We start from the raw sequence: 489,160 nt of genomic DNA, 5'->3' as shown, positions 1-489,160 counted from the left end.
ACACCCCAGGCAGCTCTATTTCGGGAGGATTTTTTTCCTAAATTAAAAAAAAAAAAAAATCTCTGTCTCTCTTTCGCTGCACTGGTAGCACGGAGCAGCCCCTCCTCTGGCTCGCCAGACCTGCAGCCCAAGCGCTGCCAGCCAGCTCTATTTATTTACGAGCTGCGTTCAAAGCTGCCCCCTTTCTCTCCCCATTATCCCCGCGGCTAACCACCACCTCCCAGCCTTGGGTCACCTCCCGGGACCGGCCTTGGAGTTGGGGGCGGGGCGGGGCATTTCGTCCTGCAGGCAAACTTCTCCGGAGCGTGGGAGCGAGCGGGGGCGCGAGCCGGACGGCCGGGAGCGCGCGCAGCCCGCCTCCGCCGGGGCCTCCTCACCTCTCCAAGGCGAGGTGCGCCGCGGGCTCCTCGCGCGCCCGGGGGCGGGGCCAGGCTCGGCGGGGCGGAGCGGGGCGGGGCGGGATGGGAGGGGTGGGAGCTCCCGTGGGCTATATAAAGCCGGCCGCGCGGGGTTAACTTTAGATTTGGGGTTATTTTATTTGGGAGGCGCTTGGACGGCGGGGTTTGTCGTTGTTGGCATTGGCGGCATTGGCGACGAGGGATGGGAGCGCTGAGGTTCCGAGGCGCAGGCCGGGGCCGACGAGCTGTCCCCGGTGTGCGGGAGTGCTGAGAGAAAAGGCCGCGTCCCCCCGGTCCCCGCGGGCGGCTCCAGAGGCGCGGGCTGGCTTTTTGTTTCGAAGCGCCCAGCGCCTGGCAGCCGGAGAGAAGCGCTCCGGGCATCACCATCACCCACCTTCCCGCAGCCCAGCGAAGCTCGGGCGGCTGCGTCCGTCCTATTGTTTAGACACTTGCAGGGACTCCGGAGCGGCGGACCCCTCTCTGTCGCCGCCTTCCCAGGATCTCACCAGCCGGCTTCCCCCGAGCCGAAAGCAGCAGGAGAGGGGAAGGGGGCTCCGAATTAGCCCAGGCTTGCCCAGGGACCGTGGGCGTCCCGGTCAGGTGCAGAGTCCAGAGCCCCCAGCAGCGGCACTCCGGCGGCGGGCGGACTTCTTCCCGTGGCCGCGAGAGACCGGATCCAACGCGTGGAAAAAAAAAAAGTTCCTGCACTTTGGGAAGAGGACCAAATCGTGGGGGCTGCTGAAGGGCTCGGAGAGGCGGCGCACGCCCGAACTGCGGGCTGTTTCTTCCACCTTTGCCATCAGGTGTCTGCCGCGGAGCCGCAGCGTATCCGGGAGACGAGCGGGGCTGACACGCGCGCACACGCGCCCGCCACTCGGCCGTCGTCTGGGGTCTGTAGAATTGGGCTAGCAGATCCCCAACTCCGGCCGGCCGCCTAGTCTTTCTTCAGGACACCCTTGAAGGACCTTCACCTGGCCTTTGCTTTTTCTGGCCTGCCCTCGAGTCCTGCCCCAGTCAGTTCCCACTCAGATCCTAAACTTGACCTCCTGGATTTTCTCCACGGGGTTTGGGACTACTGGAATATTCTTGCCAGGCTGCAGCGGTCATATTGCCCTTTTGTCTTCCTGCGTGACCTCAGGGGCAGGCCCTGGTGGAAGAGCGTCGCCAAGGACGCCCGGTGGGAGGCGGGATTGCCGAGACATCCTTGAGCTAAGTGCATGAGTGTGAGCAAGCCATCCTTGGCTGTCGGGAGACAGCGAAGATCGGTTGGGGCTACTGCGGAACAGCAGGGAGGGAGAGGCCGTGCGACTGGATCTCTGCGCCCCGCAGCGCCGCCCCACGCCCCCGGGGCTGCGCAAACGCCCCGTGCGCCCCCACGCGCCATGCCCAGGCTTTTCACGCGCTCCTCTCCGGGCCCGTGGGGCTCTTGCGCCTTCTAGCTTCGGGAAGCCCAGTTCGTTTAGGGCCACCATCATTATTGAGCTTCCTTCTTTCTGCCTACTGCTTTCCCCACTGGAATTTGATTTACGGAAGGTGGGATCTCACTTCCTCCCTTGCCCCCAGTCAGCTGGCTTCTGCACCTTCGTGGTCACCACCGCCAAGTTGATCTTGGGAGACAGAAGATTCGCTGTTTCCTGTCTGCTGCTCTTGAGGTGGGGGGGGGGGTTCTCCTGTCAGTCTTAGACAGGCTGCTTGATCCTCAGGACCTAAAGTTGCCACGGATCTTCTGCTCTGAGAACAGAGCGTGGAAAGGAGTGTGTGTCTACTGGCTTTACTGCCTTAAATATTACCGTTCTGTATTATTTTGTGCACATTTACCGGGGCATTCTTGCTGGTAGCCCCTCTCTAAGGCACTGGGCCTCGGGCACTGCTCCGAACAGTGAGCTAAAGAGAAATCCCCACGGGGAAGATGCGCGGCATTGGCTGGCAGACGCTGTCCCTGTCACTGGGGTTAGTGTTGTCGATTTTGGACAAGGTGGCGCCGCAGGCGTGCCCGGCACAGTGCTCTTGCTCGGGCAGCACGGTGGACTGTCATGGACTGGCACTGCGCAGCGTACCCCGGAATATTCCCCGCAACACTGAGAGACTGTGAGTATGGCCTCTTCACCTTCCCCGCCTCCCAGTCCCTTCTGGGGTAGCGCATCCCTAGCTTCCGGCCAGGAAGGTCCAAGTGGTCTGGGACCTGTGCCTGGGACAGATCTTACTGGTTCTCCTGCACGTGCCCGCAGGACTTGGGCCTTCCTGGAGGGTACTAAGCAGGGAGGGGTGCTGCCAAGGAGGGGCAGGTCCGTTGGCAGCATTATTTGGTCCCCTTTCCAGCTCTCGTCCCGCCATTCGTAGCCCCTTGTGGACAATTTCCTTTAGACCAGGGTCCAAGGAGATGGGGAACAAAAACTCCGAGATGCCTGGGGCAAAGAAGGTGCGACTTTGTTTCCCTGACTCTGCGAAAGGAGTCACCTTGTGGTTGCAAACACTCGCAGGTCGTTTTCAGGATATTGGCGCTGCGGACTAGCACGGATGGGATGGCAGGATGGCTCAAAAGACAGAAACTTCCGCTCCCGGGCACTGTGTCGGCCTCCTGGGGTCAGAGGGAGGGGAAACGGGGATCCCTCGACGCCCGGGAATACTTTTTACAGGCTGCGTAAGGAAGGGAGTCCCAGGAGAGCAACAGCTGGTGCAGTGGCACTGCTCAGACTCCCGCGATTTTCGTCTGTCCCCCGCTTCTGCAGGAAGGAGGCGGCGGAGGTAGTTGTCCCCAAGGAATTTCTCCGAGGGGGCGACTGATGTGAGGACCCTGTCGTGTGGTTTAAGAGGAGTTAGCTCTTTGGTGAATCTAAGTCTGACTGGTTTGGTGACCCTCGGCGCTTTTGCCCCCGCCCCCAGTCCTTCCTGCAGGGTCCTTATGCCCTGCTCCACCTTTCTGGCACTTTCTGTACCCCTTCACGTGGTGGCAGCTCATCTTCCCGCTGCTGTTTTCCTTCGCGCTCTGCTGCTCGCAGACGTCCCCGCCTCCTAGTCTGGGAATAATGAAGAAGTAAACGCAGACTCAGTGTTGATGGCCCACGCGCTTCTGGTGGGGCGCTACCCGAGTCAGGGAAGTGGAGCATGGAGGCTATTCTCTTTGTGAATGCCCAAAGCCGCTGGGCGTCCGCCCCAATGACCAAAGCGCGCTAGGCTGTCGCGATTGCGCGTGGATTCTGCGCGCGCGCGCGCGGCGCGGGCTAGCGTGCCTGTAGTGGGGCGGCTGTCGGCAGAGGAGAATCACCCCCCCCCACACACACACACACACTTCTGCATGCACAAAGTCAGCAGCCTTCTCTTTTCCAACCTCTCCGTCTGTATAAGGGCCCCTTCTTTCTTAGCAAAAGCTCGCTTACCACTCAGCCTTGCGGGGGGTGGGGGCAGTCCCTTGCCTAGTCCTCTTTACCCCCTCCAGCCCTTACGCTGAGCAAGTTGGGACTTAACCAGGGTGTCTTCCCAGGAGGGACTCCACTTACCAGGAGTGTGGGTGGGGGATGCAAGTGATAACAGCTCTGAAAAAAAAACCTAACGGTTTTAGGAAGGACTCAGTGGCATTTTGCTCAGCACCTAGAAGTTAGTTGTGAGAAAGAAAGGAAATGAGCACTTGGCACTTAATGCTCCAGAACAGTGGACGTGCTAACATGCCACTCACGTGAAAGGAAAGGAGGGGCTGGAGGTGGGAGATGGCAGCAGTGTACTTGGGAAAAAAAAATCCTCATGAGACATCTATAGCGTCTTCAGAAAATAATCAATTCAGGGCTGTTACAAAAGTCCACAAGTAAGCACTTTACTGATTTCAAGCATGAGTTTTCTGTACAGCATTTTAATATTGAGAACTTACAAGTGTGAACATATTGCAAATTTGTCATGTTCCCATTGGGTTAGACTCTTATGTCCACTCTCCCCTGGCCCCTTCCCACTGAGGCAACTGGACTTATTGGTAATCACTGTAGGATCATGAATGTACCAGTCAGTTTGCATCACCCAAGGTAAGAGAATTTACAAGAGTGTTCCTTGCATTGCTGCCCCCTTTCCCATCACGGCGGGGTCTTTGAGCAGAGAGTTCAGTTCTCCTTCAGACCTGGAATAGAGGGGAGGCGAGGGTCTGTGAGCTGAGAGTTCAGCTCTCCTTCAGACCTGGAGTAGAGGGCAGGAGAGGGTCTGTACATGCGAGCCTTTGAAGTCAAAGTAGGCCTTTCCTTTGCCTTAGAAACTTTAGCCATCCTGCTGCCTTAGGACAGTGTTCTAAATTCTTAAAATTTCCCATCTAAGAGTATGGAACAATTATTCATTAAACTTCCTACAGGAAACTTTGGGGTATGTGTCTAAAAATAATAGCTACATAGCAAACCACCTTTGAAATAAACACACTTATTGTAAAAACTCAACAGGAAATCACTCGCTTACATTTACGCCGCAAACACATAACCTAACTTCATTTTCTTGTCATATGCCAGTGAAATTGAATTTGGAAGTTGAGCTATTTATAAAGTAGTCTTTCAAAGGTGGCTTCCTTCTCTCTCCCACTGACTTTCTAAGCTACTTCACTAACCGAATTAACTTTCCATCTTAAAATTATATTTCAGATTTTACCTTGCTTAAGCAAATCTGATATAAATAAAATGAAACTTTCACTTTCTGGTTGCCTCTTAGGGATTTGAATGGAAATAACATCACACGAATTACGAAGACAGATTTTGCTGGCCTCAGACACCTAAGAGTTCTGTAAGTGGGTTCTTCCTCTAGGGAGTTTTGTTGGTCCTTAAGATGGCATATTTAAACTTCTGGTGGCTCTGCACTTATAAAAGCGTTCCAGTGACAGAAAAGCTAAAAACAGATTTTGGTTTTATGTCTTCTTATTTGTGATTGTACTATGACTTTTAATTTAAAAAATGTGTTCTTAAAGATTGGACTCAGGCCATGGGAAAAATACATCAATGATCTCAAATATTTGCTTTGCAATACCCTAAATACCTTATGCCTGTAAAAATGTAGAATAATTGCTTTTATGGTATGAATAAATAATATGAGAAATTGGATATATTGAGTATTTACAATTAATTTGGAAAATGTCAGTGGAACTGTGTTTTATTACTAAATAAAAATGTACAGACTTATTTTTTTCAAAGTAAATGTTGATAAAATTTCTAGCATTAAAATCAGGTAATAAAGCTTTTCAGCAGTGTTTTTTTTTTTTGAGGTGGAGAGTGGGATGTTTTTTAAAGATTGGTCTCATTTTGAGTGCACTTATTATATTTTATAACTTTGTAACTAATATAAAATTATTGCAATATGGTTACTTCTCTAACTAGTTGATTAAATTAGCTGCAAGTAAACCATCACTAGAGAGCCAGTATTATGTAAAATTGCTTTCACCACACACAAATGTAACTTTTTATATTCAATGACCACATACTTTTGACCACTTTACATGCAGTGTTCTTTGGCGGGGGGCTTTAGGACACTGTTCAGTTGCTAATGTTAATCTATATGTCAGAATTTAAGTATGTATGTGATAAACTCCTCAGTTCAACATCAGTGTACTAAAAACTGCCAAAACCACAATGTGATACTGCAATTTAAGGCTCAGATCTTACCTTTAACTAGAAAATTCAATGAAAAACCACTTTAGTGTTATTTTTTACATAAAAGTTTTATGATGTATACACTATTTCCCCTCCTTAGTCTCACATGTATACCTTTAACAAATTTGCTATTAAATCTCAGTTTAGAGCAAAAATTAACTTTCAGAGATGAAAGAGGTTATACTTTCAGTTGCTGACTTGACCTTCCTTAGATGGCAACTTTAAGAGGCGTGTTATATTTTGACTTGACCTTCCTTAGATGGCAACTTTAAGAAGCCATGTTATATTTTGCATTTCAGTCAGCTTATGGAGAACAAGATCAGCACCATCGAAAGAGGAGCATTCCAGGATCTGAAAGAACTGGAGAGACTGTAAGTATTTTTACTCCCAAACTCATGACAATAGGGCTGTTTTTTTTTTTTAAAAAAAAACAAACAAAACAAAAACAACAGCAACAAAAAAAACCAAGCACTTGAATTTCAGATTCTATCTGCAATTGCATGTCCTAGATTTTTAAGTTTATTTTAAAATGGAGGATGAATAAGCGATTTCAGACTTAATTTACAAGTAGAGTTTCTGGGTAAGGAGAATGAACTTGTAATGACATCCAAAAGTACAGTTGGACTTTTCTAAAATACTTACTTGCTTAATAGCCATTGCTTTGGAACTGAAAGATGTACACATGTATGTTATTTGTTTATCTACTTTGTTTTTTTGCTTTTGCAAGGAAAAAGGGTGGCAGTATTATTTGCATTGGTGGTGTATTATGGAAAATAGAGAGTTTTTATTTAGAAGCATTTATATTTCCATGTTGTTACTTCATGCCGCTAGTAACATTTCAGAGTAAAAATATTAAATGTGGCTGATGATTCTTTTGATATTTAGCATTTATGATGAGCATTGTTAATAAATGCTACTTAAAATTATTTTCATATTTTATTGTATTTTCTAAAATATTTTTGTAGAAATAACTGAAATACTATTTAAGTAAGAACTTTATCAGAGTGTGATTATTTTAACACTTTTTCCCTCATGAAATTTAAATGAAGAGTTCATGCTTTAAATATGTTTTGTATAACACAAAAACCCTAGGGAATGATATATTACTAAGGGATCATTTATGTTCACAGCATGTGTCTATAATAGATGAAATTTCTATTGAGATCAGACGACTTAGAGACTTTATATATAATGTAAAATATGAATTACATATATCATGTCTTTATTATCTAGGTTTGATTTAAGTTTGCATTTTAAGGACAAGTAAAAGTCTGTTAAAGTAAAAAAAATAAAGTTTTTATGGCTACTTTAATAGTCACAATGGGTAAAAATGAAATTTTTATTTCTACTTAACTCTATTCATTTTACACATAGCATATACTCAGATTCACTGGGCTCATGGGCAAAACTTCTGTGTAATTGTCTAGAATTGGGAAAATGCCTTCTTGTTTTCTGACACATTTTTAAATATGTAGGCTACATAGATAATTTAAATGATCATTTTGTTACCTCAAGTAAAGCACAAAAATGTCTATTTTACTATAAAAATTTGCTCATTACAAGTATTATAAAGAATACAGTTGTGGAATTCAAAATGAATAAACTTAAAATCACTACGTTGGGGGGAAATGAAACATTTGGTTAAGTTCATAGCTCATTTCTTAAGTTCATAATAGATCTTGATGTCAATACCCTATTCTTTCATCTCTTTTATAGACATTTGTCAATAGTTAATAGGTAGTGGTTAACTCAAAGGTATTTTAATCCAACCACTTTTAAAAGTACAGATATAGTTTAAGTGAATGGATAATTTATCATTTAATACCAACAATTTCATCAAGACTATCTTATAGTCATACCATGGACATAGCTTGTTTTTTATTTTTGTTTGTTTTAAACCTTCTAAATCACAGATGAAGTTTCGATTGGTTATCCTGTTATTTTAATACTTTAGAACAAAACACACTTTTTTCATATTTTTTGAGCCTTGTCAGTGTTTCCTTTATATTTTCCTCTTGAAAAAATTAACTTTTCCTATAAATTGTTAGCCAGATGCTGTACAATTTGAAATTTGATTATAGTTGTAAGTAGATACTGTTTTTTTTTTTTTTTTACATCCCATGAGAATGTCACTTCATCTCAGAACAATATTCTATTCCACTGAGACTAAGTCAGATGTTTCAAAATGGGAAGAAGACTTGTAATTTTGAATGAAAACTAATATATATGCAAGACTTCTTAAATCACCCCAGCTGTTGGCCGAGAGCAAATATTTCATATTTGTGAGGAAAAGCTGAGAAAATTCCTTTTGTTTACAACTGCCAAGTCCATCTGATGGAAGCACGTTGTTATCTGACAGCCAATTCATCTCCTTGGGACTCTGGAATTCAAAGCCATTCCTTAGGAACATTGTGAATACACTTTTCAAATATTTATTTTTAAATACATTAAATTGCAAGGAAGTTTTACTAAGGAATGCATTCATATTATTGTGAACCAAACCATTTTAAATTTTGTTCAGTATATTCTTTTAAGCAATAAAAATACAAAAAAATACTACCTTGTGAGTTCCATATTCAGATAATTATGGCTTATGATCAGAGTCTTTAACATCACAAATATTGCTTACTTTCTCACAAGACTGCAAGGGACAATGTAAGAGAGAGGATATAACAAATTAACATTTATCTATGAATTGTGTAATAAGATTCTATGATTTTTAATAATTTAGATGTAAAATTTTAAATTGAACTCTAAGTTATTCAAAGATGTGTTAAAAAAGGTTTATGCTGTAACAGCCATTCATACAGTGAATAGTAACAATTTCAATTACTTGTAAGAAGAAAAAACAAAATAAAAACATTAACTTTGTGTGTAATTTATGGTTCTAAGTTATTTTCATTTTTAAAATGATGTAATAAAACAGTTGCAAACCATTTTAAGGTATTTTGTGAATACTTCAAAGTTATGCTCTTTTATATTTTATGCTGAAGGAGTTTTAACATAAGAGAAAGGATATCTGAAAGTAAATATCTATGCCTTTTTCTATAAGTTAAGTTTTACAGTTTTTAAGAAGCAAGTTCAATTTTATATAATGGTATTTGAATGCCATTACTTGTAAATCAAGGAATCATAGGCACAAAATAAGGAGTTTTTTTTTTTTGTTCCACAATGCATCTGGTTAAAAAATTTCAGTCAAGGTATCTTTCCTTCCTGCTTTTTCTTCCAGTCTTGTCTCCTTCCTTCCTCTGCTATATTTAACTTTTATAATCTTTTTCTACCCCCTCCCTCCTGCTTTCTTTTTACATTGACTCTCCTTCCTGTTGTAAAGAGTATTTGATGATGTTCTATGCTTACCCCTCACAAACAGTATCACTTCCTGTCTTTACAGTTTGCTACTTTGCTCACAGGGCCGATGTGCACCTGGCTTACATGGGTTTTGGGGAATTGAACCGAGGTCCTTTGGCTTTGAAGGCAAATGCCTTAACCTCTAAGCCATCTCTCCAGCCCTTATTTCTTTTAAGTAAGAAATCAACACAGACATTGCAGGGACAGGTATAGCTTTAGTTGCTCACATAAAACTTGATTTACATGAGCACAGCTAAGATTATGTTGTTGTATTTGAGTTTTGTTTTATGGTAGCCTAGGTTACTTTAGGATTCCACTAGTGAAAATCAACATCTCTTTTTTGAAAATTCCTTCATAACACAAATGGAAGAGCATAGGACTGTTTTGAAATGTTTAAGGGTTGTCATTTTTTAGGAGACATTGATATTTTCAGTAATCCTGGAAAATGATGCACATATCTGCCTGGCTTATGCCCTTGGGAACTAGTAGCATACCATAGAAAATCTTGGATGTTAGACTTTGCATGGGCCTGACAATCAGCACATGCCCTCCATGAAAGAAACTGCATAGGTAATGGTGGTAAGTGTGAGGACTGTTGCATCACTTCCCACCAATGCCAGAATGCATGCTTTGCAAGCTTTTTAAGTCTTCATACTTCTTTTTACTCTCAGTTTAAAATATTATATTAATTATATTTATTATACTAATTAATTTATGTGTGTATGGCATGCCAGGGCCTCTTGCTAATGCAACTCATCTGGATTTGTGTGGGTGGATTGGGGGAATTGAACCCAGGCCAGCTGGCTTTGCAAGCAAGAGCCTTTAATCACTGAGCCATCTCCCCAGCTCCACTTTCCTAGTTTTAGTTTTTGTGTTTGAAATGATGTTTTTATTCCTATTGGATTTGTCATTGCATAGCTTGCTTGCAAAATGAATCCTAGAAACACTGTTATAATGCTCTCAAGTAAGAAATCCTGGCCAATGAGTCTGGTAACTTATATATTTTGAAGTTTCACACAATAAAAATCATCACTTTAGTCCAGAAAGTCCAGATTGCCTTAGAGTGGAGCCTCTATTAAAACAAAAACCAACCTTTATGTCACACAAACACATATCAAAGGCATATTTTTTTCCCCTTAAGATGGTGCTAAATAGTCCTGACTACATGAACACACCATTCATTGGCATGTACAGTGTGATGTTACGGACTGTAAGTCTTGAATTCAGGTAGTGAATATGTTGTGGAACAGGTCTGAAGGATAGCACTGTTTATCCTCTATTTGTCAAGGATGTCAAGAACCCCTCTTCTGACTTGCCAGCATGTAGGCAACACATAGCACATCTATAACTTTCCTTAATCTCCTTGGCAGAGAATGCAAACTTATTTCAAAGGACTGTTCTCTGGCATCTTTACACTTAAATTTAAAACCTCTACAGTTAGATTCATAGAAATCCTCTTTAAAGAAACTTATCAAATGTTGCTTGTCACTATAGTAAAACTGCTGTAGACAATGACATTCCATTAAAGGCCAGTTATCCCCATGCATTTCTAAACAATATGGACAGTTTTAACTTATGTTTGCTGACTGAGGTCACAGAAAGATTTCATGCAAGTGTGCTGCTTCAAGTTGAGCAGAGCAGTCAGTGCAATGTTTTTATGGATCCTGAAGTCAAACGCTGGTAAGAATGCCCATTTGCTCTTTGTGGACTAGTTTATAAATTCCAAAGCAGCAAGGCTGTTTATTTTTCCCACATCTGTTTTGGGCTCACCCTTTGTGGCAGTGTTTGCTGGATGCTGTGCCCTTTATGCCTCCCTGTCATGAGTAGTTGAGTTTGCACTGTTACAATGTATTTGTGGAAGCAGTGAATGTCAAATATTTCACATTTACTTCTGTCTTTCATTGCTTTGGGATACCTTTCTGCTTGAATTATGCCTTCTTAGACCACATTGCACAGCTTTACATAGGAGGAAAGACTTTCTGTATGGACCTCACATGTGCTGTCCTTTTGTCCAAGCAAGTTACATCAGCTGAGCCAGAGGGAATATTGAAAATGTTTCAGATTGAAATCCTCTTAATGATAGGGCTGAGTGTATGTATTGAAGGTGGAGCATCACTAAGATGGTATCCACATATCTTTCCTTTGTGCAGCATTTGCTTACCCAGGACACAGTCACATGATGTTGGTTTTGTTCTGGGGTAGATTAACCAGCTGTGATGTTAGACACTTTCCAGCATTCTCTGTTAGTGCCTGGTACCTCATCATTTGTACTGTTTATTTTTCTTTCTCATGCATAGTCCCTCTTCCCCTTTAAAACGAGAAGCATTAGGTAAGAGAAACTGGAGGAAAAACAAAACAAAACAAAACAAAACAAAAACAACCTCTTAATTTCAGTTCCCCTGTGAGACCTAGATCACATTGATTCAGAAAACTTCAGTTTCCTCAGCTTTAAAACAGAGACAATTATTCTGTTGAACCTCACAATATCAGTGCAGTATTCCAGTGAGATAATGTACATAGGTTCCTAAAATGCTTGGTCCAGAGTGCTTCAAGGAAAATTCTAAATTTCAACACACTTCTCATTTCTGAAGAGTTGAGGTTACTAAAGAGTATTAATCTGTATAGAGTAAATGTGTCCATCTCTTCTGTCACTTCTATTCTGATTTTTTTTTAATGTGGCCACTAGAAAATATGAGAAGAAACCACAGACTATTCAAGCTTTTCTTCAGAGCATTGCTCATACGCTCCCTGACTACGTAGAAAGATATTAATGACTGAAGTGAATAACAGGATGCAAAGTTTTTACTAATAAGTATTGACCTCTATATCATTGCATTCAAAAGATAAAGTACTATTGATATCACTAATGAGTTTTTAAAATTATGCAAAATAAGCTTAATTGACAAACAACTATTTTAAAACTGTTTTAAAACTACTTTTGTTACGTCATATTGATGAGTGATTGCTTAAAAAAAAGTTAAAGGCCTCGAGAGATGTTTCACAGTTAAAGGCATTTGCTTAGAAAGCCTGCTAGTCTAGGTTTTATTTCCTAGTTCCTACATAAAGCTAGTCACACAAAGTGGCACATGCATCTGAAGTTAGTTTGCAGAGGCAAGAGGCCCTGGCACGCCCATGTGTACTCACTCTGTCTCTCTCAAACAAATAAAAATATCTTTTAAAAGTTAACATTCTTGGGCTGGAGAGATGGCTTACTGGTTAAGCGCTTACCTGTGAAGCCTAAGGACCCTGGTTCGAGGCTCGGTTCCCCAGGTCCCACGTTAGCCAGATGCACAAGGGGGCGCACGCGTCTGGAGTTCGTTTGCAGAGGGTGGAAGCCCTGGCGTGCCCATTCTTTCTCTCTCCCTCTATCTGTCTTTCTCTCTGTGTCTGTCGCTCTCAAATAAATAAAGAAAAAATTTAAAAAAAATCTTTTAAAAAAAGTTAACATTCTAAACTGATAACAGCCCCAAAGGGGTTAGTTTTAGCTTTGATAATAGCCTGGATTGTTAATTTATGAAAGGTATGTTAGAATTGATTAACTTTCAGAAGGCACTATTTATTGAGTTACTATTCCAGACCAGGCATGCTATTAAAAAGGCCTTATATTTATGTTGACATGTAAATATGAAACACATTTTTCACTGGCTTTGGTAAAAGTGTTTCGGAGTTTGAATCAGATGGAAGGTTGTAAATATTAGTGGAACTGAGGTGAAAGTTAAAAACAGACAAGGATCTTTACCAAAGGACACAGGTCACAGGGAAAACTGTCAGATACTAACTAAGAAAAAAAGCTTGGGAATAATGATTTGGGTGTTCTTTACATTCAGGTTGTTAAAACAAAAAAGGCATGCCAAAGAACACAGAAAGCTCATTTACTTCTGAAAAGTCACAACTCAGAAACAGCAAGTAGCTCAGAACAACAGTGACTGGGCTTCCCTAATTGTCTTTGACCAGAGGGAAAAAAAAATCTCAGAAACACAGAACCTTTCAGAAAGCGTGAATCACCATGCAGAGAATCCCAAACAATTCCAAGGGTTGTGGGCCGATTGCTTCCCATCCAAGGGGGATAACAGACCAGATGCCACCAGGCCACTGTCATCTCTCCTTGGACAGTGCTGAGTGTCCTTGGTCTAAACAATGGGCATTTGACTCACCTGGTCTTTTAGTTCACTAATTTTTGTTGGCTCCACTGTGTAATATCCTTCATTTATGTTATGCTATTTCCTTGTCCTGGTATCATTTTAATGTCAACTCATTTAAGTCACAGTTCATAGGATAGTATGGCACTATCCTCTTTATTTCCCTGTAATATTTCATGTGACATCGGAAGTGTGCTGGTTTGAATTAGGTGACCTGCTTAAACTTCTGTGTTTTGAATACTTAGTTCCCAGCTGATGACAATTTGGGAGGTGGAGCTTGGTTGGAGGAGGTGTGTCGCTAGGCAGAGAATCTTGAGGTTTATTAATGCTCAATTGGCCAGTGTTCGTTGTCTCACTCTCCTGCTGCAGTGTTGCTCCTGCTGTGGCAGAGATGATGCCCAGCCTCTGCTCATACCATCCTTTCCCCTGCCATCATGGAGCTTCCTCTTGAGTTTGTAAAGCAAAATCAACAGCTTTCCTCCCATCAATTGCTTTCAGTCTAGTGCTTTGTGCCAGGAAGTGAAGGTAAATGCAAAAAGAAGTGAGATTAGTTTGTCTCATGCTCCTTTTAGTAGTTTTGCATATTCGTAGTTTTAAGGTGGTTGCAGATTTTATTTTTCTTTTTACTTTTTTCTTTTTTTTTTTTTTTTTTTGTGGTAGAGCTTTGCCCTAGCCCAGGCTGACCTGGAATTCACTATGTAATCTCAGGAACTCATGGCAATCTTCCTATCTCTGTCTCCCAAGCATTGGGATTTCTCTGTAGCCCAGACAGGCGTAGACCTCACAGTGCTGCTGTTACTCCCACCTCTTCAGTGCTAGAAATACAGGCATGACCTACCACACCCAGATGAACTGAGATTTTGAAAAATATTTTTATTTATTTTCAAGCCGGGGGGGAGGAGGGGGGGAGGGAGGGAGGGAGAGAGAAGAGAGACAGAAAATGGCTGTGCCAGAGCCTTCAGCCATTGCAAACGAATTCCAGATGCATGCACCACTGTGCATCTGGCTTTATGTGGGTACTGGCAAGTCAAACCCAGGTTGTTAGGCTTTGCAGGTGAATGCTTTCACCCCTGAGCTATCTTTCTACCCCCACTTGAAGATTTTTGAAACTGTACTTTACAGATTTATTTTCTGGTCATTTTATAACAATCTCCTTTTAATTTTTTAAAATATATATTTTGAAGGGATGTGGTTGTTTTTTAAATATCTTTATGTCCCTGAATACTGTTACTGGTGGAATAGAACAGAAGCCAAGGGACAGACACACTTCATTAGAAAAGAATGACCCTTGCACTGGCTTATTTAGTAGTGCATATCCACTTGATGTTGCCTACCATGTCTTATGTTCTAAACAGAAGTATGTCATGCTTACTGTGTATATTCAGATCATTCATAATGATTTTCATGCAAGAATAATTAAAGTCACAGAAAAGTATTTGTATCTTTTTACTCTCAAATTTAGTTATATTAAGTAGGAGTTAAAAATAGTGAGCTGAGGGCTGGAGGTGTTTGCCTGCAAAGGCAAAGGACCTCGGTTTGATTCTCCAGTACACATGTAAGCCAGATTCACAAGGTGGTGCATACATCTGGCATTCATTTGCACTGGCTGGAGGCCTTGGAGTACCCATCCTCCCCCACCCCCTTTCTTTCTCCCTTTCCCTATCTCAAATAAATAAATAAAAATAAAATATTTAAAAGTGGTGAGCTGACATACACCTAATGTTTTTAAACAATAAAACGTGGCATTTTAGCCAGGTGTGGTGGCACATGCCTTTACTTTCAGCACTTGGAAGGCAAAGGTAGGTGGATTAGCATGAGTTTAAGGCCATTGGGAGACTACATAGTGAATTTCAGGTCAGCCTTGGCTACAGTAAGATCCTACCTCAAAAACCAAAATGAAGCACATTTATTATTATTATTATTTTCAGTTCATTAACTTAAAGTTTTTTAAGAAGTAGAGTATATAAACCTGTTTTTTTCTCAAGGAAATATTAATTCCCACCATTTGAATTTTTGTTTTGGAACATTGTCTTTGAGAAGGATAGTTCTGATTGTATAGAGACTCAACACCTGAAGCTACGGTCTATCTCCACTTTTGAGCTGTGTGTTGCTCTTCAAAGTGGGTGAAAGAGTCTTACCTATTCATGAGGTTGTTGGAAAGTGAATGAAGTAGTTCATGTGAGCCTCACAGAAATGCGATGATACCATAATAAGCTTAATATATATCAGCAGTTGCTTGTGGAGTGAATTAATACCTACTAGGTGTATGAAAATGAAGGGAAAGACAGTGCTTTTTCCCAACCTGAAATACCGTGTTTCTTGTGCTTCAATGTTGCTGATACAGAGGCTTTCATATGAACATTAGTAGAAGATGATGATGACAAAGACATGGGTGAGGCAAGAGAGAAAGATGGATCTGACAGGCGGAAGTTACCTAAGGTACCTGGAAACAGGTTGAAGGGATGATGGGGTGTGGTTAATTGTAGTCAGTTGAGGCTGGTACCTCAGTAAGTATGACCGAGTTGGTCCTGACATAAAGGGACTGGGCCCTTGCTGAAGTATATCAGAATACAAAGAGAATACACCCTTGTCATTCTGTGTCATCAGAACCTACCAAGTGCCAGGGAAGACTGGAGAGGGTTGAGTGGAAACAGGATATTTCTTTGCTTTCTGATGTAGCCTGAAACAGTTAAGTGCCAGAAGAGAGAGCCTTCACATTTGAGGATACCACAGGCCACTGAGAAAGAGAGGAGCACATAAGTGGCTCTTAGATGCTTTGGGGACATAGCCAAGGGAGACAGTAACATCACATGGGACAGCTGTGTGCTTTCACAGAGGATGTAACAAGGTACTGTGTGGAGGAAGGGAGCAGATTTCTATACAGAGAACAAAGGCTTTTGCAGGGACTTGTCCAATGTGGAGTAGCATGCTTGCAAGTTGAAGAGTCAGATGAGATTTGCTCATAAGTTATTTTGACTATGATTCAGAACAGCCTGCATGTCACTTGAGAGATCAGCAGTGGCTCTTGTGTATTCTTTACAAAACTGTTGCTTTGCTAGAGAATTCTAAATCCTACTACTGCAAATATTTCATAATCAACAATTTTGAAATACTAACATAGCATCACAATTAAACTGTATTTTTTTCTCCTTGGAAAATGTAGACTATGGAAGTATAGCCTCTTAGAATCATGAGAGAGAGAGAGAACATGAGAGAGAGAGAAAGAGAAAGTGAGAAAGAGAAAGTGAGAGGGGGTTAAAGTGAGAGAGAGAGAGGAAAGAGAGAGATGGGAGAAAGTGAGAGAGGGGGGAAAGTGAGAGAGAGGGGGAAAGTGAGAGAGATGGGGGAGTGAGTGAGAGAGATGGGGGGAGAGAGAGACATGGGGAGTGAGAGAGGTGAGGGAGGAGAAGTGAGAGAGAGGGAGAAAGTGTGTGTGTGAGAGAGAGGGAGAAAGTGAGTGTGTGTATGAGAAAGGGAGAAAGAGGGAAAAAGTGGGAGAGAGAGAAGAGAGAGGTGCTTTTGGTTTCACTTTTCTTTATGTGATTTATTCATAAGAATTAGTGTAAGTGGGAAGTAAATCTCCCTTTCACCTCTAAATTTTATTCTTTGTCCTTCGTTTTGAGATACATTTTCCATTTTATTAAGACCCGAGAATATTTCTGTACATAAGCAGCCTCCTAATAGAGCTTCTGTGACCAAAGTGATGGTCATTCTCATTGAATCAGGACCTCTCAGTATAGGAAAGTTTTGAAGTTCACTTGTACTGTTGTTCATTTGACAAAAGCTGTATTTTCAGTATGTGCTGTGCAGGAAAATAACAGCTTAGCCTGTTTGACTATATGGGACTGAAAGTGGAGAATTTCTCAAGGTAGTGTTTTATGTCTCTGAATAACTTAGAAAGGACATGCTTAATCTACTTTCTGAAGAAATACAAACTGTAATCCTGCATCTGCCTTATGATCCTCTAAATATGACAAGATTGTCATGCCCTCTTTTCCTGTCTGGAAGACTTAAGAAATGTTTCCAGTTTCTTTAGAGTGACATTCATCTTTAAACAACCTATAAATCCTTTTGTATGGGTATGCATTTACATCATTGCATTTCGGTTTTGGAACATGCAAAGTGATAGTGATTTTGAATTCACTATTGCTTTGTGCACCTACAATAATTAGGATTGGAATACTGGTACATCACACTACTTAGGAATTGTGCATTGCCTTCAAGGAGCTCAGTGGCATACACTGGGGTTCTGATTGAGTTAGAGTTGCAATCAAATTTCTTCCTAAAACATATAAGACATTTCAATATTAGCTAAACCTTTAGAAATGTTATTGGAATAGTTTGTGATGCCATAATTATCTGGAGCTCAGTCTTTATTTTTGTGAAGGGCCTACAAAATTGAAATCACATCAGTCCACAATGCTGGTTGAAAATTTTGGCCATTTGAGACAGTGGAGGAATTATTTTAGCACAGATTTTTTTTCTGTAATATTTCTGTTGTTTATTGAAGTTGCTTGATAGTCTTGCGTTACGAAATACTTCATACTGCATCCTCTGGTTGACTGATGTTGCAGGGATGGGTTCTGAAGCCCCAGCAAGCATCTGCACTAAGCAGAGGAAACATGGCTTTAAAGAGTAATGTAACAAAAAGGTGTAACCAAGTATGATTTGCAGTGCTTAAATTCTTTTGAATGTCATTCCTTTCCTTCTTGAAAGAGGATGAGGCATGACTTGACTAATCACCTTCTTATTGTTATGTGTTTTCTATGTAACAGCTTGTTTTTGTTTTCTCAAAAGGCGGTTAAATAGAAATCACCTTCAGCTGTTTCCCGAGTTGCTGTTCCTTGGGACTTCAAAGCTCTACAGGCTGTAAGTACATGATCTTACTGTTGGCTTGGGTAATACCTCATGCTGTAGTAAAAGTCTGGATCTGTTTCCTTGTGCTTTCTTGGAATCTATTTGTTAAACAAATTCATGGATTCAAAGTTTGCCTTTTTATTTTCTGAAGGAAATGAACAGATTTTTCCTGCGGTTCTAATGACATTATCTGGTTTATTATGTTATGGTTTATGTGTGTTATTGTAGTTGCTTTATTGCCTAGTTTTGGGGCCTGTAATGATGGTGAGATTTATCTATTAATGGAAACTTTGAATTCTGAGAGGAAAAAAAGAATTCACTTCTTAAGAGAAAGTTCTCAGTGTTTCTTGGGAAGCTGGAGTTGTATCTGTTAGCTTTGTTGGAGTTTTTTTTTTTAAATGCTCAAGTATTAGTGTTTGTTAGTTTTCAAATGTTATCATCAGGTATTTAAATACCCGAGTGTTATAAATACCCTCAGAAGCATTTGTTTAAAGCCATAATTGCAAACTACACTATGAATGGCTAGAAGGCAAGGTTTTCATATTAACTATGTACTAGAAGGTTAAAGGAAGTTATTCTTTAAAAGAGCATAATGTATTAGATGAAATCAGTGTTTTCTCCCAGGACTGCTTGTTTGCTGACCTGGTATATAATAGTGAAAACACATTTCTGAAAGCTTTCAAAATTAGATTTTCAGCTGTATGTATGACTTTGCGCAGATGGGAGATCAGCTACAAAGTGTTGGAGAAAAAAAATAAACATTGCTCATTGATGTCCCTGTTTGCTGTAAGTAACTGTGAAGATGTAACTTGTTCAGAGTGGCTCCACCTGGTTGCTGGGAAACTCCCACATGGCACTCTTTGTGGCAAAAGTGAGCATATTGCTTTCCTCTGCACTTAACATTGTAACACAAAAATTTGTAGCCTACAAGTAATATATTGCTATCAGTTCAGGAAGTAGGAGGGCATTTCTCTTGTATATACCCCATTGAAACCAGTATATTTGCTCCGTCACCCTGATAACTTTATCTCACTATGTGGAGAATTTTTCCTGATGACACACTGCAGCTCCCTGCTCTGAATCTGCTCTTCTCAGGATTGCCACAGTCACTGGCTGTGTTGCTTTTCTGTGATTTTTGCTGCTTAATGGGCCCCATTTAAGATTTTTTTTTTTTAATCAAAGAAACATCTCTAGATTCTGTTTTTCCCAGGGAAGTAGGAAGTAGACAGCTACAAATTTTATATGTACATATGTCATTTGAAACTTTTATTTATATATTTGTGCTCAGTGTTTAAGAACGGTCTTAGAGTTTTGAGTAGGACTCCACTTTATATAGTGAGTTATGGAGGGCTGGAGAAACTTAAAAGAACTGGGTTCAAGGCTTGCCTAGAAGAAGCACCTTTTACCTATTACTTTTCTAGTAGTGTGTACGTGCAGACAGCAGCAATTGGGCAGAGTCATTTCTTATGCGTTATAAAAATGAACTTGAGTGGAACTGTTGAATGGGCTGTTAGTTGCTTTCAAAGTAGTCAGTTATTGAAGGGAAATGTCCAAAAGTAAGGGCAATACTACCCCTGGGGCATAAGAATGTTTGGTGTTTACTCTACAAGTGCTTGTGGTCACTTCCTCTGAGTTTTCCAGTGGCTTAGTCCATTGTAGAATCTCCACCAACAAGTCATATTGTTTGAAATTTTGATCTTTTTAACAATATCACATAGTGGAACAAAGAGACTTTCTCTTAACTTATAATTTTCTGAACTTGTATATGTTTGTAGGAGAGAGCAAAAGAAATAGAACCCATATTACAATGATGATGTTTTCTGATGAATAAAGTCATGTCAATGACAGGGAAACTGGGTAGCCAGAAGATATCATCAGGATTTGTATATGCCTATTTGTCTCAAAGAATTTTCCTAGGACAGTAATGGAATCTAACATTTTAATTATTGGGTGGACTAGTTGTAAGTGGTACATAGCTATTGTGATATTCTTGCAGTTTTACCTTGATGGTGTCATGTTCAATACTGACAACAAATCCCTCCTTTTGTGTTTTAAATTTAATTTATTCATTTATTTGAGAGAGAGGCAAGTAGAGCAAGAAAGAGAATGAGCATGCCAGTGCCTCTAGCCACTTGCAAATGAACTCCAGATGCACCACTTTGTGCATCTGGCTTATGGGTACTAGGGAATAGAAACTGTGTCTTTAGGCTTCAAAGGCAAGCATCTTAACCACAATCCATCTCTCCAGCACACAAATCTCTCTTTGACAATTGAATAGACATTGGCTGTACATAGAAGTCTAGAAGTGAATTTTTTTGAAATAGGTCTTACTAGGTAACCCAAGCTAACCTGGAACTCACAATTTAGCCCAGGGTACTCTCAAACTTGCAATGATTCTCCTGCCTCAGCCTCCTGAGTGTTGGGATTACAGGTATGGAGGTGTAACTTCCCTGTACACTCAAGTTAGGAAACATTTTTTTGCATGTGCATATGTGGTGTACTTTTGTGTGTGCATGTGTATGTGTGTGGGTGGTCAGTGTTAGAGACCTTCCTCAATGGCTTTCCACCTTACTTTTAAAAATATTATATTTTAAATACTATATTTTATATTATATTTATTTGAGTGAAATAGGATGGAGGGGGGAGCATGGGCACACCAGGGCCCCCAGCCACAGCAAACAAACTCCAGATGCAGGTGTCCCCTTGTGCATCTGGCTTACATGGGTCCTGACGTATTGAACCTGGGTCCGTTGGCTTTGCAGACAAGTGCCTTAACCCCTAAGCCATCTCTCCATCTTAACCTTATTTTTTTTTAATTTATTTATTTATTTGACATAGAGAGAGAGAGAGAGGGAATAGGTGCACCAGGGCCTCCATCTACTGCAAATGAACTCCAGACACATGCATCACTTGTGCATCTAACATGGGTCCTGAGGAATTGAACCTTTGGCTTTACAGGCAAATGACTTAACTGCTAAGCCATTTGTCCAGCCCTCTCACCTTAATTTCTGAGATAAGGTCTTTCACTAAAGGCAGAGCTCATGAATTTGGCTAGCCTAGATAGCTAGTATATCCTTGGGATCCACCTGTCTCCACCTCTCTAGCACTTTGAAAAAGGGCATCCACCACCATTCCTAGCATTCTGTGTAGGTTGTTGGAATCTGAACTCAGGTCCTCATGCTTGCTTGGCATGTGCTTCTCTCACTGAGTTACCTTCAAGTCCTGAAAACTACTTTTGAACAGAGGACCAGTTGCCTAACACGAATTAGATGGGCGAATTGTTAGTGCTATTACTTTTGAGAAGAAACATTATATGCTATGTGTGATCACCTTTTAATGAAGGTAATTATGTACTAAAGAACCAGCATCATGAACGTTTAGAAGCAAAGGACGAAAGTTCATAAAGCTGACTGTGGGACTAATATAGTTAGGAATACCAGCAGTGCAGTTCATTTTTTCCCCTTATGATATACATATGTTTATTAGCTCACCTGAAACAAATATTGAAGCAGATGGAACAGTAAGTTCAGATATATGCAAAAATGTCCTTTGAGATGTTCACTTGAAATTATTCTTATTTTAAAAACTGAATCTTTCTAATACAAGAAGAATAAGTGACAGAAAAATAAGATTTTTGACAAATAATGGAGAAGAAATATTAGCACAAAGACAGTATTTGACTAGCTATTTCACATACACATTAAAGAATCTAGTTGCCTGACTGCATAATATAGTAGAGACATCTGTATATAAAAAGTGAAAGAAAAAACGTGGAATTAATTTTTCTCCATAAAGTATTACATAATATAATTAAAATCTATCCTTTTACTTACTGTACATTTTACCACTACTTAATATATATTTCCTAATATATCAACAGCAAAAAATATTAGGAGTTTACTATATAGTTCATAAGCTAGTACTTGGTTTTTAACATTGCTTGCATAGATGAAAGCTATCTGGATGAAGTGAAATATACACAACTGTTCTTTGAGCTTTTGTAATGAATAATTGCCATTTTACTTTTGACTGAAAATAAGATGCCAGGGAAAGCATGCATGCATTTTTTTTTTTTTTTTTTTTTTTGCAGAGCATAGATGCAATAGAGAAGAAAAAAGAGGGTATACGGTATATGAATTATGATTTGCCACGGTTGATTGCTGCTAGCAGCCAAATATGCTTTCCCTTTGCTGTCTGCTCCAATTTCTCTTTGGAGGGTCTGAGAGAGCACTGCATGTCCAGGTCAAGATGTTTGCTCAGAAATAGTAGTACAGTTGCAGCTGTGTTTGTTGGAGCAGACTAGTTTAAATAGCATTACCATTTATCCAGTCCATTAACAGAGCTCTGTAAAACAATACCAACTCTGCATAAACTGCACGACAGTGTAATAAAGTTCCAAGCATTGGTTGACAGATGGAAAGTGTAAGTAAAGGGGAAATGAAGGAAAAGGTGATAGGTTGAAGGTGAAAAGAGTCAGTACATGGGTTTCCTAATGCACACAGGGAGGTTGCATCCTCCCCTTTACTCCTCCTCTGAATCCCCGGTTTTGCATTCTTAGGAGCCACTTAAGTGAGTGAAAATCATTTTCAGGGAAATCTGGAGCTCGTTAGCTGAAGAAGATTGCTGTGAGTTCTGAAGTGCTTGACTGTGATGGGGTGAAGCCAATGGGGAGTGTATGCAAATCTTCCAGATAAGCTGCTCTTTGAAGGCAGTTTACCAGGGTGTGGTTCACAATTTCCGATGTGAGTTCACAGTTGCTAATCCTTCTCATTAGGAATTTTACAGATAGTGCTGTGGTTGGGCATCTAGTTATAAATATTTGTTTTGTGGTTTTCAGCTTATTTCTTCATGTGTTATTATATTTACTCAGACTTCTAACCTAAGCTTGGCCATCCAAAGTACTTTGCAGGAACTCATTTTCACTTGTACCTACCAAACTCAAAGAAAACAAACACAAACAGAAAATAGCTACCTAAGTCCCTGTAGTATAATTTATTACACTACTTTGCATACAGTTTTTATTTCTGGTGCAATAGTGGGAATTATTACCCAGTGAGCTTTAGGTGTACTAAATTATCTAACATTAGTAAATATTATTTAAGCCAATAATAGAAGTATTGTTTAAATATGCTTTGTTCAAACTTCACTGAGACAAATAGATTTTGATGGCTTCAGTGGATTGATGGTTAGGTGGCAGCTTATTTGCTGTCATAGAAGACACTTGTCTAAATTTTTTTCTGTTAGCTATAGTAATGGGACCTTTTAGAGAGGAAACCGTCATACTTTTGTTTTAGCTTACTAGCATCATAAATATAATATTTATGCTGTCTTTCCCCCCTTTTCTTCTCATAAAATGAACCATAGTTTTTGTTTTGATGTAAATAGCTGTAATGGTAGTACATACGTTTTTTTGCCAAGGTTTAAAATTCAGAAAAATAGAAGTAGAAATTATGTTACTACCCAGATAAAATCACTTTTGTACTTGTGAAGTATTATATTCAGAGTTTTATTTTTACAATTGGGCTCACCGATACTCCATGCATATGTTATGGAAACAGTTTTTGTTTTTTAATATCTCCAGGGACTAGCATGAGACTTGACTTTTATAAGGTCTCAATAAGTATTTAATGTATTGAATTAAGTCTCTGATAGGTTCAGGGTTTGCATCCTGAATGAGTAAACTGGAAGGAGAGCATTATGAATTATAGAAAACTAAATTTAGAGGACAATGTGGCTAATGAGAGATTGGTTTCTTTAGCATTGAACACAATCAAAATTGTCCTTTTTTTTTTTTTTCTTTTCATTTAAGGAACATCTCCTAGTTTCAGGTAATGCTACATTTACAGAGACCTAAACCTATTTTTGGATGTCAAGATTATCTCATTTAGGTTCTTGCATTCAAGCATAAAAGAAAATACAACAGTGGAGCAGTGTAAGAATTCCTCTTGAATTAATTTCTGCCAGTTCTGACTAAAGTACGAGCCACCAGAGGTGTCAGGTGCCATAGTTCCTGCTTCATTTTACTTTTGGCCTGTTTGGCCCCTGCCACAATAAATCTAGCAGGCTTGTATAGGAATTGTAAGCTAGAGTTGCTACGGTTACCATTGGCCAGCTAGACCAGCATCATTACTCACTGTGGGCACAGCCATAGTAGCTACCCCTGACCTCAGTGCCGAGCCTACAGACAGCCTCCTGTGTGCCTTATGTACTGAAGCTTTGGGTAGAGGAAGGATTTACTCCTTATCTTTGAAAACAAAGAACAAGCCAAATAGAATAAAATACTGAATAGTGTTAATTTCTAGTGATCAAAATACCAGCCTTTTATTACTTATTAAGTACCTTATAACTTCTTTTTTTTTCATAATAAATTAGAGTATTTTTATTTCAGGTTTTTTTTAATTTAATTTATTAGTTTTCTTTTCAGTAAATACAGGCAGTTTGGTACCATTATTTAGGCTCATCTGTGATCTACCCCCTCCCATTAGACCCTCCTTATTAATGAAAATGGGTCGTGCATTGTGGAGTTAGCCCCCAGTTATTAGTACGATAAATGTCTCTGCAAGTCATGACCCAACATGTAACTCTTATGATTTGGCTCAAGATAATCTGTTTTTATTAATTAAATATGAGATAAAATCGACATATGTGAGAGAATTTAAATGGAAAAAAGACTATTATATAGTTTAAGGGTTTATTTAAAAATATATATATATCAATCATTTACGTATGAGAAGAACTCAGTATGTGGTACTGGCTATTTGAGATTCACTATGTAGATCAGGCTGGCCTCATTGCCTTAGCCAACCTGTGTACTGGGATTACAGGCATTCTCCACTATGCCAGATCTGAAAGACTGTTTTTTTTTTTTTAATTTATTTATTTATTTATTTGAGAGCGACAGACACAGAGAGAAAGACAGAGGAAGAGAGAGAGAATGGGCGCGCCAGGGCTGACAGCCACTGCAAACGAACTCCAGACGCGTGCGCCACCTTGTGCATCTGGCTAACGTGGGACCTGGGGAACCAAGCCTCGAACCGGGGTCCTTAGGCTTCACAGGCAAACGCTTAACCGCTAAGCCATCTCTCCAGCCCTGAAAGACTGCTTTTAATTAGGTGGAAAAAAAGACTTGATATAAGTGTGTCTGATCGTAATTCAGAATAGCCAATACCATTTTCCAGGTAAAACAAATACACACACACACTCCAAAGAAATAAATAAATAAAATTGATGGCAATTATTCATCAGGACCTGTTTTGAATCATTTATTTATTTGCAAGCAGAGAGAAAGACAGACAGAGAGAGAGAGAGGGTGGGGGGGAAGACTGGGCATGTTAAGGGCTCTAGCAGTTGCAAACAAACTCATCTGGCTTTACGTGGATAGTAGAGAATTGAACTCAGGTACATTAAGCTTTGCAGGCAATCACCTTGACTTCTTAGCCATCTTAGCCATCTCTCCAGCCCTGAATTTGTAAAATCAATATATAATCCTAGGAGTTAGATGCTAAAAATCCAGTGAAATGTAAGATATTTGAGGATTTTCCAGGTGTTGACAGTTTTTCTTCAAAGAAGTCACAGTGGAAAGCTTGTTGCTGGGCAAGGTCATAAGTTGGCAGGTTCCTGCTGCTGTGCCCCACAGAGTAGACCCCTGTGAAGTCCACAACAGAGCCCATAACATAGGACAGTCAAGCTCAAGGAGAGCCTTTTCATCTGTGTGCTTATTTAAATGGTTGTTTGGCAAATGTAAATGCTCTTCTCACCACATTAATTCCCCACCCAGTAAATACTCACAGTATTCCTCCTTGGGTTCAGTGCTGTCTGGCACAGCCTGTATCCTGCATCTGTGGGCATCACCTTTTGTTAGCATGTAAATTGAAACCTAGAGTGCTCATTGAAAGTAGCAGTATTTTCTGAAACATGAATTTAAATATGTGGTTTTTGTGTCTAAAATATTCCTTATATACAACAAATTATATAAGTTTTTAATGTCTTTAAATCATTGAATTGTCATGGTAATCTCAAAAGTATAATTGGGGGACTAGACTTGACATAAATATTATTTCAAGGCACAAGTACTGATAGGAGGTTAGTTATAATAAAAAACGTCAATGCATGTTTGTTGTTACATTGTATTTTAAGTCCCTGAAATCAACTTTGTTTGCATTATTAAGAAAGTGGTTTAAAGTAATGCTCACATATCAACTTGGATTTTAGTGGGTCTGTTATCTTTGAAAGTCTTTCATCTCTTGTGTCAAGTGTGCTTACCTATAAAATGGATGTGGTCATGTTTTTACCTTTGGAGGCTCAAAAGAATATATTCAACTTTCAAGGAGGGTAGAAATTATATCTGTATTACTGTCATCTTCACATTGCAAGTAACATGAAAACAAGTCAGTAAATGTCCTTGTAACTTGCCCTCAGGCACGTTCTTGATCCCATTGCCCCTGCCTCTTAAATTGATCCTCTGTAATAATATGTAAATCAGCCCAGCCACCTTAATATTTTCAGTATTACCCATTGATGTAAAATGTGCCTTTATACCATTCATTTCTCTTTATTTGGCCGCAGAAGGTACCTTACTGTTGGGATAGTTTTCATGAGAATATCACTTCTCCTCTCCCAGTTGATGACTAATGTAGTTTTAAATTTCATATATAAGATGAATTTGGGATAGAAACAAAGCAATTGTGACTGAGGAAGTATCTGTTTACTGTACATATTAAAATGGATATTTTAATGGTTTGTATTCCTGAATGATAAAATGAAAGAAAAATATGAATTAAGTGGGGCGTGGTGGTGCATGCCTTTAATCCCAGACCTTGGGAGACAGAGGTAGGAGGATTACTGTTTGAGGCCACCCTGAGACTATGTAGTAAATTACAGGTCAGTCTGAGCTAGAGTGAGACCCTACCTTAAAAAACAAAAAAACAAACAAACAACAACAACAACAACAACAAAAAAAAAAAAAAATATATATATATATATATATATATATATATATATGTATATAAGAATTATATGCTGACTGAGTAAACTTGTTCAACTATATACAAACTATTTTGAAAGTCATTTAGAAGATGATGTCAGTTGCTTAAAGATTTGTTTGTAGTAGTAGTTAAAACTCTCCATTTAAAAATAATGGGATATGTAAATCATACATCCCGTACTAGTAGGTGTGCTCTGAAGTGTGGGCCATAGTTGTCTATAAGTAAAATGCATATGTGATTTTAAGCTTATATTTATATCACACATTTTTTGTCAAAGTACAATAAAATTACAAACTTTTTAGCACATTGATTTTTAAGTACTGTTTAACAATGAAATGAGTTTGGAGCCAGAAATTTTTCTCTGATTTTGTTCTATGTCCCATGCATCTGATGAGAATGTATACATTGCAGTCAGTGAACAGTGTCTTCTAAATACTTGTTACCCATCACCATGCTAATTATCATTCCTGACTTCTTTTATAGAGAGGTAGCCTTAAAATATTTTGGCAAAGCCTGAGACTATATAGTGAATTCCTGGTCAGCTTGGGCTAGAGCGAGATCCTACTTTGAAAAATGACAAAACAAAACAAAACAAACAAAAAACCAAAAATAAATAAAAATTTTAAAAATGAAAGTATTTTGGCAAACTGTAATGTAAGAAGTTTTGGGGATAGAAATAAAAAAAACACATAAGTTCTCAAGAAGGAAGCAACAAAAAAATTAAGCAAATTATCTGCCTTCAATGTTACCCACACCATAGGGTACCACATCACAGTATAAAATGCTATTAGGGGAACATCTTTGCACCTTGAAATGATCTCAGGTGAATGTTTATGGCTGAGTATGACAATTTGATCTAAGTGTGTAAAATATATATACATATATATATAATGTATTATATATATATGTATATGTATATGTATATGTATATGTATATGTATATGTATATGTATATGTATATGTATATGTATATGTATTTAAAGGAAAAAAATGTCTGGAAAGAGTGGGAAAAGGTAGCATTGCCTCATCATGATAGGTTTCTTCTACTAGTGCAAGATTAAAGCTTGAAGTATGTGAGTAGCTGAGAACAGCACAGAGAAAGGTTGATTGCTTCCTCTCCAACAGTTCCAATTGATTGAAAAAAGCCTAATTTAAAGTTCTGTTTGTTCTGTGTCTTAAACCATCGGAATTCTCTTTTAGGAGCAGAGGAATGCTGGAAGGCGGGAGTCGTTGCAAGCCAACAATTGTTCCTAATCCTCACAAAATGCTGGAGAAATTAAATTTATTCTTTATTGCTCCCAGTGTTACCTAGGTCACTAGGCGATGGGAAAATTAGACTGGAAGTCGAGTAGGCGCAAGCTTTGTTTTGTGTCTAGATGCTTAACCTTAGACACGACAAGGCATCTTAGAGTGTTGTGGGAACTAGGTTCAGAGCATTAACACCAAGACTTTTATTGCCCAGGATTTATAATAGGCTGTGCTGTCAGGAGATGAAAATGTTGTGTTTACATTTCAGTGTTAAATGATCATTTAATTAACACCTAAGGGGGAAAAAAACTTGTGAAATTCTTAGCAGCTTTTATGGCTGGATTCCTGGGAGGTTTTAATATCCAGTTTTCATTGAGATTTCTTTTTGTAGTAGAGACACAATGGATATTATAAACTTTTTAAGGAAGACAGTTTAACCTTGACCCCTTTTCCCTAAAATATTAATTGAAATTACATTTGAAAATTGGTATGCTTATATATAAAATTTTTAAACTAGTATTTTAAAAACACATCTAAACACTTTTTATATTAACATCAGCTGTCTAAATGTTATTAAATTTATGTTGTAAAGGTTTTAGTGTAAAACATTTAAAACTACCAAGTAGTTTAACTTAATAAACAATGTATTTGGAATACTAATTTTAAATATTATATACCCTAAACTGCCACTGAAGTTGTATTGTTTTGAGAGTATGGCTCAAACTATATAATCATGGTCTAGAAAAATTCTATGGGAAAAAGGTACATTATTGTACTATTTTGATGATTAATTTGGAATTAGATACTCCATTGATGAAAAAGTTAATTACGTTAATGAGAAAGTTCCAAGTTGCTTTATTAAAAGATTGAGTGTTGATTGGGTTTATCAATTGTAATTTGATTAATATAATTATGAGACTATAACAAGAAGGAAGTGGTTTTCTGCAATGTGATAACATTTGGAAAATACGGAAGGTATTATGAGGAGCAGGGGCATACTCAGTGACATTATTGAGATGCATTAATTGTTTTTGAAATGGTAATTTTCCTCTTATTTTATCTAGATCTGTAACTTTATATATGAATACATAAAATTTTAAAAAATCATCAAATTATATCCTGTTAACATATAATAGTTCTTAATTTTTCAGAAATTAACATGCTATTATAATGTAGTAAGTATACAGATTTTATTCTCACTCAAATAAAAGCTTTATTCCAGTTTTTGAGACAGGTTTTTATGTAGCCTAGGTTGGCCTTAAACTCCCTGTGTAGCTGAGGATGGCCTTGAACTCCTGACCTTCTACTCCTAAGTGCTAGTATTACAGATATAGGCCACTAAGTCCAGCTTACATAGTGCTGAGGATCAAATGCAATTCCTGCATGCTTTACCAAGCACTTTGCCAACTGAGCTACAACCCAAGATGGATATCATTTTTAATTTTTTTGAAAGTTTAAATTCACATACCTCAGGATAAAACCCACTTTCTGTATAATTTATGGTGGAAGAACATGAAGGCTGAATGTTATAAAAATCTCTTAGTAGCTCTGCTTTGATCTGATATATATTTTTATTTAAAAATCCCTGCTGGGCATTAGTAGGTACTTGGTATGGGGTGGTTATAAGCTTGCCTTACTCCTGTCAAGTTTTGACACTTTTGCAAAACTTTCCTCATTTTTTAACCCACATTGATCTTTTTATCCCCCAAAGCCACTCTTTTTCCTCAGTTTTCAGTCACAAAAACCTGCAGCTAGTAATGTCTTAAAATTTCTCTTTTATATAAATTGGTTTAGGCATTCACAAACACAAAATGCTCATTTCAAAAGCATGAAAGAGGCTAAACCTGATTACTGGATAGCCAGTATATATTACAAGGCAGAGTATATTGGCTCACCTGTTACTCTAAGTCAGCCAAGGGATGGGTATAGGTAGGAATGGGGGGTGCAGATTGGGCGGTAGATATACTGAAAGTGAGAGAGATTTTGAGAATGCTCACATTGCTTGAAAATGTTTATGGAAATAGTAAGAAATTACACTTAGCACAAACTATATTGTTTTATATTCAGAACTGATTTTGTGCTGAGAAAATCAGTTAAATTTTCATATAGCTAGTTTATTTGAAACTTCTAGCAACTGAAGATTTATTTACTTGTTTGCCTTTGATAGTTTCTGATTTGCCTCTTAAAAATAAAAGCAATTGTGATCAATGCACTTGGTAGTTATTCTGAACACACTTTGGCACACTGAAGTTGGGAGATAGTCATCTAGACTTGCTCTATATTCTCCTTGGCAGTGATGAGTTAAAATTAGCTTGCAGACTGTACCAGACTGTGTTCCTATGCTGTGAAGACTTCCCCTCACTCAGTTCTGTATCACTTCTTATTATTGTTAACATGGCTTATTACAGGCAGACTTTTCTGTTGCTGTCTGGAAATCCTCAGCACATTTCTTTTTACCCTCTCCCACTAAGGTTCATGTCTATAAACCCTTTATGTTACCTCTATGTCATTTACTGTAATGTAGTGGTTGTAAATACAGACTGTTGATTCAGACTGTGGTGTTTGAATGACTTAATGTGTAATCTTGGGAATGTTATTCAATTATCTGCTCCAAGCCTCAAGTACTCTCTGCATAAAGCAAGAATATTAAAAGTAGATTGTTATCTTGTATAGAGTTCAAGTTCTTCCTTAAAGGTACATACTGTGGTGTATGTACATAGGTTCCTTGGATACTATGGGCTTTTTTTTTTTTTTCGTCTAGTCATATTATGTGTGTTATTTGAAAGGTCTCTTATCTTTATTTCACATTCAGCATGTATCCTATGCCAGTTGACTAACAAATGCTTTTTATGGTTGACATAATGGGCTACAGTAATTATATCTGAGAAAGACTGTAATAATACACTGAATATGGAAAGAAACAGGTTGTGTGAAAAGAACACTGTATCAAAAGTCAAATATGGGCTGGAGAGATGGCTTAGCTGTTAAGGCACTTGCCTACAAAGCCAAAGGATACAGGTTCAATTCCCCAGGACCCACATAAGCCAGATGCACAAGGTGCCACATGCATCTGGAGTTCATTTGCAATGGCTGCAGGTCCTGGTGTGCCAATTCTCTATCTGCCTGTTTCTCTGCTTCTTTCTTTCTCACACAAATAAATAAATATTTTTTAAAAAGTCAAATGTGTCCCAGTCGTTTTATTCCCATCCCTGCTGGTCAGCAGCTGAAGGGCCTGAGCTCAGTAATCTCATCTCTCTCAGGTTCCATTTTCTATATACTATATTAGGCCAGTAAGGGAAGGGCTGTGTCTGGATGGGTTTACTATCATATTACCAGAATATAACATAAGGCCTTCAAGTCTCTACTACATATTTAAAAATAATTAAGGCCAGGGAGGAGACCAAAATAATCTAAGATTTATGCTACTTCTTTTCCTTTTAAAAGTTACAAAAACCTCATCATAGGACTTGTAAGAATTATAAGGTGGAATCATTCATGGTAATCATCTAGGAATTTGATAATTAGGTTATGGGAGAGTGATTTTGAGATAGTCTTTCTCCTGTTTAGCAATTAAGAAAAAAAGGAAATTCTATATAAATACAGCCTGTTTACATTGTATGTGTTTTCTTTTTATTAAATATGGATTATTTTGAAAGCTCTGGTCAAATAATAAAGAAATTAATTAAAGAAGATTCAGTGGTGATATGGTATTAAGTGATTTGCTTCACACTTGATAATCCCACAATATGAGGTAAGCAGTGTACAATTGCAGCAGTTGCAGTAACCCCCTGCTTCTCAAACATTGCTAATGGTAGCATGAAAAACATCAGTTAAAAGTCAAACAAGGCAAGTCAAGGGAGAACAACAGGGATGGTTGTTGAAGGTTTGTATGTTCACATTTGTGTTGTGATCTGTGTAGTAACCAGCTTGAGAGCAGGGACCATGATTTTCTGTCATTCTCCCTAGGAAATGCATTGTGCACCCGGACAATTAATTTTCCTGACCTTTTGAGGAGGACAGAAAGTATGGAACCTGAAAACCCCGAAGGCAAATTGGAATCTGGAGTTTGTTTCTAAGAGGCTAGCAGCTCCCTCTCTGAGCTGGTGTGGTTTCTTTTCCTTCTTTTCAGGGGAATGAATTCTACATGGAGTGAATAGTTTTAAGGGAAGTTTTAATCAGGCACTCAGAGTGACCACCCTGGATTCTTCTTTCATTACATTGAAACATGGGGGAATTAGAAAGCTACTCAGGAGTTACATTTGATAAAAGGAAATGCCCCTTTCCTCTTCCCACCCACCATGTAATCCCCTGGAATTTAGTTGACATGGAAAATTACAACAACAGATAATGTGTTTGAAATGGTGAAGTTGCATGCATAAAACTGGCACATGTAGCTGTAATTATTACTTGAACATCAGAGTATAATGACCATAACATTTCAGGCTAAGATATATTTTTTTTAACTTAAGGGGGTTAAGAAAGGACTTTGCCTTAATTCTTAACCATTTTACAGGCAAGCATAACACAGCTGAATTTACCAATGCCAGCATTATTTATTTTTTTCATATGAGTTAATAGATACTGTTCTGTTGCTCTATAATACCTGAGATACTAGATCAGTTAGATGAAGTGCTTGCATGAATGTGTGTATCATATCTGAACTTTATTCATATTGGTACATGTTGTTGTTAAAAGAGAGTTGTTTACATGACCTAACAGCAGCTGACATTACCTGCACAAGACCTGGGCAATTTTGAGCCCATCAACATGTCATCATAGATGATGTAGGAGGACAAGGTAAAAGACTTCAAAATCTCAGCCTAGTAGGAAAGAAGAGATTCAGGGCAGGGGGAGGGTAAAGAAGAGAAGGCAATGGGGAGAAATTACTATCAAAATATATTTACATGTATGAAATGTCACTTAAAAAGTTAAAAGCAGAAGGGGACTTGAACAAGCACTATTCAGATATGACTATCATTAATAAACTTACCTACACTGAACATTGGTTAAGTATAGATAAATTAAGTGAAGAGTCACTATTGCTAAGTAAATGTTTTACACCTAGACATCCCTGTGGTAGCTGTTGTAAGATACATACTCTTAAGTCATATTTTTATGAGAAGACTTGGTTTCTAAAGTATAGCTCATCTCTCAGTTTCTCAAGCATGAATTGTTTTTATTCCTTACAATTTGTTGCTGCAATATTTTATGTATATGATGCTTTAAAAAATATGATTCTTAAAATGTATTCTTTCAAGATCCAAGAAAACATGTTCTGTGGTCAAATGCATTGGCAAATAATAAAATGTAATTCTCTGGTGGTGACTATAGTGCACATTTGTATATATCTTCAAAAAATATAAAAATCAAAAAATCGGTTTAAATTTTAAGAAATTTGTTTCATGATGTTATTTGACAGCATCAAACTCCTCTATCTACACTTGCTTTGTTTATTCCAGTTAATCCAGAAACAAAGGAAAGGACTTTTGCTGTTCCAAAGAATAATTACTTTTTGCACATTCTGATCAAAATTTTCTTAAGCAAAATCTATATTGGACATGGGAGTTGAAGCATATAATTATTTTCCTGGTACCAATATGGTCAGGTGCATGACTTTGTATAGTGCATTGTCCTCATGAACAGTTTTGTCTTAATCTATGAAAGTGAACTTGGCATTTTGTCTTTATCGTGAAAGACAGAAAAACTTGTATAACCTTTGCAACAATTTGATTAACATGGGGCTAGCATTGGATGAATTTTGCTTTAGGTATTTGTTTATTTTGTGCAGGTGTTTGTGGTACATAGTTGGTCAATTATTGTTTGTTTTTTAATTTAACATTCTTTTTAAAAATATTTTATTTATTCATTTGTAAAGAGAAAAAGTGAAAAAGAGAGACTGAGAGAGAGAAAGAGAGAGGATGAGAATGAGAGTGAATGAGGATATGAATCGATGTGATAAGGTCTTGTGCCACTGTAAACAAACTCCAGATGCATGTGCCACTTTGTGCATCTGGCTTTATGTGGGTACTGGGGAATTGAACCCAGACCATCAGCCTTCGCAAGTAAGCACCTTTAACTGCTGAGCCATCTTTCCAGCCCAACTTTAACATTTAATGTTATTTTCCCTATTTTTGTGCCCTGACACCTGAGATGGAATTCTTGTTGAGTACAGATTTCTTTTAGCAACACAATGCAATGTGCATCCTCTAAGGAGTGTGTGTCCTCCAAGGAGCCTTACTGTCAGTGTGTTAAACACAAAATTATTTTATGTACAATTTGTCTGTGATTGGTAAACTGAAATTACCACAAAGCTATTATGTTAGGTATTTTGCCCATGACTTTTCTTTTTGATACTAGCTAGCAAAACACAACTGCGATATGAAAGATTTGATGTAGGAATAAAAATAGATAGAACAAATAATAAGGTAAATCTACAAAAGTAGCTGCCAAATACATGTAGTTGATGCTTCTCACCAGAGCACTCTCCTAGCTGTAATTGACTGTCCCGACTCCCCTAAACAGTTACTTTGACAGCTAAATTTTATAACTGATTCAAATTACACTTAATATTTACAAACATGAATTCATTTGGCAATAGCTTGCATTCTGTCTGTATAGTGATGAAGAGTATGTCAACGTCTTTTCCACTTCCCGGGTTTGGTTTTCTCTTTGACCTCCAATACTGTTTACCAGCCTGAACATTTTACTTAGCTACCTTGTTATCTGTGTCTGCCAGCTAAAATGAGAGCACTGTGATGATTGAGAGCAGTTGTATATGTACAACAAATATTGATTGATTGAACAAATCTTGACTGTGCCATGGACTGTGAACGTTTGAATTCTAGCTTCTTTTAAAGACGGGAGTAGTTGGAGAAAGAGTGGCACTGAATCAATGAAAGATTCACTAATGTGATGCATCTACTACAGCATTCAACTCATGCGAACTGTTATTCATCAATGAAATTACCCTTGGTTACAGAAAAACAAACGTACCATCATCTTAAAATGTCTTATTAATTATTATTATTATCAGCAGTAGTAGTATTTGGTAAATGGTCCTATTCTGCCTGCCCAATCTTCCATAGACATTAGACTGGAATGCTTAGCTGTCCAGAGATAAACTGCTAGAGGTGAGTTTTCTTTCCTTCTTTTCTCTATTATCTTTAGATATTTCTCTATCTTTATGGAGTTCTTCATCTTTCCTGTCCAGCTCCATGGATATGAAATCACACCTGGCTTTCCCACTAACCAAGCCCTGCTTAACTTGCCCTCATCAGGGACGGCTGCTGTTATGAGAGTATCATCACCCTGCTTGGGGCCCACTTCCCTTGTGTTGCTATGCAATACAAAACAATAGGCCTTGCATGTTTCTCCTCCTCCTCCTCCTTCTTCTTTTTATAACATGGTCCATTCACAAATGTCACCCAGGGAATTAAAAAAAAAATGCTGTTTTGACCTAAGTGTAGCTTTTTGGAGAAATAGTTTTATTCTTGTATTATGGTTATCAGTTAACTAGTGAAATGCTTTCCATAGGTTCGATAACTCTTGAGAAATTGGGCATCATCTTCTCCTGCATTCACATGAAATATTCATAAGCTGAAAGAAAAATACAGGGAGGACAAAAGACCTATTAAATCACTCTTCATGGTAAATGTGCTACAGAAAACATTAAAAGCTTTGTTTACTATCTCTGCACTGGTTCTTCCTTAAGGATTTTACGGTGAAGAGAGTTGCAGTCAGTACACTTGTCCTATGGATATATCTTAAGTGCTTTCATGCATGTGGCTTTTTGTAGTAGTTTCCTCGGTGGATTATAAATGTTTCTATATATGAAAGCAAAAAGAAAGGGCTATTCTATACCTGTTGTATCATTTATCAATTCTTTCCTAATCTTTTTATACCTTTAATTGTGTTTGTATATGGTTGTTTGGTTCTAATTAATCTGCAAGTGAATCAATGTTACTGCAAAATGACTACAAAATCAAATTTGCTACAATGGTAGGAAGAATTGAGGCAGATGGTTTAATCTTATGGGTTTGTGTCCTCACATGGGTTGCCAAGGCACAGCTTCCATCATTTAGTTTACTTCCACAGTACCTTGCCACTCTAGAGCATGTACTTGTGACATTTTTATTAGCCTTTTGTGTTTGGTCACTGTATTAAATCCTGCAATTTATTCCTTTCCACTTAAATTGTCTTCCCTGTACAAGGGGGTGGAGAAGAATTCACAGTGCCTGCACATCAAAGGCCATTATCTATCTTAGCAAATCCAGCCACTCAGAAACAGTGAATCATGACAGCTATCCTGGTGCACACAGACCAGATCATGAGGAGCAAGATAGCAGAAGGGATTCTATGATGAGGCTGCTGTCCTGGGAAGGTGATGAGCCCATCTGGAGTTTGGGCACATTAAAGCCTCTTGCCTCTGAAAACATTTCCTTTCTTGCTCTGTCTTTCTCTGCTTACAAATAAATGGATAAAATATTTTAAAATAAAACAAGAGAAACATATCGCTACACTGCTATCTTCTGTGTTGTGCCTTGTAATTTGAAAATGAGGTCATACATGATTCCTGTCTTATACTTTCCTCTTATGTTGGAGTTGATAGTTGGAAATTTGTTGATTAAATGGCTTTAGGAGTGAATATCAATACAAATATGTTTTCCTTTGGTAAGGCGTATCTGGAGAGTTTAACCAGTGTCTATAAATTACATCCTTACCTAGAGTATCCTCTTGTGCAGATAGTATAACAGCCATCTCATATCACAATGAGCTTGTCTGCATCACTCACCTGTCTTAATCTGTTGTTTGTTTTTTTAAGTTTTTCTGATTCCCAGAGCATTTACTATAGGGTTAAGAACAAAGGAGGAGCAACATAAATGCTGTGTTGGCTTGAATCAGATATCCCTCATAACTCATGTGTTCTGAATGCTTAGTTCCCAGCTGATTACAAGTTCAGAGGTAAAGTCTTGTTGAGGAGGTATGTTATTGGTGGTAGGCTTATGTATGAATGTTATAGCCAGCTTCACTGTGCTGGAATCCAGATCACTCTCCTGATGCTGTTTTCCACCTACTCAGGTAGGGTGATGTCCAGCCTCTGCTCTTGCTGTGCTTTCCCCTGCCATCAGGAAGTTTCCTGTTGAGACTGGAAGCCAATATAAATAACTTTCCTCCCACCAGCTACTTTTGTTTGGGTGTGTTTTTCCAGCAACGGTAAGGTAACTACAATAGAAAATTAGCACCAGAGGAGTGGAGTTATTATTATTACAAACCTGAATGTGATTCTTTGCCTTTGGAACTTATTTTATTTTATTTTATTTTTTTATTGTTTGGAAGGTGGAAGGACTTGAAACCTGGCCAGAGAAACACCTTGCAATGGTTTAGGCAGTTTGATAGACCAGACTGGGTATAGTTGAAAGACTGAAATGCAAAATAGAACAGCTAACTGTGTAGAACTGAGAAATAGGTTTGTCTGGATGGGGCTAGAGACAGCTTGTGTGAGAGGCTTACTGTATACTGGCTATGTTCACAGAACTTATGCAGGGTTGAGTTAAGAAGAAATTGACTGGTTGTAGGAGAAGTATATGGCACAGATAGAATTGAAAGTTGTGTAAGAGATGGCAGCATTCTTCAGCTGTAATTGTTTAAGAGATCACCACCATTGAGATTAGGCCAGCTGCTTTGCATTGGAATAGCAGGAAGAATGGTAACTCTTTAGAAAGTGGGGGATCTGAATGCAGAAGGCAATTTCAAAGTTGGTTTTATCCTCCATCTGATTAACAAATTTGGTAGCCCAGCTGATACTGTGTAGTATAACAAATGCAGGAAAGAAAGAGTCTTTGGATTTGAAACACCATTTGTTTTTCAAAATGGCTACTGGGTGATGTGTGGAAACCCCAGGAAGCCCTGAGATTGAAATTGTAGGTTTCAGTGGAGATCCTAGGGCTTTTGCAATATACCAGAACTATGAGATGACTGCCAAGGAGAGCTGCTGGCTCAGGATGGATTGCTCCCCAGACTGTGAGCATCCAGCTGTAGGGGAAAAATTGGAACTACATAGATTCATCACTGGTTAGACATGTCAGATTTGGAGCTGCAGGATTTGATGCTTGCCTGTTTGTTGTAGATCTTGCATTTGTTCAATCTTTCCTTGTGATGCTGTCTTTGCATGGTTAATGCTTATTTTGGCATGAGTTTTTGGTTATACAGTTCACAGTTAGGAGACCTTGAACTATGGGACTGTTTGAACCATCCTGGTATTGGTAGAAACAATGGGGACTTTTAAAGTTGGATTGAAGGCATTGCATTTTACATCATGGATGATCAATAGTTTGTGGGTATCCCCTATAAACTCACAGTTTGAATGCTTGGTTCCCAGGTGGTGGCAATGTGGTAAGTGGAGCATTGCTGAAGGAGGTGTGTTGCTGGGGATGTACATTGGGGTTTATTAGTGCCCCTGTCTTGCCAATGTGAATTTGGCTCTCTCGGGTACTGCTGTTGTCCAAGTGATGTTGGCAAAGTGGTTATATCCAGCCTCTGCTCTACAATCTTGTCTCTGCTATCATAAAGCTTCACTGAAATCCATAGGCCAAAGCAACCCCTTTTTTAACACAAAGTGCTTTTGTTCAGGTGTTTTGTGATAGCAATGAGAAGGTAACTGCAACAAATATTTTCTAAATAGATTTAAGAAGGACTTACTGTTTTTAGTTTTGCTTTAAAAAATGCATGTACAAATGTTGTATTCTTTTACTCTGGTTCATATTACAAGTTGAAATAGAAAACTTGATTTTGGAATAAAACATTTTAGTAACATTCTGTCTGATTTTAAACAGTTCAAATGAGGAGATACCTTGGTGAGCTTACTGTATGTATATTAGTGACTCAACACAACCTCCAAGTAAATATCCCTTGAGGTGATAATGATGCATCATGTCTACATGGGGACATATTATGGTTATTTATTTGGAACTTTAAAAAGATGCCTGTGGGGTTGGAGAGATGGCTTAGCAGTTGAGCACTTGCCTGTGAAGCCTAAGGACCCTGGTTCGAGGCTCGATTCCTCAGGACCCACGTTAGCCAGATGCACAAGGGGGGGGGGCACACATCTGGAGTTCGTTTGCAGTGGCTGGATACCCTGGCATGCCCATTCTTTCTCTCTCTCTGCCTCTTTCTCTCTCTGTCTGTCACCCTCAAATAAATAAATAAATAAATAAATAAATAAATAAATAAATAAATAAATGAAATAAACAAAAAAAATTAAAAATTTAAAAAGATGCCTGTGAATTAGTATTCTGTGACAGAGAGAGCTCAACTTTTGTGGGCAGGCAGAATGAGGCTAAAATTATATCATCAGCAGCATAATGGGTGAGAAATACTCTCTAGGCCTGTCTCTATTTCCAATTTAGTAAAGATAACTTTTACTTATTTCACCAGGTTTTTGTGAAGCTTGAAAGATGCTATGGTGTCAGTAAAGTGCTTATGCACAGTAAATTCTCAGTACTATATACACACATGAATATGTATGTTTACATATACATATATACACACATATATGCATATATATGATTCCTTTTCTTATCGACTAGTAGACCAATTGTTCAGGTTTTTAAGATGATTAAAAAAATGTTCAAGGTCCTTCCCTGGCTACATAACATAGTAGTTATTGTTATTTTTCTTAGTCACAGGATGTGTGTGTGTGTGTGTGTGTGTGTGTGTGTGTGTGTGTGTGCAGCTGTGTGTTTGTATACATGAGTATGAATATTTGTAAGTGTGTGGTTGAATGTTTATGAGCATGTGTGTGTGAATGTTATGCACAGGTGAAAGCTGAAGGCCAAGGTCTGCATTGGGTTTCCTCATTTACTTTCCATTACCTTTTTATACTCTCTTATTTATTTTATTTGAGGCTTGGCATAGGGAGAGTGAAAACACATCAGGACTTCCTGCCACTGCAAATAAATACCAGATGAATGTACCACTTTGTGCATCTGGATTTATATCAGTACCAGGGAATCAAATTCAGGTCATTATGCTTTGCAAGATAGCACCTTTAGCTGCTGGGCCACCTCTCCAACCATATACTTCATTTCATGACACAAGGGTTTTCACTGAACCTGTAGCTCACAGATTTGGCTAGCCACACTAATTACCAAGCCCTAGGAATCTTCCGATCTCTTATCTCTCCATACTGGGCCTGCAGTTGTGTGCTACCACATCTGGCTGTTATGTGGGTAGTGGAGATCTGAACTGAAATTCTTATGTGACAAACACTTTAACAACTGAGTCATTGGCCCTACCACCAGAGAATTTTTAAAATTTTAATTTTACCTTTAAGTTATTCTCCAATTTTCCTTTTAAAAATTATGCCTTAACAATCCATCCAAGTAAATATACACACACATGCATGCACACACACACACACACACAGTGTTGACGTTTTAGCATGGTGATGTACATTTTGTAAATTATGTCTTCAGGCAATCTCATGTAGTTAACATATAAACCTTATGGTGTAGATATTCGTGATATTTTACACATCTCTTTTCCTGCCTCTGTGTTGCACATGTGAGCTTCATGAAGACAGAGACTATTTTCCACTGCTACAGTCTCAGTGTCCATAATAGTTCATCACATATGGCAGTCACTTTTCTTTCAGTGTTTGCTGAGGTGAAGCAGGGAAAGGAAAGGTTAAATGTAACCTCCAGAACTTAAAGGTCTCTCGTAGTTCTTCAGGTATGGACTGAATTGTTAGTGGGCCTTAGTGGGCCTGTGAGACCTGTGCACATGCCCATCCTCTTCAGAGGTTCCTTCCGCTTTCTTCATTCCCCTTCTGTGCTCCAGCCATAGAACCATGGTGGCTTCCAAATTACATTCTCTCTTCCACACACAGGCTTTGACTTAGGTAGATACCTTGGCACATAGATGTATACTTACTATTCTACATGCACCTCTCCCTGCTGTCTTTTTCTACCTGACTGTCCTTTGATAGACCTGCTTTACTTTATTTTAGATCTTTCAGTTGAGACATAACTGCCTTAAGGAAACCTCCTCTGATCTTCCAGTGTAAATGTCATTCTCTTTACACATCACACCTCACATACTTAAATGATTTTTCAACTTTCTTTAAGTGTATCTGTGTTCATGTGATTATGTATGAATATTCTTTCCACATTTCAGCTTGACAAGAGAGGCAAGGGTTTGCTCAATTCTCTGTTGCCTCACCAGTGTCTGCAATATGTTAGTTACTCAATAATTATATATTGAATGAATGCCAGTAAGCATTGTCTTGTCAGCTGGCTTCCATATTTCTTTTTATTGAATTACACATTACTGATTGCAGATGGTTTTTGTTTGTATTCATCCTTCATGTTCTCATGTGTATTATCTTCTCATAATAGCCTCAATACCAGAGAACTAATTATCAGGGACAGGCATCAGGTCCTCATCTCAAATTCTTATCCTACTTATATTTCCATCTCTTATCTTATGACTCAGTTTATGTTATGGTTTGAACATAAATGCCCAAACTTCATGTGTTCAAAACTTAATTCCCAAGTTCATATGGTAATGACATTTGAAGATGGTGTCTTTTGGAGGTCATTAAGAGTAGATGTTTTTGACTGACTTTTCCTGGGCCAATGCAAAGAAATGTCTCCTTACTCCTAATAGAAGAGAAGAGATAGACTGAAGAAAGGAATGCATTGAAGTTCAGATGGTCAGCCAGTAAATTTGTTGCAGTTCCATACAGGAGCATGGAGGGCTTGAAGGCAGTTACACTAGAAGAGTCTCCCCAGCCCAGTCAATTGAGAGGAGGAGTCTCATAGGATCTGATGAAGGCTCAAGAACCTCATGATTCCCAGGAGCCCTCTGAAACTGTGAATCTGGTGAGCTTCCCCTTTCCTTCACTAAGGAATATTAATAGGCTGGATTTCATTAGAATCTTCTGCAGGTGTTCATAGCTGCTCTGAATCAAAAGTGAGATATACAGCAGAGGAGATGTCGAAGTTGACACCCCCAAGATGGCATATTTGTGTGAGAAGAAGGAGAGATCCCAGCTAGGATGCTCATCCTGTTTGCCATGGGATTCCCTTACTGAGTTATCGGACAGCAAGAAAGTTGCCACCAGATGCTGAGCAGTAGGTGGTACTATGCTCTTGTATGTTTCATTCTTTATGTGTTACCTAGTCTCAAGTACCAGCTAATGTACTAAGATAGTTTAGAATTCACCTTCCCCAAGTTTCTCTTCACCTCATACTAGAGTATGTGGGCCCTCAACTCTGTAGCCTAGAATTCTGTTTGCAGGGATCATTTATCTTTTTCACAACTGTTTTTCCATTGAGTACAAGAAGACACAGAATGTAGTCTGATATATTTGTCCACCACCAAATACAGAGCCTGGAGAAGAGGCACCAGAGTTAATTTTGAAATGTGTCAGTTAATGAATACAGGTTCCACACATTTGTGATACTCCCCAAATGTCCAACTAAATCCTTGAAAATAGTAAATATTTGTAATTCAGTTCAGTTTCTTTAATATCCCATGCATGTCCTTCATGGACTTTAGTGCAGATGTGCGTCCTTCATGGACTTCGGCGGGGATGTGCATCCTACATGGAGTTCAGTGGGGATGGGCGTCCTTCATGAACTTCTGTGTGGATGTGTACTATTGCAGGGACTTCTATGTACATATGTGTCCTTCTCTGTTTTTGTGTATATATGTGTCCTTCTTGGTTTTTAGTGTGGATATGCATCCTTCAGGGACTTTAGTGTAATTGTGCATCCTTAAAGGACTTCTCTGTGGATATGAGTCCTTAGTATATAAGTTTTATTCCCCCCCGCCATGGTCTTTGTTCATGCATGTCCTTAATGGATTTCTGTGTGGCTGTGAACGCTTCATGCACTTTTGTGCTGATATGTGTTCCTCATGGAAATCTGAGTGGATGTGCATCCTTTGCAGACTTGGGACTATCTGTGTACTTCCTGGACTATAGAGTGGATCCATGCCTTATGGACTTCTGTGCAGATGTGTGTTCTTCATGGCCTTACTATCTATGTGTATTATTTTTTCATGGACTTTAGTGTGGTTTTTTATCCCTCATGGACTTCTGAGGGGATGTACGATCCTCACAGACTTCTGACAGGATGTGTGCCCTCATGGACTGCTTTGGTTAATCTGTGATTAGCTTTATGATTAGTAGAAGATTAAGTACTAAGAAGAAGTAGGCAAGGAACACAATAGACTTTAAACCTGCTGCTTGCTGCTTTTCATGTGGCATTTTTTCCTAAGAATGTCCTTTTACCTTTTCTTCTTAGTAGTGCTACAATAATAATATGGTTCTCAATGTATGATGAAAATAATAATATTTTCTATATAAATTTTCTGTCATCTTCTAAAACTATACTTTTTGATGTTTCTTTTACATACACAGCATATTAGTCTGGTAATTATATTTTATGGATATATTGGAAGCTTATGCTAAAAAAATTACCCATGCATGACATGTCATCAAAAATTATAGAAAAAACTTGATTTTTACAGCCCTGACACTGTAGTATTTCCAGAATGTTCTGGAGCCTTCCCTTGTTGTTCTATGTAGGTGGTTTTTGGAGGAAGGATTTGCAAAATGTTTGTAGTAACGCATTTGAGATTTCCTACCCGCTAGTGTATGTCTACAAATAAGTGCATTTTGAATCATGTATCATTTGTTCCTCCTTCAGCATCTACTGTCCTAGGATAGTGTATGACTGAGTTAATTCATCTTTATGCAGTCATTTTCTGGGAAAAGCATATCTGCTAACTTAAAGAATCATTATCCAACTGTTCTCTCAGAATGGCAGTTGGTGGTGGATCATCATCTCCCTGTGTATTAACATACATACATCTTTAAATGCAAAACAACTACCACTTTTTTCTTTGCTCTAGTATGTTAAGTGTTAAAATAGTTTTCTTTCCTTTTTATTTTTATTTGTTTATTTATTTAATTGTTTTATTTATTTATTTATTAGATACATACACACACACAGAGACAGAGAGAGAGAGAGAGAGAGAGAGAGAGAGGGAGGGAGGGAGGGAGGGAGGGAGAAAATGGGCACGCCAGAGCCTCTAGACACCGCAAACGAACTCCAGATGAGTGCGCCATGATGTGTATCTGGCTAACATGGGACCTGGAGAATCAAAACTGGGTCACTAGGCTTAATAGGCAAGCACCTTAACCACTAAGCAATCTCTCCAGCCCTTATCTTTCTTCTTTAAATTTAATTTGATTATAATTGTAAACTTACTCTGTGAACATATTATATATTGGTCATGCTCTCTTTAGGTTATGCCTTTTTTTCCCCTCTCCTCCAATCCCATTGTGAAGGGTAGTTTTCTAATCATGAAACAGACAAAAATATTTGGAGTCAGAGTATTTTAATTTGAATCACAGTGCACCCATTTTCAAAATGTGTAGATTTGGGCAGCATAAGTTAGTATTTTAGTGTTCTTTCTCTCTCTGTAAAATAAAAAAATAATTAATTTACAGATTTGTTATGGAAAACAAATGAGACACATGAATAATAACTTGCATAGATAGTACTAACTGGAGAGTAGTCCTGCATTTTGGATTTAAGATACTTTTTCTTATTTATGAGCAGTGATAATACAAAACTGTCTGAGCCTCACAGGATGATTGAGGGATAAGTTTATACTTTCTACTACTAAGTTGGTCAAATTGATACTGCATATTTGGTCAGGTGATTGGCTAATGGCCCTACTTGCTTTTTCAGCATGATAGTCCCCCTTTTGTTTCTTCTCTCCAAAAAGTCATGTTATATGTTTGAGTGAAAAGATCATGAGGATGCTTCTATTAGTAGTCTGAGAGATTTTGATTCATGAGTGCTACAGAGCATTGGACCATTGAAGATCAATTTGACCAGGAAAAATTGATACTATAGTTCTAAAAGCATGAAAGGAGGGAAGGCATCCATATAGAAAGAACACTTAGTTGGCATGGCTTAAAGGCATGTTCAAAGACTGTGAATGCTTTCATATGTTGCGTTAGTGAATTAAGAAGTAATAGTTCAAGAAAAAAAAAAAGTTTGGGCCATTTTTAAAGGCTCTGAAATACTAGGGTAATTACTTCATTCATATTGATCCATGGACATGGTTGATCTGACCAGGGTAATGCTTTATGAAGATTATGAATGAACTGAAGAGACTCCAGGCCTGGAGATCAGTTACAAAAGCAATGCTATGGTTCAAGGTCCTAATCCAGAGGGATATTCTTAACAAAGGAAAGGAAGGTACTCTATTGCAAACAATGGTCCATCTTAAAATGGTCTCGTTGATCTCTCTATCAGGGTCATTATACCATGTTTCATATATTGCATGTCAGCAGTGGCTTCTGGAACCATGTGTAGTTCATGACCCACTTCCATGTATTTTTCATGCCTCCAAAATCAATCAAAATCAAAGATACAAACATATTTACACAGGCAGGAAATCTTGAGCATGAAGTGCAGGTTAGCTCCTTCAAGTCATCTCCTTTCAAAATATTTAAATTTTTACCATTAACTCTTTTCTGGATGGAATCAACTCAGGCATCTTTCCACTGTTTACATATAGGCACCTTAATGATGGTAATCTCCTTAAAAATAGCAGCTTTAGCAACCACTTTCAGTAACAGCAATGTTAAAGTTTCTTAAATTTACAAATTTAAATCATGTATCACTCATTTCTATATCTTCTGCTAAGTACCTAAGTCCATTGCTTTTAAATTCAACCTGGGTTAAACTCTTTGGGCCTGGATGGCAGAATTCAGCCAGCCTGTTTGCCAGTAGTGCAGTCCTAATAAAGTTCTGCTGTCTCTCCTTCACTTTTGAAAGTTCATAAACAGCCTCCAAATACAATTCACTCTACTTTTAGCATTTTCAAACTCTCACCAAGATCATCCTTAAATTTTGGCTTAACATTCTCAATGGTTCCTGCACTTCAAAATGCCAAGTCCATACACATTTCTTCTACAGCATGCAAGTTCCAAAAGACCAAAATCCACATGGTCAGATTCATCTCAATCTACTCCTGGCACCAAATTCCTGTTGTTGACAGTTCCATGTTGTGGGGATGCACACCCAACCCAAGCATAGTTTAGGGGAGAAGGTATTTATTTTGAGCTTACAGATACAGGGGAATATTCCATCAATGGTGGAAGAAGCTACTTCTATACATCCAAGCAGAGGGAAAAACCATCAACGGGCAGCAAAAATAAAAAGTGAAACAAAACGGCAGCAAGCAGGATCGTTCTGAGGCAGAGCTCAGACCTTTCTGCATAATTTGTGCTGGAATTCAGATCTGTCCCCAAACCTACCTTCAAGCTGGACCCCAGGATCCACCCTCAGTGATACCTCCTCCAGCCAGGTGGTTAGAGATCCAAGTAACAAGTTTATAAAACTGCTGAGTCTTTGGGGAACATAATTTACATTAAAAACAACACAATTCCTGGGATGTTCTTCTTTTCTACTACGTAAAGAACTAGAGCCATGATGTATAATAAGGCCTTTATTTTCTATGTTAGAATAAAATGGTGATATTTCTTCCTCACTGTATAGGACCATAGGAATTTAGAGAAAGACACAAGTGGCCAAGAGATATGTGACTTACTCATATGACTTAGGTTGAAGAACCATCACTCTCCCTGTGGCTCAGAGGAGCAAATTTTACATGTGAAGGTCCTCCTTAGACTTTCTGTTGCTGCTTTATACCTGCTCCAAGGGGACACAACTTTTCCCATATCATTCCATGCTCTTTACATGGATTGCTATTAAAGATATCTCCCTGAAATTCAAAGAGCTATACATGATGCTTATGGTCATTGTTGATATCATTCTTATCTTTAGGAAGTAAATTATGCACCACAGCATTCTCTGAGAAGCCAGAAAGAGTCTAAGGCCAGGGCCTCTGCTGTATCACTAGATTTTATATGCTAAAGTTACTATAATAAAGGCTGAAATATAAATTATACCCCATAAAATTGTCAGTTTTCAACATTGTTTTGCTTTACTTTTAATTTTTTTTTCTGATTTTGGTTTCACTGAAAGAGAAAAGAAACACATATTTTATTTTCTTGGTACTTTCTCAAAAAGAGGAGGCAACTTTTATATAACCTTCATTTATGAGTGAGAAAGCTGAACATTGGCAATATTGGCTAATAAATAGTTGAGTTATGATTGACACTCTTGTCTTTCCAGTTTCTTAAAGGAGGCCATAATTCACAGGGAGGAGTTGTATCTTCCTCACAACATTGACAAAGTGAAGGGCATTCAAAGAAAATGAGATTATGAAAACCTATAAATGATAGAGCATATTAGAATAGGTTGAAGAAACTTTGGACTTTGACAGTTGATTGCCACTATGACACTTAAGTAATCATTAAAATACCTGAGATAGCCTTTCAAAAAACTGTGAGGACAACACAGTAAGAAGCACTAATTTGACACCAGTGGGAGATTCGTTGGGAACCAGAGCAGAAACTTTCCTTATTTCCTAATTTTCTGCTGCTGATTTCCATTTTAATTGTAAATTTTGCATAACATACCAATGTAGAAAATATATTAGCCACATTTTTTTTTTCCTGTTTGAGGCAAGGGTAACAAGCCACTCCTCATTTTGAAAGCTCCCCAGTGTCCCTCAGAAGCACTGTGTGTGTAGTAATCTTAATTTGAAATTCTGTGGGGTTGTGGATATCCAATTTTCATTTCAATGAAAAGATATTACTTTAACTTTGATTTGAGCAAGGTCAATTTGTGCTATTGATGCTAGTTCTGACCATGACTTTGGGTAAGTCCATAAAGAGGCGAGTACTTGGACAGTTACCCATCAGTTATCCTAACAGCTGGTCAATCCAGCTCTCCTTATTTACTGTCAGTTCAGTACAGACCGCTCCTGTCGCCCTGCAAAGTTATACTGGCCGCTTGAAAATTTGTTGAACGCTATCAAATTGAAATAAACAAAATCTGAGACTGCATTTTATGTGTGGGTTTCTAAGAAGTTATTTGCTAAGATCCTTTCTCTGTAGAATGTTCTGCTTCTTCTAAAAATTTTAAATCTATGATCAGTCAGGAAGATATGATTATAGAGAAATCTGAAATTTCTAGGCTTGACTTTTCTTACTACTTTTGAAAATAGTTAAGAACATTATTAAATAAAGTGTTATCAAAGTTGGTGCTGGGATCACCCTGTTCTTTGACTCTTTTGCTCTGGGGAAACTTTTTATGGTTTGAGTCATAGACTGTACCATAGGTGATAACTATTTAGCCCAAGAAAATCCCTGAGAGGGATTCTCATAGGTTTTCTGATCCCATTTTCTTATCTTTTATTGTAATTGTGTATGTGTGGGTATGCATCTGTGTTCTTGTGTGTAAGTGCATGTAATGTGTGGGTATACATGCACGAGTGTGCCGTCATGAGGAGGCCAGGGGTTGATGTCATGTATCTTCCTGCACCTGTCTCTCACTGAACTCATAGTTCATTGTTTTGTCTAGCTAAGTGAGTAAGCTATAGGGTTTCCCTGTATCCACCTTCCAGTGCTGGGATTACAGACAGATACCATTATGTCTAGCATTTTTACATAGGTGCTGGCAATCCGTACTCTGGTCCTCAAGCTTATGTGGCAAGCATTTGACTCACTGAGTCCTATTCTCAAGCTCTGAACAGGTTTTCTAGTGATGGTTGTTCAGTGATATTTTTCATACTAGAGGTTATTTAAGAATATTGACAAACTAGAGGCATTATTACTCATTTTGTTCTTATAGGTGATTCAGTAGTTAGTATTCTGTGTGTTTGGATATGGAGATATTAGTTAAGATTTTACATATTTTATTGTGCCACCAATATATAATAACAGTATAAGAAGACAGATGTGGACAGTAGAATATTATAATAAACAAAGAAAATGAAACAAAAAATCAATGTTCTGATCTGGAAGCAAGATAAAAAAATGTAATTCTTCAGTTATACAAAAGTTACCATGGCATTTCCATTCCTTTTTTTGTCTGCTCGTGATTTAATTTAGTAGTTTTAGAAAATCTGTCTATTGGTGTGTTTAAAAATTCTAATTATAGAGGTTAGTAAAGAAGTTTGCAAGTACAGGGGTTGTTTGGAGAGAACTTGTGAGACTGACAAGTGATTGGCAGGTAAACAAGCCCTGGTGGCCTCATATTCCATTCGGGGACGCTGGACTGTGGAGACTCCATCAGCTGCAAGAAGTAACCACCTTCCCATGTATGGGAAAATTGGCTCCGTGGATGTGGCAATATTGTGCTTCAGTTGCCCGGATGCACCACTTGTTTTTGAACTTCCTTGCTATCCCCATTCCATGGTAGGATCTGTGGGATGAGCAAATGGGAATTTCCTTTTGATGCACTTGTCTGAACGTAAGCCCCGAAAAACAAAGCAAAGTGCAGTTTGCAGGAAGGAGAAGGAAGCCTTCTAGAAGGGATCTGAGGGATGTAGTTCTTACCAGTGCCTGGGTGACACCCAGTTTGCTGTGCTAATGTGAAGGCCAACTGTTTTGTGTACATGATGGTTTGTGAAATTAGAGGCTCATGGGATTGTGCTTGAATGTGTTTTGCTGTTGAATTTCACAGTGTTCTATCTCCTCACTCTTTAAGTCCAGGTTTTCTTTCCTTAATTTTTCATACATTTTTAGAAAGTTCATGGACATTTCTTGCTTTTCTAAGTTTTTATTATTTCACTTTGCTTTAAAAACTAATTGTACTATAGCCTGTTTTAATATATATTTTAAAATAGATGGTAATTTTAAAATATGTTGAAATAGTAATAAAAATTTATGGTTGCTACCATAGTTAACTAATTCTTTGAAATGAAAAATGTTTAGTAATATATTCAAAATTAATGGAGTTACCTGATATTTTATAAAGTTTTATGCTTTTCTGAATTCTAAATTTGGAGGAAAAAATCTTTTCCTTTTTGCAGTCATTTTATATTTCTAAGGTTTTCAAAGATTGCCTTAGACTTGGGAGGTGAATGTTGTGAATTTGTGTTCTTTTCCCCCACTTCAACTTGAATACTAAGAACTTGGATGCATACACTGAGCTCTTAGCCAGTGGATTATGGTTATTTACAATAAATGACAATCTTAGCACAGTGAAATCTGTTTGCCAACCAGCAAAATCTAGAAAATCACATTCTTGAGATTGTTTTTTTGTTTTTTTGAGGTAGGGTCTCACTCTATCCCCCACTGACCTGGAATTCACTATGTAGTCTCAGGTGGCCTCGAACTCATAGTGATCTCCTATCTCTGCCTTCCAAGTGCTGGGATTAAAGGCCTGCGCCACCACACCTGGCTCAACATTCTTGAGATTTGCCAGGCAAAATTTTATCTGTAATGAATGCAAAATACTCATTGAAATATGTAATGGAGGAATTAAATATTTGTTATATGTTCATGTTGTCTAATGTAAAGAAATCATTGGGTTTTTCTCAATAAAAATGGGATGCATGTATATATACTGATATTTTATTTTTCTGACTAAACTACAAAGGATAAGTGAGAGGTTATAAAAGTTAATATGAATTAACCGAGTTAACAACCTACATATCTCTCATAACATTTTTATAGACCTGTGTATTTCTAAATACTGCAAGTTATTTGGAATGGGGGACATATTTTCCCATAGAAGCAATGCTACACGCATTGATTGAGTTCCCGGTGCTGTATACTGCCTGTTGAAACTTGGTGTACGGAAGAATCAGAATCCACTTGGCCTGTATGCTGCCTTCAAAAGGAATATTGGGAAAAGTAGAGAAGATGGGCACCTTTCTTCTTCCTTCTCTTTGTCTTTTTTTTGTTTGGAAAGAAAATGGCCCAGTGTTTGGCTTTTCCTTTCAGGCTTCCTGTTCAGTGTTCTCAGTGTTCTTCTATATAACTGTGGGAAAGACAGGAACCACATGTACTTGTTACTCTGGACTTAAAAATGTAAACTTCTTATACCAAAGTTTTTAGTTTAAACAATGCAAGGCTTTCTAAGATCAACATTTTCAACAAGAGAAGTAGTAACATGTTGGTGTTAAAAAAGTTAATGACGTGTGAAAAAATGCTACTAAGTATGGAAGGAACATCTTGCTATATTGTTGAAAGCTTGCAGTATTGATGTTTAGCTGTGATTTTCACCTTTTGTTTTTCCCACTTCAAACTGTGACTTATTTTATATATTATTTATATATATACATATATATATGTGTGTGTGTATGCGCGCGCGTGTGTTTACTTATGTGTACATGTATATATGCATGTCATGTGTATATATGTTTTTTTGTCACAGAATGTGTGTGAAATGCAGAGGACAGCTTTGGAGTATTTCTCTTCTCCCACCCTTTTGAAACTCTTTCGATGCTGCTTCTGCTGTTGCTTGTGAACTTCTGAGTTAACCTGGCTCTGACTCCTGTTGCCGTAAATAAATGCATTGGGATTATAGGCACCTGTGCTACTTCATGTCCAGCTTTGTGTGGGTGCTAAGGAAGATTGACTCAGGTCCACAGGCTTGCACAGAAGTGTCTTTAACTGCTGAGCCATCTCTCCAGTCCCAAGCTATGTGATTTTCTAGAAACTTATTTTTCACAGTAGAACTTGCAGTAGTGGTGGTAAAGCTTTTGGTGAGGAGAGGTTATATCATAGTAGCTCTTTGAGTTATAGCTCTTGTTGCAAAGTTATGTTTGGAATTTACAATTATTTTTCAAAATTGTTATTATTCCTTACTATAATTTCAGATTTATCTCAGTGACTGCATGCATTTTTCCCACTCCCCTACATGTATGAATGAGCAGGGATTTTGTCATTGGTTTTGTTCTTTAATTTCCCTTCTTGCACATACCAGTTCTTCTCAGACCTGCTGGGACAAGTAAGTCAGTGACAGCCTACCCATTGATGGAATCATAGCATATCTGCTTCTTAGCACTGTGAATGTCTGTATTGAACTAAAAGTTCACACACTTAAAAAAGAATCTTTCTTCTATATAACGCAGGTACAAACAGCCTTTGTTGTTTGAGTGTTATATAAAAACACTTTTTTCACTATTTTACATTCTTTTACATTTGATTTAAAACATGATTTAAAAATTATTTAAATTGTTTTGTTTTTTAAATGCTTTAATATTATTTTTTATTACAGAGGGAGAGAGAGAGAGTGGGCACACCAGGGCTTCTAGCCACTGCAAATGAACTCCAGATATGTGTGCCACCATGTGCATTTGGCTGATGTGGGTAGTAGGGCATTGAATCTAGGCCCTTAGGCTTAACAGGCAAACACCATATCTACTAAGCAATCTCTCCAGCCCAAAATTTTTATATGTAGTAGATTATACTATTTTTTACCCTTGTCCCTGCTCCTATTTACCTGGAGGCCCTCCTCAGTGGGGTTGTGGTATTTACTGTGATCATGAAGGCCTCAGTCAGTCCCTTGGGGAGACCATGCCTCAGGGTATTCCTACCCACTCTGGCTCTTACAGTCTTTCTGCTCCCTCTTCCACAGTGTTCCCTGAGCCATGGCAGGCCTGTTGGCAGTCTGACTTAGTGTTGAGCTCTCTGTCACCTCTGGATTTCTGCTTGGGTAGGTTTTGATTAATCACAGTGTCACCATTGCCTTGGAGCTGGTTGTGAGGCTAACATAGCAGTAAGAGCAGTATTCATGTCACAGATTCCTCTGCAATTTCTCCTGGGCCTCAACAGTTGTGGTAGAGGTGGCATGTCTTATGTTAGGCAGTCAGCTAGTTTTTTTATCTTATCAATAGATCTTGGTTCTCCTCCATTTTCTCTGCCTTCTGTACAATAAAACAGATTCTTCAACCCAGAAATAGAGTATATTGAGTTAAAGGGATTATGCAAAGTTACTTTTTGTTGTTGTTGTTGTTGTTTGGTGTGCAAGCCCACTCTTATTCTCCAGAGAGCAGTGGGGGCTTCTCTGTGAAGTTTTCTGACCATGGGATTCTGAGTTGGTTTCCAGTGCCAGATATGAATTCTGTCCCACGGAGCATGCCTTCTGTCCAATCAGAACAGTTAGTTTTCCACAAAGGTCATATGCCTCTATTCCACAAGCACGTACCTCCTGTCATGCTGGTTAATTTTGTCGTCTGCAGGATTCTATGTTTATTCATACTGTTGGTGACCATTGTCTTGCACCAGCTCCCATAGGGTTCTCCATCACTGAAGGCTAAACAGGTAGAAGCTAGTTTCCCTTTTCGTTCCAGCATGGTAGTCTGACATCCTGTCTTGGCAGTCTGTTGTGTCTTCAGCAATAGGGTCCTACCTTTTAGCTCGGGCAGATAACCAAATGTTTTGGAAATGGCCCACATTGTTTTGGGGACCTGAGAGATCTCCTTGGCCAACAGCTTACTGTGGGGACAACCCAATTCTGGACCTGAAGTTTATTGGTCTAAGTCTATGCTTTCATAGTTAAGCTTTTTCCACCTTCTATAGAATGCTTGGCTTTTTTAATGGGAAAGAAGACAACATTTTTGAGACTATATATCACATTGGGATACTCTATATATTTCACTAAGTTGAAACCTCCTATTTTCATCTCTATAATGTAGATTTTAAGACTTATTTTCATCTAGAAACTATGACAGAACATAGATTTGCAATGTCTTTAATTTTATTTATACTTTTCCCCTCACTTATGTGAAGTGGTGGTCAAAATTGTGAATTCTTCAGGCCCAACAGGGGGAGCTAATTCCACATTCAACTGAGGCTATCTGCATGAGTGCAGTTGTACATTTGTCAGAGCCAATCTACTTTCTTTGCTTTTCTGTCTACTGGGGACCATAACAGACACCACAGAAATGACACAATGATTTATTCTAATTATGTTACAGTTTTTAATACTAAATTTATTAATCTATTACAGTCATATGTAGTAAATTCTAGAATAAGGGCATTATTTTAAAATATGTAATATATTTATTCAAGGTAGAACTAATCATATAAATATAACTTCTGTACTATAAATATCACTGTAGGGAATGTAGAATATTCCAATATTCATAAAATTCTTTATGTATAGTGTATTTGATTAAGTTAATAGAAAATGTCCTTTTTTCTTTTTACTACCACATTTATAAAATAATGATTATCATATCATTTAAATAGATTTAAAACATACATATACCTTTTTACAAAAAGGTTGGTATTGAATTCCATAATTCTTTGGTGCTGTGTTCCATTCTAGGTAAAGAAGGATGGTTTTATTTATTGAACTATAGTTTTTAGTCTGAGATCTACCTTCATTCTGACAAGAAATTTTTGTTGTATGAGGAACATACTCTCTATCAGTTATTACCTTTTAAACTTTGGTTCCCTTGCTTGTAACATATCTGTATACCCCACCTTACAAAATATAATAAATGCATTTTGATTAATGAGATATTAAGAGGGGTGATGACTTTTCATTGGTAGATAAGAATTGAGATAAAAATGTGATAGAAAACCAGTTTAGAATAATTATATCTCTCATGAGAAAAGTTGTCTTGACAACTGTACCACTTATAATTAGAAATGCTGAATATTTTATTTCTCAAAGGAAAATTATTCCTAACTGTGTTAGACAGCGATCAAGCTCAATCATTTCTGGTGTAAAACTGTAGTAAGTATTGACTGGTTTTAGCTCAATTTGCATTAAACTGTCTTTTATATACATTTTGTGAGATAAGGAAAGATTTTTTTTTTTTTATTTGAGAGCGACAGACACAGAGAGAAAGACAGATAGAGGGAGAGAGAGAATGGGCGCGCCAGGGCCTCCAGCCTCTGCAAACGAACTCCAGACGTGTGCGCCCCCTTGTGCATCTGGCTAACGTGGGACCTGGGGAACTGAGCCTCGAACCGGGTCCTTAGGCTTCACAGGCAAGCGCTTAACCGCTAAGCCATCTCTCCAGCCCAATAAGGAAAGATTTTTAAAATCTCATTTCACACAAAGAATCCATACAAAACTAGATCTAGAGAAACAAAGATCAGTTTTTTATTGTTTGAATCAAGGGTACAAATGCTTATAGAACATTTCTGAGGTGCTACCACTCATGATGTTTCATGTCCTTGGATGGGTATTTCTGTCTACTTGTCATCACTATTCACTTCACCCACAAATGAAGAATTAGCTGAAGTTTAGATATCCCATGTTAATTTTAGTCATCCGTGAATTCATTATTTAAATAAGTGGTTGCTTTAATTAAAAGGTAAGATTCAATCTTCATTGTTTTTTTTTTTTTTTTAAAGTTATTCATTTTATCAGGCTTCAAACATTTATCCAGTGTCCTCTAGGTGGCAGCCAGTATGGGATATTCCACTTGAATGAAACAAGGTTCCTCTGGGAGAGACTGGGGAACATGATTATACCAACTGAGGCCAGGCTTCATAGAATGAAAATTGTTTCACATATCAGAAGGGAAATGGAACTTTGTGGAAGTAGTGAGAGGAGGTGACACGAGATGGGCCATGGAAAAGGGTGTGTGTTTATGGAGAGAAACTGAAGTGAGAGTGTGGGGAAATTATATATGCAGTCTAATGTCAGGGAGCAAAGGAGCGATTGAGGATTTGAGGGTAGTATGGATGGACAGGGGCTTGATGCTAGAAACCCTTGATACAGTTTTAAAGCTAACATTTGTCATCCAGTAAGGTCTGTTATCATGAATTCTGCAGCTTATTATTTGCATCTGATTATATATAATATGAAATTGCCAAGATATAAATTTATGTATTGTCATTACCTATCAGACATTAAAGTCCACTTGCTTAAGGAAATCTTGTAACTACACCACAGATAAAGTTGACATGAGATACACACACACACACACACACACATGCATATGTGTGTGTGTATTTGAAAACTTCAGTGGTTCAGTAATTTTATTGTGATTCTACATTTAACTCAGTGCCTTTAGTTTTATAAATCCTATTTGCTTGTTTATGGTTTCCATTATTGTTGTTTTGTGGAGCTAGAGATAAGACCAGGGCCTTTCACATGCTAAACAAGGGCTCTTTCATTATGTTATACTACCAGACCCTCAAAGTAGTTTTATACTGTGTATAAAGTACATGAAAAAATATTCACTGTTTGGATTCTATTCATAAAAATGTAGAGTTTAATTTGAGATCCCAGTGGCTGAATTAAAGAAACGTTGGTAGTGAGCAATATCAGTAACAAGGGTATATTGAAAGTGTAGTGTCTTTACCTTTTTAAACTTTTTTTTTTTTTTTATTTATGAAAGGGAGAGAGAAAGAGAGAGAAAGAAAGGACATGCCAGGGCCCCTGCCACTGCAAAAAAATCCAGTTGCATGTACCACTTTGTGCAGATAGGTAATATTTTCATACAAAAATAATGTATGGAAAGGATATATTTCACAGAAATGAAAGGTCTTACTCTCCCTCCCCGTCTCTCTTCCTCTCTCCCATCCTTCTCTGACTACGTGTTAGAGAACCATAATCTGTGGTCTTGAACATGGACTCCAAGCAACTAACCATCTATCACTTGGATGCACTGACAGTGAGGTAGCCTCATGTCAGGCAGATGTGTGGCTTCATGCTGCCTGACTTTATTTGTAGAGGCTTCTAGAAGGGTGCTTAAGTTTGGCTTTGGAGAGAAAATCCCATGCACACAGTGCTGACGATAGGGAAGAGCACTGATCTATATGGAAAGTCATTGCCTACCCCTGCACCTATAAGAAGAGCAGGTGGTAATGAGGAAAGTGGCAAAAGAGGGACTTAAGAATACTGGTGTGAGGGGCCTTCATTGAGGTGCTACAGTTTGAATTTCATTTGGTGTTCTGGGGAAAGCATAGAAAAGGTTTTAATGGTTTTGTGCCATGTTGAAATTTATAAGATACATTAATTCCAAGTTTAAGGGTGGGTTTGAGGGATGGGGCATATGTGATTTTCCTCAGCATATCCTCAGGTACGATGGCAGAAGTAGTGTTTTGCTCACTTTCTCTCTTGTCCCACTATTGTTACTGCAATGCACTGCTACACTTTACAGAGTACATGTCATTCTGTTTCCCCTACCCTTCACCAAAAGCCCATGTGAAAGGTTGGGGAATGGAAGAGAAAGAAAGAAAAGTATAGAGAAATGAAGGGAGAGGAAAAAAGGTAAAACAATGAAACAGGGTGTTAAGGGCTCTGGAAACTCCTTGAACCCCAAATCCTGGGATCACGTTTCTATTCAACCAAAGTATTGGGCAAGTCAAACTTAGAAGGACAATTACTAAATTATTCATTGAGGAAGAAACCAAAACCAAGGGGAAGAAAATGAATACATCCAAGTAGTCTGAGAGCCTACTTGGTCTTGGAAATCCATGGAGAGGACAGAAAAGAAAGTACAAAGAGCTGCTGCCACATAGAGGGCAGGAGGCTTAAACAGCCCATGTGGGAAGTAGGGATTCTCCCCACAACTTGGCCCATTTGGGATTAGATGAGGGGAAACTCACTAGAAGCTGGAGGTCCATGAATGGCCAGGAAGCCCAGAGAGCTTCCCCCCCCCCCCAAAAAAAATACCATATTTATAACATGATGGTGGTGGGGCCGTTTTCTGGCTCAGGTGAGCTAGAGAGAAAGCCGACCGGTCTAGACTAGGGGCTGTATCAGGAAGAAGGTAGCCAAGTTCTGGGGGCTGAATGTGACCAACCAGTGTTAGAATTAGTTTCAAATTCTAGGAAAGACTTCCCTCCCAGGAGGGCCCCAGGTTGTGGAAAAACAGATCTCCTTAGGCAAGAGATAAGGAGTTAGATCATCCTTGGATCTCTAGCAAGGTAAAGAATGCAAGGATAGGGCCAAAGACATCTTCTTTCTGGACTTTCAGGGGCCCAGTCACCCTGACTTCCTACCTAAGCTATCTGATGCCCTCTCAGGAAGAGACGATTAAATTGAAGAGTACAAAGGTTTGACAGAGGGAATTGAGGAACAGGTTTAAAGGAGAACTCAACGTCATTTGGTTGTAAAGGTAAGTGAGCAATTGTGGTAGAGTGTTATGTTGGCTCTAGGGAAGTACACCTCACAATTTTGTTACACTTGCAAGTGAATTTCCTTCCATGACTCTGAACCTAGCCATAGGTTATACGGACAAATGAAACCTTAGCAAGTGAGATTTAAATAGTGGTGTGATGCATGCTTGCATCTTGGAAATTGTCTTCTTGGAACAGTTGCCATGCTGGGAGGGGCCTCAACAGGAGACACAGGAGGTCATGTGGATGATAATGGCGATCCACAGTTCCTTCCCCACCATCTATGCCCCAGCCGCTACCAACTATTAGACTACTTAGAAACTTGCAGCCATTGCACCATGCCATATACACAAAAGCAAACATGAAAGCAATCCCTTTAAATCAAGGAAATTGAGGAATTGTGGTCAATATTTGGCACGTTAAGTCACTAATTTCTGAGTCATTTGTTATTTTGTAATGCATAACTTCAAAGGAAGCAAGAATAGTTGTAATATAAATATGAACTAAATTTGGTTGGTTGGTCATGACATCTTCATTTGAAATATGAAATGTAAGACTTCCTTTTAAAAAAGAACAATATCTTTATTTATTTATTTGAGAGAGATGAAGATAAACATGCAGAGAGAGAATGGGCATGCCAGGTTCTCTAGCTAGCTACTGCAAATGAACTCCAGATGCATGTGCTATCTTGTGCATTTGGCTTATGTGGGTACTAGGGAATCGAACCTGGGTCCCTAGGCTTTGCAGGCCAGCACCTTTACCACCAAGCCATCTTTCTAGCCCCAGACTAACCCTTCTGTAAGGACAGTTGTACACTTGCTTCTGAACTGATAAAAGAGAGTAAATTATTTTTGCTTTAGCACACACCACACACACAAGATTCTCATTTTGAATGCAATACTGAAATCAAGCCATACTGATGATAAGACTTGTATTTGCTCTTTGTGAAACTGAAAATTTTCCAGGTGCTTTTATTTTTATTATTTATTTTGGTTGCTAAAGACTTGAAATGTAAATACTGAATGGTGATAATTGGAGTGACACTCATTCACATACAAAAAAAAAAGAAAGAAAAAGAAAGAAAGAATAGAAAAGAAATGTATTAGTTGAACTAGAACTGGTTATATTAGGACTCTAGGTAGAGACATTAAGGTCTATACCACCTGTTTAAAAAATTCCAGAAATTAATATACTGTAGCATAGGAAAAGCCAGGTTCACACTTTATACTAAATTGAATGTAAACTGCATAGAATACCATGTGTGGGATATCTTTAATTATATATACAGCTTGTATACTTAGGTAAGAAAGTTTGGGTTACCCTTGAATAAGAGGCAAATGATGTGTCTGGAGATTAGTGATCACTTCCTGACAAAGACATATAATTGTGCAGTTCTAAATAAATTATGGTGTACACATAGAAGTCCTGAGGTGCATTCTAGGAATTTACACTGTTAGTTCTTCCTACCATTTTTTTAATTGTTATGTTCTTATTGATATTAACATTTAGCTTGGCCAAAATTAAAAAAAAAAAAAAAGCCTTAGAATTTTGGTCATCCTGGAGAAAAAGTGGCATAAATGGTTAAGTGGAATCAGTTAAATGATTGAAAGTGCATAAAAGGAAATTTGCATTCAGCTTCTGAAAAAGCTGCAGAGGGCAGTCAAACATTTTGAGTATGGAAGACAGAAAGGAGTGTCAGTGGAGAAGGGCATGGACATCACTCAGGAGACATTTTTCTTTTATTTCACAAGACCATAGTAGATCTTATTACTCACATTTTATTCTCCCAGAATCTGAAAACTGCTGCTACGTAGTCACATATCACACTTGAAATTAAACAGAAACTTCTCATTTAGAAAAAGAAATTCTGCTTCTTTGTCAATTAAACCATAGAGAAATAGCTTTCACACACTGTAATATAAAAATTTGTTCCTAAATATTCTTTTACTCTTCTGTATGCTTGTTTGGAAATTATAATACAATAGGGTAGAATAACTCACATTATGAAATATGCATATGATAAGCCTGATTGATAGAGGAGAATTTACACCTCTATAGTGTGTTCATGTTTCTTCCCTGCCATTTGAGGTCCATATAACATTGTGCTTTCTCATGCTTTTTTGTATTTTAGTGTCAGAGCAAGCCGATCTTCATCTTCAGAGGTTTTTTTTTTTTTTTTTTTTTGTATTTTGGTGATTTCCTAGTCAAAACTTACTTCAGATTCAGATTATTTTTGACTACACCCTACTAGAGTATTCACATTTTTCATAATAGTCTCTGTAGATGCATCCATGATCAGAATTATAAAGCTTAATTTTCTATATTTAAACTAAAATTATAATAAATAAAATGTATGTTTTCTTTTTATAGGATGGTCAGCTCCTTGGGGGCAGAAACTAGACTCTGGATACACACTGTTGTTAGTATGGCTTCTTTCTTCCTTCCTCCCTCTATCCTGTTCTCCCTCCCTTCATCCTTCCCACCCTTTCTCTCTCCATCCCTCCTTCCATCCATCCCTTTCTCCTTTTCTACATCCCTTCCACCCTTTCTCCCTCCATCCCACCCTTTCTCCTTCCACTCCTCCCTTCCTCCGTCTCTTCATTCATTACTTTGGGACTTTACTATGTGGAAAAATTGTGTAGTAGTCACAATCCCCTGGTGTTTTATCCCCTCTTTCCTATCACCATTCTAGTGATGGCCCTCTGCAGTGGGGTTACTGGTATTCACCATACTGTTAGGAATGCATCAGTCAATCTTTATGGGGTAGGTAACACCATAGGATAGCTTTCACGCATCATAATATAAAAACTTATGCTTAAATTTTCTTTTTCTCTTCTGTATGTTTGTTTGGAAATTATAATACAATGGGGTAGAGTAACTCACATTATGAAATATGCACATGATGAGCCTGATTGGTAGTGGAAAATTTACACATCCATAGTGTGTTCATGTCCTTCCCATCCTGTGGTTCCCATAATCTCCCTTGCCTCCTCATCTGCAATGTTCCTTGAACCTTGTATGTTTTTTAAAAATATTTTTAATTTATATTTATTTATTTGACAGAGAAAGAGGGGGAGAGAAAGAGAAAAAGATAATGGGTGCACCAGGGCCTCAGTGCCATTGCAGACAAACTCCAGATGCATGTGCCCCCTTGTGCATCTGACTAAAGTGGGTCCTGGAAAATCAAACCTGGGTCCTTTAGCTTTGCAGGCAAACGCCTAACCATTAAGCAATCCCTCCAGCCCTGTTTTTTGTTTTCTTGAGGTAGGGTCTCACTGTAGGCAGGCTGACCTGGAATTCACTACGTAGTCACAGTGTGGCCTTGAACTCATGGCGATCCCCCTACCTCTGCATCCTGAGAGCTGGGCCTTATATTTCTTATATCTACTTCTGTGTTGAGTTCTTTGAAACCACTGGATTTCTGTTTGAATGAGTTTTGAGCATTCTCAGCATCTGTCACCATCTTTCTGGGGCATGTTGTTAGTAAACCATTGAAAGCAGCACTCATGTTTAATTGCCACTTCCTCTGTGATACCACCCAGGTCCTGGAACATGTCCTAGAGGTGGCTTATTTCTTGTTAGGCAGTCATCTCTTTTGACTAATGTTTGATTTGTATTTGTCGAATCTAGAGTCTATTCCTCTTACTGTCATGTGGTACATTCAAGTGGCCAGAGAGGACAGGACACTGATATTTATTAAGTGTTTGATGTGTACAAAATATTCTTATTTATCATGCCAGGTCCCCTGAAATCCTCATCCCAAGGTTTTAAAATGCACAGCATTATATCCTTGCCATGGGGTACATGGGGCCCACAGGCAGTAACTTGCTCAAACTTCTAGGTAAAACTGAGAGTAAGACCCACTGCACCCCATAACACCTCCAAAACCCTCATTGTTTTTACTACAGAGCAATTGTTATCTACTGTGAGCCATGCATGGCTTTAGAAACTATTGATTCTACATTGGAGGAAATACTAACTTGTCTTCAAAAGGCTCACATTCCAGCAGTGTAGAGATTAAAGTAATTATTATGATTTACAGTGATGAGGGCTTTAAAAGTGTCCTGTGGAGCATTAGGTATGGCTGCCAAGAGATGCACATCATGGAGTAGTGGAAATCAGACTTGGGAAGTGAAGGATTAGCACTTTACCTTGTGGAGATACAGAAAACCCTTAGTCCAAAAAAGGGAACTGAATGGTACAGCTCAAAAAGATCATTTTATCACCAGGCTGGGAGTGGACCTAGGGGATTCTATATATGAGAACAGAAGGAGAAAATGTGTCTCCTCATCTTGAGGTCCTAAGAGGACTCCAAGATGGCAATATAATATGTTGAATCATGTGCAGGCAGAGGTTTATACTCTGGATAAGATATCAAAGAAGACTGCTTATTGACTTTGGTATAATGTCAGTATGAAAGCATGGGAGAATGCTTAGGACTGGTATAGAAAGCACTGTTCTTGAAATCAAATCGATGAAGTTCTCAAGTGCCAGATCTGACACTTGCTGCTATGCTGCAGGATCTTGGCCTGTGGTCATGGGAGTATTCACTTCTTCAAAGACTCATTGTGGGTTTCAGAGAAGGTATCCAGCATTGAACAAGGTGGGTGTTTAGTAAGTATAGACTTTGGTATTCATTTAAGTTTCTGACACAGTAGTGAAGTTATAAAAGTATTGGTGAAGCAGGCTTAAGTTTCTGAGAAAAAATATATCTGGTGTATGAAGTAATACTGAGCTTTTAGTTATATGCACACACATAGATGTACAAATAAATAGATAGATCTACAGCATTACATATTACTTTATATGTTGGTATATAGTTTAGTGAAATAGTATTGTGAAGATATGATAATGCTTGACATTTTCCTCCATTTATTTATTTTTTTACAAAATAAAATCCACTGTCATTCTGCACTGAGCCTCGTTCTGAGAAAAAAGTGTCTTATTTTTCACCCTTTATCAGACTCATCATTATCATTTCACCATCATAATGGTATAATTCCTCTTGTTTACAAGCCAGTTTCCTTGGCTTTTCAAGTATGGGCAATTAATGTAATACAGTGTGTTACTTAGACAATATTTTCTCAAACTTGCAATATAAGTATGATTTAAAGTTAAAATAGTAGACATGCTTTTACAATGAAACTATTCTTGTGTGTTTAAGAAACAACTTGTTTCCTGAAAGATGGTTTATCAAGAACACAAACCATAGTATGAAGCCCCTCACTTTAACATTCCCTAGGCTGAAAAACATGCATGTTCATATCCCCATGTACAGTTTTGAGTAAGACATGGAAAATTGTACTTTTTAAAATATTTCATTTCATTTATTTATTTATTTGGCAGAGAAAGAGGGTGAGAGGGAGGGAAAGAGAGAGAGAGAGAGAGAGAGAGAGAGAGAGAGAGAGAATGGGCATGCCAGGGCCTCCAGCCACTGCAAATGAACTCCAGATGCATGTGCCCGCTTGTTCATCTGGCTAACGTGTGTCCTGGGGAATAGAACCTGGGTCCTTTGGCTTTGCAGGCAAACCTTAACTACTAAGCTATCCCTCCAACCTGAAAATTGTTCTTGTTTATAAGTAATCCATGGATGGGGTAGATATGCTATGTGTGAGTATATGCATGCCATGGTATGTGTGCAAAGGTCAGAGAGAAACTTTCAGTTGTTAGTCTTTGCCTTGCCTTGCCTCCCACCTCCTTGGAGGTAGGGTCTCATTGTCTGCCTTTGTTTTCTCCAGGCCAGCTGCTTTGAGCTTCTGGCAGATTGCCTTGTCTCTGTCTCCTCCTAGCCAGGAATTGTGGCTGGAATTATAAATGACTGCCATAGTGTCCCACTTTTTACATGGGTGATGGGGTTCTGAATTCAGGCAAGTATGCTTGAAAGCAAGTATTCTATCCAGTAAGCCATCTTCCCAGACCCTGTTTTCATACTTAAGACTCTTATTTCCTCTCTATAGTAAGATAATCTGGTAAAATTAATTTTCTACATCTAACATCTGATTTCCAAGTCATTGTGATAACCTCTGCTCTACACCTTGAAGCTGCTAAAATCTTTGCTAGTCATTTTAATCTCCTGTTACTGATATTCAGAATTTAGTCTTCTGTTATTTTAAGCAAAATCTACACTATTTTCTCACATATTACTTTCTGAAATTTCTGTTTTATGATATTCTTATTTGGGAGAAAAAGGGAGAATGAATATGAATATGGGATGGAGTGCCAAGGCCTCCTGCTACTGCAAAGAATTCCAGGCCTCATGCACCATTCTGTGAATGTGCTTTTACTGGGATATTGGAGAATTGAATCCAAGCCTTCAGGCTTTGCAAATAAGTGCTCTTAAATGCTGAGACATTCCCTCATCCCATCTAATTTCTTTCTTGCTCTTTTATCTTCTTATTCTGGACATCTTTGGATTCATGTATGAAAATGTCACAGTCTAAACAGCCTTGGAGAAAAAGCTAGTAACCCAGACTTAGCACAGTGCTCTTGTGTGTTGACCTCCACGTGGCCACCTCCTTGTTCCATTTCCTTTCTGTCTCCATCTGTGTCTATATCCATATGCATATCTATCTCTTTTTTAGTCCACAGCTCTGGCATTTCAAAATCATCTATGACACACACTGCTATCAAAGTCAGCCATGTCTCTCATTCCTTTACCCCAGAAACCTACATCACTGATTTTTGCCTCTGAAACACTTGTTGCCTTTTGCTTCTATCCTGTTTCCATTTGCCCCAGTTTTGTCTGCCATTATCCCTCCTGTTTATTTGCTGGTGGCTTAACCCAGTACTACAGAGTAGTTTGCTCTCCACCAAGCATAATAGTTGATTATCTGAGTTTGATGACAGATGGATTCATTCTCACTTAATTTCAAGTTAGTTTCTACACATAAAACCTCAAATGAAAGGAATAGGTTTGCTTCCTGTGTTCTCAGAGCTTATCATAGTATAATTTATAAGCCTTAATGAAATGAAGTGAGTTTTTATACTAAAATAATTTTGATAAAGTAAATAAAAATATGGGAGGTTGGGGCAACCAGCAAACATTTATTTTATTTTATTTTTTTTCTTTGGTGCTGTTTAAAACCTAGATAAGCTAAGCACCCCCTGCCCCAGCCAAGAGCGTTCAGCTGTAAACCACATCTCATTTTAAGGCCATGCTGTTATAACAAGATTATCACCTGTTAGGTGTTTATATGCAGAAATAAACATAAGAAGAAAATTTTAAACCTGAGAATTCATGCTTGTTGGAAAAGTACTTTATCCACTGAGCCATGTCCCCAGCCCAGTTTACCTCATTTACAAGTAATAACATGCTTTTCAAATATATTGTCTATAATTAAATAATATTTTATGGCTTTTTTCACAGAAAAAAAACAGCACGTACACACACACAAACACACACAAACACACACACACACACACACACACACACACACACACACCCCTCCTGCACATAACCAATGCACACCTACACCTCCCCACATACCCTTCCACACACACACACCCACACACACTAAAAAAACAAATGAGGGAATCTACACAAAGCATTGGTAAAGGATTGTGCAATGTAAGTGAGCATACTGATGGTTTTCCTAATACAACGTACTATAGAAACTTATGTATAAAGTTTTGCTACTAAAATGTTTGCTGTTTTTTTTTTCTAAAACATACCTTGGCATTATGCCACTGAGTAGATATAATTTTGTTTGTAAGTTTTTTTCTTACAAATTAAAGCAATTAGAGATAATATTTGTATTCAATTATTCTGATTATTGACTAGATAAAAGACTATTGAGTAGAATATCTACTAAATTGTGTGTGATATTGTTGAACCTTGACTCCTTGCAAAATTAATTTAATTTAAAGTAAATTCTGCTAATCAACTGCAAATATGTATTTAGAAAGTCATTTGAATTAGTATTCAGATGGAAAAATGGAGTTTCTGTGAGCTTTTGATATCAGCTTGATTTCTGGAAGAGTTTTAGCTAATACAAGGAATTCAAGTTGAAATGTTTACTGTTATAAGCCACTCTTTTTTTCCAAGTGTAATAGGATAATAGTGTTTATCCTCAATGTGGTATTTTCTAAAAGCACATAAAATATTTCATGGAAAAGATTAGCTAAGGAATTTAGTCTTATTTTATGACCATGACAGTTTAGGTGTGCAACATGAGAACTTTGTATTCTCAGAACAGTTTCTCAGAGTGTTATTTTAAAGAAAATGAAAATGAAACTCTTTCTCATAGGATCTGGTATTGGGTTTCCATTAACTGTGTTAAATATCTAGTTTTAAATTACAGCATGGAAAATTTGGGTTATTCACCCATGTAGGCAGTTTACTGTAAACCAAGAAAAGTTTTAATGATTATAATTATCTAAATCTGTCATGCAAACCTGATAACACGACTGTGATATCTTTCTTTATTGAGATACTAAAGGTTTCATTATCTCATCATCATTTGGGCATTTCAGAGACTTCATTTATTGCTACCCTCATTGTTCCAGCCCCTGTTTTCACATCTATTCTGCACAGACAGGGCAGGGGAGGTACGGCTGAGGAATGGGTCGTGCTGGGATACCTAAAACCCAAACCTTCTCTCCTGTGAGGTTTTAGCAACCAAGTTAACTTCTTCTAGTCATAAAAGAGATTGTGGCCCAGAGGGGCCAAATTTAATGTTCCCTGTTAAAACTGCAACTTAGAAAGGCAAATTATGTCCCTGTAAAGTAAATATATCTTTTCCATGATTAATGTACTTTAAAAGGCTGAAGAAAGAAACAAGGTACTGCAGGAAAAAAAAAAAAATTAATACTACTAGAAACATATTCTGGCAATAAGTATTTCAGTTGTTTTTGGTCATATCAATAGTTTCTGATCCGATACCATGAAATAAATATTGTTTGATATCACTGTGATAAAATATTAGCATCAACTTATGAGAAGTAATTTTCAAATTATTAGATAAACATTTATTTTCATGATAAATCTTGAGTACCTCATCAAAAATCTAAATAGGGCTGGAGAGATGGCTCTCATGTAAGCCAGATGCACAAGGTGGTGCATGAATCTGGAGTTTGCAGTGGCTGAAGTCCCTGGTACACCAAATCACTTGCTCTTCTCTCTCTCTCTCTCTCTCTGCTTCTTTCTCTCTCTGAAATAAATAATTAAAAAACCTAAATAGCCTCTCCATTATCTCATATATACCTCATATCTTTAAAGTTATGAAGACACTGAGGTTATAAATATCTGTGTTTTAGAGAAATGTAGATTATTTTACATGATCATTTTTAGTATGTGTTCTCTGTTTTCATGAATAATTTCATTTTACACACTTATGGAACTTACATATAACTATAACTAAAACTAAATTGCATATTAAGTAAAGCATTACTCTTGAGTTTTTATATTTTTATCATATTACATGGAAAATTTAAAGTAGATTTTATTGGTCTTATTGGTAATTATTCTAATGCTGATTTTCATGAATATTCTGCCTATAAGAAAATTTAATTTTTTTATGCCAAAGTTTCTACAGAGGGGATTGTTATTGTTCAGTTAGTTAAGAGATAGCCAATAAACATTAATCCTTCCTGTAAACTTTCTTATCTGCTAACAGTGAGTTTTTTTTTTTTTTTTAACAGACAAGGAAAAAACCCTCCAATCCAAATCTTAGATTGAAACCACAAGTTTTGAACTGCCACAGTAAACTATGTGACAATTAGTAGGAGGATTTTTCATTGAATAATATTGACCAAGTGTTTTATGACAATATTTAACTCTAATAGTATTTTTTTCTGTTAATCCCTGTACATGAAAACCACTGGTATTTTATCTACTAGTTCATCATTTATTTTTTTCTATATCAGATTTATAACTTTTACTTGTATTTTGATTTTTGTCTTATAGTAAAAATAGTACACTGTAACTGAATTACATAAAAAATGCAAAAACAAGATTTTTTCATCAGTTCTAATTATAAACACAGGTACATTTGTACCAACCAATCACCAATATTCTGTATGAGAAAAAGCATTTAAAAAATAAAAGAAGGAAACATTCTATTACTCTTAGAAGATTTTAGAGTCATAAAAATTAGTCAAATCAGTGATAATCAAATTTTATTTAGAAGAGTTTGTTAGTTTATGCCACTTAACTTGTATTTCAGATTTTTGTCATATGTTCCTTCAATAAATTAAAATTTAACTTTACAATGACAGAAATGGTATAAAATTCATATATTATTACAAGTCACTATAAATTATATTTTATGCTTGGAAGCATATCTATGATTGTGTTAGAAAACAAAAATCTTTGGCATTCTTTGTATAGGACTAAGAATCAGTTATGATTGTTTTTTATTTTTCAGTTCTCTGACTATGGTAGTATTCCTAGATGGGTTACAGTATTTTGTTTATAAACCACACTGATTTGATTAAGTATTTTCTCTTGGAGTCTGTTATCTCAATATTTAGTTTCTTCTAAAAAAAATGGCTGACCTCATTTCTTTTTCTTCTGTTATTTTTTTCATGACTATTTATCAATCTCTGTCTAGGTACCTTGGACTCCCATGTTCTTACAGCTATTTTATGTTATATAGCAAATTTAATATTCTGCCAATGTATATGAAATTATTTACTGATTTCCTGTTACTTTCCAGGTTCAGTTCTAGACTGTCCTGTAGAAATTATTATAGTAGCAAGTGGATGCTGCTTGCTAGCCTTCATTGTCACTATTATGAATATGTCATTTAAACACATTCAGTTTATACTCTCCATGTTCTTGAGCCATAGGTATTCATATTCTAAGGTATATTAATATCCTCAGAAGAAAATGTTGAACAGGACAAGAGGTATTTATTTCTTATATAAAAAGGTAACATGAGTTGATTAAAAAATAAAGAGAAGCTGTGGGAATGAAATTGAGTAAATGGTGTCAACGGGTAATTACAAAAGAAGAAATACAGATGGCAGATAAATTGATGGAAAGCTGTCAAAACTCACTGGTAATCAAAGAAATGCAAAATAAAATAAAAGAAAGGACATTCTTTTTTTCCCTTATTAAATTGGACAAAGGAGAAAAAATACCGATAATACACAGCATTACTGAACGGGTGGGGAAATGACCAAACGAGATGAATCTGAACTGTAACTTTTTTTGGAAAGTAATCTATACTAGCTAGTAGTAATTAAACTAAAAAATATGGGATTCATTAGTTTTAGTCTAGTAATTATCCTATAGAATTGCATCACCAACATACACCTGTTTTGACCCTGTACATATTATATTATGATTTTAAAGTTGGAATAGAAAAATATTAAGGTTCCTTATCAAAATGACATTTAAAGACAAATTCACTCCAATACATAAATCACTTTTCCAGACATAATGACATTGCATTTGAAATGAGAAAAGCAGGAAAAATTATGAATGGCTTATTAAATGTACTTCAACATACATATACATATACATATACATATACATATACATATACATACATACATACATACATGCATGCATGCATACATATGTATGTATATACATAAAACATGTGTTAGAGCCAGACATAAATATATGTGATAATTTATTAAGTGAGAAAAGCATTAAATTATTATTGTTTGCTTTTGAGAGAAAATTGCCTCTAACACCTTATGTAGCTGAGAACGACTTTGAACTTCTGATCCTAGGATTATGGAAAAGCTTCACCACACCATACCACTTGTTCCTTTACACCTTCTTTACACAATGCTATGGATTCAGTATAGGAATTCCTGCTTGGTAGGCAACTACTCTACCAATTGAGCTATACCCCAGTTCCCACATACTTGTTTTTTAAAAGTTTATATCCATGGTTATATAAATTACAAAGGTTTTATGAACATAGAACTACAGGGGAAATGTATGATGTATTGCTAATATTTGACATATCTGTCTCTTCAATGAGATGAATTTTGATGGGAGTTTCAAGGCACAGCCCTTGACCTTCTTCCTTACTTATTTGAGCTGATGCACTTATGTTCAGTTTTGTAGTAAGAAACACACAATGCAAAAGATAAAATATCCAACTATTAAAATTGTTTACTTAACGTGCACTGGTATATCTCTTAGTAGCATGTTGGCTAATGCTGAGGTTCACAACAATAATTGGCATTGTAGCAGATGTTTAGTGGATATTTAATTATTCTTTCATTGCAAGGTATCTATATATCCATATAACTTTATCCGTGGGGTATGAACATACACAACACACACATATGCAAACAATGTTTAATTCACCTATCGACTATTTGTTATGTAATTCACAATGTTTTGAAGGCTATTATGTATATAAGTTACCTTAATTGTGAATAATTTTTCTAGTTTTAACCTCTTGGTGGGAGTGAGCCAGACAGGGATTTGAACAGTGCCCATAATAAATTTATGTCCTCTGGCTTCTTCCCATTCTCCAAAAATGTGCGTTGGGCAAGGTTAAATGATGCTATAGATTCATTTACTAAGTTATCCCAAGGTTTATTGCTTGTTATGCCTTTTAGGAGGATCAAAGGGCTATCCTTAGGTCTTTCCTCTGTGGGAGTTTCCAGAAGTAGGTTATAAAAGAGTCATCAATTCCGTATCTTTTAATTTCTTCAGTATAGATTAAGGTTTTATTACATATGTATCAACTTTTATGCAAAAATCAAAACTTTTCCAATCCTAACCTTTAAGTATATCCTTAGCTGAGCTAAGATTATAAGGTAAGAATAGATTATGCCCCCCCCCACTGAAGAGACCCCCAAAGAGCCAAGATGTAGAAACCAATTGTGATATATTGTAAAAATGCTTGTTGTGTACACTGAACATCTTGCAGTCTCATATATGGAGTCTCTTTAACCAATTTCTCTTATCTTCTAAAAATTCTTCTGCCTAATATAACTGATTCTTTACACCAAGTATGTATGTAGGAAAATGTGTTCCAAACAAATTTTTCTCTCACAATACTTAGCAAGTTTTGACTTTTTTTTGACATGTGTTTGCATTTATGCATGAACACCTATTATATGTTCCACTGGCACATGTGTGAAGGTTGGAGGACAATCATGGGTGTTGGTCCTCACTTTCCACCTGCTTTCAGGCAGTGTTTCTTATCATTCACTGTTGCATTCACCAGACATGCTGGCCCATTTACTTTAGGGGGATTCTCCTGTGTCTTTCTCCATCTTGCCACAGGGGTGCTGGGATTACACTCCAGTGTCTGGCTTTGCATACTTTCTGGGGTTCTGAACACAGATCTTCACACTGGCTAAGTAAGCTCATTATCCACTGAACCATCTTCTCAACCCTTGACTTATCAATCAATATGCCTTGCATATTTATATTACATGCTACTGTGAAATGAATTTTGTAGAAATCAAAAAATTTCAATATTTTGTATACATCATTATTCATTGGTTTATTATACATTATGTTTGTATTTTATAATTATCCATATACACTTGTATTAATACTTGATCTTGTCTAGAAGTTCTTTCTATATTGTAACTCATTGTCATTATTTTAGAACAAGAAAAGAGATCATAAGAAGTGGATGGATTATGTTCGAAACAAACATCAATTGCTCTGTGTGATGGCATGCTCTTGTAATCCTAGCACACATGGGAAAAAAAACAGATAAGACTATCTTTTGTTTCACCCAGTGGGAACTACATAGGGATACCATGTCAATAACACACAAGATAACTAACAAAAATTGGATTGCCTACCACATTCTGCAATGTGTGAAACCCATGAGCTTTGACTGCTTAGAAGCCTTGTTTTTTGTTTGCTGAGTATTTCATTTACTAGATCTCATCCAAGCCTGGATGAGTTAAAGATGTCAGGTTTTCCTCCTAAAAGTGTGGCATAAACGAGCCTGCTTGAGGTTGCTAAGGAACTGCAATTCACATGGATTTCCCCCCATAACTATCACACAGTATTAAGGATGACAAACTACATTGCAACTTAGGTAATAATAATAAAAAAAAAATCAGTTTCAGCACCAATTTGTTAACAAAATGATCTAAAAGATTTCAAAGGAAGCACAGAAAAGTCAATTTCTAATTAAAATTATGGTAAGATATTTTTGCATAATAAATTAAGCAGGTAATTCTTTAAAGAATTTACAGAAATAATGGCTAGATTTATTATTAGAAGGATCTATGGGAATTAGAGTTGGAATAACCATCATAGTTCAGTCAGACTTGAATTTGAATATTGCTCACTTATTAGGCTATTTACAGTGAGTTATCTAGCTACAGTGAGCCTCAGCATTTCTATCTGTAAGCTGGGATGTCAACATATTGTATTTCTAGGTTTGTTATAGAAAAAAAAGTTGATAGTTATCAAATATTTTCATCCTTAATCCAGTGCTTGTTCTAACAGGAACTGAAGGTCTAGCATTCAGTTTTCACATACCAAAATTGTCATGAATTAGTGCTGCAAAAGGTAAAGCTGTGATGCTGGCTGCTGAAATGCAGTTTTCAAAATCTTTCTTTTTATTCTCACAAGAATATGTGTTCTTAAGTTGTGCATAATTCTTAGAGAATCTACATCCCCATATTGTGACTAATTCCCCATGAAAATACAGAAGAACTATAAACAAAGCATTTCTAGCAATGAAGAAGTTATCTTCAGCATGCTGTTGTGTTTTAATCACTGATGTGCTCTTTGGAGGGACGGTCTGTTTTGTGCATTCATCATGGCTCTAAAACTGGGAGTTTGGATGAAAAGCAAGTAGTACTTTCCTTGTTCTTACATCAGAAGAATTTTTTCTTTTGTCCATTTTATGCTTGTTTCCAAAGGCTTAAAATGAAAGCTTTGTTTCTGCAATAATGGCTTAGTGTAGGCTTACGTTGTTGATCCCCTCAGTAGATGCAATGTAATCCACTTTGGTAATGTGAATTTTTAAACAATCATAGGCCTCCGCCATTAACCCTTCTCTGCTAATGATAATACTCTCCAAAACTACAAAGGAAGTGAGCCGAGCTACACATTAGACTTGGACCGCACTTAGCTGGATTTGCATTGCTTACGTTAGCCACAGTGAATTGCTGAGCATATGTTGAACTTCATCAATACCCAAAGTAGAATAGGTGATTGTGAAACTAATGTTCGAGGGCAAGCATTCAAACACAAACATGGCAAACTAGGGGAACATAATGATGGGGCAAATCCAAAGTGCTTTCCCGTCCCAAATTCCCCTTCAATGAACTCTGGCTGCCTTTGCTTTTTGCAATATTTTTTAACTTGACCTGTTGCTGTGCTCGGTTCATTGTAGTGCAAATGTCTCAAATAAAGCTGTACATGAGTCATTTTTTTTCTTCCTCTGGCTACTTGGATAATAGCTCACTTTGAACACAAGTGAGGGAGCCTATTGAAAGTTTCCTGCAGAAAACAGATAGAGCTTTGCACAGCAGCTTGGCGTGTTACTTTAGGAGACAGAAATGGTAAATTAGCTAAGAGGAATTTTATTCCATGACATATTTCCAACCTAACTTTGAGAACACATTTCCACTTAGTGTTTAGATTCTACTTTGGGGACTTAGAATAGCCTTCCTGAGTTTGGTTAAGTTGTGTATAAGGTGGATTGTGAGTTAAGATGTTCTTGGGGGATTTATAGACATTGAAAGCTTTACCTAAAGCAGAGAACTTTACTTAGACTTGTATTGAAGGTGCAGTACTCTATGCCTTTAGGGCTGTGGATTTAATAAACAAAAGACCTGTCACCAAGCTTCGTTCACAGTAGGGGGTAGATGTAATTATATACTTTAAAAGGGAAAAAGCTGTTATTATTTTACATTTATTGAGTGCCAACATTTTGCAATGTGCTGTAGCTAACATGGAATTAGACACAGTCCTTGCCCACTGGACTATCCATTTAAATTAGACACAATCTAAATATTTCTCCTAAATGGTTCCTGTGTTTTCAAATTTGTTACACGATGCATTGCCTTAGTACAGAAGTATTGTACTTGCAAGTGTGGTTCAAACTTCTAAAGGCTTCCAAGGGTAGGTGTTAAAATAAGAAATGAGTATTAGACTGTTAAATGCTCATGTTTTTCAGGTATTTTGTATTAGTAGTTATTACAGATTTAACCTAGAAAAAGATAGCTGGTATTTAATTTGGAAAATAGTGGGAGCAAAAATTTTAACTTTCACTTTTGGAAAAAATGCAGTTTAACAGTGATAGTACCACTTAGCTACGTTTGAATTATACTTATTCATGTCATTTTAATGAACTCTTGTCTGCATAGAATTCCATCGTCAGGATGATATCATCTAACACAGTGCATTGCCTTGAATAGATGAAAGAAAAGAAATGTACTGAAGGGATAAGTGAAAGGGATTTGCAGATAGGTTATTTCATTTTCTCAGGACTCATTTCAGATTTTAGACTCTACAGGAATAGTACTCTACTGGTTTTGGACCAGAACTAAAAAAATTAAAAAAAAAATCAATGACAAAAAAATAAAGCCAAACTCCCTTCCTGGAAATATCTTTGAAGAGCCCTGGATTGGAACATCTTCTTTCTTTCCTGATAAAGATGTTTCTTGTCTCTCAACGTGACCCACATGGGAAGCCCAGAGACTCGTGGAGGGTTGTGAGAGAACTTAGAGCTGTCTTGATCCCTACCAGTGATCAAAGGACCTTTTCACACCCTGTGCCTGTTTCTAGGGATACAGTCACCAGGCACTCAGCTTACGGGCTGCTATGGAGATACACACAATCTTTATCAACTCTTATACATGTGGTACTATTAGGCAAAAAGTGCAGATGCACATAGAGAATATATGTCCAATCATTTATGTATTTGTCTTATAGTTTGTGGCTGTTTTATATAGACTTTGAGCTGTGCTCAGTGTTAGTAGGCTTCTTCAGCTCCCTGTTGGCCTCACAAACTACATGTTAGTAAATTTGTGTTTGCAAGACTGCAGTATCCAATTCAGAAAATATTAAAGAGCAGTGACAAGGCAGCTATCTGCTTTTAAGTTTGAATCTCTGAACAGCCACCTATACTCTGTTGATAGGACATCAACCTTTTTCACTTCTGAGTTTTAGGTTCCTTAGCTATAGAGTAAGAATAATGACTGAACTAAAATTGTAGACTTTGTATGAACACTAATCTAACTGAAAAGTTTGAATATAGCTATGCAATTATTATTTTAAATCAACATTTCAGGATATAATCAAGTATAACTATTAAAAAGTTACTGGAGAACTTATTTTTGATTTAATATTGATAGCTCAAAGCAATTTGGGTAATTTTCATCCTGATCTGCCAGCACTGTAAGTGGAAAGCTCAAGAAATGTGGATATTGGAATTAGGGTGTCAGGAGATAGATCAGTGCATAACAGCACTTTCTATGTAAGCAGGAGACCCTAATTCACCCTGAGTTAAATTTCCAACCACCCACATAAACAACTGGGCATGTCTCACACACCTGTAATCTCAGTCCTATGGAGAACAAAGACTGTCCAAGAATACCTGGGACCCCCTATGCAGTGAAAATGTCAGCTCCAGGATCAGTGAGAGACTCCATCTTACAGGATCAAAACACAAGAGTCAAAGAGGAGGACACCCAGAATTCTCCAGTGGCTTTGCACATGTGTGAATGGTGGACTTTCTTCCGCCCACAAACATGCATACCTGCTCTCACATGTTCTATAACACACACACACACACACACACACACACACACACACACACACACACCCCAGAAAAATGCCAAATAAAGAAAGGTATGAATATTATCCTCTTCAATTCTTTTCTTGTCTGTCATGATACCTAGGCAATAAACCCAGAGCCTTACATGACAGACAAATACAATACCACAGACCTATACTCCCAGCCCAGAATGGTCCCCCACATTGATTTGCACATTCACTTGACTACCTCCTCATCCCATTCTTTAGTTTTGTTCTGATTCGATGTCCTCCTCTTGCCCTTTCTGCTTTTCCAGGCTGCTTATGCTTTCAGTTGCCCTCTAACCTAACTAACCCTAACACCTATCACTTTAATCCTCAACTGGGTCTTAATAGTGTTCTTACTACCTCATTTGTGAGAATGTGATATAACTCCTTGAAATAGTGGTTCTGTTTTCCTCAACATATTATGTTAACCTAGCCTTTGTCCCTTACCTTCTATTTTTCAGAACACAGACATTTCTGTGACACTCTCAGTTTTACCCACCATGTTTTTTTTTCTCCAATATTTGCACATCACCAGGGTTTTCATTTTCTACTTAACTTCTTTTTAGCCCCCATGTTTTCCTTAATACACATGATGGTTTCAGTGTAGAAAGTCCTTGATAGCCTCATCTGTTTGTTATTGAGCCTCAAAATTTAATCCCCAGCTGATGGATCCTTGGAGAGGTGGGACCATGCTGGAGGAGATGTGTCACTGGGTGCAGACCTTGAGGTTTAACCCCACTGCAGGCTCAGAGTTCACTCACTCTACATTCTCTACTATGGAGATGTGATGTCTGGCTATCTGCTTTTGCCTTGCTTTCCTTGCCATAATGAAACTTCCCCTTGAAACTGGAAGCCAGAATAAACCTTTCCTTCCATACACTACTTCTGATAGATATTTTGTCTCAGCAATGAGAAGTTAACTGCTACAATACACTTTTAGTTATTTTCTTAATATTTTATTTTCTTAATATCGGCTCAGTATTCTAAACCTTATTGCTTATTTTTCCATTGTTAAATCTCATAACACCATCAACAGTGGGCTAACCCAATCTTCATTCATGTGACCTTTCCCTCATCCACTTCCGTAATTTAGTGGAACATTTTCCTGAAGTATTATTATTCTTATTATTATTGCCCTTTTACTGACAGTTTCCATTCATACAGAAAATAAGGCATGATAATTCCTTCCCTCCCCCTACTTTCTCCTTCACAAATCTGTACTTCATCATATCCCTTCCCCTCTCAATCAGTTTCTCTTTTATGTTGATGTCTTGTTTTCCTCCTATTATGATGGTCTTGTATATGTAGTGTCAGGTACTGGGAGGTCATGGATATACAGGCTGTTTTTGTGTGGAGTACATCCCTTCCCTTGGCTCTTACATTCTTTCTGCCACCTCTTCTGCAATGGACCCTGAGACTTGGAAGGTGTGATAGAGATATTTCAGTGCTGAGTACTCCTCTGTCACTTCTTCTCAGCACTGTGGTGCCTTCTGAGTCATCCCAAGGTCACTGCCATCTGAAAAGAGAAAGTTCTCCAACCAAAAGTGAGAGTAGCAATAATATACGGGTATAAACATTAATAGAAGTGCTTACTGGGCACTTTAGTGAGCATAATATGTATATTAGGGCAGACACCAGCAGATAATACACCCATAGGGCTCATGATTTCCCCCATCATAGGTTTCCAGTATCAGACATGTATTCCCTCCCATGGAGTGGGCCTTCAGTCCAATTGGAGAGCATTTGGTTTCCCCCGTAACAGACATACCACTATTGTACCCATTGGCTCATTTGGAGTGACTGGCCAAGTTTAAGGTTTGCATTTTCCACTAATGTTTATCTCAACTGGTGAATTCGCTCTCTGCCATGGAGCTATCTATATGCACACAGTTTTTTTTTTTCCAGCTTTCTGTTTGCACAGCTTTTTTTCCCCAGATATCTTTGTACATGGAGGAGGTTTTCAGCTCAACTCTAGCAGGATTTCTCCGTGACCTTACAGTTTAAGCTTGTGGAGACTTCAGCAGTATGGTCTTACCATCTATACCTCCTGGGAAACCAAGATCCTTAGGAATGGCCTATAATGTTTTGTGTGGCATCCTATTCCTGATACTGAAAATTTCCTAGTAACATTCTATGGCTTCTGGGTGTACCAATGTCCAAAAAAGTAGGTTTCCATAAGACTTATTCATACCTTCTTAGATTTTGATTAGGCCTCCCCCCACACCTTTCCTTTACTCAGCCTCTTCCCTTGACCTCACTTAGGCTTTTCCACCCCCATTAATTTGTTCTTCCACTTACATATATACAATATTATCCTATTATATCCCCCCTTCCTCCCTTTCTATTCCTCTTATATCCCATTTCTAGCTTACTGGCCCAACTTCCATAGGAAATTCCTGGCCTTTTATCTCCAACTCTAAGCTAGCCATACCCTTAGTCTATTTTTGGAGAAACTCTGCTCAGCTTTGTAAAAGGCAGCTTTATTAGTAGCCTTCAACCCAATGTCTTCTCTTGGTTTTTCTGTTTCTGGTAATAATCCTAAAATTCTCCAAAGAGTCCAGTTTACCAAGATCTGAGACATTAGACAGGTAATTGCCAATATTCTGTAGATACTCTCACCACATTTCCTGGTATCCCTGTCATTTCCCCTTGGTGCCTCTTTTCCTATATCACCCTTCCTTTTACTTTATTTTGCTTTCTTTAGTAACAGAAACTGTTCAAATACCACATTATTTCTAGTTTTGTCAAAACGGAAAATCATTAAAGCCAAATAATTCCTGTGAGTGGCTTCTGACCCCATGACCAAGGAAACTAAACTAATACAGATTATTCCTTGAACTAAACTAGGTGGCATACAAAGAGTGATTTCTGAGACACTCCAGAAGAGATGTTCTATGCTGTTGCTCATTGAGAAGCAGGCAAGAAGTTTCAAAAAGGGAGAGGTATACAAGGGCACTTGTGGCTCTGTTTGTTACTATATTTTAGATGTTTCCACAACATACAAATATTTTTTTTCTGATTTATATTTTCTGCTTCTCTACAAATTACCTGCCCCTTCAATCTTTCTGAAATGTAATTTAAACTTTTAGTTCTTATTTCAGCTTTCAGTAGCTCAGGGCTTCTGAATGGACAGTGGCTCTTCAGCTTGGCCCAAGGATGTGCAGCCTGACCTCCATCAGGGAGCTGTGAGACAGGCAGGTTCACAGGCTCTACTGATCTACTGAGTAAGGGTCTATGGGCCACATCCTGCTGTCACAGCTCGCAGAAGTACCCCAGGTGTTAATGATGCACCCATAGAATTTAGGAACCTGTGTTTCAGCTGGAATAGCGCTGTCACTACAGTCAATTTTTTCTGCTTTCCTGTCCCCATTGGACTTCTGTTTTGTTACTTAACCCTTATAAAGGTAGGATCATTTGTGCGTACTATAGAATCCAGGATTTGCTTTGTTTGGTTATCACATCTTAATCCAACTATTTTTCCCAGTCTGAGTTTATGACTCACTTCCATCATACTCTTCTGAAATGAAATCCTATAGTACTTATAGAGGTACTATTTCTTTATGAGTAATCTTTCGGCACATATGTTAATTATTATATTTTATGTATGTTGCACTAAAACAAGCTCCAAGAAAAGAAAGTCAATGTCTAAACCAGTTTCAATTCCCCATGGTGTCTAGCATATGGTTTCCTTATAGTGTTTCTTTAAAAATATTTTATTTATTTTACAGAGAAAGAGGGAGAAAGAGAGAGAATGGGTGTGTCAGGGCCTCCAGCCACTGCAAAGGAACTCCAGATGCATGTGCCCCTTTGTGCATCTGGTTAACGTGGGTCTTGGAGAATCGAACGTGGATTCTTTTGCTTTGTAGGTAAATGCCTTAACTGCTAAGCCATCTCCCCAGGCATCTTTATAGTTTTGGATGATAAATTTACCCATACTAATGGCATTGACTATTCTTAATGTTTGTATTAATCTTTGTAAATAAACTTTGCTCTTTAACTACTGAATTTAGGGACACAATCTTTGTATAAGTGTCATCTACCTTAGTGGATTAGTTAAGTACCATTGTAAAGCTACCTCAGTTTGTAAAGCACTTTCACAAACATAATAGAGTTTCATAAAAACCCCATGATATGAGTATTTTATGATCTACATTTTATCAGTGAGAGGAATAAAACTTGTCATGTTTAACAGTGATGCTCTTCTGTGACTCATAATTCCATAGAAATTCAGATGGGAATCTCATACCTATGCAAAGACGAGCAGAGATTTCAGCTCCAAATTGTGAGCCTAGATTTCTGAAGGAGTTACCCATATCCAGACTCAGCTTTCCAAGCAAAGAGTGACTCAGACTTTTACAGGCACCTGTAGTTGAAAAGAATGGTTACTTGAAGAGAATAAAAGGATTCTATCTTTGGATAAAGATGTTTACATTTAAATGAACAGAAAACTTGAAAACAAATGCTTACATATACAAAAATACACCTTGAAAATTAATGCAAAGTTAGAGCTTAAGTTGTATAAACTTAATCTACTAGATTCAAAATACCATTGGCATTAAGTCAGTTGCATGTCAGTATTCATATATATATATATATATATATATATATATATATATATATATATATAATTTCTGCAAGGAAAATGCAGAGGTAAAGATTCAGCTGAGATCAGACTTAATACAAGAGCTCAGCCTAAAGGATAATTTCTCTTAAGTTTATGTGGAAGGAGGAGTACTCTATTCTAATTCACTTAGCTGCAGACATAATCTGCTACAGCAGAGTCAGAGTTTATCACAAGAAAAATAGGTAGATGGAATTTTTATGGGCTAAATTAAGTTATATCACTTGAAAAATTACCATAAGATGATCTGCTGCTGATTTTCCTCTTTAATTCTTCCCACATGCCTTGCACTGTATATTGCTTATATAATGTGATCAATTGGTACTTACTGAGTCATTAAATTTATGCCAAAAATATTTTTAACTTTGAGACTTATGATATGACCCTGAATGCAGAGTGGAGAACTTCTGATTAATGGCAACTGAAATTTTGCAAGGCAAAAGTGCTCAAGATTTAAAGAGGTGAAGGAATAATATGATCAGGAACAGTTGGGAAGGCAAAATAAAAAGTGTAGTGAAGCAGAACTAGCTTAACACTACCTCAGCTTGGCTAATCAGGACAATCCATGCTCTCCAGATTGACTGTCAGCTCACAAGGCATTTTCTGGACTATATATGTGAGGCTCACCATGCAGGACAGACATAGCTGCTCTTGCTACTGCCTGGATCCCCATGAGTTACATCCATGTTGATGAGCTGGAATTGTGCACACATTGTTCACCTAGAAGCAATGATAAGTTTTCCTTTTAGAAAGCTCTCCTAGATGGCTTAGTAGTTAAGGCACTTGCTTGCCAAGCCTAAGACCCCAGGTTCAGTTCCCCAGTGCCCATGTAATGCTGGATGCACAAGGTGGCACATATGTCTAGAGTTCATTTACAGTGGCTGGAGGACTTGGCATACCCTTTCTCTCTCTGTCTCTGTCTCTGTCTCTATCTCTCTCTCTCTCTCCATATATATATATATATTTCACACCTCACTCTCTCACTCTTTCAAATAAACAAACAAAATATTAAAAAAGCTCTCCTAACATAACAGGATTATGTAACCAAAGGACAAAAGAAATCCAAGTCCATATTATTTCAAAAAATTGAATCAGAAGTTGAAAAGCCACAGGAGACCATGCTGCCTATTTTTTTTTCTCTTACGTCATTTTCTTTGTACTATTTTCCATTTTCTCTTCCTTTCTGTGATTATCACATTTCTATTACTGTGACAAAAGGTGGGAGATAAAGCAACTTAAAAAATGGTAAGGTTTATTTGGAGTCACAGTTTCAGAGGTTTCGGTTCATAGTTGTTTGGCCTGGTTGCTCTGGCTTGTAGTGAGACAGAAGATCATGGTGGAAATGCCTGGCCAAAGAAAACTTTTCAGCTCATGGTAGGCTGGAAGCACATCAGGGAGAGAAGAGGCACAGACCCTTGGACTCTTCAAGGGCACAAATGTAATGAGTGAACTTAAATACTTTTAAGTGAGCTATACTTCTAACACTTATACTCTTAATTTAGTTTTCATTTCATCTCCAAAACCCTTTTCAGTTTTAATATTTAATGTTTTAAAATATTTCACTTTTTTATTTAGGAGAGATAGAAAGAGAGACAGGCTGTGAGAGAGAGAGAGAGAGAGAGAGAGAGACAGAGAGACAGAGAGGAAGAAAGGAAGGAGAGAAATAAAAGGGAAAAAAATCAGTCTGGTCTCATGAAATGTTAGAGTATCAGTTCCAGTTCCACATTCAATTGTTTGGAGTTTTGCATTATACTACAAAAGTGAAGTACACCTACATAATAATCTTTATATAAGTCTAATCACACCCTTTATCCTCATGCTTATCAAGGTTCAGCTGCACTTACAACTTTTACAGATGCTGTTTTTTGCTCTGGACACAATACATTCTTCAAACATTTTTACCCCAGACATATCAAACCAGAGCATACCAATGTCATACATTTTAGAGCACAGTCTTAAGTTTGATCAAACATTAATCCCTTCATTTTTTTTTTAAAAGGATTTTAGAAAATGGCCCTCAGGGGCTGGAGAGATGGCTAAGTGGTTAAGGTGCTTGCCCATGAAGCCTAAGAACTCAGGTTCGATTCCCCAGTACCCACTTAAGCAAGATGTACAATGTGGCACATGCATCTGGCATTCGTTTACAGTGGCTGTGGCTGTGTAGTACCCATTCTCTACCTTGCAGGATAAAATAAATAAATAAAACATTTTAAAAAGTAAATGGCTTTAAGCAGAACATTTAAATTTCATAATTTTGTTATCAAAGATATTCCTTTAATATGCAATTTAGTACTTTTCATTTAAGCGGTACACATTCTTTGTGTTCAAAGCTAGAACCAGTGAGTCTCCTTATATCTGACTATAATTGTATATGTAAATATTTGCTTTCTTATAGAATAAAGGAATGTGCTAAAGCTTTCTTATTTAGCTTTCTCTTGGCCTCTAGACTTTTAGTGCTGCGTATTTGTGAACTGGCAGTGCTTTTCTTGTTGACTGTTCCTAGTAGATGCTTGCTCACTCTCTCTTACTAGTGAATGTTCTTTTTATTTTTCTCTGTGCCCTTTAAGCATCTGTTTAGGAAGTTGTTGGGGGTATAAATAGCATAAAAAATAAGCTGTATATCCTGACATTTACCATTGTAAATATATTCTACTTGAGGGATAATTCAGTCTGCAGTAAAGTTATTAGCTGCATATCTAAAATCTGTTTAAATAATTTTGATTGTCATATAGTCCTTCTCAGACTAGTGTTTCTCATTTTGTCATTTTTCTTCTAATTAGAATTTTTCTGCCTCTGTCCCCCAAAGTTAACTCTTTTCAGGGACATTTAATTTCTGAATCTTGTGCCAATTCAATTGTTAATTTCTGGGCCCCAGAAAGCATATCTATCCCCTTACTCATTTACTCCTTTCAGCTCTAGACCATTACTCTAGACTAATTATTTGTAGATAGTTTTATCCTTTGCTTTCCAACTGTTCTGTTCCTGTCTTATTTTTCAAAGCCTCGCTTACTTCTAACATCTCTTGATAAGACATACATAATGAACTTTAGGTGACTCTTAATCTAAGCCTGTTTGGAATTAGCCACTCAGCTTTTAATCTGGTAGTTTCCCCATATTTGTGAGACGTGATGAAAGCATTCTGAAGCTTTTTTTTATTTTTATTTTTTTTTGCCCTTTAAGAATGAGTTCTGATTCTTTAGTTAAAAAAAAAAAAAAAAAAAAAGATAATTGTTTCTCCTTTTCCTTTGTGCTCTCCCCAAACTACAGAATTCAGTGTTCTGGGTGGTGAAGGAATGATGTTGGATCCTAGCCTCTCAGATTAAAACATTCAGTGTTATGTTTGCCTAACAAACATTTTATTAGGAATTAACATGTGAATTATTGCCAGAAAATTTAAATATGATCTTATGAATGTGAAACAGGATGTGTGATGGTTTTTGCATCACACCATCACAAATGTCAGGTTTCTCAGCCAGCTTCTCTGTTCTTTTCCCATTGTTCACATTCTTTACAGAGAAATTGAGGCACATGGATTTAATTACCAAGCATAGGCTGAGGACATGCAGAGCTCCAGCTCTTTCCTGACTTTTCTAATGAATTTCATTCCGAGCAGCAACATGCACCAGATTATGTTATTGCATTATGACATTAAACATGGACCAGCAGAGGTCTGGCTAATTGGGAATGATGCCTTTCTTCAGCTAACTGGTTGTTTATTTTCTAGGAAGCTAATTTACTTTGGTTAGAAAATGAAATCTCATAATCCACTATAACTGAATTTGGTCATATCATATTCATAGCTAGACTAGGGTAAAGCCTATAAATAAATAAACAAAAATTCTGAAAAATAAGTTATTTGTACAAAATGATAATGTACAGATTTGTTGGTGTTATTTGCTACCTGTGAGACTGGAATTGACATCAGATATGTTGTTTTCCTTATTTCTTTGAATAAGTTGGCAAACATTAGTAATTACTAGGTTAATTATTTGTAGACAAATACTTGCTTTAACACTTTATCATTTTTTCTACTGGAAAATCAACAAAGCTTTGTTTTATTATACTTGTATCAGTTACTTTCTCATTGCTGTGAACAAACACCTACCCAGAGCAACATGGTGAAGGAAAAGTGTATTTTGGCTCACAGTTCCAGAGGTACAGTCCATCATGGCAGGGAAGGCTCTATGGGGTGGGCGGCTGGGTCACACTGCAGCACAGCAAGCAGAGAAGGAAGCCCACATGGAGCTCAGCTATAACACCTCAAGGCCTATCCACAGTGAACCACTCCTTCCAGTAAGGCTCCACTTCTTAAAGCTTTCAACCAGTGTCACCAGCGGGGGACCTAGTGTTTGTTCACACATGGGCATATCGGGGACATTTTGCATTTAAATCTCAACAATACTTAAATAATAAAATTTAAAAACATATAGCATAAATTTAAGTACCATATGTATCAAATACAATGTATACTTCTTATTAATCAAAATTGTAAATCATTATGTGAAGCCACAGATGACTGACTATCCTCTCACTACTTGAGTTATGGTACTCAGGTCATTCAAAGCCCTTTTATGTATCTTTCATATACTTGAACTTCTACATGAGGAATGGACTGAGCCTTTGAATTTTGATCTTATAGCCATATATTAATTTTGTGGATAATTTCAGCCACTCTTTGGAGCATGCTTTAGACTTTTGGAGATCAGGCATCAAGGAATTGTGTAGAAGGCCAGCAAGACTCTACAGAATGCAGAGGTCACCAAAAACGTGTGTGTGAAGGGAGCCTTCCTGGAAGGCTGAGGGGTTTCCAGGATAAAGATGGGTCAAGTGGGAATGTCTACTTCAGTCCCTCCCATAATTACAATATAGATATGGATCCAAATTATACACATATTTTGAACAAGGGAGAATCCAATAATTTCTTTTGTATGGTAAAAATTATCTAAAACTTTTAGCTAATTCTTGACTTTGAACCCAGCACTACTTATTTTTAGATTTGCCTTTCATTACAAATATAATACAGTTCTTCACATAAAGCTAAGGAGGTTACTTGTAATATTTTTTATAAATATATTTATTTATGAAAGAGAGAGGGAGGATGAGGGAAAAGGAAGGAGTGGCTTCCAGCCACTACAGACAAACTCCAAATGTATGTGCCATCATATGCTATTCATCTCACTTACCTGGGCTCTGAGGAATTGAATCTGGGTCCTTTGGCTTAGCAAGCAAGTGCCTTAACCACTAAGCCATTTCTTTGCTTTGCAGGTAACATTTTGGCAATATTGTTCTGAAAAGCTCTGAAGTAGGAATTTAGCTTATTCTTAAAAATCTGGTAAGAGCTATTTGTTTGTAGATCCCTGTTAGTGCACAGGCATAAAAATAAGATGCTTTGGCCAATTCAGTGTGCCAAAAAATTGGCTCTCATATATTTTGTTCTTTGACATATTTTTTGTAGGTTCTAAGAGTCCAGTTTAAAGCAGTAGAGGTGAAAGGGAATGGAAGCAGTATTTCTAATGGAAAAAGACTCCATGGAGGTAGCTGTTCCGTATGTGGGAATGATGGAGAGAGAGCACAGACGTTCATGACAATCACTAGCTTTTGATTTGAATGAGTATTCAGGATCATTCAAGTCCAGTACATAAAAATAAGAGAATCTTACATGGATGGGAGGTGTTAAGTTCAGATTTTTAACTTAATCGATTAATATACTCAACATTCACTTTTGGATACCCAGTAGCAGTTCTGAATAAAAAGTTGTTCTGTAAATGCAAGAAAAAAAAGAGTATGGGAGTGGGAATGAGGCAGTGCAGCAGTGTGGGGAGAGTTGTCAGTATGTCTATCACAGAAGAGATATTACCATCAAGTGATATATTAATATGAAGTCCCAGAATTTAATGCTACGTGTACAAGGTATCTCTAAGTCTAAAGAAACAAAAAATCCAGAGAGAGAGAGAGAGAGAGAGAGAGAGAGAGAGAGAGAGAGAGAGAGAAAGAGAGAGAGAGAGAAGAATCTAGAAACAATGTATTCCAGAAAATAGTTAGTGTTGTGGTTAGCCCCACAGGCTCAAGTTTGGAAAGTTTGTTCCTTAGCTGTCAGTACTCTATAGGGAGAATCTTGAAGTATGGGGTGTTAAGGCTTGTCTTGAGGGATGGGCCCTTAAAAGAGATTACCAATCTTAGTTTCTGCTTCACACTCTGCTTCCTGATCTGGTGTTATATTTTACAGCCTATACCATAAACTTCCAATGCCAGGAATGGAGATGTTCCTCTCTACCCTCCTCAGTCCTACAGCCTGAAGCCCTTTTGAAACTAAGAGACATTCTGCTCTTAAGTTGGCTTGTGTCAGGGACTGTGGTTACAGAAAAATAACATTTAGTTTGGTGACAAGATATAAATCTATTTGATCAAATCTATTGTTGCTGATTGATTTCATGTTAATAATTAGAGGAGATAAGATGCCTTTTGAACATTTATTAAAGATTTGATTGGGCAGTAGGGCTAAGAACTAAGAAAGGATGGTGACTCTCTCAAAGACCAGACAGAGCAAGAGGAGATATTGTTGCATTACCTTGTTGTGATAATCACCCAAGCAGGAGCAGCTTATGTGAGCAAAAGATTTTCATTTCAGGCTTATAGATTCAAGGGAAGATTCATCATGGTGGAGGAAGCTGATTCACTTCATCTTAATCCACAACAGAGAGAGAGAAAGAAGCAGGGTTAGTGGCTCAGAACACACCTTAGAACTGGTCTCAAGATTCATCCCCATGGTAAACTTTCTTCAGCAGGGTTCTGCCTGCTAGGGACTACAGAGGAAAAATAATCAAAAATACCTCAGGCTATGGGGCCACTTACATTCAAATCACCACAGATGTTGACAAAAACTCAGCAAGAGCTGAGATACAGAAAGGAGGCACTGTTTCCAGGAAGGGTCTCAGGAAAGAAGTTGCTTAAATTCTTGTGCTGGTGCCTCTTGTGTTGATACCAAACTGGTAAACTGAGGTTGAGGAGTTTATTAGGTACTTATATTGGTCCCTCTGACCTAATAGCTGACAAGAAGAAACTTAAGGAGGAGAGGTTTAATTTTGCTCATGATTTGAGGGAACACATCCGTACTGATGGGGAAATCCTGGCAGTAGGGACAGGAACTGCTGGTTACATCACGTTGGCTGGCAGAAAACAGAGAGGGGTAAATGGAATTGCTCACCTGACTATCTCCTTTTATCCTTATGATATGCTCTGGGACCCCACCTCATGGGATGTACCATTCACATTCAGGATAGGTTGTCCATTTATTTAGTTAATCCTTTCTAGAAAACACCTAGCAGTCAAACCCAGAGTTATGCTTCATTAGTATTCTAGTTATCTTAATCCAAACAAATTGACAAATAAAATTAACTATCACAGTGTGCTTGCTTGTCATCTGTAGGGTAAAGTTACTTCTCATACATTAGGATATGAAATGAAGACTGGGCCTGGGGAGGTGGGCAAACAAATGTTCTGGCAATCTTCTTTAATTTTATCACTGGAAGCTGAGCTTGTATAGAATAAACATGAAATTGATGGTTTATTGTTTAATAAAGAAATGTAACAACACTCTATAATATGTTACCTTGCTATAATGTGTGTGGGTGGTATAATTGCTATTGATTATTTTCTGTGAAACCGAGTAATGAAAAAATATGAACATTGAAATAACAATTCAGGCATCAGAGAATGACCATCATCAAATCTCAGTGTAGTTTATTCTGCAGCTCATTTATGGTTATATACACGAGAGAGGGACAGCAAAACTGGAGTAATATGAGACATGTGAATAGAAGGGGAGTTATGAGTCCAGAGAGGGAATTGGGTAGAGAGCAGGGAGGAGAATCAACCCAAACAAATTGTATTTGAAAATGCCAGAATGAATGATACCTAAAACTGGATGTTAACTAAAAACTTAAAAAGTTAAAAAAAGCCAGGTATGGTGGCACACACCTTTGATCCCAGCAGTCAGGAGGCAGAGATAGGAGGATCATTGTGAGTTGGAGGCCACCCTGAGACTACATAGTGAATTCCAGGTCAGCATGGGCTAGAGTGAAACCCTACCTTGGAAAAAGAAAAAGTTAAAAAAGTAAACAAGTACACTACAATGTCAATGGATACAGGCCATGAAATAAACACAATGGAGCGAATGGGCCAAAGATTGCTGGAGATGATATTTTGGATAGGATATAAATAGGCTCCTGAAGGAGTGACCATTCTGAAGGGAAAGTGAGTATCAAAGGAAATCATATTCAATAAATGGTGTCAAAAAGAGCAAAGTGTTTAAGTGTAGAGCTTTTTCTGCTCAGAGCCTTCAATGACCAACAGTATTTTGTTATGTATTATGTTCCTAATAACAATTGGAAAATGTATAAGGGGTGGAACACACTGGCTGTAGCTGAGCAGCATGCCTTTCTGCTGTATCTATCATAGAGTTTCATGACAAAATCTTTACTCAGTTTTACAAAGTGACAATGTATAACCCTTCCATCCCATGGTGACATTTGGCTACATGGATGCTTGCACAGAGCTCAAAAACTTTCAGTACCATATTACAGTTTGTATCTTGTCTCTGAAGCCCATGATTTTCTTAAGACAAGCTGCCCCACAATTCCCTCTTCAACAATGATCTGCACCTAATTTCTCTTTAAGTCATAGAGATTCATATTTTTATAAACAAGCCCCAAACACAACTGATGAATACTTTTTTACATATTTCCAGTGTGAAATGGTTATCTGTAGACCACTAAACTTTCCTGTACTCAACACTCCTTCATCTTTACTGCAATCATTTATTGAACATCTTTAGTGTCTTAAGTTCAGAAGACTTGATATGAATGTTGGGCCTCAACATAGTTTTCTTAAAAATTTCTGGTGCTTGACAAGATAATTCTTTTTTGGAACTGGCTCTCAAATAGGCAGGAGAGACTTTAAAATATTCTTTTGGACTCTAAGAGCTTTCTCTTTCTCTCATGAGAGTTTTCAAAGTATTTTACTAGATTTCTGTTAATAAAATAATGTGATAGGAATTAGATGATGCTATGGACAGATTAATTACTTTAAATTGACTGGATGCTGAGAAGTCAGGACAAAAAGTACTGATGTTTAATTCAGTTGTCATTTTAGAATTAAAGGACAGTCATGACACCTTTATATACTAAGCTGATATGGGCCCTTTATATAAGTTCTGGCCAAGTTTGCCTGAGTGAGTGAGAAGCGAAGACAGTGTTCTCAGCATACAATGATAGCTTTCATACTCTTTTCTCAACTGATCAGGTTTTCACCTTCTCTTTTTCTTTTCTTTACTTTTAAGGATATCCAAAAATCTTTATAGATACCAAGCTGGTTTATGCTTAAATATGCCAGCACTTCTATTCAGTGGAGCAAACCCCAAAGTTCAGAGCAATTTCTTGAAAGCTGCTTAATAAATTAGTTGTAAATCCTGGTGAAAGAGAAGAAATGCTTCCAAGTGTCACTTATTTGAAAGGGGATGCTCATTTTGGATAAATTAGTGGGTAAGTTTTCAAGTGTATCACTGACTAGAAAGGAATTTTTTGGTGTATTTAAATGATTCATTTTCAGTTTCTCATACATTTTTAAATTACTCTCATTCAGATTGTCACATCTTGACAAGATTTCTCATAAGGACTTTCTCCCTTTGTGTTAGAATTACAGAGGATGAAAGTATTTTTAAGTATCTGTTGGTGAAAGGGGCAGGTGCAGTCCAACCCCAATATTCACTTTTATTCCGTAGAGTGAATTATTGGTCACAATGACTCCCTTTTGATGGTAAAATTATTTCCATAATAATATTGGAGTGAATTAAGCAGGTACTACATTCTGTCCTTAAAAGTTTCAGAACATGATTCTTTGATGTCAGCTTTGAGGAAGGATATTCCCAGCATCAAATTTGGTCAGAAATATGAAAGGTCTATGTTAACATGATTTACATATCACACTCCTGTGAAGGCTTGTGGTAAATAATACATATAGGCAAGGAATCCTACATCAAGGCAAATTTATTTTGTATCCTGACACACAGTGAAGCTTATGTTGAGATAATGGCTACATATGTTCAGGGAAATTGGGCTCAGGACTCCATGGCCTGAACATATCATAGAAAACAAAAATGAATGCTTTGTTTGAAAACAGCAAAGAGGTCCATATATTATTTATACAACTCTATTTTATGAGAGCAACTACCAGCAATCCATTGTTCTCTTGATCAATATGTTAACTATGCATTAGAGTTGATTGAATATTTTCAAAAAAATGAACTATAGCATGTGTTCTATAGGAATTATTAATATTTCTCATATTGAGAAGATAATGACCAGCTTAACATGATAATTCAGCTTAACCTGACTTTAATTTTTATTTTTTATAAAGGTGTTCTAATTAATCAGGAGACTACTTGCTTGTGAATTCCTAAAATATTTGTTGAAAACCATTGTATGACAGAAAAAAAAATAGTTATAGGAGAATAAACAGTATTTGAACACACTCCTTGCTTTCCAAGGTCTTCAAATTTCATATTAAGATATGCACTAATTGGGCTGGAGAGATGGCTTGCCTGTGAAGCCTAAGGACCCCGGTTCAAGGCTCGGTTCCTCAGGTCCCACGTTAGCCAGATGCACAAGGGGGCGCGCGGGTCTGGAGTTCGTTTGCAGAGGCTGGAAGCCCTGGCGCGCCCATTCTCTCTCTCCCTCTATCTGTCTTTCTCTCTGTGTCTGTTGCTCTCAAATAAATAAATAAAAAATTTTAAAAAAAATTTAAAAAAAAAGATATGCACTAATGCAAGGATTTTCAGAAGCAAATGAGTTTGTTCCTAATTTTTTATGGTTGTTTCGAGGAAACTTCAGAAGAAATGATTAGAAAAAAGTTTTACAAATTAATTTGCTTAATTAATTTACCACAAGTGTGAAGGAGATTGATACAGAGAACAATCAGCTGCTACCAAATCAAATATCCAGAGACACAGAGGCTCCCAAGGCCTCATCACTGAAGCAGACATAAAATGAACTCAACATGGCTCAGGAAAATTTGCGGAAAAGGGGGCAGAAAGGATGTCAGAGCCACAGGTTGGGTCATGATACATAGAGCCATTTCCTCTAACCCATAACTAAGGGCTAACCCCACAATGCATATATCCCAACAAGGAGGGGCCAGGGGGAGAGGGGAGGACAGGGAGGAAGCTAACAATGGTACCAACTTGACTGTATTCACGGAGTACAAAACTAATTAAAAAAAGAAAAAACAGCAAAATAAAGGTGCTTCAGATGTTATCCTCTCTGTACCATAGAGGTGTTGCATGCCTGCAGGATAGTTTGTTTTGAATACAGTGTCAAGATCTAAGCTTCCAACACAATGTCGATCCATCATGTTACTTTGAAATGCCTTGGATGCCCTGTCAGGTCCTCTTGAATTGCTATCAAGAATACCCCAAGTCGCGGGGCGTGGCGGCGCACACCTTTAATCCCAGCACTCGGGAGGCAGAGGTAGGAGGATTGCTATGAGTTCAAGGCCACCCTGAAACTACAGAGTTAATTCCAGGTCAGTCTGGACCAGAGTGAGACCCTACCTCAAAAAAAAAAAAAAAAAAAAATACCCCAAGTCAATCAAAGCAAACAAAAGAGAAAACAAAACAAACAAACAAACAGAAAAACCACAACTGTTAAACAGTGGGACGAATTCCAACTGAGCCTCTACAGTGGTATTGTGGTTCCTTACATTGTACATCAGCATTATGTATTGTACCCTTCTAAGGTCTTTCCAAGGTTCTGGCATAGTGCTGAGCACCTCATCAAATTAACTTAAGATTATTACAGTTGTCATTATTAGTGAATTGTTTTAGGTCATTCTGTATCCACTGTGTTCTGAATTTCTAGTGCACCAACCTTTCCCCCTACAAATTCATGCTTTTGCCTTGGTCCATTCTTTCTCTTGATGACTTAGTTCCTCCCTTGTCCCTTCACTTTTTCATATGCCTCCAGTGTGGTAGAGATGAGGAAATGACACACAAACAAAACATTCCAAGACATGGGTGGGTTATAGTTCTTATCTATGATCACTTATTTTAAAACAAGGAGATATCTATCTATATGCAGTTTATTCATGAAATATTCTGTTGAAAATCGTAAAATGCTGACTCTCTTTTGGGTGCTTAAAAGATATTAATAAACACAATTATCAAGAATGCCTACCTTCATGGAGTTTAATGACTACAGAGATTAAAAAAAAAATTATCACATAGCTACCAAGTAAATTGTATAATATATTAGAACATGGTAGTTTTCTGGGGTAATCTAAAGATAGAAAATGGCAGTTAATATTGGAGATCTATGGAGAGGGAGTCCATAGGATCCTTGCTGATAAAGGTCTTATTTGTTGTAGCTGTGTGTCCAAATGTGTTGGAATAAAGAACTAACATTGAGCATCATATAGGTAAAGGAATTGTTTTCCCATCAATACCCATAGAAAATGTTCCTTTTGTTGTATCAGAAATAATAGAAGGAGATACTGTATTTTCTCAGTGTTTGGACCACATTTTGTTTTCTGCCACACATATAATAAATCTGCTGCTACCCTACACAGTCACACCTACTGCTTTGCTTACTGTAATTTTTTGGGTTTCTTCAATTCATTTTCACTTGCACTTTAATAGATCGGTTTTCAAAAAACAAGGTGTAAGAAATTTTCCTTGAGACATTTGTCATTCCTTATTTCTACACAAGCCTAGAGCAGCCAGGAACAAGTAGAGAAGTCCATCTGCAAGTTAACTTACTGGAACCGCCACTGAGTGGGGACATTCGAAATGTGACATAGTTGTATCAGGGATGTCTTTAAGACTCTGCTTTATGGTTAAAATCGAAAAAAAAAAAGTGAGATTTTAAGTAACCCCACCAATCAAAAGGCCAGCTAACTTATTGACAGATATACTTTTTGAAAGATTAAAGAATGTTATTAATTACATTGTGTTGCCATAGGAAGTACTTGAAGTTTATCATCTGATTTGGACCTTTTACTTGTATTTGTAAAAAACCGTGAACTTTAATGTATGAACATATTGCATGATAGTCATAGTTCCAATGGGTTATGCTCTAATATACTCTTTTCCCTGCCCCCTTCCCACTGAGGTCCTCCTCAGTGGGGTTGTTGGTATTCACTGAGGGCTCATGAATGCATCAGTCTCTGAAGAGGGTCATTGCCTCAGCATACTTGATCCCCCCACCCCCCCCATGGATTTTACTAAAATCTTTCTGCCCCTTCTTTAATCATTTATTTTACATTAATGACAGATTCTGTTTTAGTTATATTTATAATGCAGGAATGTTACAAATTTTGTATTTTTGTCCAGGTGGTTTACTTAGGATCTTTTAGCGTTTGTAAAAGTCTAAGACTTAATACTGATGATAGAAGGTTAGAAAGGACCTATGCATTATTTTGTGTTTGGTACAGAGGGCTGAATCCTTTTCTTAGATTTGAAGTGGGCATATTAGGCCATGAATTTTTTGTAGATAGGGATAATTTATTATCACTAATAATTAATCACATTTCTTTTTCTTTAAGCTTTCATCCCACTGGGTCTTTAAATTCTGTGAACATCTGTTTAGCATGACATGCCAAGGCTCTGACTGGCACAGTACTTTTCATGGCATCCTTTTCTGACGAGTGGCAGCTGAGAGAAAACAATGGGGATACTGGCAATTTTTCCAATATTTTATGACAAGATACTCAACAACATTAATGAAAAGCTTTACTGGAGTGTTAGTGTCAAGAGGAGTTTAGACCCATCATGTATGCCTAACAAGTTCCCACAAAACCACATTCACTACTGAGATTTGCAAAGAGGTCAAAATAGGTTTTGACTCACACTTCATCTGACTCTCATTCATGTTTCACAAACTGTACTGAGGCTGGGAACGTTAACTTGAATGTCTAATGTCTAGGACCAGAATATAAATTTGATTGTATTTCTTAAAATAAACATATTGATTTAATTGATGCATTTAATAATTTATTTTATTTATATATTTTGTCCCTTTTAAATCTTCTAATATAAGGTATCTTTCAGGTTACTTGAACTGGTCCATCAAATAACTCAATAAGTCATTTTTGTACACCAAAGTATTCTGTGTTTTTCCAGTTACTGAAGATCCAGACATAATCAATACCATAGCTGTGATAGACTGTTTCATGATAAACGTACATATGAGGAAACAATATACTACTTTTCTGATAACAACTTTGGTCTTCAAAACCATAAAACTTTCTCTATACTTTTACATTGATATCCATTTAGTAAAGTTTTGTTTAGGACTTATTTATGCATACCACCCTTTTAATTCAAATTCAAACTACAGAGATGGAAACTCATAGCTTACAGTGTAGGCAGGTAGACCGGAACTGAAGACAAACCATAGGTCTAAGTGTCAAAGATAAAACTGTGGTGGCAATACATATTTAAAAAATTCTTGTAGAACTGGAGGAAAGAAAATTCTGATTAAGGAAATCTGGGAGGTATTTTGAGAGAAATTTTCTTACATGTTATTTCCACCTAATGATGTTATATTGATTGCTGTACCCCCTGTCCACATTATTTACTAAAACATTATTTACCCCCCAAAATAAAAAGACACATGAAGGTTTAAGTTAAATGGACATGTAATTTGCTATGGCTGATGAAGGCAAGAGGGAGTGAGGAGATGTTCTCAATAGTTCCTCTCTCTCCCTTTACTACCAGATACCCACTGCATGGTTTGTAGGCTGTCTCCCTTTTGTCACATCCTGAAATGTAACTTCATCTAACATCATGAAATATTTCTGAACACTTACCCTGACTTTTACCATGCTGAATGACTCTTTATGACCTCCGTAGTCTGTGTAGCTTAAAAGACCATAAGGATGACGACTCTGGCTTCTTTAAACCCTTTCTCTCTCAAGGCTGTATCTTTCTCGGATCTTTTCATTTTCTTTGTTTTAATTTGAATGATTCTTTTTCCCTTAGGCTATATATTTATAAGGAAAAATAGCCATGCTGAATTTTATTTCCTATAATACTTTAAACAGAGCTGTTTAAATATAGGCATATTAATTTGGCAGTGTGCTATATTTGTCACTCACTGCTAGGTTTTGCGTGTTGAATATATAATGGGTATTCAAAGTAGTTTGCTATTTTTCTAAGAATATCATAATACTAGCTTTAAATCAAATTATTTGATTTCAAGTATACATACTACAAGACAGGTGGGATTTTCAAGCTGGTTTAGCATCTCCCTGGAACCTAGAGGAATCTAAGGTATTTAGTAATATTCAAAAAAAATAATAACAAGGCTCAGGGGAATTTGTTGAAGAGGGGGCAGAAAGAATGTAAGAGCCATGGGGTGCAGTGGTGAAATATCCAGAGACATGGTTCTCCCCAGAATGTCAGACTGCTACTCTTAACAACCCATAACCTACAACTATACGATGAATACCAGAAATCCCTCCAAGGGACTGGAGTGGAGTGGGGACATGGAGGATAGAAATGAAGGTATCAGCATATAACATATCCATACAAAGCTTTTAATTAATAAAAAATAGTAGCAGGATATTTCTTTTAGCCCAAGATGGTCAGTGATAATGTATTTTTTCCCACATCCCCATGTGTCCTTAAAAACTTGTGGCTATTTGGCTCTGTGTCAAAGAGCAGGGATCAGGAATTTTTGGCAAGACCAGAAGTTTGGGTACCTAGCACAAGCACAGTAGCTCTTGTTTCCTGCAAAACACAACTTTTCTTGTGGGTGTTTTCAGAATCTTAAGCCTGGAAAGAAGTAAGAACAACCCCCAGTCCAACCAAAGCCAATTGTCTCTGCACCCCTGTGGTCAGAGCCTGCATCTTCCTCTGCCAGAGCCATGGCCAGAAGGAAGTCTAAAGGAGACAGTACAAAGGTGAAGAGTGAGTCACAGAGATGCTCTGAGAGATCGTCTGCCAGACCTGCTCTTCCAAGGCCAGAGTACAAGCCTAAAAAGGCCCCTGCACAGAATGTTCTCAAAGGGAAAAGGAAAGTCTTATGTGGGCAAGGATGGGAGTCCCCCAAACAGACAGGACACAGGAAGCCGAACGTACTGAGATGTGCAGTGAAGTGTATGCACTTTTGACAACTGTGGTTCTGGTGACTGAACAGTTTGACATGCTATTTTTCAGCACTTTATAAAACTGTGGAATTTTCTTTTACAGCTATGTGGTTAGCATACATAGAACCTTTAATTGCCCTTCCCCCTTGGGGATGGGGTAAGGAATAAATGTCACTAACAGAATGTCTCTCATGATGGACTAATAGGGGAATATCTTAGGCTTCTGGCTTTGAAAGACTTCTTTGGCTCTATGACCATAGCGCCCTGAACACACTCCATCAAATCTCTGAGAATTCTTTTGGCTCCCAGGAGAAGAGGGATTCAATGATGTGCACATATGTTAGCCACATGGGCACAAATACCTGTGGTATGAGAAAACACAAAATTCATTTTATGTCCTTCTTTTTCACCACCATCAACCATAGACTTAACTCCCTTCCAGCCAGAGACCTATTGGGATCTGAGCCCCTAAACTTGGTTTGACCAGCATGTCAGGTGGTCTGGAATTTACAGTGGCATTACCTAACAGAAATTCCTGTTTGTAAGGAGTGTAGATTTTTAGACTGTTAATTGTTTCATTTTAATTTAATTTCCTGAAAGTCAAAGCCTGTTTGTGAAAAGTTGTTCAACAACACATTTACTGTAAATATGAATTCTTACTCTAAAGTTCCCCTGTTCAGAGCATCCTATGAAAAATTATTTGCATTTTACATTGGCTTTCTGATTCTGGTAGGCCATTCAAGAAGACATTAAAACTTCTTTTATACTATTAATGGTTGTCTTTGTCCTGCCCTTGGGCATGCTAAAAAACAATTTTTCCCCCTGAGCTATATTCCTAACACCCCCACATATCATTGTTATTGATCCAATTTATCTGGATTCATGGAGGTAACTTTCTGAAAAAATACCAAGATCCAAATATGATGTGTACAGAGAAATTCTACCCTTGTTTCTATTAACAAAGGATTCTCAACTTAGTCACTATTTTAGATCAGGTAGCCCTTGGTTGTAAGGGGCTGTTTTGCTCCTAAAGGATGTTTTGCAGTATCTCTAGTCACTACTAACTGAATTCCAGAGAGTCCTTCACTTATGTCAAAGTGCCTCTAGTCATTGCTACATATTCATTGAATGTCAAAATTTCCTCTGAGTATGAGTTACTGTTAGAATTCAAACTTATTGCTTTATGAAAGTGAGACTATTTTTTCCTTTTTTTTAATGTGGCATTTTGTACTAGGCTAATCATATAACAGGTCAAAATATGAAATTCCTATCAGCTCATTCAAAGTTGTAGGAAATGTCAGAAATTCTTAAAGATGGTGACTTTTGGTCAAGGTGACACACCCATAGCCATGCCAGCCAGAACTCTGGGGGTGAAATCAAAGCAGTGAAAACCAAGGTAACCATATCTATCAATAAGACAAGAAAAGGTAGCTGACTCCCTGGCAAGAGATGAACCATCCTTCACACAGCAGCTAGAGTCCAGGTGAACTGATGAAATGAGCAAGGGTGCTGCTTTCATGGTGGACCTGACAGCCTGCTCTAGCATGATGGAGACAGACACTGAGGATACTCAGAATGCACCAAAGCAGAAGTTCAGAAGCTGATGAGAGCACAATACTAATGTTGACTTAAAGCACACCCACCAAGGATCAGGGAAGTTTGCAGAAGAGGCAGAAGGAATATAAGAGCCACAGGTTGGAGGGAATATCCAGAGACATTGCTTGCTTCCTACAACGACAGACTGCTGCTCTCATAACTCATAACCCACAACTCAATAGTGAATACCAGCAATCCAACTAAGGAAGGCCTTCAGTGGAGTAGGGGCAGGGAGAAGGGAATTGATGGTGCCAACATATGCTGTATTCATACACAGTTTCTACTTAATAATAAAAAAATGAAACTTATAACAAGATAATCCTTAAAGGCTAAACCTTTTTATTACCAAATGACCCTGCAGGACTACACTTAACTCTAAGCCTTGCATACGCTTTGCTAGTTCTAGAATCTGTTGTCTGATAGGAAAGGAAACTGACTGAGGAAGAATGGGACAGAGTTGGTGTGAGGAAGGAGAGACCTTGTGAATAAAGGATGGTAAATGGGGACAAAACACAATTATGTTGTTTTCTATGAGTTACAAATTGTGTAAAATGGAAGATTCAACCAATGCAGTGGGTAAAGGGAATTGAAGTATCAGGGGCACAGCCTGGCTTTGGGTCCTTTGATGCTCTGCTGGTGAGCTTTGACTTAATTCTCCAGCTCTGTGGGGAGCAATAGACATATGCTAAGCCAGTACATTGTTTCATAATCAGATCTTTATTTTATAAAAACAAAGTAAAGTGAAATGCCTTTACAGTTCTGCTCTCAGTTGATACAAATCATATATCATCCAAAGAGATATGATGGAGCTCTTGGTGTAATTCAATCAAGAAAATTGAGGTCCTGCACCAAAGTAGTAGCAGTGCTGGCTTTTATTTAGTTATTTCATTTTTAAACTTTCTTTCTGAGAGCATTTTAAGCTTTAATGTATATTGAAATTCAGATTCAGAGGCAGAAATTTGGGGTGAGGCTCAAGGTTCTGGATTTTTACCAAGTGCCTAGGTGATGTAATGACTGTAGTTCAGGGAATATACTGTGAGTAGCCAGATTCTCATTGACAGCCACTGTGAATGGGCATTGGGGAAAAAATAGAGGTATGCAGTTTTGAAGATGTGGTCCCATGGGTCTAGAATGTAGGCCTTCCAACAATTGGGAGTATTGCTTTTATTTCCTTATTCAGCTTTAAACATCCCATGTGGTTTACTTTGGTCCTATATGGAGGGACCTGACCTCCCAAGTGTAAATTTCCTAGAACTAAATTACTTGCCACATTTTACAACAATCACAGGGAAGAAATCTCATTGTATCACATTGAATTCAATTAAATCATGAAATGGCTTCTGTGGTGGTTTTATTCAGGTGTTCCTTATAAACTTAACTGTTCTGAACTAGGTCCACAGCTGGTGTATATTTGGGAATTGGAGCCTCCTGGATGTGTATTGTTGGGGGTAGGCTTATGGGTATTATAGCCTGCTTCCCCTTGCCAGTGTTTGGCACTCTCCTGTTTATTTTGTCCACTTAATGTTGGCCAGGAGGTGATGTCTACCCTCTGCTCATACCATTGTTTTCCCCGACCACCATAGAGCTTCCCCTTGAGTCTGTAAGTCAAAATAAACCTTTTCCTCCCAGAAACTGCTCTTGGTTTTAGCAATGAGAAGCTGACTGCAGTAGCTTCTGAACAAGTCATCATGGTAAAAGTACTATGAATCCATAGCATAATTAGCATGTTCATGTTTTCCTATTTGTAGAATCAGTGGGAAAGTCAACTTCTATGGAAGTGTTTGGACTGATCATGTGGACAGTGTGTCAGTCCTCAGGATGAAATCAGGATGTTGAACTGGAAAGGTGATTGGATTTCTCAACAGGCAATGATTTACTGTGGAACAAAGTTTCTGATCATTCTTCATTTCATAGAAACTGTTAAATGATTTAGTGTACTTAATTTATATGGTACTTACTTCCAAATAACATACAATTATGTCCTATTGATTTAGTAGTAGTTTGATAATGATGTGTGTGAATTTAAAGAAAATAATATATTTATGACATTCTTAAAGGACATCACCTTCTAATGGGGAGCTGTACACATAATAGGCTCTATTCAATTTTTTGAACTTATGTTAAGATTGGATACTGCCACCCTGATTTCTTGTTGCATTGAGCAATGGCCAGCATTCCCTGCTAGTCTGATATCAACTGTGGAACTCTGAAGAACAGTAGGTAGTTGGCATGTTCAATAGCTGTTGAGATATTTTGACTTATTGTAAGATCTCTGTTGAATTCCTCCAAGATATCTTTAGGCAACAATTGAGAAACTTCCTTTTGGACATCTGCACTCAGATCCAGAATGAAATGTTGGCTGTGTGGATTCAGTCTAGGGGATTCAGCAATGAACTGCCATGGAGCAGAATTTTAGGCTACAGGAGCCTCTCAAGAGGCCTGCTTCTTTCTGCATGCTCTACTCCAAGATTGTATGGTGCACCTTTCCTCTCTTCTAGAGGATGACCTATGTCTGGCTACCACACAGTTTCTGTTCACTCTTTGATCTCAAGTGCATATCTATAGAATTGATGTTCTCTGTGGACTAAGTTACCTTATTATTTAAAGTAATTTAGAATAATGGTGACAGTTTTTCTCTTGTTTTCTAAGTTCTAGATCATTCATATATTGGCAGAAAAGCTTGAGAATTTGGCATGCATTTTCGTTCAGATTACAAATTCTCTGAAATTGAACACTATGTTCCTTTAAACAGGAACATGTGTAACACTTTAATTAATGAAGACTTGAGCAAAGCATGCTTTCAATACTGAAGTATTTTGTTTTTTAAAGTGATTCACAGAGCATTTTCTTCGCCAGTGCTCTGTCTCCTTAAGTTTTTGTTTTAGTGATGGAGTGCTAATGTAGTTATTCAACAATTTTTAGGTCCCTAAGTATACTCTAAAACCACCAGATTTCCTTTATAGCACCTGTAAACCTGAATCTTGTATTTATCAAAAAGTAACATTTCTTACCCTTAGTTCATGTGTGAGCTGTGACAGCTCATTGCTGTACCTTCATTGTGTCATTGTAGCTCTTGTCATAAGTACCACTTCACCTGCTTAAGGTACAGAATAATCTCTTTTCTCATAATTCAGAAAATAAGGTACATTTCTAATTTGTTAGAAGAAAAGGTAAACTACTGATAATTATCCAGTTATGACAGAAATACTGTTTAAGTTTTTCTCTTGGGTTATAAAATTGATTTTAACTTTTATTTGTAAGTGCAACTTAAAAAAAAGTTATGCTCTTGTGATGAATATTCTATCTAGTAACTTTTAGTATTGCCAGAGAAAAACTTGCAAAAATTTAGTACAATGTTGGCAATTGTTTGCAGTAGATCTTGAATGCAGAACTACATAGTACTTACTTTTGAGGTCTGATGTAGTCTGTTTTTTTTTTTTTTTGTTTGTTTTTGTTTCTGTTTTTAATGGTACCAACAATGCTTGTATGTGGCATGCAAGTTTCACATCAGAGCATTTTAGGAAGTGTTGATCTTCAGTGTCTTGGAGTATCTACCACCTCACAGAAGCAATAGTGCTTTTAACAAGGTGCCAAAACTACTCCTGTTGTAGCAACAGGATGTATGATCACTGTCAGCAGAGATTCATAAATGATAGTTTGTATTTGCATGATTGTCTTGCTGGTAGTCTCCACAGAGAGTTTTTAGCTTTTTTTTTTTCCCTTAGCATTTGTTGGCATATAGCAGTCAAAATCCTGGATTCCGGTTTGCTTTTCTATTGTTCATCATGCAGAGATTTCAGTTCCTCTTCTTGGGGAGAGTAAGTTGCATTTGCTGCTTATCAATTCTTAGGGTATGCAGTAAAGTATCACTAGTGCATGGACCCATGTGTGTGCTCCCCTGTACAGGAGGTTTCTTTTGCATGTTTTCTTTCACTATTCTAATGATTGATTGAACTTGTGTTACATCAGTTCTTAACATGTCACTCTTTGCACTTAAAACTATCACTGCACATTATCACATATTGCCACTTATATTTGAACTTGCTAGTCTTTCCTGCTGAGGCTGCAGAAGAAAACTTCTGATCTGTTAATTTCTCATAGCATGACAGATTCATTTCCTGTATTGCAAATTCATATTTCATTGACAATTTTGGCACCATTCCTCTGGTGCTTTTCAAGAGTTGAAATATATTTTCAACCCAAACTATTACAACATAAAAAGTGAAGCAATCTGTGAGATCACAGTGTACTATTAAGCACTAAGGTGAGACTTTATTTTTTTTTTCATATACATATATTAAAATCAGCAAGCAGATTGTAAAACTTTGGGTCTTGGAAAGAATATATTAGCTTGGGTTATCAAACTTAACTAATTCTCAAAGCATATTAAACCTCCTAGCTGACTTTGGATGGTTACCTCTTAAAAAATTATTCAATGTATGATTTTCTTATAACAGAAATTTGTTAATTAAATAAGCTTTATGAAATGTTTTATCATATGGTCTGAGTGGAGTATGCATTTGGAGGTGGTAGTGCGGAGGTATGGGTATCAGATGAGTTCTGAGAGTAAATCATGCCTTACTTTGCCACATATTATGACCTGTTCTTAGTTAAAGGGCCTGGAGTGGGGAAAAGAGCTTCATGACCTTCATGTGGAGTCAGACTGGGATGCACTCATAGCAGATTTGTGATTTAAAAAGTTCCTTTACAGAGAAATAACGCATGTCCAAGGGAAGCTTAATCTTCATGAAAGCCACAGTTTTAACTTTGTAGGAAAAGAAAAGGATACCTGTTTTATTTCTTTTTATGAGCGAGAGAGAGAGAGAGAGAGGGAATTGGTGTGCCAGGGCCTCCAACCACTCACTTGAACTAGCAATGCATGTGCCACTCTGTGCGTGTGTATGACCTTGCATGTGTGTTACCTTGTCCACTAGGTTTATGTGGGATTTGGGGAGTACAATATGGGTCCTTAGGTTTTCTGGCAAGCACCTTAACTGCTAAGTCATCTCTCCAGCCCCAAGACCCCTATTTTAAAGCATGATGAAAATTGTAGCATTGAAGCATAATTCACTTATTTTATTGTGAATTTAAAGAATATATTTATTTATTTATTTAGAGAGAATATGAATTTTCCAGAGTTTCCTGCCACTGAAAACAAACTCTAGATGTATGTGGCACTTTGTGTCTCTGGCTTTGTGTGGTTGCTGGAGAATTTAACCTGGACAGTCAGTCTCTAAAAAAGTTCCCTTACACATTCTCTCTTCTCTCTTAAATAAATAAATGATAAATAAAATAAAGTTTTTTTTTTTTTTTTTTTAAGGTTAGAGAGATGTCTTAGTGGTTAAGGTGCTTGCCTGCAAAGCCGAAGGAGCCATGTTCAATGTCCAGGAACCACATAAGCTATGTACAATATGGTATATGCCCCTGGAGTTCATTTGCAGTGGCTGGAGGCCCTGTCATGCCCTCCCCTCTCTCTGTCTATCTCTCTCTCTCTCATAAATAAATAAATAAATAAATAAATAAATAAATAAATAAATAAATAAATAAAAATAAAATATTTTGGGCTAGAGAGATTGCTTAGTGGTTAAGCCCTTGCCTGTGAAGCCTAAGAACCCCGGTTCGAGGCTCGATTCCCCAGGTGCACAGGTCATGCATGCATCTGGAGTTCGTTTGTGATGGCTAGAGGCTCTGGCATGCCCATTCTGTCTCCCTCTCTCTCTCTGCCTCTTTCTCTCTCTGTCTGTCTGTTGCTCTCAAATAAATTAATAAAAATAAACAAAGACATAAAAAAATAAATTTTTAAAAAATTCCCTGAGCCATCTTTCCAGTCCCAAAGAAGATACTTTCAAAAAATTAATAAAGCATGTATGGCCATAATATAAAGTTCAGTTGTGTTGTGATATAAAAAAAAAGCCTCTTGCCATTTACTGCATGCAGACATGTTATAAAAATTCTTTATGAATTGTATAACCACCAAGATAGGAGCCAGCATAGACAGAGTGCAGAACATGAAGTGTAAGCAGTAGTGCTTTATGGAGAGAAGGCACATGCATCCCTCAGTACAGTGTACACTAAACATTTTACAAGCCACTGTCAGAAGTTTCCCTTGCATGTAGACAGTATGGACTCAGGAGCCGCATGGATCCTGAAGCCAGCTGCAGCTAGTGTCTCTTCAAAGAGGCTGTGACAGCTGCAGCTGGCTCCATAGGCTGTTTTTATGCAAGAGAAGGAAATGACTTTTCCCAGAGAAGAGAAGAGGATCATCGTTATTTCCTTAAACAAGGAAACCAGAACCAGATTTCTATTTTTAATTTGCAGTAGAGATTTTGAAGAACCACTGAATGGAGCTCCAGCTGACTCTAAACTTAAACTCCTGCATCTTTGATACCATTAATATTCAGCTTTGGAAAGGGAAGAACCACGGGATCACACGCACTTTTGTGGCACAGTATAAAATGGTCAATTTTGAAACTGGAGGGAACTTCAGAGGGAAAGGACCAGTGCATGGATGCTAAAACTTGATAATTTAGTTTTGTGATTACCCTAAAATTATATGACGTGCAGGCATTACATTCTCATGTTTATAAGAGTACATTAAATATGTTAAATTAAAACAGAGGTAATATTTTTTAACCTCTTCCTGAGCAAAAATATAATATTTATTAACTGCTGTCTATTGTTGCCTTTCTCTTCAGAAGGTAATTTGTGGTCAGTGGAGCTCAGCAGGGAAGCTCTTTCTCTTCCAGATGGCTGTGACATTTGAGAAAACCTTGGAGGATTAAAGGCACTCTAGTGAGCACTCACTGCAAAGTCCTGACACAATTTGACAGTCCTAATCTGGGTCCTTGTTGATTGGATGACCAAGGGCACAAAGTTCTCATCCCACCGAGAATCATCTTGCACATTATGAAGGGCACCAAAGATGTTCCAAAGTTGTGGTGACTGTTTTAAAGGAAAGCATACACCCCACATTTTTTAACATCATATTGTCTTACAGAGCCTTGTGGAAGTATACTGTATATCTCTTTAAAAAACTGCCAACAGTTTTGCATGAATGAGCACAGCATGCTGTAAATGTCATTACTTAATAAGTTGGGTTTGCAAATAATGTAAATGGTTAAATAATGGAGGAATGTATAGAAATTGATCTCATGGAGCAGAGGCCTACCAAGTCTAATTATATATTGTCACCATCTGCTGAAATTTGTTAGAATTAATACTATAACTATTTATGAAATATCATTTGAATAAAAAACTTTTAGTGCATGCACATGTGTATGTGTGTTTGCATGCACACACATGTGCATGCATGTGTATATGCATGTGCATGGCAGAGGGCAAGTTGTAGGTGAGGGAGGGATAGAGCCAAAGAGAATAGTCTTTGTGTTTCTTCTTCCTTTTTTTCTTTTTTCCCCCATTTTTTAGTTACTGTTAAAATCAATGGAAAGCTTTTTTCCCTTAAATTTTGAGTTGATTAGAATTGCCAAGTTTTGGTAAAGCAATTAAGAATTTTCTTTTCATTTATTACAGGGAGAGAGAGAGGATATGAATAAGCATGCCAGGGCCTCCAGCTGTTGTACATGAACTCCACACACATGTACCACCTTATCTATGCATCTGGCTCATGTGGTTACTGGGGAATCAAATGTGGGTCCTTAGGCTTCATAGACAAGTGCTTTAATTACTAAGCCATATTTCCAGCCCAGTTAAGGTGATTTTATTGGATCAAAAGTTACATCCACTGCAGTTGCTAAAATTACATGGCAACTGGTGTGTAATTGTTAACATAGCTTCAGTGTGCATTGTCTTTCTTATGGCTGGCTGACTTCTGTGTCCTATTGTTTATTGCATACAGTTCTGATAGAATAGGCTGACTGTACAGATTACTTTCAATGCAAAACCCCTGAAATGGTAGTATGTAACTTTATGTGTTTTAAGAACATTCCAGCAGGACAGAAAATCTAGTTTTATACCTTTTAATGCATAGGTATTGTGTCCATTACTACCCACATGTCCATTCATAGTTTTCTTCTAGTGCACATATTATCCACTACTGTGGGTTGTACAGTGTCCTTAACAGATGACATTTTTTTTTTTTTTTTTTTTTTGTCGTTGTTTTATGTAGGGTCTCACTCTAGCCCAGTCTGATCTGGAACTTACCTTGTAGTCCCAGACTGGCCTCAAACTCACAGCAGTCCTCCTCCATTTGCCTCTCAAGTTCTGAGATTAAAGGCATGCATTCCTACACCGGGTTTTTACAGATGACACTTTTAAAAAATATTTTATTTATTTATTTATTTGTCAGGCAAAGAGGGAGAGGAAGAGGGAGAGAGAGAGAGAAAGAGAATGAGCATGCCAGGACCTCCAGCCACTGCAAACAAACTCCAGATGCATATGCCCCCTGTGCATTGGCTAATGTGTGTGGGTCTTGGGGAATCAAACCTGGGTCCTTTTGGCTTTGCAGGTTAATACCGTAACCATTAAGCAATTCCTCTAGCCTGACACCTTTTTAAAAATTAAGTAGAAACTTTGTATAGACACAGCATATGTTGGTACCACCTTTTCCCTCCTTGCTGCCCCACTCCACAGGGACCTTACTTAGTGGGAGTGCTGGTATATACCATGTAGGTAGTTGTAGGGTATGAGTTGTGAGAGCAGTAGTCTGACTGTTTTAAAAGATATTAACAATAACTTGTTTGAAATAATAAATTTGTTTTAACAAGTTGTTATTTATTTTCCTAACAAATACAGGTGGTCTTGGCATGGTAATATCTATGAAATGAAATTTTGAGTGAATATAAATATACTCAAATGTCAACTCATGATAAAATGAGAACTGATTTTAGCTATGAGCTTTATATTGTTTCTAATGTTCTGTGAGGTCTTTTGTGACAGACTTCCTCCTGCTAGTTGGCAATAGATGTCATCATTGGATTATGTTTATATACACCCTGTTACCAAACTTATAAATTCTCTTAGATATCTAATAAAAGAAAAATAATCTTCTACCCTTTCTACTATTATAGAATAACTCAATATCATTTAATATGTAAATGCGAAGCATTTACTTGACTGGTAGACATAAACAAGTATTATACAGAACACCTTTCAAATCTATGCATTAAGTAAAACTGTTTATAACATTGTAATCTAGGAAACATCCATGTATCAAATAGATCTGTTCACAGCATTGTAAGCTAGGAAACAAGCCAGATGATTCAAAAATTGTATGTGTCTTCTCATTATTTAGTTTGTGTTTATAATAAGAATTGTTCTTTAGAATTCCATTCTATAGCGAGATCATTAAAAGAAACACAATCAATGTTAAGAATTAAAAAAAAAAACAGAATAGAGAGATTGTTTAAATTTGTAGTGTAGTTACTCGAATTTCAGGGATAGATAATTCTGCTAAAGGCTAAATGAGATCATCTCTAAACCTATTCCTCCATCTTTACCCAGACCAAATATCAGACTATGATAGCATTTAAGTCTCCGTAGTTTTAATTTTGCTCTATCTCTCTTTTCTCATTGAGTCAGGGAAGAAAGCTGAGACTACGAGTGGCAGAACAGTTTGTCTACTTATATACCATTGCATAAGAAAGCAATGCCGGGCATAAAGACCCAGAGACAGGATTGGATTTTCTCTGGAATTCTTCTGGATTATATATCCTAGCTCATATTGAAAGAATTTGTGGTTATTTTCAGGAGAGGATATCTGCACATACACAGTGCATTTTTGCAGGCTTCCCTTTTGTGGATCTCTGCCAGTGTTGGCCATTGTTTCAGTGGCCATGGCTGCTCAACTGTGCCAGGTTGCCTGGAAACGCTCCTTCAGGCCAGAGCTCTCCAGCCAGTCTCCATACCTCCCAGGCCTGTGCTTAAAGGCGCAGGGAATCCCGCCACTGGTGGTTCTTTTTGAAATCTTCTTAGTAAACTAATGACCCTGCAAGTGCAGAAACTAGAATAACAGCTTCTCATTCTGTGGGATATGCATGTTTAAATGGAACAACACAGCACATTTTTCAAAACAACTTACTGCTTGTACAATTTAAAACAGAAACTTTTCTTCCCAAGTAAACTAGATATAGAATTTTATTAATGTAAGTATGTTGAATGGGAAATATTATTTGAAAATGTTTTAAATTAATATTTACTACAATTTCTCAGCCGGGACAATGGATACTGTGCTTATCAAGGGTAGATCATATTCTAACTGCTTACTTAAATTAGGAAAGGGGGAAAGTCAGTTACTTTGATTTGGAATTTCCATGCTTTTATTGAACTTTGAAAGAAGTATTACTTTTGGGTTTCTGTTATGCCCAGTTCTCGGCATCCCCAGTGACCACTAAGGAGAACCAGACATGTATACAAGGGCAAGGAGCTTTATTTCAGGCTTAAGCTCAGTCTCTTGACTTCACCAATGCAATGGATCCATACAAGAGCCCTGAGTAGTGGGAGGGTTAGGGTTTTTATAGGGATTTGAACATAGAAGAAGGGGAGGGTACATGATTGGTTGATTTTAACAGTGTACTCCTCTGGTTGGCTTAGGCTTTTGGTGGGCAAAGTTGGCGGGCGGGGGCTAGGGGAATTGAATTTATCTATGACTACAGGAATGTATGCCGTAATCAGTTTCCAGTGTTAAACCCACCCTTACCAGAAAATTAAAAAAACAGAAACAGAACTTAGGCCTAATGAGGACTGTGAAGCCTGTTATGGCGTCCATCTGGTTCCTGAGTCCTTCCGTTTCCAAACATGCTTATTATTCACTTGTTTTCCTTATTAAATATATTCAGCTTAGCTGTTAAGTGGCCTTACAAATAAAAACTCTTGTAGAGTTTAAAAACTCTTAGTAGAACATCTGATCCAAATGGTTTTGCTTCAGTTGGCTACAGTGTTATTTTCTCCATTGAAGTACCAGTTACTTTAACAGCAAATTAGAAATTATGATATTTGTAATATATACTTTTTCACTATTAGCACAAATTTCTGATACTTATGAGAACATGGTATTGTGCAGATGTTAATTATATATCAATGCATGATACCTAAATGTCATTACTACCATTTAAAGAATGATCCTTTAAAAAACTGGCCAGCACATAGTTTAAATTGTTTTCCTTCCACTATAAATGCTGGGGAACTATTCATTAAGATAAGATATGAAAATATCTGAAAGTTATACTGTCATCAGAATTGGATACCCTAAGTGTGCAGTTAGGCTTTGGTCTCAATACCTTCTCAAATTCTGTCATAAATTGAAGTGTGTAATATTAATATTTCCAAAGTTACATCTTGTCTCAACCCTTTGGTGATAGATTACATAGATTAAGTTGGTCATTACACAGTAAGGTTTATCTATAAAATCATATCCATTCAAATTTATCTTGTTTTTTCCCCTAAGTTGTTATAAAACATATTACTCTGACTAATGTCTAGATGTTACTTGCTGCAATGATGAATGTGAAGATTATTCATAATGCTAATTTTTAGTTTTAAAAACCTGTAAAACCCATGGCTGACTTGCTGATTTCTATTTATTTATTATGTTTATTTCTGAAGTTTAAAATGTGAATCATTGTTTGAAGAAACCAGATATATTCTTTCAAATTCTCCTTTCTTCAATAACTCATAAGTCTTATGGCCTTTAGGATAGATCCCAGAATCTGCTCAATAAGACAAACATGTTCAGTTATGTTATACCTCATATGTCATAAAAAGGGAAGATACTATTAAGCAGAAAGAATACTACACATTTTAGTGTGTCTCTATTATATTCTTAGTGGAAAATAATTAGATATGGGCCACAAGTTATTATGAAAAATAGAAATTCCTTGTTCCCCTCAAGATCTGAACCGTTCAGATACCATGTGAATTCAGATTGGTAAAATAGGTGCAATATCAAAATAAGCTTTTAATATTGATTTGGATGTGAGTTTCAAGGAAAAGACCAGAGAGCGAGAAGCTTGATCATGTATCATTAAGAAGCTATCTTTCTCCAAGATGCCTTAGTCCCAGGCTTGTGATTAGGAGCATTGTTGAGTTATTCATGCTTAGGAAGATTAATTAAATTCAGATTTATCTTAGTATTTTTTTAAATGCCAGAGGATGTACTTTTCCATTTGACTACAAACTTCTTCATGTAGAACAGGCTGTATCCTGAAGGTGTATAAAGTAACCACCTTAAAAATAGGTAAGCTGTGCTGTAGGGATAGCTTAGCAGTTCACATGCTTGCCAGCAAAGCCAACGGACCCAAGTTCAATTCCCCACATGTTGCAGTCCAGTTCACATTGCTGGTAGAAATCACCCAACAAAGGGCAGCTTCTGGGAAAAAGATTTATTTTGGCTCACAGGCTCGAGGGGAAGCTCCACTATGACAGGGGAAAATGATGGCATGAGCAGAGGGTGGACATCACACCCTGGCCAACATAAGGTGGACCACAGCAACAGGAGAGTGTGCCAAACACTGGCATGGGAAAACTGGCTATAACACCCACAAACCCGCCCCCACCAATACACTCCCTCCAGGAGGCATTAATTCCCAAATATCCATCAACTGGGAACCTAGCATTCAGAACACCTAAGTTTATGGGGGACATCTGAATCAAACCACCACACCACATAAAGCCAGATGCACATACTGGTGCATGCTTCTAAGGCTTATTTGCAATGGCTAGAGGCTATGGTGTGCCCATTCTCTCCCTCTGTCTTTCACTTTAAATAAATAAATGAAATATTTTTAAAAGTACATAAGCTTCTTGTTTTTCATTGTATCAAAGATATCGAATACTTTCACTGTATAAGAAAATAACAACAGCTTGAAAACAAGGGCTTTGAAATGTTAGGCCAAAAAGTTTGAGTTGTAAACAGAAAGAAGTTGTAATAGATATTATAATATCAGGACCAGGAAAAATGGGTAGATGTTGAAGGTCACTGTGTCAACTTATAGCTAAGAATCTAAAACTCAGTGGAGACATAGTCTCATCATGATGATAAAAATTCATCATAATCTACTGTGATTGTGAAGGCAGAGGAAAGTGCATATCGGAGCAGATACTAAGGAAGTGACCTTTGAGTAGGATGGCAAGGCTGTGTTTATCAGGGAGTAAAATGAAGAAAGAAACTTCACATTGGTCAAAGTCCCAGATGAGTGGTAGAGAGATTCAAATTGCCCAGCATCTATGTTCTGGTGAAATGAGAGAAGTTTCTGGCTAGATCCTGGTGGCAGCATCACAGAAGAGCTTATAGCATGTTAATGTATTACTATGTCACCTTGTGTACGGATTCACCATATGCATATTAATTATAGATTAAAATTGTGTAGATTTATACATTGAAATATTGTGTATTTTCACAACCCAAGGAATATGGTCAAAGAAGGATTAGAGTCAGTGACATCATTGTTATTTTTAGTCTTAGACAAGAGAAAGGCAAGGCTCTGGCTTAAATCTAACAGGTCTAGAAAAGAATTATACATAAATTTTGAACAAATGTAATTTACTATGTGTTTTTAATGGTTATAAAACTAATGGCTGCTACGCATGATACTTGACTTTCTATTATTATTATTATTATTATTATTATTATTATTATTATTATTATCTCTGATGGACGCAAATGCTTTTTTGGAAACAGTAGGGAAAAGGAGGCTGACTAAGAAATTTCCTTTAAGTTAGCTATGGTCACGTGCCTTGTTTAACAGTCCTTGTGGAAAGAAGCTGGAAATGGGTCAATCATATTAGGAGTGAGGTAGCTGCATGTAGGCAGAGAAAGTGAACAAAATGGTTCTTCACTCAAATGGTGATGCATTTTAGAGAAAATATGAAGCGTGTTCATTGAACAGAGTGTCAGAGAAGCAGAATTCCCAAACTTGGGCAAATGAACCATAAAAGTTCCTTCCTCTGGGCTGGAGAGGTGGCTTAGCAGTTAAGGTGTTTTCCTGCAAAGCCCAAAGTCCCTGATCTGATTCTCCAGGACCCATGTAAGCCAGATGCACAAGGTGATACATGTGTCTGGAGTTTATCTGCAGCTGCTGGAGGCTGTGGTATACCTATTCTGTCTGTCAGTTCCCTTGCACTGCCTCTCAAATAAATAAATAAATAAATAATTAAATAAAAGACATTCTTGTTCAAGGCCCTTTGAGAGGACTGATCCATCCTGTTAGCTTTAGTCAGCACTGCCTCTCAAATAATTAATTAAATAAATAAAAGACATTCTTGTTCAAGGCCCTTTGAGAGGACTGATCCATCCTGTTAGCTTTAGTCACTGTCCATTGAAAAGTATGTAGGAATCTTGGAGACTATATTACTATCTGTCTTCCATTCTGTTAGCCTTCTTCCCATTTCAATATATTTCACACTATATACCCCTGTTTAGATTTTTGCCTTTTCGGTAGACCATTGAATAGAGGATCACTCATTCATTAGTGAGTAATTTAGAAATGTCTGAGAGTGACAATTAAGATAAATTTACATCTTGTCTTTGGAGTACTTTATCCCTACCAGTGGCAGAGAGGGTGGAGCTTCAAGTAGCCTAGTCTCAGGAATCCTATTGTCTTTCTATTCTCTACTCAGTGTGAATTTCTTACAATGAAAATACTTTACATGCTTTAGTGTGCTTAGCAAATGGGTTTCATTGTTATGTGAATTCTTTAGGACATAGACTGAAACTTACTTTATTGTGCTCTATACAGGGAGCACAGTGCCTCACAGTAACTGAAAACTACTGAAAATATTGTGTAAAGTTTAAAAATGACATGTGATTAAATTAAAATCAGGGTTTGGGGATGGAGAGATGGCTTAGCGGTTAAGGCACTTGCCTACAAAGCCAAAGGACCTTGCTTCGATTCCCCAGGTCCCACAAAACCCAGATGCACAAGGTGCATACATCTGGAGTTCTTTTGCAGTGCTGGAAGCCCTGATGAATCCATTCTCTCTCTCTCTCTCCTTCTCTCTAGGAAAAAACAAAACAAAACAAAACAAAACAAAAAAAAAAAAAAAAAAAGAAAAGAAAAACAAGGCTGGAATACCTAAATTAGATTTCTTAATATAATTACAAAGAACTATGCCTGCCACATTACAGAGAGGGTGATTTTCCCTCCTAGTTGATACAATTTAAAAGGTGTTTTCATCTTGTTACACATAAGAATTTACATAATACTCACTAACTGAGCCATGGTCTTTACTTCATCAAAGAAGAAATTGATGGGTTGTAATTAACCCATATTCTCAGTTTTTCTCAAGCAGATAGTTCAGTATTTACTAACTGCAGCTGATAAATAGATGGACAACAATGTATTTGATGTTAGATATTTATTTACCTTATGGGACAATCTAAATTTTACAGATTTTTAAAAAAATTTTATCCCCAATAAGGATAGCCAACATCAAAAAATCATATGAAAATAAATGCTGGCGAGGTTGTGGAGAAGCAGGAACACTCATTCACTGTTGGTGGGAATGTAGGATGGTACAACCACTTTGGAAAGCAATACAGAGACTCCTGAAAAAGCTGACTATAGAAATACCAAGAGACCCAGTAATACCCTTACTGGGCATCTACCCTAAAACCTTCAAACCGCAGGCCAGAGAGATTTGCTCAACCATGACTGTCGTGGCTCAATTCGTAATAGCTAAAAGCTGGAATCAACACAGATGTCCATCACTAGAAGAATGGATAACTAATATGTGGTATATCTACACAATGGAATTCTATACAGCAGTAAGAAAAAAACGACACAAAGAAATTTGAGGAAAAATGGTTGAACCTGGAACAGATCATTCTCAGTGAACTTACCCAATCACAGAAAAAAAGTCAACACATAGTCTCACTCATCTACAACATGTAACCTGAATCTACCCAAGATACCTTACATACCCAGCAAGCACCTCATGGACTAGACAGTAGGAGGGATGGGGAGGGAGGGGAGGGCATCAAAAGGGTGGGAAACACTAATCTGGACCCAAACGGCAATGGTACCATAAAATTCTGCTTCCTATAAGTCTTCCAAATGGCTGAACCTTCACTAGACCCTTACAGGAAACAACTGAACCACAAGATACTGGAGAGGGTAGGATCAAGACTAACCTAAATCTTCTACATCTTCCCTCCCTCCCTCCCTCTCCCCCCCACTCTTTCCTCTGTAACTCTTGTATATTAGTTATGTTTTTCCTCATTTTCTTAGTGGGCACTGACCTGTAACCCCCACTACCAGCATGGGGCTATCATCCACAATGAGCTTTTGATCAGAGAAACCTACACGGTTTCCTAAAACAATGACAGACTTTTGTCAGAGTACTTGATGACCCACAAAGGACCATGGTAAGACCCTATTCCTGAAAACTGCATATGCAGCTGACACGTAAAATCGAATGGCATGGCTGGAAGCCAGGAGAGAGTCAGTCCCCAGACAGTCAGCGTGTCTGGTACCAGAATGTGCTACATGGGCGACTGGGGGAAATGACCAATATCTGTCCAAGCAACTCATGGTCTAACCTAATTAGCAACAAATAACCTGGTGTGATGCCTACACAAGTGCAATAGTGGCACACAGCCATGGAGGGGATCCAACTGTTCTTGATTTGGCTAACTGATCCCCTCAGTGGTACAGGACCCATAGCTGGAGCTGGGAAACAAGTCAGAACCACATTCAAACACAAGCCCACTCTCCAATATCAAGCTACCATCAATCATGGGCTACAAGAAGGCCTACACCTATTAAACTCTCTATAAAAAAAAGTAAGGATTATCTCATTTGTCCTGGTGCTAACTTACTCTCTGTTGGAGAATATGCTTCTCTTTTTCAGATAGATGCAGATCCTAAGAAGAGAGCTGCCCCAACATACCTCAAAATGGCCCTGGCTGAAACTAAGGAAAACTGGAGAAACAAACAAGGGTGCTGTTTTCCTAATGAACCAGATACCAGCACAAGGGGGAAGGATGCCAACACAGAGAAAAATCAACTCCTACCCAATCAGAGAGCTAGAGCCTCAGAGGCCCCCAACACCTCAGCACTGAAGCAGACCAAAAATGAACCCAACATGGCTCAGGGAAATTTTGCGGAAGAGGGGGCGGAAAGAATGTCAGAGTCACATGTTGGGTCATGATATGCAAAGACATTTATCGTAGCAATAACTGTGGACTAACTCTACAATGCACGACCCATTTACATCAACAAGGAGGTTCCATTGCGAGGGGGTAGATCATGGATGAACCTAAACAATGGTACCAAACGGCCTGTATTTGCTGAAAAGAAAACTAATAAATTAAATTAAAAATAAAATCAAAGACCTAAAAAAAAAATTTGAGTAGACTTATTTTTTTGTGAATACTTGCATTTGAATAATAACAGATGCATTTGTTTTTGAGTCTTTCTTCACCTATGTAGATCTTAATAGCAATACAATTGAGGACAGTGACATATTTGATTATATCTGCTGTCTGTAGTGGTGGTTTTTCCTTAAAAGTTTTTTTTTTTTTTAAATTAGTTTTGTATTCACCAAATACAGGCAGTTTAGTATCATTATTAGGCTCATCCATGGCCTACCCCTTCCCCATTGGCTCCTCCTTGTTGATGTAAATGGGTCGTGCATTGTAGAGTTAGTCCACAGTTACTGCTACGATAAATGTCTTTGCATATCATGACCCAACATGTGACTCTGACATTCTTTCCGCCCCCTCTTCCGTAAAATTTCCCTGAGCCATGTTGGGTTCATTTTTGGTCTGCTTCAGTGCTGAGGTTTTGGGGGCCTCTGAGGCTCTGGCTCTCTGATTTGGTAGGAGTTGATTTTTCTCTGTGTTGGTTGCTTTCCCCTTTGTGCTGGTATCTGGTTCATCAGGAAAACTTCACCCTTGCTTGTTTTGCCAATTGTCCTTAGTTTCAGTCGGGCCCCTTTTGAGGTATGTTGGGGCAGCTCTCTCCTTAGGATCTGCATCTACCTGAAAAAGAGAAGCAGATTCCCCAACGGAGAGTAAGTTAGCACCTGGAAAATTGAGATAACACTTTTTTGATAGAGAGTTTAATAGGTGTAGGCCCTCTTATACCCCATGATTGATGGTAGCTTGATATTGGAGAGTGGGCTTATGTTTGCGTATGGTTCTGACTTGTTTCCCAGCTCCAGCTATGGATCTCATACCACTGAGGGGATCAGTTAGCCACATCAAGAACAGTCGGATCCCCCCCCATGGCTGTGTGCCACTATTGCACTTGTGTGGGCCTCACAACAGGTTATTTGCTGCTACCTAGGTTCTGCCATGAGTTGCTTGGGCAGATATTGGTCATTTCCCCCAGTCGCCCATGAAGCACCTTCTGGCACTAGATACACTGACTGTCTGGGGACTGACTCTCTCCTGCCTTCCAGCCATGCCATTCTATTTTAGGTGTCAGCTGTATATGGTGTCTTCAGCAATAGGGTCCTACCACTGTCCTTTGGTGGGTCATCAAGTATTCTGACAGAAATCTGTCATTCTTTTAGGAAACCTTTTATGTTTCTTTGATCAAAAAGCTAATTGTGGATGATAGCCCCACACTGGTATTGGGAGTTATAGGTCAGTGCTCACTAAGAAGATGAGGAAACAGATAACTAATATACAGGGGAGAGGGAGAGGGAGGGAGGGAAAATGTAGAAGATTTAGGTTAGATTTGATCCTAACCTCTCCAGTGTTTTGTGGTTCAGGTGTTTCCTGTGAGGGTCTGGTAGAGGTTCAGCCATTTGAGCTGACTTTTAGGAAGTAGAATTATATGGTACCATTGTCATTTGGGTCTAGATTAGTGTTTCCTATCTCTTCAATGCCCTCCCCTCCTTCTCCATCCATCCTAGTGTTTAGTCCATGAGGTGCTTGCTGGGTACTTAAGGTATCTTGAGTAGATTCAGGTTAGGTGCTGTAGATGAGTAAGACGATGTGGTGATTTTTTTTTTTTTTTTTTTTGTGATTAGGTACATTCACTGAGAATTATTTCTTAGATAATCTATCTTAAGTGAATTATTTTAAATTATTGCCAAAAAATCATGAGAAATTTTCTGGAGAAGAGCGTATCTTCTTTTTTTTTTAATACATGTTTCCCCTGTATTTGTATCTGTCCCTTTGCCTGTTTAATTCTGCTATACATATATTAATAAACACTGGAAATAATGACTTTTTTATAATTAAAATACTTTCCTAACACTTTCTGCCCTCAGTCCTCAGTCATCCTGACATAGGTGAGGTTGTCCAGGACAAGGGCCATAGTGATTTCACTTGTAAATAAAATGTTGGTTAGAAGTAGCTCTTCTTGCCTGATTTCACTTTTTAGACTGGGCCAGTCTATGGGTGATGACTGGGGAGGGGTAAGGTGAACACACGCAATAAGAATGTCGAGCAGAAGATCTCAAAGGCATGAGCAGGAGTCTGGTTAATAGGGCAATAGAGCTCTGGGTGCATCTACAGGATTTTGCAGATTTCAGAGTGCTGTTTGTTTTACATGAATCACAATTTCAAAATAGTTGTAACTTTCACAGTGTTCTGTTCTTATTTTTGCATTTTGCTTATGTAAATAATTACTTCTTTTAGTCCCCAGCAATTTGTAAACTCTAGTTTTTTTGTTTTTTTTTTTAATTATTCATGGCTATAGTGTAAGCAAACACACTCTGAAAATTTAATCCTGAAGATTTTCGTGTTTATTTTGAGGCAAGCCCAACAACCTGGCTTTATTTTATTTGTTTTTTATTTATTTATTTTTATGCCAGAGGCAGAGTTAATAATAGCATGGAAGGGCCTCCACCCACTGCAATAAAACTCTGGATACATGTACCCTTCCACATGTGAGACCTTGTGCACTTGTGTCCCGTTGTGCGTCTGGCTTATATGAAACCTGGAGAGTCAAACATGGGCTCTTAGGCTTTTCAGGCAAGTGCTTTAACCACTAAGCCATCTCTCCAGCCCCTCATGTATGACTTTTTATTTTTAATCAATTAATATATTTGAAATAAATACTGCTGCTATAGAGCTTAACAATTGACTGTCTTTTTTTTTTAATATGGCTTCATAGTTTCCTCTAGTAATTTATTTTCCAAGAGGAATGAAGATATACAAAAGCGATTTTTATGTTTATAAACTACTTTAGGACTGTCGAGGGGGTTAAGTCCACTTTCTAATACTGAAATAGCTCAGAGCCCATTGAACCATAATGATAAAAGCAAACAAATAGAAATGAATTTTGTGACTGTATTCTAACTCAGGGTCTTAATTAAAAACAAGTTTTTAAATGGATACTTTCCCATGAACCAAATGAAAAAGTTAATATAAAATGTCATTACATTAAAAATAATAGAAACAGATATTTGAAATTACTTTCATTTTCTTAATTTGAAATGTGCATAGTATTCATTACATGGAACAGAAAATTTAGAAATATGTATGACTGTGCCAGAGTGCCATGTTGGTAGCAAAGTAAAACAAAGTTAAATTCCTCAGTATAAAACAAAGAGATGATGCCTTTTTGTAATTCCTTCTGCAGACCTGAAGAATAAACTTGAAAGAACATACATTCTCATTGGATCAGTTTTCTTTCTGTCCTTAGATTTCACTTTTCTCCCTTGGAAATATGTAGGAGTTTGTCCACCTGTTTTCCATGGCACTTTCGGTTTTGGTTAATTTTCGCAGCACAGCAGTATGTTCCTAGTTGGAATTTTCTAGAAGTCTGAGGTAAATTTTTGCTAACAGTAATAATAACAATAAAAACTTCCCTTGATAAATGAAATTAATCTAAGGAAAAGATACTCTCCTACTCCCGTAAATAAGGAAGAAATTTAGAAATAGACTTCCTGTGCACACTTAACAGCTTGTGAATCAGGTTCATGAATAATGAATTCAGTTTATTTCCATGAAGATTTAAAGGAGAATATTTAAGTATAAAAGGTAATATGTGAAATCTACATAGCATATATTCTTCCATGACAAATTATAAAAGAACATATCATTATAGCACACTGGTTTTAATGAACTGGAAATACATTTATTTTCAAAAGGATTTCTGGGGATGGTTGAAAGGTAGAGGGATAAAAAAGAACACTTCTGCTTGAAAAATAGCAAAAGTATTTGGAAAAAATATTTACCTCAGTTTCTGTTTTAAGTGATCAAAAGCAAAAGTTATTCCTTTGTGTATGTGTCAAAAAAAATCAGATCAGAAGGGTCATCTACAATTGATTTTTCTACTTGAAAGGAGCAAGGAGAGGGAAGTTGGTCGTTGCTCTTCTCCATCAGGTATTATGCCTGTCAGCTTGCATACAGATGATTTATTCTGAAAAGCAGACTTTACATGAAGAGAAGTCATAGCATGGGGGCATGTGTGCCCCTTGGAGTGATTGCAAATGGAATAATGTATCCACAAAGCAAGCATCCTGTATCCTATAGGCATGCAAATATGCAGGTGGGGCACATTCATTTTTAGGGTTGGGCCATCAGTTCAGGATAGTGGGAGTGTTACCCACTAGTTCTACTGTCAGGAGAGTGGGAAAGTGGAACTGTCTGCCTTAATATTTTACCAAATAATCACTAATAATAATATAAAAAAATGAGTTGTTTAACATAAGATCCAGGAAGTAACCACCTCACAAATTTGTTATCTAGTTTCCATTAAAAAAAATATATACATATTTGAAACAGAGAAAGAGAGATGCTGATAGAGAGGTAGAGAGAATGGTCATGCCAGGACCTCTAGCCACAGCAAATGAACCCCAGATGTTTGCGCTATTTTATGCATCTGGCTTTACGTGGGTGCTGACGAATTGAACCTGGGTCCTTTGCCAGCAAGCACTCTAACCACTAAGTGATCTCTCCAGTTCTAGTTTCTACTTTTATTGAAGATGTTTGTACTTACTTTCATAACTGCTATTCTTTTTTTCTCTTCATTTTTTTATTGACAACTTCCATGATTGTAAACAATATCCCATGGTAATTCCCTCCATCCCCCATGGTCCCCTTTGCAAATCTACTCTCCATCATATCCCCTACCCCGTCAATCATTTTTTTTCTTTTATTGTGATGTCATGAACTTTTCCTTCTATTATGATGGTCCTGTGTAAGTAGTGTCAGACACTGTGAGGTCATAGATATCCAGGTTATTTTGTGTCTGTAGGAGCACATTGTAAGGAGTCCTACCCTTCCTTTGACTCTTACATTCTTTCTGCCACCTCTTCTGCAATGGACCCTGAGCCTTGGAAGATATTTCAGTGCTGAGCACTCATCTGTCACTTCTTCTCAGCACCATGGTGCCTTCTGAGTCATCCCAAGATCACTGCCATCTGAAAAGTGAAGCTTCTCTAATCAAAAGTGAGAGTAGCATTAATATACGGGTATGAACATTTAAAAAAGTACTTACTAGGCAGTTTGGTGAGCATAGTATATACATTTAGCTAGATAGTAGCAGATGTTACACACCTAGGACTCATGACCTTCCCTGTTGTAGGTGTTCAGTATCAGAGATGTATTCCCTCCCATGGAGCAGGCCTCCAGTCAAATTAGGGGGTGGTCGGTTCCCCCATAACAGATGTGCCACTATTGCACCTGTTGGCTCATTTGGTCTGGCTGGCCAAATGTAAGGTTTGCAGTGTTGACTGTTGAGTATCTTCACTGGTGATTGCTCTCGCTCGCTCTCTCTCTCTCTCAATAAACTACATGCACTGTAGCTTTTTCCAGATTTCTGTCAGCTGGTCTACATAGAGAATGTTTAAGCTCAACTCCAGCAGGTGTTCTCAGTGACCTAGCAGCACAAGTATGTGGAATCTTCATCAGTAAGGTCTTACCATCTATTACTGGTGGGAAACCAAGGGAATCGGCAATGGCCTATAAAGTTTTGGTGCCGTCAGTGACCTCCTTGGCCAATAACTCTCTGCAAGCCATCATGTTCCTGGCACTGAAGATTTTCTAGTAACAATATAATACTCCTGAGTGTTCCACTGTCCAGAAAAGTAGGTTTCCATATGATTTATTTATACCCTCTTAGATTTTGTTAGCCCTCCCTCTGCCTTTCATTTACTCAATCTTTTCCCCTGACCTCACCTATTATTGTAATTATATTGGAAGTTCTTCATGTAAGATGCTTTCCTGTTTTTGACATCTCTTTGAAGAAAACTTGAACTTCACTTTTTATCATTAGCATATGGAAATTAGCTAGTGCATGCACCTGTCTACTATGGGACTGAGGTGGTTTCAGCTGTCTAATAACTCATTAAAATCTGTGAATATGATAGCCCACTTACAATTTTGTTTTGTTTTGTTTTGTTTTTCAAGGTAAGGTCTCACTCTAGTTCAGGCTGACCTGGAATTCATTATGTAGTCTCAGGGTGGCCTTGACACATGGTGATCCTCCTCCCTCTGCCTTCAGAGTGCTGGGATTAAAGGAGTGTACCACCATGCCCAGCTACCACTTACTATTTTTAAAATAAACTTTCCAGAAGTGAAATTAGAGTCATGAGATCACAGAAGCAATGCTAAGTAGAATCCTCTGAAGTTCCTCCTGGTATATAGGGTAATGGAACAGAATTTCTAGATGTTCTTCTCACAATCACTAAATAATAACCTCATTGTTTCATTCATAGATGTGGAAACTTTAAATGTGCTATCCTTAATAAAAATATAACCCTTAGGGTGATATTTCAAATCCTTTGCATTCTAGTTCTAAACTCTTTCCAGTTTCAACTCTCAGTGTTTCTTGCCCCCAAGCCCACATTAAGGAGCCTGCTCATTATTCTGTGTGATCATTTTTTTAGTCGTCAACAACTGTTTCAGCATAAGCCTTACCCCCATCCCCTGCCCAGAAAAACCATTCATTAATTCTGTAAGCACTAAATATGGCATATCAGTTCTAATTTCTGCTCAAATATGTTCTATCATTTCTAACATCCTTGCTAAGGGTTTTAGAATCACTCATGTAATAGAACATACAATTTACTAAGTCTTAAACACACTGTTAGTACTTATATAAGAAAAAAAGTTCAAGTACATAGGCAGGTCAGAGGATACGTAACTTCTCAGAGATGCGTTTAGTAACCAAGCTCTTTCTGACTCTTGGCTTCACCATTTAAAAAATTTTTATTTTATTTTTTTAAATTTTGTTCTCATGTTAGTCACTTCAGGTTGATATATGCCTGCTGTACCTTTCCTGTCATTTTTGTTGTTCCATGCAGGGAAAGGGGAACTCTGGGTCAGCAAGGGTAAAAGGGTCTTACAGCCCAGGGACATTTTACCTACCTCCCACCCCTTCTTTGCTCTTTCAAGAAAAACGAGCTTTCAAAAGAAGCTCTCTCTAGTCATCCTTAGATCGCATCTCACTTTTGAATATTGTCATGGCTGCCCGGACATGGAAAATGGTTAGAGAGAAAGAAGTATGTATTGGGATTGGGGTGATGTCAAAACAGGGCCAGTCACACTCACCCCTCCAAGTAGAATACTCTTTCTCTCCTTTCACGTCTCTCATCTACATCTTTTTTTTTTTTTTTAACATGTAACAGAAAACATTTTATTGGCCATTTGGATGGTTTATTTGTCAGGAAGTGTGATCCCATCATACTTCTGCTGGAACCAGCGCATGGCCTCCTCCTTGCTGATTCTGTGTTTGGCACCAATGCAGCCTGTCCTGCACTTCTTGTCTGCTATGCTGAAACCTGGCCTACCCAGCACCACATAGAAGTCCAGGCCGTAGATACCAATGCTTGTGTCATACTTGATGCCCAGGCCAGTGTGTTCCTGGATCGGATCCCAAAACCAAAGTTTCCAGTATCTGAGAAGTTATTTTTTCTTAACTCGTACTCTCGCACCTTCAGACCTTTCTCCAGGATTTCTTCTGCCTTGGCCCCACGGACTGTGCAGTGGACAGCTATCTTTTCATTTCTCCTGATGCCGACGGACCTGATGGTGTATCTAACTTTGGAAAACACAGGGGTCTGGTCTGTGGGCTGCTCCAACACCTTGGCTGCCCGGGTCAGTCTCTCTCCAGTCTCCTCCACACATATATTGAGGCAGAGCTTGTGGATGCAAAGTTCCTGCATGGGGTTCTCCTTTTCACCTTGGTCCTGTGCCATGATGGAGAACAGGAAGAGTCTCATCTACCTCTTGAATGGAGGCTACCTACTTTCTCCAGTTCCCATTGAGCTTTTTTTCCTTTCCAAGATAATTTTAACCTTCATTATAAAAGGGAAAACAACTGTAGGTATAGGTAGCTATATCTTAATATTGAGGTCACAAAGTACTACTCAGGACCTTGAGTCAGTAAAACAGGATACACACTAATTTCACCATACCTCAATTTGTCCATGTACTGTGGAAGTCAAGAGATTATTTTATGTCAGGGCTACCTGAAAGCAGAGACTGAAATGATAAGATGAAAGTCCTGGTTGTAGCTTCTGAGTCCATTTTCATTCTAATTCTAACTCATATCCATGCCTTCCTGCCCCTCTCCATGAATCCCATTTTCTTCTATATCTTTCTCTCTAATTTTTACTCATTTTAGGTTTCTCTTTTTCTATCCATTCTGAAACTAGTTCACATTATATAAATGATAGACATTTACAATTCTGCCACTTAACTAAATTTATCAGTTATTTCTGGAAGTACTTTAATTCATCTTTGGTGGCCTCGTGTATTGTATTTGTTCAGTTGCTGTGGAGGAAAATAGAATAGTATGATGGGCCAGGTCTAGATCAAGTGACCACTTTGTAGCCTAGGACTAGATAAGGCACTATAACCAATGTTGTCACTAAAACCAGGTATGATATTACCAACAAATATGAAGGCAACCAGTGGGTGTTTAGAGCAGATGGTCTTTTTCCTGTTATTCACTTCATGTATGTATCATGACATTATCCACTAACAGAGGCCTGAAGAAGTCAATAGGTCTTCTTTGCAGAAAAATAGAGAGGTAATTGATGAGGAGCTAAACAGACCTGTAAGCAAGCATTTCAGTGTTTCAGGGGCTGTGTTTAAATGATGTAATAGCATGTTATATTTTGAGTGCGGACCGATTTCCAGAAGATAAGTCCCAAAAGTTTCAACTGTAACAAAATGTAATCCAAACATGACTCTAACAAGGTCATACCTGATAGAACATTGACTAGATGATGCAGAATTTGAGTGTAAAACATACTATTCCCATAAAGCCTCTTCTAGGTCCATATAACATTGTGTTCTACTCCACTGAATAAAAATAAGAAGCTTAAGAAAATGCATCCATATATTTAACCCAATTCACCTTAAAACCAAAGAAAAGGATCTTTGATGTATAACTTTTAGTATCTCAGGAAGCAGTCTAACTGTAAGGCAGTAACTCCAAATGAAGTACATTTAGATATGTACATATTATCTCAACATGTTGACTGATTAAGAAAAGTCCAGCAGTAACACATTTTAGGACATTTTTCTCCTGAATTTGTTCCATTTGCCTCAAAGAATTCATTAAGTAGTTCATTAGACACCTTTTAAATAGATTAATAGTTCATTAAAGACTTCTGAAGTGTGTGCTTTTCTCACTTCTATCTTGGGCATCAGTGATTTGAGATGAGAAGCAGATGGATTTTTGGGCTTCATTTTGTCTTTGTTAGGGCAGGATTTGGGTGTTTTCTCTCCAGAAAGTAGATTAATTCTATCAGGCAAACTCCCTGTTCCTCAACCCATTCAGCACATTCTTATACAGGTTACAGGGCTTATGGCTTGTTTCTGTGTGCCTTTCCTGGAAGTGAGGTTTCCTTTCCTTTTTTTCTCTCAAGATGGCTTGCAAAGGAAGACAGATAAGCTACTTTCTTTCTCTCTGTCCTTTTTTGCCCTTCTGGAGATACAGGTACTCATATACAGTAAAGGTTCTCACCAGACAGACTGTGTACATCAGCTTCAAATTCTTGCAGCTCATTTCTTGTAGCTGAGAAACTTTCAATGGGAACTTTTAGCCAAGATGAAATTGCTTCTATAATGCAACTTGGTACTGTTGAGTCTCTATTTTTTACAATAGTGTGATAAGTTAGAAAAAGACAGGGAATGAATGGAGGGGAATACTCAAAAGAATTCATTTTATAGACCGATTCAGATGAACTTCTCAATAGACCCCTGGAAAGAGAAATATATGAACACAACTTTGGGGCCCTTTTTAAAAAACGTAATTGAAAATAATTATCCATTTATGTGGTAAACCGCAACAGACTTTTTCTATTGGAGTGCTTAAAATAGATGCCACTGGACAAGTTAATGAGGGTGTTTTATAGCAAAAACTTGAATTCCAGTCAAGTAAAAATCAGATGCAACATAAAATTTGAATACCTACTTTGTAACTCAGATTTTTACAGTGATAGTTCTTTTTTTTTAACTAACTCCTAATTATGATTTTATTATAAGGGTGAAAGTTTTATAAAAATAAAGAATTCTTGTGATTAAAATTTGACAGGTGCTCTAAGAACAATGAACATGAGGAATTAAGGAAATTTAACTTTTGACATAATGTGCTCTAAGGAAGTATTTTATATCTAGACTCAAATTTTAGGATGCCTCTGTGAATTTGTCAATAACATGATCTATTTTCTCTTCTATAATGAGGCAGATAGCTATACATAACCCTCGGAAACACCATTTTCTTTTATTCATCAATAACTATGATTTCAAGAAAAAATACAGCAACTTTGCTAAATAAACCATTTTGACTACCTGTAGTATATGTTGGCCTCTTTCAGAGGTATCTAGTTATAGTTCACTAAGTCCTCAGTCAACTTAAAGTTCATTTTTTACATCAGGAATGTTTCTTCTCTGAGTGATTCTGCATTCCTTTCTGTATTCTTCCCAAGATGGCCCTGGGAGCAGAGCTACATTCCCTTTTTCTCATCCAGGGAAAGGGAGGTACTTAAGGTCTGTGTACTCTGTGTACTTTGTTTTCAGTGAGCTTTCCTGGGATGTGCTCTCCTGGTGTTTTGTGTTCTTGCACATCAAGGTCTGGCTGTGAAGGATAGTGTTTGGATATTTATTGGAAGGTGGAAAAGACTTTGCCTATGGATTTTGCAGCCTTCATGGTTTATATGCTATCAAATAAATGATGAAATACAAGCAAAAGCCAGCTGCTGTGAAAGGCTAAATCCAGCCATATACATTAATTTGCTCATAGCCTAAGGCTGTCCTTGTCTTACAGTAGTTGATCCAAGAAACTGTAGTTTGTGAATTCCAAAATCCTTATTCTCTGGTCCTGTATGGACAGTTCCCCGACCCAGTGTACAAGGCTCTTTCACTTCCTTTCATCCTGACGGGTTTCATCATTTCCAGGACATACAAGAACAACTGAATCTTCTGCACAGAAGCCAATATAGCTATGATTAGGAAGCTGTGTCCAGGGCTTCTGTCGGCTACCTTGCAGTTCTGACTGCCCTGTTTTTGCATCATAGTCAATGGAAAAAGGTGGAAAGAGAACCGACCACTTTCTGTCACTTAGCTTATCTGAATTTTCTACATTGTAAGGCTCAGATGGAGGATTTTGGTATCTTCTTAGAAGCTCCTGTGCCATTCATCCTAGTTATGCTCCTTGTTATGCTCCTTGTGAACCTGTTCTCTTCCTTCATGACAGGCACTTTACCTACCTGGAGGAAGTTCCATTACACAAATGCTGCTTGGAGTGTCTGTCTTCTAGAAATGGCACATCATAGGAGAACGTGGTAGAAATAAAAGTTTTCAGGTCCACCCCAGACTGAGTGTGAATGTCTTGGGAAGGAGTGCACATGCTAGGTATCAACAAGCTTTCAGGCGGTTGGGATGTCTGCCAGACTTGCAGGAACTCTTCTTTACATCCTATGTGGCACCCAAATTACAGAAGTAGCATTAGGCAGCTCTCACTTTTGATGTATGGAAAACAGCCTTCCAACTGTAAGAAAATCCTTTCTCTTTTCCACATAGGCTGGCTTCGATAATCAAACTTCTGTTCTGAAAATTAAATGTTTCAGTCAATCCTTTTTGTCCTTGCATTTCTGCTACACTAATTCTCGTCCTTCCAGAGGTTGTGATGTCAATGTCTTAGATAAATTGAGATACACAATTTAAGGGGGAAAAGACCTTGTATTTTATAATAAATGCTCTTGGATGCAGTCATGATGCAAATTTATCTGAATAGAAGAGCACTGTCTAAAGCAGTCGTCAGAGACTATGTGATACTCATCAGACCTGCTGTGGGCTTATATAGGGCATGTATGAAAGGTAGGTCACTTATAGCTTCTCTTTTTGCTCAAGGCATTTATGTTTCCCAGTTCTTGACACTGGTAAATGGTTAAGGGTTAGTGCCAATAAGTGTTAATTTTGAAGTTGGACTTCTGTTGGTTCAAATACCAATTTTATCATTTTTTAAACTTTATGATCTTAGAAAACCAGTCTTTCTAAGCATACTTTGTTTTACCCTACAAAACAGAGGAATTCCCAATTCCCTTGGGTAATTTGGCATTTTGGGAGAAAAATATGTCTAATAAAATATTTATTACCCAATGCTTTACCATTCTCAAAGCCCATTTAGTGAACAAGTCACTAGCTACCACTGCATACTTTGTCTCAGAAATGCCTAGCAAATATGGCAACATTCTTTCAACAACTTGACCCTGTAATGGACACTTTCAGTTACATGGGGGTGACATGGTTTCATATTTCTTTATGCTTTTTGTGAAGGCAGCCTTTTGAGCTGCATCGTATGATTATGTAAGATTATGAGTACTCACAAACATTTCATATAAGGTGAAACAGTTACTTGGAGTTTAGATCAAGTAGAGGTCTGTCTATATACTATACAACATACATAATCATACTTGAATACACACATCTCACACTCACCATCATTTTTCTACTGATATACAAGCACACATATCTGTATCCTTTCACACACTTGTACAAATTCACATTCACATGGAACTATCTGTTCTATGTCAAAACAGCAAAGCCTTTTTCTGCAGTACATTTCTGTAACTATACTTAGGAAGAAACACCTTTCTTTAACCTGTGGAGATACCACAGGGACAATTCTGGTCTTGCTCTCATTATCTTTATTATTATATTGTTTTAGCAATTTTGAGAATTATTCCATTAGATAGCACCACTCCTTCCAGTTCTCTGTGCAGCTATCCCTGTACGGGTTTTGCCAAACTGATTTTATACTCTCTCACTCAGTGCTATATTATTTATTTATTACCCCATCACTTGTCAGTCTCTGCTGATAACTATCAGCATTTCTGATCCAAATAAGTGGATTTAGCCCAAATATTATTCTTATAAGGACTTTTATATGTGTTTATTTACTTAAAATGAAGAACTAGAAAGCAGCAGTCAAGCCCATTTAAAGCATCTTGATGCATCTTGCCAAAGTAGGTCTAGAATTTATGAGGTATTATTTTGCTCAGGCCATTTTAGCAAGAAGATTCCATTTCCCATCACCATTCACACCACTGTTTATAAAGAGCCGTCTTGTTCTTTGGCCACTTTCAGAGACATGTTTTCTACCTCGGTGTGTGTACAACGTGGTAAGCCAAGGAGCTTTATAGTCTCAGTATGCTTAGTCTTTATAGTAGTTCTGTAGACAAGTTTTTTTTTTTTTGTTATCCCTATTCAAAAAGATAAAGAAACACTGAATTTTGAGAGGAAATTGCCAAATAGTAGATGTTAATAACTTCAAGCCTAGGTTTGTCTATGTCCAAAGCTTATGAACTGTGTAGCCATAATTGCTGGGCATCCTTTTATGATCACATGATATTTTATTATAACTTAAAATTGAAAAAGAAAATATAAATTATAGTTTGATATAACTTCTCACTGGGTGTGTAAATAAGTCATGATTTCATATCACCTATTAGCAATTCTCTAGCTTTCAAAAAACTTTTTTTTTTTCAACTTGTCTGTTGTCTTTGCATGAATGCTCATACATTCCGAAATTAATTCTGGGAAAATCATTATTTTCCAATTTTATGTCCCTTTCTGATGTATGTGAACTTTTCTCCCAGTTTTTTAAATGACTTCTACATATACCATGTAAACAAACCAAACATAAGGAAATGTTTAAATCTGTTTGAGCTTCAAGAGTCTTCTTGGCAATATTGAATGCAAGTTTGTTGATGTTGAATAGTACTTATCACTAGAATTTGGAAAGACTTGCTAGAGTATGTTGTCTTTTATTATGAAGTACCATCTTGTTATAAATGTGTTTACAACAAGATGAAGATCTTATTTCACAAATCTCATGAAATGAGAAATTAACTTTAAAATAACTACCAACTTTGGGCATGTTATAGGAGTATATTTACATATACAAGCATATCATTTTCCAATTGCTTACATAGTTCTTTGTAAATAGTAAGTATTAGTTCCTAAATGCCATTAAATTGATAGGTGAAATGGAATTTCTGATCTCATCTCCCCTTTCATCTCCTCATCTGTTTTGACCTCTAATTTTCTCCATGACATTTTAATGCTGTTAGGAAATGTATAACCAAAATTAGTTCTGTACTCTCCTAAAACATAGAAGCAAATGTTCCTTGTTAGAAGAAAAGCAGCAGATTATTCTGCTTGTTGCCAAAGTCAAGGAAACCTCTGCATTTAACTGTGGTATTGACTATTAATAGATCCTTTCTCCCTCTTCAATTTGTAATTATCTGTAACATGAATCCTAGTTTTGAAATGCTTAATTATTTAATGTATAAATTGGTATATAAAATAATCAATTTTCTTTGAAGAAAATTTGTAAGGAAGTGAAAATACTTTTACTTTCATGTAAATTTAACTAACTTTAATTATGTCCATTACTTAAGGTCCAAATGTCACCTGTGTCCATTACTTAAGGTCTAAATATTGCCTCTGCTAAATTATTTCTAATATTTTTTTCCTAATAGTCACACACATACACAACAATGTATAATTTAATTTGCATGTGTGTCTGAGTGTACATTCAGTTAAGTTTTCTCCTTCTTAACACTTTATTTGCTCCTTTGCATCCTTATTTCTTTCCTGTTTCTTCTGTACAACATCAGTTGATATTTGAACACAGTTCTACAAATACATTGAAGAAACCATTGTATGAAATCTTAACTGTGATGGTATGCCCCTGAAGTTTTGTTCATTCAGTACACTGATAACTTTTTGCCTCCTTTTAAAAAAAATCCTGTCACTAATCTATAGATTATATATTATAATATTATAATAATATAATATTATTATATAATATAATATTATATTATATATTATTATATTATACATTAAAATCTATATTGAAAGATGTTAGCACCTTAGACCTCACTATGTTTTTGTTTAATTTTATGGTTTTACCTTATTTGGTGGACCTTTTTGTCTTTATTTTTGTAGCATTGAATTTTTGCTAAGAAAGAAAAGAGCAATGAAACAAGTCATTGCTTAATCATCAAGTGGTGAGTGTGTATATATAAATGGATATTAAATATTTCATGTACAGTTAGTATGATTTAAAAAGTTAATTTTGTGAGGGCTGGAGAGATGGCTTAGCGGTTAAGCGCTTGCCTGTGAAGCCTAAGGACCCCAGTTCAAGGCTCGGTTCCCCAGGACCCACGTTAGCCAGATGCACAAGGGGGCGCATGCGTCTGGAGTTGTTTGCAGTGGCTGGAAGCCCTGGCGCGCCCATTCTCAATCTCTCTCTCTGTCTCTTTCTCTCTCTCTATCACTCTCAAATAAATTAATAAAAGCTGAACAAAAAAATAAAAAATGTTAATTTTGTGAGATAAATCATCTTTATGCTGATTTTCAAGTATTTTACATTCTGATTTGTAGTGTATTAATAGTAGAATACACATCTTCCCATGGCAGCATTTTTTGGATGAAAGCCAGCATCATTGTGTTCTTGGAAAGAGATGTGCTTTTAACCCTATTTCCATTTCTATTGCCCCTCCATAATTCTGCTAGAAGATGTAGAGAGGAGGACTAAACACAGTAGAAGGGACATTAGTGCACATGCTCGCTTGGAATTGTCAGTTTCCTTTTTCCTGGTTTACAGTGACAGACTTGAAATATTGCACTTGCAAAATATTGTAATATAACAATTTAGTGGATTTGGAATAAAGAATAGTTTATGTAAGTTTATTTGGAATTTGGATGTATCATTCAGTATTTCAAAAGTAGAAATTTACTTTCAATTCTAAAATGATACCCAAACCATTTGCCTTTAGAAAAAAAAAAAATCAATCACCTATTTGTGTGATAGATTTCAGTCAGAATTCACTATTCCTTTCGAAGCACTTTCATAGTGCCCTGGTTTGGATCATGACTGTACCTCTAAAATGGCTGAAGACATCTTACTAGTCTTATTTTGAGTTATTGGACCCTTTAGGAAGCCAAGCCTACTGTAAGATTATATCTCTGAAATATTGAGACCATTCCATCTGCTCTCCCATTCTCTTCTTAATCTCTTCCTACCTCCTGCCAGCCACCATGAAGTAAAAGGATATGCCTTGATATGTGTTCCTACCAGAAAGTACTGAGCTACTGCAGGTCCATACTATTAGGGCTAAGTAATAGTGGATTCAAACAACTCATATCATGAGCCTATCATAGACCTTTCCTCCACATAAATTGGTATTTTTAGATATTTTATCACCATGACAGAAAGCTTTCTTACATAGAGACCTTATCTATTTATCTGTCTGTGTTCCTCACTTGACTTTAAGCAACACAAAGAGAGGTAGTTCTCAATACTATATCATATTTGTTTAATTTCTCAGATATGCACAAAACAGGCATTAAGTGAATGGATGTGAAAAAATGATGAGATAGAACAGATTAATGCCTTTATAAACCTTGAATAAAGTACCAAGTTTTTGCTTTAGAAAATGAGTTCTTGAATATCTAAAATCCTTCACAAATAGGAAAATGATCAAAATTACTTTAATTGTCAGTACATGAACACTTTATGTTCTCTCAGGTATAAATTAATGAAGTCTACTGGAAATTAACATGTTTATTAATTAGATTAAAATAACTACAAACCAGTGAATATACCTGCCTAAAGTCATGGAAGTTATTGTTTTTTTGTTTATTTGTTTGTTTGTTTTTGTTTTTGTTTTTCAAGGTAGGGTCTCACTCTGTCTCAGGCTGACCTGAAATTAACTATGTAGTCTCAGGGTGGCCTTAAACTCATGGAGATCCTCCTACCTCTGCCTCCTGAGTGCTGGGACTAAAGGCATGAAGCTTTTATTACTTGGAATGGTAAGCAAGACAGGCATACGGTAAACATATAATCCTAAGCCTCATTCTCCTGTGGGAGCTAGAGTTGTACATTTCTCAAACTCCACTTAGATTCAGCCTTTCAATTTGGTGCTGACTTGATCTCATAATAAACTCTTTGTTTATCCTATCTGGGCTTATAACTTTTCTGATAGAAGAATGTTCTAGGAGGGAGAACACACCTGTAGATTAATAAGTTCCTTACTGCAGATGGTTTTAGGTAAAGGTAGGTGGGCCATTGTTCCAGATTTTTGTAGAGATTGGCCCCCAGTCAATAGGTTGACAGCACTGGAACAAAATAGTGTTTTATGGGCTGGAGAGATGGCTTAGCGGTTAAACGCTTGCCTGTGAAACCTAAGGACCCCGGTTCGAGGCTCGATTCTCCAGGACCCACGTTAGCCAGATGCACAATTGGGCGCACGCATCTGGAGTTCGCTTACAGCGGCTGGAGGCCCTGGCGCGCCCATTCTCTCTCTCTCTCTCTCTCTCTCTCTCTCTCTCTCTCTCTCTCTGCCTCTTTCTCTCTGTCTGTCACTCTCAAATAAATAAATAAATAAATAAAAATAAAAATATAAAAAAAAACAAAATAGTGTTTTAACAATGAAATCAGTGTGTGATTCTTGTTTAAGTGAGTGAGGCAGTCTTGTACTCTCAGAGGCTGTATCTTGGATGCATTCCCTACATACTTGCAGGCTTGTTTGCTAGTAGTATAATACCTTATACCTCCATGATGCCACCATTTTACCACATAGTTTGTAAATATTTGTATTTTGTATAAGGAAGATTATTACTTGTATCTAAAAATATCAGAATGTGATAATATTATATAAAATTTTCCTTTTTCCCTAACTTTTGGACATTTTTTCTCTATTCTCCTATATATTAACAAATAACACACACACACATACACACACACAAAACACACACACACACACACACACACACACACACACACACACACACCAGCAGTAAACAGCTATTAAATCAAATTATAGTTTTAACCAATAATTTTATATTTAACCTGTAGCCCTCAGATTTGGTGATTATTCCTTGGTTTGTTTGTTTACTAAATGATGGCTCTGAGTAATTTTAAGTTTCACATATGAGATAAAATAATATATTCATTTTAGGAGGTATAAAATCTTGGCACATTAGTGGAGTGTGGTATTCCTTGATGTTGAATCTACGCCTGCAGTTGATATATAGTGATGTTTTATTGAGAAATGACAGTTTAGCCTTATCAGGGATAGGAGAAGGGGAGGGGTGAATAGACACATGAAAGCAGGTTCTAGAGGAAATGTATTCATTCTATAGAATACTAACATGATGGATCCATGTCATTGTACCTTTGTCTAAACCCCCAGACTGTACAGCATCAGGAGTGAAGTCTAGTTTACCAAATGCACATGAGACTTAAAAGTATTAGCGAAAATCTTAAAACATCTATAAGTCACTGAAGAAAAATCCCTAATGTTGCCTGCCAAAGATGTCTGGAATAATATGCAGAAAGCAAAGGTATCAATATTTTTTCTTCTTCATAAAATATTATAAAATCTTCTTACTAGGGAGAAAGTATTTAAAAGTCACATGAAATAAAAAAAAATCCTGTTCACAATATGTGAAGGACTTTTAAAACCCAATGATAAAAACATAGACAACCTAATAAATGGTGAACAAAGTATTTGAGCATATATTTCAACAAATATGACACAAGGATTAGCAGTGGTCTGAAAATATGCATACATAATTACTGACCAGGGAAATGAACATTAAAATTGTAATGAATCCAATTTCAAAATTTAAAAAGCTCTAGTGCAAACAGAGTATCTATATCGTCCAGAAATAACTGCCAAAACTCAGGTGTTGACTTAATTGTTATTTTTTGTGTTTTTATAGATAATGTGTATATAAATCCAAATATATGTACATGTCCAATGGATTTTTACTGCTTAGCAAAATCTGAAAGATATTATGTCAAGTGAAAGAACCTAGATGCAAAGAATGCTTCAACACATATGTGATTTTCCAAAAGGGGCAGAGTTACACTTGAACAGACCAACAGTTAAGTGTTGGACATTGGGGCATGGGTTAACAATAAATTGTCAGGGGTAAATTTTCAGCAAAGGGTGAGAGCAATGCTAATATTCTTTCTGATGACAGTTTTAGTACTTACATTGTTGCATACATTTTGTTAAGACTCTTTGAATTGTATACTTAAAATTAGTTAATTTATTGCTCATAAATTGTACTTCAGTAAAACAGACTAAAAATAAGATAAGAATCTATCTTCACATAAACTTAGCAATTATACTGACAGTCCTGTCACTAAGGATATTTCTCAGTAATTGGTTCAAAATTGTGAGCTGCTAAGTGGATTTAAGTGAACTAAGAAAATAACTTAGTATTATTTCAGAAAGGAACGACTGAAAGGTAAGTCTTCAGTATATTCACATAAGGAAAACTCTTCATTATAGTCAAGCTTAAACCTTCTTTGACTTAATGAAACTGGGCCAAAGCACCAGCATGGTTAGTAACTGAAGTTCTGAAAGAAAGTGAAAGTATGTTTTTGTATAACTTGAAAGCCTAAAAGCCTGAGGTATGCTCTGACCATGGAAACAAATCAAAGAAAACATGGGCAAAGACTGGAAGTCATCTAAAGTGTCATTCAGAACACAGAAGTCCAACATCATCAGTTACTCCCCAAGCCTGCTTGCCTTTTGCAGACTATTTGGGGTTGTTCAGCAGTCTAAACATTGACTTGAAGGCTGTAAGTCTCCTTAGGAGCATTTTTTTTTTCCATCTCAGTCTTAGGAGATATATTTTAGACTTCATTTCAGAAAGAATAATTTTCAGTGCTCTTTCTACATTGAGTCATGTAGACATTAAGAAAATCTTTGCTGAATGAATTCATGAAGCTCATGGATAGAGAGACAAATCTATAAAATTTTTATAGTGTTTAAAACTAAGTATCCTCCATAAACTCATGTCTTTTGAGTGTTTGATCCTCAGCTGTTTTGAAGGCAGAGGGTTAATGGAAAAGGCCGGTTGTTGAGGGTGGGCTTCTGCATATTATAATGTTTCCCTTTGCCAGTGTTTGGCTTAGTTTCATACTGCAGTGTTGCACCTGCTGTGACTTAGGTGATGTCCAGTCTTTGTTCATGCAACACCTGTCTCCTGCTATCATGAAACTTCCCCTCAGGAATGTTAATACAAATAAACAGCTTTCCTCCCATCACCTGCTTTTGGTCAGGTGACTTATATCAACAATACAAAGGTAACTTCAACAGAAAATTGGTATTATAAAGTGGGGTTGTTGCTGTTACAAACATGACTGTGGTTTTGGTCATTTGGACCTGATTTCCAGGAGGACTATCAAATGATTTGAACCCTTCATCTAAGAGATGCCTTACAGTGCTCCAAGAAGAGCTTGGTAGACCATTCTGGACAGTATTTGAGAGACTGAGATGCAGAAATAACTATGGACTGTGTAGGGTTGGCTTATGAGGGGAAGGAAGAGAGCTTTGTCAGAACTGGCTAAGGTAGTCTGCATGAGAGGACTACTGTTCTGTTTGCCCTTGTCCTGATAACTTATGTAGAAATGGATTGGTATAAGCAAAAAGACCTGGGACATAAATAAATTAAAGTTTCAGTCTAGAGAGAGTACCCATTTACCTGCAATTGATTGAACGATTACCGTCATTGATATTGGGCCAGCTGTTCTGTATTGGGATAGCAAGAAGTCAGGCTCTTTTGAAATTATGAAGCCTGTATGCTGAAGGAGTGTTCTTCTCTTCAAAGTCAGCTTTATCCCTCCAGGATTAACAAATTTGGTAACCAACCTGGTACCATGGGATAATAACAAATGCAAGAAAGAAGGGTTCATTGGATTTTCAATGCAATTTGTTCTTTTTAGAAATGCCCACTAGGCAATATAAGGTACATATTAAAGGTCAGTAGTCATAAAGTGAATGATTGACACTGGCTTTGGAGTAACAACTGAACCTTCAGCTGCTGGGCTTTAGGTTTCCATTTGTGAAGTCAAGATAGTAATTGCTCTTCCTTCTGTAGGCCTTACTCTTCCCCCATCCCTTGCTTCTCCCCTTCTTTGTAAGACTTTTTTTTTTTTTTTGAGACTAAATGGTCCCATGTGGCTCTGCCTATCTTCTCTCTTGCCTCAGCCTCCTAAGTGTTATTTTTGCTTGAATCACCACAAATAGCTTACATTCATTCCTGTAATGGTTTGTATCAGGTGTCCCCATAAACTTACATGTTCTGAGTATTTGGTCCTCAGCTGATGGCATTTTGGGAGGTGGAGCCTTTCTTGATGTGGTGTGTTGTTGAGAGTAGGTTTAGGGATATTATAGCCAGTCTTGCTAGAGTTCAGCTAACTCTCTTGCTGCTATTTTTACCTGTTGTGACAGAGGTGAGGTCCAGCCTCTGCTTGTGCCATGTTTTCCCCTGCTAGCATGAAGTTTTCTCTCAACATTGTAAGTGAAAAAAAAACTTTCCTACAGTTGGCTGGTTTTGGTTAGGTACTTTATCCCAGCAATGCAAAGGTAACTGCAACAACTTCTTAAAATCTCAAGAAGTAATGATAAAACTTACTGCTTATGAGTCTTGGTATTCATTCCAGGCCCTTAGAAACTACTCAGTTAAAATCCAAAGAATATAATTTTTATCTTACCATAAATAAAACCACGCAGTTTTCAACTTCATGCTCTTTATGCAAGTTTTGCTTACTTCTTTCACACTTGAATTATATGTGTTCTAAAATTAACTTAAATCTTAGTCATCTAGAAACTACTTTTTCCTTACTGTCAACTGTTTATAGTAGGACTAAGATCTGGGACTTAAAACTGTACATGGTGGCTCATGCTTATAATCTCAGCACTTGGGAGATGGAGGCAGGAGGAGTCATGAGGAATGTGAGGCAGACTGGCCTGACCTACAGAGCAAGACACCCCTCCCTGTGCCAAAAACAGAATAAAAAAATCAGGGAGAGGGCTGGAGAGATGGTTTAGCGGTTAAGCGCTTGCCTGTGGAGCCTAAGGAGCCTGGTTCGAGGCTCGATTCCCCAGGACCCATGTTAGCCAGATGCACAAGGGGGCGCACGCATCTGGAGTTCGTTTGCAGAGGCTGGAAGCCCTGGCGCGCCCATTCCTTTTCTATCTGTCTCTTTCTCTCCCTCTCTCTCTGTCACTCTCAAATAAAGAAATAAAAATGACAAAAAAAAATATTTAAAAAAATCAGGGAGAGTTAAGCATCAAAATAAAGTACTTACACCCACCTTCTCATAAATGCTAAACTGTGCATGGTGTGTATACAAGTATGTGAATATTCATATTCTAGAGTCCTGGAAAAAAATAATTTACATCAACATAGGCTTGTTGACTTTTTTCTTCAACATAATTCTAACAAGCTGAAGTATCTGAGTTTTCTCCACTGAATAGATTAGACTAAGCCAATTAAAAGAACATGAGAAAACTAACAACTGCAATAATTAACAATAGTTTTCAGACTGTGGTCTTCAATGGCTTCAACAATATTGCTTACAGTTTCATCTAGAACAACAAATTTTAATTTTGCTAAAAATGTTTCATTGACAAAGAGCTGAGTTTGTTACAAACAACTCATTTTGTCTTTTCAAAAACACTACAAGCATAAATAACTTAGAAATGTTCCTTCAGTAATCAATACTTAAGTTCTTATAAATTGAAGTAATCTTACTGAAATGGGATAATTTTGAGCTTACAGTAGCTCCCTTTAGAACTATTGAATGGAAATCTTACTTTTTTATTATTATTATTAGTTTGTTTGTTTTTAGACATATTCTCTCAGTGTATCTCAGGCTGGTCAAAAATTCACTGTCTGCTTCCTAAGCCACCTAAGTGCGGAGATGACTGATTTGTGACAACACGCCCAGCTTTCCATTCTTATTTTTCAAACTAGCAATAAAATTCTTGTCTTTAGTTTTTACCCAATAACTAATTGAGAATAATTCATATGGACCATATAGTCCAGTCTGCTCTTAACATAGATTTGATTGATTCTAGACATAATCTGGAAAAGGGGAAATACATGATTAAGAGAATAATCTGTGATTTTTAATTTAAAAGACCAAAATAGTTGTATGAGTGATATGTTAAAACCTCTCTTCCATGAAGACAGCTTACAATGCTTTGTTCTGTGTGGGAACATTTCAACATTTATGAATATTGAACTCCATTCAGGTTCACCAGGGAGAATGTGGTTGGTTTTGTTGTTTATAGAGTCAGAACCTCAGCTTCTAGTATGCTGTTCTTGGAAGAAACCCTTTCAGTGTGAATCTTGATGGATGCAGGCATGGTTTTCCAATGTTCTGTTTCAATGGTGTTGTGTTTTTTTTTTGTTTTTTTTTTGTTTATTTTTCACAAGATAGAATTGCCTAATGTATACCTGGTAGGATGGATCTAGACAGCACTGGGTCAGGAAGTTGTAAACAGCAGTAATGGGCCTTTTGAAGTAGTCCATCTGGCTTACTGGTATAAGACATAGTATAGTACTTTGTACACCCCCTCCATCATGACTTCATTGAACTTGTTGTTAATTCTGAGGATTGCTTATCTATTAATATTGACTTCTGATAACCACACTAGTCCAATGAGTTCCAGATACCTGAGATCATCTACTTACAAGAAAATAAATCTTATATAGCTATACACTTTTGGATGTTTACACCTTTGATTGGTTGGTTCCATTGCTTTGGGCTCAAGAAAGAATATTAGATGATGGGAGTATGTGGCAGAGAACAAAACAATTACCTCATGGCCAAGGAATGGGAGAGTACAGAGTCACACAATCTCCATGGAGGGCATGCTATCAACAACCTAAAGATCTTCCACAAGAACCTATTTCCTAAAAGATAACAGCTTACCAAATGTGCCACCATGGGGAATGAATCTGTATAATATAGAGCTTTAGAGAACATTCCAGATCTAAACTATATTAGAAACTAAAAGAAAATTTTAATAAAAGTAATGTAAAATAGCACAATAAGCAACTGAATATTGTGACTAGAGTTATTTTACAATAGCCTTCTTGTTAAATAAATAGTGAAAAGTATAGTCTTGTTTACCACTTTAGGCATCTTAATTTTTGATTGAAAAAAGGCAGCTAATTTCTCATGCTGTCTTTGTCCTTGTTTCTGTAGGCATCTGAGTATAATGTAGGCCCTGGACACACATCTGAGTATAATGTAGGCCAATGGACAGAGAGTGACAGAGTGCATAGTGAGGTCCTGTGTGCAGGAAAACAAGACAGAAGAATTGTGGCACATGAGAAGGATTCAAGGAGACATTGCTGGTTTCAAGATGAATTGACCTATGTCCAGTCATTAGAGGCCTCTGAGAGGGAGGGTCCCCACTAGCACTAGCAAGGGATGGTAGCTCTCTAGAACCACATGTAACTGAGGGCCTCCAATGACCTGGTGAACCTAGAACTGCATTTTCCTGCTGTGCCTTCAGAAACAAGTACAGCTCTGCTGACTCCTTGATTCAACCTATGCAGGAACCATGAATTGATTTTTAATAACCCACTGCAAACATGTGATATAATTCACCTTATTCACAAGCCACAAAAAAAAGCCATCTGTTCAGGTCTGTATACACACACACACACACACACACACACACACACACACACACTGGGGGAGAGAGAGAGAGAGGGAGATAAAATGAACCTTTGGTACAATTCAACAACTTTTCATGAAAACCCGTCATGAAACTAGGAAGATAAGGAAATTTTCTGGAAGAAATGATTGACATCTGTGAAATATAAACATCATACAGGACTTCATACTTGTCAGTGAAGGAATAAATGCAAAGATTTCTTATATATGACATTGATATCAGAAACTCAATACCAAAAACATGAAAACATTGGACTTTGAAAGTTTAAAACAATTCTCTTTAAATGCCACTATTTAAAGAACAAAAAGTTTAAAAAAATTAGGCTAAATATTTGTTAACTTTATATCTGGAAAAAGATGTGTTTCCAGAATATATAAAGGAGTTTCAGAACTCTCAAATAGGATACTATAGACCAGTGAAATGTAGTGCCCTATGAGCTATCTTTTAAAAATATATTTAGATTATAAGCAGAATAGGAAATGGAAATTCTCAGAAAAAGAATCAATATTGCAGATATAGAAATGTAAAATAAAAAAAAACTGTGTAGTCAATTCACTGTGGCTTCTACTTCAAATATCTTTTAGTGTTTACCACAAAGATTATGAGAATATGTGTAGTAGCTCGGTATTATTTGTCTTTCAAATATGTGATAGCCAAATGAGGTCATTTCTGCAGGTGTAATTTTTAACTGTCAGTTGCCATAAAAGGTATCATTATCATCTTTAAAATATCACTGTAATTATTGTTGTGAGTTACCTCTCTCATCAATAAATAATTGTAATTATTATTATTATTGAAGATGAGTTCTTACATTGTTACTAAAACAAAACATAACAAGCAAATAATAACTTAATATTATTATGAAAATACTTCTGAACTTGTTGGAATGATGAATCCCCTAAATCCACTCTGAGGACCTGTATTGTAGGACTTTGTCTGACATGGCAACTAGATGTGGTGGCAACTCCTTTGCAGTCAATATGCAGTATCTTCTTCAGCTGATAGAAATGAAAAGTTTAAAAAGGGTAAAATAATAAAGTTGCTGTTTTTTAACCTCTGAGAGTTTGTGAATACTTAATTTCTACAATTAATGTAGTTCATCCTAACAGCACTATTTCTGTGTGGAAAAAAAAGGGCAAGGTCCCAGCTGACACTTTGAGTTCCAGTCCTTACTGACATTTTCCAGTAAGAAAAAAAATATAAGGAGAAACATACAAGTCTGAGTTCATTGTAATGGCTCAGTAGCTGTAAACAGCAGATATCAGGGGTGACAGTGTTCTGTGTTCAGGAGGTAGGGATTTCCAAGTCAGAGCTACTTATGTCTGATTTTCTTTAAAATGCGAACACTTTCTTTTGGTTTTTGCTTGTGTATAATTTTAGTTTTCCAGGTTTTCCATTTATACTGTCCATGAATAAATTACCCAGAGTCCTACTCTTTACATCCGAGAATACCAGCCACCTTTGTACAATCATTAAATAAAGTTTTGTTCTGTAAGAAGTTAGAATTCAAAACTCTCCAGAGGGTCTCCCAATTTCTTTGATCGTGTTTCCCATTAGGAAAAAATGTGAGCATATAATTCCAATATACTTCCCTTCCAGAAACTTACTTTTGTAGACTAGACTTGCTGGATTCAAATACATTTTTCTAAATTGGAACCTCACTAGTCAAATTAAATACAGTCAGCTTTCTGTTCAAAGTGTATAATATTCTACATAGGTAACATTTGATGAAAAACAGTGCAATGAATCAAGTAGCTGACAATGTTGATCTGGCTTCAAACATAAGCATCATCATGTACAAAGTGCTGACACAGGGAAAGTAACTACTAACTGATGAGAGTTTGCAAGGACAATGTTTTGTAGTGGACTGCAAGGAAAATGACAGAGAGCCCCGGAAGATGACTCAGCAGTTGAAGGTGCTTACTTAGAAAGCCTGCTGGCCCCAGTTTGATTTCCCAGTACCTATGTAAAGCCAGATGCACAAAGTGGTACATGTGTCTACAGTTTGTTTGCAGCAGAAAGATACCCTAGTGGGTTGGTACATGGTGTCTCTCTCAACTAAATAAAAAATATATTTTAAAAAAATTATAAAAAGATGATGGAGAACTAGTGTTAGGATGCACATTCCGAAGGCTTTGAGATAGTCTGACACAGGACTCTGACATGTAGACTGAATTCCCAGGACCACCAAGCAAGTTGATTAGAAATATCTCTTAAACAGCACTGCAAGGTACCTGTGGCACTGCAACTCTGCTCCTGCATTAAACAGCCTGCTTAACTTTTCCTTCTGTTTTTCATTCATAACTGCTGGTGCTTTAACTGGGATTTAAAGCATTCAAATTTATTTAAATGAAGTGCAATTGAAGCCTATCTCTAAAAATGTCAACATATGTTTAAACTCATTTTGAAGAAAAATCATACTCATGTATATATGTTCATGTATATGTGAATACACACATACACACATGCCACACAAAAATATGCACATACACACACATAGACACACAGTATGCTTATTTTTTTTGAGTCTAGGAATTGAGCATGCTTATCATGTATTTCATTCTGAGCTACATTCTACATTTTCTTTCTTGTTGATATACATATATATTAATGTACCAAGATAATTGTACTGTTTTGTTTGTTCTGTATATATTACTATAACCCTTTACCTATGGTGGGTACTACAAAATTCTCTGAAACATCATGATACCTTTCAAATTAAATTTCAAAATAATTTTTAAAAACATTACAAAAAATATTCCTTAAAGTCATACTCTTCCATAATTTTGTTTCTTGAATTATAATTTTGCAGGGCCCATGACTCATCATGTAAAGATGGAAATACATGATGCTTCATGAAGTATCCTGAGCAGGGCTTATGTACTGTTGAGACTGACTCACTGAAAAAAAAAAAAAAATCACCAGGTTTATCCACAATGAGAGTAGTCAGAAGAACCTGATGCAGGACTTGCAACAGGTTGTACAGTTTATGTACAAAAAAAAGAGAAAGAAATGGACTGTACCAACAACTCAAGATAATATTCTTTACATAAAGACTTTTTGAGTCAAATAGATATGTGGGATAAAAGCAAATGGTCAGTGTATTTGTGATGTGTAAAATAATCTTTTGAATAACAGGCAGAGTATATTTGATAGAGATGATAGGTAGGGAATGCATACAAGTAGAGACCACTGAGAAGACTGCTGGCAATTTCATTATACCAAGTGTTTATTTAACTGTGCAAAGATCACATTTGGCATAGAAATTACATTCTTTACAGAAATTGACTGTATTGTTCAGCAGATAAATTTCTTTTATGGCTGATGCATTTGACTGAAGCTGGAATTTTTATGACCTGATTCATTGGTTGAAACCATACTGTTGAAAATCTGAGTACTTTAAAGGGTACAGTTAAAAATATGTTTAACATGATTTGTGATTCATCAAATAGACAAAATTTGTGAGAATATATGTGTAAATAATTGGCAGCTCCACTTTCTTTCTAAATTGTGGGTTATCATCATCCCTAAACTGATTCAAATTGTAGAGGGAGGTTTCTGAATGAGATTATTTTGAACAATTGACTCAGTAAAGATCTCTTGGCACCTACGTGCTTATTTCCTTTCGTTTATTTGGGATAAAGCAAATTAGTTCTATGAAAACACTTTCAAAGGGATTATCATGGACAGCACAAGTGTGCTGACCCCTAGAGGAAGAAGCTGGTATTCAGACAGTGACAGGAATAGGGATTATTTAGGATATGAGACTTGGTTTCACAGGAGTCTTCAGATGGTATACTTAGAAGTTCAGTGCCAAGAGAACTTCCTGTGTTCTGACTAAACTGATGCTGTGACAGCTTTCAGGAGGAGAGACTGTTTTTTGTATTATAGGTAAATGGGACTTTCCAGTGTTCTGGCTGGTGTATCTGAATTTTTGTAAATTCATTTTGTGAGTCTTTGAAGCATATAGAAGCCTGGTGAAAAGAAGTCTTTGCTTCTGTTTCCTTCCCATGTTCCTCTGAATCCTACCCCTGTAAAGGAGCTCTGACACCAGTAAATACTAATCAAATGTGTGTTGTATCTTTGTACAATTGTGATTAGTGAGATTTTTCCATAGTCTATTTTTTTTTTTTTTTTGCTCTAAAAACTTGAAAATCTAGGGCTATGAAGATGGTTTAATGTGAGTTTGGTACTCAGCCCCACATAGGTCCAGATGTTGTACTAGGATCTTCAATCCCAGCACACCTAAGGTAAGAAAGGAGATGGAGACAGAGAAATCCACTGGAAGTTTGTGGGCCAGTGAGCTTGCAACAGAGTGGTGACCAGTGATAGTCCCTATATCAGGTGAGGTGAAAGATGAGGCTGACACACTCTGAACTCCACAGTGTGCACGTTCATGCACACACACGGACAGACACTCCAAAATGTCTTTCAGATATTAGCCATTTGGATTTTATCATATGTTTTAGAAAAAGTCCTACACCCATCAAGGAGCTCACTTGAGTACACAGCAAGAACTTGTGTTCCTAGAATTGGAAAAAACTCAAAGTAGCTGTGCGCATTATGAGGGATGCAGACTGCCCTTTAATCCTCTGTGCTTCACTGTACTGTCTCTTCCATGCATGCATTCTTCAGGAGTTTCCTATTTAAGAGGATAAAACATCATCATGTTTAAACTTTGAAGGCTCATAAGCATTTCTGGCAACTCATTCTTTGTTAAATTAAACTGATGTTTACTATTACCTCGCCTGCCCACATACATTCACAGTGTGTTGGTGTACACAGTACCTATAGAAGCTCTTTTACATTGTGATGGGCAACTCTTTTCACTGTGACAGGCAGTATGAGGTGTCATTTCATCCTGTCTTTTTGCATCTGCATGCAAACTGGCTTTGTACAGCATGACTTTATGAAAGTTGGACCCTTGTGTTATTTTGTTATAATTGTGACTTCTTGGTTGTGTTAGCATTAATGTAAACCACACAATAAAAGATTTCTTAGAGGCTGCAGTAGGAAATAAAAGAACTGAAATCACTGGGGGACTTCAGATGGTGTCTTTATAGTTCTTGGATTAATGTCAGGCAGGTAGAATCAGTTTTCAGTGCAGGGAGGAAGCAAGGAAAAAACTTATGAACTTATAACTATCAAAGAACACATTTTGGAAAATTTTATAGCATGAACCATTTCAAGGCAGTAATTTATTATTAAAATATATCTCACTTTTTTTTCTTGGAAATTTGTATACATCTTCACTTAAAAGTTTCCCTTACAAGGTAGGATTGGATAGTCCCTATTATGAATCTTTGCTGGATTACTCTTTGACTCCCATGGGTATGTTTTATAGCATGATATCTCTCCAACTAACCTACTTGTCTTCTTTATTCAAACAGGAATTTTTAAAACACATGTCCTCGTTTAAATAGATGACTTTGTACACATAGCCTTATAGTCTTCAAACTGGCAAGCCACAGGGAGAGAGAAAGAGAAATCCAAACCTTCCTAAAGTGCTTATGATTCTACCTTTTTCATGGTTCACAGGGTTGAATTGATTAGATGCCAAAATAAACATTTCATGTTACTGTCCCTCTCCCCCTACCCCTGGCCATCAATGCACTGTGCTTTTACATAATTCAGGCAAAAGTCATTTTGATGAAACTGCTTTCAAGATCCATTCTTGAAAAGGCATTTATATACTCATTATGCAATTCTTTCTCTTATGCATAGGGAGTTTTGTAAATAAAACACTGAGGCCTTGTACTGCTGTGGCTGACAACAGTCACTTTAGACAGAGTCATTTCTTTTCTTTATATACCTTGACAGTACACAGCCAGTCATGAAAAGATAATCTCAAGGCTTTGTTGATGGTGGTGGTTGCTGGCTGTTTTTGCCAGTAAACTGGGATGTGTCAAAGACTCTCTGGTGGCAATGTTATACTCTATTTACATACACACCTGTTCTCTTGTCCCAAATATATTTTGTTGTAAAAGAAGCAATATGAAGATCTAGTTATCTCAAGCTTGTGGCCACCCATATGTTAAAATTTTCATTACACATTTAGGATTTCTCTATACTCTCTAAACATGAAGCATTTAAAAATAGGCATTTTGTTAGTTGGCATAATTTGAAGGTAAGATCTGATATGAGATCTCAACCTAAGAGGATACAAAGTGAGATTTAATGTAGGGAAATATTTTTGACAGCTATTTTTTTAGGTGTCTGTAGGGGGCAGACTTTATGCAAGTATAGAGGACATTATGAAAGCTTGACCAATAGCCTGGAACAAAGGAACTTGCTGGTATCTTATTTTATTAACATTAGTAACCACTGGAGAATTAATTTTTGAGATATGTAATGAAATACACTTTATCTGTTTGGAAACGTAGTCCAGCATCTTATGGAGTAAGATATTACAGTGTTTTATATTCTTTCCTGCTGAATTTAAATAATCAAAATTTTAGTCAGGTTACAGATAAAATGCTTACATTACTTTTGCATATATGTATTCATACAATAGTATTCATCTTTCAATATTTTATCCATTAAATGGGTCTCATATATAACAAACATTAACTTTGGAAGATGATTGTCATTAATTAATGTCTGGATTTATTATTTCATAAATATTTAGTCATTGAAAATTTAAAAATAAAGCTAGGGCTGGAGAGATGGCTTAGCAGTTAACCGCTTGCCTGTGAAGCCTAAGGACCCCGGTTCGAGGCTCGGTTCCCCAGGTCCCACATTAGCCAGATGCACAAGGGGGCGCATGCGTCTGGAGTTCGTTTGCAGTGGCTGGAGGCCCTGGCGCACCCATTCTCTCTCTCTCTCTCTCTCTCTCTCTCTCTCTCTCTCTCTCTCTCTCCCTCTATCTGTCTTTCTCTCTGTGTCTGTCACTCTCAAATAAATAAATAAATAAAATTAAAAAAATAAATAAAGCTAAAATATGAAATCACACTTAAAATATATTTTATTTATATATTTATTTGAGAGTGAGAAAGACAGAGAAAGAGAAAGAAAGAAAGAAAGAAAGAAAGAAAGAAAGAAAGAAAGAAAGAAAGAAAGAAAGAAAGAGGGAGAGGAGAATGGACACACCAGGGCCTCCAGGCAGTGTAAACAAACTCCAGATGCATGTGTCCCCTTGTATATCTGAGTTATGTGGGTCCTGGAGAGCTGAACTGGAATCCTTTGGTTTTGCAGGCAAATGCCTTAACCACTAAGCAATCTCTCCAGCCCTGAAATCATCCTTTTGAAATAATTTATTATATGATACTGAAATATTCAAAACAACTTAGACAATAATTTCTGTCTATTATTTTTGGCTTAATAATTAGTGTATAAAAGTTAGTATTATAAAAACAGTATTGTAAAGATGGATAACATGAATATACTATCTTTAGAAAATATTTAAACTGGGCGTGGTGGTATATGCCTTTAATCCCAGCACTTGGGAGGCAGAGGTAGGGGAATCACTGTTAGTTTAATGCCAGCCTGAGAGACTACATAGTGAATTTCAGGTCAACCTGAACTAGAGTGAAACCCTACCTCCAAAAAAAAAATAAAAAAATAAAAAAATAAAAAGTACTTCCAAAGGGGCTGGGGAAACAGGTTGGTCATTTACGTGATTGCTGTACAAACATGAGGACTTGCATTCCGATCTACAGCATCCACATAGCAGCGAGGCACCACAGCTGCACATGTGGTCCCAGCCCTAGGGAAGTGGACATAGGAGGATGCCTAGAGTTTTCTGACCAGCTGGTCTGCCTGTTTCAGTGGTTTCTAGATTCAGTAAGAGACCCTGTCTCACAAAAGTAGCAAGAGTGCAATTGAGGAAAACAACCAAAGTTGATCTCTGGCATCCACATGAATGTACACACAGGTGCATAGACACATGCCAACATATAAACATGCACGTACATGCCGGGTGTGGTGGCTTACACCTTTAATCCCAGCACTCGGGAGGCAAAGGTGGGAGGATTGCCATGAGTTCAAGGCTACCCTGAGACTCCATAGTGAATTCTAGGTCATCCTGGTCTACAGTGAGACCCTACCTCGAAAAACCAAAAAAAAAAAAAAAAAAAAAAAAAAAAAGCACATACACTACAAAAGTACACAAGGAAGTGTCTGCCAATCACATTGTATTGCTGTATCCTCAAATCCATTTAAACACCTTTGAAATATTTTGCATAGAACACAAAGTAAAAGGAAGTAAGCAATGACTTTTACCATGCTTAATCTTTAATGGTTTTCAACTTATATTCTTGAATGCAGCAAAATTTAAAGAAGTACAAGAGAGAGAAGAAACTTTTTCTTCTGAAACACAATACATTTGCATGCATGAGGGGGGAGAGGTGGTGTCAGAGAAAGACCAGTTCAAAGTTATCCAAGTCCTTTTCAGACTACTGAAGGATGGATTATCCCTTTTAATTTCTGTGTGGACCCCACACATTCCAATAGGTATTTTTAATGTCGGATGACCAATAAAACACCACTGGTTATCTTCCTCAGGACACCTTTGTATATGTATACATATACAAGTTATTACAATCTAATTGTTAATTAAATTAAAAAATAAATGTCATACATAAATGAATTTTGTCCATATTGTATAATTATCACTGATTCAAAATACAGAATATTAAATAAATGTTTACTTTAATGATAACTCTTAATGCATATTGTGGCATATGATCAATTCTATAAAACTTATCAGCAGCTTAATGTTAAAGTGAGTGATGTGAAATATATTCAGCAGAGTAAAAATAAACCATAACAATCTACTTTTTATCTTAGATATCCTGCTAATGAAGCAGTTAAGCTTCATTCTCTCCATCCTATGGCTGGATTACAGAAGGACAAATAAAAGTAGAATAATGTTTTCAATATGAAATTATTTGGCATAAGATAAACATTTTAGTTAAGTTCAGGAAGAATATTAATTGGGTTAATATAATAAATGTGTTCACTCATTTCTGTATCTAGATCCAGACAGTTGAGGTTCAAATCCAGGCTTTGCCATTGGGAACTCTCTGGTCTTCAGTTTTTGCATCTTTACAATGGAGGTAATAGTGACATTTACCTCACAAATTTTGAGTTTTACTTAGGTCAATATAGCCCCAGTTACTTTACTGACCACTTTACCTATCAAGTACACTATAATTGCTTTCCAGCCCCATAATTCCTGCATATCTCTTCAGATCTTGTTAGCTTCATTTATATGTGAGTATAACCAGGAATGACATTCTGTCCTTATGATGTGGTCATTCTTATTACAAATGCCTCAAAATATAGAGTTATATGGCTAAAGCATTTTACAAAATGAAATCATAAAATTGATGATCAAGACCAGATTTGAACCAGGATCAATAGTGCACATTTGAGTCCCCAGCTGCTCAAAATGCTATGTGGAAGGCTAATGCCCAGAAGAGACTGGGATAGAATAGACTAGAAATAATATCTGAATCTACTCAAAGTATCTATCACTTTCTATAGTTGCCATTATGCATGGCATGAGTTTAATCTCTTCGCTATGAGAAACTTGGTCAACAATGTTTCTTGAGTACTTACTACATACCAGACAGTATAGTAGGATTATAATCCTTTAAACATTATAGTCATTGCCTTTAGGAAGCTTACATTGTGGTGAGAATGAGATGTACCATTCAATTGTATTGTATAAGGAAAAATCACATTGGTATTGAATTGTATGAGTGAGTGCATTTTCCTAATTTCATAAAAGCAAAAGTTACAGCAGTGCTATCAGAAACTAAGATCAAAGAATGATGGTTCTAGACACTGGAGGAGGAGAAGTTCCAGGGAATACAGGGGCAATTTGGATTATAGGAAGACTTACTGACTGTAGAGAAAACTGAGAAACATGAGGATGAAGCAAGAAGGCAGATTCCAGTCTTAAGTTTCTGCTAAGGAAGGTGACCTGCTCGACCCTAAATATTTTGGTTGTGCTCATGTTTTCTAGTTCTCATAATAATTAAATTGCTAGATTGGTATATTTTGATGAGATGCTATTCTTAAAAAATTAAAATACAGAATATCCTTAAGAGATACAGGTTATTTACTAGTGAACTTTGTGAATTTGGTTTTTAGTAAGCACACTTATGAATCTTGTAAGTTTTATCTGGATTATTTTGACTGCTGTGAAGAAAATTATTTACATGGAAATGGTGAATGTTCAGAAAGCAATTAAGAAGCAATCTAGTCATATTAGAGGGAGACTTTTATTTACTTAATTGTGGTGATTTGAATCAGATAACCATCATAGACTCATGTGTTTTGAATGTTTGGTTCCCAGCTCGTGGCAAATTTGGAGGTAGAACATTGCTGGAGGAAGTGTGTTCTGGGGGTAGGTTTGATATGTTATAGCTAACTCCCTCTTTCCAGAGATCAGCTCACTCTTGATGCTTTTTGCCAGCCGCTCAGCTGCTATAGCATGAGGTGATATCCAGCCTCCACTCTACCCTCCTTTTCCTGTCATACTGAAACTTCCTCTTGATCCTACAAGTCAAAATAAACCTTTCCCACCACCAATTGTTTTTGGTCTGGTTGGTTGTTCTAGCAACATGAAGCTAACTATAACATTTATTTAGGTTTCATTTGAGGTTTGTTTCTGTATCTTTCATGTGCATCATGTGGTGTTTTTATAAATTTGAATGCATGTGTGAACAAATGCACAAGCCTCATGTGCTCAGAAAGGGGAGAGTAGAATGTACAGTATTCTCTTATATTACTCTTCCATTTATTTCCTTGAAACAAAGGCTTTGACTGACCATGGAGTTGCCATTTTCTTGGACTGGCTGAGCAGTGAACCCCAGTGATTCTCCTGCCTCTTCCCCTGATAGGACTAGCATTAAAGACGTTTGTGGCCATACCTGGTTTTTATGCTAGAGATCCACCCCAGGCCATTTCACGTCTTGTCAAGATCTCATGTGACAAGCGGCTTTACGCACAGAAACATCTCCCCAGTTCCCACAGAGGTTTTAGGCCTTCGGGCCTCAATGAGTGTTATTGAAAGGAAGAATAGTGCATAGATCTTTAAAATCATTAGAAGAGAGAATATGCAAGATTTAATTAATGATAGGTAGAAAAAGAGATAGCTGTAGTATGGTTGCCATGCACCAGGCTTTGACAAATGAGATATAAAATACACAGTGAGCTATAGTCTTCAACAAGAGGGAATTTCTGCATATAACAAAATATTCCTATCTCTCAGATTAGCTCTTGTACTGGTGATCTGAAATAAATAAAGTACTGAAGTGGGATATAAATCTGGAGGTCAGAAGACAGCTATGGATTCCAGCATAAATGTTGAGACTTCAACACAGAGATAAAAATTAAAGCCAGAACATTCAGAACTAGATAGGGTTGTGAAGGAAGAGGGAATATTGAATCAAAAAAAAGAGGAGCATCTGGGGGTTCCTATGAGCTACAGCATGCTGGCATTGCATGATTAGTTAAAAGAGCAGAAACTGTTGTAGGAAGCGGAAGACAAAAACAAGGATTTATTGTGCCTTGGATATTGAGGAAAGAGAAGAATTGTGAGTAAATATAAGTAGGCCTACCTATTAGGTGTGATACCGATGATAATCCATTCAAGGGCCAAGGATTTCACATTAGCTTTAATGAAATGTGTAATAAGATGCCACATTAACTGCAGAGCTAAGAAGTTTATGATTCATGTTAAGAATGGAAGTAGAAGAAATGGTGGGATGAACAAGAAGTGAGGAAATGAAGACAGCAAGAATAAATAATGCTTGCATGACATAAACTTTGAAAGACATGAGCAAACATGACTATCATGAAAGGGGGATTGATGGAGTGATCATTGCTGTTATTTCAATATGGGCAGTACTGTTTGCTTAAGCCAAAGGTAGGAGATGATAGGTATGTTGAGAAGTTAGAGCATAAAAGAGAAAAATACCTGTGGAGAAGCATGCTGGTTTGTAGATTCACATGTTAGTCATTAAAGGCATTACTGTTTAATGCCTCTATGTTTTTATGGTAAATAAGTTGCAGTAATTTCTGTATAGTATGAGAAAGGCTGGGAGAGTGGGGATTAGAAAATAAAGGACTTGATTTCAGATAATCATATCATTTCATTCTCAAGAGCACTCCATTAACTTTTTGGAAATAATAATTGACTCTAAGATTTTGCCATGAGCACTGAGAAGCTGTGATATATACACAGAGAGGAATGGATCTTGATATTGGGTCTGGAACACTAGGGCATATTGCAGAAAAGCCAATGGGGAAAATAAATTTAGGTTGCAGGTAAGGATATGGCTACAAGCATGGACAGTGAGTCCAGCACAGATATTTCTCATCTTGTTCATCAGCATCCTCACTCATTTCCATCTTTGACTCAGTACAAAGTTAAAAATGGCTGACAGAATGGAAGAAGTTCTAAGTTTCATTAAAAAGAATATAGCCTCACATCTATTAATTTTTATTACTATTGTACTCAATTTTATTTTTCTATGTTTTTTAAAGATTTATTTATTTATTATTTATTAGAGGCAGAGAGAGAGTGTGTGTGTATGTGTGATAATGGCCATGCCAGGGCCTTTAGCCACTACAAACAAACTCCAGACACATGTGCCACCATGTGCATTTGGCTTATGTGGAACATGGAGTATTGAGCCTGGGCCCTTAGGCTGTGCAGGCATGCACCTTTACTACTAAGCCATTTCTCCAGCCCTCTATACTAATTTAGTGAATATATTAACTAAGTAAAATAATATAAATAATATGTATAATTAAAGCAATATAAGGAAAATAGTACTATTGAAATATTTAAGAAAAACTATCCATGTTTAGTAAATAATACAGAATATTAGTTTTAGCATAAAGTTTACACACACACACACACACACACACACACACACACACACATATATATATATATATATTTCGTTCCATAATTATTTACTTCTCACCAAATATTTTACTTTGAGTATCCAGGGTAATTAAGCAATGTTGATTTATTTACAACTGGATTAATATATTACAAAAAAATGAAAGCCATTCATGGTGGTACATGAATTTAATCCCAGCAGACTGGAATATGAGTTTTCAGCCAGACTGAGCCAAGCTATAAGGCATCAGCAGTGAGATTCTCAGCTTTGATATTCTATTTTCGGGTGAAAATGAAGACAATAGTGAGATCTTATTTACAGCATCACAATATAAACATCACGTGTTTACATTATAAGATGCTGGTATTTTTTAACTTTTAAATATTTCCAAATTGGAAAATTAGTAAGTGTATTTAAATTAAAATGTAAAGGTTTTTAAATAAATAAATACATTTCTCATAAAGACAATGGAAATAGTTCTTTGTGATTCCAAATAATATACAAATGTAAGTTCATGCTCTTACAAAACATGCATATAAAAGCCTCAGAGTTATGAAGAGATAATCTGAATTATTTTCATGATAATAATATATTTCCTAATTGAGAATGTCAACTTATATTTGGTTCTAAACTGTGTTTTTGTAATATATGCATGGTTAAAATATTGATGGTTTTTGTAGTATCCTCCTTCATACAGTGCTTGTTTAGCATGCACAAAGACCTAGCTTCAATCCCCAGTGCTGGATAAATTGGACATAGTGGCACACACTGTAATTCAGCACTTAAGTGGTAGAGGCAAAGATCAGAAGTTCAGAGTCATCTTTGGCTAGATAGAGATTGAAATTACTCTGGACTATATATACCCTGTCTCAAAAATTAAAAAACAAAACAAAACCTGGACATGTATTAGTCAGGGTTCCCTAGAGAAACAGTTCCAATAAAAAGATAGAATGAATATATCATAAAGGGGGTTTTCTAGATTGACTTATAGGATACAGACTGGGCAGTACAACCATGGCCATCCATAGGCTGTATAGTCTGGAAACCTGTCAACTGCTCAGTCCATGAGTCCAGATGCCTTAGCAGTTGCTGTCTGGCACTGAAGGCCTGGAAGATTTCTAAAAAGTCTCTGCTTTTCACTTTCCATAAGAAGGCTGATGAAGCTGGGTCCCAGTGTTCAAAATGAATAACAGCAACAGGGTCGATGCACACACCAGCAGGTAGCATGTGCGACCAGGTACAGGACCCCGTGTTCCCCTGAAACCTCTTTATATATGGAGTCCACTACCAGAAGGGTCATCCACTAGGGCTGAAATTATTCCTCCCTCCCTCCATCAATCTTCCCTGGAAATACCCTCATAGAGCTGCCCAAGAGATTTCTCCCTCTCTTCATTCCTGATCTGATGAAGTTGACAGTAACTGTCTGAGATAAACAAGGGACATCTACATTTTCTTTTTACTTTTAACAAGAAAGAAAACTGTAAAGAAAAAACCTTACTAATATAAAATTGCCATTTCATATAATTTTACTTCTCTTTGTAAAATGCAAGAAGTGCCATTAAATGAAAGAGGCATCCTGATGACAAATATATTGATCTACGTCTACAATAATACAAAAAATATTATTCAATGTCAGATACTAAACTATACTATTAAACTATGCACCAATTTCCAGCAATTTTTACTGAGGACAGTATTATAAGAGGCCGTTGAAACTTGGCTTTTTTGAACCTCTGTTGCCAGGGCCTTGGTTTGTGCATTGCTACTCTGTTAGCATGATGGACTAATTGACCTTGCAGGACTCCCAGGAGAATAGCAGCTTCTGCTTAGCTCATCAGGAGTACGATTGGTTGTTTCATTTCCTCTTCTTATCCCATTGGGGAAGTTGAATTGTGAAAAGACTACCTACTGGGAGCATTCATCACTCATGATGGAATAAGTATCTTTATTTATGATTTACTCATTTATTTATTTATTCACTCATTTGATCTTGTCTTAATTAGCAAAGATGGAATAGCTTTACCAGGCAGGACTTCACTGTGATGTTGGTACAAGATGACTCAGTACAGTGAGCAAAGTCACAGGGACTTGTCTAAGTGAGGGCCCCGGGCAGGTGGAAAGCTTACATAAAATTTTAATTTGCTATGCTAGAACGCTTGGCTGCATTCATAACCACCATCTAGTGCTGACATTGAAGACAAGTCAGTTGCTTTTAACTGAGTTAAAGAAAAATGAAACATCCATAGTTTCAAAGTTGGAGAAATTAATTTATTGAGCCACATACAAATCAGGATATTTAATTTTGTTTTAGTAAAGATTAATTTCTTGTCCATAGTGGCATGTTATGGTGCATTAACAAGTTAAGCTTTGAAACCTTCAGAATTTTCTAATTCTGTCATTCTTTTTGCCATGATGAATAAATTTGAACAGTATCTTTGTTCTATATCTTTTTAAAATTTAGTATTCATGCTAGATTCTTTTTTTATTTTCATTTATTTATCTAGTTTTTAGAGCCAGAGAGAGAGAATGGGTACACCAGGGCCTCTAGCCACTGCAAATGAGTTCCAGATGCATGGACCACCATGTACATCTGGCTTACATGGGACCTGGAGAATTGAACCAGGTTCCTTATGCTTTGCAGACATGTACCTTAACCACTAAGCCATCTCTCCATCCCCCATGCTAGATTCTTAATAAATTCCTAAATACAAAAAGCATACCTTCTAGGGCTTGGTTTAAATTTTCTCTAAAACCTCACATAACTTTGTATACACAGTGCATCTTGAGGGTAGAAGCAGAAAAGTAAAATAATGCATGGTTGTAAACTCTTGCTGTGAATAAACACAACCTGTGTTCCAAGTCTCTGCTCTCCCTCCCTGAACCATGGTTTACTTCCCTGAATTTCATAATATTGGGGATGATGTACAATTGCAGCCCTTGGAAGAATGCTTCCCCCACACGGGGATTACACAGTGAGTACTAGTGGCAACGGAATCTATTTCTTCATAACCTAGCATGAAACTCCACATCAAGTATATGTTCGGGTGGGGGTCATAAGTGAGTGAATGGACCAGAGAAAGAGTTTCCCAGGAACCTAGAATCATTTCCTATTTCCCTTTCTGACAACCTTCCTCACATCCAGAGCCCATTGTTGCAACCCCTGTTTATATAAGATTAACTTTTTCAACTTCCATATCTTTTTATAACTTGTTAAGTTTTTTTGGTTTGGGCTTTTTGAGCTAGAGCTAAATACTCCAAATGAAAACAACCTGGCAGCCACAGAAATTAATATTGCTTCACACAGCATGAAGTCTAATAGACATAATGTTGACAATGAGCCAAGCCAAAATTAGGCATAACTCCTTTTAAATTTTAGTTCTATAAAGCCCAACAATATAAACAATGATGTTAACTAATAATCAAAATTGTATTTTCTCTTGCAAAGATCAATGGCTGGACATGGTGATTGAGGACAGAGTTGCTGATAATAATTTGTGTTCTTGTTGTAGAGAACCAGATGGCCTCATTTTGTTGAACTTCATCATGAGATGTACTGAGGAGATGTGCATTGTCACAATTCAGTGCTGTCTGTGAGCAACTTTAAAGTGTATTATAATAATAGCACTAGAAACAGAATCACCAGTCAGTGAAACAGGGAAAAACACGTACTTCTTCACACTGTGGGAAGTGAAGCTACAGTGAAAATATTCTAGATATTTTTTGTCATTTTTCGCTTTTCCAGAACCAAATCTCATGTCCTCCTCATTCACTTTGGCACATCTTTGCCTACCCTAGTTTGGCATTGTTATTTGGTCAGAATTAGAGGAACTTGGATTGGGAATCTCTGCCACTTAGTATTAAACAAACCAGCCAGAACATGTAGTTAGCAGAAGCATAAATTATCTCTGACTGGTCAGTTGATATAAGGTGAGATCAGTCACTGCTCACTATTCTTTTTCATTAAGTAAAACTAATGGAAAGCCACTTTAGAAAGTTTAATGTTCTGAGTTTGGAAGTATTTGGGGAAAACAAAGTTTCTTTGCAAAGTTCAACCTCCTAAGAATCCAATGAAAGCCTAACATAATGGAGCAGAGCCAAAGAACAGAGATGATATCTATAGCACTCTGAAAGGGCTATTCTGAAATCAAAAGGAAAAATGCTTCAAAACATTTCATTGGCAATTCTAATGATACCCAGATCTTTTCAGGCCAACAGTGCATTGGGATTAAAGATAATGGAAAGTAGAGGGAATAGAGAGCAGTGGTGACTAGAAAGTCTTAATCTCCACCTGCATCAAAATGGTGTGTGGCTGATACAAGTAAATCATAAATTTACATATGACACATGGTGAGGCTTTTGACTGATATTAGTTTTTGTTATTAATTATGTTAATGGAGAATGTAGGACATCACACCTAGCTCCATGGACTCACAACCACATGATAGGAGAAAGTAGGATAAATTAGGCTAGAATGTGATTTTAAAAAGTTACAGGGCCAGAGAGATTGCTCAGTGGTTAAGATGCTTACCTGTAAAGCCTAATGACCCAAGCTTGATTCCCCAGTACCTATGCAAAGCCAGATGCACAAAGATGTATATGGATCTAGAGTCTGTTTGCAACAGCTAGAGGCCCTTGGGTACCCATTTTTTCTGTAGCCAGGCACCTTTCATCCTAGCACACATGAAGCAGAGGCAGGAGGATTGCTGTGAGTTAAAGGCCAGCCTGAGTCTACATAATGAATTCCAGGTCAGCCTGGGCTAGTGTAAGATCCTATCTCAAAAAAACAACTGCAGACTTCCGGTTAAGATGGCGGCGTAGGTACCACGCCAAAGCAGCCTAGGGGGGAAAAAGACCAAAAAAACTCAGCAAAATACACGCTTTTACTAAAAAGTGAGGTGTATAGGAAATTGAGGCGGCAGCAGAGAAGTAGAAGAGTTATAGAGCATCCAGAGCCCGCACAGGCGGGATAAGCGGCTCCAGCGGCTCAGGCAGCTCGGCCAAACGCCGCAGCCGCGGAGCAGCAGAAAACCGACAGTCTCTCGGCTCGAGCCGCAGGAAAAGCCAGGTGCGGGATTTTCCCCTCACACCGCGCTCTCCGCAACTCGGGAAAAGTGAGGGGAGAGCGGAAGCGAGCAGGGGAGGAGAAGACCGCGAAGTAGAACACGTGGAGCAGCGAGACAACCAGAGCAGCCGCTGCTCCCTCCCCACCCCCACCGCCTGAGCCCAGCTCCAGCGGGCAGAGCAGCGGCCCGGGACCGGCCACGTCAATTTGGGCTGACAGCGGGACCCAAGCAGGAGCAGAGTTCGGCAGCAACTTCAGCGGCTCCAGCACCGGTACCAGCGGCCCCAGCAGCAGTGGACCCAGGAGCGGCAGCGGCGGCAGATCCCGCAGCAGCGGCTTCGGGGGGAGCAGCGGCGGTGGTCACGGCAGCGGCAGCTTCAGCAGCAGTGGTGGCTCCGGTGGTGGCAGCTATAGGAGCAGCAGAGGCAGCAGCAGCGGCTCGGTTTGCCCCGTAGGAAAAGCAAGTGCCCAGCTCCAGAAATCAGAACAGCAGCCCGACGACCCAGGCAGCAACTTGACTGAGACCAAAATCACCCAAGGTAACTGGGATTGCACCAGGGAAGGGTCTCACTTGGTCACAAGCTGACTTGGATCCCTCAACAGACCAGAAATCTAAACCTCTTTGTTGATAGAGGATCTGGTCATTATAATAACTACTCTTGCATACATACTAGGGACTGTTTTTGATTGAATATGTACAGTGTTTAGTTAAATTTTAGAATCTACCTGTATTTTATTCCACTCAGCCTGCTTGAATACTCCTATAGCAGGGAAACTCAACCCCTAAGAACATCTTTGTAGATACTCTGAGAGTCCTAAGAGCCACAACTAATACCTTAAGGTCCTACCCTGAAAATATATTACATCAAATCAATTGATACAGCTAAGAATACACAGCTAGCTAGAAAATCCAAGCATTAACTTAATCTAAGATGCAAAAATATATACATTATAACACAAGAAACACTAAAAAGCAAGATGATATAAATCCACCTAAAAGTATTAATGCATCAGAAATGTCCTCCAGTGAGAAAGAGTTAGAGGAAATGCCTGAGAAAGAGTTCAAAAGAATAATTATAAATATGTTCAAAGAGGTCAAAGAACACATGAAAACAATCAAAGAAGAAATCAAAGAGGAAATCAAAGGAATCAAAGAAGAGGCAGGACACCAATTTAATGAAATAAAGAAGGCAATACAAGACATAAATAGGGAAATAGAAATAATAAAGAAAAACCAGTCAGAATTACTAGCAATGAAGAACACAGTTAATGAAATAAAAAACTCTGTAGAAAACCTCACCAGTAGGATGGATGAGGGAGAGGACAGAATATCTAAGCTAGAAGATCAGGTGGCAGACCTAATGCAGTCCAACAAAGAGAAAGACAAACTTATAGAAAAGTATGAGTGGGAATTTCAAGATATTCGGGACACTATGAAAAGATCCAATATAAGAATTCAGGGCATAGTAGAAGGAGAAGAACTCCACTCCAGAGGCATAGTAGGCATCTTCAACAAAATCACAGAGGAAAATTTCCCCCAAATTGGGAAAGAGGTGCCAATACAGATACAGGAAGCCTTTAGAACCCCAGCCAGACAAAACTCAGAAAGAACCTCCCCTCGCCATATTATAATCAAACTTCCAAACACACAAACCAAAGAAAAATTATTGAAAGCAGTTAGAGAGAAAAATCAAGTTACCTACAAAAGCAAGCCCATCAGGATTACAGCAGATTATTCAACACAAACTTTTAAAGCCAGAAGGGCTTGGAGTGATATATTCCAAGTTCTGAAAGATAACAACTGTCAACCAAGGTTACTTTATCCTGCAAAGTTATCCATTCAAATAGATGGAGAAATAAAGACATTCCATGACAAAAGCAGGTTAAAGGAGTATTTGAAGACAAAACCAGCTCTACAGAAAATACTTGATAGAATCCTCCATGCTGAACAAAAGGAAAAGCACACATATAAGGAACCTAGAAAAAACAAGCTATACTCAAATACCAGTTAACAGAAGAGAGCACAGGTAGAACCAGTAACACACACACACACACACACACAAATGGCAAACATAAATACACACCTTTCAATAATATCTCTTAATATCAACGGTCTCAATGCCCCAACGAAAAGACATAGATTTGCAGACTGGGTTAAAAAGCAGGATCCTACAATTTGTTGTCTCCAAGAAACTCACCTTTCTACAAAGGATAGACATTATCTTAGGGTGAAAGGTTGGTTTCAAGCACATGGGCCTAGAAAACAAGCAGGGGTTGCTATCCTAATATCAGACAGGGTAGACTTTAGTCCGACGTTAGTCAAGAAAGATAAGGAAGGTCACTTTATATTGATTAAGGGCACACTCCAACAGGAGGACATTACAATCCTAAACATATATGCACCTAACATGGGGGCTCCCAAATACGTCAAACAAACACTATTAGAACTAAGGTCACAGACAACACCAAACACAGTGGTGGTGGGTGACTTTAACACCCCACTCTCATCAATTGACAGGTCATCCAGGGAAAGAATAAACAGAGAGGCATCTGGACTAAATGAGGTCATAGAAGGAATGGACCTAACAGATATATACAGGACATTTCATCCAAAGGCTGCAGAATATACATTCTTTTCAGCAGCACATGGAACATTCTCTAAAATAGACCATATATTAGGACATAAAGCAAATCTTAACAAATTCAGGAAAATTGAAATAATTCCTTGCATTCTATCTGACCACAATGGAATTAAACTACAAATCAGTAGCAAGAAAGGCTATAGAGCATACACAAAATCATGGAAACTAAACAATACACTACTAAATGATGAGTGGGTCAATGAAGAAATCAAAAAGGAAATCAAAAAATTTATAGAGTCAAATGATAATGAGAACACAACATACCAAAATCTCTGGGACACAATGAAGGCAGTTCTAAGAGGTAAATTTATAGCCTTAAGTGCCTATATTAAGAAATTAGAAAGGTCGCAAGTCAACGACCTAATGCTTCGCCTTAAAGCCTTGGAAAAAGAAGAACAAGGCAAACCAAAAATTAGTAGACGGGAAGAAATAATAAAGATTAGGGCAGAAATTAATGAAATAGAAACAAAAAGAACAATCCAAAGAATTAATGAAACAAAGAGTTGGTTCTTTGAAAGGATAAACAAGATTGATAAACCCTTAGCAAATCTGACCAAAAGAAAGAGAGAAGAGACACAAATTAATAAAATCAGAGATGAACAAGGCAACATCACAACAGATTCCAGAGAAATTCAAAAAATCATAGGGACATACTACAAAAGCATATACTCCACAAAGTATGAAAATCTGAAAGAAATGGATGATTTCCTTGATCTATATGACCTACCTAAATTAAATCAAAATGAGATTAATCACTTAAATAGACCTATAACAAACATGGAGATCCGAACAGTTATCAATAATCTCCCAACTAAAAAAAGCCCAGGCCCGGATGGATTCACTGCTGAATTTTACCAGACTTTTAAGGAAGAGCTAACACCATTGCTTCTTAAGCTTTTCCAGGAAATAGAAAAAGAAAGAATTCTACCAAACTCCTTCTATGAGGCCAGCAACACCCTGATACCAAAACCAGGCAAAGATAGAACAAAAAAAGAAAATTACAGACCAATCTCCCTCATGAACATAGATGCAAAAATTCTCAACAAAATATTGGCAAACAGAATACAAGAGTATATCAAAAAGATCATTCACCCTGACCAAGTAGGCTTTATGCCAGAGATGCAGGGATGGTTCAACATACGCAAATCTATAAATGTAATACATTACATAAACGGGTTGAAGGACAAAAATCACATGATCATCTCATTAGATGCAGAGAAAGCATTTGACAAAATCCAACATCCCTTCATGATAAAAGTCCTACAGAGACTGGGAATAGAAGGAACATATCTCAATATAATAAAGGCTATTTATGACAAGCCTACAGCCAACATATTACTAAATGGGGAAAAACTGGAAGCTTTTCCACTAAAATCAGGAACAAGACAAGGGTGTCCACTGTCCCCACTTTTATTTAATATAGTTTTGGAAGTCTTAGCCATAGCAATAAGGCAGGAGACACACATAAAAGGGATACAAATTGGAAAGGAAGAAATCAAGTTATCATTATTTGCAGATGACATGATTCTATACATAAAGGACCCTAGAGACTCTACTAGCAAGCTGTTAGAGCTGATCAAAACCTACAGCAATGTAGCAGGATACAAAATAAATACACAGAAATCAGTAGCCTTCATATATGCTAACAACAAACACACAGAGGATGAAATCAGAGAATCACTCCCATTCAAAATTGCATCAAAAAAAATAAAATACCTTGGAATAAACCTAACCAAGGAAGTAAAGAATCTATACAATGAGAACTTTAAAACGCTCAAGCGAGAAATTGCAGAAGGCACTAGAAAGTGGAGAAACATCCCTTGTTCCTGGATTGGAAGAATCAATATTGTGAAAATGGCAATCTTACCTAAAGCAATCTACACATTTAATGCAATCCCTATCAAAATTCCAAAGGCTTTCTTCATGGAAATAGAAAAAAAAAATCCAAAAATTCATTTGGAATCACAAAAAACCTCGAATATCTAAAATAATACTGAGCAACAAAAAAGAGGCTGGTGGTATCACCATACCTGATTTTAACCTATACTACAGAGCCATAGTAACAAAAACAGCATGGTACTGGCACAAAAACAGACATGTAGATCAGTGGAACAGAATAGAGGACCCAGATGTAAGCCCAAGTAGCTATAGCCACCTGATATTCGATAAAAATGCCAAAAATACTCATTGGAGAAGAGACAGCCTCTTCAGCAAATGGTGTTTTGAAAACTGGATAAATATCTGCAGAAGGATGAAAATAGATTCTTCTCTCTCGCCATGCACAAGAATTAAGTCCAAATGGATTAAAGACCTTAACATCAGACCGGAAACTTTGAAACTGCTAGAGGAAAAAGTAGGGGAAACCCTTCAACATATTGGTCTTGGCAAAGACTTTCTGAATACAACCCCAATTGCTCAGGCAATAAAACCACAGATTAACCACTGGGACCTAATGAAATTACAAAGATTTTGCACCGCAAAGGACACAGTGAAAAAAGCAAAGAGGCAACCTACAGAATGGGAAAAAATCTTCGCCAGCTATATATCTGATAGAGGATTAATATCTAGGATATACAAAGAACTCAAAAAGTTAAATAATAAGGAATCAAACAAGCCAATCAAAAAATGGGCTATGGAGCTAAATAGAGAGTTCTCAAAGGAAGAAATACGAATGGCATATAAGCATCTAAAAAAATGTTCTATGTCACTAGTCATCAGGGAAATGCAGATTAAAACTACATTGAGATTCCATCTCACTCCTGTCAGATTGGCCACCATCATGAAAACAAATGATCATAAATGTTGGCGGGGATGTGGAAAAAAAGGAACCCTTCTGCACTGCTGGTGGGAATGCAATCTGGTCCAGCCATTGTGGAAAACAGTGTGGAGGTTCCTAAAACAGCTAGAGATTGATTTACCATATGACCCAGCTATAGCGCTTCTAGGCATATATCCAAAGGACTCATCTCATTTCCTTAGAAGTACATGCTCAACCATGCTTATTGCTGCTCAATTTATAATAGTTGGGAAATGGAACCAGCCTAGATGTCCCTCAACAGATGAGTGGATAATGAAGATGTGGTACATTTATACAATGGAGTTCTACTCAGCGGTAAAGAAAAATGAAGTTATGAAATTTGCAGAAAAATGGATGGACCTGGAAAGCATTATACTAAGTGAGGTAACCCAGGCCCAGAAAGCCAAGCGCCACATGTTCTCTCTCATATGTGGATCCTAGCTACAGATGACTGGGCTTCTGCGTGAGAATGAAAATACTTAGTAGCAGAGGCCAGTAAGTTGAAAAGGAGACATAAAGGGTGGAGAAAGGAAGGGAGGAGGATACTTAATAGGTTGATATTGTATATATGTAATTACAATGATTGTAATGGGGAGGTAATATGATGGAGAATGGAATTTCAAACGGGAAAGTGTGGGGGTGGGGTGGGAGGGAATTACCATGGGATATATTTTATAATCATGAAAAATGTTAATAAAAATTTAAAAAAAAAAACAACTGCAAAAAAATTATATAAAAAATAAAGTTTGGGGCTGCAGAGATGGTTTAGTGGTTAAGGTGCTTGCTGGCAAAGCCAAAGGACCTTGGTTCAATTCCCCAGGACCCATGTAAGCCAGATGCACAATGTGACACATGCACCTGGAGTTTGTATGTAGTGGTTGGAGGCCCTGCTGTGCCCATTCTTTCTCTATCTTGCTTGCTGTGCCTCATTCTCTTTCTAAAATAAATAAATATAAATAAAAAAAAATAAACTTTTCACCAAAAGAAAAAAACACTGCTTCGGCTAAACCCCTTTCTAAACTTGAACTTTTATTACATTATCTGTTTGAACCTTAGAACATTGCACATTTTATTTTCTATTTCACAATGAGAACTATGAATGCTGTGGTTCTAGATATGTCCCAAGCCTCTCTTCTTTCTAAGCTAACCCACAACCCCTCCCCTATATAGGCCAAAGTTTTAGCTTGCCAACTCACAGTGTATTAAACTAACCCCTCTGCTTTCTGAGATTTTACACAAAAGTAAAATTAGTAGGGCTTCATCAAGTCCTACTAAATTATTTTGGGACAAAAGTCAACCCTATCCCATTTGGTGTAGAATTTCTGTTAGTTGCTGCATGAAAGATGAATGAAGCATGGAGGCCTGGGCAACTCAAGTGCTTGGAGGGACCAAGGAAAGCTTGTGAAGGAATGGCTTGGTGGCACTGTCCCATAATTATTTAGGTCACAATTATTTAAGTGTTCTTATATAGGCTCTTTGTACTAAACAAATTTTAAGTGGCAAAGGAGAAAAAAATAATGTTCAGTTATGTTCTATGAACTCTTTGGTGTATGTATTAGTTAACTTCTTGTTGGCAAAGAAAATATATGATATAATTCAGTTTACTGGAGGCAGGACTTACTTCAACTTACAGTTCCAGGTTACCAACTGTAATGACAGGGATAACATGGCCAGGGTAGCTGGTCAAATTCAGTTATCAGCAAGGGAGCAAAGCATAGTGAATGCTCATGCTCAGCTAGCTTTTGGGAGTCCTTGGGAATCAAACCTGTGTCCTTAGTCTTTGCTGGCAAGTGCCTTAACTGCTATGCCATCTCTTCAAACCTAGAATGCTTTATTAACAAAGGTTTGAAACTGTATGACTAAGTTCAGACCCACAATCCAATTAATAAAGAAACCCATTTACCCAACAGTGCAGAGTGTTTTTATTGAGAAATTTTAATATATGTATATGCAACAATTTGATTGTGTTCCCATCCTTTTATTTGTTTTGGTCTCCTCTTCCCTGCTCTGCTTATCACCAGAGGACCTACCTCTTTCAAGGTAGTTCCTTCCTGTTTTGTTCTCTTGTTTATTGTGTCCTCCTCCATTCTCCATGTTGCAATGTTGATGGCTATAGTAGGGGGTATGGGGGTATCAGTAAACGTAGGGTCATGAATGCATCAGTCATTTTATATAATGAGGGTAGTGCCCCAAAGTATGCAAATATACCCTGTGGCTTTTATATTCTTTCAGCTCCCTCTTACACAATGATTCTTAAGCCTTAGAGGGCTTGGCAGAAATTTCTTTTACTGTTGTGCTCTTGGCAGCATTTAAGAAAAAAAAAATTGATGAGTTTTGAGTTTCATCAGTGTGTACCACTATTTCCATGGACATAGTTATCTGCCTAACAGTAAAAGTAGCACTCATTCTTTCTACACCTACATCTGCAATGTTCCCAGAACCCTGGGAAGTGTGCTAGAGATGATTTCTCCAGTGCTAAGTCCTGGGCCTTCTCTTCCTGTCATTTTCATGATTATGGGGTCTTCTCTGAATTCACCATTATCTAATCTGGGTCCTGGGACCAGAGCTAAACAAGGCACTGATGTGTTGTGATTCCAACTGGAGTGCTGAGATTTTAGTACAGCTATCAAAGACTTTTGTTGGTGAGTAGGAGTATATATGCTCCACATGGAGTAAGAAAGCTAAAAGCTTGACAGGTCTTGTGTAAATTCTATAGTCTCATCTTACAAACAAAAAAACATTCAAGCCAGAGACTTAATCATACAGATCAAAGATACATGAAATTATGTTCAAGAAAGACTGATCATAATTATTTCATAGATAAAGCTTTGTAATTATTGAATTGTTATCCTAACTTACAGGAACATATTTAAGGAAAACACAATACTAATATAGCTCATTTCTGTGTTCTTTTTGAACCCTTTATAGAGGCATTTAAGTTCTTACTTCTTTTTTTTTAAAATTTTTATTTATTTATTTATTTATTTGAGAGTGACAGACACAGAGAGAAAGACAGGTAGAGGGAGAGAGAGAGAACGGGCGCGCCAGGTCTTCCAGCCTCTGCAAACGAACTCCAGACGCGTGCGCCCCCTTGTGCATCTGGCTAACGTGGGACCTGGGGAACCGAGCCTCGAACCGGGGTCCTTAGGCTTCACAGGCAAGCACTTAACCACTACGCCATCTCTCCAGCCCAAGTTCTTACTTCTTATGTCTAACTGTTTTGAAAAAGTAGAGGCATGAAGTATATGAATTGAAAATTTAACTCTAGCATATATTCTTCTCTCTCCATTTGTGCTTGTGATTCAGGGTCATTATAGAAAATGTCTCAGACTCAATGGCTTGAACAACAGAAATTAATTTAACATTAGTAATGTAGCCCCAAAATCCAACATCAAGGTGCAAACCCTTAATGTGATGTGAGGCTTATCTTTCCTTGGCTTGTGACAGTGCCTTGCTGCTGGATACACAGATGGCCTTTTCCCTGAAGAAAAGTGAAGTCTTCTGGTACCTGTATGTCTTCTTATCACAAAATTGTTCCTGTAGGGTAAAGACTCCATGCTTACTTTATCATTTAACCTAACTTATACTTTTCAATTTGCCCTATGCAAACACAATTACTATGTGGGTTAAGGCTTCAACATAAGAATTTTAGGGGCCAGGTCAGTCCATTATTTTTGCTGTTTTGGGATAATTTTGAGATCCTGAGGAACATGCTCTTTGTGCAAATTTCACAAGTAAATAAAAGATTGTGCCAACTCCCTTTTCATTGATTTGAACTATGATTGTTTTGGTGTGCCTTTTAGATGTTTATAAACACCACTAATGGAGTTTTGTTTTTCAAGCTACAAATTTGAGATAGACAAAATTGTACCAACAAAACTAGAATTCCAGTTCAATAAGTCTCATTTATTTTTTGTTCCATTTAAATAAGAAGTATTTGGAAATATATACCTGTTCAGTTAAGTGCGTGAAGCATGACTTTTAATAAATTATAGTTACTTTCTTTGTATTGCAGCCACATCCCCAAAGCCAACCATTTAGACATCTTTAGATGGTTTTCACTTAGTGAAGGAAAGGGTAAGTGCAACTCCATTACTAGGTATAAGTGAAATACAGCCTCCAGTAAAAATGTGAGCCAGCCTTTTTAGGTGCCAATGAGTAGTTGAGCAAGTTACTTCAGCTTAGCCTTCATTACCTTGTCTCTAGAATAGCAGTTATAATAACATGTAGTCCATATGGTGATTACAGGGATTAAATAAGCTTAACATGGACCATTGTAGTATTTGGCTCATCTTTTTAAAAAAATTTTTTGTTTGATGTTTGTTTATTTATCTGAAAGTGACAGACAGAGAAAGAGGCAGAGAGAGAGAGAGAGAGAGAGAATGTGCACGCCAGGGCCTCCAGCCACTGCAATTGAACTCCAGATGCATGTGCCCCCTTGTGCATCTGGCTAACATGGATCCTGGGGAATCGAGCATCGAACCGGGGTCCTTAGGCTTCACAGGCAAGCGCTTAACTGCTAAGCCATCTCTCCAGCCCTATTTGGCTCATCTTAATCCCTTTGTTCACACTTGTTTCTGTGAAACATCACTGTCACTTTTATTCCAAAAGCCTGGTTAGTGCTGAAAATAGTTATTCAGTCTTTTATGTCCAGTTGAATCATTTTCTTTGGATTGATAAGTTGGTATATGATTATTTGAAAGCAGTGAAATCCTTTAGTACTATTTCATTAACTCAAATCTGGTGGCCAGTGTTACATAAGCAAAAGTACCAAACACTTTAAAGTACTGGTGAATTTCATGGTAGAAATTTCATGTTAAAACTAAGCACAATTATTCTGTTATCTCTTACTGAGGCTTATCTATAGGCACTGAAAAGTAATTATCTCTTATTTGTGCTTAAATAAGTAGAAGAATGATAAATATAGACATGCACAATGAGTGTTTTAACTTAAATGGGAGAAAACCACGTGAGTGGCATCTGATGGAACTGTTTGTTTTTAATCCTACCGCCGTCCCACTCCCCAAAATCAAAATTAATGGGATTGATCTTTCACTGAGCATCAGAGTATGATACTTTGTGTTTGTATCAAATGTCTTTACTACTATGGTCTTGTCTTTACTTTTATAGTTCATCAGCTTCCCAGTAGATGGAGCCATTGCAACTCATAATGTCCTTCTACTTTGACAAGTGTCAAGAGTACTTTAAATGTAGAACATCTGTAAATAATAAAGATAGTAACACATGTAGTGTCATTGTAGAAAACTGTTGAAAACCAGGAAATTTTTATTTAAAAACCCACAGTTTGGATGTGTGTGTGTGTTTTAAATGTGTAAATTTTTGTAATTTCACATTTAAATAGTTTTAATAATTATATATATATACATGTGTCTACACACAGATAGAGACAGAGAGAGAGAGAGAATGGGCGTGCCAGGGCCTCCAGCCACTGCACATGAACTCCAGATGCACGTGCCCCCTTGTGCATCTGGCTAATGTGGGTCCTGGGGAGTAGAGCCTCGAACCAGAGTCCTTAGGCTTCACAGGCAAGTACTTAACTGCTAAGCCTTCTCTCCAGCCCATAATTTTATTTTTTAAGATAGGGTCTCACTCTAGTCCAGGCTGACCTGGAATTCACTATGTAGTCTTAGGGTGGCCTCAACCTCATGGTGATCCTTCCACCTCTTCCTCCAGAATGCTGGGATTAAAGGCATGGGATACATTTGACATTATGTCTTGACTTTCTTCTATTCTCCATAATGTAGGCCTTTCCTAAGTCTTATGATCATTAGGAATTCCTTTCTGTTTGTTGTTAACTGAATGTGACCTTCACCACACCCACATATTGTGTGTTGATGCCCTAACACACAAAGAGAGCCATTAACTGGTTTCTTGAGAGGTGATAAGATTTAAATGATTGAGTGAGGGTGGAGGCCTCATGATGAGGCCATCACTACCACATTTTCACCATCAGAGTTCCTCCTAGCTCCTTTCTTTTCAGAGTGTGGACACACCAAGAAGAAAGAGGGCATTCACCATAAGCAGACATGTAAGGGTATGAATGAATGAATGAATGTAAAGTATGCAACTAGTAGACCTGGTATGGCATCTTGAACAGATGTAAACACCATTCTTGCCTTCCTAATACTTTCTCATATAACAAGAGCACACGCAATGAAAAGTTAATCAAACTAGAATTTTAGGACATATTTAAATAACTTTTCGGTTTTTGTATAATTTATTTTATCTATTTGAGAGATAGAAAGAGGCACATGGAGAGAAAATGAATATGCCAGGGCTTTAAGCCACTGAAAGCAAACTCCAGACATGTGTCACCTTGTGCATCTGGCTTGTGTGGGTCCTGGGTAATCAAACCTAGGTCCTTTGTCATTGCAGGCAAGTGCCTTAACTGCTAAGCCATCTCTCCAACCCTAACTGTCAGCTTTTCTTTCTTGCTTGCTTGCTTTCTTACTTTTCTTTCTTCCTTTTTTTTTTTGAGGAAAGCCTAACAGACTGGCCTTTTTTTTATGTGCACATGAGAGAGGGGGGGTGGAGAGAGGGAAGGAGAGAATTGGCACACCAGGGTCTCCAGCCACTGTAATTGAATTCTAGATGCATGTGCCATATTGTGCATCTGGGTTACATGGGATCTGAAGAGTCTAATATGGGCTTTGAAGGCAAGCACCTTAACCAGTTAGCCATTTCTCAAGCCCTGTCAGTTTTTTAATCTAAGAAGGAATCTTAAACATACCATGACTCAGAAATATTGATTAGACTTTTGCCACATCTTCCTAGTCCAACGTATGTTTGAAAGTGATGGTAACATGATCTTTACACACTGCTTAGAATTTCTACTTTTGCCAATAGAACATTTTGTAGTAACATTTAAAAATATTAACATTTACTTTTACGCCTACAGTGAATAGAGCTGACTCATGATGAAATCTCTATCCCTACTTCGCCATATGTCTCCTCTTCATTGTTGATTTCCTGTTGGTATTAAAAGGATCCACACACAAAAGGAATAAGGAAGAATGCTTTAGATTTAATGCTGAATTGTTTTGTAAAAGCATGTATCAGATTTTATATTAAAGTCATTTAATATACACTGCAAGTAATTTATTGTATAACTTATGGAAATAAATGGCAGAATCATCCAGAATCACCTCTTTAGTCACCCAAATTATAAAGGGAATACTCTACATCTGTTTGTTGATTTGATATAGAGTGGAAAGGGTTCCTGCAGGTCACTGGTAAGTCTTGTGACTCAGTCATGCAGTCTATCAAACCTAAGTCCAATGCCAAGGCAATAAGCATTTTATGACTCCTGACAGAAGGTTTTGTTGGCTCACCCTTCTTTCTCTTTTTCCTTTCGACAGCATTTGTGTGTACCCAAACAAGGTCCTCTCACACATCTTTACTTTGGTTTCTTGGTCATTTTCTTTCCAGAAAATTAATGTACACTTACCAGACATCCATTACGTGGTTTCAAAGCTATTTCTGGCTGGAACACCATTACACTTCTTTGCTATTGCCATGCATCTTTTCAGTAGGAGGTGTTTTCAGTTCAGAGGCCATTTCTTGGCTCCATTTGATTTCCCTTGATCTGATTTTACATTAATAATGCATTTTAATTTGTCATCTTGAGATGGCTTAAATTTACACATCATACTAGTTCAGAAAAATAATAAATTGGATGCTATTTCAGCATATATTATGATCTGGTATTAAAATTCTTCACAGTATTTTTCCATTTTTTTTTTTTTTACCTTTTGGCAGAGAGATCAATATAAGATCAGATATTAATGCATGCTAAGTGAGGATGGCTTAAGTATTTTATCTTTTTAATTGCTAAATTTTACTTTATTTGTTGACAGTTTTATACATGAATGTAGTATATTTGGGTCATTACCTTCTCATACCCACCATTATTCTTCCCAGTTAGGTCTTCTACTTGGATTTTTTTTGTTGTTGTTGTTCTTGGGTGTAGGCGTAAACCACTGAGTTTAATTATGATGATTATATGAGTATAAGTGGGGGGATAATTTACCTGAGCACATGCACTTTAACAGTGGCTAAACCACTGAAGAAAATATCTCCTGCTCCCCCAGCCACCATTTACTGTGAACATCTCTTGAGAGAATGGTACAGTCTCATGCATTCCACCACCATTTATGATGATATGTTGATGGGCCTGATAATCTGTAAGTCTTCTTCAGGTAACATCAGTCACTCTGAATTCATGAATGAAATGGCCATATAATGTGAAAAGATAACATTTTATAGCCTCTCATCATTCGCTGGATCTTAAATTCTTTCCACTGTTTATTTTGCACAGTGTTTGAGGATCATTAAAGAAAGATGTCCCATTTTGGCCTCAGCATTTAACAGTCATTTATTTTCAATGCTTATATGAAATTTGAGTCTTGTCAATAGTCACTACTAATTACAGAAAGAAGTTTCTCTGTTTGAAGGTGGAAGCATGCCTGGAAAGATGGCTTAGTATTTAAGGTACTTGCCTGTAAAGCTTGAAGATCCAGGTTTGATTCCCCAGTGCCCACATAAGCCCAATGCACAGGGTGACACATGTGTCCAGAGTTCGTTTGCAATGGCTAGATGCCCTGACGTGCCCATTTTCTCTTTTTATCTGCCTCCCTCTCTTTCTCTCTCTCTCAAAAACAAAAAAGCTGAAAGCATCATGAATTCATGCTCATAAACATAAATATGTAGAGGACAGTTTGATAGGCACAATATATCTACATAGTCAAATAACAACTGTAGCTTTCCTCCTTGTGTCTATGGTCAGTCATAGGCTTTTGAAAAGGTTTTCGGTACTAGCCATAAATCCACCCCACCCAAGGATTGGGCCACAAATCCAACCAGAAAGCAGTTGGTTACTCCTTTAACAGTCATGCCACACAAGTGGGCATATGTTGCCGGGCAACATTTGTGTATCTCACAGGGTCCACTTCTGAGGAAAAAAAAAAAAAAATTCTTACACCTGTAGCCTAGCACTATGAAAGCTTCAAGCTCAGTTTTAGCTTAAATTCTTTGTGTCCTACTACCAAACCACTAATGAAGCTTTCTAGCTCAGTTGTAGTTTGAATTTTCTGTGTCCTGTTACCAGAGCTTATGATGTCATCTATAGTATAGCTTAAGTTCTGGTGGACAAATAAGAGCAGTAATAATAGCCCATGTTGTTGGGTGACTTCAAAGACTTCTCTGATCAACAATTCATTGGGAAGGATCCTATTCCTGGCAATTTTTTTCCCTATAATAACCTACAGTTTATTGGAACAATATTCATTATATATCCATATATGTTATTTATGTTCAAACTACTTTGAATAAACAAAGAAGTAGGTTTCCAAATGGCTTCTAAATATATCTTGACTTTTACTTAACCCTTTCCCTGTTCCTCCATTCCTTACCCCTATCATGACTTAATTTTTTCCAATCCAAAATTTTTTCCTTTTAATAAAATGGTTTGAATATTTGACATATGCACAGCCCTCTATGTCTTTATATACATGATAAATCAATGTTACAGTGAATGTATTATATTCTTAGTAGTAGTGTGTTTCTACTTGGTGATATGTATGTTCATGTATATGTGTGTATATATATATATGGAGAGAGGGGCAAAGACAGATATAGGTAATTCCTAATATTTGATTATTTTATCTTACCATAAAACATAGCAATTTCAAGTGCTATGACACTATTTTTAATGTATTTGTGGTTTATACTACTATTGGTCTATTTGGATTCTGATATATAATACTTTCCCTCAGCTTTGGGCTTTTTACTTTTACAAAGTTCAATTATAGGAGAACATATAATTTTAGATTCTGTGACCATATGGGAGGAATTTGGGAATTTGGTAAAGAAAATTGCTGCTTTTAGAAAGCCAATATTAGACTATAAAGTTTGAAAAAGCATATTGAGCAATGCCAATATTGATGACATTTTTTACATCTCTAATTAGAAATAATGATTCCTAGCCATTAATTCCTAAATGTTCTCTTTGTTGCTTGACAATCTGGGAATGGTGAGTTTTCATACACTGTGAAAGTGGTTATTTTGTTTCATTGTAAATAATGTGCACAAAGATCAATGCTTTTCTGTGTTTCGTCTTCCATTTCCATCGGTCTTAGTGTATGTGTCCCACTGTTGCATCCACCTTGCTCATTGGTGTGGACAGATCAGGTAGGTTCACTACTCCCAGAAAGATTACATTCTATTAAACATAGACAAATGCTTAAGTAAATCAGAGACCCCCACCGCATTAAAATGATGAGATGGTAGTAGAAAGTGAACTTCAGGGCCTGTCAGATGTGGGCCATTACACAACAACCTGAGGGAGGTGGAACAAGACTGCTTAGAGAGGGCTAGCCTCGGAAGGCTCAGAGGCAGCCATATGCTACAGAGGTCTGATAGAGAGAAGGCTGTGTACACACAGAGATTGAAATAAGGACAGTACAGCAAAAGGCTATGCTGAATTTTCCCATTTTTCTTATTTGTCTTTCATATGTGGCTAATAATTCCAACCACATTATATTTAAAGTTAATCATGTGTGGTGAGGCTTTGGGTAATTTATAATTAACCTGTTCTTTGTTTTGATTCTTGTTCCTTAAGCTTATCTAAGCTTTCTACCAGTCTTCTCATCTTCTCATTGGCTTATAGCATATTCTCTTGTTTCCTGATATTTGCATATCCTACAACTAAATTTTAAAATAACTTAGAAGAAATCTATAGGCAGACTTAAAAGGAATATCTGAAATTGGTCCACTGGGCCTTATGTTATTTAGGTTAGAGAAAACTAACAGAATGGAGGAAAGGTGTTTAAAAAACAAAACAAAACAAAAACATACTCAAAGCAAAGGAAAAGTAATGCAAATATCCTTACAAACATTAAAATACTCATGTTGGATGGCTTTTGCAACATTCCTGAATATTTACTAAAGTAGTGATCCACTGAGGAAAGTAATCTGTTCTTCATTATTCAAGTGTTGCTAAGTCAAAATTTAAGAAATACAGTTTTGACATGGATAAAAGAATTTGTCATTTTGAGTTTAACTTGAATTACAAGGTAAAATATGAAATTACACAAGGGCGGAGAGAAGTCTCAGTGGTTAAAGTGCTTATCTGCAAAGCCTAACAACCTGGGATTTATTCCCCAGTGCCCACATAAACCCAGATGCACAAAGTGGCACATGCTTGGATTTTGTTTGCTGTGGCTTAAGGCTCTGGCATGTCCATTATTTCTGTTTCTCTCTTCTCTCTCTCTACTTATAAATAAATAAAAATATTTTTAAAGATAAAAGTGCACTAGATTACAGAAGAAGTGAAACAATATGAGGTCTGCATTTGATTCTGCTTGCAACTTCACATAGGACCTCTGTTTTTAAAGTTTTTAAAAGCAAAATTACTCAATATTTATTTAATGCAAAGATATAATAATGAAATCCTATAAAATGAAGTTTTATGATTATAAATAAAGTTTTTTTGTCAAACTGTTCCTTGTAAGTTAAGTTGTAAGTTTAATACGTATTTATATTACATGGGTTCATTCAAGTATTTGAGTTTAATATAGTCTTTGCATTACCTAAATCTCCCTAAAGGAATGTCATTTCAGCTCAGGTGGTTGACGTTATTATACTACTTGTATGTTTAAGAACTCTATTGGCAATGTAAGTTACTATCAGCTTACTTTTCTGCACTGATCAGGTAAAGGCAATATTTTGTATTGCTTCATAAAATTAATAAATTAGATGTATAAATGAAATCATTTGTTCATTGTCAAGGTACTGTATTGGCATTGGCATAAAATGTAAGGAACTAACATTTTTATTGTCATACTTTCTCTTGATGACTGCCACTTTTTAGGATGTTAAGTCAAGTGAGTACAAATGCACAATAAAGCACTTCTCTCTGCTTATCAACTTCAGAGCTCCTTAACCTAACAAAAACGCAAAATCTCATTGTTCTCTGACAGGTCTTCATTACTAAGCAGATTACTTACCCCTCATAATATCTATGGTATTGAAGAGTAAAATTTTAAGTGAAGTTTTGAAAAATAATTTGAAGCCGAGCATGGTGGCTCACACCTTTAATCCCAGCACTTGGGAGGCAGAGGTAGGAGGATAGCCATGAGTTCAAGGCCACCCTGAGACTCCATAGTGAATTCCAGGTCAGCCTGGGCTAGAGTGAAACCTTACCTCGAAAAACCAAAAATAATAATAATAATAATAATAATAATAATAATAATAATAATAATTTGAAAAAATAGGTTATTACATTATGGACTCAAAATGGACTCAAAAGCCCATGAAATCTTTTGGACCTTGAAATCTATGAGCTTTGTGGTAGTGTCTTATGTAATAAATCCCACATATGTGAGGTTTTCTCAAATATTTTAGTAACCAATTTTGATCAAATTATGTTTTAAAGATGAATTGCTTGTTTTCCACCTTTAAATTGATTTGAATGGCTATTTTTAACTCATTAATGGCACACTTTTACTATGTGAAGAAAAGTACTTTTTACTAGTGGAGTCCAGTTTTCCAAGTGTTACAAAATTTAAGAATACTGTTTTGGGACATTTCTTATTTTATATATTTCATACTTATTGGCGTAAGTTTTAAAATAATTTTATTTTGGTGGGGAGGTAAGATGGTTTAGTGGGTGCATTGATTGCTATGTAAGCATGAGCACCTGAGTTTGGATCCCTGGCACGTTTGTATAATGCCAGGCATGGTGGCACACAGCTATGGTCCTCATGCTGGAGAGGTGGAGACAGGAAAATCCCTAGGATTTAATGCCCAGCAAGTCTAGTCAAATTGGTGATCTGTAGGTTTGGTGAGAGACCTTGTTCCAAAAATAAAGCAGAGAGCAATTAAGGGTGATAACTGATGTGAACCTTTTGCTCTCTTCCCTCCATATGCACAAACACCTGCATCCTATGCACACACACACACACACACACACACACACACACACACAAACACACACTCTTAAAAGGCAAAGAATGGGGAAGCAGAGGTAGGAGGACCTCCATGAGCTCAAGGCCATCCTGAGACTACATAGTGAATTCCAGGCCAGCTGAGCCAGATTAAGACCCTACCATTGAAAAATCAAAAAAAGCAAAGAATGGGAGTCCTGCATGATACTACAGAACTCTATTTTCCAGGTAAATTTCCCAGTAGTGTGTATCTGTCCCAAATACATCCTATTTCATATAAGTTATATATTTTTCATAATAAGCAACAGAAGTATTTACTATTTAATGGGATTTGGGATTTTGTGAGATAACCATTTAGCTTTCTGAGATATACCTTTTTTGACATCATGTTTTCTGTTTCTGTGTATCCCTTGGTGGTTAATTCCCATACCATCAGTACTCATCTGTCTAAGCCACAGTGACTCAAGTTTTAACGTAACCATGAGTGGATCTCTGCCAACAGCAGATTTCCAGCACACACCCCTCTCCACTGGAAAAAAACAAAAACAAAAAAAGAAACCCCAAAAAACAAACAAAAAAAAACCCTACAATTTCCCCTGTTCACATACAAACTTATTCTAAACACTTTAATCAGAATGGTATATCCCACCTCATCAAAACCCTTATCTTGTTCCCCAAGGACTATGTCTCTTTATTTAAAGCAACTTTCTGTATATCTTAAACACTACTTAAAATTTGCTTATACATGGCTCATCAAGTTTTATTGAAGCTGTAGCAATTTCAAGATTATGATTTTGTTATGTGTATGTTTGGTGTGTGTGCATTTTGTGTATGTGTGTGGGTGTATTTGTGCATGTGAAGACCACATGTGGTCATTAAATGTCTCCTTTAGTTGCTTTCCACCTTACTCTTTGTGGTTGGACCTCTGGCTATACCTGAGAGCTGACAGATTTAGCTAGTCTAGCTAGGCAGTGACACTTAGGGATCTTCCTATCTCCCCTTCCCAGCACTGTGCTTATAGGTATGCATAACCATGCCTAGCATTTTATATGTAGGATGTGGATCTTAACTCAGGCCTTCATGCTGGCCCAGCAAACACTTTATTGCTGGGCCATTCCTGTAGCTCTAGATTATTTTTGACCTTTAAATTTTGTAGACTTGAACAACACTTATGTTTTAGATAAAGGACCTGAAAAGGGGAAAGGATATATTTCCGTTGTTCTATAACAAGGAAGATTTAATTGCCTCAGCAAGGTTTAATGCTAGGTTCTGTGTTTTTTTTTTAATTATGACCATACTGTTGTTGAATGTTGTAATGTCACTTTTAAACCTGTATTTAAAACTTCTAAGCAGTTTTTCTAAATATTAATGCAGCTCCAGCTTCCAATGACTTTAGTCATATAAATTAAGTAGTTCTGGAGAAGCTTTGTAGATGTGTGTGATGTATAAAACTAGAAAGAACAAAGTTTCTGCTTATAGAAATTTAATTTTGATTAGATTAAATTACAATTTATCAAATTTTCTTTTTAATTTTTCATTTGCTCTTTGCTTTGCATTGGCTTTTAGTTTTGTTGTTTATATAATAGCATTTTTCTATGGAGCTCTGCCTTACCTAGAATTTCAGGCTTTCCTCAGACTTATGATCATCCTCCTGCCTCTATCCAGGCCACAAATTATTTTGTTGTTCTAAGTCTTACTGTCCACAATTATTTTGTGAAAGAAAACATAAATGACTCTCATAAAGTGAATTTCTCTCAGTAAGTTCAATTTTAATTCCCTAGCAAAGGTTTTAGAATCTTAGAAAGATGAAAATGAAGTAAGATATTGGCTGTGCATACCTTACAGTGATAGGAAAGAACAAGATATGGAGGCCGGTAGCTGCATTCTTATGTAGGAGATGAAAGGCTTCATTGAACTTCCTGCATTCTTCAGGTGTGTTCCATGCCTATTTACAGGTCCCAGTATGGAATTTGGCTGACCATGTAACTTTGAGGAATTTCCTGTCCTATCCCAGCCCCCCATTCTGGACTTTGCTGTTAAACCTGATGCTCTTTTAGCCTCTGACTAAAGTGTCAGTGAGTTGTTTAGCTTGCACTTTTATACTTCGTGTGTCTTCAGGAAAGAGCTCTTATTCCCCTCATTGCTGCATCCTTACAAATTGGGAGGTCCCCAGCCCTGACAGCTGACTGTGGCCTGACGACAGTTGGCAGAGGAATGCCAAGCTTGGAATGCACAGGCAGCAAAAAGGTGAAAATATTTTGAGGACTTTGTAGATGAACATACATTGACTAGAATATTCACTGTGTGGGCAAGCTAGAACCAGAAGATTTATACAATATCCAGAGTTGAAGCTAGTAGAAAAATGAATGTGCAGTCTAGGAAATTGGATTCTTTAGAAAATAGGGAATTTAGAATAAAGAAGATGGAAGAAGAAAAATACTTTTGCAAAATAATCATATTTCATTTGATTTGGCAGAGCATTATCCGATCAGAGATGACCTGAAAAAATTCACTGTGTAATACAATATTAATGGGAATGAGTCCAGAGTTTGACACAAAATATCATTTGTATGTGGGGGATAACTAAAACTGTAAGGAACAGATAACGGAATTTCTTTTGGTTTTGGAAATTTATTGAAGAAACAAGATGGAGGGGAAAACCTTACGCTTTTAACTTAAGAAAGAAGGACCCAGGCCAAAAGAACAGGAAATGAGACTTGGCTGAAAAGTCACAGATGCAGCATAGACAGATTACTTGTTTAATAATGATGAAAATACAACAATAAAGAGAACATAATATTGGCCAGGTCTATATTGTTTTATTTAAACCTCAGCACAGCCATCCGGGAAGATTTAATTGTTTTGCTCACAGAAATCGATAGGAACAGAGATACAGATAACTTTTCCCAGGGCCTCTGACCCAGCACACTGTGTAGAGTATAGAGGAGTCTGACCCTTCCCCACTGCTGTCTCTGTCATCTTTAGCTAAGCATACCCAATGTTGTCTTCTAGCTATTCTGGACATAAGAATCATTTGATGTTCAGAAAATCAGTGAATTAAGTAAGAAAGGTGTCACAAGCCTTGATTCCAGTGGTATCACAGTTTCTATAGAACCTTGCCATCTGCACAGAGGGTACCCCCCAAAAAACATTATTGGCAGTATTTTTATTATAAAGCATTAAGTATCTGTCTGCTCCAACATATACATACAAGACCATTCTATAATACTCAAATTTATAGGAAACATTGTCTAATTCCACAACGGGTGTGTATTTCTTGTGATGCAATTTATTTTGAAGTTGCTCAGTATAGATTCTGAAGTTGAAGAATATGGCTGCCGTTTTACAAGCCGTATACAAGATGCTCATGGGTATGGCATTTTTCTGTTCCAAGTTAGTTAATAATAGCACGGGAAATGCTCTTGTAGGAAATGTTGGTTTCTAGCCCTTTTGCTGGCATATTTGAACAAGTGAAGCAAAGGCACATAGGGAAAGCTGCAAGTGTGCATACTTGTCTTTAAGTGAAGCATATAACAGTTGATATCACAATAATCTCTAAATATTAACCAGTATTCCTTGATAGGACCATAAGATCGTTGCCTTTTCTCCTAACTGTATTAGTTATATGAATCTTTGCTGTGACCAAATACCTGAAAAAGGTCACTTTAAGGGAAGAAGTATTCATTTCAGTTTACAGTCCAAAGACACAGTCCATCATGATGAGCATGGTATAGTGGCAAGAGCATGAGGCAGGCAGCCTGGTCACATGCAGCACAAAGTGAGGAAGCAGAGTTCTGACTGCAAGTGCACAGCCAGCTCTCCCTTTAGTACAGCCCAGGACCCCAGCCTGTGGAATGATGCCACCCATAGTTAAAGTCTTCCCACCTCAATTAATCTAATCAAAACAATCCCTCACAGGCCTGCCCAAAAAGGTTAGTTTCCTAGGAGACTGTAGGTCCTGTCAAGTTGACAACTAATATAAAATGTCACACTAACCAAACACAAAGTGTAGTCACTTACGTATATGTTCTCTCCCACTTCCCGCCATACTTCCTTTCATTTCTAAAGCTTTTGGCCTCCATTGCTAGGTTAAATGAATGCATGGCAAGAATGGAGAAAGGACAAAAACCCATTGTGTGTCTCTGCTCTGTGACCACACTGTGATAACTGCCTTCATAAGCATCTACTCCTCACAACAGCTCTGCAAAGTCAATGCTTTCTATCTATTTAGGCCAGAAGGGAAGCTGGGGCCAGTAAAAATGAAAGAACATATGTAAGCTCTCACAGGCAGTTAGGGAAGTAGACTTAAACCCATGTTTGATTCTTAAAACTGTGCTCTATCTCTATCCTTAAAGATATTTGGTTCAAATTCATTTTTAGCATGTTTTTTGAAGCAGCTACTCGGAAATGTGACTGTGATTGGAAATAAGTCGTGTGTTGTGAAGTGTGTGTTCAGAAGGGCATATGTCAATATACAAAATAATGTAAATGAGGCTGGAGAGATGGCTTCACATTAAGGCATGCTTGCCTACAAAGGCAAAGGACCCCAGTTCAATTTTCCAAGACCCACATAAGGCAGATGTACAAGGAGGCACATGCATGTGGACTTGGTTTGCAGTGGCTGGAGGCCCTGACACACACACACACTCTCTCTCTCCTTCCCTCTCTCCCTCTCTCTGTCTCTCCCATAAATAAAGTGTCACATGGTTACTTGCCACTCAAGACAGGGTAGAACGTGCTATCACACTGTTCACCGCAGCCCCTCTGGCTTCTTTCCTGTGATTTCTGCTACTAGTCTAGCTAAACGAAAATATAATCATGTGTTCATGTGAGAAAGCTTATACTCATTAGGAAGGTCTGCAAGGATATGCTTATTATATATTGTTTGCAGTTCCCACATTTGCAACTCAGATGACCATTTCTGGCCTTTGAGCGCCTCTGTGTGGCCAGCAAAGAAAAGACAGCATTATGCAATAGACTATTTTCCTATGTAACATCTAGATTTTGGGTTGCTGGCCCCCTCACAGAAGCTTTGAAAACCTTTTCTTTCCATGACACAGGGCTTTTAGGACCTCCACTTCCTTTTTCTCGCAGAAGAGCATTTGTGCAGTGCTGACCGTAAGTGGGCAGTTACTAGTGTGCTTAATTGGCATCCATCCTGCAGCACACTTAGACTCTTACTGTGGTTCTGTAGCTCAGTGATTGGTGTCATTTGTGGATTGGACAGGGCTGCATCTGAGAGCTTCTGAGTAGTGAATTAATGCAACTTTATATCTGTGCTCATGCAGCTTTGTCTCTTGGCCTTAGCCGTGGCTTTGGTGAGCCCTCAGAGCCTCTGACAGATGTCAATATTCTGACTTTACTCTCTTACCAAGTGACTTCACAAGGCTCAGGCAGCCTCTGAGTACATGCTGTTTGTGGACAAGTACTCAACATGCAGAGGTGCATCTAACACTGAACAGTTATTATTATTGTTTTTTACCTATTTCATAATAAAGGATGCCATTTGGATTTCATGCCCATCACGCAGGTCTCATACAAAAAATCTGATTTTACACTGTATTGTGATACTGGATGTTTCATCATGAGTGCAACTAAGCCAATGAGATTAGGTAGGCATGTAAGAACTGCTTCTATTAGGTTAGTATTCAAAGGTCTGTATTCCTTGTCTATGTTCCCTATTGACAAACACTTGTTTCTAAGATTTGGAGTTGGATAGTAGTATCACTTGTTCATGTTCAAATGTGAGATATTTTGAGTTATTATTTTTACATGTGTCTGGTACACATGCATTAGGTGCCTGTTCATATGTATTGAGATGTTTGCATGTGATGCACACAGATGTCAGATGTTGATATCAGATGCCTTCCCCAATTGAGTTGTTCTCCACCTTCTTTACTGAGGCAGACCCACTTACTTGAGCCCAGAACTTGATGAGGTAGCTAGTTTAGATAGTCATCTTTCCCCCAGGGACTCCCCTGCCTTTACCTCCCAAGTGCTGGGATTACAGACACACTTACGAGGACTATCTAGTGCCTACTCCTTTGTTCTGGTGACATTCAGCCCTGTTTCCTCATATGGTTTCTCAAGTAGACCTTTCTGTTGTACATGCAGGGGGAAATGTATTTCTTGGATAGCTTGTGATATTTTAATAGCAAAGAAAGGGCATCTTTCTTCTTTGACAGGAAAACAAGACTAAGTGTACAGTTTACCTTTCATCTGGCATGGGGATTTCTGTGAATTTTCAGCCTTCAACTTTCACTACAAGTTTCCATGTTCTTATTTGTATACTCCACCCTATAAAATGCATTTCTTTAAATTACCTAGGATCCTTTCTTCATCAAAAATATAATGTATAGATACCATACACAAGACAATTACCACCAGGCCTGCAAAGTGTGTGTATTTTCATCCTACTGACAGATATTTCATGCACTTAATTTCCTGAGAAAGCTGCCATCCACATGTATCTAGACAGTGATGATTTCTTCCCTTTCACTCAAGCCATTGAAATACATAACCACTCCAGTCATACAACCATAGACACACACCAACAGGTGCTGGGCTGGCTTCTTTGTATAGCAAGAGGCTGTCCAGGAGGGACATCACATATGGGTTGAGGCAAAGGACAACACTGGGTGCAGGTCCTTCCCTTGAAGTAGGGTCTATTTTCATGTTGTTCTTCATTGCATATAAGCCAGGCTGTCTGGCCAGGGAGCTTCCTGGATGGATGTTTCTGCTTCCACTTTCCATCTTATTCCATAACAGGGCTGGCATTACAGACACATGACACTGCTCTGACTACTGTGTTCCCGGGTTTTGTGGGTTCTGGGGATCTTCATGTTTGTACAAGAAGAACTTTTACTTACTGAGCCAACACCACATCATCTCTTTGTCTTAAACAAATTTTGTTGGCTACTGAGAATAACATCAGACTGAGCACCACACCATCACATTGGGGCTCAGTTACACGAGGAGTCGTATATATATATTATCAAGGAGTCTTGATATGGCTTCTTGTTTGTCTCCCCCCATCCCCTCCATTTTCAGGTCCCAGGACTATCTTAAAGAAAATATTTTTATTTAATACATAGAATGTCCTTTTCAAATGATTTTTTAAAAAATAATACCATTTTGGGCCCTCAGGGATAAATCAGTACAAAAAGAGTCACTTTTTACTATGTGAAAAGCATTGACTTCATGTGCCAAGGACATAGAGTGTCTTTGTAGGTGGGAAGGAGGAAAACCAGATCCTGGGAGGTAACATCATGACTCCATGTTTAAAGCAAATATTTGTTTCTTCTAAACCAAACGGCCATCCTTGGAGCAGCCAGAATGGGGTGAGGCGGGGGAAGGAGAAATGGAAGGCAGTACACGTCTTTTTATGGAAGTCAGATAAATTTCATGCTCTTTAACATTAGCTCTGACTGCAGGCCTTTCACCGCAGTCTGGCTCCTTCCCCAGTGGGAACAAAAAAGGAAAAGTGATTAAAGTTCCCTCAGTAATAGACAGCAGGAGGCAGTGGTCTTGGCATCTTCTACAGAGGGGGAGAGAGAGTCCTTTAACAAGACTTGTGAGAGTTCTTTGAAGAAAAGAAGTTAAGACTCCAAGGGCTGGGAGAGGTCTGTTGTAACATTTGTTCATTTCCTCTGCTTCATATGGCTTCTTTGACTTCCCCGAGTGGAGTCACCCTCCTCATTAAAATGCTCCTGATAAAAAGAAGAAGCTGAAGTGGAGCTCCTAGCTGAGGCCAAGACTTGCTGCCCTCTGCTGTGAGTTCCAGGAGTCTTTATAACTTGACGTCTACGAGGTTCAAGTTGATATGAATGTTAGCTAAATCCACTCTATATGTGTTATGTGAATATAACAAGTGGAAAGAGGCACAGAGAATGTGAGGGGGTGAATGGATGAGTGAATGAATGAATGAATACAAGAGATAACTTTTTCCATTTCATGGATGTCCTGTGATTTTGGACAACTAGTCCAGTGAACTGGCTAGAGACTCCCCACCTTAATCTCCCTAGGACCAAACCACTGGGCTTTCTCTCTTCAAAAGAAGAAAAAAGAGTGTGCAATCAGTATTCTGACATTCTTTTAACTAATAGGATTACGGGTGTTACAAAGGGATTTGAACACGATAATTAGTTTACTGCTTAGTCCATAGTAGAGCAAGTAAAATCCTTCTGAGGAAAGACAGACAAAATAGGTTGGAAAATGTGTGGGAATGAGGGAAGGCAGCTCTCCACCAGGACCCCAGTCAGCTCCAATGTTATGAAAGGACTCCTGAGCCTCCCTTCATTGCTGGAGGCCATTTGCCTTCTTTCTTTCTTAGCTTGGCCACCAGAGGTATGAAGCAAAGGACTTACTGAATTTTAGAGTTAATGGGTGTTGTGGCTGAACCCTGAGTATTTAGTCCCAAGTGCATAAATTCTGCCCTGAAAGTGTTTCCTGCAACCTGAAATAAAGTGCTTTGGAAAAATTGGTGGAGCTCTTATCAGGTATTTTACAAACTGGGAGGGCGGGGGCGGTGGTGGGAAGTATACAATTAGGAGAACTCTTAAAAATTCTCCTGATTTGGTTGAGTAGATTCATCACTTTAATTGCAGAAAAATATCTTGCAAACAGAAATGTGAGGAATCTGCTCTCTGCTTAATTAAAGTACTTACTTAGCATCTGTACTCTGCTCTGTAGTTTTCATTGGGTAGAATGTGCTTAAGAGAACTTATTTGAATTTAAAAAATCACTAAGTAACCATTTTTCCTTTTATTGCTACATTTTATTGTCTTAACCTCCTACTTCAAAAGGAAGGGGGATATTTCCTATAATTATATACTACAATAGTATCTGTGAATTAAATTATGATCCAAATGAATGCTAGAAAAGACACTTTCAGGATACCTCTGTGTGTGTGGACACCAAGCACTTATTTAGTTAGTGTCTGGGTGGTACAGTAACCACCAGACCAGTGACCAAGGCTCCCAGGAGCTGTTAGAAGCTTTTGCTCTGAGCAGGCTCAGGCTTAGAAGAGGAAGCAGCAGGTATTTGTGCATAGTGGACTATCCAGGGGCTGCACAGATGATGTTCTTTCATTACCTATAGGTTTATGAAACAAGTTGTTAGATGCAGAAGGCAATTAAGCCCCATAAGAGCAGTGTTAAACACAGCGAAATGAGTAACATATGAAGCCCACATATTTGATTTGGCTTATTTACATTGTTTTCTCTCATGTTGAATGGTAGATGAGGCAGAAGTGTAAAGATTACTTTGTATATTCTTTCCTTATTGTAGTAAAGTGTAACTTTTAGAACACAGCTCTTTAAGCAGAGGAGAGCTGCAGCATGGGGTGAGTGTTCCATGCGATAGTACACTAACTCGTCAGGGTACTATCAGATTTGATTCTTTTGCTTGAAGAAGAATTACCATTGTAATTTATCTGTATATTTTTAATTCATTTAAAGATATGGTGCACACTGTGGTGGATTTTAAACGATTGGTACTAATTTGTAATTACTATGAGCGTTACATATATTTTTAATATAAAGTTCCTCTAGAAATAAATTATGACCAAAAACCCAATATATTAACAACATGTTCTTAAAACACAGGAAGTAAGGACTCAAAACAACAAATATTTACCTAAAATTTAATGGAATCAAATGATTTCTAGTCTCTATTGTGGACAAGGCCCATATTTTGTATGTGAAGAAATACTATGTGAATAACATGGTTCCTAAACTCCTGTTCCATCTTCATTATCTGACCAAGGCAGAAATTTCTTTTTAAAAAAGAATAATAAAACTCAGACTGAGGGGCTGGGATGATGACTTAGTGGTTAAAGGCACTTGCTTGCAATGCCTACTGACCCAGGTTTAACTCCCCGGCACCCATGTAAAGCCAAATGCACAAAGTGGCACATGTGTCTGTAATTTGTTAGCCATGGCAAAGGATCCTGATGTGTCCATTCTTTCTTCCTCTCTCTCTATCTTTCTGTGTGTCTCACTCCCTTCCCTTAAGTAAATGAAAATATATAATTTTATTAACTCAGGCTGAGATTCACAAAGATTATGCTAGGAATTGGAACTGGGAAATGGAGAAAAGCATGACTATTGACTATTGTAGGAGACGGATTTCCATGATAAAAGAACTTTATCATTAGAATAAACAAGGATACCTAGAGCTAGAGCTTCATGGGTAGGAACCTGTGAAAAGGTTGAAAACTGTGACAGTGGAGGAAGTCATGGTCAGAAAATGGTTGGAATGAGCCCTAGATGTATGGAAACCAGTTGGATGGAAGTAAAATGGTAACTAAATGCTTTGAGTGAAGGTAAGGGCTGAAGATTGAGATGAAAATCTCTGGGCATACCTGTGAGGGAGTTTCTAGATTAAGTTAACTGAAATAGGAAGGTCCACTCTTAACTGTGGATGGTGGTATCATCTAATGGGCTGGGGTCCTAGGTTGAATAAATTACGGAGAAGTAAATGAAATGTTTATAAAAAGAAAGGAGAGAGCAAACTAAGCATTGGCATTCCTCTCTGTTTCTGACCACAGATGCAATGCCATCAGTTGTCTCATACTCCTGCTACCTTACCTTCCGAACCACAGTGGATGGTACCGTCTTACTGTAAGCCCAAATAAACCTTTCCTTTTTTTGTTATTTTTAATTTATTTGAGAATGACAGACAGAGAGAGAAAGAGGCAGAGAGAGACAGAGAGAGAGAGAGAGAGAGAGAGAGAGAGAGAAGGTGTTGCCAGGGCCTCCAGCCACTGCCACTGCAAAGTAACTCCAGATGTGTGCGCCCCCTTGTGCATCTGCCTAATGTGGGTCCTGGGGAGTTGAGCCTCTAACCTGGGTTCTTAGACTTCACAGGCTTAACCACTAAGCCAACTCTCCAGCCCAAACCTTTCCTTTTTAAGTTGCTTCATGTCAAATATTTGGTTGTAGCAACAAAAAATTAACTAAGGCAGCATCTGAGAGTGTCCAAATGTGATCAATTTATCCCATCCCCTATTCTCACCTACTTCTTTATATATATACATGCATGCATGCATGCATACATACATATATACGTATATATATATATATACATGTATATATATATATATGAAGAATATACATATATAATGAATATAGATATTTAATAAAGTATTTGATTATGAAGTGTTGTCATCATGGCTTTTCTTTTCTTGTATTTGACTTCTGTGATCATTCATTCAGTATATCTCTGGCTAGTGACAAACTGCCATGTGTGCAGCCTTTTGGTAGGGAATGGAGGATGAATGTTCTGTGAAGTATGGATGTTCTATGTTGATTTTGGCATGACAACCAGTGTCACGTGTATAAAATTGATATACATTGATCCCTGTGTGACAAGTCCGACTCAGAATGTCCCTCTGAGGGAAATAAAATGAAAGATGATAAACACCTGGTCTTGATTCTCAAGGAGATTGCAGCTTAGTAAGACAGTGTGATAGAGTGACCAGCTGAGGGTGACTCAGACAATAAAGGCCAGGGCTCTAAAGACTGGGATTGAAATCTTATAGGTCAATGATTTGGTTCAAGTATTGAAATTCTGAGATTTTGGAGGAGGGACTAAAACAGCATAAGCAAGAGTAGTGGAAACAGACCATAAGGACCTGGTTCTGGTGAAAGAAATGGCATAGAATGCAATGGGAATAAAATTGTAGAAACCAGCATCAGATTTGTTTTCATTTGAGGAGTGATAATGTGTTGAATAACTAGATTAAATCATTGTAAATGAAGCCATAAGTTGAAGCACAGTTTTACAAAAATGTAAAGTGGGGTTGTAGCACACTCTGAAGGTCGAGCTAAATATTAATTTTATTTAATCATTAAGAATTACCCAGGGCTGTGGAGATGACTCAGTGGTTAAGTATGCTTCTTGCTCTAGCATGATGGCCCGAGGGGCCCCAAATTGCCCAAGTTCCAATTTCCACATCTCATGTAAACAGCTGGAGATGGCCATCTGTGCCTATAACCCTAGTCCCACCAAGAGTAGCTAAGACCCGGGGATCACACACACACAAAGAAAAAAACAAAAACAAACAACAACAACAAAAAAAAAAACAGCAAGTTTGGGTATCACTAAGAGACTCTGGCTCAAAAAAGAACTGGTAGAAGAGCATTGGAGTGAGACACTCAGTATTAAGCTCTGGCCACTACAATCCAGTGCTGCCCAACTGCAGACAAGTGCACGGGGCACTACCAGAGTACAAGGGCACACATCTATGCATAACCTCCCCATATTGTGTATTGTGCACACACACATGTACATTCACTCATGCATACACACACAGGTAATTAATTTTGGTGGCACCTATAAGACAGATAATAGTACAGAAAGAAAGAAAGTAATATATGATAGAGTGGTCACATTACAAGTAGAGGGAGTAAGTAACCCAGGGTACTGACTGAGATGGAGAAATAAATGCTGAGTCTCAATGAGTGAATGAGTGAATGAATGAGCAGACATCTAATGAATGTCTACTAGCTCATGTGCCATGTGTCTCACAGAATTGTTTCGGGGTGTATGTATATGTGTGTGGTATGCCTGTCTTTGTATGCATGTGTACATGTATATGGGTATGCATATGGGGGTGTCTGTTAATGTGTGGTTGCATGCATGTAGAGGTCAAATTTGACCTTGGGTGTTCTCCTCAGTCACTCTTCAACTTATGTTTGACACAGGATCTCTCATTCTAACTAGCATTCACAGATTCAACTAGACTAGCTAGTCAGGCTGTTATTCCTCAGGATCTCCCTGTCTCCAGCAGCTCAGTACTGTTCTGATAGGCACATTCCACCTCACTCGGCATTTTGTGTGAGTGCAGAGCATGTGTTTAATAAAAGGTACTTGCCAGTCCATGTGGGAAATCTAGGGTCCTCCCAGGCAAAGTCCACCAGGTCATACTTTTTAATAAAATTCTTGGCATTCTAGTGTATTGTGATTCTTGAGAGCACTGCCGTTTGAAGTTTGAAAACATTCAGTGTTGGTCATGATCCCTAATCTTTAAATTGATAAGAAATAGCCTCCTTTGTAAAACTAGAGAAAATCTAAATATCAGAGGCAATGAAAAAAGAAAACACTTGGTTCACCAAATAGTTAATTATGAGGGTTACTGAGATATTTCAAATATTCATAAATTGCCCCTATGTAGAAAGCACTTAATACATTAGTATTTCATCTCATTCATATAGTGACCTCATATATTCCTTAGCCTTTTGAGCCTAAAACAATTCCTGAATTTATATTCTTGCCATAATTTTATTTCCAAACTCCAGGCTCACACTTCTCTCTCTTTCTTCCATGTGCTTTGGTTTATCTATGCAGAATCTCAACCAAAATGTTCAAAAATAATTTTGAACAACTTTTTGAGTTTTTGAATTTTAATTGAAAAACTTTTTTTTGCACTTTTGAATAATTTTGGTCTCCCATAACTGGGTTGTCTGGATTATCCTTCTCACTCATTTAATCTATGTGTCCAAGTCAAAAATCTGCTGATTCCCTCTTTCATTGTCATCCCACATTAAATCCTGAAATAAACCTTTTAGTTCTACATTTAAAATATATCCAGGGGCTGGAGAGATGGCTTAGCAATTAAGGTGCTTACCTGTAAAGCCTAGGTACCCATATTCGACTCTTCAGATCTCACTTAAGCCAGGTGCACAAGGTGAAGGGTGCACTTAAGGTCTCACATATGCACAAGGTGACACACCCATGCTGGTCTGGAGTTTGAGTCCAGTGGCTGGAGGCCCTGGTGTGCCAACTTTCTGTCTCTCTCTCAGCTGCCCACAGCACCCCCTAATTGCTGGGAAGACTTCTTTTGGTCTCCATGCTTCTGTGGTTCTTTCTTCCCTGTACTTCCCTAAGTATCAGTGTGATCTCATTCGATACATTAGCCCTCTGTCCCCAACCTTGCAGTGGTCTTTGAGCAGCACAGAGACTCCAGCACCAGTTCCTACATATCTTATCTTCCACAGTCTCTTGGTCAGCACCTCTCCACTTCACTCACTTTGCTTAGCAACATTTGCCACCTTCCTGCCACCACAGTATGCTAGGAATATTCTACCTCATGTCTTTTGCACTCACTCAGTAAAATGCTCTTTCTGAAATTTTCTCCAGTTACCCAGGTGACTTGATACCATTTTCATGTGGCTTATAAGCCTTTTCCCAGATGCTGTCAATGCTGAAAAGCCTATATAAATTTTACTCCCTCAACCCTTTACGTTGTATTTCATTTTACTATTTCATTATTCTCCATACTTTCTTACCTGACATGTCAGTGTTTGCATCCTGCTCTGGCCTGTCTCCTCTCACTAGAACATGGGTCTATGAGCACCTGTTTGAAGAGTCATTGACCCAAAATCTACAATCTAGAATCCAGGTGCTTAATAAATATTTCCTCAATGTATCATTAAAGTTGCTTAAGAAATGCTTACTTATTGTGCTATTCTTTCCTTTGTCAAGGCTACCAGTTGTTGCTATTCACAGGTTGAGACAGTGTTGAAAGTTAAGTGCAGTGCAGGGAAATGCTTTGATCTAAGCCACTATATTAGTTTGCTATAGTGGCTATAGTCAATGCATGAAAAACGAGGTGGCTAAACTGCAGACATTGATTTTTAGCTCACAGTTCTTGGAGCTGGAATTCTGAGATCAAGGTCCTGGTGGTGAGGGTTCCTCCTGAGAGCCTAAAGCAAAGCTCCACGTCCAGACCTTCCTGCTGCTGGCTTGCATGTGCTCCTCAGTGTTTCAGGCCTGACAGAGGCATGCTTTAGATTGCTGCTTTCATCTTATGAGCTCACAGTGGCATCTGTCTCTCTATCCAAGTGACCCATTTGTAGAAGGATTGGATCATAATGAATTAGGGCCCACCCTAAGGAATGCATCTTAGCTTGTTATTTAATTAATTACTTTTACTTTTAAAAACCCAGCACCCTTGGGCTGGAGGGATGGCTTAGCGGTTAAGCGCTTGCCTGTGAAGCCTAAGGACCCCGGTTCGAGGCTCGGTTCCCCAGGTCCCACGTTAGCCAGATGCACAAGGGGGCGCACGCGTCTGGAGTTCGTTTGCAGAGGCTGGAAGCCCTGGCGTGCCCATTCTCTCTCTCTCCCTCTATCTGTCTTTCTCTCTGTGTCTGTCGCTCTCAAATAAATAAATAAAATAAAAAAAAAACAGCACCCAAATCAGATCATATTCTAAGGTACAGGGAGTTAGTATGGCAACATTTGAATAAGGGAATGTGGAGACAGAATCAACTCATAAGAACTATTCATTTTATTAAAAACAGAACTTTGGTTCTAACTTGATTGCAAACTTGCTCTATGCTCATACCTGATCACATACATAGATGTAGCAGTATAAATCAAGTACCACTTTCACAGGGAAGCCTTTAGGAACTATAGATGAACATGATGCTATACTGCCCTTGAGGACCTCACAGCACTGGGATGCTGTGCTGTCCACAAGGACCGCCCATCACAGCAAGACAGAAAGGCCTTGTAAACTGATGCCTGTGACTTAAAAAACATCAAGAAAGTTAACCATTGCCATTTTTAAGATTTATTTATTCATTTGACAGAGAAAAAGGGAACGAGAGATAGAGAGGGAATGAGAATGGGCACGCTAGGGCCTGCAGCAACTGTAAATGAACTCCAGACACGTGTGTCTCTTTGTACATCTGGCTTACCTGGGTCCTGGGGAATCAAACCTGGGTCCTTTGGCATTGAAGGCAAATAGCTTAACTGCTAAGCCATCCTTCTAGCCCATCATCTGACATTTTTAATAAAATAAAGCTTCTAATATATTAGATGAATTTTGCCAAATTTTTCTAAGGAAATAGATTACCATTTAATGCAATTTTTAATGAGGTTGCCAAAAGAACAATTAATTGTCATCAGTTCCAAGGTTGACATTTTGCTTAGGACAGTAGCCTGCCACCCTCCTCTTTGTATACCATTAAATCTGAACATTATGCTTGCCATCCTGGCAGAACATCTTGATATACTTGAAAAAAAAAAACATGGTAGGGGAAATGAAAAAAAAAAAAGTACTGTCAGTCTTGCACTGTTGAGTTTCCAGATAGAAATGTTAGCACAATTGGGCTAGACCTATCTATCATCTGGTGCATCTCCTTGTATTTGAAAGTACATCCAGGTTTGGCAGGGATGCATTATCACCAGTCAGAGAAGGGACCATGTGTCAGTCTCCCCAGGAAGATATATGGTCTCGTATACTCTTAGGATTGGATATGCTTATGTTGCAGACTTTAAATCAATTTCTGGACCCTTTCTACATTTCTACAGATGTTGACTGTTGCAGGTCTATAAATAGTGCAGTATATTGTGAGCTTTGGCTGATGCATACAGCCCCAGAAACACTGATATATGGCCAGGAGGAAACAACAGAGTCTAAAGATGATGGCTCCCTATGATCTTATATGTTCATTGGCTTCCTTAGGACAAAATTACCTTAGAACATTGTTTTCAGACCAATGCAGAATCTGAGCAATGTTACGATTCTGGAGTTGTACTTGATCAATATTCTCATTTGATATGGATTAAATGTATTTGTAAAATGGAAGGTGTACCAGTATGAAGATAGCATTCATTTTTTCTTATATGTCTAACTAAAATATGGTAAATTGTACTCTGTCATTTGGGAGTGTTTGGCTACAATTCTTAACAGATGCATTAATGGTGGAAGTGCTGTGCCCCAATATAGCAAGTCCTCAACCAAACATTCTAGCTTCTCTGTATATTCTGTGCACATTTTTTTTCTTAGTTGTTTGAGAGACAGAGAGGAGAAAGTGAGACAGAGAGGGAGAAAGAGAGAGACACAGAAAGAGACACAGAGAGAGACAAAGAAAAAGACACAGAGATGGAGACAGAGTCAGAGGCAAAGAGATACAGAGACAGAGACAGACAGACAGAGAGATACTGAGACAGGCAGGGAGAGAGATGGACAGAGAGAGACAGGTGGACAGAGAGAGACAGACATAGAGAGATAGACAAGCAAACAGGGAGAAAGAGAAAGACAAAAATAGATGGACAGAGAGAGAGGGAGAGAGAGAGGGGGGGGGGGGAGACATATAATATGGCTGTACCAGGCCCTCCTGTCAATGCAAACTACAGATGTATATACCACTTTGTGCCTCTGGCTTTACATAGGTACTGAAGAATCAAACGCACTTGAAAGCAAGCACCTTTAACCACTAAGCCATGTATCCTGTCCAATTCTTTTTAATTGGATTTTCTAATTCCTACATCTACTTAATACATCTCTGCTATATTTTGCTCTGGACTATATTTTATTTATTTAAATATTTATGTATTTATTTATTTGAAAGAGAGAGAGTAACTGAATGAGAAAGGGAGAATGGGAATGCATGCCAAGGCTTCCTGTCACTGTAAATGAATTCGAGGCATGCACCACATTGAGTATCTGCCTTTACGTGAGTACTGGGAGTCAAACCTGGGCCAGTGGACTTTGAAAGCAATGCCCTTCAGCCACTGAGCCATCTTCCCCACCCTGTAGGTGTGCACTACCACACCCAAATTTTATTTACTTATTTTTTTTTTAATTTATGTGTGACAGAATGAATGAATGGTTGTACCAGGGCCTCTTGCCACTGCAAATGAATTTCAGATGTATGGATTATTTGTACATCTGGCCTTTTTCCCTTCTTTTTTTTTTTTTACATGTTTTTTAAAGGTTATGCTTTTATATTCTCTTTCCATTGCCCCCCGTTCCACTGAGGGCCCTACTCAGTGGGGCTATTGGTATTCACTGTGAGGATATGAAGGACTCAGTCAGTCTCTGTTGTGGGGTGGTAGGGGGCATGCCTTGGGATATTCCTGTCCATTCTTTAGCTCTTATGATCTTTCTTGCCCCTCTTCTGAAATGTTCCCTGAGCCTTAGCAAGTATGTTAGCAGTCAGAGTTAGTGTTCAGCTATCCTCCTGCTTTCTGCTGTGATGAGTTTAGAGTGAACATAATGTCTGTCACCATCTCCCTGGAGCAGTTGTCAGGCTAGCAGTTCTCACGTAGTTGCTTCCTCTCCAGTGTCTCCTGGGCACTGGCAGGTGAAGTGCAGGTGGCATGTCTCATGGTAGGAAGTCAGCTGTCTTTTCTTATCATATTGGTGGATCTCGGATCTCCCCATTATTCTCCGCCATCTGTGAAATAAAACAAATTCTCCAACCACAAGTGAGAGCAGCTTTCATAAAGGAGATAAGCAGTTATTTGAACTTTTTTTTTAAAACCAAAAACCAGTTGGACCTTTTCTCTAGAATCCATGTTTCCTATCCATAGGATTCTGACTTGGTTCCCAGTACAAGGTATGAGTTCTCTCCCATTGACCATGCCTCAAGTATAATCTGAGAACAAATGGTTATCCACATAGGTAGGGCACGTGCCACTATTGCTCAGGCTTGTATTTTTAATCTGGCTGGTTGCTTTTGTGGATAAGCACAAAATGTTACTACAAGTAAAATTATGTCCATAATCTCAACACCCTAAAATATACTTGTTATCTAGACATGTTACTAGGACCATAATAAAATAAAAATTACTTAAGTATCCATATTAAGAAAATATCCCCATGTGCATATAACCATTACAAGCAGCAAATTTGAATTAATAGTCAATGCAATTTTTGTACTTAATATTTTAAATCCTGCCTCCACCAAAACCTGATAGAAGCTATGGTCACTGTGTTAAAGTGGCATAGCTGTGTCCTGTTTCCTTTCAGAGTTGCTTTATTCTGTGTCTGCTCTTCACATGACTCACTTTTTGGCTTTTATATGGAGGGGGTTGGGTGACAGTTGCTGATTTTTGTTTGACATAACTTTTGTCTCTTTCCATTGGCTTTTTTACCATAGGCAAATAACTTTTATCTTCTGGTTAAATTTGGTTCAAATATTTTATTTATTTCAATACAGCCAAGTTTACCTAGCTCTACTTCCAAAATGGATATTTTTGCAAAATAATAGCTGTACTGGTAACTATACGATGGAGCACATTCCTCCATCTCTCTGTCTCTCTTCCTATCTCATGTTATCTCCCCTTCCTTTCCTTACTATATCCATTCCCTTTATCCTCCCTCCCTCCTACCCTCTTTCTACCTTACCCATTGCTAGAACAAGTACATAGTTACCTACACAGTATGATATATCCACAAGCTGTCTGCTGTAATTTCTTTGTATATTATGAAGCTTTTCATCTACTATACAACACCCAGTGCTTTACTCTTTAACCATTTTATGACCCTGCCATGGGATTCATAAAGTAGTTTTTATTTCATTAACTTTTTCTTAGTTTTTGTGTTTGTTTGTTTTTTAATTATGAACCTTACTGTATGAACAAATCTTCTGTTGGTCAATCCCATTTTCTTCATGATATCCTGTTATATTCCCTCTTCCCCACCACAATAGCACTGAGAATCCTCTTAGCATAAAGTAGACTTATACATATTTACAAGGCTCATGGAAAATTGTGGAAAAGGAAGAAGAAATACTGTGAAAGGTACAGGGTATTCTGAGGCATTGCCTTCCCCACAGAGACTGACGGATACATATGTAACACCATGGTGAATATCATAAGGTATTTTTTAGAGAAAATATCCTGTGCTCAGTTTAACTTTGCTTAATCAGAGAAATCAAAACATATGTTTAATCTTTATAATGAAATAAGTTATAATAACATATGATAAATAATTAAGTAGGATAGCCATACATTTCTGTACAGAGTAGAAGAAGGAAGAGTACAGTTGTTATTACTGAGAGTAGAAAAGAAAAGTTTGGTGACAGTCAAACAATGTTTGGTGGATTCTCTGTGAGTTTGTGGCACTTTCTCCCTAGGGGATGTTTGTGCATGGAAGGGTTGGGAAGACAGGCATGAGCACTAAGGCATCCATGGATGTTAGAAGGGTATCCCTGGAAGTTACAGGGTAGTTGGGGGTGAAGTCATCTGCCAATGGTTTGCTCAGCTGTGAAGTTAGAAGGTGAAGCACATCCTTTTGCAGATTTTGGAAGGCCTGTACTATAGGAATGAGAGGACCACAGCTGTGTTGTGACAGTTGTCAGTGGTCCTAAGCAAGAGTTGGAGGTATAGACAGGAAGTCTTATAGTAATATTTGGTGTGTGCTTTCCCCTGATATTAGAGAAAAACATTAGAAGCCTATGTTGTTTTTGCCAAGCAGCCTCTTGGAATTTTCCTTTCAATTGAAATGATAGCTAAAGTTTCATATCTACTCAGTATCTATTTATAGGGAGTATCTAGATGTGTTAGAGATGAAAACATTTTCATATGAGAGAGATGGCTGAGGGAAATAAATAGAAGTAAAAATATTGTTAATTGCACAGCAAGACAGTGAAGGCTACTTTGCCTTGATCTGGAAGCCTCTAAACAATGGGAGTCAGTCACATGAATTAAATAAGATTTTGTGGCTCATAGGTCAAACCATGTCTGGGAAATCTCTGGGTGCTCTATAGCAATATATCAGGGAGTGCAATGGCATTTTCAGTGGATACTGTTCACATTATTTGTGCAATGCTCACATAGTTTTGATGATGCAAAATAAGTCTTAATAAAAGTTGTAGTAGAACACAAAGGATTGACTTGTGGTTTTATTTTTTTTTTAAAGGCTCCTGTATTTTCTGTGTGTAGGAACAAACAGAGTGGATTCAATTTCTTTTCACAGAAGGAAGAGAGTTCCCATCTTGGAAATGATTTAAAATATCTCTACAGGAGAGAACCTTAAGAACTAAAGGTTCAAGAGGTTGGCACTTTAGGGGACAAGACATGGAAATGAAACATTTCCTCATAAACTTTAAATGCATTTTAGCCCCAGCAGGTAACTTTTAGCTCAAGGCACTGGGGCATATCATTCATTCATTCATTCATTTATCACAGGTTTATTGAACCATAGCTGAAGTATCAAGTTATCACCTATTTGAAAAGGAGGGAAGCATTTTTTTCTTATAAAAAAAGATAGATAGGAATCTAAAAATTTATTGTGAAACTAGGTGGTCTGTCACAATATAATCATGATTAACAAGTATATGTTGAAAACTTACTATGTACAGGCAGTAGAGTACTGGAAGTGTTTATTTCAAGCATTATCTTGGATAACTCAAGAATAATTGAAGTCTTAAAAATGAGTTAAGATTCCCCAAAGGGTCTCATGCTCAACAGGTTCACTGGGGGTAAGGAAGTGTGGGACTGAGTTAGAGCTCTCGGTTTGACAAGAGACAAGATTTGAGGAGGAAATAATAATTCAAAATGCATGATGCTGGATTGAAGATTCTGTTGTTTCCTTAGTGTCAATGCCATTTACCTATCAAAGAGACAAAGGATTTCAAGCTAGAAGATGTCTGTGTTAATGTGTGTGCAGAGGATATTTGTCCTCATTAAATATGGAGATCACAGAGAGCCATCGACACACTTGTCTTTGCAGTACATGGAAGGCAGAACTTTTTCTCCTACATAGGGCTTGTTGATAGCACAGCTGAAAGTGAAAACCCTAAGTGTGTGAGAATGCCGTCTTATTTTATGTAGTTAGTTTTTTGTTTGTTTTCTTAAACATTGTTTCAGAAAAAAAAATCAGTTGAATTTCTATTCAAGTTTAACTGTCTTGTAGGATATAGCACAGTTATGGTGTCTCTTTTCCTAGGTGATATACTTGTCCCCAGACTCTGGAGAGAAATGCACCTGTCAGATTTCCAGCATGTGATGGGACATGAGAAGGTCCTTTAGCAATAAAAGTAGAACGTTTTAACTACACCACATCATACTTTTAAGACTATCAATAACATATCAGCACATAGTACATTTCAAAACCAGTACCATAAATGTTTCTGCTATTGTTGTTATAATCTTTTGACTTATTGTTAACAATAAAGGGTATGTATTTTAATTTTATTTGTAAAGGCAAAATTACCTAACATCTCCCACTGAGGTTCCCTGTCTGTATCAGCCTTGCTTCCCAGTCCTACATAATTGTCAGGTGCACCTACACTGCAGAGCACTTTTCAATGCTCCAGGCCCTGATCTTCTTTGGGCTTCCTGAAACCTTTGTCTCTGTTACAAATCTTGGAGTGTAGCTGCTCTCATTTGACTATACTTTCTTCCTACTCCACTTGCCATAGCATCACACCCTACGTAAGGACACAGAATGTGTCTTCTTTGTCTCACCTGTATGTCTGCAGCTGCACTGGGAAGGTAATTCTCCAGAGTCTGCCTGGACCAATTGTTCCAGTTCTACTAACCATTATGCCAGTTTTTTCCATTCCTCTTGCTCCTCTCCTGGTCATTAATTCAGAGTGCTCTATTCCCAACTCTATTATTAAATTATCTGCTATTAAAATGATAAATTGGTTTCTGCTTCAGTAATTCAATGTGCTTGAAGACTATGCATTCTAGAATTGTGCTTTTCTATTAATGTGTTGTCTTAAAAGAAAACATTTGTTACCTGAGCAACATATTTTCAAGAATTCACAGTTGCTATTATGAATTTGAATTCATTTTAAAAGATATTATTAAGATTTTTTTTCAAATTAAATACATTTTTCCACAAATAATTAGAAGGATGACAGAAATTATTTTGAAAGCAATATATAGAAAACTCAAAACTAGAAAGGGACTTGTGTCATTTCCCCCTTGAAATACCATCTACTCTCCTCCAAGCTATTGTTCTGCTGTAAACAGGCTCAGGTTTTGCTGTTATACCTTAAGCTGATGCCTACTATAGTCAGGGGGTTTACTTAGGTTCTCTATTTTCTACACTGTATAAAAACGTACATCTGATCTTGAGGGTCTATACATGTATATTTTTCCAAGAAAACATGTACAGATTTCATAAGAATTTCCTAGGGACCTATGTTCCCTTTTGTCTCATAAAATATTAGAGTCACCACTGTAGTGAAAGGACCTTGCCACCTTATAAAATTCAACTCAAAAACAAGTTCTTACCATTTACTAGTTTTGCAAGTCCAAACAAATGAAGCAACTGTCTAACCTGTTTCTCAAAAGTTCCCTAAGGATGTTGAATAAGCTAAATGAGATGAAAATCCAAAGCCTGGGATCCAGCCTATGCTGCAGGGACTTTTATGAAGACTGCGTAGCTCTTGCCTGCAAGTGTTTGCTCCTGCGGCAAAGCTGTTCCATTTGCTGTCACTCACTCTGTGTCAGGAATGGAGGCCAGCTGCCCACAGCTCTGCACAAACCATCTGTGCTTAAATACTGCAGCACACCGTGCATCCTTAACCACAGGTTAATTCCCTTGACCCTTCTTCTGAGGCAGTTGTCAGAAAAGAATTTCTCAGTGGTTTGCCCACTTAAGGCAGTCAGTCTCTGCAGGAGATCAGTGGAAGAGGAGGCTGGGGTTGGAGCATGGCTCAGCCACAAACTGGTTCTTCTATTTTCCTTGCTAGCCTGGCCTGTCTACATCCTGTAGTTCAGAAGGAACCACGGCTATATGAGCTTATCCAGCATACTACTGGCTCCCTACAGCACTAGACACCCCTTCTACCCAGAAAAAGGGAGTGAGTGCCAAGAAATTGCTTCTTTCTAGGTAATGGGTATTAAAGAAGAGGGATAGAGCAGCAATACTAAAGAAAGTTTGTAAAAGGATTTGAAATTGTATCCAGGAATTTCAGTAAGCATGTGCTAAGAAATCAAAACCTAATTACTCAGGACTTACCATCCAGTTACCTCTTTTCTGACTATCTAGAGTTAACACAGCCACTTTTAAAAACATTGGCCTCACATTCAAAATTGCAAATTAAATATGAATGAAAGAAAATGTGCATCATTTTAAATAAATAGCTGCATCACAAAAGGCCTCTGCTTGTTTATCTGCTCAAACAGCTAATGTAATTACTGATTGCAGAATATTAAAGCCTAAATCCATGGCCAGCTATTCACATTACTAACCATATGTACAGAGAACAAATTGTTAACTCTATCAAAATAGATGATGTTCAGAAAATTCAATCTTTGTCCAGCTTCTCTTTGTTGTATCGAATGAAATAATGTAGATGAAACTTTATTATAAATTATAGTTTTAAAGAAGATGTATTGTTAATATTTTCCCAGAACAAAGAATGCAGAGAAAGCTAGATGCAGAATCTGGGAGTCCATGATCTATGGAGCGAGGAGAGGGTAGTATCTTAACAGATAGTGGCTTTCATAAAGGGGGACTTGTCGAAGACAGGAATATGATTTGGAAGAATAGTTTTTGAGCAGAAAATATCAACCTGCTTTCCCTGTTAGTTACACAATATCTTTAAGACTCAGATGTTTTAGACCTATTAATACATTTAAATATTTTAAGACAAAATTTTAAACCCAGTAATGTAATGTGGGGGAGAAAACACAGTCTGTAAAGAGCCAAAATGGATAGGAGGGACTCAGATTTCTAGGGAGTGAGAAAGACTCAAAGTGATGATCCTGTATAGCTAGAGGAAAAGCCAAAAGTTTTCACTAGATTTGCAGTGTGCAGTGTAATGGTGACTTAGGAGTGATTTGTGGTAACCTATGAATTGTAATAGTGGAAGTATCTTCATTACAAATGGTGATATATATATATATATATACACACATACACACACATATATACATATATGTATATATATATACATACACACATATATACATATATATGTATATATATGCATATATATACACACACACATATACATACACACACACACACACACACACACACACACACACACACACACACATATATATATATATATATATATATATATATATATATATATGGTGTTAACAGGTAAGAAAGTATAGTGTTTCCTAGGTGGAAACAGGTTGCAGTTTGCTGTTGAAAGCCAATAGGCATTCATGCACCCTTCCTGTAGGACAGAGGATAGAAAAGGGCCTGGCATTATCTTTGTTTGGCATGACCTGGCTAAATTGACAGTTTTTTAAGTAAAAGCACAACCTGAAAAAAAAAAATAACCTTTGTCTTTCAGTGTTCACTGTTCTACTGTCTCCTAAAACAAATAAAAAAATAACGTGTGAATCATTCAGGCTCTTTCCATTGCCTTTGTTTACTGAACACTGAAGGAGAAAGAGGAAAATGGGAAGGAGTGTTAGAAGAATTTACAGGCTTTCTGCAAAGGGAAGATATAATAAATTGATCAAAAGAAACAGCCCAGTCTGGGGTTTACCATGTTTCTATCCATACAGCCATAGTTGATGCAAGGAAGTATGTAGGTTGGTCTGTATCTGTTTTCTTAATATGCCACTCAGTGTCCTTTTGAAAAATTAAGAAACAAACATATTTCTTAAGTGCCTGTTTCTTAATTTTTCAAAATATCACAAAAATTGAAATAATTCAGACTTTTGTAAAACTATAGGAGGCTCCTTTGTTCTGTTAATGCAGCTAAAAACAATCCTACAAATCAGAAAAGATATATTGAAATTTCTGTTGGTATCGAAAGTTCTATGAAATCACATAATATGAACCATTCATATTCTGTAGTTTAATTTTAGTATCATGCACATAAATGTAACACATGCATCAGAATTGCCTCATCGGTAGTTATTTCTCACAAAGGAGCTCTTTTACATGTGAGCCTTCCCTCTGCCATGGCTAATGATTGCTGTAGACTGGTTAAGTGTAGTTTTTCAGAGATCATTTTGTGTTCTACCTTTGTAGCAAATTGATTTAAGTGCTTTTTAGAGTAGTTGTTGGGTAGAATTGATTCAGTGACCAGTAGATTGACTTACACAGCAGAAGTGTGCACAGTTTTCTTGTAGTATCCAAATAGAGTTTTAAGCAAATGGAAGTGTTGGTGGTACTGGAATGCAGTTGTCTATCAACCTAAACTGTGACATGCTATGGCCTACATTAATAAAAGTTCTTCAGTAAAGTTCAGTGGGGTTAAAATGCCTGTTGACAGCTGGCACAAAAACAAAGCATCTGTGTGCTATTCGTAATGCAGGGTGAAGCTTGTTTCACTGAAATGGCAATGCATGGCATGTCAGCAGCACTGGTGAGATCTGCTAGTTGCAAAGCTTGTTGTCACCAGTGAAGAAGCTGTACAGAGGAGATAGGTATGGGTCATGGCATAAAGTTGTGTATCCATGGAGTCTGTTCTTTCTGCCCATGAAGGGTCAGCATCTTCACTAGCCATAGCAGAAGCCCTGTGTCACTTTAGATGTACACTGCTGCTCTGCGGGTAATCTTCCAGAATGTTCTCCGTAAACTCTCACCAGTCTAAGTTCCTTCTAGGCTTCCATTTCCATAGCTCTGTGTTAGAGACACCCAGGCGCACTTCTGACTGTGGTGCATATGAAGTATTTGGTAGATACAAAGTAACCACAGTGAAGACTCAGCTGCAACACCTTCCTACTAATTATAAGAGAGGAATAAAGGGGAAGGCACTATAGACAGTCCAGCTTCCATCCTTCGTTCTTATGCCCATGTTGCTTTGTTGTATTGTGCTACATCTCCTTGATTTTCTTCCTGCTTGCTATTTCACTCTTTTATTTTATCCAATACTCCTTGCCATTTCACCCCCCCCCACCTTTGCTCTCTCAACCCCTACTTTCTCTTGGTTTCTTTATTAATTCATCACAGCTGTCCATTGTCTTGTTGATTTTCAGTGTGGGAGTCAATGCTCTGTGAAAGCCTTCAATTTCCTTCAGTTTGGTGTGCCAGGGACAGCAAGCCACCTATAGTGATGGCCTGCATCAGGGTCTTAGTACAAACAGAACATTCAGTGAGGAGATGGGGTACCATTTGCACCTCCTAAGACCTATATCCAAGCTGGCCTACCCATGGTTGTTTACTAAATTTAGAACCAGAAGTTGCCTTCAGATTTTTCTTTCATGTGTATGTGTTATATGTATATGCGTGCACATTTACATGTAAGAGTGTGCACATTTGTGTGCACAAGTGGATACACATGTACATGCACACTCACAGGTAGTTGGATGCACATACATGTGGGGCCCAGAGGCTGATGTTTGCTATTGTTGCCATTGCTCTTCACCTTCCTTACACAGGCAGGTCTCTGACGGAGCCCAGCGCTTAGTTGTCCTGGTCTAACTTGCCCTTGCGATTCCTTGTGTGTCCCTTCTATGGAGCACTAGGATTACAACTGAATCTGCGACAAACACATGCAATGCATGCTGGGATCTAAAAGCAAGACTCCCAAGTTTGCAGAGTAAGCACTTGATCCACTGAACCATATCCCCAGCCTTACCTTTCAGAATTTCCATTGTGGCTGACTCTTTTATGTGAAGTACAGAAGTTGTGATCGCATGAAAATATGACTTTGGTTTCCTCAAAATGTTTGCTGTCTGCATACTGAAGGGTACTTTGTACATTTAATGGAAACATTACCTTATGATTGCCTTCTAAAAATTATAAAATGGCTTTTCACATTCAGAACATTATGACATGTCCGGATATGGCTTATGAACCTTTAATGCATCCTTGTTATTCAAAAACTGTATATGATGAATTTAAATTTCCTGAATTTAAAGTGTATCTAAATATAACTCAGAGTTTCCTGAGATTGTTTTTAAGTATTTATTTATTGATAATGTCAACAATATAATTCATAAGTACCATATTTAACCATGAAAAAACATTCTTTGGTCTATACTAAATGATATTTTGAATAATACAATTGATATGTCAAATTTTTATCTAAATTGTAATGCATCTTCCAAAATTTCTGTTTGTTGCTATATATGTGTGAGGCTACGGGCAGAATATTTTATGTAAGCTTCCCATCAGCCCCGTGGAATGTTTGCCAATTGTTAGTTTTAGTTTCTCGATTCGGAAACTGAGGTCTAAAGAAAAATAATAACTGGCTCATTGCCATAAAGCTAATAAAGGGTAGATCTAGGAAAACCATCTTTGATGATGAAGCACAGTCCAAGGCATCAAGTTCACCCCTCTGTGAACAGACAGAAGCAACCAGCATCTTACATAGCTATGCCAGGCCAGCCTACCCTGCACTGGGCATTAATTTGGTGCCAAGCATCTCACCAAACCTTGCACACACACTATTCTAACAGCAAATTTAGGAGGCAGGTGGCTTAAGCGCCATCATTTTATAGATGTAGAAGTGAACGTTTGAGAAGCTGAAATGCTTGTCCAATCACAAAGCCAGGGTGAGAGAGAGAGAAGACCCAGATGTGGTTTCAGTGCTCTGGCTTGAATGGCATGACTCTTTCAACCTGTTTTGCTCTCTTCTTGATCCACAAGAACACATATAGTCATTGTCACCAGGTGTATGCCACATTGAATTAACATTGAAATGCAGTTACTTTTTACTGTTCATAACCAGCCTTCTCTTTTACTTTCTTTAGGAATCAATTCCCTGGAGTGAATTCTAAACCTCGACAGAAAATTTTGATAGGAAACACTTCTCTTGCACCCCTAAAACACTCTAGCATATGTCTGTGGTCCTGTGACCCTTGGGTTACTCTACTGACTCTCCATTATTTTACATACGAAAATGATCTTTCTGTGAAACTAATGCACACATCTGTCTTATGTGAAACTCATGTTTTTCATACCCATACTCAGTTATTTGGAACTTCTAAGACATGAAAATAGTTCTTTTCCATGAAATATTTTCTTTGATTAAATATTTGAGCAAAAGAGCCTCCTTAAGTAAACACTACTTTTTATGAATTGGGAATTTGCACTGTGATTATATTTACAGGTCTACATAATGATTTTACACCCATATTTGTGCTACTTTGCTTTTCAGAAGTTAAACATCTGGGCATATATTCATTTATTATTATTCAGTAGTTTCTAACATAGTCTTTGGAAGTACAGATTTATGACATTCCTGGTCAGCCACTAAGAGAGGTTAAACTGTGGAGGAAAATAAAATTACCAGTAATTAAATTTACAGGCAGCTATGCCATCTGAAGCAAATTTATTGCTTTGTAGTGAAAGATGGTTTAGACACTTTCACATAAAGTGAATCCATTTTTCCATGATATAGATATTAAACGTTGCCGTTTCAATTTATATAATTAAAATGATATCACTGGACTTCGAGGTTAATGGGATACTCAGCTGAAAAGCATATGTTGTAGGCTGGTAAGGAGTCCTGCAGCATCGGCTTTTTTGTCTAAGGCTGATGCAGTAGTTTGGCACCAGGAAATAACAGCTCCCCTTTTACAACCTTGAACAAACTGATGGAAAGGAAGGGATACTCCTGACAGTTGCCTTTCATTTGTAGAAATGGAAAATTTAATTTAATCTCTAGAGTTCTAAGAGTAAGCACATTGAAAAATTCATTTTATTTCATCCCACTTCACCCAGTATATGTCAGAAAATATGAGTTGGGCTTCTAAAAGCATCACACCTATAATCCCAGTGGTTGGGAAGCCAAGTCAGGAGAATTACCATGAATTTAGAGAAATCCATGCAAACAGGGCTACAGGGTAGTATTCTGCCTCAGAAATAAAGAAAATTGAAGCTTACAATTCCTAAAAAGATATTTTTATTTTTTGTGTAGATTTGTCCCATACGGACAATTCCTGCCTCTATTTTAATTTTAAGTATTGTTTTCTTCATAGTAATTGCTAGAAATATAACACGTAATAATATATAATAAAGATATCCTCACAGATAAATTTTATGCATTCATGTTTGCATATGGTGAAAATTTCTTACTCTCTGCCCCCAAAGACACTTTCTCTCTCACATGTACATGCACACACATTTAGCAAAAGATGAAAGAAATTATAGTATTTATTCAACTTTCTAGTAGACAAGAGTGCACATGAGGAAAACAATGGTGGGGAAATAACATCTATTCTTAGTTTTAAAAAAGTAGTTGTATCTCAAGTTTAAAACAAATCAACATTATTTTTATGGTTATATTAGCATCACTAAAAATGGTATAAGTCGTCACACAATTTCTGTGAATATATAAAGGCAAAATTGATGTAACAATATATCTGCAGCTATAAAATTGAGTGACTGTAGCTTATTCTAAGAGCAAAGTGACATCTTATAAAAGTTTAAGAGTCCAATTTTAATTGAAATTCTGAAGACTGTAGTCTCATTATTGGGTTACTGTTGTATTAAGAAAAATGACAAAGAACTAAAAGTTATATTAAGTATATAAGTTCTTAAAAAGAGATAATTATTGATTATGATGTTGACTTATAATGTTTATGGTAGCCATCCACTGAGGAATATATAAGAAAAATACGCTACAGTCAAACATGAGACTATCACAAGATTTGAATGAAGGACTGATGCCTGCTACAATGTGGGGGTGGGAAAGGGGAGTAGCTGCTAATGAGCATAATTTTCATTTTAAGGCAAAGTGAAAATGCTCTAAAATTACAATATGGTAATGATTCCACACCTCTGTAAATAAGCTGAAACTCATCTAATTGTATAGGTTCAGTAATTGGAAAGATTTGATCTGTGAATTTTATCTAAACAAATCTATTAGACCAAATTTTTTGCTAAGGAGCATTTTTGTTCCCTGTTTTCTGGCTTTACATATCAAAGCTTAAAATGGAGTTTTTCTTTTAATTTTTTTTTTAGAACTAGATCTTCCATTGGACACAGTATTTTATCTACCAACAATAACACTTGAGTTGAAAAATGAAAATGTTAGAATGAAATTGTAATGATTAGATATCTTTGTAGACAAGATAGGGTTCATTCAGGGTCATATAGCCATAGACTAGATATCTTTGTAGACCAAAGGTTTTTATCACTTCAGAATTAAATGTACATATTGACAATTATAAAGTGAGCCTGAAGCACACACATGCACTTTGAAATGGAAAGGGTATAGAAAACAGCAACCATACTTTTTGGCCTCTACTCAGTCTTGCACAAAATTGCTGAAATATTTGTTTGACTTGTAAAGAATGTTTACCTTGTGTCTTTACAACTCAGTTAAAATGAAGGTCCCTTGATTATCTATCAAAATTTCAAATGTTCTGAAATGGGGATACGGAAGTGGTTTGGTGACTAAATCTGTTTGCTTGGAAAGCCTGCTGAACCAGCTTTGACTCACCAGTACCACCTAAAGCCGAATGCACAAAGTGGCATAAGCATCTGCAATTCACTTACAGCTGCAAGAGGCCTTGTCATGGCCATACAATTTCTCTCTCTCTCCTTTTAAGATATGTGTATGTGTGTGCGCACACACATACATTTGTGTATGTGTATAAATAAATAGAAACAAGTTCTCTTTCTAATAAATTTTAAATATGGTAAACTCTACCTCATTACCACTCACCTCTAACTATCTTTGCTTTAATACACCAGGGCTTCATTTCCACATCAGATACCATTTTTATACCTAACTTCTGCTGCTCCTGTTTGTGCCATCCCCAACCAAAGACCTAATGCACTACACTCTCCTTTCAAAAGCATTTCCTGTTTCATGTGTCAACTCAAGCTTATAATATCCCATTATTTCACTAACATATGCATGCCACCATGAATTTGCATTTGCTTTTGTTTTATATATGCACATTATTTTGTTCATATATTGCACATATTTGAGAACAATGTTATCAAGTTTTAGACATTTCCCAATAAACAAACAATGTAGTTCTGACATAAGACATGACGTTGTTGTCAAGGAAATAATTACTTGCTAGTTCACATCCATATTTTTAACAACACATGTCCCTGAATCCAACCCTAATACAATTAGTACACTTTAATTTTTCTCATCTGAAACCAAAACTAGTACTGTTTTAGGGTGAATAAACTTTCTTGATGACTGTGTTCAATTTAAAATACACAGTGACACAATAATTTTAATTTTGATATTACCTTTGCTTACTGATATTAATAAAGACATTTGGGTCATGAATATTTTACTATATATTATATAATCAATGAGTATGTATATTGTTTTACTTTGGCAGGGTGTAAAATGGCATAATTACGTAATAGCCTCTAAGGAAGACATCAAGTTCTTAAGTAATATACTTGAGAATCTAGCCTGTGAATAGAATATTAATTTTTCATCATTTATAGACATATTAACATAATGTATATTAATAACCAGGCATTGCATTGAAATTGAGGAATCAAGGATGAATTGTTGAATATACATTCTTAGAGAACTTTCACTTCTTGGGAAATATGTCAGCAGACCATCTAGGGATTTTAATAGGGTAGAATATTACTTCTCTGTTATATGGAACTAGATTGCAAGAAATGTTGTCTCCTCCAATATTAGAATGAAATACCTGGGAAGATGTTTATGAAAGCATGTTAAATTCTGATGTAAAGTATGAGCAAGAACAACAAATGAATAACAAAGCATGAATCTTCTATACAGAGAGGAATTATTACAAAGGTTGAAGGAAACAAAATGAATGGATATTGATTTTGATGCATGAAATTTCCAGGAATCCGCACATAAACTTAAACTCTACAACAAAGGTTGTTTTTCTTTCTTTCTTTTTTTTTCAATTTATCTACCATCCTCAATACTCCAAGCATGATAGCAAAGTCTATCATCATCATTCTGGGACTTTGTATATTTGCTTGTTGATATTGTATCAGCTTAGTATTGTAATGATTAGTATATCTCAATGATTTTTTTTTTAATCTGAAATTTCTGAGAGCAGCCATTGTGTTATTCTTACCTTTTCTTCACCAATAATTCACAACATGTTTACTACACACCACCTTTAATTAATATTTCTTGATTTGAGCAGAACCAGTGGAAGTGCAAAAGCTAATACATTCCTGTGCCCTTTTGTTTGGGAACTGGGAGATGGATGTCACTCTTCCTCCCAGAATACATTGGATCATTCCTTCCCCACAGGAACTATGCCTTAGCAGGATTTAGTGTATTTTTTAAAGGATGTGAACCATGATTAGAGAAAATATAACTCAATACATTGATCGAAATCATGGGGTCAGAGATCTCTTGAGGGATCAGTGGATTTCTGGGTTTCTAGGCCTGTCACAGTACATCACACTGAGGGATTCTAATTCATTTATCCTGGCTGTTTCAGACCACTATGGGTTTCCTAATGTTCACATATGACAGGAAATATGCCTTGTCCTGGAAACATGGGCCATCATCAGCTCAGTGGCATTTCTCAAAAAGAAGGCACAAAAGTGATGTATTTTTTGTGTTGCCTTAGGCACCATTTTTAGTGTATTTCTTATTTGATGGCTCTATCCAATTAAGTGTTGTCTCCTTGGACATGCTTCAGTGGTAACCTAAGTGCTGCTTTATATCAATTGGAAAGATTGATGCTAATATGAACCAAAGTAATGAATACTCTTTTGTAGAGAAAAAATAAAGATTCTCTACACTTCATATATTTTACCACATCAAAATTGGTGTCTGGCTATAAGTTTTACATTATTGAAAAATTGGTTTAAAAGTGGCCTCTAAAACTTTTGATATGGTGATGGTGATGCCTGTACAATATGAACATGTTTAACTTCACTGAATTGTGCCCTTAAAATAGTTAAATGGTACATTTCATGATATGGGTATATACTACCATAAGCAATCTTTCTCTCTTTTTAAAAAATATTTTATTTTATTTATTTATTTGAGAGAAAGAGAGCAAGAGAAATGGGTGTGCCAGTGCTTCCAACCCCTGTAAATGAACTCCAGATGCATGTGCCACCTTGTGCATCTGGCTTATGTGAGTCTTGGGGAATCAAACTGAGGTCCTTTAGTTTTTCAGGTCTGCTAAGTCATGCCTCCAGCCCTAAAGCAATCTTTCTTACACAACACTCTGCATTGTCTAGGGTGCGATGTATATTTTTCTTGGTTTTAATGGTATTTACTAACATTTTTTCTGTTATTAATTATACTTTTCACCTGGATGTACATATGCACACACCACATTAAAATGTTAAACAAAACATGAAGGATACAGATTCCTGAACCAAAACACTGAAGAGTTTGTCTAATATTTGACTTGGAGCTTAGAATTCTGTTTTTTTTTTTTTTAATTATTAGTATTATTGTTAAAGAGAATGTCCCTAAATCATTCCTGTGCTTGACATTTGGCCCACATTTGGAAACAACAGTACCAATATGATTGAACAATGCCTTTAGAGAGTAAGTTGTCTAAAGAAACCACCTACTCTATGAGGTAACATGGAGTATGAGGTTTAAGAACAACACGGTCAAATTAATGTATAGCAGCAGTGTGAGTACAGGTAAATTATATAACCATTGCAACTTTTCCAAATAAAAATAAGAAAATAATTGTGATATGACTGAAATAAAAGGGTAGTTGAGGAAGCCTGGAAATTCCTTGGAAAAGCTATTTCATTTGTATGATGAAGACTGCTTGTAGGATCTGAGAGGTGGTTCAGTGGATAAACTATTCAAACCTGTGTACCAGAATTCAATCTCCAGAAACTTGTAAAACCTGGAAGCCTCAGAAGTTTTCTGTAATCCCAGCAATCGGACTGTGAGATGGGGAGCAGAGACAAGAGATTTTTCCCAAAAGCACATGGCAAGCTCAGCAATGAACAACAGCAGAGTGAAAATCCACAGAAACAGAAACCCTGTCTTAAACAGGATGGAAAGGTAAACACTGACCTGAAAGTTATCCTCTCACTTCTACATGTGTGCCCACACTCACACTCAGGCATGCACAGAAACACCCAAAATAAATCAGTAAAATAAAACATTAAAAACAAATTATTTTTAGTAGGAATGTTCAAAGTAATTATTCTATTAGGATTATATGATATGATGACTGGAATAGATTTGAGTAGAAATAGTACATGTACCAAAAAACAAAACCCCAGTAGTTTATTCACTCAAAAAACATGCCATAAAAAGAGCCACTGTGAAGCTATGATTATCAATCTGGGCTGCCAACTAGACCTTTTGATAGATGAATAAGAAGAGTTGTTTTTGTTTTTTTTTTAAAGTGGATTTCTCCACTTGAAAATGATGAGTAAACTGAGCATCAGTTGTTGGGGGTGTTATATCCTGCAAATTTGAAATGTGCCAATGTCCAGTGGAGCATGACATCTGACAGCTCTGTCATCATCACAGTACAGAGACCCTTTAACCTGTGTTTCTGTTTTTGAGATCATTGCTGAGCTAAAGTGTTATATGCCTAACATTTCATTGTGATTTGATGTCATTGGCCTGTCCTACTTTGCCACAGTACTGATACATCTCAGGCCTCTCTCAAATCCAATTTCCTCTCCTTATTTCCCTCAGCCATATCTACAATGGGGAATTTTATTACTTACCAGCCGTCAATGCATAGACTTATACCTACAATCTCTTTCCCTTTAACTTACCTGCAACCATTTCTCTCTGTGTGGTCTGTTCTTGAGCACTTAGTTATCTTTCCCTGCATTCCTGGTGTGCATGTTAGTTGAAGGTCTATTTACCAGAAATGCCCTTAAAACAAAATGAATGAAATTTCCTGCTTTCATCTGTTGTGTTGTGCAAAAGGAGAGATCAGCATTTACAAAAGGAATACAACTAAAATTATTTTCATATCTCATTTTGTTGTTTATTAACCACATAATCACACACATATGCAGGGTGTAGTATGGTAATTAGCATATGTATATAATATGCAGTGATGAAATGAGAATAATTACATTTACATTTCTTTATTCTTTCTTTGTGTTTATACTTGTTAAACTCTCTTACATTTTATCATTCAGAATATATATCAGGTGTTTTAAACTGTAGTTATTTTACTTTGCTAGTTATAGGGCAATAGAACCTATTCCTTCTATCCAATAAAATTATTAAAGTGTTATAATACATCCTTATGCAGGTTGCCTGTAAAACACATAAAATGTAACAGTTGAATCCCTAGTATCATTTTTGTATTCATTTTATATTTATTTACTTATGCAAATACTGTGTTAGCTATTTTTGCATCTCTGTGACCACAATATCTGAAAAATTTATTTGGACTCATAGTTTAGAGGGTTTGGGTGCATCAGGGCAGGAATGACATGGTAGAACAGCTCATTTCATGGTAGCAGAACACACAAAAGAAGCTGTTCGCATCGCATCGCAGTGTAGGAGGAAGCAGAGAGCAAGATGAGAAATACATGGGTATAGCAAAACTTCAAAGGCCTTCTCCTATGACCCACCTCCTCCAGCTAAACCCCAGTGCCGAATATATTCAGAACTGTCTCAAAATACCACCAATAACTGGAGTTCAAACATTAAAAGCCCAAAGCTTATTGCTTATTGGAGATTTTCAGATTCAAAGCATAAAAAATTCTAATGCATATTATATTTTACCATCAACACAGTCCTAAAAGATATGAAATGCTGACACTCACTGCAGATGCGAAAAGCAAAAATATATCTTTGTACCTTACACACACACAAACACACACACACACACACACACAGAGAGAGAGAGAGAGAGAGAGAGAGAGAGAGGGAGATAGTTCATTATCTGAGATTTTAGCTCTAGGCTCAGCAGAATTTTGGGGGATGTAAGTTACAAACACTGTGAGTTCTCAAAAACATTGAATTCTCTAGGTCACTGTGATAGGAATTAAGTAAATTATAGAAATTGTGAAAAAGATGAGTGTCTGTAGATGATTTGGGTAAAAGGTGAATTAAAGTACTAAGACTCACATGCTCAGGACTATGGGGTTCATAGCAGCAGAGCAAGTATCAGTGAGTGCCCCAAACTTAGCAAATAAATGAAATTTTTACAAAACCCAAGGGAGCCAGTATGACTGGAACAGTGTAAGTGAGGATGAGAGCAAAAATTGATGACAAAAAAATGTGTGCCAACAAGTTTGGGGAGGCTTGTATATCTTTGTGAGAATTCGAGCTCTCCTTTATACATGGAGTTTTCATCTGAAAAGCATCAGTCATGGCTATAGGAAAGCAAGGTCAGATGTAGAGACATAGTTGTATACTATTAGGGCAACCAAGACCAGAGGAGATGGGTAAATGAAACAGAAGTGTAGATAGGTCCACTTCTTTATCTATCTGACCTCTTAGTTAAGGGTATTTGCTGATGGATTGGTTGTAATAGTACAGAAGACACCCGAAGTCTTTGGCTTGAGCCTCTAAAAAGATGGTATTTCTTTAACTAGCATTAGGATGACATAAGGGAATAATTTGATAGAATTCAGCTTTGAAATGTAGTGTCTGAACTGGCTAAATAAGTCAAGTCCAGGAGACAGGTCAGTGTAGGATCTATTCATCTAAAGAAATTAAGATTTTCAACAGTACAGATACAAATTCAGCATATTCTTTCCTATTTGAACCTATTTCCTTTACCTTCACTCTGATCTTTCCTAGGGATTTATTCAACTTCTGAATGGAACAGACTTTCAAGCTCTTTTCACTTCCTAGTCATGACAGAAAAAGAATAAACTAATCTTTCAAACTTTTCAATATTTTACATTTCTGTAGGAAAATTTATATATTATGTCTGAGCATTTTCTTTTTTAATTTATTTTTATTTCTTTATTTGACAGAGAGAAAGAGGGAGGTAGAGAGAGAGAGAACGGGTGTGCCAGTGCCTACAGCCACAGCAAACATGTGCCTCTTGTGCATCTGGCTAATGTGGGTCCTTGGGAATCGAATTCTGGGTTCTTTGGCTTTGCAGACAAATGCCTTAACTGCTAAGCCATCCCTCCAGCCCTGTCTGAGCATTTTCAATAACCTATGAATGGTCTTAGTCATCTTGTTTTCAGTCTCAGTGCCCCAGTATCTTGCAAAGTATTAATACAGATGTCCTTTACATTTTTTCTACCTTGTGGTTCCAGTACTCAAAAAACACAAGTAACTCCAAATTCTGCTTGAGATGATCATTGCCTTAACTTACACCAATGATTTTCTATTTGGAATTGGGCCCAAGTCCCAACTTTATTGCTTAATGTACTCTAAAAAGAATTGCCTTGTGTACAGGAGACCTGCCGACTCTTGGAGATACTATCCAATACCACCTCTCTGTTCATTGTCCCTGCCTGTTCTGAAATGCAATTTCCAGATTAGTCTTCCTAAAAATAAACTCCAATCAAGCCATCTTTATTCTCACTGAAACAAATTTTTACACTCTATTGCCTATGGATATAATTATAAACTTCTCCCCTAGCAGATCCATCCTAGGAACTTAGTAGTTTTGTCTCATTTTATTCATTCTGCACAGATCATAGAACAATACATAGTGATGTCTCCTTGTGCCTGATCGCCAAGGACTAGAATAGATACACAAGGGGCAAAACATAAGCTCCCAAGCACAATGCTTTTAATATGTGTTTATACCTCTATGGTGTTTGCTATGTGCTAGGTACTTTTTGCCCATTTGAAAGATTGAACATATTAGAGCCACCTAACAATCTTGAGATAGACACTAGCATTGTTCTGTTTTACAGAAATCTGAAGCTTAGCAATGATAGTTTCACAAGGACACTGGCCAATAAATAGCAGTGCAAATGAATGACTGGGTCCTACATCTGTACCCTCAACTTCTCTTGTGTTCTGGCTGCTCTTTGATTTCTGCCAATGATCAATTGATGTCCCTTCCCCTTTACTAGGGACTGAGAGTTACTGAGCACAATCACTTTTTTCAAAAATTTCAAATAAGATCTCTTTTTAATTTTCTACGTGGTTTGGGTCAACAGTTTCTATTACTTCCCTTAATCTCCTTGGTCATTTTATCATACTTCACTGATCAGATGCCATAGTCCTTATTCTCAAACTACATGATATATATCATTCTTTCTCCAACTATAGTTAAAATTTTCCAAAACCAAAATTATAACCAATGCTCCAAATTGCTCTTCTAATTTCCCTGTTTTAAATGATACTCATACAACTTCAAAGAGTCCTTTGTCTCTTGTCTGTCCTTTATCCAGTCTTGTCTACATACAATTCTGTTCTTATTATTGGTTCTTCATGCATTCTGTAAATAATTTTTTTGTTTATTTTTACTTATTTATTTGAGAGTGACAGACATAGAGAGAAAGAGGCAGATTGAGAGAGATAGAGAGAGAATGGGCACACCAAGGCCTCCAGCCACTGCAAATGAACTCCAGATGCATGCTCCCCCTTGTGCATCTGGCTAACATGGGTCCTGGGGAATCAAGCCTCGAACTGGGGTCCTTAGGCTTCACAGGCAAGCGTTTAACCGCTAAGCTATCTCTCCAGCCCAACAAGCAATTTATTGATAGTTGTTATGTCACTTGAGGTTCTGAACCATCTTTTCCCCAGCTAGGAATATGTTATATCTGGTATTCCAAAGCTGATGTAATGACAGTTGGATCTCTGATTCAACGTATTCAACATAAGTCATACTCTAGGTCAGCATTATCTAAGAAACAGCCTCTGGCATGCTCCTATTTACAGCACCCCCCTCACAAATGTCTAAGTGAAGAGCGTACTACACAACTTGTACAGCCCATGCCGATTAGACTTTACCATCGCTTCTCCTATTACTATCCTACATATATGTTACGCTCTGAAAAGACCAAAACCAAGTTTACTTCCATGAAAAGTTCTGATTTTGCATATCTATGCCTTCGTGTAATTACGTTACTAAAGATAATGCCCCTTATATTGTCTTTCACTTCCTGTTTTTGTACATTCGTTTTGTCTTATATTTTAAAATTATTTGCCCTCTTAATTTTCCTAATCTCAATAATTTGAATTTCATTTGCTCTTTTATTTGGCTGCTTACTTCTTCTTAATAGACTTTAAAATTCTTGAAAATAGGAAATTAATCTTACCCAGTTCAGTAACCTCTCCCACTGACTAAGCTTTATACATAGTAGATCTTAAGTAAACCAATGTGGTTACAGATAACTTGATTATATGTGGCAAATATGGATTATTGTTCAAATCTAATGTATTCTTTTATTGCCAAGATAATGTAAGTCAAAGTCTAGGGTAAGTTAAGGAAATACTTCCAAGCTTATAAGTACAGGAATTGATTAAATAGTTCTTGGTATCATCTTTAGAAGACCCAAATCTTGGCTGCATACTTATCTGCATTTCTGAGCATGTTTAATAATTATTTTTATTATGTAGGGGTAGTAAGTGACATTTCTAAAGCTTAATTAATTTTCTTTTAAGTCTGGAATAACAATAACTTTTTATGAGATAGGGTGATTACAACAAGTGTTTAAATGTGCAGTATATTCTTTCTGAAACATCAAGTAGTAAATATATCAGTTTCTTCCTTACCCAGTGAATATAGCTTGATTCTCTCCTGGGGTCTGGGTTCTGGGATCTGAAACCAAAGCTGCCTGCTAGAGTGGTCTGGTCCCTCAACCTGAGACTCCATACCATTCTGGGAGCTGCTAACCAAGGACTACCACGTATAAACCAATAATCTTAGAGGATATAAGCTTTGACCTAGCATGCTGTGAAAAGATTGACAAATGACAGACAAAAAAAAAAAAAAGAAAAGCTGTTCTATGCATGAAGTTTCTCCAAAGTTAATCAGGTATAAAATAAAATACAGGACTGATGTTCTGAAAGCACTGCAGTGTTCATCAGTGAATTTTCTGAGAACCATATGAAGCCTCCTGCTTGACCTCCTGGATATCTCACTGGCCACAGTTGAGAACATGATACCAGTGGATAAACGGTGGGCAGAGCTGAGACTGCAGGTTGGAAAATAAATGTCCCCCTCCCCCCAGCTGTGGAGGTGGGAAAGATGCACAGCCAAGTACTATCCAATGTCTGAAGTGAACATTCCATTTTTATTCATCTACATGCCATCTGAAGCATTGTTTGTTTGAAGAGAACTGGGAAAGAAAGAACTGGAAAGGTTGAGATGGGCAGGGACATAACTGTTGCAACAGTACTAACAACTTTCAGAGGGCACACTAGTTCACTTTTGCTTGAATCTAATCATGTGTTTCTCACTTCTTGGTACTTTCTGTTTTCCTTTTTCTAATATCTCTGCCCTGTAGCCTCTTCCACAAAGATTATGCCACCTATGATTTTCAATATATATTGTTAAATATTCTTAACTCAGTGTCATTTAGAAAAAGGAAGAAAGTCAGTACGAATCAATGACAAGGAGGACTAATAAGCATTTTCTTTTTAAGGAAATGAAGTTTTATTACTCTTAGGGCTGTACTGAAATCATTGAAAGCAATGACGAGCCACATCACTTAGGCAATAGATAGCTGCCTTAACTTCTACATGAACACATGTGGTAAATTTACTCTTTGAAGTAAAATATATTTGACAGGGTGGAGGGCAAGATAAAGACCTTCTGTCATTAAGTAGACTAACATTTATTTCTTTACAAATTGCTTAGCAAACATATTTTTATTTGAACATCGAGCATACAGAGATATAAATGCAAGTCTCACTTATTTAAAACTTTGTGCTAATGAGGTCAAGACCTCCCACTAAATCTTGGTATGTGCCAATTATCCCTCTCTCTCTTATGTGGCTACAAGTGTATGAATTACAAGGTCGGATCATAAGCAGCTTTGAAGGAAAGGATGTGCATGCAGCCCACTGAAACACTTTCCCGTACTGGAAAATGGTTGTTTTCAGCAGTATGCAGCTGTGGTCAGTAGCTTCGACTTTCCTTGTGAAAATCAGTTATCTTGAAGTTTTAAAGATGTTAGTACATTCGCTGTTATTTTAATAATTTGATATTTCAACTTTCTACTCGATCCTTGAGCTAATTATACATAGTAAAGATTTTTCTGTTTTCTATGGCCTTTTTTAAATTTACAGGTGTGTTTTACTTGTTAAGGAAAACAATGCTTTTTGAGAAGACAGAATTGCCTCTGAACACTTTGAGAGAAAAATAATGATCCATTTCATGATGAGTGATTTTGCACACTCCTTGTTGTTGGTGTATTTTTCCTTAATAAAAACGTATTTCTCAGATAAGTTAAAATGTAAATATAGAGACTCTTTGTTTATGGTTATAATAGAATTATTTCAAGAAGACTTTAAATCAACTGATAATTAATATTTCAGGCAGAGACTTTATTTTATTGTTTGGCTGGTCTAACCACGATCCATTTTCAAGATTACATAAATTGCAATGGAAACATAATCATATGGTTTATGTTTTATTAGTTCTTATCCACCCTTCTCTAGGAAGCTGAGTTTCAACTGTGATTTTAGAAAATTACCAAGTTCTAAAACTATAAAATCCCCTGAAATTAATTCTTTAACAATTTGCTATTTGTTAAAAAGAAAAAAATACAGAACAGGAGCAAGCTAAATTAAAAATACAGTGTTTTATGATTGACAGAAAACTATTAAGTTTAACTTTGAATCATATTAGACCTATGAAGTATTTCATCATAGTTGTGTAATTCTTTTACGTTTTTTTTATATGTGCATAATGTGAATTTGGTTGACATTACCTTAAAATAAAATTTTATAACTTATTCCTATTTATTTATATATTTTATTTATTTTTTAGTGATCTCAGTGAAAATCAAATTCAGGCAATTCCAAGGAAGGCTTTCCGTGGGGCAGTTGACATTAAAAATTTGTAAGTATATGCTTTAAAAATTTTTTCTATCCGCTTTTTATGTTATTTGTTTTTAAGGTAAGGTTTGCATTTAAAAGTTGTGAGAAAAAATGAGATTGTATAACAGCAAGTTGCTATTTGCAAAAGATTATCATTTGTCAGATCCTCGCAACTGAAATCTTTATCAAATTCTTTCTTCCAACCTAGATTTAGTCTTTTGCAATGTAATGAACAATGAAAAATGTATTCATGGTGCTTTCCCTCTTTCTGCCAGTGTCTGTTTCACTCCCTTTCCAGTGGATGTCTATATGGAACTGTGGTGTATGAAGTGTTTTATTCTGGAAAGAGTAGGTCATTATTTTCCACTTAGAGATAATGGTGGGCTAGAACCACAGGTTCTCTGGAGCTCTTAGACCAACAATTTCATTAAATGCCAGAAGTGTATGGACAAAAAATATGTTTTCCTTTATGTTTTTCTCACAACTTTTCCTTTATATTATCTGAAAGAATATATGCATATTTCCCTTACTACCAAAAAAGAGAAATGGGAAATCCTAGTTCTTTATTTTCTTGATAAATCTTTAATTTGGCTTCTGGGGTAGAAGTGTGTTTGGGGTTTGTGTGTGTGTGTGTGTGTGTGTGTGTGTGTGTGTGTGTCCATACCTCTTAAACTACTATCAGATTTAACAACCCAGTGACTCCCCAATATTGTCAATATATATCTTTATAAATTTTAAGATACTTTGTTAGTCTTTAAAAATGATAGGTTTTAGTTAACTCTGAAATCTGGGACATAAAATATTTCCTTTAGCTTCGAAATAGCCTGGAATTGAGTCATGAAAAGCCTGTGTTTGCTGAGATTAATTACAGCAATATGATATTTCTTAGCTAGTAATAAACAGGTCAGGCATTTTGTGAAGAATTAGCTTATATTCAGAATTCTCCATGGTAGGATTCACTGTTTTTTTTGTTTGTTTGTTTGTTTGTTTGTTTTTTGTAGCAAAAGTGAGACCGATGTTTCCTTTTGTCAAAGAATACAGTATTTGTAAATCCACATTTTGGTCTTTACATTTCCACATACAGTCCCCCACCCACAAAAAAACTACTTTGTACACATATGAGGAAATTTTAAAATGTACAGTTTAATAGGTATAAATACATGGAACCACTGAAATTGTGATCCCAGGCTTGTTTATTCTTTTTCAGTGCACTCAAGTGAAAGGGACTTCCTTTTGCTTTCGCTTTCTCTTTACTAGGGAGGACATGGAGACCTCAAGCTAGATTCATTGACAGAGCTGTTAATTCTGCCTCTGTAGATCAGGCATGATTGCACCATTACTTTGAGAACTCCTAAGAAGCACCTACTCTGGTTGCAGCTGCTGCATAGACACCCTTGGAATATCATAATAAATTGAAATTTTAGAATATAATTATTAAGATATTAAAATATAAATTGTATAATTGTGAAGCAAATAGACGTGAAGGTACAAGATGGAAAAAAGACAACACTAAAAAGTACAAAACTAATTTGTGATTCATAAATAAGACAATAAATAACATGAGGACTAAGGAATGAAAATGATAAAGTATTACTTGAAATTGTCAGAGTATGTCTAGAGAAAGAGTTAATGAATTGAAGTATTAAACAGTCTAAAAAGATAAGCTTATATTGTGTCTTGTTCAATAACGTAAAGGGGAATTAAGAAACTCATAATTTATAAAGGAGGTTGGTGAAGGTCTGATTTCAGAGTACAAAGTTTCTATCTCCTCTTCTGCAAAATCCCATGAGCTGTGGTGAGTGTGTTTTTAAGTCTCAGCAGCTTCTGAATTTCTGTTTTAGTGCATTTTGAGTATCTTCAGTATCTGTCTTTATCATACTGCTCAGGTTGTCAGGCTCGCCACGGAAGTCATTTTGATTGTATTGGAAAATAAAAACCAAAGTGCAGTAGAGAGAGAGAAGGAGGGAGTGAGGGAGAGAGGAATGGAGAGAGGAAGGAAGGGAGGGAGGGGAATTGAATGTGGCTATCTTTATAAAGTAAAGAAACATGAATCCTAAAAAGGAACTGAGGTGAGAAGATAGGAGTCCAAGTATGAGGGAAGCTAAATATAGTAGCATCCACAGATTCAGCTTTGTGGATTTATATTTCTGTGGAAGTTAAGAGGCTTGAGAGACTATAAAGAAGCCAACTATTGAAGCAGAAAAGACTGCCCCTGGGTTGGAGAGATGGCTTAGCGATGAGGCACTTGCCTGTGAAGCTTAAGGACCCCAGTTCGAGGCTCGATTCCCCAGGACCCACATTAGCCAGATGCACAAGGGGGCACACTCATCTGGAGTTCCATGGCAGTGGCTGGAGGCCCTGTTGCGCCCATTCTCTCTCTCTCTCTATATATATATATAGAGAGAGATATATATATATGTGTGTGTGTGTGTGTGTGTGTGCCTTTTTCTCCCTCTGTCTGTCACTTTCAAATAAATAAATAAAGTATTTTTTTTAAAAAAGAAAAGACTGCCCCTTCTATTCTCATTGTCTTCTAAGTAACATTTTGAAAGACAATGAGGGTGAAATTGAAATATCGCAAGACATAATAATATTAACTAGTTATCTTAAATAACAAAGATTTTGGAATCTGTAATTAGTAAGAATCTCCTATAATTAAAAATATGTCAAGGCCAGGCATTGTAGGGCATGCCTGTAATCTCAGCACTTGGGAGGCTAATGTCTGTGAGTTCAAGGCCAACCTTAGACTACATAGTGAATTTCAGGTCAGCCTGGGCTAGTGTGAGACCCTATTGCCAAAAACAACCACAGCAAAAAAGTTAACTACATTGTTAAAAAGAGTTAACATCGGGCTGGGGAGATGGCTTAGTTGTTAAGTGCTTGCCTGTGAAGCCTAAGTACCCTGGTTCGAGGCTTGGTTCCCCAGGTCCCACGTTAGCCAGATGCACAAGGGGGCGCATGTGTCTGGAGTTCGTTTGCAGAGGCTGGAAGCCCTGATGCGCCCATTCTCTCTCTCTCCCTCTATCTGTCTTTCTCTCTGTGTCTGTCTCACTCAAATAAATAAATAAATAAATAAAAAATTTAAAAAAAAAGAGTGAACATTAAAAAAAATTAACAACTTCCATGAATATAATCAAAATAGTTACCATTTTATCAGACTTGGTATGAAGCTTAGTTTAAGTATTCAAAATTAAGAAAGATGGGATGGAGACATGGCTTAGCAGCTAAACCCTTGCCTGTGAAGCCTAAAGAACCTGGTTATAGGCTCGATTACCCAGTACCCACGTAAGCCAGATGCACAAGGTGGCACATGCATTTGGAGTTCGTTTGTAGTGGCTGGAGGCCCTAATATGCCCATTATCTCCCTCTCTCTCTGCCTTTTCCCTTTCTGTCTTCCTGTTGCTCTAAAATAAATAAAAATAAAGACAAAAAAAATACCCAAAGTTAAAAAAGATATCTGGTAAAATATATAAAACTAATACAATATTTATTTTACATTATTTTTTAACAGAGTATTGAGCCAATAAATACCATTGATAATATATTAGTGGTCAGAACGACAGAGAGGATCACTACTTTGTCTACTGATCATGCCTCTGGTACATTTCTAAGCTGACGTCCTATGTAGTGCATTGATGACTACTGTGAGTTAGTCAGAGATGGATACAGGAAAAGGAATCCAAACAGATGTCTGTGTCTTTGCTGTATCAAGACCCCATTGTAGAGAGCACCATCAGAACACAGCCTGATGCCTTCTAGTAGGTTTTGGGATTTGCCCCATTCAGCTCTTCCTCAGAGTTATTGCAGATACGCCAAGCTTTCCAGTGAAAGGACTTGTTTTTAATCTTGAGTCTTGGTTAAATATGCTCAAGGCAGCATCCTGACAATATGAAATTGATGCTCTGGAAATGTTGCAAATTAGCAGATTTTATCCCCTTCCTCCAGGCAAGCCTCACTAAAATGGGTCTAGACAGATGGACATTTATCATGGTCTTAAGCATCTCCAGGGAGGACTTGCCATAACTTTTTTGCTTATCTCTTTTTATTTTGTAGTTGAAATAAAACACTTTTATATTTTATTTTCTTACTTCTTTTTTCTCTAGCCACAACTGAAACCACTTTCCTTTTTTATTCTTAATGTTTAAAGTAGTGAGGTAGCAGGAAAGGAAAATTGCATTAAAATACCCACAAAAGGATAGCATTTATAACAGTTCCTAGTAGCATTATTCATAGGATTTACATCTGTGATTTTAAGGTAAAAAACAGAACATGAACCTGATTGATAGCTGATCATTAACAACTGCTGGCTCATCCAAACATTAACAATTGTTTTCTCAACTTTTCCTTAGAAACTTTGCATATATAATTGATTGATTTGGCAATAAGGCAGACAACCTCTCCTGCCTATTAATCCAGCCATAAAGGAATACTTTCTAGTGTGCTTGTATTATTTTCAAGTGTCTAGTGGGTACCCATGTAATGATATCATATTGCAGAATAGTCTCATTTAGTCTTGCTTAATTGTTGAGACTTGTGATCCTTCTTTAAAAGTATATGCTTTATGAGGTAAGAAATGTTTCGAACATCTCTTGCTTTATGATAAAAGAATCTTTTATATTTACCTTGAGGTTTCAGGGGGAAATACAAATAGTTAAATCTTAAAAGTAAATGGGCTGCCCCAGATGCCTAATTCACTTTTACTTTCTTTGCTTAGTTAACATGACTATTTAAAACGATTGAATGGTAGTAAGAATTATCTTAGATATATTCTTTGAAGTTAACCACACTTTCTTTATTTCTTCATAAATTTTGTTATTTTCCTTCATGGTGTATGCATTCTCATTCCACACTAAATTGTTCCTTACCCATCTCCCTTTCCCATCTTATACTTTCCCAATTCTATTAACCTTGCACCTATGATTCCTAGCCAACTCTTCCAGAAACATAAAGCCATAGTGGAATGTATATTAGGGAAACATATTTATTTGTATGTTCATTTATTTTATAGACATTAATTCACAGACAAACTTGTAGGTCAAAAATGCTTCAGCATGGTCTTCTTTAATGTAATTCATGATATAATTTGGAAAAAATAAACATAACCGTGGCATTTTATTAAAGAAATCAGTGAGTGATGATTATTTATTAGCCATTAGGAATTTGACAAATAGGAGAGAATTAATTTATGTTAATACAGAGCTATGTATATTATTTAGCTATTTTATTATTTTCTGTAATTCTATCAGTCATCTTTTTTCTTATATTTCTTTCTCATGTTTTTTTATTTCTTTTTTTATAAGTCAAAGAAGACCTATAGCTGGAGTTCCTAAAGTGTGCTGGCTGTGTAGCTATTTTTTGTGCTTCTCTCTTTGCTTAGACTTGTGAAGGTAGGCCAGATTCTTCCATTATGGAACTTCCCCACATCTGTAAGCTGCAATAAATATCTCTTCCTCCATAACCGTTCCTGGTCTGGAAGATCATCTCAGTGAACCTGAAACTGTCTACTAAAGTATATTTATTTTTATTAAAGAAAGAATGAGTGTGAGAGAGAATTGGCATTCCAGGGCCTGTAGCTGCTGCAATCAAACTCCAGATGTATGTGCCACTTGTGCATCTGGCTTACATAGGTTCTAGAGAGTTGAACCTGGGTCCTTAGGTTTTGCAAGCAAGTGCCTTAACCTGTTAGCCATCTCCTCAGTCCCCAATTTTTCATTTTTATTCCTGTCCATGGAGCAGTTTTTCTTCAATAACAATTTACCTTTCATATAAACATAATTTATTTAATGTACTTCACAATTTTCTTCAAAACAAACAAAAGTGAACGGAACAAGGAGAAAACTGACTACTTGGAAATCCAGTGTATATGTTTATAAAATAGGGACTGGCATTGACTGGTGTGGCTTCCATGATGTTCCATCGGACAGAATAAGCCTTCATACTTTTTGCTTCTCCAGCACAGATCAGCACACTCTGTTACCTCTGAACTATTGCTACTGGATCTTTACTTTCACTTTGGATTCTCATTAGATAATTTTGATAAAATTGATGACATTGAAAATGAACAGATCTATATTCCAAACAAAGCTTTAAAGAATAATTGCAACCTACTAGTATAACTTGTACAACTTATCTATAAAATGATGATGATAATGTTTACCTTTTCAAGTTACTGTGAAGGATATTGAAACACTTGTATTTCCCTGCCATGACATACTTTGTATTCAGTTAAGGTAATCAAGCCCCACAGCCTTTGATTATAACGTCTTTTAAAAACTTACTTAAAATTACAAGAATGGGAGTATCAACCTAGCCATCATTCTCCCAAAGTTTGATAACAGATATTAGCCTAGAAATTCTGTCTCAAAGAAAAGAGGACAGCACCACTGTTCCCTGGCCTCTGGACTCATGCAAAGAGGAAGCCCACATCTGAACACATATGTGCATATGCTATACACATATCATAAACCACACCACAAATACTCTCCAGGTGTGCATGCAAGCATGCACACACACCCCCTCCAAAGGTTACTACCTTATTGCAAGGGTATCATTTTGCTTCTCCCCTAATAACAAATTGCATACCTTTATAATATACTCTATTTCAATAAAATTTAGGTTAATTACTTCAGACAATTATAAAGCATTGACTAAAAAACATTATTAACTTATTACCTCAAATAATGTAGATTATTTTGAGTTTCTCAGAATAGTTTTTTCTTTGACCATCTTCTTCAGCCAAGACAAGGTTAGCAGTGAGGTGCTCTTATGCTGAGAAAAAAAGTTGTTACTGAAATATACACTTGAAATGTTTTATATTGGTCAGTTTGTGACATTTTTCTATACATTCTGTGTTATAATTTTAATGGTTGGCTGGCATGAAATTTGTACATTTAGGCACTTACATTGACTTAAATTCATTCAAATGAAAAGAAAGGAGTTGTGCCTACATCTGCAACTTCCTCTTTTATTCCTCCATGTGATTCATTTTTATCTGGTTCTTCACTGTATGAAATGTTTTTCTCCCTTTTATCAATTCTAAACACTTTTATATGTTAGAAGTCATCTGTATTCTTAATATCATTTATTTTAAAAGAATATTATGAACATCATGCAGACTATTTCTACCTGCTAAAACAATAAAACTGAAGCATAGTCACAATTGCTTTGTTGAATCTTTGATGGTTCTTGTGTGTGCTTTACACATTATTAAGAATTTCAGTGCTTGGTATTGTATCATGTTTACTTTTACATATTCTGCTGCTGACAAAACTAAGCCAATTAGTAAATGACATTATTACTTGGATGTTGCAACAAAATACAAATTTGCTCTGGAAAGAAAAACAACCTGAAAAGGTAAATTTAACATATGAATGTAAGTTTGATACGTGAAATTAAAACATATTATGGTAGCTAAATTTAACAGAAGGAAATAAGACATATCTTAAAAAACACTAATGGAATATAATTTCTCTGGCTATATCTTAGCAAGCATGTATTTCAGATTTTTGTCCTTCTTATATTTTTTTTAACTTACACTTAAGAAACATGTTTAGAAATGTTATATGTTGTCCTCAATACTAAGAATAAATGAAACTTAAGAGACTAGGCAAAATTGATTTCAGTATTAAAGATAATCAGATCAGCTTCATGGATTTTATATGTGTGTGTTCCAGGGTAATGCTCTGAGTATCCAAATTCTGTCAGCAAATTGTGTGGTATGAAACTACATGTACCAATGCAAAAAAAAAAAAAAAAAAAAAAAAAAACCCTCGAAGCAGGCCATCTAGAGTTGTCTTTTTATCAGGAAAGCTTTCTCCACAGCTGAAAAGAGAATTACAGGATGTTAGTACTCAGAGTGACAATAAATATCATACTTTCTAACTTCCTTATTTTCATGAGATTAAACATTCAAACTGCAAATGCACTGCTATATAATTCTTTCTACTCAGAAAATAAGAAAAGCCCCATACTGCTCTAAAGCGGCCCTGCATGAGGAAAGCATCCTCAAACTATGCCTTCTGTACCTAATGCTCTTCTTGTCTAAGTTTCTTAAAAGGCCAGCAAATTTACCTTGTATCTGTCTAAATATCCAGGACATTAATATTATTTCAGTGGAGAAATGAAACAAACAATTTGTCATGTAATTTCCATAACTGAGAATAATTCCCTGGTGTAACTGAAAGTACCATCTAAAATTCAGCCTGGTCTTGAACTCTTGGAAGAGAAAAGTTTCTTTCCTGTTTACAGAAAGTTTGTTCACCAAAGGCTTGACTGGGAGTAGAGAGGGGAAAAAGCACAGTGAGAGAAACAAAATGCAGAATTAAAGTTCAGAAACCCTGAAATATAATACACTCTTGCACACTTTTGACACTGTTTATCTTGAACCACATACAGACAAATGGAGGTCAGTACACAGACATTTGCTCAGGAGCAGCCACGCAAGCACAGGGCTATTCAGAACTGTTTGAATATCTCCAAATCCATAAACTGATGAAATTTTGTGCTTGTCTGATTTTTGGTTATCATTTCTTATAAGATACATCATGAAATACTGGTCAAGGGGTATGGAATGTGTGAACTGAGATATGGCAGCATCCGTATGACTACTAAGGAAAACATTGGTCTTACAAAGTCATGTTCCTACTATTTGTACACCATAAGGGATTATGCTTTCATTTTTATCAAAAACAACATGTAGCACAAAACTACAAAGGAGTGAAGTCACCCAAGTCCTAAGCAAATATGCAACTTCTTCTGGTGTAAGGAACATGGTTGGCCTTTCAATACATAGGGCGAGATTTGTTTGAGTGCCTCTCAGCACACTGCTAGAGCTTCCCCTTCATGCATAGTGTGTGTGTGTGTGTGTGTGTGTGTGTGTGTGTGTGTGTGTGTGTGTGTGTTGTGTATGATTTAGAAAAGGCTGTGTCAGCACTGATTTATGCATTGACAGCTAAGGATAATAAGATATGGGCAAGCACACAGCTCACCCTTTTACAGATTAACCTGGAGACTGCATTAGGCAAATTTGATAGCATTAAAAGATTTTGCCAATTTGTCTGGAAACAATTTCTCTTTTGTAGCATGTCAAGGGTAACACTTCATGCCATTGTACTAATTTAAATGCCTTTGATAAATTGTTGAAGAGGTTAAGGAATAGTGGTGTAGATATATATCTAGCCCTTTAAAATAAAAAGGCTATTAGCTTAATTGTTAAATGAATTAAATCTGTAAAAAAAAAAAAAAAACAGAAGTGTTCAGGAATATAAGTGTATTCTTGGAACCACAGCAGCCATATTATATCACAGGGCTTTAAAAGTCTTCTTAAAAAAAGAAATTGTATTTCAACATTCCTTCTGAATAAGCAGAAATGCTTTAGTCAATTATAGTAGCAGGCATCATAGCTATTACTTAGGGGAAGAGCCAAAGTTTATAAAAGTAATAAAATATCACCTCCTCCTGGATGCACCTGTTTGTACATTGCATGTCCTAGATGGCACTATTTTCATGACATCAGTGTATTATGTATGATTGTTTTCCCAGGAGACAGTTTTAGAAATGAGATGTATAGTTCATGAGATACTCTCTATGTACATAATATCTAAAGTAAGGAAACTGAAAAAGGCCAGAATAAATCCCTGCTCCATTATATAGGCATCTGCTGAGAGAATCAGCGATTTCACTGAATGTTCTTGAAGAGCTTTTCGCAAGTGTGGCCTAGCCCCACTGATGGATTTGAACTTGAAACAAGGACAAGAATCACTGGCATTGTTATCATAATCTCACACTAGTATATCAGTGTTCCCACAGCAGGGCAAGTAAAACTGATGGCTCACCTGACTAGTTCATGAAATGTTCACTTTCTTTCTCAAATGAAGCATTAAAATATCTTTTCTTTAGTGGAGCATTTATATCACTAAACACGAGACTACTATATTTAAAATGACTTGTTTAGAAACAAAAGTGTAGTAAGGGTAGTATTTGGTACTTAGCTGTTCATTCCAAGAAAATAGTTTGTTTTTTAAATTTTTATTTTTTGTTTTTGTTGTACACTGCAAGATGTGTGTGTGTGTGTGTGTGTGCACAGATATCTGTGCATAGATGCACAAACCTGTGGAGATCAATGGAGGTCATCTGGTGACCTGCTATATTGTTTCTATGCCTTATTTCCTGAGACAAGTCTCTCACTGAATGTGACGCTTACCTTTATTTGATTGTATGAGTGAGTCCCAGCCCTTCTCCTGTGTCTGCCACCCTGGGGATAAAGGCATGCAAGACCTTAACATGTGTGACAGGAGATTGAAATAATGTCATCATGCTTGGGCAGAAAGCACTGTTACCCACTGAGCCAAGCCGTACTCCTGGGATGAACAGGGAACTGTTTAATTCAAAAAACAAAAATTAAATTCAAAAAACAGCAGGCAAAAGCAAACTTTGAAGTGTTGTATTTTTAATTTAGAACATCTTTTTTTAAATTTTTTTCTTCATTTTTATTTATTTGAGAGTGACAGAGACAGAAAGAGGCAGATAGAGAGAGAGAGGGAGAGAATGGGCACGCCAGGGCTTCCAGCCACTGCAAACGAACTCCAGATGCATGCGCCCCCTTGTGCATCTGGCTAACGTGGGTCCTGGAGAATTGAGCCTCGAACCGGGGTCCTTAGGCTTCTCAGGCAAGCGCTTAACCGCTAAGCCATCTCTCCAGCCCTAGAACATTTTTTTTTTAAATTAAATTGGATGTTGCACACACTACGTATACATAGACCTTTGTGGAAGAGTCACTTGCTTAAAACATATATTATTTCATGAAGTGATGTAATGTTTGAAATATTTTACCATCAGCATTTATAATTTTACCAAAGTAAGTGCAGTGTGATTTTATTATTTTCACCTGAAATTAGTATTTAGAGATAACCAAAAGTTTTACTTGCTTCTTAATACTGAAACACTTGCATTTACTTTTAGAGTTATACTTCTGAAAATTTCTCAACTCAAAAAAATATACTATGTTTACACTGCATACTATATGAATATAATGATAGAGGATGTGAATTCTGAGAGTAGTGAAGCCTCATTTATAAGTGTGAGCTTTCTAACATGTGTTCCTGGTTGGGAATAGCAGGAATATACAGGGACTATCGTTTTACTCTTTCCCCTTGGAGTTCTAAAGGAAGACTCCTTGTAAGAGATGGAAACCTGAAAGTAGTCTAGCTCTTTCTTGCCAAGGATAGTGAAATTAACATGCAGCTGGGCTTCTCTGATAAATGGATTCTGTTAGGTCACCGAGGGGGTGCATGTGACATTAAGTGATTTACAGTCCTTTACCTTAATGAAATTGTTTCAGCAAGATGACGCTGAAAGCTCTTAATGGATAGCTTTTCTTGATGTAATGAAATTGCATTCCTATGGCATTTAATATAAGGTACAGTTATTATTTACTGGCGCTTTCCGAGGGCTGCTATTCACACAGACAGTTCAGAACAAAAAGAGATTTCAGTAGCCGCATAGAGAGCCCAGGATGTCTAGTGGCATCCTGATGCGGAAGAGTGTTTGTGAGAACAGTCCTGTGAGGACAGCTAGTGCTGTGCTGTCCCTTCAGAACTCTTGCTGTCATCTATACCCCAATATTGGTCCTGTCTCTTATATGTAGTCTTTTAATCCATTTAACAGGCAACTGGATTACAACCAGATCAGCTGTATTGAAGATGGGGCATTTAGGGCTCTGCGGGACCTGGAAGTGCTGTAAGTATGGCTTATTTCTCTGGCTCTTTTCAAGGGAGTTTAATTTTCAGAGAATAGTAGTGTACACACATAAGTGCTGACTTATAACTCCATGTAAAATATTCTTAAAAACAAATATTCTTTAAGAAACTTATGTTGCATACAGAGAAGTTTCAAAGAATGTGTATGCAAAACTGTGTGTATCAAATCAATATGTGAAGATTCTGTCTTTAAGGACACTCAGATATTCACTGATGATAAAATATTCTCACAAAATGGGTATGATTTTTGAGACTTTTCCAAATTGTTAAATATTAAGGTAAGAACCAATTTTACAGGAATGATAACTTTAAAAAATAAACTACTTATTTTCTTATATGTTAGTATATTCTGTGGTTACTATTAAATAAAAAGGTGTTTTCTCTTTAAGTCATGTAATTTTCATGAGGCAATACAACTTTATTTTCCTGGAATTATTTTGAAATCTATTTCTCAATAAGTCTTGGAATAGAGTCATTTCAAAGTCTTCACTACTAATATAACAAATAACACATAGCACTGAGTAATAACTGTTGCATTCTCCATTTCCATAGTGGCTAGACATGACTAACAAACATTAGAGGCAACTGAGTATTCTCTATTGGCATTCTCTTGGTAAAATTGTCTTAATGAGACAGTTTTTATAAAATAGAAATTAAGTGAACCTATATTTACTAAAACATTTTATCCTTTGTATATGTTTCTGAATTAGTTTTAGTTAATCTAGAATCTAAAATCTAGAATGTTAATCTAGACTTTAAAATATGTATTGCAAATTTCTTCTCTGAATGTAAAATTGCTATTTATCTCATTCTTGGCATGACTTAGTTGAAAATCCAGTCTTGAACTAAGTAGGAAGTTTTGAATATTTTTACCATATGTTGAATATCATCCAAAAATCATCAAACTCTTCTCATAAAATAAGGATTCATTATTTTTAAAATGTAAATTGAGAATCAAAATATAATTACATAAAAATGATTTTTCAGCTAGGCTAACTCATTGCAGTAACATTTTTGTCATTTTTACTATGAATTAAGTAATAAATTTTATGTGTATGATGCACTGAGTTATACTTTAAAAGATTTATCTGTCAATAAGCTTACCAAGATAATCATGGTAATTATTCTGTCCATAAGATCATGTTTATTTGCATTGAAAATTCTTAACAATTCTATAATAAAAAGTAATTCAAAGTATTTAACATTCAGTTTAATTATAAGACCAATTTTTAACTTGGTCATCAGAGTCTTTCTAACATATGTCACTCACTGGTGTGATTTTGCAATCATAATAGTTACTATTCCCCTGTAAGTCATGGGAGTGGTCTTGGGCCAGAACCTCAATCAATGTCATTAAACTTCATATATGAAGAGACAATGAGAGTCACTTCATTGACAGAGCCAATTGAAGACAATAATGATAATAATGTTTTACTAACTCAGTGTTTCTGACTAGAAATATTAATGGTGTTAGGCATTTTTTTAAAAAAATTATGGCTATTATGGATAAATTAAAGCTGATCAAGTACATTTGTCTTCTTACTAAATGAAAAAAGTTAAGATCTTATTAGATTGAAGTCAATATACCTATTGACATAGATTACCTAGTGTGTGTGTGTGTGTGTGTGTGTGTGTGTGTGTGTGTGTAAGAAAGAACTATATATTTACTCAGTTTTTATGATCCAAACTGATCATTTTACAACCAGAAAGTGTGTGTAACTACAGTCTACATGAATATTTTTCTTGTCACCGAAGTAAAATATCTAATGGTTGAATTTGGCAAGATTATCCTGAAACCTAGTGAAGAATGATAACCAAAGAGTTATAGATCATGAATTAAATTCAAAATATTGAAAACTATATTATGGATCTTAAGATATACATCTCAGAAACACATGATAATCAGATCCATTTCATAAGAAAATAATTGAAATAATACCAGGACACAAGAAAATGATCTTCTTTTAAACATAACTGTGGTAAAATTTTATGTCATGCAGGTTATATCTTAATAGACATAACATATATTTTATAGTAGCTTTTATAAAAAAAATGGTTGTTTAAGCAAGAATAGCTAAAGTACTAAAGATTGTGAGTTTATTAAATAGACTTACAATGAGAAGCTTCCTGAAACAAGGTTGTCACTGTTCTGACCTTTAAGATGCATATTCTTATTGTGTAACAATAATGAAGGAACAGTAACTTAAATATCAACTGAAATTTCAGATTCCCAGTGTTCCATGTTTGCATTTTATTTTAATTTTTTGAACCATATTTGAATATCTGATACTTTGGAGGCACAGCCAGAGAATGTAGAGTCACCATGTTGATCCCTGTTGAAACTGTTAGATCAGGATAAGTCTGGGCATAAAGAGTGCATTAAGTCCAGGACATCAAGTGAAAAGTCAGAATAGATAAACACAAGAAGTATTTCACTTACACACACACAGCAAACTGAATTCCTGTGGCATCCTGTTTGGGAAAATGTAGAATTGAATGTTTATTTTCTTCCTATAAAGACATTCTCTCAACGTAGCCCAGTAAACTAAATCTAGATCTTTTTTGGACTGGATTCAGAAATGTACTATACCCCTCAAGTATCCACTTAAAATCATGTTTTGTAAGTTGATGGCTTAACATGAAGTGTTTTCTTTTTCCTTATTTTTAGGTCTGGTGAATAGATACATTGTGATCAAATTAAACCATAGTGACATATAACTGTTATGTTAATACCAGACTTTCTGCCAATTCTGCTTTCTTGGCAAAACAAAATTTAAGAAAGACTAAATTGTAATGAGAGTCTATCATTTAAAGAGTAAGATTTTGTATTTAAACATTGAGACATATGTTATACTATAATAAAGTCCAATTACAATGGTAAAAAGTTAAAGTTGAGCAAATCCAGTAGCTTTACACATAGAAGTGTTCACAGATGAATACGTATTATATGTAAATTTTCATTCTTTTAGAAAAGGGGTTCAACATAGTCATGACTTGAATCTGTTATCAGACTTAATCGCCAGAATATTACTTATTATTGAATTTTTAAATACCCTACTTTGTTAGTTTGCGTCACTGAAGATCAGTATCAGTAACTGGTTTGGCCAGCATTAGTTCTAAATAAAATTCTATGAAATTTATTCATTCTGTTGGAATTATGTGAAATAATATTTTGAAGAAGGTTTTGAAATTGATAGATACAGGCATCTGCATTCAAAGAAAAAATTCATTAAGTGGAATTATATAGTCTAAAATTGACACATGTCTGTTGTGTGCAGATAACTTAAAATATGTACAAACTCAAAGTTATATTTCAAAATTTTATCTACTGTCAAGAATTTAATGAGAATAATTTTTAAGGTGGGAAAAGAAACCAACTTAAAAAAAATCCCTTTGAAAGTTGTAATAAATGGTGAGGTGAAATAGACAATTAATAGTTAATAAGATGAAGATAAGAGATTCCTTTAAAGTATGTTACATTAAGTTACTTGGGGTTATGATGAAGGTAAGAAAATGGAAAGTAGTGGAATGAAGGGTAGAAATAGATGATGTGCTGAGGTAGTGAATAAAGAGGGCAGGTTTCAGGAGGAGGCAAGATGACTGCCTGCAATCAGTAGTCCAGGTGGATAAAGTTTAAATGCTGGAGAAGTTTAGTACATTAGAGTTTTCTAATCCTCTTTGACTGTGGATGCCTGGTAGAGAACATAAATATACGAAGCAAGGAAACAGATGCAATGGGCAGGAGAGATGGTGACTGGGCACCATATTGTTGTCACAGCTAATGTTCAGTTCCAGTAATCTATTTCCCTGACCCTATGGAAGACTTCCAATTAATCTTTTATCAGGAAGCTAGGAATGGAAACTTTTAGCTGAATTTCCCCCAATTTCTGAGTATTTTTAAATACTAGCAACTAATTGAATTATTTTAGTCTGTGAACCTAATGGTATGGTTGTACTATGCAAAACATATTTGTAAATCCTCCTTAGCACAGTAATCAGCTATGTTATCAGTATCATCACATAGGGTTTGGGGGGGGGCTAAAAGATTTCACGTAAAGTTCTCAGAGAGGTAGCACATAACATCTACAAGTCTAGAACATTTATGGACTCTGAATTATCTGCATTTGCATTTCACTGAAAGATAAAAGAAGCAACCTGGTAATTTGAATTAATATCACATAGCAAAAGTAACTATTTATGGAGAAATCTGTGAAACATTGAGTTTAGTGACTCGTGTTGTCTATAATCAAGCATTTTCCTGCTTCCAAATAAAATGAGATTCTTGTTAAACACCATTATAATATATTCTGATATGAGAACTGAATGGCTTCATTTCTCAAAAGGAGGATCTTTCAACTGACATCTTTTGCAACCTTCAAAATAATAAGTGATCTAACTCACAATTCCTGTGTTGGTGAAAAATAGGAGAAAGATAAAGCAATCATGAATTACATGTGTTTTCACCATCGCTCCTATTGATTCTCCATCTACCTGGTTCTGCCTCAAGAAGCCATGATTGTGATTGTGGCTATAAACATTGAACAAAAAGCCTGTTTCCCACTCAAACTAAAACTGTTACAGCACATTAAGCATTTAGTACTGTGCCAGAGCATGCCATTTCATCTTCCCCACCAGCACCAACCTGATAAAAATACCAAATATGATCTCGTTCTACCTAGATTTCACAGCAGCTTGTGTCCACAGCCAAGAATAATTAGTGCTGTGTTTCAGGACTTGATAGTAATGGTTGTTTATTGTTGTTATGAGATTTTAGTTGGAGAATTCAAGTTTGTTAATTTATTCATCGACACTAACTATATATAAGGAAATGTGATTGTGTGATTTTTTTCCAACTGTGACTATCCTGTGCTTATTAGTAAACTTGTATAAAGCATCAAATAATAGACATGCTGTGATCCAAGTTATATTTTTCTAACAAATTTGAAAAATCTGAATGCATAGTAATGTTAAATGTAGAAGTTATGTATTATCTTTTCTTCAAAATATCTCATTCTGTTTTCTATACCAGAGAGTTACTTGACCTAGACAAATAAAATCACAATAAGTTTTCTATGTGCTAATATAAAATGATCAATGAGTTTTCATACCTAACCTAAAGTCCCGTTTTATTCTACAGCACCCTCAACAATAACAACATTACTAGACTTTCTGTGGCAAGTTTCAACCACATGCCTAAACTTAGGACATTGTAAGTAATTCAATGCACAGAAAGATAAGTTTGTTAATTATGAATATTTCTTAAGAACCATATGTTTTAGTAATCAAAGTATAGGACTACTAGTTCATTATGGTGTAGACAATGAAAATCTAAATTTTAAAGAATTGTGAAATGATATTTCAGTGAATAAACTGTTATTCTGAAAACCTGAAAGATTCCTTTCAAATGATATGCATTATGGAAAGTTCAGAGTAAGAAAAAAAAAACATTTACTTTGAGCAACCATAGAGGTCACATTTCATTAAGAAATAGAAGACTCCTTTATTGGCTGTCAGAAGTGATAAATGGGAAATCTTTATGATTTTATTACTGTACTGCAAGGAGACCTAATAAAGCTAAACCGGGGCCCCAACATTCTTTGTAATATGAAATTACAGTATTGCCTACTGTTGCTTGTATAATCAAGGTTGTGTCAGCATTTATATTTGAACATACTTTTTAGAAGTTACAGATGAACATTAAGATATCTTTGTGAATAGAAACAATTCTCTAATAAACTATAAGCTACATTTTTTTTCTTCTTTTGAGGAAAAAGTAATCCTTAAAACCCCGAATTAGAGCATTTAGATATATCATTTTAAGAAGTAAATATGTGTAAATTGCATTTTAAAATCACCTACAACCTAAAGCATACTTGTCATTTAGCAAAAAAAAAAAAAATCACTAGGAATGAAACCTTATATCCATGTGGATATAAATGTATTTTTAAGTCACAAATATTTTATTAGATTTTTAAAATATTTATTATTGAACTAGTTTATGTGAGCTCATAATGGTAGTACACCAGTAATTCTAGCACTTGGGAAATGGAGGTAGATGTATTAGGATTTCAAAGTCAACTTTGACTAAGTAGTGAGCACAAAGCCATCTTAGACTACATGAGATACCATGTTAAAAATAATAAATAACTACCTGATAACTGAAAACATTATATTTATTTTCTTAAATAACAGTGGTTGAATTGTGAGCCCTTTTATAATGAGAATTCCCAATATAATGTTATTTTTCTCACTAAAATCGTAGTTTCTATGGAAGATGATTTATCAATAAAAGAAAATTTAATGATATAGAGACATGGGTTTGGTTACTATGAAAATGAGACTACTGTGAAATAATTAACTGCTGAATTCATTCAAACTACATTTGAGGACTAGAGAGATGGCTTAGCAGTTAAGGCATTAGCCTTGAATGCCAAAGGACCTAAGGTCAATTCCCAAGGACCCACATAAGCCAAATGTATAAGGTGGCACATACGTCTGAACTTCGTTTATAGAGGTTGAATGCCCTGTCGTGCCCATTCTCTCTCTCAAGTAAATAGAATAAAATATATTTTTAAAAAACTATATTTGGTAAAATATTTCATTAATTTTTGACATTTCCATATGTATATATAAAATTTTCATCAGGTATTCCCCTTTTCTTTCTCATGCTCCCTCCTCATCCTGTTGAACCCAATTTTCCCATCACTTACCATGTGCAGTACTGTAGAACAGAATGAGGACCCCTCTTCTAAAAACCTTAAGTTCCATTAAATCCTCAGAAAGGATTGTGGCTCATGAACACTTCCACATTAGCTTAGTATCATCATTATTAAAAATTAATCAATTTTATGTAATTTATTTGAGATAAATTGGTCATACTTTCAATACCTTCAAAACTAGAACTACCACCTGGATTTTCATACTGTCCCTTATATTTTCATAGATATATAGTAGGTTGTCTTCAAAATCAACCTTAAAAATTCTTTGCTATGGAGCTGGAAAATGACTCAGTGGCAAAAAGGCACTTTCTTGCAAATTTTACTGATCCAAGTTCACTTCCACAGCCACTCACATACAGCTGGATAGGCATTTATTTGAAATAAGAAGAGACCCTGGTTTGTACACACACACACACACACACACACACACATACAAATAAAAATTTGCAAAAGAAAATTCAGAAGAAAATGTTTAATTTTTAAAAGAAATTCTTTGTATCCTATTCAGATGGACATATTTAGAGAATAGTGATGTGAGATGAGCTCTTTCAAAAGCTTGAATTTCAACTTCTTAGCAAACTGAAGAGGTCCCACCTAATTGAGCTGAAACTTAGCCTTTGACTTCAGAGCTCTGTTTGGTTTTCATGTGTGATAACCTGGTCCTCATCCACAGGCTCAAGGAGAATGCAAAGCTGTCATTTACCTTTAAAATCCCCCCCCCCTTTTTTTCATTATTCTATAGTATCACTGGTACTTAAAAATTCCATTTTTATAGCCCAATTATCTTTCTGGTCTGAGCCCTAGATTTTACTGTCCATTACCATTATTGGGTTAGAATTGAACACATCAGCTAAAAAGGGCTAAAATGGTCTTTCTGTGTCATAGATGATTCTGGAAAAGATGCTTTGATTTATAGTGTTAGATGTCCTTTTCTTTAGTTTGAGCAAACATAAAAGCCAGTTTGAAGTCATTTACCTAATTTAGTGGATACATTTGTCTGATATTTTATTAATGGAGAAGTACCATTTACCACTTGGAAGCAATCCATGTTCTGTCTGGATCTTGCCAACATAGAGGGACCCACTTAATTCCTTCACTCGCAGCCATTTATGCCTTTTAATTTCAGTCTTGGCTCTTTGGAGTTAGGTCCCCAAGAGCCAAAAGCAGCTAATCCCTTTCCTTTGATTAAAACTGAAATAAAGGAATATTATAAAATGGAGGTGAAAAGAGTTCCTTACTTTGAATTATTATTTGTTCTTGTTCCCAAAGCACAATGATCTGCTGAAATGGTTTTTGAAGCAGTTGCTATCCAGATTAGTAATAGTAGGACTTACTAATATTTCAACTTGTGAGCCTCCATAATACTAATGAGCCCACTCCCCTAAGACACCACTGTCTGTCAGTATGTTAGGACTACAGAGTAATTTGCTTTGAAGTGATTTTTTTTTTTTTGTCTCACTATCATTTTGGATGCTATAGGCAAAATAATTTATGGTGCTACTAAGCTTTTGTGTATGTGCTTTACTCAGTAAAGGAAGAGACTTGATTCTTTGCATGGGAAAGAGCTTAAAATTTTGAAAAATTCATAATTTAGTTCAATCTATGCTTATGAGTAAATAAATTTACATGTTTTCATACCTGCATTTTTCAAGTTTTGAATGAATTCTTTTCTTTTTTCTTTTTTTTTTTTTTGCTTTAAATTTCTTTCGTCTTGTTTAGTCGACTTCACTCAAACAACCTGTATTGTGACTGTCATCTGGCCTGGCTCTCCGACTGGCTTCGCCAAAGGCCTCGAGTGGGACTTTACACTCAGTGTATGGCCCCTTCCCACCTGAGGGGCCACAATGTAGCAGAGGTTCAAAAACGAGAATTTGTCTGCAATGGTAAGGGAGAGAAAAGTCTATGCTATGGTATTTTCATACAGAATCATATAACAGAATGTAAGGATGGCAATATCAAATGTTTCACTACTGCTCACTGATACATAGTCATGCACAAATTAATCAATGGATTGATTTTTTTACCATGATAAAAATAAATTATAAGGGAGGGGGCAGAAAGATCGTTAGAGCCACATGTTGAGACACTGTGCACAGAGACCCATAACTGATGGCTAACCAAACAATGTATGACCCACATTCCCCCATGAGGGGGTTCCCTGCAGAGGGAGAAGGATAGGGAGGAGGCTAATTATAATAAAATAAGCATTAAAAATAAAAATAAAATAAAGTATAAAATTTGTATATTACTGAAAATTACTAGTTATTTATATGTAATATTTTTAAGTTTGTATTCCAAGGGGAATATAGGAGATTCCTAGTAAGTTGTTATACTTTTAATTGTAATTGAATTATTTTAACTACTGAAAAATTATTAATTTATCTGAATTCCTCCTCTAAAACGGATACTCATTCACCTATAAGAGTAAAATGATTTATTTTTCATGTGCATACAAATCTGCACATGAAAAAAATTACTGACTTAGGTAAGAAAAATATTTAACAAAAATAAGTTATAGACTGTAAACAGTATTAATTGGAAACACTGAGTTTGATATACTAAAAAGCAGTCTAAATGTTCCACTTAGAGGTGCCTTGTTTTATTTCCCTCAGTCTATATATGTATATGTATTCATGTATAGGCATTCATGTATACATAATGTACCAAAAGACCTCTAAGGCTGAACTGTATCTCCAGTTCTAGCAGTGAAATTTTTAAATCTGTACAATTTGCTCTCTGTATCATGGGTTCCACAAACATGGCTTCAAAACAAATATTTGAAAATTCCAACAGCATCTATGTTGAAAATATACAGATTTTTCTTGCCAATATTTTCCAAATAGATCACTATAAGATGTTTGTATAACATTTACATACTTTTTGGTATTAAAAGTAAGTTAGAGATTGTTTAACTTATAAGGGAGGATTTTTATAGATTATATCCCAAAACAATACCATGTTATATAAGGCACTTGTACATCCATGGGTTTTGTGATCCGTGAATGTCCTGGTGCCCATCACCCATGTCTTTCAAGTGATGTCTATAATGAATCAGAAGTAGTTAACATTAAAAAATGTTCATATATACTACTATTATCTAATTAATTTTATCTTTCAGAATTTTAATTGTATTTTTCATACTTTGTAATCTAAGCACAATTCTCTTACAGTGTTATATAATACCCTCAAGAGAACTGATGCTTTAATTTTTTTAAGTGAATTCATGACTAACAATTCTTTACTTACCACTTTTTTCTTCCTTTGCTTTTTCCTTCCTGCCTTCTAGATGAGGAAGAAGGCAAGTCCACATTTTTTTTTGTTTAAATTTAGAACATTAAGTAGTTTGGGAGTGTGTCTCAAGGGGTGGGAGTAACAGTGAGCCCACAGTCTCTTCGTGTCATTGCACCAGCACTGGAGACCTTGCTAGAAGGTCACAGAGGCTGTCCTGCGCTCCTGCAGAATCCAGGGCTGAGCAGGTGTCTGGTACAGTCTTTCTCATGCTCTGTGTTTCATCACTCAAATCATATTTCAGAATAATTTTATTATCAAATACTGACTACTAAAATTACATATCTGTAGATAACTATTCATGTTAAAAGTTTAAATAAGGTGAACCCCCCTCCAAATAATCATATAGACTAACAATTACAAGATGATATCACACAAAATTAGTACAATGACTTCAAAGAAAGCAGCAATTTTGATTCTACCCAGACATCACATTTTCACTATCTAATTCTCTCCCACATTTATTTGCACAGGATAACTTAATTTGAACAGATATGTCTACCAAGATGGAAGTCTTACATGTTTCTTTCTTTTTGTGGAGACAAAGCCAATTAAGCCACATAAGTTTGATTAAAACCAAGCTCTATGTAAGCGTATTAGAAGTGGATGCAGATTAGTCTGAAATTGCTGCTTTTTTTTTTTAGAACTCAGTAGTTCTGAATAGAATTTTGGTTTTCAATCTGAATTTAACATTTTTAATTTTTAAGCTCTAAATGTGTGTATTTTATAACTGTTTTGTAGCTTATTTCCTTCATTTCAATATTGGCTGAAAATATAAATGTATGCCTCCTAAAATGAATTTAAGAGAAAAAAAGGTCCATGTTATGAACAGGCTTTTGAGAAACATATTTCTGTCGCATGCTTTCTTAATTCAGTCTGCATGTTTCATAATTTTGAGATATAAGAGGAAAATCCTAGTGTCTGTTATTTTGTTTTCTCTCCTAGGTCACCAGTCATCTACGGCGCCCTCCTGCAGCGTTTTGCACTGCCCTGCTGCCTGTGCTTGCAGCAACAACATTGTGGACTGCCGTGGGAAGGGCCTCACTGAGATACCCACAAACCTGCCAGAGACCATCACAGAAATGTATGTGATATCCCTCCATTCCCCTGTACCTCTTCCATAAATCAAAACTGTGAATTTATTTCAGTCATCCCAGACTTATCAAAGGCACATTGGATCAATTAGCTTAGATAAATGTTCTTTTCAGAAGTTTATTGACCCTTACTTGGCTTGATTAGGTATTTTATTGAGGTGGTTAAGAGTTTCCTTTTTCTGTAAGTAGAACTAAAGGGAGTACATTTCAATTAGAGTCTCCCTGGAGCAAGCGTTTATAGGCTATTTTGGAAAAAAAAATATTTTTAAAAAGTGTGAAATGTAAGTACCTAATCCTGGCTTGGATGTGAAGATTTGCCATTCTCTTCTCCTGGCTTGCAGAAGCAGTTTTGCAAAGAAGTACCAGCTCTTGCGAGTGGAGCCTTGAAAATGACAGAAGCTGCCTCTTCAGAGCTCATGTTTTAAAGTGATCAGATTAGAAAATGAACTTTCACTGTTTTGTTTGAAGCAATAGGCCAGTGCAAGGTATACGTGGTACTCCAATGGAAATGAACAGTTTCCACATTACTAATATCAATATGACACCATGATGTTGAATATAAAGTAAGCACGGTCTTACAATGTCAAATACAAAGTTTGGGATTTAAACATTACATATATATATATATATATATATATATATATATATATATATATATACACACATACATACACATATATGTTTAAATAAATATTATATTATATAAATATTATACATATATATTTAAACATATATATGTGTGCATATATATATATATACACACATGCAGAGAGATATATAGAGAGAGAATAGGTGTGCCAGGGCCTCCATCCATTGCAAACGAACTCCAGATACATGCACCTGACTTTATGTGGATAGTGGGGAATTAAACTCCAGTTGTATTTTTGTTTGAAATCATAAAAGAAGACCAACATTCTTTAATAATCAAAATAAGATCCCCTTAGAAACCTTTTATCATAAAATATGATTTTGTATTATTTTGTTTATGAAAAAAATAATCTAATTTATGTAAATGAGAATTATCTTTATTGACAAGATTTGCTCCCATTGTTTTAAAGAGTAATATGTGCATTAAATTGAGCTTGCAGTTTTGGAATACGATCAGTTTTGTAGTATGATCTTCTGTAGACTCTAGGATCTGTGGAATATGAATGCTAAAATCTGTCCATGATGATGTTAGCCTTATGTAATTTTTACTAAGTATCCTGCTACCTCGTCTACAGAAGCCTGTTGTGTTTTTCACTGAATCTTTCTTTTGTATGTTTATTTTTATTTATTTATTTGAGAGCAACAGACAGAGATAGAAAGAGGCAGAGCGGGAGAGAGAGAGAGAGAATGGGTATGCCAGAGCTTCCAGCCACTGCAAATGAACTCCAAACGCATGTGCCCCCTTGTGAATCTGGCTAACATTGGTCCTGGGGAATAAAGCCTCGAACCAGGGTCCTTAGGCTTCATAGGTAAACACTTAACTGCTAAGCCATCTCTCTAGCCCTTCACTGAATCTTTCAAGAAGAACAAAGTATAGCTTGGGAATTGGCAGGGTGACAACTTTAAAACCTAAACATTAGGAGTAGATGACAGAGGTGACTGTGAGCATTATGTTCTAGAGATTTTAAAGGTATACCTGATATTAAGCAATTCATTGAGAGACATCATAGAAAATAATGGCCTAAGAACTACTTCTTATTCTCTTGTTTAAAGCTATGGATGTTGAAAGACCTTTAGGTTAATAGTAGAAAAGATGAAGTAAATGCCTTGGTACAAAAAATGTTAATTGTTATGGTTGCTAATATTTCATTAACAGACAAATGAAATATTTGTAGGCTGGTGTGATGGCTTAGTAGTTAAGGTGCATGCCTGTGAAGCCCAAGGACCCAGGTTCAATTCTCCAGGTCCCACATATAAATTCTTCAGGTCTCTCCATCTCTCTTTCCTTTTCTGTGTCTCTACCAAATAAGTAAATATAAATACAATCTCTAAAAAAGAAACATGAAAAAAATGAAAAAAATTATTCATAGAGACATAGTAGAAAACAGCTTGTGATTCTTTATAAAGTTTCATTTTATATTCACTGAATATAGTATATATAAAGATAATTTTTTTCAAATATATCATATACATTGACCATATTTGTACCATTCTTATTTCTTCCTTTTAATATCCACTTGCTCTTTTTTCCTCTGTTACTCTCCATCATTTCCCCAGTCTCATTTTTGCACTTATCATTAAAGAACTTTAGGATCCGAAAATAAAAGAAAATACGTGGCACTTGTCTTTCTGTGTCTGGCTTATTTCACTTTAATCCTTTCCAGTTTTTTAGTAAATATCAATATCATTCTTCTTTGTGGCTAAGTAAAATTCCATTCTGTATATCTATACCACATCTTCTTTATCTATTCATCTATTGGCAGGCTGACAGGTTTATTCCACAACTTGGCTATTGTGAGTATTGCAACAAAAAACATGGATGGGCAAATATCTCTGTATTATGTAGACTTAGATTTCACTGGGTCACAGTATATTTTTTGAACAGGAGAAGAGCAAAGTGAACAACCCAGGCACAGCGAGTTATTAAATAATAAAGACATCATGAAGTACCCAGAGATCTTCTATCACATGACTATCAAATTTGACATCTAACTTAATAACTGTGCAGTAAGAAACAAAGTATACTATGTTGTAAAGCATGAGCATATAAAACAGGAAATACTACAAAGGTCAGAAATTTGAGGGTAGGAGTCAGTGATTTTCTAGAGTCTGGATATTTGGGTTGGAAGCTTAGGGTTCCCTCCATTTTCAGACTCTAAGACTGAGTTCATGTCATTCCCTTCCTCTAATACTGTTGTCAGTTGGGAATGAAATAGCATGTGTATTTTACAAATGAAACCTCAAACATGGAAACCTACATGTGGAAATAAGGTCTCAGCTAAGCTTTGGAGAGAGATAGTAAATGGAAATTCAGAGATGAGAAAAGAGATTCCAGATTTAAAAGAACATTATGAGCACTGGTAATAAAGGTTAAAATACAGGACGTAATCAGATGGAACTTAGCTTGACTGGGGTATCATACCCAGGGCACTAGGAGAAAATAATGTTAGAAACATGGGCTATAGTCAATTAATAGGAGGTGCTGACAGAATAAGGATCTTGGGCTTTGTAAGTAATAAATTTAAGCACAAATGTTTCCATTTAATTTTATAAGTAAAGTTAACCTGGCAGATATATGGCAGTGAGCTCACAATAGGACAGAACGCGACACCAGTGGCCTCATAGAAATTGGGACACTGATGCCAGCAGAGTGGGACTAGTGGGGGACAGGGAGGACGGTGGTTTAAAAACAAGTAGACGACATAGAAGCACACTTGCAGTCAGTTTGTGTTTGAGTAAGGAAGGTGTTATGCAGAAAAATGTAGCAAAGTTATGCCAGTTCCAAGCCCAAGTGACAGGGAGATGTTAATTCAGTCATTCCAAAGGAGAAGCTGAGGAGTGGCACTAACCTGGGAAGAAAGATCGTGGTGAACTCAACCGAGGAAACGGAAGTACCAGTGATGGTTTTAGTAAAAGTAGTCAAATAGTAACATAATCAAGACAAAATCATGAAGCAAAGGTTTTAAAGTAATTGACATAACAAATCAAAGTTGTTAATAATGGTCATCAAGTGATGAGCTAGAAGGGAGCAAGAGAAGATAGGCCTAAAGACCCAGTTAGCAAGAGAAGACAGTGGAAATAGAGAAAGCAGAACTCCAGGCAAAGCGGTCTATAGAGGCAGGTGCCAGTGAACCAGCTGAGATCCAGGAGTAATCTTAGGTTTTGACCATTCTTATGGGTGGACAAAATTCTGATCATGAAGACTAAGAAAAGTACTGTTCTGTGTTACAAACGTGAGTAAAAGTGAAGACAGGAGACAACAGAACAAATAAGAGCAGTGACATCTCTAGATTGAGAAAGAATTATATTTTTGAATATTTTATTTATTTAAGAAAGATAGAGACACACAGAGAGGATGGGAACACCAGGACCTTCAGCCCCTGCAAACATACTCCAGACACATGTACCACTTTGTACATCTGGCTTTATGTGGATACTGGGGAATTGAACCTGGGTCCTTTGGCTTGGCAAGCAAGTAGCTTAACCACTAAGCTATTTCTCCAGCCCAAGAATTATTTTTAAATCAGTAAATGTTGCTGAAAAATAAACAGATTTAAAAATTTAAAAAACTTTAAATCATTAGACACTCGGAATGAGACAGTGGCTTTGTGGAGAAAATGGAAACAAATAAAACCCATATGAAGACAAGAATAAAAAGGTCAGATCTGGGCATAAGATAGGTAAAAAAAACATGAAACTGTTAAAGAGAAACAAAGGAAGAAAATGTGGGTATAATAAATTATGGGCCCAATAAATTGACAAAAATATAGATTTTGTATAGTTGTGGAGTTCAGTAGCATGAAAGTTACAATAAAGAATACCTCCTGTTTGGTTTGTTTTAAAGAGGTATCAGGTAATAGTTCAATAACTTAAATTTATCATAATGTTAACATTATATGTGGCACTCCAGCTAAATTTTACTTCTCTTATCTCACATTATCAGCTTTATCAATAAAGCATCTGGCAATAAATCACACTGCTCTTCCATGGGAACAAAATGCCTTTATTATCTTCTCTTACAATGCCTAAGTTACTAGCTTAAGTACTCATTCATTTTACTTTTTATCTTTTAAAGATAAGGAACTTTTTTGTAAGGCTGATCGAATTTACAAATAAATTATACAAAGCACTTTTTAAAATTTTTTTATATTCTAAGTTTAGTAAAGGAACAACTGAAAATTATAAGCTTTTCTCATTCAAATATTTTGAGTTTATACTTATTGTTATTACAGTATTTGTTTAATTCATATAGTAATTTCAGTAATGCTTACTTGATTTCATATTGTTTGGTATTTCTTTTATCTTTTTAAAAATTAATTTATTTTTAGCAATTTCATACATGAGTACAAAGCGTTTTGATCCCAGTACCTCTAATTATACTCTTTACCTTCTCCTCCCACTAAAACCCTTCTTCCCATTATATCATCTTCCTGATTGCATTCTTTCTTTATTGTTTGACCCACTGATTTAAATTAGGTCACTTGCATAATCATGTGTGGGAGGCTACTTACTAGATAATAGGTAACCCTCCTCTGGCTATCCCCATAAAGGACATGACTTCACCTCTGGCAGCTGCTATCAAGTTCCACTATTTTCTCTGGGAGAATGAGGTCTCAGGGACTCCTCCCTCCTTTTTTTTTTTTTTTTTTTTTTTTGTTTTTCTTTTGGTTTTTCGAGGTAGGGTCTCACTCTGGCTCAGGCTGACCTGGAATTCACTATGTAGTCTCAAGGTGGCCTCAAACTCACGGCGATCCTCCTACCTCTGCCTCCCGAGTGCTGGGATTAAAGGCGTGCACCACCACACCCGGCTCTCCCTCATTTTTAAGGTGATGTGTTGATAGGTAAGTTATGTGCTGGAAACCATATCTACTGTGAGTCCATGAGTTTAGTGGACTTATTGCCAGAAGACAGCATTCTATGACTCCACTTCTTATCCTCTTGCTCTTATATTCTTTCTGCCCCCTTTTCTATGAGGTTCGCTGAGCCTTGGAAGGTATGGTTTATATGTCATATTTAGTGGTAAGTACAAACTAGTCATTTATTTTTAGTAAATTTGCCATTAATGCATCTCTGTATTCAACTCTACTCTTTGCATAAAGAAGCTTTTGTCTTAAAGGTTTCAAGTACTACCAGTCTATAGTATATTTACACAGGTATATTGAAAATGTGGTTTGACATGCTGTCCAGTTAGCATAACCATATTATTAGGTTCCTCCCTGGGGCATAAGTCACAGAACTTTGGTCAGATTTACAGTAGTGGCTATGATTTCCCTCCTACAGATCAGGCCTCTAATCCAATCAGAAATCAATGGGTTGCTCCCATTACTCTCCTATCACTATTACATCAGTAGACACATCTTGCCCTGCAATTCAGTTGTCAAGTACACAGGGTCCACAGCTGGGTAGGATTGTTGATGCCTTTCTACTCCAGTAACTTAAGTAGTACCTTCTGGTATGACTAAAGCTAGAGAGGAAGCTTCCAGCTAGGATTCTTTTTACTTTCTATAACCAAATGATGTAGTGTCTTCAGTAATATGTATTCAATATCCAGTTTGAATGGGCAACTAAGAGTAGTAGCCAAGATTGTTTTAGAGACTTCTGTAGCCTCTCTCACCAACAACTGCTGGGAGCTATCAATAGCACTGGGATATTTGTTTTAATACCCGATAGCTTCTGGAAGCAGCTAAATCAACCCATATATGGGTCCTTAGTCTAAACATGTGTGTGTGTGTGTGTGTGTGTGTGTGTACTTTAACTTTATTTCCATATATTCACAAGTCCTTTGTTTTGGTTCATGTTCCAACCACCATCTGACTTTACCTATATCTTCTCATTCCTATCCCTGATTTAAGTTTTCTCTGCCACAACTACTCCCCTCTGCTTTTGAGCCCCATGTATTCTATTACCCCCTATATAACCACTGCCATGGTACTTTTCTAGCAGAGCTATGTTATGCACAGTTACAGAGAGGTAAGTGATCACAGTGATATCTGAACATCAGGACAACTTAATGGGTAATCTGAAGACAATCTCAGTGCAAGAGCAGAGAACAGCGAAAGCCACTATCAGCTCTATAATTAATATTGCTAAATAGTACATGAAATAATATGCATATTTTCAAACCAAAATGATCAGCATATGTAAGACATGACTTGATGTGTGATGCAGAATGTGTAGTTAATGGCCTTAGTTCTTAGTTTAAAACAAGCTGCTGTTTTCTTGTATTTATATAACATTTGAATAAAATATTATGCACTTTAGAAATATATACCCTGTCTACCTGAAATCCTCCCTCTAATTGCTAAACAATGTGACTAAGTCCTCTCTCTCAACTTTTACTCTAAACCACTGGATTATGTGTTGAGTATACCTTAGCATTTGAATGTGTTTGTATGAAAAGCAAGAAGAATTTGACATTAGTTCAGTGGATGATAACACCTACACACAAATGCACAAACTCATACACTAGTTTCTTTGTCATAATTTAAATGCTAAAAGAAAAAATGCAAGAAAGATATAATTTCACTCCTATAAAAACTGCAATTGAATTCAAACCCAGGGGACTGTATTCGAAAATGACATCAGAAGAGATAAAATGAGATTAAGGAAATGGATAATTTTCTGGAGCAAATCATCCCAAGACAGTGATGGCTGATAATCTATTAGTACGGACACAGTCCTAAGGTAAAAATGTTAGCTGCAAGCTAAGTATGGCTCTCTAGAGGCCTATATTCACTCATCTGTTGAAGACATTTATTAAGCTAAGAAAGTTCTGGAAACCATTCTTACATGAAAGAAATAATATTGTAGTCTAAAAGTCAAAATGCTGGGTAATCTTATGTAGAGTCATGAAAGAATTCACTGCTAAAGTTGGAAAAAATCGTTCCTGAAATGTACTTATTTTAGAAAGATTATGCAGTAGGCAAGAGAATATCTAATGCAAAAGGAATATTGCTATTTCCTCCTTCGAGTGAGTGGTGATGTTTACTATGATGAGGACATGTGGGCTGCATTGAGCGCGTCTGCATTCAGAAGTGGGTGTCCCTGCACAGCCCTCCTCCCCCCCATTAAATCTACACTCTAGTCTCAACTCCCTGTACATCCCTCCTCTTCCCCATTAAATCTACACTCTATCCTCTGGCAGCTGTTTTTGCCATTTATGTTAAAAGCAGATGGAGAAAAGGCAAAGAACTGTCAGTTTTATTGCCATGTATAATCAGCATCTGGGCTGTCTGTTTCAGACACAGTCAATCCAAATTCATATCTTCCTGGCTTTGAAAGAAAGTTTTTGAGTTTCTATGAAAATCTCCAAAGTAGAAAGGGTGTTATACTCTAGTGAATTTGATTATAGAAATTTCAAAGAATTATATGTTTTCAAACACTATGCGAATAATATATGTGTGAATTTATTATATAGTTACTAAATCATCTTTAAAACTTAACTGGTAATTGATCTAAAAACTTTCTTTGCTATCATATATGAATTTCACAGTAGGGATCAAATTATGTAATAATTACTCTTTTATATAATGTGGTGGCAAGTACATCTTTAGCCATAATTTTATAATGTCATATATTTGTAGATATATGTACACATATATCATCCTATTTTATTGCTCTATTTTTGTGCAAGAGAAATATAATATATTTTATTTCTGTATTTCATGCTTTTTACCAACACTTCTTTTCTTCATTTTGCAGAAATTGAAGCAGAGACAAATGGAAGGAAGATAGATTTTGTTAGGCCTGAAAAGCTGTTGAGGGACAGACAAAATTTAATTCAAGTTTGTATGTGTGTGATGCTTATAACTTCAATCACCACAACTTGATCCTTTAAAACATTTGTGTCTACATATATGAACCATACAAAGATCTATACTGGAATGCTATCTAGTATTTGACATTTGGCTTTTTTTTGTACACATTTTGAAATAATTTTACCTGAAAACATTGACAATCATAGGTTAGTATTGAATTCTTCTAAGTAGTAAGTATAAGTTAAAACAGACTAATTGCTTAATGCATTGTATAAGTCTATAAAACTCATCAGGTATTTTGTAACTTGTCCAATCATAGTGTTTTATAAACATAACTGAAATGAGCTCTAATGCATTGATAACCATGGATGACTGCTTCATATGTCTGGAGTTGGGCTTCTGTGTGCTGAAAGAAATGCTTGCACACCATGGCCTGGTCTAAGCCCCATTTGTCAGGCTCAGGGAGATCCCATGATTTTCCATTCCTGTTAAATTTATAGAACCAGAAATCGCTATATATTGTTTATTGCTCATTCTATAGGAACTATAGAAATTTGGAGATTTGTACCATAACATAGCACACAAAAAGGGAAATTTAGGACTAGAACAGGAGAGGTAAGGATGTCTGTGACTGGCTAAATCTCTTTATGAAGATTCGAGGGGCTATAGCCATTAGAAAATCTATAAAATGTCTCATCTTAGTGTGCATATTACAAAAATTTTCTTCTAATTTTGGAATGGTAATATATCTTTTATCACACATTTTATATAGTATACTATACTATAGCAGATAGAAATATAAAATAAATACATAAATTTATATGTATATGGTAAATAACACTATAAAATATTTTGGGTTTGTTCCTATAAATCCTATGCAATATAAAATGTTTACATGAAAAAAATTTTTATTATAGTATGCGGTATAGAAAATATTCTCCTGTGTTCAGTTTATGGAATCTATTTTTATTTCCACAATTAAACATTACATTTTCTCTGAAGGAGTGACATTGGGAAGTCTCTTAATTATGGTATGTTTTATCCTCAGCATATAAATATGTATTACCAATTATTCTTTCTGTTTTCATAACCCTGGAATGTGTTTAATTAGATTCTTCATGGAACAATGGATTCAAATTTGCACTCTGTGAACCTAACAGATTCTACAGTTAGGGCAGAAGACTAGAAGAAACAGAAAATGTAAATCCAGTTTGCTTTTTATTTTTAATCAGGAAACACTAATACAGTTTTCTGTTAATTTTATAATTTGACATAGAGACTTTTCCTTCTTTCTTATAAAGAGGCACAGTTTGGAAGGAAAAAAAATGCTTTGTTCATCAAATTTATCCTGAAGTTTTTACAAGGACAAAGAAAAAAAAAGTCTTTAGGAAGTACAAATTAGTTTGCAGTCTTTAAACTAAAGGGAGTGTCATAGACATTTTGAAAAGTTTTAAGGTTTGTTTGGAATCTCACTGGTACTACATTTTCTCATGTGAGAATCTGTCTCTTTGAGGAATGTAATGATATCTTCCCCTAATATACTTCTGAGCTCATATACAAAACATAATTAATTGAGTCACTCTGAATAACAATATAGACTTTCTTGAAGTATCTTTTACAAAAAAAAAAAAAGTGAAATTTAACAGCTAAGATAAGCAAGCAAGCTGGGTGTAGTGGTACATGGCTTTAATCCCAGTTCTGGGGAGGCAGAGGTAGGAGGATCACTATGAGTTTGGCACTAGCCTGAGAAGACATAGTGAATTCCAGGTCAGCCTGGGGTAAAATAAGACTCTACCACAAACCAAGAGAGACTACTGTACTTGTACTGTCTTCTATCTACGCTTTCTGGTGTCTATGCTTTCTGGTGTCTGTGCTTTCTGGTATGTACATTTTGAGCGAAGCAGTTTACAGTGCAAAGATTGCCCATGCTCCGTCACGATAACGAGCAATTCAGAAAGCATGTTTATTTACATTCAAAAGATAATTTTACATATAAAATCTAATACAACTCCATAGTGAATCCCATTGATTTATAATTTTCATAGCTTTCAATGTGCATTTTCTCAAAATTGCTCTTAACTGTATATCTTTCTATTTTGCTGAATCACATAGGAATACTTACCAATGGAATTAAATGTAGATTAAGTAGATTATCAACTACCATGTACTTATATGCTACTAGAAAAAATTAGTAATCATTATGAATATCCTAGATGCTGAGAACATATATGAGTCTTAAATAAATGAGCTTTAAAATTGCTATGGAAAAACTTAAGTCATACTAAATGATGGAATTAATCTGGCCACATTTATGAATCAGGACAAAAACATCTAGAAGTCTCATTATTGAATATAAATTTTGTAAAAGCTTGTGCTGGAGAAATTATCTTTGATAATTAACTGATATGAGAATCTGCTTTTGGTCACCATGAAGTTTCACTCACAAAACATAATTTACAAAGAAGGCATTTAATATTTGTAGAGGATGAGTGAAATTTATTGGTTCCTTTAAATCATTTTCAATATCTTAAATGGTAATTACGGAATGTTATCTGAACATGTTTGTATTACTATTTAAAGAAGCCTCATCACTAACAATAGCTGATTTTCACCATCTGTTCTGAGGTAGGAGGATCAGGATTCTGTGAATCCTAGGCCAGCCTGGGCTAGAATGAGACCCTTCTCCAAAAAGAAAAATGTGAAAGAGGTTGCCCACAATAAGAGAAGTTAAGGTGATAAATGGGTGACTACTGTTGACATCCTCTAATGTAAAAGAGGATAGAAATCTCTGACTTCTCTCCACCCCCTTAACCTTTCATGTCCATTTCCCTAACCAAATCTCACAGAAGGAAGTTGGCAAGTGAGTCCAATTATTATCTTTCCTAGAGTCAGTTCTTAAGCATACAGAGCAGGAGAGAAGGGGTTAGAAATTATTATTAGAGTGTTTATATGGAAGAAATATGATTGAGTGGGAATTTTGTTTTTGGGGGGAGTTGTGTTTTTTGGAGGGTTGTATTTTTTGGGAGGTATTCTTTTTTAAGTGAGTAGAAACCCTGTATGGACACATTGTATGTTGGTACCATCATTTCCTTGCTAACTGCCCCCACTCCACTGAGGGCTGTCCTTAGTGAGATTGCTGGTATTCATCATGTAATTGTAGGTCATGAGTTGTGAGACCAACAGTCTGTCATTGTGGGGAGGGGGGCTATGTCTCTGAATATTCTTTCTCACCCTGTGACTCTTAGTTCTTTCTGCCCCCTCATCCACAAAATTCCCTGAGTCTTGGTGGGTGTGCTTTAATTCTACTTTAGTGTTGAGTTCTCAGATGCTTCTATATTTCTGCTTTCCTGCATTTTGAGCGTCCTCAGTGTCTGTCTGCATCACCCTGGCCCAAGTTATCAGGCTCACCATGGAAGCAGCATACTGCTCATCTTACCAGTTCCTCTGTGTTTTTACCTGGGCTCTGGCTCTTGGATGGGGGTGGTTCATCACCTGTCAGAGAGTTGGCTATCTATTCTTGCCTTGTTGGTAGATTAAGGTTTGCCTTAGTTTTAGCTGCTTTGTGAAAAACAAAAACAGATTCTGCAATGGAGACTGACTTCAGGATAGGTTAAAAGGGTAAGCATTGTTACTTTATAGAGATTTTGATGAGTGTAGCCTCACTTTTAGGTAAGAGTTAGTGGGAGCTTCTCATTAGAGTCCATTGTCTTGCCTTCCATGGGGTGCTGAGTTCATTCTTACTTCCTGGTATGAGTTCCTTCCCACTAAGCAGATCTCATAGCCAATCAATGAGCCATTGGTTACCCACCTAGGCTGTGTGCCACCATTGTACAGGGGTGTACATCTTGTTAGGTTGGTTGTTTTCACATATCTGTGTACCCTGCCTGCTCACAACATTGTTGGCCATTTCCCTCAGCAGCTTGTGCAGCACTATATAGGCTCAAAATCAGGGAACTGGCTTCCCTTCAGATTCAGCTGGAATCCCTTGATGTTCTACATCAGCTGCATGTGTAATTTTATCTTTTACCTCAGGTGGGTAATCAAGTGCTTTGACAGAAGAATGTCTTGTTTTGGGGACATTGTAGGTCTCTCCAATCAACAGTTCAATATGGATTTTAACCAAATTCTAGTGCTAGGACTTGCAAGATAGAGACAAATGTTTTGGGTTAGGCCTCATCCCACCCTCTCCAGGGTCCTTCTTATCAGACAATCCCTCCATACTTCTATTTAGGATTAGATCTTCAAGTCTGCTATCCAGGAGGAAGGTTTCTATGGTACCAATTTATTTTGGTTTTGGTTTGATATATATTTTCTTCCCTATCTCCCAACCCCTACCTCCACATTTTGGTTAGCAAAATATTTACCAAGGGACTGAATGAAATCTATTTCTTGGTATATTTCTTAATTAGGCATGTAAATTCTTATCTTTTGAGAGGATTCATATAAGAGGTGGTGTCAGTTATTTTCACTTGATTCTATCATATCATATAAATACTTGTGTTTCATTATACTTTTCTGCCATGATGTTTATACTGTGTTCCAAAACATAAGAATCTAGATTGTTTGCTGAAACTGTTATATCAGTTGTGGATTAAAATTTAAGACTTTGAGATTGGAGAGATGGCTCAATTAGTAAAGCACTTACCATACAAGCATGAAGACCTAAATTCAGATCCCCAGAACCCAAAGGAAAATGTCTTTCTTGTTGGAGACTGCCTCAATTCCCAGCACTTTCTGGAGCAAGCTGATTGCTAGACTAGCCTAATCAGCAATCTCTCTGGTCAAGTGAAAGACTTTGAATTAATAAATAAAGTGGAGGGACTGAAAAGATGGCACAGCACTTAGAGGTACTTGTTTGATTGCAAACCCTTATGACCCTGGTTCAGTTCCCTAACACCCACATAAATCCTTTGCACACAGTGGTACCTGAAATCTGGAGTTCGTTTGCAGTGGCAGAAGACCACGTTGCACCCATGCTCTGTTTGCCTCTTAACTCTGTCTCTATCATCTTCATAAATACTAAATTAAAATTTTTTAAAATGAAGAATAATTAAGGCACCTAGTATCAACCTCTTATCTCCACATATATGCACACATGTGCACTTATATTCATCCACATGTTAGCCCAAACACATATGAACAATCACACACAAATAGAAGCCACAGATACATACATACATGCACAGATTAAAAACTAAATAGAATTTAATACTTCACCTCACAAGTAGTTTCAAAAGTAATTTTTGAGGACTGGAGAGATGGCTTAGTGGTTAAGTGCTTGCCTGTGAAGCTTAAGGACCCCGGTTCGAGGTTCGGTTCCCCAGGTCCCACGGTAGCCAGATGCACAAGGGGGCGCACGCATCTGGAGTTCATTTGCAAAGGCTGGAAGCCCTGGCGCGCCCATTCTCTCTCTCTCCCTCTCTCTGTCTTTCTCTCTGTGTCTGTCGCTCTCAAATAAATAAATAAATAAAAATTTTAAAAGTAATTTTTGAGTGTAACAAGTTTTCCAACTTGTAATATGCTTTTTATAAGGAAACAAATTATTTGTAATATTTTATTTATATATAACCATATTTAACTTTCTAGAAGAATTATGATTACCTTTAAATCATAGTTTTCATATAAACTCAGTATAATTGTATACTTTTCTTATTTAGTGATACTTCATTAAAATATATTCACAACTTGGTTTCTTAAAATGCCTTCTAATTCATGTAAAGTCCATACCTACATAATGATATGCCTGTGATGAAGTAGTTTTTATTATTTTTATGATTGCCCGGTGTTTTTTTTTTTTTTTTTTTTTTTGATTTTTCGAGGTAGGGTCTCACTCTAGCCCAGGCTGACCTGGAATTCACTATGGAGTCTCAGGGTGGCCTCGAACTCATGGCAGTCCACCTACCTCTGCCTCCCAAGTGCTGGGATTAAAGGCATGCACCACCACGCCCAGCTATTGCCAGGTTTTAAATACCAATATTTCTTTACCTTTAGAGCACATTAAATTTAATGTTACTAGTCATTTCTTAAAGAAAAAGTAAAATAGTCCTCATGAAGGTCACAGTCCACATGCATGAATCCTGATCTGGAGTTAACAATGTTTGAGTTGACTTTTCCATGTAAACATTATTTTTTTTGTTGTTTCACTGCAGACGTTTGGAGCAGAACTCAATCAGAGTCATCCCTCCTGGAGCTTTCTCACCATATAAAAAGCTCAGAAGAATGTGAGTTAACAATATTGTGGAAAACATGTGTAATTTTTTTCAAATTAAATAGGTCAAGACCATGCAAAGAAAACTAAGAGTGAATACCAAAGAGTTTGACAACTTAAATATTAAGTGTTGTGACTGTGTGGTTGCTCGTTGCATCATAATATTCTAATTCTAATAACTTAACCTCATAAATTTTAAGGTCCTCTGTAATTTAGCATATTAATTCACACAAATGTGGTCAATATATCACAGAACGTCTTTAATATTCTGTGGTCTAAATAAGGCATAACATCTGTAATAATAGCCTAAGCAAAAGCAAGTGGTTGGCTTTAATAATGTGATTCATCTTTAAATTTCAGATTTGTCAGATATTCCTTGCTTTATGCAAGTCCACATACACATAAAGCCACTGCATAGAAATAGTAAATGTCCTTCTTCAGTAAGTCTCCCTGGCATTCTATGTAGTATAACCAGACCTCATTTCTCATTGTAGTGACCTGAGCAATAACCAGATCTCTGAACTTGCACCAGATTCTTTCCAAGGTTTGCGCTCTCTGAATTCACTGTAAGTATTCATGACTTCAAGAGATAAAGCAGAATCCCCAAATGAATGCTTTAAAAATTGAGATTAAGTGAAAATTCTGTTTGCTTAGCAATTATGAGTTGCTATCCAGATTAATTGCTACTAATTATTTTCATCATTTAATATAGTACTGCTATCTGTCACTAAAATTAATCATTTTTAGGGGTGCATATTTTATGGTTTCATAATTTTGTTATTAAGAGAGTAAAGTCCTCTTTTGGTCAGGTTTTTTTCTCTGTCTAATAAAAGAAAAATATTTATTTCTGAATGCACTGTGTGTCTCTGTTTGGGCCACCAAGCCTATATCCTCATATGTGTGAGCACAGTGCCAATCCCTTTTGGAATGATGCAGGTGAAGTGTTGCTGAGGACAGATGAGGATAGCCCAGTGGATCCACTTCTTTCTTCTTCACCTTAAGATTTTTCCTGAAAGAAGCCAGTTTAATGAGCATGCAGATTTGTTAATGTCAAGAGGATATTCACAAAAAATTAAGTATGGTCTATTAAAATGAGTTATTAAAGGTTACCATTCCTTTAAACTTGCAAAACTATTCAGAATCCATCAAGTAAAATAGCCTTTAGAAGATCAAAGCTCACAGTTTGAATGAGGAGGATGCCATGCTTTCTCATTTAATCCTCAGAGAAGGAATTTCCTTGATGTAAATGAGTACCACCCACTCAGCCTTCAGCAGTCATTGTACCCTGTAAGCTTGCCATGGCACAAGTATGTGAGACCCAGGTGAAGATTGATATCTGGAGTTGGAAGGTAAATCTCACTTTCATGAAGGCAAGAGCTGGACATCAGTGCTCACCTGAGAGTGTTGAGGTACAGGTCATTATACCAGTCAGCTAAGCAAGCTACACATTGCAGAAATAGAAAATTGCCTTCTGTCTCTGTTATCTTTTGGGTGTATATTCTGTTTCTTTGTTTTTGGAAGGGGTAGGGTAGATGAAGGCCAGAGAAGCAGTTGTTGGATTAATATATATTACTCTCAGGGTAAATTGTCAGGTTCTAAATTAACAAAGTTCAATGTAAAATAAGTCTCTTTCTCTCCCTTACCCTCTCCCCCTCCCTCCCTCTCCCCTCTCTCTCTCCATATCTATATATCTATATCTATATCTATATCTATATCTATCTATCTATCTATCTATCTATCTATCTATCTATCTATCTATCTATCTATCTATATCCTTCTAGACATTAACACTATCCAAAATATATTGATAGCCTCTTAGCCATACAGAAGAAAAAAATAAAAATCAAGTTACTATAGGAGTTTCTGGTCCTTTTACATATCAATGCTTCATACCCACCAGTGAGAGTCAAGAACAACAGTCTGGAGAAGATTCTTACTTAAAACTTTCCATGAAGAATTTAATTTTAAGTTTCATTAAACTCACTAACAATCATTAATACTTATTGGGGTTTGTGAGAATTAAATAATAAAAAGAACCAGTAAAACCAATAATAAGTAGAACAACTATTATCATGAGTATTTATCTCAGTAAATTATATAACATCAGTAAGTTGATCATTATCATAATTAATCATCACATTATTGTTATTTAGTGTTCTATATGCATATAAAATATTAGCAAGTAGTAATTATACTCACCAGTAAATTCATTGGAATTGAAGTGTTTAAGTTGCGAGCACTCCATTGTTTGCAATTCCTTTGGAAAGCTGAAAAAGCATTTTCTGTACACTGGGCCTGTATTTAAATAAGAGTATCTAATAGGATAGTTCCATTTCAAAGCATAGAGAGAAGAACCTTTTCCCAAAAACAGAATAGCTTTGTAATTCCCTGTAAAGTTGACTGGAAGAGAATCAACTAACTATGCCAACTTGGAGAAATCCTGCATGACCTAATTGGCATGAGTGGTCAGCTTCTTGGCCTTCCTTCTAGAAGCAAGGCATAGAGGAACAGTCACATGTCTCCATTCCACTAGAGGGCTACTGAAAAATCCTCCAAGTGCTCAAATGATGGCTCTGTGATTAAGTTCACTTCCTGGGCAAGCCTAAGGACCCAATTTCAGATCTCTAGATCCTACTAAAGAGCTGGGCACGGCCATATCCCGGTATATCCCCAGACCCACAGGGAAAGAGAGAGTGTAGACTCATCAGAGCCCTATAAGCCCCAGAATCAATAGATTCCAGCAAAAGGCAGAAGAGCAATGCAAAGGGACTCCTGATATTCTGCTCCCTCCTTCCACCAGAGATGAGCCCCCTAATCCCTTGTCCCTACTATCACTGCAGGCATGCATATGGAGCACCACAGCAAACCATACATACACATATGCACACAAACACACAACCTAAAAAATCCTCCAATAGAATGATTTAATTCACTGCATAGAAGTCACTTAGAAGAAAACTAGAGATACAGTCCAGGGGGCTGGGAGACGCCTAGGAGGTTAAAGTGAATGTTTGAAAAACCCACAGTCTGGGTTTGATTCCCCAGTATCAATGTAAAGCCAGATGCACAGAGTGGTACATGCACTGGAGTTCATTTGCATTGGCCAGAGACCTGGCATGCCCATCGTATTTCTTTCTCCCTCTTTCTCTACTCTCAAATAAATAAAAATATTTTTTTAAAATAAAAGAAGTGGCACATGCATCTACAGTTTATTTGTCGTAGCAAGAGGTATGATCCAATGTGTTATCCTCAGTGTTTGCATATTACCCAATTTTTGTTTCCAATTAATTCATTTCTATTTTTCAGTTTCTTTAATTTTTTTTTCTTTCCATCTGAAAAGCATAGCACAAATTCACCCTGGCTTTGTTTTGTACCTCATATTTTCATATGATGAAGTCTTTCTTTCATTTATGTATGTGTTATCCTATTTTCTTGACAATCATCCAATCTCTTGCTCCTGCTGCCTATATTTTTGACTCATTTTCTATGCTAAAATATTGATTTTGTTACTGTGAAAGAAAACTGTATCTTGGCCTAGTATTTATATTTGTTTATTTATGTGAGAGTGACCGACAGAGAAAGAGGCAGAGAGAGAGAGAGTGAGAGAGAATAGGCATGTCAGGGCCTCCAACCACTGCAAACTAACTCCAGGCATGTGCCCCCTTATGCATCTGGCTACCGTGGGTCCTGGGGAATTGAACCTCAAACCAGGGTCCTTAGGCTTCACAGGCAAGTGCTTAACTGCTAAGCCATCTCTGCAGCCTATGGCCTAGTATTTTTATATGTTTTGGTAAAGAAAACTTATTTTCTTCATATTTAGTATTTCTATATTATAATGTTTTATAGCTGCTACTCCATATACTAACATCTCCATACTATATTTCCTATATTATTGAGTATATTCCCTCCTATTTTTAACCACAATTTGGCCATTTTGTCTCATTAACTACCAACAATTATTAACATTGTAATATGTTCTGTATAGCAACAAGCATCTCTCAGAGCAATAGTTTAGGGATGACACCCTCCTGATCAGGCCTCCTCAGAAGTTGATTCAACCAGCCTGTAAAGCAATGGACCTCATGAAAAAAAAAAATCTTATTAAATGTTCACTCTTGATTTTCATGTGGGCCTACCACAAATCAAAAGCATGTTTGTTTCCTTTAAATCTCAGTATATTCAAACTTTGAAACTTTGTATACATGGCTACAATTTTGGGTTGCTCTTGGAATACACACCTCATTAGTCATAGTCATAAAGCACCTGGCACAGTAGAAGTGTCCTTGTCACATTCAGGCACACAGTAGCTATTGTTCAGCAGGTTGAGTGAATGTTATTAAATTGAAACCAATGTCACATTAATATATCAATTTGTATTCCCTGTGGATCTCTCTTCTACTTTTGACTTTAAAAATATAGTTGTTTACACTTTTTAATTTTTTTTTTTTTTTTTGTGGGCTGGAGAGATGGCTTAGCGCTTAAGTGCTTGCCTGTGAAGCCTGAGGACCCCAGTTCAAGGCTCGATTCCCCAGGACCCATGTTAGCCAGATGCACAAGGGGGGGCATGCATCTGGAGTTCGTTTGCAGTGGCTGGAGGTCCTGGCGTGCCCATTCTCTCTCTCTCTCTCTCTCTCTCTCTCTCTCTCCCCCTCTCCCTCTTTCTCTGTCACTCTCAAATAAATAAATAAAAATAAACAAAAAAATTAAAAGTTATTAAAAAAAATTTTGTATACCTTTATTTACTTATTTGAAAGCGATGGACAAAGAAAGAGAAAGAGGCAGACAGAGAGAGAGAGAGAGAATGGGCACACCAGGGCCTCCGGCCACTGCAAATGAACTCCAGACACGTGCGCCCCCTTGTGCATCTGGCTAAGGTGGATCCTGGAGAATCGAACCTCGAACCGGGGTCCTTAGGCTTCATAGGCAAGGGCTTAACAGCTAAGCCATCTCTCCAGCCTACATTTTTTTCTTAATTCCATTTTTCCTTGTCCCTGACAATAGAAAATTTGTAAAATTTTGTTTTTTGATTCTTTTAACTAGTTTCCTTTCTGGTCTCCTTTATAAAGAAAAATCTATGTTCTGCATAAGTGACATTTTACGTGTGTTTTATGGCTGTAACAGAGGCATCTGAACAAATAAGATTCTCTCCTTACACCATGTAAAACCACCTTTTCTCCCTTGAATGCTTCTTCTTATTATACACTCATTACACTCTAGTAGTATGCCCATCATTTTGTTCATCTCTGACATATTGTTATTTTTTTTTTACTTCCCACATAGAAACACATGCTGCTGTCAAAAACATTAATCATATTCTTATGTCATCATTTTCATTTGTCTATGATGACATCCATTTATTTCTCTGACAAAAAAAAAAATACCAGAATAGTATTAAAGTAAAAATCTCTATTGTAGAGGATACAGAAACACAGAAAAATATGTGCATACAAATTCATATTACCTCTAGCCTTTCTTGTTTTGTCTGTTCAGAAGCATAAATTTTCAAAGTAAAGTTAATATAACACTGTAATATGTTGATTCTCAAATGTGACTAATATATCGTAAGTGCTTTTTGTCACTAAATATCATATAAACTTTATTCAGGAACAAATTTATTTTTGGAAGTTGGGAAATTTTATTTCTTTTTAATGTTTCAGTTTTAAATTTTACATATAAAATTATCGTGTCTGGTTAGTTTTTTAACTTACCTCCTAAATGTAGAACTGCACATCAAAATTTAAATAAAAATATATGAAGCCAAAAGATCCTTTAAAAATACACTTTTTATCTGTTTTCATTTGTAGTTCTTGTATGTTGGTATTGGAGACTAAAAATAGACATTATTTCAGATATATTGTTTTTATTTATTAATTTATTTTTGAAGTAGTCTCAGTTTAGCTTTGCACAGTGGCAGTATCATAGCCAATGAGGTCTATGCAAGGTGCGACTATTGCTAATTGAAGTAGTCTCACTCTAGCCCAGGCTGACCTGGAATTTACTATCTATTCTCAGGCTGGCCTCAAACTCACAACAGTCCTCCTATATCTGCCTCCCTAGTGCTGGAATTAAAGGCATGAACCACCACACCTGGCTCAGAGCTAGTGTTAACATCTGCAATGGTGACTCAGCCATTTCTATCCCATTCATTAGTGTTTACTCCTCTGCACCACTGTTCTTGTTAATGCATTCCTCAGTTTTATTCTATGCTAACTTGTCAGTACTTCACTTGTCAAACCCAATGCTAGAACCTCACTACATGCTAAAACTTGTGTGTAGGGCTAGATTTGATTAAATCAATTATTTGCTCCTTAATGGATTTACTTAATGTATGACCAGAAGTGTATAACATGACAATTTATCCTGATTCATATTTTTAGAGTAATTCATACTTAAAAATTCTGTTAAATTTATGAATAGTATGTTCAAGGATCTTACATTAGTCATACACATAACACATCTTTTTTTTACTATGCTATTATTTACTTATGAACAATGTTCCTATGTATCTATGTGTATGTATAAAATTAATATAACACTGTAATATGTTGCTTCTCAAATGTGACTAATATATCATAAATAATTTAACAAGGACAATTTTCATAAAAGGATAAGTATGAATTATATTGTTGTATTAATACTTTCCATGTTTTCCATATATTGTGTAGTAAGCACATATGTGATCTATAATAAAACAAAAAGTAAAATGAAATTTTGTATTCACCTGTAACTTTTATAATATATTGCTTATCTACTGATCTCTAATGTGCTTGATTATATATATATGTATTGGATAAATTTGTTACAGTTGCTTAGTTCTAATAATTTTTAATATAAAACATATTTTACAGTGTCCTCTATGGAAATAAAATCACAGAAATCCCAAAAAGTTTATTTGAAGGACTATTTTCCTTGCAGCTATTGTAAGTATCTCAATACTTTGTGCATTTTGAGCCTAATATATATGGCGTTTATTTATAAATTCATTTTTTTTTCTTTTTTAAATTTATTTTTTATTTTATTTTATTTTATTTTTTAAATTTTTATTAACATTTTCCATGATTATAAAATATATCCCATGGTAATTCCCTCCCTCCCCACCCCCACACTTTCCCGTTTGAAATTCCATTCTCCATCATATTACCTCCCCATTACAAACATTGTAATTACATATATACAATATCAACCTATTAAGTATCCTCCTCCCTTCCTTTCTCCACCCTTTATGTCTCCTTTTCAACTTACTGGCCTCTGCTACTAAGTATTTTCATTCTCACGCAGAAGCCCAGTCATCTGTAGCTAGGATCCACATATGAGAGAGAACATGTGGCGCTTGGCTTTCTGGGCCTGGGTTACCTGACTTAGTATAATACTTTCCAGGTCCATCCATTTTTCTGCAAATTTCATAACTTCATTTTTCTTTACCGCTGAGTAGAACTCCATTGTATAAATGTTCCACATCTTCATTATCCACTCATCTGTTGAGGGACATCTAGGCTGGTTCCATTTCCCAGCTATTATAAATTGAGCAGCAATAAACATGGTTGAGCATGTACTTCTAAGGAAATGAGATGAGTCCTTTGGATATATGCCTAGGAGTGCTATAGCTGGGTCATATGGTAGATCAATCTCTAGCTGCTTTAGGAACCTCCACACTGTTTTCCACAATGGCTGGACCAGATTGCATTCCCACCAGCAGTGCAGAAGGGTTCCTTTTTTTCCACATCCCCGCCAACATTTATGATCATTTGTTTTCATGATGGTGGCCAATCTGACAGGAGTGAGATGGAATCTCAATGTAGTTTTAATCTGCATTTCCCTGATGACTAGTGACGTAGAACATTTTTTTAGGTGCTTATATGCCATTCGTATTTCTTCCTTTGAGAACTCTCTATTTAGCTCCTTAGCCCATTTTTTGATTGGATTGTTTGATTCCTTAAAATTCTTAATTGTATAGAGGCATTGGAAAATTCAACCTAAAATGATATAGATTAATGAATATAAAATGTTTACTCTAGTGAAGCTAACATTGACAATGGCCCTTTCAGTGCAGACATAGTTTTTAGAACTATCTCAAAATATTTCTACACTATTATTAATGGATTACATTGTGGCTGTTTGTCTATAAAGTTGTATAATCATCGTCATGTGAATTCTGTGTTCTGAAGTAACTAGTAGTTGGAAAGGAAATCAGGAATGTAATATGTCTATTAACCTTTCTCCAAGCAACATATGGGAGAAAAAGGACACAAATAACATTTTCAAACTCAGGCATGATGCACATGCCATGAAAACAGTATTCATATTAATCTGATGGATTTATAATTTTTGGTGGGATTATATTGTCTTGATTGTTTGTGTTTCTTGTATTATAATGTTGTGATTTTTGCATCCTGAGTTGATTGATTCTTGGGTTTCGTAATAATCTGTGGTGCTTTTAGATTTTGAAATCCAACTTTATGTACCTTCAGAATAGGAGTTTAAGTTGCCAAGTATAGCTCCTGGACTTCAATCCAACCAAAGAAGTAATCCTAGGCATTGAGTTTGCATGCTATTCAAGTATTCTGGTGGGCTGGGTAGAACAATTTACTGGCAAATTCTAAAATTCAGCTGAGCAATATACATATTCAATAAAAACCAGAACAGAGTATGTAAGTGTGGGGATTGAAACAGATAACCTTATAAAACCAAAATCCCTAAGAGTGTATATTTCTCTACACTCTTAATCCTGTCAGCTGGGAGGTAGAGATTTCTGTTCTGAAATGGGTCCCAGGTCAGGCAGGGTCTGAATCAGACCCTGCCCCCAATAATGACAGAAGAAAAAGACAAAGGCCCTGTGAATCTGAAAGTATCAAAGGCAACAATAGTCAACCCCCAAATACAGCTTAACTGAGAATGGTAAAGCCAACCAAGAAAATGTAACCCATAACCTGCCCTGACATGGAAAGAGAGATTAGTACTGCCAGAGCAGGCCTATGTACCTACCTACTTTTTGTCAGTCTGCCTCCTTTCCTTTTGGGGTGGCTTGAGATCTCACCAATGCTGAGTGCCCATCTCCATCCCTCCATGTTGTGCTGTGAATCTGGTGTTCTGATAGGGTATGCTAGATGCCCTGCCACTGGGAACTGAATGTGTTCTCCTGAGGGTCTGTTGATTGGGGGATGGGAAGGTGCAGGAAGCCTGGAGTTGTACTGGAACTGCTTAGATGCTCCCACCTGTGTCTCTTTCAGCGGCTCATTAGCTGATGTCCACTGTCTCCCCTTCAGGTTTGATGAGGTTGTCTTGTCTCTGCTCCTGCAGCAGGGTGCCAGGAGGGTGGCACTGATCAGGTCAGGTCCAGGGTCTGCCTCATATTAATCTGTAAGGAATCTTCTGTGGCTCCCTCAGTTGTTTCTTTAAAGTCTACTTGTTTTAAATAATAGCTACTTAATATCTGTCTTAAAGAAACAATTCATGGCACATATGATTAAGAACCAGATTAAGCCCCATGCATTTTAATGACAGATGATACAATAAATTATTTGAAAATAAATAAAAGTAGTAAGACTGTGTTGAGAATCAAATTCTGCTTGAAGCATCAGACACAAAGTAAGTTCATTTGGGCTAGACCCTTGCCTGGATGCTTCAGATAAAGAGATAAGTGTGGCTGAGTATGGAGACATGCACCTTCAATCCCAGCACTCAGACAGCAGACGCAGGAGGATCGCCATGAGTTTGTTCAAGGCCACCCTGAGAATTCATAGTGAATTCCAGGTCAGCCTGGGCTAGAATGAGACCCTACTTCAATAAACAAACAAACAAAAAACAACAATAACAAACATATAAATATGATAAAATTGCTTCTCTTGCCCAATCACAGCTAGTTTCCTTTAAATTTATTTAACTTAGAATGGTATTTTCTCTTTCAAGAAAAGTTGCTGGTAATTATTCAATAAACATTTATTCCTAATCCTTAAATCTTTTGAAATGTAATTGTTTTACTCATTAATTGATAAACTTATGCTCATAATTATGGCCTGTTGATCCATGTATGAAATTTCATATCACAACTCAGTTCACACACACATGTAAATACAGAGTTGCCAGCAATGAGATAATATTCCACCTTATTGTGTTGCAGTGCTTCTCACCTCTTTTCTGTATCCATAGCACTCCATAATCCTCTAAAAATGATATATCAGTGAAAGTGGTAAATATTGCTTTTGTAACCTAATGATTATTTTAAGTTTTAATTTTGGCAGTGAAACTTTGAATATTGCTTTGACTTCAGTAAAATATCCTATGTATATCACAGATAGCTTATGTATTAAAGAGATAGCACAATGCTATAGTAGAGAATTGCTGACCACTACCTTCTTTGATACACTTCCATATTTTCCAGGAATGCACTTCATGCCCATTCTTCACTACTCTCTCTATCACTGTCCTACCTACCACCCACATTTCAAATCCACCTGATTGTCCTTTCCACACATACTTTTTGATATTAAGTACTTCAAATATGTTGGTATAGCATGTGAACCCAAGGCTTTTATGAAATTATTAGTGCATTATATAGAAGAACAGAACTTCAGCTCCCAATGAAAGAACAAAGAGCACAAATAGAATGTCACAGCCTTGCATATTCATGGACTACCCGAAAAAGCCAGCAAGTGAAATAGAAAAACTCTGTTATCTATAAAGATATTTTTGTGACATTGTTGAAAGCATTTTAGTATTTCATATAATGAGGCGTATTCAAACCACATAACACATATCTTTTATGTTACTATTTTTTTAATTCTCTAAGTATCAAAGCATTAAAATGAAATCAGGGAGCAAAAGAATATTTCTAAAAGACAGTCCTGTTTGAAAAAGGTTAAGCTGTCTTTATGTGAATGCATGGTTAGCCTGAAATAAGTAACAAAATTATATAACTGAATAAAGTCCTTAGAAAGAGTCATAAAGAGAGGAGCACTTAACTTGGGTAGAAGTTGTGTTCTGGAAAGATTGTAGCCATATCTCCAAAGTGGCATACAACCTACAAAAATGGTGTCTGTGTGTATGTGCTCTATAACCCCCACTTTCACAGAACATCAGTCCATCTGGTGGGGTGAATTTGTGGGACATTGTGTTAAATGTGTGTTCATAGTGCAGACTTGAGCCTTTAGTGACATAATGTCACATCTCTCCCCAGGAGATGTACCAAGTATTCTTGCAACAGCTGATCTATATTGAGCTGCTAATGTGTATTTGGGATGTGAGAAATATGAAATATAAAACTAGGAAAAAATCCTGAACTCCTGGGTACAAGAGACAAATAATAATAATATATATAAATTACAAGTACATATATAACCTAAAGAAACATGTAGTATATAAGATAGAAAAAGTAGAATGAAGATAATACATTTAGAAAGGTTAGCAAAGAGCCAAAGACATCCTGTAAATAGGAAAGGTGGTGGTCAGCACAGGGAAGGTTTGAGCAGAATCTACAGAAGCAAAGTTACATAGGTACACACACACACCTGGGAGAAGAAATTTCCAGGTAGACCACAGAGAAGCCCAGTGTTTTTTGGAAAAGACTGAGATCAGTGAAGTTGAGCTGATGCACCCAGAACGAGAGAACAGATAGGCTGCAGAACCTAGTGGGTGATCTAGGGCATGCTTGGGCCTAACATTTTACCTCTAGGCCATCTGGAGCTGTTTGTGTCATCCCAAGAGCAGTGCCATGATCTGGGCTATATTCTATGTTTTGGAAGTATCATCATGGCTGTCACGCAGCAAACAGTGAACATTATTCAAGGGGCTTTGGGAATCTAAGCTTTTCCTTTTTACTAAGGTGACCTAGACAACACAGGCTAAGATTTCACCTACTTTTGTCTGCTGTTATAGATTTGTGTCAAACTGAATTATGTTTGTTGAATGCATACCTGTTTTTTCAGTAATTTTTGGTTCATTTGATTTCATAACTTTTGCTTTCTTCTTAAAGTCCCTAATTTCCAGCTTGTAGTACCTAAATTAGCCTTAAAATTATATTACTACTGAGTTTAAAAATTTGCAGTTCTTGATTGGGTTTCTTAATGAGGGCCAGAATCTTGCAGGTGAGTTAATGAAATGCTCTACTTTAATTCTACAACTGTTTGATCAAACAGATTATTGAATGCCAACAAGATAAACTGCCTTCGGGTAGACGCTTTTCAGGATTTGCACAACTTGAACCTTCTCTCCTTATATGACAACAAGCTTCAGACCATTGCCAAGGGTACCTTTTCAGCTCTTCGAGCCATCCAAACTATGTATGTATACACAATTTGGATCAAGTTTAATTGCCATTGTCCTCACTGTGAATGTGAGAGTTGAGTTCAATGCAAGTCATGTATAACACTGCTGTTTGTGTTTCTGAAAGGCATTTGGCCCAGAACCCCTTTATTTGTGACTGCCATCTCAAGTGGCTAGCGGATTATCTCCATACCAACCCAATTGAGACCAGTGGTGCCCGCTGCACCAGCCCTCGCCGCTTGGCAAACAAAAGAATAGGACAGATCAAAAGCAAGAAATTCCGTTGTTCAGGTAATTTCTTATTTCATGAGACTTTTCTCTTGGGACCAAAAGCAGTGGTTACGTGAGAATTACTGAGAGCAGCTGGCCTGCGGCTGATTACTGAACATTGTGGAATCACATTCCCTTTTCTCCTGCTCATGGAGAAACAAAGCAGAAATAGAAGTACAACTCATAGTACAGTCAGCAAAGGAAATGTGTTATCACCCTGAATCCTTCATACAACATTATTAGGATTCAAATGTAATCAGGACCAGTTGGCAAATTCAAAATGCCTTTAAGTTATGCTACATTTTGTGTTTGTTGAGCTATTCCCTATGACCAACTTTCAATCCACAGGCATTTCATTTATCCAGAAAGTAAACTGAGACTTGGTTACTGGATTTGGTCATCCTCAGAGGTGACAGATAAACAACTCATCACCCCAAACTCTTAGAATGCATTCATAATTTTGTATTCTCTTGTTTTGAATAGAACTGTGAGGATACATTTTTTTCAAAAGTTTATATTTTAACATTTTGGGAATATTGCATTTATCTAACAAAAAGCAAATTATATTTTGTCACTTTGAAAAAGAAAGCCTATGTCATTGAAATGTACTGTTAGCTTTGATCCCCTCTTTTCTGTATTCTGAAGATAGAATACATTTGCTACATTTTTGGTAGTACGGTAACCTAATTTTTCCAGGTATATTTCATATTTTGCAGTTCATACTAAAAATCTAATATTAAAAACTAGACTGGTTATTATCCCCAATTATAATGTGTTTATTACTGTCTGTGTTTATTATACTTCAGTGAATATACATTTTTCAGTTAGTTATCTATAGTAACCTTAGTTCATTCTTAATCTAATATAACTCATGTCTCTGCTTGCTGACATTCAGGTGCATCTTCTATTTTTTTCTCTTTTGTTTTTTTTATTTAGCTAAAGAACAGTATTTCATTCCAGGTAGGTTTTGCTCGGTGGTAGGACTAACTGCAGACACCCTTTCCTCACCTTGTACACTATAGTTTCTAAAGCTTTACAAGTGCATGCTTTCAGAAGTACAGTGAATTTTCTATAGATAGATTGACTTATGCATAGATCACTTGTAGCTGTTTCCTGAAAACCTGACCTCTGCATGCAGCTTCTGATGGTAAACATATCTATTATAAAATTCTCACCTTCTTTCCTTCCCCCTTCACTTACATATTATCTACAGTTTCTCACAATAACTAAAATGTTTGAATTTATGCTTTCTACTGAAATCATTTTTTTTTTCTATTTACATTGCATATCTAGTCTTTCAGCCTGTTTTTAAAATGTAGCTTACTGAGCTGGTTTTAAAGACGGAGGCCTTCCTATTGTCAAAGAGCTACTTCTACATGAAATCAGTTGTGAACATGCAGAAATTGCATTTCCAATGGGAGGTTTACTTTTGAAAATCTTTTCATGATAATAAAGACTGCCCTTGTTTTTGTTTGACCATGTTACATAAATATAGCAGTTTTGAGCTGAGTTTGCTATATGTTTTCAATTTGTTTGGGACTATAAACAGTCTTACCTATTTGGAGTTAAACTATCACTCCATAAAAGGAATATTGGTGTCCATCACAAAGAGTATATGGGGAATGAGTGCCTTGAATCACTTTAGAAAGTGAACAAACATTTCTAAGAAGACTATTTGTGATTTTATCACTTCATTAAAGTCTCTCAAGACTGATGATTCTAGAGCTAGCTCTTTAAAATATGTTCCCTACTTATATTTTGTTTTTGCCTGCTCATTGTGTAAAATGCCTTTTGATTTGTTTGTTTCAAGGTAGTATATAAAAATATGTTTAGTATTGATTGCCAAATTCATAATCCCTTACATACATTCTAGGCTATATTTTAAGATCTAAAATTTGTTAATGTATAGAACTATAATTATTTTTTAAAGCTTTGAGTTTGCTCTCTATATTAAGAAAATATTGTATGTAGTGTTTGTTATTATTTAATTACAATTAAATAAGTAGATTCATTTAGTAGATTTAAGTATGTTACTTAACAGTGATAAAATTATATTTGAATATCTGTTAAGTAGCATGTTAGCAATCAATTGATTTATTTTTATTATGGATCTTTAAAGTTCATTATTTTTATCCAATTAAGTCAAAAGCAATTTGACAACTATGAATTGGAAAGATAAATATTCCAAGTATTCTAAAAAATATTTTCTCACCAATATGTTTTAAATACAAACATGATAACAATTAATGTCATTTTAACCAAAATGTTGTATTCAGTTTTTTAATAACATAGACTTAATTTTCTAATTCAACTAAAGAGAATGATAATCTGTTTGTTTTTATGACTCTAATGTTTATTATTCTCCTTGAAAAATAGGTGTCCCAGTAGATTTTGGAAAATATCTTTTATCTCACATAATACCTCTTAGCATTCAAGGTCTGATCATTGTATTTACATGCTTAATTGATATTTATAGAAGCTGGGGCACAGAGGATTGATTCTCTCAGCCTCATCCTGCTGTTATTTATTTATTTATATTTTTGCTAAAATTTTAATCACAGTCTTTGATTACACCCAAAAAACTACTGTAAACTATGTGTCATTTCTGTGGTCTGGGCTGCAGGCTATTTGGAATGCGCTCAGTGAACCTACTACTTACATGCTGTCATAATCATGCTTTTTTGTCACTTTGAACTAAACCTCTGGCACCCATGTGCAAACTCTGCAAATACTGAAGCAAGGCATTGTCTTCTATAAAATACACACTTAGGAACCACACAACTGAGTTACAAAACAAGCTTGTAAAAATAAATATTTGAAGTAAATTTACAATATTGTGCTGTACCACATTCAGTTATCCAGGGCCATGTGGCCCAGGGGTTGCAGGTTGAACACACATGATTAAAAACATAATAAGAATGGATCATTAACAATTGTTATGGTATTAATTGCATAATGTCACATAAATGCTGTGGTTACATTCGACATTGCAAATTTCTGATGAGATTCTCAGTACATTTCCATTATTTCATCATGTATAAATTAGAAAGGTCATTAAGAAGAACATGACTTACAACATAAGTACTAATTGACACATTCTAACCATAAGTCCTTGAGGATCTCCATGGTTAGTTTTTCCCTGTGCATTTGCATATTCCCCTCTAAATTCTACAGTGAATGACAGTGTTCATTGTTTAAAGGATGGGACAAGGACTTAAAATTGTACCCTACATCTCTTATGAAATTACTTCTCCTGTAAAGCCAGTATGCTTCAAAACTTATTACAGACTTTACAAAGTACGAAGGATCTATCACACCATGTTATTTGCTTAGGATTAACATGGTAAAGAAATGACAAAGAGAACATAGTTTGTTGCATGTATTTATTAACCTTAGTTTGGATGACTGTCTTTCTTTCCTTCTTGGTGGTCTTTATTTTTACAGGAATTCATCACTCGGGCTGTAAGTAAAAGTGTCTGATCTGAAATGAAATATCCTCCCTTTTCAATCCCTGATGCACCTTCTTCCAGTCTTGGTCTTTTGTGCCTAGTTTACAAGAAGAACCTACAGACCATTTGAGCGTCTCTGTTGTCCTTGTAGCTCCCTTCATCTTCCTGGATGTTGTTCCCGAAAGTTGTGGTTTCCACGCTGCAGTTCTGAGGAACTCAGGAAGGCACCTTTCAGTATAGTCCCTTCTTTGTGTTTCCAGGAACCCTTCGGTAGTAATACTCTTACTATGATCATAACCATTCTGCGGGAAGAATGCATGTCATGTAAACAGTATTACACTTCCAGATCGTCTGTAGCATTTCTTTTACTTCCCTTCGTCTTTCCTCTCAGTCTTCCCTCTCTGGCCTAGTGGTTGGTGTAGTGATAATGAAGCGAGATTTTCTGTTGTGCTTGATCTAACCATGTGGTTGCGAGGTATCAGTAAAACATGGTTCCGTCAAGCACCATGGAACGTCACGCAGCTTTCTACAGCATGGCAAGCTGCTGAGGCTCAAGTCAAGACTTACTTGTCTCTTTTTATAAAATCAAAGTAAAAAAAAAAACAAAAAACAAGAGGGCTTTTGGGACGTTTCTGAAGATTATGTGAGAGGGAGAGAATAATAAAATCCCATAAAAAATTTTAAAACCTGAGTATATTGATTTGCCTTAAAAGCCCTGATTTACAATAACGTTTGTTTATTACTGGATACATTTTCAATTCTTGACTCAGAGGAAAAAAATGAACTTTTTAACAATTCCTAGCCATTGTGTGATTAGCTAGCTGTAAGCTAGGCTAGTGTGGCTCAGAACCGGATCAGCAGACAGTACGGCTGTGAAAAGCTCAACTTTATTAATGTTTCCTGTCGTGTGAATCTGGTCACTCTCTTTTCCAGAAAATCCCAAGCCTTTCTTTTAACCCTCTCCTGACATCCTTTGACCAAAATACCCTAAGTTGTCTCCCTGCTGCATAATCTGTAGTTACCTTACGTTTTTCTTCCTACAAATTAATTTCTGTTCTGACTATTGTACTCAGTATGTTTTATTTTTGGCTTGGATCCTCAATAGGTACAGAAGATTATCGATCAAAATTAAGTGGAGACTGCTTTGCAGACTTGGCTTGTCCTGAAAAGTGTCGTTGTGAAGGGACCACAGTAGATTGCTCCAATCAAAAACTCAGTAAAATTCCGGATCACCTTCCCCAATATACTGCTGAGCTGTAAGTTCACTTGCCTGAAAAATCCTGGATGATAGGGCAAGAAGGATGGAAAGCTTGAAAACATTGGAATTTCTGTGTTGTCATTTTTAGTCTCAATGATTGCATTAATTCAATTCATGCAGTTCTTATTTGCACAGTGATATGTTAAAAACTATCTTCATCTTTCCAGGAAGAGAAATAATCAAATTATCTCTGAGAATTCATTTCCTAATTAATAATAATAGTAATGATGAATATACCATTTTTACTGAGTATGAATCATGACCAATATAATTTTAAGAACTTAATATAATAAATTTGAGGGTGTTCACTTTGAAACCCAGTTAATATATATCTAATAAAGAAGTCTTTATTTTACTAGTCTGTTAACACAGGTGAGAGAATTTAATGATTATGAGGTAGAAAAGAGCAAACAATAGTTTCCATTTCTTTTTTTTTTTTTTTTAATAGTGACTAGAAGAACAAGGAATCATAAAAATTCAGATGGGGTGAAATCTACATTTACAAGCTTAACATAGATGGGATTGCAAATGCACTCCGTGTGAAACATGAAGTTTTAGGATTATCTGTAGATTCTGGGCCCATGTGTGGTTCACCTACGCTGACTTTACAAAAGCGTATAGTGGTAGTGCTCTAAAATCCAAGGAAGGGCTGGAGAGTTGTCTCAGTGGTTAAAGGTGTTTCTTTGCAAAGCGTGACGGCTTGGGTTCAATTTTGCAGTACCCACGTAAAGCCAAGTACAGAAAGTGGCCCATGCATCAAGTTCATTTGCACTGATAAGACAAGAGGCCCTGCTGCACCCATATTTATTCTCATTCTTTCCCTCCTCTGCAAATAAATAAAAAATATTTTTAAATATATAATAAAATTGAAGGACGCTGTCATCATGGTCTGAACGTCTTAGCAATGCTTGTGTACAGCACTACGAGGTACTTATTAGTTATAGCTTTGCAGAGTTGCTTCTGTCTGTGTAATCCTGTCTTCAACTGCATTATCCCTTGATGACAAGGGGTGTGCATTGTAGTGCTTGTCCCACTGCATCTATACACATGCCTGTTACTTAATGAATGCTAAGCAATTTGAATAATCAAAATGAGAGTAATATCTTTCAAAGGGTTGACAGAAACTAGCTCCTTTGGGGTTATAATGCTTTTCTCTTTTCAACATTTGTGAGCTCCATGAATGTTAGAAGACCATATAGCAAACACCTTGCACTTTTTGTGTAGTTATATATGGGCATATGCTTTTTTCTGATAATATTATAACTGATGTTTTCAGCATGGTTGTATATTATGTAGTCTTATGTTTCTATCAAGAATTATATTAGGAGCTATTATTTAATATATATTCAGCAAAAGACTCTGGTGTTTTAAGAATTATTATTTTTCAAATTATACATGCAAAAATAAGGTATTTAGATTCAGAATATATTCAGATTTGTACTTGGTAATGGGTTTATACCCAGAATATATGAGAACACTTAACAATCAACAACAAAAAATAGCTAGGGCTGGGCATGGTGGTACATGCCTTTAATCCTAGCACTTGGGAAGCAGAGGTAGGAGGGTAACTGTGAGTTTGAGGCCACCCTGAGAATACAGAATGCATTCCAGGTCAGCCTGGACTAGAGTGAGACCCTACCTTGAAAGCAAAACAAAACAAAACAAAATACATTACCTAAAAAAATGATCACATTATGTTTATGGGCATTTTTCTAATGACTATATTTGTTTCCTGAATGCACCATCACACCTGGCTTTCACATTTGTAAGCACACTGAAAAGCATTACATGCTGTAAGAACTTTTTTTGAATATGGATTGTATTTAAATTAATCTGTGAATAAAAAACAATGTAGTAAATGATTAATTAGGAAAATATGTTTAGCAATGCTTTGAGCAGCAATAGTGAAAAATGTTTTAAAACTTTGTTCTATATATTACTGAATGGTATTGGTTTGCATACTGTCTTACCATATCCTTAGTATTTAAGTATATTTAATAATATTTGATCTTTAAAATCTGCAGGAAGTAGAGAAAGCAACAGCATATTATGCAAATCCTCTATGATGTTTGTGCTATATATAAAGTTATAATTAAATAATTTTGTAATTTGGAGTATGTTAAATTTAACTCCTTCCAAGCTGTTAATAATGAACATCCTTTTTTTCCTTAGGCGCCTCAATAACAATGAGTTCGCAGTTTTAGAAGCCACAGGAATTTTTAAGAAGCTCCCTCAGTTACGAAAAATGTATGTCATTTGTCAGCTGTTTCTTTTTTTAATTTCTCTAGTGTTTGTGTTTTTTTTTTTTCACATCCTCTCCAATTTTATCTGTTTCCTTAGAAATTGGGAAACCTAAAAAAAAAAAAAAAAAAAAATCAAAGTAGTTTAAATCCAGTGACTATCTGGGATGTAATATAGGGTAATTCCTAAGAGATATACACACATTATGCCAACCCAAGTATTGGCATCCTCCTCTAACACAAACATTTTGTCTGTAATGTATCTACAGCAAGAATCCAGCCATCTAAGCATATTAGAATGGGTTTGGAGATATTTTGTAACTTCCTTTACTATTCCCCAAACCATGCTGCTATTTCTCTTTCAGCACATTCACGTCCACTCTTTGACTTTTTGCTTCATTAAGCTTTCATTACAAGATAGTCAAAATTAATGACTGGTAAACTGGCTGGATAGCTCATCTGTGTTACTTCATGTCTACAACTCATATTTCAAAATAAGTTCATAAACTCAGCAGTTTCAGCAACACTCTGTCAGGAATCTACATTCCTGAAAAGGAAAGTGTGAGGGATAGGACAGAGGCCAAATATGCAAGGACCTGAGAGCACCCTGCACGTGAGAAAGCAGCAAGGACATCTGCCATGTACCACAGAATGAGCTCACGTGTGTCACTCTCTGACAGTCACTGGCAGGGCCGATCTAGGTAGGCCTGTGCTCTTCACCCAGTGTTATTATGTTGCCCCTCCAGTGCTATCTCATTCCTTAATCATCTTCTTTTGTAATAGCTGTGTGATGATTTTCAGGGCAACAAATGTTACTGAATAGATACTCTAGGTGTCGCTTTGTGAGGAGCAAAAAGAGAATATAAACACTATCGTGCTGGGGGGTGGGGAGGGTGTCTTCCAGTTTTGGCCTAATCATTGAGAAAGAGAAAAGAAGACCTGAGAGGTTGTAGTTACCTCCCTGCCTGTTCTTGCTCTCTGAGAAACCATTATAGTATTTCATATATTAAGAGGAATTTTTTAGCACATCATTACATAGAGGTCTAACTGGGAAAAATATCATTTATATTTGATGCTACCTAGTGCTGAAACATTCCAGTCCATATTTTTTTTTAATTTTTTTAAATTTATTTGAGAGTGACAGACACAGAGAGAAGGACAGATAGAGGGAGAGAGAGAGAATGGGTGCACCAGGGCTTCCAGCCTCTGCAAACGAACTCCAGACGCGTGCGCCCCCTTGTGCATCTGGCTAACATGGGACCTGGGGAACCGAGCCTCGAACCGGGGTCCTTAGGCTTCACAGGCAAGCGTTTAACTGCTAAGCCATCTCTCCAGCCCTCCAGTCCATATTTTTAATCATTAATTCAGTCAACAGGTTTCTCTCAGAATATTTCTGTAGACATTCCTTATTAAAATATTCTAGAGGAGGGGGGAAGTTCTATGTAACCAAATACTTGGCCTTAAGAATTTTAGGCTTTTGGAGATCCATGCAGATCACATTGGCATGAATTGGAGTGGTATTTCTTTTTGCCATAGACATTCCCTCTTAGTATTCCTATCCATTTGCCTTCTTCATGTCATAGGAAAGAGGTTTCATGTCAGAGCTCTGAAGTACAGTACTCACAGCAAGAAGCTGGTAGATTGTGGAATGTATTTGTTCAGTAGAGGAAACCTGACCAGTTATGTTATTTCAGTACCTTCTGATAGGTTGGAATCATTTACAGTCTTTGTTTCCACAATGTTTATTTAGCAACTTTAGCAACAACAAAATTACAGATATTGAGGAGGGAGCATTTGAAGGAGCATCTGGAGTGAATGAAATACTTCTCACAAGTAACCGCTTGGAAAATGTTCGGCATACAATGTTCAAAGGATTGGACAGCCTCAAAACTTTGTAAGTATTTCTATTTAGCACAGCAGTATTCAAATTCATTTTTTTTTTCATTTCTCTGTTCTTCTCTTTTTTTAAATTTAATTTATTAGTTTTCTTTTCAATAAATACAGGCAGTTTGGTACCATTATTTTGGCTCATCTGTGATCTACCCCCTCCCATTAGACCCTCCTTGTTAATGAAAATGGGTCGAGCATTGTGGAGTTAGCCCCCAGTTATTGGTATGATAACATCTCCAACACTAAGTTCTTTTTTGTTTTTGGTGTGTCTCAAGTGTTTGTGCACATACACACACACACACACACACACACACACACACACACCACTCCTCTTTGTGAGGGGAAAGTCTCTTACCTCATACCCTTGTCTCCAGGGTCCAGTGATCTCAAGTACATAGTCATTCCTAATGGACAAAAGGATGTTCAAAAAATAGTAATGAACACCACATATCTGGGAAAGAAATGGGAAATGGGTTATTTTGATTCTCAGACTGGCAAAATTGATTGGCACTTTATGTCCATAACAATGTCCCTTTCTTTCCCCCAGGATGTTGAGAAGTAATCGAATAAGCTGTGTTGGGAATGAAAGTTTCATAGGCCTCAGTTCTGTTCGTTTGCTTTCTTTATATGACAATCAAATTACTACAATTGCACCGGGAGCTTTTGATACTCTCCATTCCTTGTCTACTCTGTAAGTGTGGAAAGCCATATTCATCTGCTAATTGAGAAATAGTATTATATGTCTTTAGTACATTGACTATTTGATATATTACCAGACCTTCCACAAAAAGCATGGTCAAGTATTTAGGTAGTTACAAAAGGGCACATTTGTTCATGTTAAACTAACTTATTTTAATTTTTATAAAGATATCATCTACTATATCACATTAAATTTTTATAAAAATGTAACATTCTCAGTCAGTCATTTTTATAATATTGGGAGTGATGCTGTTACTTAAATTCTAAGTTTTAAGCTTATTCTAGGAGAGTACTACAAATCAATGAGATGTTACATATTTGTCCCAGTATTTTCACTCTGTGGTATTGTCAATATAAGTGTCATAAAAAGAGAATAGATTTATTGCCAAAAGACAGATTCTAAAGAATCATTTACTGTGACAAGAAATGCATGAACATGACTAAACCAACAATGAAACCTCCTTAGAAGATGTTTACAATGATAATAGGAAAATATTGAAGAAATAGATTGAACCTAAGAGAATCTTTTACTTAGACAACTTGAAAATAAAGAATATTTGTAGGTCTACAGACAGAACTCTGAAAACATTTTTAAAACAATCTCTAAGGCATAAATGTTGGGCTTTTTGCATGTCTGTTTCTGAAACACAGTGCTTTCTTGATATCACACATCTTTTAACTGATAATTTCCTGATCAAGGCAACATCCAAATATATTGATCTAGCTCAAGAGGAAGGGAAGGAGAGAAGATAGGGGGAAAAGCATGTTGAACATTGCTCGAGTTACTGAAAAAATAGTTTCAGGGAAGCATCCATCTATCAGTGACGTACTTAATCCTTTTCCCACATAAACTGTGACATTTTACACTGGGTGACTAATTTGTGCATATTAAAGGTGGCATGTTTATAAGTAATGGCATTGTCAATAGGTTTGTGCTGAAGTGGTGAGATGCCAAAGTATTGAGATTTGTAGTAGAAAATTCATTTTTATAACTGGCATTTAATCAACTCAGCTGTCATTTTAGATAGGAAACCTATTCTCTGGAGCAAATAAGAGATGGGAATCTCAAGATGACAAATTAATGAAATAGCTGTTGTCAGATTAAACTCAATAATATGAGGTAATCAGCCTTCATCTTTATATTAAATTACTGCATTATCAGTGCAGGGGAGTTTGACAGTAAGTCAGATTTCTGACAAGTTTAAATTATTTCTAAGTGAGATATCTATCAGGATCTACTGCAAAAACCAAAATTGCTACCTTCATATTTTTGTATGAAATTATTTGAAGAATTCTCTTCCATGAAATTATTTGTATATATTAAGTGCCAGGCATAAATATTTGCATGTTATAGAATATGTAAGGGGAAATAGTCCTGCAAATGCTAGGAAAAAAGTCATTCCAGTAGAAAATGTGTAGAATAATCACTGGGGGGGCTGGATAGATGGCTTAGTGGTTAAGCGCTTGCCTGTGAAGCCTAAGGACCCCGGTTCGAGGCTCAATTCCCCAGGACCCATGTTAGCCAGATGTACAAGGGGGCACACACACATCTGGAGTTCATTTACAGTGGCTGGAAGCCCTGGCGTGCCTATTTTCTCTCTCTCTCCTCTCTGATGCCCTCAAACAAAAAAAAAATTTAAAAAGAATAGTCACCGGGGTTTAGAGAAGAAAATAAACCTTAAATTGATCAGTGTGCTTTTTTTTTTTTTTTTTTTTTGTCTATCTATGATGCTTAGAAACCTCTTGGCCAATCCATTCAACTGTAATTGCCACCTGGCCTGGCTGGGAGAGTGGCTCAGGAGGAAAAGGATTGTAACAGGAAATCCTCGATGCCAAAAGCCCTACTTCCTCAAAGAAATCCCAATACAGGATGTGGCCATTCAGGACTTCACTTGTGATGATGGTAAGGAGTGCTGAACTGTTCCTAGGTTATCATATCTTGGTCTACATAGGGTTGGTTCCTGAGCTTCCATTGTTCTAGGAGAGGCACTTGTTGGGTGCAATATTCTGACAGGACAACAGGGCTTAAAGGTCTCACTTAAAGGAATGCCCAGAATAGCCCTGATGTATTAGCTGTTCTCACATAACTTTACTGAGGCTTTTGCCCTTTCTCTTTCAAGTTTACTTGATGTCAATTTATACATGTTGAGAAATATTTCCTGGCTTACAACTTGTAGCTGATGCTTCTTTAGATAACTTTTCTTTCTCTATTATCTTCAGCACGGCTGTTAGAAGCTATTATTTTCATGTGAGAAAATCAGTTCCAGTAAGACTGACAAAAGTAATAGGCTTCACTTTTCACACTATCATTGCTACCTACCTCTAATGAGGTAGGTAGAAAAGGATCTATTATTACCAGTGAACACAAAAAGAAATTGGACCTTTACATGTTTATTTATTTATTTAAGAGAGAGAGAGAGAGAATGGGTGCGGTGCACCAGGGCCTGTAGCCACTGCAAATGAACACCAGCATGTAGGTTCTGAGGAATCAAACTTGAGTCCTTAGGCTTCATGGGCAAGCACCTTAACCACTATGCAATGTTTCCAGCCTGTCCTCTGCATTTTTAAAGCAAGATACCTATGCAAGTTTCACCTAACATTTTAAGTTAATCTTTTCCTTTGTTTCTCTACAATATTTATCTAGTTTATATTTGTTTATCCTAATTGAAAGTTATATAAATAACTAAACAATTAAATAACTAAAATTTTAATGCCTTATACATATATACATAAGTGATAACATGCATCAAGATTCCTGTGTTTGTTAAGTTAATATAGTAGCTTAAAACCCTTTGTAGCCCCTTTACAATCACAAATCTGTACTCTGGCAATTTAGGAAATGATGACAACAGTTGCTCTCCACTCTCTCGTTGTCCTGTGGAATGTACTTGCTTGGATACAGTAGTTCGGTGTAGCAACAAAGGCTTGAAGGTTTTGCCAAAAGGCATTCCAAGAGATGTCACAGAACTGTAAGTAGACTTGTCTTTCCCTTTCCTGAATAAAATTAATGTCTCATATACCAAAGGACTGGAGTTCAAACAGAAATCATTAGGATCCTATTTGCAGAAATACAAAGCATTTCAGAGGCCCCTGGGAACTACTAGTTGGGTGTGTTTTTACCTACTTCATGGAGGGATTTTCAATGCCTTAGTAATGTGGTTTACTGTGAAGATCCAAGTAAGCATGGTGAAATGTTAGACAGCTCCCACACTTACTTGTCTCTATATTCCTTTGGAGGCAGCATTCTACAAGAGTAATGTTCCAGCAAATGCACTCTGAAAAATGTGGCCTAGTTAACTTATTTATAGTGCCTTACACATTCCATATGGTTAATTCCTCTTTGTCTCTATCACCACTGGTACAATATTTCACCACATAGGATAAATAATTATCCAGGAATTAGAAGAAACAGGTAAAACTTTAAACACTTAAAAAAGAGATATTTTTGGTTAGACTTGATTCAGAGAGTGCTTCAAATCCTAAAAGATGTGAAACCATTTATCCATGACGTTTTCAGAATGGATATTTAAACATAAATTACATGTTCAATGTTTACATGCCTAGACCTTCAGACTTCATGCCATCAGCCCACAATCCCCTGGCTGCATTTATACCAAATATGCAGAATTGAATAAAACAGAGAAAAAGACACTGGAATAATGACACATGCATACACCCTTCATCCTATTTCTTTATAGTACATTGAAAGTTGATGTAAAAATATTTAATAAGAATCCATTCAAGTCATTTTGCCTGTGTTTACTATTGATTTACATGCACTTATGGATCACTAGTGATTGTAACCCACATGTGGCTATGCATGCAAATGCTCCAAATGGACAAATCTGATATACTTTTGAAAATGCACAACTTAGGTAATAAGGTTTGAGAAGATGTCAGTCCATTGCTTCTTGGTGTTTTAGTTATGATCAAGTGAAGAACAAGTCGCTTCAGTTTTTATAGAACATAGGTTTTAAATCATGTACATTTCATGAATTAAAATTTGGTCCTGAATGGAACACTTGGGGAAAGATAATACATGTAGCCTGTGTCAAGAATATCTTAGCAACCTTTGAAGTCCTGTTAAGGGTTCAGTTTCTCTCACTACAAATAATAGCTAATTACCTGTAAGCAGCATTTTAGGTATATTTAATTAGATAATTATTGTTTTAATATTTTTATTTCAAAAGGTCATATGGGCCTGTAACCATCCCCCACATTAGCACACTAGAACCCTGTAGAGAAATGTGAGGGGTTGATCATATCAGATGCTAATTTTCTTCTACCATTTTAAATGGCCTTTTGTCTTCATCTCATCAAATAATTCTCACTTTTATACTAACCTCCTCTGGAGAAACTGTTTGATTCAATCTGTCTGTGCCATCTATATGTTTCTTCTGTCATCTGAGCCTTCAGTCTACTTCACAATACACATTATTAAGAAGTTATTTTAATTTCTTTCCTCAGAAAAGTTTTTTACATTGAGTTAGAAAGGTTATTAACTCAACTCTTGAAATTTAAGTTTTACCTCCCAGTGAGCTTATTCTCAGAACCCTGCAAGGTCCTTTTCACCAGTCATATATATGCATATATTAGAAAATATTCACATATGTATCATATTAAATTACTTAAGAATTTGGCAAAAATAAGTATTGGTGAAGAAATTTGAACAAATGGTATTCATTATTTTAATCAGTTCCATATACCTTACCCATTAGATTGTTTTACATGTAGACAATCATAATGCACATTGTCTTTGTCCTTCTGCTGTGACATTTCCTTGCATTAAAAGGAGATTGTTAAGGATCGTGTGATAATGCTGCCCTCTAGTGGTAGCAGAAACACTTAGCAAGAAAAATAGGAGGAGTCCAACAAAAAATACAAAGAAAAACTGAGTATGCTTCAGCTTTTAGAAATTATCACAACTCACAATCACATACTGATTACATGTTTTGACAACTTGTACATTTTACATAGTTGTTTCCATTTTAAAATATAACATGTAGATATTTCTATTAGTCAACATCTCAGCTGCTTTTGCATTCAGTAAAAATACCAACTTCAACCTGGGATTTGAAAACTGGCCACCAGAGTGGGACAGAAGACGTGACATGTTCGATGTGCTAGAGTTAATATCAGGTTCAACTGCAGCCAGATGAACTAAATTGCCAGAGACACTCGTACCGTTTATTGCCCATATTCTGGGAAAGAAAAACCTTGAGAGGAGATAAAATTGGCTTTTGTTTTGTGACATCCTGGATAAAGCTTCCACTTATTTTTGTGCCATTCCAATGAGCTGACTTATTATCTTCTTAATTATTTTCTGATTATTCTTTGGTTCTAATAAGGGAGATGTAATGTATTTAGTTTTCTTATTTGAGAATTACTTTTGAATCATAAAGTATTTTTAATATAAGCACAGTTGCAGTTACATTTAAGTATCTGTTTAAAACATCTGTTGTTACTTATTAAGTGTATCAACACATATGCAGGTAATGGTCTTGGACACAGCAGCCAGGTTTTTTTTTAATAATGGTGACTTCCATAGCATATTGTTTCCACAATATAAGTGAACTAGAGACCAATTAAAAATAAACTCATTGAATGAACATACCTTCTGATGAAAAAAATGACTTAATGTCTGCCTTGCTGTGCTAGCTAAACCACAAAGAACTGGACTCACCAGTCTGTCCTTGGTTTTGTACCATTGCTTTGGTAAGCTTCAGAGAAAACAGGGGATTGGACCACCATGCTTTTTGTTCTCTTTGCTTCTCTTACATAATGATCCTAGTTTGGAGAATGACCTACTAAAGACAACCCTGTCAGGTAGTTCCTTGCCTTGGTTAAAGTCAAAGAGTGTTTACTTGACTAATGATTTGCTACTGTTGCTTTAAAAAATAATCTTTTAATTTCCTTGTTTTCAGATATCTAGATGGGAACCAATTTACACTAGTCCCCAAGGAGCTCTCTAACTACAAACATTTAACACTTATGTGAGTAGTGTGCTTTCCTACCTTTACCTTATTCTATTTCATGGAAATGGGAATGGGGAAGGGAATATTTAGTGAATGTTCTACATAACACAAACCTCTTAAAGTTAGATGCTTCCTTTCCTGATCTTCTTGATCTGGATTGCTAGCCACGTCTTCAGTGAATATCAGGCAGACAAAGGGGTGTCTTAGGAAAAGGTTTCTCTCTATTCAAAGAGCTACAGACACAATAAAGTCAGCATAATAAAAAATATCTTGCAAATATTAGAAAAGACAACTGCATTTGTCATAGTAAACAATTTTTTTGTCTTTTTATTTTTTATTTATTTTTTCTTTTCATAATTTTTATTAACATTTTCCATGATTATAAAAAAATCCCATGGTAATACCCTCCCCCCCCACACTTTCCCCTTTAAAATTCCATTCTCCATCATATTACCTCCCCATCTCAATCATTGTACTTACATATATACCAGCATTTATATATATAAAATATTATATATATAATTTTATATATTTTACATATAACCAACATTTTTACATATAAAATATTTTAAAGTTGTGAGCAATAATTACTAACAGCTATTTTATACATCTATATATATTTATATTCCAAGTAAACTATACTTTGGAATCTGAGTGCAAATTTTAAAATTCATAATATTTTTCAGCTTAATCTGCTTTGCTCTAAAACAATATCTCTTGGACTGGGTAGATGACTCCACTCACTGTTAAAGGCACTTGCTGGCAAAGCCTGCTGTTCTGGGTTGGATTACCCAGTACCCAGGTCCATCTGTAAGATGTGAATACATTGCTTACATGTATTTACATTTACATTTAACTGATGCAAAGCATTTCAGCAGCTAAGGATATATTTAAATATGGAATTTTTTTATTTTTAATTTTTATTTATTTATTTATTTATTTGAGAGCAACAGATAAAGAAGCAGAGAGAGAGAGAGAGAGAGAGAGAGAATGGGCACGCCAGGGCCTCTAGCCACTGCAAACGAACTCCAGACGCCTGAGCCCCCTTGTGCATCTGGCTAACGTGGGTCCTGGGGAACCAAGCCTCGAACCGGGATCGTTAGGCTTCACAGGCAAGCGTTTAACCACTAAGCTGTCTCTCCAGCCCTAAATATGGAAAATTTTTGATATGGGTATGTGAATAATGTTTTGAAACAGACATAACCCTGTTACATATAATGTCACACTGTTGAGTATCCTTGGTAGTAATTGATAAAATTTTTCAGAGCTTTTAAAAAATCAGCCAGAGATAATAGAATTTTGTGAAAATACATGTCACTAAATGAAGTACATGTTATTTTAGAGTAGGGGGTTTCAGAGGTGGATTGCTAGTGTACCTAGAATAAGCTTTTGTCTTCATTAATGAGTTATAGAAAATAAAACAGTGCGGTCCTAGAGAGATTGCTCAGTGGTTAAAGGCACTTGCTTAGAAAATAGTACAGTAGAACATATTACATGGTATAATGTAAACTTTAAGTTTATTTGGGCTAGTTAAAATGCTGCTGATCTCTTTAATTTTATATAAAGTATGGGAAATCAGGGCTGGAAAGATTGCTTAGCAGTTAAGGCACTTGCCTGCAAAAGCTAAGGATCCAGGCTCGACTCCCCAGAACTCATGTAAGCCAGACGCACAAGGTGACCCATGTGCACAAAGTCACATGTGCATACAAGGTCTCTCACACATCTGGAGCAGGACTGCAGTTGGTAGAGGCGCTGGCATACCAGTTCTCTCTCGCTTTCGCTTTCATAAAAAGAAAAAAAAAACCAAAAACTGGTAAGTAGAACACTCTGTAGAAAGTATTATAGAACTGTATAAATGAAAAATGACGAAATTGGGCTGGAGAGATGGCTTAGCGGTTAAGCATTTGCCTGTGAAGCTTAAGGATTTGAGGTTTGAGGCTCGGTTCCCCAGGACCCACATTAGCCAGATACACAAGGGGGCGCACGTGTCTGGAGTTCATTTGCAGAGGCTGGAAGCCCTGGCGCGCCCATTCTCTCTCTCTCTCACTCTCTGCCTCTTTCTCTCTCTGTCTGTCACTGTCAAATAAATAAATAAAACTAAACAAAAAAATTTAAATAAAAGAAAAATGACTAAGTTAAGGAAAAAAGGTCCCTCCTACAAGGACTTGCTTTACATCCAGTTATTTATTGGATACCAAGAGCTGATTATATACATTTTGATCTATCAAACCATAAACGTTCCATAATTTTCAGATGGTCACTTTTACAGATTTGGGTCAATGTGAGTAAACATGGTTACTTATAACCAGTTCAAAATGAAGAATGAGATTTATGCAACTGGAATACTTTTGACCAGTGACTCATTATTCAACCTTTTTCCAAAATAGATGTAATTATGTTTTAAAATGTAGGCATCACCAGACATAGTGGTGCACACCTTTAATCCCAGCACTCACAAGACAGAGGTAGGAGGAGTTCCATGAGTTCAATGCCACCCTCTACCTCAAAAAAAAATTTTTTTTTAATGTAGACATAGCACTTTAGCAGCTAAAACTATGGACTACAGGGCCACTGTAACTTACCATTTTCATGATTGTAGCTGTCAGTCTTATTGCTATGTTGATTTTTTAAATATACAAATGAATAAATCTTACCTCTTCTGAATCCTCTATTTATTCATGTTTTCAATTTTGCTTTAGAAAAAAACTAGTGACTACTTATACTGTTTATGTAATGAATATATGCTAATGAATATGTGTAAGAAAATATAAGTATACATGATAAAGATCTTATTCATGAAATATAAATTATGACTCATAATAACAACTACATTTTAAAATGGAATACTGGCACTGATTAACATCTTTTACTTATTCATGAAATAAAAGTTTATTGAGGACCTCTGAGTGTCAGTGACCTAGCCAACAGCAGAAACACAGGTATTCTTCATTGTGACCATGTGAATGTAATTAACTCAAAGGTTCTTTCATCAGGTTGAATGTGTATGAGCAAATATGTGTCACTCAAGTCGAAGATAGATCTAATGAATCTTTCAAGAAAATAGTTTATTTCTCACCTACAAAATGTTGCTATTGTGGATTGCCTTAAAGAATGCTCTCTGTAGAGCATCCCAAGTCTTATTGAGGCATAGTCAGAAATTTCTGCTGTGATACAAGACTGGTCATTGTTCCCACACTCCCAAGGATAACTCAAAACTGATCCATACTCCACATTTGAACAGTTCAGGCTATGAATAAGTATCACAACATGACACACTACCCCAGAGATAAACCAGTGCTCTGATCTTTTTAGATGAGTGACAAGTGTGCTAACCATATTGTTATGCTATAAATAAGAAGAGCCTTGTTAGTTTTAAGAAGTGCTAGTATTTTGTTTTTATTAATAGTGGACTCCAAGTCTTTTTGTTTGTTTTTGTTTCTCTTTTAGAGACTTAAGTAACAACCGGATAAGCACCCTGTCCAATCAGAGCTTCAGCAACATGACTCAGCTTCTCACCTTGTGAGTGTTAATGAAGGTCACTGAATATTCTTTAAATCTGGGGAGCATGATGGGTTTACTGGATCCTGTCCATTCCTGTAGAAGAATACAGTCTGTGCCCTCAAGGAATATAAATTCCAATGGGAGTATTAGACAAAATCTATATACAACACAGAGAGAGTTTACACAACATGTTGGGTTCAAAACAGGAGACAAATACTAATGTTTAGGTTCATGACACAAGCATAAACAATCAATTTCAGGCATAATATGTTAGAGAGGGAATGGGTGAGGTAGGGATGAAGAGGGAAATGTTTTAGTTTCTTTAGAAAATATGTTGTGCTGGGAAACAACAAAAGGATAAACAGTGGGTATTGTGTGTAAATATTCTGAAGTGTAAGATGCTTAAGTTACCCATTTATTAATTGCCTTGTTTTCATCATGGCATTTGGGCATTCTAGATTACTGAATAAAATCAATTGATATATGTTTGTTTTCAGAATTCTTAGTTACAATCGTCTGAGATGTATTCCCTCTCGAACATTTGATGGATTGAAGTCACTTAGATTACTGTAAGCATCTTATGTTCAACAAATTACTTTTTGGGGATCTGATTTTGGAGGGTTTTTTTTAATGATTTCAGCACTTTTTTGATTCTTGGATATTTTAGGATATATGTATAAAAAATTACTATAAACTTGGAAATAGTGCCACCTGTATCATTGTTTTACTACTCTGATTTGCCCAGTATAAAATACTCATTTGCAGTACTATTGTTGTGGTAATCATTTATTTGATAGTATTTACTATTCAGAAACAATTTTCATATTATTACAATTAATTTCTTTAAAATATAAGAAAGCTCGGGCTGGAGAGATGGCTTAGCAGCTAAGTTCCTTGTCTGCAAAGCCTCAGGACCCATGTTCAACACTCCAAGTCCCATGTAAGCCAGATGCACAAGGTGACACAGATGCACAAGGCCGCACAAACGTACAAGGTGGGGCACGCCCCTGGAGCTCAGTTACAATGGCCGCAGACTCTGGCACGGCAATTCTCTCTCTCTCTCTCACTGTTACTTTGCTCTCATTCTTTTTTTTTATTTTTTATTTTTATTAACATTTTCCATGATTATAAAATATATCCCATGGTAATTCCCTCCCTCCCCACCCCCACACTTTCCCATTTGAAATTCCATTCTCCATCATTGCTCTCATTCTTGTTCTCACTCTCTCACATAAGTAAAAGAGGCTAGTCTGTTGAGCTTACCTCAAAAAAAAACATATATATTCAATTTCTTGAGAAATTACAGTATGTTAATAATTTTTTTCATCATGCTTTATTGTTTTTTTATTTACTGTGTTTGAAGTTTTCTTGTCTTTTCCTTTGCATTTACTTTTGTATACTAAGATATGTTTCCTACATATTGTATTATAAAATTCCTACAGGACGACTATAATTAGAATATTTTCTTGTTTTGACATTAGCTATATTTTATTTAGCATAAGTTTCATAATGTCCCTATTCTACCATATGTAGATATTACTTGACTAATTACCTGGTAGAATATTCCCTAGGTTGGAGAAAACATGATTTAGTCAGTCATCCTTGTCTTTACTATCACTTTCTGTAATGACAAATACTCCTGATTTTGTGCAGCCCTCTCACAAACATCTGTGCATTCATCTTGGTGCACATGTGCTAACATAAAAACAAGGATGGACAGGAGACCCTGGCAAGGATGTTGAGATGATATCAAAACTAACTGCCAGTCTATCTCCTAAAGAATTTTTTATCAATGCATTTATACAAAAATGTATTCTCCCCATGAACTATTTAGTAGTGCTCTTGTAAACTTTCAATAGTATTAACCCTTCACCTTCCTCTCCATGTGACAGATTAAAATTTTCTGTTGTTTACATTTCTGCTTACTGGCATGTTGGAATATATCTTGTTTATTGAACTTTTGTGCTTCTTATTCTAGTGAAGCATGATTACAGCATCTTCCCAGTTTTATATTGGATGCTTTATATTTCTACTGTTAACACAGGCATTTTAATGCATTTAGTACAGTTTTAGGTGCTTTTATAAAGGCATTAATCTTTTTATCTTCCAAGGATATGAGTACTTACCCTTTAGTTCCTTACATGGAATCTTTTTTAAATTTTTTTTGTTTATTTTTATTCTAGAGCAATAGCAGAGAGAGAAAGAGACAGATAGAGAGAGAAAGAAAAAGAGAGAGAGAGAGGGAGAGACAGAGAATGGGTGCACCAGGGCCTCCAGCCACTGCAAATGAACTCCAGATGCATGCACCCCCTTGTGTATCTGGCTAAGTGGATCGTGGGGAACTGAGCCTTGAACTGGGGTCCCTAGGCTTCACAGGGAAGTGCTTAACTGCTAAGCCATCTCTCCAGCCCCTTATGTGGAATGTTTTATTATATGGATATATTTTCTTTTGTTAAAATTTACCGCACTTGGGCTGAGAGATGGCTAGGTGGTTAAACGCTTGCCTGTGAAGCCTAAGGACCCTGGTTTGAGGCTTGATTCCCCAGGACACACTTTAGCCAGATGCACAGGGGGGCGCAAGCATGTGGAGTTTGTTTGCAGTGGCTGGAAGCCCTGGTGCACCCATTCTCTCTCTCTCCCTCCCTGTCCTTCTCCCTCTCTGTCTGTCGCTGTCAAATAAATAAGTAAAAATAAACAAAAAATAGAAAATATTTATCACACATTTTAGGCTTCGAGAATTATATTTTGTTTTAGAAAGTTTTCCCTGTCCTGTGAGTATTCAAACTTATATTTTCTTTTAATAGACCATTAGTTTTATTGTTTAATTTTAACTCTTCAGTCACAAACTTATTTTTTACAGTTGATGAGAGGTAGGATCTAACATTTTGCTTTCCCAAATAGATATCTAGTAACATGCAGACAATCTATGACATAGACCATGTTTTCTCCATTGATTTGAGGATTACGACAAACAAAAACTCATATATACATATATACATATATATACATATATACACACACACACATATATATATGTATGTATGTATGTATATATGTGTGTGTGTATATATATATATATATATATATATATGTATGTATGTATTCTCTTAACTTTCTGGACTATAGGAGATTAATTTTTTTTTTCTAACTTACAGTTCTCTCCATGGAAATGATGTTTCTGTTGTGCCGGAAGGGACTTTCAATGATCTGTCTGCATTATCCCACCTGTGAGTACCTAGCTTATGAATGGGGGTCTAGGGTCACACACTACTTACTGAGTCTAGAGCAGTTCTCCACCTTTCCTTTGCTATAAGTTTATAAGCTATAATTGTGTGTGTCTTTTTTAAAGTTTTTATTCATTCATTGATTTGAGAGAGGGAGAGAGAGAGAGCAGATAGAGAGTGTTGAGGGAGAGTAGGGAGAGAGAGAAAGCAGAGAGTGTTAAGGGAGAATTGGCATGTCAGAGCCTCTAGTGACTGCAAATAAACTCCAGACCCATGTACCATCTTGTGTGTCTGGCTTATATGGGTACTGAGTAATTGAGCTTGGGTCCTTAGGCTTTACAGGCAAGTGCCTTCACTGCTAAGTTACCTCTCCAGCCTGATTGAGTGAATCTTAAAAGAAGATGTAAAATTTCAATCTGAATATCTTGTCCTCAACAAGAAAAGCTTTTAATTTACTCTCTTGGCTTTTATCCTCCATTAGTTTGGTTCTCTTTGCTGACTTACAGTTGTCTGCTCTGCAAACACAGCTCCCCAACCTCCTTGTTCCTATCTCTCAGTATTCTCTCATTTTAAAATATGGTCTTTCATTTTGTCTGACCCAATTCCACTTCTCAAGGTTGCATGCTAAATATCACACCCTAATTTACTCAAGCAAGATTCATTTATCCCTTAATATTGACTCTGGCACCCTACAGAAAGAAATGTGATAGTGTTCAAAGCTTTAAATGTGGCACTAGGAAGCAACAAAATTTTCTTGCTCACTAAAGGTTTTGTTTGTTTGTTTGTTTTTGTCCTTTGTGTTTCCTCCCTCAGCAGTCTTTTTTACTTTCAGACTTCTTTAAAGTACAATAAAACTCTTAAATACATGGGATAGTTTAGGTTCCAAATCCCATTTTCATTGAATTCCATTATTATATTATTACTGGATGGAAAACAAAGACGTGTCAAGTGTAGAAGGAAGTGCAGGAGTCAGTCCTAGGATCCAAAGTCCCCCTAAGTGAGGTTAACTTGGGTGTGACCTGGTGGCAGTTATCAGCTACTACCTAAATATAAAGGCCAGTAGGATCTTAGTATAACCTACAAGCTCCAAAATGACTAGAAATGTAGAAAATTCAGAAAAGGCAATGCTGAGAGAATGGGACCCCATAGCCACTCATGTTACACATAAAATTAGCCTATGGGAGGTGTGTTACTAGTGCACGTTTACATGTCCACCAGTTTGTCTAGTGTTCCTGCTTCTAGTCCTTCCGTTAGAATAGAAGAGTCTGGGAGGCCAGACCTCACCTGTTTATCCTTGATCCCCAGAACCTTTCCCATTCAAGACCACTCCATAGATGAGATACAGTGTGAACAAAGTCTGTAGTGGGGGTGGGGTTGGGGGACCCAGGCTGTCCTTTTCTGATGCTGCTTGTTGGACAGAATGCATCTAAAAGAGGAAGGGGGCATTCTGCTGGAGAATTAGAATCATAGATCAGAGAAGGCTCCATAGGAAGATGCTGCTTGAGCTGAGCACAAAAACCCTTTATGTGACTCTCTCCAGTCAATGAATCCAGTTTGAACCTTCTTTGCCCTGTGTTTTCTTCAGCCTTGTATTCCATTTATGCCTGTGTCTTTTATGCTAAAGATCATAAAGAATTCTACACCCCATCCCATTTTTTTCTCCTCTTTCTCAGTCATAGTAAGGAGTTAGCAAATGTCAGTAGAAATGAAAGCCAATGAATCAAACATCATTTTACTCATGTTTAATTTAGAAGGGCTTAAGTCTGACATACATGTATGGGAAACTTTTACTACATTCCAATATAGTAAATGCTACCATGTAAAATATAATTTAGCAAGTATATAAAAGCTGTTTAAATGAAAAAGTTGAGTTATGATTGGACTGTACATCTTTGGGATTCCAAATTAGAAGACAAATATGTTAGAACCCATCAATTTTTAAAAGCAGCTTTGTAGCCGGGCATGATGGCAGATGCCTTTAATCCCAGCACTTGGGAGGCAGAGGTAGAAAGATCACCATGAGTTCAAGGCCACCCTGAGACTACATAGTGAATTCCATGTCAGCCTGCACTAGTGTGAAACACTACCTTGGTGGGGAGGGGGGCCGGGGGGAAGCAGCTCTGTGTATCTAGCATAGGTTCTTTAGCTTGGTGAGTTTATAAACCCACTAACTAACTTCTCTGGTCTTACTTTTTAAATTTTTGAAATGCATTATTGATAATGTTAGCTTTTTGTACTTACTATTTTAAATAAAATACAGTAATTCATGGAAATAGCCTAACCCAGCTTCCCGCACATGGTAATGGTATGCTAATTGTTATCATAATGCCTCCTCTAGTTTATTCATATTTATGTGAGTAAACACCAATGTTCTGAAATGAAAGACTACAATAAATAACATACCAGGGAAGAGTCACATCTGAAGAATTACCTTCATGTGTCTTTATTATTTCATGCTACTTCTTAACTCTGTGTCTTTGTGATTACTGGTTAGTCCTCTGAAATATCTTCCCCAACCTTTCCATCTATTTAGCTCTAACTATGGAAGCAGTTTAGACTTTCTTGTCTATCATTACTTCCCATAGAAGTTAGTCTGTTTGTTCGTAGACACCTCTTATTACTTCTACTCTGGAAATCCCCACAGAGATGGTGTACTTATGTTAATATGCTAATCTCAGAAAGAGAGTTCTTTGGAGTCAAGAATGAGTCTTTATTCATATTTGAGTCCTCAAAACACTGCATCATGACTTACTTCTTTGTAATAATGGATGAATACAAGAAATGTTAACCAGCCCTTAGGGTATCCTTAAATACGATGTAAATGTGTCTCTTAGAGTACGAGGTGACTTTGCAAACCCAAGTAAGTGTTAACTTTAGTGATAATTCATAATTCCAGCTGCATACAATGAAGGAGAGTGGGAATACTCAATGTCTCCATTTTCTTCAAAACTGTTATCATTAATAAATCCATAGGGATTTTTCTACTGAGGATCAACTTGGATTCTGTTCCCTTAGGAAATAATACTTCCATGCTTGTGTGTATGTGTGTGTATGTGCTTTTGTGGTGTTGTTTTTCCAGAGCCATTGGCGCCAACCCTCTTTACTGTGATTGTAACATGCAGTGGTTATCCGACTGGGTGAAGTCGGAATATAAGGAACCCGGAATTGCTCGCTGTGCTGGTCCAGGAGAAATGGCTGATAAACTGTTACTCACAACTCCATCCAAAAAGTTTACATGTCAAGGTATACTTTTTAATTATTTGTACTTTAAAAAAATACATTATAGGGACTCAGAAATTAAAGGCATTTGTTTACAATGCCTATCCATCCAGGTTCATTTCTTCAGTACCCACCCAAAGCCAGCACAAACTGGTGGGTGCATGTATCAGAAGTTCTTTTACAGTGTCAAGAGGCTGTGGATCCCCATACTCTGCTGCCTCTCTCTGTCTGTCCCTCTCTCCCTATCTCATTTTCTCTTTCATTCTCTCTCTGTCAAATAAATTAATAAAACTATCATTTTAAGAATCACAGTATTACTTTCCAAAGAAACCTTTGATGGTAGGTTTTGGATATTGAAAAACTCCCCACTGAAGGAATTATATTTTCTATTCCTCTACTTGAACAAGAGAGTAATTACCTGATTATCCAATTAAAGAATTTACTAGGATTTTCAAGTAAGTCTTAGAAGTCATTGGAATGGCTTACATTTTTTAATGTATGTGGAAATGCACAAATACTGGAAATTTCTGTTCTAGCCTCTAACCAGTAAAATATTTTGTTTTTGCCTTATCTGAATGTATCCCCTGCTGTTAGGGCTGCCAGGGCCCTGTGGCTTCCTTATCCCAGGTAAGGTGATCTAAGCCTCCTAAGTGTTCCAGCCAGGCCTTCCCCTCACCTCTGTACTGCAGAATACCTTTGTTGAGTTGATGTGCCCTCTTGTTTGCTGCTATCCCTGTTTTTCCCCTTCAGTGTACTAGTAAATTCTAAATTGTGTCTTCATAACAAATGTTACCTTTTCAATCATAGTAAAAGTAGCAATACAAAGTATCTAAATATGAATAGGAAAACTCTTAAGTAGGAAAACAAAAATGGTAATGAACATTTTATTTCTCTAAGAAGAAATAAAATTAACCATTGGTCACATTCCATAGAGGTAACCATTATTAGACTTTTATTTTATGTAAATTTTCACTTGGGGTTCTCAAATATAGACCTAAAAGGGGGAAGTGGTTACTTTTATTCTCAAATTCTAAGTGTTTGGAGAGAACAAATCAGAAATTATTAAAGAAATAAAATTTTTGATAGTCTAAATATATAATCAGCAAATGTTGATTAAGCATATTTTCTGTTTTCTGGACAAACCTGATTCTTGGCTTTTTGGAGCAGAGAGCAGTTTGGCCTATGGAGATGCTTACCTAGCTGCTTACTTACCTGAGGAAAGCTTTCAACTCATGAGCATTTATGTAGGAAAATCATTTTTAAATAATACTGTGCAGTGGCTCCCATGTTAGCTCTGAATCCCAGCCTGGTTGGTGAAATACCAAGTTCATTTTGTCAATGGTTAAGACATCCTATTTTAAAGTCTTAACCCGTCTGTGCCTCAGTTGCCTTATCCTTATAGAAATAATAGTGTCAGCCTGAAAAAGTTCTGTTAATATTGTTAGGTGAAATATCCAGGGCATGCTGTCTCACACACAGTGACCTTAGCAGTTGATTTTTGTACTCTGATACTTGAAAGCCCCAAAAGGAGTGAGGGGAGAGTGATTTCAAAACTTTGCACCCCTAAAGTGTCTGAAATTGGCATGTAATGCTTTGGCCTAGCTGTGTACATTTGAAAAAGCATCATAATCATAATGATTAACACATGCTAAGTGTTAACATAAAAAACCCTCTTCTTTTGTTCTTTTAAACATATTTTTTATCATTTCAATACCAGAACTTGGGACTTGGGTGATGGCTCAATGATTGAAGGTGCTTGCTTACAAAATTTGGCCCAGGTTTAAATGCCCCAGCCTCCATGTAAAGCTGAGGGGGTGGGTGTTTGTAGCAGGAAGAGACACTGGTGCACCTGTACACACACTTGCACATGCACACACATAATAAATAAGCATAAAAATACCAGGACTAATTTTTAAAGAAACAAAGAAGATCCTGTTTAATATATCACATTGTTGTTTTCCTGGATGTTGTATCTTCTGCCCTTGGTTTTCTGTTTCTAGTACCTCAGAAGAATGTATCATTCTTTAGCAATATAAATGCACATATATTATATATCAGGTGAATTTTTTATATGTATTACCATTTTAATATTTATTGCCATATTACATTTTCCATAAAGTAAAAATTGTCAGTTATACTTGCTTATTATTGACTGAAACAGAATGATTATTTACCTATAGCTTTTAATATTTTTATTAAACACTGAAAGTACAATTTTATTGGAATGTCATGCTTCTCTATGATCATGGGCATTGATTGCAAAAACTTTGAAGCCTATTGTGAAAATATACTAAGAAAACAAAATTCAAACTCATTATGAGAAATATTCACTCATAAGTATTATCTTGGTAGAAGGCAAAACATTCTAAATTTTGGGGGGGATAAACATGTATTTAGGGAAGCATTCTGTGCTCTGCTGAGACATATTTTATGAGCTTGAGAACAATAAAATGATATTTTCTAAAATACTTTACATACTGATATTTTCACAATTTTAACTTAACCTTCCATATAATTATACCAGTATAAAATGTTTTTATTTTATTCATGAAAGTTGTCTTAAACATCTTTTATAAAATGACATATACATTTAGTTTTATACTTTTCTCCAAGAACAACTATACATTTTTTTTCTTTTTTTACTTTTCTTTTTATCTTTTTTTTTTTTATTAGTTTTCTATTCAGCAAATACAGGCAGTTTAGGATTATTAGGCTCATCCATGACCTACCCCCTCCTCATTGGCCCCTCCTTGCTGAGGTATATAGGTCGTGCATTGGGGAGTTAGCCCACAGTTATTGGTACAATAAATGTCCCTGCATATATGGCCCAAAATGTGGCTCTGACATTGTTTCTACTCTCTCTTCTGCAAAATTTCCCTGAGCCATATTGGGTTTATTTTTGGACTGCTACAGTGATGAGGTGTTGGAGGCCTCTGGGGCTCTGGCTCTCTGATTTTGTAGGTGTTGATTTTTCTCTGTGTTGGTCTCCTTCCCCCTTGTGCTGGTAGCCAGTTCATCAGGAAAACAGAACCCTTGCTTGTTTCGCCAGTTTTCCTTAGTTTCAGCCAGGACCCTTTTGAGGTATGATGGGGTGGCTCTCTCCTTACGATCTGCATCTATCAGAAAAAGAGAAGCAGATTCTCCAATGGAGAGTAAGTTAGCACCAGGACAAATGAGATAATCCTTACTTTTTTTAGAGAGTTTAATAAGTGTAGGCCCTCTTGTAGCCCATGATTGATGGTAGCTTGATATTGGAGAGTGGGCTTATGTTTGAATATGGTTCTGACTTGTTTCCCAGCTCCAGCTATGGGTCCCATACCACTGAGGGGATCAGTTAGCCAAATCAAGAGCACTTGGTTCCCTAACATGGCTGTGTGCCACTATTGCACTTGTGTGGGCATCACAACAGGTTATTTGCTGCTAAGTAGATTGGGCCATGAGTTGCTTGGACAGAGATTGGTCATTTCCCCCCATTGCCCATGTAGTACCTCCTGGCACTAGACACGCTGACTGTCTGGGGACTGACTTCTGGCTTCCAGCCATGCTGTTCCATTTTATGTGTCAGCTGCATATGGTGTCTTCAGCAATAGGGTCTTACCACTAACTTTGGAGGGTCATCAAGTACTCTGACAGAAATCTGTATTTCTTTTAGAAAACCTTGTAGGTTTCTCTGATCAAAAGCTCATTGTGGGTGATAGCCCCATGCTGGTACTGGGAGTTACAGGTCAGTGCCTGCTAAGTAAATGAGGAAAAAGATAATTAATATACAACAGTTAGAGAGGAGAGACAGGGAAAGGGAGAAGGAGATGGAGAGAGGGAAGATATAGAAGATTTAAGTTAAATGTGATCCTACCCTCTCCATTGTCTTGTGGTTCAGGTGTTTCCTGTAAGAGCCTGGTGAAGGTTCAGCCATTTTGGTCTGCCTTTTTAGAAGTAAAATTTTATGGTACCATTGCCGTTTGGGTCTAGATTTGTGTTTCCCACCCCTTCAATTCCTTCCCCTCCCTCCCCATCCATCCTAGTGTCTAGTCCATGAGATGCTTGCTGGGTATGTAAGGTATCTTGGGTAGACTCAGGTTAGGTGCTGCAGATGAGTAAGACTATATGGCAATTCTTTTTTCTGTGATTGTGTAAGTTCACTGAGAATGATCTGTTCCAGGTTCAACCATTTTTCCTCAAATTTCTTTGTGTCATTTTTTTCTTACTGCTGTATAGAATTCCATTGTGTAGATATACCACATCTTAGTTATCTATTCTTCTAGTGATGGACATCTGGATTGATTCCAGCTCTTAGCTATTACAAATTGAGCCACTACAAACATGGTTGAGCAAATCTCTCTGGCCTGTGGTTTGAAGGTTTTAGGGTAGATTCCCATTAAGGGAATAACTGGGTCTCCTGGTATCTCCATAGTCAGCTTTTTCAAGAGTCTCCATATTGCTTTCCAAAGTGGTTGTACCATTCTGCATTCCCACCAACAGTGGATGAGTGTTCCTACTTCTCCACATCCTTGCCAGCATTTATTTTCATTTGATTTTTTGATGTTTGCTATTCTTATTGGGGTAAGGTGGAATCTCATAGTTGTTATAATTTACATTTCTCTGATGATTAGGGATGATGAACATTTTCTTAAGTGTGTGTTTGCCAGTAGTGTATCTTCCTCTGTGAACTGCCTGTTCAGCTCTTTGCCCTATTTTATGAGATGGGTGTTTGACTTCTTACTGTTTAGATTTTTGAGTTCTTTGTAGATTCTACAGATTAGGCCTCTATCAGTTGGATAACCCGCAAATATTTTCTCCCATTCTGTGGGTAATCTGTTGGCTTTGCTTATTTTGTGCTTGTCTGTAAAGAAGCTCTTCAGCTTCATGTGATCCCATTGGTTGAGTAACTGTTTAAGATCATGAGCTACAGGGGTTTTGTTCAGGAAGTCCTTTTCCATTCCTATATCATGGAAAGTACTTCCTAAATTTTTTCCAGTATTAGTTGAGTTTCTGGTCTTATATTGAGGTCTTTGATCCATTTGGACTTGAGTGTAGTGCATGGTTAGATGTGTGGATCAAGTGTCAGTTTCCTGCATATGGTTATCCAGTTTGTCCAGCACCATTTGTTGAAGATGCTATCTTTCTTCCAGCCTATATTGTTTGGGCCTTTGTCAAATATCAAGTAGCTATAGTTGCTTGACCCAAAGTCGGGGTCCTCAATCTATTCCATTGGTCTATACTCCTGTTTTTATGCCAGTACCATGCTGTTTTATGGCTTTGTAATATAGCTTTAGATCCAGTATGGTGATGCCACCAGAGGTATTTCTTTTGCTGAGGATATGTTTGGATATGCAAGGCCTTCTGCCTTTCCATATGAAATTTGAGATAATTTTTTTTCTATCTCTGTGAAGAACACTGTAGGGATTTTAATTGGAATTGCATTAAATCTGTATATTGCCTTTGGTAGGATTGTCATCTTCACAATGTTAATTCTTCCTATCCAGGAGCATGGGAGGTCTTTCCATTTTCTCAAGTCCTCCCCAATTTCTTTTTTGAGTGTTTTTATGTTTTCGTTGTATAGGTCTTTCACTTCCTTGGTTAACATTATTACAAGGGATTTTTTTTTTTTTGGTGCTATTGAAAATGTGACTATGTCCCTTATTTCTTTCTCTGTATCTTTGTCATTTGCATATAGAAATGCTACCGATTTTTGTGCATTCATTTTGTATCCTGCAACTTTGCTATAGGAGTTAATCACCTTCAGGGGTTTTGGGATGGAGTCTCTCAGGCCTCTTCTATATACAATCATGTCATCAGTGAATAGAGCTAACTTAAAATCTTCCTTTCCAAATTGCTTCCCTTTTATTTCCTTCTCCTGTCTTATTGCTTGAGCTAGGACTTCCAGTACTATATTAAAAAGCAGAGGTGAGAGAGGACAACCCTGTCTTGTTCCTTATCTTAATGGGAATTCCTCCAGTCTCTCTCCATTATTATTTGGGTCTTTGGAGCTTTGTATATTGCCTTTATTATATTAAGATATGTACCAACCATGCCAATACTATCATGAAGTGATGTTGTATCTTGTCAAAGGCCTTTTCTGCATCTATCGAAATGATCATGTGGTTTTTATGTTTAACCTTGTTTATGTGGTGTATTTCATTGACATATTTCCCTATGTTGAACCACCCTTGTGTTCCTGGGATGAATCCCACTTGGTCAACGTGGATAATGCTGTTGATGTGTTGTTGGATTCAGTTTGCAAGTATTGTGTTCAGGATCTTTGCATCGAAGCTCATTAGGGAAATAGGCTGGTAGTTTTCTTCCTTGTGGCATCTCTGCCTGATTTGGGAATTAGGTCTTCATAAAAGGAGTTGGGTAGCTTTCTCTGTTCTTCAATTGTGTGGCACAATTTAAGGAAGATTGGTTTGAGTTCTTCCATGAAAGTTTGATAGAATTCAGCTGAGAAGCCATCTGGTCCTGGACTCTTCTTTTGGGGGAGGTGTTTTATTACTTTTTCAATCTCCATGAGTGTGATGGGTTCATTGAGGTGATTAATCTGCTCTGAGTTTAGCTTTGCTAGATGGTATGTGTCCAGGAATTTATCCTTCTCCTCCATATTATCCAATTTTATGGAGTAGAGGTTTTTTAAATAAGTCTTGATGATTCTCCCAATTTCACTTATGTCTGTTGTGATCTCTCCTTTTTCATTTTGAATTTTGTTAGTTTGAAGCTTCTCCTTTTTTGGCTTGATCATATTGGCCAGGGTTTTTGCCAATCTTGTTAATTTTTTTCAAAGAACCAGCTCTTTGTTTTGTCAATTGTCTTAATTGTTTCCTTGGTTTCCAATTCATTAATTTCTGCCCTGATTTTAATTATTTCTTTCCTTTTGGAGCTCTTAGGATTGAATTTTTCTTGTTTTTCCAGTACCTTTAGGTGGATGGTTAGGTTATTGATTTGGGATCTTTCTGTCTTTTTTATGAAGGCATTGAGTGCCATGAATTTTCCCCTGAGTACCACCTTCATTGTGTTCCATAAGTTTTGGTATGATATGTTCTCATTGTCATTCAATTCTAGGAATTTTTGCAATTTCATTTTTTTATTTCATCCACTATCCATTTGTTGTTTAAAAGTGTTGTGTTTGGTTTTCAGGTGCCATTGGGATTCTTGGTAGGTCTTTTGTTGTTGGTTTCTAGCAATATATAATTGTGATCTGATATCATGGAGGGAATTGTGTCAATTTTCCTAAATATGTGGAGGCAGTCTTTGTGACCCAGTACATGGTCTATTTTAGAAAATGTTCCATGGGCTGCAGAGAAGAATGTGTAGTCTGTGGATTTGGGATGGAAAGTTCTGTAGATGCCTGTTAGGGCTAAGTGCTCTGTAGTTTTGTTGAGCTCTTTTACTTCCCTGTTGAGTTTCTGTTTGGATGATCTGTCTATTACTGATAATGGTGTATTGAAGTCCCCAACTATGATGGTGTTGGTGATTATTTCTGTTTTATTGTCAAGTAGGTTTTGTTTTATGATCTGTGGTACCCCTGTGTTTGGTGCATACAGATTTATGATTGTAATATCCTCTTGATGGATTATTCCCTTGATAAGTAGGAAGTAGCCTTCTTTGTCTTTTTCAATTATTTTTGGTTTGAAGTCTATTTTACCCAGTATTAATATAGCTATGCCTGCTTGTTTCTTATTCCCATTTGCTTGGAATATTGTTTTCCACCCTTTCACCCTGAAGAGGTGTCTGTCTTTAATGGTGAGGTGGCTTTCTTGAAGGCAACAAATTGAGGGGTCTAATTTTTTGATCCATTCTGTTGGCTTGTGTATCTTGATGGGTGAATGAAGGCCATTAATATTTAGTGTAATGACTATGAGATTTGATTTGATCCCTGCCATATTGTGATGGTAGATGTGTGTTGGGGTTTTCATGGGATTTGAAGTTTTTTTGTGCCTGCTCTGAGTTTGATTGTTGTTATCTGCTTTTTATAGGCATATGAGTTTGGTTATTTGTTTCTTCTTTGTGGAGAATTTCCTGAAATACTCTCTGTAGTTTTGGTTTTGTGTTCATATAATTGTAAAGCTGAGTTTTGAGGCAAGATCTCATTCTATCCCAGGCTGACTTAAAGTTCACACTATTGCATAGGCTAGCCTGAAACTCAGGGTTCTCTTCTGGAGTAGAAACTGGTTGATTGAGGATCATGATTTGTTCATGTAATCCTCATGCACTGTCTTAATTTTCAGGTTATTGGATAGTCTTACAGTGATCAGTCTGCAATAGTTTTTTTTTAGTTTTCATATTTAGAAAATTACGAGGGGTCATGAAATATTGTCAATCTCCAACATTCCTTTTAAACCTCCAGGTTTAGAAATATTTAGCTATAACACAACTAAATTATGAATAATTTTATCTGATAAACATTCATATTCCACTTACTGTGCTGAGGAGTGAACATTCTATTAGAAAGTGATTACATATTCTTTCATTCATTTGATAAGTATTTTTGGAGTTCCTACTAATTACCAGGCAAGTTCCAATATGATTAAAATACTGTAAGTGAAACAGAATTAAACACCTGTCTGCATGGGACTTATATTTTACTAATGCATAGTTAATTCTAAAATGGTGTAGAAGTTTAGTGAAAAAATATGCATAATACAGGCTGGGGATATGGCTCAGTTTGTAAAGAGCTTACTGTGAAAGCATGAGGACCTGAATTTGGATCCCCCATACCCCCATATAAATGCCAAGCACAGTGGTATATGCTAGTAAGATGAGTGATGAGGAGGCAAAGATAGGGAACCACTAGTCTAACCAAAGCGGTGATCTCTAGACTCATCAAGAGACCCTTATTCAAAGAATGCGACAGGCAATGACTGACAAAGACACTTGATGCTGACCTTTGGCCTCCACAGAGAAATGTGCACACACACACACACACACACACACACACACACAAACACACACACCGACATGCATATGTATACACACAGAGAGAAACATGCTTACAAACATGTGTGTACCTCATATACATGCAAAATTAATTTTTAAGGAGAGTGTACATGAGAGAGAGAGAATTGGCACACCAGGGCCTCAGCCTTTACAATCGAACTCCAGATGCTTGCACTATCTAGTGGGCATGTGTGACCTTGTACTTGACTCACCTTTGTGCATCTGGCTAAAGTGGGATCTAGAGAGCTGAACATGGGTCCTTAGGCTTCACAGGCAAGAGCCTTAACCACTAAGCCATTTCTCCAGCCCACAAAATTATTTTAAAAGCAATATATCTTTATGGTAGAATTGATATATGCCCAAAGTAAACAGTTGTAGAATTGTCATGAAATCATCAGGACATCTCAGAGGGAGCTGAGGGACCTGAGAATAGGTCAGAAGAAAGGCCAAAACAGGTTATCAGCATTTATGAACTCAAAATATACAGTCAGGAAAGTCTGCAAAAGAATGTCACTACTTTAGTACAGCTTGGGGGTACAAGTCAATAATCTCAGCTACTCAGTAGGCTGAGACAGAAGAATTGCAAATTTGAGGCCACCTTGGGCTACAGAGAACCCCCTTTTCCTCCTTTCCTCCCACCTTCTTTGCTTCTAGTCAATTTAGGATTTGCACATTTTAGCTAGGCATTATACCAATGACCTACATCCCAAACACTATGCTTCCCATTATTCATATCATTTAACTAAATATAAATATAATTAAATAATTTAGTAAAATACAGGGACTGAAAACTTTACTACTTAGATTGCCTTTGCAGTATTATTCAGAACTCGATCAAAACCATTTTATGCTTTCAGATATAATATCACTAACTTATGCAATATAACATTGAAATAACTTAGGATTTTTTGGTTTTGATTTATACTAGCTAAAGAAATAACTGGGGCTTATAGACTTATCTGTCAAAACCATCATGCATAAAAAGTAAAGAAGACATTTTTCATTACACATTATAAAAATTTAAAAGGGAGAAACTTTTAACAGATATTTATTTGAATAGGTTAAGAAAACTAATAATTCACATTCAAATCTTGAACATTTTGTGACTATATTCTCTTGGATACAGCAATTCCATAAAGTCCTTTGGTTTTTCTTATCCATGTAGATTCCAGGATTCCATTGACCTGACCTGATGCCATACATAATAGACCAAGCCTAGAAATTCCAGAGAACTCACTTTACATTTATGGTTTGGAATTTACAGTTGTACAAGATAACTGCCACTATCTGGCCACCATTTTCATCCATAAACTAACAGTCTTGGGGAACAATGACTTCTGTTCTGCTAAACCCAGTGGCATCCTCTTATTTATTTTTATGTACAATTTGTTTGCTTATTACATCTTTATTGACCCTTCTCATCTTGGGCAGTAGTAGCCATTGCTCTTTCTCTGTGTCTTTCTTCATACCTCTTTTTGTTGTTGTTTATTTTGTTTTGTTTTTTGAGGTTGGGTCTCATTCTGGTCCAGGAATTGACTATGTAATCCCAGGGTGGCCTCAAACTCATGGCGATCCTCCTACCTCTGCCTCACATGTGATGGGATTAAAGGTGTGCACCACCACAACCAGCTCATTCTTCATATCTTTTGATGACAGTTTTTCACCCACTCTTGAATGAAGGCAATTGTGGAGTTCTACCCTTGTCCTTACTAAACTCTCAACTATTTCAATCCATGACTTCAGATACTGGCCATGACTTTTCTGATGGACTTCCATATTCCTCTTCCTAACCCCCCCCCCCTTAGCAGCTTGCACAAACTTAAAGCATGCATTTCAAGACATGTATTATGATTGTCATACTTTCACTGATTGATAAGTGGACATCTCCACTGATGAACTGTCATATTTTCTACAAACTCTGGCATTTCACATGGCTTAAATCACTGAAAATTTAGACTAGTACATGCCACAAAGTAGATTCTCAATAAGTGAGTTATTTCATGATGGAATGTTAACAAACATACCTTTGATCCTAATGCTTCAGAAATTCACTAATAGCAAGTGAATCACAAATTTAAAATAAAATCTCTTTCTTTTTAGTTCATTATGCCCTATATCAAATGTCCCCTGCATGTTCTTCAAGTTTTATTGATGTACTTCTGACTTCATAGAGAAGCAATGCTAGAAGAATTTATTATTGGTGTTGTGTTTGCAAGAGATTGCAGAGTGAAGGCAGAATCTGGAATAGACTTAGAAGTTTCTGTGTGGAACGTTTGGTAATAAATCAAAGCATAACAAGTCTCAGCAGTGGTGAGACTGGTGTCAGGTGCAGAGAGAGTGATTTGAGTCAAGTAAGCAAGTCTGCCTGTAAGTTGTGTAATAGGTTTGAGATCCAGCAGTACTTCCATTAAAGATTAAAGCAAGTGACAGAGACAGATCATTAACCAAACTTTCTTCTTATTTTCCCTTTGAATTATTTAGCTAAAGACACCTCCATCCATATAGTTGATGTGGGAGCACTTCCTTAAGTCAAGACTAAATCTTAAATCAATCCAGTTAGCCTACATTGCCCTAGAAGGGAAACTAGTAAATGTCTGCCTCCATTTAGCAAGATTTCTTTTCTTCTCTTTGGCACAAATCTCATGAGGGCTAATTTACTAGAAATAATTTAACATTTCTTGGAACCGGTTAGCTTTACAAAAGAGAAAAGTGGGTCTCAATGGGTAAAAACGTTGGCTGGACAAGCATGAGTTTGATCCTTAGAACCCACTTAAAAATTCAACATGCCTGCACAGCCCTGTGACACCCCCTGCCCCCTGCCAGTGCTGAGGGGCAGAGACAGCAGGTCTATTGGAACTCACTGGTCAGCCAGTCTAATCAAAAAACAGCATGAGCTTCAGGTATCATGAGCACTCTTAGTCAGAATCATAAACAAATGTGCTTGTGTCTGCACAATGTCAATTTGTTGAATAACAAATTCACAAAGTATAGTGGTTTCAATGGCAACAATTCATTAGCTACTCCTGCTTTCCTTTGTAGTCCTGGTGAGGCAAACTCAGGGTCTTACCTTTCCATCTTAATTACTAATGTTAACTCTGAAATCTTACATACACATCACACACACATTATATATACATGATATATATATATATATATACATATATATATATATACACATATATGTATGTATATATATATCTCAATTATATATATATATTATATATAATTATATATCAATTAATTACATATATCAATTATATTAATTATATATATCAATATAATATATATATTATAAACCATTATATATGTGTATATGCATATAGTATATCTATGCATATGTGAATGTTGTAGAATGGGTACAAAGATTTAAAAGGTAAGGAGTTCCAAAGAGGCCTGAGAAGCAGAGCTATGAAAGTGATAGAAGTGCTAAAGTCTCTGAATTGGTAAGACAAGGAACTTAAGTCAGCTGTAAGAGAAGCTGGAGGAGCTGCGGGTGGTCAAGACTTAGAACAGAGCTGAACTACAGGAGTCAATTGAAGTGCAGGATGGCAGTAGGTCCAGAATAAAAGATGGTTGGGTGGCATCTATATGTCCAGATACACATCTGTCCAAATAGTAGGTCCAGATGAGAAAACAGGCAGAGAGACAGTTGGCAATTGAAAAGGTCACATCTCATGCTCACAGTATGACCACATAGAGCCAAAAGCCCTGGAACAGAAAGGACTTCCTTGACATCCACACTAGGTAGGTGGTCAGGTGAGAGATCAGTGAGGGCTGTTGCATCTCATTTCTAGGTGTCTATTCTTTATGGGTTTGGGTAAGGCATTCATACCCTTTCCTGGCCTGCCGTGGCTCAGGGAATCATTGAAGAAGAGGAGGCAGAAAGATTTTAAGATTCACAGCTCCCCCAACTATTCCATTGGGACTTATTGAGGCCTTAATGATACCACAATAAATCTCATAACCCCCTAGAGGAGGACCACAGGGAAATGGTAACAAGGAAGAGGGAACAAAAGAATATGTTAATAAATGAATAAGTAAAGATATATGACTGCCTATTCTAATGCAGAACAAATAATCACTCTGGTTGTCTGGCTTTTCCTGGATTTTCTGCTCTTGGACATCATTTTTTTTTTCCCACTGGAATTTAGTCACATATATTGTATTCTACAAGTTTTGGCTTGCTGCTAGACAGCTGTGTGAATGTCTCTGCCATCTCAGGGTGTCTTCTAGTAGAATGTACCTTAAGCTTCAACCCCAACCATCTCATTGTTTAAGCAGGAAAAATAACTCAGTGTCCTTTAATAAGGTGATCTAGGAGAGTATTTCTGATAATGACATGGAATGCAAAATGAATCACAAACTGTAGTCAAATAAAAGACAAGATAAAATGTAAAAGAGGTGAAGTGAGGGAAAATGGAATAGCAAAGAGAAAGATATAAGAAAGACAGTTCCAAAGGGCACAATTAACTAGAAATTAGACAGATATAAAGATGATATTATAGGGAAGAATTTCACTACCTGAAGTTACAATATCAGTGATATGAGAAAATATATTATTTTAAGACATTAGGAAATACAAAGGACATTACTATCTGAGATTTTTATAATCTATAAATATCTTTTAAATTACCCAATACTCAAACCCAAGTGTTAGAAACTAGAAATATTTCTGAAGAACTGACTTTAAGGAAAGATACAGGGCCATGTGTGCAGCTCCCTGATAGAGCACTTGCATCACATACTAGAGGCCCTGAGTTTCACTCCAACATAGCAAAATGTTATTAATAACACCAATGACAAAAATTTGAAGGAAAAGAAAATATAATGATAGCCCTAATAGTCAAAGTTTGAACTCTACATTTTTCTATATCCCCCAAATAGCTCAGTGGATTTAAAAGATTATCAGAAAAGGCCTGTGAACATGAGTAAATTTATTCACTTGATTCTTTTAGCTAAATTGAGAGCACATAAGAATAAGAATTCTAAACATGGAAATAATTCAATATGATTATGAGAAATTAAACTTGTCCTGGTCAAACTGAAGAGATGAGATAGTATGATTCAGGGATGACTTCATGGAAATTTATGAAATAAATCTTGACTATGTGGCATGAACAGGGACAGCTTCAGCCTGGAACTTTTCTTAAGTACATAATGTACTATATCCTTTAACAATATATTCATGTTTTGTCTGCCCCTAAAAATATAGTGTAGCTTGTAGACATGCAAGTATAATTACTGAAAGATATCACATTCCACAGGATGGATTTAGAAAATTGCAACCTTGAACTCCACCACTCAAACTATAGTTTTGCAAGTTTGGAAACACAGAAAGACTGGAAACATTTTTTTCTCAAGGTTTTGGGAAGTCACTAGATAAGTGTTAACAGATCTTGGATGTGCTGACCTGCTGTTTGCCAGAACACATTCCCAGAAGCTTCATCCCACACCTTTGTTCAGAGTTAGGGCTTTCAATCTTCTTCACCAGCTGAAAAATGAATTTGATAGTCCCTTTTCTTTTGCTGGTTCCTTTAACAAACAAAATTACCATTGAATGAGAGGTATTTTATTTATTGAGCAACATGTTTTAATTAATTGCCACTGTCTTTTTTAAGAATTGGACATTCTTTTTTATTTTTTTATTTATCCATTTTGAAAGAGCAAGTGAGAGACAGAGGCAGAGAGAGAGAGAGAATTGGTGTGCCAGGACCTCCAGCCACTGCAAACGAACTCCAGACATGTGTGCCCCCTTGTGCATCTGTCTTCCGTGGGTCTTGGAGAGTCGAACCAGAATCCTTTGGCCTTGCAGGCAAACGCCATAATTGCTAAGCCATCTCTCCAGCCCTAATTGCCACTGTTAGTTTCACTAATGTGCCTAGTAACTGAATTTTGCATAAATTGAGAAGTAACTTAAGAGATATGAGAAATTGAACTTCTGTGAGGTTCATTTGAGAATGATCTCAGCAATAATTCCATACAGAGTAGTTTCTGGTTCCCAAGAAGAAGTAGAAAGTATGCTACCATTATCAAGTTCTTTCTAGTGAATGAGGTGCCACTGGCGGCTAGGAATTTTACATCTAAAACCTAAACCTTTATACAATCATCCCCCAAATTGTCATCAATTTCTAAGTTTTGTAATTTCCAGCTAAATATGTCTACATGGGGCTTTTTTAGGTATAGTTTTGTGTCATAGAAATACTGAATCTTTTATTTATTCATTTATTTATTATTTTTTGTTCATTTTTATTTATTTAGTTGAAAGCAATAGAAAGAGAAAGAGATAGATAGAAAGAGAGAATGGGTGCATCAGAGCCTCAGCCACTGCAAACAAATTCAGGATACATGTGCCCCCTTGTGCATCTGGCTAATGTGGGTCCTGGGGAATCAAGCCTTGAACCAGGGTCCTTAGACTTCACAGGCACGTGCTTAACTGCTAAGCCATCTCACCAGCCCAGAATCTTTTATGTTTTTGTGAATTTTAATCCCAAACCATTTGAAAGATCATTGATATGTCTCAAGATAAGAGATAGGTAGAGTCTTTATGACAACTGTGTCAATTTATTTTCTCTTACATAACTCACAGACATTAATTTTAATCTGTAGAATAATTTCATGAAAGGTAGTTTGTATTACCAGAAGCTTTTTTAGCAAAGTTATCTCAGAAGGTTTGATCACTGACAGTGGAGATTGAAAGTATACAATTGACCCACTAACAAATGTCCCATAGGAATTTTGTGTAATAAAACATTAAAATATTGTCATTGCTTGCTCCAATGAATATAAAGAACTATGGACAGATTGATGGTTTAAAAAAAAAAGAGGTGGTGCTGGAGAGATTGCTTAGTGGTTAAGACACTTGACTGTGAAGCCAAAGGACCCAGGTTCAATTCCCTGGTATCCATGTAATCCAGATGCACAAGAAGGCATATGCATCTGGAGTTCATTTGCAGTGGCGAGAGGCCCTGGCACACCCATTCTCACTCTTACTCTTTCTGTCTCTAATAACTAAATTTTAAAAAATGATAATAATTAAAGAGGCAGAAGAGATTGCTCACTGGTTAAGACCATTTCTTTCACAAGTGTGATGGCCTGAGGGTGCCTTAGACCACTGAGTTTGAATCCCCAGGACACCAGTAAGCAGTTGGGTATGGCCACACATGTCTGTAGCCCCAGTCCTGTGAGGAGCAGGCACTGGAGAATTTCTGAGGTTCATGAAAACTAAAAACCCCTGAATCATTAATAGACTGTATCCCAAGAAAAACAATCAGGTCAGCAATGGAGGAGGAAATCAGACATTCTCCCCTGGTCTCCAAGCACGTACAGGGCACTGCCTAAGGAGACAGATGTGCATACTTTACAAACACACACCTGCATACTACTTCACAACCATACACACATATACACACAAAAGAACAATGTATATTTGTGGCACTAGGAAAAAATTCATTGGTTAAGGGCACTTCCTATGCATACCTGCCAACCAGAGTTCAGATAGCCAGGATCCACATGAAGTCAGACACATCACACCCAGTTCTACTATGCCATTGGGAGGCGCAGTCTGGAGAATCACAATCCACAGGCCAGCTAGTTGTCCTCAGTGTCAAACAACAAGAAAATCTCTGTCTTAAAACAAGCTAGAATGAGAGGAACAATAGCCTGATGGTATACTCTGGCCTCCACAGGCATGCAGTGGCACACACAAGACCATATATTCAAACATAGGTGCACGTGCATACATATATATGCACAAATAGTAACACAAATATTATTGTTGCTATATAAGTATAAGTAAAGGTAAACTTATAATTGGTCTTAAATTTTACAAAATCATAAATACTTATTTGGGTTATTTGTCATTGTTCTAGTCAGGTGCACGTGACAGAAATGAAAGCTAATGCACTTTCACAAACAGTGCAAATGTGAGCATCAATGGAACTTAATTTTAGTAAGAAAGTTCAGTTTCTACTTTTAATAGTATGTACCTAGTAGATAAGTGTGACCAAGAGAAAACAAGGCTAAATCTACATTTGTATAGACATTTTATGGATCAGGTGATTTCTGTAAGTTGTGCTCTAAAATGTTGAAGTTTCCAACAGTGATAGCGTCAATGGTATTACATTTTTAGAGAGGATGATCTGGAAGTCTCACCATCGCATACTGTGCTAATGAACTAAAAATGAATCAAATGAGAAATGATGGAGAATCTAATGGAAACTACATGTTTGTTTGTTTCCATATGCATATAAATGCAGCACTCAAGGTTAAAAGTAGTCCATTGTTAGTGTACATTGTTAGCATGTGGGAGGACCTGCATTAAATCCTCAGTATTGAAATGAAAAATAAAAAGCCACTTTTGTGTGTGTTTTGTATGTTATGCTTATTGTATGAAAATAACAATACTGAGCCAATGTTATCTGGGGAGATATGCTCTATTTTGCATTGAATTGGAAGGATAAGTTCCTACTTGTTTATAAAATGCATGCACACACAATTGCAAGGATAGTTCTTTCGGAGCCAATAGCATGTATTTCCATGAAGCTGGCTGAGATTGAGATATAGAAAGTATCCATATAAACTAGCCCTTTAAAGAGAGTTACTGTGGGATGCTCATTTCATTGACATGGGCAAAACCTGCCGAAGCTACTGACTCAGAAAGTCTCATATAGCTTAAACTGAGAAAACCTGTAGTCACATTCCTGAATATAATATGATGACACTGACTTTTAGTTTCCTCATAGAGGAGAAACATTTATATATGTGTGGCCAGTAACTTTATACAAAATTTTCTTTTACATTAAGGAGTATGAAATACTTTGAGTTAAAAAATAGAAAGCATTAATTTCTTACATTTTTTAACTTAATTTTTAGGTCCTGTGGATGTCAATATTCTTGCTAAGTGTAACCCGTGCTTATCAAATCCATGTAAAAATGATGGTACCTGTAACAATGACCCAGTTGATTTTTATCGGTGCACTTGTCCATACGGTTTCAAGGTAAGTAGGAGCTGTGGTGGAAGCCACAGCCTGGAGGCCTCATTTGTCTTGGTATGTCATCAGCATTTTGTCATGTCACTATGTGCTAGCAGCTGCCTACTTTATTTGCATCTAACTTTGCTTTATCATTCTTTCTACAGGGGCAGGACTGTGATGTCCCAATTCATCCCTGCATCAGTAACCCATGCAAAAATGGAGGAACTTGCCACTTAAAAGAAGGAGAAAGAGATGGATTCTGGTAAGTGACTAGAGTGTGATCTCCTTTGTCTGAAGTGTTGAAGTAAGGAATATGTAAGCAGGCATTCATTTTCCTTTTCAAATAAAAGTACACTCGTTCAAAAATTATATGGAAATACAGATAATATGCATGGGTCCCTCTCAGACATACTGCAGTATGAAAAACAAACATACACTACTCTCAGGTCAGGCTGCTACAAAATCAGAAATTTGAAAACATGCACACACATATTATGATTAATCAAGTCATATTAGGACAAGACAAAGTAATGACTACATCATGTTAATTAATAGCCAGCTCTTCCCCTATTGCAAATCCTATATTCATCTGTCAACTGTTTTGTGCTGTAACAGATAGTGTGTGATGATAATATGTAGGTCCCACTGAAACAAAATTAATGATTCATTTCCCAGACACAATATAAGTAGACAAACATGCTGTGAATATTTTAAATCTGCAATTATTCAATCATATGGTACAATTACTTCAGATGTGATTCATGAATTATGAAATAGGGTTCTTTATTAAGTAACACCAATAATTTTACTTAAGAATGCCAATCTACGAATAAATTTATTAGAATTATTACTTTTTAGAAGAAATATGTCTTTTATAAAATTATCTCTTATTCATGCAGATTTAGAGATTATTTTGCTATCATTCATCTCAGAAATAAATGTTCAGTTTTGCCTAGAAGAGTTGTATTTATTAAGACATAAAGAAATCATACTTATTTTATAATGACAAGAAAGGTAAAAAGTAAATTTTAAATTTCTCTTTTGTTGTAAAACATTAAGGACATTCCATATAGAACAATAGATGTTAACATTCTTAAAACCAGAATGAGCTCCTTGTCACTTATGAGCAAAGAAGCATGAAATATTTTATTATAGCACAATTTGATCTTATGTTATCAAGGGCTGTGGAATAAATTTTACTTCTCTTTCAGACCTAGTAATATATTGATATTATTGACTTAAAGACACAAAGCATTTGCCATTTTGAAGCCAGCATAAATTTTATTTTTTGAATGTCTTTTTTAGGGAGTTGCTGGATATTACCTTTAATAGATGCATAAAACATGTTATTTAAAGCATTTTTAAATAAATTTCTTCCAGTTAAACCCTCTATAATTTATGAGCCCATTTATGTTTTTCCCCTCAATATTTATGCCATATAGCTTTAAAGTACAGCAAAAAAGATGCTTTCTGCCATTTTTTTCCTTTGATGCTCAGGTGTATTTGTGCTGATGGATTTGAAGGAGAAAATTGTGAAGTCAATATTGATGATTGTGAGGACAATGACTGTGAAAATAATTCTACATGTGTTGATGGAATTAATAATTACACATGCCTTTGCCCACCTGAGTACACAGGTATGAAGAACAGGACATATTATGCCATTAGTCAATGTACTCACTTGACAGCATCATTATACTATGTTATAAGTGTTTATTAAGTTGTTCTGTTATTCAATAACTGGAAGTTGTTCTGACAATTACATGTAAAGTAAGTCACAGAAATCCTTAAAGATAGTTCATGTCTACACACGTATATGTCTTACAAAATCATGCTGTGAAGTAAAAGAATGAAGGTTGTAATGCTGAAACTTTTTGCCTTTTGATTCAATGACATTTTCATGAAAACTGTTTTTCATGTTCAAACTAGCTCACCAATACAAATGAGTATCTTTTTATATAGACAAACCATAACTTAACATTAGCAATGAGTAATGTCCATATTTTTCTTCACTATTGAGTTTGCCTCCAGTAATCCATGTCCTTCAAAATGACACTCCATCTGAAAGATATTGAACAGTTTGGATAGTCTTATGAGACAATCACCTTTTTACTGATACTTTGTCTTCTTAGTTTCTAAATTTGATGAAACTTCTCAAATTGTTAAAATTCTTCTCAATTCAAACCAATTTTCTATAAAGCTAGTGTCAAGTTTGTGACTCGTCTGTTTTGACAGAATAGCTTTTTATTGGTTTTGTAGCTGTGAATAAGAAATGGCAGTTATATTTTTTTCCTTAATAAATCATTCAAGATGATATAGAAAAAGTAATCTTCTATGTTTTATTTCTAAACAAAAACAGAAGTAGATTTTACAACTTCTTTCAAAGTTATCATCTTCATTTTGCTGTATGTTTTCATTCTTTATTTCTATACAATCCAATACATTATAGATAAATTTCAGAGGGTGGAATAACTATTTAGGCAGTTAAGGTTAATACAGCTAAACAAGATAAATACACGTGCCTTTGACTAACTTTACCAAGGATTTGTAGGAAAATCATTGAAACCAAAATTTTTATGAAATACCCAAACTTTCAGTATACTGCTTATATTTCCTCATGGGAAATTATCTTTCTTTATGGGAAACTTATACATAAAATAATGAAGTTCAGTTTTAACAACCAGTATCTCTTTGGGTGTTCTAAAGCTGACTTTTCCTTACTTTTTATTGCACACAAGAAAAAAATACCTGATGCCATGGATACTGTTTCTAGAAGAGATTTAATATTCCATATCTTTAACTGCTATATAACACACACATACACATTGCTTCCTATTAATGCGCAGAATTTAAACATTCTTAGTTTGTGTTGATGAAGGATGGAGAGTGTATGTAACACACCTATTCTAATGCAGCCACACAGGTTGGGTGTCCTACCACCATCACCATGTGATACCTGAAATATTTGTAGTCCATAGATCATAACCACAGATTCTGGAGTTCTTACTCCTATCCTGAGATTCACAGCTCTATAGGATAGGGTAACATAGATTTGTGCAAGAAGTCTGATGTTTACACTATAATCTCTTTTTTTGTTGATTTTTTTTTGTTTGTTTGTTTGTTTGTTTGTTTGTTTTTTCAAGGTAGGGTCTCACTCTGGTCCAAGCTGACCTGGAATTAACTCTGTAGTCTCAGGGTGGCCTCAAACTCATGGCAATCCTCCTACCTCTGCCTCCTGAGTGCTGGGATTAAAGGTGTGCACCACCACGCCTGGCTCACTAGAATCTCTTACTACCTTCTTAGAAAGAAGCAGTTCTATTTGTCCATCATTGTCCTGATAGATCGTGTTAAAAAGGGCTTAATTGTCCCAATAGATCATGTTAGAAAGGGCATAAGAATCCCTGGTTTTTTGTTTTTTGGTTTTTTTTTTTCAGTTTTTCAAGGTAGGGTCTCACTCTAGCTCTGGCAGACCTGGAATTAACTCTGTATTCTCAGGATGGCCTCGAAGTCATGGCAATACTCCTACCTCTACCTCCCAAGAACCCAGTTATTTTTGAGAGCCTTAGAAACTAACCATCTCTGGCTCCACCAGACAAATTAGACCCCTAAGAATTACAAGAATACTTTGTTTCTATGCTGGCTTGAACACAGAAACCAAGAATTTATATATGTGTCCTTCTTTATGAAAAGCTAAGCTTTGTAGTCCAGCTATATTCAGGTCCTTCTGTATCCATTTAATGATAACTTTCATAAGGTAGCAGAAAATTCCAAGTTAGTGTGGGACAGGTTCCCCAGATTTAGCTTTTGATATTCTTTTTTTTTAAACTCTTAAAAAAAAAAAATCTGTTGGGTCTTTCTCTTATCTGCTTAGCCTTCAGTTTCCAAATCCCTGCTCTTCCATCCTAAGTAATTAAGTTGTGTGATACCTTCTGAGAAGTGTGAGGAAGCCTCCTTCTCCAAAATTGTCAGATTTCATTCTTTTAAACATATCATAATTCAAAGTTTAACTAAATCAATGTTCAGCAAAAATGTCATGTTTATAAAAAGCTGTTGTGCCGGAGCCTACATAACTATATACCATGTGTCACTTGGCTCTCATAGTTATTACACATATTGCATTGCCTTAATTTGGGAAAAGGATCAAGACAAATATTGAAGTCAATATAAAGTACAAGGTATGCAGAATATGAAGATATTACCATTCTAAATTTGATCTGGGTCTTACAAGTCATGAAGAAGTTGACAATTTAGCAACAGAGAAGATACCTGAAAGGAAAACTTTATAACTTATCTGTTCAATATTAGAGATTTTGTGAATATGTAAAATGACTTCATTTACAAACTATTTAATTCCATAGCACATAAGTGACCTTTAATTACAAGAAAGTATGAGCCAGATTCTAGTTTCATATCCTTTTTTAATACAAATCTATAGGTAGGGAGGAACTCTCTTATAATATAACTTTATTGTTTCAAATTTAAGTTTGAAACCTGGTTAATGAGCATGAAATCTGGAAACAAAAACCCTGCTGTGTTCACAGAATATACTCCTTCAAGTCGCAAGTTGGCTTTTTCTTTAAGGACTTTCTTTTTGTTCTATATCCTAAAGGTATACAAGGAGAGAGTGAGCTCTATTTTTTAGCAACAAATAAAATTTTATAGAAAAAACTTGTAAATGATTATAGTGACAGTACTTACACTTTACATCTTGTATCAAGACTCAAAATGAGCATGATGTTGTCAATGGAGAAAAATTAAAGCTCTGAATGTGATCTGGCATGGAAATCATGACATGGCTTCCAGGCTGTATAAATGGGCTTGAAATACAAGAAAATGAACCAGCATTAGGAAATTTGTTGATGCTTATTTTAAACCCTGAGTAACCAAAACATCACAGCAAATAGGTAATAATTTATTAGAGAAAAACAATCATTTGGTCCCCTCCCCCAGAAGACATTGACAGAATTAATTGTAAGGGTCATTACTGCTTTTCCATTACGTAATCTTCACTGTAGCCTCCTACCTCATCAGCAGATCATTACGTTTCCTATTTCAATGATCTTTGTTAGTGTTCTTCAGGCAAGGTTAATTTTTATAAAGTTTAATTCATTATGATTATAAGTTAAAATGATTATGCTATTAGGAAAATAAGAATTTGAAAATGGTAAACTGTTCAAAAAGAAAATTCAGAAGTATTCATTTAAGCTTCAATGATTTGGGGTGTGATTTTTTTAAATATTTTTAATCATTATTATCATTGTTTTAAAAAAACAATACATTTATTTTAGAAAACCTTTCAAAATATGTTTTCTGTTAGACAACCTAAAAAACTATAGAATAATAATTGAAACTACGGTAGTACACCTGCAACATGTTCACCCTTTCTAAGCTAGTGTAGGAGTTCAGTTGAAAACTGTTTATCACCAGTGGAAATGAGAGAAAATGAAGTTAATTTTCCTGCAATAAATTCACGACTAAATCCCCTGTGTCAGAACTGTGTTATAAGTGATGCTGTTCTCCCAGTAAAACAAAGTATGGTACAGGTTGGTTACATTTTAAGTCTTCCTATTGCCTAATGGGATTATATAAATTCAACAAAATGATGGTGTCCATACAACCTGGACACACAAATGCTTTAGAATCTGCTTTGTGGAAATATTCAGAATGCTTTATTTTTTTCCATTTTGTCTTTGGGGCCCCATACCAAACAATTCAGTAAACATCTTTCTCAGTAAAGTTGACCAGGTACTAATCACCTGGTGTGGATGCAGATCTCTAGCTCCATGTGATACCCTGTACCTGTGCCTCTTTCTCCTCCATGTTTGAGCAATTGGGCAGCTGTAGGTAAGAGATCTAAGCCTTCATGGGTTTGCTGTCCACCACCCCTCCATACACACACCCCTGTTGTTATTGCTGCTGTTGGCTTCATGTGGCTGCTGTTGTATTGCGATGTAAAAAGTCTTTTGTCTCTTCTGTCTTTGTCGCTGCCAGCTGCTAATCTGAATGAGGTGGAAAAAGGTTAGTTGCTTTTTTAAGTCTATTATAATTTTCACTTCAGTTTTCCTCTTTCTTTTAAAGCTACATAGATTTTACTGTGTGTGCATGGTAAAGAATGTTGACAAATACAAAGTCAGAAAGCAGTATGTCAAGTCATTATTCATTTAACTCCCTGCAGTGTGTATGCTATGTCAGACAATTTAAAATGAGCTTCTGAAATCCACATTAGCAATTTCTAGAATGCTATGTTAGAAACCACTAGTGAATATAAAGGGTGTTGAGAAATAGAAGCTAATATATTCTGTTTCCTCCTTGTCTGTACGCCTTTAAGATACATCATGGACATTTATTATTTGTATGATAAAAAAACATAGCCCATTTAGTACAGTAGGTAAACTATAAATAGAAAAATGTTAAAGTACAAAGAATTTTTCTGCAACTTTAAATCCCCATCTTTAGTAAAAAAAAAATAATTAGATGCTTGAATGTATATATTTATTAAAACATTTTATAAAATATAAATGGGGATGTAACTCAGTGATAAAGAGGCTTGCCTACTGTATGTGAGGTCCTAGATACCAACTACAGCACTACAAAAATAGTAAAGCTAAGCATCAATGATATACATATATATGTATAATATATATACTTTATAGAAATGTATAAAATATGTAATGTTTACATTATATATGAAACATTTAAAAATAAGGACTACAGGGCCCAAGAGGTTGATTCAGATATCAAAGTTGTCTAATTTATATTTTAAAATTTAGTGAGTACTGGGCAGTTTTTTTTTAAACATGAAAAGATCCAATGTAAGTAACTGTTAACGTCAGTATGGACCACACAACTCCTCAAGCACATCCCTACTCCAGAGGAGTCATATAGTTATCAGATTGAAGTTCTTCCTGAGGAATCATCATGGACTTTCATGAAACTGTATCTTACAGGCTCAGATTCTCACTAATGGCATTGGATTTTAATAATTCAGGTTACTAAAAACCTCCAGGTACCAGCAGAAAAGTGTCCTACAAGTGCACAATATGTGCCTGCCTTGAGGGTTTCTGTTGCATATGAAGCACTTTTGGACAATTAGGCTGATATGGGAACACAGCAACACTATAGTCTTCACTGAGGACTTTGTTCTCTGTTGCTAGGTTTAGGTGGGCTACTATGCTTGTTCCCTAGTCATACTCTGTGAAACAAAGTTGAGAAATATGACAATTGGCACATATTTTAAAGTGTAAAAATGTGGGATACTATTCTGTTCATGTATCCAATACTGAGCTTGAGTGTTTTCTTTTTTACAAGTATTAAATCAATTGATTGCCTAACACAGGGCCTACTAAGCCTTGAGTCTATCTTAGAAACACATCTATCACTGGACTATGCATTTAAATAGTAACATATATATCCTCAGGAACAGGCTTGGCAGAGCAATACTGTTAATTCGCTATATGATTTTATACATTGACTGCATTTTGCCTGCACACTTATTAAAATCTCTGTTATTTCTAAAAATTTACTATTGATTGAATTTGCCTTTAAAAGGAGACAAAACTTTCTCTGAATTTTTCATGTAAAACACAATTAGAAGTAAAATTTGGATATATTTTTAGCATCTGGGTAATTTTATTAAATAAAAAGAACCTTGAGCCGGGCGTGGTGACACACACCTTTAATCCCAGCACTGGGAGGCAGAGGTAGGAGGATCGCTGTGAGTTTGAGGCCACCCTGAGACTCTATAGTGAATTCCATATCAGCCTGGGCTAGAGTGAGACCCTACCTCAAAAAACCAAAAAAGAAAAAAAGAAAAAAATAGTACCTTGGTAAGTAGTTAGCACATTGTTTATTTAAAGAATTCTTTAGATAGGAACAATAAAATGTTAAGGAATTACATTTATAAAAAATGATACTTTATAATATAATAAATACTTCCTCAAGAATACACAGGCTTGAGGCTGGAGAGATGGCTTAGTGGTCAACAGTTTTGCCGGAAAAACCTAAGGGCCCAGGTCCATTTTACCAGTGCCCACATAGACTCAGATGCACAAGGACGTACATGCTTCTGGAGACCATTTAAAGTGGCTATTGGCCTTTGCACACCCATTTTCTTTCTCTTTCTTTCCCTTTCTCTTAAATAAATAACAAAATATCAAAAAAGAATACCCACCTTGGAGATTCATATGTAAATCAGAGTTCAACTAAGCCCAAGGCATGTGCAGTTTGGGAAACTCCTCCAGAGCTAGTCCTGTGCACAGCTGCTTTTCTCAGGGTTGGCTTCTTAACATAGCACATAGGGGCTCAGATTGTGCAAAACATGCTTTACTTATGCTTTCTTGCCATCTCTTCATCCTGCTATGCACAATGATCCTTGTGTATACTAACAAAGAACAGAGTTATAGGACCAAAACTCAAATACAAATTAACAACCTCCATGTTACTGGATGTGAAAAAAAATAAAAGCATCTGATCAATACCTACATAGTTCATTTATTATTTTTCCTGAGAACAATCCACTGTCACATAAAGTAATTAGTAATTTGTGCAAGTAATTTGAATATCTCAGACTTAATGTGTAACTAGGGATTATAATGCCTAGGACCTCCCTGTTTTAGATTTTCTTCTGTGGAACAGGTACTCTGATACCTGTCCCACTCCACATAGGTGTTTGAGAATACTGCATGTGTGTGGGAAATCTCCAGAATGGGAAATGTCTGTAGTTGGGGAACCTCAGGGGGCTAAATTCTCTAATCAGTTTTGCATTACTTAGCACTTAAGCCCCACATAGTTTGGGTTATTGGATGCCAATTCTACAGACAGAAGAATCCCTGTGGAAATTTTTATAGAAAAGTAATACCTAAAGGAAATTATGTACATAAAATAACTTACTCTTTCAATATTTTTCACTACTATTTCTTTTTAAATTACTATTTTTATTTTCATTGTCATTTTAAAGAGAAAGACTATATTTATGTTTTCTTTGTTGTTTCTCTTTAGCCTTTGCATAATAAACCAGACCAAGGGCATATTAAACATACTAGACAAGAACATATTGAAATATGAAGAACTTTCAGTTATAGTTTTAGGATTGGTAAATATTCTGAGATAGCAGTGATATCTTCACAACAGCAGACTCATTCCTGTTATGACTTGGGCTTTAATATCTACATATCAAGTCAGTATAGCTGTCAAGAACCCAACAAGCAATTCACATGAGTAAAATTAACTTTGGCTGCTGAAGGCATCTTCTAGCCTTTCAGAGCTTTCTGCAATGCATTTGACCCTCTAAAGACAGTTTGCTCTCATAAGTGGGTAGGCATTGCCCATTGATCCCAGAACAGCAATAATTTGGTTTAACCAGTCTTACTCCATCTAATTCAAATCTATTTATTTTGAAAATTTAACCTGATATTTTCTAAACTTGCAGTAGCTGTAGAAATTGGCTATATTATTTAGCCCCAAAGTTACAGAAGGAAACAGAGAAAAAAAATGCCTCCATTTAGGTTTGTTTATTTGGAGAGGGAAGTATTTCCATTTGAAAAATGTATAAGATGTTTACTGAGAAAATACCTAATACAGAACACTATGTGAAGTATTGAAAGTGATACAAAAAACCCACAAAGCATCCCTTCTGTCCAGCAAACTCTGGCTTTGGTCCTCAGCTGCAAGTTCAGACCAGGACAGATACTTGACTAATGCAAAGCCATCACTTCTCACATCTGAAGTACATTAACAACTCAAAACAGAGGTTTTATTACTTGGTAAGTAAAGAGAAATACTCCTTCAACATGAACACTGATCACACCCTGACAATCAAGCATTGTTCAGCAACTGCTTTCATATCACTAAGAAAATTAATTAATACCAGAAATGTATTTTTTATCCTTCTATGAAATATCTTGGTATCTGTATTTATAGCACATTCTCTTTCGATGAATGATGTCTATATCTCATAAGATTTCCCTATAGCAATGTACTATATGTTACACACATTACACAGAGAAAACTGAAAATGGCTCAGGTATCTTCAAGAATATGGAGTCTACAGTATCACTTATTTGTATTTCTACAATAACTGCTGGATTGCACTAAGCTTTGAAGATTAAGGCCATCTAGATAGTTCATAGATCATATTCTGAATGTCAGTTAGTAACTTTAATTCAGAAAAGAAGTCTTAGGAGAGTGAACACAAATAGGACTATGTTATTAAAAAGAAGCCTCAGGAAAAGTGTGTGTTTTTCAAATATAACAAACATGCAAACATGCTGTTCATAAATTATCCTTCACTTACTAATGGAAATAAGGTCAAGCACTTCATCACTGGTAAACATATTGAACATTCACACTGGAGAACTGGCATCTATCTCACTGTGATAATATGCTGTACAATCTGAGATTATAATCCTGAGTAGACTGTGTAACATAGGATAGTCCTATATCAACAAAAGATATAATTGAAATACAGTCATCCCTCTGTATATGTGCACCTCGTGTCTGTGGTTTCAACCAAACATGGCTGAGCATGGTGGCACATGCCTTTAATCCCAGCACTTGGGAAGCAGAGATAGGAGAATAACTATGAGTTTGAGGCCACCCTGAGACAACACAGTGAATTCCAGGTCAGGCTGGGCTACAGTGACCCTACCTTGGAAAACCAAAACAAGAAAAAAAAAAAAATGACTCAACTAAACATGGATCAAAGATGTGTGGACAAAATACTCACTGTATAGACATTTTTTCTTGTCATTATTTCCCACATTATAACAACCATTTATTTATACATCCTTTTAGATCGACTAACCTAGAAATGATGTAGGGCATCTGAGAAGATGTATGCAGTTATAAGCATGTATTCACTCATTTTACTTAAAGAATTTGAGTATCCACAGGGTGGGCACAGAGAAGGAAAGACGTCCTAGGACCAATCTCTCTCCTTGATGGCTGACTGCTTTTCTGAAATAAGAACATTTGAGAAATGTATGTTTTTATGGGAATTGTATTGAAGTTACAAACTCTGACCATGAGAAACACTCAGATGCATTCTTCTTAACCTTTCCCAAAAACTGCATTTGTTGCTCCCACGCACAAGTCCCCTGGGTTCCCTGGGCTCATCCTCCTCATTTCCTGTTGTGCTGGTCATTTTATAGAGTAAGCTGCAAGACAATCTAGGAAGCAGCAGATGACTCGTGTAGGTTAATTTAATAGGATATCAGCCTAGGATCTCAGAACACAAAGCTGCTTTTGGTTTCACCTATGCTCTCTTCTACCACCCATTTCCCTTTCTGCAATCTGTGTCTCCTTCACTAACATTTACAAGGTATTTTCCCATAGGAAGTCAGCAGTTGAGTGCTTTCACATTTCACATTGCTTTTTCATTGAATACCTATGATGCACCACATGACTTGAAGGTAATAGGAATGGAAAAGCCCAATAAAGAAAATCCATAAACACAAGGATTTTTCCCCTTAGATAGCATATTTTATGGGATTACATTTTCTGCATTTTCTCCAGTCAGTTGCTTCTTTTTAAGGCTTCCTTTCTGAACTAATTCTGGCAAAGAAAAAACAGCCTGCCCTTGCTTTTCTGAAACAGTGCAGGGGACGAAACATGAACATCCAAAGAATGATGATATTTTGTTCTGTGAAAGTCTGCGTCCTGGGAGTCTTTCAGAAATTCAACTACACTTTCTTCCTTCTTACAGCTATATTTGAAAATGTCACAACTGATAAATTAACCCTAAAATTCTGGTCTAGTTATCCAAATCACTGTTCTGTATTCTCTCACAATCATTATCAATAATAATGATCTTTTCTCACAAAAAAAAGAAGAAAATATCTAGTTGGGTAAAATTTTATTGTCAGCCACAAAGTCTCTCCCTTTCATTCATATTTCTACCATCATTGCAATGGGCTCTGAAATTTTAATCTTCTTCAGTGACAAGAGAAATGAATCTAGGTGCATTAGCAGAAGCTCACCACAGTAGCCACCAATAGTTGAGTGCTAAGCAACACCATGGTGGACTCTTAAAATCCTCTGTTGTAGACATTTTCAATCTGAATTCAAAGGAATTTAGAATTTAGAATTTTTTTTGGGGGGGGGGTTGAGGTAGGGTCTCACTCTGGTCCAGGCTGACCTGGAATTAACTCTGTAGGCTCAGGGTGGCCTTGAACTCACGGCAGTCCTCCTACCTCTGCCTCCCAAGTGTTGGAATTAAAGGTATGTGCCACCACGCTCAGCTAGAATTTTAGAATTTTAGAAAAATTTAATAGACATTCAACTCAATTATTAACTGAGTACTCTTCCTTTTGCACTGTTTGATATAAAACAAATTACTAATTTAAATGTTGCTCACTTAGAAGTCCTAATGCAGTAAGAAAATGACAAAATTCTGTTTTCTAATGACCAAATATTAAGAATTAAACAAAGCCAGGCATGGTGGCACACACCTTTAATCCCAGCACTCAGGAGGCAAATGTGGGAAGATCACTGTGAGTTGAGGCTAGCTTGAGACTAAATAATGAATTCCAGTCCAGCCTGAGCTAGAAAAAAAAACCCACCTCAGAAAGAAAGAAAGAAAGCAGACGTCTACCTGATAGCTCTTCCGACATTTCCTCCTTGTTGTGCTTTATTTTTACTAATGTGATGAAATTAGAAGTCACTTTGTGTCCCCTGCTGACCTCAGTGGCCTCCTCTGGCACCATGCTTTCCCCAGCTCACTCCTGGCTTCTCCACAACACCTTCTGCCTGGAGCCTCTGTCTTCTTCTTCACCAACATGTAACTGCTCTTCTAAGTCTCTTTTCTTCAGAAAGCCCCTCCTGCTTTCCTTCAGTCCATCAGCCCCTTAAAGAACAAAAAGGCACTTTCCTGATAGCATTCAACAAAGGCAATTTTGTATTTGTTATATGATTATTTTTTTCTCTCCCACCTTTTTTCTATTAGAATAGAAACAGCTTTTATATTAACTTCCAAGAGAGGACACAGAGACCCATATGTAGATGGCAGTAAAAACTTGTGGCTTGGGCTGGAGAGATGGCTTAGCAGTTAAGCACTTGCCTGTGAAGCCTAAGGACCCTGGTTTGAGGCTTGATTCTCCAGGTCCCACGTTAGCCAGATGCACAAGGTGGCGCACACGTCTGGAATTCTTTTGCAGTGGCTGGAGGCCCTGGCACACACCCATTCTCTCTCTCTCTCTCTCTCTCTATCTGCCTCTTTCCCTCTCTATCTCACTCAAATAAATAAAAATGAACAAAAAATTTTTTTTAACTTGTGGCTTATGTTTAAATGTTTCATTGGCTTGCAGAATCATGAGAAAAACAATGAGCAAGTTTGGGATAAGAATTAAATAATTTCTATCATAGATCTAAAACTATTTCAATAAGAGATAATAACAAATTTAGACAAAAAAGATGCTAGGATGGAAGTAGAAAAGAAGACAGAGTCTCCACTGTGTTTTAGTTGGAAGAAATATTGAAATCTATTAAGCTCATGGATCTAAAATGAAGAAGACGGTAAGGCCAACTGTTTCTGTATGCTGTTTCTCAGAAAAGCCATCAAAAAACATTGGTGCCTCAGGGGTCTCTGGGCTCATACTGTCATTGCTTTTTACAATTGGATGCAATGATGTTGTATTGTACACCTGAGTGCAGTGCTCCCTCTGTTAACTCACTAACTGTGTCATCCATCTCTTTAAAAGCATTTCCCTTGTGTTTAAAAAATATGTATTTTAGAGCCACTATTAACCTTTATCTCTTCAATTCTAAAGCCTCCTTTTACCTATGAAAGACAGAAGCCCAGAACAATAAAAATAGTTTATTATAGCCAAGCAGTTCTTTTATATTGCATATAGTTGCAGAAAGTCATTTCAAGAAATAACAAAACAAGCCAAATATTATTTTAACATATGAGAATAAACTTTTCCCCTAGGATCTCTTCATGTCCATTCACTGCATTCCAAACCAAGCATTCACTCCTGATGAGCTAAACTTAATGCTACACCTAGGTGACACACTACAGTTATCATATTAATAAGAATATCCATGTAAATGCATGAGAATACTCCGTAATTACTGACAGATGACAGGTATTAACCAGGACTGTTTTGAGCAAGCCAGAATGGTCATATGATCCTGCATCAAAATCATCAAAATCTGCTGAAAACAATGTTTAGAAGTGGTCAGGAAGCAGTGAGTGATGGCTCCACTCAAAGGTGGGTCTTGTGGCTAGAGAGATGGCTTAGCAGTTAAGGCTTCCCTGCAAAGTTGAAGAACCCATGTTTGACTTCCCAGATCCCAAGTAAGCCAGATGCACAAGGTGACACATGTGCAAGTTCACACATGTGCACACAGTCACACATGCTTCTGGAATTTCACTAGAGTGCTTGGAGGCCCTGTCTGGCACAACAATTCTCTTTGCCTCTCACTCTCTATCATAAAAATGGTCAGTCTGTTGGGTTTGCCCCCCCCCAAAAAAAAGCAGATCTTGGAGGACTTTTACCTTCTTGGGTTCATGGGTACCACTCCTCCCATACTCACTCCTTGCTCATATGGATACTACTGTAGAATGTGATCATTTCTAATCCAATATCTACCAGGAAGACATACAGAGAAGAGTGGACCCAAGAACTAAACATAACTTTCTTATTTGAAAAGTACCTCTGTTTAGGGCAAGCGGTGTTTTGTCTTTGGAAAGTTCCACCATGCCCAGGTGTTGTTTGCCAACCATCTTAATAAGTACAATGGATCATTCACTGACATCTTTTGTCATATCATGTTAAACATGTAAAGACCTGCTGATAGGTTATAATAGATAACAATCCTAACTGTATGGAGTAAAGAATATCTCCACTTTTCCTTCCCATAGTCTTGCAATATATCCTCTCAAGAATGGAGGCCATTGATAGTATCCCTTGGACTAACCATCAGAAATCCAAATTCAGAGCCAGGTGTGGTGGTGTATGCCTTTAATCTCACCACTTGGGAGGCAGAGGTAGGAGGATCCCCATGAGTTCAAGGCCACCCTGAGACTACATATTGAACTCCAGGTCCATTTGGGTTTGAGCAAGACCCTACCTTGAAAAAAAAATACAAATTCAATTACCTTATTGTTTGTCACTTTTCTGAGTATTATCTCTGACTACGTATACTGAAAAAAATTAAAACTGAAAAAAACAAATAAAAAAATTAAAACTGAAAAAAACAAATAAAAAAATTAAAACTGAATACAAATTGTAGACTATGTGAGCTGTGGAACTTTTCTTTCCACTTGTATCTTGGGTCCCTGGTAGGGCATCTTATTTCTCTTACAAGAAATATAGTGCAGTTCTCAACATCCAATATTTTCAAAACTGAGAAGTGAATATAAAGTGCAGGCTTTTGTTTGGGGTCTTGTTCTATTTTTCATCTAATATGGAACCCCTAAAATCACCATTTCCAGAATCAATATATAATTGGGAAATTGATGAAATAGTCTAATTAAAATATTTTACTAATGAGGGAAATTATGAAGTCATGTATAAAATGAATAAAATAAGCTAAATTATCACTGGTAGATGACTTTCTACACAGAGAGGGAAGAGTCCAAAGTTGAGATCAAATCTAAATTGAATGTAAGTAGATCATCTGGAGTTCCTGTGTCCTTAACTATTACTTGATTAGTTGTTTAAATATTAGAGTTCTTCACCGTATCTCAGTCTAGCAAGAAGCACAAACAAGTATTCCAAGGATTTTGCTCTCAGTAATCAAATAGTCAAATAATGTCTCACCCAAATAATAAGAAATACATACATAAGGGTACTAACTCTTAGCCATTCCTTATATAGCTGCTAAGTGACTGAATATGCATCCAATATTTGAAACTGTCTGGCACATACTGGTAAGGACTATCAAAATGTCTATTAGGCAAATAACTGCATGCAGTAGTTATACAACATAACAGGCACACTTCCAAATAAAAAAAAATTGGCAATTGATATGCTAAAGGAAGTTATTAAAACAAATGTAAAAAAGCTAGCCCATTAATAAATTGAAATCAACTCATGTAATGATGAATAGACCCAGGTGATGAGAGTATGGATGGAGATTTAAAAGTGAGCCATGCAGTAATGAAATGCAATGAATGTATTTGAGATATTTGCTACTGATGTAACAGGTCAAATAATTTCTGAAGTAGTCAGAAAATCTTATATTAGAGTCAAGGGTATAGCTAGGTAATAGCCACAAAGCACTATCATATACAACTTCAGCCATGACTTATACTACTATTATAGTATTATGATAGAGATATACTTGGCATTGATGTAGGTTTTCACATTCAATTTGATCTGCAATACTATGAAACATATTGACTACAGATTTAGCATCTGTTCACCCAAAGGTTTCTGATTTCTTTTACTACTTTCCATATCACGTCTATGCAGAAGATTGTTATTGAGAGGAAGGATGAGTCCTGTGCTTTGTGTTACCTAGAGAGGAAGTTCACAATTTATGTTCTGTAGATTAAGAGCTACCTGAAGACAGAAGCAATCACTTTTATCCCTAAGACTTCATCCTCCATCCAGCTTCATAGTATTGATGAAGCTGGTTTTAATGTAATCATTGGATGGGACTGGATCAAAGTGAATAAAAAAACTAAACACTTCCCCTGTCTTGTCATATTAAAACAATTTCATATTCAGCAATGTACTGAAAATTACATAGAATAATATATATGCATATATATTATATTATTATTATTATTATATAAAATCAAACATGGAGTTTTACAAACTACTTTTGATATAGACTACTGGAAACAACCTGGATTCTGGTGTGATTTAATCATACTAATCCATTAAAATATAATTAATTCTTTCAAAGTCTCTTATTTAAAATAATACTAATTGAAATTGTAATGTTTCTAAAAAGCTGTTTTAAAGTAGCTCACCATATCCATGTTGATAACATCTTCATATCATGGGAGTATAGGCATAGAAATTCTCTTATAAAAGCAGCATGTCAGACTTTAAGCTCAATGAGTTCACTTAAAGAGACTGAGAAGATGGATTTATATAACTAGATAAGTATGTTTCTACACTTTCTCATGAGAAAAAACATTTGTAAGGTCTAAATAATATGCCACATTTAGTAGACAAATATTTATATCAACTGGTAGTATACTTTCTCCAATTGACAGCCTTGCAAACTCCAAATGTTTGTATCCATGTTAGATCAATCCATACTCTCTAAAGGAGTAATAGTTACTGCCATTCCTTGGAAATGAACAGCTGCCTGTATGTGTGTCATTTTATTTGTTCCTTTAGTCCACAAAGAAAAAAACAATTTTTAAAATTAGCTTAGGCTAGAAAAGAACACTTTAAGATATACCTTGTTTGTACCCTGAAAAATCTTACAAAATATCTTACACTATGATTATCAAAATGTACTCAGTACAAAAGCTTTCCTTCAGATGACCAGAAACATTACTCTATATAGAGTGTCTTGTGTTTATGCAGTCATGCTTATTGCTTGTACTCATTTATAAAATTGCAGTTTGGGAATTCCCATGGGATTATTTTTTATAATCATGGAAAATGTTAATAAAAATTTAAAGATTAAAATAAAATTGCAGTTTTTATAGATGCTAAAATTCTATGATGCCATAGTTTTATTCATAAAAATGAACCTACCTGACACTGATGGAAAATGTCAATGTTCAGTCTGTAGTGTACACTTTAACTGTTTCTTTATATCACAGTGAATGTGGCTAGGAATAGGAAGTATTCTAAACTAATTGAATTATTGATAAGAAAGAAATGAAATATTTTTATTCTAGAATCATAGGACCTTGGAGACAATGAGGACTACGGTTTGTTTTGAACATAAAATTACAAAGTAAGCTAGGCTAAAGGGGATATAAACCAAACATTTCCATTTATGTCAAGGCCAAAAGCAGGCACAACCATCCTGTGAACTTATCAAGATAGTAGTCACCCTGGAGGAGGGAGGGTACTGACTAGAGAGAGTAGTGAGGGCAGCTTCAGAGACACTGGGGACAGTGGTAAATAGTGTGTTTCTTATTTTGAATGCTGGTCATCTGAGGGGGCTTGTTTGAAATTATTTTTAACTGTTCATTTATTTTGGGGAGAATCTGTGCTGTACCTCAATAAAGAAAAAAGCCTAAAATTAAATGATTAGTGAACAAAATAAGAATGAAAAGTCCTTTCTAATTCCAATAAGATATTTTAAAGGTATTTGTATAACAGTTTTATTGTCTCAAATCCAAGCCGATTTAGCAGCATACCAAGATGGGACCTAGCGCCTTTTGCTCTGTACTCCATGGGATTTTCTTTGTTCTTCTGTTTTTGTTTTTTTTTTGTTGTTGTTTGTTTGTTTTTTTCCTTTTCATTATGAGCCATGCTTATGTCAAGCCTATGCTGCTAGTGGAAAGACTGTAGACCTTTCTGGGAGAACTAACACACTTGCCCTGTTGCAGGTGAGCTGTGTGAAGAGAAATTGGACTTCTGTGCCCAGGACCTGAACCCCTGCCAGCATGACTCCAAGTGCATCTTGACACCAAAGGGGTTCAAGTAAGTCAGAGGTCATTGGGGGCACACAAGCTGGGGTTGGGCTGGATTTCCTTTAGGAAACCACCTCCTCTAACCATTCTTAGCTTCATACTTCTGTTCAGGATAAAGATGGGGCATATTCCCTGTGACAGTTTTATAAATGTTCTTGTTCAGTATAGACATTTTTAGTATGCTGAACAAAAATAAAACCAAGTCTCCATTTGTCCATGATAATTTCTGGTAAGTCATTTATGGAATAAAACTGCTGTGGAATCTCTCCTTTTCAATTATTTAAAGGCCAATCCAATTAAGTAGCTGGCATCTATTAGCTACTCCCTTCTCTGGAGGTAAAGGTATAGAAAAAAAGAATCTGATTTTTGATGTAACTGAAAATTTTATAACCTAAAACAATACTTAGATTATCCAAGGTGGTAAAAATAGAATGCCTCTATGTCTCAGCTTTTCCTGAATAGACCCAATGCATGTCTGTTGTCTCAATGTAATTATTAATAACACTCCTTTTACTTAAAATATGTCTTCTGTGAATTGCTTAAGCATTAGTTGCATGCTATATAGCGGCTCCTTCGAGTGAACACATAGCATCAAAATCAACCTCCCCCAATAGTATTTTTGAAGTATGCTCATCACCAAAAGCATAATTCTTTGGCTTCCAAGATGAAGTATTTAAGGGTCTATCAACAGCAACTTCACTAAAGTTTAGCTATCATCAAGCCCTATTCTTCATTTAAACACAAGAAACACCCTAGAAAAATTGGTTGGCTAAGCAAAGAACTCGAGGTTGTATCCTGGCCAAGTTTCAGTGGGAGGGTTTTTCAAAACCAGGTTCATTCCAACACATATTCTCATTTGTTAACATTACATAATAGAGAATAAGCTACATTCTTGGGCCATATCACAGTGAGTTCAGGACAAGTGACAAGTGCAGCATAGAGTCCTTTGCCAGCTATAATGTGTGTGGAGTTTGTGGCTGTGGCACACAGTAATACCAGTTTAAGTTTTTCTTAGCACTTTAAGGCTCTTCCCTTTCACATGCTTCATCTGCCAGAAAACTGATACATGATCACTTGTAGAATTCAGAGATTTTTTTTTTCATTTGGGAAAATTTTACAATAGTAGACAGAATCTGAGCTGTAAAACTAAGATTTCTATTTTATCTACTGTTCCTCACAACTAAACACAAGATCATGGTCATGCTAGGTAAGTTCTTTGCCAGTAGGCTATATGCCCAACTCTCTTTTTACTTTTTATTTTAAGACAGGGTCTCACTCGTCTACCTACAATGGCCTTGGACTCACTTTGTAAGTCAGGCCATTCTTGAATTTGTAAGAGCTCTGCCTATGCCTCCTGACTACTTGGGATGGCAAGGCCTCTGTCAACAGGCTTTGTCACCAGGCAAAGATTTTAGTATTTATTAAACACCTGCTCTTATTTTCTATGTTAGACAGGTATGTGAGGGTAGCATATCTAATTCCCTACAGCTTTTCAAAGGTTAATCTGAATTAAATAAGTATTTTCTAGATTTTGACAATATTAATTTAGAATATATTGATACAGTTATAGTACCTGGTGATTATATGGAGTGTTTCATTGAAAAACAGTAAGTTCAATTCTATCTTCCATCATATTTACTGGCAATTACACCACACACTCTTAAAACATGCTTTGCTGCTGTCTGTATTAACTGATTTGGAAACCCATTGCTTTCAGAAGTCAGTAACTCATAAACTCATTTTATGGCTGGATGTAGTCTAGCTCCAAACAGTTTAAGTCACAGTGTACGCTATTACTCTTGTCTTATAAATAACTGTACACTATGGCAAGCATATTTGCAGGAAGAAAATGGACTTGAAAGACCAAGCACCAAGAAGCTGGTAGAGAAAACCTTTACTGAGGACTGTGTGGACGAGTTGTACTATTACTTCAATCTCAATTTCTTCTCAGTAAACTAACAGAGCCCTTGTTACTTTTTGTGCTTTATTATATCTCTCATAAATCTACTAAATTTTGTTGAGATATTTTGACTATGATATGCCATAAGCTGTATTTTCAAGGATGTGTCTTACATAAACACTGTTTGGGCTTCTAAACAGTGTATTTTCTATTTTGTGCATACTCCCTCTGTGTGTCAGAGAGTAGAGTTGAATTGACGTGATAGGTTTTGTTGATAACAGAGGAATGAAGGATTTATTTAAATATATTTTCTGTTTTTAAATGAAAAAGAGATGAAGCTATTCATTATGAGATACCTCAAATTTTTCATGAGTTTGAAAAAGCAGCATTTGACGAGAAGATAACATAAAATACCTCTTAGTCTGCCATGTATGTTTCTTTTATGTTTTACTTTGTTTTATTTTCTCAGATAAATAATTCAGAGTGTTTCAAAGCATGTCTTCGTTTTTTAATGCTTGGCACTTCAGCAGTTCTGCTCACATTAACCTTGGTGGAAGTTTTCTCCTAGGACCCTGTTCATCCACTTGGAAATGTGCATGGCCACTTAAGGTCCATTTAGCTTCAGACTTGCTGTTTGCTCTGCTTTATTATGATTTAGCATTAAAACCAACTGGCTACAAAGCAAACCTGCTTATGCAATGACTCATTTTGTTTGTAATTCATATATGCAAGTGGAAGTCTGTTACTTAGAAGGGCTGTGCTTTATTTGAGTGCATCAGCTCTCTGTAACTATCCTCATTTTGCATTTTCAGTTAACCCCCTTGGCATCCAGTAGTGCCAAAGTCATTGGGATATTTATAACTAACTTTACTTAAGTACTAAAAGTCTTAGTATGGAATAAATCACAAAGTGTTTTAACCAAATTTACAAAGACTTAGACAATTATAAAAATGCCAACTATTTATGGATCATATGTGTACAGAATATATAAGTAACTTTACATATGGAAGTTTTACTTAATATGCTAATGTATCTGTGAAGTATAAGTTATATATCGGTGACAAATGAGGAAGGGTACATGTAGATACTTTAACTAAGATAATGTTTTAGGCCAGGTGTGGTGGCACATACCTTTAATCCTAGCACTTGGGAGTCAGGGGTAGGAGGATTGCCATGAGTTCAAGGCCACCCTGAGACTACATAGTGAATTCCAGGTCAGCCTGTGCTAGAGCAAGACCCTACCTCAAAAAAAAAATTAAACAATAAAAAAGAAACAATAATATTTTAGGCTGGGGAAATGGATCAGTGGTTAAAAGCACTAGCTTGTAAAGCCACATGGCCCTAGTACCCACTTAAAGCCAGTGCATATGCACCCGGAATTCATTTGCAGTGACAAGAGGTCCTGGAGTGTTTGTTCCTTCTCTCTCTCTTATTCCATCTCTCTCCTTGCAAAGCAAATAAAATATTTTTTTAAATATGAGATTTTATGTTACGTGAAATAAAACAGACATACTCAAACGGTGCATGATATCACTTATATGTGGTATTTTAACAGTTGAATTTGGGCAGGGCATAGTGTCACACACCTTTAATCCCAGCACTTAGGAGAAGGATGTAGGAGGACCACTGTGAGTTCAAGGCAAGCCTGGGCTACAATGAGACCCTATCTGAAATTTTTTTTAAAAAAATTGAACTTATAGAAATAGCGCAGAAGGGTTATTTTCAGGGTTTAGGGGTAGAGGAATTGGAAGAATGTTAGTTACATGGTAAATAATGTTGAGAGCAGAATACATCCTGTTGTAGAAATTGAGACTTAACATAATAAAATGACTAGGAGACTAGAGTGTATGTTGTCTCATAATGATGAGGAGTGGTGGATATTTATTTACTTTGATTTTACTGTAAAGTTAATTTATGAGAGAAAACCAAGTATAAACTTAAGAATGAATTGGTGATATAAAAGAAATTTTATATAGCTGTAAAGCCCAAATTCTGTGGAAGTAAACTAAACTATAATCTCTCTGAGAAGAAAATCATATGTATATGGCAATTAAGTGTCTCTGAAACCCAAAGTATATATCCATTCCGGGAAGCCCAGTGGAACCTTATGAATCCCAAAAGAGTGTTATAGGGGAATGGGGAGGCCTGAATTAGACTGCTATAAGCACTTCATTTTTTTTTAATAGTTTCACAACACATGCAAAATCGTTCCTTGTCCATGAGCAACATGTTCTAAATATATTGAAACCTAATGGTTGCTGGACACTCCTGATAGTAATGAGCCATATATATACTCTTTTTTTAACTGCATAACCTACACATGATAGAATTTAACTTCTAAACTAGGTATGGTGAGAGTTCGAGAATATTTAATAATGTACACTATAGGGATTTCTTAGTGGTTAAGGTGCTTGCCTGCAACAATGAAGGACCCAGATTTGATTCCCTAGAACACACATGAGCCAGGTGCCCAAGGTGGGGCACATGCTTCCGGTGTTTACAGTGACTAAAGGCCCTAACATGCCCATTCTTTCTACCTGCCTCTCCCCCTCACAATCAAATAAATAAATAATGTTTTAAAGAATAATTAATAATGAAATAAAATACTATCAACAATACGCCTTGATAATAGTTATGTGGCAGTGCTCTGTACTGCACTCTGCTCACCTTATGATGATGAGATAAAAACTGCTAAATGATACACATGGTGACTTAATGTTGGGCTACTACATAATGGTTCCCTGATTGCAAGTATCACAGCACTGTGATAGTGAATCTGACTGCTAATACAGTTTCTAAGTTACTAATTAGGCAGATAAATATCACAACATGAACAAAGGAATAATATGCATTCAGAATAGGTGTACAGGGAAACTTACCATATGCTTTTAGAATTTCTCATTGAATATTTTAGACCATGGTAACTGAAACCATGGATGAGGGGAAATACTCTAGTTTGAAAACTACGACTGCCATCATATTGCTTTTTCCCAAGTCTTCAGTGTCATGAATAGAAGTTCCCAATGACCGGCACTAGAGAATGTTCTTTTTTTGTTTGTTTGTTTTTGAGACAAGCCCAACAGACTGGCCTTTTTATGTTTTTATTTTTATTTATTTTTAATGTGAGAGAGAGGGAGAGAGAATTGGTGTCTCAGGGCCTCAAGCCATTGCACATGAACTCCAAATGTGTGTGCCACCTTGAGCTTCTGGCTTTACATGGGCACTAGGGAATCAAACCTGGGTGGTTTGACTTTGTCATCAACTGCCTTAACCATTAAGCCATCTCTCCAGCCCATGAGTGCCTTCTTGTTTTGATGGAAGTTGCTGTCATCAGAGATTAAGTCTCTATGTCCTGATAGGTCACAGTAAGCAAGCATAGCACAAATTGCAGCCAGTGCTATTTTGTGAGTATCCATCGATTTGACAGTAAGAATATTTTACTTTAAGGTTTGTTTATAATTAACATGGTAATATTTTATTTAGATAAAATGGAAACTGTTTGACTGATTCAGGCTTAGTCAAGTTTGAAACATTACTTGCTTGTTCATATAGGTGTGACTGCACGCCAGGATACATTGGTGAACACTGTGATGTTGACTTTGATGACTGCCAAGATAACAAGTGTAAAAATGGTGCTCACTGCACTGATGCAGTGAATGGGTACACATGTATCTGCCCTGAAGGCTACAGGTAATGACACAAGTGCATATTTATATTTAGAATGGTGTTTTTCATGGCCGATGTCCATCTAATCCAATTAAACATTTTCACTTCTATGTTCCTTAGTGGCTTGTTCTGTGAATTCTCTCCGCCCATGGTCCTTCCTCGGACCAGCCCTTGTGATAATTTTGACTGTCAGAATGGAGCCCAGTGTATCGTGAGGATCAATGAGCCGCTATGTCAGTGTTTGCCTGGCTATCAGGGAGAGAAATGTGAAAAATTGGTCAGTGTGAACTTTGTAAACAAAGAGTCCTATCTTCAAATTCCATCTGCTAAGGTTCAGCCTCAGACAAACATCACACTTCAGGTAAGAGGTCTCCCTCCAGGAACTTGATCCAATCAGGGGTCAACTTCAGCCCTAGGGAATGAGAATCCTATGTCTGAATAACAGCTAACAATTGTATGACAGACCCAAGGGGAAAAATCATGATCCCTATGTGAAAAGCTTCAGTAATTTTACCCTTCAAATTTTGTGTTTTCAAGATGAAATAAATGCCAGTAATTTAATTTATTTCATCATGGGGCACAACAAAATAAGGCTCTTCCTTTATAGTTAAGGGAATTATATTCACAGATCTTTATGTCTCTGTAGCTCTACTTCTGCACCAAAGGGAGACTTTGGAAGCTTGCTCAGAGCTGAAAAGGGCTCAGCTGATACAGACCTCCTCACCTGGCTTCTGTTTACTCCTTATCGGAACCTTGAATAATCAGCATGAAATTGACAAATGCATGCTAAGTTTTTTATTTTTATTTTATTTTATTTTTTTACCAAGATAATTCTCACTGTTAAATGAGTCACTCATAACCCTGGGCAAGAGTAAAATAGATCAGTGGTAATAACTTTAGAGTTCTAATTGGACAAATGGCAACTACACATTTGTCATATCTCCTGAGCAAAACCATGCAATATGTTTTGAATTCACATGACTATCCAGTTTCCTTTAAACTCTTCCTGCTTTTGATTTCTTTTACCATGACACTCCAGATAGGGGCAGGGCTTCTTTTGAAAGTAAAAGGAGAGAAACCCTACTAGCTAGGCTAGTTTCATTTAAATCTCTCTCTCCATATTTTCCACCATCTAATGCTTAGCATACTGAATAATTAAAGGAAGTACACTGTGGTATTGGAGCTTTTCGGTTCTAACTGTTCTTTAAAACCCTTAAACCCTTTACAAATCCTAAAAATAATAACAGGATAAAAACACATACTCCTATGTATGATATCATTGTAAAATATTTTAATATATGGCATGAGAACCTGTCATACACAATGCAGTCACATCCATTCTTTTCCAAGAATAAAACTTGTAAAAGGAGCAAAAAGGCAGCGTATATATATATGTATATATAAAGTGTGTGTGTATAAAAAACAGTTCTAACGTGACAGCAGTGCCACAAGACTTTGCGGTGCAGGGAGGAGTAATCAGGACTGTGAGCCCAACTTTTGGATCCTTATCCAAATTTAGCAAAACAGGCTCTGAGAGTCATTTAAGAAACATAAAGTTTATTTTTAGAGAGAATTAGTATTCAAGGGAGAAGGGAGAAAGGAGAATTAGGAAATCTCAGGGAGAAGTCAATGGAAAGAGTGCATATAAACATACACACAGAAGACAAAACATGAGATCCCAGACCAAAAGGTTTAGAAGCAGCACATGGACAGGCAAGTGGCAAGCAAATTATGGAAGAGCAAAGGTCCCCTTCACATAAGAGACCAGAGAGGATTGAAGTCATAAAGGACTCAGAGCTTAAGGAGAGGTCATCCATGCAGCAAAGTGAGAAAGTACCCAAACCAAGGCATGTAGGAAACAGACAGGGAAAATACCCTGGCAAATAAGAATTCCTTTCTCTTACCAAAGCAGAGACCAGGAGAGTCTTGTGCCTGGAGAATGAATAGCAGAGACAGACAGATTTAAACATGTGACAGGCCATGTATATGAGTCCGATATCTAATTAGAATGAGCATTGCCATTAGATTCAGGTATGTAAGGGAGACACCTGATTGGTGGGTGGATCAGGGGTCTGACACAGTAGGGGCCAGCCCATTCAGGAGTGCTGATCTGAGGGAGAAGCCGAAAATTGCTGCCAGGGAGTATTGGATGGACAAGACTGGATCAGACATGGGTTCCAGTCCTGCCAAAATATGGATGGTGGCCTCTCCTTGTTCCTTTGTCCTGCTGACTGCCTAAAAATAAACTATGTTTCTCCTTCATTATCTAGCATGTGTACTTCAGTATTTATTATGTATTGTGTTTTGGAGGATTTATTCATATCAGACTAATTTACCTTCCAAGCAAGATACATTTATATTCTCATAGCTGTGAGATTAAAATAAAGCAGTGAAAATTCCTCATTCATTCAGCAGCCTGTTTTTGGAGGAACACATTGGTTGATTGTGTATCCTAACATCAGGGCTACCTCCTACTAGATTGCTACAGATGAAGACAGTGGCATCCTCCTGTACAAGGGAGACAAAGACCATATTGCTGTGGAGCTCTACAGAGGGCGAGTTCGTGCCAGCTACGACACCGGCTCTCACCCAGCTTCTGCCATTTACAGGTGAAGCTCTTTCAGTTACTGGTAAAGGTGGAAAAAAAAATGTTCAATGTAGAACTGCTTCTGTTCTAAAATTCTGCAATGTGACGGAAAGGGAAATTTGTGTGACAGCAAGTGGCTTAGAGCATCTGGGGCTGCTATTTTAGAATGCCTGACATGGAGAAAATTATAAAAGACACATATTTATTTCTCATAGCTTTGCAGATTGCAAACATCAAAGTCAAGAGGCCATATCTGGCATGAGCCTTCTAGCTCTCTCATCCCATAGTAGAAGGCAGAAGGGCAGGGTATACATGCCAGAGATGGGCCAGGGAAAGCATGGGGATTAGCACACCCTTTAATGAAGAACTCACTCATGATAACCAGTGCACCCAGTGAAGCCTAAATCCATTCCTTGAGTGAAGGCAGAGCCCTCATGACCACCTCTTGAAGATTCCACCCTTCAACACTTTTGCACTGGGAGCTACGTTTCCATACATCAGGGTTAAGAGACACATTGAAGCTATAATGTTAAGCTTTATGATACCCTTAGTATAAACAATTCTTTCTCACCCTGCAGGCATGTTACATAGTAAATTTTTTTCCCATGTGGAAATTACAGTTGTTGTATTCAGGCAAATAATTTATAAGAACAAGGTAAATTCAAGAAAAGAACATACTTTTGTCCTTTTAGTCTTTAAAATATCTCACATGAAACAACCTCTATTTTAAACAACCTTGATTTTGACATTGGAACAGTGAGACAAGAATGGTTGTGACTAGAGGAAGCTAAGATCACATCTTTGTCAAATCAGAGCTATATCTACTCAGTTCTTCCTGGACACTGCCATGTGCAAACGTGGTCCCAGGTTTGCCAAATTCCTGGCTTTTCCAAGAAAGGCAAAAATCTGTTGTTGTTTCCAGTAAGAAGTTTCCTTTCATTTAAATCTTGGTTCACATTTTAATTCCATATTTTTGAAGAAAACACATCTGCGGCTCAAACACACTTGACCACAAGTGATTGAGCGTGGATTTTTTTTTTTTTCTGGCTAAAATGGAGCTGGAAACTTCCATCATATTAGTAATTTTCTTGTATATATAAATGTGCTTCAAAAGCCTTCACGTCTCATTGAATCTTTCATAAATACTTCTGGGAAAGTAGATGCCAGTTGAAGCCGCGAGTGGAATTTGATTAGTGCTTTTGGTGGTGAGCTAACCTACTGGATACTATTTGGAGCATAAAAAACAGATATGTAATTATTGGTCTGCAAGTGGCATACAATGGTTCCTTCACTTCCAAATCTTGATGAATTCTTGCCAACATCTTAGATATTACTAGACTTTAAATTATATAACCTCAATATGTTTCAGCCCTAAAAAGATTTCAAAAATTTGTGTCTCATTTATATTTTTCACATTTGATGATAATGACACACTATAGAATTCCCCCAAACCTTAGTGAAGCATCCAGAGCTAGCTTACTATATCTAGCATTCATGTATGTGTATATATATATAATATTTCTAGATATGTTGTAGAAACCCAAGTGATTATATCTAAATGAATACTTACTGGAAAAGGCTTTTTGTGTGTGTATGTTTGTTTGAGTTTCTATTATTTGCCAATTTCTACCCAACAAGAAATTGAATGTCTCCTGTGACAAACACTATACTATTGCATTCTTTCCATTCAAAACCAAAAGTTCATGTTTCTGCTGGAAAAATATCGAGTTGAGACATCCATTTTGAGGTCTTGGGTGAACATAGCTTCTATTTAGTCTTTTTAAATTAAAACACACAATTAAAAAAAATTACATTATTTTATAATAAGAGTATGCCTTAATTACCTAATATTCCAATCAGTGATAGATGATAGATAGATAGATAGATAGATAGATAGATAGATAGATAGATAGATAGATACATGATAGATAGATAGATATACATTTTGACATACTAATTATAAAACAGAAAAATCAATAATTACTCAGATATAAAAGAGAAAAGGGACCAGAGGAAGTGGGGAAGGTCTAATGTGATTTTGAAAGGCTGCCAACATATATTGCTGGCTTTCAAGGAAAAAGAATAATGTAGAGGGCTATCAGAAAAAAGTAGGCAAGTATATGCATTTTATACCCATGTACTTGCATAAAGAAAAGATAAACATACAGAGGGAGGAAGAGTAGAAAATGTTGCTGCATGAAGACCATATCATTTTGAATTTTGAACCATTTGAATGTCATTAGCACTAGAAAATAATAATGGGACATTACTAGGATAGAGTCAGGGCTCTGTGACAACCCACTGTATTTTAGTTCAGTTCTGCCACCCACTGACACTGTGTTTTAGGTACATTATATCCACTGTCTGGGCCACGTCTGCAATATGAAGATTAATAAACAACAGCATCATCTTATAGGGATTATGGTGAGAAATTTACTCTTTTACATTGGTAAAATATTCATAGCAGTGCACAGAAAATAGTAAAAAAGATAGCTATTTGCATCACAGAATTAGATTCTCCAAATTTGAATTTTGTTTAATTACTTCATATAAACCTAATTTCACAGAGCCTTCTTCATACACTGCAGCATCAAGCTAGCATGTCAGGCTTCACAGGTGTAGTGGATTTACTCATAATCCTCTTTTTCCTTTCACCTTCGATTTGTAATTGGTCCCAGACGTAAATCTGTTCTAATTTTTGGCTTATATCCAAGTGTCAGAAAATAACACAGCCTCTGTCTTTGTTCAGGCCCTTCCTAGAAACTATCAAAGAAATGTGCTGTTTGTCCATCGTTATAGTAAAATCTCATCAATAGTCTTGCAGTAGTCATCTTTCCTATAAGTTAATAAATTTTTTTTGACTGAATTAAATTTCAAATTAGGAGTTATTTCTACTGTATATAACATTATTAAAAGAATACCACAGGGCTGGAGGGATGGCTTAACAGTTAAACATTTGCCTGCAAAGCCAAAAGACTCAGGTTTGATTCCCCAGGACTTTCTCTGTCAAATAAATAAATAAAACATTTAAAAACTAAAAAAATACCACAGTAATTTCTTTTAAATAAATTTATTTATTTATTTACTTATTTATTTATTTGTTAGAGACAGATATGCCAGGGAATGGGTGCTCCAGGGCCTCTAGGCACTGCAAATGAACTCCAGATACATGTGCCCCCATGTGCATCCAGCTTATGTGGGACTTGGAGAATCAATTATGGGTCCTTTGGCTTCACAAGCATAAGCCTTAACTGCTAAGCCATCTCTCCAGTCCCATAGTATTGTATTATTTTTTATTTTATTTATTATTGTTATTATTATTATTATTTTGGTTTTTCAAAGTAGGGTCCTTCTCTAGCCCAGGCTGATCTGGAATTCACTATGAACTCTCAGTGTGGCCTCAAACTCATGGCGATCCTCCTACCTCTGCTTCCCAAGCACTGGGATTAAAGGCATGTGCCATCATGCCCAGTCACAGTAAAAATATGAAAAATATAAAAACAAAGAGTTTTCATATTTGTATTTCAGAAAACTGGTCTCATTTATATTCTGTTTCATTGCCATAATCTATGATTTATAAAATTTACTTCAATGAACAATGTTTTCTAAATTATGCATTATTTCCATATGCATTGGAGAACTGCACATGGAAATAATTTATACATCAAGTGCAGTTTATCAGTTGCCTGGTTAATTTTCAATATTGAGTAAAATTGGACTTATTCTTGGAAAATTAGAGGAAAAATAATCTCATACTCAGTTACTATTTCTATGGGATATTTTTAATTCATTTTTTTCACTTAAGATACCAGGTATTGTTTCAATAAATCAGCATGAGGATTCTCATTTCTTGGAGCAATTTCCACATCGATAAATCACTGTTCTTCGAAGTAACTTCTTTTTAATCACGATAGGGAGGAAAGTGCTTTATAATGAAAAATACATGTTTTTTTTCTTGGACTCCAATTAATTTCCTTTTCCTAGGCATTCAGCAAGCATCTGTAGAAGCATGGGATGCTACAACTTAAACTTTAGGAGTGTGTAGTTAACTGATCATTAAGCATGTTTATGGTCAGGCATGGTCATTTTTCCTTCAGCAGTAGAAATGAGGCAGCATGCAGGTTTTCTCGTTTCACTTCTTATATCCTTACATAATATCAGGCTTTTCACAGGCATGTGTGGGTTCCCATTGCCACGTGCACAGGTAACAGACAGCAGCAGTCCTGGACCTCCTCAATCCTTTCTGACTCAAGAGGTTTCTCTGTCTAGAGGTTTTCCATTTCTATATAGTTCCCAAATAATACTGTTTCCCAGTCACCCCACTTCAAGAACAATTTGTGTTTGGAGAGCTTATGATAATCATCTCACACCATGGCCCAGCCCTCTGGCTTTATGCTTGATGCTGACTTGAAGTCAGCTGTGGCTGGGGGATGTCCATCACAGCAATCAGCAAATGCTACAAGTCCCTGCCCCCTACTAGGGAGCCAGGTGTTAAACAGGGACTGACTCCCTAGAATCTCAGCACCCTAATCAGCAACAGCAGACATCACAGGAGCCAAATGGTGTGTGATTGTAGATCCTGGCACGTGTGCCTGCTTTTCACATTTAGAGAATAGGATAAATAGGAAATCAGTAACAGTGCTGTGGATGAATGAATGTGTGAGAATAAAGGAATGAGAGTGATAGAGTATGTGAATGAATATATGAGGGCATGGCTACCTAAACTTACAACTAACTGGAATACTTTGAAGAATAAATAATATATTTTTTTCTGAAATAATATATTTTATTACCTGTCAGTGCAACTTTTTTAAAAATATATTTTTTTACTTTTTTTTTTTTTTTGGTTTTTCAAGGTAGGGCCTCACTCTAGCCCAGGCTGACCTGGAATTCACTATGTAGTCTCAGGGTGGCCTTGATAAAAAGTATTTTTAATTTTATTTATTTGCAAGCAGAGACAGGGAAAGAGAGAGCAAACAGGAAAGAGAATGGTCATACCAGGACCTCTAGCCACTGCAGTCAAACTCCAGATATATGTGCTATTTTGTTTGCATCTGGCTTTATGTGGGTACTGGAGAATCAAACTCTGGTTGTTAGACTTTGCAGGCAAGCATGTTAACAACTGAGCCATTTCTCTAGCCCTATCAGTGCAACTTTTAACCTCCATAAGATGAACCTTCTTGTTTTTATGAACTTCTTAATGAAATATATTTCTTCAACTTAAAATTAATGTTATGTTTCAACTCAGATAGCTCCTTTGGAAACACCATTAACTTCTATGTTAAAATTAGATGATATGCCATTCTAGTAAACAGAACTGTGCTATTAATTAGCTTCCAGTTTAGGGACCTGTATGAATCCAGTGTACTTTGTACTGTCAACTTCTGGGTTTAGTTGGTATGGTAGTTTGAATAGATGGCCCCCAATATATTCATTGTTTTATTAGTTTGTAGTATGGATCTGCAGCCACCTGGCTGGAGGTGTCACTGGGTGGATCTTAGGGCCCAGCCCTAAGGTGTGGGAGTGGATTTGCAATTCCGGTCTAAAGATATGCAAAGTGCCTGGAGTTCCTGAAGTATGCTTGTATGTGGTGTGGCTGTGGGGGTTTTGGCTTGTGGTTTTTCTATCTCTGCTTGGACCTGTGAAGGCAGGTCAGCTTCTTCTGCCATTATGGAACTTCCCCTGGATCTGTAAGCTTCAATAAATATCCCTTCTTCCATAACCGAGCCTGGTCTGGAAGTACATCTCAATGACCTGAAGCTGGCTGCTACATTTGGCTATATAACCTCCTGGAGAGTATATATTTTGCATAAAAAGAGGGGAAGGAAGAAGAAAGAAGTAGAAAAGAAGGAAGGAAGAACTTAAAAAGGAATGAAACAATGGAGATGATCTGTGTTTCTGAAGCAATTGGGGAGATAGATGGTAGACAGAATCTATACATTATTCTGATTGTTAAGATAGGTATTCAGCCATTCTCACATGCTATTTGGAAAGGCACAAGTATTTGGGCATGTTGCTTGACTTCTCTGATTATTCTTTGTCTCATCTCAGGGATGAGCATCATCCCTGTACCACATGCAGTTATGATAATAGGCAGGAATACATTCAAAGCCCCTTGCACTGTGCTGGCCAAAATGTAGGCCTCCAGATGGTGGTGTTTTATGCTCAGACAATAGTAGTTGCTTATCTAAATGTGAACTGTCCTACCAGAGTAGAGTAGAGGTTTATTTTATTTCAGTGCATTGTGTTTCAATTAATTTGCTTAAAAGGTACTGATTTAATGTTGGCGGGGATGTGGAAAAAAAGGAACCCTTCTGCACTGCTGGTGGGAATGCAATCTGGTCCAGCCATTGTGGAAAACAGTGTGGAGGTTCCTAAAGCAGCTAGAGATTGATCTACCATATGACCCAGCTATAGCACTCCTAGGCATATATCCAAAGGACTCATCTCATTTCCTTAGAAGTACATGCTCAACCATGCTTATTGCTGCTCAATTTATAATAGCTGGGAAATGGAACCAGCCTAGATGTCCCTCAACAGATGAGTGGATAATGAAGATGTGGTACATTTATACAATGGAGTTCTACTCAGCGGTAAAGAAAAATGAAGTTATGAAATTTGCAGAAAAATGGATGGACCTGGAAAGTATTATACTAAGTCAGGTAACCCAGGCCCAGAAAGCCAAGCGCCACATGTTCTCCCTCATATAGGGATCCTAGCTACAGATGACTGGGCTTCTGTGTGAGAATGAAAATACTTAGTAGCAGAGGCCAGTAAGTTGAAAAGGAGACATAAAGGGTGGAGAAAGGAAGGGAGGAGGATACTTAATAGGTTGATATTGTATATATGTAATTACAATGATTGTAATGGGGAGGTAATATGATTGAGAATGGAATTTCAAACGGGAAAGTGTGGGGGTGGGGAGGGAGGGAATTACCATGGGATATATTTTATAATCATGGAAAATGTTAATAAAAATTTAAAAAAAAAAAAGGTACTGATTTAAAATACAATACATAGGCTGAGGAGACGACTCAGCAGATAAAGAGCTTGCTACACAAGCATGAGTACCTGAGTTCAGTACCGCAGAGCCCATGTTGAAAGCCACATGCTATATAGCATGTGTATCTGTGTTCCCAGCACTTATAACAAGAGACAGGAAAATCCCATAGAGCTTGCAGGACAACAAGCCTACCCAAACAAGGTGGAAGACAAGAACAACAGGAACAACACTTGAAGTTATCTTCTGACTTCCCCATGTGTAACATGACATGCACATGCTGCACTCACATGCATGCCCCCCCCAAAGAAATAAAATGCATTATTTTATAGTCTGCTTTATAAAAATGCTTTCTGAATGTGGCACGCCTTTAATCCCAGCATTAGAGACAGGAGGATCACCATGAGTTAGAGGCCACCCTGAGAATACAGAGTGAATTCGAGGTCAGCCTCGAAAAACCAAAAATAAAATAGTGCCTTCTGAAAACTAATGCATAGAGTGAACATAAATATATTTAATGTCATATGACTTTCATTTCCTTTTTAATTCAAGGAGATAGGTAGAAACATTTTCCTTTTCATTATTATCAACATTCCTAGTTCATGGATGAATCATGTTCACCTCAAGGATATCAAAACGGGATGAGCAGTTGTTTGTGTATGCTCTAGATCCTATTCCACTGCAAGGACTGTGACAGCAGTTTTCAGTCTTTTAAGGTAAAAGACTGGAACTCCTCTAAGTAAAAGAGGAATTTTTATTGTTTTTAAGCAACTAAAATACGTTAAACTTATTGATATAGCAATATAAAAAGATCATTGTAATATGTTTTGCATAAGCAGCATGGGGAAAGATAATCAGAAACATTTTAGAGCCCCATTTTCTGTTAAAGTCAAGATTTAAAATTATTTTAATGTCATTACCTCCACACAATTGAAAATTCCATGATTTTTTATATATCCATTTTCAGTCCAGAAATTTCAGTAATCAAAATTTCAGGCAATAGATAAGGGTAGTGAACTTAAATTAAATAGTAGTGGTAATAAATGAAATTAATCTTCCCAATGGAAAAGCTCAAAGTTAAGTGGTGTACTTGCTATTTTTTTGTGAGTCATCAAATATTACAATTCCCTCAGAAGTGGTGACTTTATTGATACATATCAGAACACCACAGGATATTATGCAGTTTCAGGTGGGTCTGTAGGAACTGAATGGGATGGCTGCAAAGTCAATGATAGCTCAGTTTTACAATAGAACAACTATAATGTCAATCATTGCTTTTATTTTGAAAAAAAAAAATCATGGGTTAAGTATTTTTTAAATCCCCCCCCCCAATCCATGCTTATCTCATGCTGGAAAAAAAGCATGAAAAGCCAATTTAGAATATTCTTCACCCTGACATATTCAGGGTCCATGACAGAATATCCTTTCCAAAACAAAGACTCTGAATACATTCATTTTATACTTATTCAAAAGTCAGTACTCAGTTCCAAGGAGGTATAAATGAAATTAACCTCAGTAGTTACTCTTATTGCATTCTTTTTAAGACATGTTAATTGACCAATTTTGTACATGTGCATGATGCGTTTTGTTCATAATACCTGCTTATTACTTTCTTGTGGACTGTATCCCCACTCTCAGCCCCCTTTCCCTGGATCCCTTCTTTCTCACTATTCCCTCTGCTAGTGTGATGTAATTTTTTTTTTTTACTTTGTCCTCTTCCATCATCCTAGATGGAATATTGATGGGCCCAATATAGTACAAGTGTTGTGCAGGTAATAACAACTGTGTCTGTGAGGTCATGAATGCAGCAGTCACTTCATGTTAAGAAGACAATATTCCAAAGCATTCCACCCCATCCTCTGATTCCTATATTCCCTCTGCCCCATCTTCCTTAATGTTCCCTGAGCCATGAAGTGGGTGATAGAGATGTTTCATTGAATGCTGAGCACTCAGCTGTCACTTCTTCTCAGCACTTTGACAAATTTTGATTCTCCCCAGTAGTCACCACTGTTTCTTATCAAGTTCTTATCACATTAGACATTTACAAATGTTCAGAGGGGGCTGGAGAGATGGCTTAGTGGTTAAGCACTTGCCTATCAAGCCTAAGGACCCCAGTTCGAGGCTCGATTCCCCAGGACCCATGTTAGCCCGATGCACAAGGGGCACACACATCTGGAGTTCCTTTGCAGTGGTTAGAGGCCCTGGCATGCCCATTCTCTATCTGTCTATCTGCCTCTTTCTCTGTCTGTCACTCTCAAATAAATAAATAAAACTTGCTTTAAAAATGTTCAGAGACAAAATAAGCTTAGTTTGAACCTCATGCATAATTGTAATATAGGATCCAGACTCAGTTTTCAGTCCACATACTTAATATGTATTTGTGTAAACTTCAAATTTTCATCATATTCAACATTTATGCACTGCAGTGGTTCTTAATAAATGTAACAAATGTGTCATCATCATACAAGTTTATTTGCAATGTTGCTATCCTTGGGAAGTTTTGGAGACACATTACAGATTAAAAGCTAGCTATTAGTAGGAGAAAGTTTATGAAATAGTTACACATAATAAGTAAGAGTACACCCTGGAGTGGGGAAGCCTTTCCTCAGATCTGTTTAGCCATAACATAGCTATGTTATCTTGGGTAACTATATATACAACTCTGCTTGTGAGGCTCAAATGAGGGCAATGATGCAGAGTTCCTAGACAGTACTTGGCTCATAGTATATCTCATTTTTTTTTACTCTTATTATTTACATTGCTCTAATGAGAAAGAAAAGGTCATACCAGCTCAGGGTCATACATTTAATGAGAAGTAGGTCAGGCTAAGCAACATGAATCTTTCAGAATTAATTCTTCGAGGTTCTTTACCCAAAAATTTCAAAGTTCTAATGAAATTTTTTTGAAGGCCAGCTAAAATATACCTAGAGCCTATTGATTATAACACTAATTATAACGGTAACCTAGATAACATGACTAAAATTAAGCCCTGTTAATCTATAATGCATCTTCCTTATATATTCTTGTTGAAAAAAACATGTTGTTTGTTTATTTTTATTTATTTATTTGAGAGCAACAGAGAGAAGAAGGCAGAGAGAGAGAGAATGGGCATGCCAGGGCTTCCAGCCATTGCAAAAGAACTCCAGACATGTGTGCCCCCTTGTGCATCTGGCTAACATGGGTCCTGGAGAATCATGCCTCAAACCAGGGTCCTTAGGCTTCACAGTCAAGCGCTTAACCGCTCAGCCATCTCTCCAGCCCTTATATATTCTTAATATCCTGTAAGTTGAGCCTCTACAATTCAGCAGACACTTTTGTGAATACAAAAATGGGCCCTACCTTTAAAACAGCTTGTAGTTTAGTATACATTAAAAACTTGAAACACGATCGGGGCTGGTGGTGCACACCTTTAATCCCAGCACTCGGGAGGCAGAGGTAGGAGGATCGCTGTGAGTTCAAGGCCACCCAGAGACTACATAGTGAATTCCAAGTCAGCTTGGGATAGAGTAAAACACTACCTTGAAAAAAACAATATAAACAACAAGCAACAACAACAAAAAACTTGAAACACAAAAATAAAGGAACAAAGAGGGAAAGTAAAGAGAGCTGGTGATGAAATGACCATCTCCAGCTTCCCGGCTGGAATGCTGCATTAAGGAGCATAAAAATGTAAAGGTCTTAGCCATTCAATTGCACTGCTCCTGCCCCTTCATTAACAATGGCATACCTGGATTGATTGTCTAAAATCAATATGTGACCAAGAACACATTCCTCAGTACATGCAGGTCTTGTCTTTGCATTTTAAAAGACAAAAGCACCTCTGTATTAATATTTATAATCTAATTAAAGTCAAAGTTTATAGAACAGTCATATAAAATGACTCACAGTTGCATATGAGCACAAGGAGATAAAAGCCATTGATGACTACCTTCTTTATGTATATCATCATTGTAATGCTTTACTTTATAACTTTTGGTAGCCTAAAACAAGATATAATCCAAAGAAGTTATTCTATTTAACCTGCTTTTAGAATTATCATACAAGTATTATTTCAAGATAAAACTAAATTACATTTTATCTGAAGAAATTCTAGATAGTATTGGGTTATTTATTTATATTGCAATAGTGCTGAGTGTGATCTAACATTTAACTTGGTTAAACTATTAAAATTATTGCATATACACCTCAAATTAAGCATAGAAAGAAGAAAAGTTTATTAATATTCACCAGCTAGAACACGGAAGTATGTTATCAAATAACTGTTAACAAATGCAGATCTGGGAGTCAAAATTTGCCTGATTCTAAATCTTTATACTTAACCAATATAGACATTAAATATGAACATTTCTCTTTGAAGGAAAGTCATATTTAATTCAAATAATACTATGCTGTTTAGGTAGTTATTCTCTTCCCTACTGTTTTACTCTTTTGACTTTTTAAAATTTATTTGTTTATTTATCTATTTATTTATTTATAAGCAGAGAGAGAGAGAAGAGAGACAGACAGAGAGAGAATAGGCATGTCAGGGCCTCTAGTCACTGCAAATGAACTCCAGATGTATGTACGTTTTGTGCATCTGGCTTATGTGGGTCCTGGGGAATCAAACGTAGGTCCTTTGTCTATGCAAGTCTTAACTACTAAGCCATTTCTCCAGCCCTACTCTGCTGACTTTAATGGTGGTGTTAAGATAATTAAAATGGTAGAAGACAAAATTATTGATTGGCATGTCTAACATTTATTTTTAGTCATTGATAGCTCAGACAGGCTATCACAGATTACTGCACATGTGAACTCATTTAAATGATGAAACCAGAAAAACTGAGTGACTTTACATTACATTAGAATGGTTCATAATGTCCTTCAATCTAAACTTTTTATTCTTTTGTTTTGTTTTGTTTTTGAGGTAGGATCTTACTGTAGTCCAGACTGACCTGGAATTCACTGTGTAGTCTCAGGGTGGCCTCTAACTCATGGTGATCCTCCTACCTCTGCCTCCCTAGTATGGGGATTAAAGGCATGTGCCACCATGTCTGGCTTAACCTTTTATTCTTAACCAACACATCATGGTATATGATCAGATTCCAGTGACAAGACCCATGCAAAAATATTAGGACATTTTCTTTTACTTTCCAGGCTTGACCTTCTCCCAAATAATATTGCCAGAAATTCAAACAATCATTTTGTATTATACATTTATATTAGGAATAATGTCTATGCCATATAATTCCATATCCATTTTTCAACCTTTTTCAGTCATTCCAGATGGTAGTTCAGTCTACTTGATCTATTATGAATATGCACTGTTTATTCTTTGATCCCAACATCCATTGCATATCCTTTGACCTATATACTGGGTCTTGGGCATATTCTGACCATTGAACTGTGTATTTGTCCTGCTGCAACACCAAAGTTGGATGGATAAGTACAATTTTAAAAATATAAGGTACCTATTACCTAACTACACTAAACTATACCTTATCTTTCAATCTTTATTTTCCATTTAAGAAAATTATTTTTGTTTCTATCAATTTTATGAATTATGTATTATAAAGTCTTTTCAAGGTTTTCAGAAGGCAACAATACTAATTGATAGGCATAGTTCCTTAAAGTTAACAGATACTAAAGAAACTGTCATTTTGATTCTGTTAAAATTTCCACTTAATGTGGTATTCCTAGCTCTCCACTCAGCAAAGCTGAGAGTGCACAGATGTGGCTGGAGGGCTCCTTCAAAAAGTGTCCAGAAAATACAAGTATATTATCAACTAATAAATTTCAAACATGTTAAGATATTATCAAGTTGGGACATTTAGTACTTGTGTATGTGCAGGATTTGGATGGGTCCTAACACAGTGTTAATGCAGAAGCAAGCAGTCCCTCCAAAACTCTACTATTTGGCAAGGATGAGTTTGCCTTTTTAATGCTGTTTGGAGTAACAAACTCTATCTTACCAAATGAACTTTTATATGCCATTTAAAAGCAAGCACATGGGCTGGAGAGATGGCTTAGCAGTTAAGGCACTTGCCTATGAAGCCTCAGGACCCAAGTTTGATTCTCCACATCCCGTATTAGCCAGATGCTCATCATGGAGCATGTGTCTGGAGTTCGTTTTCGGTGGCCAGAGGCCTTGGCGCGCCCATTCTCTCTCTCTCTCTCTCTCTCTCTCTCTCTCTCTCTCTCTCTCTCTCTCTCTCTAGCTCCCTCTTTCTCTGTCAAATAAATAAATAAGATGTTTTAAATTGAATAAATAAATAAAATAAAAGCAAGCATGTAAGTTATCCAGTCATTCCCACCAATTGAGAGAATGTGGCTAAGATAGTAAACATACTCATTTCCAGTTCTCTCATTGGGGAACAAACTTATTTTGTATCTAGTTCCTGGGAACTCAAAGTTAAATGTATCACATTCAAAATATTCTTCTAAAGAAATTGACTTATGGGACAAGTTGATTGAGTGGCTAAGATGATGGACAGCGATAAAAATCAACTTTTTATAATATTAGCTATGAATATCCTTTCTTTTCTTTACTATGCATTGCTGATAGAAGTTTTTGTTTTCACACTTTGCTGTCATGAAATGGAACTAATTATTTTTCCATGGTAGTGTGGAGACAATCAATGATGGGAACTTCCACATTGTGGAGCTGCTTGCCCTGGACCAGAGTCTCTCCCTTTCTGTGGATGGAGGAAGCCCCAAAATCATCACCAACTTATCAAAACAATCCACTCTGAATTTTGACTCTCCACTCTATGTAGGAGGTAAGTAAGCTCTCTTTCAAATCCAGAGGGTCGCCCCGCCCTTTGAGTGTCATCATAGACCGATTCTGAAGTTACTGGTATCTGGTGCAGTGATCACTGACCACCACTGAGCCGTCATTGCAAGATGGGCAGTAGTTATGTACAAAGAACAATAAGATCATGGCATGTATGTTAAGGGACCATGTACTAATCCTCAGCCTAACTCAATGTGTCATTGGACTAAAGAAGACTATGAATAGTGTATGTCTATTACATGCTATCTAGGGAATTTATACATCATATCATTAATGTGAGTTCTTTCTGCCTATATAAAAAGTAAGTTGATTTGGGGTAAAGTCAGACAATGAAGAAAAGAATTAAGCAAGTTTGATGTAAAGTGGGGGATAAATAACCCCTGCCCAGCTCTCTTAAATAGCACATCCTATCAGCTTAGCTCAGTGTTGCTGCGTTGGTGTTTCTGTAAAGATAATAGCATAATTGTCAATGAAACTCAGTTAAATCATGATTCATATTTACAGTTTGTATCAGAGTAACAGGAAGTAGTTCAGTTTAGCTAAGCCCTTATGGTGAATAAAGAAGTGAAAATCTTATAAATGGAGGCTGGAGCTGGAAATGATAAGTACAAACTCCAACTTTGATTTTAAGCAAAAAGAATGAAGAGGAGGAAGTATGATAGAAAGAGAGATGAATAAAATTTCAAAGGCACCAAGTGGAGAAAAGCTGCAAAGGACAGATCCTGGGTGCCTGTCACTGTGTGGAGAAGCATTGGTGATCTAACTGGAGGCAGAATTTCAAACTTTAGGCAAAGTAAGGCAGGTGATGTTGAATTTGAGATGCAGTGAAACAAATTTCATTGAATTGAGTTGATAAAAGCTAACTCGTTTTATAGATAAATAAGACAAAGCACGTGTATAGGTGTATGCCCCCAATTTCTCACCTGAACAGGTTCTTTCATGGAGTTGTCACCACCCCTTGCAAAAGACTAGTAAGTTGTATGATTATCTTACCACTGAAAAGCTTTCTCTAAGAGCATTGCTTGGATTTGTCCTCTAAGTTGAGAGTATCTCTATTTGTTATAATTTGAATAGTAGAAAAAGCATTGTATTTTGATAGTTTGAATTTTTAAAAAAAAAAAACAGTTCAAAGTCTTTGGTTCAGTTCTACAAGTATTTATAGGGCACCTACCTTATCCTAGGAACTAATTAAATGACTAAGCCATGGTTACAAAGTTAAAAAGTAAATGTACCTTCTGATCTCAGGGACATGAGACAAGTGTGACATCTTCCAGTCTTTCCTGTCAGCTAGTACCATGGGCACTAAAGTCTTGCACACTAACTGTTCCTCAGCTGACCTAATTGCCTTAAGAAGGTCACAACTGTGAGACTCAATGAAAAGAATGGGGGCTAGGAGATATCTTGGTAGATAAAGCACTTGTTGCATAAGCCTGAGTACTTGAGTTCAGAACCACAGATACCATGTAAAAGCTGAAAGCCATGGAGAGCATCTGTTCCCAGCCCACCAACCACCTGAAAGTTGTCTTTTCTTTTTTTTTCTTTTTTTTTTTTTAATTTAATTTATTAGTTTTCTTTTCAGTAAATACAGGCAGTTTTGTACCATTATTTAGGCTCATCTGTGATCTACCCCTTCCCATTAGACCCTCCTTGTTAATGAAAATGGGTCGTGCATTGTGGAGTTAGCCCCCAGTTATTGGTATGATAAATGTCTCTGCAAATCATGACCCAACATGTGACTCTGACATTCTTTCCACCCCCTCTTCCGCAAAATTTCCCTGAGCCATGTTGGGTTCATTTTTGGTCTGCTTCAGTGCTGAGGTGTTGGGGGCCTCTGAGGCTCTGGCTCTCTGCTTTGGTAGGAGTTGATTTTTCTCTGCGTTGATCTCCTTCCCCTTTGTGCTGGTATCCGGTTCACAGGAAAACATCACCCTTGCTTATTTCGCCAGTTGTCCTTAGTTTCAGTTGGGCCCCTTTTGAGGTATGTTGGGGCAGCTCTCTTCTTAGGATCTGCATCTATCTGGAAAAGAGAAGCAGATTCTCCAACGGAGAGTAAGTTAGCACCCAGAAAATTGAGATAACACTTACTTTTTTGATAGACAGTATGGTAGGTTTAGGCCCTCTTATACCCCGTGATTGATGGTAGCTTGATATTGTAGAGTGGGCTTGTGTTTGGGTATGGTTCTGACTTGTTTCCCAGCTCCAGCTATGGGTCTAGTACCACTGAGTGGATCAGTTAGCCAAATCAAGAGCAATTGATTCCTCACCATGGCTGTGTACCACTATTGCACTTGTGTGGGCATCACATCCGATTATTTGTTGCTAATTACGTTAAACAATGTGTTGCTTGGACAGATCTTGGTCATTTCCCCCAGTTGCCTATGTAGCGCCTTCTGGCACTAGACACGCTGACTGTCTGGGGACTGACTCTCTCCTGGCTTCCGGCCACGTCATTCCATTTTACGCGTCATCTGTGTATGGAGTCTTCAGCAATAGGGTCTTACCACTGGCCTTTGGTGGGTCATCAAGTACTCTGACAGAAGTCTGTCATTGTTTTGGGAAACCTTGTAGGTTTCTCTGATCAAAAGCTCATTGTGGATTGTAGGCCCAAGCTGGAAGTGGGGGTTACAGGTCAGTGTCCACTAAGAAATTGAGGAAAAAGATAACTAATATACAAGAGTTAGAGAGGATAGAGATAGAGGGGAGAGAGGGAGAGGGAGGGAGGGAAGATGTAGAAGATTTAGGTCAGTTTTGATCCTACCCTCTCCAGTGTCTTGTAGTTCAGGTGTTTCCTGTAAGGGTCTAGTGAAGGTTCAGCCATTTGGTCTGTCTTTTAGGAAGTAGAATTTTATGGTACCATTGCCGTTTGTGTCTGGATTACTGTTTTCCACCCTTTGATTCCCTCCCCGCCCTCCCATCCATCTTATTGTCTAGTCCATGAGGTGCTTGCTGGGTATGTCAGACATCTTGGGCAGATTCAGGTTAGGTGTTGCAGATGAGTGAGACTATGTGTCGATTTTTTTTCTGTGATTGGGTAAGTTCGCTGAGAATGATCTGTTCCAGGTTCAACCATTTTTCCTCAAATTTCTTTATGTCGTTTTTTTCTTACTGCTGTATAGAATTCCATTGTGTAGATATACCACATCTTTGTTATCCATTCTTCTAATGATGGACATCTGGGTTGGTTCTAGCTTTTAGCTATTACGAATTGAGCTGCTACAAACATGGTTGAGCAAATCTCTCTGGCTTTTGGTTTGAAGGTTTTAGGGTAGATGCCCAGTAATGGTATAACTGGGTCTGTTGGTATTTCTATAGTCAGCTTTTTCAGGAGTCTCCATATTGCTTTCCAAAGTGGTTGTACCATCCTGCATTCCCTCCAACAGTGAATGAGTGTCCCTGCTTCTCCACATCCTCGCCAGCATTTATTTTCATTTGACCTTTTGATGTTGGCTATCCTTATTGGGGTAAGGTGGAATCTCATAGTTGTTTTAATTTGCATTTCTCTGATGATTAGGGATGATGAAAATTTTCTTAGGTGTGTGTTTGTCATTTGTATCTCTTCCTCTGTGAATTGCCTGTTTAACTCTGTGCCCCATTTTGTGAGTGGGGTATTTGTCTTCTTATTGTTTAGACTTTTGAGTTCTTTGTAAATTCTAGAGATAAGGCCTCTATCAGTTGGATAACCTGCAAATATTTTCTTCCATTCTGTGAAAGTTGTCTTTTCAATAAGCACACATGTTAACACACACACACTCACAAGCCAAAAAGACAGTACTGAGGGAAAAAAAAAAACGGCTTTTCATCCTCACATGTTCTCCACTTAACAAAGTTGTCTGGTCAAGCAAGTCGTAGATATTGTCATGATTTTAAAGAAAAAAAATGTTTTATTGAATACATGTGTTGTGCTCAACACACTTTCTTTTTTTCCAGTCCAAACTTTCAGACATTAGGGAGTAAATGATCATTTTCAGCATTTCAAAGTCACCAAGGAATAGCCTCAAGAACTTTATAAATCTTGTACAAGTTGACAAAGCTATTTTGTGGCAGACACCTCATTTAAGCCTAAGTCTAATTCCAAAGCACTGCCACTCATTTCTTCAGAAAAAAAAAAAAAAAACATAAATGAGATGCTCTAAATTATGTGGCTTTGGCTTGTTTATTTCTGGACGTGTCCTTCACTTGATTTCACTATGCTTTTATTAGAAACCATTCCAGTGAATTATTTAAAACCTTTTAAGGATATGGCATTTTCTTAAATATAGGATGAGATTCTTTAGGTCAGGACATTTTCCCCAGTGGAAAAAGAAAGTTTTAAATTTTAACCCCTTTAAGGGTAGATAACCTGGAAGAATAGAAATACTACTGTTGACCCCAGCCTGAAGGAAAGCATCTTTGGCCGAGACTCATTGCCAGAAAACACACTGAGGTCACTTCCTTCCAGCTGACTTTGTGGTATCAAGAGTGATTCAGATGTTTATAATACAAGGAGCCCATAAGCCCAAAGCCTCAATTAAGTGCTGCATGACAGAGTCAAGAGACACTGAGTCAGCCAAGGAAAGTGAAGTCTACAAGCCCAGTTTACAAACACAGCCACCTCCTGACGAAGGCTGCCTGGCGATGATGCAACCTACACTTTGGACCCTCATGGAAGTGTTTTCTTGACAACCTAACCTGGGGTTATTCACCATCCATGATATAGTTTCCATATAATGCAAAACAGCTTAGATATTTTTTCCAAAATAAATTTTATTAGGCTGGGTATAGTGGTGCATGCCTTTAATCTCAGCATTTGGGAGGCAGAGGTAGGAGGATTGCTGTGAGTTCGAGGCCACCCTGAGACTACATAGTGAATTCCAGGTGGTCAGCCTGGGCTAGAGTGAGACCCTACCTCAAAAAAAAAAAAAAAAAAAAACCAGAAATAACTAAATAAATAAATAAATTTTATTGAAAACTTTAATATGTGAACTATTAGAAAATGGTCATATTCCCATTGGGTTATCCTCTTGTCCCCTGTCTCCCACCCCCACTCCAGCTAGGGCCCTCCTCATCAGGGGTATCTGTAATCACTGTGGGATCATGAATGCAGCAGTCACTGTGCAGAGCATAATGCTTGTCAGTAACCCTTCACACCTTGTGGCTCTTAAATTCATTGTAACTCCTCTTCTGCAGTATTCCCTGTGCCTTGGAGAGTGTATTCTAAATCTCCTTTAGTGTTGAGCTCTCAGAAGCCTCTAATTTGCTGAGAGCTGAACGCTAAGGGACTTACAGCATTTTAGTCTAATGAAATCACATTCATTGGGTGTTTGTCTTATTTCCTTGGCCAACCAGGGTTTTATTCCGAAAGTCTTTCCCTATGTTGATATTTTAGAGTATTCTTCCAACATTTTCACCTAGTTGTATCCAATTTCAGGTCTTATTGTGAGGTCTTTGATCCATTTGAACTGGTTTTTTTGTGAAGAATGATGGAATTTTGGTTGGAATTGCATTGAATGTGTGTATTGTTTATGGTAGGGTAGCCATTTTCACAATATTAATTATTCCAGTCCATGATCATGGGAAGACTTTTCATCTTCTCATATCTTCCCCAATTTCTTCAGTGTTTTAGTGTCTTCATTGTAAAGGTCTTTCACTTCATTGGTTAGGGATATTCCAATATATTTGTTTTATTATGGCTATTGTAAATAATACTGTTACCCTGAATCATTCAGCATGTTTGCCATTAGTAAATAATGATTTTTTTTTTTTTTCCGAGGTAGGGTCTTATTCTAGCTCAGGCTTACCTGGAATTCACTATGTAGTCTCAAGGTGGCCTCACACTCACAGCCGTCCTCCTATCTCTGCCTCCCGAGTGCTGGGAGTAAAGCTGTGTGCCACCACGCCTGCCTTGTAAATAGTGATTTTTGTGTGGTAATCTTATATCCTGTCACTTTGATGAAAGTGTTAATCAGCTCTACTAGATTCTTTCTTTCTTATTTGGTGGAGTCTTTTAGGACTCTTAGGTATAGAATTATATCATCTGTAAATAAAGCTGGTGTGACTTCTTCCTTTCCAACTTGTGTACCTTTTATTTCTGTCTCTTCTCATGTCTTATCACTGTCTAAGACTTCAAGTACTATGTTAAATAGCAGTGGGGAGAGTAGATACCCCTGTTTTGTTATAGAATTTAGTGTGAATGCTTCCAAATTTTCCCCGCTTAGTATGATAAACTTTAAATTTGCTATATATAACTTTTATTATGTTGAGCTATGATACTTCCATCTCTCCAGTGTTCTTATCATGAAGGGATGTTGTATTTTAGCATAGCCATTTTCTGCTTACACTGAGATGATTGTGTGTTTATGTGTACACATATGATATATTATGTTTATTAATTTCCATATGTTGAACCAGCCCCAGGATGAAATATACTTAATAAATCAAGGTGAATGATAATTTTGATATATTCTTGTATTTGATTTACAAGGATTCTATTGTGAATTTTTGCATCTAAGTTCATCATGGATATTGGTCTATATGTTTATTGTTGGTCTCTTTCTGGTTTTGGTACCAGTGTAATGCTGCCTTCATGAAAGAAGCTGGAGAGCATTCTCCCCTTTTCAATTGTGTGAAATGTCTTGATAAGCAGTGGTTTCAGGTCATTAGTTCTCTATGAATGTTTGGTAGAATTCATCAGTGATTCTGTTTGGATCCAGACTTTGTTTTAGTTAGGAGGCCTTTAATAACTGCTTCCATCTTGTTAGATATTATAGGTCTATTTGTATAATTTATATTTTCTAGGTTTAGCTTTGATAGATAATATGAATCAAGAAATCCATCTATTTCTTCCAGATTTTCCAGTTTGATGGAGTATAGGTTTTCATACTTACAATATTATGATTCTCCATATTTGATTGGTATCTGTTACAACATTGTCTTTCATTCATTTCTAATCTTGTTGATTAGGATCTTTTCTTTCTCTTCTGCAAATTAGAAATGGTTTCTATTAATGGTTCTTTTTTTCATAACTCACTAGCAGAAGCTAGAAAGGAGATATAAAGGGAATTTTTTAAATCACTTTCATCTTTTTTTTTAATTTTTTTTTTTGGTTCATTTTTTATTTATTTATTTGAGAGCGACAGACATAGAGAGAAAGACACATAGAGGGAAAGAGAGAGACTGGGCGAGCCAGGGCTTCCAGCCACTGCAAACGAACTCCAGATGCGTGCGCCCCCTTGTGCATCTGGCTAACCTGGGACCTGGGGAACCGAGCCTCGAACCGGGGTCCTTAGGCTTCACAGGCAAGCGCTTAACCGCTAAACCATCTCTCCAGCCCTCATCTTTTTTTGTTGTTTGTTTGTTTGGTTTTGCAAGGTAGGGTCTCACTCTAGCCCAGGCTGACCTGGAATTCACTATGTAGTCTCATGGTGGCCTTGGACTCTAGGCAATCCTCCTACCTCTGCCTCCCCTCCCCAGTGCTGGGATTAAAGGCATGTGCCACCATACCTGGCCTTCATTTTCTTCATTTTTAATTCATTGATTTCTGCCTTATCTACATTATTCCTATCCAGGTAGTACTTTGGGGTTTGGATTGTTCTTGTTTTTTTGATTCTTCATATGGATCTTTAAGTTATTTATTTGCAATCCTACTATTTTGGTAATGTAGACATTTAGCGCTATAACCTTCCCTCTTGGGACTACCCTCATTATGCCTCATAGGTTTTGGTATGTTGTTTTTCCATTCTCATTCAGTTCAGGGAATTCTTTTAAATTTCTTTCTTTGTCAGTGACCCATTCATTGTTCAGTAGTGTGTTGTTCAATTTCTAGTTTGTGTAGAATATACGTGTGTGTGTGTGTGTGTGTGTGTGTGTGTGTGTGTGTATTTCTCTTGTTATTTATTTCTAGATTTACTGAATTATGGTCAGTTATAATAGAAGGAGTTATAAGTTTCCTAAAGTTGTGGAGATTTTCTTTGTGTCCCAATATATGATCTATTTTATACAAGGTTCCATGAGCTGCTGAGAGGAATTGTGTATTCTGTAGTGTTTGGGTGGAATGTTCTGTAAGAATCTGTTAAGTCCATTTGATCTATGGTGTCATTTAGCTCTATTATTTCTCTATTTCAAGTCACCTATATTATTGTGCTTGAATTTGTGTCTTGTTTAATGTCAGATAGATTCTGCTTCATGAAACTTGGTGCACCTGTTTGCTGTATATATGTTTGTGATTGGAATATCCTCCTTTTGAATTGCATTCTTGATGTATATAAAATGGCCTTCTGTATCTATTTTGGTTACATTCGTTTGCTACATAGTCAATTCTGGGTAAGCCTGGGCTACAGTGAGACTCCCCCCCCCACACACACAGAGAAAAAAATAAAAAAAGGTCCATACCTTTATTCTCAGTACCCACGAGACTGAGATAGGACAATCTCTATAAATTTGAGGACAGTCTGAGACTACATAGTGATTGCGTTTGTTTTTAAAGTCTATTTTGCTGGTGCCCTTTTGAGGTATGATGGGGTGGTTCTCTTCTTAGGATCTGCATCTATCTGAAAAAGAGAAGCAGATTCTCTCATGGAGTGTAAAGTTAGCACCAGATAAATGGGATAAAAAGGCTGGTACCAGCACAAGGATGAAGGAGATAGACACAGAGAACAATCAACTCCTACTAAACCAGATATCCAGAAACACAGAGGCTCCCAAGACCTCACCGCTGAAGCAGACCTAAAATAAACCCAACATGGCTCAGGAAAATTTGCGGAACAGAGGGCAGAAAGAATGTCAGAGCCACATGTTGGGTCATTATACACAGAGACATTTCCTCCTACCTATGACTGATGGCTAATCCCACAATGCACAACTCCAAGAAGGAGGGTCCCTGTGGAGGGGGGGAGGGCAGGGAGGAGGCTAACAATAGTACCAACTTGACAGTATTTACTGAGTACAAAACTAATTTAAAAAATGTTCATTTTGTCAGATATTAATAGGCTACACCTATTTGTTTCCTAGTCCATTTATTTGGAATATCTTTCTCCATCCTTTTACTCTAACGTATAATATGTCTTTAGTAGTAAAAAGGGTTTCTTGGAGACAGCAAAAGGATCATTTTTATGATCCAGCTGATACCTGCGTCTTTTGATTGGAGCATTGAGTCCATTAATTTTCAGACTTATAATTGAGAGGTATGAGTTAATGTGGACGTTAGCATTTTCTTGATCTTCATTTGTTTTCATAACTGTTTAGTTCTTATCATTTTTTTTCTCCTGTAGCCTCTTGAGTATGTTTTTCTTTTCTTCAGTGCATAGTATTACGCTCAGTGTTCTCTGTAGAACTAGCTTAGTGCTCATGTATTCATTAAGTCAATTTTTATCATGAAAAGTTTTGCTTTTCCTTGTACTATGAAGGATAATTTTGCTGGATATAGTAGCTTATGTTGGGAGCCTTGATCTATCAAAATTTGAAATATTCTGTTCAAAGATTTCCTGACATTTAGAGTTTCCATTTAAGAATTTGATATAATTATGGGGGCTTATCTTTGTGAGGAGAGAGCTGATTTCCCTTGCAGATTTTAGTACATTCATTCTTTTTGTTATCAGTGTTTAGTGTTTTAACCATAATGTGATGTGGGGAATTTCTTCTCTGGTCCAGTCTACTTGGTGTTATGTGTGCCTCCTATACTTAGATGGGACTCTCTTTAGTAAGATAAAATTTTTCTTCAGTAATTTTATTGAAGATGCATTCTATGCTCTTGCCCCATAGTTCTTCCCCTTCTTTGATGTCTATTATTTAAGTGTTTGCTCTTTTTTTTTTTTAATTTAATTTATTAGTTTTCTTTTCAGTAAATACAGGCAGTTTGGTACCATTATTTAGGCTCATCTGTGATCTACCCCCTCCCATTAGACCCTCCTTGTTATTGAAAATGGGTCGTGCATTGTGGAGTTAGCCCCCAGTTATTAGTATGATAAATGTCTCTGAAAATCATGACCCAACATGTAACTCTGACATTCTTTCCGCCCCCTCTTCCGCAAGATTTCCCTGAGCCATGTTGGGTTCATTTTTGGTCTGCTTCAGTGCTGAGGTGTTGGGGGCCTCTGAGGCTCTGGCTCTCTGCTTTGGTAGGAGTTGATTTTTCTCTGCGTTGATCTCCTTCCCCTTTGTGCTGGTATCTGGTTCACAGGAAAACATCACCCTTGCTTATTTCGCCAGTTGTCCTTAGTTTCAGTTGGGCCCCTTCTGAGGTATGTTGGGGCAGCTCTCTTCTTAGGATCTGCATCTATCTGGAAAAGAGAAGCAGATTCTCCAACGGAGAGTAAGTTAGCACCCAGAAAATTGAGATAACACTTACTTTTTTGATAGACAGTTTGATAGGTGTAGGCCCTCTTATACCCCGTGATTGATGGTAGCTTGATATTGTAGAGTGGGCTTGTGTTTGGGTATGGTTCTGACTTGTTTCCCAGTTCCAGCTATGGGTCTAATACCACTGAGTGGATCAGTTAGCCAAATCAAGAGCAATTGATTCCTCACCATGGCTGTGTACCACTATTGCACTTGTGTGGGTATCACATCCGGTTAATTGTTGCTACTTAGGTTAAACAATGTGTTGCTTGGACAGATCTTGGTCACTTCCCCCAGTCGCCTATGTAGCGCCTTCTGGCACTAGACACGCTGACTGTCTGGGGACTGACTCTCTCCTGGCTTCCAGCCATGTCATTCCATTTTACATGTCAGCTGCGTATGGAGTCTTCAGCAATAGCGTCTTACCACTGGCCTTTGGTGGGTCATCAATTACTCTGACAGAAGTCTGTCATTGTTTTGGGAAACCTTGTAGGTTTCTCTGATCAAAAGCTCATTGTGGATTGTAGGCCCAAGCTGGAAGTGGGGGTTACAGGTCAGTGTCCACTAAGAAATTGAGGAAAAACATAACTAATATACAAGAGTTAGAGAGGAGAGAGATAGAGGGGAGAGGGGGAGAGGGAGGGAAGGAAGATGTAGGAGATTTAGGTCAGTCTTGATCCTACCCTCTCCAGTGTCTTGTGGTTCAGGTGTTTCCTGTAAGGGACTAGTGAAGGTTCAGTCATTTGCTCTTTTTAAAGTACCCTGTGTTCTCCTCATGTTGTCTTCATACTTTTCTTTGAACTTGGCATTGATTTTGTCCTCCTGGTCTGTTTCCTCTGTCATGTTCTCAAACACTGATAGTCTTCCTCCACATGATCTATTCTGTTGGTAGACTTTTAATGGAGTTGCTTCATTTTTCTTTTCCATTAGGTTTTTCATCAGCATCTCTGTCACTTGCTTGTGTTTCAATTTTCTTTCTTGGTGTGAGTTTCATATTGCAGTTAGTTGTATGTTTCTGCTGTCTCAAAATTGATTCAACTATGTGAGCATGTCCTCTTTAAATTCATTGAATTATTTTCATTATTTCTTCTTTTTGTTTATTTTCTTCCATTTCATTCAACCCCATTACTGTGTTATATATCATTAAAAAATTTTGAGTTCTTTGGACTTTCCTTGAAGTAGTTTTCACAGGAGCCTTCCATATGGAACTAGACATTATTTTATTTTATTTTATTTTATTTTATTTATTTATTTGAGAGAAAAAGAGGCAGGGGAATGGGCACACCAGGGCCTTCAGCCACTGCATATGAAATACAGACATATGCACCACCTTGTGCATTTGGTTTATGTGGGTCCTGAGGAATCAAACCAAGGTCCTTTGGCTTTGCAGGCAAATGCCTTAACCACTAAGCCATCTCTCCAGCCCTGGAACTAGACATTCTTGGTGGGGATACTCTGCCATGGTTTCTTGTGCTATTTGCTTTGCATTTGGATTTGCCCATCTGGAGATAATTCCCTTTGTCTTGCTGAGTATATAGCAACAGCTCTTTTGGGCCTGTGTTAAGTGGCCTGATATCCTTAATCCAGTTGGGAGTGGTTTGGTGATCTAACCTTGGGTCTGATCTAGTTGCAATGCAATCTCAATAGCCAACTCAATGCGCTAACTCCACAGGGATCTAGGTTGGGTGCACTGGGGAGTGAGACAGGCATGGGGAGGGCCCAGGCTAGTAGTCCGTACACAGTGGGTAGGCCAGGAAGTGCAACTGTGAAGAGTGGGGCTGATCTCAGTCTTGGTGTGTACAGGCCTATTATCTACCTTTGTAGACTGTGTAGATTGGACACAAGGGGAGAGTTACCTGGAAACTGAGCAGCCTAAATGTCTGTCCTGGCTTAAGTTTTATATTTTTTTTCCTTGACTAGGACTAACTAATGACCAATTGAGTGGTGAACTTATGACTCAGACATAAAAATATAGACATACACTACAAAACTAGTGCCCCTTTTGGACAAATGATTTCCTGTTATGGTACTTGAACCTTTTATTGTCATTTTGCAGCATGACGAGTCCGTTAATACTTAAAATACATCTGCATAGGGCTGGAGAGATGGCTCAATGGTTAAGTTGTTTGCCTGTATAGCCTAACAACATAGATTCAGTTCCCCAGTACAAATATAAAGTCAGAATCAGAAAGTGGTACATGCTCCTGGAGTTTATTTGCAGTGGCTGGAGGCCCTGGTGTGACTATTCTTCTGTCTGTCTCTCTTTGGTCTCTCTGCTTGCAAATAAATAAAAAGATATGGATATATAGATATACATATGGTGTTATTTATTGAATGATTAGTAGATGAATTTCCTTCCAACTAAGTTCCGTGAAATACAAGAAAGTGTTAGAAACCAAATAGATTGTTAGATGTGGTGGTGCATGTCTGTAACCTCAGCACTCAGTAGTCTAGGCAGTTATTGAAAGCTTGAACCTAGCCTGGATCTATAATGAGACACTGTCTCAAAAAAATTAAGGAAATAAACTGTGGATCTACTTTTGAATACCATGCAAGAATTAGCTTCTAGCCAAGTACGTGAAAACATTGGCTCAGAATAGTACTGTGCTAGAGGTAAGCTCAGGGCAGAGCATATACTTGCATATGAAGGGATTTGATTTAATTCCAGAGTCCCCAACCCCACATAAATATTAGAATAGTTCCTTATTGCATACCCTGTTAAAAATCACATATGTACATGTTGTGTAATTAGGTTCATTTACAAGTTGCTACAATCAAAACTAGATTTCATAATTGTGAGCTCTGAGACTCAATAGCACATGTTCACTGCTTTCTATTGCAGAACATTACCAGTCTGTATTTAGTCTCCATGTGAGTACATTTGAGCTTTATATCTCCATCAAAATGAATGATTATAAAACAGCTTTATAGGGGCTGGAGAGATTGCTTAGTAGTCAAGACACTTGCCTATGAAGCCTAAGGACCCATGTTCTACTCTCCAGATCCCATGTAAGCCAGACTCTCAAGGTGATGTACATGCACAAGGTTGCATATATGCATAAGGTGGTGTACATGTCTAAAGTTTGATAACAATGGCTAGAAGCCCTGGCATGACAATTCTCTCTCTCCCTCTCTCTCTTTCATAAAAAATATGAAAATTCCAGTCAGTTGGGCTTGCCTCAAAAAGAACATCTTTGCAAGAAGAACATTTTTAACTTCTAAAGAAAGAACCATAAACCTGTGGACCTTAATGCCCACATGTTTGTGATGGGTGGATATAATTTAGAAAGATTTGCTCCAGAGCAAAGGATTTCCTGTCACCAGCTCTATCATGGAAAAGGCTAGATACATCCTTTTGACCTTGGTATAATAACACAATTTCCAAGGCCAGACAGATGCAGACTAGAAGGCTATTCTCATAAAACTATAAAGCCAACATAAGGAGTTGAATTCCTATTCACATATATGATTATGAGCCCCTGTATCAGAATCGCCTGTGGTATGTGTCAGCATTTAGAGTCCTGCTCCTATATCCCTTCCTACAAGGTCAGTCTCCGTATTGTAGAAGAAGATGAGAGGCGTCATTTTTGTGTGTGAGATTCTTATGTATGAGAAGCTTGGAGACAACTATTTCGGCCTAGCCACTTGTTATATAGAAGAGGAAATGGAAATGACTGGTTTCAGTGCTTCAAAGACAAAATAGAGACCTGACCTACACCTTAGTAATAATTTTGTTTACCTAATTGCCTGACTTTCGTCCCTGCTGGGACACAAATGGGGCTCCTTTGATCAGGAGAGGCAATGGTGCCGCAAAATAGGGTCCCAGGAATGTAGTGGTTCACTGGAGAGTGAGCTCCTGTGTCTTCCCAGCCCAGAACCCCTAGCAGATAGCTCAGAGTCCAGGTGCAGCTGGGGCATGAGCACTGAGGAGAGTGTCAGTGGTGAAGCCTCCCCCCTCCCATGGTGTCCTGGATGGTTGCCTGTGCAGAATCCTGTCCAGAAACAATTTCAGGGTTTGGCTCAGGCCATGGAAAGACTCCTGAGCTTTGACAGAGTGAGAGTTTACTAGATGACTGTCACTCATGAAATGTACATGCCCCAACCCCAGGATTCCCACATACTGTTTTTGATGGAATTTCTTTTCTATTTCTGATTGTTTTTGAAAATGAAGGCTTTGTTCTAAGTAGAAGGTATATGAAGTATTGTCTTTACAAGGAGCAAGAGAGGTATTCTTTTAGGCACAGACTTCTCTGATGGAACTGAGATGTTGCTCTTGAAGGACTGGATTAGTTGTTCATTAAGCATTTGACAGGGAGAGGGCAAAGTCACTGCAACTCACTGCACCACCACTCCCCGTCCAAGACTTGGTAGACTGCACTTGGGCACCTTGACGAAGGAGACTCACCTCATCAATCTAATTCTAACCCGGCTTGCATAGAACATGTGACTATCATTTTCTGTGCCCTGGCCTTTAAATTATAGTTAAGATGTCAACTTGTGCAGCTCTAGTTTCCTAGGGTATATGGGCTCAATGAGAGACTGATATCTGCCTCAAAACTTGTCTTCATACAGAAACATAGTATGTTTCTAAATTTTATGTATGCAGGCATCTGCCAAGTATTGGTTGAAACATATTTAACTGAAAAGCTTACCACCAGTAAATGAGGTTCTTTATTCCAGTTATGCATTAGAAGCACCTGAACTATAGTGCAAAAACTGAAAAATCTGTTCTTCTCAACCTCCTCAGCTGGGCCCACACAGACCACTTTAACAGGGCTAGAGTGAGGTCTCAACATCTGCATCATTTCTGGGTAGCAAATGACTTGATAGCATGACATGATGGTCCTCCATAGGTATGCCTGAAAAGAACAATGTGGCATCTCTGCGCCAAGCCCCAGGACAGAACGGTACCAGCTTCCATGGCTGCATCCGGAACCTTTATATCAACAGTGAGCTGCAGGACTTCCAGAAGGTGCCCATGCAAACTGGCATTCTACCTGGATGTGAGCCATGCCATAGAAAAGTGTGTGCTCATGGCACATGTCAGCCCAGCAGCCAGTCAGGGTTCACCTGCGAGTGCGAGGAAGGATGGACCGGGACCCTCTGTGATCAGCGGACCAATGATCCTTGTCTTGGAAACAAGTAAGCTTTAGTCGCTGGTGTTGAATCCATATACTAAACCCTCCAAACAAAACCTAGGAAAGGAAGGCAGCTATATAGAGAGAAAGATGGGGAGAGAAGTCAACACATTAGTTTGCTATTCTGACACTGTGTTTATCTTTCTGATGACAGTTTTCATACATATACAGAATGTATTTGGATCATAATCACTCCTACTACCTTCTTTGTTTCCCCACCTCCATTACCTTTCCACTGAACTCCTTCTTTCTGGCTAGTCCCTTTTCTGCCTATTTTTTTGTGGGGGGTGGGGTGGGAGGGAATGCTGCCCTCTTTCCTCATCCATGGTAAAATGTTGATGGGCCAAATACTGTGCATATCATGACAGCCATGAAAATCATGAAAATTTGATGGCCACTTCATGTCTGGATGAAAACATCCCACAGCGCTCTTCCCTATCCTCTGGCTCTTACATTCTTTCTGTCACTAGTCCACATGTTCCCTGACCCTTAGAGGAAATAGAAAAGGTGTCTCATTTAGCATTCAACAGCCATTTATTCTGAGGATTTTGATGAGTTTTGGGTCTCCCCATTAGTCTGTACCACATTGTTCTTGTCTTACCTCCATACTTTCTGACCTCCTCTCCCTAATGCATTTCTTTCTTACATCCCTCCTCCCCTGCAGATGCGTACATGGCACCTGTTTGCCTATCAATGCCTTCTCCTACAGCTGTAAGTGCCTGGAGGGTCATGGGGGTGTCCTCTGTGATGAAGAGGAGGATCTCTTCAGTCCCTGCCAGATGATCAAATGCAAGCATGGCAAGTGCAGGCTCTCTGGCCTCGGGCAGCCCTACTGTGAGTGCAGCAGTGGCTACACAGGGGACAGCTGTGACCGAGGTAAGCTGACCCAGTCAGACACCTGCTTTTCTTGGCAGTGCAAGAAAGGTGCCCCATCTATCTACAAGAAAAGAGAGAAAGAGAGAGTTGCAAAGGGAAGGACATTCACATGGCCACAGGAATTACAGCTCTCAGTTGCTGCTCATTGATTTCACGTTCAGTGAAGGAAATAGCCATGAGGTGCCCTTTACTCCCAGTGTAAGATTTTACATGACCTTTAGAATCTTGCCACATCCTGATTTGTAGTGAAACATCTCTCTTGACAATCTGTAGGGTACATTGGCTTTATTTGTCTGCTGCCTCTACCTGCTCTTCTCAGCCCCATGTATTTATTACCAGTCCATCTTCAGTCACAAAGAAGATACAGCAAGTCATTTTGCTCAGGCTTTAGTACCAGATCACCCTTGACCTCCGAGCTGACTGATTTATCACAGCAAATTACGCAAGTGAGAGGGATGGGAGTATGCTGATCTCAGCCTGCCACTCCCCTCTCTTTGTTTCCATGATCAGGGCTGCCTGGCCTTAAGCCTGAAAAGGTTTGGTTCTTTGCATCAGAGGAACAAGACAAGATGAACGTGCCTGCGGAAGCTTTTAGCAGATGTCTCTTTTTTGAACTACTTCATGCTAGGGTAATTTATGAAGTTAGTGGAATGTTACTTGTATTAAGTAACATATTGGATAATATTAAACTCCAGGTCTAATAAATTAAATTGCATTCTCTCTGAAACTACTCCCCATGGTAAACAAAACCAGCTGTTAGTAGTGTAAAAACAGAAGATGTATATTTTTCCCTTTTTTGCAATAAAGGAAAAGATTTAGGAATCCAATTTTCTTGTCAATGCAATCACATTGTATTTATTGTCTACATACATAGCATTTACTTTTCTGGAAATAAAGGGCCAGAGGAAGTATTTGTCAAGGAATAGTAGGCCATGCCACCAGCCCATAATATGGAATATAAGCATAACACTAGAAATAGTGTTACAAAGAGGAAAGAAAGACCGTGTTCACTGACAAGGGGATTTGACTCCCCTCGGGTCACTCTGCATAACTTCTAGTGACTATCTTTTAATTGTTAATGCATTCCTATTCTTTTCTAGAAATTTCTTGTCGAGGGGAAAGGATACGAGATTATTTCCAAAAGCAGCAAGGCTATGCTGCCTGTCAAACGACAAAGAAAGTGTCCCGCTTGGAGTGTAAAGGAGGATGTGCTGGTGGGCAGTGTTGTGGACCTCTGAGGAGCAAGCGGCGGAAATACTCTTTTGAATGCACGGATGGCTCCTCTTTTGTGGATGAGGTTGAGAAGGTGGTGAAGTGTGGCTGCACGAGGTGCGCATCCTAAATGTGTCCCCAGCAGCTTCTATCTGTGTCGGACTAATTCATGCTTCATAGTGGAAATATTTGAAATATATTGTAAAATACAGAACAGACTTATTTTTATTATGAGAATAAAGACTTTTGTCTGCATTTGGAGGAAAAAATAATAAAATAAAGACATGCTTGAGCTAAACTTTCAAGCTTCCCCTAAGCTGGAGAAGTGTGAAGAAAGCTACACTTGGAGGCATTAGAACAACGTTGGGAACCATTGCCACATGGATCCATCTTGGAGCATACTAAGACTCGCAGAAGCACATACACAGAGACTGATGAGCAACTGCACTGATATGAGCCTTCCCCAAGCATTAAACCTGTGACCTGCCCCCTTCACATCAGTGCAGTTCGCAAGGACACACCAAGCACACAGTCATGAATGAGACCACGAAACAGGGGAATGGAAGTCCAGAATCTTCAGATAGCACAAAGGGATGAGAAATATTTTTGTGCAAGCATAAAGTAACCTGAAGCTCTGGGTTCCATTTGGGACAGGAAATGGGTGTAGAGTGCTGTGACACATCTGACTTTCTTTTTAAATGACAGCATGTCAGCAGAAACAGCACACACGAGTGTCTATCCATCGCTTTCCAGTATTAATTTTGTTGTAATATAAATGATAAAGGAGATGATAAAGAGCCAATAGATTATTGATAAATAAATTAGTAATAATATGAATTTTCATTTCTATGAGTTCTAAACAGCCCTATACAGTATTGAGATTCAATGAGGAATATTTATTGTGTCAAAGTACTTTGTACTTAACATTTTAGGCCATCCTGTTGCTGTTTCTGGATGCTTTAATATATATTAATTTATAATTATCCTGATATTTTTGTACATTTTCAAATGTAAGTCAGGATTTTTTTGACAATAGTACTAACGTAGGGTGTTATGGTGTTATCTTGGGATAAACAGACTGGTCTATTTGTTGACCTTGACCTAAGACCACTGGTGTCACTGATCTACTGCCTCATTCAAGACACCTGCAGAAGCTTTGCAAAGTCAGCATAGAAAAGGTGCACCAGAGTGTGCCCGCCTGCAGCATGTCCTCACAGGAAAAGAAAAAGATTAAGATCTGTAGCAATCAACAGTAGGAAGTAGACCTTTTACAAATTAATATTTTCTTGACATTTTGCCCTTATATTGGAAAGGGTGGGAAGAAGAAAGACTGTTATGTCAAAAACTGTAATTTCTCTCTAAACAATAAAACTCCTTTATTACTTTAGTGTTCACATGTTAACATGTTTGCTGCTAAATTATAATGTAGAGTCGATAATGAGTTACAGTGGACTGTGCTCCCCTCATTGAAATTCCAGGGCACTCTGTAAAGATGCAGATGTTTCTTCCAAAAAAAAAATTTAAGAAAGAAAATTAGATGTACATGTATAATCCAGAGTGCTTTGTCTTTCTGCAGACTAATATCAGTTACACTGCTGATGTTTGTAAATTAAACAGATATCTACTTCATTGACAGCTGGCTGGTTTTCTTAGAAATTGCGTACATTTACTGGCTTTTCTTTAGGCACTTGATAAATGATACAAAAAGAACAAGGAAGGCAACCTGTGTCTTATGTTGCTTGAAATTAGCATATTGTCACATCTGGAGACCTGAGTGGTCACATAAAAGAGATGGATAGGAAAAAGAACAGACTTCACTCATTCCCTTTTCCCACCAAAAAAAAGATGTAAATTTAAGCATAACTAATGCAAACTATTTTTCTTCTTTGAATTTCATTGCATTAATTAGAATCAGACTATCCAGACCTGGTAACCATTCAGATCAGGGATGTTGGCTTTGTAGAATATTAACACTCAGCCACCATGTTAAGATTTATTCATTTGTTCTTAAGAAAATCATACTCATATGCACACATGCTCACATATACTATCTCCCAGATGTTGACCTCCAATCAGTTACTCATCCTTGTTTAAAATGTCCTCATTTATATTATACAAATATTATATAAGCACTATAAAACATTTGTTCCTATGAGTTGTTTCTAAGTATTTTGAATCATTGAACAGAATATCATCTGCAAAGATACCATTTACATATGCCATTATAAATGAACACTGACTTAATTGCTGGTGTTTGTAGATTGCTTATTATATGGAAGGTACTACATACATACACTAAGACATTGACATAAAATATCTCATTCTTCTCTATAAACTGGTGGAATTATCTGTCCTCCCTGGCATAGAATGCTCAAAGCAGAGGAACTGGACTCCACCCTGAGCATATGTATCAGTGTGTGTTCTGATAACATAGAGAGCAGTTCAGTCACCACCACTACTCTCGGGGGACTGATGAGTTTTGTCATAATCATTCTTCTTTATTGAACATGTGGATTTAAGTAATCTAGATTAAAGATGTTACTTTTGGCTACTTTTAAAGGAAAAGAAAATAGTGACATCATCGTGACTTCTACATTTTATTTCTCTTTCCGAATTATAAGGACACAATATAAAAAAATCATGTTTTACTGGGATTGGAGCTGAGCTAGCAAATATAGATAATTTGCTTTATGATGAGATTGCCTTCTGTGTGTGGACTCTTCGTTGAGAAAACTTATAGTCAAATAATTACTAGCAAATAACACAATAAGACCAGTTATCATAGTAAAAGCTGCTTCTTATTTAGAAGGTTTTGACCATAGTAATCCTTTAAATAGAAAATGATTCTGGAGCATTTCTGCCAAGTCAATAAAATTTTTTCATAATTGAAGCTACTCTCTGTAATAATGAACATTTGTAATCTGAAAGAAACTTGTTATACATCGTTAATGTGTTTGCTTTTAAATCCTCACCTTTGTGAGGCCCCAGCAAGAAAGATGACATGTCTTTGACTGGAAACACATTAATTGAGTAATAGCCATCTCAACATTGGAAGCATATTTACACCAGAGTTCCTGCAATTGTTTCTAAGCAGTAATAGAGTACTTCCTGTTCTACAATTTTGCTCTGAGCGTTTTCTTCTATGGATGATTTGCTTTGTCAGCAATTCCTTCTGGAAAAATGATCAAAAACACTTGAAATCAATTTGAGGCATAAAGATCTTGAGCTTTATGGTGTCATGTACCTCACATAATGGCCGTTATTTTAAAATCCATGTCTATAACAATGTGTTATAGAAAGTACATAAAGCTTCACATAAACTTTATATAAGATAAAGCTATAAAATACAGAAACTATTTTACCCACAAATCCTGTGTACTCTATAAGTCATTTAACAGATTTTTTTTGTTTCCTATCAATTGCACAAAACTACCATAGATAAAACAGACTGGATATGCCAGTGAGAAAAATAATATAAACTCTCTGTACCTAAAGTTGCTGTTAGAATGGGAACATGCTTCAACAGTGGTCAAACTTGCGCAGAACTCCAGACTGTGATGCCCCCTTTCTGAAAGTACGGTATACTAGAAGAAATACAAAAGGACTTGTGATATAACTGAGTTGGCAGAGCCCTCACCTAGTGTGTAAGGATCCTTGGGCTTGACCCCCACCACTGCATAAATAGCATGGTGGCACACACCTGTAATTCCAGCACTCAGGAGGTAGAAACAGGAAGACCAGAAGTTCCAGGTCATCTTTGGCTATTTAGCAAGTTTGGAATCAGCCTGGACTAGAGACTCTGTTTCAAAAGGAAGAAAACAAAATACTGAGAAATAAATTGAATCATATACCAGGATGTGGAAGGGCTCTGTAAGGAAATGACATTTCAGCCTTGTCAGGAAGGATAAAGTAGGATTTAGGAATGAGGCAGATGGAGCTTTTTGTGCAGATGGGGGTTGGAGTGCAGAGGGAGCAGCCTGTGTGTAAACCTGAGGAGGAAGAGAAGTCAGTTGAAGAGGAAGCATAAGAAAGTGATGTGCTGAGTAAGACACACATTCATTTCACATGCACAATCCAACAATGACCACTTTCTGGCATTCTTAACACTGCACATACAGTCCTTATTTTTCTCTTGCTTATCTATTTGCAGTAAGCTCTTTCAAAATGACTCACAAAAGGGATTTTCATTTTAAAATAACCTCCATTTAGCTTAATGCCATTCCTCTTAACTTCCAAATGGCATGCCTTGGAAAGCATAGAAATATAAATATTCATAGCAGCATCAAACATCTAAGAATAAGATTACCCCCAGAATCTCAGAGGAATGTTTGTGAGCTGGACTGATGATGCTGAAGAAGAAACTGCTGCCCAATCTGTATGTGAAACCCATGCACATTCCTTCTCTTGTTTACACTGGGTCCAGAGCCTGGGCAATCATTAACTGCAAACCCCACAGAAAACATATGTCACTAAAGGTGTTAATAAAATTTGGGGTTTTGTTAGGCTCAAAATAGTGAGGAAATTCAAAGACAATCATGTAAGAAGCACAGTATTCTACTTTCTGATCCACTATCTATCTAGTGAATGAAAACAGCATACTTCTCTAGATCCCATAAAAGTATTTGTAACACCTGCTGTATATAGAAAAAGACCAAACTCTAGTCTGTATGCCAGGTTCCTTACAAAGAATCATTATTACATCAGCCCTCAATATCTGCTCTTAGAGGGACAAATGACAGGAAAGGATATTTTAAAGAAAATAAAACTACAGGATTCTAGTTTATAGCTATGAGAATAATTCACATTCATGTGGCAGTTGAAGCCAAGAAAGTGGGTAAGCTAATTTAGAGACTCAACAGAATGAACTTGAGCAGAGGAATAAGATCTGACTTCAGAAAATATTTAAATTCCCAGGGGGAAAAATGAGCACAGAGTGGAGAAACAGTGGAACAGTAGTAGTAAGAATGACAAGGGGGTAGCTGAATAGCCATGCACCAGGAAAAATAGACTGATTTCTCAGTAATTTTGATCCCCAAAGAAGAGGGTCAAGAGGACAACTGGTCAAGATGGTGAAAATGATGTGGTTATCATTCAATGAATCTATAAGTGTTGACTTATCACTTATAGTCACGACTTTCAGAAATGTTGGTCAAACACTGGAAGAGCAAGATCAAATTTAATCATCCATTATCTTGGCTAGTTGAATAATAAAGGTAAAGTTTTAAAATGGAGTTGAAGAAGCAAAGAGTCTGAGAAAAGAGGCTAGAAAACTCCCCAGAGTGAAGAGTTATTTATATGCAGTGATTCTGTTCTCTTCCTCTTCCTCCCACAAAAGGAAAATATAGCACTTACAAGAGGTGACACTGTCCAGAAATATAAAATTCAACTGAGTAGAGGCATTGACCTCCTGCATTTTGAACAGGTTTTGTCTGTATGTCAATATGTGGGTGGCTGAATTTGTATCCAAAAGAAAATAGACATTTAAAAAATCACACATACAAAACCAGGGAATGGAAAATGAGCCACAGAGATAATTGTCCAGAAGCCTTGCTATCATTAATCTTACTTTCTCTTCTTGAAATGGCTAGAATTATTTTCATCATTTTTCTCACAGAGATGGTGGCAAAGAGATTAAATGACTTGCCCAAGGTCATACAGTCCAGGTCTCCTGACTCTGGCTATAATGCAATATTGATTTCATTCGAGTTGATAGACAAACTATAAATGGCTTCACAAGGTGATGCTAGATGAATAAATTTCTTTCAAGGAGACTTGTGTTTGTGTTTAGACAAGATGTCCATGAAATCAGACACTCACTTTCCCAATAAAGGTACATTACAACATCAATTCTCATTTGGTAAAAGAAAATACATATTTCTTTAATTAAGATGTTCTTCCTATAACTGAAGCTGAAAAGATAGGATAGCTTTTCCAGTATGCTCAGTAAGCAAATGGTTGTGCTTCAATTCTCTGGGCTGGTCAGGAGACATTGAATTCTGTTTCCAAAGTAGTCACAAGAAAAATATCAAGAATCAAGAAGCTCTATAGAAAAAGCCCTTGTCACACAAGTGTGAGACCTGGAGTTCAAAATTCTAGCACCCACATAAAGTACTTGCTGGGTGGGTGTGGTAACCTGCCTATAATCCCAGTGATCCAGAGGCAGAGACCAGAGGATCCTGTTGCAGGCTGACTAGATAGCATAGCTGAAACGATGAGCCCTGGGTTCAAGTGAGAGACCTTGCTTTGGTAAGTAAAGTGGAGAGCAATCAAGGAAGAACTGGTGTCAACTTCTGGCCTCAATACATACACATGTGTATACAGCTACACACATGCACCAATGTGCACACAGTCAAGCATGCACCATCCATGCAAAAAAAAAAAAAGTTTAAAAATCAGATGCAAAATCACATCCTTGGACTCATTTTAAGCCATTACAGGCCTCAAGCTGTTCTTTGTAAGAAAAACAATACAGGACAAAAAAGAAATGAAATATAATCTAAAATTTCTATTTGAATAATCATGCTTGATGATGTCTTATCCCCAATCTCAGAGGTCCATGTTATCACAGAAAGAAGATAGTTTCACATCTGTGAATTGTCAATCTTGCAGTTACTTGATCCTGCTGGGTCTCTGCTCACAGTATTACCATTCAATTACCTCCACCCCTACTTCTTGCATTCAATTTTACATTCAATTACAACTCCACATTGATTTTTTTTTCTTTTTGTTATTCCTGTATTAGCTACAATTCTCTTTTGATGCTTGTCAACTCTGTTTTTGGAGCTGTGAAATGAGCAGGAACAGATTTCTGAATGGCATAAACAGTACTCAGATTTAGAAATAAATCTCTTATTTGGCAAAAAGGAAGCATGATGGTGTAACAACTCAGAAAATGAAGTGGACCTTTATGCATGTTTCCTGGTTTATCCTGAGCTTTTTCCCTTTTCTTATAAATGCTTTGAGATTATAGAACATAAACACATGATTATATCAAGAAAAGATAATCTGACAATGAAAAGTTAGCAGTGATTGCTATTTCTGCTGCCATCCCAACTTAGGTCATTCAGAGGCCCAGGGTACCAAAGAAGAGGGCCATCCAGGTTGTCAAAATGAGTCTATTGGGCCCATAACAAAAAAATCATCTCAACAAGAAAGATAAACATGCCCTAAGAACATTGGGCACTGATTTTTTACAGGTTCCTTTTCTTAGGCTGTCTGTGATCTCACATTGGCATAGAAGTTTGTGAGCACCTGGGTCTTTAGTATATACAAACATGTACTAACCAATCTTATATGGCCATGATGTTTCTCTTCAGACAGGTAATACAATAGTGGACTGAGAGCTGAGGCCTGTCTAGTGGCTGTCAGAATAGGACTTTTGCTCTTTAACTATTTCTTCAGTTATGTGTGGTATCCATATAAGATTGGTTACATTACATATTCTAACATGATGATCAGATGAAATTGGTTTACTGTGTGCTAATTTGCTCTTTGAAGAAATAGAATTCAACCAAAGAAGGTAGTTTTACATAAAACTACAACTATTATATCTTTAAATTTTTGTTTCAACCAATTTCTTAGGTAAAGTGATTTTTACATTAATTTTGTTTCATGTTTATTCCTCCCTGTGTCTGTCTGTCTGTCTGTCTGTCTGTCTGTCTGTCTGTGATGTGTATGCATACATCAGAGCATGGGAAAAGCAGCACCAGGTCTTGAATTCCTGACAGAGTCCTGGTCCCCTTGGTAATCTCATGAGCATTGTCTTTTCCTGTCTGCATTTATATCAGCATTCTCATCTTCTATGTTGGTTGCTTTTATTATTGATGGAACTACAACTCACAGTGGAAGGCTGTTATCCATCAGAGCAGGGAAGGCCTGGCAACAGAAGACACTCAAGCCTGTGGAGGCAGAGTGAGGCTGCTTCCTCACAGATACAGCAGGCAACATAAAGGACAGCAAGGAACCAGCGATAATACAAACTTGAAGAGTCTCTCCCAGTGAACTATACACTTAAGCTAAGCCACACCTCGTACACATTCTACAGTCTTCCAAAACAATGCCAACAGCTTAGTAGCAAGTGTTCAAACTGATGAGCATGTATGGGAATATTTCCAATGCAAACCGTTACAGGAGCCAAACAACCATAGGCTAAAAGCTCTGAAACCATGAGCCAGAGTAACTCTTTCCTTTTTGAAGTTGGCCTCAAGCATTTTGCCACATAATGAAAATCTGGTATTGTCTTAACCCAATAAAAAATTGGTCATAGTACTTACATAATGGGATTGTTACAAGGGTCAATAGATTGTATAAGGAAAAATGCCACAGATCTTGCCAAATAATAAGTATTCTTTAAACAGTTGCTATTATTATGTCATAGCAAAAAATTGTGTAGAAGCTGAAGGTGAACATATCTATATTTAAATCAAAGTCATCTTTGATTGGCTGAGTGATTTTTGTCTATATTACTCTGCCCAATCCTCAATTCTTCATTTAAATATCAGTGCTTACTGTGTTTTGCTTTGTACTGCACTGCTGTGATATGAGCTAAGTTCTTTTACATGCAGCTTCAGTATAATGAATGTCAAGACTAAAGCATTCAATAAATAGCATATATAATGCCTCCACATTCTTCTTCTTAGCTGTTCTCTAGAAATGATATTGATTTACTTAAATTTCTCTATCTGAAAGAAAATGACATAATAATAGTTCCTACTTCTTAAGAATTATTAATTCAGTGAACTTAGTTATTCAAATTTATTTGCTGCGCATAAACTCTGCTAAGCATTGTGCTGAGCTATGGAGATACAAAAGTGAAGTAAGCAGAACCCAAATATCTGTCTGTGGGACATGGTCAGGATCAGTTAAACGAAGGCATGTACACTGACTAGCACTATGCCTATAGTACAGAAAGCCCACATTATGGACTGACACTGTCCTTCCATCTCGCTGCCCCTCCACTGCAGCCACTGTCAGCAGATCAGATGACAAGTGAGATAGGGCTTACTCTTAGAACTGGAGAAAAGTTTTACTGGGTATGTAAGAAAACAGATCTGGATCTATCCAGCCAAATTCAAACTCTGACTCCTTATTTGCTAAGTATATGACCTCACCAGTATCAATTCCCAGATGTCAAACCTGTGATGAGGAATTGAATGAAAGTGGTGTATTTAGGAAGTGATTCTGTGATGTGTGCAAGGTAATAGGGAAGTAAGAGAAAGAATTGAAAAACAAATGTAATAGGGGATATAGTGATGAAAAGAATTCCCCTTTGGGAAATCAAGACTCCTTGGGTAAGTCTGTACAGCATTGTAAGATTTATCTCAGAATAGTGCTAAGTGAATTAAAGAATATTTATCCACCAATTTTTACCCTTCATTGCTAGGTGCTTATTCTGTATCTGTTAGCACCATAAACTGCCTAACCCTGTCTTAAGCAGATATGAGGCAGACTCAGTAACTTGGGGTAGCACTTGGCTTGTGTAGTACACACACCTCTTTTCCTAACAATGCACCTAGCAATCTACTGACAACCTGGGACTGTCATGAGTAGATAGTATACCTCATTTAAACAATGAGAATGAGTTATGCCCCTTAATAACCTCAAGATAATATCTTCTTTCTATTCAAAGATGTCTTGGGATATGTCATCAGATCTCAGAGATTGGGAGATGAAAGGGGTCAATTCAGCTTGTACTGATTTGAAGTACATACAAAAATAAGACAAACTTTGTCCTTAAGGTAAAGTCTGGGGAGAAAAGACCTTATTTGGCATCTTATGCCTATGCATAATTGGGCATGCATATGATGAAAATCAGGTGCATCATGGGAAAGGATATGAACAGTAGACAAAAAGTCATATGACTCAAGCCTGTCAATAAAAATAGAGACTCCCTAGTAATTAGCCACTCCCCTTCTTCTATACTCCATAAAAAAATCTCCAAGCAAATCCACCGTTCTTGGGCAATCTAGCTCAAGGAGTGCACTGAATCTCTTGGCAGAACACCCAAAACTTGTACTTTTGCTTCACTCTATAAAACTTATGCTGTGCTTTTTGCATAACCATCCTTTCCAATTCTGTGAACAAGGAGCCAAGAACCTAGAAAAACCCAGACATAAACCACCAGTAAGAAAAAAACATTGAGAAAAATATGGATGTAGCAACTGCTTGGCAGGGTTGGTATGTGTATGGAGCTCCAACAATATCCCTTACAGTGATAAAATGCAAATATAGCAAGAATACAGCTTCAATCGCATGAATAAGAATAAGTCTTGGAATTACTGAGATGTTCTGATAGAAAGATCTAGGTCTCCTATTAACCAAATGAGACATGGCTAACGCACCCAACTCGGACTCCAGAATCTGATACTGTCGTGAGTGAGAAATATAATGTCTGCTCTCAATCAATACATATTTTTTGTTCTTTGTACTCTTCATTCTCCCTCTCAGTTCACTCCACCATGAATGTCTTTATAGATAATGAATGGAAGGATAACCTACAAAAAGAAATATTTCAAACAATGTCTGGTAAAGTGTTGCTAGTAACTCATTATGATTATTATTTCTGTCTCCTGTGGTGTGATTTTTGAAGTATGATGTGAGCTATGTAAACTCAGAAGGATGGAGAAATAGAATCCCAAAGACAACTCACAGCATCATTATAAGAATGATAAGAATTTGTTCCTGAACAGAAAAAGTACAAAATATACATCCCACATAATGACAACAATGTTGACCATAGCTGAGGGCATACTTTGTGTTAGCCCCTGTACTAGAAGGTTCATCTACATTATTTTATTCATTGTTACAACATTCTTATTCCACAAATATTTAGTATCTATATTTTACTGCTGAACCAGATTCCTGAAAGTAATGGAGCATTAGTCTTAAAGGTAATCACCATTTTGAAACCAAAAAAAAAAAAGAAGAAGCCTCGATCAAAATTTTCACTAAACTTCCAGATACTTAGAAATGTAACTAACTTTTAAGACTACAGAAGGAATGACAAAGATGTAGGGAGGCATTTGAGGAAATGTTAAGCAACATGCAACATTTTAATGCCACTGTGTCTGGCTCCTCCACAGCTCACTCTTAAGGGATTTGAATCATTAATCACCCAAAGACTTTGTGTCTATGCTCAAGCTGCCTTTCCTGGGAAAATGATGTATCGTGAATTTTAAAGTTGCTATAATGCTCCCCAAGTGAGATCAGGATAGAAATTTTTACCATTACCCACACAGGCAATGTTTCTATATCTCCTGGACAGTAGCAGATTATGCTGTGCTCTCTCCTGGGTAGTAACTTTACATACATATGCATATAAACATGAGAGGACTTCATTTAGAGAAACTTTTTGAAGGATCATATTACAGATTCTATTTTCGTTAAAGATATATCCCAGAGGTAGAAAGCCCACATTCAATTCTGTGCTGCTAACTCTCTGATATTTAGAAATAAGAATTATCTTCCCAAGGGAAAAAATGATTTTTCTTTCCTACATGAGTAGGCTCCTAGCTAATCCTTCCCTCTCCTCTTGCTACTGTCAAACTTCCACAACACTTATTTTCTTCTCTCTAACCCTCTTCTCCTTGAACTTAGATCAAGCCCAGGGGAAGTGAGGGGCTGATTGCTCCAGGCTGCAGACTTCATAGCTTCCAAAAATAAGAAGACAGTTGCACTGTCAGAGAAAGTCAAAGGAACTCCAGATGTCACATGATGACCTGCCATGAGTAAGTTCCCAGCTGTGACTATGACCAGGACTTCTTCCTTGACTAAACTTCAGTCTCATACCTGTGGTTGTTTGCATGTGATAGTTTGAATGCATGGCCCATAGACTCAGGCAGTTTTTATTAAACTTTCCTACTTGAGCCCCTACCAGCCAGATCCCTGCTACTGGGATAGAGGTATATCATTGGGGGCAGACCTTGGATTCTAGGCCTAAGGTATGCTTGGGGATGGATCTGAGTCCAGCCCAACTAGGTGCGTTCAGAGCAGTTTGAACTCAGGCTGTTCATGCTTCTGGTGTTGGTGTTTGCTTGTTGCCCTTGTTTCTCTCTGCTTGGATCCATGAAAGGGAGCCAGTGTCTTATACCATTGATAGGTTCCCCTAGCCTCTGTAAACCAAAAATAAACCCCTTCTTTCCATAAGCTGTGCCTAGTACAATGTTTGTCAGGAATCAATTGCATCAATACCTTCGAACTATCTTCTCAACTAAGCCTGACCTTTCATGTGCTGGGTCCATAGACTTCTGCTCATATAGCCTGCCAACCTCCTCTTTCCCTGCCCTTGATTTCTAACATCTTCTTCCTTTGACCCTGAATACCTAACAGTCTTCCTTTGGTGACTTACCTCTCACTTCTTCACTGTGTCTGATATCTATATTTTCCTTTTGTCTAGAGCTTAAATTTAATCTCTCTCCTCTGTTGCAAAAATCTTCTCTCATATATTTGAGTGTAGTCTTCCTTCTTGTTTTTCATAAGTGATCAGTGAAAAATTTTTCTTAAAACTTCACCAAATAAGGTTGGAAATGGAGACACTGTGGCTTGGTGCCACTACAGTGTACTGAGGATTTCATGTCTACATGAAGTACACTGTCCAATGGTGGATCCTAGAAGAATACTCTGATCCAGGTTTTCAGACAACTCAAGGAGCACGTTTGGTCTGTGATATTGGGCAAACTGCAAACCTCGGAAAATCCTAGATTTCTTTATCCCTTATACAGTAAGAATAGCTATCCAGGCTGGAGGAAGAAGTGGAGTATTTTACAGGTACAAATATGGCTGTAATCATATCTGATAGCACCAAGATGAAAAAGAACTGGCTCCTGGGGCCCCATGGCCAGTCTTTTTTTGGTGCCTGCAGGGACTTCCTCTCCAACAAAGAGGAAACAACAGCTGCCGGGCAATGAAGATGATCAATTAGGCAGAAGCTGGCCTACAGAAGCTTACTAATGAACTCCCAACCAACACCCACTGGTACCTCGTCTTCCTATTGACAAGAAGGTTCTGGCTCTGTGGGCTACCTTGACATTTTGTAAAATTTTGTATTAAGAAATAAAGTGTGTTTTTACCAAAAATAAGAGAAGAATATCTGCCCATCCCAAGGCAAAAAAATGTCCCATGGCTCACACAGTGAAAGTGCAAGGTGTACAAAGAGAGCTGCGCTTGAACTCTGGAGAAAGTTGATATTCAGATGATTTTCAGACATGTAGGAGAAATTCTCACAATATATGAAGTGAAAAACCAGACAACAGACTAGTTGTGTTATCCTAATTATCAACTATAATAGTGCTGAGGATAGAACTCAGTCGATAGAATGCTTGCCTAGCATGTGCAAACCCCAGAGTTTAATCTCTAGAACCATATAGGTCAGGCATGGTAGTGCATGCCTGTAATCTCAGTACTCAGGAGGTAGAGACAGGATGAATAGAGCTACAAGATCATCCTCAGGCTAGTTTAAGACTGGTATGGAATATGAGAAACTGTCTCAAAACAAACAGACAACAACAAAAAAAAGATAGGAAGATAAGGGCCCAAAAAAAAGAAAATATAAAGAGTGATAATTTCCAATTACCAGGACTTTTTAAGTCAGTATTGATTTTATTCATTGGCCATTGGACATGTATAATTATACAAGTAAAAGTAAAGATTTATCTGAATCAGAATCATCTCTGCTTAGATCTATTTAAGGGTATCTTGCTGTAGCTACCAGGGCCTAAAGAAAGTGGTTACATTATGAAATTGGCCCTTGAATTATCTCTGCCTTCCTTCCTCAAACATTTCTTCCTCTCTCTCATTTCATGGGCCTTGCTTCCTTCTGTCCCCTGTCTTGCAACTTCCCTTCAAAACAAAGTACTTCATTCCTTATATGAAGCTAGATTTCTCTTCCTCCACACTCACCCCTTTCTGTGGCTTGTTTCAACTTGTACTTTCTCTTTTCCAAACCACACTGACCTTCAAGGGATGAATTCTATCAGTGTTCTCCAACTCACACAGGGTATTAATGCATTTTATCCTTACCTCCTTTGCCATTCTGTGTGTGACTATTAAAGTAGCTCCTGCACACGAATGCACTTGATAAATCACCACAAGGAGAAAATGTCATTTGTCAAAATTCTCCACTAGTCTTATTGTAAGCACTTGCCATGCCAGTAGTATCTTTTGGATTAGAACTGGAAGTTCAGGGCTGGAGAGATGGTGTAGCAGTTAAGGTGCTTTCCTGTGAAGCCTAAAGACCTAGATTCAATTCCCCAGAACCCCACATGGTAGTACATGTGTCTGGAAATCATTTGCAGTTGCTAGAGGCCCTGGCTCACCCATTCTCCCTCTCACTCCTTCTCCCTCTCTCTCTCTCTCTCTCTCTCTCTCTCTCTCTCTCTCTCTCTCTCTCTCTCTCTCTCTCTCTCCCCACCCTCTCTGGAGTAAATAAATAAGTAAACTATTTTTTTAAAGAACTGGAATGTTTGTCTTTCTCCTGTCCCATACCACAAGTTAGTCTCAAATGTATTGACTAATGTTAATGAGCATTTGTCAAATACAGTCTTTTCTTGGCCAAATTTAGAAGGACTTATGAACCTCCTTCTAGTCCTGTCTATCTTCCTCCTTATAGAATCCAGTGTGAGTATAGTGCCCTGCATCAGTGTAATCAGATTCCATTGATATCTGGTCACTATCAATAGTCTTTTTATATCAGTTACTTTCTCATTGGTGCAAGTCTGTCCAGAAAAGTAACTCAAGGAAAGAAAAAGGTTTACTTTGGCTAACAGTTACAAGAGTCCATCATGGTGGGTAAGATATGGCAGAAGCAGGAAGCCAATGCCTGTTACATTGTTACATCAGCAGGGAGGAAGTAGTGAGAGAGAACAGCAATCAGGGCCAGGCTGTGACTTCAAAGTCCACCTCCTAGTGACACACTTCCTCCAGCAAGGCTCTACCTCCTAAAGGTTCCATAACCTTCCAGAATAGCATTACCCTAAGTATTCAAACATATAAACCTATGGGAGCATTTTATAGTCAAACCACCATAGCATCACATTCCTTATTTGACACCATCCTCCATGTGATGTCTGATGAATCTCATTCCTTCTTGCTCCTAATGGTGGTTTTATTTTATTTATTTATTTTGTAATTTTGCACCCACTGACTCCCAGCCTGCTTCTTAACTATCAATTTCCACTTTTTCCATGTTGCATTAAGCACTGAGAAGTCTCTCTTCTTCACTACAGGACTTCCTTGAAGTGGTTGTGGTAGTACCTATTGTGGAGATCCTGAAAAAACATTATTTTTATTCTTTTAATATTTTATTTTTATTTACTTATTTGACAGACAGAAAGAGGGAGAAAGAGAGAATGGGTGTGCCAGGGCTCCAGCCACTGCAAACAAACTCCAGACACATGTGCCTGCTCGTGCATCTGGCTTACGTGGGTCCTGGGGAATTGAACCTGGGTCCTTTGGCTTTGCAGACAATCACCTTAACTGCTAAGCCATCCCTCCAGCCCAGTCATTAAATATTTTTTTCTTTGAGGGAAAAAATTAAAATATCTTATCAAAAATGGGAATTTAGGGAGATTTTTGAGAGATGTCTGAGCAATTATGTGCACTTCTGTGCAGTCATAGTGGCCTGAGGGGGGCTGAGGCCATTGGAGTAAGAATCTCCTCAACCCACATAATCAGGTGGGCATGGTCATGAATGTCTCTAACCACAGTTGTGTAGGGAGCATAGACTAGAGAATCATGGGAGCTGACAGAAAGAAGCTCCCATTGCAGGCAGTCAGAGACATGATTGATAAAACAAAATAACAACAAGAACAACAAAAAAGGTGAGTGTGTGATAGGGGGAGGACACCTGATATTTTCCTCTGGCTATAGCAGGTGAGCCCATGAGGTGCCCCAGAGAAGCCCCATGAGGTGCCACAGACAACACATATATACTATGCACATGCCAAATCAGTTCTTCAGTATCAGATGGTAGAAGAAAAAAAGAACTATATAGCCAGGGTTTTAATCCCAGCCTTCCTCACATAAGATGGTAAAACTGAGCAATTTTCTCAAGCTCAGTTCTCACATTCATAAGCTGAAGAGAGTATCAGCTACCTTAGAAGCCAAAATGAGCTTATTGATTAAAACACCAAAGAACTTAGAATCATTCATGGCATTAGAGTAAGTACTCTGCAGAAGGACTGTTAGCATTGTTATATTTAGATTCTACTACTTGCTTACATAACAGAAACAGGCCTAGAGACATATGCAGACATCCTTAGCATCTGCCTTCCATTCTCAACCTACAAAGCTCTGTCAAAAGTCAAAATCATGCAAGGGAAATACAAGAAAATGTGTAACTTCCCAGTGGCATCACCCACCTTGTACTTCCTTTTGCTTTTAATGCACATCATTATCTTCCCTTTTAGAAGACAGATGTCATGAAGGCAGGGTTTGCATCTGACATATTCTTGTTAGGACAAAAAGGTATTAATCTCATTGCTTCACATTGGGTAGGCTCTCAGTGCTGTGTAGTAAACATGGGAAAATGTCAAGGATAAGGGTGACCAGAGAATACAAGAGAGGATGGAAGGGGTTGGAGTGTTTTGGAACACAGATAGGAGACCTGAGTGGATAGTTGTGATGGTTCACCTCTATTGTCAACTTGATTGAATTAAGAATCAAGCAAGAGAAATACCCTCTTGGGCATGTTTGTGAGGGGTGTGGTCTCTGAGTGAAATGTTTCCCATAGGTTTATGTGTTTTGTTTAACATTTTGACAATTTCCATTAAATATGGACAACATGCCGTGATCAAAATCCCCTCCCACCACTCACCATTTCCCCCTCTCAAATCACCCTGCACTGAATCACTTCTTTTTTTATTTTTAATGATTTATTTTCAGGGCTCAGTTGCTATGAGATATGTGGTACTTCACAACTGAGATAATTGCTAGGTTCTATTTTTTTTTAACTTTTGATTTTATTTATTATGGACATACTTAGTATGGATACAACCATGTGTTGGTACCATCTTTTCCCTTGTCTCTGCCCCTATTTAATCCCTTCTGTTTTACAACTAGTCTCTTTTCTATTTTGAGCCATCATGTTTCCCCTACTATTATGTAGGTTTTATGTAAGTGGCATCAGCCATTGTCAGGTCATGAATATCAAGGCCACTTTGTGTCTAGATGACAGCATTGTAAGCAGTCATCCCTTCCTTTGGCTCTTATATTTTTTTTTCAGCCACCTCTTCTGCAATGATCCCTGAGTCCTGAAAGGTGTGATGCTGGTGTCTCATTTAGTGATGAACACCTTGCTGTCATATCTCAGTACTTTGGCCATTTTCAAATCACCCCAGTGGCCACCACCATCTGAAAAGAGAAGCTTCTCTAACCAAAAGTGAGAGTAGCGTTAATATATGGGCAAAAACATAAGTGTTGAGAGGGCAGTTTGGTGGTCATAATATGTCTATTTAGCCACACAACATTCTCCCTAGGGCTTATGAACACCTCAACCATAGGCTTTTGAGTAGGTTTTCAGTACCAATCATAAATTCCCTCCAATGAAGCAGACCCTAGTCCAATCAAAAGCAATTGGTTTTGCCCAAAGCAGACAAACTACCATTATACCAGTTGGGACATTTCTTCTACCTGGTCAGCTATAAAGCTTGCATGATCCACTGCTGGTTAAGACCACTGCTAATTAATAGGGAAGAGGCTTCCAGCTCAGCTCCATTGATTTCTTAGTGACCTACAACACAAACATGTGAAATCTTCAGCAATAGGGTCTTGCTATCTAGTTCTGGTTGGCATCCAAGATCCTTTCCAATAACCTGTAATGGCTTGGGGACATCAGGGTCCTCCATGGGCAACAATTCGCTGGAAGGTATCCCACTCCTGGCACTGAAACTTTTCTAATAACCATCTATGGATTCTGAGCACAATATTGTCCACATTTATAGGACACTTCTGCCCAAAGTATCTCTTTTTAACACATATATTATTAGCTAGCAAAGTCTTTATGTGGTATATTCATAGTATCCTAAATTTTAATTAGTTGTCCTCCTTCTTTTCCCCCTCCTCTTGGCTCATGTGATTGGAATACTTCATTTGTGATTTGGGAAGGTTGTGGAGCCTTTGGGGGATGGAGCCTTGCTGGAAGATGTGTGTCCCTGAGGATAGACCTTCACGTTTACTAGTCTAGGCCACTAGGTGTTCAGCAGTAGCTTACTCAGATGGCCTCTTTTCTTCAGGTGTAGACATGAGACCCAGGATTTTTTACCAAGGGCTACTCTGGTTTCCCTGCTCTGATGAAACATCTCCTCAGAACTGTAAACTGAAATAAACTCTTTCCTTTTATCAGCTCTTGGTCAGGTATTTTGTCCCAGAAGTGAGAAGGTAAGTGCTATAGAGGGTAAGACCTTCCCCTAGAGTGTACAACCCTTTCCAAAGCAGCCTATATACAAAGAGATTCCAGGAAAAAAAAAAAAATGGACCATTTTTTTCCTTGATTGTTACTGGTGAATGCATATACCCTGTTTTTATAATCCTTCATTGACATCGGAACCCAGCTTCTTTAGACTTCCAATATGGACTGAAGACCAGTGACTGTCTAGGAATCTTTTAAATCTTCCAGGCAAGATTGGGGCTGCTGATGCATCCATCCTTAGGACTGAAAAGCCACCAGGCTCTCAGATTGTAGCTTGTAGACAGCCATTGTTGGATTATCCAGCCATTATAGTGTAAGCCAATGTAATCAATCTCATAATCATTCTTTCAGTTCTGTTTCTTTAGAGAACTGCAACTAATACAGGCCACCAGTTTTCTAAAAGGAGTAAGATGGAGAAAATAAGCCCCAAAATAAGATTTTGACCTTGCCATCCCTACCTCCACATGCAGTGAGCAGAGCCTCTTTTGCCTTCTTTCCTCCTCCCACACAGCTATGTATGTGAATAGGAGACATCTGCATACAAAAAAAAAGAATGGAAGAATCACCATTATCATCATGTCTAGTCATGGGCTGACTCAGATAATGCAATCCTTGGGATTAACTTCAAATGACCATGTTTACCTGGGTCATGCACTTATAAAGGTCAGAACTCAGTACTTTCTTAGGCATCAGCATGTTAGAAAATATGTATTCCCCATTACTGTTCTCTCCTCATTCCTGCTGTAGTATTACTTCAAAAACAGGTATGACCTCATACAAATACCAAACAAATATGTAACAAAGATATTATTCTGCATATTAGTCAGTGAGAGGAGCAGCAAAATAGCTAAACCAGCACATTTTAAAAGCTCAGTAGCCACATATGACTGGCAGCTATCATGGAATCATGAACATGAAGAACATTTCCATCATTGAAGGAAATTCCACTGGCCAGTGCTACTGTAAAACTTGGGTAGGTACAAGGTAGAAGTATAGAAGGTTCCTAGAACATGGGCAAGGTGAAAGAAGTTGGTGCTAATTGTGTTAGACTCTTCTTGCCAGATTTCTTATTTTGGTTGAAAGAGAGTCATGTTTAAAACCCAATAACATGCTTTTTTAGGCTGATAGTTTCTGTCACAGCTCTGAAGCAAGAAGAACTAGAGGCCATACAGAAGAATAGAACAATTTTAAATGTACATGGAACTTTCATTTAATTCTAAAAGAGAATTCTAAGCCAGGTTCTTGCATCTTGTCTTTCTAAGAGGGATCATTTGGCAAAACTGCTCATCATGCATACATATTATACATTATTTATTTAAGAGTCTGTGTTGTCCCTTTATGGTAGTTAGCCTTGCAGTTTGAGAAAGAAACCTTAATGCAAATGCTGCAAATTAGAATGTTAATTACTTAATCATGTGGAAAGCTGGGTGTTCAGGAAAAAGCAATGATGGCTTTGTTGAGTGAGTTATTCTGTCTTCAGAGATTTGGGATTATTACTATGTCTAATTTTTCTATGAAAGACTTGCCTAGGGATTTGAGAGCTTTGCTCCTAGGAAGAGACTGGAGAAAGGAGGTATTTAATTTGAATAGTACTGGTCCTGGTTGTAGTGACAAAGATAGCACAAAGGGAATCTGTGAGATGAAGACTGTCTGAAAAACTCACAGAGGAATGAAGTCCAAAGGCAGACAAAAATGTTCTGTGCTAAGCTTCCCTTGCTACATTAGAAAGCCTCAGTGTGTCATCAGTGTATCAGCATCACCTTTAAGATTTGTGCAGACTGACAAAGGTTGAACATCAGAAAGTCAAGTAAGGATAAAACTTGATGATTTTCTGAAAAAATCTGGATTAGACATTTAACAAGAAAAGAAAGAGAGATAAATTACCTTTGGAACTCTCAGGCATCTTAGGATAAGATTGAATTTGCTGAGAACTACTGGGTGACTCAAAAGACTGTACTACTTGACAACATTGGGTTATAAAATCATCACAATGATTGCAGTTACTAGTGAAATACCGCTAGAACCCAGACACCATGTTTGTATGCATTGTCTCATTCAGAGCTCATAGAAACATTGTGCAAGGGTTGGAGAAATGACTTAGTAGTTAAGGCACTTGCCTACAAAGCCCAAGGAATTTCCCAGTATTCGCATAAAGCCAGATGCACAAGGTGGCACATGTGCCTGGAGTTCATTTACAGTCTCTGTCTCTCTGTATCTCTCTCTCTCCCATCATCTATCTATCTATCTATCTATCTATCTATCTATCTATCTATCTATCTATCTATCTATCTATCTATCTCTATCTCCCTCTTCTATTTCTTCCTCTGAAATAAATGAAAAATATTTTCATTTATTTATTTATTTATTTATTTGATAGCAACAGACAGAGAAAGAGGCAGATAGAAAGAGAAAGAGAGAGAATGGCACACCATGAGATAGAGAGAAAGAGAGGATGAGTATACCAGGGCCTACGACCACTGCAAATGAACTCCAGATTCCTGGGCCACCTTGTGCATCTGGCTAATGTAGATACTGTAGAATTGAACTGGAGTCCTTAGGCTTTGCAGGCAAGTGCCTTAATGACTAAGCAATCTTGCCAGCCCTGAAAAACCATTTAAGAACGTAAATTTCTCATTATAATAGTAAAGAATCATCTATATCAAAGCCATCCTAAGTTTGGATTCTCAAACCTAGGTATTATAACAACATGATGAAAACTGACAAAGAAAAAGCTGTGTAAAAGGGACTTGAGACTCAAATCCCAGTTATCAGCAAGAAATCTAAAGGAAGGCTCCCTTCCTTAACCCATCATCAATTCCAGATCTATAAAATGGGCTGGCAATATGTTTCAGTGAGTAAGAATGTATGGCTGAGAAGGCCCTATTTACCCTGAGTTTCATTCCCCAACACCTACATACACAATGCATGCCTGTAACCCCAGTACTGTGAGAAGCCAGGACAGGAGGATCACTGAAACTTGCTGGTCAGCCATTATGATATAAAATAGCTCTGGCTTCAGTGAAAGATACTGTCTCAAGGAAACATGTGGGTAAGCCATAAAAGAGGATACCAACAACCTCTGGCTTCTACATGCATGTGCAAGGGGCAGGACAGACATATATAACATATATACTGCACACACAAATTATAAACACAAAAAACTTGGGATTGAAATGCCTATATCACAGGTGAGTATGGTGTGCATGCCCCTGATGTTGGTATTGGGAAGCTAAGATAGCAAGTTCAAGGCCAATCTGTGCTTCATAAAGATCCTGCCTCAAAAAAAAAAAAAAAAATGCCTATGTCACAAGACTGTGTGAAAGATTAATAGTAAGATGAGCAAAGTGTTCAAAACCATGTCTAGCATAAACAGGTTGATTAGTAATGAATTATGATTCTTTTCAACCATTCGGGAAGATGGGATTTATTTTCCTGCAATGAGTCTGCACTTTCTCTCCTTTTGACTGGGAATTTACGAGCTTAGTATCCTGACATCAGTTAGCTCATGCTGACCAAGAGCTGTGGTCAGCAGTTATATATGTCTGTGCTTGAAATCGAGAAAATAAATTATTTCAGGGTTTATTGTGGACCAGATCTTTATAAGATGAAACCCATAGATGAAAGATTATACAAGTAAGCCATAACAAGTGGGTGTTACCAGAGAGCTGGGGTGTGGAAGTCACTTTCTGACTTCCAGTAAGTCTTTTAACCTGCTCTGAGGTCTGAGCTTATCATCTGGGAAATGGGGTGGGATAATTTGTCTTTCTTATAGCTATTATGGTGAAAAACATTGAAAAATATGCAAAATTTCAGCACTAGCCTAAGACACTGTAGGCTTCCCACAAATGAACATTGTAAAATCTATGATAGCAAAACAGTGAGAATCTCTGCTCTTCCTAGACTTTCCACTCCATGCACTGATGAACACAGCACAGGAAGGAGTTTTATTCCAGAGACTGAGTTGCTATATGTCATGAATTACTGTGATTAGAGTACGCCATAATCTAAAGTCCAGGGCATTTGCTTTCATAGATGTTGTTAACATCACAACTTTAGATTTTTTAAATATTTTTATTTTTATTTATTTATGAGAGATAGAGAGATACTGGGTGTGCCAGGATCTCCAGCCACTGCTAACAGATTTCAAATGCATGTACCACCTTGTGTGTCTGGTTTACATGGGTCTTAGGGAAATTGAACCTGGGTCCTTTGGCTTTGCAGGCAAGTGCATTAAATACTAAGCCATCTCTCCAGCCCAACTTCTGCTTTTTTTTAAATAGGAGGACATTCAAGTATTTCCTTCAGAACATAAATTTAAAATTGTTTTCTTCCATGTATATACTCACTGCTGAAATGGACTTAGTTCTTACTGAGCTTTCCTGTGCCTCCGCAGTCAGGCTCCATCTTATATCTTGAAGTTATGGGCTTTTCTGTTTCAGGAAGATATGTGTGAATGTGTGTCTATGTGCTTGTGTGTGTCCATCACACACAAATATACCCTTTTCATACTTGCTAGAAAAGGTTTTAAAAGCTGGGGGAGTATACTGCTAAGAAAATGCCTCAGAATTATCCTGACTGAATTTGGCATTTGTTTCCATCTTTGATCTTAGTTTGATCTTAGATGCAGTTAAGTGCCAGTCGGACCAAAGTATTTTATATACAGGTCTGCATAAGCTAAATGAAGGGACTTCATGGTTAATTGATTAAAACTGTTCTGAAGAAGGTGCAAGATCAAAGGGCTTCTCACTGGTTTTATGTTTCTCTGAGGTCCCACAGGCCACGTGGGTGACACAAGTGACCTTGGGCATGAGAGTATTCAAAGGCTGGTGTTTGTTTGTTTTGTACCAGAACAAGATTTGTGTTTACCAGGACTGCCTGGTGACAGGTTGTATTGTGGGATCCCCATGGCCTCTGTCTGTGTTTAGCTGGGGAAGAGGGGGGAACACTCAAATGGAACAGCAACAGTAAGCAGACAAGCATGACCCTGTCAAGCTGCCACAGTGCCTGTTTCTGCCAAACCCCAAAGAAATAGACTCCATTATGTTACTGGAAGGCAAAGACCACAATTTGCTCTCTATCTTTTTTTTTTTTTTTCTTATTTCCAGTAAAAGTCAAGAAGAGGTTTACTAAGTGTAGGGCCAGCCCTTTGAATCAAGACAAAGGGGAGCTAGGAAACTTCTCATTGTCTCAAACTACCTTTATAAGGAGGAAAGGAATCTGTGAGGCAAATATTTTTATACAAGCCCTTGGGTTACCAGATACTTAGCAGAGAAGGAAGACATAAGGGTAAGATGATGATGGCTAGAGAAGCACCATAAACTATACTGAACACTGACTTTGTGAAGTCCTACCCTGTAATACGAAGTACATATACTACTAAAAAGAGATCACAAGTAGCCTCCCCACCTTGCTTAACCCAGCTATCTGGTGAGTGCTATTACATATGTACGCTGTTGACCCTGATGAGCAATCAGTTGGACAACAAGCTAGACACCAAGGAGTAAAACTCAGTAGGTCCAGACTCCAAGTAGCAAACAAGCTAGTGGTGGGTACTTGAGATCATAAAAAGCAATCCTTAGGTTCAACAATGCAAAATATCACAAACACTGCCATTGACAAAGATATGAAATGAAACATCTCATAAGGGCTACATTCACACCTGCTCTTAAAAGATGAGTAAAACATGTATCTGTAAGGATGATCAGAAGGAGTAATTTGTACAGGGTAACATCAGTGTGGGGTAGTATGAGATGTGCACATAAACCTCAAAAGTACATGTTCATGGTTCTAGAAGTTGGGAAGTACAAAATGCCAAGTAGATTTGGTGTCCCATAGGAACCCACTTTCTGGCTCATGGAGGGCAAATGTACATGTTTTCCCAGGGTGGAATGAAGGAGATTCGTTCTCACACCTCTGTTTTGAGAAACTTACTGCCTCGTGACCAATCAGATCCAAAGGCCCACTACTGCCATCCTAATACCATCCACATGAACATGCCAGTTTTGTGACAGTACTCATCCTGACCATAACAAAAGTGAAAGAAGATGGAGTGAGAAGGTTGGTGCAGTGAATCAGCATTTTCTCAAAGTGCACAGCTGTGTGATCCTCAGAATGTGCTTTTGCTTGGGCAGAAGTTTTGCACATTCAATTGTTTCAGGTGAGGTCATGCACTGGCCTCTCTGAGATGGCATCTGTATAAGAGTGAAAAATGGCACAGAGGCAGAGAAGTCTCTGGGAAGATAGCAGAGACTAGATCAATGGTGGCTCTCCAGTGCAAAGCACTAAAGGTTGTTCGAGGCCACTGGAAACTAACGTGTAGCAAGGATTATTCTTTTCTAGAATTCTCTGAAGGAGCATGAACTTTCTGACAACTGTATGTGAACTACAGAACTGCAACTGACTGAACTTTTCTTGTCTTATATCATATGGTTTGCAATAACTTATGAGGATATTTCTTGGGCATGAACATGGCAGCAAAGAACAAGATTCATAAGATAGACACACCTGGAACCTATCCCAGAACAGGTCAATAATGTGCTGTTCAAAGTTGCATTCCTCCTGAATAAGATAGTGAACACCCATAATCTCAACACTCAGACAGAAGCAGAGGGATTGCCATGAGTTTGAGGCTAACCTGGGATGCAGAGTGAATTCACAAAACTACACAAAACTAAAGACTAAATCAAGAACCTCCTTCAGGGACACCAGTATAGAAGGTATAACCCCTAATTAAGGGAGGTAGACAGACCAGACTAATGTGCCAGTAGAAGGTAGAGAAAGTTTAATCCTAAAACCATAGGCTCTTACTTGTGAATCCCAAGACCAGAACTGGGTTACTCCCCACAGTGAGCAGTTAGCCATAAAAATAATCTGTGAGGTCCCTAAAACAATATAGGCCATTGCCAAGCACTAGGTTACCTAACAGAGCTAAAGGATAAGACCCATTGCTGAAGACACCATAGGTTGCCATTCTCAGACACAGAAAGACCATGTGGGAACTGAGAGGAAAGCGAGTTCTCTCCTGGAAAATCCTCATGATGCTGGTAAGTGCAATGGGAGCTACTAACTATGTGATGTGGTCACTAACAGCATGAATAAACAGTAGACCCTTCAAAGTACACAACCCAACAGATGGACAAGAAATGCATATTTGTGTAACAGTAGCACAAACCTTTGTGGTTAACATTGAACTGTCCTCTGAATGGACATGAGGCCCACTCGGGGAAAGAGTTAGTGATGGGAACCAAGTCAGACCCCCACAGGAAACAAACACCCAAGAGAAGCCCTCATTTTTCTCTGGACAAGTTGAGTGGGTATCCTCATCAAAATGTCTCAAAAAAATTATATGCATACCTCCCCTTAATCAAAGCTTTTCTCACCCTTGGTTAAAAATAGGTTTTATTTTACAAATGTCAGAGAATACTGGGGAGATACAAGATCCACTGATTCAGCAAGAAAAAATGGCCAGCTGCTCACCACAAGATGTGCCACCTCTACCACCATATTTACAGAGGTCCAGAGGTAAGTGCTTCTCCAAAAGAAGCAATGACAGGAACATTGTTCCCAGTGCTAGCCTGACAACCACCTCCAAGAAAATAACAACAAACAAGAGGTGAATTGAAACATGGTAACAGAAATACAGAGGCTACAGAAAACTCAACACTAAAAACAAACTGCTTACACACCCAAGGCTCAGGGATTGTTGCAGAAAGGGGGTCAGGAAGATTATAAGAGCCACAGAGTGGGAGAAATATCTTGAGGGTCCTGGAGAGATTGCTTAGTTTAAGGCACTTGCCTGCAAAGAAAGCCAAAGGACCCAGGTTCAATTCCCCAGTACCCACAAAAAGCCAGATGCACAAAGTGGCACATCTGTCTGAAATTTATTTGCAGCAGCTGGAGGCACTGAAGCACCCATCCTCTCTACCTCTCTTCTCTTTCTGTGTCTCTGTCTGTCTATCTCTCTCTCCGCTTGAAAATAAATAAAATATTGTAAAAAAGAAATATCCTGAGGTACAGGCTCCTTCTCAGAAAATCGCATTAGAAGCAAACACAGGTCATAATTACTCCACAGTAAATACAAAGGACCCTACTGAGGAGGGCCCTCAGTTAAATGAGGACTGGGAGTAAGAGGATATAAGACTATAATTTTTGTAAATGTAAATAAGTACCTATTATGTAGATAATTTACATATATGCACCTTTACATATATTTACATATATATGTGTGTGTGTATAAATAAAGTAAGGATAACAAAAATAGAATCCTATTCTTGGCTATAGACAATCTTCTCACTGGATTCTCCATGATATTTTCCCATGTATATCCAGAAGAGAGCTGACTATTTTCTCATAAATGTACTAGCTCTACCACTAACATCACCTTTATGATCTTATCCAGGTTTAACTACTTCCCCAAGGTACCTCTGCCACATACCATCGAGTTGAGGGGTATGGATTTAATATACACATCTGTGAAGGACACTGATATTCAGCCCATAACAGTTGTTTGAACTAAGTGGGACTTTCTCGTCCAAACCTGCACAGAGTGATTCAGTGAAGCCTCAGCAGTCTGCTACCTATTGATCTTTTACTATAAATGATAGATTTTTCTAAAGTACTACACATCAAATGACATTTCCCTTTTTCTAGCATTTTTACTTTTACTCTGCACAGGGCTCAGACACATTACAGACCCTCTGTCTTGAAAATGTAGGACTGTCAGTTAGGATAGGTATACTGGTGTGAAGGGAGAGGAAGGTGAAACATAGAAGAAAGCATCTGATGATAAATAAGCATTATTTGGGAGGCCAGCATGACCCATACCAGCCTTTGTCCTGAGCTCTTACAAGACCATGCCTTTGTGGAGATAGTTCCAAACAGAATGTTTTAACAAGTGGTTTTAAAATAGGACTTTCAAATCTGTTAAGTCATTGCTTCTTCCCAAATGGAAGAGACTGGGAGACAGTTCTCTTGTCAAAGGCTAGCTGGTGAATTCCTCAGGGCTGCTCTTCCAACCTGCACAGCTATTCATCATTGTAGCAGGCGTTCTCCAAGGGGGCCCCTGATGATTTACATGCTCCAGATAAATTATGATGTCTCTCATGATGTTATCATCATTTCTGCTCACGGATTTGAACACTTTCTGGGAGAAGACTTTTTTCACCCTTTCTGAAATGATGAACAACTCCCAGACAGATTATATTGTACTTGTCAAGTAAAAAGATATAGGTATGTTTTCTTAAAGATAAACAACCCTGCCACCACAGCTAGTCAGCCTAGCAACAGGAAAACATGGTCCACTGAGAGTTAACTTCTTACCCCACCTGGAAAAGATCTTTAAACTTTCTTGTTCTTTTACTTTTGCTCTATTTATTGAATTTCCAAAAGGCATAACCTAAGGAAACCAAAAGGTCAGCTTCTCTATTTAAATAAATCTGTAAGCATCAATGTTCAGATTTAAGCTATTCGTCTTGGAAAATGCAGGACTATTGGCTGTCCAAGGGTCTGAGCCTTACATTCCACCCTGTGCACAGACAAGTTGATAAACCATGCACTATCCTCTCCTTAATTCTGTACTGTGAGGTTCCTATGGGTTCTGAGGGTGGTGTGTCCTCACAGGGCTTTAGGTACAAATATAAACTTGTAAGATAAGCATGGTAAGCAGAATAATGCCTCCCCTTCAAAAACATCTATGTCCTCATCTCTGTAACCTGCAAATATATTTCACTGCAAGGGAAAAGTAAGGTTGAAATTTGATTTCTATTTATCAGCTTACTTTGAAATAGGAATATTATTGTAGACAATTCAGGTAATTCTAATGTGATCACAAAGGTCTGTAAAAGTGGGAGAGTATTGGGCTGGAGAAATGGTTCAGTAGTTAAAGGATTTGCTTGCAAAGCCTGATAGCTTGGGTTCAATTCTACAGTTCCCACATAAGTAAAGCCAGATGCACAAAGTGCTGCATGCATATGGAGTACTTACAGGGGAAAGAGGTCCTGGCACACCTATCCCCCTCCCTCCTTGCAAATAATTTTTTTTAAGTGGGAGAGTGGGACTTGAGAGATTATTTAGTGCTTAGGCACTTGACTACAAAGCCAAAGGATCCAGATTCATTTTTCTGGGACCCATGTAAACCAGATGCACAAGGGGGTACACACATCTGGAGTTTATTTACAGCGCTTGAAGTCCTGGAGTGCCCATTCTCTCTCTCTCTCAAATAAATAAATAAAAATAAAATATTTTTTAAGTGAAATGTAAGGCTATGGATATAACTCAGTGGTAGAGCCCTTGTCTAGCATGTGTAAAACTCCAGATTCAATACCCAATATCACCAAAAAAAAAAAATAGTTGAAGTGGTTGAAGTGTGTCTGGAGTGTGGAGTGATGTGAGGAAGAAGACCTGACTAATGCCTTTGGGGATGACAGGGAGATGCACACCAAAGCAAGCAGGCACTCTCTGTGAGGTAGAATAGCCAGAGAACAGATGCTTCTCTACAGCCTTCAGAAAGGAATGAAGTCCTGTCAGACTTTTTTTTTTTAATTTTTATTTATTTATTTATTTGAGAGCGATAGACACAGAGAGAAAGACAGAGAGAGGGAGAGAGAGAGAATGGGCGCGCCAGGGCTTCCAGCCTCTGCAAACGAACTCCAGACGCGTGTGCCCCCTTGTGCATCTGGCTAACGTGGGACCTGGGGAACCGAGCCTTGAACCGGGGTCCTTAGGCTTCACAGGCAAGCGCTTAACCGCTAAGCCATCTCTCCAGCCCCCTGTCAGACTTTTGATGGCAATTGAGGAAGCATGTTTCTTGACTAGATATAACAGTATGTTGTGCTGTTGTATGCCTTTACATTTGAAGTAGCTTATTAAAGTAGCAATAAGAAACGTAGAAAGGATATTATCATAATTATCTTCTGCTTGGAACACCTCTCAGACCTTACACCCTACACCTACTTAATACATATTTAGTGAGGGAATGATGTAAGTCTAAAAACCCCCAAGCAAGCCCCATTTCTTTTTTCTCCCTCATGGATTACCCCTGCAGAACCATAGGTTCTCAGTGGTTGTCTGTCCATACTGACCATTACTATCCACTTGTGAAACAGTTGGCAAACATTCTTTAAGTTCCAGTGCACCAACCTGCCCATATGGACAGTCCTGGCCCTAGATGGTCTTAGCTGATTTACTAGTATGCTGTAGGGAAGCATTAATATCTTCTTTTTTACTTCTTTGTTCTTATTCACACTCTTTGCTTCACACTTGATGCTCAGACCTCCTACAATGCCTGTAATCTCCAAACACACCATTGGCTTCATGCATCCATAGCGCATACATGGGCCCATGCTTATTGGTGAGAATGTCCTTGATCTCTTAGTTCAAGTGACAGACTCATCTCTGTCCTGCCAAAATTATTACATGTGGTAATCCCAGGACATTCTTAGATAAAATAAATGAAATCCTCCACCAGGTCTTTGTAAATGCCTGAAAGATGCTCTGAGTGCCCTTATTGCCTGATGGATAACTTCCCTTCTCTTCCTCCCCCTCCCATTTTAATGTCTACAATCTGATATCTAATAATAATATCTATTACATTGCAGATCATAAATTTGTGTTATCTCTATAATGTATGATTTATACAATGAGTGTGGAATTTTAAGAAATATATTTATGTCAATGTAAGCAAGCACAAATTTCACCTAGGAAAGACAATTCTGACATAGTGCACTGAAATATATAAAAGCAGACTATTGGGTTGTGTGTTTGTGTGTGTGTGTGTGTATGTGTGTGCATGTTTATGCATTAGCCAGAGTCTCTTGCTGCTGCAAATGAATGCCCATCTGGCTTTATATGAGTAGCTGGGAAGTTGAATCAGGTTGACAGGCTTGCAACAAGCACCTTTTACCACTGAGCCATCTCCTCAACCCCTAATACCAAGCACCAATATATTGTGGAATTTTTTAAGTATTTCAAGTTATGAATACCATATGTAGAATTATATGGTGTATAATATTCAATGCAGAGTAGATGTTTTGTGTGATTAAGGCTTTATAGCCTGTGTTCTCTTTTAGCAGAATGACATGTAAGGAAGGAACTAAAGTATTCCTAGTAAATTGCATTTAATGCAATCTGTTAAAATTATTGGCCTGTACAATAGCACATTCTGGAGAAAAATTTACCTCCATGATGTTTTTTTCCCTCATATCTGTTGAAATCTCCTTACAATGAGCATTGGTTGAGAGTAGGGGGTGAAGGTCAAGTTTATATAACTGAATCAACTGACTTGATGATTATTTTGGCTGTCTTCATGATTGATTTCTCTGTGTCATTCAGAATTAATCAGGAGAAAACTCAGGTAATCAGATCAGCTGAGCCCCAGTCTGGTTCGACGACCATATGTGACATAGCTAAGGAGTTATTTTCTTCACATGCCATTTCCACTGACCATCAACCAAAAGCTGGATCATTGTGCTTCCCTCGGGGAACTGTGATTAAGAGAAAAGAAGACTGAGATGTAGCTGCATTAGAGTGTAGTGGAAAGAACAACTATGCATTTTGTAAATGGTTCATATCACTGAGCTTGCTTTAAGAATAGGGTGACCCTTAATTTGAAACCAGAGTTCCTGTTTGCATGATTTTCAGTAAGGCAAAAATTCCTGTGGATTTTAATTATTTAATTCATTTTTCTTCACTGAAAGAGAAGAATCTACAAATCGTAAACATGGTCAGTAGTGCTCATACAAATTTTAAATAATGTTTTATAGTTTATACACACATAAACTTTCATAAACAGGGTTATGAGATTTTGCAAACAAAAATACATTTCATCTAGTTCCACTTAAATTTAAGATAAGCCACAAGTTTTTAAAGGACAATTATAGCTCACATATAGCATGAGACATACTTATGTTTCTAAAAGTACTTGCTTATCTTTGATATTTACATTGAACTTGACATCTCTATTTTATCTGGCAAATTTTATCGGTGCCCTCTGGGACGTGCTATTTTTAATGTCTTTAAACAACTGCAATTCCAGCAGCAAGTAAGTGAAACCTACTAAATGTCCTTTTAATGACCATCTTTAATTATTTGATTAGAGAAGTTATCATTTACAGGATGATGAATAAGGACCATGCCTCAAATGTGTTTACTAAAAACTTAGTAAGGATAGTTTGTAAAGAGGATGACACTAAGTAATGACTCTGGGAATTGTGCCGGAAAAATTTATAACAGTCACACAGCACTTTGTATTCTATTTGATATATTAGATGGGATTACTGCCATACACTGAGAAGAAAAATATACCTTGTGGATAGTGATAGAGTGAACTTGTTCAAGGAAATGTGGGAGTAGAGGAGGAAGCCAAGGGGTGGGAGTTCATCAGAACCGCAATTGCCCAAGTGGGTCGATTCCTTTTGTAAGAAAATATATTTTGATAATTGAAGTCTAGAAGGAAACTACCTGGGTCATCCAAAATGACCTTCAAAATTCAAATACCACAGTGATCTGTGCTGGGTTTAAACTCTGTATTCCAGTTAATGGCAAGTCTCTGGATTATTTGTGATGAAAAAGCAGCTGGTTCTTATAATTATCATATGGGACTTGGATCAATGAAAAGAAGGTGCTGTGTTCTTTTCAACATTTTCTGTGCAGCTTCATAGGGAGCCCATTGTCAACCTCCTCCAACCCCCCCATGCCCCTCCAGCTACCCTAGCACTATCCCACTTTGAACTATAGGCCCAGTCAACAATACCTTTAAAAAGTCCAGCCGTGGAGCCAAATAGTTATTCAGTCATCCAGAGATTCTGTCTGCAGGAATCCAAACATCATTTTTAAAGAAACATCTGGATCTTTGGCCATGATCACGCAAAGTGTCTTTTTCCATTGTGCATACCTGGCCTTGTATAGACAACGAAGTACATTCACAGGACCAAAAGGTTCTCGCATATACTATCTGAGGGATGCCTTGCTTCTAAACTGGATAGTGTCTAAATTCACGCTATGTCAAGAGCAACACTATGAGCATTTTGGGTCAAATAAGTTTTCATATACTGGGGGTGGGGGAGAGCTCTCCACACTGCTCAGTGTTTGGCAGTATCCCTGGCTTCTGCTCACTAGATGGCAGAAGCTCACTTTCCAGCCATGGTGATAAAGGTCCAGGCATTGTCAAATGTCCCTGGGGAACGACAGTTGAAAACCACCAACATAAACCACCCAATATTGATAGTCTTTTCTCTATGACAATCAACAAGGACAGCGTCAGTCAATGCTGAATTTAGTCTATTGCAAGTACAGAATGACGGGAAGAGAATAGATGAGAGTAGTGGAGAAAAGAATGACAGAGTAATACCCAAAGACATATAATTAATTAAATCAGTAAACAACTGTTAATTTATTTGTTCATTCATTTTTTTTTTCATCAAAAGAATGTATTGAGGACATAAGAGAAGGAACAGCTCCAAGAGCTGGAAATTTGGAAAGGAAATAAACATAAATGTCTTGCCCATGAAGCTTGAAGTTAGATGGAGTATGAGAGACAAGTAAAAAGAAGCACTCAGTGTATCTGATTGGTAAGTCCTAAAATGCAAAGGGTTGCAGGGAAAAGAGACAGAATGGCAAGAGGATATTAGTTGGGGTCTGCTGAAAAAAAAAAATATACTAACAATTTTTATAAAGAGAAAGTCATGAAGGACATAGATTAGCAAGATATTTTAAAACTGCAGATGCTACATGAGATTCACAAGCTTCAATGGGAGTTTTCAGATGATTCTACTATATCTGCCTCTGATTTTGCTGCTGAAAACCAGGGATTATGGACACAGGCATAATACGGTATCTGACTTTACCATGGACTGTGTGGATCCTCAAGTTTATGAGAAAGTACTTTTTCCCATGGATCCATTTCCCCAGTCCAAGTGTAAAGCTTGAGATTAAAACTGAATAATATAATAACAATCTGTAAATTAAACAAGTTAAATATGACTAATCCTTATCAGATAAGATTGAAGCACTTTTCAGCTTGTGTTTTTTTGAATATGTGTGTGTGCATGCACACATGTGTGTGAATGTGCTTGTGCCAAATTCAATATAGCTCAATAAATATAAAGTAGGTGCCTACCGTATACAGATCTCTACATCAAATGCTACACAAGATCCAAAAGAATTCAGCTCTCTTCCCAAAGGACTCAGAAGATCAATTCCTATGTGTGCCATCTGGCACACATCACTGTATTTTAAAAGGTCTTTTCTTTGATTTATTGAGGCCTTTGGAATCCTATTCTTTTCTGCTTTTAAAGATTCTAACAATGCACATCTACCCTTACCTTATTGTAACTCCCAGCTTCATCTCTTTTATGAACAGAATAAAATAGATTTGCTCCCAGAAGTGATGCTGGTAGTAATTGACAAAAGAAAGAACTTAACTCTTTCAGACTCCCTGGGTGCCATTGCTAAACATTGTTTAAAGCTCCTTCCTAATCAGTACCTGGAGAGAGAATGGCTTCTTGAAAATAGCAACCAATGCTTTACACATTGATTTCCTTCATTGTTACCTCAAGAGGGAACTCCTTGTGTCTAAAGGGAAGGAAGGTTCAGAGATACTTAAAAATAAGAATAGGGCCTGGGGGTGTCGCTCAGTGGCATGTGCTTAGCATGTGTGAGACACTGAGCTTGAGCCCCAGCAACATAATTAAATACCTAAGTAAGATCAGGATGAGTGCATAAGTGAGATTATAGTCATCAACATGATTTGAATGTCTGGGTTGTTAAATGGCCTGGGTATAGATAGATTCCTGAATTTGAGAGGGTTCAGGAACAAGGTCACGTGCTGCTGGCTCAAAGGCTATTATACTGACTTTGGTTGCTGATTGTGTTAATAAGTTTAACCAGCTATTTCCCCTCTCTCCCCTTAGAGAAACACTATAGTGAGTAACAATATTTTCCCTTGTTGCTTAAACTATGAATACCTTGGTCAGCATTCATGGTTTTTAATATTCCCTAGTATAGGTTTTATTTTTTAAACAGGTGTTTTAACCTCTTAATTTCCTGGGGAGACAGTGACAGAGAGGAAGAGAGAGAAAGAATTGGCAAACCAGGGTCTCTAGTCACTGAAATTGAACATGTGTGCCATCTTGTGCATATATTCAACTTTGTACTTGCGTCACCTTGTGTGTCTGGCTTTTGTGGGACCTGGAGTGTCAAACATGAGTCCTTAGGCTTCACAACCATGAACCTTAACCACCGAACCATCTCTCCAGCCCTAGCATAGGTTTTAAAGAAGTATGCCTGAAGGCATTGTTTGGCTTCCTTTAGTATTGGTTGTCCCTAAATGTTTGCTTACCAAAGATTCTACCTCAATGCGTTCTGAGGTAGAATACTGCTACATTTTATAAACAGCAGTATGATGACATCCATAATTCCAAAGCATAGCTCTGGCTTGCAATGCAACCACTACTGAGAAACTATAAGACAAACACTTAGTGTTCTGTGCAGTTCAGGAACTCTAATATTAAACATGACCCAAATGGCAAGCCAATGATAAAATTTAAGTTTAGGTCTCCCAAGCATATTATCTTAGGGGAACCACTTTTCATGACTTTAACTTAAAAGAGAACTCAAACATAAATGATCTTTCTTTTTGTTGTTGTTGTTTATTTATTTATTTTTTGTTTTTTCGAGGTAGGGTCTCACGCTCGTCCAGGCTGACCTGGAATTAACTATGTAGTCTCAGGGTGGCCTTGAACTCATGGCAATCCTCCTACCTCTGCCTCCCAAGTGCTGGGATTAAAGGATCTTTCTTAACATTCATAAGCCCTACTAGTATTATAGGCCCAGGTAACATGCAAGCACAAATAGTCTATTAAATGTGGTCAAAAATAATTTTTCAAGGCATCTCAGAAGACATATTCTATTATGCTCATTTACTTTCACTTGTTATTTTATTAAGGTAAACATGCCCAAGTCATTACTGACCGCATTTAGCCTAGCCACAGTTTCGTTGCTTATCCCATTTCCTGCTTTTTACTGTACAAATATATAACAATAAAGACAATAAGTTTTTCTGGCAATTGAATTACAAAAAAAAAGTGTTCAGCTCTCTATTTACAAAACCTCTATCGTGCTCAACATCTCCAGTAAATAGCCTTTCTGATTTCTTTTTCTTCCCCCACCCCACTTTGTAGCTGCTAATAGAAACCCTGCAGAGCAAAAATAAAAAGCAGTTACTCAGTGCCATCTAGTGGTAAAAACAAAATTTAACCAAGGATTTTGGAATTTCCTATTTTCGTCAAACTGAAGAAATATTAGTGGTGTGTTTTAATCTACCCATTATATAAGTCCTAATTCTTCTAAAAATTTGAATACTTTACTAATACATAAGTAAAGACATTAATAACGATTAATTGCATAAGTCATCTCCCAACAATAAATTTGGGTGAAATTATCCATATAGAACAAAAGGATAAACATAAGAATTGATAAGCATTAGGCTATCTTCCCAGTGAAGACAATTTATAAGGTTATGCCTACTTCTATTTATTTTAATTAGAAAATATATAACCATCATAGATAAAGTGAAATTTTTCATTCACCTTATCTCTCCTTTTTGGTACTACTCCATTTATTCCCAACACTGTCCCCATGAAAACAATGTATGAGACAAAGACTGGCCACTCATAGGAACAAGAATTTTTTTTAGAGTTGGAGGATAAGGGACTGAAGGGATGGCTCAGGGGTTAAATGCATTAAAGGAATTTGCATGTAAAGCCTGTAGGTTTGACTCCACAGCACCCAAATAAAGCTGAATCAAAAGTGGTGCATGCATCCAACATTAGTGGGTAGCAGCAAGAGACTGACCCACCCATTCACACAACACGCACCTATGCACACAATACATTTTTTTTAATAAAAGAGTTGGAAGTTGAAATCACAGGTAGACCTTCTCCTAGAGCTTTGTTGCTGCTAGTAAAGGATGCCATTCTTTGGGAGAAAAAAAGGGAGAGATGGTGCATGTATGGAGTCCCAGCCACCCTACAGGCAGGGGAAGAATTGCTTGAGATCAGGACTTCAATTCCAATTCAGATAGCAGAGTTAGGCCCCTGTTTCAAAATAATGAGAGAAAAATGTAAAACAAAACAAAGACTGCCCTATTAAACAACTGAAATCCACTCTAGGAAATGATGAAATTAGTTATATTGTTGTTCTAGAAAAAAAAAAAAACACAATTAAATGCACATGTGCATGTGTGCACACACATACATATATACATATCTACATATGTATATATATATATATAAACATGTGTGGAGTGATATATGGATAGAGAGTGAGCAGATTTATGAATTGACTTCTGGGATTATGGAAGTTGACAAGTCAAAACTTTTCAGATGGAAATGCATGGAAGAGTGGACACTGTAATTCAAAATAGAAAACATTAAAAAAAAGTTCAGCATGAGAAGGTATAGGCATTTGTTAACCTTTAGAAATTTCAATAAAGGAAAATAATAAGCAAACATCTTTTAAATTAAAATGCAGAAGATTTTGATTTATACATTAAAATCATTTTTATTTTAAACAAAATATTCAGTTTCTCAAAAATGCAATATAGGGCTTGAAAGATGACTTAGTGGTTAAGGCACTTGCTTGCAAAGCCAAAGGACCCAGGTTTGATTCCCTAAGACCCACATAAAAGAGATGCACAAGGTGGAGCATGTGTCTGGAGTTCATTTGCAGTAGCTGAAGGCCCTGGCATGCTTCTGTGACCCATTCTCTCTCTCTCTATTTTCCTCTTTCCCTCTCTCCCAAATAAATGAAATAAATAAATAATATAAAGATAATATACATACCATTCCTTTTTTTGCTCCAAATAGTATGCAAGTTAAGCCCAGCATGGTGGCACAAGCCTTGAATCCTAGCACTTGGGAGGTAGAGGTAGGTGGATTGCCCTGAGTTTGAGGCTACCCTGAGACTACATAGTGAATTACAGGTCAGCCTGGACTAGAGCAAACCCTACCTCAAAAAAAAGAAAAAAAAAGATGATGCATTAATGTTATAACTTCTATAGGGGAACAGAACTAACAGAGTGAGTAGATATTATAAAAGGAATGCATTAGATTGTCTTATAGGATATGGGTTGGACCATCCCATAATGGCTATCTATAGGCTTGCAAGTATGAGAGCCTGGTAGCCTCTCAGTCCACAAAGCTGGATATATCAGCAGCCCCAATCTGGTGCTAATGGCCTGGAGAATCCATAGAGAGCTGCTGGTCTTCAGGTGCATTGAAAGGCTGAAAAAGCTGGGTGCTAATGTCGATGAAAGATATATAAGTGCACCAGTGAGTAGGAAGGTCAGGCAGGCAAAAAGCACTGTGCTCTCTTGGAGTGTATTTATATGTAGCCCACCACTGGAAGAACTGCTCACTGGGGAAGGCCTTCAGAGACCTGCCCAAGAGGTGTGTCTTTTACTTGGGTCTTGAACAAAACAAGTTGAAAATGAAAATTAACCATGCCAGAGGGCAATATACTTTAGATAGTCTACTGATTTAAATGTCAGTTTAAATATCATCCCCAAAACTTCATCACACATATATCCCAAATAATATTTGACCAATTATCTAGGCACAATGGTTCAACCAAATTGTCACATAAAATTAACCATCACATCAAGTGACATGTACAGAGGAGAATATAAATGATTTGGAACAATTCAAGTTTTAAACCTGCTCATCCTGTCTCTCTCTCTCTCTCTCTCTCTCTCTCTCTCTCTCTCTTTCTCCCTCCTTCCCTCCCTCCCTCCCTCCCTCATTGTCAAATAAATAAACAAATAAAAATAAAATATTTTTTTTTAGAAAAAGGGCTGGAGAGATAGCTTAGCAGTTAAGGCATTTGCCTGCAAAAACAAAGGACCCAGGTTCAATTCCCCAGGACCCATGTTAGACATGTTACACAAGGAGATGCACACATCTGTAGTTCATCTGCAGTGGCTGGAGGCCATGGTGCACCCATTCTCTCTCTCTCTCTCCCTCTTTCTCTGTCAAATAAGTAAATAAATAAAATTATATATATATAGTATATAACTAGTATAATAATATAACTCAAATATTGACTATGTTGCTTTGAAAACTACAAAAAATATTCTAAGTGTTGTATCACTGTTTTGGGAAGTGGAAAAGGGTAAGGATAACAATTTACCCTTTACTTTAGAAGACATATTTCAACATACTTGTACCACTGGATTCCTAGAAATTTTGCTAAGTAGAGACATTTAAATTTTGATCAGACGTGTTCCCCATATCTAAACATGCAAAGGAGTTAGTGTTAAACCCAAATTAATTACTATTACTAGCTGGCTACATCTTATGAGCATAATGAGGTCAGCATAATGGGCTAGTGTAAGGGAAAGACTATGTATGGAAGACTATATGTGGAATGTAAAATATCTGCCATAGACTTGTGTTTGAATACTTACTTCTCAGGTTGTGCTGATGTTCACACTACTCTTAGAATCTTTAGGAAGTGGAACCATGGTGGAAGAAGTGTGTCACTGAGGATGGGCCTTGGGTGACAGCTTGCTCTCTGTACTTCCTACATGCTGATGTGACTGTGCAACACTAGCTATCTGCTTATGCCTTGTTTTTCCTGTCATGGTGGAAACTTCCCTTCAAAACTGTAAGCTGAAATAAAATCTTTTCCTTCTATAAGGTGCTTCTGGTCATGAATATTTTCCCAGCAAAGAGAAAGAAAGTGATATAGTAAATCAGTGTCAAGAAGCAGGGCTCTTACTAAGATAAAATTTACCATGTGGTTCATGGGCCTTTGTGACTTGTTTGAGACTTGTTGAATGATTGGGAACTTTGGACTAGAAAAGTCCTATAGTGCTGTTAACAGAGCTTAAAGGGACATTCTGATAGAAGTTTGAAAGATCAGAAAGCCAAGAGAAATGCGGACTGTGGAAGCTGAGAGTATGAGATTTCAGAAGGGAATGTGGTGCTATCAAGAACCAGGCTAGAGGGAACTTCTGGTTAAGATAGCAGCATATGTGCCATGCCAAAGCAGCCTACGGGGGAAAAAAGCCAAAAAAAAAAAAAAAAAAAAACTCAGTAAAATACACACTTTTACTAAAAAGTGAGGTGTATAGGAAATTTAAATGGCAGCAGAGAAGTAGGAGAGATCCAGAGCATCCAGAGCCTACATAAGTAGGCAGAAGCAGCTCTGGCAGATCCGCCGACTGCAGCAGTGGTGGTGGTACACCAGAAAGCCTCCAGACTCAGCTTGAGCTGCAGGAAAAGCCAGGTGAGGGGATTTTCCACTCACACCACAGCTCTCCGCAAACTCAAGAAATGTGAAGGGAGAGTGGCAGTGAACAACAGAGGAGCATATCACAAGGTAGAAGAACACGTGGAACAGCAAGAGAACTAAAGCAGCATCAGCAGCTTCCCCTCCCCCACCGCCACTGTCCAGCTCCAGCGAACAGAGCAGCGGTCCAGGGACCCAGCCACACCAACTTGAATTGACAGCAGGACCCAAACAGGAGCAGAGGTAACTGGGATTACCGAAGGGAAGGGTCTCACCTGGTCACAAGCTGACTTGGAACCCTCAACAGATCAAAAATCTTAACCTCCTTGTTGTCAGGACTAAGGGTGTGGATGGGGCACCACACACCCTAAGGGACAGTTAGATGATCTGGTTGTCATAATACATACTCTTGGATAAATACTCTGAGAGTCTTGAGAGCCACACCTAATGCCTTAAGCTCCTACACTGAAGTTATATAACATCAGATTGTCTGATACATCTAATAATACCCAGCTAATTAGAAAATCCAATCATTAAATAAACCAGGATGAAAAAATATATACATTATAAAACAAAAAACACCAAAAATCAAGACAATATAAATACACCAAAAAGTATTAATACATCAGAAATGACCTCCAGTGAGAACGAGTTAGAGGGAATGCCTGAGAAAGATTTCAAAAGAATGATTATAAATATGTTCAAAGAAGTCAAGGAAGAAATCAAAGAAATGAAAGAGGAAATCAAAAGAATCAAAGAAAACAGGATACCAATTTAATGAAACAGAGGTCAATACCAGATACAAGTAAGGAAATAGAAATAATAAAGAAAAATCAGTTAGAATTACTAGCAATGAAGAACACAGTTAATGAAATTAAAAAAAAAAAAAAAAAAAAAAACTCTGTAGAAAATCTCACCAGTAGAATGTCCTCTCCTTAGAGGACAGAATATCTAAGCTAGAAGACCAGGTGGCAGATCTAATACAATCCAACAAAGAGAAAAACAAACTAATAGAAAAATATGAGTGGGAATTTCAAGATATTCGGGACACTATGAAAAGATCAAACATAAGAATTCAGGGCATAGAAGAAGGAGAAGAATTTCACTCCTAAGGCATAGCAGGCATCTTCAACAAAATCATAGAAAAAAAACTTCCCCCAAATTGGGAAAGAGGTGCCAATGCAGATACAGGAACACCAGCCAGACAAAACCTAGAAAGACCCTTTCCTTGCCATATTATAATCAAACTACCAAACACACAAAACAAAGAAAATATATTGAAAGCAGTCAGAGAGAAAAATCAAGTTACCTACAAAGGCAAACCTATCAGAGTTACAGCAGATGAATCAACACAAACTTTAAAAGCCAGAAGGGCGTGGGGTGATGTATTCCAAGTCCTGAAAGAAAACAACTGTCAAACAAGGTTACTTTATCCTGCAAAACTATCCATTCAAGTAGACGGAGAAATAAGGACATTCCACAGCAAAAGCAAGCTAAAGGAATATTTGAAGACAAAACCAGCTCTGCAAAAATACTTGAAAGAATCCTCTATGCTGAAGAAAAAGAAAAGCATACATTTAAGGAACTGGAAAAAAACAAACAATCATCAAATGCTACTTAACACAAGAGAGCAGTGGTAAAACTGGAACAACTACAAAAAATGGCAAAAATGAATATACACTGTTCAATATTACCTCTTAATATCAACAGCCCCAATGCCCCAACCAAAAGGCATAGGTTCAAAGACTGGTTTAAGAAGCAGGATCCTTCAATTTGTTGCCTCCAAGAAACCCACCTTTCTACAAAGGATGGACATGATCTTGGGGTGAAAGGTTGAAAAATCGTGTTTCAAGCAAATGGAACTAGAAAACAAGCAGGGGTTGCTATCCTAATATCTGACAAGGTAGGCAACAGTCCAACATTAGTTAAGAAATGTAAGGAAGGTCACTATATATTGATTAAAGGCACCTTCCAACAGGAGGACATTACAATCCTAAACATATATGAACCTAACATGGGGGCCCCCAAATTCATCAAAGAAATGTTATTAGAACTAAGTTCACAGATAACACCAAACACAGTGGTAGTGGGTGACTTCAACACCCCTCTGAACAATTGGCAGGTCATCCCAGGAAAAAATAAACAGAGAGGCATCTGGACAAAATGAGGTCATAGAAGGAATGGACCTAACAGATATATACAGGACATTTCATCCAAATCCTACAGAATATACATTCTTTTCAGCAGCACATGGAACATACTCTAAAATAGACCATATATTAGGGCACAAAGCAAATCTTAACAAATACAGGAACATTGAAATAATTCCTTGCATTCTATCTGACCACAATGGAATCAAACTACAAATCAATAGCAAGAAAGGCTGTAGAACATACACAAAATCATGGAAATTAAACAACACACTACTAAATGATGAATGGGTCAATGAAGAAATCAAGAAGGAAAAAAAAAATATAGAGAGTCAAATGATAATGAGAACACAACATATCAAAATCTCTGGGACACAATGAAGGCAGTCCTAAAAGATAAATTTATGGCTTTAAGTGCCTATATTAAGAAATTAGAGAAAGTTGCAAGTAAACAACCTAATGCTTCACCTTAAAGCCTTGGAAAAAGAAGAACAAGGCAAGCCAAAAATCAATAGACAGGAAGAAATAATAAAAATTAGGGAAGAAATTGAAGAAATAGAAACAAACAAACAAACAAAAATCCAAAGAATAAATTAAAAAAGAGTTGGTTCTTTGAAAGGATAAACAAGATTGATAAACCCTTAGCAAATCTGACTAAAAGAAAAAGAGACACAAATTAATAAAATTAGAGATGAAAAAGGTAATATCACAACAGATGCCAGAGAAATTCAAAAAATCATAGGGACATACTATAAAAGCATATACTCCACAAAGTATGAAAATGTGAAAGAAATGGATGATTTCCCTGATTTATATGACATACCTAAATTAAATCAAGATCAGATTAATCACTTAAATAGACCAATAACATGCATGGAAATCCAAGAAGTTATCAAAATTCTCCCAACTAAAAAAATGTCCAGCTCCAGATAGATTCACTGCTGAATTTTACCAGACCTCCAGGGAAGAACTAACACCATTGCTTATTAACCTTTTCCATAAAATATAAAAAGAAGGAATCTTACCAAACTCCTTCTATGAAGCCAGCATCACCCTGATACCAAAACCAGGCAATGATACAACAAAAAAAGAAAATTTCAGACCAATCTCCCTCATGAACATAGATGCAAAAATTCTCAACAAAATATTGCCAAACAGAATATAAGAATATATCAGAAAGATCATTTACCCTGACCAAATAGGCTTTATCCCAGAGATACAGGGATGGTTAAATATACACAAATCAATAAATGTAATACATTATATAAATGGACCAAAGGACAAAATCATATGATCATGTCATTAGAGGCAGAGAAAGCATTTGACAAAATCCAACATCCCTTCATAATAAAAGTCCTACAGAGACTGGGAATAGAGGGAACATATCTCAATATAATAAAGGCTATTTATGGCAAGCCTACAGCCAACATATTACTAAATGGGGAAAACTGGAAGTTTTTCCCCTAAAATCAGGAACAAGACAAGGGTGTCCACTGTCCCCAATTTTATTTAATATAGTTTTGGAAGTCTTAGCCATAGCAATAAGGCAAGAGACACACATAAAAGGGATACAAATTGGAAAAGAAGAAATAAAGTTATCATTATTTGCAGATGACATGATTCTATATATAAGGGACCCTAAAGACTCTACCAGCAAACTGTTAGAGCTGATCAAAACCTACAGCCATGTAGCAGGACACAAAATAAATACACAGAAATCAGTAGCATTCATATGTGCTAACAACAAACCCATAGAGGATGGAATCATGAAATCACTCCCATTCACAATTGCATCAAAGAAAATAAAGTACCTTGGAATAAACCTAACCAAGGAAGTAAAGAATCTCTACAATGAGAACTTTAAAACGCTCAAGCGAGAAATTGCAGAAGACACTAGAAAGTGGAGAAACATCCCTTGTTCCTGGATTGGAAGAATCAATATTGTGAAAATGGCAATCTTACCTAAAGCAATCTACACATTTAATGCAATCCCAATCAAAATTCCAAAGGCTTTCTTCATGGAAATAGAACAAACAATCCAAAAATTCATTTGGAATCGCAAAACACCTCAAATATCTAAAATAATTCTGAGCAACAAAAATGAGGCTGGTGGTATCACCATACCTGATTTTAACCTATACTACAGAGCCATAGTAACAAAAACAGCACGGTACTGGCACAAAAACAGGCATGTAGATCAGTGGAACAGAATAGAGGACCCAGATGTAAGCCCAATTAGCTATAGCCACCTGATATTCGATAAAAATGCCAAAAACACTCATTGGAGAAGAGACAGCCTCTTCAGCAAATGGTGTTTTGAAAACTGGATATATATCTGCAGAAGGATAAAAATAGATTCTTCTCTCTTGCCATGCACAAGAATTAAGTCCAAATGGATTAAAGACCTTAACATCAGACCTGAAACTCTGAAACTGCTAGAGAAAAAAGTAGGGGAAACCCTTCAACATATTGGTCTTGGCGAAGACCTTCTGAATACAACCCCAATTGCTCAGGCAATAAAACCACAGATTAATCACTGGGACCTCATGAAATTACAAAGATTTTGCACTGCAAAGGACACAGTGAAAAAAGCAAAGAGGCAACCTACAGAATGGGAAAAAATCTTCGCCAGCTATATATCTGATAGAGGATTAATATCTAGGATATACAAAGAACTCAAAAAGTTAAATAATAAGGAAGCAAACAAGCCAATCAAAAAATGGGCTATGGAGCTAAATAGAGCATTCTCAAAGGAAAAACTACGAATGGCATATAAGCATCTAAAAAAATGTTCTACGTCACTAGTCATCAGGGAAGTGCAGAGTAAAACTACATTGAGATTCCATCTCACTCCTGTCAGATTGGCCACCATCATGAAAACAAATGATCATAAATGTTGGCGGGGATGTGGAAAAAAAGGAACCCTTCTACACTGCTGGTGGGAATGCAATCTGGTCCAGCCATTGTGGAAAACAGTGTGGAGGTTCCTAAAACAGCTAGAGATTGATCTACCATATGACCCAGCTATAGCACTCCTAGGCATATATCCAAAGGACTCATCTCATTTCCTTAGAAGTACATGCTCAACCATGTTTATTGCTGCTCAATTTATAATAGCTGGGAAATGGAACCAGCCTAGATGTCCCTCAACAGATGAGTGGATAATGAAGATGTGGCACATTTATACAATGGAGTTCTACTCAACAGTAAAGAAAAATGAAGTTATGAAATTTGCAGAAAAATGGATGGACCTGGAAAGTATTATACTAAGTGAGGTAACCCAGGCCCAGAAAGCCAAGTGCCACATGTTCTCTCTCATAGCTACATCCTAGCTACAGATGATTGGGCTTCTGTGTGAGAATGAAAATACTTAGTAGCAGAGGCCAGGAAGTTAAAAAGGAGACATAAAGGGAAGAGAAAGGAAGGGAGGAGGATACTTAATAGGTTGATATTGTATATATGTAATTACAATGATTGTAATGGGGAGGTAATATGATATAGAATGGAATTTCAAATGGGAAAGTGTGGGGGTGGGGAGGGAGGGCATTACCATGGGATATATTTTATAATCATGGAAAATGTTAATAAAAATTTAAAAAAAAAAAGTAGAGAGTAAAACAAAACAACATCAAAAAAAAAAAAAAAAAAAAAAACACAGCTGGAGGGTCAGTGCTATCCAACCCTTTTGGAGTCCAGAGGATTTCATCATGAGGCCCAGTTAATAAGCATAGAGCTTCAAGATTTCATGTTTCACTCAGGTGGCAGAGGTAGGAGGATTACTGTGAGTTTAAGGCCACACTGAGACTGCATAGTGAATTTCAGGTTGTCCTGGGCTAAAGTGAGACCCTATCTTAAAAAAACAAAAACAAAGATTTCATGTTTAACTGGTGATTTTCATTCTTGTATTGGTTCAATAATTCCTTTGTTCCCATCCCTCCCTTTTGGATGGAAATGTTTACTCTGTGCCATTAAATGTTGGAAGTATATCTTGTATTTTGATTTGGCAGGACTCACAGGTAACAGATTGACTTGAGTTTCAGAAATAAGAAACTTCATACTTTTGAAAAATATTGGGATTCATAAAAACTGAGGAATTTTAAATCTTGATTGAATTAATTTTGCATCATAATTTGACATGAATCTGTGGGTACCTGGGGGGAAAGGTGGTGGTTTTAATGTAGAAATAACCTATAGTCTCATGTTTTTGAATAGTTAATCCCCAGTGAGTGGCACTGTTTGGGAAGTTATTGAACCATTAGGAAAAGGAGTCATATTGGAAAAAGTATGTCACTGGGGTAGGCCTTGAGGTTTTACAACTGAAGCCTGCTTGTTCTTTTTACATCTTGTCTGTGATGTGAAGATGTGATGCTGGCTGTTTGTTTCTGCTTTCCCCTCGGTGTTTGAAGTTTCCCCTTGACACTGTCAGCCAAAAATGAACTTTATTCCTTAAGATACTCCCAGTGGGGTATTTTGTCTCCAAAATGAAACACTGACACAGTAGATACATCCTTGAGAATTACACTGTAACTCAGGTCCAGAAGGTCACTCAGGTAGGAAAGTGAAAGTATATTATTGGAATTTTGAGATGAAACCAAATTGGTACTATTCATCTTCATTAATAGAGGCCAGGAAGGGAAGAAATATTTCCAGACAGATATTCACTAACCAGGAACCATAGGAGATGGTTAATTCACTCAAACTATGTGTGCACATCTAATGTGGATATTGAAGTTAAAGCAACCACTTAAGTTTATGAAAATCAATTGCCATTCTCAAATACTGCTTACTTTTTTCCAACTAATAGGTGAGTTCAATGAAGAAGCAATTGGAATTACTACCCTTTCATATTTTAAGTGCCTTCAAAAGTAAATAATGGTACCAAACTGCCTGTATTCGCTGAAAAGAAAACTAATAAATTAAATTTAAAAAAATGTCAAACAAAATTATACATTAAAAAAATAAATAAATAAATTTCTTAAGCATAATTTAAATCTTTAAATGGGGACATCTCAAATGTCCTTCCAGGAAATGAGAATTGCACTTGGTTTGCTATTTTGCAGGGTACAACTTTCTGGTAGCTTCCACTCTGTTTGTTTCTACTGTAATAGCCTTTACTCCAACTAATGTAGAAATTATTCCAACTTTTGAGGATAACTACTCCAATTATGCATCAAAGTAATGGGAAAATAACCCCAGTATGGCTTCAAGGGCTTACTGAAGTAGCCCTAGGAGAGGACAGAGTCAAAACTTCACTGGTCAACTGACAATTTATTAGTTCCCATTTCATGGGGTTACCACAGTTGCTAGTTATGCTTTCTGGAATTAGTGTCAGATCAGAAATAATGTCCAGTAATCTTAGAAAAATATCATTATTTCTTAGCCCACAGGGTATAAAAACCTTGGCAAAGGTCATTTGTCTGTTTGGAAAATGCTAAGAGAAAGATTAACAGTTTAATTTTCCCCAAGTATTAGGGCTCTTCTTTATGGGGACTTGGGCACCCCTGTTTTAAGGGCCTCTAGGGCTACAAACTGACTCAGACTCTGGAAACTGATTGAGAATTCTGCTACACTATTGGTTTTGGTGATTCACACTTGATTTTGTTTGTTCACTTGGCCTGTAAACTTTTCTATGTCTGCATACAGAAAAGAATTTAATACAGGTGCTTCCATTTCTATACTAGCTGCACAATGATTAGCTGGCCAGTGCCATAGATGCGTGTGTGTCATACTACTCTGAGTCATGTCCTATCTCAGTCATCTGTTATAACCAGTCTACCTTTCCTTTGATGATTAAGTTTGGCCACATGGCCTTTTCAATCATGGAATCCAATTTTCCCTATTGCATCTGGATCTAGGGACATGAATTCAGAAACAGAAGTCTTCATTGTCATTTCTGACATAAAGGAAAAGCGACTGCAGTACTTTTCTGGGTCTGAGATTCTGGCCACTTTCTTTTTTTTTTTTCCCAGTTGTGGTAAAAGGTGTATTTTCCTAGAGTGATATGGTTGTTTGAATTAGATGTCTCTCATAAACTCATGTGCTTTGAATACTTGTCACCCAGCTAATAGAAATTTGGGATATGGAGCCTCCCAAAAGGAGCTATATTCTGGGGGAAGATTTAGGTGTATAATAGCCATCTTCCCCTTTCAAGAATCCAACTCACTCTCCTATTGCTGTTTTTATCAGCTGTTGCAGAGATGATGTTCAGCATCTGCTCATGCCATGCATTCTGCTGCCACCATGGAGTTTCCCCTCAGGACTGTAAGCCAAATTAAAACTTTTCTTCCCATCAGCTGCTTTTGGTCAAGTATTTTGTTCCATCAAAATTAAGGTAACAACAGGTGAGGTAAACCAATCTATAAGATGAATTCACTATAATATAAGTATTCTAAAATAAGATAGACAAAGGTATCTAAGCCTTTGCATATGTTATCCTACAAAAAACCAAGATGGTCCTGTTATTTCTTTTTTTAAATATATGCTTTATTTGTTTGTTTTACCCCCTCTCCTATTTTACTTTTTTTAATTTTATTTTTTATTGATAAATTGCATAGTTATAGACAATAAACCATGGAAATTCCCTCCCTCGCCCCACTTTTTCTTTGAAACTCCACTCTCCATCATATCCCATCACCTTCTCAGTCTTTCTTTTATTTTGGTGTCATCCTCTTTTCCTCCTGTTATAATGGTCTTGTATATGCAGCATCAGGCAGTGGGCGGTCATAGATATTCAGGCCATTTTGTGTGTGGAAGAGTGAATTCTAAGGAATCCTATCCTTTTTTTGACTCTTACATTCTTTCTGCCACCTCTTCTGCAATGGACCCTGAGCCTTGCAAGGTGTGATAGAGATATTTCAGAACTCAGCAGTCCTCTGTAACTTCTTCTCAGCACTATGGTGCCTTCTGAGTCATCCAAAGGCCACTGTCATTTGAAAAGAGAAGCTTCTGTAACCAAAAGTGAGAGTGGCAATAATATATGGTTATAAATATTAACAGAAGAGCCGGGCATGGTGGCACACGCCTTTAATCCCAGCACTCGGGAGGCAGAGGTAGGAGGATCACCATGAGTTCGAGGCCACCCTGAGGCCCAGAGTGAATTCCAGGTCAGCCTGAGCTAGAGTGAGACTCTACCTTGAAAAACCAAAAGATAAGAAATATAAATAAATATTAACAGAAGAGTTTACTGGGCACTTTGGTGGGCATAATATATACATTATGGCAAACACCAGCAGACATTACACCCCTAGGGCTCATGATTTCCCCCATCATAGGTTTTCAGTATTAGACATGTATTCCCTCCTGTGGAGCAGGCTTCCAGTCCAATTGGAGAGTGGTTGGTTTCCCCCATAACAGACATACCACTATTGCACCCATTGGCTCATTTGGCATGACTGGCCAAATTTAAGGCTTGCAGAGTCCACCACGGTTTATTTCCACTGGTGAATTCACTCTCTCCCATGGAGCTGCATGTAGCATAATTTTTCTAGCTTTCTGTCACCTAGTCTACATGGAAGAGGTTTTCAGCTCAGTTGCAGCAGGATTTCTCAGTGACTTTATAGCCCCAGCATGTGGAGTCTTCAGCAATAGGGTCTTACTATCTATTCCTGGTGTGAAACCAAGATCCTCAGGAAGGGCCTGTAATGTTCTGGGTGGTATTAGGGATCTCTCTAACCAACAACTCACTGGAAGGTATCCCATACCTGACACTCAAAATATTGTAACTATTTATGGCTTCTGGGTGCACTAATATCCAGAAAAGTAGGTTTCCATATGACTTATACCATGTTAGATTTTGACTAACTATTCCCCTTACTTTCCTTTACTCAATCTCTTCCCCTAACTTCATGTAGGACCTTCCAACCCCAGGAATCTATTCTTCTGCTTAAAGATATAAAATACCATCCTCTTAAGATGTCTGTTTTCTGCCCTCCCTTATATCCCCTTTTTAACTTATTGACCTCTGCTATTTAGTTTTATTCCAACTCACATAGAAGTCCAAACATTTGTAGCTAGGATCCACATAGAGAGAGAACATGTGGAGTTTGGCTTGCTGGGCCTGAGTTACCTCACAATGTATAAACCTTTCCAGGTCCATCCATTTCCTTGCAAATTTCAGAATTTAATTTTTCTTTACCACTGAATAGAATTCTATTGTATAAATGTACCACATCTTCATTATCCACTCATAAGTAGAGGGACATCTAGGCTGGTTCCATTTCTTAATTATTGTGAATAGAGTGGCAATAAACATGGATGCACAAGTATCTCAAAGGTAGTGTGATGAATCCTTAGGATATATGCCTAGGAGTGGTAGATCTAGGTCATATCATAAATCCATTTTTAACTGACTCAGGAACCTCCACACTAATTTTCACAATAGCTGTACCAGATTACATTCCCACCAACAGTGTAGAAGGTTTCCTACTTTTCTCCATCCTCACAAGCATTTATGTCATATTTTGACAGGATTGAGATGGAATCTCAAAGTAGTTTTAATTCAAATTTTCCTGATGGCTAAATATGTAGAACATTTTTATATGTTTATATAACACCTGTATTTCTCCTTTTGAGAACTCTCTATTTCGTTCCATAGCCCTATTTAACATTGGGTTACTTGATTTCTTATTATTTAGGTTTTTGAGTTCTTTTGTATCCTGGATATAATTCCTCTGTCAGATATACAGCTGGCAAAGATTTTCTCCTATTCTGTAGGTTGCCTCTTTGCTCTATTCATAGTGTCCTTTGCTGTACAAAAGCCTGACAATTTCATGAGGTCCCAGCACTTGATTAGTGCTTTTGTTTCCTGAGCAACTGGGGTTATATTGAGAAGTCACTGCCTATCCCAATATGTACAAGCATTTTTCCTAAGTTTTCCTCTACCAGTTTCAGAGTTTCTAGTCTGATATTAAGGTCTTTGATTCATTTGGACTTAATTCTTGTGCACAGAGAGAAATGAGGATCATTTTCATCCTTCTACATGTAGATACCAGTTTTCCCAGCATAATTTGCTTTTATTTTATTTTATTTTATTTTAATTTATTTATTTATTTATTTGAGAGCAACAGAAACAGAGAGAAAGACAGATAGAGGGAGAGAGAGAGAATGGGCGTGCAAGGGCCTCCAGCCACTGCAAACGAACTCCAGACACGTGCGCCCCCTTGTGCATCTGGCTAACGTGGGACCTGGGGAACTGAGCCTCGAACCAGGGTCCTTAGGCTTCACAGGCAAGCGCTTAACCACTAAGCCATCTCTCCAGTCCCCAGAATAATTTGTTGAAGAACTGTCTTTTCTCCAAAGAATATTTTTGGCATTTTTTGTCAAAGATCATGTGGCTGTAGCTGGCAGGATTTACATCTGGATCCTCCATTCTGTTCCACTGATCTATGTGTCTCTTTTTCTGCCAGTACCATGCTGTTTTTGTTACTATAGCTCTGTAATATATGTTAAAGTCAGGTGTGATGATACCAACAGGCTTATTTTTGTTGCACAAAATGGTTTTGGATAGTCAAGGTTTTTTTTCTTCCAAATGAAAATTTAGGATTGTTTTTTCTATTTCCATTAAGAATGCCATCAGAATTTTGATGGGGATTGCATTAAATGTATTCGCTGCTTTTGCTAAGATTGCCATTTTCACAATATTGATTATTCCAATCTAAGAACATGGGATATCATTTCATAGTATGTTGTGCAATTTCTGTCTCGTGTGTGTGTGTGTGTGTTTTGTTTTGGGGTTTCAAGGTAAGGTTTCACTGTATTCCAGGCTGACCTGGAATTCACTATGTAGTCAGGGTGGTCTCTTCTCACAGCAGTCCTCCCACATCTGCCTCCCAAGTGCTGGAAATAAAGGCATAAACCACCACATCCTGTTTTGAGTTGTTTAAAGTTTTCATTGTAGAGATCCTGAACTTCTTTGGTCAGGTTTATTCCTGGGTATTTTATTTTATTTTATTTTGTTTTGTTTTATTTTTTTTGAGGTAATTGTGAATGGGAGTGATTCCCTAATTTCACTCTCATTATGTTTATTTTTAGAATATATGAAAACTACTGATTTCTTGTGATTATTTTGTATCTTGCTATGGTGCTAAAAGTGTTTATTAGCTCTAACAGTTTCTGGTAGAGTCTTTGGGATATTTTATGTATAGCATCATATCACATGCCAATAATATAACCTGATCTCTTCCTTTCCAATTTGTATCACTTTTATGCATGTCTCTTGCCTTATTGATACAGTTAAGACCTCTAAGTACTATATTAAATAAAAGTAGGGCCAGTAAACACCCTTGTCTTGTTCCTGATTTTAGTGGAAAATCTTCAAGTTTTTCCCCATGTAGTAATATGTTAGCAGTCTATTTATCATAAATAGCCTTTATTGTGTTTGGATATGTTATTTCTATTCTGATGTTCTATAGTACTTTTATCATGAAAGGATGTTCTATTTTGTCAAATGCCTTTTTTGCATCTATTGAGATGATCATGTGATTTTTGTCCTTCAGTCTATTTATACAGTGCATTACACTTATCAATTTGCATATGTTGATTCATCCCTGCATTGCTGGGTTAAAGCCTACTTGGTCAGAATGAATGATTTTTCTTATGTATTCATGCATTCTATTTGCCAATAATTTGTTGAGAATTTTGCATCTACATTCATGAGGGAGATTGGTCTGTAATTTTCTTTTTTTGTTCTGTGTTTATCTGGTATTGGTGTCTGGGTGATTCTGGCTTTGTAGAAGGAGTTTGGTAGAGTTTCTTCCTTTTGTATTTTACAAAAAAAGTTTGAGACACATTGGTGTTAGTTTTTCCATAAAGATCTCGTAATGTTCAATAGTGAATCCATCTGAGCCTGGAATATTTTTAGTTGGGAGATATTTTTTATAACTGTTTGAATTGCCATACTTGCTATAGGTCTATTTAAGTGATTAATCTCATCTTGTTTCAATTTTGGTAGGTCATGGAAATCACCCATCTCTTTCAAATTTTCAAATTTAGTGTAGTATATGTTCTTAAAATATGTTCCTATTATTTTCTGAATTTCCTTGGTATCTGGTGTAATATTGTCTTTTTCATCTCTAATTTTATTAACTTGTGTCTCTTCTCTCTTTCTTTTGGTCACATTTGTTAAAGGCTTATCATTCTTTATTATCCTTTCAAAGAAACAACTCTTTGTTTCATTGACTCTGTTTTTTTTTTTTTTAATTCTGTTTCATGAATGTCTACCCTAATCTTCATTATTTCTTCCATCTACTGATTTTTTGGTTTGCCTGGTTCTTCTTATAAAGCCTTAAGGTGAAGCACTAAGTCCTTTACTTGCAACCTTTCTAATTTCTTAAGATAGGCACTTAAAGCTATAATTTCTCTCTTGGGACTCCATTTATTATGCCCCAAAGGTTTTGATATGCTATGTTCCATTGTCATTTGATTCTCTGAAATTTTTGAATGCTTCTTAATTTCTTCATTGACCCAATCATCATTTAGTAGTATACTGCTTAGTTTACATGATTTTGTGTTTGATCTATAGCTTTTCTTGTTGTTGATTTGTAGTTTGATCCTATTATGTTCAGAAAGAGTGCAAGAAATTGTTTACATTTTCTTGTATTTGTTAATTTTTGTTTTGTTTCCTACTTTATGATCTATTTTAGAATATACAATGTCCTGCTGAAAAGAATGTGTATTCTGAAGCATTTGGGTGGAATGTTCTCTAGATACCTGTTAGGTCCATTTTTTCTATGACCTCACTTAATCCAGAAGCTTCTCTTTATTTTTTGGCAGGTTGATATGTCAACTGATGAAAATGGGGTTTTAAAATCCCACACTACAACTGTATTTAGTGTTATCTGTTACCTTAATTCTAATAGTGTTTGTTTGATGAAATTGGGAGCCCCTATGTTAGGTGCATATAAGCTTAAGATTGTAATGTCCTCCTGTTGGAGTGGTCCTTTAATCAGTATAAAGTGACCTTGTTTATCTTTCCTAACTAATGTTGGTTTGAAGTCTACCCTGTCAGATATTAGGATAGCCACACCTGCTTGCTATCTAGGTCCATTTGCTTGAAACACTGTTTTCCAGCCTTTCACCCTAATACAATGTCCATCACTTGTTAAAAGGTACATTTCATAAAAGCAACAAATAGAAGGATCCTACTTTTTAATTTTTGTTTCATTTTTTATTTACTATTTGAGAGCAACAGGCAGAGAGAGGAGAGAGAGACAGAGAGAGAGAGAGAGAAAGAGAGAGAGAGAATGGGCGTGCCAGGACCTCCAGCCACTGCAAACGAACTCCAGATGCATGCTCTCCCCTGTGCACCTGGCATATGTGGGTCCTGGGGGATTGAGCCTTGATCCAATGTCCTTAGGCTTCACAAGCAAGTGTTTAACCACTAAGCCATCTCCACAGCCCTGGATTCTGCTTTTAACACAGTGTACAAACCTTTGTCTTTGGTTGGGGCATAGAGGCTATTGATATTAAGAATTATTATTGAAAGATGTGTATTTATTCCTGCCATTCTTCTTGTTATGTACTTCTGGTTTTTCCTTTACTGTCTTGTATTAACTATTATTTCAGTATCATTTATTCTTTCCTGGTTTCTTATATATGTGTGCTTTTCTTTCTCTTCAGCATGGATGATCTTTACAAAATATTTTTTTATAAAGATGTTCATATATTCCTTTAGCCTGTTTTTGGTGTGATATATCCTTATTTCTCCATATATTTAGAAGGACAGTTTTATAGGATAAAGTAATCTTGGTTGATATCATTATCATTCAGAACTTGGAATGCGTCATTCCAAGCCCTTCTGGCTTTTACAGTTTGTGTTGAGTAATCTGCTGTCATGCTGATGGAATTGCCTTTGTATGTGACTTGATTTTTCTCTCTAACTGCTTTCAATACATTGTCTTTGTCTTATGTGTTTTGTAGTTTAATTGTAATATGACAGTGAGAAGTTCTTTTTTGATTTTGTCTGTTTGGATTTCAAAATGCTTCCTGTATCTGTATTTACGTCACTTTCCCAATGTGGGGGAAGTTTTCTTCTACAATTTTGTTGAAAATATCTGCTATGCCTTTGGAGTGAAAGTTTTCTTCTACTAAGCCCTGAATTCTTATGTTTGATTTCTTCATAGTATCCCAAATGGCTTGAAATTCCCATTCATGCTTTCCTACTTCTCTTGGTTGGGCTGCATTAGATCTGCCACTGGGTCTACTAGTTTAGATATTCTGTCCTCGCCTTGATCCATTTGACTGGTGAGACTTTCTACCAACTTTTATTTTTGAATTACTCTATTTTTCATGTCTAATTTTTGTGACTGGTATTTTTTCATTATTTCTATTTCCTTACTCATGTCATGTATTGATGTCTTTATTTCATAAGTTGTTTTCCTGTGTTCTCCTTTAGGATTTTGTTTTCTTCTTTGATTCCTTTGTTTTCTCCTTTGACTCCTTTGAAAATATATACAATCATTTTTTTTTGAAATATTTACCAGGAATTTCATCTATGCAGTCTCATTGGGGGTCATTTCTGATGGATTTATAATTTTTTGTGGGATTTTATTGTCTTGATATTTTGTGTTTCTTATATTCTAAATGTAGAGATTTGTTGTATCTTGAGTTAATTTGATGCTTGGGTTTTCTAATTGGCTGCAGTGTTCTTAGCTGTATAAATCCAACTTTTTATGCCTTCAGCATAGGATTTTAAGGTGCCAAATGTAGCTCTTACACTCCAACTAAAAGTAGAAGCAACCCTAGGTGTTGAGTTTGCCTGCTATACAAGTATTCTAGTAGATTGTGTGGAGCAATTTACTGGAGACTTCTAAAATTAAACTGAGTAATATACACTTTCAATACAAACCAGCACATATTATTTATGCAAGACAAACAGATAATCTAATAAAGCCAAAGTCCATAAGGGTTTGTGTTGCTCCACACCCTTAATCCTATCAACTGGCAGGTTGAGATTGCTGGTCTGAAATGTGTTCCAGGTCAACCTGGGTTGTTAGACCCTGCCCCAATAATAACAAAAGAAAAAGACATAGATGTTATGAAACAGGAAAAACATCACAGGCAACAATAATAAAACTCAAAATACAGCTTATTTGAGAATGGTGAAGCCAACCAAGAATATGTAACTCATAGCCTGCCCTAATATGGAAAGAGACATTAGCACTTTCAGTACAGGCTGTGTACCTGCTTTTCTGTCAGTAAGCGCTGTTACCTTTGGGGATGGCTTCCAAAATCACCAATGCTGAGTGGCCACCTCGCTGACTCTGTGTTTTATTGTGGATCTGTTGTTCTGATTAGCTGTGTGAGATGTCCTGTGTTGGGGGGCTTAATGAGTTCTCTGGTAGTTTGCTGTGGCACTGACAGTTTGAGGCTGGGTGCAGGATGCCTGGAGTTGTACTGGAGCTGCTTAGCTGGTCCTGCTTCTGTTCTCCTTCAGCAGCTGTTCAGCTGGTCCTTGCTGTTTTCCCCTTCAATTTTCTTGGCTTTGTGAGGAGGCTGATAGGAGTGGAAAAAATCCCTCCACCTGGTATCTGCTCCTGAAACTCTCCACTGGCTAGGCGGGCAAACAGTTGGTTGAGCAGACTGGGGCCACCATGTCTCAGTGGGGTCCTGGCTGGTTTCCTCCTTTCTGGAAGATATTAGTCTCTCCTGATTCTCTACTGTGGTTGATCATAACTTATACACCTTCACTTTTCAGTAGAAGTCTGCATTTTGCTGTTTTGCTGCTTGTTTCCCTTCCTAAGCTGGTTTGGTGTGGCTCCTATGCTGTCATATTACTGCTAGTTCTGTTATTTCAACTTCATTCATGTAGACAAACTTTTCTGCCCCTGTTTCAAAGAACAGCAAAAAAAAAAAAAAAAAAAAAAAAACAGCAGTATAATACTGCTGCTGCTACTACTACTAAAAATAATAACAATAAATAATTGTAACCTTTACTAACTTCCTATAAGCCCACAACCTTGTCTGGTATATGTACATCAATAAATTGACCTCAACCCAACCTTTTGTTAATTCAGCATTCCATACCTTGATTATTCATTCTTCCAGATATTCCTTATATTTTTGCCTATGTAACTCTTGCAGGCATCACACTTAATATCACAACTCTTCTTGTACCTCCTTTGCAGAGGCATGTTGAGACTAGGGTCTACTTATTGGTCTGCAAGCAAAGAAGCTATCAGAATGGCAGGTTTTCTGGAAGAGAAACAGGGTCATGCAAGACAATCCCTTCACAGGAGACCATCAAAGTTTCCTCAGAAAGAATATGCCCCTGCTCCTCAGGTAATGGTGAAAAAAAATCAATTGACTAAAAAAATAATGGCAGAATATTGTGTTTTGATAGTCTCAGCATTATCATGATTTACCTATATAATCCTGGTCCCATTATCAAGAGCATGTTTTTAAAGATTGGGTCTCACTGCAGAGCCCAGGCTGACCTTGAATTCTCAATCTTTCTTTTTTCTGCCTCAGCCCAGCCAATGCTTGAGACCACATGTATACACCACCATATTTAGCTCCCATTCATTTTCAATTAATGCCCTCAGTTTAACAGCAGATATTCGGTCAGGTTTTCATTGGAATTCATCCAGTTTGGGAGTGGTTTACAAGAAATCTCAAAAACACTAAGGCAATTTCAGGTTATTTATGTGCTATGTGAGCTGCAAATTTCAAGGCCCACATCATTCTCTCTTTCCCCACTTTCTCCAGAGCAGTTAAGATTAGAGAAAACAGCCCATTTTCTAATACTTATAAGCTTAACAAGTGTTCTAAGGTATCAAACACATGCTTACTACCCACAACTTTGCCATTTATAATACTGTCAATCTTCATTATTTATAGTATCTAGGTTTTATAATTTGTCTATTCACTAACATGTATACTAATTTCAAAAGAAAGGCTCACGACATATTTGTAATCATTTATAGATTTGCATAAATCAACAAAAAATTTGAATTGTCTGATCCAGGCATCCCTAGTTGAGGCTTAACAAGGTGGCATTCTTCCCCCTTGTTTGGGGTGTTATGTAGAGATGACTGGACTGTGGCAATGAAACTAAAGAGCAGTACAAATACTATATCTCTGAGGCTAGTAGGATAGGAAGGAAACTCCAATTCTAGGGCCTATTAGTGGAGAAATTTTAAGCAAGTTACTAATTTATAAGATAAAAGGATGGGATCTACCAGAATAGTAGTTTATAGGATTTTAAATCATGATATATGTAAGATATGTATACATTATATATGTATACCTCTAGGAGCAAATGTTTCAAATTCACTAAGTCACTGTACAAAGAAATTCATAACTAGATAAGTACATCATAAGTACTGTGAATAATAAGAATTCTATTTCGCTGGGAGTCATAAATGGAGATGTTATATGTTTCTCTATTGCCATATTGTGCTAATTTACTATCAGAAATCTGCTTCAGAATACAGAGTTCTTAATTACTTTAAATCCTAAAAGATTGTTATCCCAAGTCTTATAATTTCTAAATCAACCTAGAAATCTCCTTTAGGATTTTGTTCTAGAATGCCTCTACCGTACACATTAATAAAATCTCTGTATTTTGGTTCTATAGCTAAGGACAGTGGGGAGTAAGAAAGTGATAGACAGAGACAGACACAGAGAACTTCTTTTAGGGACTTAGTCATAATTATTACAGGACTGAAAATGTTGAAATCTGCAATGCAGTTTAAATAGCTAGAAACTCAGGCAGGATCTAATTCAGTGATTTTTTTCAGACAGAATTTCTTCTTCCTTGGAAAATAAATGAGTTTTTCTAAGTCCTTTAGACAGATTGAATGAGTTCTACTCATATTATTGAGGATACTATTACCGTAAAGTCAATTAATTATAACTGTTGATCACAAAATACCTTCAGAGAAACATGGAAATTAATGTTTGATTGAATAATGAGGTGGTATAGCCTAGCCAAGTACATACATAAAATCAATCATTCTCTCCATTCCTTCACATTAAGTGGACATACAAAGTGTGAACATGTTAAGACCCATATTACTTTTTTATTGTTCAATAGTTTGTTTAAATGTTTATTCAGCACACAATTCCATATAGTGTTATTTTCATAATACTTTATAGGCATTGAAATTTGAATTTTGTGTTAATTTTTAACTTTAAAAATGTTTTTCTTCCCTTTATTTTCTTTTCAATTATTTGATGTGTCTGAACCATTCTGGGTTTGTGGACTGCACAGGACAGGTTTGACCAGCAGTCCATCATCTGTAAGGTCTTGCACTAAAACACCCACTACAGTCACATTTGTTTCCTGAAATATTTCTGTATGCTTAGACTACACATCAACATAAAATTATACTCAGTGTTTATGACTTCTGTTCCATAAGTGTGGTTTTACTTCACATGTCTAGTTCCAAATAAATGATCCTCTGGTATTCCTGCACTTGTGACTCTGAACTTTGCTATGTGACTTGCTTTTCCCAGCCTGGCAACAATGAAAAGCTAAAGAATTGTTAAAATATTAAACATATTGATGATTATACTCCTAGAAAATTCTTTTCTTTAAAGCCAGTCACTGTGTCAAAGGATTTGCTATCCTGAGAGCATCATCCTGTGAGGCAAGGAAGGCAGATCATGTGATTCATAGATGAGTATTAAGGCACAAGCTTCGAGACCAGTACAGCCAAGTGCAAGACTAGATGGGGTCCTGTGGTCAAGAATGGCACTATTAAGCTGAGTCACAACTCCTGATTCATAGAATAATGAAGATTTGCAAGTTAATGCAGTTTTATGCCATTAGGTTCTATGATACATATATCCCATAGCAATAAAAACATTCCATCAGTGGGGTTGGGCCAGAGAGGAGAGAAATGATTGTACTAACATATGATGTGATGATACAAAGTTTTTACTTAATAATAACAAATAAAATTAAAAGAAATATTTATTTGGGAGAGAGAGAGAGAAAGGGTGTGCCAGGGCTTCCAGCTATTGTCACCAACTCCAGTCACATGTGCCACCTTGTGCATCTGGCTTATGTGGGTATAGGGGAATTGAACCTGAGTGCTTTGGCTTTGTAGGCAAGTGCCTTAACCTCAAAGCCATCCCTATAGCCCTAAGATATATTTTAAATCTATTTGTAAAATTAAAAAAAAAACACTCCATAGGATATTTACATGTCGATTTCTAATCAGTAGTCCCTTCCATTCTACCTTAGTTTTTCCTGCCAATTCCACTGTCATTCTTAGATATGTTTCAATACTTTCTGATGTGATGGAAAATCTCTGGTTGTCACCTTGACAAGATTTAGAATCACCATGGAAATAAATATCTGGTCATGTCTGTGAGGTATATTCTAGATTAGGCTAGTTGAATTGGGAGGGGGCTATCCTAACTGTGAGTGGCCACATCCTGTGGCCTGGATTCATGTATTATATAAAAAGGAGGAAGCTGGCTGAGCATTCAGCATTCATGCTCCCTATTTCCTCCCCGCTAGTGTAATGACATGAGTCTGGGTCACCCTCCTGTAATACTTTCTTTCCCCACCAGGATGGAATAGACTTTACCCTCTGGAAATGTAAGTTAAAAGAGACTTTCCTTCCTTGAGCTGCTTCTGCTTGAGTATTTTGTGCCAGCAATGAGATAGTAATTGATACACTGGGCTTTATTTATCTCTACTTTAAAATAAAGGCACCATACTATTTATTTGGTCCCAAAAGACATGTTTCAACTCTGAAACATAAAGCATGCTGGATGAATATTATTTTTTAACATAAGTGACTAGGTCATATAAACAATTTGAATTACACATTTCATTCATTTTTTTCTTCATAATAATTTCTTTTTAAAATCATATAATTAGATTTACAAATTTTCAAGTACAATTTTCTATAGCTTACCAACCTATGGGAAAGAACTAACTTACCAGATAAGACAGATTAAGACATGCTTAAATTGAAAATATTCCAAATCAATACTTCTCTTGGACATTTTAATTTTTAAGCCACATCATAAATTCCTGCTAAGGTTAGGTCTCCCTGCACCCCACACAGAGTTAGGTTTGGAGCTGACAGCAGGTACAAGCTCTTTGTGCCCTGCCCTTCTGATACCAAGGGATGTTTTCCCACAATTGAAATGGTAGATGGAGAAATGCAGCCATGGACCTATTTTGAACCTTTTTAGCAGCCTTTCACTCTCTCTTCTGGATCTGACAGGATCTTGTGGTGTACTACTAATTTGTATGAAGCCAACTGGAGCCTGCCTGAGCCCATATAAACCTCTACACATAGTCTTTTTTAACAGCAAACTCACTCTTGGCTCATCTTCCAGCTGGTCTCCAGCAGCAGCTGAATGAAATTTTACACTTTCATTGAAGACCAGCTCCCTGCAAATCAGCTTTAGATTGGCATCCCACAGCCTTCAGGAGCTCAGAACTGTCACTTCCATGTGAATATAGTCTCCTTACTTCATTCATCCTTCATTCATCTGTGGTTGGAGTTGTTCACTCTCTAAAGTAATTAGACACCCCATCTCAAAGGGAAGAAAAGAAAGTTCTGCTCTATCACTGCTTTGGGTGGAGATTCATTCTGTGTACTTGTCCAGGCTCATGATATGATTAGATAGATTCATAGAAACATAGAAATTGGTAGATTGATTATATAGCAGGAAATATTTAATATATGTACATATGTATTACACTAGCTATTTGTTCATTCCTGTTACTAAATACTTGACAAGAAGCAACTTAGGAAGGAAGCTTTTAGTTTAGCTTATTACACAAGGATACAGGATATTATGTTAGTGAAGCCATGGTGGCAGGAGCTTGAGGAAGTTGCTCACATTCATTCCACAGTAAGGAGGCATAGAGCAATTAATGTGGATGCTCAACTCATGTTTTCTGTTTTAACTCCAGGAATGAAGCCTATGGAATGGTGCCATCCACAATTAGAGTTTATCCTCTTACTTCATTACCTAAACTAGAAAATCCTTCACAGATGTTTTCAGAGATTTGTTTCCATGGTGAACTGACAATCAGATTCTTGTCAAATTAATAGTCACATTAACCATCACATATCAACACACTACTTGTCAAATTGACACTCAAGTGTAACACTTTTAAATCACAATGTTCTATCCTTTGTTTTCATAAGCTCATGACTATCTCATAATTAAAAATGCATTCAGGCCAAGAGGAAAAGCTCCTGTAGTCTTCTATAGTTGCAACAGTGTTCAAATGTTTAAGTGTAGTTTCTATTCTAAGATTCAGGCAATCACTTGACTGTGCATTCCTTTAACATCAAAAAAGTTACATACTTCAAACATAGAATAGCACTGAGTAAGCACTATTAATCCCAGAAGGAGGGATGGGATATAACAAGCAAAGACTGGACCATAACACAGCTGCAATGGCTCATGAAGGTTGCACAATGTTCAGGCAGCTATCATTGAAGAGTCCTCTCCTCTGACAATTATTTACTGCTTCTCCAACTTCACAGTGGTTTCTCGTGGGTCTTGTAAGTGCCTTCTGAGTTTTATGACCCCGCCTTCTTGAGAGAATGTTTCAGTCTGGAGGAAACTGCTATACAACATCTGGCAGCAGGGCTCAGTTACATCTTCAGTCTAGCAGGAAGACCTGACAAAGTGGAAATCAACATGTTGCTAATTTTTTTTTTTTTCTAGAGGCTCAACTAGGGCAGAATATCCTTCCAAATTCTATTAGCATGTGTTTGCAAGATTCCTTTCCATTAAGCTGCAGATTCATATGTGGAAGCTTGCTTCCCCAAAGCCGTCCACAGGATGTGAGAGTCTCTGCTGCCTTGTGTGCATGGCTTATAGGACCTAGGTCAGCTCCACCCAGCCCATGCTCTTTTACCATCAAGTTTAAACCAAATGATTAGAAATTTTAATGACATCTGAAAAACTCATTTTGCTTTGCCAAAGGATATAATCATAGAACTGTCATTCTGTCACATTTGCCACACTACATTGCTTAGAAAGAGGTCATAATCCTATTTAAAATTCAAGGGAAGATCTGTTAGTGTTCTCTAGAGGAACAGTAATTATGGAATAAATATGTATTCTAATGGAGATATTTGATTACTTTACTGGATATGGGCTGGGTAGTTCAATAATAGCTGTCTATAGGCTTCAGAATCTGGGAATTCAGCAGGTAGCTACTTGGTCACAAGATTATATGGCTCAGCAGTCCCAGTCTGGTGCTGTATGACTGACAGATTCCTAGAGTCACTTGCCATCAGTCCATGTTGAAAAAGTTGATGAGGCTAGGTTCTAAGGTTCACAAAGGATAGTGGGAACAGGGTAGATGCATGTACCAATGAGTAGCAAGGGCATCCAGAGAGATATTATATACATAGCAGCTCACCCAAAGAAATAGGATAGCAGCCTATTGGGTTCTGTGGTATAGGGTTTTAATTTTTCTTTTTATTTTTTTTTATTATTATTATTGTGTGTGTGTTTCTGTAGAGGTCAAAAGACAGCACTATATGTTGTTCCTCTTCTTACATCTTCTTTAAGAGAGAGTCTCACATTGTTGATCACTGTGCCTGCTAGACTAGTTATCCTGAGAGAATCTGGACAATTCTCCTGCCTGTCTCCCACATTGTTGGTACATTGAGATTACAGTCTCCTGCTACAATGTATTCTGCAGATCTGAACTCAAGTGCTCATGCTTGCATGACAAGTGCTTTATGCACTGAACCATCTTCCCAGCCCTATGTTGTGGCTTTTAAAAGGACTTTTAAAAACATTTATGAGGTGAGCATATTCATGAAAGTGAGAAGAGGCATTTACCATCTTAAATCAGAGTGAACTAGATATTTAAGAATATTTCTTCACATGAGCCTCTTGAGAAGCCTATGGGAAAATCAAAATCACAATAAAAATATTATAATGACACCAGGGTCTTTTGTGAATGAAGTCCCTATCTTAATTATTTCATGCTTCATCAGGCTTCCAGATTATTGTGGCAAAACATCCTGGTACCTTAGTTTCTGATATAGCAGAAGTATACAACTGCAGCTTCAAGAATACACAACCAACAAGGGCATCCTGACCATCAGCAGGCACAGCTACCAACATGCAGCTGCATTTTTTCTGGTTTCTTCACATTTGTGCCTATTGAGTCTCAGAACTACAACTCAAATACTACAGGAAAAAACAAATGGCCCAGTTAAAAGAAAAGAAAAAAATTAAATAGACATTTCTCAAAGGAAGATACAAAGAAGGCCAAAACATATGAACTTATTATTAACAATTAGAGAAATACAAGTAAAAACTACAATGAGATATATCATATTATATCCCTTAAGGTATTTTTTAAAAGGGTATTTAAAAACAGGATTTTTAAAAATGTTGGTTATGATGAAGGGAAGTGGAAAATTGAAAATGGAATTATGTGATTGAGCAAGCCTACTTCCATTTGTATAGTGAAAGAATTACAAGCAGGATCTTGAAGAAAGAGTTCCATGTCTGTGTTTCTAACAGCATTACAAATACTAGCCAAGAAGTAGAAGAAGCATGTGTCCATTTCCACCACACATCAATGGATGAATAGTGTACTACACTTTTGTTGCTGCAATAAATGCCTGAGAGAACAACTTAAAAGGAGAAAAGCTGATTTTGTTTCATAGTATAAGCCTGTGGTCTTATTGGGCTATCATCTGGATTTACTGGTTTGAACCTGAGCTGAAGTAGAGCATCATGAAGGTGGGAGAACATGTCAGAGTCTACTAACTCAAGGCAGCCTGGAAAAAAAGTAACAGTAAGAGGACAAAGTCTAGATTTACCTCTCTAACACTTATTTGAAACAGGGACCCACTTTCCACAGGTCTGCTATTTCCCAAGAGTCTACTCAGATTTTGACACCAGTAATATATTAAATCATATATTAGGTCAGAACCCTAATCTAATTGATCTAATTGTTTCTAGAGATGCTCTCAGTAGACACACTCATGGATATGACTTACTAAACTCTTTGGCATCTGTCAATACAATAAAATTGACAAGATTACCATAAATAGATAATAAAAGTGCCCTGAATATATAAAAATTTAAATATTCTTAAACATTAAAAAAGAATGAAATCAAGATATCACGGCACATGCCTTTAATCCCAGCACTTGGGAGGCAAAGGCAGGATTGAATGAATTCATATCTACTCTGAGACTACATAGTGAATTCCAGGTCATCCTGGGCTAAAGCAAAACTCTATCTTGAAAAAAAAAAGAATGGAAATTCTGACACATGCTATAATATGGAATATAAGCAAATGAAGTAAACAGGATAAAAAGAAAAATTGTACCATTCAAATTATGTAGAATATTCTAAAATACCAAATTCACAGAATCAGAAGTAGGATGGTAGTGGATATGGGTCAGGAGGAAGAAAAATGAGGAGATATTTTGAAAATTGATATTGAACTTCAGATTTATTACATGAAACACTTCTGGTTGTATAAAAATGCAAATATACTTATCACTGCTGAAGTTAGCCATAAAGAGGACCTAAGATGGTAAACCTTAGGCTCTGCAACTGTGATTTTTTTCTATAGCTAATAAGAAATTAAAAGAAAAAAATGTTATTTCAGGCCTGCCTTAACAGATAATTTTTTCCTACAGAATTTAATGTGGGAATTGAATTGAAGTAAACTTGTTGAAAAACAAAGCCATTGGTAATTTTTGCATGAGTGTTATTGCAAGCGTGTTCACGTGTGTGTGGGTATATGTGTTCATGTGCATGTAAAGGCCAGAAGACATTTTCACATGTACCCTCAAAGTCACTGTCCCTCAATTAAACTAGAATCTGGCTGGCCAGAGAGCACCAGGGATCCTCCTGTATCTTCACTGAGGCATGTACCACCATAAAATGATACACCTTTCATTTTACATGTGTCCAGGGAATTGAACTCGTCCTCCAGCTGGAAAGGCAAGTGCTTGACCCACTGAGCTATATCCCAAGGCCATGTCATGAAAATGTAGCCAATTTATTCCTCTTACATGACAAGGTAGGTAAACTGAAGCATAAGAGTACAGTTCAAAAGTTTTAAGATTCCTAGATTCCTCTTGCCTTATTGCTTTTCCATCCTTAGCACATTGCTTCTTTTTTACCAACATTTACTTTTGTGTCCTCAGAAGGAAGAAGAAAGAAACAACAAGAAGTTGGAGAAATGTACAATTTAGAGAGAACAATTTTGTCATAAATTGCAGTAAATACTTGTTGGGCTCTAAAAGGCCCAGGCATGAGGCATAGTGGAACTTCCTGAGCCTAGCTAAAGTTTGGCGACCTGTCTCTGGCCAGCTAGGACTCAGCAAGACACCTAATGACTTCTGGCCTGCCACTTCCTTGTGGCAATTGTAATTACCATTTCAATAGTTACAGTTTACTATTGGCCCTTACCTCTTCCCCCATCCTAAAATCCCCGCCTTTGTCCCCACCATGATATAGGCAACTGCTCAGAGTAATAAAGTGAGTTGTTTCTGCGAGTTCATCGAAAAGACTCCCGACTCAGTGTGGTTTTTCTCCGGTAGTCAGGAGAGGTCTGGGTCGTCCAACGTTCATCATCCTTCTCAACTCCTAGGGAGGAACCAGCAGGCCTGGTCCTTCCCTCGGCATGACCTACCTGACCATGACCTACCTGACCGGAAAGGAGCCCCGCAGATACTCATTTGTGGTCATGGGGCCAGGATGGTACCACATGGCCCAAGTAGCTATCATGAAAACTGAGAGGTGTATTTTTATTGAATTGTACAATTACACAATTACCCTGAACATATTAAAGTCCTGTTTTTAAGTAAGAAATGATGAATGCATATATATTATTTTAAAACAAAAAAAATGTATTTATGCTTTTCATTTTCAAAAATTGTATTGATGACTTTCTGTCATGTTACTTGATCACACACTGACTATTCAGAGATGGAACTCAGAAGTAAAATTCAATTAAAAATTTTGATCACTTTTGTATTTAATTGGAAGTTTCATATATTGGATTTTAATTGCACCATCATGTGCATAAATAGCATATCAACAAAGAGAATATCAGAATGTTTAGTTGTTTTTTTAATGCTTTATTTATTTATTTATGAGAGAAAGAGGAAGAGAATAGGCACCTGACCATTGCAAATGAGCTCCAGATGCATGCACCACCATGTGAATCTGGTTTATGTGGGTTCTGAGGAATCAAACCTGGGTCCTTTAGCTTTGCAGGCAAGTGCCTTAACTTCTAAGCCATCTCTCCAACCTAATTACTTTGCTTTTTATAAAACTATCACACCATGCATGTGTGCAGAAAAGCACATAAATTTCCTCCTAAGCACTGCATTTTTTTTTTTTTTTTTTTTTTTGTAGGTAAGATTTCACTCTAGTCCAGGCTGAACTGGAAGTCATTCTGTAGTCTCAGGGTGTCCTCAAACTACTTTGCTTCCTGAGTGCTGACATTAAAGGTGTGCCCCTCCACGCCTGGCTAGGTACTGCATTTTTATAAACTTTATATACTCAATAAATCAACATTGAAATTCTTATAAGCCTTTTTTATTTTATTTTGTCTTAGTCTATTTTGAGATAGATTCTTATATAGATCAGGCTGTTCTCAAAATATTTTATTTTATTTTACTTTGGTTTTTCAAAGTAGGGTCTTGTCCTATCCCAAGATAACATGGAATTCACTATGTAGTCTCAGGCTGGCCCTGAATTTACAGTGTTCCTCCTATCTCTGCCCTTTGATTGATGGGATTAGAGGCATGTGCCACCACACTCATCTGATCTTCAACTCTTTATGTAGCCAGACTTTGAATTCCTGATATTCCTGCCTCCACTTTTTTATGTCTTTTTTTTTTTTTTTTTTTTTTTTACATTTTTCTAGTTACTAAGTCCTGGGAGAGTTTTCCCTGACTTTAGCTATCAAGTATTTCCTCTGGAAAACAATTACTTCTACTTCATCATTTAAGAAAGAAATATAGCTGGGCATGGTAGCACATACTTTTAATCCCAGCACTCAGGAGGCAGAGATAAGAGGATCACTGTGAGTCTGAGGCCACCCTGAGACTACATAGTGAATTCCAGGTCAGTCTTGCCTACAAAGTGAGACCCTACCTCAAAACAACAACAACAAAAAGAAAAAGGAATATATACATGTCGTCATTAGTTGAACTTCCTTTGCTCCAAGCATGGCAAACAGAACAATGGTCCCTCAAATATAGTTATACTTTAAATCCCCAGATCATACAAACAAGTTACTTTATATAGTAAGAGGGGAGAAAAGAATTTTTGAAGTGCAACTAGGGTTAAGAATTTTAAAAAGGGAAAATTACCTTAATTACACAGGTGGGCTACTATGATTTGGGTATAGCTGAGTGTTTCCCACAGATATCTATGTGTAAGTGGCTGGGTACCTCTTGTGGTGATGTTAAGGATAGGTGGGACTTAGTGGGAGTGGCCATTGCAGATATCTTTTGATCTCTTTCTGTTATCCCATTTTACCAGTTGATCTAATGTTTAGCCAGTGTTTGGGTTTGCTAGTGTTGAGTATTGTGGCTATGCCATTTGCTTGCTGTTCTTTTTTTTTTTTTTCTTTTTTACATTTATGCCCAAGATGAATAATTTCCATAATGAACAGCTTTGGTTTCCTCTCTGGAGAATATGAGACTAGCTTCTACCAGCAGGGAACAAGTTGGAGTGATATCTTCCTCTTGTGGTACTGCTGTAATGGAGTCCCCAAAGGTATGACACAGGCAGGGAGGTCCTTGAAAGAGTGGGCATGATGTTGTTTCTATGATCAGCCTCCAGAATGTGAACTAAATAAATCTCTTTCCTTTACAAGTTACTCAGCCTCCAGTACTTCTTTATTGTGACAGAATGAATGGGTCAAATTTAATTACATGACTCTCTAGAAGCTAGTTATATATGAAATAGTTTCTAAAATTTGCAAAGGCATTTGACTAAAGCTAACAAAAAGGAAAGGTCCTCATGATGTCAGCCATTCAGAACTCAGCTTTGTCAATAACCCATACAACCCTTCCAGACATCTCAGAAAGGACTACAGTCTTATTATGCACACCTTGGTTGGTGACTCAATCCTGGACTGCCAGGACTGAAAGTTAAATATGTATTAGATTAACCCTTATTATGGTAAATGTATTATAGCAGTGATAAAAGCAAATACAGCACAGTTCCAGGACATTATAATTCAGTGTGTTCCATGAATTACATATGCTGCCTTCTGCTCAACCAGTTTTGATTTATGATCCCTTAGTTAAGTGAATAATTTTCTTTATTTTCTTTCTCAAGGAAAACATTAATTAATCCAACAAATGTTCATTCTATACTTAAGTATACACTCTGAATATGAAGTATGCTTTAAGAAGGAATAGCAAACTTTTATTCTGTGGCTTCTGTATATGTTGCTTGAACAATAAGATTTCTAAAGCACATAATATTCTGACTGAAAAGACTTATGTTTCTTTATTTTTTAGCCTTTTGATTTATTTTAATTATTTGGTTTTGGAAATCCCTAACGTAGTTTGATACTGTGCAGCCCCAGTCTCAATATACACCTTTTCCTTCACCACAAACTACTAGTGGCTATGCCATGGGAAAGAATAACTGTCCAGTGTGGCAGTGTCCTGGAATTTTAGGTACTGTCTCTTGGATTCATTTATCCAAGAGTAGGCACAGTGTTTCTTAGAGCAGAGCCTGAAAGAAACAAAACTTAACTCTTGAATTTGTTTAACCAAGAGTAAACCTGGTGCTTCTGTGGCTAATACTGATTTTCATGTACCTGTTACTGCTGCTTCCACTGACAGGAAGTCATTGGTCATTTTATTGATCAGCCATATGAGAGCAATTTAGTCATAATTCAGAATTACATGAGTGTGCAACTTTGACTCTGAAATTTCTTTAAACATTTGCTCACAGGAGGGAACTTAGGTGCAGAACTGGTAAATATTGCTGACCCAAAACACAGAAACACACACACACACTAAATTTTTTATAGTCTATGGCTTCTGGGTGTGCCATTATCCAAAACAGTAGGTTATCATGTGGCTTATTCACAATATCCTAGATTTTGATTACCCCTAGCCACATTCCTTTTACTCAATTTCTTCCCCTGTCCTCACTTTTAGGTCATTCCACCCGTAGTAATCTGTCCATCTACTTACATATATACAATACCATTCCCTTAAGTCCACCCCTCTCCTCCCTCCCTTATAGACGTTTCGTAGCTTTCTGACCTCTGCTACAAAGTTTTACTCCAACTCACACACAGGTCTGAACATTTGTAACTAGAATCCACATATGAGAGAAAACATGTGATTTTTGGCTTTCTGGGCCTGGGATACCTCACTTAGTATAGTCCTTTACAGATCCATACATTTCCCTGCAAATTTCATCCTTTCATTTTTCTTTACTGATGAATCAAACTCCATTGTGTAAATGTACCACATCTTTATTATCCATTCATCTGTCGAAGGACATTTAGACTGGTTCCATTTCCTAGCTATTGTGAATAGAACAGCAATACACATTGTTGTGCAAGTATCTCTAAAGTAGTGAGAACAGTCCTTAGGATATATGCTCAGGAGTGCTATAGCTAGGTCATATGGCAAATCTAATGTTAGCTGTCTCAGGTACCTTCACACTGATTTCCACAATGGCTGTACGAGACTACATTCCCACTAACAGTGCAGAAGGGTTCCCCTTTTTCCACATCCTTGCCAACATTTGTTGTCATTTTTTTTTTTTTGATGATAGCCATTCTGACAGAAGTGAGATAGAATTTCAAAGTAGTTTTAATTTGCATTTGTCCGATGGATAATGATGTAGAACAAGTTTTTAGATGTTCATATGCCATCTGCATTTCTTCCGTTGAGATTATTAAGTTCCATAGCCCATTTTTTAAAATTTATTTTTATTTTTTATTTATTAATTTTTTTTACTAATAAGTTTTATACTCAGTGAATACAGTCAAGTTGGTACTGTTGTCAGGCTCACCCATGTACTACCCCCTCTTCCTGGTCCCTCCTTGTTGAGGTATATGAGTCATGCATTGTGGAGTTAGCCACAGTTATGGGTAGGAGAAATGTCTCTGCATATCATGACCCAACATGTAGCTCTGACATTCTTTCCACCCCCTCTTCCACAAAGTTTCTCTGAGCCATGTTGGGTTCATTTTTGGTCGGCTTCAGTGATGAAGTGTTGGGGGTCACTGAGTCTCTGGATATCTGATTTGGTAGGAGTTGGTTGTTCTCTGTGTTGATCCCCTTCACTCTTGTGCTGGTACCTGTTTCACCAAGAGAACAGCACCCTTGCTTGTTTTGCCCATTGTTCTTAGTTTCATCTGGGGCCCTTTTGAGGTATGATGGGATGGTTCTCTCCTTAGAATCTGTGTCTATCTGAAAGAGAAGCAGATTCTCCAACAGAGAGAAAAGTTAGCACCAGACAAATGGGATAATCCTTACTTTTCTTTATAGAGAATTTAATAGGTGTAGGTCTGCTTGTAGCCCATGATTGGTGGTAGCTTGATAATGAAGAGCAAGCTCATGTTTGGATATGTTTCTGACTTGTTTCCCAGCTCCAGCTATGGGTCCTGTACCACTGAGGGGATCAGTTAGCCAAATCAAGAACAGTTGGCTTCCCACCATGGTTGTGCGCCACTATTGCACTTCTGTGAGCATCACAACAGGTTATTTGCTACTTAGTAGATTAGACCATGAGTTGCTTGGATAGATATTGGTCATTTTCCCCCAGTCATCCATGTAGCATCTTCTGGCACTAGACACGCTGACTGACTGGGGACTGACTCTCTTCCAGCTTCCAGCCATGACATTCCATTTTTACATGTCAACCACATAAGGTGTCTTCAGCAGTAGGGTCTTACCACTAAACTTTGGCGGGTCATCAAGTACTCTGACAGAAATATGTCTTTCTTTTAGGAAACTTTGTAGGGCTCTCTGATCAAAAGCTCATTATGGATGAAAGCCACATGCTGGTACTGGAAGTTACAGGTCAGTGCCCACTAAGAAAAGGCAGAAAAAGATAACCAATATAAGAGAGTTAGAGAGAAGAGAGTCTGAAAGACAGAGGGAGGGAAGCTGTAGAAGATTAAGGTCAGTCTTTATCATACCCTCTCCAGTGTCTTGTGGTTCAGGTGTTCTCTCTAAGGGCTTGGAGAAGGTTCAACCAGTTGGTCTGTCTTTTGAGATGTAGAATTTTATGATACCATTCCTGTTTGGTTCTAGATATGTGTCTCTCACTCCCTCTCATTCCCTCCCCTCCCTCCACACCCACCCTATTGTCTAGTCCTCTAGATGCTTGCTGGGTATGTCAGCATCTTGGGTAGATTAAGGTTAGGTGCTGTAGATGAGTGAGATTATGTGGCAATTTTCCTTCTGTGACTAGGTAAGTTCACTGAGAATGATCTGGTCCAGGTTTGAACATTTTTTTCTCAAATTTCATCATGTCATTTGTTCTTACCGCTGTGTAGAATTCCAATGTGTAGATATACCACATTTTAGTTGTCCATTCTTATAGTGATGGACATCTGGGTTGGTTCCAGCTCTCAGCTATTATGAATTGAGCTGATATAAACATGGTTGAGCAAATCTCTCTGGACTGTGGTTTAAAGGTTTTAAGGTACATGCCCAGTAAGGGAATAACAGCTTCTGTTGGTAATTCTATAGTCAGCTTTTCCCGAAATCTCCATATTGCTTTCCAAAGAGGTTGTACCATCTTACATCCCCACCAACAATGGATGAGGGTTACTAATTCTCCACATCCTCACCAGCATTTATTTTCATTTGATCTTTTGATGTTTGCTCTCCTTACCGGGGTAAGGTGGAATCTTATAGTTGCTTTAATTTGCATTTCCCTGATGATTAGGGATGATGAACATTTTCTTAAGTGTGTGTTTGCCATTTGTATTTCTTCCTCTGTGAACTGCCTGTCCAGCTCTTTGCCCCATTTTATGAGTGGGCTGTTTGACTTTTTATTCGTTAGGTTTTTGAGTTCTTTGTAGATTCTAAAGATTAGGCTTCTGTCAGTTAGATAATCAGCAAATATTTTCTCCCATTCTGTGAGTAATCTATTGGCTTTGCTTATTGTATGCTTGTCTGTAAAGAAGCTCTTCAGCTTCATGAGATCCCATTGGTTGAGCTACTGGGGTTTTGTTCAGGAAGTCTTTTTCCATTCCTATATCATGGGAAGTTCTTCCTATATTTTCTTCCAGTAGAGTCAAGTTTCTAGTCTTATATTGAGGTCCTTCTTCCATTTGAACTTGAGTGTAGTGCATGGCGAGATGTGTGGATCAAGTTTCAATTTCCTGCATATGGTTATCCAGTTTGTCCAGCACCATTTGTTGAAGATGCTATCTTTTTTCCAGCCTATATTGTTAGGGTCTTTGTCAAATATCAAGCAGCTGTAGTTGCTTGACCCAAAGTCCAGGTCCTCAAGTCTATTCCATTGGTTTGTACTCCTGTTTTTTATGCCAGTACCATGCTGTTTTTATTACTATGGCTTTGGAATATAGCTTTAGATCAGGTATGGTGATGCCTCCAGAGGTATTTCTTTTGCTGAGGATATGTTTGGATATGCAAGGTCTTCTGCCTTTCCATATGAAATTTGAGATCATTTTTTTCTATCTCTGTGAAGAACAACATTGGGATTTTAATTGCAATTGCATTAAATCTGTATATTGCCTTTGGTAGATTTGCCGTCTTCACAATGTTAATTCTGCCTATCCAGGAGCAATGGAGGTCATTCCATTTTCTCAAGTCCTCCTCAGTTTCCTTTTTGAGTGTTTTTATGTTTTTGTTGTATAGATCTTTCACTTTTTGGTTAACATCATTCCAAGGTATTTTTGTCTGTTGTTGTTGCTATTGAAAATGGGCCCATGTTCCTTATTTCTTTCTCTGTATCTTTGGCATTTGCATATAGAAAGGCTGCTGATTTTTGTGCATTGATTATGTATCCTGCTACTTTGCTATAGGACTTAATCACTATCAGGACTTTTGGATTGGAGTCTCTCAGGTCTCTTAAATATACCATCATGTCATCAATTAATAGAGCTAACTTAACTTATTCCTTTACAAATTGTATCCCTTTTATTTCTTTCTCCTGACTTATTGCTTGAGCTAGGACTTCCAGTACTATATTGAAGAGCAGAGGTGAGAGCAGACAACCCTGTCTTGTTTCTGATCTCAAAGGGAATTCCTCCAGTTTGTCTCTGTAATGTATTATTTGGGCCTTAGGAGCTTTGTATATTGCCTTTATTATATTAAGATATGAACCAACCATGCCAATTCTTTCCAATGTTTTGATCATGAAGTGATGTATTTTGTCAAAGATCAGTTATGCATCTATCAAAATGATCATGTGGTTTTTGCTTTTAACCTTGTTTCTGTGGTGCACTACATTGACAGATTTCTGTATATTGAACTATCCCTGCATTTCTGGGATGAAGCCAACTTAATCAAGGTGGATAATGCTTTTGATGTGTTGTTGGATTTGGTATTGGAGGATTTTGTTCAGAATCTTTGCATCTAAGTTCATCAGGGAAATAGGCCTGTAGTTTTCTTTTCTTGTGGTATCTCTGCCTGGTTTTGAAATTAGGGTGATACTAGCTTCATAGAAGGAGTTGGGAAGCTTTCCCTATTCTCCAATTTTGTGGCACAGTTTGAGAAAGATTGGTTTGAGTTCTTCCAGGAAGATTTGATAGAATTCAGCTGAGAAGCCATCTGGTCCTAGACTCTTCTTTTTGGGGAGATTTTATATATATATATATATATATATATGAAAAGGAATTTATTGGATTAGTTTACAGCAGTCCAAATAGCAATTGTAGGCCTGAGAATCAAGGAACCCAGTAGCTGCTCAGTCCTTGGGGCCAGATGCCTGAGCCGTCCCAATTGGGCACTGAAGGCCTGGAGGCTTCCTGAGGAGTGGCTGGGTTTTGATCCATGTGGGTCTTCAGTTGATGCTGGTCTTCAGTTTTGGGGAGTTTTTGTATTACTTTTTCAATCTCAGTGAGTGGGATAGGTTTGTTTAGGAGATTAATCTGCTCTGAGTTTAGCTTTGAAAGATGGTTTGTGCCCAGGAATTTATCCATCTCCTCCACATTATCCAGTTTTGTGGAGTAGAGGTTTTTGAAATAAGTCCTGATGATTATCCCAACTTCACTTATGCCTGTTGTGATCTTGCCATTTTCATTTCAAATTTTGTTAATTTGAAGCATCTCTTTTTTTTTTTCTTTTTGCTTGATCAAAATGGCCAGGGGTTTGTCAATCTTGCTTATTTTTTTCCAAGAACCAGCTCTTTGACTTGTCAATTTTCTTAATTGTTTTCTTAGTTTCCAATTCATTAATTTCTGCCCTGATTTTAATTATTTCTTTCCTTCTGGAGTGTCTTGGGTTGGATTTTTCTTGCTTTTCCAATGCCTTTAGGTGTATGGTTAGGTTATTGATTTGGGATCTCTCTGTCTTTGTTATGAAGGCATTTAGTGCTATGAATATTCCCCTGAGGACCACCTTCCTTGTGTCCCATAAGTTTTTGTACAATGTGTTCTCATTGTCATTCATTTCTAAAAATTTGGCAAGTTCATTTTTTATTTTTTACACTATCTATTTATTGTTTAAAAGTGTGCTGTTCAGTTTCCAGGAGCTTATGGGATTCTTGGTGGGTCTCTTGTTGTTCATTTCTAGCAATAAAGTATTGTGGTCTGGTATCATGCAGAGAATTATGTCAGTCTTCCTGAATATATGGAGGCAGGATTTGTGACCCAGTATATGCTCTATTTTAGAGAATGTTCCATGGGCTGCTGAGAAGAATATGTAGTCTGTGGATTTGGGATAGAATGTTCTGTAGATGTCCATTAAGTCTAAGTGATTTGTTGTTTTATTGAGCTGTCTTACTTCCCTGTTGAGTTTCTGTTTGGATGATCTGTCTATTACTGATAATGGTGTATTGAAGTCCCCAACTATGATAGTGTTGGTTGTTATTTCTATTTTATTGTCAAGTAGGTTTTGCTTTATGAACTGTGGTGCCCCTATGTTTGGTACATACAGATTTATGATTGTAATATCCTCTTGATGAATCATTCCCTCAATAAGTAGAAAGTGCGCTTCTTCATCTTTTTTGATTATTTTTGATTTGAAGTCTATTTTACCCGATATTAATATAGCTACGCCTGCTTGTTTTTTATTCCCATTTGCTTGGAATATTGTTTTCCAGCCTTTCACCCTGAGGAGGTATCTGTCTTTAGTGGTGAGATGGGTTTTTCAAAGACAACATATTGAGGGGTCTAATTTTCTCATCCATCCTGAGTTTATATCTCTTGATGGGTGAATTAAGACCATTAATATTTAGGGTAATGACTGTGAGGTTTTATTTGATCCCTGCCATACTGTGTTGGTATATGTGGTTTGATATTTTCATGGACTTTGAAATTTTTGTGCCTTCTCTGAGTTTGGTTATGGTGATCTGTTTCTTATAGGCATTTGAGTTTGATTATTTGAATCTTCTGTGTGGAGAATTTCCTGAAATACTCTTTGTAGGTTTGGTTTTGTGTTCATATAATTGTAAAGCTCAATGTTTTTCTTTCACCATCTATTATGAGGGATACTTTTGCTGGGTAGAGTAGTTTGGGTTGGAAGCCATAGGTTCTTAGACTTTGCAGTGTGTCATTCCAGGCCCTTCTGGCTTTCAGGGTTTCCACTGAGAAGTCTGAAGTAATTCTGATGTGTTACCTTTAAAAATGATGTGCTATTTCTCCCTAGCTGCTTTTAGGATTTTCTCTTTGGTATCAATGTTTAGAGTCTTAATGACAATATGTCTTGGAGAGTTTCTCCTTTGGTCCAATCAGTCTGGAGTTCTGTTCATTTCTTGTATCTTGATGGGCCTCTCTTATGAAAGAGTGGGAAAGTTTACTTCAATAATTTTGTTAAGTAAGTTGTCCATACCTTTGGTCTGAATTTCTTCTCCTTCTGGTATTCCATTGATCCTGATATTAAGACATTTAAGGGTATACCACAATTCTCTCATGTTCTGTTCACAAAAACTTTTGCACTTATTGAAACTTTTGAGCTCTCGAACTGTTTCTTCCATCTTGTTTTCCAGATCGTAGTTTCTGTCCTCCACATGGCTGACCCTATTCTTGAGAGCTTCTTGAGAGTTTTGGACTTGTTCAAGTACATTTGCATTTTCTACTACCTTTCTATGTATAGTTTCCATCCCTCTGTCAAGCTCCCTATTCATATCATTTTCTGATTTTCTTGATGCTTCTTGGAATTCATCCTTGTATTTCTTTATGTCTTCATTTAGCATCGCCATCTGATTTTTTTTTTAATTTTTGTTAACATTTTCCATGATTATAAAATATATCCCATGGTAATGCCCTCCCTCCCCACCCCCACACTTTCCCATTTGAAATTCCATTCTCCATCATATTACCTCCCCATTACAATCATTGTAATTACATATATACAATATCAACCTATTAAGTATCCTCCTCCCTTCCTTTCTCCACCCTTTATGTCTCCTTTTCAACTTACTGGCCTCTGCTACTAAGTATTTTCATTCTCACACAGAAGCCCAGTCATCTGTAGCTAGGATCCACATATGAGGGAGAACATGTGGCACTTGGCTTTCTGGGCCTGGGTTACCTCACTTAGTATAATACTTTCCAGGTCCATCCATTTTTCTGCAAATTTCATAACTTCATTTTTCTTTACCGCTGAGTAGAACTCCATTGTATAAATATACCACATCTTCATTATCCACTCATCTGTTGAGGGACATCTAGGCTGGTTCCATTTCCCAGCTATTATAAATTGAGCAGCAATAAACATGGTTGAGCATGTACTTCTAAGGAAATGAGATGAGTCCTTTGGATATATGCCTAGGAGTGCTATAGCTGGGTCATATGGTAGATCAATCTCTAGCTGTTTTAGGAACCTCCACACTGTTTTCCACAATGGCTGGACCAGATTACATTCCCACCAGCAGTGCAGAAGGGTTCCTTTTTTTCCACATCCCCACCAACAATTATGATCATTTGTTTTCATGATGGTGGCCAATCTGACAGGAGTGAGATGGAATCTCAATGTAGTTTTAATCTGCATTTCCCTGATGACTAGTGACGTAGAACATTTTTTTAGATGCTTATATGCCATTCGTATTTCTTCCTTTGAGAACTCTCTATTTAGCTCCTTAGCCCATTTTTTGATTGGCTTGTTTGCTTCCTTATTATTTAACTTTTTGAGTTCTTTGTATATCCTAGATATTAATCCTCTATCAGATATATAGGTGGCAAAGATTTTTTCCCATTCTGTAGGTTGCCTCTTTGCTTTTTTCACTGTGTCCTTTGCAGTGCAAAATCTTTCTAATTTCATTAGGTCCCAGTGGTTAATCTGTGGTTTTATTGCCTGAGCAATTGGGGTTGTACTCAGAAAGTCTTTGCCAAGACCAATATGTTGAAGGGTTTCCCCTACTTTTTCCTCTAGCAGTTTCAAAGTTTCCGGTCTGATGTTAAGGTCTTTAATCCATTTGGACTTAATTCTTGTGCATGGCAAGAGAGAAGAATCTATTTTCATCCTTCTGCAGATATATATCCAGTTTTCAAAACACCATTTGCTGAAGAGGCTGTCTCTTCTCCAATGAGTGTTTTTGGCATTTTTATCGAATATCAGGTGGCTATAGCTAATTGGGCTTACATCTGGGTCCTCTATTCTGTTCCACTGATCAACATGCCTGTTTTTGTGCCGGTACCATGCTGTTTTTGTTACTATGGCTCTGTAGTATAGGTTAAAATCAGGTATGGTGATACCACCAGCCTCTTTTTTGTTGCTCAGTATTATTTTAGATATTCGAGGTTTTTTGTGATTCCAGATGAATTTTTGGATTGTTTTTTCTATTTCCATGAAGAAAGCCTTTGGAATTTTGATAGGGATTGCATTAAATGTGTAGATTGCTTTAGGTAAGATTGCCATTTTCACAATATTGATTCTTCCAATCCAGGAACAAGGGATGTTTCTCCACTTTCTAGTGTCTTCTGCAATTTCTCGCTTGAGTGTTTTAAAGTTCTCATTGTATAGATTCTTTACTTCCTTGGTTAGGTTTATTCCAAGGTATTTTATTTTTTTTGATGCAATTGTGAATGGGAGTGATTCTCTGATTTCATCCTCTGTGTGTTTGTTGTTAGCATATATGAAGGCTACTGATTTCTGTGTATTTATTTTGTATCCTGCTACATTGCTGTAGGTTTTGATCAGCTCTAACAGCTTGCTAGTAGAGTCTCTAGGGTCCTTTATGTATAGAATCATGTCATCTGCAAATAATGATAACTTGATTTCTTCCTTTCCAATTTGTATCCCTTTTATGTGTGTCTCTTGCCTTATTGCTATGGCTAAGACTTCTAAAACTATATTAAATAAAAGTGGGGACAGTGGACACCCTTGTCTTGTTCCTGATTTTAGTGGAAAAGCTTCCAGTTTTTCCCCATTTAGTAATATGTTGGCTGTAGGCTTCTCATAAATAGCCTTTATTATATTGAGATATGTTCCTTCTATTCCCAGTCTCTGTAGGACTTTTATCATGAAGGGATGTTGGATTTTGTCAAATGCTTTCTCTGCATCTAATGAGATGTTCATGTGATTTTTGTCCTTCAACCCATTTATGTAACGTATTACATTTATAGATTTGCGTATGTTGAACCATCCCTGCATCTCTGGGATAAAGCCTACTTGGTCAGGGTGAATGATCTTTTTGATATACTCTTGTATTCTGTTTGCCAATATTTTGTTGAGAATTTTTGCATCTATGTTCATGAGGGAGATTGGTCTGTAATTTTCTTTTTTTGTTCTATCTTTGCCTGGTTTTGGTATCAGGGTGATGCTGGCCTTATAGAAGGAGTTTGGTAGAATTCCTTCTTTTTCTATTTCCTGGAAAAGCTTAAGAAGCAATGGTGTTAGCTCTTCCTTAAAAGTCTGGTATAATTCAGCAGTGAATCCTTCCGGGCCTGGGCTTTTTTTAGTTGGGAGATTATTGATAACTGTTCGGATCTCCATGTTTGTTATAGGTCTATTTAAGTGATTAATCTCATTTTGATTTAATTTAGGTAGGTCATATAGATCAAGGAAATCATCCATTTCTTTCAGATTTTCATACTTTGTGGAGTATATGCTTTTATAGTATGTCCCTATGATTTTTTGAGTTTCTCTGGAATCTGTTGTGATGTTACCTTGTTCATCTCTGATTTTATTAATTTGTGTCTCTTCTCTCTTTCTTTTGGTCAGATTTGCTAAGGGTTTATCAATCTTGTTTATCCTTTCAAAGAACCAACTCTTTGTTTCATTAATTCTTTGGATTGTTCTTTTTGTTTCTATTTCATTAATTTCTGCCCTAATCTTTATTATTTCTTCCCGTCTACTGATTTTTGGTTTGCCTTGTTCTTCTTTTTCCAAGGCTTTAAGGTGAAGCATTAGGTCATTTACTTGTGACCTTTCTAATTTCTTAATATAGGCACTTAAGGCTATAAATTTACCTCTTAGAACTGCCTTCATTGTGTCCCAGAGATTTTGGTATGTTGTGTTCTCATTATCATTTGACTCTATATATTTTTTGGTTTCCTTTTTGATTTCTTCATTGACCCACTCATCATTTAGTAGTGTATTGTTTAGTTTCCATGATTTTGTGTATGCTCTATAGCCTTTCTTGCTACTGATTTGTAGTTTAATTCCATGGTGGTCAGATAGAATGCAAGGAATTATTTCAATTTTCCTGAATTTGTTAAGATTTGCTTTGTGTCCTAATATATGGTCTATTTTAGAGAATGTTCCATGTGCTGCTGAAAAGAATGTATATTCTGCAGCCTTTGGATGAAATGTCCTGTATATATCTGTTAGGTCCATTCCTTCTATGACCTCATTTAGTCCAGATGCCTCTCTGTTTATTCTTTCCCTGGATGACCTGTCAATTGATGAGAGTGGGGTGTTAAAGTCACCCACCACCACTGTGTTTGGTGTTATCTGTGACCTTAGTTCTAATAGTGTTTGTTTGACGATGTTTAGGATTGTAATGTCCTCCTGTTGGAGTGTGCCCTTAATCAATATAAAGTGACCTTCCTTATCTTTTTTGACTAACTTTGGACTAAAGTCCACCCTGTCTGATATTAGGATAGCAACCCCTGCTTGTTTTCTAGGCCCATTTGCTTGAAACACCGTCTTCCAACCTTTCACCCTAAGATAATGTCTATCCTTTGTAGAAAGGTGAGTTTCTTGGAGACAACAAATTGTAGGATCCTGCTTTTTAACCCAGTCTGCAAATCTATGTCTTTTCGTTGGGGCATTGAGACCGTTGATATTAAGACATATTATTGAAAGGTGTGTATTTATGTTTGCCATTTTTTTGTGTGTGTGTGTTTCTGGTTCTACCTGTGCTCTCTTCTGTTAACTGGTATTTGAGTATAGCTTGTATTTTCTAGGTTCCTTATATGTGTGCTTTTCCTTTTGTTCAGCATGGAGGATTCTATCAAGTATTTTCTGTAGAGCTGGTTTTGTCTTCAAATACTCCTTTAACCTGCTTTTGTCATGGAATGTTTTTATTTCTCCATCTATTTGAATGGATAACTTTGCAGGATAAAGTAACCTTGGTTGACAGTTGTTATCTTTCAGAACTTGGAATATATCACTCCAAGCCCTTCTGGCTTTAAAAGTTTGTGTTGAATAATCTGCTGTAATCCTGATGGGCTTGCTTTTGTAGGTAACTTGATTTTTCTCTCTAACTGCTTTCAATATTTTTTCTTTGGTTTGTGTTTGGAAGTTTGATTATAATATGGCGAGGAGAGGTTCTTTCTGGGTTTTGTCTGGCTGGGGTTCTAAAGGCTTCCTGTATCTGTATTGGCACCTCTTTCCCAATTTGGGGGAAATTTTCCTCTATGATTTTGTTCAAGATGCCTACTATGCCTCTGGAGTGGAGTTCTTCTCCTTCTACTATGCCCTGAATTCTTATATTGGATCTTTTCATAGTGTCCCGAATATCTTGAAATTCCCACTCATATTTTTCTATAAGTTTGTCTTTCTCTTTGTTGGACTGCATTAGGTCTGCCACCTGGTCTTCTAGCTTAGATATTCTGTCCTCTCCCTCATCCATCCTACTGATGAGATTTTCTACAGAGTTTTTTATTTCATTAACTGTGTTCTTCATTGCTAGTAATTCTGACTGGTTTTTCTTTATTATTTCTATTTCCCTATTTATGTCTTGTATTGCCTTCTTTATTTCATTAAATTGGTGTCCTGCCTCTTCTTTGATTCCTTTGATTTCCTCTTTGATTTCTTCTTTGATTGTTTTCATGTGTTCTTTGACCTCTTTGAACATATTTATAATTATTCTTTTGAACTCTTTCTCAGGCATTTCCTCTAACTCTTTCTCACTGGAGGACATTTCTGATGCATTAATACTTTTAGGTGGATTTATATCATCTTGCTTTTTAGTGTTTCTTGTGTTATAATGTATATATTTTTGCATCTTAGATTAAGTTAATGCTTGGATTTTCTAGCTAGCTGTGTATTCTTAGCTGTATCAATTGATTTGATGTAATATATTTTCAGGGTAGGACCTTAAGGTATTAGTTGTGGCTCTTAGGACTCTCAGAGTATCTACAAAGATGTTCTTAGGGGTTGAGTTTCCCTGCTATAGGAGTATTCAAGCAGGCTGAGTGGAATAAAATACAGGTAGATTCTAAAATTTAACTAAACACTGTACACATTCAATCAAAAACAGCCCCTAGTATGTATGCAAGAGTAGTTATTATAATGACCAGATCCTCTATCAACAAAGAGGTTTAGATTTCTGGTCTGTTGAGGGATCCAAGTCAGCTTGTGACCAAGTGAGACCCTTCCCTGGTGCAATCCCAGTTACCTTGGGTGATTTTGGTCTCAGTCAAGTTGCTGCCTGGGTCGTCAGGCTGCTGTTCTGATTTCTGGAGCTGGGCACTTGCTTTTCCTACGGGGCAAACTGAGCCGCTGCTGCTGCCTCTGCTGCTGCTGTAGCTGCCACTGCTGAAGCCACCACTGCTGCTGAAGCTGCTGCTGCTGTGTCCACTGCCGCTGCTCCCCCTAAAGCTGCTGCTGCGGGATCTGCCGCCGCTGCCACTCCTGGGTCTGCTGCTGCTGGGGCCGCTGGTACCGGTGCTGAAGCCGCTGATGTTGCTCCCGAACTCTGCTCCTACTTGGGTCCCGTTGTCAGCCCAAGTTGGCGTGGCCAGGTCACGGGCTGCTGCTCTGTTCGCTGGAGCTGGGTTCAGGTGGTGGGGGAGGGGAGGGAGCCGCGGCTGCTCTGGTTGTCTCGCTGTTCCACGTGTTCTTCTACCTAGCAGTCTGCTCCTCTGTTGCTCTCTGCCGCTCTCCCCTCACGTTTCCCGAGTTGCAGAGAGCGCGGTGTGAGGGGAAAATCCTGCACCTGGCTTTTCCTGCGGCTCGAGCCGAGTCTGGTGGTTTTCTGCTGCGCCGCGGTTGCGGCGGTTGGCCAAGCTGCTGGAGCCGCTTTTCCCGCCTGTGCGGGCTCTGGATGTTCTATAACTCTTCTACTTCTCCGCTGCCGCTTCAATTTCCTATACACCTCACTTTTTAGTAAAAGTGTGTATTTTGCTGAGTTTTTTGGGTCTTTTTCCCCCCTAGGCTGCTTTGGCGTGGTACCTATGCCGCCATCTTAACCGGAAGTTGCCATCTGATTTTTGAGGTCCTCTTTTTTTTCACTCTCCTTCATATCTCTTAATGTCTTTGAATTCCTTCCACTTTCTTATCTATTAGGTCTGATGGAAGCATCTACCTGATTATCGGTCCTTTGTTGTTTTTCTGCAAGTTCTACTAGTAGCTTGGTCAGGGTTGCATTGCTCATAGCTTCATTTTGGTGTTCTGATCGTAATGACTCTTCTATGCTTTGATTAGAGATGTTCATTGTAGGACTGGGTGACCTAACTGGATTTTCTTGCATTTGATTTTTCATGTCGTTTCTTTTGCACTGTGGTCAGCCCATCCCAGTGTATGGTTAAGGAGAGGAGGACTGTGGTCTGGATGGGCAGGGGAAGTGGTGCCTCCTGAGGGAGCTGGTCTGGGCTAGCTGGCAGGCATGCAGAAGGGTTGTGTGGTCTTGAGCTAGCACGTAGGTGGGTGGATCAGCCTGAGCTTAAGCACAGTGGGAAGCTGAAGCTGCTTGAAGCAGATGCAAAGCCCTCTGAGCTCTCACTTAGCTGAATGCCAAAGCAGCCTGAGCTTTCACACAGTGATGCACCAAAGCTGCCTGCACTGGCAGTTGAGGGTTGGGGGGGGGGGGAGGAAGCTGAAGCACCAAGCACCACAGCAAGCTAAACTAGATTGTGGTGGAAACCTGGGACCAAAAAGCAGTCTGAGCTTGCCTGCAACAGGACAATGGCAGTCAGCAGGTGGGCAGACGGAGAGGAGCTTGCACCCAAGCTGGCACAGTGGGACAGGCAGGGTGAGCCTGAGCTTGGGTGAGCAGGTGGAATGGGCCTGGGCTTGTATGTGAATGGGCAGTGGCTGGAGCAGCAATTGAGCAAGTGGGCAGATGGAGCAGGCTAAGCTTTCACAAGTTGGTATTAGCGGGGCGCCTGTGGTGGGAAAATGGATCATGGGCTCCAGAAGGCTGGAGAGTGGAGCCTGCCCAAGGTCACATGTGGGAGAGGGGAGCAGGGCAATCACCCCTATGCAGTGAGACAAGTGGAGCTTTGCTGGCCTGGGACCCCTTTCCTACAGTAATTGCAGGGATATACTTAAGTGGAACTTTGGGTATGGCGGCTGCTTGGGTGATTGGGAGACTTAGGCTACCCACCAAAGAGGGAATCAGTGATTCCCTGTTTTTTTTTTCCCTTATGTGCCCTCCAACTGGCAATCTATTAGAGATTTCTCTCCGTAAAAGACCCAGTGAACCCTTAATGCCTTGCCTTTCTTTCTGGGCTGTGTGGTGCAGTTAGGAGGTCATCGTCTTGGCCAGAAGTCCCCATAGACCATTTTTAAATGGGTTGTTTGATTTCTTGTTGTTTAGTTATATGAGTTTTTTTTTTTTAAGTTTTATTTTATTTATTGTATATTAGAGGTAGAGAAGGAGAGAGAGTGAGAATTGGTATGCCAGGATCTCTAGCCTCTGCAAACAAACACCATATACATGCACCACCATGTGCATCTGCCTTATTTGGGATCTGAGGAATCAAACTTGGGCCCTTGGGCTTTGCAGATGTGTGCCTTAACTGGTAAGCCATCTTTCCAGCCTTTATTAATTCTTTGTATATTATGGATGTTAATCCTCTGTCAGATGTATAGCTGGCAAAGATTTTCCCCCATTCTGTAGGTTGTCTCTTTACTGTATTCACAGTGTCCTTTATTGTACAAAAGCTTTGTAATTTCATGAGATCCCAGTGGTTGATTAGTGGTTATATTTCCTGAGCAATTGGGGTTATGTTCAGAAAGTCCTTACCTATGCCAATATGTTGAAGGGTTTCCTCAATTTTTTCCTCTAGTAGTTTCAGAGTTTTAGGTCTTATATTAAGGTTCCTGATCCATTTGGACTTGATTACTGTGCATGGAGAAAGACAAAGATCTGTTTTCATCCTTCTACATATAGATATCTAGTTTTCCCAGTACTACTTGTTGAAGAGGCTGTCTTTTCTCCAGTGAATATTTTTGGTGTTTTTGTCAAAAATTAGATGACTGTAGCTGTCTGGATTAACACCTGGGTCCTCTATTATGTTCTATTAATATACATGTCTTTCTTTGTGCCAGTACCATGCTGTCTTTGTTACTATGGATTTGTAATACAGCTTAAAATTAGATATGATACTGCCAGGACTATTTTTGTTACTCACTATTGTTTTGGCTATTTGAGGTTTTTTGTGTTCCAAATGAATTTTAGGATTTGTTTTTATTTCTGTGAAGAATCCCATTGGTATTTTCATGGCGATTGCATTAAATGTGTAAATTGCTTTTGGCAAAAATGATATTTTAACAGTATTGATTCTTCCAAGCCAAGAACATGGAATATATTTCCATTTTTTATTGTCTTCTACAATTTCTTGCTTGAGTGACTTAAAGTTCTCATTGTAGAGATGCTTCACTTCCTTGGTTAGTTTTATTCCAAGGAACATTATTTTTTTCTGAGGCAATTTTGAATAGGAGTGATTCCCTAATTTCATCCTCTGTTTATTTGTTGTTAGTATAAAGAAAAGCTGTAGATTTCTGTGTGTTTATTTGTTTCCTGCTACATTGCTAAAAGATTTATTTCAATTTTTTTGTTTATTTTTATTTGTTTATTTAAGAGTGTCAGAGAGGGCTGGAGAGATGGCTTAGCAGTTAAGCGCTTGCCTGTGAAGCCTAAGGACCCCAGTTTGAGGCTCGGTTCCCCAGGTCCCACATTAGCTGCACAAGGGGGCCCACGTGTCTGGAGTTCATTTGCAGAGGCTGGAAGCCCTGGTGCGCCCATTCTCTCTCTCCCTCTATCTGTCTTTCTCTCTGTGTCTGTCGCTCTCAAATAAATAAATAAAATAAATAATTTAAAAAAAAAAAAGAGTGTCAGAGAGAGAGAGAGAAAGAGGAAGAGAGAGAGAGAGAGAGAGAGAGACAGAGAGACAGAGAGAATGGGCATGGCAGGGCCTCTAGCCACTGCAAACTAACTCCAGATGCATGTTCCAACTTGTGCATTGGCTTATGTGGGTCCTGGGGAAATCAAGCCTTGAACCGAGGTCCTTAGACTTCATAGGCAAGTGCTTAACTGCTAAGCCATCTCTCCAGCTCCACTGATAAAAGTTTTTATCAGCTCTAACAGTTTGCTGGTAGAGTCCTTAGGGTCCTTTATGTATAGAATCATATAATCTTCAAATAATGATAATTTTATCTGTCCCTTTCCAATATGTGTCCCTTTTATGAATGTCTCTTGTCTTATTGCTATAGCTAAGACTTCTAGTACTATATCAAATAAGAGTGGGGCAATGGACACCATAGTCTTGTTCCAAATTTAGTGGAAAAGCTTTAAGTTTTTCCCCATTTCATATTATGTTGGCTGTAGGTTTATCATAAATAGCCTTTGTTACATGGAGATATGTTCATTCTATCCTGTTTCTATAGGATTTTAATCATGAAAGGATGTTGGATTTTGTCAAATGCCTTTTCTGCATCTATTGAGATGATCATGTGATTTTTGTCCTTCAGCCTACTTATGTGGTATATAACATGTATCAATTTGTGTAGGTTGACCATCCCTGCATCTCTGGGATGCAGCCTACTTGGTCGGTGTGAATGATCTTTTTAAATATATTCTTGTATACTCTTTGCCAATATTTTGTTAAGAATTTTTGCATCTATACTTATGAGGGAGATTGCTCTGTAATTTACTTTTTTTGTTCTGTCTTTGGTTATGTGAGTTTTGCAGCAGTTTGGTAGAATCCTTTCCTTTTGTATTTTATGGAACAGTTTGAGAAGCAATGGCATTATTTCTTCCATGTAGCTCTGCTAAAATTCACTTGTGAACCCATCTGGGCCTGGACATTTTTTGGTTGGTAGACTTTTTTTTTTTTTTAATATATAACTGCTTGGATATCCATACTTGTTATACGTCTATTTAAATGGTTTATCTCATCTTTTTAAAATTTTTGTGGGTCATGTAAATCAAAGAAGTCATTCATTTCTTTCCGATTTTCAAGCTCACTGGCATATATATTCTTAAAGTATGCTCTTATGACTTTCTGAATTTCTTTGGTATTGTTGTAATGGTGACTTTTTCTTCTCTAATTCTATTAACTTTTGTCTCTTCTCTCTTTCTTCTGGTCAGATTTGCTAAGCATTTGTCAATTTTGTTTAACCTTTCAAAGAACCAACTCTTTGTTTCATTTATTCTTTGAATTGTTTCTTGGGTTCTTTGGGGGGGATTCTATTTCATTAATTTATGTCCTAATCTTTATTATTTCTTCCCATCTACTGAGTTTTGGTTTGTCTGGTTCTTCTTTTTTTCCAAGGCCTTAAGGCAAAGCATCAAATTGTTTACTTGTGAACTCTCTACTTTTTCTTTTCTCAATTTTTATTAACATTCTCCATGATTGTAAAAAATATCCCATGGTAATACCCTCCCTCCCCCACTTTCCTCTTTGAAATTCCATTCTCCATCATATCCCTTCCTCATATCAGTCTGTCTTTTGTTTTGATGTCATGATCTTTTCGTCCTCTTATGATGGTCTTGTGTAGGTAGTGTCAGGAACTATGAAGACATGGATATCCGGGCCATTTTATGTCTGGAGGGAGCATGGTATAAGGAGTCCTACCCTTCCTTTGGCTCTTACATTCTTTCTACCACCTCTTCCACATTAGACCCTGAGCCTTGGAATGTGTGATTGAGATGTTACTCAGTACTCCAATCACTTCTTTCCAGCACTATGATACCTTCTGAGTCATCCCTACATCACTGCCATTTGAAAAGACAAGATTCTCTATCCAAAGTGAGAGTAGCATTAACATAAGGGTATGAATATTAAGAGAAGTGCTTAGTGGGCAATTTGATAAGCATAGTATACACATTATCCAGACATCAGCAGAAGTTATACCCCAAGGGCTCATGAATACCCCTGTTTTAAGTATTCAGTATCAGAGATATATTCCCTCCCAAGGAGCGGGCCTCAAGTCCAATTGGAGGGCAGTTGGTTTCCACTATGAGAGACGTGCCACTATTGCACCCATTGGCTCCTTTGTCCTGGCTGGCCAATTATAAGACTTGCAGTGTCCACTGTTGAGTATCTTCACTGGATGCATTACTTTCTCCCATTGAACTGCATGTAGAATGGCTTATTCAAGCTTTCTGTCAGCTGGACTACATGGAAGAGTTCCAGCAGGATTTCTCAGTGGACTTTCAGCCCAAGTATGTGGAATCTTCAATAATAGGGTCTTACCATCTATTCCTAGTGGGAAACTAGGTGCCTCAGCAATGGCCTATAATGTTTTGGGGGCATCAGAGAACTCCTTGGCCAACAACTCACTGGAAGGAATCCCAGCCCTGGCACTTAAAATTTTCTAGCAATGATCTATGGTTTCTGAGTGTTCCATTGTCCAAAAAAGTAGGATTCCATATGATTTATTTGCATCCTCTTAGATTTTGATTAGCCATCCCTCCACCTTTCTTTTACTCAATCTACTCCCCTAGTCTCACTCTGGGCCTTTTCACCCCCATTAATCTATTCTTTGACTTATATAAATACAATACCAAACTATTAAGTACCCTCCTCTCTTTCTTTCTTTTCCCTTTATATCTCCTTTTTAAATTACTGGCCTCTGCTACTGAGTTTTTTCCTTCTCACCCAAAAGCCCAATCATCTGTAGCTAGGATCCATATATGAGAGAGAACATGTGGTGCTTGGCTTTCTGGGCCTGGGTTACCTCAAGTAATATAATCCTTTCCAGATCCATCCATTTTCTGCAAATTCCATAACTCCCTTTTTCTTTACCACTGAGTAGAACTCCATTGTATAAATGTGCCATATTTTCATTATCCACTCATCAGTTGAGGGGCAGCTGGTTCCATTTCCCAGCTATTATGAATTGAGTGGCAATTGACATGGTTGAGCATACACTTCTAAGGAAATGAGATGAATCCTTAGGATATATGCCAAGGAGTGCTATAGCTGGGTCATATGGTAGATCAGTTTATAAGCTTTAGGAACCTCCACACTGATTTCCACAATGGCTGGACCAGATTGCATTCCCAACAACAGTGTAGAGGGTTCCTCTTTTCCCACATCCTCACCAGCATTTATTGTCATTTGTTTTCATGATGGTAGCCAATCTGATGGGAGTGAGATGGAATCTCAATGTAGTTTTAATCTGCATTTCCCTGATGACTAGGGATGTAGAGAATTTTTTTAGATGCTTATATGCCATCAGTATTTCTTCTTTTGAGAACCCTGTATTTAGCTCCATAGCCTACTTTTTAATTGGCTTGTTTAATTTCTTATTATTTAACTTTTGTGAGTTCTTTGTATATCCTAGATATTAATCCTATATCAGATATAAAGCTGGCAAAGAATTTTTTCCCATTCTGTAGGTTGCCTCTTTCCTTTTTCACAGTGTCCTTTGCAGTACAAAATCTTTGTAATTTCATGAGGTCCCAGTGGTTAATCTGTGGTTTTATTGCCTGAGCAATTGGGGTTGTATTCAGAAAGTCTTTGCCCAGACTAATATGTTGAAGGGTTTCCCCTACTTTTCCTCTACAACTTTGAGAATATCCAGTCTCAGGTTAAGGTTTTTAATCCATTTTTAGTTAATTCTTGTGCGTGGAGAGAGAGAAGAATCTATTTTCCTCCTTCTACTGATACATATCCAGTTTTCCCAACAGCATTTGCTGAAGAGGCTGTCTTTTCTCCAATGAGTATTTTTGGCATTTTTATCGAATATCAGGTGGCTATAGCTACCTGGACTTACATCCGGGTCCTCTACTCTGTTCCATTGATCTACATGTCTGCTTTTGTGCCAGTACCATGCTGTTTTTGTTATTATGGCTCTGTAGTATAGGTTAAAATCAGGTATGGTGATACCACCAGCCTCGTTTTTGTTGCTCAGTATTATTTTAGATATTCGAGGTTTTTTTGTGATTCCAAATGAATTTTTGGATTGTTTGTTCTCTTTTCGTGAAGAATGCCATTGGAATTTTGATGGGGATTGCATTAAATGTGTAGATTGCTAATGTTAAGATTGCCATTTTCACACTATTTATTCTTACAATCCAGGAACCAGGGATGTTTTACCATTTCCTAGTGTCTTCTACAATTTCTCGCTTGAGTGTTTTATAGTTTTCATTGTAGACATCCTTTACTTCCTTGGTTAGGTTTATTCCAAGGTACTTTATTTTCTGTGATGCAATTGTGAATGGGAGTGATTTTCTGATTTCATCCTCTGTTTGTTTGTTGTTAGCATATAGGAAGGCTACTGCATTCTGTGTATTTGATTTGTATCCTGCTACATGGCTGTAGGTTTTGATCAGCTCTAATAGTTTGCTGGTAGAGTCTTTAGGGTCCTTTATATATAGAATCATGTCATCTGCAAATAATGATAACTTGATTTCTTCCTTTCCAATTTGTATCCCTTTTATGTGTGTCTCTTGCCTTATTGCCATGGCTAAGACTTCCAGTACTATATTAAATAAAAGTGGGGACAGTGGGGCTGGAGAGATGGCTTAGTAGTTAAGCGCTTGCCTGTGAAGCCTAAGGACCCTGGTTCGAGGCTCGGTTCCCCAGGTCCCAGTTTGCCAGATGCACAAGGGGGCGCACGCGTCTGGAGTTCGTTTGCAGAGGCTGGAAGCCCTGGTGCGCCCATTCTCTCTCTCTCCCTCTCTCTGTTCTTCTCTCTGTGTCTGTCGCTCTCAAATAAATAAATAAAAATTAAAAAAAAAAAAGTGGGGACAGTGGACACCCTTGTCTTGTTCCTTATTTTAGTGGAAAAGCTTCCAGTTTTTCCCCATTTAGTAATATGTTGTCTGTAGGCTTGTCATAAATAGCCATTATTACATTGAGATGTTCCTTCGATTCCCAGTCTCTGTAGGACTTTTATCATGAAGGGATGCTGGATTTTGTCAAACGCTTTCTCTGCGTCTAATGAGATGATCATGTGACTTTGTCCTTCAGTCCACTTATATAATTCATTACATTTATTGATTTGCATATGTTGGACCATCCCTGTATCTCTGGGATAAAGCCTACTTGGTCAGTGTGAATGATGTTTCTGATATATTCTTGTATTCTGTTTGCCAATATTTTGTTGAGAATTTGTGCATCTATGTTCATGAGGGAGATTGGTCTGTAATTTTCTTTTTTTGTTCTATCTTTGCCTGGTTTTGGTATCAGGGTGATGCTGCCTTCATAGAAGGAGTTTTGTAAGATTCCTTCTTTTTCTATTTTATGGAAAAGCTTAAGAAGCAATGGTGTTAGTTCTTCCCTGAAGGTCTGGTAAAATTCAAAAAGAATCCATCTGGTCCTGGGCTTTTTTTAGTTGGGAGATTTTTGATAACTGCTTGGATCTCCATGCTTGTTATAGGTTGTTTAAGTGATTAATCTCATCTTGATTCAATTTAAGTAGGTCATATAAATCAAGGAAATCCTCCATTTCTTTAAGATTTTCATAGTTTGTGGAGTATATGCTTTTATAGTATGTCCATATGACTTTTTGCATTTCTCTGGCATCTGTTGTGATGTTACCTTTTTCACCTCTAATTTTATTAATTTGTGTCTCTTCTCTCTTTCTTTTGGTCAGATATGCTCAGGGTTTATCAATCGTTTTTATCCTTTCAAAGAACCAACTCTTTGTTTCAATGATTCCTTGGATTTTTGTTGTTGTTGTTGTTTTTTCTATTTCAGTTATTTCTACCCTGATCTTTATTTTTTCTTCCTATCTTCTGATTTTTGGTTTGCCTTGTTCTTCTTTTTCCAAGATTTAGGGGGAAGCATGAGGTTGTTTTGTTGTGACCTTTCTAATTTCTTAATATAGGCACTTAAAGCTATAAATTTACCTCTTAGGACTGCATTCATTGTGTCCCAGAGATTTTGGTATGTTTTGTTCTCATTATCATTTGACTCTATACATTTTTTGATTTCCTTCTTGATTTCTTCATTGACCCATTCATCATGTAGTAGTGTGTTGTTTAATTTCCATGAGTTTGTGTATGCTCTATGGCCTTTCTTGCTGCTGATTTGTAGTTTGATTCCTTTGTGGTCAGATAGAATGCAAGAAATTATTTCAATGTTCCTGTATTTGTTAAGATTTGCTTTGTTTCCTAATATATGGTCTATTGTAGAGAATGTTCCATGTGCTGCTGAAAAGAATGTATATTCTCCAGCATTTGGATTAAATGTCCTGTATATATCTGTTAGGTCCATTCCTTCTAAGACCTCATTGAATCCAGATGCCTCTCTGTTTATTTTTTCCTGGGATGACCTGTCAATTGTTCAGAGTGGGGTGTTGAAGTCACCCACTACCACTGTGTTTGGTGTTTTCTGTGACCTTAGTTCTAAAAGCGTTTGTTTGATGAATTTGGAGACTCCCATGTTAGGTGCATATATGTTTAGGATTGTAATGTCCTCCTGTTGGACATTTAATCAATATAAAGTGGCCTTCCTTAACTTTCTTAACTAATGTTGGACTGAAGTCCACCTTGTCAGATATTCTTTCTTGTTTCCTAGGTCCATTTGCTTGAAACATCTTTTTCCAGCCTCTCACCCTAAGATTGTGCCCATCCTTTGTAGAGAGGTGGTTTTCTTGGAGGCAACAAATTGAAGGATCCTGCTTTTTAACCCAGTCTGCAAACCTATGTCTTTTCATTGGTGCATTGAGGCCATTGATATTAAGAGATATTATTGAAAGGTATGTATTCATTTTTGACATTTTTTGTAGTTCTTCCGGTTTTACCTTTGCTCTCTTGTGTTAACTAGTATTTGAATATTGGTTTTTTTTTGTTGTTTGTTTGTTTTTCTGTTTCCTTTTATGTGTGTGTTTTTTTTTTTTTCCTTCAGCATGGAGGATTCTTTCATATATTTTTTTAGAGCTGGTTTTGTCTTGAAATACTCCTTTAGCTTGCTTTTGTTATGGAATATCCTTATTTATCTATTTGAATGGATAGTTTTGCAGGTTAAAGTAACCTTGTTTGACAGTTGTTACCTTTAGAACTTGGGTACATCACTCCATGCTCTTCTTGCTTTTAATGTTTGTGTTGAGTAATCTGCTGTTATCCTATGGGCTTGCTTTTGTTGGTGAATTGCTTTATCTCTGTAATTGCTTTCAATATATATTCTTTGGTTTGCATGTTTAGTAGTTTAATTACAACATGGTAAAGAGAGGTTTTTTCCAGGTCATCTATTTGTTTTTCTAAAAGCTTCCTGTATCTGCATTGGCATTTCTTTACCCATTTGATGATATATTTTTTTTCTATGGTTTTGTTGAAAACATCTACTATGCTTTGGAGTGAAATTCTTATCCTTCTACTATACCCTGCATTCTTAATTTTGATCTCTTCATAGTATCCCAAATATCTTGAAATTCCCATTCATACCTTCCTATTTGCTTGTCTTTATTTATTTATTTTTGGCTGTATTAGGTCTGCCACATGGTTTTCTAGTTTAGATATTCTGTTCTCTTCTTCATTAATTCTACTCGTGAGACTTTCCACAGTTTTTTATTTATTTTTATTTATTTATTAGTTTTTATTTATTTTCAGTGCTAGTATTTCAGCCTGGTTTATCTTCAGTATATTTATTTTCTTCATTATGTCTTGTAATAACCTCTTTATTTCATTAAGCTGGTTTCCTGTGTTCTCTTCCAGGAGTTTGTTTTCTTCTTTAATTCCTTTTATTTCATGTTTGATTTCATTAAGTATAGATAAAATCATTTTTTTTTTGAAATATTTGACAAGCATTTCATCTAAAACAGTCCCATTGGGTGTCATTAATGATGGATGTATAATTTGTGGTGAGGTTGTATTGTCTTGATTCTTTACATTTCTTGTATTATAATATAGTGACTTTTGCATCCTGAGTTGATTTGATGCTTGAGTTTTCTACTTATAGGTGTGTTCTTAGATGTGGAGATCCAACTTTATATACCTCCAGAACATGAGTATAAGGTGTTAAAGTGTAACACATGTACCCTAATCCAACTGTAGAAGTAATCCTATGTGTTGAGTTTTCCTGCTATTCGAGCATTCTAGTGAACTGGGTAGAACAATTTATTGGCAAATTCCAAATTTCAACTGAACAGTATACACATTCAATAAAAAACCAGCACAGAGTATGCAAATGTGAGGATTAAAACAAACAGATAACCTCATTAAGTCAAAATCCCTAAGGGTGTGTTTTGCTCTACACCCTTAATCCTGTTAGCGGGGAGGCTGAGAATTTTGTTCCAAAGTGCATTCCAGGTCAGGCTGGATCTGCATCAGACCCTGCCCCCAATAATGACATAAGCAAAAAACAAAGGCCCTATAAATCTGAAAGCCTACAAGACAACAATAGTCAAACCTCAATTACAGTTTAATTGAAAATGGTAAAGCTAGCAGGGCATGGTGGTGCACTCCTTTAATCCCAGCACTTGGGAGGCAGAGGTAGGAGGATTGCTATGAGTTCAAGGCCACCCTAATATGACAGAGTTAATTCCAGTCAGCCTGGACCAGTGAGACCCTAGCTCAAAACAACAACAACAACAACAACAAAAAATGGTAATGCCAACCAAGAATATGTAAAACATAACCTGCCCTCACATGGAAAGAGAGATTAGCACTTTTGGTGCAGGCCTATGTACCTGACTTTTTTTGGGAGGGGGTCAGTCAGCCTCATTACCTTTTGGGGTACTTCCACTGTCACCAAAGCTGAGTGCTCACATCGATCCCTCCATGTTGTGCTGTTCAGCTGGTGTTCTGATCAGCTGTGCTGTATGCTTTGCTATGGGGTGTGGGGGGAGAGGCTGAATGCATTCTCCAGAGGTTCATGGTTCTGACAGTTGGGGGATGAGAGAATGCAGGAATCCTTGAGTTGTACTGGCACTGCTCAGCTGATCTTACCTATATCCCTTTCAGCAGCTCCTTAGCTGATCTCTGCTGTCTCCCCTTCATGTTTCTTGACTTTTAAAGGATGCTGATGAGGTTGGAAAATCCCTTGTTTTGGTGGTCTCTGCTTCTGCAGTTTGGTGCTGGGCGAGAGGATGTGCTGATCATGTGAATTGCGGCCCCAAGTGCCTCACAGGGAATCTGGCCGATTTTCTCCTTTCTGGTGGATCTTGGTCTCTGCTGCTTCTCCACCATGGCTAATAAAAACCTATACACCTTCATATTTTGGAAGAAGAGTGTATTTTTCTGTGCTTTTCCTTAAATCCCTCACTAGGATGGTTTGGCATAACTTTTATGCTCCTATCTTACCTGACAGTTCCCTCTTTTTTCTTGACTTTAAACCTTTTTAAAATGTTTATTTATTTGAGAAAGACTGAGAATAAAAATGAGGCAGATAGAAAGAATAGGCATGCCAATGCCTCTTGTCACTGCAAATGAACTCCAAATACATGTGCCACCTTGTGCATCTGGCTTTACATGGGCACTGGGGAATCAAACTGAAGTCCTTAGGCTTTTTAGGCAAGCACTGTAACCACTTAGCAATCTTTCCAGCCCACGTTAACCTTTTTGAACTGTATTTAGGAAGACAAAATCTAATAGGTACTGTTAAAGTTGGACTTAATACATTTTACATAATTAGATGGCCATGTATCCTATAATGGTCCAATATAGAATGTGGGGATTGGAATGAAAAATGTCCCCTCAATTGGCTTAAGTGTTTGAATACTAGATCCCTAGTTGTTGGTGTTGATTGGGAAGAATTTTGAAAACTTTAGGAGGTAGAATCTTGCTGCAATAGTGTGTTACTTGGGATGGGCCTTGAGGTGCTATAGCCTGATTTCAAATATGGTTCTCTCTCTCTTCTCCATGACTCTAGTGAAATGTGATGTGGTCTTCCTACTATGGCTTGTCATTCCTTCCCATCGTAAGGAAAATTCTCTTCAAAACTTTAATTCATATTATAATACTTTCCTTCTATAAGCTGCTTCTGTTCAAGTATTTGTCCCAGCAACAAGCAAGTAGTTGATGCACTGATCAATGAAAATGTTCTAGGTTTTATTTCCAATTTTAAACAATTCAGCATGAATTATGCTAACTATTAAAACTAGAGTAGTAACTCAGACAACTCTAGTTTAGTAGGTTTCAGGTTGTGGATTTGTAATACATGACTGACACAGACAGATTCTTGGGCTCAGCATTTTTATTTTAACACTGCGTGAAAATGGTATGATTCAACGTAAAAGGGAAAGAAACTTCAGAAGCCAGCGTAAAGAGATAAAAAGTTTTAAGAGTTGTGAGAAGAGGAGGTGGTAAAACTGCTCTGACATAGGAAGTGCCTTACATGGAATGTCTGGGACTTGAGATGTGTGGATTTTACACCTTTGACTGAACAAGACTTAAGCCTGTTGATCTTTGGACTCCTTAAGAAAAGTGGAGGTAGGAATATAGTCTATACCTAGCACCACGGATGAAGCTGAAAGTCTTAGTCAATTCCCCTGTTAGTAAGGATCATCACTGGACCTGGTGTTGGAAATGAATCTAAGGCTGAGAATAACTATGCAACATAAAGTATATTTCCAAGGAATATTTCCTTCTTCAAAACAGTGCATACCTACTAAATAATTTAAGCAAACAAAGCACACCAGCAGTATATCTGTGGCGTTTTGTTCCCTAATGTGAGGATCCTGTGTTCATGGTCAGAGATCAACTTCAAACACTTATGTGATTGGCTAACTATAAAAGTGACACAGACTTTAGAGTTAACTTTAAGGAATGGACTATTTAGGGACCTTTTATCAAATTCAGAAACAAAAGCTTTGATTTCAAGGATTGCTGACTTTTTTTGTTTACTCCTGTGGTTTCAAGGATTGCTGATTTAGGAAGATGGGTGTGGCAGTTTTGTCCGGAGCCATTTTGGCTGGACTTGTACCCATAGCCCTGGGCTTCTGGCCACAGCAGGACATTAGCAAAACTATAGAAGCCTTCCTGCAAGTAAGCAAGACATTAGCATAACCATAACAGCCTACCTGTAAGCAAGATTAGGTATCTTCAGCCATTTGGTTGATCCTTTGTACTGAGAAATGATTGAAATGCAAAAACTCTGTAATGGGAAGGTTTTTTGATAAGGAACTTGTAAAGCTCATAAAATCTTTGTCCATAGAGAAACTGTTTGTAAAAAGATATAAAAAGGAATGCTGTGAAATAAACCATGTCTTCAGTCCTGGCTTGAGGCCTTGCTTCAGCCCTGGACTGGAGTCCATGCTTTCACTCTTTCTTCTGTCTTTCCTTAATCCTCACTCACCATCAGGCTCGAACCCTTTCAGCCGGTAGGCTCTGGCATAGTTTAATTTAGGTGTCCCCCAGATACTTATGTATTCTGGATGCTAGGTCCCCAGCTGTGGTAATTTGGGAACTGGAGCCTCCAGGAGGCAGTGTACTGTTGGGGGAAGGCTTCAAGTCTCCAGTTGAACTGGGCAGAGGCTGGTGCTGCAAGAAGGCAGGAGCCCAGAAAAGGAGTTAATGCTCCATCTCCTCTGCCCATGAGCAATGAAGAGTTTTGTGGCACAGTGGCTAGTAATGGAAAAAGAAAACACACACACACACACACACACACACACACACACACACACACACAAAAAGCAAAAAAATGCTGCTCTGGCCTTTTTGAATTTCCTAGAAATCCCCTTTCCCTGGATACCAGTTTTCTTAAATAAGCCTTATAAATTAACCTTTTGAAAACTGTTTCCTCAATTATTTGTGGGAATGGACAAGAATCTAAAAGTTTGGAATTCACAGGCCAAGGAAAGAATCTCCCTGAATCCCAAAATCTCCATACACTTGCTTTCACTTTCAAAGTCCAGTCACTACTAAACTGCCTCTCTCTTGCCTCAAAGAGAATAGGAAATAGTTTATTCTGGGGCCTAATATGATGACCATGGCCTGGGAATACAGATTCAAGTTACACCAAATCTCATGTTCTAGCATGTTAACAATTTATTGAAGCTTTACAGTTACAGAACAAAAGTGAAACAGGAATCTTGGGGTTCCTCACCAATATGCCAATGTATGCCAATGCATCATTAAGTTTGGGGCATCCCCAGGGTTCTTTTTTTTATGAATTCAAATAACTGAAATACACAGACCAGAAGGGTAAGAGAAACTTCATTAGCTTAAGAGAAGGGAAGAGAAAGAAGTATAGAGAACATGTTCCACAAACAAGGAAGGAGGGGTTAATGCCCAACTTGTGACCCAAATTGGGGTAATTTGTAGATTCAGAATGGAGGCTGAGCTCACCAGCCATGATACCAAATGTTGGGGCTAAATTTAAAAAATCTACAATGTCAGGATCAGATTAAACCTTAATTGTAGGAATGAGCTCCTTCCCAGGGAGGGATGGAAAAATAAGATCTCACCTTCAGCCAAGTGATAAGGAGAGACCACATCCTTTTCTGATCTCTAGCAAAGTGGAGAGTGTAAGGGCAATTTCAAGGACTCCACAGCTGACCAGACACTGGACTAGGGCAAGAGTTCTCAGGGGGTGGACGGCACAACGGGAGGAGGAAACTAAATGATTGAAGCTAGCAGTTGAGAGGCTGAGGCCAGGCGACTGGAGCCACTCATTATCTCTGAATCCTGAAACTAATTCTTTTAAGGCCCTCCCCAGATGGCCCTTTGTCACCAGACATGGTCTCTAAATCACCTTCAGCATTTCTGTGACCCTTGGCACGCTTTGCGGCCGGTTGCCTAGCAACCCGCAGCAGAAGCCCCTGCAGCTTCCGTAGCCCTTGCCTGTCCCACGCGGCTTTTTGACGTCATTGTACTGCGCCGGGTGTGTATTTTAATTCAACGCCTTGCTTCCGGTACGTGGCCGCCGCTGCAGCTGGGGTGTTTGGCGGGGAGAGCGGGGCAGAGGCCCCACGTGGGGCGGCGGCGGCGGGTAGGAGCGGTTCCCACCCGAGCCCGCGGGCTTCCTGGGCTCTCCTCCGGCCCGATGACCAGCGGCCCCGGTGCTAGAGCCGCGGGAACCCGTTGCTAAGGACTCTAGCGCCTGTGCTTTCGTCTTGGTCCCCGCCTTCCCTGACTGACGACCTTGGCCGAGAGTAGCCTTCGTAGGCCTTAAATGCAGCCGCCCACCCCATCTCCTCCAATTTAAAACTCATTTTTCGCTGCTGGTTTCTACAGGACTTCCTCATTTTCCAGCCTTGACAGCACCTGGTCGTGGACACTACTGCCCTTGGTTATCTTAAAGTGCTAGTGCTGTTAGGGATTGGAAAGGTGGAATTTAAGGTAAAAAGGGATTGGGGAAAGTGGCTAATTGACTATCATATTCATAATTTGAAGATTTAGAGAGGAAAATTTGGAACTTTCTAGACATCAATTTAGAGAGTAGGAAAAAGATGTCCTTAGACCTGGACACTAGTTACCAAGCAGTTTGTAGAATGATCTAAAACCTAGGTGAGGAAAAATGTGTGCAGGAAAATAAATAGAACATTTGAAAAAACATGACAGTGTTTTTCTAGCATTTGCACAGGTGCCTTCAGTCCCTCGTAGTGGCTTGCTGTACCCAGTGACACCTAGGGAGAAGTGATTGCATAGAGGGGTTGTGTTTGTTCTGATATGGTGACATAATTTAGGCATGGCATATTTAATAGTATAGATTCTAGTACTTTTTGTAAATCCTCATAAAGTCCTCATGACATTAGAGGTAGCTAGGATAGTGTTTTTAACAAAATCCTCTTACACGTCTTGGTTTCTTCCTGTCATTAGCGAGAGTAGATTGTATTTCATGGAGCTTTGTGCTTTACTAAAGATGGCTGATTGGAAAGTGAATCATCAAAGTCTTCTCCTGGGAGAAGTCCTATAAGAATGTACCAGTATTGATTCCAAAGAAGAGAAGCGTAAGGAGTCAAATCAATGCCCAAATGTTTGAATAGCTGTCATTTTGGTAGTGGAAGAGTATTTGACTTGTGTTGCCTTATGGAGAGATCACATAATGGAGTTGAATGCAGTCATGCACTCATACACTTCATACTGCCTTTGTATGAAACAGACTGGGAAGTGTATTGGTGGAAGAATAATGAGTGCCATGCAAGTGCATGTAGTACAAAGAAGAAACAAGCAGGGTAAACAACAGATTCTTTTGAGAAAACAGGAAGATTAAGGATGGTGACATGGGAGTAGGGAATGGAGCTGGGCCTACAAGTTGGCTATATGAGCTGGAATATGTATACATTTTCTGCTGGAGATGCAAGCTTTCATACAATTTGGTTGAACAAGCAAGAAAGGAACTGAGAGGGAGAAGTGAATCAGTATTAGCTGAGTGTGTAACTTCATGTGGTGGTTATTCCTCTATCACTGCCTTGATTGATAGGCTATCTCAACCCTCCCCAACTATTTTTTATTAGGGTAGGAAATTAATACTTAAACAGTTGGTTTGAATTAATAAAGCTGTTGTGTAGGCCCAGATCTGAGTCCACGGCTCATCCTCCCTCTTCACAACTGTAGGGTTCATTGCAGGCATTGGTGATGATGCTGAGTTTTTCAGTCTGGGGACCAGAAAATGGGTGATACCTTGCTTATCAAGAGATTTATAATTTCTGAGAACCGTGGTTTCAGTTATCTTCAGTGTAAAGAGCTAGTAGAACATTGGGTGGGAGAATTCATTGTGGTACTCAAAAGTAGACGACAATATGCACATATAAGTGAATTTAAAGCCAGAGAAGTTGGAGAGAGTAGAAGATGCACCCACCACCCTTTGCAGAAGTTTGGTGATTGTTGACTACAGTTCTAGTTCTGCCGATGGGTGTCTTAGAGTGCATTTTGGCAAAGGGGGATAAAAAAGTGTTCCATCTTGCTTTCTTGCAGATGATAGCTGTGAATTGAATTACAAGTAGCATCCACAATCGCACCCTTTTGGACTCTTATATAATTAAATGTTATTTAAGTCATGCTTTTATATATATATATTATTTGTAAGCAGAAAGAGAGGGGGAGAGAGAGAGAGAAAGAATTGGTATGCCAGAGCATCCTGCCACTGCAAATGAACTTCAGATGCATGTGCCACTTTGTGCATTTGGCTTTTCCTGGGTAACCCCAGGCTGTCAGGCTTTGCAAGTATGCTCCTTTAACTATTGAGCCCTCTCTTCATCCCTGCAGTTTTTATTTTGCTGTTACTTATTTTTTTGTTTTATTTATTATTTTTTTTTGTTGGTTTGTCTTTTTTCAAGGTAGGGTCTCACTCAGTAGGGCCTCATTCTAGCCCATGCTGATCTGGAACCCTATAATCTCAGACCGACATTGAACTCACAGCAGTCCTCTTCTGCCTTCAGAGTGCTGGGATTAAAGGTGTGCACTACTATGCCCGGCTTAAAATTTTTGACTGATATAATTTTCTAGCTTCACATTACTAACCCCATTATTTGGCTTAGGAATATAACTGTGGGAATCTTCCACTTTGCCTTATACTGTACTCTTTAGACTTTCTGTTTGTAACAGATAAACATGTTCTGAAATTAAATGTATTTAACTGCAGGGGTGAAAGGGAAGCGATGCAGAAATCTGAGTGTCCTGGACGTGTACAGTTGAGAAACAAAGCAACAGGTACAGATGGCTGAGTTTGTTGGTGACATTCTATGTTCTACATGGGCACAGAGTAAATGTTTTTCATTCATTTTTTAAAAACATTGATGTCCTCTTTTTGTAGGAACTTGTGCTGACAGGACATCTTCCCGGGCCCAAGTGCAGCCAAGAAGTACCATTCAGCAGAGCAAGTCCTCATCTTCCACCAGTTCTCCTGAGGCTGCAAGGAGACTCCATCCTCGACCCAGTGATAAACTCAACCCAAAGACAATTAACCCTGTGAGTATAAAGCAGCTCCTTCCCCAGTGAATTGTTCGAGGTAATGGACATGAAGCCTGTGACTGTTGACCTATTCTCACTGTTATCACAGGTTCCTGTTTGCCAGGTTTGAGCTAGTTAATTTTGGCATTCTCTATCAAATTCTTTGGTGAACACTAGAACATACAGTAAATCATACTTCTGAAATTTTCCATGACTATGCTTGTATCCAAGAGCAGTGGAGTAGTTTTCTTACATACTTCTGTACTTGTATAGGAATATCTGACCATTCCTTTATGTTGTGTACATTAGCTCCACCAGGAATCTAACCACAATAGTAGTTCCCATTTTCCCTCCCAAGGTGACATATTCTGATTTGACAAAATATGACATTATGTACATAAAAATACATACATTGTCATGACTTTTTCAGAAATTAGCATACCTGTAAAATAAAAGTTGTCAGGATAGTGTTTCAGCCATTCAAGGAGATTGTGAATATGTCTAAGGCTTTTGATTGATTTTATTTTGTTTTGTGATGAGACAGTTTTTCACCCTATAGGCATACTGTCCTAGAACTTATGGGCATCTTGCTGCTTCAGCCTTCCGTGCTGGGATTACAGGCCCTAGTCACCGTGCCCTGCTTCTTGACTGGTTGTGATGGCAGGTAGAATCTTGACATCTGAAGATAGATTTATTCATTGGCAGCAGGAGTTAAAACTCACCCAAACTGTTCAATCTTGATCTCATCTCACCTCAGCATTCTCCTCTCATGCACAGCTTTCTTTCTGTTCTTCATTGTGAATACCAGATGCACCTTTCAGCAGTCATTCAATACCAGTAAATAGAGAAAACTCTGAGAAGCTTTCAGAATGGTTCCATTATGTAAAACACAAGTTTAGAGTTAGATCTTTTTGGAAAACATTTGTAGGACAAGGTAGAGATACAAAATAAAATTACCAAAAAAAAAAAAAAAATATTCAGTTGCACGCTTGGGCCATGCTTTGGGTAATAATTCACAGCAGTAGTAGTTCACTCATTGGGCTTTAACTTTTGCTGTGAAAGAAGTACAGGGCTTTAAGGTTCATTCTCATCATCACATTAGCGATTTGAAAATTTATCTTTTTAAACTTTTGTATGCAACTATTTAAAAATAGTAATTTAGGCTGGGCATGGTGGCTCACGCCTTTAATCCCAGCACTAGTGAAGCAGAAGTAGGAAGATCACTGTGAGTTCAAGGCCACCCTGAGACTATATAGTTAATTCCAGATCAGCTTGGACCAGAGTGAGACACTACCTCAAAAAACCAAAAAATAAAAATTATAATTTAGGCAACTGTAGCACATATGATTGTGTTTAAATACTGACTGGTATTGAGTATTTGTTCCTAAATTCTCCTGAAGTCTCTGATCAATTCTATTGAAATAATATATGCTGTGATTTTTCAGTTTGTTGTGATTAACCATCTCTTAAATCATCTTTAGGTATAGAGGGCTGGAGAGTTGGCTTAGTGTTTAAGGCACTTGCCTGCAAAGCCAAACGACCCAGGTTTGATTCCCCAGGACCTACGTGATACGTAAGGCATAAGGTGGCACATGTGTCTGGAGTTCATTTGCAGTGGCTATAGGCCCTGGCACACACATTCTGTCTCTTTCTTTCTCTCATAAATAAAATAAATGTTCTTTAAAAAAGAAAGAAAGAAAGTATAGAATTAATGTTGCTGGGGATGTAGCTCAGTGGTAGAGCTCATGCTTAGCATGCATGAGGACCTAGGTTCAATCCCCAGTATCTCCATCAGTTTGAGCTGAAGAGATGGCTCAGCAGTTAAGGTGCTTGTCTTCAAAGCCAAAGGACCCAAGTTCAATTCCCAAGTACCCACATAAAGCCAGATGTACAAGGTAGCACATGCTTGGAGTTGGTTTGCAGTGGATAGATGCCCTGGTGTGCCCATTCCCTTTCTCTCTCTTTCACTCTTTAGTAAATAAATAAAATATTGAAAAAAGAATTTGTCTATTCTTAACATAACTAATCTCAGACATTTCAAAATTATATAATCTAGAAGACAACTTCAAGATATTTAACTCTCTTCTGCTAGCCAGACTTCTTTGTAGAAGCTTAGAGCTAGTTTGGGGACATTCCACAGATCCTGTGACCATCTGTATCATCTGTATTTGGACACAGGACAAGTGGGAAACATGCCTGATGGCTAACAGCAAATCTACTTTCTCTGCACTTATTTCTTCCCTAATCAGCCCTTACCTTGAAAATGCAACTTGGTGAAGAGTGGAAAGGCCTGTTAGTCCATGTATGGTTTCACTCACCTGCAAACCTGAAGCAGTTCTGAATTTAAATATTTCTTTTTCTTTTCTTTTTTCCAAAGTAGGGTCTCACCCTAGCCCAGGCTGACTTTGAAGTCACTATGTAGTTATATAGTCTCAGGGTGGCCTCAAACTCACAGCAGTCTTCCTACTTCTGCCTCCTGAGCACCGGTATTAAAGGCATGCACCACCACACCTGGCTGTGAATTTAAAGAAGAAAAGGGCACATCATGGTTGTGGTGTTATTGGTCCTGGAAGAGTTGAATGACTATTGTTAGTGGTTACTGAGCAGGAATGGTGCAAATATTAGAATGGTGGTTTGAAATCATGGTGGCTCTTTGCTTCTGATCTCAACAAGATCAGAATTGACAAAGCCTCATGAAGCAGAGATGGTGGTAATATTTTCTTTTTGTAATTTCAGTTTGGGGAGCAGTTGAGAGCCCCTTCTGCATTTGCAGCTATTTACTCTAAAGGAGGCATTCCTTGCAGGTAAAATCAATACCATGTATAACTATATTCTTCAAAATAATTGGATGCAATCAATACAGTATTTGTTTTAAATTTATTGAATGTTTTATCTACTAGTAAGACTGAAGTAAAGGTGACTTATTACTTGGCTGTCGGACTGGTATAGATCCCTGGACATTGTTGAAGAAAACTGGTTTAATTCTAAAATGTAATTACTGAGGTCTTTGACAGGCCACCAAAGAATTTAAGAAATTGAGCCACTTTTATTGCAATCATTTTGAAGCATTCATAGACTTGGGTAAGTTTAAATAAATATTCCTGATCTGGTGGTAAATAAAAGTAGTCAGTTTAATTAAATAGTTATTTCTTAGTAAGTCTGTATAGTTTTTTTATTTCCTTTGGGATAAATTATTGTTGCCTTTTTTCACCAGATGTCCAGTTTTTGCTTGTTCTGCATGATAGACACTTTTATCTACATCACGGAAAGGATAATTACAACATTAATATTTTTCTTTTTGTTCAGAGATGTAAAAATGGAATTTTAATACTGCTGTCAAATTTGTGTGAAAAATAAGCTCAAGAATATTGTTGAATCTATTGTTATCATTTCTTGCTTAGATTCTAAATGGAATCCTGAGCATCTTCCTTCAGCATAGTTGAGTTGCTATTAGGAAAGTAACATGAAGAAGTCACTTCCTCAGTTGAATTCAGTAAGAGGCAGAATAAAGGGATGTGGGGGTGATGATGAGCTCATTGCCCTAAGAGCAGTGATGGATTTCAGACGTGCCATTTATGCTTCGGTCCTGGCTCTTTGTTGGGTTCGGTGTGCAGCCGGAGACCTGTATTCACAGGTTACCGCTATGTAATCCATACCTGAAGGGACCATTTCACCTTTCTGGCCTCACATTTCTTCTTTTAACATGTTATAAACCTGATTTGCCTTCAGATTATTAGTGTTATTGATGGTGAGGTTAAGTGATCTGCATTAAAATGTTCTGTATAAAACAGGGCCTTTTCTAATTGTGTTGTGTTTACATTTGTAAGTGTTTGTCAGTCAGTCTGAGGGGAATCGGTGGAGTGTGCACTGGTGTCCACAGGCAGCAGCAGCAGCTTACATACTGGAACTAGACTGGCCCTGTTGCTTTGTTAATGTTATGATGTACCTATATGCTACAAGCTAATTGTAATACAATTATACTGTAAAAAGTATGTATAAGATCACTGCCTAATATATACATGTACGAGGTTTTGTTACACTCGTTGCATTTTCTATTTTAGATTGGTACATGGATCAGTGAAACACAGACTGCAGTGGGAATGCCCTCCTGAAAGTCTCCCATTTGATCCTCTTCTTGTCACTTTTGCTGAGGTAAGTGTGCCTTCTGCCTTCACTCCTGAATGTTCATGGGAAAAGAAAGGTTAAAATTATCATAAAGTATGATTTTTGAGGCTTAAAAGCATATTTTATTCTGCACCTTTTTTTTTTTTTTTTTTTTTTTTTTAGGTAGGGTTTCACTCTAGCTCAAGCTCACCTGGAATTCACTATGTAGTCTAAGGGTGGCCTTGAACTCATGATGATCCTCCTACTTCTGCCTGCCTCCTGAGTGCTGGGATTAAAGGTATGCGCTGCCTTGCCTGGCTCTAACTGTGTACTTTTGAAGTAAGATCAAAACACTACATACTTAAATATAGCACCCCTTAGGAAGTAATTTTGACTGTTGTGTGTTTTATAAACATGGAATTAATGTGTTGGAGATTTGTAGGTAAATGGATGATCTGAAAAGTCAAAATACATGGAATCATTAGAAGGAGAAAGATTCATTTCTACTAGTTCTGTTTTGTCACAACTTGTTTTGTGACTGTGCATGTGAGGATGGTGATGCTATTTAAATATCCATCTCAAGAGACCTTCAGGCTATTGAGACGGCTGAGTGTTCCAAGGCAGTAGGCTGAGCAACCTGAAGCCCTGAGGTCTACCTGTATAGAAGACTGTGTGCAATATCATAATGAGATACTGACATTTTTCAAAAACTTCATGCAATTTAACATTTCTGTAACTAAACAAAAATTTCAGGAAAAACGTTCAGAGACTTGCTTGAAGTGGATCAGTCATGTTGTCTGTGACAAGTATTCCAAAGGCTAGAATTAGAAATTGTGACAAGAATTATTAGCTAGTTGCTTCACATTTAAACTTGAAGGTACTTGCCTTCTATTGATATAAGGATCTGCTTGTTGTCCTTCAGAATCTAATGCTTAAATTAAAACTGATTAGTCTAAATGGACAATACCATGTTTACAGAACAACTTGAATAATAGTCCAAGTAATGATCCAAGAAAATATGACAGTTAAAGAGCTCAGGTGTTTTTACTTTACTTAAAGAAACACCTATTCTCACAAATACTGGGGAAGGTGAAATGGTAGTAGAACAACAACAACAAAAATAGATAATTTTGCAAACAGATTTTTTTTTTTAAGTTAACATGAAACATGAGAATCTCTGCTGGATCCTTGTTTCCAAGTACATTTGCTTTTCAGTGGATTTAGTGGTTAGTTGTAGGAATCGTTGAGTTATTTTGGTAGTAAAAGCCATCCATTTTTATGGCCAGGCTGTTTGGTACAGGCCTATTCACTTAATTATCAAGATTATAAATACAGCTGGGCGTGGTGGCACACGCCTTTAATTCCAGCACTGGGGAGGCAAAGGTAGGAGGAGTGCCATGAGTTCAAGGCCACCCTGAATTCACATAGTGAATTCTAGGTTAGCTTAAGCTAGAATGAAGCCCTATCTCAAAAAACAAACAAAAAGATTATAAATACAGTGATATTCCGTTAGCTCTATATGCCATGAAAACTTGTGTACACAGTAGTGGACCATGCTTTAACTCATTAGACCTAGTGCTGTCTTTACATGCTTTGGGTCATAGAGTATACAATGTGCTTTAATTTCTTAGTCACTAACAGGGCCTTGACTATAAACTACATAAAACCAGTTCTTTCTGTACCACTTATTCAACACTGGAAGTTTTATTTCTCTATTGGGTAGCATTTTATTATTTTATTTTCTCCTTACATTCTTTTAATGATGGGGAAGTATTTTGGGGCATGCCAGGACCTTTAGCCACTGTAAATGAAATCCATACATGCACCACAATGTACATCTGACTTACGTGGGTACTGGGGAATCGAACCTTGCTCCTTAGGCTTTGCAGGTAAGCATCTTTTAATTGCTAAGCCATTTCTTCAGCTCCACTTCAGCTTTTGACTTGAGATTCTCCAGCTCTCAAATGTGTAGGTCACAGGACACTTAATATGGTGAACCTGTGCTTCAGAATGATGTCCATGTGCTTGGTGCCATCATTTTCAAAAATACGATAGTGTCAAGGAAAGGGGATGTTTGGTCACTCTTTGGAAACAGACACTCAGGTCCAGGATAGAGACAAAGCATTTGGAAATTAATATTTCTAAGCATGACCTCACAACCAGTTATGCTTACCTGCTGAGCAGATAATTAATCACACTGAAGGAGCTTTGTTGCTGCTGTTTTTATTTGATCTTTTCTCAAATAGTTTGATGGCTCTTTTTTTCTTAACTAATAGTGAGTGGCTAAATCAGAGTACTGTCTGTCTGTTTTCTAATGCACTTTGGGTCAAAATCAGAGTGAGAAATGCTGTATACAAGTTTTTCTTTTTGAATTTTCAGTGTGAAAAATAATCTTTAAATTCTTACAATACTTTTGCATATGATACAAAATTTGTCTCCTAAATATTTTAATACAACATACTTAAATATAAAGAAAATGCATTTTAGGAACTTACTAAATAAGTCAGTGGTCCAATACTGAGGTCCTCCTAAGGTAGTGGTTATAAACATACATGTTAGACCATTGCGCTATAACTTTTCGTAGTGGTAAGAGGTTGCATTTAGAGTGGCTTCAGTCTTCTGGTGACTTTTCTTCTGTTTTTCTCCATCTTTACTTTCCCTCTGTCCACTTTCTTGTATCTTTCTTGTTTGTTGGTTTGTTTTTGGTTTATTATTCTTACATTTTTTTCTCCTTTCTTGTATTTCTTCCATCTTTCTTTTTTTCTTGTGAGAGTGGAGATTCCTCCTATCTCATGATGCTTTGTTGCATTTTCTTTGTATGGTTGAAATAACCATTTTTGACATGGTACATAATGATTAAGAAAATATTAATCTTTGAATCCTCATGTATGCTAGAAGGGTTAAGTGTCTGTACTACTGAGATCATAAAATAGTAGTGAATGATATTTTCCTTTTTCTCTTGTGTTTGGCAGGGTCTGAGAGAGACAAAGCATCCTTATACCTTTGTATCGAAGGAAGGCTTTAGAGAATTACTTTTAGTCAGAGGTGCTTGTGAAAAAGCTGTACCATTGCTCCCAAGACTGATCCCTGTGCTAAAGGCTGCTCTGGTATGTCATTTATTTTCAATCACATGGTAGAAATAAAAACTGACCTACGTAGAAGAATTTATGCTGCCCACAGGCTGTATATGCAAATTAGTCCCTTTATCTGTAGCTTAATGTAAATACAAAATCTGGCCACCTTTATTCAGGGTCAGATGATGTTGTACTTGAACACACCTTTCGAGGACGTTCTAAAGGCAAAGATGTACTAAAGAAGAAGCATTTTGTTTAATTAGAGGAAATAATGAACCTCAAATTAGTCTGTATGTTAGCTATATTTTAGTTATTGCCTTAGTGAGGCTGAAAATTTGTGTTTTTAAAAAACTATTTATTTATTTATTAGAGAGAGATTGAGAATGAGAATTGGCACACCAAGGCCTCTAGCCACACTGCAAGCACACGCTAGACACATGTGCCACCTTGTGCATCTGGCTTTACATGGGTACTGGGGAGCTGAACCTGAGTCCTTTGCCTATGCAGGCAAGTGTCTTAATTGCTAAGCCATCTCTCCAGCCCAGAAAATTCTTTTTTGCCTCTAGATTTAAGGTTTTTTTTTTTTAAATTCTGGTTTCATCTATTTAATCTTCTGATACTAAATGTATACTCTTTTCCTAACCTGTGTTTCATCCTCTCCCTTTCCTCTCAACCACCTACCCCTCAGGTCCATCCAGATGATGATGTGTTTGAAAGAGGACTTGGTGCACTGGTACAGTTAAGTGTGGTTGTTGGTCCTGCTCTGAATGATCACTTGAAGCATCTACTTACGAGTGTAAGTACTGCAAGGATTAGAGTGAGTGTCTGTGTGGGTCTTCACAACTTAATGTTTTCAAACTATTTCACTAACACCTAAGAAAAGAAAAACCCTTACTCTGCAAATTCATTACTTTATCACAGTAACAAAAGACCTGACAGAAATAATCTAAAGGCAGGAGAGATTTATTTTTGGTTCCAGAGTTTGTATAATTGTTGGTCCGCCATGGCCTGAGGTGTAGTGGAGCAGAGCAGCTCACCTCATGGTGGTCATGGAGGAGACCAAAGGCCAGGATGAGATTCTGCCCTCAAGGACATGTCCCAGTAACCTACTTGCAAGCAGGCCCAATTTCCTATTTTGTACCACCTCTCAGTAATGCCATTCGTGTTTGAATCCATCAAGGGATTAACCCATTTATTGGGTCAGGGTCCTGTTAGTGTTACTTTCTACAATAATACCATCAGACACACACAGAGGCAGGCTTTACCACTCTAGTTTCTCAGTCTAATCAAGATAGCAAGAATAACATTCATATTACCCAGAAAATGCAGATTAGACTTACTAGCTCATAAAACATTTTCTTAGTAGGTAATATTTTCTTTAACAGAAAAAGCCTATAAGACCAGGCTTTAGGTATATAATAAAAGGTAAACAAAACTTGAAGGAAAAAAAGTGCTGAATGGCATAATTTTATTAAGCTATGTTTATTATCTGTGAGTTATAAGTGTTGTTCATGCTGCCTTGTGTAATTATATCACCAAAGCCATTCTTTCATCCACTTTGAGATTTTTTGATGAGACTGTAAATTATGCCCACAATAAAACATTTTCCTAATATTTGAGTTGTTCATGGTTCAAACTTACTACTGAGAAACAGAACAAATCAAAACAAAACAAAACACTGATATTAGTAAAATAAAGAAACACATTGACCAGAGCAGCACCCAGGATTGTTGAGGCAGGCATAGAGCCCCTGCTCTCCTGGCCTGTAAAGTCCTGCATGTGGTGCTTGCTTCTTCATACAATGTCCACAGGAGCTTGCTGGGAGGGTTGCCAACTAGAAAAACTTACCTGAGCCCTGATGTCAGGGTGTATGTTGGGCTTGTCACTAGAGCATGCTGCTGCTTGGGCTGACATTAGTCTGTAGCTTCTCACAATCTAGCAGACACCATGGACCAATGCCCCCTGCCAACTATAAATCACTCAGACTAGAGTATCTTTCTGTCATAGTCCTAAAATGTGCTTGCCTATGGCAGAATGGAGGAATATTCTGTTTAGAAAACTTACTCCTGATATCAGACCTGAGCAGATAATGAAGGGTTAATAGGACTTATAATCATGTAGATCTACTTTTTTAAACAAATGCATAGTGTTTATTATATGTAACTTTGTTTTGCCTTGTTTTGTTTTGGGAGGTAGGGTTTCACATTATTCCAGGCTGACCTAAAATTCCCTACGTACTCTCAGGGTGGCCTCTAACTCATGGTAATCATATTATCTCTGCCTCCCAAATGCTGGGACTAAAGACATGTGCCACCACACCTGGCCATGTATGTAACTTTTAAAAAATATCTATTTTATTTTATTTTAGAGAGAGAGAGAGAACTGGCATGCCAGGGCCTCAACCACTGAAACTGAACCCCAGATGCTTACAGCCACCTAGTGGGCATATGCGACCTTGTGCTTGCCTCACCTTTTGGGCATCTGTCTTATGTGGGATCTTAAGGGTCAAACATGGGTCCTTAGGCTTTGCAGGCTAGCACCTTTACCGCTAGACCATATCTCCAGCCCCCTTTATGTAACTTTTAATGAACTATTTACTAAAGCCAACTTTTGAAGTCTTAAATGAAGAGGCACTCATAAAGTTGTACTGTAACTGTGGAGAACATTGTTAGTTCTTTGAATACTCTCATTCCCTTCTCCCAATTTGCCTTCAAAAGCTTTCCAAGAGGCTAATGGACAAGAAATTTAAAGAGCAGATCACCAGTGCATTACAGAAGCTTGAGCAGCATGGCGGGAGTGTAAGTAGAACATTATTTCTTTATTATATTTTTGATAATATTTACATTTTTTACTTTTAGTCCTATTCCACTACTCATTGTATGGCCAGCACATATTATCATTTCAGCTGTTAGTAAACATGGGGAAGTGTCAGTGTGGTTTTCATCTTTAGAGCAGAAGGGTTCTGTCTATTAAGATCCCATCGTCATTCTGCTTGGGGACACAGAACCAGGCTGGGTAAATACAGAGCTTGCTCACTTCCCTGTGCGGCTTGGGCAGCACTGTGTGGTACAGCCTTAGTTTTTGTCCTGAATGTATTTCAGAGGTTGTAGTTTTGATCACTGGAAAGTTCTAAAGGGGAAAAAAAAAATAACTAGAAGACTCACCAAATAAATATACCTTTCAATTTTTTTAAATTTTCATTTGTTGGCTACTAAGGGGAAGACATAGTTCTTGTGAATTCTAGGCAGTAATTTTGTTGGGATTCCATGCCCAGCTCTTTTCTTTCCCCTTAATTAGCCATGGTTTCTTCCTATCAGTTTTTTTTTTATTATTAATTTTTTTTTTTTAAATCAGACAGAGCTAAGACAAAGATCCGGATTTTTTTTTTTTTTAAGTTTTATTTATTTGAGAGCGACAGATACAAAGAGAAAGAGAGATAGAGGGAGAGAGAGAGAATGGGCGCGCCAGGGCTTCCAGCCTCTGCAAACGAACTCCAGACGCATACGCCCCCTTGTGCATCTGGCTAACGTGGGACCTGGGGAACCGAGCCTCAAACTGGGGTCCTTAGGCTTCACAGGCAAGCGCTTAACCACTAAGCCATCTCTCCAGCCCAGTTTTTTTTTTTTTTAAAGATTTTTATTTATTTATTTGAGAATGACAGAGAGAGAAAGGCAGATAGAAAGAGTGAGCATGGGTGTGCCAGGGCTTCCAGCCACTGCGAATGAACTCCAGACACATGTGCCCTCTTGTGCATCTGGCTAACGTGGGTCTCCTGGGGAATCGAGCCTCGAACCCGGGGCCTTAGGCTTCATAGGCAAGCACTTAACTGCTACACCATCTCTCCAGCCCTTCCCATCAGTTTTAAAGCCTTCCTGTAAGGATTGAAGCGACATTCTCCCATTATTGCAGTACCGTCTGCAGCACACACAAATATGTACTCTGAGAAAGGAACTTGATTCCTCAAACTTTTCAAGGGGCAGGGATATTTGACATTTCATTATTATATGATATAAATACATTAACTGAATTTCCACCAAAGATATTTGGCACTTTATTATTAAATGATGTCAAGTACATTAATTAAATTTTCACCATTTCAAAGAAGTAGTCAGATGATCTAGTTTTAGAAATGGTTCATAAATCAGGAGATTGTTTTGTTAGCCTTTGTATTTTTTTGTGTGTTTATGTGTGTAGTGTGCCTGTAGGTACATATACATGTTTATATGCAGGTAGATGCAAGAATGTACAGGTACACATGCAAGTGTGTATTCATAGGAGGCCAGAGTCTTCCTTGATCCTTCTCCACCTCATTTACTGATGCATGTTTCACACTTGAACCCAAGCTTTGCTAGTTCAGCCAGTTTAGCCAGCCTTCTTGCCTCCAGGAACCCCTGTCTCTGCTGTCATGCCCAGCTAGCATGTGCATAGATTCTGGGGATTGGAACCCCACTTCTCAAGCTTGTGCAGCTATTACTCTATCTACTGAGCCATCAGCATGCTTGTCAGATTTTAAAGTTAGAGTTGCATATAATTTTCTTAATATTGTAGAACGTAGTTTTAGTTTTGATGCTTTTTAAAGAAACTAATTACAAGGAAAATGCATGTAACTGTATAAAAATTTATGATGGTTTTTGCCCTAATTCCCTAATTTGGCTAATTTAAATGATTTTTAAATTGATTCTGTTCTTTCCGTAATGAACACCAAGCATTTATCAAGAGGAACTCCATCCCTCAGGGCTACTAGGAAATGAATTTCTTTGTGCTTAAGTCCTAAGAAGATGAGTAATCATACAGTGTGTAAGGACATGTCCTTAGACAGTCCAGAGTCTCCGTGTAACAGAAATGAAGTGCTTACTTGTGAATCTACTTGATTTTCTCAGAATTTGAAACCAAAATGTGTTTGCCTTTTCCTCCTTGTTAAATGCAAGCAAACAGATGCTAAATATCATTAGCTGTTTGATCTGAAACTCCTCCCTGGATGGTTGGTGAGTGAGTTAGCAGGTAAACAGTTTTAGAAGCTGCACATTACAGTTTGGAGCTAGACTGCAGAGAGCACAGCTGACCACACCTGTCCTGTGGAGTGAGTCCCTTTACCTGGTGGTCTCATCAACTGCATGCTGCTAATGCAGGATTTAAAAAGCAAAAGATGTGTAGTTACAAGGCTTGCCATGTATTGTTTACTCTCCTTTGTGTGCCTGTTGTAGTCAGGTTCACATTGTTGGCAGAAATCACCCTACCAAGAGTAGCTTTTGGGGAAAAAAGGGCTTATTTTGGCTTACAGACTCGAGGGGAAGCTCCATGATGGCAGGGCGAAATGATGGCACAGCAGAGGGTGGACATCACCCCTGACCAACATCAGATATACAACAGGAATAGGAGAGTGCGCCAAGCACTGGCAAGGGGACACTGGCTATGATACCCATAAGCCCACCCCCAACAATACACTGCCTCCAGGAGGCGTTAATGCCCAGACTTCCATCAGCCGGGAACCTGGCTTTCAGAACACCTAAGTTTATGTGGGACACCTGAATCAAACCACCACAAGGCCCTACACAATGTTTTAGTAGCAATCAGTGTCACTGCAATTTAAAGTTTCCTAGTGGAATTTTAGATCACTGACCTTCTCTTGTCTTAATTATTACTGAGCTTGCTTTTGGTAGTTTGAAAGTCCTTCATGAACATAACTAATGCTCTTCTTCTAAGAACCTACAATATTCATATTAAATTTCTTTAACTGTTCAAAATGAGGCTCTATCAAGAATTCTTAATATAACAGCTTCATGTTTGTTAGGGATTCTATATATTACAGTGATGTGAAAACACAACTTTAGGGGAAATAACATTTGTTATGGACAAAAGTCACTTTCTTATAACTAATCATTATCTGCCATAAATTGGAGTCAGTTCATTCTTAGCTTTACTTTAGTTTTTTTCCTTATTTTTTATTTTATTTTTTGAGGAAGGGTGCCACTTTAGCCCAGGCTGACCTGGAATTTACTGTGTTTTCTTAGGGTGGCCTCAAAATCATGGCAATCCTCCTACCTCTGCTTCCTGAGTGTTGGGGTTAAAGGCATGTACCACCATGTCTGGCTGATTTAGTTTCTTTCTAAATAGTGTGCTCATTTTCTTGAGAAAGGTATTCACTTACTCTTGCCTTGCTCTTTTGTTTCTTTATTGAGTATGGTGATAACTTGCTTCATGAGAGTACTGTGCTGAGTACTTCTAGGCATTAAACTCACTTAATCTCCACTACAAGCCTCAGAGGTAGATTTTCTTGGTATTCTGCTTTAAAGATGAAGATGCTCAGGTGCATAGTGGTATGGAGATGGCTCAGTGGTCAAAGTGAATGTCATGCAAGCATGAGATCCCCAGCAACAATGTAAAAATCAGGGTGTGGTAGTGCATGCCTGTAAACTCAGCACTGTGGAGGCAGAGAAGAGACAAGCCTAGTCCAACACATGCCACTGTATGTTCAGTGATAGTTCCTTTCTCAACAAATAAAGTAGAGGGAGGCTGAGGAGCACACCTGCTTTCAGCATCTGGCCTCCACATGCACCTGTTCTCACAGGCACCTGTACATTCACATGCATCCACACACCTAAACATGAATACCATATACACATGGGCCCACCACACAATGCATTAAGAAAATACTGAGGTACTAGTAATAAAATGACGGTGGGAAGCAGAATTTAAGTTGTGATCTGACTCCTAAATGCTTTTTTTATGTACTTACAAAAGGTTTTTCTCCTTTTATGGAACTCGGAAACAGTTGCTTTTTCACTTCATAATTCTTTTCTCATATCTTTTTGTTTTGTTTGAGCTACTACAGTAATTATGCATGGTGCTGATGATGCTGCTTTTCTGTTCCAGGGAAGCCTTATTATTATCAAATCCAAAATACCCACATATTGCTCCATTGGTTGTTGAATAAGGAAGCCAAGAAAAGTCATCTCTTTTATCATATACAGCAGATCTCCATGGAACCTTTATTCAGTTCAGTTTGCTGTGAATCACAGCCACCATTCATTATTTACTAGGTGAAAAGAGTGTGTGTGATCCAGCTGAATCATAGTAAGATAAAACTTGTTCCCCAAGAAAGGACCGCTGATAATGGCAAGTAATTAATAATTTCAATAAAAGTTCCAATTTTCTTACTTTTTTTTTCTCATTTGTTACTTAATTTGTAAGATCACCTGTTTTTATATTTATTTCCTACTGCATTTTTATTTATAACGCCTTTGACAATCATTCTATAGTTTTATACTTAATTTATAGATTGTGGGCCATTTCTTGGGTTTTATGTTTATCAAGACTGAAGAAGTTTACAGAGTGGATACACAGCTGTGGGTTCACTTTAATTATGATTTGTAAATAAGTGTTTTGTGATATAGAATGCTTGAGAAGTCCAATTTGTTATATGCATGCCATTTTGGTTATAAGTATGTTGTTTATTACAATTTTTTTAAAACTACCTAAATTGAAGTAAATGTTATTTTTGCATTCAAAGCCTGAAAACACTGATGTACATATGAAGATATTCAAAAATTAAACTTAATAATTCTATGTTTTGAACAATTTTGTTGTGCTTGCTTCTGTTTAGTGATTATCTGGTTTCTTTAAAATAGTTTTTAAAAACAACATATATATGCAGCTCAGAGATTTTGATGTACTAGAGGCTCTACCTCTGCAGGAGCAAGAGGTAGAGAAAGTGTAACAGAAAGTAGGAGTAAGACCTGTCACTGATGAGGTGAAGGGCTGTAGGGATGAGAGTAGTCAGCCCAAGTCAAATCAGAGCACTGTCTCTTATGTGGGAACAGCATTCTAATGTATCCTGCATTCCAAACAATGCCTCCTCCTTAAGCTGTCTCTCACTCACCTGGATTGACGTTTCAGTTTTGGATCACACAGTCCCACAGCTGTCAAATGATAGAACACAAGCAATCCCTAAGAAGAGAACTGCCTGTTCTTCCCAGAGGCGTTGCTTTGGGTTTTTCTCATACTTTCCAGTGCTTTCTCACATCCTCAGATTATTGGCTGCCTGGTTTCATTTGATTTTTCGTTGTATACAGCATTACCCAATGATAACTATAATTAGAAGTTTTATAAGAAAAAAAGTAATAGTTTAATCTAGCCAATAATTACAAACTTTATTTTCCTTTTTTTTTTTATTTATTAGTTTTGTACTCAGTGAATACAGTCAAGTTGGTATTATCATTATCCTCCTCCCTGTCCTTCTCCCCCTCTCCGCAGGGACCCTCCTAATTGGGGAATATGGGTTGTGCATTGTGGGGTTAGCCATCAGGCTTTTTTTTTTTAGAATAAAGATCTGTGACAGAGACAGTGGAGTTATAAACAGTTTATTTTGCTTTTATTTTTCCTTTTTGAAATACAAAATGTGCACATTGGATTTACACAAACACGTGATGGCAAGTTTCAGTGTACATGTACTGTACTACTCATAATGTCTACACTGGTGATAGCAGGGCAGCTTTCAACATCCTCTCTCTACACCAGAATAGATACCTGATTATTGTTGCAAAAACAGTTGCAAACTTCCTCCTTTTGTAGCCTCAGTCCTTGTGATATTTCTACAAAACAGGGAAGATGTGTGCATCTATAGTACTGTTATGGCAACTTTATACAGTTTTGGCTTAAGATCATTAAAAGGAATCTGAATTGTTGGAGATCTATCATGAGCTAAATGATAATGCAATCCAGATAAGTTGCCCACCATTTGTATAATTTTCCAGGAAATCATAGGAATAGATTTTAATATGACAAAATCAATGGTACTTTCAAAGTAAATTCTGCCTCATGGTTGTTCCTAGCAGGCTTTATGATCGAGGTTTCTTTTTCCTTGTGTGGCTTGTCATATAAACATACTGTGAGGATATCGGGGGAAGGGCTGGGATTGACCTTTACTGCTGTTAAGGGTAACATGTTACCAAGCATTGCTGTGTGTTGGAGGACAGATATCCTTGCCCTTTACATGTCTGTAAACATCCTTGGTTTGACACCTTCTTAAACTACACTTAGTGACACAG

General features: G+C 37.3%; 3 protein-coding genes, 1 non-coding gene and 1 pseudogene across 13 annotated transcripts in view; 3 read left to right on the top strand and 2 right to left on the bottom strand.

The window, feature by feature from the left end:
- The first annotated feature begins 1,802 nt into the window (after positions 1-1,802).
- Slit2 (slit guidance ligand 2) lies at positions 1,803-372,283 on the top strand. 7 transcript variants are annotated; one of them, XM_012948212.2, is made up of 39 exons: positions 1,803-2,486; positions 5,073-5,144; positions 6,304-6,375; positions 18,289-18,360; positions 219,236-219,307; positions 230,950-231,021; positions 236,179-236,250; positions 239,480-239,643; positions 241,047-241,058; positions 241,994-242,132; positions 256,697-256,768; positions 257,250-257,321; positions 263,604-263,675; positions 268,887-269,030; positions 269,141-269,304; positions 270,220-270,243; positions 273,838-273,988; positions 276,163-276,237; positions 277,981-278,124; positions 278,668-278,811; positions 280,556-280,722; positions 281,656-281,788; positions 284,744-284,812; positions 288,242-288,313; positions 288,793-288,864; positions 291,451-291,522; positions 294,599-294,762; positions 312,538-312,662; positions 312,803-312,900; positions 314,136-314,275; positions 318,630-318,656; positions 331,108-331,201; positions 336,644-336,781; positions 336,878-337,118; positions 339,236-339,366; positions 352,945-353,099; positions 368,278-368,566; positions 369,227-369,438; positions 370,539-372,283. In XM_012948212.2, the coding sequence occupies exons 1-39, from the start codon at positions 2,308-2,310 to the stop codon at positions 370,778-370,780; spliced, it is 4,629 nt and encodes a 1,542-aa protein (XP_012803666.1). In that variant the 5' UTR covers positions 1,803-2,307; the 3' UTR covers positions 370,781-372,283. The 7 variants fall into 7 exon arrangements, with proteins under 7 accessions (XP_012803666.1, XP_045017083.1, XP_045017082.1 ...); XM_045161148.1 differs by lacking the exon at positions 270,220-270,243; XM_045161147.1 differs by lacking the exon at positions 241,047-241,058 and having other exon boundaries at positions 1,804-2,486.
- LOC105943853 lies at positions 123,098-123,671 on the bottom strand (annotated as a pseudogene).
- A 97,725-nt stretch (positions 372,284-470,008) lies between the features above and the next one.
- Positions 470,009-487,691, top strand: Pacrgl (parkin coregulated like). The gene is made up of 9 exons (XM_004656146.2): positions 470,009-470,382; positions 472,628-472,695; positions 472,799-472,953; positions 475,672-475,739; positions 476,997-477,087; positions 480,012-480,146; positions 480,802-480,909; positions 482,831-482,911; positions 486,987-487,691. The coding sequence occupies exons 2-9, from the start codon at positions 472,644-472,646 to the stop codon at positions 487,041-487,043; spliced, it is 747 nt and encodes a 248-aa protein (XP_004656203.1). The 5' UTR covers positions 470,009-470,382; positions 472,628-472,643; the 3' UTR covers positions 487,044-487,691.
- On the top strand, positions 474,655-474,726 carry Trnaa-agc. The gene has a single exon. It is a non-coding gene; the product is annotated as a tRNA-Ala (tRNA).
- Positions 487,692-488,457: 766 nt separating the features above from the next.
- Kcnip4 (potassium voltage-gated channel interacting protein 4) overlaps positions 488,458-489,160 on the bottom strand; it is a 1,264,979-nt gene continuing 1,264,276 nt past the window's right edge. For all 4 annotated transcript variants that reach the window (XM_004656086.2, XM_004656087.2, XM_045130410.1 and 1 more), the window contains one exon: positions 488,458-489,160. This exon is cut by the window's right edge and continues 701 nt beyond it. The gene's annotated coding sequence lies outside the window, so the exon portion shown is untranslated.

Source organism: Jaculus jaculus, chromosome 11 (genome assembly GCF_020740685.1).
Source record: "Jaculus jaculus isolate mJacJac1 chromosome 11, mJacJac1.mat.Y.cur, whole genome shotgun sequence".
Classification (NCBI taxonomy): Eukaryota; Metazoa; Chordata; class Mammalia; order Rodentia; family Dipodidae; genus Jaculus; species Jaculus jaculus.
This window is presented reverse-complemented; position numbering and strand designations above follow the sequence as displayed.

Coding starts and splice junctions, on each gene's coding strand:
- Slit2 (XM_012948212.2), top strand. CDS start 2,308: ATGCGCGGCATTGGCTGGCAGACGCTGTCCCTGTCACTGGGGTTAGTG. Junction 242,133..256,696: donor CCAGAGACCATCACAGAAAT/GTATGTGATATC, acceptor GTTTCACTGCAG/ACGTTTGGAGCAGAACTCAA. Junction 288,865..291,450: donor TTGAAGTCACTTAGATTACT/GTAAGCATCTTA, acceptor TCTAACTTACAG/TTCTCTCCATGGAAATGATG.
- Pacrgl (XM_004656146.2), top strand. CDS start 472,644: ATGCAGAAATCTGAGTGTCCTGGACGTGTACAGTTGAGAAACAAAGCA. Junction 475,740..476,996: donor AAAGGAGGCATTCCTTGCAG/GTAAAATCAATA, acceptor TTTCTATTTTAG/ATTGGTACATGGATCAGTGA. Junction 480,910..482,830: donor TGAAGCATCTACTTACGAGT/GTAAGTACTGCA, acceptor TGCCTTCAAAAG/CTTTCCAAGAGGCTAATGGA.